This window comes from Numenius arquata, chromosome 1 (genome assembly GCF_964106895.1).
Source record: "Numenius arquata chromosome 1, bNumArq3.hap1.1, whole genome shotgun sequence".
NCBI lineage: Eukaryota > Metazoa > Chordata > Aves > Charadriiformes > Scolopacidae > Numenius > Numenius arquata.
Genome location: NC_133576.1, coordinates 106929614 through 107506329, shown reverse-complemented (window position 1 = coordinate 107506329; position 576716 = coordinate 106929614). Strand labels below are relative to the sequence as shown.

Sequence of the window (576716 nt, the reverse complement as noted above, 5' to 3'; positions counted from 1 at the left end):
CAGCCACAGCTTATGGGAGAGCTCCAAATTAACATTGGCTAGACATAGCCAAGGCTAGTTTAGATAAATGAAATAAAAGGGACATTTCTGTGTATTTTAGAATTTAAAAGCTGAAATGTATAGGGGTGAATATTATAAATACTTTTATTGAAGACTCACGTTACAAAAGTTATGTTCTAAAGTTGACCGCCATCTTGTCATTTACTGCAGAAGTCACATGTGAATAATGTTTATCTTTGTTTTTAGGGAAAAATATTTTATTGTCTTACTGAAGATTTGCACAGTTAAAATTTTCATATTATCAGTGCTACAGCGAGGTGCAATGAACAAGTATATATTGTAGTTTATTAATAGAATTTACCGATCTGCATTACTGCTCCCAAATAAAGCATATCATAGAATCATAGAATAGTTTGGGTTGGAAGTGACCTTTAAAGGTCATCTAGTCCAACCTCACCTGCAATGAGCAGGGATGTCTTCAACTAGATCAGCCATGTATACTTCTCTGTCCTCCTTGGTATTTTAGGACCAAGCAAATGCTAAGAAATTTGGTTGGTCCTAAAATCCTACTTCACAGGGAGGTGAAGTAAGACCTGTCAGATTTTTCCTACAATAATGGAAATCTTTCATCTCAGGATGGAGGAAGAAGTGTGCCTGCTGGTGGCTTCTGCCACCCCTGTGCACAGAGGGCATGGGATGGTGGGGAAGACGTGTTTGCCCTCCCTGAGTGTGGTACAGCTGGGATGCTGCGCAGGGTGGGAGATAGGTCTGTTTGCCTGTGGCACAGATCTGCTGGGCTGTGACATATCTGAGAGGCTAATTCCTCCCTCGCCAGGAATGGTGGAGCAAAGCAATGGTGACTGGCAAATACATTTGTGGCCAGACGAATACCAAAAGTGTAAATTAAAGGCAAAGTTTGGAGAGGCTTTTTGCTTTGTGTTTTTCTGCAGTCATACAGTGTAGGAACAGGGATATCATTTATAACCAAGCTTTTTTTCCTGCGTGAGGTTTGTGAAACTTAGAGGGGGTTTCATGTTTGTGACCTGTGGGTGAAGCTACGCCAGGAGGAAAGGTTTGTGGTTTGAACAGAAAAGTACCAACCTGATGAACCTAAAAGAGACTGAGCGGTTCTTGGTCAACCAGATTTATTAGGCACCAGTTTCTAAGTTGAAAGCATCCGAATCCCATGGAAACAAGCAGAGAAGGAATCAGAGACAAGCAGCCTTTAAGTGATAATATTTGCAGATGTCATGAAGACTGAGGGGATGGTAAATCAAGAAAAGGGCAAATCATTGAAATAAATTATTTGGGTTGGCTGGTGAGAAGAACATAAGCAAATATATTTCTAAATATATTTGCCAAATGCAAAGCTGTGCACTTAAAAAAAAAAAAAAAGTCTGTAGGAAACATCTTTATGAGGGATTCTTTAGGGGATGCCTTGATTTTGAAAAGGTCTTAGAGGTCATGGTGATTAATCAGCTGTGTAAGATCTACAAATGGTAGAAACAAATGGTAAATTGGATTTATGGGGAGAATTGGATCTATGAACAGAAGAATTTCTGAGTGATGTTGCCTCTATGCTTGGTACTGAGGTACACACAGCTGCGGTCTGGCAGCTGGTGCTGTTGTCCACTGTCCAAGATGGATGATTATTGTTTAGGAAGGGTGCAAGGAAGAGCCTGCAAAGTGCCTGAAAGACCACAGAACATTCTTTATAGTTAAAGACTCAAGGAGTTTGTTCTGATTAACAAGAGCAGTTGAGAGATGATTTAACCAAAACTTGGGGGTCCCAAAATAGGGAAGAGGTCAAGGAGGTTCTTTCCTCTACATGTAAGCTATTAGAAACGCTATCTACCATAAGTTTAAAATTAGGACTAGAAAAAAAGACAGATTTTAAAGCAAGGATGAATTAATCATTGGAATAACATGCCAAGGTTTATGGTTCAAAATTTTTAAACAACAGACTGGGTATTGTTTTAAAATGAGTTCTTATACAAACTCAGGTGTATCTTATGACTTGCTCTATGAGAACTAAATCAGCCACCACTATTCTATGCGTGTAAAATCCTCTATAGGATATATAGCATATAATCTCTTTTGACTAGATAATCACCAGGGAATCTTCTGAGTTTATAATCATGGAAATATGATACATCTTCTGTAGGTTAGAGAAAAATTTATTTTATTAGAGCAAATAGGGGCATACAAATATCTTCATCCTGCTCCAAAAGCAATATTTTTTGTCATTAGAGGAGTTCTGGGTCACTATAAAAACCAGAGCATTAAGAATCCTACAGTTGAGGCACGTTTTCTGCATCTTCCATCTTCTGCTCCTGATGACATCCTAGATGGTAATGATTGAAGCTGTCTATTTATTAGATATGACAGCTTCCACTGATGAGGATGTTTGTAATTCTAACTGAAGAGCAGATGCTAAGATGAAATGTCTTTAATTTTCTAACCACAGAATTGTTGCTTTGGTAGACTACTGAGACAGCGGTTCTGTGATCATTTAATACCAGCTCTGTGCAGTTGTATGCCATGCAGCAGTACAAATTTGATCAAAAACAGGCAAGAGCATATGATTCCATTTCGGTTGGTTTAGCCAGAGCACAACGCACAGTGTTTACATTCACTTTATAATTTCATGTTGATTTTATGCTGGCTGCAGGAAGACAGCGTGAAGTTACAGTTGCCTAGAGAGATAATACTTGCTCTACATTAAATCTGCTAGGACAAAATTCTCTCTTCAATATGTTGTTAACAAATCTGAATCAGTGGAGTCACTGTACCAGTATATTGCATTCTTACAATTACAGTGACTTTGAGATCTGACACTAAGTGCCCCAAACCCCAGATTCACTGTATTGTCAAACCACAGCTAGAGAGCTGTCCTGGGTTGAGAGACACAGGACTAACTTTTCTTCTAATGCTGGGGAAATTGCACTTTTAGAAGACTCTAGTGTCTGAACTTCTGAAAATATTTACTTTATAGCCAGCCAGGCTCTGTGGGATTCAAGGTTAGTATTTTCGAGCCTTGCCAGGTGCAGGGACAAGGAGGAGCAAGGCCTGGGCATTTGACCCAGGCTGGCCAACAGGATTACTTTATACCACGAATGTCACATCCAATATAAATTAGAAAAGTTTGCTGCGTAGACCTCTCTCCCTTGATGGCCGCGGTCCAGACAACTCCTTGCCCCGGTGCCGGAGCCCTGAGGCCTTCCCTTCCTCCTGAAGCCATTGCGCTTGCTATGTCCGACATTTGCTGTCCCCTGCTGGGAGTGCACAGCTTCCTACTGATAGAATTGGCTGAGTATAATTCCTGTATATCTTATATCAGTATCGGGATTAATACTGGTTCTTTAGTATTATTGTTAATTATTTAGTCTTAGTCGATTAAATCTATTTATATTTCAACCCTTGTGTTTCTTTGTGTTCCCCGATTCCCCTTTCCGGGTGGGGAGGGGTCATCGGGTGATAGAATAATTGTCTAACGACAATAGATTGTTATGGGTTCTCTCAAACCATAACAAGAGCCAAGCTGAACTGAGAGGTAAAATGGAGACACTGAAGAGTAATCTCATTGTGCCTGCTCTCCAGCCACAAATGACAGTACTGCCAAGCCCTTTGAAATTGCCGGTGATTCCTGAAAAGAAAAAAAACAACAAGCAAACAAAAGTCTCTAGCCAAAACAGGAACACTTTCAGGAAAACAGCCAGAGGTAAGGATGGTTTACTTTGAACTTCCTGTTTCAAAGTCAAGTTGTGCCTCTTTAGATGTAGAACATTATTTGGAAGAGGTTAAATTCCCTCACATTTAACCTACATTGAGTTCTGGGTGCTGTGTGAGCTGGGCACGCCAATTAATTTTAAGGATGGTAGTAGTTGTAGTAAATGAATGATCTGCAAGAATGAATAACTTCTTTGTCAACTGGCTGAGCAATTTTAGAAACCATAAAGGTGAGTGGGTTGGAGGTTGGGGCACAATGATTATATTATTTTTCAAAGCCAGAAGGAGGCAGGGTGACAAAGATGCCCTTTGAAATAAGCTTGGGAGGGAATATTCCATAAACCCCAGCAATACAGACATCAGTATCATCAGTGTAGGAGTGAATTCCGGTGGACTGATTTTTAAGGATGAATGCCTTGGACAGTCTGGAATTACAAGACCAGAATTTACAATGTAGGTAGCATGAGAAACAAGGACTTCAAGAAGTTTGGACAGATAGTGACTGCAGTCTTCATGGTGGAAATCTGGAATGAGACCACTGATCTTCATGGCAGTAGATGAACTTATCCCTGTGAAAGCCAGATCAGGTTCTATCTCATTGCTCTACATTTTGAAAATGAATTTTAAAAACACATTTCAGGGCATAGAATCATAGAATCATCCAGGTTGGAAGAGACCCTTGGGATCATCGAGTCCAACCATCTACCCTACACTACAAAGTTCTTCCCTGTATCATATCCCCAGCACCACATCTAAACGTCTCTTAAACACATCCAGGGATGGTGACTCAACCACCTCCCTGGGCAGCCTATTCCAATGCCCGACCACTCTTTCTGTGAAAAATTCTTTCCTAATGTTCAGTCTAAACCTACTCTGCTGGAGCTTGAAGCCATTCCCTCTCGTTCTGGCATTAATTACCTGTGCGAAGAGACCAGCACCAACCTCTCTACAGTGTCCTTTCAAGTAGTTGTAGAGAGTGATGAGGTCTCCCCTCAGCCTTCTCTTCCTCATACTAAACAGTCCCAGCTCCTTCAACCGCTCCTCATATGACTTGTTTTCTAGGCCCTTCACCAGCTTCGTTGCCCTCCTCTGCACTCGCTCCAGCACCTCGATATCTCTCCTGTATTGAGGTGCCCAAAACTGGACACAATACTCGAGGTGTGGCCTCACCAGTGCCAAGTACAGGGGCACAATCACCTCCCTACTTCTGCTGGTCACGCTATTTCTAATACAAGCCAGGATGCCGTTGGCTTTCTTGGCCACCTGGGCACACTGCCGGCTCATATTCAGCCGCTTGTCAATTAGAACCCCCAGGTCTCTTTCTTCCAGGCAGCTTTCCAACCACACTTCCCCAAGCCTGTAGCACTGCTTGGGGTTGTTGTGGCCCAAGTGCAGAACCTGGCACTTGCCCTTGTTGAAACTCATGCCATTGATTTTGGCCCAATGATCTAATCTATCTAGGTCTCTCTGTAGAGCCTCCCTATCCTCCTGGGAATCAACACTCCTGCTTAACTTGGTGTCATCTGCGAACTTGCTGATGATACACCCTATGTCCCTGTCAAGATCATCAATAAAGACATTAAACAGAAATGGTCCTAACACTGAGCCCTGAGGCACACCACTTGTGACCGGCCGCCAGCTGGATTTAAATCCATTGAGCACCACTCTTTGGGACCTTCCAGTCAGCCGTTGCTTGACCCAGCAGATCGTATGCTCATCCAGGCCGTGTGAAGCCAGTTTTTCCACAAGAATTGTATGGGGGACAGTATCGAATGCTATCGAATGCATGGAACAGTCATAGAGAGGGGAGTCTCACCTTCTGATCCACTGAATTTTATTAAATTATTTATCCACGGCTTTTATTACATGAATCCACAAAGGCATTCATAAAGACAAAAGTCTTTATGAAGAGGCGTTAACCTCCATGTGGCTAGAACAGTTGTGTACCAAGTCCTCAAAGCACAAAATTCACAATGTTACTGGGTAGTTTTTGGAGTATCGTTTTGAAGACCTCTGAAAGCACCACTTAATAAAAATATGTAGTAAGTCTGATGGTCTTTCTCTTCTTTTACTAAGAGGTCCAAGGGCTCCAATTCTCATGTAGTTCCAGAATGCAGTCTCTCATACAGCTATACAGTACACAGGATACATCTTGCCTTTTTTAATTTTTTTTTCTTTTTTGGCTTATTTTCATCCCACATTGAGAAAATACATAGCTAAAAATACTTCAGGATGCTTTCCAGGGAATACCACCCATGTGTCCCTCAAGAAACTCTTCTTTAACATTCCTTAACTCACATGGCATTTAATGTTTCCAGTGACAGACTGTGCCTCCATAAATAAGCTGCATAAGTTCCTAATATGAGCTGTGCATTCCATACGGTGGAATAATTGCCTTAAAAGAATGTTGAGGCTACAAAAGTAAGCAGTCATAGAGGTAAGAAATACCAAAATTAAGGAGTCTGTGCAAATTCCATATGGTCCTGTTGCGCAAATGCCCAGTCTGAGCCAGTCTCTCATTATAGACTGTTTTTCCCTCCTGATTCGTTACAGGTACTTGCTATTCACTGGATGGGAAACTAATTGATATTTCTTTTTATTCTTAATTCATAGTAGCCCTTCTTCGTGGCTTGACACGTTGCCTTTTTCTTCCCACCCAAATGGACTAAAAGTAGAGAAGTCAGTCAGCATGAACGTGGCTTAGTTGATGAATCATGTTGACTCTCATCCCCTCTGCATACCTTCACTCTGTGCTGTGGCAAAGCTATGTTGAGGTCTTCATGGGACACACAAAATAACTCATCTGTATTTTAAGGAATTTCCCTGCTGTGTTTTCAAACACCTTCTTTCAAAGAACAAGGCGCTGGCATCCCTAACAGTGGAAAGTATTATGTGAGCCAAGCCTAGAGATGCTACCAGCTCTTTTTCTGTCTCACATAACATCACTTTCACAACTGCCATAGGATGGAAAACTTGATCCATACATCAACAGTGTCTGTTCATGAGGCATACATCTCTGAACTACTGAGTGGAGTTATTTCTTTGGGGGAAGTACAAAATCTTGCTTCCTGATGCACCGAAGCTCTTCACTGAGTGTCCCTCCTTCCATCATCCCTCTTGGTTTCAGAGAACCAAATCCTACAGCATGGGTCCCAGGGAGAAGAAAACTTTCATCCAAATGCCAGCTCTGCATTTTTTGCATGAGCGGGCACCTATCAGCACCAGACTGCAGAGAAAAATCATAGAATCATAGAATGGTTAGCCCTGGAAGGGACCTTAAAGATCATCGAGTTCCAAACACCCTGCCATGGGCAGGGACACCTCCCACTTGACCAGGTTGCTCAAAGCCCCATCCAGCCTGGCCTTGAACACTTCCAGGGATGGGGCATCCACAACTTCTCTGGGCAACCTGTTCCAGTGCCTCACCACCCTCACAGTAAAGAATTTCTTCCTGATATCTAATCTAAATCTCCCCTCTTTCAATTTAAAACCATTACCCCTCGTCCTATCACTACACTCCCTTATAAATAGTCCCTCCCCATCTCTCCTGTAGGCCCCCTTCAAGTACTGGAAGGCTGCTATAATGTCTCCCCGGAGCCTTCTCTTCTCCAGGCTGAACAACCCTAGCTCTCTCAGCCTGTCTTCATAGCAGAGGTGCTCTGGCAGTCAAACCCTTTGAACCCACAATTCCACCAATCAAACCCTTTGAACAGGGAAGAAAATGCATTCTGTTTGAGAAATTGTTGGAAAACCATAAAGAGGTGCAAAGCATTGCTGCTGCTATTAACGATGCAATGATTAATGATCCCAAGTATTTGGGATGCAGTAAACCCCTTTCATCAACTCACCTAGGTGTATAAATAGAAATTGTAGGGTTTGACTTCTTCCTAAAAGCTGCACAAATAGCCTATTTTGCATTGGGTTACAACAACAGATTCAGGGACAAATATGACACTGAGATACAGAACTTTGCAGAATCTCCTTTACCATTAAAGCAGAAAAAAAACCCCCAACCCTGCTAGGCTAATGGGGAAAAAAAATAGCGCCGTAGCTCTGAGCAGCCCTCAGGCACTCTGCTCCAGTTGTAGAAATCTTTCTATTTGGCCTCCCGAAGGGTGAAGAAACCCTTATTCACATCTTCCAGGGGAGAGTGAAGAAGGCGAGCCCTACCTGCCTTCAAGAGAGGGGAGGCTTCTTGGAGCAGGGAAGGAGACGTGCCAGCTTTGCCTTGAACCAGTATTTTCTATCTAATCTTACCAAGTGTGTCTTCGAACAGGGCTGCACAGAAGCTGCAAGATTACTTTTTTTTTTTACTATTTTTATAAGCTGGTTGTTTCCTACGAGATCAAACCTGTTGCTTACTTGCATTTTACTGTCTCAAGATACGACTCCTTTGAAGTAGACCTGTCTAAAAAGGTTATCCACATGTGCCCGTAGCCTCCACTTTCTTGGGGAGCCTTTGTAATCTGCAGTTACAGGGATAAGATCGGCTCCCTCTGAGATCATGGGGAAAAAGCATGCACAGCCTGCCTAGTGCTGATATCAATTTTACATGTTGAGCCATTGAAGCTGAGGAAGCTGCAGCTGCCAAAAAAAATGGGAACATTTTTAAATTAAGGCACCACACAGACCCAGGAAAATTCTTGTTTAGCAAACGAAATGAGGACAAACAGCAAGAGAGAGGTACTTCATTACTGATTTTATCAGCAAACTTTCCCTCAAGGGTGCATCAAGCTTCTTTTTCCCTTTTTTGTTTTTCTTTTCAATTGGCTCTCCTGCTAAGTGTAGAAGGGAGGAGAAGTCCAAGACCTCAATCATCCTTTCAAAGCTGGTTCACATCGTAGGTGTGCATGGGAAGATCAGTCCCGTTACACCGACCCATTTCCCCATAGGAAGGCAGACATTAGCACTCTTCACCTTCTGTACTTGAACTTGGGGAGAGTGGCATCTCCTTTCATGCAACCTTCTGCCTCCATATAGCCAGTGGCTTTGGATTCCCAGGAGCAAAGCCTGTGCCCACGCTGGTGAGAGTTATCACACGGGACTGGGACTACAATGTCAAACCAGCCGAGGCACACCGTGATTCAGCTATATTTATCCCTTATCGGAAGAGAAGGCGAAGTAGTAAGGAGAGGTATGTTGGTGGAACTGAGCAGCAGGAAGGAGATGACATTTCAAAGGAGGGAAAATGCAAATGGGAATCTAATGAAGGCTAGTTATAGGGAATGGAAGATGGGAGCATATGTATCCAACAGTCATACATATGTTACAGTTGGTGTCGTGCTCTATGTGCCTCTGCATAGCCTTCCCATCAGCAAAGAAGTGAAAGGAGTCTATAGGTTTCCTTTTTGCACACAGCTTTCCAATTCACTCAACCATACCGATTGCATATTCCTTTCCACCTCAAGTAAGCAAGCGGATATGAGAAGACAGAAATAAACGAGAATGTAAGAAAGACACACACTCTTTCACACTCTTACAATCGTCAGACTAAATGTATCATTTCTGCAGCTCCATGGAAGGCAATGAAGCTGAAATTAGCTCTTCATGCATGGATTCCGGTATTGCATAGTGATTTTTAGGCATCCATAAAATGCAGTATAAATAGTTTATGCTCAGTCCTAAGGGTGAGGTGTTTCATTTGTTTACTTCTGTTAGATCATGGTTATTCTGCAAGCTCAAGGGAATATCTGGTTGAAAATTTTAGTACAGATGAGAGAATTAATTTGAAAAAAGGGTGGAAAAGAGCTGCAGAGTGACAAAATGAAAGTCAAAAAGGACCTCCATTTGAAGCAAGCTGGAAAAATAGTTTAGAAAATGACAGTAAAGTGTGTAAGCCCAGAAACTACAGGAAAAACAAGCAAAGTCATTATTCCCATTTGTATTTGTTCAAGACAGAAGAAAATTAGAGACATGAAAGGCAGCAGAGGCACCATGCCAGACAACTTCCTGAGGGATAACAGCCAATCCAAACTTGTTATTTTGTGCTATTTCTTTGCCTATGCCCAGCATCCATCCATTAGGTTTGCTGTACATCACATGCACATCTTGAACGCAGCCTCAGACAGACTCAATTCTTAGATTTTATTCCTGAAGGAATAAAAAGTTCATTGAGGTGGAGGAGAATTGGAAGTCAGTAAACTTTAATATAGAACAGACTCCAAATTCAGGTCATTTCATAAAAACTAATAAAAAAAATTGCAAATAATCGGATTAGCAGGATAGAAATATAAACATTGAACCCAACAATAACTGATTTAAATTAAACGCAAATACATAAGGAGGCTAAACCTTTCAGTCACAATCTGTTGCATTTGTGCACAGATACACAGACTAGTGAATTCTGTTGTTTCTGGTTCTTAAGGAATAAATGTCACTTTGTGTCCCCTGACTGCATCTGAAGTCAATAAATCCATCTGCTGCCTTTCACGCATGCAGAATCCATTTACATCCCCTCCAAGCTATGTTCATTGGCCAGCTTGATACAATTAAATGGTCTGCATGACACATTCAGATCCTTGAATTTAAGCTATTAATTTAAGTACGTATATTGCAGTGTCTCCCAGCTACAGGAGGAAAGGGGAGCACGAATAGCAATAGTCCTACTGTGCATCCCTTGCCATAATAGGTTGTCAAATGTGATGTTAAGATAATTGACAAATAATAAGGAAAGATAGCAGCTAATTTCAACAAGTGCAGTCTATTTTAATCTCTTTTCATAAAACCCTCTCTTGGTGTTCTTGATAGTGGCTCTATAGACCGAGGGGAGTGTGGAGAATAACGTATATCTCCTTCCGGTAAATGAATAGAATACCTTTATTCAATGGCAGTAAGTTAACTTGTCAAAACTCATCAATTTCAAGCTACACAATAAAACATTCCTTAATGCAACATGGTGCTATGCGTTACCTACCTCATGTAGAAGGAAAATTCCACATAAACTATTTTGTACCATCTGTTGCTTTGAGTAAGCAAGTTTTCCCTTTAGAAAATAACCCCTGTGAGATGTTAATTAACATCTTGTCTGGAAAAAGTCTGAATAAACCTCTTGCATCAAACCAGTCTTAACATACTAAATTATTTTTTATCCTTCCCTGTCTACATATTTCTTTTGACCCAAAGCATATTTTCACTTTTTTTTCAGAGAAGCTTGAATTTCATTCCAATTTTGGGAGAAATGCAAGCCAACCAGCTGCCAGTAAAGATTGTCCCATCTTATTAAAGAATAAAACTAAACAGAATTAGCAGTCTTCAGTAGTACTCCGACAAATAATATGGTTGCTTTGCATCAGTTCATGTGGACATTCTTTTTTTTGGAATAACACCACTGCTAAGGTACCTACGTAATTCCACTTCTGACATGCTGAATCATAGAATGGTTGGGGTTGGAAGGGACCATTAAAGATCATTGAGTCCAACCCCCTGCCATGGGCAGGGACATCTCCACTAGAGCAGGTTGCTCAAAGCCCCATCCAGCCTGGCCTTAAACACCTTCCAGGGATGGGGCATCCACAACTTCTCTGGGCAACCTGTTCTGGTGCCTCACCACCCTCACAGTAAAGAATTTCTTCCTAATATCTAATCTAAATCTACCCTCTTTCAGTTTAAAACCATTTTGAATTCACAACTTATATTTTACATCAGATTGTTTGGCATAGAAGTAGAATGAAAATCCTTTGGAAGAGAGAACGTTTTTAAGAGAAAAAGTGCTTTTCTCAATCAGAAGAATAAAAGCAATCTGGATACATTTGTGCTGCATGACTGAAGGTTTGTCTCTCTCTTCACATTTTTTTGCCTAGATCTGACATAACCCCCACAAGAAACTGTGGATCTCAAGGGAGGGGAGAAGGGAAGAGACTGCAACTTATTATTCGCCTGGATGCTACAAAAATATCTTTTACGTGTCAAGTGGTACAATGTAGGTGGTATAACGTGGCATTATCGTGCATTGCTACTCGTCTATCACCACACTTTTTAAAACTCGCCCTGTCATTGGTATGGTGTCAACACACACAGCGATTGCCTTTCTTAACTTTGCTGCAAAAAAAACAGGTTTCAGAATACCAAAAGCAGCTCAGAATAGGACTATTCCTTGCTAAAATTTATATACAGGTATATAAATACACATATAAAAAGTGATTTCAACCTTTTTGTTTTATAAGAGTTTTTAGAAAGAGAGGTTCCTATTTTATAGTTTATTTTATTAATCAAAAGAATGACTTTGCAAATCTTTGCAGCAAGGATTTAAAGCAAACCTATGCAGTAATATGGAACTGAGTTGCAAGCTTTAAATTTGATTATGAGCAGAATCGACTATTTTACAATCTACTTGGGAAAGTACTAGGCAAAAAGCTTTCGTGGCCCTCAGCCTTGCCATGACCCATATAGCAATACGGGCTCTGGTTACTTGGGCAACTGATCAACAACTTCACCTTGGCTGTCAATGCAAATGCTGGAAAGAGATTAAGAAAAGGAAACAGCAAGGAGGGAGCTAATTTGAATAGATAAAGAATAATGCCTGGGATCACGAGCAGGGAAGTAGTTTTAGCTGTTCAAAAGTACAAGAAAAAGGACCCCATTCTTACCACATGACAGTATGAGGTCAGAAGGTGCTGAGGGAATTTCAGAGCCCCTACCCACTGAGCCTAACCAAAAATGCCAGATTCTAATAGAGAGGATGAAGAATGAAGGGAATATTTTGTCCAAGTACAAAATAGAACATGCGGATATTAACCTCTTCTGGTAGTAGGGAAACCTTGAACTTGAAAAGGTCTAGGTTGCTTATCTGGGGCACATCTTACTATTGTGAAAACAGATAGTATTTATTCTAAAACTACATGATAGCACTGGACTAAAACCTGGTTTTTTCCACCTTATAATAGTGACTGTATGGTTCAAAGAGACTGCATATGCATGTATTACATATTTAATTTGAACATTATCAAGATTACATGGGTTAGGGATGCAATTATCTCTATTTCCGTTTCTTATTCTATTTTCCTCCAGTCAACAAAGTCTGGATTATTTTTTTTTAACTGTTTTTCAGCAGCAAAGTAAGTGGGAAACTGATTTTTGCCTTGTACTTCAGAAAGTCTATCACCAGGAGGGCACAGAGATCTGACCCTAGGAGTAACCAGGTCAGTATGAATCCAAGTCCCCAACACCCTCACACACTTTCCGGGGAGACTATGATAGGAAACAAGACAATGGATAGAAGTGCTACGGGATGCGGTTTCCAAATCAAAAGCTCATAGAATAAGTGTAGATACATGTGCGTATCCTGTGAGGCAGCTGATATGGTACCTCTTGGCAATGTAACTGAAATTTAGAATAAGCAAAAACTAAGATAATTATCAGCGGTTTAAAAATCCACTAATTGGTGCCTTGTTATCATTAAAGGTCATATTCTACATAAATGCTCATATTCTACAGTATATATTCTCATCAGTAATTCCAAAGCAAACAAACCTATTTGAACCGTTACCAGATGATACAAGGTCTGCAGGAATGGCAAATAGTGCAGAATACAGGTGATGGAGCACCCTCGATGATTTGATAAGCTAACTGTGAAAGTTTTAGGGCAGCGGCGTACAAAACAATACTTGGAAGAACAAAGCAAAGCGTCTGAGGTCATGGAAGCCAGAGAGCTGAACATATGCTCTCAGCCTGATCCTCTTAGCAAGGGTGGACACAATCTTTACTGTATAATGGGAAACTATTATCTCTGACATTGGTGCAACTGTCGCTATAATATAGCGGTCAGTCTTGCCACTGGCCTGGACACTGTGAGTGTCCGGTAAAGAGTCACAAAAAAAAAACCCGACAAAAAAGTTTCAAAGCTTACAACAAAATCTGAATTAATTATTCCACCATCTAACTAACTTAGCCTTAATTTCTGATCATGGGAATTTTTGCACTTTCCTCTGTTGGAAGAAAGACTGTTCTTCAGCCAGGAAAACTGCTGTTCCATGTAATGGGAATTACAAATTGTGATGAAGCTAAATCAAACTTTTGCTTATGCAAGCTGAGCAGATTGAATCCACTGGGTTTTTTCTTACTGCAATGTCTATTTTTTAATCTCTTGATCAGTCTAGGCTCCTGCTATATGCTCTAAGTTTTTGTGGGAGGTGGAAGGGTTGAGGGCATCCCTTCTGATATTTGTGTTTCAGCTACAGTTAATGTAAAAAACAAATCTCCTTGTGTCCTGAGCGAGGAGGAAAACAGTGACAAAAAGGTGGGGTCTGTTGCTGAAAATACAGATTATGCGTTTCTCTCCATTGTTATTAATCGAATTATTTTAGTGGGTGTGCTCTCAGACGTGGTCAGACATCTTTATAAACTCAGGTTAAGGATTGTTCTGTGAAGGTTAATGCACAGATTTGACTTCATGCACTGCAGGTTCAGAGACTAGATGTTCCTATTGAGTAATGGCAAGTAAATACACAAGTTCTTTGAGCCCAAACTTCCCCTTATCTTTCTGAAAAACTAGGATGCAGTTGCAAATACTCGTATTAACTTCCAAAAGCTTGCAGTATCTCAAAGTGAGCTTTGTCCCTTCTCTGAAAATAAGTTAGGAAGTTTTTCTTGTTGGTTTTTTTTTTTTTTTTTTTTCCGGTGGGGGAGGGTATGGGGGTGGGTGTTTGGGTTTTTTCATTGTTTTTGTTGTTTGTTTTTTTTCCACAAACTAAGCGCTGAGGGCAAAATTCACTCCTTTGAGAAACCCAAAGCATGGAACCGACTTTTACTGATAGCCTGCTCTGAAGCTGAGGAAACTTCAGTGCATGGAGACACAAAGCATTGTCAGTTGAGAGCTCATCTGCAGGATCCTCTTTCCTTTTTAACGCTGCTTAATTCTATGACTTAAATAAGGACAACAAGGTCTATTTTTGGGTTGAAATGTAATTTATTATGTAATTGTTGCTTGGTAAATGAGTTTATGTGGGATACAATAATACAGAATTTCAACCTTACTTTAAAATCTGTCTTAAAAATCAGTGTGATGTTGCTACTGGTTTTAGATCAGTGCTGTCAAATATTAACAAAATACAGGAAATATGTCCTTCTTTTTCAGGAAATGCTTGTATCATTGAGTCAGTAAAACTGTTTCAGCTTAAGAGAATCAGATTTAAATACTACTTACAGGCATGCCTAACATAACAGCAATAAATATTACTGGATTATCAAGTGTTTGCTTAAATTCAGATGTTAGCAGATGAACTAACTCTGTGTTAGTTTTTCTCTTCCTGTATATAACACGATATAGCAGCTTGATGAAGCAATTGCTACTAAAACATTCCTGAAAATATTTGCAGGAAATGTACCTTCTGTGTGATATGCCAATTTTGGGTTTTTTAATAATATATATATCTTCTTCATATATTACAGGTATGTATTCCTTGATAGCTGAAAGGAGGAAAGCACAGAAAACTATGCTTCTTTTTTAATGAGGATAAACAACAGCATTTCATTTTCACCAACAGAATTGATGTTATTTGATTTTTGAATCCTAAAAGACTTTATTTTAAATTTAAGTGAAAATATATGTGGTATCACTAAACTGATGAGACTTCTGATCATAACCCTATGCTTCAACTTTCCCTCTCTTTTCCTGTCTTGTAACTGGAGATAGGTTATAAGGTACAGGCTGGATTCCTCATTACAACTTGGCTTTGCCGAAGGGAAGAGGTTAATGGGAATGTTACACTTTCAGTTCCTGTCATTAAGCCTGAAAATTATTTATTCTAACTGCTCTTCTACTTTGTCCTTCTTGCTGCGATCTAAAGGATGACTCTGGTCCCACTTCCCACTGCCAGCATCCAGCCCATTTATGCCTAAAAGACTATAAGAAAAAGAAATAAAGAACAACTACGCTGGATCTATGGCAGCCAGGGAGCTTGCTTTATGCTCCAGCCACTTTTTTAGTGTTTGGTGCAATCACCTTTACTGCCCCAGCAGGTCTTTTCCAGACCTAACATATAACATTTCACGTCCTTCTCTTGCTTTGTAGAACCTCAACAGTAAATTTCCAAACATTATTTCCCACTTGCATCTGTCTGTCGTTTTGCCTCTCTCTCTTCCAGTTTATTTCACATATTCTGACATGATCCAAGAAAACAACAGATGGCAACCTCATCCAAGTGGGTGTTATCCACGAGGGACTGCAAAACAAGAGCTTGTTTTCCAATAACTTCCTGCCTTTCAGGTTAAAAGTTTCAGAACCTACTGCAATTCTTTAATGTGAGTCTCAAAAGCCAGTTAGGATAGAGTGGTTGGCTTAGGCAGGGAAAGATCTGCTGCCCTCAAACAAAATTTTGAATTTAACCTCTACTGATCAGATTTGGATGTGGGATTTGTGATGTACAATCCACGAGTAGCAATGATAACACAGTCCAGCAGGAGAAACAGACGTAGTATAACGAAAAGTAAAAGAATGAGAAGCTGGGTGGTTATTTGGGAAACATCTGTTTAGAAACAGTTGGCAAATTAAAAGGCTTGGGAGAGAAGGGAAATAGGAAAGAAAGAATGAAGGAGAGGAGAAATGAAGGAAGAAAGGCGGACAGGACAAAGAAAGGAAGGAGTAAAGAGGGAAGGAAGGAAGAAGGACATGTATAAAACATACGAGGGCATATTTAGTCACAGAGTGGATTTGCCAAACTCCTTCTCCTGAGCACAGTTCCAATTCTTCAAAACTTTCAGGCTTCCAGTTGCGCCAAAAAACCCAACAAAAATAAATGCTGTAAAAGAGTCACAAACAATGAGACAGATTTCCTTGGGTAGAAGTGGGACAATATCTGTATCTTGTCCTGACAAAGAAAGTAAGGAAAAGTTTTTCTTCCGTTCCTCAACGAAAAATATCCTTTTGATCAGCAAAGAAAGAGGACTGCAAATACTTTGGGCTACATATGGTAATAAGCTATGAAATGGGGAAGTAAGCATAGGAAGCATGAGAAAATTTAGTTCAGGTCACAGATGAAGCTTTAGCTTTTCCTTCTTTTGCTAGGCCTGCTCAGCCAACAGCTTAATTAGTACAGCAGGCTACAACTAATGTAATTAACAGCTGTTACTAAAGAAAGGGGCATACATCAATAAAAATAGTGTCAGAACACAGAACAAATACAGAGAATATAAAAGCAAAAGTAGGGGATAATTTTTAATTCTGGGATAAAGGGGGACACAACTGAACTCGAATACAGGACATGTCTACTGCGACCACTGAAGAGGTTTCAAGAGGCATACAAAAAGGCGCAACTCAACTCTGAAAAAGACTTAAGTAGTTAGTTGGCTTTGTCTCACCTGCCTTTGGGTGTCTGAAGTAACCCATTCAGACCTCAGCTAGTAAGGCAAAGTTCCCATTAGAAAGAAACAGGTGTTTCAAGAGAACAATACATCTGAACACAGATACCTGCCTTAGGTCAAGATGATTCACCCTTTCAGGGTGACCACACCTTTCAGGGTGTCTATTTTTTTTCTCTGACTATAAGGTGGACCTTCTGTTGACTGCTCAAACTTTAGATGACTAATTTCTATTTGCTCAGGTTAGTGCAATTCAAGGTAACTCAGGATATAAACCGTCACCAAATAAAGCATCAAGAACTTCATTGAGATGAGGAAGACTTTTGTACTGGGTCTGGAAGGACTGTGGTGGGTCGACTCCAGCCAACAGCCAAACACCCACACAGACACTCACTTGCTGCCCTTTTGCGGGACACAAGGAAGGAGCAAGCATCTGTGTGGGTCCTGGCTGTTGGCCACACAATCCACCACAACTTTATGTGTTGGTCAGTCTTGTATTAAAATCCTTTATTTTGCCTATTTGTCAGAAAGACTTTGTATGTTGGTCAATCTTGATGAATTAGAAGATTGCTAAATAATTGTTTACAAACTCCTGGAGCTATAAAAGCAATCTGAAATACTGCTATCATTAAACATATTTTGCACTACACATTCATTCTGTCAAGAAACAGTAGGAATCTAAACGATGGCTCTTTCATGTGGACTAGACAATAAAGAGAAATCTTTCTAGTACCAAGAAATAGAGTTTGTGAAATAGAGTTGTCATATTTTTAGCAGCAACATTTTGCCTGAGCTAACTGACTTTGCAAGAAATTAAAATTAAAATCTAGATTTCCTGATAATGATAAGGAAGGAAGAGAAGCAAGAATGCTGGGTAAACTACTCATTTAAAAAAAAAAAACACAAAAAACCAAAAAACAAACCAACAAGCAACTACTTTATTTAATTGTACACACCCTTCCTATTTTTTCCACTTCATTTTTTTTGGTGATTTGAGTGCAAAGGTTTCTTCAGTTTGTCTCCCTCTAGTGGATTACCCCTTCCATGTGTCAGCAGAGTCTTTAATGTTCCTTTTTTCTTCACTTGTACTGTGTGGCTACAATGTTATTATTATAATTGAATAATCTATACACAGCGATGCCTCTATTTCATCCCTGATGACTGCATTGTTCAACCTTATATTTGTTCCTATTGCCCCAGGTATCAGCTGTCTGGGTTACAATTCATGCAGAATATTCTCAATCCTCTTCTCACTTCAAAGAAATAGAATTATACCATATTGGTTTTCGGTCATTCTCCTGTATCCCAAATCAGTTCAGGGACTGGCTCAGAATGGAGGTCTGTGTAAAGCAGCCTTTCCAGTGGTCTAAATTAGGACCTGGTGAAACAAAGTACAGCTAGGCACAGTTAAATCATGTCACAAATATGAAGTGCCTTTTCTAAGCCTCCAGGAAGTATAATCTTTCAGCAACATAGATATATTCTAGTGCTTGATGGATAAAAGATAACATGGCCTACACTACTTTTCAAAGGATCCTTCTGAAATTTGGGCATAAATACATTTAATTATAACAAACATAGAATCTGTCTTGGGCATATTTGTATGAGCTGTATTACGATCTTAAGAGTTTCCGTGGTGGATCAGAGCCTTTCTGTGTTTAACGCCTATAGACCACAACAAAAAGGCTATTTCCTGCCACAAATCCATCACACCTTATGATACAAAAGGCAGGGCAGCCAAAGAAGTGGACTCAGCAAGCAGAAGGTGGGAATGGAAGGAGGTAATAAGAACTGACAGCGGTTACTGAATACTATTAGTATTAGCATGGGCTGTCAAATATCTTTGTGACTGCAGTATTTTATAAGCAGAGGAAAGGTTTCAGGTTTACAAATGCGGATCTGAAGAAGGAAAAGCTAATGGTACTGGTACTGCTATGTACGACGGGGAACACCTTTTCCAAAGCACAAGTTTTATCCTGAGAATACATTCAAAATGTACTGTTGATTTTATTGCCTTTCATGCTCATTCCAGACGGCACTGCTGTTCAAGTAGGACATTAAATAGATTCTGCTGTAATTAAGCAATTAGCTGCATAATTAAATCTGAAGCTAGATAAATGCTGTGAGCCACATTCTGTAAGTGCTTGTGAAGTGACACCCAAGCTGTTTGTTCCCCGTTCATGGGACTCCCACCTTCTCATCTTCAAATCCCTCCTAGTACTAATGGAAATAATAATTAAGAACGATAACAATAAAACTCACTGTTAAGTTCATAGAATCACAGAATCAGGGAATAGTTTGGGTTGGAAGAGACCTTTAAAGGTCACAGAATCACAGAATCACAGAATCTTAGTGGTTGGAAGGGACCTTTGAGATCATCGAGTCCAACCACATTAAAAAAAAAAAAAAAAAAAAAAGACAAAACAAAACACACACAAACAAACAAAAAAACACAACACAAATCCAAACAAACAACAACACCCCCCCCCCCAAAAAAAAAAAAAAAAAAAAAAAAGCAAGCAGCATCCATCAACTAAACCCCACACACAACACCCCACCACAAACCAACAATCCCGGGCACTAGAGCATGCCCTGAAGAGCCACATCTACACGTTTCTTAAATACCTCCAGGGATGGTGACTCCACCACCTCCCTGGGCAGGCTGTTCCAGTGCTTGACCACTCTCTCAGTAAAGTAATTCTTCCTAATATCTAATCTAAACCTCCCCTGCCGCAACTTCAGACCATTTCCTCTGGTCCTGTCATTATTCCCTTGGGAGAAGAGGCCAACCCCCGCCTCTCTACAGTTTCCTTTCAGGTAGTTGTAGAGGGCAATGAGGTCTCCCCTCAGCCTCCTCTTCTCCAAACTAAACATGCCCAGTTTCCTCAGCCTCTCCTCATAGGACTTGTTCTCCAGACCCCTCACCAGCTTGGTGGCTCTCCTCTGGACACGCTCCAGCACTTCAATGTCTTTCCTGTAGTGAGGGGCCCAAAACTGAACACAGTACTCGAGGTGAGGCCTCACCAGGGCCGAGTACAGAGGCACGATGACTTCCCTGCTCCTGCTGGCCACGCTATTCCTGATACAGGCCAGGATGCTGTTGGCCTTCTTGGCTGCCTGGGCACACTGCTGGCTCATGTTAAGCCGGCTGTCCACTAACACTCCCAGGTCCTTTTCTGCCAGGCAGCTTTCCAGCCACTCTTCCCCAAGCCTGTAGCACTGCTTGGGGTTGTTGTGGCCGAAATGCAGAACCCGGCACTTGGCCTTATTAAACCTCATCCCATTGGCCTTGGCCCATTGGTCCAACCTGTCCAGGTCCCTCTGTAGAGCCTGCCGACCCTCCAGCAGACCAACACTCCCACCTAGTTTGGTGTCATCCGCAAACTTACTGAGGGTGCACTCAATCCCCTTATCTAGATCATCAATGAAGATATTGAACAAGACTGGCCCCAAAACTGAACCCTGAGGGACACCACTGATGACCGGCCGCCAACCAGATTTTGCTCCATTAATCACAACTCGCTGAGCACGGCCATCCAGCCAGTTTTTTATCCAGCGGAGGGTACACTTGTCTATGCCATGATTCTCCAGTTTCTCCAGGAGAATGCCGTGAGGGACGGTGTCAAAGGCCTTACCAAAGTCCAGGTAGACAACGTCCACAGCCTTCCCCTCATCGAGAAAGCGGGTCACATGGTCATAGAAAGAGATCAAGTTGGTCAGGCAGGACCTCCCTCTCATAAACCCATGCTGGCTGGCCCTGATCCCTTGGCTGCCCTGCACATGCCTTGAGAGCTCACTCAGGATGATCCTCTCCATGATCTTTCCCGGTACCGAGGTCAGGCTGACAGGCCTGTAGTTTCCAGGATCCTCCTTCCGGCCCTTCTTGTAGATGGGCGTCACATTGGCCACCCTCCAGTCATCTGGCACCTCTCCTGTTGACCAGGATTGTTGATAAATAATGGAGAGAGGCTTGGTAAGCTCTCTTGCCAGCTCCCTGAGAACCTTTGGGTGAATGCCATCCGGCCCCATAGACTTATGCGTGTCCAGGTGCATAAGCAAATCATTAACTACTTCCTCTTGGATTACAGGGGAGTTGTTCTGTTCTCCATTCTTATCTTCCAGGCCAAGAAGCTGAACTCCCTGGGGGTAGCTGGTCTGACTATTAAAGACAGAGGTAAAGAAGGCATTAAGTATCTCAGCCTTCTCCTCATCCTTGGTTGCAAGGTTTCCCCCCGCATCCAGTAAGGGATGGACATTCTCTGTCACTCTCTTTTTGTTGATGTATTTATAGAAACTTTTTTTGTTGTCCCTTATATTAATGGCCAGGTTGAGTTCTAGCTGGGCTTTTGCCTTCCTGATTTTTTCTCTGTATGACCTAACACAATCTCTGTACTCCTCCCGAGTTGCCTGTCCCCTCTTCCAAAGGTGGTAAACCTTCCTTTTTTCCTTAAGTCCCATCAAGAGCTCTTTGTTCATCCAGGCCGGCCATTTTCCCCGCCCTTTAATTTTGCGCTTCATGGGGACAGCCTGCTCCTGGGCCTTTAGGATTTCCCTCTTGAAGAGCGTCCAGCCTTCCTGGGTTCCTTTGTCTCTCAGGACTACCTCCCACGGGACTCTCCCAACCAGGGTTCTGAACAGGTTAAAGTCTGCCCACCGGAAGTCCAAGATGGAGGTTTTGTTAATCCCCTTCCTTACCTCACTATGAATGGAAAACTTAACCATTTCATGATCACTAAGGTCATCCAGTCCACCCCCGCCTGCAATGAGCAGAGACATCTTCAAGTAGATCAGGTTGCTCAGAGTCCCGTCCAACACGACCTTGAATGTTTCCAGGGATGGCGCATCTACAAACTCTCTGGTAGAGAGGTGCCAGTGTTTCACCACCCACACTGTAAAACATTTTTTTCCTTATTTCTAGTCTAAATCTTCCCTCTTTTAGTTTAAAGTCATTACCCTTTGTCCTATTACAACAGACCCTGCTAAAATGTTTGTCCCCATCTTTCCTGTAGGCCCCCTTTAAGGACTGAAAGGTCCTTTCAGTAAGGTCTCCCCAGAGCCTTCTCTTTTCCAGGCTGAACAACCCCAACTCTCTCAAACTGTCCTCACAGAAGAGGTGTTCCAACTCTCTGATCATTTTTGTGGCCCTTCTCTGGATCCACTCCAACAGGTCCATGTCTTTCCTGTGCTGAGGGCTCCAGAGCTGAATGCAGTGCTCCAGCTGGGGTCTCACCAGAGAGGAGTGGAGGGGCAGAATTCCCTCCCTTGACCTGCTGGCCACGCTTCTTTTGATACAGCCCAGGATACAGTTGGCTTTCTGGGATGTGTGCACACATTTTCAGCTCATGTCCAGCTTTTCATCCACTAGTACCCCCAAGTCCTTCTCGGCAGGGCTACTCTCAGTCTCTTCATCGCCCAGCCTGTGTTGGTATCAGGGGTTGCCCTGACCCAAGTGAAGGGCCCTGCACATGCCCTTGTTGAATCTCATGAGGTTTACACAGCCCACTCTTCAAGCCTGTCCAGGTCCCTCTGGATAGCATCCTGTCCCGCAGGCATGTCAACTGCACCACTCGGCTCGGTATTGTCTGCAAACTTGCTGAGGGTGCACTCGATCCCACTGTTCATGACATTGATGAAGATATTGAACAGTACGGGTCCCAATATGAACTCCTGAAGGACACTACTTGTCACCAATCTCCATCTGGACATGGAGCCGTTAACCTCTGGATGTGATCATCCAGCCAATTCCTCATCCACCTAACAGCCTACCCATCAAATCCATCTCTCTCCAGTTTAGAGAGAAGGACGTTGTGGGGGACCCTGTCAAAGGCCTTACAGAAGTCCAGACAGATGACATCCGTAGCTCTTCCCTTGTCCACTGACGTAGTCACGCCATCATAGAAGGCCATGCAGGGCTTGCCCTTGGTGAAGACGTCCTGGCTGTCTCAAACCACCTCCCTGTCCTCCAGGTGCCTCAGCATAGCTTCAAGGAGGATCTGTTCCATGATCTTCCCAGGCACAGAGGTGAGGCTGACACGTTGGTTATTCCCAGGGTCTTCCTTTCTACCATTTTTAAAAATGGGTGCAATGCTTCTCTTTTTCCGGTCACCAGGGACTTCACCTCACTGCCGTGACTTTTAAAAGGTCATGGACAGTGGCTTGGCAACTACATCAGCCAATTCCCTCAGGACTCTGGATGCATCTCGTGAGATCCCAAGGATTTCTGTATGTTCAGGTTCCTCACGTGGTGACAAACCTGACCTTCTCTAACAGTAGGAGGGACTTTACTCACCCCAGTCCCTGCCTTGCGGTCCATCCACTGGAGAGGTGTGGGGAGAGAGATTGCCAGTGAAGACTGAGGGCAAAAAACTTGTTGATTACCTCAGTCTTCTCCTCGTCTGTTGTTACCAGTTTGCCAGTCTTTCTCATCACCGGGGGTATGCTTTCTTTGACCTTTCTTTTCTGGATGACATACCTGTAAAAGCCCTTCTAATTATTCTTTGCATCCCTTGCCAAGTTCAGCTCCAGCTGCGCCTTGGCCTTTCTGACCCCATCCCTACACAGCTGGGCAGTGTCCCTATACTCTTCCCAGCATACCTGTCCCTGCTTTCACTGCCCACGCATCTCTTTCTTGCCCCTTAGTTTGACCAGCAGGTCTTGACTCTGTCATGCTGGTCTCTTGCCCTCCTTTCCTGATTTCTTACACCTGGGGATTGAGAACTCCTGCACTCTAGGGAAAGTGTCCTTAAAGATGTGTCAGCTCTGTTCTGCTCCCTTGCCCCTGAGGGCAGTTTCCCAGGGGGTCCTAAGTTCCTGCATACTGAGTTACTGAGGCAGCAGCTTTCATTTAGGTGCCTTGCCTTGCATGGCAGTGAGCTGATTCACCTTGCACCAGCTCAGAGAATGGAAAGAGGAGCTCATACCTATCCCCACTCCCCTTCGTATGTCTACCTAGGAAGGGATTTCAGGTGTTGATTTATCATGACAAATAGCGTTAGAAGGCATCAGTACCTTCCTCTCGTTGCTTACTCTAACTACCTGCTTCCATACTGAACAACATAACAATGATTGGGCTGTCAGCTACTCTTTTTGCCATATAAATGAAGGCCAAGCACACTCAAGTCTTGAAAAAAAAATAATCCTCCCTCCCATGAACTCATTTATTGTTCTGCATGGACCAATTCTGCTAATGCCTACGTACTTGAATAACTGTACTCATTTTTGAAATCAAAGTATGACTGACTAGTTGCATGAAAACTGGGTTAAGCCCTTAAACTCTGAGATTTGAAGACAAAACTGGATCTGACATGCTTTGCAGTGCTCTTGAACTACTTCAGCATACTATGAAGTAAAAAAATAAAAGTAGAAATGAAGGCAAGGCTTTTAAGATGTCCTTAAAGTGACCTTCAGACAAAACCAGTGCTGAATACTGAGAAAGGAATTGTGAATGAAGAAGAATAGTGTCCCAAGTGTAAACGAAAGCTCCACAATCCCATTTAAGCATTCTTAGAACATTAATCCATTTAAGATATTAGGACAGCAAAGAACCATTGTTCAGGACAGTAAGTGAAAGTCGAGCTGGGCTGGGTTACTCCTTCTAACACAGATAAATATTCTATTTAAATTATGAAAATATATTCAGAGGAATTTGAGATCTTTTATTATTTAAGAGGCTCCATTGGGGTCTTTAAAAGTGTTTATTTTAAAAAGCAAAAGCCCTAGAGCCACTCATAAAAAAAAGAAAAAAAAAATCCACCTCCTAATATACGAGGTAAACATGTACTGCGTTACTTTAATCTCTTCATAATTACCATTTTCACATTTCTTTCACTTGTCATAAAACTGAATCTTCCCAGACAGACTGTCTGATAAAATGATATAGTTAGCGACTGTACATCAAAGAGAGCAGGTGAAAGTGAGTTGCATATTCACACACGCTGAAATTCCGGTTGACCTGAAAAGAAAGAGGTTTTCATATCTCCTGCTTCTTCTTTTGGAATCTCTCCTCACTTAGTGCAGTTCATGTTTCTAATTTTCAGTTTGAACTGTTTCATCTGAACATAAGGGAGAAGCAACGCAAATAGCTGAAACAACAATCAGATTGTATAAAACTTGTCTTTGTCTAGTTTGTAAAAGACAGTGCTGCTCTACTGAAAACACTCAGAGAATTCTAATCAAGTCGGAGTTTCCCTGGAGGACCTGTGTTAAATAGTCGTGTCCTGAGAAAGTAGATTGTACTTCACTTCAGATATGGACTTTATGAGAGACGAATATCAAACACTTTCAAGGTCTTTTAGAAAGAAAATTCCATCATGGCCTCGTGACAGCTGGTTTGGGTTTTTTTGATTTCTTAAAGATTTTTTAGGTCATTCTTTAAATACAGATTTAATCAATTTCCAGGTTAAAATTCCCGGAAAAAAATAATCTCATTCATTCTAATTTATATTAAACACAAGAGATTATATCAATGCAACTCTGTGTGGGATTTCAAATCTCAGACCAGGTCAGTTAGAGCTATTTTAGACCTGCGCTTTCGTGCACGCATAGCCTGGGAAGGTTTTCATTCGGTGCTCATGCAATGCTAATGCAGTCGTGAGGCGCAGGCCACAACGCCTCTTCCCACAGATGACATCGCAGAAGGCACAATTTTGTGTGTTTCATTTACATTGACAAGGTCGAGGGGTCAGGCTGCTGATTATGAACTCTCCTGTTCGACGGACCCGGAACATATGCTGGCAGGGGATTCACTGGCAGCTCCCTTAAGCAAGGATTTAGGATATTAGTGTCTAAATGGAACAGTTGGGTGCTCACCTCTGCCTTCGTTCTGGGCTAAATCTTTCACCGTGTGTCACCCACAGCTCTACCCCGTGGCCAGCCAGGCAGGTTGGCGATTTGTCGTGGAAGAAATGCCTACAGAGGGTTCAAAGATTCAGGAATGAGGCAATAAGTATTTTCATCTTTTGGGATTGTGTAAACCCCACAAATGGCCTCAGGCCCTACTGAACTAATGTTGCAAGTTCCCCAGCCAGAGTTGGAGTTGAGTTTTGTTCGTTAACAGCAAATCCGAGTTTGGGAGATTGCTTCACAATTTATTGAAATAACCTTTGTGATACATGGAATTAGCCTGTGCTTAAGAGGGACGGCCCCGAATTATAAGGGAGTAAAATTAATCCTGTCTTGAGGAACTTTGGCATTTTACTGAAGATGTTCTGTCACCAGCACGTGCTGCCAGTGACCCTTTGGAGATTATTCTGTGCAACATTCTGTAGATAGCAAAAAGCAATCCATCAAGACATAAATGTGAGGAAAAGCCAAAGTGTTTATAACTCAAGAAAAAAAAAGGAAACCTACCATTTCAACATGAAAACGGATAAAGATTTCAGGTTATCTTTGATCAGGTATTTTGCTTAGCTCTTAATGTAACAGCTCTACTAACATTTTGCAGCTGCCTTTGAGTTGTGGGCTGAGTCTAGGAAAGCTCTAGAATATGGACACACGGGGCTGGGAAGGAACCACCACCTTTTATGCAGATACTACCCATCCACTCTACTAACCAGCTCTGAGCACCCGAGTTGCAGCCCACCCCAGTTATAAAGTAAAACACTAAATATGAACCAGTGAAGTTTATTTAGCAGACATTTTACGTACGTGTTGGGGTGGGTGAAGAGCATACAAGAGTTGCTTTAGAGAATCATGACAACCATGAAGGGCACAGGGAAGGACACCAGAAATCTTTGCCAATGAGCATATGTTTGATGCAAGTACAGTTAAATCAGCCACAAATGAGCACATACAAATTAATGACCAATGCAGGGTATCAGAAACAGTGTGGCCAGCAGGACTAGGGAAGGCATTGTCCCCATGTACTCGGCACTGGTGAGGGCCCACCTCGAATACCGTGTTCAGTTTTGGGGCCCTCACTACAAGAAAGATATTGAAGTGCTGGAGTGTGTCCAAAGAAGAAGAACAAAGCTGGTGAAGGGTCTAGAGCACAAGTCTTATGAGAAGCAGCTGCAGGAACTGGGGTTGTTTAGTCTGGAGAAAAGGAGGCTGAGGGGAGACCTTACCGCTCTCTACAACTACCTGAAAAGAGGTTGGAGAGAGGCGGAGGTTGGTCTCTTCTCCCAAGCAGCAAGCAATAGGTCAAGAGGAAATGCCCTCATGTTGCACGAGGGGAGGTTTAGATTGAATACTAGGAAAAATTTCTTCCCCAAAAGGGTGGTCAAGCATTGGAACAGGCTGCCCAGGGAAGTGGTACAGCCACCACCCCTAGAGGTATTTAAAAGATGTGTAGGTGTGGCACTTTGGGACATGGTTTAGTGCTGGACTTGGAAGTGCTAGGTTAACGGTTGGACTCTACGATCTTAAAAGCTTTTTCCAACCTAAACGATTCTATGATTCTAAAACATGCATTCCTGAGTTCCTCAAATTGAAGTAGTCACTGCTCAGGTGTTGTCCTCTTCAGGAGGAGGGACAGGATCACAATGCGTGGATTTTCTGTCCCTCTCTTCTTGAAGGGGTCGTTGTCTTTTCTACTGTTGATGCTATGCTACATATTCCCTAACTCTGTGAGCTCGTATATACACGCTGTTAATGCACGCTAGGCTTTATCAGCCTATGAATATTTGTGAAGCCAATGAAATCACAGTTTCTGATCATCTCACTAATTTTGTATGAAATTTTTCGTATCGACAGCAGTTTAATTTCAATAACCTAAAAATACCTTCTTTGCATTTAATTCCTGAACATTTGACTTTGTGCAATCACTAAATCACCACGTGAAATCACTGAACTGCTATATCAGTTTACTGGAGCATTTTGTAGTTTTCTAAAGTTAAAAAAAAAAAAAAAAACTAAGCAAACCATTACAGAAATCAAATAGAAACAAACTTCCTGCCCAGAGTCCCAATAATGCATCAGCAGGAGAGCAGAGATCCCCCTACCACTCAAATTAACAGCATTAGTTAAGAAGGTCAGTATGTTTCCAGTGGGTTTCACATCTATTTCTATCAGCAGCAGAATACTGGGGGTTCCAGTGGTGTCCAGGACTTGCAAAACATAGCGGTCATGGTGCTTTCAGCCCCTGTTTTAACCTCATCCTTCATTACTTTAGGCCATGTAGCTTTTTACTTTCAGCCTGCATCCATCTAGTGACTTCATCCTCCCTTCCATTTCCCCTTTGGGTTCCTTGTGCTTAATTCACCATTTTCTAACTGTCCCTGCCGGCTTGGCTCCTCATCCCTCTGCTTCCTCAGGCTGGGGAAAGCAGGAGCACTGTAAGCACATCAGAAAGTATCTTTGTCTGTAGTGCTCCCTGGTCTTGAAGGAGAAATAAGAGGGCGAAGTCTGGCTCAACCGATGCAGTCTTGTCCTAGGTCACACTTCATACAAACACAATATGATGAGTTAGCTGTTAAACTATAATACATTTCCCTACTTTTCAGAAGCTCGTGATTCAGCAAAAAATTGGGGTCACCAAAAAAGCATTTTTCTGAAACCAGAGTGACTCTCTTAGCAGAATTCTAGCCCTGGTTCTAAAGCTCGGGAATAGTGAAGCTCCTAGTTTAAAAACTGTTTTCATGTGGGTAAAACCATATGCAGATTTATCAGGCAGGACGGAGGTTTTAATCTTCTTTAGTCTCCTCTCAGCTCTCCAGTAGCACCAAGGAAGGTAGTAAGCAATTCTCTCACGCGATGCGGCTGTTCCGTTGTGTAGCCTTCCCAGTCACAGAAGTTGTTCCTGAGTAAAACACTCTTTTTGCTTTTCTGAAAAGTGGCTAAGCTATTTTTGTTCAAGTTTTCAAAAGAAGTCTTCAGCCTGAGGCAGAAATTCAGCCTGAGAAATTTCTTCCCAAATTATTAAAGAATGGTGGAATTACAAACTACTGAAAACAGATGGAGTTTGGCATAAGAAATTACAGATGCCATCACTTACGGCCTTTACGCTCTCTGAGCATTTATATTGTAACACATATACAAATGTGAATATGCAGTACCACTCAGCAGAGTACTTGTTTTTCTTATCTTCTATGTTCCTTTAAAAAACCCCACATTATACAGGTTTTATGGCTGCAATAACAATCTTCAAGAAACGTACTTCCAAGTAGCTACAGTGAGCTACTTCCAGTGAGCAATCAGATGGCAAGAACCTCCTTACCTTACCTCAATGTCATTATTTCTTACAAAAATCAATAATGACTTTATCCTTACTTGCTGTTTTAGTTCAGTGTGGCAGTGCAAACAGCACAGAATAACAAAGAGACAGAAGGGTCTGAACAGATACTAAGGAAGCTAATGGAGTGGATGTTATTTTCTTGAAAGAAGCTGTCATACAAGCAGAGAACAAAAACCTTTCAACCCTTAACTAAAAAGGCAGTAATTATACATTCTTCTGGGGCGGAAAATCTATTATAAACACCATTTGTAGAACAAAACCTAGCTTTGACTCTTGCCTATTTTATAATAGTGAAGAAGGAAGAGGTGGATATTCTAATAATCATTAGATGCAAAGAAAGAAATTATGAATGAAAGCCAGTTTAGCAAGAACCAGAAGATAAGAAAGTTTACACTAAAACCTTGGTATCTTATTAGTGGATCCATTTTTTAAATCAACTTGGATCAAAATAGGGGACAGATTTAGGGTTCTAAGTCAACAAAGGAACAGCTGTGAATTTCCATTTTTTATTTGATTTATATTGTGCCCAATCGATTCCATACAAGAGAAGCACCTTCTGCTATAACAAAGACTCATTAGAGTGAATTAGAGTGGCTCCATGGAAATCAGTACTTATATTTGCTCAAAACCGACACGCAGCAGAAGAAAACAAGCCAGACTCTCTCTACATCCAGTATCTAAAGCAAGCCATCAGTGGCTACAGATAATTTGGGAAAACAACTATAAATTTTAAACCAAAGATACTAATTTTGCCTAACTGAAAAAAGAGCCAAAAGTAACCTCTTGATCTCAGGAATTAAAATTATTGGTAAGCAAGGCCTGCCTTTATGGCTTGACTTTCTCTGTTAGTATCGCCAGATAGAACCCACACCACTAGGGAACTGTATGAATTCTAACAGACTTCCTTTTCTGCCCCTTCATATTTTCTGGATATAGTTTCAGGGGAGTTTAATGTTAGACCTACCCTCTAGCCAAAGACTTAACAGTAAACGAAGACTGACTTACTCTATTACTGTAGTTCAGCCAGAACATTTGGGTAAAATTCGGGCCTTGCTGCATTCAATGGGAAATTTCCTATGAACTTCAGATGAAGCCAGGATTTCACCTCAGCTGTCTTCTCTGTTCTTGTGTAGGAGAAGTGACTACAACTAGGCAGAGATGATGCATTGTTCTTTATAGTCTGCACCTGTGCCTAATTTAGTCTTGCAGCTACAGCTACACAGCGAAGCAGTTGACAGCTACTAGAGAGAAGAGTCTGGAAACTGTCAATTCACAGAGACGCTTTCTGAGCTCTCGCTCTTCGGAATAAGTTTCTTTTCAGTTTAATCAAAGGAAAAGTATTCTTGTTAAGAAACTTCACGTTCCAAATAAGAATGCTGTTAAGCCAGGGAATGAAAATACGAAATAGCTGTTTATTACCAGTGCTGTAAATCATCCGTGAAAGCCTTCACAAACACACCAGATGCAGACTGATAAATCCTTCCACTTCATGACAGCACTGAACCACTGACGGATTCGTGCTTTCCACAGAACAGTGAGCAAGTACTAGATATGTAAAGCACACATGCATCAGTTATGATTAGCAAGTGAAGCAGATGCCATATTCAAGCAATAATGTAATAGTGTATAGCCAGATAAAATTTCACATGTGGGTATACACACATATATACAAGAAAAACTAGGTTCTATAAATTCACAGTATTAAATTAAAATAAATTTTGAGTGGTGTCATGACTGACAGTATAGCATAAAACAATGCAACATCCAAGTTGTGCATCTAATTGTTTGTGTATGTGTGTATAGATGTATGTATTCAACAAAATTTCCCTCCCCATAATTATGCACAGAGATAACAATGTTTCCATTATAACTTTCTCAGCAGTGGTTTGAAAATCAGTAAATATAGTTTTCTTTTGCTGCAAATGGAAAGTTGGAGGCTGAACTAAAGGCTGAATTTAAAGTTTTGGAAAAGTTGACTAATTCAGAATTTTAAGGCAATGCTTTAAAAAGCAAAACATTTTCTAGATACATGACTAAGGGCTGAAATTTAAAGCATTTAGCTTGACAGCTGTATATATATACACACTCACAGAGGTAAAAGGAGGCTTTGTATATTCACAGTTTGAAATTACTGTTAATCTGTACAAAATTTTGAAATCTCATTATTTCCAGCATAGCATAAAATAGTCCGTATTCATAGAATCACAGAATGGTTTGGGTTTGAAGGGAGCTTAAAGATCATCGAGTTCCAAACACCCTGCCATGGGCAGGGACACCTCCCACTTGACCAGGTTGCCTAAAGCCCCATCCAGCCTGGCCTTGAACACTTCCAGGGATGGGGCATCCACAACTTTCCAGGGCAACCTGTGCCAGTGTCTCACCACCCCTACAGTAAAGAATTTCTTCCTGCTATCTAATCTAAATCTCCCCTCTTTCAGTTTAAAACCATTACCCCTTGTCCTATCACTACACTCCTGGTAAAAAGCCCTCTCTGTTTTTCTTATAGGCCTGCTTCAGATACTGGAAGGCCGCTATAAGGTCTCCCTGGAGCCTCCTATTCTCCAGGCTGAACAACCCCAATTCTTTCAGCCTGTCCTCATAGGAAAAGTGCTCCAGCCCTCTGGAGAGGTACTCCAGGCACATTCAGGTTATGCATTTAAATGCCTGCATATCTGCTGCAATTTATTACTATTTATTATTTTTTCTATAGATATGACAAGAGGATCGACATAATCTTCCAATTTAATATCCCAGATTGTTAAGATATATATATTCATAAACAATTGCATTGTTATTTCGCCTCATTGGCCTTCTACTCTTTTCCACCAAACCTTCTTAGCCTACTTAGCCTTACTTAGCCTATCTTCAGTCTCCAACATTCACAGTGTTCAGCTTACAAGAAATTAGGGCAATATCCATAAAAGGATGTTTCAGTTTCGTTTACCCTGCCTTAGACCTAGAAAGCAGGTTCACAGACCTATATTAGGTACTAAGAATAGAACTTATACCCAATGGGAAATGCTGAAGATCATGAAATCTCACCTCTCTCAAGTGTTTAAAGCACCTAACACCGAGCTGCAGAAATGCTTCTAGGACTAGATCAACATTCATAATTCATAATGTCTCTAAGGGGCTTAGAAGTCTAAGATGTCTATGTTTAAACAGATGCTTAGCTTGCTCTTTACTGGTTATCCTCTGGGATAATTGCTCAATGCTGAAAACATGCAGGAAATGGGAGATTTACTGGGGAAAAATTCTCCCAGTCCCATGGACGCTGCGATGCAGCCCTAAAACCTGAAGTGCAGGTGATAAAGGCAGTGACTTGACTCTGGCTCGTACCTTCTGCTAAGCTGCCTCACCACCTTTCTACTGGTGCCGAGATCCAAGTCTCAACTGGATTTTCCTTGAAACTAGGCTTAGTTTGTTACCGTGAAGGCTTCAGCCTTTCGCAAATTATTCTAAAATTTACTCCCAAGCTTTCACATAGATCCAAGAGCAGTGACTTTAGTTGAAACAAGCCAGTTTTGAAATCTATTCCAATAACACCATCTTTTACAACAATCTCACATCTAAGCCGTGCATGTGCAAAACGTTACTCCTGCGTAACTTGGCTCAAATTCTTCTTGAAGTATTGAAACAACTTAACCCCAAGAACACAGGTGAGGGGAGGCACTGGGGCAGAAAAGCCCATGAATTCAGCAGGATTTAAGAAATCGGAGGCAGGAAATACCTTTGGCGCATGAATTTACCTCAGCCACCGCTGCCAGCGCCTCGCTTTAAACTTGTCCGGCTACGGAGATCTGACTCTTTCATATAAAAAACCCAAACAAAGACGTCGCCCTCGGAGGTGATGCCCCGGCCCCCCTGACTGAACACACCGGGGGGTATCAGCCTCCCCTGCGGTCGGCGCTGACGGAGCCCGGGACGCGGCCGCCATCGCCTGCTCCTCCGTCCGCGGCGGCCGGCGCTGAGGGGGCCCAGGGCTCCCCCTGCCATTGCCCGCCGCTTCGGCCAGCTTCCCCCCCACCTCCTCCAGCACAGCTTGGGGCGAAAGGAGTCCGTCCCCCCGCCTTCCCCAGGCACCCCGCCGCCCCCGCGACCCTCGCCGGCCCGTACCCGCCCCGGCCGCCGGTCGGACCGGCGCTAGTTTCCGGTGGGACTTTGTGCCGCGCCGTTTCCCTTCCCCTCCTCGGCTCGGCTCGGCTCGGCTCGGCCCGGCCCGGCCCGGTGGCGGTGGTGGCGGCGGTCTCCCCGCAGGCTCATGCAGTCGCGGGTGCTGTGCCTTGGCGGCGGGGCCGGGGGCCCCGCTGCCCGCAGGGTCCGCCTGCTCCTGCGGCAGGTGCTGAGCGGCGGGGCGGCCGCCGGGCGGTCCGGCCGCCTGGAGATCAGGGCGCTGCACGGCTCAGGTAACGACCCCCCCTGCGCTGGCCCGGCCCCGGCCTCCCTACAGCCTTTCCCCCGCCTCCCCTTGCCCCGGCCAACCCACTGGGCCCGGGGATGTGGGCAGCCTCGCTCGCCCCTCGGCCAGGCGGCCCGGGAGAAGGAGTAGGCCTGGAGGCGGGTTACCACCTTCTGGGCTGCTGGTTTGTCCAGTTTGTGCTACCATCCCTGTTTCTTCTTATGCTTGTGAGTATTTCCTGAGAGGAAAGGGCAGAGTTCAGTCCTGGGCTTACAGGGACACTTTAGTGTGGCTTTCCATAGCTTCTCTTTCCAAGTGTGTCGCCCGCAGTGAAGCAGCAAAGGAGCCTGTACCTGCGAGAACCGCTCTTCTTCATCAAGTGGCTTATTAGCATCCTGCGATGCTTTCTGGTTCTGCATCGCATGGCTGCTTTCTCCTGCCACTGAGGCAAAAGCCATATCCGTGTCAGGGGCTGCCAAGGCTGCTGCCAAGGCAGCCCACGGTAACGAGATAAGGGGTTGACCTTGAGCTCGCATAGGCTGGGAAGCATGACCTGAACTGTCCCCGAGTATCCTCTGGTGACCTCTGAGACAGATGACGGGCCTGTGCAGGGCACAAGGGACGTTTGGAATTGCTGACATATGCCTGTGGTAGCTGGCACTTGTCGGAATGGATGCCAAAAGCAACAAAGCTACTAAATACAGAGCGAGTGATGTAAATTAGGTAGACAGAATGACAGCAAGTGATTCTGATGGTGAGGTACTTGCTAAAGCTCTTAATTATACCCCCTTAATACCATTTATCTCAATTTTTATTTTTTTAATCTGTTTATTATTTGACCAGTTCGTTTCTTTAAATATGTGTTTGGTTTCTCAAAGGTTTCCCAGGAGGGAAGCCCTTGAGGAATTGATAACCGTAAAATCCTTCAAGAGTTTTTGAATAGAAAATATTTGAAAAGTACTAAAAAAAAATAGAGTTATTTATCTTAAAACAATAGGAATAGAGGGCAACAAGTTAACAGTCTGTGAAACAAGCACCTGAAGAAGGTGTCTCGGCACTTTTCAGCCCTTTGTTGGAGTGAATAACCTTAAGAACAAGAAGAAATTCACCAAAAAGAAATGGTAGCAAATGCAGTATTACTAAAAATACTTCATAATTTCCATGTGCTGTGGAATGTAACTGAGTGTAACTTAGCAATATTCATGAATACACTGTATATGTATATGAATAATAGGAGTATTCCCACTTACAATCAGTGATTATAATGATTTTGGTAGAAAGATTTAAATCTCAAAGCTCCAGACAGTCTTGTAGGTTATTAAAGGCAGGCTAAGGGGTGATATTAGGGATATTTGCCCTCGCAGCACTTGAGAGACCTCATTCATTATAGTGCTTTCTGTGCTCCTGTGAAATTGGGACCTTGTTATTAGGAATACAATTTATTATTTGGGTTTTGTTACTTGGTTTTTTTTTTCATTAATTTTATTTTAAAGATGATTGCATGTCTTCTTGCAGGCCCTGTCACTCCTTTGAGATTACTGAAGTTAAAAAGAGATGGTCTGAAATTTTCTGTGCGATACATGTCTTTGCTATGTCTGTGCAGCTGCTGTAATTACAAATCTCGTTGTAAGCAGCGTTGAGGTTGCGTGTTTCTTCCCTACTGATAAAGAAAATATTTCAGAAAAGGCTGGAAGCTGTTAACAGTCAAGTGAAGAGCAAATTGTTGTCTACCCAGTAATTTGAATCTGACATCCCTGCCAGATCGGATTTACTGTCTGTGATGGTACCTTTAAAGTGTAAGGGAGAAACTGTTGCCTGATTTGGTCCTGATATATGTGAAGGAGCCACGCTTAGCTTTTCAGCTCTGTCGTTGTAATGCGAATATGGCTTGCTGGTGCATTGGGGGCTGTGGAGGAACTGCTACAGCTATCTAGTGGTAAAGCTTAAGAGAAATCTCAAAATGAAATACAGAGGCACTCAGTAACTAAAGGATAATGGGAATATCTAGGAAGGGCTTGGGTTTGCACAACTTATTTAACGAGGGAAACTTAATTTGTAGTAATAAGTGTTATGGAAGAGCAGCGATCAGATTAATTTTTAATGCAAGTTTCATGTTTCCTTCCAAAAGACTGAAAACAATTAGCTTTTTCTAGACTGCAGAGTTATTTGTGATGGATTACTATTTTAAAAACAGCATGAGCTGAACAAAGTAAAGTTCTACGTAACTCAGTTCACTGACTTTTAATTATTTGCATCTATCTGTGTGTAATATGAAACTTTTGACAAAATCTGATGAAATACATAGTATCAGAGATGCTTTAAGGGGTTGGTGGTAACAAATGCTGAATTTGGTGAGAACTGAAGAGCTGGAAAAATAAAAATCTTTGCCACCCAGATAGTACAGGTAAAGGAAGGTCTCTTGTGTGCTTTGCTGCTCAATGTACATATAATAACTTGTGCTTTCTCACTTGCGTAGACAAAAACGTATATTGGCTTCATGCACTGTTTTCTACAGCTCTGCCTGTCCAGGTTCAATTCCTATGCTTTCCAAAACCTGGGCAGCCCCAGTTCCTAACCAAATCTGCGTTTGAAGCCTGGAAGATCTCGGTGATACATACAAGAGTATCTGCTGAGTCTAACACAGTCGGTTGTGAAAACTGTAGCAGACTTCAGAAGCCTGTAATGTTAAGCATTGGTGTACAGGCTCTAAGTGATTGTGGTAAAAAATTATAATCTGAAAAAAGACTATGAATGAGATCATGTGTTTAGAAGGGGGTTTGGGTGGGGGTTTTTTGTTTGGTTTTTGTTTGTTTGTTTGTTTGTTTGTTTTTTGGGGTCTGTCACTGCCTAAAGACTAACGAGCTGGTTGATGATGGATGTAAATGCTTTCCAGCTCATTCCCTTTTCCGACTTTACCTGTGTCATTATCTTGTTGAAGTTCACATGTGGACAGCTGGGAGTATGGTTCTGGCAATATTTTTTTTTCACTGGCACAACCTATTTAAGGGACTTCATTCTTTCATCTTTCTCTTAACATTCCCGCTATTGTTCATTGCCTCCGTAGTTGTACTTGGGGGCTGTGCAGTGTGGTGATTGGAACAATTCTAGTGATTTGATTTATGGCAAGGCCTTATGAGCAGTTGTTGCATCAGCACAACTGAGAAAGCAGCAAATGGAGACGGGAATTTTCAAAGCCAGTTGTCATGAAAGTTTGCAGAGTTATGCCTGATTTATTTCAAATTATTCTGACAATTAAGAGGGAAAAGGTTGGTGGCAAAAAAATAGTGTCATTTATTAGCCATGCTGATACAGCTGGAAGAAAGGGATGAGCTGTCAGGCAGATATGCTCTTCGGTAGGGTTTCACCCTACCATGTTGTTCCCGTGAGTAGATGTCATTAAACAGCTTCTGAGTTTTAATATTTGGCAGTTGTTCAAAATTTAAGTTTCCCTTCTTAGCAACTGTTACAGTCCTGATATGTGTTGATGTGTTCTGTAAGTCCTGCCCATTTTAATATATGAGGCTGAAGTTGAACCTGCCTGGCAAACTCAGGGACTCAGGGTAGTTGCGTAGGAGATGCCATAGTGAAGTTTAAAGCTGTTTTGTCTGTCTTGGTTATCTTTTCAGTAAATGGGAATTTGTAAAAACAGTTCTATTTGATTTTCAGTTGTAGTTTCTTTTTAGTTGAAATACATTATTGAAATTATACTAATGCACTTGATACCTAAGCTCAGTTTAGAATAGATCGATAATCTGGCTCTTCTGCACTGAGCAAACTGTACTTCAGGAATCTTCATACAGTTTGAAAACACTACCAGCTAATTTTTCTCATAAGTAGTACTGGCCACGGAAGATTTGAAAGGCAACACTGGGAATGTGGTGAGCATCTGTTACTGTATGACTAAGAGGAGGTAGTGGATATCACTTTCTATAGACAGCTAGCAGAAACCTCCCACTCATGGGCCCTCATGTACATGGGGGATTTTAACCACCCAGACATCTGCCAGCAGGGCAATCTGGCACTGTGTGTGCGCTCTTGGTAGTTTCTAGACTGTGTTGGTAAAAAATTTTATAATGCAGATGCCAGAGAGCCTGGTCAGGAGTAAGTCTTCACTCCATCTGCTGCTCACAAGTAGGGAAGAGCTGTGGTTGGTTTGGTCATAGATGGCAGCCTGGATTGCAGCGACCATAACATGATTGAGTTACAGATCTGGAGGCTGGGAAGGTGAGCAGCAGAATTAGGATCTTAGTCCTAGGGACTGCAGGCTTTCACTTATTCAGGACATTGGTAGGTAGAATCCTTTGGATAACCACCATGAAGAAGAAGGGTGCACAGGAGAGCTTGAAGGTACTTAAAGAAAGCTTAATGACAGCTCAGGAATGAACAATTCCACAGTGCAGGAAGATTTGGTATTTCAGCGGGAGGCCTGCTTGGCCAAGCAGGAAACTTCTCAATGAACTAAAACACAGAAGGGGGCATACAAAAGTGGAAATGAGGACAGACCAGACAACAGAAGAGGAGTGTAATAGTGCTATTTGGTATGTAGGGACAAAATCTCTACCATCTGACAAACAGCAAATCTTTAGTCCAGAAGGACCTCAGTAAACTTGAGGACTGGGCCAACAGAAATGTCAGAAAGTTTAAGGAGGAGAAGGATGAAGTTCTACCACTGGACTGAGGTGTTGCTATGTCTAACTGGCTGAGAGGGGACTGGCTGAGTAGCAGCTTTGCTGGAAAGGCTGTAGGATTGCGGTGGGTATCTGGTTGAATATGAGCCAACACCTCATAGCAAATAGGTGAACCACAGACTGGGCTACATTAGGAGTAGTGTGGGCAATGGTAAAGGGAGGATTCATCTCTAGAAAGCACTGGTGACGCTCTACCTTGAATGCTGTGTTCGGTTTTGGGTTCCCTATTTCTAGGGAGATACTGAGAAACTGAGGTAGTCCATTTAAGGGCTACCAAAATTGTTAGGGGCCTAGAGCAGCTGATGGTGAGGAGAAGCTGAGGGATCTGGGCTTGTTATGTTTGCAAGGAGAGGTCTAAGAGAGGAGACATCTGTTGGCAACTTGAAATTATAATTACAGAAATGATTAAGTCTAACTCTACTTAATCCTGGCAGATAATACATCAAGAGGCAGTCATCACAAACTGGGGCTTGGGAGGCTCAGACTAGACAACAGGACAAACTTTTTTACTAGGAGAGGAGCGCAGCAGCAGAAGAGGTTGGCTAGAAAGGCTGTGGAAGATCCATCCTTGAAGGTTTTTGAGACTCAGTCAGCCAGAGCCACAGCTCATCAGATTTTGTCTTGGTGGTAAGATGATGTCGAGCAGGAAGCTGGAGAAGATGACCGATATTTCCAAAGTGTTTTAGTAATTGGTGAAATGGGCAGCTTAGCACTTCTTTGACGTGGTAAGCATATTACTGATATTCTGAAATTTGTATATCGAGTCTCTGTGAGTCATCGTGGTATTAAAGATATTTAAAACTGACTTTTCACATTGTAACACTTTTGTAATTGAGCATCATCAGACTCCCTACATTCAGGGTATGCTATTGGTCCAAATGAAAAAAAAAGCTCTCTGTTAAGAAATGATTGTGAGCTTCTTACGTGACTGGATGTCAGGTAAGATTCTGTGTTCATGTTCTTGATCTTCTACTAAATGCAGAAAAAATGGAGGAAAAGGTTCATTTCCTGGAGAAAATACCAAGAGTTTGTTTAAATGACACTTTGGACTTAAATCGGTAAAGAGAATCATTAGCCTAAAGCAGACAATTGAAAAATCAAGCATTAACTTCAGAGCTGAAAAGTAAAAAAGATAGGTCTATCAATAATGTTGAGTAGAAATAGAGCAATATCCAAATTCAACAAAAATGTTTGAAGTAATTATTTTGGTTTCTTAGAAGGAAAGACTTTCTTTTGCTCATAAAAAGAGGACGGCTTAAGTGAAGTGGATTTTTTGCTTAGATTGGAGATGGGTTTTATTATGTAAACATCCAACTATTTCAGTCAGCAGCAGCTGAGCTCCATCTCATCTGTGTGTGAAGGCAGTGGTGGTCAAGGAGCAAACCCAGTGAGCGCTGGGAATGGGTTACTGCCCCTCATGCTCATGTTTTTGGGAGGCTGCCCGTACCAGTATGAGATGCAGAACAGGTTACAGTGTTAGCCAGTGATTGTGTGTAATGTTTACAGCCATGAAGATGGCCAGCAGGAGCTGGTATGAAATGAGAGAAATAAGTAAGTTGTGTAGATAGAGCTGCTTTTTCCTTTTTTTTTTTTTTTTTTTCCTTGCAAATAATGTATTCAGAAAAGTTGAGGGAAAAGAAAAAAATGCATCCTGGAAAGTGTCATTTCTGTTTCTTCAAAATAAGTTGGCTCTTCAAGGATGAGGGCTGAAACTCTTTTCTGTGCCCTGATGGATATATGCTGGATAAATACCAGTTAAAAGCATCCCTCCCTCCCTCTTCCCTTTTATTCTCCTTTCCCTCACATTAGAATGAGATTAAGACCTGGAAATATACATTTGAATATAATACAAATTTTGAATTTTCCTCTTAACAGGTGTGATCTTATCACACAGAAATTAATGTTAGCAGAGTTTAGCACCTTCACAGTTTTAATATGCACTTGCTGTTACTGGCTTTTGAGACCAGATGGATGGTCTGTGTACAAGTGAATGTGTAATATACTAAAATGACTGTTGGAGTGTGTTAATCTCACATAAATTCAGGACTAAAGAGGCCAAAAGGCAGTGATTTCAGCTGCCTAAAAACTCAATGTTCCTGAAGCTTCATTGTAATGTCTTATAAAAACCCTGGTAATATAAAGATTTACATATTAGATTGGAACTGTTTCTGTTGTGCAGTCAACAAACTAAACACAAGTATAGATCTGTGCAAGATGTTTTCTTTTGTTGTAGGATTTCTTTATTTAAAAATAGCCATTTCAAATTTATTAATTTCCTTCTTTTTTCTTAATGTGTTATTTCACCAGAGGAATGGCGAATAGAAGAAATAAAACTTTTTTCTGCTTCTTAAATTCTCAAATTGTAGTTGAGATGCAATCTGTTTATCTTCAGATATGCCCGGCATTGCTCTAAATAGTTTAAACAGGAGTGGCTTTTTCTTCTCAACATATAGGAGAAAATAGTAGGATTAGGGAATAGTCTCTTCTTGGGAGGGGGAGAGGAGAAGAGGGATAGTTGGTGTGACACTAGCGGTCAAAGGTGCCAAGTGCATAATAAAGCTGCATCGTCAAGAAGACTTCTTATTGAGATTATAACATTAAAAACATCCACAGTGGGTCAGAACAAAGGTCCAGCAAGTCCTACTATTCTAGTTTAGTGCATTGCAGTTACTGGCTAGCTGTATGTGCACATTTGAATTGCCATTTTGCCAGAGGTGAAATTCACACCTGTCTATTCCAGATGCAGTAGAAAGAGCTCCTTGCATGCATTGAGGCTGTTTTCACATTTCCTTCTTTCAGAGAGTCTCTTCAGAACCCCGTTATTGGGTCACGATTTTTATGTGCCCCCAATTTCTAGCCCATGTTGCATGGGCTTTTAACCTTCCTGTTTTCTCTTTATGTTGATCACCCCCTGAATGGGATGTCCTCCTTACCTTTTGGATTCCAGCTTATTTAGCGCTTGTTTTGCTTCAGCAGCCATAGCTCATTGAGTACATCGGGCACTGCTTGTATCCTGCTGTTTTCCCCAAAGACTGTGCTACCTGCGATTACTGTTTTCTGTGTGGGAGGTAAGAAACCAGGGGCACGTCTTCACTGCTTGCCTAAGCAAGCCCGATACAGCCTACAAAGTCTCCATTGCAAAACCTCGTGTGTATAGCTTTTGTCCACAATAGCGACCTAGTAGTTTGAGAGCTGGGTCGGAATATTCACGCGCTATTCCATAATTTGCAGCGGAGACAAATCGTTTGGGATATATGTTCTCAAATTATGAGTCTTGCTGATTTAACACCACCATTTTGCCAAGCAGGCTGTTGTCAGTTCCTCGCCCCCTGGTGAAATGCTGGAAAGAGCCTGTCTGGGATGACTTCTCTGTTCAAAGAGTTTGGAAATGCAGTGGAAACGGAGTAATCAAACATGAGATTTTAAATAAGTACAGAAGGAAAAAGATGTGAGAAGAAAATATAGCCCAAGTGGAAGTATGATAAGATTAGTGGGGTAATCCCCCTGTGCTCATTTATCTAGGAAAATCGACTCTGCTGTCTTGGTTTATTGTTGCTTAAAATTCTATTAAACACTGCTAATATTTTTGCTTTGTGGACAGATGCAAGTTGGAGGCAATGTTTGTTTCCAGGCAGCAACAAACCTGTTAAAATCTGAGTGCCCTGACAGCATGGTAGGGATTTTGTGTGCTCAGCTCTCTCCTCATCTTGCACATAGTTCCCTCCCAGCCCACTTTTCATGAAAATTTTTAAGGACTGTTGATGGCTGGAATGTTTGTGGCATTTTTGGACATGATTAGATGTGTTGATCAAGAGTTAGCATGTTATGGACTGACATAAATACCACAAGAACAGATGCATTTTCCATTTTTCACTTAGACTAAACTAAGTTGTTTGTTTCTTCAGGGAGTACAGGAAATCAACTAAGGCTTTTCAGTACTATGTCAATAAAATAGGTAATTAAAATTCTCTCCTGTAGATGATATCATCATTCCAATGTATTGAAAGTCTGACACCTTGTTGTTTCAGCATCTTGTCCCTACTGTGTTTTGGACAGCTGTCTGTACATGAAAGAATATTTACAACTTGCGCTGAGGTGGTTTAAGCTGGGAGCTAATTAGTCACATACTCTTGTCTCGTTACATGTTGGCTAAGGAATGGTGAGAAAATAAACTGGCACTAATTTCCTAAGGATATATCAGGCAACCTGCTCTTTTTAGGATGTTAAAATTCTTCCTAGCTGAGCTAATGAGAGAGGAGGTGTCAACTTTTGCAAGAAGCAGTGGGCTCCTAGGATGTTTACATCAACTTGGAGGCGTTTTGGTCGATACTTTGGCTGTTCCTCAGTGAGAAAGAGTGGTTGGAGCTTCAGCAGAAGAAGGGGAAGGGGAGATGATGCTTAGGCAGTAAAATAGTTTTTTTTCCTTTAAAACTTAGAGAAATGGGCAAAACCCTGTGAAAGCCAAAGCCTAGATTTTACTCCCTGCAGTGGTCATGTCTGTTGTCCAGTGACTTTTTAAGATACAGAACACTTCCCAGAATGGGGACCAGGCCCCTGAACTGTCGTGGGACTTTTTTTGGAGTGAGTTTGAAGGCTTCAGGCTGAAGAGGACACAGTACTCTTGGGTGCATTTGAGCTGCAAATTCAGTAAGGGCCAGGAAATGGCCTATAGCCCCAAACTGCCGCCTGGTCATTAGCTTAGCCCCAGCTCTGTTTGGGACCCTTCCACTTCTTGGCTCCTGCAGAGATCTGCCAGAGAAGGGTGCTTAGCTCTAGCAGGGAGGGGGGGAACTGCTTGGTGCTGCTTATCCTTAGGACTACGGATGAACCCTTGGCCAACTTTTATTTTGCAGTACTGCTATTGTCTAAGTCTCCCATTTTCTGGCAAGCCACTGAAGCACTGTATTGTCATGTGGGAACAACTACCAGTTTACTGCCTTCTGCCATTATTTGAATTAAAAAATAGGGGGGTGATAATTTGGACTTCAAGAGCAACATAAGAGACCCACATGCAGGCATGTATGTCAGGCTGTGAATCCCAGTCTCAGCATCATTATTAAGCCCTTAAATTTGGGAGGAAATCAGCCATAATCCTTTCTTCGCTGCTTCCTGTTTGTTGCTGTAGGTGATTCTCCTCTGGCTGCTGTAAATCTCGTCCTAAACGTGTAAGCTTTCCTGTGGATTGTCTGAGTCATGTCAGAACCTGGGGATTTTCAGTCCTGTGATATGAGCAGTAACATCTGGATATGCTGGAGGAGAACTGCATTTGAGTGCAAAACTAGAGTCACTGCTGACTGGAAGGAGAGCTGCTGTATGTATGGGAGGAGTTTTAGTTGCCTCTATCGATTTGGACAAGCTTCCTCTTCGGCATCTCTCTCTCTGCTTCCAGCATTGGTCTTCCAAACTCTTTGACTCTGTGCTGGAGATAGGTGACTGTAGACTGTGCCCTCCTGGATGCTGTAGGACAAGGTGCAGATCAACAAAAGGATTTTTAGAGTTGGATCTTGTTCTTGGACTGTGTCTCTCTTACGACTCATTTCTCAGAAAAGCACAAGAACCAGTTCCAAAACTTGGCCTCAGTTCATGGAAAGGTAGTGTAATCAGAGTGCTGTGGCAAAACTGCACCCCTGCGCAGCCATCTTACTCCAGTAATCCTCTCCATCCTCACGCCCGCACTTCTGTGCCTGTTGGGCGGTGAAGCTGGTGTTATCTTCAGCAGCAGTAATGGAAAAAACATCATTTTACTAGAGTCATCTTAGCTTCGTGGTCTTAATACTTGTGAACTCATTTGCATGGCCCAGATGGTCTCTTGAAAAAAATAAACTTTGAGTTTGTTACCGGTCTGCAGCTCATTTTCTTGGCTTCACAGGTTTTGGGTGTTGTGCTGTTTTACTGTGTGACCTCTGCTGCCTTGGTGCTCGCCCATTTCCTGGCTGCAAACACTTCTGATTTTCATGAGAAAGTACACAGGGCATGCCCTGCATTTTTATTCAAGCCTGTGGGTGCAGAAAGACAGGTAAGACAGGCAGGTCCTAGTTGGTAAACTAGAGACTAGGAGACCAGTAAATAAAATGGCCAGGTGCTTTAATTTTGGTGGAATCCAGAGCAAGAAATGCTTGAGACCTCTTAAACGTGCCAGGTTCTGCAGCTATACAGTCAGAGAGTGCAGGAAGGGTCCGCTGACAGGAATGTGTCATTTCGTACCTCCAACAGATGCTTTTTCAGGATGCTTGAAAACTCAGGAAAATCATCACCCTACAAGTGTTTCTCACTGCTAGTTCTGCAGACAGTCTAAGGGTTTCATTTCAAGAAATCAACGATGGTACCTGGAATGGGGTTCTATAGTGAGCTTTAATTCCATAGCTCCCAACAAAGTAAGTTTTGGTTATAACAACAGCAACAAAAGAAAAAAGGTCAAAGAATATTAATTAGATGTAAATTGTCCTAGTACCTGATCTGTTGAAAAGCAGCAGAGCCTAATTAGTAAACTAACAGTTCTCAAACACGTTAGAGGCTGCTTTGTGAACACACAGTGAGCCTTACCACAGCAGGCCTATGATTTAAACTTTAATATAAGGACATTAAAAACTTAAACAGTGTCTGGGAACTAAAAGACTTCTTTTCTTTCTTTTTAGGTGATACTGTCACTATTGGAGATGTGTCTTTCAAACTCAAAACACCGAAGAATCCAGAACTTGTTCCGCAGAACTACAGTAAGAATCTCCTTTCCTTTTGAATGGGTTTCAAGGCGTTATTCAAAAAACTTTTACTCACTCAAGTCACTCCACTGACTTTACTGAAATTATCTGAGAAATATGTTTTGAAAAAGCATGCAATTTGGGAAAGACTATCTTTGCTAAGTTCTTTACTGTATCTCTGGTTCAGCTGGTTATATAGGAATCTCTTAACTTTGCATGTAACTTGTCCCATTGGTCAGTGGGACAGTAAAAGGACTGTTTGCATATGTTTAAATATTTTGTACAAAAGGGGTCTCATCCAGCAGTTACATCTACCATATTATTTATATATATGGTAGTCTCAAATTGTCTGGTCATGAAACTGTGGCAGTTTAAAATTATCATTTGGTTGCAATGTGATTATATGTCCTAGGACTTTTCTGCTATATGGCAGACATATGGTGTTTTTCTACTGTGATATTTAATATTCCCAGATTGTCATGTTATTGTTGTCGGCAAACATACAGATCTTTGCAATCCATCTAGTTAATAGGAAGTCAATTGCATAGTGATAAAAAAAAGCTATCAAATACTTACAGAAGTCACAGCCAATTATGCACATTAACAATGCTGATACATATACTTAGAGTTAATTCACATTATGTTTTGATGCCCAATTAAAAATGCCACGCATTCTCAGCCATCCATACTTCCTGTTTGTTGAGAATACAGGCTTCTTGAGCTTTTCCTTTTGCGTTGTGGATCAGCAAGTGAATCATGCTTTTGTTGTGCCATTTCCTGGGACAATACAGGCCAACTATTTCCTGAGGATCCAAAGTGAAGAGTTGCCATTTGTTCAGCACTTTCACATCTAGGCTGCCAGATGTCTGAAATTTGAATTAAAAAAACCCCAACAACAACTGATTTTTCCACCCAGATAAATTCTCAGACCAAAACCAAGCGCACATGGTGTTCTAAAGGGATATGTAAGTCTTATACTACACTTAGACATGGCCAAGCATTGAGAGCTCCCAGTGACTGTCATTGCTGGGCTTGCGAGGTCCTACAGCTGGACTCTGAGTGTGGTCATTCACTTCAGTTTGCTTTCCAACATGTCTAAATTCTTTCCATGAGATTTTGAAGAGGACATCAAGAAAACTGCTGGGACAGTGGGTTTTGGGGGGACGGAGGGTAGGGGTTTTTTTTGTTTGATTTTGTTTGGTTTTAAAAGAATGATACATCAATAGTAGACTTGCCAGTGCACAGCTGGCAGGATGGCAGATAGCTGCTGGGAGAGAGATACTGAGGGCAAGAGGGATGTTAGAGGTGTACAGGATCAGAAAGGTCAGGAGCTGCTGCATATTGTTGCGTTCTTGGGCAGTAGGACTTCAGTTCGTCAGACATCAGTTTGTCTGACAGGCTTTAGGTGACCCTGCTTGAGCAGGGGAGTTGGACAAGATGTCCTCCAGAGGTCCTTTCCAACCTCAGCCATTCTGTGATTCCTTATTTTGTAGTAACTGTGGGATACTACCTCTGTTACTACTGACGTATTTAGATGACTGTTTCTTAACTTTCTTTTGAAATGCAACCTTCCTTCTGAAACGTTTGTCCTTTGAGAGCTGTAGCAGGAATATAGAGGAGATTTTGTTTGTTTTCAGTCTTTAATGAGTGTGAAGTCCCCCAGTAGTCTAGTAGGCTGGTCTGTATCTGGATTGTGGGCTGCTTAATTCCCATATGCCACTAGATATCACACTGGGATGCTTTCCTACTGGGTGACCTAGGTACCAAATATATCCTCTGACATGTGTCAGTTCATGGTGTTACGGGGTAGCCCATGAGGAAAGGTTTTCTGGTTTAGACTCTAATGACACTTCCCGTACCTCGTGAGTTCCCTGGGAATGCAGCCAAAGAGTTGAGAAGCGCTGCTCTGTATTATTACCTTTTATAGCTTCTTAAATGATCAATTTTTGCTTTTCATCATTTATTCTTGATGCCTGTTTTCTCATTTTGATCATATAGTAAGGGTATCAGTTGTCTATGTCAATGAGTAATGTGATCTGTTCCACTTATTCACATTTCTTGTGGATTGTTTTGCTTTCTGATTTTCTGTGCTGTACTAAATGCTTTAATTTTAACAACACCATCCTACCTTCCACTCCTCCACACCATGCCATTACATGTTTTGGTCAATCTGCACTTTTCAGCGAGATGTTAGCTCTAAGTTAACAGCATCTCTTTCAGTTCTTTGGATTGGGAAGGAAAGAGAATTATGAAAACGTTTGGCAGAATCAAAGAATTAGAGGTTTTTCTAGTTAATGATTATAAGAAGGAAAAAGTGGTTGAAAACTAATTTGATAGCAAAAAAGTTATTAAAAATGGAACTGTACAGAATGATGGGATCTTAGCTAAAATCAGATATCAGATACCACAACTGAAAGTAACATTTATTAGCATATATTTGGTCTATTACTAGTTGTTTCTCCTTTTTTTTTTTTTTTTTTTTTTTTTTTTTTTTTTTTTTAATAATCGTGGCTGAAAGGAGCCTATGTCATGCTTGGGATACTGTTGTTCATCCATATTCCTGTACTTATAGTAGGATTACTTAAGGTACAAAAGTTTGCTTAGAAAGCTAAATATTAAATTAGTTAAAACTAAGTAAGGTAGAATACTCATGTGTTTAATATCAGAAAATCAATTTCAAATACTTGAGTACAATTTCTTTGTATGCAAAGAACAAAGTTATATTCCTTTAGTGAAATTAAGTAGATTGTATTTGCTCCGTGTCAGTTATCTCCTCTTTGTGAGGCATTTAGAGAGCATGTGCATTATTAACTGAACACATTTTTTTTTTCTTGTTTTAAGAATACTTGTTGTTTTGCGATGTGGACGACTGCTGTAGATACAGATGTTTTGGTGTAAAATACATGGACATAATTGCATATTTATACTGATGTATAAACTGAAATGTTACATATTTTGAAATTTTATTATAGTACCTAATATTACACTTAAATGACCAAGGTACTTACTTGATTTCTTTTCAACTAAGACTAGAAATAATTTGGTCATCCAGTTAAGTGGGAAATATCCCTGTTAAGGTCTCAGACATTGTAATGTTTGCAGTGGAGTAAGAAATAAGAGGAGGGAACTGAAGCAGTTACAGTTCATTTACTAGTACTGTGTATAATACTGTTTTCTAGCTCGTCATTTGTGTAGAACAGAATGCTTCTGCTTTTGCTATGCTGCCAGATAAGAGCCATGTTAAAATACAGTAATGTTGAAAGTGCGTATCTATAATTTACAGCAAATTTTAGGGATAACTTATTCTAAACTAAGTATTATTCTTCCAGTCTTAAAAATAGCCTTAAAACTCTGTAGAAAATTTTAACAAAATAAGGAACATAAACGTATTAAGTACCTACAAAACTTTACCTTTGTCATTTTGTCACTTGATACCAAAATACTTCATTTTTTGTGTTACCAGATTAAACTGATTTTTAAGTCCTTTTTTTGAACCTTGTTATATTTTGTAGAAGCAGATAGGATAGATCCTGCTGGTTACCTTATGTTTTCATGTCCTTGCTTTCCAGGTTTTATGTTAGGAACCTAGCAAGTCCTGTATTAAGTACTCCAAAGTACTCCATTTTGTGTGTTAATATAAAATATTAATTTGTTTTGCTGTTGTTGGCAAATGGCTTTTTCTTGGAAGATGATAATTAAAGGTACATACAATCTGAATTATTCTTATTTTTCTTTTTATAAGTGACATGTAAAAATGAGTCATACACAGGGGAATTTTGTTAATGGGATTTTTGTCATGACTGTGTCTGACACGTTGTAGAAAGAGGGCATTTATTTTCGCACTGCTTGTTCTTTTATCAGTAAAAATAAACCCTACATTTTTAAAATCTCACCATGCTTGACAAGCATGATTGTTTCTTTAATTATACTTTGGAGGAACTTTGTATGGCTTTCCATGATAGTTCAGATCTAAAATTGAATTGTGAGAACGCTCATTACTTTTTTTTTTTAACATTGATTCATGTCAGTGCATTGCTTTCATTAGTGATTTCTGAAAGTTTTATTAAAATGACAATGTACCTGATATTTCATGTATTTATTAATCTTGACAAAACAGTTCCAAACAGCTCTTCCAGGACATTTTGTTCAATGATGGCAAATCCTTGTAAAGGCAGGAAAAGGGATGTTCTCTTGCAACACCACGTTGCTCTGCTGCTCTCTGAAGGTGCAAGTGAATTTGAGAGTTTGGCTGTTGTCACGTTATAGGCAACTGCATTGAATTATGGAAGATTAATTTCAAACAGCTTGTGTTTTTATGCCAGATGTTCTGAGTCTGAGCACCCTCCCCAATGGGTGATCAAAAGTGACACGCGTAAAAATGCAAGGGGCTAAGTAATAAATCCTATAGTTTTGTCAGTTGAGATATATGGAAGCGTAATTATAATGAGGAATTTAAACAGAATGTTTGTGCGTATATAATAATGAAATGCAAAAGAAGTAGCACTAAATGGATTTCTGTGCTTGAAAGGGAATTGTTTTTATGTTGAGAACATTGGGGTTATTTCTCTGTAGGAGGCTCAGTGGTGCCAGCATTTTTTTTGGTAATTTATTTTTCACCTGAAAGATCGATATTACTTTAACAGTGTTACATACACCTCTGTGTCCTTCTCCCAGAATGGCATTGCACCACCGTAGGGCTGAAGCAGGGACAAGCGTGTGTGTTTGGTTATTGCCCAAAGTGGGTTCAGATTCGCGCTGGAATGTGCGTTCGTTCTTCTTTCTGTTAACTTTAAACCTGAGTGTCAGAGTGCAACACGTTACAGAGACAGGTTTTATCGCTGGTTGACTGTAATTTTGTGCTAACAGAGACTTTTGCCATTACATTTCTTCTTTCCTAATCTAAGGAGAGATGTCTATTGTCAGAGATGGGGATTATTCCAGCAGTTTGAGTTTTCATGTGGACTTGCAACTGATCTGCTACTTGGCTGTTACCACCTCATCCAGAATCTGAAATAGTGGGGTTTTGTCAGTAGAGCTCTGAACGTTTAACACCATTATCCCCATTCTGTCTATACCAAGAGTGAGGAAGAGGGAGACGCAAAACCTACAGCGAAGGTCTGGGTAGAGCTCAGGGAGTTGCCTGCCCTGTTCCTTGTGCCTCAAAGCAGGGTCAGCTGAATCCGAACCATTCCTGAGAGGTGTTTGTCCTCCATGTTCTTAAAATGTGCTGGTGATGTAGATTCCAGAACCTCTCTGCACACTTTGCTCTAGAAATGAACGTTTCTTTTGTGAAAAAAGCTTTTTCTGATGCCTCATTTAGATCTTTTTGGACATACTTTTAGTTCCCTGGAGGGAGCTTGTTCTAGCTAGCATAACCTTGATGTACAGATAACTTTTTTTCTTCACGGTGATTGTGTCTTGCATATTGGAAAACAGTCATTTTGATTTTCAGTCATTTATTTTCTGGACTGATTTCCAATTTCTTGATAATTCTTCTTGGTCTTTTCTAGAATCTCTCAAACTTTTCAGTGCTGGACTGAGCTGTTGTGCTCAAAAGCAGACACAGAATGTCCCTCCAGTTGGAATCTGAGCTACAGATAACTGCTCTGGCTATGTATTTCCCTATGAGATGTGCATCCAGCTAAGAATAGTTTCATTTATTCCATGTTTATATATCTCTAAGAGAAACGTAGTCTTCTCAATCCCATTCAGGGTTCCTTCCAGAAAGCTATTTGGTTTTACATGATTCCTTTATATTCTCTTCTTATTTATACTCACATGGAGAAGTACAAATTGCCTATGTAGATCTTACACCTTCCTGTGAAATCATTAACTCCTCTGAGTTGATTGCAAATGAGTTTATAGTCTCATACAAGAAGTAGCTTCCCCCTTTCTAAGCCCCTGCAAAGACTCGCACTTGTTTCCTTACCACCACAAGAACAAAAATTTTTGGAATGAAGACCTTTTCCACGAAAAATTTATGAGGAAAACTAGTATTCCAGTGAAAATTGTCTGTGATGTAACCACATTATGAGACTTTGAAAACTCCTTGGGCTCTGTGCATCAGCATAAAATTGGAAGAGCAGCAATGTTTTACTTGCGAGTGCTAAATGAAAGCCATCCACACAGAGTGCCTTCCTCTTCGCCTTGGCCACGCTGCCTCCTTCACCATGTCCTGGGCAACTCACGCTCTCGTTTCATTGTCCCTCAGCCTGAACAAGCTGAGAAATAAGTCTCAGTGAGCTTGGGTATTTTTTTAACATTTTCCCTTTTTGAAATGTGTTTATGTTTTTAGGCAAAGACCTCCCTCCTTGTCCCCTTCTTCCTCGGCTGTATTTTACAGCAGCTGCCCCCTGTGTTGGATGTACTGCAAACAGCTGTGGAAACCTAAAGGACCCCCTCGGTAACCATTTGAGAGGGAGATCTTTTTCACCTCATGAAATTTTTCACCTCATGCCTCCTCCGATAAAAGGAGCCGCTCTCAGATTGAACAGTGCACTGTAGCAAAGGTCTTCTTTTATTCTGTTGAAAATTATATATATTGATGTCTTTTAAGTGCCTGTTGGTTATTGTGTGCTTGACTAGAGTCACGCAGGGACGTGAGCTCTATTGTATTTTGTACCACATCTGGAATAGATATTCTTGGGAATCAGTTCATTTAACTGTCTGTCTCTGAACAGTGGGAAGAGGTGGGTGTCCCCTTCATTTATGGGATTTCTTCTGTAGGTGGAACACAAGGACTTGCCAGCAGATACTGTCTGCTATCTCCAGTGAATCTTACGGCTTCAGTGAGTGTAGCACGTGCCAAGAATTCGAGTATGAGTGCACAGAAAAATTTCCGAGGCTAGCAAAGCCATTTCAGTCTTGGTTTTATCAAAAGCTGATTTGTGGATCAAACAAGAGCAGCTGCTGCATTTGCTTCAAAATCTATCTACAACATTTTCTTCTTTTCTTATTTGGGGATTTCTCCATTCAGGTTCAACTTCTCGGATTACAAAATGTTTGTGCAGATTCTGCTAGGTGTTGTCCTACTTATCACATATTACAAAGCAATAGAATGCAGTTTCCTTCGCTGGCCGTCCTTGATACACCCGAATAGCAAATTGTAGCACCGACTACTCTCTTGCATGTGCCAGATGGTGTCTTTGGGAATACACTGTAGAGGCTTCCTACGCACCATCCTGCAGATTAAGAATATAGGGCCAGCTACTCAACTGCTGCAAATCAGCAGAGTGCCACTAAACAGATTGTGTGAACCCAGTTTGCATTAGATGCTATCTGACTCATGGGATAATTAATAAAAATTGCGGTAATATACACGCTGATGCTTTTTTCCGCTGATTTTCCCTGTCTTCTAAATGTCATAGAAAATTATTATGTGGTACTTGTAGTAAAGTTAATATACAGTGCTTGAACAGAGAGTAGTTTTTTCAAGTCATGTTTGAGAAAACGTATCTTCTCTGCAGTGAAGATGCCATGGTACAAGTAGTCTAAATATATAGAAATAATATACAAGGTACTGTGTATGTGCATCTGTTGCTTTTGAAAAGCAACCTGTGCTTTGGAAACAGTTTATGCAGCATAGGCTGCATGTACGAAGAAAATTTTATATTCTTCTCATTTTAGAAGGACATAACTGGGAAACTGAAGTGAGCTTGATATTTGGAGCGGGGTACAGGTATTGCATGTTAGAACAGAAGGAACTGACAAGTAGAAGACACTGTCGTGACAGTTCATCTTAGAGAATGCTGCTTTGAATTGTCGGTACTGTTTGTAAAAGGCTTCATTTGCATGAGTTTGCAGATGGTCAGGGTGCTGACTTTGTGATTGAAAATATGTATTATAATTGATCCAGCTGTATGTAATCTGTATGTGAGGAGAATGATGTGAATGATAAAGGAATGAAACCATTTTCTAGGGAATGTATCACTATGGAGTTGTGTCGTTCGTGTCCTTTTCTCAAAAAAAGCAAAGTTAGGAAATTATAGGAGATTTTTAAAAGTTGCATTTTTCATATTATTGTTTCAGAGTATTATTTCAGATTGTTTAAACACAATAATGAGAATGTAAGTAAGTGCCCTGAAATTCCTTAAGGTTTGCAGGGGGACCACGTTCCCAAGATTTTAGATTTTTTTTTTTATTTTTTTTTTGAATGCTGTACAGTCATGTTCTCTTTTACATGACAGTTTGTCTTGCAGATGCTGCTGAAGATTCTTAAATCCTGTTTCTATTTATGGTACTGCTTTTAAGTCTGACCCGAGTTTTTTTCTTCAGGCCATCCTAAAAATAAAAAAGATAGCTATGCATATTAATGTGAATTACACCAGAGGCATTTGTAGTCATCCTGTGTCAAAGCTGTTTTTGCCACGCTTCCAATGCATGACTTCTGACATGAAAGAGTTCAGTGTTTCAGCAAGATTTCCAAGCTTATTTGTCCACTTTAAGCAAAGTAACTTGTTTTTCTTTTTAGAGAACATGTTCATGTAACAGGTAGAAGTAATAAGGAATGCGCCTCTCAGTGAGATCTCCGTCTTGCAATTTTAATGATACCTTTTATATAATACTTCTTATTTGTGTGGTGCTCTTCAAATTACCATACCTCTCCAGCAGCAAAGTTTGGACAGAGCAGTTCTTTTGGTGTGATGTATTACCCTCTGTACTCGGCACTGGTGAGGCCCCACCTCCAGTACTGTGTCCAGTTTTGGGCCCCTTACCACAAGAAAGACATTGAGGTGCTGGAGCGGGTCCAGAGAAGGGCAACGAAGCTGGTGAGGGATCTGGAGACTAAGTCTTATGAGGAGAGGCTGAGGGAGCTGGGGTTGTTCAGCCTAGAGAAAAGGAGGCTGAGGGGAGACCTTATTGCTCTCTACAACTGCCTGAAAGGAGGGTGTAGAGAGGCGGGGGTCGGTCTCTTCTCCCAAGTCACAGGCGACAGGACAAGAGGAAATGGCCTCAAGTTGCACCAGGGGAGGTTCAGATTGGATATTAGGAAAAGTTTTTACACTGAAAGGGTTATCAAGCATTGGAATGGGCTGCCCAGGGATGTGGTTGAGGCACCATCCTTGGAGGTATTTAGAAGAGCGGTTGACATAGTGCTTAGAGACGTGGTTTAGTGATGGTTTTTATCAGAGTTAGGTTGATGGTTGGACTAGATGATCTTAAAGGTCCCTTCCAACGTAGACAATTCTATGATTTTGTGATTCCATGATTTTCCGGAGAATGTATGGAATAGGAACTTCCTTAATTTTCTTGAAAATCTTGTAGGAAGGAGCTCGTTATTCTCTGTGAGGAATTTATTTTCATTTGGCCTGTTGCGTGTGGTACGTGTGATGCATATTGCTTTTGGAAAACAGTATTGCAGTAAAGAAGAAAATATCTTTACATTCACAGGATCTTACCATACCATATATGAAAATTAATCCTGGGCATGCTAATGACAGTTGTTTAGAAAACAAAACAAAAAGGCAAACCTGAAATGTTTATTTAAGATTAATCTGATAATCCTAATGCATAGATTGCTCACCTACGTGTGTCTGCTATTCCTGTTCATATTGGTGGTAAGGATATGGTAGATTTTTCTGGAAGTGCAAGAAGATTTCAAATGGTTTTCCTGAGTGCCGGATCAAAACATTCAGTTAAAATATTTTGATAAAGTATTCCTTAGCTGCTTTTATGCTTGAAAAATCTTCCTTGAATCTCACGCAGTCATTTAATACTGCTTCTATGATCTTACAAAAATTAATTTTCATTCTGGTATGCAAAGGCTCAACAGAGAACTGAAACCCCTCAGAACTGAGGGGCGCTTCTTGCTGTCCTTAACTCTGCCCCGCACGAATTGTCTCCCCTGCCTCAGGAAAGCTGATGTAGAACCGAGGCTTGATTTTTAAGATTTTGGCTTCTAATTGCAACCAGGAATCACACTGAAAAAAGGTAAATAACCAAGTATTAATTTGAAGATTTTGTCCCCTCTTGCTCCTTCTTACTGCACGTCACCATCCCAGATGCCACCCTTGAGGCTCCAGCTTCAAACCCTGTCATCGGTCTTGTCACATTGTTCTGAAAGCAACCATATACGTATATGCATACATAAACATTCCTCCTGGGTTGCTTGTGTTCTCCTTCTCCTCCTGCACCTAGTGCTTTTGGCTTGTGTTTGAGAAAGGACCAGGCTTTGCCAGGGGTGTATGGAAAGGAGTATTCTGGGGATAGAGGGATATACAGCAGCGGGAATGGTGCCCCTCCTTCAGTGTGCTCTTTCTGCGTGGTGCTTTCCAGTGCTGCCAACATTTGTATATATGGGGTAAAGGTTTTAGTTTAATTATAATTGGGTTAATGCTTGTTAAAATAATAAGGGGGTGGTGTTCTAAATAGAAACAAGTGGAACTGCTTTGAGTTGGTTTTTATTATGGCTGTGGAAGCTGCGTGGTATTGATGTAGTGATATTGTAAGGTTTGCATTTCCTTGATAATTTAATTCTGTGTTTTATTGTGTCAAAACATAAACAGGAATACAGTTGTCTTTTAAGAAAATAGCAAATTAAATATTTCCCTGAACATTAATCTGATGCAAGCACAGTATTTTTATTTTATTTTTTTTTAAGTTCATGATTCACAGAAGCACTGGGATATGGACTGGATAAGTCTTTTACAAATTTTTAATAATGTATCTATATTATATTAACTGATGCTGAGAAGTCCACTTAACATTGGGTAATAAAAAACAATCTTTGCATTGATCAGTTTAATATGAAGTGAGAATCAACAACTTTTTTTCTGTTTTTTGTTGTGGTTTTTTTTTTTTTTAAGGACAAAGTTGGGCAGAGAAAAAGGCAAGAGGTAAGATAAGTATATAAACTTGTATGTAAATTAAGTAGCCTAATACAAACTGGGTGTGGAATTCCCTGCTCTTCAGCTATCCAGCTTTAGGACAGCATATCTTTGTGTCTTTGTTTTAGTTTTGGAGATAAGAGTTAAAAAATGTGTGAATGGCCAGGTATCTAACACTTTTCAGATTTAAGTAATGTGTTCTTTGTGTTTCTTTCAAAGTGACAGATTCTTTGGCCCAGTCTGTAGTCCATCATTTAAGATGGATAATGCAGAAAGATCTTCTTGGCCAAGATGTCTTTCTTATTGGTCCTCCTGGGCCCCTCCGGCGATCTATTGCCATGCAGTATCTGGTAAGTATGTTGGTTTAAATTCTTGGAGACATTGTCATTAACGTCAGTTAGTCATTCCTCTACTAGCCAAATTGTAAAAAGTAGTCCTAGAAAATCTTACAGCAAGCTACTTAGGAGGTACATAAGTTTTTCCATAAATGTGCTTTCCAAAGTTCAATTTTTGTTATAGATGAATAGAAAGTACAGACATTTTAATATGTGTTTTTCTGCTTAAACTCCAGGGGGGAGGGAAAAAAAAAAAAAAGTTGGAAAACTGTGTTACCATATGCTATCACAAATGGAGAAACAGTTTGTTCTAGGCATTATGTATGTTAGAAGATTAAGATATCTGCTGACTGTTACAGACAACAAATCGTTTTTGCTTCGTTATATAAAAAAAGAAATGAAGGAAAGGATTTGGGAGAGGAGTGTTCTGAGTAACATTTGGGAACAGTTATCATGAGTGATTAGAAAGAGTAGATGTGTGTATGATCCTCTCTTGGAATGTGGGAAGGACTTGCCTACATCCATCTGCGTGAACCATGGCAGCACTATGTGAAAAATTTTGCATTTAAATTGTTGATGCTCTTAAACTATCAGGTAGAGAAGGTTGTCTGCTCCAAAAGGTGGTGTGGGTAGAACTTTGTTTGCCACGAGCTCTGTCTAGAATCTGTTTGGGCTGAAAGATCACAAATGGAGATGTGTAAACAGTTGTCATAAATGTCAACCGTTTCTTTAAAAATGGAAAGATACGAATTCAAAGACTAGCTCTCAGAGGTAAAGCATAAAGGAGAAAGCCACAAGATTTTGAACTTTGGAAAGGAGAGTAAATGTTTCTTAATTCAGCAAACCAGGTATGCTACTAGGTAGCTCGATGCATTCCTCAGAATAAATGAGAAGAGTTTGGTATAACCTAAAGAGAGGACTTAGGAAACACCTGATATCCAGGCATGGGACACAGAATGTGTCTTGTTATTTATAATGTGCACCTCAGCTGGAATAGAAAGGCTGCAGCTTCCTGTGTCAATGCCACGCCAATTACGTGAGGGCTGGTTTTTACATGTGAGCTGATACATGCTCTGGTCCCTTTAACAAAGGGAAACTTTTATCTGCTGTTGCTGAAAGCTACTACTGTGTGTTCATAGAAGAGGCTAATAGTTGAAGAAAGCTCTCCTGTATTTCACCTTCTGGTTTTTTTCCTTTAATTATAAGAAGGTACAGTTATATCTACCTGCAGCATAAAGGAAGTGGTGGTTTTGTTACCAGTAGTGGAAAGGAAATAATTTACATGGATTTTTGCCTGATTTTTTTCACATAACTATAGTTAAAGGCTACCTCTTAAGAGAAATTTGTTAAATATATCATACCTTTAAGTGAGGGGCAAGGGCTAAGAGCACTTTGGTGTGAATCTGTTTCCTAGCAGAACACATGAAAGCTCAGATATGGAAGTAGCAGGAACATTAGGTATAAATACATTGGGGATTTTAGTCTTTCATTTAAGATAGAAAATTCTAAGTATATCTCATATTGAATCAAAAGAAACAGAATGATAATCCATGGGTTCTCATTTTTGAAATAGTCTATAATTTTACAGATGCAGGCTGCATCTCATGACATTAAAGGGAGAGAGGATAAGAACAATGTAGTTGATCAGTGTATGGGCAAAGCCTGTGCAGGTAATAATCACAACTGCATCACAGGGTGTTACTGAGCAGTGAGAATTGAAGATTTTTAATCTTTTACAGAAAACTTCTGATTATTATTCATGATTTGCAGATGCTGGTTGGTCTTTTCAGAGCCCAGAACCAGAGGATTAACTTGCAGGATGTTACAGATGTTCAATGGAAAGAATATATAGCTGTTTATTATGTTTCTAGAGCAGGTTTGGGGAAAATAAAATTTTATTGAGCAGAAATTCAAACTGTTTTTTTGGGGCAGAACACGCTGTAAACATTTTAAATATAAGAGATATTAGATTTTGTTCAGAGTTATTTCAGACAACTCTGCTGCTGCCTAGAGCTCTCTTGTACAATTATACCACTAGGCCTGTTGTTAAAGTTCATTTGCTGGGGTTACAGTCTTATTTTTGTAATAACTTCAGACTATTGTCCACAGGAGCTAACAAAGCGGGAGGTTGAATATATCGCACTATCAAGGGACACCACAGAAACTGACCTCAAACAGCGACGAGAGATCCGAGATGGTAGTGCCTTCTATCTTGATCAGGCAAGTTGCAGTCACACACCACCTAATTATTGTTTACAATAGTTTGAAGGAAGTCGTGGTTTATATGATGAAAAATGAATATGTGGATTACAGAGTGACTGACATGTTTCTGATGCACTTAAAAAATTTCATCTCATTATTACCAAAAATGTTATCTTTACCCAAATCTAAGATTACTCTGTCTCATAAGAGTACTACAGGGTTGATCATGGCAGACAATTTTTGATATGCTTCTGTAACGCGGAGTGAGATCCTTTCTGGGCAAGTTTCACAAGCACTTCTCTTGGCACGTCCCTTATCTAACGCTTGTAGCACATTAGATGTATTCCTGAAATGAATCTTCTGGTCTAGTTTCATTGACAAAGAGTCTAGTTCATGTATTTTAAGACTGCTCTGTGTTGTGAAACACAGTAAATGGAAGCAGTTGGGAGATTTGATACGAAAGCTCATGGCTGATCTGGACTAAAATAATGATTTAAACACTTCTGCCATCAGTGTTGCCCCGACCCATTAGCTGATTTATTACAACCATGGAGTGACTTAGATTAGGTAAGATTTCTCTTTGAAAGTTATCAAGGGCATGTCTCCCTTTTGATTATGCAGGTAAAATATATACTTCATTTATAAGGTCTGCTTTCCTAGATACCTAAAATTTTTATACAAATTAGGTTTCTAATTAAATAGAGTTGGGTCAGTTCCTCTGATGTAGTGTGAATTTAAATGTGGTAACTAAAACAGTTTTCAGCTGGTGATGCTATAGAGGTTAATGATATTGCCATCATACCAGTGATTTGTAGGTGGAAAGGGAAGTGGGAACAGGAGAGAAAAGAGAACAGAAAAGCTTTGTTCTCTGCTTGAAAGAAACATTTTTCTTTTTTTTCCTTCTCTTTTGGCTTTGGTTGTTTGTTGGTTTTTTGTTTTTTTTTTTCTAATTCCTAATGATGTCTTTTTCAACCTCCAAACTTTAAAGAAACCTTTAAATAGATTTTCATGAAACTGCAATAAATTACTTTGAGCGATGGAAGATCCTCAGAGAGAAGGATAACAACTAATCTAAACATTTTTTTGTAGTTACTATTAGGACTTCAGATTATCTCATGCTTATCTGGAAATATGATGGTTGCACAATATGAGATAATTTAAGGTTACAGTACCATGGATGAGGGCTGTAAATGGCTTGTCGTTTACCGGAAGATAAGAGCATTTGTGTAGGCTGTGAAGTTAACTCCTGAACTCGTGTTAGGTCCATGCCTGGCTGTTATGTTATGGACAGCCTTATCCTCACAATTGCTACAGGACAGTCAACGTAATTTACCCCTGGTGTAAGAGCATTAGTTAACTAACATTTCTAAGAGCTGTTGTGTCAGGGACTGTAAGAAGCTCACTAAGATGTGAGATGGTCTGTTAACCTTGTATTTGTCTGAGGACTTTGATCCTGATGTAAGTATGAGGCAGCTTGCTTCACTTTGTACAAGATGTTTTGAGTGATCTCACTCCAGTAAGAACACTTTAGGAGGATTAGCTGTCTAAAGTAAAGGTCTCAGATTACTTTTCTTCCTCGGTCTGCTGGAAATTTTCAGTTAAAAGGCTTTTACCAGAATCCAGCACTGCAGTACTTCAGACCAAGACTCCTTTAGCGACATACCAAAGTACTAAAATCAATCAGAATCATGATGTCTCTCCTCAGCTCACGTGTTATTCATCACATGTGTAGCCAATGTATGTTTAAGCTCTGAGGGGGAAATAAGAAAATAAATCATTGGTATTTAGATGAGCACTTTTAAAATATTGGGAACATGAAAGACGAATCTCATAGGTAGGGATGTTCCAGCTGAGGTTTTCTAACCCTATATTTTAGTTAAAGACACGTAACATATGGTACATAGTTATGTTTAGAACCATCACAGACCTAATTATAGCTCAATAATAAAAGGGAATAAAGTTTTACATGTTACACTGGGGTTTCAATTTTAATTAGTTTATTTAATGATTTTGAGGTTTGCAGATGGCTGTACCAACTCAAAACATCACAGAACCCAGGCACGACTCTTCTTTAAACGATTTAAAACCATTTCCTGTCCTCTAGAATCTTATGCTTGCTGCTCATGACACCCAAGAGAAGACAGCAAAGCTTGAAAGTCTGGTTTCCAGGACATCAACTGTATGAATTCTGTGGGTCAAATAAAACTTAGCTTTTGTTTAAGATAGATGAGGCTCTTTGCATGCAAGGCATACTGTAGTAATGTAGTTATTTTACACTTTGAATAATAATACACTGTAACGAAAGCTGGCATCTTGTTACCAGAAATAGCTCTAATATAGTGAATCATCAGATTTGTAGACCCACAAAGGTTTGCAAAGTTGTCTGTGAGCGATTGCTAAGATATTGTGGTTGTTTATAGCTCTGCATTCAATAACGACAGATTAAATACTGTAAATGGGTATCTCGGAGGATTCAAAACGTCTGATTTATTTTAACATGAAGGTACTGAATATGATTGCAGGTAATTATTTAAGATAGATTTGGGAGATAGTGGTTTGGAAGCAGTGATTGAAATTCCATATCAAAATGTATATTGAAGGGCCAGTGTATCAAATATGCTCATATATTAGCATTTCTTAGTACTGAAGTGAATCAAATGGGAGAAGATTTGGAGTAAGCAAGTTAGAAGAGATATCTAATGAGGGGAAAATAAAAGGTTTTATTTACCTCAGAAATAGGGGACCATTAAAATAAAGGTAAACATTGAATTATCAAATTCATTCCCAATTAAAAGAATGTAAAATAAAGCACTTATAATAGGATAATAGTGAATTATTTGCTTTCATTCACATACTGTCAGCAGAAAATTGTTTTCTTCTCTTTACCTTGGGCCATTAATTATGGTTTTCAGCTGTTAATTCACTGTTAAAAGCCTCAGAAATGTCATTATTGCTGTTATTGAGACAATTAAGTGACCTCTTGGTTTTATTCTGTAGTTTATTGCATGGGTTAATAATGTTGTCTATGAAGTAATTAGTTAGAATTACTTTATACTTAAATATTTAAATGTCAGCTCCAAGTTTTGCTTCTATTGATGGAAGAACTTGTCTTGCAGACTGGTTTTCTGTTTCTGTAGCTCTTTGTAGTTGAGCCACCAGCCTGACTGAACCAGTATGGAGGTTCTAATATCAGCTTATTGTATTTTTAAAAATTAAGGAATTAGATTTGATATTTTTATGTCCTTTTTTTATTCCTTTTCTTCATGTGTGTACAGCTATAAAAGGCACACCTCTGGTTTAAATTTTAAATTCTTATTACCACAGCCTGCTACGTTATTAATTATTACATCTAGGGGAATTCAACGTTATTTTAATGTAGTGGGTGCAACTAGGAGAGCAGGTAAGCCATTTTCTTAGTGCTTGAGAGGTGTATTGCTCCAGGATTGTTGCCTGGAATGCCTGGTTTTGTTTAACATCTCCCAGCTTTTGCATTAAATGAATCAAGCTTCCAAACACGGACTACTATAATTAGTGTACAGTCTTTTCTGTTCGGGACAATCAAACTAACTGAGGTTGGAATAAGTAGAAAAATATCGCATGGTTATGTGCTGAAAAATTACAAATACAGTGTCATGTTTCTGAACATTTGCTGATTAAGCTGTATCCACTGAGAGAATAACTATGTAGATCATTGTCATTTCTCTATATACAGAGTTAGACTCAGTTTTGGTGTATCTTCGAACTATTTGAACATACTCATTTTAGTAGAATACTTTGGCATTCCTAACTGCACCAGCATCATAAATTGTACAATGATAAAATTTAAAATTGATTGTCAAGATACCAGAAAAATTATCTTCTACCATGGCTTGAAAGACTTCATGTAGTAATCAATTAAACACACAGACTGACAGAAATGACAGCTTAAACTATCCTGTCTGTAAAATGAACATGACATGAAATCCCCTGGAGTAGCACTACACAGACTTGAGTTTGGTTTCTTTTAATCAAGAAAGATTAGAAAGAGAATTATAAAATAAAACATAAGATTAATTGAATGAAATTACAATCATATTTGAGAGCGTGTATGTATACATATGTATATATGTTTGTGTATAAATATTAAAAAAAAGTATTTCTATACTCTGGGAAAGAGATGGGTAAGAATAATTCAGCTTTTAAAAAAATTAACCGGTGAGTGCAAATTGTGTAATTCTGTGACTTATTAATTTTAGTACCTTGGAGTGGATTTTTGATGAGCTGGTAAGTTGGTCACAGGAAAGGCATTGTCAGAAATTATAATTTCATTGATGGACTGTCGCTGCAGGATCTGTCTGTCTAATACAGGGAGCTAAATAGCAAAGTCTGTAGAAAGAAGAGGCAAGCAATGCAGTGATTCAGAAGTATGAATGTTACTATTAGTTTTCTTGTTGTGTCCAACATTGCTCAGAAAGAGGGAAATATTAGATAGAAACCAACAGTATTTGGATCAAGTTAATCTTTACTGATGTTGACATATCTTGCATCTAAAAAGAAAATGCATGAAAAGGACCCTTATATAGTTGCCTCTTGTAGAAGTGATTTTGGTTTAATCATTTGCAAAACTTCTCTTATGTTTCTAAAAGTGTCAGGATTTAACTGCATTTTTTAGGTTAGTAGTTCAGTCTGGTATCTTGTTTTGATGTGGAGGGCATGTAGATGAGTGTCTGTGATGTAACGTGAGGAATATTAGGACTGTATATTTATAATTCTGTATAGAGTAAAATCAAAGGTGTAGGGTTCTTTTTTCTTATGTTTGTGTCTGTTACATATATATTCCACTTCCTTTTCAGCTAGTATTTCCTACAATGCAGGAAGGGGCAATACTTTGTAATATCCGGGATCATAACATTCATAGACAATATGGACTTGATGGATGGTGCTCTGAATCAGTGATTTACAAGCGTTAAGTGACTTCATCATTTTTAGATATCTGTCAAGCACTTGATTTCCTTTTTATTCTGCTACTCATCAGAAAGAAAAATTAAAATAACCCATCTCACTTGTTCTTGCCCGGGAGACGAGACTTGTACAGAATTAAGATAAAACCCCATAGTTTCTTTGTTTGTGGATTTTTGCACTGGTAAATCTGTTGAAAAATTCGGATTGCTTGCTCCTGGGCCTGCTCTCTGCCCGAGATGCAAAATGTTTCACATACCTGCTGTAAATGTACTGTTGTACTAATATGCTTGGTGTAAAGCAGCTAAACTGGGTGCACCCTGCGTAGGTGGGGACATAATCTCTTGTAAATACAGTTTGCAGGCAGTGTTGCAAAAGCACCTGACTGTCACATTAGAGGAAGGGGTGATGGAAATAAAACAGATCATTTGATGTGTGGTAGTTCAAAAAGGGAAAAAAAAAAAATGTGTGGAGGAAGCTGAAATCAATGACTGGGGAAGCTAAAATCAATGACTGTGAAATGAAAGACTGTTCCAGTTCTTGTCACATTAACATAGTTAAGATCTTATTGCATGTCGATTCACTTCCTAGGGTAAACTTTTCTAGCCTAGTTTCCTGATTCAAACCTCCTATAAATTCAGGTTGTCTCTTTTTAAATTGCTTTTCATTCTGTGCCACGGTGTTGCACATCGTGAGTTAGGAGCTCGCCAGTTGAGGCCATTCTTTCTCACTGAAACGTGAACTACTGCGGAAAACTGGAATCTCTCTCTGGATACTAAGCTGCTTGATGGTGCTCTGGTATACTGAGATTTCTCTGTCTCTTTTTTTTTTTTTCCATTAAAAAAAAACAGGAGTGAATGAGAGTATTAAATGCAACCTGCCTTGTAATTTTCCTAACTTCATGGGGGAAAATTAGCTCTAAAACCCACCCAGAAAACACTTGATTAACTCAGCAAGGAGGTAGGCCGAATATTAAAAATGTAGGTCCCCCGCTCCATTGCAGAGGGAGAAAAAGATTGAATTATTTAGTTCTGAAGTTACTTTTTTAAATTTGACTAACAACATTAGTTACTATTGCATTGATAAAACCTGAACAACACATTTGGAATGCATGTAACTCAGCATATTTGTGGCCTAAATTTTAAAAAGCAAAACAATAATTTATCATCTACAAAGTGAAAAAAATTTTAACAAAAAATAGAATACATATTTTAGATGAATAGTAGGTCTGTTTTTGAATCTCGTTTTTGAATGGCATTATACGTTCAGAAATTTTTTATTAAATACATGTTATTTTAAACAATTAACACAAGATTTTACGAATATTTCAGGAAAAAGATAACAGTATTTTTTATAAAAGGTTGACATTGTTGCTTTGAAACTGGTTGAACCTGGCTTTTAATAACCCTTTATCTTACTACTTAGTTTTTGACGAAACTTTTATTTTGGAGGAAGTATGTTATCACTTCAATCCGTTCAATAGTCATCCATTTCAGCGTTGTTCAACAACTTTCCTGTTTGCTCAACTCTTGAGGGAAAACAATAACTAAGGAATTAAGAGGCCTTAAAACTGAACAAGTATGTTGAAAGATATTCCTTGGTAGAGGCACACCATTATACGTGCTGTTTACAGATATTTTTTAAATCTAGCAAAATAGATTCCCCAGTAGCCTTATATGCATCACTGCCCTCAACGTCTATTTGTACATCTATCTTAAGACTGTCTCTAAGTTTCTAGATAATCTGCTATTTCCATGTAAGTATTATAAAAAAAAAAATGATGACTTTATTAGTTCTGTTGCATCTTCTTAAAAGAATAACCTGAGGCACTTACAGTAAATTACAAGTCTTGGTCAATGTCCTCTTCCTTCCCTGATAAAATGAGGAATAAAAGCTTATAGCATATTCTATTTTGCATCTCAGTCATTTCTTTTCCTGCTATCTTTAACTTGTTGGTTAGTTTTAATTATTTAAATTTGAAAAATGTGATTAATTGTATCTGAGCTATGGAAAGAAATTTAGAAAGTATCAGTTTCCTCTGAGTTTTGTGTTATTTGGTAGCTTGGTAGATACTTCAAATTAATATCCACCTTCCATCCCTGGAAGACAAGCTGCATCATGGATTTAATTGCTGAAGTTCTGTTGGCCTGCTGCAGTCGGTCAGCATCGTCTTAGCTCAAAACCAGCCGAAGTTTTGTGTTGGCTTTACCAGATGGTTGTTAAGCGTCTCTTTTCACCATAAGAAACATCTGGGCATTACATTGTTGGGATGTTTATGAGATACAGGAGTGGAAAGACTTGGGCGGATGAGTTTGTGTGGGATATCGTGCGGGTGGTGGGAACAAGATATTAGGTTGGAAGAGACATCTGAAATGTAGGCTGCAGATGTAGGGGAAACGTTACCTCATTAGTTCTCGTGTTCACTGAGCTGCTTGTTCTGTTGTTTTGCCACTTTGTGGTTTAGTTGCTGTGCTTGAGTTGTCATTACAGGGATCCAGTTTTCAGACCAGGGACAAGTCATCTTCTAAAAACAAACTTATCGTGAGGCAGCTCCTTAAAAAAAAAAAAAAGTTTTTTACTGATGACAGTTGAGCAATTTCTGCAGCACTTATTTAATACGGTTCTGCAGCCATATCAGCCTGTAAATCATATTCAGAATGATGCCCAGATCTGAAAAGTTAAAGCCCTTTAGAGTTCCCTGAGAACCTTCCTCACAGATTTGAGTGTGACTAGAGTTTTCTGGTTTACGATACGCATTTTCCTGGGAAAACAGAACTACCGTTTCAGTTCTGGTGTTTTAAACTATGCTGTTAACATTTCTGATGCCTTTACAGACTATTTTGCTTAGCTTTATAAAAATGTCCTCTTTTCTCTGATGTTTGTGCATTTCATTATGTGCATTGTGGTGAACTTTTTTCTGTCCTTTTACAGTGTCCTTTCTGACACTGTAAAACTTTATCCATGTGCTTATACAATGTGATTTATGTCAAAATTGGGGTTTACAGCTTCTTGCAGTTGTCAAGTTTTGCACTGCTCAAGAGGAGAAGCTCACCATGATTCAGCTGCAGGAAAGACAATTAAAGTCTGCATAGGGTTGTCTCGTTCCTAAGGTATTTTTGCCTTTAAAGATAAAAATAAATCTTTGTAGGTGCAGTGTGAAACTGGGGTAAGCAATCTGCGTTATGTATTTGTTGCATAAAGCCATTACTATGAGAGCAGCACCGTGTGAAGGGTTTCTGCTCCTGGCCTGCAGTAGCTGCAGGTATTCCCTGGAGCAGGTATCCAGGTTACCATCCTCAGAGCCCGAGGAGCACGAGTGGGAGGCAGCAGTGTCTGTCCTCATCTGACAAGCAAAATTGTCCCTCGCTGCAGTTATGGTAAATCTGAAAGTTTAACAAATCCCTCTCGGCCTTTTAACAAAAATTAATACTTTTAATCTCAGATTTATCATCAAGGTTGCACAATATAAGCCCTGCCCATCAAATTGTGTTTTATGTTAAACATATAGAACAAACGAGGCTGCTGAGAGAGGGAGGCAGCACAGCTGTTTCCAGATTTTTATTATAGAATTATGAAGTTTTGTTTCTTGGAAGCATTTTTAAAAATGATTTTCAGTGACAGATTTGCAAACTTAACTTTTCTTCCTCTGATTTTTGTATGCATTTTAGTTTCCATACCAATCCATCAATACACAGATAAAACTGAAATAATGAATCAGAGGATGCCTTGTAATATGACTAGCTTATTAGAAAAAATTATTACTCATCAACCACCAGAAAGCAGAAATACCAATTTCAGCTAGAGATATGCAGTTGCTTTGGTCTTAAGAGCAAACTTTATGCTATTTAACACAAGAACTATAGAGGCAGATGAATTGTGAATTTATTTAATTTTATTTTGGAGAACAATTTGTATTTCGTTGTATTTTGGAGAACAGTTGTCACACCAGAGGGGATGCAATACTGGATCTGATGGTCACCAACGCAAGTGAGCTAATTCATGACGTCAAGATTGGAGGCAGCCTGGGCTGCAGTGATCGTGCACTTGTGGAGTTTGCAGTCCTGAGGGATATGGAGCAGGCGAAGAGTAAAGTCAGGACCCTGAATTTTAGGAAAGCAAACTTCGAGTTTTTAAAGGACTTACTTATAGGACCCCCCTGGGACACTACCCTCAGGGGCAAGGGAGCAGAACAGAGCTGACACATCTTTAAGGACACTTTCCCTAGAGTGCAGGAGTTCTCAATCCCCAGGTGTAAGAAATCAGGAAAGGAGGGCAAGAGACCAGCATGGCAGAGTCAAGACCTGCTGGTCAAACTAAGGGGCAAGAAAGAGATGCATGGGCAGTGAAAGCAGGGACAGGTATGCTGGGAAGAGTATAGGGACACTGCCCAGCTGTGTAGGGATGGGGTCAGAAAGGCCAAGGTGCAGCTGGAGCTGAACTTGGCAAGGGATGCAAAGAATAATTAGAAGGGTTTTTACAGGTATGTCATCCAGAAAAGAAAGGTCAAAGAAAGCATACCCCCGGTGATGAGAAAGACTGGCAAACTGGTAACAACAGACGAGGAGAAGACTGAGGTAATCAACAAGTTTTTTGCCCTCAGTCTTCACTGGCAATCTCTCTCCCCACACCTCTCCAGTGGATGGACTGCAAGGCAGGGACTGGGGTGAGTAAAGTCCCTCCTACTGTTAGAGAAGGTCAGGTTTGTCACCACCTGAGGAACCTGAACATACAGAAATCCTTGGAATCTCACGAGATGCATCCAGAGTCCTGAGGGAATTGGCTGATGTAGTTGCCAAGCCACTGTCCATGACCTTTTAAAAGTCACGGCAGTGAGGTGAAGTCCCTGGTGACCGGAAAAAGAGAAACATTGCACCCATTTTTAAAAATGGTAGAAAGGAAGACCCTGGGAATAACCAACGTGTCAGCCTCACCTCTGTGCCTGGGAAGATCATGGAACAGATCCTCCTTGAAGCTATGCTGAGGCACCTGGAGGACAGGGAGGTGGTTTGAGACAGCCAGGACGTCTTCACCAAGGGCAAGCCCTGCATGGCCTTCTATGATGGAGTGACTACGTCAGTGGACAAGGGAAGAGCTACGGATGTCATCTGTCTGGACTTCTGTAAGGCCTTTGACAGGGTCCCCCACAACGTCCTTCTCTCTAAACTGGAGAGAGATGGATTTGATGGGTAGGCTGTTAGGTGGATGAGGAATTGGCTGGATGATCACATCCAGAGGTTAATGGCTCCATGTCCAGATGGAGATTGGTGACAAGTAGTGTCCCTCAGGAGTTCATATTGGGACCCGTACTGTTCAATATCTTCATCAATGACGTAGACCCATAGATCCCATAGACGTGGGATCGAGGGTACCCTCACCAAGCTGAGTGGTGCAGTTGACATGCCTGAGGGACAGGATGCTATCCAGAGGGACCTGGACAGGCTCAAGAAGGGGGCCTGTGTGAACTTCATGAGGTTCAACAAGGGCACGTGCAGGGCCCTGCACCTGGGTCAGGGCAACCCCCAGTATCATTGCAGTCTGGGGGATGAAGGAATGGAGAGCAGCCCTGCCGAGAAGGACTTGGGGGTACTGGTGGATGAAAAGCTGGACATGAGCTGACAATGTGTGCTTGCATCCCGGAAAGCCAACTGTATCCTGGGCTGTATCAAAAGAAGCGTGGCCAGCAGGTCAAGGGAGGGGATTCTGCCTCTCCACTCCTCTCTGGTGAGACCCCAGCTGGAGCACTGCATTCAGCTCTAGAGCCCTCAGGACAGGAATGAGATGGATCTGTTGGAGCTGGTCCAGAAGAGGGCCACGAGGATGATCAGAGGCTTGGAACACCTCTTCTGTGATGACAGTCTGAGAGAGTTGGGGTTGTTCAGCCTGGAGAAGAGAAGGCTCTGGGGAGACATTATTGAAAGGACCTTTCAGTCCTTAAAGGGGGCCTACAGGAAAGATGGGGACAAACTTTTTAGCAGGGCCTGTTGTGAGAGGACAAGGGGTAAAACTAAAAGAGGGAAGACTTGGACTAGCAATAAGGAAAAATATGTTTTACTCTGAGGGTGGTGAAACGCTGGCACAGGTTGCCCAGAAAGGTGGTAGATGCCCCATCCCAGGAAGCATTCAAGGTCGTGTTGGATGGGGCTCTGAGCAATCTGATCTAGTTGAAGATGTCCTGGCTCATTGCAGAGGAGGTTGGACTAGATGACCTTTAAAGGTCCCTTCCAACCCAAACTATTCTGTGATAATTTCCAGGATTTCAGCTATGTTTTGAAGATATCTGAGAAGCGCAATTGCGAAGAATAGTAAATTAGCACCCAGGTGGTGTTGGTGTTATTTTTCTCATGGGGTGTCTTTGATTAAGAAGCGAAAACTCATGATTGTGCATTCAGCCATTCCTGAAGCTGATTGTAAAAGGCACATATAGGTAGGCAAAGACCATCTGTAACATATCTGTTAGAAGAATTTTGCTGAGTAATAGAATTTTAAATAAATACTTCAAATAGTTTCCAATTTCAAGAAACTGTATACTTTTAAAATTTTGATTCTGTAAGCCGATTATCAGCAGGCAACATAGTGTTGTAGGCTGTTTCTCAAGATTGCACTGCTGATGGAGAGCATCTTCTTTCTTGAAGTTAAGGATGGTATATACTTCCAGATATTCACAGTCTACCCTTTCAGCACATTGTCTTCATGTACAAGCCCAGGAGAGAGATTTGTGTTGATGCTGGAAGCCTGTTGTTTCAGCAGGATGAGCCTTCATCCATAGAGTCCGTGTCTCAACCTTAGTCAACAAGATTCTATGGATACTCAAAATATTTTGAAACCATATGAACAGAATGTGTATTTTCCTCTAGCTAGTAAAATTTAGTCATAAAGTATTCATAGACTTATAATATGCAGAATCCAACCAACTTGGCAAATACATTGTTTGTTAAAGCATATTCTGGCTGTATCTCCAAACTACATTCAGACAAAATAGCATTTTGTTCATGCCAGGTATTGGACTGGCCACTGGAGATTCAGGTTTTCTATTCAAGCAGGTTGGAGCAGATTTTTGACTTGACCAATGACCTTCCTAGGGAAGAATGTTAGTACAAAATTTGTCCTTTGTACAATTTTTGTGGGATGAGAAGAGAGGAATTTTATATTGCCTGTTAGTAGAGTATGGTGTCCTGAATTGACAATAACAACAACAACAACAATCAATTCACATACTGATTGCTTTTGGAAAGAATTGTTGATTCTGTGGAAGAGAAATAATCTGAGGACTATTACTTGTTTAATGGGATTATTCCAGGTTCCTCAGATACTGGATTATGAGGCTAGCTATTTAAATCTTATATAGAATGTCTTTCAGGGAAGGGAACTTGATCTGGAGGTGTGTACCAGGATTTGTGAAGGCCCTTTTCCAGTCATGTCTGCTTGAATCCAAATCAGATAAAGGAATTATTCCCATTTTAATAACAATGTGAAAAGCTTACGTTATGACTAATTTTCCTGTAGTTATTTCTGCTTCTGTACTGTACTTAAGAAGCATCTAAATTAGTTAGACTTACCATATCGTCTTTGTCTCTTCAGATGGATCTCTGGTTCTGTTGTATGCTTTGTACCATGTAGCAATTTATTTGTTGTGCCGAACTGTTCTTTTTTTTCTAGTTTATGCTTATGCTTTTGTCCTTTCATATGTAATTCTCACTTCTGTGTTCTGGTACCTGTTCTTTTTTTTTTTTCCCCCGTATCTTCCTTCTTTCTCTCTGTCCCAGTTTTTGACATCTATTGTATTCATCAGAGATTTCCATCTAGCATCATATGACAGGTTCTTCTGTAGGAGTTTATAGGAGACATGCTGGGAAGAGATTTCATTTGTTCTCCCTTTGCAACTGTGCTAGTGTCTAAAATTGTGTTTAAATGTTATGGGAATACAAAGGAAGACTCTTTGGTGCCTCTAAATGTTGCTGGTGCCTAAACCTGCCCCATTATTATCTGTTTAAGCTTCTGCAAATTGGAAGTAGACAAGAATGCATTGCATTTCAGAGTCTTTTACTGGACAGTAATTGTGAATATTAGATATGAAGTGTAGTTAATTTACCTGAGTGAATGTCATCGACTGCAAGAAAGTTGCACAAAATTACCAGCACCAGAGTTTAATTTTACATTTTGACTCCACATTATGCACTTTATAAATAAACAGCCACATATAAACTAATAAAGTGAAATATAGACAAGAAATCACTTTCTGTCCCAAAGGCTCCAAAGGATCATCAAGTTAATGGCCCAAGTTAATTTTTATTCTGGTTTTGAGAAGACCATGTTCAGTCAGGGAATGTAATTCTAAATCTTTTAGATTTTATCACATTTTTAACATCTGATTATTTATAGCAGTATTTTGTTTTTATCATCCATGTTTGGTTTCAATAGGCTTAAGTTCTAGTCAGACTAAAGCAATGTTCTGAAGATGAATTACACTGGTGCATAAGCAGAGCAATCCAAAGGAATACCTGACTTCTTTCTAAATATTTTACTATAACTGCAAACATGTAAAGCAGGTAAAAATGCCTGCAAGGTTTTAAGTTTTATTCTGTTGGTACAAAATACTGGAAGCTATTTTTGTCAGTCCCTATAATAGTTAGGAGATAAAAGTCCAGCTCATGAACGTGTAGCGCTGTCAAAGCAAGCAGCTGCCACTCTTCCTGATCACTACTGATGTGAATCTTGCTGCTTCTTACAGGAATGAACACTCTTTTGGAAAGCACCGGGAGGGTCTTTTTCAGAAAGATTTCATGAGATCCAAAATGTTTATTTTATTATAATATTGGGGTTTTTTTTTATCTTTGAAAAGTGTGCAGTTCGTGCGGCTACCGAAGGCAGAATCCTCGTGCTGGAAGGTTTGGAGAAGGCCGAGCGGAATGTCCTGCCAGTGTTAAACAATTTGCTGGAGAATAGGGAAATGCAGCTTGAAGATGGTCGTTTTCTCATGTCTGCAGAGCGTTATGACAAACTTCTGGAGGTATGGAAATGCGGTTTGAATTTTCCATTTTTGTTTTCCTTGCTGGTGCTGAAATACCATTATGAAGGGGAGAGTATGTATGAGCTGAATGGGGGAAATCTCAACCAGGTGTTTTTTCTGGGATATTCCGTGGGATGAAATAGGCAGAGTGAAAACTATGTGAGAAGTCAAACTGCTGCTTGTAACAACGAAATCTTTTCATCTGTATCTTGTTTGTCCACATGAAAAACAGTAGTCCATGTTAAGCTTGTATGAAGCCTGTATGTTTCTAAAATATGAAAGCCACAATGTGAGAGCAACCAAAATATACTTGTGATTTAAGGTGAAATTGTTCCCATGAAGTTCAGATAATGCTTCAACATTTCAATAGCCTTGTTGCTAAGCTTTTAAAATGTTCGGATACAAAAAAAATTATGTCAAGATGAGCGACACTATATTCACCAGTGCTGTCTTGCCTGTAATTGACAAAAGCATATGTAAACAGCCAATCTAAATTATAGGAATTGGTTAGGGGATTTTTATTTTTTTTTTATAGGAAATGGTATTTTAATATCTGCTGCCATTGCAACTTCATCAGTTTTCCTTTTTTTTTGGCCTTTCAGTCCTACTGCTTAAATTTGAGCGGATACCTTTCAGGCTTTTGGGGACCTCAGTAAATCTCATCAGACAGTTTCCAGTACTACTCCGCATCTGTCATGTATTGTAGTTTCTGATCACATACCTGTCAGTCTCCCGTAACGGCCTGACCCCTGCTCACTCATGTTTCTGTCTGTTGTAACCTAATTGTGGTTAGGTATAGAATTCAGACCCATGTGGCACAGGAAGGAATTTTACAATAAACCTTTTGTCATTGATCCCAATTGTATGAAGTTGCCAACTCTGCTGAAGTACTGTAGCGGATTTCTGAAAATATGTCATTATTTCTAATGCCTCTCATCTATGGTTTCAATTCTTCTGATCCATACGTTCTCCAAACATTTTTATGATATTTAATTAGTAGATGCAGTTGTTGGAAGCATTATTACTGTATTTAAAAGTACGCTTTTAAAATGTAATTGTATTTAAAGATTGAAAATGAGAATTCAGACTTAGACAGGATTTGGTTACAATTATGCAAAACATCTTCCTCTTTTCTTTTTTCCTTTGTAATATTTTCTAATGATAAAATGTTTCAAAATGAGTGCCTCAGGCACACTGATAATAGTATATGAATTAAATAAATCTCTTGCTATGATACTAAATCTAATATTGTTGTTTTGTTGTTTGGGGAATATTGTATTATATAAGCTAGTGTTCATTTTCTCTTCTCCTGTGTGAATAATTACTGTACATCTCGGTCTGCAGAAAATGTACTCGTATATGGTTTCAAGGAAGATTTAACTGCGATGTGGGAAGACTAAAGAGTGCATTTTTTTTGTATGCAGTGAATCTTTTAGATGACAACGACTGAAATACAACAATTAATGTCCTCATGAAGGAGCCTCCTCCTATATTATTGCTTATAATAAAGCATTACTTGTAAATGAAACTTTTTAAATGCAGATTTTAGTCTCCTTTACAGTTATAAGAGAGGAAAAAAAGAGAAAAAAGCTTGCTCATGGTAACCCACTTCTAATGTTTCATAATAAAATAAATTTTGTGGTCTGTTTATTTTCTATTCTTTGTGAAAACAATGTTGTAATGATACCTTTTCAGCTTTAGCCATCTGTCTTTGGTCAATCAAGTGTTGTATCTATGTTCATTTTGGAATAACATGCTTTTACCATCCACAAATGGTCCAATGCTTTCTAGCTCCTCTGAAATAAAGATGAGAACATTTCAATATTTAGACTGAAGGACCAGGGCCGTTAGTCAATCTGCAGCTTAGTCATCATAAGGTTTTAATGATATAATTTATTTTTTTTCTCTTTCTTGTTGCTTTATTTTAATTAATTTAGGACCATACAAAATCAGAGTTAGATTCATGGAAGATTGTTCGGGTTAGTGAAGATTTTCGAGTGATAGCTTTGGGCCTGCCAGTACCTAAGTACTCTGGTAACCCTTTGGATCCACCCCTTCGCTCTCGATTTCAAGCTAGAGATGTTTATCATCTGCCCTTTAAGGTAGGTGTCCTAGCAGAAGAGTTGGAGTATCTATACTGAGCAGAGCTAATATTTTGACATAATGTTTTACTTAGCTCACCTCTGAAGAGAATCCTTGAGTAATAAATGTTTCTTCAAGGGTATTTTTCATACTGGGGCCTAATAAATTCCTGAAAAGCAGGCTTAGAGTTGCCAAGGAATGCTACAGCAGAAAAATAACTTCTGTAAAATAATATAACCCTAAAAGACAGATTTGATAATATTTTTTTTTTTTTAAATAACATTAATTCTATGTCAAGGAGCAAATAGACTCCACATGTCTAAGTTAGAGGGAGAAATAGAAAATACCTCATATATCATGAGCTGTGACCCACAGTATGATCCCAAAATTTATTTACTCTGTGATTTTATGTTCTATTTTCAGGACCATCTTCAGCTATTATATTCAATTGGATCAAACATTTCCACAGAGAGGTAATTTTTCATAATTAAAAAAAACCAAAAATGAATGAATGAAGAAAAGCAATGTCCTTTCAGGACTCCTTGCTATTTTTGTATCTTCTGTCACTGCATAGAGACCAGAACTGCAGAAGTTTTTTAATATGTGTCGGTGTATGCTCACACAGCTTCTCATATGCAGCCTTCATATAATGAATCCTTAATGCTTTAGAACTTCAATCACACCTTACTTATTTGCACTCAGAAATAGTTTCAGCATCTTATACTGTATTTAACTTTCTAGGCTTTAGTATTTTAAATATAGATAGCATGTATAAAACTCTGTAATTGCTTTTTCCTCTGCAGAATTTCTCAGCTCCTGTCTTTCGCTACAACTCTCTGTTCTCAAGAATCTTCTACTTTGGGACTTCCAGATTTTCCGTTAGACAGCTTATCGGCTGCAGTTCAGATTTTGGTATGTGCATACACATGTGCTGTGAAACTGCATGGGCTTGAAATTTCTCAAAATTAGATCTGGATTATTCGTGTTGTTAGAAGAAGATTACCACGAACATTTCAAAAATAAACCCGAAAAAACTAAGAATGGTTTGCTGGAGAAAAGCCCCAGTCAGATGTCTCTGGATAGTTCTTTAACCAAGTGTATAGCATAATAATGAAGGACAAAGTATGGCATGACACAAGATTTGTGATGTGATTAAATGTGTTTTAGTGCTCAAAATAATGTTTTTTATTCTACTAAATCATCTTACCTGACTTCAGGGGCATCTGCAGTTTACCTGATGGCACTGAGGTAGTCAGTGGAGAAAAAATAAAAATCACAGCCTAAAAGTCCTTTTGACTTAAAGGCATGTATGTAAATCAGATTGATTGCATTGCAAAGACACCTATTCCATTGACACCTAAAAGGACCCAAACCAGCTATTCAAATGTGGGTATAGGAGCCAGTTAAGTTGTATGAGATGAAGTCTTCATTAGGTCTTTGGGTTGGATGGTGGATTTAGAATAAACATAGATATAGGGGGTTGGTTATCTGAAGATGCAGGCTGTGCGCACTTGAAGATGCAATACTTCCTGACAGCTACAATCCTTAGGGAAATATAATAACTGTACACTTGCTGAGTTCACACAGTGGCAGATCAGGAGTAAAGCTGTGTCAGTCTTTCTGCTTTCCCTGACAGGCTTTTGTACCTTGGACTTTATAATTACATGGTTAAAAGTCAAAGTAAAACCAGAAGGTGCCTCCTGAAGGAGGCTGAGGAGATGAGATCTGTATAAAGAGAGAGAGGGATTGGTACCCTTTGCACAGGGGAAGATGTGGTCAACCCAAGAAGGTAAAATACCAGGACAACTTCTCAAACCCTCTCTCCAAGGCGCAGGTGTCTGTAGCAAGGACTTAGGATAATTCTCTGCTGTGCCTTCTGTGCAGTCATTTTACCTGTGGTACTGCTCAGTGGCACCGTACTTTTACATATTTTATTGGATTGTATGCGTTAAAACGTACCGATTACTTGTGTTACTGTGGTGCTCCGTCCCATAAGTTGTCCTGGATACTTGCAGACATAATTTTTTTCTGAATTAGTGATACTACACCAGATGTTGAGAAGTGATTAAAATTCAAGTTCAGAGAAATGAAACAGTATTTGGAGGGCTTTAGGAAAGAAATACATATTGGATTTTAAAATAAATTGCAACTTTATTCTTTGAGCCCTGTAGTGAAAAATTATTTTTAAATGAATGCCAGATGGCTTTCAGAGTAACGGAAAGAAAATGAGCCCTAAGCTATTATCTAAACTATGGAATGAAGGAAGCATTTTATTTTACATTAGAGAATGTGAAGTGTTATCATTGTATGACAGTGTCTTTTTTAGGTGGACGAGAACTGTTTCTTTTAGAATTAGTTTTAATCACTTGGTTTTCTAAGCTGACTGTTTTCAGAGATTCTAGCTGTAGCATTTTTCCTTCACATGCTGGGTCACTGCCATCCTCTACTTCTAGCTTGGTTGATTGAACCGTTTAAAAGTGTGGAGGGAATGCATTGTAATGAGTAGCCTCTTAACCTTCTACCGTGGATTCACGCAGTCCCAAAATGTATTTCTTAGCCGGAAAACTCCGGCCTGATGAAAGGGAGGAAAAGGGTGCTGTTCTGAAGAGGCTAATACACACCATTGTAATTATTATTAATTTCAGATAATGTGGACAATTTATATGTTATGTCTTTATATATAGACAGAGGGCTTTTAAAATGCAATAAAGGGCTCCGTGATCCTTTAAGCAGTACATTTACTACAGTGCCTTAAATGGTTTATTTTTACTGATCCTTTTTTAATATGGAACATTATAAATAGTATTACTGATTACATGTATGAATTGAATTATGCGCTTCATAAAATATGCATCTCCTGATTTCATTTCTAAACAACTCTTCTTTCAGTTTGGTGCCTATGTAAATCTAAGTGTATGACTGAAAATCAGTTGATTTTGTTTGAATTACATTATTTACTTTTGACTTACTTTGATGAAGGCTTAAAACGTAGTGCCTGTTTTTCACTAGTGTTACACACAAGCAGTCCTTAAAAGTTTGCAAGTCTTTTATAAAACAAATAATCAAGGCTTATGTTAGGGGTTTTGAAACACTTCTTTCCACCATGAAAAGCTTTATGCATGTTTCTTGAGTATTCCTAAATGCACTTCCATTTCTTTCTCTATTACTGCACAAAATAAATGAATCTTTGTCTAGTTCAGGCAGCAACTGACAAAAGACTTAGTACTTACAACTAACAAGGAGACAGTAAAAAAAAAAAAAAGTTGTTTTCAATTGTGTGTAGAAAGCGGAAGCGTATCCAGTAACTCCTTTCAAACCAAAACAGTTTTGATCAAACCATGTAGAAACTTCTAGGAGTTGATTTGTTAAGTAGAATCTGTACACTGTAATAGAATAAAAATTAAATACTAGAAATTGCTACGAATGAAATGATCATCATTGTAATATAGATTTCTTGTCATATTGATTCTTTTCTAAAAGTACTATGAAACTCAGTTACCTGTAGTGGGATTTGTCTCTCCTAATCTGAAATGTCTTTAGGCATCTGAGACAGTAACTGTAGCTTCCATTTATGCACAGGAAATAAAGTAATTTTCAGAATATAGTTCTAATCTACTTTAGACATTTATATTATAATGAATTGCACCTGAGAAATGCCTGTTTTGACATTTCATTGAATACTGCATGTAGGGGTCATTTGTATATTGCCCTTACAGTTTTATTTTAAATTCAGCGCTATGTAGGATTTTCAGGTTAATAGCTGATAGAATGAGCCAATCATGTATTTTAATTTGTATTTTTTAATTTGAATTAGGATACCTTTCCTATGATGTCAGTCCAGCATGTTATTGACCGGCTTTACCCCTATAATATTTTCCTTGGAAAGGAAGGCAAGACTGCAGTCAAAGATGTGTTAAAAGTAAGTATTGCACATATATATTATAATTCCAGGGAGTGATGGATTATGACGGTAGTTCTGACTTATGTTACTTCACTAGTTCTGTAAAGAAACCCAGCCTCTTAAATAAACTAAAAGGATACATTATTTCTGATGCTAAAACAGTCTTTTTAAAAAGCAAATTTAATAAGCCAATAGATTTCATTATAGGGAAAGCTGAAACCTCTATGTTCTGTAGAATATTTAGCCCTCCGTTCAAGATGACAGAAAAACCCTAATTATATAAGTGGTTAATTAACTTGAAAGTGGCTACTTATATGGTTAAGGTAGTCAAATGCTTAAAAAATACCTCTGGCATTTGACTTTTAAGAGGAGATACTAAAATGACAATAGAGATCATATGCACAAAATACATTCAGTATAGCATGTTTATAGATATTAGTCTCTGGTTTTGGTTTGTGTTAGCCTTTTGTTGCTTGTTATTGGTCAGATCTGTCCTGTTGTTTTGTTCATGTTTAATAATAGCTTATAAAGCTAAAATTAAATTATATATAAGTTAAATATATATTAAATTAAATTAAATATATAAAAATTAAATTAAATAAATTATATATATTAAATTATATATATATAAAATTATGCTGGATTATTCCATTTATCCTTTTAAAACTTTAGCACAGTGCCGGCTTTCTTTCATTTTTGAATATGTTGCAGGAGTTATGTATGTTTTTGAAAATTAGCGTTCATGACCTAGAGCATCTTACCCAGCTCTTTCAGACCTGAAAAATAAAAATCATTTGTATGTGCATATTTAGAAATAACCAACTTTGTAACTGGTGAATTTTTGTTTTTCCTAAAACCAAGCCTACGTGTCAGGGAAATGTTTGTAGCCCATCCCTGCTGTAACCTCCCATATACTGTCTTTTTGCATTGTAGCTCAGTCCTGTATTCCCTGTTTAACTGGGCTCGTCTCCTATGTGTCTTCCTGAGTTTTGGGATGGACAATCCTTGCATTTGAAAGAGGTTGTCCTGAAAGACCTGCTAGCTTTCGTGAACCTTCAAAGCTTCTTCCTGTGGAGTCCTACCTTCTGAATAAGGCAATCTTGCCTGAAATCCGGGATCTGTAGTCAATGTTACTTGCCTTCATCACTCCCCTTCAGGATTTTGAACTCCATTATTTCATGGTAGCTACAGCCATGGCTGTTCTTGATTGCCACATTCACAACCAATTGCTCCTTGTTTGTGAAGAGCAGTTGTCCCTGCATCCACCCCTGCCTAGCCAGTGCAGCGCCTGTGTTGAGACATTATTCCAGGCAGCCTCAGAAATCTAGATGGATTGTGTCATGCTGCGTTGCCCTTCCACTACATGTCAGGGTGACTAATGTTGCTCATAAGAACCATGGTCAGGGTGGAAATACAGACTTCTCTCGGTTAGCAGAGCTGTAATAGTCACTTCTGTTCTTCATATGCCTTTATTTTAAATCCTTTGTGTCATTTTGTTTCCCCTGTCAGTTATAGGTGATGAACGTCTTTATGTTCAGTACCATCAGCTTCCTCTATTTTCCATTTCTTTTATTTAATTTTATGTCGTGCATGCTTTTGCTTCCTGTGTAAGACAGGTTGATTTGGCTAGTAAAATCTTCTTTCTCAATGATTCTCTACTTTTACTCCTTATCACTTACATTTTTCTGTGTTAATTTTCCTTTTTTTTGATACTATTCCTCATCACCAGTTATACGAACTTGTCCCATTATGTACATATAATCTTACTTGGAATTTTATTCTATTTGCACACAGCAAATTTTGTTAAGCAGTGAACCGTAAGAAAAATAGAAAATTACTGCTTGTACTGAGGAACTTCTGTTTATAATGCTATTTTAATAGTAGCAGTGCCAGAACTGTATTAAATATGGATAAGAAATTATTTTTTTCCATTTGATAAGAAATGTGAGGGAAAGGAGTCTGGCAGAAGCAAAGTGATTTCTTACTCTACCTTCCTACAGATTTCCAAAGAATGTCCAGCTAATATTTGCCACTGAATACTTCTCTCTGTGTAACAGAATACAGTTAGGAATTACTAATCTTAACTGGGAAGTATTGAGAGTTGAAAAAATAAATACTTGAAGTGTATTTGCGATTGATGGGTTAATTTGTGTCAACTGATCGCTTTTTAACATCATCTAACATTTAAAGAAAATAAAATCAAATTTCATATAATAAAATTTAAAGTTTACACATCAGGCTTGGAGACAGATACAGGGAAGTAGTAATCTAGCTGATAATTTATCTTAATTTCAGGATGTCCTCCCTTCCAGTCAGCTGTCGGAGCTGAGAAGTGAGGTAGCCAGCGGTTAGGCTAAACAGATGGTTTTGGCAGCTGTTAGACCCTGTGCATATTTCTTGAAGAGATCATATTCTCCGGGCACTGTCTTCCCAAACATTAGCTTCAAATTGGGTAAATCTTTTCCTTACGTGCTTCCTTGCTCCCTGAGGCTCCACCAAGACTGAGGTATTCCTCGTAATTCTTATTCTCGATAATGAATTAATGTGAAATATAGACTTATACCTTCCCTGTGAGTGAAAGGAGTTTGTTATGGTGTTAGTTTTGGATGTGTAAAAATGCTTTGAAATGCAAATCTCTTTGTTAAGTGGATCTAGCTGGAGTTAAAACCTGTTTTAGGCTTAACTTTTTCGTTTGATGCAAATGCGGCTCCTTGTGTCAAATTGGTTAGCATAGAAAAAACTGTTTATGGATTGCACGCTAATCCAGCATTAGCAGTCATTTGCGAGTTTCTTATCATACAGAACATTTGTACAAGGGCTACAGTTTACAGCCTTGATTAGCTTGTAACAGACAGGACAGAAGTACCAAGATAAAGTTGAAAATGATGTGCCTTTATGTACCCTTATTTGAAGTTTCTGCACTTTGGAAACTATAAATTTTAATTCTATTTCTTAAAGAAATAGAATTCTATACTAAAACTTAGAAGACCTTGCAAAGGGAAGTATGAATTATGGCCTTTAAAATGATTCTGTACTGGCATGAAATATTGGCATTAACAAATTATTTTGACTGACAGATGAAAATATAAAATATGATTGCAAACATTAAGTAAAAATTTATTTAGTGTTTTTCTCTAGAAGATTTAGATACGGAGAAATCAATGCTTTCAAGGAAAACAGCCTCCAGTTAAACATTCCCAAACAATAATCTTAAGCACATACAATGTCTCCCACAGTACCGAAGTTTTCTTTCCTGTATACTATTGATAGGCAGTTAGAAAACTGGTCACCTTCATTTAGGCTGTTTGGTTGCTCATAAGAGGCTCCAGCTGTTCTATACTTATTTTCTAATTGTTCCTTAACCTTTTAGTATTTTACTTCAGATTCATCAAAGATTTTGGGTTTCCTTTTTTAATTCTCATATGCCTTTTGTGTGCCTTTTTTTCCCAATGTTGGAAAAACCCACTGTATTTTTTTTTTAGTTATCTTCTAATCAAGATAATCTTCCATCAGTACTTAGAAACAACCTATAGATCAAATTTGTCTTAATAAATGAGCAAGTCCCTGTCAGCCTACTATCCAAGTGTTTATCTTTGCTCTTAGACCCTTCTAGAATTTTTCTTCATTTTTTTCATGCCTTGATTAATTCTGTTTACTGTGTTGATCTTATATCAAATAGAAGTTTGTTTATTCCCTTTGACTCATTTTTGTATTATTTGCACACCCACTTTAATCTTAGCTGAACTCCTTGAAAACCATTTCCTTGCCTTATGGTAGGGAACCTTCAGGCTACATAGGCACTCTCTTGTAGAGAGTGGGCCAATAGTTCAGAAAAACGGAATCTTCTTTCTTGTCTAGGCAATTCTGTTCACTTATAAGATGTTTCTGTGGCAGATTTTGGTCTAAGGAAGGGTTTGTTTCTCTTTTACTCCCCCCCACGAAAGTAATTTATATTCTTTGGGGTTGTGCATTAATGAATGCTCTTAGCGCCAGTACTACATTCCATTGTAGTGGAATCTATCCTTCAGACTTCATCAGTCTATCCCATCTTGCACTTGCAGTTCGTATTTCACTTCTTGTAAGCAGCTCAGTCTTCTCGTTTCTTGTGAAATTTGCTTTCCTTCCCATGCAGAGAATCTTCAAGAAAGATCAGTTGCCTTTGGATGCCTCTTTTGGATAGCTTAGCTGTCTTGTGGGTTCAGCAGAGTGGTTATCTGCAAATACATTTCATTTAAGCTCTTTTCCTTTGACTAGCCAGATTACCAGCGTATTCTTTGCATTTTCCATGCTGAGACATTACTGATCATTAGATACTTCCAAGTGGTCAGAATTCCTCTTCCTCATTTTTTCTGATGTGTACAGTTTGCCTTTTCTCATGTGTTTCTAGGCATGCAGAATGTGGCCCGATGATTATGGAGTGCCAAACCTCTTCCCTTGTTTCTGGTGGCTAGTCTTTGTTATTTTTTTTCTTTCCTCTTGAGTCTGAGGTAATGAGGCTGCCCACTACTGTCTCTCCGAGTATATCCCAAACTTTCTGATACTGAATGTGCTCAATAGTTGCCCTTCCAAGCCACAAATATTTTTTCCTTTGCAGCTATCAACTTGGATTTGTATAGAGGAAGTTGCTTCTGGCTCAGGCAGAAAATGTTTAATGGGTTGTACATCTATTTTATGCCACTCTCCCATTCCATATCTAGCTATCATAATTCTAAATAAAGAATTGCCTCAGAGAGATGTGTCTCACTGTGAAAACCAGTCTTGTTTCTCCTGTCCAGGTATAAGTATGGTACCTTGTTGAATTACTAAATTATCCTGTTCAGCAGCATCTCCATGCTTACATGTGATGAATTCAAATTGTATAAATTCAGAAAGGATCTGCACAGAGATAGACGGTCCTCTTTCACTGTCCTAATTTGGGATCTAAAGGGCTAGCTGCAGGACCCTCAACAACAGGAAAAAAACCCCACAAAACAAACAAACCAAAGAACACCTTAAAAATTTCAGACTCCCAAGACCTTCACATACAAGGTGTGCTGCTGCTCTCTCCAAATCTTCCTTGTTTGATACAGAGGCTGCTGGTGCAGATCATCTGCTTGCTCGTAGTTATTTTCTTCTGTTGGTATCCAAGTAAGGGATTTTAGCATACAAGCAGTTTGCAATTTTGTGTACGAGCAGCTTTGGCCCTATCCAAGATGCCATTGACTTAGTAAGAATATTACAGTCTGGTAATGAACATAAGAGTGAGAACATCTGTAGTTCATTTCACAGAATCATAGTTGGAGCATTTCTTAGAATCGCAGTTTGAGATACTCCTCAGTAGGCATTTCTGTCCTCTGTTGTTGTTTAGATGTTTAATGGTATCTGAAGTAGACTCAGCTGTTACAACACAAATATAATTTGGTGCAGTCCTTTACTAAAGCTCATTTATCTTAAATTCACATATAAACATGAAATTTTTGAAAGCTCTTGTTCCAGAATGGGAATGTACAAAGTGATGAAGAGCTGAAGTATTTGTATGAATGCATCTCGGTTTTCCTTCTAAACTTTAATAGATGATGCTGTCAATCCTAGTAGTAATAAAGTTACATGCTTTTTAAGAATTGTTTTACGTTTGTGACGTCTATTTAAAAACAACTTTTTTTTCTAAGAATTCTAGGAGTTGCATAATACTTTTTCTCTTGTTTACTCAGCTCTCACTCTGTTGAATAGAATGGCTCTATTATTTCAGTAATTTCAGTTAGTGGCTTTTGTGTGCATAGACCCCCCCGTATGATTTCCCCTTCTCCAACAAAATAGACTTTTTACAGGATTTTTAAAATGGTTTTCATGCTTTCTATATACGGCATAAAATAGAGAGTGTAATGCTTAAAAGAGGTTTGGGAAGACAAATGCCCCGGTTTTTGTCCTTGATATATCCAGAACATGCTGAAGGCTCAATTTGTACAGGTTGTCCTCAATTTTCATTGTATGATAAGGCTGTGGGAGCTAAGTAAACATAATGTTTGATGGCTATTTTTATTGGTAGTCAGATGTTTAAATCTGCAATTGGTTTTAATGACCTGCAGAGATAGGTGATCTATTATTACACGTGCTAAAGGCTATCATCCATTTCTCTTAATATTTCGGTCTGTCAGGCTAAGACTTGGCATAGTCACCGTATGACATTTCACTTTACGTCTGCACTACAGTCAGAATAAGTAGGTAGTGTGCGATCTTTTTGCTTTGGTTTTAAATGAAAAATATATAGTCCATTGAGAATGTGAACGTACATATGTGAAGTAAAAGTTGAAGTAATTGGATTTAGGACTTCACAAGCAATTAATCTTGAATACGCTTCTGGCCTCGTTTTCAGAAGGAACCGTTTTAAAAACCGGAAAGCTGTATTTAATAATTAATTTCCCCCACCTCCTAACTCTACAGCGTTTTGAGCTTCAAGATTCAGCAAGCCACTTGCTTCCCAGAAAGATTACAAAAGTTGAAAGTGTACATGGAAACAAACCCTTCAAGGCTGATGTAACTGTGCAGATTGGTGAAAAAGAAGTGACATTCCAGGTATGAATCTATATATTTATCAAACTATATGTGTTTTTTAGATATCATTAACTTATTTTCATCTCACCAAGAATTTGACACTTACACTTGATACTAAAACGCATTTGCACTGAATATTTTTTGGTAGTGTAACACATGATATTTATTAGAAAAACATGTAGATACTGGAATATTAGATTATGGATACACAAGATTTTATTTCTAGATTATCTCATACTTTCCTACTTGTGATTCATTTAAGTTTCTTGTGCTAAAAGAAATGCTAAAGAATGGATGAAAGAAAAGCCTCTAAATTTCCTATTTTTTTTATTGGATTAGAATAACAGAGAGTATTTGTGATGCTCTTGGTGCTGCTTTCCCTTTTTCTTTTAATAAAAACAATAGTCTGTCTTTGTCTACACTTCAAATAAAATCTAATGAGTGCTTGGTAATGTTCCGACACAGGATGTTGGGAAAATGGAACAAAAGTAATCACATCAAATATGATTAGTTTGAGTTTCTTCCAATGAAGTTTATGACCTGCTAGGTGGTGAAATAAGGTCTTTTTCAGGAAACAGATGCTGATCTGAGAATTTGAAGTTAATGTGGAATTTGGAGAGTCTAGAGAGTCTGTAGAGAAGGTGAATTAGTGGGAGTCAGAGAAAGATCATATTAACAGTGGTGAATCATAGAATAGTTTGGGTAGCAAGGGACCTTTAAATGTCATCTAGTCCAACCTCTGCTGCAATGAGCAGGGACATCTTCAACTAGATCAGGTTGCTCAGAGCCCTGTCCAACCTGACCTTGAATGTTTGCAGGGATGGGGCAACTACCACCTCTCTGGGCAACCTGTTCCTGTATTCCACCACCCACCACCTTCCTTATATCTAGTCCAAATCTTCCCTCTTTTAGTTTAAATCCATTACCCCTCATCCTATCACAACAGACCCTGCTAAAAAGTTTGTCCCCATCTTTCCTGTATGTCCCCTTTAAAGACTGAAAGGTCGCAATAAGGTCTCCCAGAGCCTTCTCCTCTCCAGGCTGAACAACCCCAATTCTTGCAGCGTGTCCTTATAGCAGAGGTGTTCGGCCCTCTGATCATCTCCGTGGCCCTCCTCTGGACCCGCTCCAACAGGTCCATGTCCTTCCTGTGCTCAGGGCCCTAGAGGTGGACGCAGTACTCCAGGTAGAGTCTCACAAGAGTGGAGTAGAGGGGCAGATTCACCTCCCTTTGACCTGCTGGCCATGCTTCTTTTGATGCATTCCAGGGTATGGCTGGTTTTCTGGGCTGCAAGCACACGTTGTCAGCTCATGTCCAGCTTTTCATCCAGTAGTACCTCCAACTCTTTCTCGACAGGGATGCTGTGAGTGAAGAATATCCTCAGAGAGTTTGCACCATTAAAAAGTGAAAAGGGGAACAGCAGCAAATAAGAATTTGTCAGAAAAATATGAGTCTGTAGGGACCTGATTCAACTCTTTGAGGCAAAGATTTTTACTTTCATTTGACAAGTAGGTGATACCTTCTGAAAATACACCTGCAGAATGTCTCCTTGGGAACAGGAGGGCATAAGTAGTTTACAGATGAAACAGTTCCTAGACTAGAACAGGAAATGGAAATAGAGCAAGTGCCTCAACATGGGGAATGATTGAAACTCTCCAAAGTTCTGGTCAAAATAGCTCCTTCAGATTTTCACAGTACAAACTGGTCTTCCACTTCCATGTTTCTCTGATGAGCAATAAATATTGGTGATTTCTGTATTCTATTTCTAGCGCGAACAACCACAATTTCTTTGCAGACCCCAGTGCTGTAATTGAATTGGTTGACATTTTATTTTTTTTCATGAAGAGGGGTCCATGGAAGTGTGAACCAGGTTGTATTATTAGAAATTACATGGTTTAAGGTTTTTTTAAGTGAAAGATTTAGGTTTGATGGATGACAATCATCAGCAAAATGTTACAGTCGTTTTGGAGAAGCGTAACCCAGTCCACACAAATCCTAGAGTTATCACAGTATAGTTTATTAAGTTTTTTTGTTTTGTTTTAATTTTTCTTTATAGGTTCCAGCTGGTACTGGGTTGTTAAAAAAGCGTCCTCGATCAGATACTTTCATAAGGACTTCCAGCCATGATCAGCTGCTGGCAGAAATGATGCAATCCCATATGGTTAAAGACATGTGTTTAATCGGAGGAAAAGTAAGCACTTAAATTTCTTTTCTCCCTCCTTCCCCTTGTCCCTTAGAATGTAATCAAGTTCTTATTTTTCAACTCTTTAGGGCTGTGGCAAAACAGTTATTGCTAAGGAGTTTGCTGATATGCTGGGATACAGCATAGAACCAATCATGCTGTACCAGGTAAGTAAACTATCTGCTGATGATCATGCTTTAAATGTGATCCAGAGTATAATACACCAGTGTTGATTCTTAGTGTATATTTTCTCTCTCAGTAACTTTTAAAGCTGCAGATATGTTCATATACAGCTGCAGCTTTTAAAATGACTGATAATAACTGATATGGGTTAAAAAAATAAAAGACAGCAAGGTTTTCTGATCCTTATAGGGCATTTTTTACTCTGTCTATTAGAATACTCATCTAAAATGTCTTCTTATAGCAGGTCTAAACAGAGCCAGTACAGTGCAGCAGTATAGATAGTACAATGTTATTACATATAAACTAGCCCTGATGTTGCTTTCCTTTGAATTTATTCACTTCATTTTGAACGTGAAAGAGAGGTAATCTAAATAAAATGTAAGGAAAATAGTTTAACACAGTGGTCTTTCTCCTAGCCACAGAGAATTGACAACTCATTCTGTGATTTGGCATGACTGAGCGTGATAAAGAAAGCTTTGTCTTTTGTGACTTCTCCTTTTTGCATTTTTTTTCCCCTTTTGAATTATGTTTCCTGCCTATAGGTCAGAGTGGTGACCACTTGTAATTCATGCATGTTGAATGCCTCCAGAAGACCTTTTGTCTTTCCTTTTTTTTTTTTTTTTTTGTTTGTCCATATGCTATTTAATCTTATAATGGAATTCTCCATTATCAACACTATGTTTTTGTTATTATGGAAGACAGTTTCTTTATCGTATTGAGAATACATAATTGGCTTTATGTTTCTGTGGCATTTTTGTAAAGCTTCTCATGTTGCGTAGCCTTAATCTGTCTTCTGTTGGGTTTTTTTTAATGTGTTTCTTCTGATTCAAGATCACCTAATATTCTCTTACATATGTATTTTTTCTGATGCCTAACAGGTGGAATTTTAATCAATATTATAGAATCTGTGCCTTTTTTTTTTTTTTTTTTTACATTTCTGTTTAGTCTGATGATTACAGTTTTGGTGGGACTGTGTTGCAGTAGAGATTCAAAGATATAAAATGGGGACTGGTGTTTAAATGTAATATATACATATTACAATCAATGAATATTAACTTCAATATTTATATGTGCTATAACAGACAGTAATCTTCTGTTTTTGTTGTGAAATTGTTGCTAATTTATTTACGCTGTGTCAGTACAAATGTGATTTTAAAGATAAATTTGGGGAGAAATGTGCATTAACCCTATTTGTGAGAGGCAGAGGCAGTTGACATAGTTGCCTTAGAATGGCTGTCATGGGGTAAAATTGACAAGAAGGAAGAAATGGAGAAATCTTAAGGGCGTCCATGGGCTTTGAAGGTGGTGACATGGACCTTGTTGTTGTAGCTGCGTTTTTTATGAGTTGGAGGAATAAGTTTACAGTAATTGAAAAAGTAAGGGCACAGTGAGTGTTTTTACTGAGTAAAATGTGAAATTTGTATTTAAAAAGATTAACATAGAAGTAGTAGTAATGGTTCTGGGAAGGTTGGACATGCAGAATAATAAGGGAATGACGATTTTGGAGCTGTCAGTTGTCTTGGAGAATGGTAAACATGGTACAGTGGGACTGCTGTACATTTAAAGGTTTTTCCCTTTGATTTCACCCAGACAGTGCTTCAGGCTTTATCACAGCACTAGTTTTTTTGCAAACCCCAATCTCATGCTTAACAGTGATCTCCCGTAGCCAGTGGTCACTCAGTACGTGCTTGGAAAGAATTGTCAGTCTTAGATCTTGATGCACTCTAACATCATGACATAAATTGCAAGATTAAAAAGTAAAATTAATTAATTTGCTAGGTTTACACGTTTACTAGGGATCACACATGTAAGGGTGTTTTTTTTCTCCATGACCCCGAGGAATAAAAACACTCTCAAATAAAATCTGAAGTCAAGAGTCTCCCATGACCTTGTGAGTCAAAATACACTAAATATCACAGGATTTACAGTTGTAAGTGGTAATTGGCAATGCTGCAGGGGAACATTAGCATCAGATTTAATACAGTATATTGGTCTTTCTTCCATCCCATTGCTTGTTTAAATTTTTCCCATAAAACATGGAGACTTTCAAAGGAAGAAATGGCAGTGGCAGCTGATTTGTAAGCGCAATGGCATGTAGGGAGAGAGACACTGGCAGAAATGGCTGGTGAGGTTGAAGGCTTGAAACAGACAAAAAGCAAGAGAAAATAGAAAAGGGAAATATTACTGACGATGAAAAAAGAAAGCCGGTCCATTTTGTGTTTTCCTGCATGGCTGAATTTTCACTGAATTTTCACTGAATTTTTAGAGTTGGAAGGGACCATAAAGATCATCTAGTCCGAAGCAAGATTGCCCAGAGCATGTCAGAGCATGTTACTCAAGACTGTTACTCAGGCTGAGAACCTCCCCAGACAGGATCCCACTGCTTTTCCTTCCCCCTGTGTGACTTCAGCTGATAAAGGAGCAGACTCTGAAATTGTGTCTGCGTAGATGTAGTCAGGCAGATGACTGACTTGTCAATGACCTGGACAAGGGGACAGAGCGTGTCCTCAGCGAGTTCGCTGATGATACCAAACTGGGAGGGCTGGCTGACACTCCAGAGGGCTGTGCTGCCACCCAGCGTGACCAGGACACCTGGAGAGCTGGGCAGAGAAGAACCTAATGAGGTTCAACAAGGGCAAGTGCAAGGTCCTGCACCTGGGGAGTAAGAATGCCAGACACCAATATAGGTTAGGGGTGGACCTGCTGGAAAGCAGTTCTGAGGAGGAGGATCTGGGGGTCCTGGTAGATAGGAAATTACCCATGAGCCAGCAATGTGCCCTTGTTGCCAAGAGGGCCAATGGGATCCTGGGCTGCATACGGAAGAGTGTGGCCAGTAGGTCGAGGGAGGTCATTCTCCCCCTCTACTCTGCGCTGGTGAGGCCACAACTGGAATACTGTGTCCAGTTCTGGGCTCCCCAGTTCAAGAGAGACAGGGAACTACTGGAGAGAGTCCAACGTAGGGCATCTAAGATGATTAAGGGATTGGAGCATCTCCCTTATGAGGAAAGGCTGAAAGAGCTGGGGCTCTTTAGCCTGGAGAAGAGAAGGCTGAGGGGAGAACTTATCAATGCTTACAAGTATCTAAAGGGTGGGTTGAAGGATGATGGAGCTGGACTCTTTTCAGTCATTTCCAGTGACAGGACAAGGGGCAACGGGCACAAGCTGGAACATAGGAAGTTCCATTCAAATATGAGGAAAAACTTCTTTAGGGTGAGGGTGACAGAGCCCTGGAACAGGCTGCCCAGGGAGGTCGTGGAGTCCCCTTCTCTGGAGATCTTCAAGACCTGCCTTGATGCAGTCCCAGGTAATGTGCTGTAGGCAACCCTGCTTTGGCAGGGGAGTTGGACTAGATGATTCTCTAGAGGTCCCTTCCAACTCTGACAATTCTGTGACTTCCGTGACTTGTGCCTTTTTCTTACACTAACATGGGCAGGTGCGAGCAGATTTGGGTTCCAAAGCTAAGTAGCCACATCAATGCAATGGTCTGTTCATGGTAATATACCTGGATTCCCAGCAGTGCCTATTACCTTCTGTGCAGTGGTTTATTAAGATAAGTGTGTATTTTCTGAGCCGGAACTGAATGTGTCCATCTAGCCTGCATACTTCTCTATGCACTTGTCACAGTAAACGTATTTTTAAATCATGCCAGGAAAATAACTTTTGCAACTTGACAAACCTGCTGAAGGAAGGCATACTCTAGCCCTTGTTTTGCTGCACCTAATACAGTATTCACCAGCAAAATTAGACAATTATTTGGTTAAAAACATGGCCACTGTCTTTCAGCATCCTACCTTTATTTAGTAGGGCTTTGCTGAATAGGAGCAGAAGATTTTCTTTTTGGAGACACTTGAGAAGAGCTGACAATTAAATTAGTTACTCAGTAAACATCTTTCAGAGGGAAAGACAGACGTATTTATTTCTGTAATACCTACAGAAATAAAATCTAGGCCAAGGGTTTGAAGTATTTCCCACTGGAGCAAACCCTCTTTCACCAGGGTTTGATCCAGTTCAAAGGGCAGAGGGTTTTTATAGAGGCTTTTTGGTGATATCCAACAGTATCAGTAAGGCAAACAAATGACTGTTTGTGAGCTCATTGTTCACTATAAATTCCTGTGTAGACAAGTTTACATAAGATCCACAAGTGTATCCGTACATATAGATATTTCATATGTACAATGTCTTACGTGATCTCAAAAGCTTTTACCAGAAGCAGTGTATAAAAAGTGATTGAATGTAGCTGAGCTATACATCTTCTGATAAAACAAATGCATTTGTAAAATTTTCTTAAAATAGGTAATAACATATTGGGAGCTTTGCATAGCAAAGTAATAGGATAGTGCCAGTACAAATGTTAAATGCATTAATTCATACAGTAATTCAGCAGTGAAGGTTATGAGAAGTTTGATAATGCTGTAAATTTAGCAGGTTTTTCTACTTTGGTTCAAAAAAGTGTCTTTTTGATTTTTTGAGAGAGACACCGTATTTTCCTAAATCCATTTCTAAAATTAAGGAGGCTTTTATTTGTCCTATGGCTCATTTTTTATTTTCCAACAATTTCTGCAGGCACAAAAATAAGTAGTGGGGCACATATCCTTGGTCTGAAGCAATAGCTCTGTTTTTCTGCAAGCTCTGTGAAGAAATGAATTCTTAGATTTTATATATATATATATAATGTTTACTTTTAGTTTTAATATTTGCTTCATCATTCTTTCCTTATGAAGTTGATTTAAGGGTTTGAATAGTGTGAAAAAGCATAGCTTTTTATATTGATTTCACAGAAAAAAACCCAAACCTCCAAAAGCTTTTATGTTGTGAAATGAGAATCAAATTTACCTAAACCGAGAGCTCCCAAACCTTTTGAGCACATAGATCATCTCTTATACGAAGAGTTGACTCGGAGAACAATTCCTGTCTCGTTTGTGATATCTGACATCATTATATGGAGTTCTCATGATATGTAATTCCATGTAGGCAAATTGCTGACAAAAGGAAATTCATCCTGAGTAGGAAAGGTTTGTTTTTATGTTGTTTCTTAATGCAGTTAAGCAACAGCAAATGAGAAGCAGCAGCCAGCTAGTTCTTTGTGGACTGTTGTTAGGGAACTTTTGGTTTAAGTTGTCTAAAATAAAACGTTTTCTCCCCCCAGAGTTTCAGGGGAAAAAAAAACCACAATATTCAAAGTGGTGTTAAAACAGTTTTCCAGCAACTTGCTCTTTTTCTTCCCCTGCAAAACCAGTTTTTTAAACACGTCGCTAGTGTTTGTGTATTGCGATGTTTTTGTTTCTAGGATTTCTTTTTATTTCTCTTTTTTTGCGTGATCTCATAATTTTTCATTACAAATTCCTTCCAATTCTTTATTTGAGAAATACTAACAAAATATGAGTCCAAATTGGCATAAAAAGCAGGAAATGTAGATTTTTCACCTCGTAATTGCCAAGAACATGATTATCACTGCGAGCCATAAAAAACGGCTAGATTGGAGGCTTGTATTGCTATAGCTGCTAAAAGGGGTGAAATAGAAGTTATCCTACTTGTTTTATCTCCTAAACTTCTTTTTTTCTTGTATGCAAGACATTTTAGAAAATAAACAATGCAATGTAAAACACATAAGTTACATTTACTGTTAGAAATTAAAAGAAGCATTTTGTTTCACAAGACAATTTAATGTTGCCATTGCTTTGCCCAAAATAAGGGGGAGAGGAGGGGAGGGGAAGAATTTAATGCATATTTCTATTACCTTCCCTCCAAAGGGAGGGATTTTTAATGTTTAGAGTATTATAACACTATATCTCATAATGCATATTTTTGATATCATATATTAAAAATTGGTTTAGAGTAAATAAATCACTGGGCAGGTACTTAGCCATAAAACAAATCCCTTACAGAAACTGTGCAGGTGTTAGTGAATGACACTTCTTTTTAATGCATCATAAAATTGAATATCATTCAGCCATTTAAATTACAATATAAACATTCATTTTATATTTCAGAAAATATTTTGCAGCAAAATACACTTCTGAGCTTACCTCCAGAAAATCAGAAAATTAATGCATGGTCCTCAAGTGGTTTTTGGAATTAGAGATAGACATTCTATATAGCATACGAGGCTCCTGATCAATTCATACTGTACCTTGTTTCATTCCTCTAGAGGGAAATTGTCAGAAGGAGTGTTAGTTAAATATTCGGTTATACAGCATTTACTAGCTACTCAATGCACACTTCTCATGCAAGTCCTAAAAACATCTTTTTCTCTGGCTTTGATAAAAATGTTTCACGTTCTGGTTTTAATTTAATTCATTAATAAAATAGAAAAGAGCAAACACAGCAGTAAAAAAAATAAAAACACATTCTGGTTTTGTGGATTTGAATGTGTGGCTTTAAATTACACAAATGTGGAAGCACCGAAGGAACCAGAATTTCTCCTGTTATTTTAAGGCTTTTAAGGAAATGTAAAAAGAGGAAATGATTCAGCGCATATGACGTAATGTGTTCTATTTTTATTCTCTAAAGTTCAAAGGGTTTATAGTTGTGAAAAGGACATATGCAAAAGCTACAGCTACAATAGAAAATATTTTTCTCATCTGATTTATGCAAAAGCTACAGCTACAATAGAAAATATTTTTCTCATCTGATTTTAGGTTTAAGTTGTGTTCATAGCACAGCCTGAGGAAGGAATTTCATCTTCCAGGTTACAAAATGGCTTTTACGTCTTTGTTGCTCTAGTGCTTACCTGTTATAATGGAGCATCTAAAATATGTATGCTGGAGGATATGCTAGGTTTTGTCTTTGGTTTTGATTTATCACTTAAGTGTTATTTTGCGATATGCTATATACTTTTGGTACTTTGTGTGTTACTGGCTTTTTTGCTTCCTCTGTCCTTTATTCTCCAATGCTTCCACTGCATTTTCCTGCTGAGGTGGAATGTCATGCTGGTTTGTGTTCAAGATTAGTGATGAAATCTTTGTTCTTTCAGGTGACTACTTCTATATGAAATAAATGACTCTTGTTTCTTCCAGGTGTAAGTTGCTGCCCCCTTCTGTGCACAAAGTTGTGATACGCTTGCACTATGTTTAAGCGCGGGGAAAAAAGGGCTTTTATTCTGGTTTCAAAGAGGTGATATTGGCAAGTTTAGAACTTCCAAAGACTGTTTAACACAGTGTGTGTTTGTAGATTTGTGTGTGTATTTCTAAAACTCTTTGGAAAAGTAATTGAAGATTTCCTGATAATCTTCTTTGAGTGTGTTCTCAGGAAAAACATAATGTGTTTTTTTAAGGAGAAAGCATGTACTTGTAGATGAAGAAAACAGAGCATAAATATATTCTTCTGATGATTTGATACTTACAGGATATGACGGCTAGAGATTTGCTGCAGCAAAGGTACACTCTTCCTAATGGAGACACTGCTTGGAGACCATCACCACTTGTTACTGCTGCCCTGGAAGGAAAGCTTGTTATTCTTGATGGCATTCATCGAATTAACCCTGGCACTCTAGCTGTACTTCAAAGGTCAGGATGTGAGCATGGATAAGTTGGGTGTGCAAGGATCTGTTTATTGAGCGCATGCATACTGAGAAATTAAGTTCCTTCTGGTGAATATGGCTTTATAACTTCAAGAACACTGTAAAAATTAAGCTGAGCATTAAAGTTTCATAGAATATGTAATGATCAGTCTTTCCATACTGAAAAGCAGAAGCAGTTCTTTCATGTTCTTGGTAAATCTATAATAATACCGGAAGTTTCAACTCTTTGTTGATACAGAATGTAAGTCTGAATTGAAGAATGAGCTATATTTTACTCTAAACTTATGAAATCTAAGAATTGGTGATATTTGCACAATAATATAAAAATGTAAGATGTCACAAAATGTTTAAAATACTTTGCATTCTGCTTCTAAACAGAATGTGATCATTACAGTTACATGCAAAAGCATACTTTGTATTGACTGCAAAGATCTCTTTCTGAACATTATTTCATAATTCAATAAAAAATAAATTAAACTTTGCAGAACAGAAGTCATAATAGCAAATACTATGTTAATATTAATCTATACTGTTAAGTGAAGTTTTTCTCCGATTTCATTTGCCTTTTGCAAACTTAAAGGACATCATCAGCTTTAAAAGCAGGTTGTACCAAAAATATTTTGTGCCTTCTTTCATAATATATATACACAGAAGGGCAGAAAAGAGAATTATGCTTCCCTGTTTTTTCCCTTTTTAATCAGTTTAGCTTTGTCTTCTGATTTTTCTTCTATGCATGCATTATATCTAATCGACTTCTGCATTAAGAAAATGAAAGTTTGGTCTGTATATATGCTAATCAGTAAAAACAACTGAAATATATTGCTTCAAGAAACAAAACAGAAGTATGTTACTTGGTACAAGTATAACAAAATGGCTGTTTCATGCCATTTATGCACACTCTACTGGTAAGACAGAATTTTTTATTTTTCGTTTTCTTACCATATCTGTTTAAACTAAGTTGACTGACTATGTGCTGAAACTGTTTACTTACACGTTTTATTTTACCTCCATCCCTGGATGCATCTTAAATTGGTGTAACTTTTTCTTACTACTATGACCTGTGTTGACTGAGGTAGCTTTTAAAAAAAGTGTTAGTTGATAGAAGTATTTTAAGAAGTAATGAAAGGCTAAACAAAGTTTATTCTTTATTTTCAGACTTATACATGACAGGGAACTGACCCTCTATGATGGCACCAGATTGTTAAGGGAAGATAGATACCAAAACTTAAAAGAAGAATTACAAATCTCTGATGAGCAACTACAGGAAAGGTAAGGTGTCAGCTATGACTATATAATGCAAACAGCATTTTATCCTCTCAGGAGCTTGATCTCCTCTTTTGTTTTTGGTTGTGTGGTGGTTTTTTTTACATAAACATCATGCAAAATGCTTCCCTATTAAATTGATACCTTCTAATCACTAAGAGAAACATATTTTAAACGTCGGTTTCCTCATGAGCTTTTTTCTTTTTGTGGCATGAGGAAATTATATCCTGTTTAGAGTGCTGGAACTAAAAGGAAAACATTCAGTATCCTTTAGCAGAAGGAGTTAGAAATTGAAGAGAAGTTACAAGTACATAGAAACATAGATATAGAGGTATATAATATTTAATGTTGGAACATTTTATTAAGAGTGCTGGGAAATAAAACTAAATTGAAGTTAAATACCTGTTCCTTTCTTTTGCCTCATTAGCTAGAAAGCTGGTTGTTAGTTTACAAGTAATATGGGCCAGGAAATCCTAAGGATGGGTTGGGACCCATTATGCTTATTCTTTTTGTTTCTTCACTTCCACTTGTCTGCTAGAAACATTCCACAGATGGAAGCATTTTCTAGTCCTCTGATGGCCTTTCTTGATACAAACACTGCTGAGCAATTTTAATTAATGGGAGGGATATTGTTGAGTATACATCAAAATAACTGCAATCTAATATTCAGTAATATCTAAGGAGCTAAACGTACTGTGATTCTTAAGTGGCTCTAACCACTGAAAAAACAGCTGAAGTTTTATATCAGATGTCCGTGCTTGTATTTACACTGCAGGGTGTGCATGTGCCCAAACTTTGAAGAGGCCTTATCAGTTATAATAGGGATGCATTCATGATGTGCCACCCCATTTCTCTCTATTGTCTCACTGAATACATTTTTTTTCCCTTTGACCTCTTTCATAGTCTACCCTTTAAAAAAGCTGTTTTTCTATTAATGCCTGGTGTTTTGTTATTTCTGATTCCCTTTTGATCCAAAATACTGTGTTGGTTTTTTGTTGTTTCCTTTTTTTATAAAAAAACAAAACCCAACAACAAAACAAAACAAACTTCATTTTAAGTCTTCCATAGTGTTTATTTTGATTTTTTTTTTGGTGTAATCTAAGCCTATTTGTTGCAAATTGTATCCATGCTGCTGAGGCCATATACCCAGCTAGATGGGCATTTCCTGCATTTGTGTTACATGAGTGAAGAACTGTGTACGGGGAAGTGTTCTGTTTATCAGGATTTTAAGCCCAGACTTTGAAAAGAGAAGCAAAAAAGTTGCAAGAATCCATCCTGGATTTTATCCCAGCTTTGCATTGGACTTTGTACTTCAAAGTACATCTAGTCATTGTGAGTCTCTTTCTCCCTGCTCTGTGTTCATGGTCCTGTCCCAGGTTCTTTCAGGCGGAATGGCAGTGGCTGAGCTGTTTTGCTTTACTGCATGTTACCCTTTAGTTCATGCCAATATAACTCCAGAAACCTGGAAAATTCATCACATATTCATCTTCAGTACTGCCTCTCTTCCTGGATCAAAACTCTCTCACAAGAATAGAGCTTTCCATCTGGATTCCCTGTCTCCCTCTTGTTCTAACTATGACTGTGTTGGCAGTGGACTCCTTTATAACCTTCGTTATCTGTTAGACCATGAGGACTGTCCAAGCTGTCTTCTTTAATGACTATTCTGCAGACCTATTTTCTTACCGTGCCACCTCTGTACACACTTCCCTTTGGTGTCATTGAGTAACCTTTTGGTTACACTATTCAGTGGTAATTGTGCATTGCTTGTGACTACTTTGGAGGCTCTGAAAGTCTTTGTCTTTGCCTCGGAAGGGTGTCCCCTTTCCTTCAGATTGCAATATACTGCTTTTACCTAGGCACCTTAATATTTTGCAACAGAATTTAGTGTGAATTGTTAAGCCCTAATTGTTCTACTCCACTGAGAGTTAGCTTTCACTCTCTAATCCATAAATGCAGGGTGTCTGTTGTCTTAAACAGGAATACATTTGTGATTAGTACTTGATCTTAAAAACAAAACAACAAACAAAAACCCCACTGTATAGGTATTCTTGCATCTGGAAACTCAGTGTGACCATTTAGCACCATCTTGGATATAGATGAAAATTTTTTGGACTGAATTAGCTGAAGTCCATTGCACTGAGAATCCCACCTTCTCCTGGGCAAAATGTTCCATCTGGCCCTTGTTCAACTTTCTCCTGTATTAACTTATTCAAAAGAAGCCAGAGTAAAGTAATGCAAACATGTATCTGCTTCTTTGGTTTTGGCTATGGACTTCTTTGGCGTCAGTGAACCACTCCTCTGTAGAGAGGACACTGTTCTTGTCAGTCCTTGAGGAGCTGAAGGTGTTCCAGGATGTCATCTTGGTTGTGGTCTCTTACATATTCTGCAAACATCACTACGTTCCACTGGCTCCAGGACACAATGTCAATAGTTGCTCTTTGATTCCAGGATCACAATCCTCCCCTCTACTCGTCCTTTTCAGCAGCGGTTCCTTCAGTACCTTCCAGTGGTGCAGAATGGCTGTGCAGAATTAGCTCTTCTCTCCAGACGCCTTCTCATCAAATGATATCCGGGTACTGACAGCTGATTTAATCACAGCCGAAGAAAACAGGATGGTGCTAACCATCCCTCATTTGCCTGCAAAAGATTGCCTTGTAGAGATGTTAAAGAGAATGCATTGAATTTATTAGCAGATCAACTGGGCAAATTCTTACTTATAAATTGTGATTGGAAGATGCTTTCCATGACGATGAGAAATACTGCATCTTTTGCTGTGTGTTAATGGCCATGGCTACATTTCTGATGTTTAGTGCAAGATGAAAAGGGAGCTTTACTTATCCCAATTTTCTGGATTTGACTAAAGTAATTTCAGCACAGTTGCTCTTTGCCAGGCCTGCAGAATATACACTGTCATTCCCAGTTATGCTGCAACTGATTCTGGAATGTTTGCTGAGCAGTACATCAAGATTGCTTTTCCAATACAGAAACTCCCTAGGGAAGGTGGTTTCAAGTTTTGTTTGAATCAGGACATTATTCGGACTCCCCCGTCTCCAGTCTCATTCATTCTGAGGCCTCGATTCTTATTTGTATATCGGGAATCAATATGCATATTTTAAATATGGTACAGAGAATATATACTATACAGTAAAAAAAGTAACTTTTTTATTTTGTTCTTAACCTTTTTATTATCTGTCTGATCTCATGTACTGACGGAGTTCTCGTGCGAAACAGTGGAAGAGGAAAAATCATACCGAGAGACCCATCAGTGATTCAGTGAAAGTGCATGATGGAGCTTTAAATGTATAAGCAGTCAGACAGGACCTAAACGAAGTAGCTGAAAATAGTCATAAACAGAGGCAATGTGAGATCAAGAGAAAAAAGAGTATTTCTGAAGGACTAGAATTTGAAAGAAAGAAGCCAAAAGCTTCATTAGGAAATCATTAGATTAGGAGAGGGCAGGATCATCTTCAAGATTTCAGAAAAAGAATAGCTGGAGGCTGGAAGGCAGCTGTGATGGAGAAGAGCTCATACCTTCCTGCCATATGTAAGAGAAACTGAGAACATGGACCATGTCGTTTCCCCCCCTTCCCCGTTTTGGGTTAAGTGTTCTTGATTGTAGTGACTATTTGTAGCATCGTTTGCAGTTTCTATCTTCTGTGCTTCTTCTAATCATTCATAAATATGAAATAACTCACTGTTGCTCCCTGTTCCCTTAATTTAAGACTTACTAATGAGGTGGCCAGATGCTGTTGTAAGTTACATAAACACAAATATGTCTTTCATAGTGGAAAAGAACAACTGCTAATACTTTATAGTAGATTACTTGGACTCAGTACTTTGTGAACGGAATTTTAAAACACCTATTTTACAGAAAAAGAATACTGTTCCTAACCAATGAGCCAAAACTTCTGTAAACATTTCTTTTCGGTGTGTTTATAAGAGGATTTGACACAGCTAATGATTTTTCCTATTTCTAAGAAGAGAAAAAATTGAGATATTAATGGAGAAGTTTTAGGGGATCTCTCATCAGACAAGCAAGACACATTTTTTACTAAGTTTTCATGCTCCTATATGAAAATATTTGATAGTAAAAAAAAAAATTTTTTTTCACAGTTTTAGTGCCTTTAACTTCTAGTGCTTCAACAATAATATTACTCAAGTGTGTAGCAGCATAGAAAGGAGAATACTGCACAATCTTAAAACTTAATTTCCAACCCTGATAATTCAAGGGGCTTGCGGTGGGTTGTTTTTTTTTTTAAATAAAGTGACGGTATTTCAGATCACACTGTGGTCTAAAGAAGTCACATGCCTCCGTATATGAATGTAAACAGTCGTAGTGAACAGTAGTGAATGTGAACGTGCTTAACCCATGGCACCGTGATTAGCAGTGCTGGACAAAAAAGAAAGTATTGTTTAGTTTTCAGATTGTTTTCAAGCTTTGCAGGTTAAAACACTATTATTCATAAATTATATTTTTGGACAACTTCATTTAAAAGTTTCATTACCTTTTTCAGAGCTAATAAAATATGTTCTTATTCTAAATGATGTTAGTTATCGTCATTGAATTGTTCGTTATTATTTCTTTACAACTGTCACGTCTACTAGCATTTTTCTGAGAAGGGCTTCAGACTTGGGTGGGTGCAATAGCTCTGTCGGGACTGATGAGCGCAAGCAGTACTTTTGCCATTGTGAGATTTTGGGATACTCCTTGGCCTGCTGAAAGCCTGTAAGCTGCAAGGTAACTAGCAGTGGGCCCAGAGTACTTTTTCCTCTATTCTTTCTTGTGCCAGTTTGGCTGTGTGGAGTTAAGTTGGCAAACAGTCATAGTAAGATGACATTCACTCATTTGAGGAAACTAAGTATTTTTGTTTATGAGTTTGAGGAAGAATTAAAAAAACAATGCCCATGAGAAAGTGACAGATGGTCCTTAACGATCTTTTACATAGAAGGAATTTATAGCTGCTGATTCCTTATTCATTTAATGATTGTATGATTCATTGTCATGAACAGGTTCAGAGATTAAGAGAAAGTGTGTTCAAGTTCTGTGCATATCCAAGATTTCTGCGTAGAATGTCTTCTGTAATCATCCATGACTTCACTGAGACAGATACTGTAAAGGTAGCACAGAGCCTTTATAAGACAAGCAGTGAAGTGTTGGTTTGTGTTATGATGCTGTATTTTAACTTGTTTTGGTGGATACCCCCACCCCCCCAGCATATGCACACACACATGCATGAGAAGTCCTCGGTGTGGTGAGCTATTAGAGGCAGCTATTAGAGGAAAATCTAGAAGTAGGTATATAATAGGATTGTTCAAAAGCTAAAAGAAGTCACTCATAATGCATGGGTGGTTTTAATGCCCTGCAGACAGTGGATTATTTTCCATGCGATTAGGCTGAAAGGGAACACACAGGAGACGAGACAAATATAAAATGTGGCAGGGAGTGAATTTAGCAAGCAATAAAAGTTTTCAACTGCTTACATTTTCGAGCTTTTACTTCATTTTTTGTTGTGGGGTTTTTTCCAGTTTAATGACTTTTCAGATAAAGTAATCTGTTAATTTTAGACTGTGGTGAAATTTAAGAAAAACAGCAAGAAAAAAACAACAATAGGTCATTGTGGTCCTGTTATTATAACAATTCTGAACTCATAAAATTTGATAGAAAATGAGATTTATTTAGTCGCATTACCGAAAGAGACAACCAAAAATAGTTTGGGTTTGCAAGGTGGCATTAGGAATGCCATTCTGCTTTTTTTTTTTGCCTTAGGAGAAACTTCAATTAATCAGGACCGTGTGTCAATAATAAGAAAGTCTTTTCCTGAAATCACCCTGAACAGACTGTGTTCTGATCTTCCTCTTGAGAGTAGTGGTGGAATTAAACATTGGTGTCTATAGAAGGACATGTATGTTATTAGGAGGGTGCTCTTCTATCTGTGTTGCCAGTAAACATTTAAAAGAGAGAAGGATAGAGACTCTTTGGTATCAATCAACTAGCACCAAATCTTCCCAGTGTGTTTGAGGCTCATTAAATTAAAAGGTATCTAGTTTTTAACAAGACACACTTACATGGCCTTCATCTGCAAAAAACACAAGATGTCAAGGATTTCTTTTTTATAAAATATAGCTCCATGTAGGTTCTCCAAATTATATTCCTTTAGGGAGTTGATCTTTAATACGATGGAACAACTTTGAAGCTCTTCAGTTGTGCTGATGGAAGCTGGGAGCTTCCAGAGCTTTGCAGGATTGAGTCACTTGCTTGACATTTTCAGCATTGCAAACATCAGTCCAAACAATAGGCTTTCGAAGTAGCCAAATAGTTTTATTCATGTTTACAAACTGGAAACCTACAGCAGTGCTGTTGTGATATGTCCAAGTCTAAAGAGTCCATCAGTGACATTAACTGGTATCACCGAGTTAGCTTGCCCTGACTTTTCATCTCTTCGCCTCCCACTTCTCCCCGTGCCCTCCCTGGCTGTCCCTACCATACCCTTTGAGGTAGGCAGTGACGTGGAGGTGGTACAAGAGAAACGTGTTCTCATTACTAGGGAAAGCTGACTGCTTCTTGTGTTCTCTTATGGTATTGCAGAAGGACCAGAATTGGTCCTTTGAATTTGCTGGATTACTGGAGGAGGGTTGTTTTTCTTCTTAGTAATGGAGGTTAGGAGGTAAGTCTGGAAGTATATGTATTTATCCTACCTAGGAAATGTTTTCTTCTCTAATAAGGTTGGGTAATGTTCCCTGACCTCCTTTTATGCTTGGTGACAGTGACATTCCCATTGGTTCCTTTCTCATGTGATGTTTTCAGACATCTATTTCTATTTTTATCAATCAGGGAGTAGCTTCTAGGCTTATGACTTTCAGCTGAGAATAACTCATGCCACCCCACTGTGTTTGCTTTGATACAAGAGACTGCTATAATTGCTCTGTTGTATCACAGGTTTATTGTTCTGATGAACGGATGAGCCAACTATGCAGTAGATTTGTTAATTTGTGTTTAATGGTCATATGCTGTCTTCAGATTTTCTTGCTTATGCCAATGTTTCCCCCCTCACTTTACCTAGGAAGAATACTTACCTCCAAGTATTCTGATTTCAAATGTAGTAATTTGTATGGAAAATGACAAGATAACAGCCATATCTAGTAATATAGGCTGTCTAATTAAATTTCACTTGCTTTTTCCAAATGAACATCTCCTGTTTTAAAAAGAGTACTGTGAAATTAATTGTTGAAAACAGACCCTCCTTGCGCAATTTGACTGGCTTTTGTATCTGACTTGTTACTGTCTATTATTTCTGCTGCTTCTAGAGATCATGCAATTGTGCTGATTGATGAGTACTAATGAATTCCCAGTCAGAACAGTTGATAATATTACATAGATATGGGAGACAAAAGATGTGAAGAAGGCAAAGATACCCAAACCCGAGGCAGTGGTCTTCTACTGCCCTAACACACGCGTCTAAAAATGTATATTTTAGTTTGTATGGATCACAGTAAGCTTCCGTTATCTTCAGTGGAATCAAATAGGCAGGTGTCTAAGAGACCGTTAGTTACCAAATCCTGCAGTGTGAACTAGGGAACACTGAAGCTAGCAGGTCTGTTCTGTAGAGATTTAAATAATAAGAAGAATACCTTTTACACCAATCAGCAGTGAATGTGTTGCCACAGGAAGTTGTGGAGGCACATAGGATGAAGAAGTTCAGAAAGAGTTTAGACAAATTTGTGGGTAAACAGACATTAAAGCAAATAGAGACTTACCCTGCAATGACCTTGACAGTATGATTGTGGGTGCTGGGACAATATGAGGGGGACAGACTACTGGTAGTGTCCAGGCTTAGGTGCTTTCCCCAACGAGTATCTCCAGTTGTCATAACCAGAGACAGAACATGTAGTTAGATGGGTGGATTGAAGGACCCAGGAGGGCATTTCTTAAGTTCTTATAAGTCTTTAATCTGCCCTTGGAGGGACCTGTCTCCCCATGAGGTCTCTAAAACAAGCTAAGGATGAGGCGACTGGTTTGGTCTTTGATGTCTAACTTTCAGAAATATTATGAAGTTAGGCATAGTAATCCCACCCCAAGAGTCTGGGTGATTTTCCAAGGGCCACAAAGAGCATCAGTAAGGGGAATGTTCCTTAACTGTTACTAAATCCAGCTCTTCATGGTATCTAGGCCAGTCTCTCCAGTGTCATCCTTTCTCACAGTCTAATTGAGTAAAAGAAGTTACTCATTACTGCAGCTCTGGTAAATCTTGTTCTCTTCTCTCTCCGATTTGCCTGTGAGACATCCTGCTTTAGGTAAAGCACTTGTGTAAGTCTGTCAGATGAGTTAGATGTGCCCGTTTCATACATACAGTGCAGCAGACTGTAGGTTAGTTGCTGGCATTTGTTCACCTTGAGGCATGCAGGTCCTGTTGCAGATGAGGAGACTTGGATACCCTTCGGAGCATAAAAAAAAAAATTGTAAATTTATAAAATTACACATCACATTATCCAGTCTTTGTCTTTTTTTTAAAAATAAAGTTGCATTGCAAATGATTTTAATACACTATGCGATTATTCAGTAAAATAATTTATTTTTTTTTTATCTATTGTAAAAATTAAAATTGATATTCACTGCTTCAGCCAGGTAATGCATTTTTAAACTTTTTTTTGCAGGTCTATCTTTCCTATCCATCCTTCTTTCAGAATAGTGGTCTTAGCGGAACCTCCAGTCATTGGAAGTAGTACCCAACAATGGCTGGGTCCAGAGTTTCTGACGCTGTTTCTTTTCCATAATATTCGATCTTTAAGCAAGAGTGAAGAAATTCAAGTTATTAAAGAAATGGTAACTATGTTCAATGTTTTAGGCACTTATTGATTGCTGCTTCCTAAACATGATTATTTACTACATAAAAAATATTTTGCTATTGCAGTGTAACATAAATGTCTTCATTTTCAAAGCTTATAAAAGCAGCATATCTGCTTATCTTTTAATGGTATTGATATAAATTAGCATTCTTATTGTGATATAAGTGATGCAGTAACAGAAAAATGGTCTTTGTCAAAACTGTGTTCTTTTTTGGTTGACATAAAGCAACTGCAGTGACTGTATGCTCACTGCATCTAGGTGTAGGTGGATATGGAACTTCCATATCTTGCAGTAAGAGTAATATTTTTCTTTTGAGCAGATTCCAAACGTACCCAGTGTTGCTGTGGAGCAGTTGTTGTCATTAACACACAAGCTTCGGGAGACAAATGACTCCACGGTGAGCCCTTTCTTTTTTTTTTTTTTGTTCGTGTTTTTTTTTTTTGGGTTTTTTTTTTTTTTAAATTTACTTTCTCCTATGGTGACTGTTTGTTTTAACAAAGGCTGGGTGAAGCCTGCTAAGTTATAGTGTTATTTCAAGGGCTGCCTGATTGGAAAACCAGCCCCAGAAAATTATTGCTGGCAATTACTGCGCCACGTACTGTAAACTTTTTTGATTTATGATGCACATTTTTAGAATCTGCATAAATAAAGCTTTTAGGAAATTGCCCAAATCCCAGAGAAGTCAGGCAGAACAAGCACACGTGTTGTTGGTGGGTATAAATACATGGCTCACAGTGAAACATGCTTGAGGGACCTTTTGAATAGGTATGGATATAGTCGTGTGTGTCCAAATAGTTTTTGATCACTTTGCTTTAGACAGTGGAACTTTGATAGCTGAAATTATTGGGGCTTTTTGGGCAATGCGAAGTACTTAGCCATTATAAAATGCCAATGGGCAACAGCAAAGACTAAGAAAAGGGAAAACTCCAGAACTCCTGGCTGAGTTACTGCTATGGGCTATTCTATTAAAGCAGTGTTGTCAAGAAAAATAAGTTCTGCTGACATAGTAACCACAAAATTCTTTAAAAAGATACAGCCGAATCATGGTGAAAATAAAAAGAAATTATTGCTATGGCAACTAAAGCACTGGATGTTTTTAATGTAACTAAAATGTAAAACATTTTTAGTGGAATCCAACAGTTCAACTGGTATGCAAATGTAGCCCATTCTTAGTTTTTGTGACTTGAACATGGGTAATAGTTTTTACGGTATTACTATTTAAGAAGAAGAGAGAGGCTGTTATGCTCTTCTGAGCTTAAAATAAGTTGTAAAAAGGCTGATTTTTGCAACTGATTTTTACAACAAAGGTACACCTTTGGGACAGTTTTGTTATTTATTATCTATTTAGCTTTCTGTGTAGACCTAATGTATAAATGTATTGGTTTCGACATACTTGGAGAAATACCATGCCTAAACAGAGCATTACAAAAATCCTTTCCAAATACGTGGATGTCTACAGCATTGTTAAATATCCAAATGAAGTATATGATGTTGGATGAGAAGTGAGTCACAGCACGGATTGAGGGAGGATTCTTGTAGATCAGCAGTGACATAAGACATGTTGGGAATAGCACGCCTGTGCGGAGAGCTGAAATGTGTGCCTTAGGTATGTCAGGCTATTTATAGAGTTGCCTAAGTAAGTAAGCCTCTGCCAGAGATAATCCTGAAATATTAACCATTGTTTAAAGTGATGTTGTTAACAATAGAAGAATACCTGTCGACTGTTCAGCCTGTGGGCGTTGTCTGCGTCATTGCAATTGTTTGCTTGATTTACAATAGAATCTAGAGACCACAATCAAGATCCTGTTGAATTAGATGCCTCATAGATATATATTACAAAAACTGTCACTAATCCAATTTTGAGTTTACAGTTTTCAATATAAAATATTAAAAAAACAAACAGGTAAGACAAAAGAGGAAATTTTGTCCCCAAAACTTAACTGTCAGTTGCAAATATTCAGAAGATGTGATACAGCTTTTCCTCTGTGGTCCTGACCTATATGCTTGTTTATTTCAGTGCAGAATCTGATGCTATGTATAATTTAGACTTTAAAATGCCGGTGTCCTGGGAGGTTGGATTTGTCAAGGTGGTACAATGTATGAAATACTCTTCCTCAGTTACTGTGCCCAGCTGCCATTCTCCATCAGTGCAGGCCCATAGGCTGTGACTTAGGAGGATTGCTTATCTGCCAAAACTTACTCTACTTGGGAACATTTCAGCTGTTTAAGATACTTTTGGAAAGAGAATATAATCTCCAAAGGCAGCGAGGGTTCTGGCTAGTGGGCAGGGATAACAAGGATACAGCACTCACCCGCTCTCCCTTGGCCGTGCTTCATGCATGGATGAGTAGGTCTTGAAATAACACCTGAAATACATGTGTCTTGAGAAAACACCTGAAATACCTGATCATTTACATCACAGTGTCCAGTGTTGGGTGGTAAATTATGATGGTTTGGAAGACGCTTCACAATCTTCCATCAATGAAAGCAGGAGGAGCAGAAGTGGTAATCTTTGCAGTTAGCCCAATCTAAATCATTCTTGCTCGTTGCTCAGAGCTATGCTAGAAAATAAGTATTAACCTTTGCTTTCTCAGCATTTGAGAAAAGTTTTGTACAATTTCATGGAATGTTGTTGTGTTTCTTTTAAAAATATTAATGCCTGTTTATTAAAACTGCAGTTTTCCAGGGAAAAGAATTGATGTTAAGAAATTTCTCATGCTTAAAAATTATTAAGGAGGGAAAAAAGACTGAAATTCATGAAATGATGCTTTTCTCTATTTTTTTTTTTTTCCCTGCCTGGTAAATTTCTGGATTTTTTTTCCAACTGAAACAGCATAATATATTAAGATAACTGTAATGTAGTTAGAAATCCTTTATATGAACCAAACCAAACCATTTCAAAATTACCTAATTAAAATATTTCACTTGACCCAGGCAAAGCATGGCGTGACTTATCAGATCACACTCATTGTTGTGTGTTTCCTGCTAAAATAAGGAGCCTATTTGTATTAGATACCTTCATCCGGTAGATATAATAATAGAATGATTTCTTTCTCAGTCTCTATATCTCTCTATAAATACACGGTCACTTGTTTTGGGGTTTTGTTTGTTTGGTTGGTAAATTTTGCCATGTTTGTTTGCCTGCTCTTCCAGGCGTTGAATCATTTTTGTAACTCTTTGCTGAATCATGTCCAGTTTTTAGCATTTATTTTAACATGTGGACAGCAGAAAAGCACAGAGTGTTCCAGTAACGGCCCGCCCAGAAGGCGTGTGCAGAGGTGATACAATCTCCATACTGCTGCCCAGTGTTGTCGTGTTTATACATCCAAGAATCCTGCCAGACCCCTTTGCCAGATGTGGAGCTCGTATTCAGTTTGTGAAGAGCAGACGAGTTTTTAGGACATTGATCCTTTTACAGCAGCTAACCTCCTTGTTATTGTTAATATTCTTTAGTGTTAGGTTTTGTATAGCAAATAAAACTCAGTTATCAGCACATTTTTCTTCCTGTTGCTTATCAAATGAAATCATAAGGCTAATCTTTTGATGACATCATGATTTCCGTGGCAGTGAATTACTGCAACAAATACAGAATTACAAGATTGTGGATTAAAAAGCACAAGCTGCTGTAGAAGACAGAAAGCACCTATGAATTAAGAGAAAAGTTGAAATAATTCCTTTTGGATTACTTTTTTCTCCTGACTTGTTCAGTTTAAATCCCTGAGATCCAGTCCCACAGGTTAAATAATTAAACTACCTTGTATTTTTTGACAGGCGCAGTCACTGGCTTCATCTTTATCTACTCGACAACTATTGCGAATTTGTCGTCGACTGTCACAACATCCAGATGAAAGCCTTTACTATGCTGTTAACAAAGCCTGCCTTTCCAGGTAGAAGTGCTAGTTTTGGTGGAAGTTCAAGAGCTTCTTGGTCGGTTGCTAACATGCAAGATAGCTTTTAATGGGTTTTAGTAAATAACAGCTGTCTTACTCCTTAAAGTCTGTCATTTCTTTAGAAGTATTTCCGTGGTATTCTCACACCTAGGAGGTAAGTAGAAAGGACTGTACTCTCTTCACATCTTTATGAAGATATTTTATTACATTATATAAATTAGCATTATAAACAGAATTACTTCGCTGTCTCAAAACACTCAAAGCGGAGTTATGTTAATGTCTAATACAATCATGTTTCATTGAGGCTTGATTTCAGTTTTAAAAGCTGTATCTAAAAAAGTTATGAACATCTAGGGGGGGGTTGGGGTTTTGTTGGTTTTGGGGGGTTTGGTTTATTTTATTTTTAAAAGAAAACAAATTGCAATTGTTTGGAAAACTGATAGGGCCTAGTTTTGGACACCTCGGAGCTCACTCTTTCTCTTTGGAACCTGGGGTCAAAGTCAACTGGGTCAAGAGAAAAGGTGGTTCCGAAAAAAACATTGTTTCTATTGTAGCTCCTACTGGCGGTGAAACGAGGACATCACATACTTCCAGACCTAATCTATCCTACATTACAGCCCCGTTGCAATATTTGATAACACTGAAGCCTTTTAAAATGAGTACACCCTCACAAGTGTAGTTCCTTGTCTATGGAAGAAGCTCGGTTTCTCAGGGGTAGGTGAAGTGTTGAAGACAATTTGAGTGTGAAGGGAATAGACATTCAGGGTTTGGAGGTCCAAGTAAAGCTTATACTGATTGTAGGTTACAGAAAATACTGAAAACTTTTTTTTAAAAGTTCCTTAAAATACAGTCTCCCTATTATTTTTCTTTATTTAGGTTTTTACCAAACCTTGCCAGATCAGCTTTACATACAAATCTGCAGGATTCTCATATTGAGATGAGTCCAGATGACATGAAGAAACTAGAGGAAAAGGATTACACATGTAAGCTTCTGCCATCTTTTGTCCTGCTCTTCATGAATGTTACTTAGACAGTTGAGCATGTAAACATCTACTAATTATCCTCAAAATTTAGTGTAGCTTGCTCCAGTTATATCCCTTTGACTTTATTGTATCAGAATACAGTGCTGCTCTCAGTGTGTTGATGCTTTTGTATTGTCTGCTCTATTCCCAGCTCATGGGATTTTGTTTTCCATCAAGTTTAAGTGTTTCCCAGTCTGTAAAATCCATGGTCTCAGACTTTCTTGGACTGTTTTGGGGTTTGGTTGTTTTGGTTTTGGGTGGGTTTTTGTTTGGTTGGTTTTTTTTTCTCTCTCATCACTGATAACTGCTCTTGTGTACAGTTACAGTCTTGGTTTGATATTAATATTTCTCTATTCTGTTTTTTACCATTGCTTCTTTCTCTACACTGTTAAAACCAACCTTTTTCTCTTTGAGACTCTTGGAAAATTTCCCTTCTTTTTATGCTCTTTAAATTGCTGTGGTTGTTATATGTCACCTTTATCGGGCCGGTCATTGTGTCTTGACCTCATCCAACTTGTTCTCGTTTGCAGTAGCCTTCAGTGCTGCACATATATTTCTGCTTCTGTCATTTTTCTCACTTATGTTTTCTCATTCTTGCATGACCCCTGGTCTTCATGCTTTTCATATCTTCTGTCATGTAGCACACTTTGAGCAATTTGCCATTCACTAAACTTTTCCTTTACTCTTCTTCACCGGTGTTATCTCTGCTGTCATTCTTCTGTGTGCTTATTCTCAGCTTTGCAATGTATTTCACTTCTGTCTTTTTATTGTTAGATCTTTGCAGTAGTAAACACACCTATGGTTTTAATTAACATTGATTCTGGTTTTATAGATTGTATTTATCTGTGTGTATATATAAAGATATATATGTAAATACAGATATGTTAATATATCTACTATATACAGTATAATATATATGTGCAGTCATATGTATGTGTATATACATGTGCACCCATCCATTGTATTATTATATCTGTATTTGCATTGTTTGAATATATAAAAACTGTATATATAAAATAATTGGAACTCTTGCCACTTATGTGATGCTACCTGCTTACAATTCTTTTTTTTTAATCTCAACGCATCCCTTGAATTCTATTTATGTCTCTCTGTTTCATGCCATAAAGACAGAATCATATGGAATAATAGGTGAACATCTTAAAACATCTGTCTAGAAATTAGGCTATTTTCAGTTTTACACTATACCAGATTAATAAGTTAGTCACAAAAATTATTACTGTTTTGATTGCACAATGTCATTACTTACACTTAGTTGTTATTTTCCTAGTAACAGAATTTATAGTACTTTTGATCTAAGAAATTTTTCTAATGTACTTTTTCTCTCAGAGCTGCAATTGAAGGTTATTTCAACGAGTGCAAATTTAGCCATTTTTCACAAAATGTTAAATATGTCCGTGTTCTGACACTAACCCATTTGATCAAAAATGCAGTGCTGAAAGGGAAGGATCATCAGTGACTCCCTACAGTTATGGTGGGTTGGCCCCAGCTCTCAGCTGAGCACCCACACAGTCACTCACTCACTCCCCTCTGCACCCCACTCCCCAGTGGGACAAGGAGAGGGAATAGGGAGAACGAGAGCGAAAAAACTTTTGTGTTGACAAAACGTAGCCTAATCAGTGATGTTCCAGTAATAAGATGAGAGTATGAAATTAAACCAAGGCAGCGGTCACAACTTCTAGTGTTTCTTATGGTGCTTTTCCTGTAAGATCACCTGTTTATCATTTATTGTAATAGACTTCTTTGCAATTCAAATTCATGGTAATGCAACCTCTTTTTAACAGATACTCTTTCAAGCTTTCTGTAGATGGAAATTGTTTACTGCAACCCACAGCCCTGTTAAAATTTGTAAACCGTCACTTGGAGGTGTTGGGGATTGATTGCCTGTCTGCTCAGAGGATGCTCTGAGTAATGCATTTGCTTGTTTCCTGAAAAACGTCTAGGTGAAATAAACAATGGGATTCTGAAGATAGGGTCTGTGACTATGCCAGTTTATAACTCAACTGAGAAAATGAAAGTGCCTGATGTTTTGTTTTATGAAAATAGTCAAGTAAGTACGAATCTCTGGCTTCTTCGGTACAAAAAGTTTGTTAAAGGTTTACTAATGTGCATGCTCATGTATAGTAAATAATGTGCTAACTAAATTTTAAGGGTGTATTTCTTAAGTGGTTTCTTTAGGCTAAAAATTTTCTCACGGGATTTGATGCTCATTTCAGATGTGTCTTCGCCATCCCTTTGTGAAGCCATTGTAACAACCCTGTTGAACATTCATAAAACATGAAGTAACAGGGACTGAAACTGAATTTTATTTAGAATTATTTGATCGGATGCTGTGTTGAGTGACTATTTTTTAATTTTTTTCACTGCTCCTGGACTGATCCACTCTTAGGGCTGATAATCAATTCCATCCTGAGACCATGTTTTACAGGCTTGTCACATGAAGTTGTACCTGCCTTTTATTAGAATTAACTCTACAGGTTTGAAAAGCAAACCAAAGAGTAATTAGTTATTAGTTAATTGGTTATTAATTATTTATTTTAATTAGCTTAGCTTATTAATTAGTCATAAGTGTTATTAGTGTTAATTAGTTTGTAGTAGTGAAAAGTAAGAGTGATTAGTGAACACAATGAAAGGGAAGGGCTTGGTGACTGGGTTTTTTGGTTTTTATTTCCCCCCACCCCTTTTTTAGAGGTAGATGTACTGCAGATTTCTTCTCCATCTAGTGTGGAAGCCTCAAAACTGTCAGACATAGGTATTCTTAGCAAGAGAATTACCCTCTGAGTTACCTTTAGAATATTTTGCTTCTGAAAGGCAACACTGAGAGTGTGATCTTGTGAAATATTTTTTCTTTTGGGGGGCCTGGTGTGAGTTTGCTTGCTTTTCCTTTCCTATTCTTTCTTCCTCCCTTGCTTGCGCTTTCTCCACAGAGACACTATGCTGCATGGGTATCACCTACTGAAGGTGATGACAGGCCCTGCAAGGGGAACAGATGACAGTCGTCTTCATCTTCCCCACTAACATTTCATGTGAGATTTTGTTCTTTGTTGCCATTTTGGTAAAGTACTTAACTTGGGTCTGTTGGAAATTAAATCCTGAGTCTTGCTAGGTCTTCTATCTGCATTGCTTTTTATACATTCCGGCTTATAGCTTCAGAAACCCGTACGCAACCTGCAACCTGAATTCTGCTCTTCTTTTCTGTGTTGACAGTTTGTAGTTTGGTCATTCAAGTGCTGTAATGATCGTTTTGCAAAACCTGCTGGAGAACAAATTTGATTTATGAGTCCAGTGCAATACTTCCTCTCCGGTCTCTAAAAACTACAGAAATAAACCAAAACAGAGAAAAAATAGATCCTCAACCCTTTGCAGTGCTGCACACAATGTAATGAAATACGTAGTTTTTGGCTCTGTGTGTTTTATCTTGAAACATTTCATGTTCACAGCAAGTGACACAGGGATGGAAATAATTTTTAGGTGATATGCCAAATTGCCAAATGCTACTTTCAGGCCAGGCTTTGGGGAATGTAGATTGATAACACTGACATGATATTGATGTGCCTACTTACAAGTCCTTTGTGTAAATAATTAATCTGAAATGTCTGCATGCATCCTAATACAATGCTAATTTAGGTCCTGGTGTAAAAAAATAAAATAAATGTCAATACATAGCATCTCTTGTGGGAAAGCTGTTCTGCAGGGGAGCTATAATGTACACATATTTGTGCAATTTAGGTTAAAAGAAAGAAGTCATCAGAAGGAAGTATTCATGCCTTAGCAATAAAATAAGATATTTAATCAGTGTGTGGTAAAACTGACTTCCTAGGATTTATGCTATATCTGGTCAAAGTTATTCTCATCAGTTATAAATTTCCAGTGTTTTTCCAGTCATTTTCCTTGAAGTCCTCTCCTTAAACTGTATATTTGAGTGTTCAGTAGTCTTTTGATATGCCTGGTTAGGATTTTGTGGTATTAAGCTGTGTTTACAAGAGTTTCTTCCCCCACCCCCAGCCTCTGTTCTGGAGAGATTTGGAAACCTAAAACATCTTTCACACCGTTAGAAACTGTGCGTTTCTATGCTCAGAAATTATAGGCAAGCTACTGATTTTTTTTGTTTGTTTGTTTCAGTCAAGTAGTAGAGATGAGATGATATGTGAAAAAATATATATGTTTGTCTAAAGGCAAGCGTTCATTTCTCTAAATAGGTTGTCTGACCTACTTACAGATGACCTATTTTTACTAGATACAGTGGAGAAATATACACGACTTTATTGCGAGTAAAGTAGTCTGCATTGCTACATTATCCTTAAATCCTTCTGATCCTTTTAAATAAATTATTTGTGAGAAGCAAGAAAAGGTTAAATGATATACATTGTGTGTTACCTTTTATGATATTGGACATATACATAAAATACACCTCAAGTACTTTGGCTTCAATTTGGCAGTCTAATTTAGAAGTTGTAAGAAACACAAGAAACGCTTTTAGACTTGAGCTTGCATTTTCCTGTTCTTACTTTCCTTTAAAAAAAAAAAAAAGTTTAATTAGGAAAGTGTATTTATCGTTAAGCTAGATCTGAGGTTTAACCTTTAATAAAATAAATGTGTATAATTTAAATATTAATATCAGCTGCTTTTTATTCCCTGTGTTTGGTTTCTCTAACGTTCTACCAGGATACGTTTTGCTTCCTCCCGGTACAATTGCTGGAAAATTGTCATACACATAGTAATGAAAGTTCTTACACTCTAGGTGACAAGCATTCAAATAGGCTAAAAGGAAATGCATTAGGAGTGATTATGGAGAATTAAATACATTTAGGAAATCAGACACCCACAATCAGTTGGAGCAGAGGAAATACATAAAGAGAGTTAGTGTTCTTGTTTCTTTGTTTTAGTTACTGGGTAGATTGGCTCTGCTATTATTGGCTGAGAGACTCTTGCTGTGAAATAAATAGCTGTAACTATAAACTTCAAAAAATTTTGGCTCCAATTCCTGAAACTAAAGTTCCTGTTGTACTACTGTCATTAGTAAATGCATAAACTTGAGTGTATAAAAACAGCATTGAAAGTTACGTTTTTGTTTCTCTAGCACATGATGGTAATGGAAGATATGCTAAAGGACTTTCTGCTTGGAGAACATCTTCTTTTAGTTGGCAACCAGGTGAGTTAAACATCTCTTACAATGCATGAAACAAACTCGTAATTTAAAAATTAAATTAAATCTTTGTTTTGCTTTATTGAAATTGCATTAATTTGTACTCCTGAGGTATTTGAGCTATTTTTTGATTATTTTTTTTTTATCTACTAGTGTCCATGGGTTTTATGGGCACATATCTGTGGAAAATGTAAAAGCCTCAATTTTTTTTTTTTACATTGCTATCAGACTAGCAAGTCAACATTACCACTAAAATCTTCAGTTAATGGTTTTGGATATTCTTCATGGCTATGTATGAAACCTCTCCTTTAAAATCTCCACTGGGAGATAAGAGGTATACACATAAGTATTATCTAAATCTTATTTATTGATAGCAAAGTGTTAGTTTTCTCTAAAAGAGATACAGATTCTCATTATTCTTTGACAAGTATCTTTGTTGATGGAGACTTTATTGGTGAGATCATGGGGGCTGTTGTGATCTTTTAGTTGGTTGTTGCTGTTTCATGAGACCTTCTAACAGTTTGTAGGTTCCCCAAGATGAGGTGAGGGCAGGTGTTCTCCAGTTGGGTATGTTTGAAAGTCTTTGTTCTTCAGAACCACCTTAAACTAGAACTGTTGGGTGACTTGAACAGAATTATACTCTTTGCCAGTTAGCTCTGAAAACAAAAGAAGAGAGCTTTTCTTATTTTTTCCATATATTTGAGGTGTTCAGGAAAGTGATACTTCCCAAGCTACCAGGCTGGTTTTTCCCTCATAAAGTAATCTCTCTTTAGTTTAGCTTTCCCTTAGCAAGGATAAGATAATTTTTAGCAGATGTTTCTCTTCATGTTTTGCAATAGCCTTTGGAAAGAGTCTAAAACACTAATGGTCTAACCTACATGGCAAGGAACATAAAATGCTAATTGTTATTAATTTGCATTAAAATTACAGTGTACAGTTATATACAGTCTCATCTATTTAGAGACCTTGTTAACAGCTTGAATTTACAAAGATGTACTTGAAACCTCTTTAGACTTTTGCTGGATGATGCCAGCTTCTCCCAAAAGGTTTCATCTATTCATAAATAGAAATTAATCTATTTCATAAATTAAGAAAGATCTATTTATTCTGTTTCATAAACAGTGCTCTCTATGCCAGCTTCCAAGTTTGGTATTGAAAATGTTATATAGTACAGATTGCCTGCAGGATCTGCTGTCAGGGAATAACAAGAGTGGGCTGCTCCGCAAGGGAAGGGAGGCAGTGTCCTTAATGATGAGGTTCACAGTCCCAGTGTCCAAGCAAGATGAACAGGTTTGGGGACAGCAGACATGGTCAGCCAAGTCCCCAGCTGCTTCCAGAGAGGACCGTGGTGATAAGGCAGGTCTGAGGTCAAGCTGGGAAGTCAAGTCAGCAGGTCTGGGCTGGGATCAGGAAGGTACAGGGCCGGGCACAGCAGCACCACAGTGTAGGTTGAGAAGGAACTGAGGAAAGGGCCTGAGTGTAAATGCAGCTTCCAAGCCATGGGTGGCAAAGGGGACCCCAGTAAGGCAGCGGCACCATCTCAGAGCTGACCTTCAACACAAGCAAGTAAAACCCTACGGGGGGGGCAGGAAGAGCTTGAAGAGCCTGGTAGTACACTCAGGGCCCTGACACATGCTTTGTAAGTTCTACCAATTTGGCAAAAAAATGTTGGAAGACTACGCAAGTACAATTTTTAGGGTATAAGGTATTTTCCCAGCAGTGATATACTCATCTTTAATAATTTAATGTGTGCCACATTTTCTCCAGGCTTATGAAACTCTAATTGAAGACAACGTTAAAAGATTTAACTGGGTTGAGGTATTGGAACATACTGCTTTGATTCTAGACATCAGCTCAGCTGAACCACTAAGTTGGAAAATCGTTTGATTTTCTGTGATTTCTCTTTGGCGAATCAGTAATACTTACTGGTTTTGCTTTTTAATTGCTAACATACTTTGAGTACTTCCAGGTTTACTCTTTACTAATTTGTTCCAATGTTTTTATGTGTGACTAAGAAAAAGCCAGCTGGCCTTTTCTTTTTGAAATACTATTTTTAAATTTTAGCACTGTATTTGCCATTCTGCAGACTTTTAGGGCCACATCAATCATCCTTGATTTCTCAGGGATGATCACTAACCATTTAGGTATTGCTTGGCTAATTTCTTAAATGTATTGGTGGATTGAAGTTATTAGAGTTTTCACCCTTTTTTTAAAGCAAATGATTAAAAAAATAGGAATTTTTGCTGTTCAGTTGCTGTAACAGTTCAGTCTGTAATAAGAAAGTAGGGGTTTAGGTTTGCTTGATACATATATCAGTGTGGATCCATGTTTCGCATTTGGAAGAAATAGATAATGTTTTTGTGTGGAGATAGGAAGTGCTGTTTTGAGTTCCTTTCTGTTGTACTTCTTGTTGGTGAATGAGTGAATCATGGAAATTCAGTGTAAATAACTTGACAATTCAAACAGTCTGAACATGGGTGTTTCAAAATATATGACTAACATCCCTTTGAATGTTTGTGTCATCTCCTAGGTATTTAAATGAGTTGGTACATACCTTAGAACATAATTAGGTCCATCAAAATGATGAGTATGTAAGTGAGTATCTCTGTTTAACTGTGGTCCAATATGCAAGGCTTGACCTGTAGTCTTTCTTTTAGAGTCTGGATTTGGTTTTGCTTGGTTGACTGAATGTGATTTTCCTCTTTTGCCTTTTTCATTTTCATTGTGTGTGAACACACACAAAATTCCTGTTAGCTTAAGGCCTCTATTTCAAAGTCTGTAAATGTAGTCTTTTTTGTATATTCTTTTTAGTTAAGAGCTGCCTGATAAGAGTCCATTTACCAAGACTGTTTTCAAGATGTGAACTTTGATGATTAGTATCTGAAATTCAGTAAATTAGAATTAAGTGGTCCTGGTGGATATTAGGGAATGGCTATCTTAAAGAAACTGGAGGAAATTTGAAGATAAGTGTTAAGATACAGACAGATAACTTTAGAAGTGTTCAGCTTCTGAAGTGAACTACTTTATAACCCACTTCATTCGTGTGTGTTCCCTGGAGCTTATATGGCCCAGGATTTCACAGCATAAATGTATTATGTGAAATGTGGCTTTGTCTAAACATTTTACATTGGTTGTTGATGCATTTTGGATGCGAACTGGAATGTGCTCCCATATCACATATAACCAACCAGGTTTCTTTGAGTCCTTGGGAAAGGCAGTGGATAGATAGGACTTTTCAGCTATGAAATAGCTTCCAATGAAAGGAAATGCTGGTGCTTTTTATACAGCTTCTGATACTGCTTCCTGAGTGAGCCCATAGTCTTAAGTGTGAATGAAGCTATCTATGACTATCTATAGCTTCTCAAAGCAGCTATGAAGCATCTTCCTTGGCTGAGAGTAAGCAGCTATTTATTACTCTCAAAGTAACAGGCAAACAACAGCAAGAGTCCTGTTTAGTAAAGGTTACTTATTCCAAACTTTGCAGTGACTGTTTATTTAGTCATTACGTATAGCTCTTACAGCTGTTTCATGAGACATGAGTTTTATTTTTACTCTCAAGGAAAATGTTTAGGCTGTGTTTTTGTGAAAGTTTTCCTGATGGACATTGTGCAGTTTGTGGATTGGCCACTACTTGCTATCTTTTACTTTCTCCTTGAATTTCCTATCTTTTGCAAATAGGAGAGAAACTATGCTAATAAACAGAATTTGTTCATGTGGAAAAAATTGAAAAGTAGCAGTGGCTGAAACACTTTTATTTTTTCTCGCAATTTTAAATTTTACATATAACATTTCAAATGCAAATTGTTGCATTTGAAAGATGTCTGAAGAGACCTGTTGGATGCTTCCACCTTTATTGGTCATAGGTGAAGTCTTTGCAAACATCAGCTGGTTTTGAAGATAGCAAACAAAATATTCATAGTTTAAGGGATCTGTGGCTTTCTGGAAAGAGAGAGAGGACTCGCAGCCTTGTGACTTCTGAATTATTTTATAGCCTTGAACTTCTAAAACACCTAACCACATGTTAAAAAAAAAATTTGAAGTTTTTTATTTGGCATTATTCTGTTGCCATAACTTATAGTATGAGCTGTTCAGATAGCTGATCTCATAAATTAAAGAGGTTCTGTCATAGCAATGAATCCTGAACGTTTCTGTTTTTAGGCCACAATTAGCATACAGGACATATTTAATAACAAGTAATGTTCATTTTGGCTTTTTTCATTCTATTTTCATTCACTGTATAAATATGGCATAACTATAAATACTACAAATATTAATATGGTTTATAAATATCTTTAAAATACACTTCTAACATGGTATGTTGTGAGTTATCTAAAATAGCACAATTGCAATTCTGCATAACAGGACAGATCCAGTTTGTGCCGGATCCAGGAGTTCTGCTGTGCCTTGAAAAGTGGTTGAGTGGACATTACTGTCCATATCATATAAATGTTACCAAAATTATGAGGAACATTCTTTTTGTTAATCTTCCTGAAGAGTGAACAGAAGAAATGCAGTGTTATTTTGGAACAACCTCATGTTCATCAGGATGATTCCCTATTTGTTGCCTTTTTGCTTATTTTTCCAGAATTCTTAGTTTCTCTTTTGTCTTGTAGTTTTCTTTGTTGGCAACCTTTACAGCTATTTCTAAGTGTTTTGTACTGGCTGATCTACCCTTGATTATGAAATACGTGTGTTACCAGTATCCATCCTGCTTTTATGTAAATTACTTAATAAGGAAGAGCTACTTAAAAAAAAAAAAAAAAAAGACAAATAATATATTTCTTCTCTTCAATGATTATTATTAAGACTTAGTGGATGCTGGAGTTCTACATCATGTTCTGGCTTTCCTATTGCTTATGTTCTCTTTTCAACAAGAAACGCAAAGCTGATACAAGAATGATCAGAAATGCCATTCAGTTACTGATTAAATTACTGCTGAATACGGAAAGCATTTAAATTTTGTCCTTCTTCATCTGATGGTGCGGAAATTCGGATTGTAAAGATTGCTCCCCCTCTACTTCCCAATGTACAGGGAAGGCACTTTGCAAAGTACTAAAACAAGCCTGTTCCTGAATAGCTTGCAGTCTAATTAGACAATGTATAGATAAGGGAAAATCGGAAAGAAATATGAAGTAGAATAAGAATGAAGAATTCTATAAAGGTGCTAAAGATTGTTGTAAATAATCTGAGAGAAGGTGATGACAAAATCTCTGGCAGCGCTTAGTAAAAATGTTGATGTGAGCCCACAGTAAGTAGACTATCACAAATACATGAATGTAATGTCCTTTGGGCACATTTGGTAATTTATTTCCCTGATAGAAGAATGTAATTTCATCCTTTCTGCTGCCTTTCCTTAATTGAGAGATCATCTTAAATGAACTCTTGGGCTCCCACTAGGAATTTATTTTATTCTTGAAGAATGTAGAAGGACAAATGATTGAATCTTTCTTAAAGATATTTAAAGGGACGTGCTTGAATAGATCTGTCCTTCTAAGGTAATATTATTCTTCTTATCTCACTGTGAAATTGAATTAAGTAGATACTGAGAGTGTAATAATATCAGTCACCAGAAAATTAGAAATAGCAAATGCTTGGCCTTTTAACTTTTCTAGAAATAAAGGACTTTGTTTTCCTTCTTCAACTTGTGTAAAAATGGGCAGCTTCCTCTGCAAGGAAAGAATGTACTATCCAAAACCAAATTTTTATTAGTATTATGAGCATGAAGAAACTGAGCTCCAAGTGAGCTATGTTGGGCAAAATACTATGATATTTTTTGCTTAAGGAATTCTGTGTGACAATTACGCTTGCCACAGTCATAACAGTATGTGCACATATGAGAACAGGTGTGCTATTTAAGAATGTCTCTGCTTACATTATTGCTTTCTACCTTTAAAAGTTATACTGAAGAACCGGAATTAAAAAAAAAAAAAAAAAAAAAAGAATCAATCAATGATTTTTCTCTCGGATGTTTCTTCCCACAGATTCTTTCTATTATAAATTTTTCACATGCATTGAGACCACAATTGTCTTACCTCACTGGAAATGTGAAGATTGTATTTAGCCTGACACGGCTCCGGGTTGAAAGTTGTACTTAAATTCAGAAAAAGGCATAAACTCTACACGCTTATCTAGACCTGTAGCCAGAGATGTATCCAAAGCATTCAATTCATGACTTCTATCAGGGAATTAAATTTATTTGTTCTTATGGTGTAATTTTATTATTTTGCCATCACCAGAAATTTTGCAGGCCCCGGACAATAAAATCAAAATAAACTAATGAGATCCAGAGCATTCACTGTTGTGACCGAAAAATATGTAGATTGCAGCTGGGGCAAGACTTAAATCACCACTGCTTTTTACACAGCTATTTTCCTTTGTTACTGACATCTGAGCGAGGTAGCAACGACAGGGTCTGTTGCAGTGGTCCTGTGGTAGCAACGTCTCGTATCAGCCAGTGACACACCGTCTGCAGTTATCACACTGCATTATTCACATTCGTTCCAAGCAAGGAGTGATGAGCTTAATAACACCTGAAGTGTTTGAGAGAGTTCTGTATTGTTGCTGCTTGTTGCAAAATGTACTGGTAACAGTACATTTTAAAAAAAATAAAATCAGAAATACATCCTCTGGTATAAAAATAGCAGCCTCAATCAAAAGGCATGCATTCTTCCAAATGTTTCTGTTGGCAGAAACAGGCAAGCTGTGGGCATGGAAGGTGGTTTAGTGCCAGACCCAGGGATAGAAACCATACATTAGCAAAAGTGTTTTCATTTTCATTTTCATTGTTCAGCCGTTTTTGTGATAATGACGTTATCGATATAACTCTTTCTGTGAAGTCACAAACTGAGAACTCTGACATGAAGGTCATGTTGGAAGTTGGAAGGGACCCCTGGAGATCATCTAGTCCAACCCCCCTGCCAAAGCAGGTCCTTTTAGAGCAGGTTACACAGGAACTTGTCTGGGCGGGTTTTAAACGTCTCCAGAGACGGAGACTACACCACCTCTCTGGGCATTTAATGAAAAGTCAAGATTGCCTTTCATTCCCTAATAAAATTTTGAAGTTAATTTTAAAATAAAATTTCCTAGGGTGAAAAAAGTGATAAACTGTTTTTTCACCAGTTCCAAATTTTGTTTCATTCTTTTGTAATGAAATAGGTGCTCTGCTCTGCAGGATGGCCATGTGTCGAAATGGAAAAGGTGTGCTCGCAGTGTCTCAGCGGAAGGGCAGTGCTCACAAGCACAACATGGCAACCTCATTAACTGCTTCAGTATGACCTGCAAATCATTTAAAAGAAAATAAAAATGAGACAGTGTGGCTTAGATTGTTGTTTTCTTTTTTTTCCCCAATAATGTTTTTTTCTAAGCAGCAAACTATTAATTTCAAAAACTTGGGTCTAGTTCTTTTGGACTGTAACTTTATTGACTTTAGTTGGGCTGTGCAGGGAAGAAATTTGTCCCACTACTGTAATAGCTGCATCTTGAATTGCAAAATGCCTCCTGGGACCTGTAACAACCTTGTTTATATTTGAAACTGCAGTTACTGCTAGAAGATTAAGTCATTTTATCCTTGGTAACAAGTGTTTACAATGTCAGTTAGGAGAATTTTTAACTAAGGGATTATTTTGCCTTCTAATTGCATAATTTCCTTTTTGTTATTCATTAGTGCTGATATTTATTTCCCATTTTTTCGATTTCAGTTTCCCATATGTCTGATGGAATAAAAATCGTCTAATATTTGCTTTCTGAAATATTTTTATTCAGTTCAGCTGAAACACCAACACAGATGTTCTTTTCTCTCTAATTAGCATATGTTTATATTTCTGTTAAATTAAGTAGCTGCAATAGAGCGTATATAAATAACATATAGCAAGTGTTAATGGTGGACTGGTTTGTCCCCTGAATGTTACCTTAGGGTGCAAGAATTGCAAATCACATGAGATCACGTTCTGAATCCAGTCCAAGTTCAACTCAGTCTTTTAGTGTATTCATATGAAAGGTAGTTGTGATTCTTTCTGCTTAAATAGTTGACTGCTAGCGATGTGGGTGTCTAGAAGATCCAGCTCGATCCTTGGCCCTGGTTACAGACTCAGGGAAAAGGAGGGTGACTTTGTTGCCATTTTTGTCATTTCTTATTTCTGAGGTGCCAGTAACTCACTTCAGAGGCTTTTTTTTTTTCCAAAATGGGTTAGCATTTTCCACATTTCTTGTTCACCTGAAGAAGACTACCAGGCATATTCTCTGTTTCATGAAGGTCAGGTGAATTTGGAATAAACCTACTTTTCTTGGCCTTGCATTATTAAATAGCGCCTTCAGAATGAACTCATCCAAGCTCTATTTTGCAGTTTTTTAACAGTGCTGAAGAGCCTTCTGAATAGCTTTGGTCTCCTTCTTCCTTTCTGTTATAGTGTGCCTTCTCAATGGAGGAACTGAGACAAAGAGAAGTGGTAACTTGTCATGAAGTAGGAATGTGGAGGGATGGAATCAAAGAGCTTTGACTTGAACTTTGCTCCAGCTACTGTTGCCAACCGAGGATTTTATGTGGTACACCACAGCCTCTGTGAAGGCACATAATGTACTCTCTGAAGCAGTTCAATCTAGATGTTGGGCAACGTTAACGTGTTTATAATAGCTAAAATCTGGTGGGAATGCCTTTTGGCTTTTGAATGCTGCATGCACCTTTTAAAAAATGTATCACGTTCTGAAATCGAGGTATACTTATAATGAAATAAAGGAGGTGTGCGGGGAGCCTGGCAAGTACAAATGAAGAAAGGGCGAGATGGGGTCATGGCACAGCTCCTGTTGACTTCACTGTGTTACTTCGGTAACCGTGCTCTTTCCCTTCCTCCACAGTGGTTCTCCATCATGCTTGTGTCCTCTGGGCATTCTCTCAAAAGTGAGGTGCGCTCCCCTTAATACCCTCGGTGGTAACAGCATGGACAGAAATATGCAAAACCAGCTCTTTGGACCAAATAGCTTGCTTTCTATTGGAATGGGAGAGGGAGGAAAAAAAATCTAGCGGTGTTATTTTGTAGTTGGGAAAATATTCTTTTTAGGCATAATTTTAAGAGTCTATCATAAACATACAAACCACACACGCTTTCCGTTAGGCACATGAAAGCCAATTTTTTTTTTTTAATTACAGTAACCATTTTGTTTGATATTCAGTATGTTTTACATTGATTCAATGTGTCGATCTATTTCTCCATCTTTGTACTTGCCACAGCTGGCTGCAGTCCCGCTCTGCAGAGAAAAGGATATGCAATCCGCTTGGGATTGGTACAGAAGACTGTGTGCTGACATCTGCCCAGTCATCTTTAGCTCTCTTAGGAAAAGGAAAGGAAGCTGCTTTCAGCATGGGTGTTTTGTGCTTGACATAAGGAGTATTCCTGTTTATTCACCCATTTACGATTCCAAGTATCCGACTGCAACTAGTAGGAAACATGTAGGAATAAAACTGCCTGTGTGCACTATGAGGAGAGTCTTACCATTTCTGGTTACTTTTGGTGTTTCTGATGCAATTCCTGAAGTTGCATATTGCCCCCCAAATGGGTATGTTCTTTGAGTTCCTGGAAGAATCTGTCAGCGCAATTTCATCCCCTGTTTCAAAGCAGTGGAGAACTGTTTCCAGTGACAGTTTTCAGAAATGACTGGTGACAGATATTAAGTGTGTCGGAGCTTCTTACTACACCTATGTAGTAGTGTAAAGCTGTAGATTCTTCTGCAGAATCAGGTGGAAGAAGGTTCGTGAGGAGGCGTGTGGCAGAGCACTAAGTTGAGTTGGCTTTCCTTTGTTGGAGTCAAGTCCACAGTAGAATCTAGGTGGTTCTATTTCTGTCAGCTCTGCGGTATTTTTTCCTCTGCTCTCGTGGTGAGAACTCTCCCTCCATGATTTCAACTACTACACATATGTGTGCGGTTCGCCGTTCTCATAAATATAGTCAGAGGAGAGACTTTTGGTCCCATTTTAAGAAGCTTAAACAATTTGCAATTCTGCAGCTGGCAGTTACCATCTTTCAGCTAAAAGTTACAGCCATAAATGTCATAACTTGCAGCTCTGAATGCTCCTATTCTGTTGCAGTGCCAAGTGAAATGGATTAGCGAGTCTCAGTTTGGTCTAATCTAATCTCTTTAATCTTTCTGTGGGTTATATTTATCTGCTTTACTTTATGCTGGTGTGGACTACTAGATGCATTCATGTAGTCAGAGCGAGAATCTCAGCAAAGGACAGTGTCTTGTCAAACAGCTTTTAGCTGGGTTACAACTGAACTTTTCTTTCTACTAGTTCTTTTCCTTTTTCCTTTGCAACCCTTGGGAATATTCTCACTGTCATTCTGAGCTCCCAAGCCTGCAGCCATGTCCTTGCAGGAGGGATAAGCATGTGAACTGTCATCTTGGTCTGCATCTACATTAGCATTTTAGACCTGGTCAGGAATGTACTTTTGAAGGCAGTCTCCTTACTGCAGTTCCATGTCAAGTTACGACGTGCCAAGGGATGTACGACCTGGATTCTCTTAGGATGAGACTAAACTGGAGGATGTTCTCCAGCAGCACACCTAATTCATTCCTCTGCTGATTCCTTCCATAGGGCCAGTCTAGACCTGGGCTAAAGTGCCAGCTCCTGAACCAGTTATACAGGGTACACCAGGGTGTTAGCAACACCCGATTCCCTCCATCAATCCACTGTCATTGTTCTGCACAGCTTGCTAATGCAGACATCCTGCAATGAAGAGTTGTAGATTAGTTTGAGCTCCAACCCAGTTCTGATTCCATCTGTGCCTTTTTTGCTAGCTCCAGTGGAATGGCATTAGCAAATATTACCAAGGCAATGCTCTAATTCCAGGTGACAGTTACAGGATGTTTCCTTAGACCACCAAGAATTATTTTTTCATATTTAATGCAAACTGACTTCCTAGCATTGACAGCCTCGCAATACCTTCGTGAAATAAAAGGGCTGGGAAAAAAATGGGATTTTTTAAAGGAATGCATAGGCCTGCATGACATAATTCTAGAGACTCAACCCTATTTCTGGTTATTCCTAGTAAGACAGGTAAGTATTTTGAAAATATATACATATTTAAAATAAAATATATATCATTAAATTGTATGTAGGATTCTTTGATGTGTGTTGAAATTGTATTTGCCTATAAAGGAATATGGAGAGTATTTTAACAGTTTTGGAAAGCTATCTTTTCTTTGTTTATAACTATTAAATGCGTACAATTATATTATGTCTTAATACTATATTTATTTACTGCAGGGCGTTGGGAAAAACAAGATTGTTGACAGATTCCTTCACCTTTTAAACAGGCCCAGAGAGTATTTACAGCTCCATAGGTAAGAACGTGTTACGCTTCCATACTTTGTATTTATAGTCTGATTTCCAGGGCTCTAAAACTTGTGTTTCTGAAGTTTAATTTGTTCTCATTTTAACAAGGACCCTGTTATGGTAGTTGACACACAGACCACAGAAATATATGTGATTTATAGACAGAGGCAATAAGCTAAGAGGTTGAGAAGGGGGTACAAGAATCTAATGCAGTTGCTTAACATAAGAGGACGTAGAAGTCAGAGCAGATTGACGTTAAACCGTGCTCAAGAAGAGAGTAATATTTTTCTGCCATTTCTGGAGAGATTTCCCTAAGCATGAAGTACTGTGTGAGGGAAAAAGTTCAAAGATGCTTGTTTGAATATGTCACTCACTAGTAAAGGCTTTTTGGTTTTTTCCTTTGGCACTCCCACTGACCACATGTGTTTCTTTCTCACCCATAAACATATTTGGATTAGAGAATTATATTTATTTTCACATGCAAGCTAAAAACCAGACGTCAAGACAACAAACCAATGAATACAATTTTTGAATACAATTCAAAAGCTGAAATGATGCCAAATTATCTCCCTGTATTTTATGACATGAACTTTAAATCAATATATTGACATGAAGACTGGATATGTCTAGAAGAATCAGTTTCAATTGAACCACATCCTTTTTCAGCTTCGTTCTTTATCTTTACCTCTCTGTCTTCTCCTTCCTAGCTTCATCACCCTGTCTCTTTTCATAATCACTGTTTTTTAAATAGTGCCAATAAAAATGTACGTCTTTTATATTTTGCGCTTTAACAGCACGGGTCTCTGTAACTCTCTCTCTCTCTCTCTCTCTCTCTCTCGCTTTCTTCCCCAGCTTTTTGTCTTCAGATGTCTTGTCCTTCTGTTCCTGGTCCATGGATAGCTCTGTCTCATCACTTTTCTGTTGCTGTTTTCTTTTGTACTTCCTCTCCTAGACTTCCATTACTTCTTTCCCAAATAATGCTTTTGTGACCTGCTACTTTCAGCTTTATGTTAACTTTCCTACCGTCTTCTCTGTTTGGAGCAGCCACCCTGTCCTTCTGGATAAAATACACTATCATTTCTGTGAATTCCAATTATTTCACAAAATACTACAGTACTTCTGCCATACAGAGTGTGTCTTTTTGAAAAATTGTTCTTCAGTGAGTTGTGGTCAGACAGAACAGTACTTTAACATAAATTCAGGAGAACATTGTGTAAGTATGATGTTTGGGGTCACTTTGGGGCTGTAGAATGCATTTGTTACAACACGCTAGTTGATGCTTCTCTAGGAAAAAAAGATGTGTTTGGTTTTTTTTCTAGTTAAGAAAAACTTCTATAAACAAAGTACTGGTTTTGGTTACAGGGTTCTAGAGATGGATTGAAGTAGGAAATTATGAGTAGTCCTATGAAGTTTGACAAAAATAATTCCTGAATATAGGAAGTTCAGAAATTTCTATTTCTGGGGTGGCATTTTGAAATAACCTTGTGAAGAACCCAGTCTACATAACATGTTGATAAACTTCATAGGGCATTTAAACAAGGATTACAATGTCGTTAGTGCACACTTTTGGATTGCAAAACTGATTCAGAAAATGAATGGTTAAAGGTTGTTAGTGTGAATTTAGTACAGCCTGGGAAAGAACAAAGCTCGGAGCCCAGCATTCCAAGATAAAGAAATGGCCTTGTGTATAAGATAGCGGGAGCAGCCTGCATGCTAAGGAGGGACCCAACTGTCTGGGAAAGGTGTCCATCTGGTCGGGACTAGTTTTGCGGTTTGGGATCCGACCAACCCAGCATTCTGGGACAAAGGTGAAGGTACACAGTGAAGAAGACCGTGAGCCTTCCTCCAGAAGACCCCGGCCCACGACCACCAGGTGACAGTACGCATGCGGCAAGGGGAGGAGACTTATGATAATGAGTTCCTAGAAATAATTAGAATAGTAACGCCTTTTCTTAGAATCAATTATAATAACCCAGCCCACATTAATGAATATGTATGCTTTTCATCATAAATAGACGCTTGTTTTACAAACCGGTGTGCAAGTTTGGAGGAGAAATCCCCCTTGCACCCGGTGCTGCAATAAACATACCTGCTTTATAACTCTCTGCGAGTTGTAAGGTTTGTTTCCGCGCGTCAAAACAAAATAAGAGTAAGTTTAGAAAAAAAAGCCGAACCAGTTCACTACTAAGCTTTTAGATATTTTGTGGGGAGAAATGCAGTCAGTAGCTTATGGCATAGATGTATTTTATTAGAAAATATGCTAGAATGTGAACTTCATCTTCGATAGCCCTGGGTATTTCTACAGATTTCATAGCTAGCTACCATCAATACCATTAAGCATGCTAACAGGAAAGTATTTCTAAGTATCATACTTTTAATGGTGCTTATATACATGGGTTATAAATCTAGAGTGATTGAACATTCAAAGCATGCACTTTAGTTGACTACTTTGTAAGGGAAAGAAATAATTTTACTGCTTTCTTCGTGAAACATGTGGAGGCGATTCAGTGTCAAATGAAGGTGAACATTCTCTGCCTTTTCAGAAATGTGTCTGACAGATAGTAGCTCATTAGTCCTTGGAATCTGGGTTGCAGACTCTCCAGTTCCACTTCAACTGGTTTCTGTGGAAGTGAGTGTGCACTTGTTAGCTGCATATCCTGAGGCTCTGAGTTTCTGGTGAGTTAGGGAATCTGTAGGAAAACGGATGATGATGACATTATGAGCTCTTGAACTTGCCCATATCGACTGTCACTTCATATAATTAGCTGTAAAAGAAGTAATATGCATGTATGTATAATAATGCCAATACTGAATGGGTGTTGCAACTGAATAGTAGACAGTCTGAAGTAGAGAGAGATCCTTAGCTATAAAATGTCCTTGTTGGTGGCAATAATTAAGATATAGCTAGAGAAAAAACAGTAAGAAGAGCTTTAAAATTAATATAATTAAGATCTTTATTAAAACGTAGTGTTATGTAATAAATAAAAATAGTGAATAAATAAAAGACAAAAATAATTAGACTGAATTTCAGAAGTACTCTGATTTTTTTAATCCAATTGCCGTTTTTCAAAAACTGTTTTTTTAATGATGTTAAAGTGCCAAAATCATGAAGAGATTCCAGAAGTGCTTACTTTCAACAGCTTGTGAGGTAAATAAGGGGGAAGTATACCACAATATAGTGTAGTATGTTTTCTTATGCAATGAAATTGATGTCTTTTATAGAAGAGTACCTTACCCCTTTTGCCAGCAAACAGGAACATGGAAGAACTAAAAATGCTATTAAATCTCCTTTGGGTTTGGTTGTTGGTTGGTTGGTTGGTTGGGGTGGTGGGTTTTGTTGTGGTTTTGTTTGTTTGTTTTTTGTTGGGTTTTTTACTGTTGAGATGAAATAGTATAAGGAGTTCTGCTGATCTAACACTACATATTTTCAGTGACATTCAAGCACGGAATATTTGCCTTAGAGACAATGGTCTATTACCAGGAGTAATTTTCAAGTCTCACATTTTATATCTTATTCTTTAGGATGATGAGAGGAGATAGAAGACAGAACAAAAGAGAGTGCTTTTCCTTAAACATTCTTTCTGACATTTGTGTTTACTTGCTGTACCACTGATTCTCATGGAAGGGTCAGCCTGAGGTTAAGGTTTAGATTGCTTATGGTGGTTACAAATCCTTATTCTTAACCTTTCTTACAGCACCTCATTGAGAGGTTTTATTTTCTTGAAATTGTTAAGTCTTATAAATCATTTTGGGACCATAAAACCGAAAATCTTAACGGGAAGGAAGCTGTGATTAGATTTAATAAGGAAAACTTTTAAGAAAAATGTTTGCTTATAAATTATTCAAAAAGTTGGCTACTTCCTTTTACATACTTCCTAATATTAGGAGTTGATCAGGTGTTGACCAGTTCTCTCATTGCATTAATTGTGGGGTTATAGGACTCTTTCTGAAATGGGCAATTTGGGCTCGGCACAGCCTCTCTCTAGGACTTATGAAGCATCTGGCTCCTTTTCCTTGTTGAAGGAGGACCTTTCAGCTGCTTGGATTTCCTAGTCACTCCTTTCCTACAAGAATAAGTTTCAGCAGAGAAATGCTAAATTTTGTTTACCCCTCAGGGATGGTTGTCTCAATTTTGTGCACCCAGGACACCAGCTACACATTGCAGAACATACAACGGTGTTGTCTTGCCTAATATTAAACTGTAGGGTTTTATTGCTTTCACCTTGAGCGTGCGTTCATGATGCTGCTAGAAGGGTGACAATCTATGAGGCCAATAAGAGATCTGTGTAGAAATTAAACATTTATTGGATGACTTTCTTAGAAATGTTGATGTCCTCCAAATAAATGTAACAGAGTCAAGTGTTCATGTTGCTCCTAAATGTGTGAACCCTGGAAAGTTTCATCATTTTATGAACGTTGCTGTTATTACTTTCGCTATGTCTCGTGTGAGTTGTGTGGAAAGAAATTGCCAATGGTTCTACACAGAAATCTGAAGCCAAAGTTGATAGACTAAATTGTGGATCAGTAAAACAAATTTCATTGAATCAGGAAAAATATTTTCATGGAAACCAATAAAGTCTTGCTTTAAATTACAAAGTCTCCTGGACCAAGAGGATTCCAGAGAAGGAAAAAAAAAAAAAAGTTAAAGCTTTAGAGAAGACTCAGGCAAGAACATGTACCCTGCTAAGACTATAAAATCCTTCTTAGCACTGATGAGAGTAATAGATAAATATAAAAATGTAAGCTCCCAGGTCTCCTGCATAAATATGTCAGAAGAAAGTATCATGGACTTTAGACTGTTGCTCCTTTGATGTGATCAAAGAAAAAAGGATTAATTTTACTTCTCTTATCATCAAATTAGTAACTAATTGCACACAAAGAATGGCTTTGATGGAGTAAAATGTCCTTTACCTCTCAGTTAACCACTTAGGTTTGCATCTATTTGGAATTAAGTCATACGGCCAAGCTGCTTTGTAAATTTTAATGACAATGATTTCTCCTCCTTGAATTTACTATTTTTGTGTGGACTGTATTGCAGAACTACAGTATTTATCCTTTTGTTTCCAATGCATGCTTGATTTATGGCTCCATTTTTTTGTTTTGTTTGTTTGTTTGGGGGTTTTGTGGGTTGTTTTTTTTTTCCACATTGTGAAGAGACTTCTAATAGAAAGTTTCCTGAAAGTTTAGGTTCTGACTAGGAAGATGTAAAATTCAGTGACTCACTTTTTATAGTAGTTTCTGCTAGTATAAATGAGGTGCTAGCTTTTACATTCTAAAGGCATTCGGATTAATATATACATCAAGTTTTTGGAGTCATATGGTGTTATCTGATCCCAGCTTTCATTAAAATACACTTCTAGTCTTTAATACATGAGCTTAAAAAAGGAGAAGTTTTACATGTAATTTATTCTCATCTGAAATCTTAATTTAAGCAACTAAAGAGAACTGGAAAAATACTGTGGAGAACACGGAGCATCAACTAAAGCCCTGTGAAGGCTGCCACTTCTGTTCTGCTGGGGTTGGATCTGCTTTAAGTAATGCAGCTAAAAAGAGCAACTGGCAACACAAACCCTCTGAAATTATTATCTGCCATCGCGAGTTGTTCTCCTAATTGCTCTGATAGCAGACAAAAGCCTCTCTGTCTTGGTAGTCCATTTAAGAAAAATGAATTGGGGAAAGAACGTCTGTGTTCCCAGCAGTACATTTGCTTGGTTCAGGAAGGCACAATTTTCATTTTTCTTTGTCAGTGCCTTTTCTTTAAAGTTTGTTATACATCACACTCCTTGATTTTTGAGATATTCAAAAGCTATCTGGACACGGTCCTGAGCATCCGCCTCTAGGTGGCCCTGCTTCAGAATGGAGTTGGACCAGATGAACTCCAGAGGCCCCTTCCAACCTCAACTACTCTGTTATTCTGTGATTTAACAGCAATTTCTGCAAGGTAGCAGCTGGATGACCACAGCTAGCTCTTATTCTAGGGATGTTGTAGTAACATGTCCTGTTAAATCTTTATTGTTCAGTGGAGGAGGGGGGAAAGTTAGAACTTAGTTTATCTTGTCTTCATAAAATGAGACGGTAATTATAATAATAATCCAGCAGTGTTTGTTCCATGTGGGGAGGCCATTTGCACTGCCCTTAGCTGATGTCCAAATGTGTCAGTATGGAACAGCAGTTAAAGTTGAGGGTAATTAAGAAGCAGCTTCAGACTCATTGTTTTCAGAACAAGAAAAATAGGAACATTTTGTGTAATGAGATTGTTTGATAACTTCTAGAACATTTATTATTGTTATGATATGAGTGTAAATAATGAGCGGTTGTTAAGGAGAAATTTCTCTGAGATGTTTCCTGGCTTCACGCTGTCTCAGCCATAGATCAGCTGTAGAAAATGCAAAAATTGCAGCCCGCCTTCTCCTCCGCAGTGTGTCTGCCACAGGTGTTCCTCTAAGCAATTCGAAACGTTCAGGAATATAAAGTACCAGCCCTTTCCACTGTGATGGGAACTTGGTTGCTCTCAGCTAGTGGGAGAACTGGATCCCCCCTGAGCTACTACATATGGGACCACTGAAGCCACGATAAGTAAAACTAGTCAACCTCAACTCTGGTATCTTCAGTATGTAGATCTGCAATAATTTAGTTGTGTAAGAACATCACTGTCGCTTACAAAAATAGAAGCTTTTGATGAGCAGACTGCAGCGTAATCTACGTCAATAATTTATTGATGGCTTATGAATGGATTTTCTGCTGCTTAGAGCTTCAGTGAATCTGCAGAAGATATGAAACGATTAATTCTGTTCAAGTGTTCTCTTCCTGCACATCAAGAAAATAATCTATGAAATTAGTTTATTGTCAAGGAAGAGAATAAGAATCTTCATATGAAAATTCATAGGACAAAAAGAGGGAGTGGTTTTTGGTGTATGAGAGTTGTTCTCTGTAAGGTCGAAAAAGTTAAAACTGCTTATAAATACGATTTTGATGCCTTTTCATGAAAATAGAGAATGTAGGAAGTTTTCTTATTCAGCTTTTAAATAAGAGGGTTTGTGCCCTTAAATGAACCATATTAAGTCTTAGTTCTCCATGTGGTTATCTTTTCTTACAAGTTGAGATCACTTGTTTTCCATTTTTCTAGGCATTAACATATATTTTAAAGCAATTTAGCTTTGTTGTAAATTTGATGTCTCACCACTGTCAACAGAATACTAATTTCTATAGAAATTCTGGTTTTTATCTGATAATCTTACTATTATTTTAGAAGATATTACACTACCTTAGTCTGTTTTTTCCTAATGTTACATTTTCTTTCAAAGAATTTACCAATGGTATTGCATCTTCCTTTCAAAGTTACTGTGTTTGTTCTCGTGACTGATGATTGGAAAGTGTGATACAGGGTTCAGTTTAAAGATCTACTACGTTTTGTCTTGTGCCTTTTCTAGTCCCTAATAAATTACAGTAATCTGATGATCTTCCAAAAATTAGCCAAGTTTACATGTGTTATCCTTTTCAGAATAAACGTAATTTTGCTGTGATCTTTAACAATCAAATTAATGGAGAGGTTTGGGGTAGGACAATAAGCTTATGGTGTCCCTACAAGCAATACTTACTATGGACTGTCCATTAATCTTTAGATGTTAATTTTCTTTCCCTCTTTTTCAGCACACGTAATCAGTATAAAATCTAATTACCTGTTTCCCCTATTGAGATCATTTAAAATTACCCTTTCAGCTTTATTGACTCCAGATTATTTAAATTCTAATGAAAAAAGTTGTTTCAGAAGGAATAGCTTCCTTTTCCCAAGACACAGATGATCACCCGATACTGTAGAATTATAGGGTACTTGTTCTCAGAATTGCATTTGGTTATCTTCTCTTGAAAGAATATAGGACCATGTAAAAAAAAATAAAAATTAAATGCCGATATAGCTCTGCAGGTCTGTTTTTGACAATGAAGAACCCAGAAAACCTGTTTCTATAGTGGACTGTTGTTGAAGCAAGTGCTCTTGAGCTGCACTGGTTTGTTAGAGGAATCCATTGAGCACAGTGAAGATGTGTGTGTGTTATGTATTTGTATGTTGACAACCTCAAAAAAAAAGAAAAAGCTAGGTAGTTTTTCCTGATGTTTTTGTGTCATGAATGCATATGTCTAGAATATTTTCCTTCCATTTATTTTTTGATTTCAACACGGAAACCTTACAGTGTGTGCTTTATTCTTGATGCAGCTCAGGTTTGGAAATAATTAATAAGACAACATATTTTTGTTATGAAGATTCAGGTTATGAAGCACTGAATGTATTGGCTAGCATATAATAGGTGACTTTGTGCTTTTTTACTCTTGTTGTTGTTTTCTTAAATACATTTCCAATCAATGCAGAGTTGCACTGCAGAGCTTCCAGGAGTTCCTGCAAGCTAATGGTCTCTGTTTCCAATGTCAGCTTTTCACAAGCTGTCAGGCTTCTCTGCCACTGTAAGATTCCAGGCGTTAGAGAGCGCCTTCATTTATCTTTTTGTAGGAATTGAATTCAGTGTGAATATCATGCTGTGTGGCTGTTATGGAGAAATAACTTCGGTTAGAAGACCCCGTTGTTTCATTTTCCTGTAAAGCTGAAGTAGCAGTTTCTTGCTGTTTACTCAGTGAAATGTATTCTTACACATAATAAGGGGACCTGTAGGGTGTCGTGTTTCTTCACTTATGGATTTTACAGTTAGGGTGAGTGAATTTCTTATGTTGTTATAACAAATTATGTGAAAGCATTGCATCTCGTTTTGAAAGATGGATCGCGTATAAGCAATTCTGTAACTTGATTTAAGCACATAACCTGAATTAAACATATAATTCCCTTTGGTCTTAGTTCTGCCACCCGCAGTCATACTGAGTAATGAGTACCTTTATACTCCAAATAATTTCTTGGATTTTAAATAAATATATGTCCTGCTGTGTAGCTATAATGGCCTAGCAGAAAAAAAAAAAAAATATGGGGATTTAATTAATCGGTGTATAGAGATAAGTCAAAAAGGCTTTACAGTGTTATTTGAACAGACAAATGAGACAGCTGATTGGCTTTTCAGATATTTCAGAATTCCCCAAACATAGCGGTCAGCTCGTGCAATGCAGTGACTGTATGATACGTTCACTAAAGAAATTAATTTGTAAATGTTAAAGTCATGCAGATTCTTTCTTTGTGTTAAGATCACCTGCTCTTCATCAGGATAATCCATGAGTGGATTAGGTAACCAATTAACAGCTTCAAATGGCCCTTGGCCTAATTATTTTTCAAATACTCTTAAAATTAGGTCACAGCAGATGGGTATATTCATGTCTGAGAATGTAATTGAGAAGATATGTATATTTATGTACATAGGTATTTAGGTAGATAGATATCTCCCAAAAATGAAGAACAACAATTCTTAGTGCATGTATTCTGTGTCTCTGCTTTTTTCTTTCAACTACCCCAAAGTTTCATTTGGAGAGTAAGAGGAAGGCCAAACCTGAATCTGGTTTACCTAAGCTTGAGCACCAACCCTTAAAACACAAGTTTACCTTTCGTAGATACTCTCTTAGCCTTTCAGCCTCAGTGTAGGCATATACAAAAGCCAGGACAGTGTTCTTCAGCACTTGTCAAGATGGAGTAATTCCAGGGAATACGGATGTTTGTAACGTTAACTAATGTCCTGACACTTTGCCCTGTATTTGGGCATAAGCTTCCTTGGGGGGCTCAAGCCTTGAAATAAAGCATTGGAATACCTTCTCCTTTTCTTAAGTTAGATGGCAATGAGTAAACTATAAAATGGGTCAAATTCTGTTTTGGTCTTTACATTTCAATGTTCTGGGGGAGGACAAGTGTCAAAACATACAATGAATATTTGCAGATGTGTCACATAGGCAGCATTAACATTTTCAGTGAAGAATTTCATGCATTGATTTAATTTCTCTAAAGAAACATCTTTCAGCCAGATAGTCCTCCAGATGAACTAACACAAATTTCAGAAGAGGAGGAACATCATTGTCTTTTCTTCCTTAATTTTTCTTGCAGGCTACTTTCAGCTCCTATGTCTCACCACAGGATACCCAGAATGCTTGGAGATTTACTTTCTTTCTATCGTTGCCTCCTATCCTGCTCTGTTTCAAGGTCTATCGATAGACGTATTCAGCTCTTCCAAACAACTCTAGATTTTCATTTGAAAAGAGCCTGGAAGAAAGTTTCTGTATTGAATGAATGGAATAAGAAATGCTGAACTCAGTGGGTTTGTGTAGAGGAGAATTCTATTCTGAAGAATAAAATAGCTATCAGGTGCAGTTCCCCTCCTCTCTTTTTGGAGTAATTTTTTCAATTCAGTTATTTAATAGAATTTGGGTGAATCTTGAAAATGGACAGGGATAGAATGGACTGTGGTTGATGGAAATTTCTGCTGCCGCATCTCGTAGTTCTTCCCTGAAAAGAACGCATTGCTGTCAAAGAAATAGTAACTGTCAAAGACTGGTATGTTCGAATAAGTCTATAGACCTCAGAAAAAGATGCCTGTAGGGTAAATAATGCACCACTAGCAAAAAATAAATAAAAGGCAGTGATGTGAGCTAATAGGCAAAAAAACATCAAAAGAATTCTCAGAACTCTTTACTATGAATTGAGTGGTACTGTCAGAAGAGTAGCTGAGTTTCAGTAGCAGATCTTTTTCTTTTTCATAGAGAGTTTGTGAGGACGGCTTCCTTGATAAAAATAAAAATACATTCTTAGGAAAGACATTAGTGAGCTTTTCATATCTTCCTTTTGCAGTCAGAAGACAAGTCAGTTCAGTTGAGTAGGATGACAGTATGTCAGACAGTTTTTCTCACTTGCTTCTACATTCCCACAGTCTTGCTTCTTTGTGTCAGAACTATTTTCATCTTGGGAGCCAAATGTGATGAAATGAGGAGGTTTTGATATTCATGTCTTTGTTAGAGCCTAGTTAATATTAAGATGCTAATATTAATAAGTGAACGTGAATTACAGTTTTTAGTTCCTTTCCTGTGGGAGTGAAATTCTACAGTCTGATGTTTTGAGTGCCAGACATATGTTACATTTAGGAAAATCTGCAAACTGTATTGTTCAGAATTATTTCAGACTTAGCATATTTTTATTATTCTATATTTCAATGTCTTTACATTTACATAATTCATTACAAAGTGGAAATTTAAGAAGAAAAAAACCCTAAGGAGCCAGATTATTTTTAGCCATTCTTTACTGTGTTTAGGTCACATTAGGTTTCTGAAGAACAGAAATAAATGACATCTAATTGCATAGCTTATGATTTGGAAAGGAAAATAACATTTATCTGTTCTAACCCTGGCAAAATCATTCTTATATACATGGCTGAATGTAACAGCCTAAGCAAGTACAGTAGTTTTGCATTCACTTATGTCATCAAGCCAAAGGAATTAATATTTGACTGTATATTTAGCTTCTATATTGCATTGCAAATCACCTGAAATATTTCCTTAAAATATTAGAGCTGAATAATAACAAAGTAGAAGAAAAGAGGGAACCACAAATAAAATAAGAAAAAAAATCAGAAACGGGATTTAGGATGTAAATTGTTCTTTCATTTTGATTCCTTCTACAAATTTTGGGTTTTGATTCATGCAACTTTCATACTAGCACTTAAGTAAACTGTAAACTCTTCTAGTGTTTGTTTCCTCCGAAGATACGGTCTATTCTGTCTTGCCATAAGACTGAGATCATCCTAAGGATTTCTGTAGGCTGCTGGTGTTAGTATAAGCACAAATTAGTATTCCATATCAGGCAGTTGTGGGTAATTTCTGCAGAGCCAGAGGATTAACTAGCTCACCAGAAGTAAAATATGCTATTTTGTGTTACTGTAAAATGCCATTTGACATTTGTCTCCTCTTCTGTTGCCACCTTTGCCCGTCCATGCCACCACTAGAGATTTTCCTTTCCTGCCACTCTCTGTTCACTTTATTTTTTTCACGCATTGACTGCTAAGTGCAAATTTATGATCTGTAAAGCACCCTGTAATGCTTCACCTTCCTTTACCTTATTTTTGTCCTGCTCTTTCCTTAGATCCTCCCGTTTTCTCCTTTCTGTTACTTAAAAGACATCACAGTTCAGGTTTGACAAATCCTTCCTCTTTTCTCCTTGGATTAATTCCTTAAAGTATTTTCCCATGAATTATTTCTGTCTAATTAGTAACCCGTGACTGTGCCTTTGTACACTCTAGGGTTTGGTTTATATATTGTAAAGTTCTTTTACATCTGGGACTGTATAGTATTGAACCAGAAATGACAACTGCTAATGGAGGTAGGCTGGTACATCCAGTCTGAGAATTTAGTCCCTAAATAATCTCTGTTCAAGAAACAATGGTCATTGGTTTATTGTTATTTTTGCATCCGTTATTGATTTCTCTGGCCGCTGTAGAAATGGCCAGAGACAAGCAGGATGACAACAGATTCTTTGTTTTTTACATCCGTGATTTTCTAAGGATTTCTAAGATAATAGGTTAGTGCTACTCCTTATTTTGGTGGTTAAATAAATTATGTGTTGCGTGTGAATACAGTATCAATATTACTATGTTGGGGTGTGTTGCTGCTTGTGAGAGGCCTCAGTTGACGGCATTAAAGGAAGTGGAGGTGATCTCAGCTTTGCAACCTTTCCTGTCCTGGATTAAAGTTCAGATGAAGTAGCCAAATATTAAAAAAAATCTCTGTTCCCTCCCTATGCTTTATTCCTGTGCATGGGAAACACTGGCATAAATCAATCATGAGTTTAAAGCTAAACAAGAAATTATTAGTTGTTAGGAACAGAAATCCTGCTGACAGCAGTATCAAATAAAGGAAATTTGCATGTTATGCTGTCATTTTAAAAGCGTAATTGGAAGCTGGCCATTTAATAGTGTGCTGCAAACAGTACTGTGTTTGATTTCCTGTACCCACGGAGCTTATCAGAATATTATTGGTTTTTTTACAAGGTGTTACAAAATTAAAGATAGAACTAAGGTGGATATTTGGAACAGTGAGTCAGCGTAGCTTAAGCAAACAGTTTTGTTTTACAGCGTGGCTGTGAATGGTAAGAGATTTTTGTTGCATCAAGTCTCACATGAAGTGCAAAGGTTACCAGCCTCACCTCTCCACCAGCGTGTGGATCTCAAGCAGCATAAGTGAGGCTCTCCTGAAGGGTTACGTCAAATGAGTAGTCCCTCCTATCTGTTGACACAGACTAAACCAAAATACGAAATTCAGGAGGAAAAGGATGGCGTAGCCTACTTGCCCTAAGATTGAATTGGATATCCCGCTGCCTGTGAAACTGTGGGAGTTACGGGGATCTTCCGTGATCACCCATCTCTGGATTATTCCTTAGCTCGTTTATGCCTTTGAACCCCAGGGTAAATGGGGTTGGGTTTGCAGATCTGAACAAGGGTTTTGACAAGTATTTCAGAGAATCAGGAGGGGTTTGCCCTACATTACGGCCAAAATTTATATAGGTAAATCCAGTGTGTTGATGTCTGTTGCTGGACCTTTCTGAATTGCAACTCATTTTTATTTATCTGTACATTCAGTGGTGGTTGAAATAGATGAAAATAGCAAAGATTTAGGAATATTCTCATTACAGATTTTAATTAATAATATCTTAAATTTGAAGGAAAAAAAATTTGAGCAATTCAAACACAAATGCAATTTCAAAAAGAAATACTATGCTATTATAGTACTTTCATAGAGCTTAGAGACATGGTTTAGTGGTGGTTTTTATCAGTTAGGTTGATGGTTGGACTAGATGATCTTTAAAGGTCCCTTCCAACCTAGACAATTCTACAATTCTGTGATTCTATAGTCTCTGTCCCATCCAAGAGCTTACACTGTCCATGATATAAAGTGTAGCAAGTGCTAGTAAAAATTACTGCATCTGGTATGGTTTAGATAGAACTAAAAATAGTTGATTTTTAGAATTCCACATAAGTATTTTAGTCTTTTTTTTTTTTTTCCCCTCAGTGGTATGTCGAGAAGAGCAACTAAAACATTAATGATTTGACTATGATACTGCAAATTCCTGTTTGGGTCTTCTGAGGAGATTCCACTGTTTGTTGTGACAGTTTAAGCGTGTTGAACTAGAAATAGAAGTAACGATAGTAATGTGCCTACGTGCAAAAGATACATATTCAATTTTCAGTGTTTTCGTTTCCAGGGTTTATGAGAAATTGAGAACTGCTGTGGAAGCCCTGGCAGACAGGGATAGTGACGTTTGACCACTAAGCTGGCACTGCATTGTTCTCAGTTCAAGTTCTTCAAGAATTCTAAAAAAAATATAATTTTTTTTTCCTCTTAGAGAGCCTTCAGTTTTTCATTTTGCATTTTATTTCAACTAAAATTCCTGTGTATTTTAATTAATACTGTCTATTTTTCCACATTTCAGGGATACCACTGTACAGAGCCTTACCCTACAACCTTCTGTTAAAGATGGTCTCATTATATATGAAGATTCACCACTGGTCAGTAGTAACTTTTGGATTGTATGTTTGGAAATATTCTTCATTAAAAACAAGTAGCTAAACATGCTGGCTTTCCAAATAAGAAAATTCTTTGTGATTTGGTTACTTTCATGGCATAGTCAGTGAGTGTGGTAATTTCATTAACTTTTACTTTGGTCACATTTGTCATGTGTGCTTTGTCAAACGTTGAGTAAGATGATAGTCTCGAGAGCCTGCATGCACAAAATAAGTATGGAAAATAATTTAGTATTAACCTGGCACATTCTAACTGGTGGAGTAGTATTTTTCTCCTCTTCTGTAGCATCTCACACCTACCTGCTAAGTTGGACTCCAGACAGCTCTTGCAGCCATTTTTTATTTCTTTCAGCTTCATGTTGACAGTCTATACAAACTGCTTTTGCACTTCTCTGTCAGGCTCCTCACAGTCCTTTCCATCTCTATCCTGAAGAAAGAGAAACACCCACCTTTCTCGTCTCACCTGCTTCCTCTTCTCTCTCCTACAGTTTGGTCATAGCTTATCCCTGTTCTGAGTCCCTTTCTTGTCTCAGAGCCACCAAGATGTCACTACTGCTGACTGAGAAACTAGTAATGCAGTTTCTTGCAGTAATTTTGGGGGAGTTCTGATGTTTTGATTCTTTTCTAGGTAAAAGCAGTGAAGTTTGGACATATTTTGGTAATTGATGAAGCAGACAAAGCACCAACAAATGTTACCTGTATCTTAAAAACCTTAGTAGAAAGTGGGGAAATGGTTTTGTCAGATGGAAGACGAATTGTTGCCAGTAAGTAGATAGAAAGCTTTTTGATCATTTACGGTAAAATGTAACACGTTGAGTTACTACACAGAGACCCAGAAGAGTCCGATGGAAAAAGTTCGTGATGCTAATGGGTTAACAATTAAAGAATTTACAGTCATTTTCTTTACTGCTTTTGCAGTAGCCACAAAGGTTTTCTTAATTAGCATTCTCATGAATTTTGCCAAAAAATCTTTTTAAAAAAAAAGCAAAACAAACCACAAAAAACCCAACAACTGTAAGTTGACCTCTCTGTCTCATTCACCGTAAGAAATAAAGATCTAGTTGATCAAATTATGATCTTGGTTATGCCAATCTGAATAGTTGGGGTATAATTTGATCAAATCTAGGACTGAAGATATCGTAGAATCATAGAATGTGTTGGGTTGGAAGGGACCTTTAAAGGTCATCTAGTCCAAGCCTCCTGCCAAGGGCAGGGACATCTTTAGCTAGATCAGATTGCTCAGAGCCTCATCAAGCCTGACCTTGAATGTCTCCAGGGGTAGGGCCTCCACTACCTTTCTGGGCAACCTGTTCCAGTGTTTCACCACCCTCATTGTAAAGAACTCCTTCCTAATGTCTAATCTAAACGTGCCCCTTGTCCTATTGCTACATGCCCTCACAAACAGGCCCTTCCCAGCTTTCCTGTAGGCCCCATTCCGGTACTAGGCGGCCACTATAAGGTCTGCCTGGAGTCTTCTCTTCTCCAGGCTGAACTCTCTCAGCTTGTCTTCGTAGGAGAGGTTCTCCAGCCCTCTGATCATCCTCATGGCCCTTCTCTGAGTACATCTAAGTTTGAATATGAGTATACTATTAGAGTATATCTAAGGTTGAATTGTTAAGTGTTTCATCTACAAACTTGAATGTAAGAAGTTCCACCTAAACATGAGGAGGAACTTCTTTACTTTGAGGGTGGCAGAGCACTGGAACAGGCTGCCTAGGGAGGTGGTGGAGTCTCCTTCTCTGGAGACATTCAAAACCCGCCTGGACGAGTTCCTGTGCAACCTGCTCCAGGTGGAGCTGCTTTGGCAGGGGGGTTGGACTAGACGATCTCCAGAGGTCCCTTCCAACCCCATGTGATTCTGTGATCTAATCAAATATTGCATATGCTTATATTATTTAAATATATCCTGCAGGATGAAAATATTTTGTAATGTAATGGAATTTAATTAATGTGATTTATAGGAACTAAATATTTTTCATTATTTTTCAAAGACAGAGCATCTTTGAAATGCACTCTTGATGTTAATAGACTCTGTAATGAGTTTGTTCTTAACAATATTGGGAACAACATTTAAGTATGAGTGGAACAATTATTCCGCATTCGTGTGGCACAACACTTGATTTTTGCTTGTCATCATAAACTGTAGGTGGGTGTTTTTTTAAATATCTTGCTAGCCCATCTCAGTTATTACTGTAGTTTTTTAGAGGAGGTAACAGGATTCCCAAACTCCCTGTGCCACTGGAAACACGCTGCAGGTGGGACTGGTTTGACTCATTTTGGAGAAACAGATACTTCACAGGTGTGAAGTCATGTGTCTCTGGCTTCTCACATATTTTTGTAATAGCCAGGAGGAATTTCAGTTCTGTGATCTCTGATCAGATAACATCAGATCTATATAAAAAGAAACTTCATTCATCATAGGCCTCAGCATTTTGGTGAAATTAAACAGGACTGGTGAGGCCTCACCTTGAGAACTGTGTTCATTTCTGGGCCCCTCACTACAGGAAGGACATTGAGCTGCTGGAGCGTGTCCAGAGGAGAGCCATCAAGCTGGTGAGGGGTCTAGAAAACAAGTCATATGAGGAGAGGCTGAGGGAACTGGGCATGTTTAGTTTGGAGAAGAGGAGGCTGAGGGGGGACCTCATTGCCCTCTACAACTACCTAAAAGGAGGTTGTAGAGAGGTGGGTGTTGGCCTCTTCTCCCAAGGGAATTAATGACAGGACCAGAGGAAATGGTCTGAAGTTGTGGCAGGGGAGGTTTAGATTAGATATTAGGAAGAATTACTTTACTGAGAGAGTGGTCAGGCACTGGAACAGCCTGCCCAGGTTGGTGGTGGAGTTGCCATCCCTGGAGGTATTGTTGGTTTCTGTCTGTGGGTGGGTGGGTGTGGGGTGTGGTGGTTTTTTTTTAGCTTTTTCTTTTTTTTTTTTTTTTTTTTTTTGTGGTTGGACTTGATCTCAAACGTCCCTTCCAACCATGAAGACTGTGATTCAGGTAGTCCCCACCCCAAGGACAGTGGAGGCATTTTTATTGTTTTAAATGAAACACTGGGGTTAAATTTTCATGAAACAAATTATGAAACTTTAAAATTAAATCTAGAACACTCATAGTTGAATGACATGCTAAGAAGCTATTGAGCCTTTTTTGGTAGCTGTTCTTCTAGTTCTAAGAAGAACATAATTAGATTAGAAGAAGAATTCTTCTAATTCTAAGAGTTCTTCTAATCTAATTATGCTTGTTTAATTCATTCATAATGCAAAGCTTAAATATGCAATTAATAAATTTTATTTCTTTTCCAGATCAAGCTCATGTAGAGGGGAGAGAAAACGTAATAGTTATTCATCCTGATTTTAGAATGATAGTTCTAGCAAATAGACCTGGATTTCCTTTCTTGGGTAATGACTTTTTTGGCACATTAGGTAAGTGATTCATATTAAATGGTGATCTTTAATAGAAGTGATTAATAGAATTACTGTCTTTATTCATTAGATTTCATGTGGAGAAAGGGTCCTTATGCACATTGATACTTTGTTTCACATAAGACACTGAAGGTGAGATTCAGCTTGAAGACTAAGATGTAAATTTATATATCTCAATAAAAGTGCCCGAACTTGCCCTGAAGTGAACAGCTGTATGTGGTTATCTGTGTTTCAACTAATTTGTTTTATGGGGCTTGGACAAGCACAACAAACAGACAAGGTTATGAGAAATCTTTGTTTATGAGCATATATTGTATACAAATATAGCAAAAACATGAGCTGTAAGTAGCTTGGTACCTGACATCAATGGTTAACACAACTGCTCGCCATGTTTTTTTCCCCATCTCAAACCAGCCACAGGCCAGTTGCTGTCCTCTTCAGTACGAGAGGTGGGAGCTTGAAGGATGGTTCTTTTCTCTCCTCTAAGCAGTGGAGGCTACTGTCTTTTTTGGCGTTAGCACTATGCTACCTGTTTCTTAATCCTCATTAGCTTCTCCATGGCCATGGCTGTATGTGTTAGGCCTTATTAAAATACATATATTTAACAAGATATTGAATTCATCCTAGTTGCAGATAAGGTGGTCCAAATTTCATATCAAGTTTTTCATATCAACAGGAACCTCATTTCAGAAAGCTCCTTGTAGGTCCTAAAAATCCTGTGTATCGGCGAAGATTCCCCGCAGCTTCATCTCAAGAATTTACATTGCATAAGGGCGAGTGATAAAGAATTCGTTGGCCTGTATAGTCCAGCGTTAGTTTAAGTGGGCCTCTGGCAAGGCTTTGGCAGTGTTGCACCAGGGCTACGAGCTGAATATCCCTCCAGACTCCACTGGTCCCATTCGACCTGTTATTCTTCCTTTAAACCTCTTTTCTTTTTTTCTGCATTCGACTTGTGTTTCTTCTTGAAGTTAATTTCTCCCTTGTGATCACCTTCAATAGAATGACATGAGAGATTTCCATGTTTCCAGGAACCTTGATGTTCTTCATAGTGAGTTCATCCTTCACTTTTTTCAAAGTAGCTTTTGTCTTGTTTTAACAAGCAGGTACTCAGCACCCTCTTAAGCCATTGCTTTTCCATTTAAGGTGCTGTATGAAACTTAAAGAGGCTATTGCAATGCTATCTTTTTATAAATTGCTTAACTGTATGCTTTTGTCTTGTTTTAGGGGACATTTTTAGTTGCCATGCTGTTGATAATCCCAAACCACAGTCTGAACTGGCTATGCTTAGACAATATGGTCCTGATGTTCCAGAGCCCATTCTTCAGAAACTGGTTGCTGCTTTTGGAGAACTCAGGGACTTGGCTGACCAAGGCATTATTAACTATCCCTATTCAACTAGAGAAGTTGTGAATATTGTAAAACATTTACAGGTACGGTATGTCAGATTTCATTGAAAACTTGAGTTCATTACTACTAATGTTTTAATGCTTGAAGGTTTTAGGAAAATATGACATCATCATTTATGCATTTTTATTTCATTCTTATAAAAAGTTTTGCATTTTGAAGGAATCATCATGTTCAGATGCTCAGATAGTCTGAGGGTAAGGATCACAGGTGTACAAAGGCAGATATTTTTTCTATATGTTTTTTTATAGATATAAAATAACTCCTAAGAGTCTGTTTTTCTACTGCATGAAAAAATGCCACGTTCGTACTGTGAACACAGTATACAATGTCCATACTAGCCTTCATTATAAAATTCCATATTCAGCATACAATACTTCTAGGACAGTTCAACTCTTCACTTTATGCTGCTGTAAAATTTTTGGTTTTAATCATTTCCTGGGGGGAAACAAATTTCTGCTGCATAACAGTAATACATCACTGGTGGAATTTTTCTAAGGAAAATGTTAAAAGGATAACAACTTAGCAAACGGGTACTTAGGATCCATGATTGCTTCCTACACACATTTTAACTGAAAAATCATGAACTCTGATTTAATGATGAGGGTTTTTTTAAAAATTACAGTAGAGCCCAACTTCTATCTTTATAAATTGGAAAACCCTTTTGTTTGAAGTATTTGAAATATAAATTATCTTAATGCTCTTGGAAATAGCAGTGCTTTTATTCTGTTTTCTAATCATCAAGTCAGTAATTTGTTAATTTATAGGCTATTTCTGGAATTACTGAATCCTAGATTGGAAAGCATTAGTGGAAATATTAATTTAATCATTAGAATTAGAATACAATTTCTCACAAATTATTTGACTTACTGTTCCTTAACATTGCATAGTATAACAGGATTACATGATGGTTTTGTGTTTGTGCTCAGGAACATATTCACATACATATACACAGACTTAGAGATCCTGCAGCTTAGAATTACTACTTTTAAAAATCTTCAGTTGATCTACATTTCTGGGGAGGATAGATTTTTGTGCTCTGTGATCTCTAGGATGCAACAAGGTTCTTGAGACAAAGTAAATTGGTGCTACTATGATATCAATAACATAAATAAAAAATAATGCTCTCTTTTTAACTTTGTACTAAGAGTTAACAAAGTTCAGACCTGAAAGCTGAGGCATCCATCCAAATAACCATGTAAGCAGAGTATTATATTAGGATCCAATACCAGGTGATAGGTATTTGCTTACCAAACTGATAGGAACATGTACCATGTTGATAATATCACTGATGTCTTTAAACACAGAGTTACATTTGAAATGAAAATGCAGAAATCACAAACTTGAGGAAGAGTTGCTGTGCAGCTGAAAAGCTGGTGTTTTAGGTTTTTGTTAAATGAACTCCTTCCCGTCTTTGTACTCTGGCTGTTCCTACCTTCTATGCTAACCTCCCTCCTTCATCTTCTATCACCAAGTAATCTGAAGTTTGCACTGTGTTCTGTCACCAAATAGTGTGGAAACATATGGATTTAATCCTTTTTTTCTTTGAGTGTGAACAGCATCTAATTGAAGATTGGAAGAGCTGCATTGCTAATTGTTTTAAGGGCACTTACTCTCTGCTTCTGTCTCCTTCACTTAACCAGATCAGTATGGTCACTTCAACCTGGACAGTGGGCACAGATCAGTGGGGAAGTTTCCCGTCTGCCAGGTTTTCACCTCTTTCAAAGTCAAGTGTAAATATTCACATAAATCTCCAACATGCAGCTTTGATTTCTTCTGTTACACTTGTTTTCGAGATCCCTGTCTCTTTGAGAGGATGCAACTTTTTTGTTTACTGTAACTTGTTTTCCAATCTGAATGATAAAAAGGCTGGGAGTAGCCAAATGTAAACAATGAATATAAACATAATGGTTATTCCAAAGTAAGAAGCTTTTAGGTTTTCAGGTAGAGAAGAAAGAGGAAGGAGGGAAGTGAGTCAATAAAATTGCTGGTCCGAAGGAAGGAAGGAGGGAAGTTAGTCATGTTGTTAAACAATTTCCCTTACAGCGATTCCACAGCCCCACTCTCTTTGTACTATTGTGTTGATTTCTTTCACATAATTTTGGAATTCTTTGCTTCTGCAAAAATGAGTTGGTTGTTTCAGACAAAAAATTACTGTTGATTACTGTTATCTGAAAGAGAATCTGAGCATTGGGGCTAGTCAGTAAAGAGAATATTCTGATGACTGTGACATCAACATATTATTAGGCTAAACTCTGCAATCTGGTTAATTTTGATCTTCAATATACAAGACTGTGTCTACAGTGTAGTTACAAGAGCACATTCCCATAAAGATTATGCAAGTAGGGAACCCATAGCTATTTGGTTGCTTAGACACTGCATTCGGAGCTAAATTGCCTCTATACTTAAGGCAAAGGAGGTTTTGGTGAAGCTCGAGATACCAAACTGGTTTGAAGACCTAAAACTGCAGGCGTAGGGAAAGTTGTCCACTGTGGCTGCCTGACTTGGTTGCTGCACCTATTTCTCCCCATGGATTATATAGGGAATTAGGGTCTTGCAGTTCTATATTGCAGGTGACCTGAATACAGCCTTTTTGTCTCACTCACCTGCAGTTTTCAAGTTGTATCAAATGCTAGAAATATTGATGCTAATAGTAACTTATGGGCAAGCTGAGAAGCTCTGCTCTCGCTCCGTTGGGTTGCCATATGCTGCCCGTAACTACCGGTGGGTACTGTGACTGCTTCTCTGCAATCTGATATACTAATTTTCACGAAACCTTTTGTATGTTGTTTTGCAGAGTCAAGGTTTACCCAATGTCCCTGATAGATGTTGATCAGGCAAGCCACATAAGTCCAGATAAAATGGAAATAGCTCTTCTACCGACTCTGTTGAGTTTGGGAAAGCTGAGGTTTTTCCATAGGCCTTCTTTCTTGTTTGTGTCTGAGATTGCTTTCTAATAGTAGGCACTAGTATAAGGGTTTTCAAGCAGTGAATGTCTAAGGTACCTTCTGGCCCTGAATTCTACTCATCATCATGCTCTTAGGCCTGTTCAGTAAGCTTTTGTGCTAAAATAGTACTTTTTTTCTGTTCCACCTAATCTCAAAAGGAAACTGGGCTTATCAAATCACAGTCGGTATCCCTTTCTCACCTTGCTGCCAAACGCACATCAATAATAACCTTTTACCCATTTGGCCAACCACAGTGAATCTCAGTTACCAGTTTTCAAAGATAATTAGGTTTCTGCTGGTTTAATCAAAATCAGTGGCTGTGTGACAGAGAGGAACAGATTGAAATTAGTGTCCCGGTGAATGAAAAGGCAGGGAGAGAATTCAGCTGTTTTGCTTGGCAGTAGGCGATGCCCACTAAAGACATGAGCACTGGTTAATCAATTAGTATTCCTGTCGCTCAGGATGAGCCATAGGCGTGGTGCTTCTTACCCTCCTGCCAGGACAACTGGGGAGACACAGAGAGAGCTGGCAGCCTTCAGTGAAAAGGCATCAGGGATACAGAGGGAAGCCAAGGGCATGGAGGAATGAGCAGGTAGGGAGAGATCTGGGAGTGTTGTGAGGACAGTGTGGGCCTTCAGGATGCTGCTGGCAGAATGGGACTCATGCGAGCATCTGAAGGCACTGGAATATGTAGGGAAGTGAGTAGTAGTGAGAACAAAAGGTAGAAGACTCGAACAAAAACCTGGACTCATTACAGACTGGATACCAGATAATTTGTCACTTTGTTTTCAGGCTAGTGGTAGAAGTACAGTAGACCTCAATATGTATAGCATATTTTAATTAAGATTCTGTATTTGTACTAGGAAACAACTGTTGGGCTGATAGCTTTTAAGCAGACTATAGCAATACATGTACTTATGGAAAGTTAGATCCATAAAGATACGGATTTTTCACCAAGATGAATTCTGTGACAAATCTGTATCAAACAAAGCATTATAAATATATATATATAAAATATATTGTTAAAAGTAAAACCTATGTTACTTTATTGTTTTAAGGAATAGCCAAGAATCTAAACTGTGAAAATACTCTAAGGTACATACAGAGATGTTACTTGTAAGGGGAAGAATCAATGAATGAGAACCAGACAGACTGATGAGAGATCAATATTTTCTTCAGTAATCTGGTTTTAAAAATCAATAGAAACCAAATGATTTTTTTTTTTTAAATTTTCAACTCAAACACTCAAAAGTGGTTGGATTTGTTCTGATTGAAACAAGAGAGTTGTGACTTCTTTAGTAACTGAAGTAGAGGGCCTTTTCACAAGTGGCTCGTGTTCAGAACAGGTTTTATTGGCAGCAGCATCAGTTGTACCCGAGGAAATAAATTTTTTACCATGTCCTACTGATCACTGATCAAGAGGCATGGAACCGGTTCCATAGTGTAATGGTTCTACTTCTAATAGGTTCTGATAGAACTTCTAATAGCTTCCTCATGGACAGGTTTAAAAAGCAGGGCATAGTTTAGCATGCTTTTATACCAACACCAGTACTGAAATATTCTGTGGCCTCTACACCACAGATTAAAAAAAGGTTTGTACAAGCCTATTTCTAGCAATGGTATTATTCCATTCTACCACAGTACCTGGCTAATTTTAGTATTGCTTGTGTCACAGTTACTTTATTTCAGAGATTAGATATTTATTAAGTTGGGAAAATATTAAAATCCTGACTAAGGCTGATATTTGATTAAGAGTACAGGTCAAAACATTTATGAAAACTTTCTGGTTTCTTCTATTTCATTTTTTATTCAGGCCTCGAATATCTTTTAATACATTTAGACATTTTTCTGACACTTAGATTAAATCTGTTTTTCGAGGTTTTTTTATACCAGCCTTGCTCACTAATGGGGAAAACAACAATTGAGACTTCAACTCCCTAAAATACTTCTCCGTGTGTTTATCTTCATCGCTGTAAATGTGCCACACTGAGATAGGGGCATCCAGGTCCTTGTCTCAGAGATGTAGTATTGGTTGAGAGGCATGTGAAGAAAAAGCGAAAAGTTTAAAATAAAAAGATTCTCACTCCAATCTTTTACCAAGAAAAGGTAAAAAAAAAAAAAAAGTGGTCAGGTGATAAAGTTCTAGGATATATAGTAATTTGGTGATTATTTTTAAAAATTCTTTTTATTTGATTTACTCTATTTAAATCTTACAAGAGTAAGATGATTTTTTCAGAGATTTTATTAAAGAGTACCTGTGGAAAAGGCTCAGTGCTTTAGCTGTGTCAATATGTTCAGCTTAAACAGCTGTTTTTATCAATGGCAAGTAAAATGTAAATTTTGCACAATACATATTCTGTTTAAATTACCTGAATGTTCCTTAAAAAATAAGCTTATTTAAGCCTGAAATTAGGGCTGTGTACATCAAGGTCCATATTTATTGGAATCTGCCTTGATTTAAATGGGGACAGGTACATGTTTGCTGTTGAAGTTTCAGAGTAAATCAAAAGACAGTGGAAGTTCCTGCCTAAACACTTGGAACCACTTTGTGAAAAGGCTGAGACAGCTTTTGACACCTATAGTGTCTTCTGCAGGTACCAAAAAACTCCTTCTTTATTTCAGTTTGTTCCTCTTACATGAGTTCAATTGACTGCTTAGTCAAGGCTTTTAAGTCTTACTGAGCTTCTAGACTTAGTGGGAAATGAGAGGCAGAAAAAGTGTTTTCTTCTTGTAGAACAATAATTAAAAGATGTGGGATTATGTGAGCGGAGAGCTGGAAGAGCACACTGGCTTTAAATCATCAGTCGAGTTCAGTAGCAAAACTTCCTTTGTTGCAAATACTAATGAAAGTTTGATAAACTTTTTTATGTACACAGCACACTTCAAATAGTATTCTTCACTAAGAAAGCAAATGTTTGTGAATCTTAAGTGAACTTCTGTTTCTACTAAAATTCATCATGTCCCAAAGTCATTTTTAGTAAGCAGCGTATCTTCTGCTTTTCTATATTCAACATTAAGAATCAGAATTGTTAAATGAATTGTATAGTTGAATTATATGAATATATGTATTTGTGTTAGATCTTCAGGGTTAGCAGAAAGCAGTTCCAAATTTGAAAAATACAGGCTAATTTTAATGATATGTTCCAGTAATTACACCATCTTGTTATGTGTATAATGCAAACAATTCTTTAAAACATGAATGATGCTGAGTATTTAAGTAATTGACTCCTGCTTGTTTGTTTAATTCAGGTTTAGTGTCAGTAACTTCATTCTGACTTGAAGCAATGTGCCTTTTTTATTCTAGGAACTAAAAAAAACCATGATGAGCACTTATCTAAGTTGAGCAAAGTTACTGTTATAACAATTCATTTTAGAAGTATCTAATGATGTGCTGTAACTTAACAGGTATTCAATAAAATAAATGTAGGCATCTTTATTTCTTTACAGAAATTTCCAACGGAAGGACTGGCAAATGTTGTTCGAAATGTGTTTGACTTTGACTCCTACAACAACGAAATGCGTGAAATTTTAATCAGCACTTTGCACAAATATGGGATACCTATTGAAGCAAAACCGACCAATGTACAGCTGGCCAAGGAGTAAGAATAACATAAGATATATATTAAGAAGACAGGTCTCTCATTATCACTTTTTAATAGTGTGTTACCTTGCTGCTAACTGATTTAAAAACAACCTGGAATACTTGAACTCAGTCTTCCTCTGGTTCAAATTTATATTCCTCCAAATAAGTTACAACAATATAAATGACTTTCTGATAGAGTATTTGCTTATTACTAATATTTAATTTTAATATCCATGTACATATTGATAACTTGTATGGTAAACAGATACATATTAATAAAGGGAAATACTTGTTTCTTCTCCTGTGTTTTTAATTGAATTGCAACACATTTCTGTTCTGTTATTTATCACCTAAATCAGTAGCAAACAAAATAAGTTGTCTTCAGTGGCAGTAGGATTTTGTCTTTGATACTTACAAAAGGCTCTACAAAAATACTTATGCAGAGTAGGACAATGCTTGTAAGTTCTACGCACCGTTTCTGTATGTGTCTGTATATCACTGTTATTCTTTAATTATGTTACCAGTTGACATATGACACCATGTACTTTTTCTGAGGTTAGAATCAAAATAGCTCTTTTTTTTTTTTTTTAGTCAAACTAAATTATGAAAGAGATTTAACTCATTCTTCTACAATTCACAGATGACCGGCTTAGGTAGATCATATTGCAAAGCAATTTAAAAACTTACTCTGATTTGAACTCTAATACGTAACTTATTTACGGAGAAACAAATATTTCCCTTTTGTGAAGAAAGCTTTATGAATATGTGGAAAATTGAGTTTGCCATGGGTCATACATATTTTATATTTGCTAAGGAGTGATGGATCCTTATGACATAATGTCTTGATATTAAGTGTCCATGTGTAGATTTCTCCTGCTGGAGCACCACTGTTATCATATCTAACATCCTACATATAACTATTAAAAGAAGATTGGCAGTGTAATGACTGTGGTGTACCTTTTAATTTTGATGACAGAAGAATTACATGCTTAGGGAGCCGGTACTTGAGCAACTACAGTGTCTGTCAAATTGGCGATACACACTTGAAACTCTTGCCATAGTTTCTTTGCAAAAAGTCACTTGTTAATTTCTATTTTAAAGAGTTAGGATGTTTGTCGTAGTTTTTGAGAAATTTGCACGTTATATAATTTTCAGAAGTTTAGATGCGCGTCGACATGGGTGGATTAGAAAGGACTCTTTAGTAAGGAAAAGCCTAGCAGGAGCTGGGAAAGATAAGAGAAAGGCTGCTGGAACTGGGGACTGTCCAGTCTACAAATGAGAAGACTGAAGAAAGATCTGATTATACTGAATTAGGGATAATCACCTGATCATTTTGAATCTATCACTGAGGTTTTATAGGACAGTTTACACCAAGGATGTCAGACTTACAAGACCCCCACAAGATGCTCATCAAAAACTTCACTTGACCTATGACTCTGTACACTGAAGGCAAAGAGGAGAAGGAACCAAAGGAGCACTTCACATGCAGTTGATAAAAGCACCTTTTTTCTTAGATCTCACCATGCAAGACTGGGACTAGGCTGACCGCCTGGCTCTGATGATCCAGCAGTCTTGGTATCAGCGTCTCACTTGCATCTACCACAGCTAGCATTTCACATAGTCCCATTGCTCCATTCCAAGACAGCCTTGCTTTTGGTCAAGACATTTAACCCTGTGGAGCTTGTAAGCCACAGGTGGATCATCTTGAATTACAGACACACCTTTCGGGAATGGTTTAGGCACAATTGATTCTTCCTTGGGGTAAAAGAACATCTAGATAATCTCTCCAAATCTCTTCTGGCCCATATTGCAACCTCCCATGATGGACACATTGAGGTAACTAGGTATGGTGTTTGGACCACTGCAGAAATATCCCAAATCTGCTACATGATTAGAACTGGAGTACTGACTTCCTCTATATTGTTTTCCAGGAACTTGAGAGTGGGATAATGGTGCTAATCTAGGCCATTCCACTTCCTTCAGAAAAGATGCAAGTTAATCTAAAACCTTGTCTGATTTTTGTCATGATTCATGCCTGAAAACCTTCAGAGATGGAGTTCTATAACCTCCCCAAGCAAGTCAGTCTTGTTTCTAAATATCCTTGCCATTAGAAAGTCATCTCTAGGCTAAACTAATACAGTCCTCTCATTCTTCCCCCTTTTTCAAGGCATCTGGTTGTTTTTGTTTATCTTTTATGCTCCCCCTCTCCACTTGATTTGTGTCCGTCTTTAAGCATTGTGCGTGAAACTGGTCAGGTAAGTTTCTGCTAGAGCTGAGTAGAGTAGTGTGAGAGTATAGAATAGAGGCGTATTTCATGCAGCAGTCCCTTTTAAAAAACCCAGAGTGTTTGCATTTCTTGCAATGTTTAACTCACGTCGTTTTCTAAACATGAATCTCCAGATCCTTTCTGCAGAACCCTGCAGAAAGCAGTAGCACTTACCCCATCTCCGCTTTATGTGATCAACATCCTTCGTGCTTACACTTCTCTTACTGTATTGTATTTTTTCAGGTTAGTTCTCTGACTTGTGCAGATCACTTTGAATTTTAGGCTTATTTTCCTACCTGCTTATAGTCTCCCAGAAGCTGTCAATCTGAAGGTTTACTAGGTGTGATTTCTACAGCGTCCTAGTGACAGCAGCGTACCTCCACAGAGATTCACTTCTGTGCTCCAGTCATAATTTGCAAGACTTTTAAGACTTACTAGCTAACATAATAAATTGCTAAGTAACATGAAAACTAGGATAATAGTCCAAATCTATTCTGCCTGAGTGCACCCTCAGTAAGTTTGCGGATGACACCAAGTTAGGTGGGAGTGTTGACCTGCTGGAGGGTAGAAAGGCTTTGCAGAGAGATCTGGACAGGCTGGATCGATGGGCCAAGGCCAACGGAATGAGGTTCAACAAGGCCAAGTGCCAGGTCCTGCACTTGGGTCACAACAACCCCATGCAGCGCTACAGGCTTGGGGCAGAGTGGCTGGAGAGCTGCCTGGCAGGAAAGGACCTGGGGGTGTTGGTCGACTGTTGGCTGAACATGAGCCAGCCGTGTGCCCAGGTGGCCAAGAAGGCCAACAGTATCTTGGCCTGTATGAGGAACAGTGTGGTGAGTAGGACTCGGGAGGTGATTGTCCACCTGTACTCGGCACTGGTGAGGCCCCACCTCGAGTACTGTGTCCAGTTTTGGGCCCCCTACCACAAAAAAGACATTGAGGTGCTGGAGTGGGTCCAGAGGAGAGCAATGAAGCTGGTGAGGGGTCTGGAGACTAAGTCTTATGAGGAGAGGCTGAGGGAGCTGGGGTTGTTCAGCCTGGAGAAAAGGAGGCTGAGGGGAGACCTTATTGCTCTCTACAACTGCCTGAAAGGAGGGTGTAGAGAGGTGGGGGTCGGCCTCTTCTCCCAAGTCACAGGCGACAGGACAAGAGGAAATGGCCTCAAGTTGCGCCAGCGGAGGTTCAGATTGGATATTAGGAAAAATTTTCACACTGAAAGGGTTATTAAGCATTGGAATGGGCTGCCCAGGGACGTGGTTGAGGCACCATCCCTGAGGGTATTTAGAAGACCAGTTGTCATAGTGCTTAGTGACATGGTCTAGTGATGGTTTTTATCAGAGTTAAGTTGATGGTTGGACTAGATGATCTTAAAGGTCCCTTCCAACTGAGACAATTCTATGATTCTATGTCAGTCATACCTGCAGCAAAATCATTGCTATTGATAAGAATATCAATCCTGTACAATTTGGAAGTTTTGCGATACAGAAGCATTTCCAGGAGATTGTAGGACAGGAAAATCATTATACTGAAATGCTGACTCCTTTATACTCGTACTCTCTGGCATGTCTTGGATCAAACAACTTGTGAACCTTTATTTTATTTTAGTAAGGTTTGGAGAAGTCTGTCACCATTTACTTAATGTAAAAGAAAACTTGAATAAATCAGAATTATTTGAATTGCTGCTGAAACATAACTGCTGTAAATATAGGAATAAAAACATATGACACACGAGCAACACACTACAATACAGGGTCTCAGTAGGAGGAACTTTGAGGGTTGTATCCAGCTCAAATCACAGGGGAAATTTGACAGTACCAGTGGCGCTTATGGGAATTTTAGCTTAGGCTGTGGAATTAATATACCTAATCTTGAAAGGAAAGATTAAGTGGTGTCTAATGATCATTTAGAAAAGAATTCGCGGTATTTATTTTTTCAAGAGAGAAATTAATTTTTAGATGCTAATTTCTTTATTTCCAAAATTAATATCATATATTAGACCTGTTTACTTGGGCTTCTTGTTTCCTTCAGGTTGGTTTTTTTTCCCAAATAGGATGACCATTCTTCAAGGCACTGACACGTTCAGTATTGCCAGGTTATAACATCCTGATATTGTCTGTATCTCCTGGTATCACCTGTTCAGTAGTTTATAATTTTTATCAGTACTGCGTGTAGAGCAGATGGCTTGTCTGTGATGCTTTGCCAAGACATAGTGGGTAAAATGGATTACTCATTGTACTAACTCATTATCTTTCTTTATGTACAACTACACTTTGTTTTTCCCGTTGACATCTGTTATGTCATATTTGTCTGAACTCATGTTAATCTGCCATTTTGGTGCACAGTTCAGACCATTTGCAATTCCTAGGTAAAACAGCATTCAGCTTTAATTCTGGCATTTATCCTTGATGAAATTGCCATTCCATATTTTTCCTCCTGTCACTGTCCGCTTCCAGGTACTTGCTACAACTTGAATATTCCTTTTATATGAACTGATTTTTTTTATATGTAACATAAATATGTAAATATTAATGTCTTTAATTTTCTCTCGAAACTGCTTGTGGGTTTTTTTTTTCTTTTTTCCCCAGCTAATCTATAGTTAATTGTTGGACCTTTCTCATACCATGTGTGTCTCTTGTTCATCTTGTGCATTGCGGGGGGTCAGGGAGGGTCTGCACTTGACTGTCAGGGAACAGGAGGCCTAACATAAGGCTGTTCTGGGTGTCTACTGCTTATATTTTTAATCAAAAGGTGTTTAAATAAATTACAGAGAGCTGGTTGGTAACGAATTTTCCTGATTTCAAACTGTATCTTACTTAAATCCAAAAAAGTTAGGTGGGATAGAAGTCTCTTCAGCTGGATGTAGAGCACAGGCTGTTACTGAAGTCCTTGAATAATATGTTCTGTGCCAGCACTGAGCTGGTTTACAAGACCGTGTATTAAGCAGCTTTGTTGCCTGTCATAGTTCACGTCCACAGCAGTACTCGTACGATAGCTGAATGTAGAGAATCTGCATTCGGTGGAATTTCAGTCTTACGAGATTCATAGCCATTTTCCAGTGTGTTCTCAGAAAGCTAAGTAAATGACTTTTTATAAAGCAGGTTCTGTTGACTTTTTGACACAGTTGTTTGGTGTGTTGGTTTGGTTTGTGGTTGGTTGTTTTATTTTTTTAATTAGCCTAAAATTGATTTATTCTCTGAAATCAAAAAGATTCAAATGAAAAGAAACCGTGTTCTGTTTTCCAGCAGCAGAAGCCACTAGAGAATTACCTTTTGACATATTGTCTCCCCTTTGACTGCTGTGCATGAAGAAAATCAGGCTAAATAGTTTTTTTTTTTGTAGAATTGGCCCATCGGCTATAGGTCCTGTGCAATCATCTTTTCTAAGCAAAATATCTGCTTATATAACCATTCCTTGGACTGTGATCTTGTAGAAAACCAGGATGTAAAATTAAGATTAAATAAACTTTAAAAAATATTTCTAAATTTTCCTTAAGCAGCAGGCTCTGACAAATCCATAATCAAAGAACTGATCAGGAATAATTTCTTAGAACTTGCTTTTAAGTCTTGGCTTTCCTACAGAATTACTGCAGTCTGTCATGTAGTTTTTCTGTTCTGGAAACCCTTTCCAGCTTTTGAGGAAAGCAAAAATCACGTCTCTCTCTGTACACCCCAGCTGGAGAGAGAGAGCAGTGGAGTTTCAGTACTGTTCTTACCCAGCCACTGCACTTCTTACACCCATCAGATCTCTTTGCTTCGCAGATTGTTGCCAGTGGCGGCAATTCCATAGTATTCTGTGCCTTTTATGTAAATGGTATTTGGTTAATTAATTTGAAACACAGCAGTGTGGCAGGAGCGCCTCATGACGCTTTTTACTTGTACTGTCACTTCAAGTTATTTTCAAAACTTGCTTCTTACTTATTAAGTCCTGTGAAAAGAAAATCTCCATCCTTCACTGTGTACAATATATATTCACTGGAGGAAAACTGTTAAGATATATACACATTTTCAGTATGGGCATATTGTTCCAGTCCTTCTGCATCCTCGTTCTCTCCTGAAAATTGTTCAGGAGGCAGACTGGGTATAAGACCTTCAATGCCACCAGCTTCTTCAATACTCGTAGTCTTTCTTAGACCAGATTTATAAGAGAGAGCAGTGAGATGGAGTAAAAAAGAATTGTCAGGCGCTGGAAGGATCCCCATTACTCCTGACAAAGAACTTTGTATTGTGAATTCTGCTTTCTGTTCTACTCCTAAATTCTAATCTACCTTTCCCTCCTATTTGTTGTTCATGATGGCTTGGTCTGCTGCCCCAGAGAAACTAAGTCATTCAGAAATGGGAACAAAACCTCAAGAATCTAGGAGAAAGGAGAAATCAGTTTTCCTGAGGGAAGAGAGGAACTATTAGCAAATCAAATCTCTGGAAAGCTGAAACAGAGTGGAAATGTTTTGTTTCTTTGGGAATGCAATCTGTAATTCTGTTGCTATATAAAGCAGGGTATTTGGTTAGAGCTGGTTATTCACATATGTTTTGTTTTAAAATTTAATAAGTATTCATGATTAGTAGTGAACCCGTTGATTTCTAGGATGTTGTCCATGAGAGTAATGTGTAAGGAATTAAAACCAAAGTCCAAATCCTTGTGGAAGTTGATGTTCCATTGAGCTAACGGGAAACAATTACTGCTGATTATAGACATATCAGAGATTATGCTGCTCGGAGTCACCATAGCAAAAAAAAATACCCAGTTTCTTTTTGCACACAAGACAGTTTTGGCTCAAGACATAACCATCGTTTTGCCAACAAATCATTTTGAAACCCAAATGGAAGCCTGAAGTAAAATTCCAGTTTGTGGATAAACTGACGTTTAGTCGAGTGACTTGACTGTTTGCCCATTTTCTGACTGCATGAATAAATTTATCTAAGAATTGTGTATGTGTTGAAATAGTGCATCCTGAACTTTGGGTTTTTTTCCTAACGGTGTTGAATGTTGTAATCTGCAATATATTGTACGTGCATTTTCTTTCAGTCTGGTTTAATTTCTCTTCTTAATTTGGGAAGAATCTGGCTAGATTAGCTAGGTGTAAAGAACGGGAAAGTTCAAAATAAATCACCCTTCAAACATTGGCATCTGTTTATACTCTTAACTAGGCAACAAACAGGCAATGACGGCTCTACTGGTTCTTTGAGAGGGAATTAATGAGATGACTTTCCTCATTACGTGCCCCAATGGCATATTGCTGGCGGCTGGATATTTATCTATGAGTGCTGCCAATCTATAGCATCCAGACCATTTTCTGTTTGCAAAAAGTGTCTTTGACTATCTGACTGCCTTGGCAGATGGTCCAAACACAGAATGGGGATGGAGGCTGAGTCACTTTCCACCTCTGAGTACTGGTTTCTCCAGGTTGCTTGAGATCTGGTGTCAGCACACCAGTAAGGAATGTTAATGCAGCTTTCCTGCATGAGTTGCAAAGATTAGAGGATATTACTGTTCATCCCCTGAATTTTCCTTTAAGTTCTTGGTGGAAAAGGAGTAAAATTAAAGTTCCCCGAGATTCATATATAGTCCGAGTTGGTTTTTTTTTTTTTTTTTTGGGATCCCTTCTTATTCTGAACAGAATATCAAGAAGAAACAAAACAGACCTCTAATACCTAGAAGGATCCAGTTTGGTTGGTGGGGAGAGGAGAAATAATTGTAACAGTAGAAACGAGCGTCATCAGACAGGACAGAAGAGACCATGCACAGACTTTTAACAGTCTAAGAGAACTTCCTTAAAATAGACTTCTGAGATATTTATAGAAACTGGGAGAAGGAATGTCTTCTGTTCTCTTGCCAGGTCTTGTAGCTGTTCAATAATGTGCAACAGCGTGTAACACAGAATGTAGTTTTGATAGAAGCTTTCTTTAGGAACAACTGATCCCAAATATAAGAAACCAAAAGTGGTGAGTTCATTAGCTTGAGGGTATTAATGCCAATCAACAAAATCAAACTGCTTTCAGTGGTTGCAAATCGCTTCAGAGGAGAGAAATAAAAATTGTGTTGTCCCTATTTTGCTGTCAAGCTACTTTGTCATACACCAGTGTTTTCTTTTCCTATATAAATGAGTTTTGCTGTGGCTCATATATTTTCCCTAAAGAAAAGGTACAGAAATGAAGAAATTAGAGCAAGGCAAGCAACTGAGGCTTTTGAAGATGTCTCTATCCTTTCTGTAGGCTGTACTCGCCAGAAGGCAATGAGATGCTCTCACATCTGTATTCCTTTGCCTTCTTTCATGTCAGTGGGAAAATATATGGAATAATTCATTGAACCTTTATTGCATGGTTAACTTGCCGCAGTGTTTACTGTGCTTATTCTGCTGCTTTTTTTAGATGAGCGTGCCACTGATAGTAGTTCCTTTAAGTGGTACTACCTGCCTGATCTGAATAAAGCAAAGCAAGAGATGGTTTGGGTATATTTTATTACATATCTCAAATAATTCAGACTGGAAAAGTTTTCCTTTTGAGGCCATATTATGTGACTTACTGCTTCTTTTATGATGCTTTTTAGGTTGTGGCTATATTAGTATTCCAGAAGGCTAAAATATCTGTGATTTAAAATGAAGAAGAAATGACATATTTTAGCGAGAAAGCAGTTTCTTCAAGAGAATCTTCAGATGTGTCTCTTTGGAAAAATGCAGTTGTTTAAATGATTTATTCCATGTCAGTTGCTGGTTAATGAATGTAAAACTTCGTTTGTTCCTATATTGTTTGACAGACTGCCGTTACCAGATCATAAATTTATGGGCTACTGGAAAATCGATCAGCCAGGGAATGCACAACAGAAACTGCTGTGCCCAACAGAAACTCAAAAAATAGATGTAAAGGTTTGTCTTTTTTTTTTTTTTTTTAAATCATATAATACTATTTTTATGTATTGGGATGTGAAGAATCTAAAATGTGATTAAGTTTTTCAGGAAAGAGTATATACAAAGTGTTGCCCTTGTTACCTGTTCTTGGGATTTTTATTCTGACTAGAAAAATGAACGTTTTTGTATACCTAGCCTTCACAATGTGAGATGTGCTTTAAAATCATTAAGTTTGGTCAGAAGTTCTTGAAAAGAGGTTTTAATAAGGATATTGAAAACACCGTATTTGAAGGAACTCTGTAGGATGCTTGGAGGTAGCTGGTGTCAGGCCCCAGATCTCAATTTTTGGATAAGATCAGAAACTGAAAAGAAAGCTGTTTTCTTTTTCTATTTTGCATGCAGCTGAATTCTTATGGGTCTTTGGCGCTGCCAAGTTTGAGTCTGAACCTTTGGTACAATTGGACCTGCAGCCAAAGCTTCTAAGTCTTTTTCGGCTTTGAGTTCTTGGCTTAACTTCAGTAATTATTACTGCAGTGAATAAGGAAAAACCTGAACTGTAATGTGATGTAGGGGTGAGATTTAAATTTTATATAATAAGAAATTGCCACTGAATTTCTTTGAAACAAAAATATTCTTATTTTTTCCTTTTATGGACTATGTTTTATCAGTACATGATACCTCCTTCATGCCACTGAGCAGTAATAGTTTCAAACCAATAAAAGACTAAAGATTCTGTAGAGAAAATAGAGAAAATGGCAGTATGGACACTCAGAGAGCTTGCAGAAAAAGCATTTCCTTTTCCCTTTTATTTATTTAGTAATTGGTCTGTTTCAATTGTTAATAGTATTAACAGCCTTGAAGAAGACTTCTAGAATGGTGAGTGGAATATTTTAGCAAACCCTCATTGTTACCATATTTTTTTAGGGCCCTGTGTACTTAAATATTCAAGGATTTCCAGTGGAACGACATGAAGCCAGGTCCCTCAGTTTTACAGAAGAACTTGCTTTTTGGACACTGCCTTTGGATGAAGTTAACTTAGTTTGCGATGTTACAGTAACAAAAGGTGCGGTAAGAAAAAGCTAATAACTTTTGTAATGATCCCCAACATTATAAATACGTGAAATATCCTAAAGATGGGGAAGAAGTAGGCTGTTGAGTTCCTAAGTGCTTGCTGATAGCCAGTGGTGGAAGATAAAAGGCAGTATGAGGGATTCTAAGTGCTTTCACTTCAGTGCATTTACAATAGTGTGTATTTCTGGCTATGTTTGCTGTGGAGTATAGGAGTAGTACTAAGAATTGGAATATGGGAATGGAGGATATGGAGCATAGGAATGGAGTAGAGGAATAATAGTTTATCTTTTTGCACTTTTTATTAACAGTAGTTGAAATACAAAAAATAATCAGCCACTGAAATGGAAACATAACTTCACTGAGGCATTGTCGTCCTTGTAAGGATATGCATCCTTCTCAAACAAAGAGAACGATCTATAATTAAAGTAGAACACAGCAACAAAATTGCAAGTCTCTCTAGCTTTTAGTAGTCAACACTATTGCTTCAGAAAAACAATTATTTGAGCTTTCGTCTCTCTCTAGGTCAATTCAGTTTTAATACAAATCTTGTAACTTGCAGACTGCTGTGCTTTTTTTCCCCTGTGCTTTACCAATTAAAATTCTTTTCTCACTGGATCAAACTTGCCTTAGTTACCTATACTAGTGTCCCAAAGTGAATTGCAGCATTGAGAATAATCAAAAATGTTCTAGGGTTCATCGTTAAACACGTCTAAACTTTATTGTTTATTATAAACAAGTGGCTAATGATGAGTACTGGAATGCTGCCTTCTCTGCTTGTAGCCATAGTTTCAAATATATCAACAAACTTTTATGACACTGAAACAGAAATTACATGTCTTTGAAATGATTTTAAGAATTGTCTGAAATCACTCAGGAAGATGCTATACGTGAAAGGATTCACACGAAGTTCACATTCATCCCATGTTTAAGTATTAAATATATGAATTGAAAGGGAGGATGAAATAGAGAAGGAGGGAGAACCAAGTTTATAAACAAAAACATCTGGACAGATTTTGTATATACTAGCAGCTGGCAGGCACTACAGTCATATCTACACTAATGTGCCTTGGACTACTTGTTTAAAGAGTTAAAAGTGTTGTGGCAAGATTCTGCCTGTTAATGTTTAGTTAGTATCAAGATAAGGTCTCTTTATATTCCTGTGTCAATGGTGGCAATTTTGCTATACATTTTGCAATATCAGCTGCCGAGTTTAATGACATATATATTTCCAGGAGAGTAATGCATGATGTCAGTAGCCTTTCACTGATGTTATTTTCTTATTTCAGAAGAGGAAACCGAAAATGTTCTTTACGTTACTACATGCAATCCTGTTTCCTTGTACTTCATGAAGGTTTCTAGTAAGAGTGGATACTTTGTGGATCTTTATGATCTCTTCCCAAGAACAGTCGGAAATGTCTGGCAACCTTTTGTGACTGTGGCACCCCTGGGAAATCCACTTAAAGGTCAAGTGGTTCTACATGAAGAGGAGGTAAAAAAAAAAGTAAATGTTTAAAAATGTATATAAAAAAAATACATTTAAAAATTTAAATAAAAAAAGCTAAATGTTTAGGGTTGAGCAAAGTAGTATCATAAGGGTAGAATTGCTGAGGAGTCTACCTCTTATAGAGTGAAATAGCCTGAACAAGCCTACCCCCTTCTGAGTGTTCTCTTTTTGACTATCTTGGGAGTTGCCTTCAGCTTTAGTTTTTGTGTGGAGATTTTCCTCTTGCATTTTTTAGCTGGACAGTGTCCTTTTGCATTCTTGAAGCTGACTTCTACCTGCTTATCTTATTTCGCTTACTGATGGCCTTCATGGGAGAAAGGAGATAGTGAGTTGAGTTCAGGAATCACAGTCAAGCAGCATATGTTTGCAAAATGCAAAGTACAAAGTAAGCTGGTTTATGCTGTAAACTTAAGTACTGCTCTGATCGTATCCCCTTTTTACTTTTCAAATAGTATGTGAGACATTTTCTGAGTCACAAAGTAAATTTTTTTTCATATTTGCTTTGTGCCACTATTTTTTATTTGTTTTGTGAATCTTGATATTTCTCATTCTATAACATCTGATGTACTGAGACTATGTAAGCCTTGACATCTAGTGTATCAAAAATGCAAATTGAGAGCCACTGACGACTTCAGTGTTGGTTTGACTCAAATCCGTTTTTTTGAAGTCAAGTATTGCATATTTTCCACATACTTTGCACTTTCCATTGCTATCAGTGAACTGATTGGAACGTATCCAATTCAAAACTTCTTTGCCCAGAAGTAGGAAGAGACAACAGTTGATACAGTGCTGCTGCTGTTCATTTTTTTAATATTAATAATAGTTTATTATGTTACCTACCAGTCATAGTGGCTTGACATTGGTATTAATCTGGTCATTGTTGGTTGGTTTTGCCTTTTCCTTTTGTTGTTCTGAATTTCTTCTGCCTATTTTGTGAGAGACTGATCAAGAAGAACCTTTCCTACATTGAGTTGAGGTATTAAGTCGTTTTCAGTCATTTCATAGCTAGTGTCTGTGCGATACTGTTCTTCCAGGAACGGTTGTCAAGTGTTGATGCCACTTTCTGCTCTCAAACACTACAGTTAAGCTTGATGCTTTATGGGAAACGCAATTCTTCTGCTTTTAGTAGAACTGCCTATGTATTCTTTAGCTTTGCCTTGGACACTTTCCAATGCCAGCTGGAGAAAATACAAATATGAAGTTACCTGCTTGTGGTGGTTTCCTGTGCAGTTGTCTTGTGGAATGCTGCTGTTGTGGTCTTCACAGCCACTGCTGTCCTTCCTTATGTTAGGGTTCATGTGTTAGGGTTTCTGCATTTTCAGTTCCCGCTGAATCTGAACAGGGATTCTCAAGTAGTTTGATTTTTCCATGTAGAGCTTAGGTTTTATTCCCAACTTCTCCTGCAGGGGAGCCAAGGAAAAATCATGTGCTTCCTTTGTGCACCTGTGAAATGAGGTGGATATTGCTGTATATGAAATTAAATCCACTATTATTTATGTTAGAAGGTAAGCATATAGTCTAAGCTAATCATCCAAGTACTTTCTGTATCTGTTGGAAGGATAAAGGTGATGTCCAAGAGCAATTCATCCCAGATAAGGCAAAGCATGGTAAATTGCCTTCTGGCAGTGACTCCCTCTTTCTACTGTCTGCAGAAGGAGCCTTGACATATAGTCAAGATGCCTACCTTCGGTTGTACTAAAGTCATTGGCAGCTGTAAGCTCAGAATTTGCCATATTCACATGTTAAGACAAGTAAATTAGTAGCACATTTGTATTTTGGGCAAGGCTCCGAGGGTTAGCTACTTGTGCTAAGAGTGCATCAAACAGATCTTCAGGAAAAACAAGTGATGTAAATGATGTATGCGATGCTTTAGAGGTTCACCTACATGTATTTGCAAAAAGACCAAGAAGTATTAACAATATTTGTAGAAATAAGAAGTTGAATTCATTAAATAAAAAAGTCCACTTGACAGCTGAAATTTCATAAATAACATAATCCATTAATTAGTACCAAAAGGTAGATTTTTCCCAACTCTTTGTTTTAATAAAGGTCTTTGGAGAATAATGTTTCTAAGTTATAAAAAAGAAAAATTTTAAACGGATGGTAAACTTACTGGAAAGGATGAGATGATGATATTGTGGCTTTTCAAATAAGCTTGTGTGATTTATTTCCCAGATGACATCCATCTGGATTCAATAGAGCCCTTCAGTGAAATAAAATGAAAAATCACCATTCCTTCCTGTCCTTTTAAATAAAATTTTACTAAAACTAAACTCCTCGGGGATTTAACTTAATAGCACAAACCAGAGATTTATCTGCTTTTAAGCCACCTTTACATCTTCTTGGAAGAAAGAGTAGGTAATTCTGTTCCTCGTGGTGGCCATTGGTCTCAGTTGAGCATAGTCTGTTTTGAATATCTTTTTCTTCAGGCTAAGCTGATAGACTTTGAAAAGACCCTTCAGAAATCTCACGTCATTTCCTCGTAAGGTGAGAATTGCGTTCATCTTTTCAAAGCAGCAATGCCTCTGCCTTGTCCTTCCCACAAGTACCTCAAGGCTTTCTTTTTCTTTCTGCACCTATTGCTTTTACCACTCGGGAGGAGAGCAAATACAGACTGAAAAGAATTTTGATAACTTTATGCATGATTTTATATGGGATTATAGGAGGAAAATGCACATGGATAATTAACTGCACACTTCTGTTTTTTCATACAAGTACTTTGCACTGTTGAAAGGCTACAGCTGGACAGACAGAATAACCTACAGTTCGCCTGAGGGAGCACAACGAGCTTTGCCCAGGCAGTGTCCTGCCAGCATCCTTTAACTCTGCTTTTGTCTTTCTTGATCAGGAAGTGGGGTAGGGAGGGAAGGAAGTGCTTTTGCCTGTCCCACGTGCTGCTGGAGCTCTTTGTCAAAGCTCTCAGATAGCAAGGGAGTGAGAGAGTCTGCAGCACAGAGATGACAGAGATCCACCTCGCTCACTACGTGTAGAAGATGGCAAACATCCTTTAAAAGAAGACTTTTTTTTAACAGTTTGTGATCTGGCCTGAAACACAAGTGGGGGCTTGCACATTGAAGGACCTGCAACCTACTAGCAGTAACATCTGAAACCTCTAGTCCCCATAATGTTCTGATGTATACGTTCCAGAGGAAGGGTGTATTTTCTTCAAAAACTAGCTGAAGTTATTAAATTCTCTTTTTTTGTGTGTGTTTGTTATGTAAGACTTTCCTTTGCTATAAGCATACCTTATAGAAAAGGAAAGGTGTGCTTATTTAGAAAGGTGTGCACCTTATGTGGAAAAGGTGAAGACGTTTCTTTTTCTGCAGCACAAAGCTTATATCTCTGTTTGCTGTTCTCAGTTCCCTGAAATCTCTAGTACAATCAAGTCTCCCAAATCATCTGAAAGACACCGCTCGCATTAATTGGAACACTAGTAATCTGCTTTCATACATTTCTCACCTCTGAAGGCATGGTGGTTTGAGCCCAGAGCCATAAATTCTTCCACAGATTTTTTTTCACTTGAACCCAAGGAACAATATGATATGTCTGTATCTGTGCCTAATATTTACAGCGTCAGGATTGCTAAGTGTGTATCAATCAAGAGGTCTGTGAGGGGCACTAATAGAAAGGGTGTTTGTGGGACAGGAGGCAAGGAGAGGTGCAGAGGGGTTACCCTGCTACGTGCTCAGGATCAGCCTCATCGGAAGCTGACAGCTCAGGGCAGTCTGTGTTTGCCAGCTTGCTTGCTCAGGACGTGAGGGGTCTGGAGCACAAGTCTTATGAGGAGAGGCTGAGGGAACTAGGGTTATTCAGCCTGGAGAAAAGGAGGCTGAGGGGAGACCTTATTGCTCTCTACAACTACCTGAAAGGAGGGTGTAGAGAGGCGGGGGTCGGTCTCTTCTCCCAAGTCACAGGCGACAGGACTAGAGGAAACGGCCTCAAGTTGCACCAGGGGAAGTTCAGGCTGGATATTAGGAAAAATTTTGTCACTGAAAGGGTTATTAAGCATTGGAATGGGCTGCCCAGGGACGTGGTTGAGGCACCATCCCTGGAGGTGTTCAAAAGACGGGTTGACGTGGTGCTGGGAGACATGGTTTAGTGATGGTGTTGCATTTTGTTGTTTTGTGGGTGTTTATTTTTGTCAGTTAGGTTGATGGTTGGACAAGATGATCTTGAAGGTCTCTTCCAACCTAGAAGATTCTGTGATTCTGTGACGTGAGCATCGAGGGCAGAAGAGAATGAAATTATGAGAGTCAGTACAGGCAGAAGAACACAAGAGGGTTAAACTGAATTGTTTGCACTGTCTCACTCCAAAATTGCTGTGTATTCCTTCCCCTAACCCTCCTCTCTGTCTGTGAGACCATAAGGAACAGCTTCCCATACCAGCAAAGTGAAATCACAGCCCTGTTTGGTTTAAGGACTTTTAAGAGGAAAATGCTGGCTAAAATAAAAACAGCAGTAAGGAAAGGGAAACTTTGCAGTAACTAAAAATAAAGGCACGCCACTTCATGAGATTGGTTATTGCATCTGTCCAGAGTTTGGAATTCCAGACATCGGGGTCGGGAGGTCGCCCAAAGGTTACTTTTCTCCCAGTCAAGAACAAACACAGCGGAATTGCACACCAACGTCTTTTCCCAGCCCACTTGAAGAGTTGCCAAAGCTGCTCTTGGATGTGTTCGCAAGTGACGCAAAAATCTATTCTTAAACACAGACAGAATATACATCAGTCACTTAGTACAGAAGGAAACCATTAACATCAAAAGGGGTGGAGTGGAGAGGCTTTTCATATTACCAACTGCTCTCATAAATTTAACGCTAATTGGAGGAGTGTAATTGATTCGTACGTGTTCTTTATCTCACGTGGAAGGCTAATGCATTGCTTTGGTTCAGCAATGCTATTGCAGAATTATATAAATAAAATATGGCAGAAAACCAAAATCCAAAGCAAATGCCCTTTTTTTTTTTTTCTGAACCGCATTTCTATAATTTTGGTTTGTAATACATAAGCAAACTTCTTTTTTTAGAGGTACTGAACTCTAGCTGAAATTCCCAAATGCTCCAAATAACATGGTAATATTTTAAATGCTTTACCATATTTAGCTTCAGATTACTATCGTTATTAAATAAAGTTAATTGTCCCAAATAATCCTAGTGAAAGTATGAAGGGTACCCAAAAAGAACAAAACTGCTGTGACTCAGATTGTTTGTATTTGTTTTATTTAGGAGAATTTGTGGGAATTTATGTTTTGCTCCCTTAACGTCCGTCGTGCGTTATTGCAGATGTTGTACGTAGACAGTTTACTTTTAGTAAGTCCTTGCAGAACCTAATGTCCTTGCAGAACTTAACGCTTCCTTGAATGCCAAACAAAAAAATTCAACCCAAGGCTTAATTAACTTGTTCTTTTGTACCTTTTAAATTTCATTTGCTGTGGTTAAGATTAGCCCTGAATGATTGTTCTCTTGAATTCTTAGTTAAGTACTTCGTAAAAAGAAACGTTTAAAATGTCCCCATCGTTTGACATCATGCCTGGACCCTGGGGCATTGAGTAACAAGCTGAGAAATCTGAAGTTCAAAATTTAGCACACAATATTTTCACATGTGATATAGGGTGGACACTTGCACCGCTCTGTTCAGCATCCTGTCTGCTTCTGATCTCCATCCTTGGGTCATTCTGCTGTCCTCCAACAGCTGTCCTACCTCTGACTCTGTAAGCTGTTTGAGTGTGCAGGTCACGGATAGATTGTCACACACTGGGATATTTAATGGGCTCCACGGTATCATAAGTATGAACTTGGAGAGAACATACTAAGCAGTTCTCTCAGCAGTTTTTCACCTTCAGTGTAACTTAATGGGTACTTTAGAGGAGCACTAAGAAAACATAAAAACTGAAATGAAATACGTTAATGACTTGACAGAACAGAACTGGTATGTCTCTCACAGGTACCTGACTACAGCTTGGACATGTAAACCATACTAGTCTAGTTGCTAGAGTTTATGCAGGAGTAAATGTGAGATGTATAGATAAAACATTATGGAAAAACTGAAATGTCATTCCAGCCCTTTTTGCATGTACGTAACCTCTACAACCAGATTCCTCCGTGAGCTTTGAAATGAACCAAGAAGATTCAGCCTACAACAAAAATCTAGATCATCAGTTTTTCCAACAAAAATCTAGATCACCTTTTCAAAATGTCCTAAGTTGCTAGAGTTGCCAAAGTGCTTTAGATAGATTCCTGAATAGAAATAGTCTCTTAAATGGGCTTGAGATGTACATGGATCTGCTTTTCATTTTCAGAGCAATGTTGTGTTGTTGCTGGATACAAACAATGGTGCCCTTCGCCGACTTTTACTCTTACCGGATGCTCAGGAGTCTCCTAGGAGAACATTTTGGTGGAGCAGCAAGGAAGAGATGGTGAGGAATACACCTGCCTCTATTATACTACATTTTTTTGAAAAATTGAAGCTCAATATTTGAAAAACTGCCCCAGGATACTTTATCTTTCTGTTTTCACAGCCCAAGCACTTAATTGTTTACTTTTGTGTACGTTTAAATGCTTTACACATGAAATAGCATTGTTATGGGATAGTGATATGAAAAATATGAATAAATTCTATTGCCTGATGATACGTACCGTTAAAAAATCCCACTGTGGAGCTAGAACTGGGAATAATGGAACATTTTGTTACAAGGGATTATGTCCAAAATAATGAACTCATTTATGATGCAACTATATGACTTGGGACCAGGCAGACTAGATAGCATTTTTAGAGGTAATGTATGCCGTGGATTATTCTAAATAAATGAAAATGTAGTACACTTTCAGGGGAGTTAGGGAAACTCACTGGGACAAATCTAATAAACACTAATTGCTGTACAACATATTTTTGTACAGAACAGCTACAAAATGTGCCGAGAGTTTTCACACAAAAACTGGCTGGTGTTCTACAAGGAAGCAGGGTGAGAGTAATTTATATCCTTGTATTATATTGATTTATAACAGATTTCCTTGTGTACATCCCTATCTGATTATTCTTTTCTTGACTTCAAATTTTACAGAAACAGCCTTATTGTACTAGATGTATTAGAGGGTCAAACTCATACCATATCACTTCCAATCAATCTGAAATCTGTTTTCCTGGCGGCTGAAGACCGGTGGCTCTTGGTGGAAAATGAAACAAATCGGTTAGTTATTCCTAGTTTTCTTGATGCCAGTATTTCTTGTTTGTGTCTGCTTTATATTCAGGAGTTTCACTCCTGGTCTCAGAGTTGTGTTTCCAGTTTGTGAGACTGGCTCAGACTTGAACAGTTGGTGTTTAAGATGCAGATTTGCTCTGGTGAAAGTGCAGGTAGGCTTTTAGAGTAGGAAATGAACAGGATATGCCTGCCTAAATTCATGCCTCTGAAAATCTAGACTAGCTTTCATTGTATGCATCCTAATACTGTTTTTACTGAGCTGGTGTTGATCTTTAGAAATGAGAATGGTGGTGGACCTAGCTTTAGAAATACAGCCACCTCATCCAGACTTGGTGCCTCCTTGCTTTACTTTCATGGTCACGTGAAAGAAATATTACTGTGCTGTCTTATTTTTATAAATGCACAGCAAATAAAAGTGTGTAAGTAGTTACCAGAAGACAAATCTGCCACTTGCTGACTTGCCGTTTCTATCTCAGAGAAGTTTGGTAAATCATATTTAGTTTTAGCAAAAGGTGTTGATAACCTCGTTTATATAAATGTAGAATATTCTTGCTGTTTCAGAAGATAAAAGTCCTTGTTTAGAGATACAAGCTTAATCAGGAATTATTATAAATGTGTATCCTTTGCAGGAAATTTCTTTTAACCAAGCGTGCCCATATGGAAGCTGAAGACAGTGAGGTTTGCCAGCTGTATGCATTGAGTGAAGAGCCAGCTGACATGGGATTTGGCTTAACAACAGGTATTGAATGCAAGCTTGGCTTGTTTTTTTTTTGTTTTTTTTTAAATCATTTCTGTGTTTGCAGCTGCACAAACAAGGCTGTTTTACTTTAAAGGTCTGGGTAACCTTCTCTCTGATTCTCTTTTTGTCCTCACCTTATCATATTTAGTTAATAATAACTTTTTGCAAAGCATGGCAAATTCCATGCTCAAACTTCAGATTGTTTGAATAAAGCATCTTCTGTTTCATTGTAACATTTAAGACCCTCAGTACTGGACTTTCAGGAAATGTACGAGCGTACAGAATGGAAAAGGGAAAAAGATGACTAGGCAAGAATTAGAACCTAGGAATAGAAAGGAACAAAAACATTGGTACATATTTGATACAGACCAATAGTCTGTACACTGTTGCAGGTCTGTTACGCACACTCAGATGAGCTAGAAGACATTTCCCAACACATTATCATACGAAAGACCTACTGTCAGAACAGAAATCACAGTTTCTAAAGTTCTGCAGACAGTGTTCAGGAGGCTATTGAGGCCATCACACCTATGTTAAAAGATAGGGGGAATTTGGTCAGTAAAATTCCCAGATGGTGCTAGGTGTTGAGGCATGTCTTATCTACAGAAGTTGGCAGAAGTCTCCAATGGTCATCGTTCTGCCTGGTGAGAGCTGCCTGTCTTCAGACCTGATGACATCTTCAACCCTCAGCATTTGATCACGGTGTACAAAATCTTTAGTCTACCTGGTTTAGTAACCCTGGAAGTACATGTGAACCCCACCTGACAGTTTATGGGCTTTGGACTGTCTCCGGTGTGTCTAAGAGAGACAGAGGGGAAAAAACAGAGACACCACTTCATAGCTGTTAAACAGGGACAAATTTTCATCCTGGTCCTTGTGGCTAGCGTAACCATGAAGAATGGGATTAACACAGTGTAAACATGATACAAGCAAATCTTATTGACAAATAACAAATACAGCTTGTTTTACACAAACAGCAACAAATTGGATACCAAAGACTCTAACCACAGCTTAAATATCTAGGATCCTTTTTATCTCTTGTACAGTTTACTCTATCAACTTATCAAGCTCCATCAGAGCACAGTAGTTTCCTTCCTCTTATTACCTTATTTAGAAACCATTATAGAGTATCATTCCTCAGATGGGTAGAAACGTTATTTTAATTTCCAGTCCCAAAGTATTTGTGGACAGTTTATTGCTGCATGCTTTTTGTGCTATTTTTATCCTTTGTTATCTTATTTCTTCTCTTCCAATCTAAAAAGTTATCATATCCCCTCTCCACTTTTTTCCAAATCATCCATCAAACCCTGAATGTAACATCTTCAGCCTGTTCTCATTCTTTGAGGCAGAACCTGTGGCAGGAGAACTAAGAAAAGGTAGACCAGTGTGGGTTTGCCCCTGACCCAAAACCACTAGGCCATTCATCCTTTGAGGGAGGAAAGATTTTCTCCCACTGCCAGGTAAACGAGGTAGTCTACCCATTGAAGTGGAAAGAGTGGTGTATGCTGCAGAACTAAAGATAGTGGGTTCTGACTCTGTTGATAATTTGAGGCAAGGTAAAGGGTTGTTACAGTTGCACAGAGTAATATTTGGCTTTCTCTAGCTTAAAGAAAAAGAAAACTAGACTATTATTTACCAGAAATGTGTTACAAATAACATTATTTAAATTGCAAAGGTGGCAAGACAGCTACCAAGAAATGTCACGTTGACACTTGCCTGCGCAAACCTACATTTTGCCTTTTTGTGCATTTGCATTATAACAATCTTCAATGAGATCACACGCTGTTCTACTCCGTAGGCTTCCTGCCTCATTTGCACAGTAGAGGGCAAAATTAAGTGGTAGAAGGAACTGCAAAGCTAGTATTTCCTGATTTTAAGTACTTAGCTTCACAAAAAATAGCATTATTTCCTGACTTCTTTTCTGTGTTATAGTATAGTATAATCAAATCTTCTGCTTTTTGGTAATTTTATGCTCAAAGTAATAGCAACGATCAGTGCTCAGCACTCTTATGGTTAATATTGTTTCCTATTGCACATCTGGGTTTAATGACTTTCATTTTGTTTAATTTCCCTGTTTAGCATCAGAGCTGTGTGCGCCGCATGCAGTTTCGAGTGACCAGCTATCTTCAGAAAACCTCAGCGCAGCTGTGGGACAAAAGATCAGCTCCCCCAACAGGATTTTCTCAGACGAACATAATTACGCTACTATTGTTATTGGTTTCCCAGACCTCTTGGTAAATACTCAGCGTTATTATACAATGAAGTCATATGATCTCACATGTTCTGTAACCAGTTAAGCACCTGTTTACCAAGTGATACGGAAAAAAAGAAGGGAATGACAGTAAACGGCAAATTCATGTAGTGTGCACCATTTGGTAGGGTAGTCTGATCTAGAGGGATTTCAGTGGAGTTTGAATAATAAGGAATTGGACAACATAATGTCTAGCGCAGACAAAATTCATTGTAGGTAAGTCCTGAACAGTGCTGGCAAGTGAAATATTTTCTAAATCATGTATTTATATAGATTTTTAATTATATATAACCACTGCGAACAAAGGGTATCAGTAGCATTTTGGACTGTTCAGTGTGAACTTTTTGGTCTGTGTGCAGCAGCTAGCAAGACTCTAGATTTAAGAAAAAGAAAAAAGATCCTGGAAATGGTAACAAAACTATACAGCCCCTTCACTATTTAATAATATAGTCAAGTGTAAATACTGCATGTAATTGTGCGCACTCCTGTGACACAATTAGAAAAGGACCAGAAAGGAAAGTGAAACTTTACAGTGTAATGACTAAGGCTGTTGCAAGGAGTGAAGGTAAACACAGAGAAAATAAAAGCAGTATTTTTAATTCTTTGGTTTTATTTATATTTACTACCTAGTGATATGTGAAAAGGGTGGTGCTTATGGAATAAACAATTCTATGTGATGTTTGCTTAATAAATTGGGGCAGCTTGGAAAATTTAACTGTTAACAGACATGAATTTTGGGAAAACCAAATGATTGAAGAAAATACTCTGAAATCCAACATGATTCAAAAATATGTTTTTGTCAATAAGAGATTCCCCGCCTTTGCAATTAGCTTTTGAGTTTTACTTGATTTGCATTTATATTACCAGATTGATTGTACTAGCATTTTATTTATAATAGATGTGAGTTTATTGCTAAAAAAAGGAGGTGATCTAGAGGAGGGAGGTCTATAGGTGCTACACACTTCAATACCAACACTGATGATGAAGCATTTTGCTCTCCTTGATTTAGACTGAGACCCTGTCTTTCCTTATACATGGTTTTAAATGTCCGTGTGAATGTCAAAGAGGGAGTGCTAAAGGTGAATGTGAGGGAGGTGGGACAAGACTTCAGTGTTTAGTGTTTATGGTATAGGCATTGAGCAGGAACAAGGTACCTAAGCTCTTATCTGTAGTAGCAATGCTCAGCTGACCAAACGTAGAGGACTTCTTCAAGATGAGATGATTTATCAACTTTTTTTTTTATGTTGATTTAACTTCATATCTTCAGAGAGTCTCAATTCCTAAAACTTGTGTGGGCGGTCTGTTGTTTTTCACACCTATAGGAGTTTTTAATGACAGAATAATCCAGGTCTTTTTCTTGTCATGTGGTGACATGAGAGCAAACCACAATAACTACGTTTGATTTGAAATTAGATAAGAAATGGAACTTAGCAAGAAACATTTGTTCTTAGGCTCAATAATAGTAACGTTTTGTTCACTAGAGTCTTTCTCTCTTGCAGTCTCCTAGTGAAGTGTATAGCTGGAAAAGAAACTCCTCTCTGAGTCACAAACGTGCTTCTCCTTCTGATCCGTTTTATTATGGAGCCCGGAGGAAAACAGGAGCTGCAAAACAAACCAATTGTGCAACTTTATTGGCTTCTAATCAAATAGTCAGAATTTTAGCACCTGGAGATGTGCCTTTGAAAGACATTTACCCAAAAGGTAAGAGGTTCATATACTTGTGCTGCAACAACTGTGCACACTTGTTTTTATTTTGTAAACTGCAATCACTCATGAATTTTTCCAAAATGTTTTTAAAGAATCAAGGATTTGAGGAATTAGTTAGTTGCACTCATTTTTAAAATTAATTTGGGTTTTATTAATATGATGAAGTATACTTCTGAAGAATTCACAGGCTACCTACACTGTGAATATCCCAGTTGATGGGATCTCTCTCTATCCATGCTGGGAACCACCTACAGGAATATGGTCATTCCAGTTCAGGAATTGGCCTTCACCAGTGCTTCCAACCTCTGCTCAGTGCCACACAGACACACAGTGATAAGACAAACCTGGTGTCCATCTATCTCAGTATTCTCCAGCAGGGCCAATAGGGGAGGTTATTCCAGGAATGCATGTGAGTCTTTCCACTTCTGTGTCTTTTCCTTCATGCTTTCTCAACATTTGCAGTTGTTTTTCTAGGGACGTGGCAGGGGACATCCATGCCTCAGCCTTGAAATCTCCTTTTATAGACCTTTTTTCCATAAGTTTGTCTGGTCCCTCTTTGAACTTGTGTGTCTCCACGGCAAGCTCACAAGTTCACTACTCTCTGTGATCAACTGATCTCTTATGAGCTTTTTCAAGTGCCTCTCATTCTAGCGTTGCAGGGTTGGGTGAATAACAGTTCTGCATTCACTGTAACCACCACCTTCTTGACTTTGTAACTTCAGTTACATCTGCCTTCTGTCCAAATGGAAGAGACCCAGGCTTTTTAGTTCTCTTGTCCAAGAGAGTGTTGCGTGACCAGCATTCACATACAGCAAAACCATCATAGAATTGTCTAGGTTGGAAGGGACCTTTTTTAAGATCATCTAGTCCAACCATCAGCCTAACTGATAAAAACCATCACTAGACTATGTCACTAAGCACTATGTCAACCCGTCTTTTAAATACCTTTAGGGATGGTGCCTCAACCACTTCCCTAGGCAGCCCATTCCAATCCTTAATAACCCTTTCAGTGTGAAAATTTTTCCCAGTATCCAATCTGAACCTCCCCTGGCGCAACTTGAGGCCATTTCCTCTTGTCCTATCACATGTGACTTGGGAGAGGAGACAGACTCCCGCCTCTCTACAGCCTCCATTCAGGTAGTTGTAGAGAGCGATAAGGTCTCCCCTCAGCCTCCTTTTCTCTAGGCTAAAGCAGACCTTCAGACTTTTTTGTGCTACCATGCCATGCTTTCTGTTATCATTGTATCTTTAGCTTCTTCAGCCAATTGGATTTTTGGGGTTGGAGCACCTCTGCTATGAGGACAGACTGAGGGAGCTGGGGTTGTTCAGCCTGGAGAAGAGGAGGCTCTGGGGAGACCTAATAGCGGCCTTCCAGTACCTGAGGGGGGCCTACAGGAAGGCTGGGGAGGGTCTGTTTACAAAGGCCTGCAGTGACAGGACAAGGGGCAATGGTTTTAAGCTGGAGAAGGGGAGATTGAGATTGGATATTAGGAAAAAGTTCTTTACTCTGAGGGTGGTGGAACACTGGAACAGGTTGCCCAGGGAGGTGGTTGAGACCCCTTCCCTGGAGACATTCAAGGTGAAGCTCAACGAGGCCCTGGGCAACCTGGTCTAGTTGGGGGTGTCCCTGCTGACTGTGGGGAGGTCGGACTAGATGACCTTTGGAGGTCCCTTCCGGCCTGGACCAATCTATGAATTTATGAAATAACAGCCTTTGTGAGTTTTGTGTTAATTACCTCTAGAAATCTCCAAGGAAAGGTCACTATGAAAAGAGAAAACTCAAAAAATATGTGTATATGGTAGAATGGCATATTTTTTTAATTGAGCACAAGAAGCCATCCTTGATTCATTCTGTATATGAACTCTCTGTCCCAGAATAAGTGCTTTATTCCAAATCAACTCCCTTTTACAAAATAAATGATCTAATGTGTCTGCCCTCATTTAACGCATTAACTTTCCTGTGTGGAGAAAACCTTTTATTTATTACTAAAAAGATAAAACGTTTACTTGACTAAAGAAGCAAAGTCAAGGATGTAAACAGGGTGGAAAACTGAAGTTACCTATATTTGTAAAGAAAAGGTTAGCTTTTAAAAAGATTAAACTTCATAAAACACAGTTAGAGTTAACATGACGATCTTGGAACTAAGTACACCAATTCAGGCTGTAATCTTCTCATATTTGTAAACTGCTGGAGGATCAGACTGGGTCATTTTTTTTAGGCCTTCATGGTAAAAAAAAAAAATCTCAGCCTGAAGTGGACGATATAAAAATTCAAAAGGTAAATCTTCTGAGCTTTCGTTAAAATTAGTTTATTAATTTGGGGGAGAGGGAGGGATACATTACTTCCAAATGATACCTGAATTTAAGATCTTGACGGTTATTTCTAAGAGTCTTTTAAGTTGCTGTGGTACGTAACACTTCATAATGCTAGCTTAATGGAATTAAAAACCAGGGAACGTTCTTCATGAATCATGGATACCAGTGACCTGAGTAAATTATCTGTCTGAGAACTGGCTTCTGTCTGACCGAGCAATTTAATGTATATCTGTTGTTATAGCTGAACAAGATAGCTTTTTTTTTTTTTTTTTCCCCTCAACTGTGGTGAAATATATTCATGAATAGTGATTGATAGCTTTAAATTTATAGAAAATTTTATGAGGTATAGCTTGTACAGTGCTTTATGGCCATTTAAGCTGAATGATTTAAGACCTTCTTGAAGATCATTATCATTGTTTTTTCTTTTCTAAATGATGTTTTAATTTATGAATTACCAAAATCTTATCTGGATCACGTTTAATATGATCTTACTTATACAATTAAATTGGACCTGAGGAAGACTCTAAGTTTTCTATTCCATAGCCTTTTTTCAGGACTTCAGACATTTCCATTTACCAGTTAATGGTCAATTTTCCTAGTGAAGGAAGAGCTATAAGTGGAGTCCTACAGAGACCTGCGCTACTCAGTGTGGTTCTGGAAAAAAATGGAAAAATGAATGAACAGTGAGCTGACAGCATTTGCTGATGATCCTGGTTATTATTCATGGTAGAAGGGATTTTCCATGAAGGATTACAGAAGGACTGCAATGCTGACTACAATAGAAATGGCAGATGAAATTCAGTGTAGATAAATATAATGTACCTGAAGGAAGGAAGAAAGGGAAGAGTCCTAATTCTGCATCTAAAATGATGGGGCAGATCGGTACATCTCAAGAGCACGATTTTGGTGTTATGATAGATAATTTCATTAAAATATCAGTTTAAAGCTCAGTAGTAGTCAAAAAAAGCAAATGTTAAGAATTACTAGGGAAGAAACAGAGAAAAAACAGAGAACATCTTTGTGCTGTTGTGTAAATGCAAAACACCGTGTAGTTTTGGTCTGTCTCAAGGTGGGAGAAGGCTGAAGTGGGATAAGTTCAGAAAAGGGCAGCAAGGATGAGCAAGATCACATCAGCCCAATCTCCTGCATGTGGAGACAAGTTCAGGAAAGGGGCAAACAGTGGAGTTCTGTAAGAACATGTATGGCATGAAGATGTGAAAAAAGCAACAATTTTACATTCAGTACCAGAATTAGGGGGCAGCTAATGAAGCTAGTTGGAACTTCATCAAAACAAACAAAAAGAGGTGGTTCTTCACAGGGCAGGGAACCAACCTGTGAAACCACTTCCCAAAGGATGTTGTGAATGCTGAAACATGGGATCCAAAGGAAAACAAAAAACTCCTAACTCCTAAAACTCCTAAAACTCCTGGGAAGTTACTAAATAAAAACGTAGACACCATGTTCGGCTTAAGAAGCCCCTAGATTGGAACTGGTTGGTGACTTGAGGAAAACACCATGTGTGCTTGTCTGGTTCTTACACATTTCAAGCATCCAGCTACACTTGAAGACAGACTACTAGATTAGAGGGACCTAGTATTGCCATTGTTGTGGCATGAATCCAAAATCTTTCCAAGTGAAAATGGGAAGACAGAAGAAAAGACACATGCATTCAGGTACTCGCTTGGAAGGTCAGATTATAAGGTACTAGTCCTTACTGCGCCCATTTGAGATCCAGTATTTGCAGACATCTCTGCTGGGATATTGTTTCTTCTGGAGTTTACTTCTCAGTCTCACTAATTGGCAGAATATTTAATTTAATGCACATTTAACTGCTACCAGTAGCTGCTTAAGAGTCTTGGTCCCTTGGAGATTCAGTGTTGCTTATTCCTGATGGTGCTGCATAATTCATGGGGGCCTTTGGACCTTCGGCGATTCATCTGTGCTGTTGTTTCTGCACCGGAAAACTGCAGTTACTTACCTATGAAAGGCTTCGTTCGTAAGTCTTTGTGTCTTTTCCTGGGAGATGGTATAGCGAAGCAAAGGCCTAAAATCAAGTATGTGGCAGTCCCTTGAATTTCTTGCACTAATTCTTATGTTGCCTTTGAGAAGTTGTTTTATATTATTGCTTCGGTTTGCATATCTGTCAGGTTTTCTTTCTCATCTTCTTGGACAACTGGTCAGTTCTGGCACACAGCCTTCCATTTCTATTAATAATTTAAAGTACTCAGCCAAAGTCTAGTGTACTCCAATATGTATTACCGAAACTGTTCCAGGAACAACAAGCAAAGAAATAATTTCCTTTATGTTTTATTGGAACTGTAAACCAGGATAATAGTTATGTTTGAAAAGAAACTTAGCAATAATTTCCCCAGACACTGCTGAATAGATGTATGGCCACAAACTATAAACTCAGACAAAAGATCATGGCAGAATCCAGCAAATAAGTATTAATGTTTATTCTAAAAACAAAGCTATGGAAATGAGGGCTACTTGAGAGCAAATATTTACTTGGATTCTCAGCACTTTCCATATATGAATATAAAATAACAGTCTGTTACTGAGTGTGTATCTGTGTTAGTGTGACAGTAACTGGAATGACATGTAGTATAAAACACACAGTTACAGGAATAACCTCAACGCATCATCTGGTCCAGCTATTTATATTAGGACAGGATGACACATGTTTAGACTGTTCTTAACTGATGTTTGTCGAACAATTGGCCTGTTGCAATGCTTCACTCTCTTTGTATAAGAAAGGCTTTTCCTAGTATCCAGCTTTTTTTGCTGTAAGCAAAACTGAATACTTCATGTCACCTCCACTCAGTCAGGATAATATTGCTCTTTTTATAATCTTCTCAATATTATGGGACGTGTTTTTCAAAAAAAAAAAAAAAAGTCTCTTTTTAGACAAAAAAAAAAAACTTAATTCCTTCCATTTCATAGAATCATAGGATCATAGAATGGTTAGAGTTGGAAGGGACCTTAAAGATCATCGAGTTCCAACCCCCCTGCCATGGGCAGGGACACCTCCCACTAGAGCAGGTTGCCTAAAGCCCCATCCAGCCTGGCCTTGAACACTTCCAGGGATGGAGCATCCACAACTTTTTCCGTATAGACCATCTGTTCTAACGTCTTTGTCACACCCAGGACTATCCCATGTGCTGATGTTTTCCTTGAAGTTGGATGTCTAGAGCTGTGCATAGCTATTCTTTTCCATCGGGGTTCAGCAAAAGAGGAACAAACTGCACTTATTTAGATCTGATATTCATGTTTCATCATAAGATTGTTGACTGCAGTTCTGGGGCCTGGCCGGTTGTTCCTGTGTTGCATTTAAGCATTTGATTACCTTTTCTTCAGCTTCCTACTCTGCAGTCCTTTTTCTTGTTATAATTTAATTTGGTTAAATTTGTGTTCTCCCTCTAATTTATTAACTTAATTTTTAATTCTTATCCCACAGTTCTACCCCTTCCAGTTCAGTATCAGCTCTATGTTCTAGATCTTCATCAGAATTTTTAATGTGTGTCTTATTCTCCGTTACTACCTAAAGAGAGAGCACATTTTAAAACAGTAACAAAATGTAGGCTCTGTAACAAAAGGTGCTCTGTGGCCCACAAACCTGCATTTTTCCAGACTTTTTTTCCTATTCCCAATGTGTTTGATATTTCCATTTTTATGAAGATGAGTAAAGTCAACAGATGTGCTACTGTAGATATGCATACCATAGCAAGGTAGATACAGTAGATATGCATAAAGGGCTGCTGTGCGTTATTCTTTATACTCATTTGAATGTTAGATCCCCTTATACCACTGACTGTACTAGTCTTTTCTGTGTGTGCTGTATGTAAGCATCAACGCTTCTGCTGGTAACATTAGGCTCTCCTTCATTTCAAGGAGGTGTTTCAGAAGGAAATCTAGTCTTGGTATTAGCTGTATTCATTAAACTGTCTATAAACAGAATATTAAATGCCTGATAGTCTAGGGCATTTACTGTGGAGTTACAAAATCTTTGCATACTGAGAATCTACCTGCAAAAAGAGTGGTTCAATTAAGGCAACAACATTTTGGTTAATATTATTGAGAAATTTGCAAGTGGGAATCATAAAGCACAACATTTTGAAGTATTCCTCAGTATGCTTTTAAAGACAGATATGCAGTTGACATCATCAGCGGCAGATAAAAACAGTGAGTTAGGGATTGCATCAGTGCCTGATTAGTGCTTTTGTGAGTAGGGCTATATTTGTGTGTAATTTTGACATTTGCTATACAAATGCATTGTTCTTTTATAATTTTGCCTGTCTGCTTGCTCACTATCATAATAGTAAAACAATTCTGTATTTGCAAGGTATACTCCTGTGTTGAATGTGAAAGCTTATCATTTTCTGACAGGTACTGTATAATGAAATGTTTAAATTTAATCTACTAAATGCAAATGCAATAACCAGTTAATCATGCAGCAGGAAAATAACATGTTTGTTTGTTTTCAGATGTCACTCCTCCACCAGCGGCTGGATACTTGGAAGTAATAGATCTTAACTCAAAGAAAATCAAATACATTGCTATTCCTAGGTAACTGATTTTATTGATTAAAGCAGCTTCTGTCTTACCTGAAGAGTAAGGAGAATTTAGTGTGTATTATTACTTCAGGATAAGCTAATATTTCTTCTAATGTGGAAAGTAAGAATCATTCATACTTAGTGTGTAAAATTCTGCAGCTGTTGTAGCATATTTTTGTCAACATTTTTTATCTCTTTGCTAGGTGATACCAATGAAAATGTAGCAATTAATTAGTAAATATGAAAGATAGCTTTATCTTCTGATTTTCACTCCCTTTGCTCTTTCCCTCTCTTCACCCACTTTATCCTCCATTGTCTTTCATTTTGTTTTGCTATCTTTATTTTCTTCTCATTTTTCTCTGTCTTTAGGGTGTAACAAAGAGAGGCAGATCTAGATGTATGAAACCAGGAATCAAGTTTTGGTCCAATATAAAGTTTGCTTTGAAAATAACTTCAGCTTCTCTATGTTCTGGTTCTCCCTTTGGAAAATATGCATTCCCCCACAATTATCTTGCATGATACACAAGTATCTTGCGTGTGTAGAGCATGTTTGCAAATATTTTATGATATAAACATATATTCTGGTTACAAATTGTCATCTTCCACTGCAATAATAATAAAGGATTTTGTTTTAAATAGCAGTCTCTCAACTTTACATGTTTAAATAGCACATGTATGAAACCCACACATCAGGAATTTTATACTTTTTTTTTTTAAATTCTATCCATTGGATGTTGGTTTTGATAATATTAATTGATTCTTATTCTGCTTCATTAATCATCTGTGGAAATTTTGAATTAATAGAGAATTAATTTTGGACTGTTCACCATTTTAGAATTGATCCATTGGCCTACATCTGACACAGTCATCCAAAAATGTAAGCCATTAACATAGAAATAGTAGTGAATCACACTTTATTTTACAGTAGGATTTTATAAGAAATTACAAAATTACAAAGCCAAACTTCAGCATCGTGACCCTTAACCTAGTATGAGGATTTAAGCTGTTTATGACAAATCTGAGTGGAAGTCCAGATTTGAAAACTTACTCCACTAAGAACTGATAAATAAAGTGACTTTTCATATATATGAATAGTTCTATGCCAAAATCTAAAAACCTTTCCTCTGTCTGGCATAGTTAGCCTGGTCAAATACTACGATAACTCTTCTTTAGTTGAATTAGTACATGGCGATTTCAGTCTTAGGTAGAAGCATATGTGTTACTGCTTCTTTTATCTTCAAAGATTATTTATTGTAGTATTAGTGCAAGTTGCCAAGTCATTATGCATGTCATTAACCATACTGAAAAAATGCAAAGCATCTTTCCTACTTTAGCTAAATTTCCCTTCATATTATGTAGCTATTAGGCCCTCTGTTTCAGTAGTAATTTTTTGTCCGCAAGTTGACTGCTTAAAGCAGTGCTGAGATTCTCTGTGCATAAAGCTGTGCCATTTTTAAATGAGTGCTTAAATCTTCATTTTTTATTAAAGCACTAGAGAAAAGTGTTACATTAAGCTGATGGAAAGATATTTTCCTCAGTGCCCAGGTCATGTTCTCTCCTATTTCTTCTGTAGTTTTGTATTTTTCTATAACACATTTTTAAATTTTTCATAGTTTTTTTGTAAAGACTGATTTTCTTCAGCTAGATGAGATATAGCAGTGGATTAGGCAACACTTTCCCTTTCAAACTGGTCTTATGTACTGCTTTTTATACTGATGAGTGTCTTTCAGTCACATCCACTTTCAGTAGGTGGAATGTTTCAGATAAAACAGTGGGTCTGCAGGGCTTAGTTATAATCTGTCATGGAGTGAGGATGAAATTTCATTTAATTGCCACCTTAAATACAGAAATATTCATCCTCTTTTTGATTGCAGCTTCAAGAAGAATCACGTTAATTCTTGTTTTTCAGATCACAATCTCTCTCTCCTTATACATCTTGGCTCTCTAAGATCTCGGATGCCGATGCCTTATTGGCACCGCTGGGGAGAGTAGGTTTGGTTACTGTGGACATGGGAGGTGGTGTGAGGCTTTGGGAGACCGGGCTGGACAGCCTCCAGCGGTCGCTGCAGGACTGGAGGAACATGATCGGCCAAGAAGATGGTCGTCCTGTGCAGGTAGGACTTCACAAAGATGATGATGCAAAATAAATTTTCAGCTGGGAGAGGGGTCGAGGGAGAGCCGTGTTGAAAAACACCGTGAAGCAGAAATATGCCTGCGAGGAAAGTTGAATAGGCGTCTTCACTGAAAGAAAAGACACAATAGCTTAATTAGAAGGCTTATTTGTGACCCCTGTAATTATGGTTACTGACAATCTCTTTGTCTTGCAGTGTTTGTATTTTTGCCAAATTCCAGTACATTTAAATGCAAATTAATTCTTTACCTCCTGCTGATTTTCAACTGCAACTTTCAAAATGTAGAATAATACAATTAATTTTTAGGGAAAGCATATACTTTTCCAAAGTTCAAATACTTGGAAAAAACTATTGTGTTTGTACTTTAGAAAAGAAACATGACGCCTAGGTGGAAGATGCCTTGAGTTCACAGTAGTGCCTTTGGCTAATTTTGAAAATTGTCTCAGCTGAGCAGAGTTACAAGGGTCTCCATACAGCCATGTTCTCTTGTGGAATGTTTAGGTAGATGCTGAAAATGTACAGCATATACATGTGTGCTGTGTGTGCATGTATGTATGTATATACAGGTGTTCATGTACTGGCTAATATATATGATTACCATTGCAACACAGAGGGAAAATTCAGACCTGTTCAGTCGCATCTTTAATTTCTGTTAGTGATAGGAGAAGGTATCACTTTACTTTGAAGAAAAATGTGCTTTAGGGGAACTTCTCTTATGTTTTACTAGAAAGATTCCATCTCTTATCTACAATTGCAATTATTTCTCTGTCATGAATTTCTGTAACCACTTTCACAGTACATTAGAATGGAAAACCAGGATGAGTCTTTTCTAAATCTGATCTATTTTTTTACAAGGTGTCCAGCTATCTTAAGTGTGAATGAGATTTATTAGGCCGAAAACATAGCTTTTCTTTCACTTTCTTTTCCCCTCTGTGAGCTCCCTTTCTACAGGATGTTCCACGGTTACAGAAACTTGTGCAAGAGCTGATGACTTCTTGTTACTGGACCCTCAGCAAATGCCTTTCATAAAAGTAACGAGAAAAGGAAGCTGTTGCCCAGTAGCATGTTTGTGTGGTTTCTTGTTGCTTTACCAGTGCCATTTTTATTACAAATGCAGTAGCACTAGCACCATCTTATGGTCAGATATAGTCGGTTTACACCAGCCCAGTTTCGTTTACTGATCCAAGTTACCTAGTAGAAATTGAAAGAGCCAGGAGGAACAGTTAGAGTTTTACTTTTTTAATCTTTTTAAATTTTTTTTCTGATAACTTTTAATTTTATTCAACAGTATTACTATACTGTCAATCTTAGTCAACTAAATATTAGAGAATACTGGCTTGGAAAGTACACATCATCAGAAGATTTTAAGTCATTTAACCAGTAATGTCAAGTAACCATTTTTTAGAAAAAAAGGCTAAGAAGTTTTCCCACAGTCACAAAGCAACTCTCAAGTTCTGCTGTAGAATTTCTTTCTCCTGACAGTCTGCTTCTCTAATTAGTGGGCACATCACAGGGTATCATTCTTCTTTCTGTCTGTCAATGAAGGGTGTATAATAGCTCAAGTCAGCGGTTGGTCAGAACTCAAAAAGGCACATGGTTTGATTTGAGCTAAAGGGCTGAAATAAAGCCTCCTGTGTGATCTTCAGACTTGCATCATTATCACTAACTTCTTTTTCTCTTCTTTACACGCTTTGCTTTAAATGGAAAGATATCGAGACCTAAGAAACTTTGTTTACCAGAGCACTATGGAGCAATAAGCAATAAATTAAATCTTTATTTTATTATATGTACATCTCCAACAAGATAATAAATATGTAGTTGCTGTGTAAACTCTATACTTTACTATTTGGAGATAACGGCCTTCACCTTTCCTACTTAACTCAATTTTTCAATGGACCTAGACATAAAAGCAGTACTTTATTAAGCCATTCATTTCTGGAAATGGAAGGATCCTGTTAGCTTGAAAACATATTCATGTAGATTCCCTGTGTAAGGTAAACATAGCAAGAACTCCAGTGTTTCCTGTTCTAGATAATTATCTTGCTAAGAAAGCTGCAGCTATTTCCTGATACCTGTTTTTACAGAATTGGAGATATTTTGCAGCCACGTGTTCGTTCTGGTGTATGAAAATCACCTTCTTCTGTATAATGTTTCATGCTCATGCTGATGTTAAGTGTCTTGGAGTCTAATGGGGCATCTCTAATTCCTGAACTAAACCCACCGTTCCTGGTCATCTTGTAGCAGAAACTCACTTAAGAAAATTGTCGGTGTTCCATGTATCACTCAAATTCATTCCCCACTCACCCCCAGTTTACCCTACCCTAATAACTGCCATTGATGCATCCCTCAATGCTGCCACAGGCTTAGCAAAGCTTATTAGCCCTTCTTGGTGATGTTCTTAGACCAACACAAGACCTCTCTAGGTAGTTTGGAACCACTGTTCTGCAAAAACACAGAGAATGTCTCTGAAGCTTCCTGACCTTTGAGAGAAAAAGGAACTAGAGAGCTTTCAATATAAATATAGGTTCAAAGAAGTGGAAACAACTCTTCAACTAGGCTTTGCTTATAACTATTGGTACTATCTTCCAGGGCTGCATTTTGGCTTTCACAAACACATTAGATCTCAGAAACAGGCTGTATGTACATAAGCAATGAAACAGAGGAAAACAAACAGCTGTTCCACTTATAATCAGTAATTAGGCTCCCTTGATATAATGTCGTGGCAGTCTTCAAAACAGTCAACATTTGTTTTGTATTGTTGATATGCTCAGCAGTGTTCAAACTGCTGAAGTCTTGAGGCTACAAAAATAGTTTCTGGAAATATGGTTTATGTTTACATAAGTTCGCATTTATATAGGCAGATCAGGAATTTTCTTCGCTTATTAAAGTTTTAAACTCAAAATATGAATACAGTATTCTAAATGATTAAATTGGAGTGCCTGCAATACAATATCTAAACAAAATACTGGATTTTCTAAAACAATGAACTCTATTTGAAATGCAAAAATTGTTGAGCTTTTTCACTCTTTGGTGTTTCTGAAAACAAGGTCACTTCTTTATCAAATATCTGAAAAGAATTTGAAAGACTATTTATTTTTAAAATTTTGTCCTTAAAATTTCATAGGAATAGGCAGACATTGATAAGTTTGTGTTACTTTTTGCACCAAAGGGCTGTTGATAAAGATTAAATAGGAAAAAATTTGATTACATTCTGATATAGTTGAGCTGTTGTTTTTCAGTAAGTGTTGTTTACTGCAGAAAATGACAGCAGTGACTTTCAGGTCCCTAGGGGCTGCCCTGCACTGTGCAACTTCCACTTGTGTAAGTGTATGTTATATATAAATTATATAACTTTTATATATATATAATGTATAATGTATATAATAATATATAATGCATTATATATAATTTATAATAATATGTAGTATATGATATGTATATAATATATATATGAGATATATATTCTAATATATGTAAGTTCCCAAATTCCACAATATTGTGATCACTGCAGCCAAGGCTATCACTAACTGAGATATTACAAAGTAACCTGCTCAGTTGATGTGGGGCGAGCGGTGGACATTGTCTACCTGAATTTCTCCAAGGCTTTCCACAAGGTTCCCCACAGCCTCCTTCTAGAGAAATTGATGCATTATGGTCTAGACAAGAGGTCTGTGCAGTGGGTGGGGAACTGGCTGACAGGGAGCACCCAGGGGGTGGTGGTAAATAGCTTCTTTACGAATTGGCAGCCTGTCGTAAGTGGGATCCCCCAGGAGTGGATATTGAGCCCAATGCTGCTTAATATCTTCCTAAGTGATCTGGATGATGGGATCAACTGTACCGTGATGAAGTTTGCTGATGATACTAAACTGAGTGAGGAAGTGAACACTTTGGAGGGGAGAGCCACCCTGTGGGAGGACTTGGATAGGCTGGAAGAGTGGGCTAACAAGAAGCTTATGAAGTTCAGCAAGGACAAGTGTAAAGTCTTGCACCTGTGAAAACATACTCCAGGGGTGCAGTACAGGCTGGGATCTACCTAGCTGGGAAGCAGCTCTGTGGAAAGGGACCCGGAGGTCCTGGTGGACAACAAGCTCAATGTGAATGAACAGTGTTCTGCTGCAGCAAAGAAAGCCAACAGGATGCTGGGTTGCATCAACAAGGGTATCACCAGCAGAGATAAGGAAGTCATTATCCCATTCTACTCAGGGGTTGTCAGGACACACCTGGAATAATGTGTTCAGTTTTGGTCCCCATCAATACAAGAAAAGGTGTGGACAGGCTGGAGAGGGTCCAGAGAAGGACCACAAAGCTGACCAAAGGACTGGGAAGCCTGCCATATGAGGAAAGGCTGAGAGAACTGAGTTTTTTCAGCCTCGAGAAAAGAAGGCTTAGGGGGGACCTTATCACCACGTTCCAGTATTGAAAGGGTGGCTACAGATAAGATGGAGACTTCTTTTTTACAAGGAGTCACATGGAAAAGAAGAGGGGTAATGGGTACAGGTTACTCCTGGGGAGATTCCAACTAGACACAAGAGGAAAATTTTTCAAAATGGGAGCAATCAGCCATTGGAGTAACCTCCCTGGGGAACTGGTGGATTCCCCAGCACTGCACACTTTTAGGATTCAGCTGGACAGAGTGCTGGGCCATCCTGTCTGGACCGTGCTTTTGCCAAGAAAGGTTGGACCAGATGATCCTTGAGGTCCCTTCCAACTTGGTATTTTATGATTGTGTGATACATAAGTGTTCTGTACAGCGTGTGTTTTCCTCAGAAACTGAAAAATCTGACATGTTTGGTGGAGGCTATGTCTGTTGTGAAAGCTCAAGTGGGCTTCTTAAATGATCCAGTCAGACAATAAAATGCCAAGATCACATATGGTAGGACTGAACTGAGGAAAGACACAGTAAATGTGAATAGAGTGGGCAGCAGCCTTGCTAATACCAGCAGTTAAAAATAGATAAAGTAGTTGTCATGGATAGCTCAGCTACCAGGAGTTTCTTCTGCTTCAGGTAGTAAAATTACACCTGTATGCATCCATAAGCGAGCGCGTGCACTGTGTAGAACCTGAATACTAAAACATCTCCATCGTCCCAGCTCTTTAGTCTCAAGACTGATGGGCGACGCTCAGTTTAAAAGATCACGTACTTCTTTGTAGATGAGTCAGTCCAAAGGAAGTGTGTAAGAGACACTTGACAACTCCTTAGGGCATGTTTCTACCCACCTGGTTCAAAAACATTTCTTGATGTCGCTGAAGACCATCCACGTAGTGTCTAATAGGTCATGTATTGGGGCAAACCTTTATTTGGACAAATCCTTAATATGACAAGAAGCAGCCTGGAAATGTTATCTCCCGGTTTTTTTCCCCACTTTGCTTTTGTGACTTGACCTGATCTGTCTATTTTCTAGCAAAAAGCCAACTGAACAGTTAAATCAAGTTTGAGTTCACAGCATCACAAAACTGAGATGGTGGAATGAATCTAGAAAAACACATGAATGAGAAAAAAAAAATCTTTGTTTGCTTCTCACCAAATGCAGTAGGGACAGTTCTGCAGTAGTGTGTAGAAATTTGTGCAGTACTGGCCCTGTTAGAAGAGATCCTAGAGGTGGACAACTCAGCATGACTTGGATATAATTTCGATACGTTTTAGGCATTGGCACTGAAAGAAGACATGATTGAAATATGTGAAGAATAGGAAAAGCTGTAGAGCCAGATTTGGGGAGATTTCATTCAAGATCTTTTGCCCTGGAGAACTGAGCGGGAGAAGAGTTTTCTGTCAAAAATGAGTGCTCTTGTCTTAAATCGCAGTTCCTTTTCCCAGTAGCGCTGGAGGCATGTTCTTTTGGTTTCTGTTGTGACTAGTTAACGTTTTACTGATACAGTGTTTCCACAAAGCATGAATCATTGTAACTAGCGAAATGGAGAAGTGAAAAAAATTACTTCATCCATCCCTAACTATTTCCCTTTAGACACCCCTAAACATTTAAATACATAATTATTGCAACATCTGGAGTTGCTTTCCAGAGGAGAGAACTGAAACATAAGAAAGGCAGGTCATTTGTTCAAGTGCACGCTGTATGTCTACTCTGCAGGGTCAGAGCCTGGATAAATGCATTATACACCCATAAGGATATATAAACATACTTTGCACCTCTGTTGCCAAGCTGGGTGGCTTGAGTGTCCTTGAATGCTGCAGTCAGTACGAACATACCTTAAATTGGGCCAAAATTGCATGTAAGTGCAGTGCAGCCATGTAAGGAAACAAATGTCATCTCTAGATAACCCAGGGTTGAAACATGCTTAGCTGACATCAGTATAGACGTATGCAGCAAAACTCCAGAAATGCAATAGATAGATATTTTCTCAGATTTTAAATGGCTGTCTTCGCAGTCTTATAGTAGCACTCAAAAATGATAACAGAACACATAAGTTATTCTGTGTCCTGTGAACAGCTAGAAGACATGAACATATGGTTCAGGTCAGTATGGTAAGACATCAATGTATATGTGTTCATCACCAATGGCTAAAAAAATTAAGGGTGTTTTTTTTGTGTGTCTTAACTACTCAGATCATCCACGATGGAAGGGCTTTTTGCTAAAAACAGCATTTTGATGAGTTCTGCAGCACTCAGTAGTAGTTCCCAACATTCAGACTTTCTTCTGCAATCCATCAGTTAACCTTTAGGTCTGATGGGGGCGAAGGCAAACGCTAAGTAGCGATTATGGCTTGCGTAGTCCATCATTAGAAATATATTTAAAATATGTTCCTATCCTGCCTATACTCCCAGTAAAGCCTGTGTTGAACTGGGATCAAAGTTGATTACATTTTAAAAGTAATCGTAATGCCAAAAAAAGTCAGATTTGTGTTGAAGTTAGAACACAATCATGTTAAATCAAGTGGGGGGGGTGTACATATGAAGTTGTGTGCATGTATATAGATTCACACACATATGTATTTACGTATGTGCACACATGCATACACACACTGATACACACACACACACAAGTTCAGGTTTTTTTCCCCAGCTGTCATACCTGGACGTTGACTCTCTTGAATTAAAATCACCTAAGATCATCATAACTTTGCAGGTGCCCAATCCCTCAGGGACTGTATTTCATAATGAACAGGAATTAGAAGTGGATTTAGAGCTCTTTCGGAAAAAGTTATTGGGATCCCTGTGTTACACATATAATTAGCCATGCGGAATGCGACAGTACTTCGCTCTCCTTTTCACAGAATCACAGAATCTTCATGGTCAGGTCCTTGTCTGCAGTCAGCTGGTTAAAAGACCTGTTGGCACAACTCCTGCCCCTTGTCTGGCTTTTGCACCTGAGTGGTTATTTTTGCTGGCGTGTGCCTGATATAGAGCTAGAATATAGCTGAATATATATTCAATATATTGCTATATATAGAGTATAGGAATTATGCCATTTACTCTGCTTCTTTTCAAGACTGTAGTAGGTCAAAAAAAGCAGCAGGTATATGGTACTTAATGAATAATGCTTAGTTTTTACAGGCAAAAGCAGTTCAGTTCCCTTGCTTTAAGCAATGTTTGCATGTACTTGCACTCAAGCAGCTCAGGCAGGTTGCTGTGGCTGTGCTTGGAAATATTGCAGAGTAACGGCAAGGAGAAGGAGTAGGATCTAGCACCAGACCTGTAGGCATTTCAGTGCCTACTTCTGAGCTGAGTGTGTGAGCTCCCACTGTCACCAAGAGAGCCTGAGGAGCTCACCCTGAAGGAGACGCTGGTGTTTGTCCTGCGTATGGCCATTGCCTGCAGTGGCACCTCAGATCCCTGGCTTACCTGGGAGATCCCTACCTTTAGCTTTCTGCAGGCTGGATCCAAATCTCACCCTCAATGTACCAGGTATTCTTTACGGATTTAAGGAAATGGATTCTTAGAAATGGAAGGGCGTTTCTTTTGTGCCTTTTTTCTGTTCTTTGGGCTGAGACCAGAAAATCTGTAGCAGTTTTGTTCTCTTCCATCTTTGGGTGATGATCATTTTACTCCCTTCCTTGAATAGTCTTATTTACTCTATTTTCATTCCACTCAACTCTGCAATTAATAATTATTCACCCTTTAAGTGAAATAATATTTTGGGGTTTATTGAATGCATTCTTTTTTTTCTTTTGATTTTCTGAAGCTACAATTTGTACTTGAAAGTTTAGGGTAATTCAAGTTCATCTGATGAAATTCATTTTTTAGGTTGGATGTTTATCTGATTTAGTAGTTTGTGATCCCAGCTTGTTTATGTTTACTGCTCAGGATCTACTTTAATCTATACTGACGATTTTAATTTATTTTTTCCCGTTTTTAAAAGTGACATTTCAATTTATAACAGTTTACCAAAATCCAGCTTTTTCCTCATGTTGAGACTGAACCGGGCAAAGCTGCAGCTCTTGATTCGAGATAAAAGCAGGACTTTTAGCAAGTGGCTGGTCCTTCCCACCACCATCCCCGGTTCTCTATTTCCTACTTTAGTCCAAGTGTTTTTTCTCACCACATGAGGGCATCGGTGAGCTAATAAAAGTGGTTTTGCTCATCTCTTAAATACTGTCCGTACAAATCCCATAAATTATGAAAAATATATGCAGTGGAGAATTTTTGTAAGTTTCAAATAACCGTAAGATGGCATTCTGCAGTCCTGCGCAGGATCCTGAAAAACTTGAAATGCCGCAGATTACAGAGTTATCTAGTCAGTAAGTGGATTGCAAGGTATAGTTTGACAGCATTTGCAGTTCTGAGATCCGTGAACCCCAAATACACAGTTTAAGTCTGTGGCCTTTTCCTGGAGTGCATGATTCATTTTAGCAAAGTGAGGAGTAGCAGACGTATAGCACCCCTTGAGACAAGGCATTGAAGTATAGGGAAAGGTAAGACTAGAAAGCCATGAACCCACAGAGCTCACTAAGTTCGTGTCTCTAAAAGTCTCCGCTGGGTAAAGCAACTCCGATAAAGATCATCGATTCTGTCAGGTACTTTTTCTCATATAAACGTCTTCAGCTGGAATGAAGCCCCTGGTGGAAACATTATCCAAACACGGCTGTAATACATTCGCTTTCCTGAAGATCTTCCAGTCTAATTAGAGCAGACAGACAAAAAGCAGGACTGGAAATAACCTTAACTTGCTGTTAGAGCAGGCGGATCCAGCACAAAGTTCCTCTTTCTTCCTCTGGCCTTCCTGTGAAAACCCACAGTTCTCTTGGGAGAAAATATCATAACCAAACCACACCGTCTTGCAGATCTCAAAGAGCCTGCGGCAGTGCCCGTTGCTGACGTAAAGGCTGGAGCTCCCAACACCGCTGAAATCCTGCTGTCCCAGTGAGACAAATGCATACTAATAATTCTGCCCTTATGAAAGTTGTTCCCTAATTAGTGAAATGTAGTGAAAATTTAAATCGTCTGATCTGTTACAGTTGTGCTAAATATTGGAGGCTTTACTTTAGAAAACAGAACAACATAGTTGATGCTTAATAACTTATGTCTCTGCTTCTTAAGGGCAGATTTGACAAGGTCCTAGCTCTGTAGAAAATAAGGCTTTTCTGCTTCTGTGTGTGATTTTTTTCAACTTTCTTTTGACTGTGCAGTGTCCCTGCAGTTTTCTGTTCAGAATATTCCACATTGTCAGAGTGTGTTCACTTATCCCGTCTTTCTAGCTGTTGATTATTCAGGATGCACCAGAAGAAACAGAATTTAGTATTTTCCAAGTTTATTGATCTTAGAGGGTGTGTAGTAGTCATGATAAATAACCAAGCCAGACACTGTCTGTGTGCTCTGATTATATTTTGTAGTGGATTCGCATACTAATGAGCTGATGCCCTCACGTTTTTTGTGATTGATTAGGTAGATTTTAATAATGACAGAGGAAAATGGAACTTACACAGATGTTAACATAATGCAGGATCTGTTAGGTGAAAGCAAATGCACATTGTTCTCTCTTTACTTCATTTAGTTTATCCAGCTTTTAAGCCGCAGAGTACATATTCATGAACAAAAGACTAGTGCATCTACTGCTGCAGAGTTTATGAGTTGGTTCGGTGACAGCGTTTAGTTCAAATGAAGACCCACCCACAGCAGCAACAACTGGATTTTATATAGTGGGGTTTTTTTAGCTGGTGTATAAAAACTTTATTTGCAAGCCAGATACCCCTTCGTATGTGTTTCACTCCAGTTCCCTACCTCTTTCCCTACCCAGGTTGACCTACTTGTGATTTCACTTTTATTTTAAAAATCCAAAATTCCATTACAGCTGTGATGCTTTGAATGATTTTGCTATTTGAGACAGCAGTTTAATTCCTGTATGAATTTTAAGAGCTACTTTTAGAGACAAATGTTCACTGGAGTCAGATAGTGCATGAAGCTTCATTACTTCATTTTGGATTCTTGCAAAGTTTTACAGACAAGATAGAGAATCAAAACGAAGCCAAAATGATGAAGAAAACCTATTAAATGTATTTTATACTGCAGTGCAACTAATGTTTTTTCACTTCAGGATACAACTGAAGACACAGAGTGTATTTGATAAATTATTATTGTCTTGTCTAATACTGAATGTCCCTTTCTGTGGAAAAATAACTCATGAGCTCAATTTTGTGTGTGAACAGAAATTGTGGTATTAATTTTTAGCACATAAAAAAAAAGCTGTATATGATAAGCTACAAGTAAAAGTAATAGAAGCCATTAGATTTTCTTTTTCCTGTTTTTTGCCTTTCTCTCGCTAGTTTGTGTAAGTAGATTATAAAACATTTTCTTTCTATCTTTGGTAGAATCAGTTTTACAATAGAATATAGAACCACCATGGAACAGGCAGATTAGTCTTTGATTTGCCTGATGTGGAATTTTTATATTCTCTTTGAGAAAATAATATGTATATTCTTCAGCAGCAACACAGATATGTTGGAGGAAAGGATGTTCTTGTGACCTGTTAATTGCAGCCTGGGGTAACACTGAGGTTTTAAGGTTGTTGGCAAGAGTGGGGGAGGGATAAAAGAAAACAAAAATTTGTTTCAGTGAAAAATCAGCCTTTTGCGCGTCTGCTGAAATACCTTCTGCTTTCCGTGGAATACATTTCCTAATCCTTTGTACCTCTGTGGAATGGATTATTTAATGGCTTTTTCACCTGGAGAATAGTCATGTTTCATTACAGCCAAAGTCTGCCTTCTTTCATAGTAATGTGTGTTTTTGATAAAAAGATGTTTTCATTTCTTTTCCTGTGATGATCTTCTGATACGTGCCTAATCTTTGTCCACGATGCTAATGAAGAAAGCAAACTATTTAGGAAAACATTGATATTTTAACTTTGTAGTATTTGTAGTGCTTTTATATTCACGTAACTCATATTTTTCAACAATAATTTGTTACATTGTATGGAAAGTGACATATATTCTTCATTGATTATAAACTGCCCTGTTTAATATATCATATATTAATGAAAAGGCAAAATATCAGATTAATTCTTTCCCTCTGTGTCCCAGGTATGCTAGGATAAGAGCAGATATCTTCAAATTTGCATCTCAGCAGGGTTCTTTCATGTATGATGAAAAGAGTAAATGACAAATGAGATCTTGCCAGTCTAGATCCTCCCTACTTCTGCCTACTTTCCAGGACTGTCTAATGACACAACTAATTAATCTACTGCACACCTCCTTAACTTGCGTTAAACTAAGGACCTAAATCATGTGAACTCTGTTGCACCTGAAATCTTTCTGATCAGCAGTAAGAAACACCCAATAACGCAGTGTTATTACAAATACCAGAATAAGTGCTTGTTAAAATAGTTACTGTTTCAGCACTTCAGCTTTTTCCTTTTAAAAACTCTTCCTACATAAATATTCTCTACAGCTGTAAATACTGCAGCTGTGACCCTGTTTGCTTGTATTTTATAAAATGACGTTTTACCCATTTGTGTGTGTTTATTAAGTTGTGACACCTGAAATTGTGCCGGTTTCAGTTTTAGTAAATGTCTTATATGTGGAATGCTCCAAAGAAGGCTTAAAAGGGCTTAGTAGAATGATTGGTTACTTGTTTGTCACCACACACAACAAGGAGGATTCCTTTTCTTTCTGTTATGAAGATGTAAAATTCTGTAAGGCCAGCTCTATTTAAACATACCCAAAAGGGTAAGAAAAGCTTGATTTGGGGAGGTTTGGGAAATAGAAAGATAGTCCATTTTTTAAAGTATGAATTATATCCCTTTACACCTGCAGGATGTTAGCTTGGAATTAAGAGTATTTTTTTCTGATCGTCCCTCCCCCCGTTTTTAAGTTGTATCTGGAGTATTAAAATAAGCATCGTGTTTTGCTTAAGAGGACTAGACATAAATTAGTCCTGGTAGGGCCAAATATATTAAAACTAAAAGGGGAAGGCTCTGTTCTCCTGTACGTGGGGCAGCTCGCTCCCGTTGGAAACCAGAGTTTCTTTCCCAGTACTCAGGCAGAAACTCGCTTTTGTTGCTGTGAGCACCGCAAAGGAGCTTTTCTGACAAGCACTCCTAAATGAATGGGAAGCACTGACACATCTTGTGCCCTTCAGGAATTTTAATGAAGTTAACCACATCAGAATACAAAAGTAAGCTGCTGTATTAAAAGACCATCTACTCCTTAGCCAGCTCTCTATGTGGAACAGAAGCTTGTCATGTACACAGTAGGGTGACAGGAATATCTATGACTGAAAAAATAAATCCACATCAGAGACACATCCCAGACTGCATCAAGAAAAAAATCCTTCACATTTCATTGAAAGCCATCACTCATTTATTACTTTTCTGTTCAAAGCTAGAAATGTTTTCAACCTGGCCTGACTTCTATTTACAAAGTCTAAAAGATATTTCCTAACCTGTAGCCACAAGTTCTTTTTCTGCCAGCAGTTAAGCCTGAGTGCATGTTCTGTCCGTTGTTTTAGAGAGCTTTTTACAAAACAGTAATGGAGGTATGGATGTCCAAGATAGCGAGAGTCATTGGTTTTATCTCTTGCATAAAACTCCCAGGAATAAAGAGAATCTGAAGTGGAAAAATACAGCAGGAGATGAGATTCTGTCTCTCTTTCCCTGTCTTCACAATACAACTCCTGGAATGCTAGTCTTTAGTTTATTGTAACAGACTTGAACAACGAGGAGCTGATGTATAGGCTTAAAATGCATGAGTGAAAAGATGGCAGTGTTGAAGGTCATGAATACTCCGAACATTAATGATTGAATAATAGACATACTGAAATGTTCATTTCAGTTGGCTTGGTTAAGTGTCTTTTACTCATTAAATTGGATACTATTATAAACACGTTATAATAGAGAAATCAATATATGTTCAGTCTAGATGCACTTTGAATAGTTCCTTAAAAGCATCTCATAAAAAGTCAGACAATTTAATTATTTTATTCCCATCAGACATATAAATGTGACATGCTGAAGACTGGCTATCGTTTCTTTTTTTATATTTATTTGCTTGGCACAAGAAAATTGGCAGTAACCAGCACCTGTTGAGATACAGAAATGCACAGTTGCTCTACTTGAGACTGCCTTTGAGGTGGTGAAGCTTCTTTTTAAAGAGATTTTTTTCTTCTCAGTTTCATTGCAATGAATGATCAAGATTACTGGGAGCTAAAATACAAGCTCACTTGTACGAAATCAGCTGAAACTAAATTTGATAAGGCTTTTGGTCAGTTTTACTCATGGAACCTGAGGAATTTGCAAGATATTAGAAGAAAAGTAATTCTGAGCTCAAAAGGGAAGTGCTGTAATTGTGAAAACAGCTCATATTAGAATGAAGTGCTAATGTAAGTGTGGGACATAAATCATTTTCATAATCAAGTACAGCAGCCCTGTCCATAATTCACAAACTTCTGTTAATGGGATATTGCAAGCTCCTTTCTTCCCATAGTTGTGATGGTGTCTTGTAGAGGCAGTTCACATTGTATCTGGGTCAGCTGGGTGATCCTCAACAAATTCACCTCCTGTCTTTTACTGAGGGATGATAAAAGTGTCAAACTGTGATGTATGCCAGTGCTTCCTTACTGTCCAGGGGTTGAGTTTATTAAATTAGATTATTTCACATCAGAATTCAATAGAATTCAACCCCACATTCACTTAAGTGGAATGAATGTCATTCTAGATCCATTTCCAAACATGGTTAAGATTTGGCTAGTACACAGCATAAAGTTCCCTTACCATAGTTTGCCTGACCAGCTGAAGTCTAGACAAAACTACCAGCCTTTGACTCATCTTCAGAGTGCCTGCTATTACGTATTGGTATGCATGTAATAGCTGTTTGGCATAAATATGACACAGATGTGAAACACCTGGTTTCATTGTGTTGTGGAGCACATTAAATCATGTAACTGGCTTCTCCGAGCCTCTTATCTTCTTTATATTACTATATGAAGGATGATAGGATCATTTACTTTCCAGACTGAATGTTTGTATCAGTTTCCCTTATTCAGTTGGCTCTTAAAATCCCGGTGTTGTCAGAAAAAAATAATGAAGTGTAGCCCCGTAAAACCGCTTTGGCATCCATTCATGTATCTCATGGAACTGATATAAAGCACATTGTTCAGATGGCCACGTACCTCTCACTGAGGGGATTGAGTGCACCCTCAGTAAGTTCGCAGATGACACCAAGTTAGGTGGGAGTGTTGACCTGCTGGAGGGTAGAAAGGCTTTGCAGAGGGATCTGGACAGGCTGGATCGATGGGCTGAGACCAACAGGATGAGGTTCAACAAGGCCAAGTGCCGGGTCCTGCACTTGGGTCACAACAACCCCATGCAGCGCTACAGGCTTGGGGCAGAGTGGCTGGAGAGCTGCCTGGCAGGAAAGGACCTGGGGGTGTTGGTCGACTGTTGGCTGAACATGAGCCAGCCGTGTGCCCAGGTGGCCAAGAAGGCCAACAGTATCTTGGCCTGTATGAGGAACAGTGTGGTGAGTAGGACTCGGGAGGTGATCGTCCACCTGTACTCGGCACTGGTGAGGCCCCACCTCGAGTACTGTGTCCAGTTTTGGGCCCCTTACCACAAGAAAGACATTGAGGTGCTGGAGTGGGTCCAGAGAAGGGCAATGAAGCTGGTGAGGGGTCTGGAGACTAAGTCTTATGAGGAGAGGCTGAGGGAGCTGGGGTTGTTCAGCCTGGAGAAAAGGAGGCTGAGGGGAGACCTTATTGCTCTCTACAACTACCTGAAAGGAGGGTGTAGAGAGGCAGGGATCGGTCTCTTTTACCAAGTCACAGGCTACAGGACTAGAGGAAACGGCCTCAAGTTACACCAGGGGAGGTTCAGGTTGGATATTAGGAAGAATTTTTAAACTGAAAGAGTTATCAAGTATTGGAATGGGCTGCCCAGGGAGGTGGTTGAGGCACCATCCCTGGAGGTATTCAAAAGATGGGTTGACATGGTGCTGGGGAACATGGTTTAGTGATGGTTTTTTTGTTGGGTTTTTTTTTGTGAGAGTTAAATTGATGGTTGGACTAGATGATCTTGAAGGTCCCTTCTAACCTAGAAGATTTTATGATTCTATGAATGTAAAATGAGAGATCAGTTCTATTCCTGTCTGGCTGCCCTTGCTGTCAGGAGTAAAGGGATGTATAAGAGGCAGGAGCAGAAAATTAAGTCAAAGTATTAACAAGTCTTGGTATTTGCTGTTGTTTCTTCATTTCCTTTTTTCTCAAGCGCTTCCTTCATGCCATTGCCTCTTCAGAAAAGCACATTCCTTTAGCATCTTTCTGACCTGCAGTCTTCATGTTTGCCCAGGTGGCCAAGAAGGCCAACGGCATCCTGGCCTGTATCAGGAATAGCGTGGCCAGCAGGAGCAGGGAAGTCATCGTGCCTCTGTACTCGGCACTGGTGAGGCCTCATCTCGAGTACTGTGTTCAGTTTTGGGCCCCTCACTACAGGAAAGACATTGAAGTGCTGGAGCGTGTCCAGAGGAGAGCCACCAAGCTGGTGAGGGGTCTGGAGAACAAGTCCTATGAGGAGAGGCTGAGGGAACTGGGCATGTTTAGTTTGGAGAAGAGGAGGCTGAGGGGAGACCTCATTGCCCTCTACAACTACCTGAAAGGAAACTGTAGAGAGGCAGGGGTTGGCCTCTTCTCCCAAGGGAATAACGACAGGACCAGAGGAAATGGTCTGAAGTTGCGGCAGGGGAGGTTTAGATTAGATATTAGGAAGAATTACTTTACTGAGAGAGTGGTCAAGCACTGGAACAGCCTGCCCAGGGAGGTGGTGGAGTCACCATCCCTGGAGGTATTTAAGAAACGTGTAGACGTGGCTCTTCAGGGCATGATCTAGTGCCCGGGATTGTTGGTTTGTGGTGGGGTGTTGTGTGTGGGGTTTAGTTGATGGATGCTGCTTGCTTTTTTTTTTTTTTTTTTTTTTTTTTTTTTTTTTTTGGGGGGGGGTGTTGTTGTTTGTTTGGTTTTGTGTTGTGTTTTTTTGTTTGTTTGTGTGTTTTTTTGTTTTTTGTTGGTTTTTTTTGTTTTTTTTTTGTTTTTTTTTTTTTAATGTGGTTGGACTCGATGATCTCAAAGGTCCCTTCCAACCACTAAGATTCTGTGATTCTGTGATTCTGTATGTTCTTCTCGCATAAAATTTTTATTTGCTTCATTGACTTTGGAAGACCGACAGAGTCTCCATCCACAAAGTCCTTTCAAATGCATCCATCACCCATTGGTGCAAGTGCCTGAGAATACAATACAGACAAAGAAAAAGACAGAACAAGGTTGGAAACCAGGGACTAAGATTATTGATGATGACTGTACAGAGAATAAAGTAAAAATCCTGTGTATCCCAGGAGAGGATGGCAGTTGTGCTTCTTGTGTGGTGAGAACTTTGAAGAAGAACCTGCCCAAACAGGCAGTGGAAAACTGCTTTCATGCTCTGATCATGAATCACCAATATGTATAAACAAGTTTAGATAATACACAACTGACACGTGTGCCCTGTGTTTTGGAAATTGTGGTTATTTTGGAAATCTAAAGGAAGTCTCAGAAGGAAAATTTCACAGTTTTTCCAGCTATTCTACTCTGACCTCATGGCTGAAACTCAAGGCTACTAGCCTGAATTCATCTGTTGTTTTACAAAGCTGTGACATGCACACCAGACAGTATGACATCTTCACAATAATGCAGGAATGAATAGTGCCTTTCAGTGCATGTGTAGCTAGAAAGAGCACAGATTTCACTCAAAAAGAGATGCTTAGTCTAAACTCTTGCTGAAAGAAACAAAGTTGATAGAAGTCTTGCAATAGGTTCAAACGGAAAGTATTCAGGAGGGGACAGATCAACTTCAAGCAAATTATTTATGTATTTGGAAAATATCCATCACAACATTAAGAGAAATCTCAGTAGGTTTAGAAATTCCAGTTGGACGAGCTTGGAAAAGTTACTATGGATTTGTTAGATTTATTTGAGCTTTGTTTCTCCTTTCAGTACTTGTTTTTCTTGTCTTCCTTCTCAATCCAGACAAACTAGATTTTCCTACTCTCTTTCAGTTTGCCGGGTTCATAATACATCCAGTTTTGGATCCTCCCCCTTAAATCTACCTTTCCAACAGTTTCTAACATCAAGAATCCCTCCAGCCCTCTGAGGGGTGACTTATCTGTGACTCTTCCATCTCTTTATATCTCTTGTGCTGAGGAATGTATCTTTGTCCAAAAGTTTTTGTCTTCAGTTTTTTCCTCATCCTTCCCCTGATTTCACATCCAGACTAGTGATTTACTGTTTACTTCTTTCAAAAATATATTTTCAATTCTAATCTAGATATTTGCTAGTCTAGCTTTTACTTTATAGAGGCGCCTTCAGAGCAGAGAGAAGTTATTAGTTGTAAAATCGCCTTGAAATGCTTCCATGGAGACAGGGATGGGGAGGAGAAAAGCATAAGTCACTAATGGAATTATCTAAGAGCTCAAAGAAAAACCAAGGAAGTACACCCAGAAGATTTTCTTCAAAGGGCCCTAGAGTGTGCTAATTGAATGCAGTTTCTAAGCATATGGTAAATTAAAAAAAAAATATCCCAGCAAACCAGTGCTAATAAAAATTGATTGTTAAAGTATTCATATGTAGCAAAATTCTACTACCTTTAGCGTGCATACTTATAAAACAAGTAAATGAAAGAAACTGCTGCAATTCACTGACATGACATTTACACATCTGCTGGTGGTGTTCCATTCTAGTATCCTTAAATTTTCAGTTATTTTAGCCACTACCCTATTAACTATATGTATAAAAAAATTAATAAGGAGGTCACATTCTTGAATAAGCCGTGATAGATTGTACCACTTGTCTCTTTTTCTTTCTCTCTCTCATGCAATTTTTTTTAGTTTTAATAGAAATCAGATGTTGGGTGTTCTGCTGTACTTTTAAGAACAAAAGTCACAAATCATTATAAAATAAAAGATTCTCTATTAACCACATGCTGTTTCAAAGTTACAAATACCTGTTTTAATCGGATCAACACCATTCTAAAATAGGTTTATGTTAGAAACTTACCCAGGACATAGGTACTAAAAATATTTGTGAATAACTTACTATACATGAGAAGTATGTGAGCAACAAAGCTCTGTTGTCTACGGAACTTTTCACTCAAAATTTAAACAATACTTGTGTTGTAAAATATTTGGTGACATTTTTAAATGGAAAAACTTGACAAAAATAGAATATGGTATTGATTATGGTTATGTTTGCCTCAGAGCTTCATTTTGCAGAATTTTGAGTATTTTTCTATGAAGAACCCAAAAGGATGAAAAAAGTAAAGGATTTTCCGTCATTTTATTGTTTCTCTTTACAGAGTAATATTTTGTTTTGATTCACGAGGCTGACACTACAGTTTTGGTTTTATGATTTTATTTTAAACTAAGTTCAGCTATTTTTGTTGACCCATGTTTTTGATAGCCTTGAAATCTACGTGTTATGCAAAAAAAGAACTGTTTATTTTGGAGGAAATCTTATAAATCGAAATATGTATAACCCTAATTAGGGTAACATGCTGTTGTGGTTAAGTGTCTTTCTTCCTATAGAAATGTTAAATTAATGTAATTTATCAGATTAGATCTTGATTTTACACTAATGACATGATTCACAGAAGATGTATTGTACCTCTTTGAATTAATATAAATTCTTTACAGAGAAAGAAAATGATGTTTTGAATAGCTGCCAAGACACTGTTGTTAGAGCACGTGTTTTCAGTTTGAAAACATGTATGGAATTCATGTCAGCATGAAGTTGAGTCTGCAAGACAGTGAATTCAAGGATTAAACTGCTCTACAGTCCCAGTGAATACCCTGATAATGCCAGTGAACTTCTGAGAAGGCAGTAAATTGTAGTTATTGGGGCACATAAATTCATCAGGGAATTAAATGTATTATGTTAGATGAGAAGGAAGTTAATTTGTAGAGGTTAAAGGCATCAATTTTACATCTCTGTCATTGTTTCATTAAAAAAAAAAAAAACAACTGGCATTAAATTACAGAAGATTAGTAACTGAAGGGCAGTTTACACATGAATCAATTCACTACATGACTCAGAGATGGTAATGGGAAGAAGTATTTTTACCTTCAGTCACCCACTTAAGTCCAGCCCCAGCCTGACATGACTCAGCCCTGACCATCTGACAGCTGCTGGGTGTTCAGCTGCGCGGTGAATCCACGGGGAGACTGCAGTCAGTAGGACAAGCGTAGAAAACTCACCGCTGTAGACTCTTGCGGTCATGGCAGGGAAGTTCAAGATTACGTGAACATGTCATTTGAACTGGCCATTTACTGACAAACCTCGGAGAAGAGCATGTTCTTTCTTTAGTCCCTTTTCATGAAAGGAAGACCAGTCTGCCCGTCAATAAAGAATGGGGAGCTGTGGTTGGGTATGCTTGAAATTTGTGAATGGATGCGCAGCCAGGTGTTGCCACTACTATGAGAAGCATTCAAACTGCAGACCATCCTGTCTACGGGGGGATTTTGAATTATGTTGGCAATTAACAGTAAGCATTTTTCTAGTGTGGGTAAGACTCACTGAGTGGTTCAGATGGAGCAGTAGTCTTAGATCTGCTGTGGGTCTAATGTGCCACTTGGAAGCCCTGTTTTACTCTTCTTAATCCTGTTGTCTTCAGCAGGTGGGATGTTGCACTTAGTGAATTAATTCTTGTTCATGAGCTCTTCAGTAGAGCTAGTATGTTATTATTAGGTTGAGTGGTTTTCCTTGCTATAAGAGAGATTTACAGCTCTGGTTTTTATTTTACAGATAACCATTCAGAGAGACAGTGGTTTGGATGTTAGTTTCCCCAAACATGGAAAAGTGGATCCAGACAACATGCCGCATGTTGGTGGAAATACTTGGGCTGGTGGAACAGGTTTTCCATTCTTTTTTTTTTTTCTAAATGTATCATTGAAGGATGTCTAAGGGAGATGCTGTGCCAGTCAGAAATGGATTTATACAAGGCCACCCTCTGCTTAGAGCTGTTTTACTCAATACATGGTCACTTTATTGCCAATGAAAAGTAATATTTGCAGTGTCTAGCTTAAACCGTATATAGCAGATCTCTACTTCAGTTACATTTTGTTGTTGTTTCTCTTCATTCACCATATAGAGACCCAGAATCCTGCCGTCACAGAAACTAGGTCATTTGCCATTCTCTTCGATGTCTCTGTAGCCACAGCAACTTAGCTAGTGTAGGCAAAAGGCACACAGAATAGGCAAAGTGCCTCCTAATTCTGAAAGGGCATGATAGTGATCACTAGATAAAGTGGTTTGGGAACAGTGTAAACCAACAAGGGAGAAAACAGAGTCTGAATGAACGGCTTGAAGAACAAGGAGCTTTGAGGAGATGTACAAAACATGATCTATAGTCCCCTTTGTACAAGGTGGAAACCTTTATGTGTCTGGTCTCAGGGCACTATAAAGACAATTATTCCAATGAAGTTCTTCTTAACCATGATAGCTGTTGGGTTTTGAAAGTCTTTGGCAATAAATATTTCTACTGAGGATTGTTGGCAGAATTTTTGGAACATCTGCAGATATGAAAAAGGAAGCTTTAAAGAAGATGTGTTCTTACTTATTATCAAATCCGTATTTTTAATTATTTTTTATCTCCTCATGTTAGGCGGGAGAGACACTGCTGGGTTAGGTGGCAAAGGTGGCCCATATCGACTGGATGCTGGCCACAGGGTCTACCAAATATCTCAAGCTGAAAAGGATGCTGTTCCTGAGGAGGTTAAGAGAGCTGCTCGAGAGATGGGTGAAAAGGCCTTTAAACAGAGGTAATGTGAAAGTCTTTATTTTTCCTTACTCTTCCCAGAATTTGAAAAAGATAGCTAAAAAGAATTGTCTTGCCTTAACTGCATTTATCAGCTACCTTACCCTGATCATTATCATTTAACAGAGCTTACCAGCATGTGTTTAACTGTTCTGAACAAGATATATAGAATGTTTTATTGAATTAAGCCCCACTTTTAAGAAGATTGTGTGATTTGGTAGAGTAAAACGTAGCTAGGTGGATAAGGAGACTGATATGAATATTTATCTTTTTTAAAAAGGGATCTACCATATGCAAGTTTGAATTGTGATGAATCCAGATTGTATGTTGTTAGGAATTCATCACCTGACAAATGTTCTTCAAAATGGACCATTACGAGCCAGTTGCTTCTGTTTGAACGACCTATAGCCAAATGGTGAAATTATTTGAAGTATTAGAGGTTCAGCAGAGATTTCTAGACAAACCACGGATCTCCGCAGCATTAGTGAAATGCATGGTTACTAGTCAGTTGTTTCCCAGACTGCGCAGAGATTCAGATTTCTTCCACTCACTGAACTCTCAAGTCAAACTCTGGTACTTTGCGCAAAAAAAAAACCAAAAACCAAAGTGTATCGACAGTCATTCCAAATGAGTTTTATGTTTCAGCCCAGGACGTATTGCAATGTATCTGTCTGAAAGTGCCAGACACAGATTAAAACATCAGAGCAAATAAAATTAGAAGCAACTTTAATCAGACCAGATTTTGCTGCTACTAAAAAAACGGTTCCCAACAGGGGCCAAATCTGGGTGCTGTGAGGAGCAGGTGAGAGTTGCCATTTGCTTCAACTGATGTGTAAATAATTAGGCTGTTAAGTATAGAACACACATTGCACACGAATCACCCTATTTAAAAACAGCAAAGCGTCTATTGCATTCAGGTCAAGTTTCTTTTTTAATCATGTTTTTATCAGTAAATTACCTGCAGCATTTAGCGTTGCTGTCAGAGCATTAGTAATTAATCAAGACAGGGAAAATGTATAGATTATGTCAGTGCTTCAGAGCAAAAGACCCTGAAAGGCAAAATACCTTCTAATAGTGATTTAATTTACATAAGCAACATACAGAAATATAAATTTAAAATAGTCACTTAAGGTTTTGTTTTCAGGGTGAAGGCAGAGCTTGTTTTTTCTTTTTTCCTGGTGCTTTGTGGGGGGGGCGAGGTAGGGAATACTACTTTTAACCCTTTCTACATCTCCATTCTTCAAAATTGCTTATCATTTGCTTCATAATAGAAACAATCGATATGTATGGTCTTGGATACTGTACATCTCTTTGTGCCTGTGCACACAGACACACATGGCACGCCTTGATGAGTTTCTACCTGCCTGCATGGTGATTTACAAAATTCATGCTCAGGGAAATTCCTGGATATTGCTACATGTTGTAGAAAGAGTGCAGCTGCGTCCTGTAAAATCTGAGTATCTGTACATGAGATAACAATTCATGTCACTGCTAAAAGCAGTGAGCTGGCATGTACCAGCCATAAATGTAGCCTATTCTGAAGCCACATTTGACTTGAATTATTATTCTGTACCTCTTGGGTAGTTGTGGGAACTTAACAGATAAGAGTAGGGAGGTCGGAGTGCTCAGGCTGAAGAAAAAAAATAAGGGGGACCGCAAATTTCACTGTGTTCTTTATACATGATTATCTGGAAGGGAGAATTTTAATATGAAAGCTATTGATTGTTTTCCTGGCTAGATAGTACTGCTTGTGGAAAACGTTTTAAATTGCCCTGTTTCAGTAGAATGAAGTTAGCAACTGCTCTTCAATAGATGCAGTAATTTTCACAGTATTTTTCTGAACTAGCTTTCACTTGGATTGATGTAGAGTCTAACAAAGTGAAACTGCACATGAAGGGTTTTTTGTTTGAAACAAAATGTTTTCTTCCTTGATGTGAAGAAACTGAACTCTGTTGGTAGGATTCATGACATTAAGTGTATCGCCCTGAAAGTTACCTTTTCTTGCCTCTAGTGAATAATAGTTGGCTATAATGACTATGTGTATGCAAAATTCAAAATAGAAAAAGACATAGTCATACTAAAGACAACAAAGATTTGATGTTTGATTTTAATATTATCATCAAGGGGCTAATCTGAACAGCAATTCTCATGTATACTGTATGTTCCAGGCAAGTAACTTGTGATGATACTAAAAAACTTGTAATTAGAAATACAACTAGCCTATACATACTTTACTATCCATATATAGTTCACTCAAAAATCAGTATTTTCAAAGCAGTGTGAGCAGAGGTTATGCTGTTATGAACTCCTTGTTTGAAATGAGCTGTGCACAGGTGTGGGCAGATGCACAATTGTTGCCTTGCTACATATGATGCTGCATCATGGAAAATACTGAACAGTGCACGATCCCAGCATATCAACCTGTCCCCTAGCTTGTTATTCACCATTAGAACTCTGTAATTAAGTTCCAATCATGAGTTTCACAGGTTTAAGAGTATCTGCTTAGCTACAACGTTGAGAAAAATTATACAGAACTTTAAGTGGCTACATCTTAGCTTATAGAAAAGGCATAGATCTGTTTTTTTAAGGTGCAGATGTTACACTCTCTTAGACCTCTGGGCAGAATAATCTTCAGTGACATGACTCGTTTTTTTGTGATGGAGCACATTTCTGTTAATGTTTATTTAAAACTTCTTTGTTTCAAGGTTTCATCATTTTATGAAGCACAACGATAGGTATTTGAGACAGAGTTACTAGTTGTAGGTCTTCAAGGACAGATTTTATAGTGTGTCTTTACTTAACCTTTGTGTTAAAGCATGGATCATGATATGTTTAAAATACTCCGACGATGAAGTAATGATTAGACGCTTATGATCCTTTTGTGTACAGATAGAAGCACCTGAGCCAATAAAACCTTTAGATTTTGATCGCAGTTTTCAGAACATCTGATTTGCTTCCCAAACATTAAAGCAGATTAGAAGAGAGACAAAGGATTAGTAACTTTAATAAGTTTTAATGTAATGCAATACCTGTAGACATTGGTGATCAGCTGCCTTTTCAAAAATTCACAAAAGCAGCTGCAACTTCTTTGATTTGTCTCCAGTGTCTAGTTATTACAGTCTGAATTTGCCTGTTATCAAGTAAACTTCTAGTTTACATACGTAAATGGATGATATGCATGTTTCCTAAACTGTTCTTAGCTCCCTGTTCTTTGCTTTAGATTGAAAGAGATTCAGATGAGTGAATATGATGCATCAACTTATGAAAGGTTCTCTGGAGCAGTCCGGCGTCAAGTTCAGTCACTCCGCATCATCTTGGACAATCTGCAGGTAATCTTAGATTCAATGCTAAAGAAACGTGGTGAGCTTATTACATCAGGCCTCAAATACTATCCTGCTAATATCCTGTTAGCATCTGATGATCGTACCTTTGAGGGCTAAAAGCAGATTCAGGTTATATCATGGTTAGGAAAAACAGTCTCATATTACTATTTCAAAGGCAGCTTTTAAGTGGACCCCAGTGCTCATCTTTACAAGTTATAGTATTCCCATACCACATCTTACAGAAATTACTTATTCAGGAGCACAATTTTGTGAAAGAAAATACTGTACTTTATTAAAAGAATATGTGGCAATGTGCAGATCACAGCCTTTGCCTTTACACCCTAACCAAAAGTTTTTTTAGCTTAGAAGTGCGAATGCTATAGATGTTAAAAGAAACACTCATGCCAGGTCATAGCTTTGCTGCATATACAGCTGAAAACATGCATTTTTCTCAGGTTTGTTTTTAACTGTTGCTAATAAAAATAGGTGTAGCCCAAATCTAAGTGGAAGCTAACCAAAACCACCTATTTGCCTTTATTCTAGAAATTGGTCCCGTGGTTCCAGATTTTATTAATACTAGTGTTCATACACGGGGTAAATAAAATAAAAACTGTGTTGTGTCTGGGAGGAATCTGTTTATCTTCAATGACAATTAAAGGAAAAATAATTTTACTCCTCATAAAATGTCTCTGATTGAAAATACTCTTGTTGAAAGCTACCAACCACTGGTATACACGTACCTTAGTCTATTAGTCACTGTGCTGCGTCTAATCTGTCTCCTTACTTCAGCAATAAAACTGGAATGTAGAAAGAAATTACTTTGTATGATCGACAGACTCCTCCTGGGTCAAAAAATCCAATCCCCTGGTATTGCAAGTAAGAAAGTTACCATTTTTCTTTACTTGTATCTTTAAGCCATTGTGACTACAAAAACACTACTATAATCACATATATACGCAGAGAACCATTAGCCGGTTTTATTATGAATGTGTCAATTCAGAGAGATCCTCATATAAAGAACATTTAAGGTGGTCATGATTAGTGATTCATGCATCTAATATGTGTCTTAGTTCATACCATAAGCTTTTGGCTTGTGAAGACAGGTTTCAGTTGAAAAATTTTAGATATAAATCTCGGGTTTTCCTATATCATTTCTATCTAGGTGCTCTTTTTACCGTGTTTCTAGTAACATGGTAACATGCCATTGGAAGCACATTCTAGGTAGGAAGTGAATAAGTGAATCTTCAGTTTAAAGTCTTTTTAGAGTGCCTTATCTATTCCTTGGAGGCAAAACTCTTACATTCAGAGATCACGTTAATCATAATGAAAATGTAATATATTTTAATACAGGGAGACATATCCTGTTGCTTTGTTTAAAAGGTCATTTTAATATCAAGGCAAAGTCTTATAAGCCGCAGTATTTTATGAGACTTTGCTAACTTCCTGGCAAAATCTATAACAGCTAACCACAGAGCTAGTAAATGTATTTTAAGATGAAAAAACAAACTCACTGTATTTGGAAAAGCTAGCTCATAGAATAAGAGCAATATTGAAAGTAAATTTTTAACTTTATAAATTTTTGTACAGATTTTGGTAGGATTTTTTATCGGAAGATGCACTAGGAAAGTGAAGATAAATGATAACAGGAGCAAGTTAGTTGCAAAATGCTTCCTGTTAATTGGGAAGCTCTTTCTTGCATGTTATCTTTTTGAGAAAAAAATTTATTTGAATTCTTCAGCATGGTAAGTCGTTGAGCCCTGATGAAGGACTATGCCTCCATCTCTCCTTTTTTCTGGATAGTCCTATGTACACGTTGGGTTCTGTGCTAAAACTGTTTTCTTTCTGTTATCAGTCAGACATTCCTCATTTCTCAAATAACAAGTCAACGGCACAGTCAGTTGCAGTAAACTTTGTAGCTCAAATGTCTGTGTGGTTTTAACTTTGTGAAAATTCCAAATTACCTTCTCAGCAGAGAACACTTTTGGCTTTTTAAAAAATGTTTGAGTCCTCCTTGTTTCAAACTCAGTGTGTTCACATAATGGAAATGTATTGTCCACGTTTATTTAACTTGGATTTTCTTTTCAACATATGCCTTTTTATCATTAGGTTTGTGGGGTTTTTAAAAATATTTTCCTTTGATTAAATTTTACATCCCGAGACTTGAGAGGCTGGGACTCAGGTCCCATTGTTGACGGCTCGCAAAAATGAGTAGCAGCAGAAAGATATTTGGAGTCAGCTGATCCTTGAAAGTGGTACATAAATATGGTTTGAGAATGTAATTTCATTGTTCATTTTACTTTGCATAACTCACTGATTGGTCAGTCAGTCACTCAGAGAGGCCTTCTTAGATTTTTAGATGATTTGCCTTCCAGAAAGTGCTTCTCTTTTTGTTGATTATTACAGAGGGAATCGGGGGCAACTGTCCCTGTAGCTTCTGAGGATCATTTAGGCACCTACATTTAAACTGGGCAAACCTGAGCGTGAGTCACCCAGCTAGTAGGAGTCCGTCTGATTTAGACCACGTGGGAACTGTCTGGTCATAGCAGCAAAATAAAATAGTGGCAGTCCTATAATAAACCTGGCTTAGAGAGCTGACGGATGTGAAAAACCCTGTGCCCTGTCAGTAGTAGTTTTCTGATTTCAGCAACTAAGGGAACGTTTGCATAATGTTTTCCCATAAACAAATGGCAGTATTTCATACCATCCCATACTGTTACGAGTTACATATTTAAATGTGATCGCTTCACATACACAACTTTTTCTGTGGTATTTACAGACATCACAGTTATGATATCTCATGATTTTGTGGTTTTTTTTGTAAATATGCATTTGATATCTTTCAGTGAAAAGAGTTACTGCAGTGGTGTATTGTGATCGGCCATTGCCATGCTGATAAGATAACAGTATCTGGCACATTTTTCTAATTTCAGAAGCAACACAATGAATATTTTTATATAAACAGAAAGTATACAATATTTTTTCATCAATATGGTTGCAGTATGTTGCAATACTAATGGGTAGTATGCCCTTTCTAGCAAAATATCAAAGCAAGGTAGATATGTAATAGTTCTGTTTTTCTCTTAAAATTGTAAATGCTTTTAAACTTACATTGCTTTTAGACTTATGAAGATCATGTATTGAAAATGCTTTGAAGCTTCTCTGTAATATATACGTGCATTGTATAACATGTGCTTAAGGGGATTTTTTTTCCAGCTTTTATAAAAGGAATTAAATTTTCAGCAATTCTGCATGGAACGGGCAGAAGCTAAGTAGTCTAAATAATTTTAGCATTATTTTGGAAAGAAGTGAGGTCAGATTTTGTCAGCATTCTTTCCTATTTTAAGAGAAAACATCAACTCTGTGTTCCTCCAATAAAATTTCAGCTCAAATACTGGCTTTTGTTGTATAAGCTTCAAAAGGTATTAAATGGATTTTAACTATGTCCATAGTTAAAAACAATTTTCTTCTCACACTGCTGTTCCTTGGACAACTAATAGCCACAAAGCTAAAGCATTGTCAATGAAAACAGTAGTGAAACTAGTTGAGAATTTACTCAGTGAAGCCAGAACTTTATAATCTTCTGTTGTTTGTCCCTCCTGCCTGCTGAGAGGAAGCAAATGACAAAAATTTGACAAAGCAGCAGCCCTAAGGAAGTATTAACGATCTACCTCTGTTCCAGTACTTACAGTGTTAGAATGACTAGGAATGAAATTATCTCATCTGCGTCATCCTGGAAGGTGCATGATTCATTTTAGACAGGCTCTGCTCACTCGACACCATGTTGTCTCCAAGAGCATTTTTTTTAATGGTTAGTTGGAGTTTTGCTGAAATTTGCCATGGGTTTGCCATCCTATTGTGTTTTCCACAGCAGGAGAACTCCTGTAGCGTGACATTTTGGTGGAACACATGGAGGTCACCTGGAATTCACAGGTATCTTTTTGTGATATTACACAACTCTTCAGGCAACAAAGAAATCGATGATCCTATGGAAGAAGGGGCTGAAAATTTCATCCCAAGAATATTTAATGATACTGGAAACTACTTGGTGGTGGTACAAACTAACTCATGGATGCCCCACTGCCAAAGTGAGTTAAAGCTAGGTTGACTGTAGCACCATGAGCATGTAGCACTGACTGAATACACAGCCTAAGAAATCTCTTCTACTTTCCCCTTCTGTGATTTACTAAAAGGCCGAGGTTTCCATGTATTGCCATTATTTTTGCTTCCCATTAGGAAACATCTGTAAAGCTTTTTACACAACCTAACAAAAAAACCCTCTTTGTTGCAACTATGTTAATTCTGTACTTTAAAATTATTTAGTCAAAACATTTTTCTTGTGGTTTGGTATTCTTTCTGCCCACTTATTTTCCATTAGTCTAGAGTAACTATAGGCAGTAGACAGTAGTTCAGAACTCCTTCTTCCATACACACCAGAAAGAAAAACTCATAAATTTTGACCAAAGCAAAATCAAAGATTCTCTGAGGATTAATAAGCCATCATCTGACTGCTCAGACCGCACAGAATTATAAAGATTCATCCTCTCAAATCCCAAGCCTGCAGTTTACTGGGGATTTGTAATGTAACACTTCCTGCTCATCAAACAACTGATTTTCATTCCTGAAAACCGGTGTTTAAGGCAGTTTGTGTCCTGCTGGGTATTTGATTTTCCTCCATCTGCTGACCAGCAATTTGCTGAGAGTGCAAAAGTGTTATATATATAAAAATCTAAAATCTTCTTTTGTTGCTGGGCTTACTACTCGGATGAACAACTTCAACCTGAAGATTTAAGCAGAAATGAAATAGACCATGAAACCCATGTAGGCAGACTTTGCTGTCTTTAGATGGATCTTATGTATTATGAACCACGATGAAGCTATCCATTGCAAATATTCTTAAATATGCAGTTCATAATCTTAAGACATTTGAGTCTTCAATCTTCGGTGCTTGCTTCTGTGTACAGGAGTTCCATGAATATTTGAGTTCCTGGATTGTAATGCATGTTCATCAAGTCGGGCTGTAGGGAACCAGTGTTCTTTTAAAGAATATAAAAGAAACATTCAGTGGACTGTCTCTTGAGTATTATGATTTTCAAGGGGTTTATTTTAAAATAATTATAGTTTGTTATGAATATTACTTTAAAAGAAACCACTTACTATTATTTAAGATAAATACTTTACCTTTAAGTCGCCCAATGTTTTTTTCTTGTACTGCTTGGATGCAGAACACGTAACAAATGGTCAGTTGTGCCTGTCCCTCTGGTTGTATGTATTTCTGCACAAGCTACACAGATTCGCAGCACATTTGCAAGAAAAAAGGTTAACACTTCCACAGTCCATGGTTAAACTCCTATATATGAAATGACTTAAAAAAGACAGAATCACGGAGGGAACGTGTTCTTTGTCAGTATTAATTTTTTTTTCAGACAAAAGAACAGGACAGCTATGAAAATGTGTTCAGATTTCTTTGACTTATGCCAAAACTATCACATCATTACGAAGAAAATTCATTCGTGTGTCATGTTCAGTATGTCATAAAATGCCTAAAATCGCATCGAGTGAATTTAGGTTTATTTTCTGTTGTAGGCCAAGGGTAAGGAAAGGCAATGGCTGAGACATCAAGCTGTTGGAGAGCTGGATGATGCCAAAATCATTGATGGTCTGACAGGAGAAAAAGCCATATATAAACGACGGGGAGAACTTGAACCACAAGTAAGTACCCGACAAGTAGCAGGGAAAGGTAGGGAAGCGCTTAACCAGTTTGCTGTTTTCGTAGTGGCTGTACAAATATAAGTGGAGTTTCAGTGAGTTCTAGGGATAAGAAACTCAGAAGAATCTTGGGAAGATTGGGAAGAATCTTGGGAAGTCCCTGAGACAGAGGCAACAACAAGATGGAAGGTTTGCTTCACTTCTTATAGTCACACACATATATTTGTTATTTGCCACTCTGAGAGAGAGGAGCTGATCTAGGCAGTCCTTTGTTTTGAGCCAGTGCAACAGTTCTTATGTTCTTATTTTATATTTTATTGAACTGAAGGCAATTAGCAGAAAACATTTTGTTTGTTTGTCTTAGAAAAGGAAAATATTTTCTCACTAACTTAATTTAATTTAATTTTTGATAATAAATACCCTGATACTCTGGGAAGTTTTTTTTTTAAAAAAAAGTGTTTTACAAATATCTTGTCATTATTCCATGATATGTGAAGAATTTCAACTTCCACTGATATTTGGATTTACAAAAATAAAAAATATAATGGGAAAAAAGTGTAAGGAAAAGCCATTAAGACACAGTAAAGTTGTCCATCCTGTGTCTCAATTCAGCCTTTCCATAGAAGACATTATGGGTAGGGCCTGTGTGAGTCAGCAACAGAGAAACCACTTGAATCAGACCAAGAAAACCTGGCCAAAACTGGTGGGGCTAGTCCATAGTATTTAACAGTAATACTTAATGAGAGATTGCAGTTTTTAACTACACTAAGAATTTTTTTTTAAATAGCTGAGTACAACATCTTTTTGCACATCAGCTACCCACATCTGATGAATCCCTGGTATTATTTTTTATGCTACTTGGTCGTGATGTCTGTTGCTTTGAACTGTTTGTGGAATTTGGCACTGCCTGTGTGAAAGATCAATAAGGGAAAAGGGATTAGATCTTCATTTCTCATTTTTTTTCAAAATGTATTTACTGAATGTATCAGTCTAAGACTTTGCAAAAATATTTCAATTAGGAAAAAAAAAAAAAAAGGGCATCTTTAAGTTTTGCATAAAAACCAAAAGAAATGTAGGATTTAATGGGCCCTCTCTCTCCCTTTGTTTTTGGGAGGACAGGAATGCCATAGTCTATTAAGAGAATAATTAAAAGAATAAAGCACACAAATCCATGCAGCCCTTTACAGGTAAAAGAAACATTTTAGTTATTTGTTTTTAATGTAACTGGTTTTTTGCCAGATCATCTTTAATAGCCTTACGCTTGAATCCAGACTCATCTCATCGCACACCAAATAAAACACCTCCTTTGAATGTACTGTGCCAAAAATTGTTAAAACAGATGGTGATTGTTTTCAGGAAAAAATAACGGTTTCAGCATCAGAATGAAGAAACTAGTAGTTAATCACAACAAGATTTCAAACATTTTTGGAATGTTATTAACCTCAGCAGACAAGTTTTTACAGTCTTATACAGGTCACTGTTAGTACCATAAGCCAAAGAAAAGCATTTCCATTATGAGCCTTGGCAGAAAAAGCAAATTTGAGAGTCTCTTTACTGAAATAAAATGCTAAGAATCAAAACTGAGACAGAAAAAGCATTTTCCGGACAAGCATGTGTGGAATTTTTTGAGGTATTTTGTTTCCGGTCATTGAAGGTGAGGGGAAAGAATGTATTGAGGTATCTGTCAAGTAACTGGTTTGAAACAGTTAGAAAAAAGGTTAAAATGGTTTTGTTCTTTTTTTAAAAAATAATCTGTGTTTGCTGGATAAAAGTTTCTTGCTTTGCAAAGTGCGTTGGTTTCTCTTTCTGAAATGTTTTACCATTACTGATATTTAGCTTTTATTATTATTTATATTGGGGTTTTTTCTACTGTGTTTCCCTGTCAGCCTGGGAGCCCGCAGCAGAAACCTAAACGCTTGCGGCTGGTTGTGGATGTTTCCGGTAGCATGTACCGCTTTAACGGGGTGGATGGACGGCTGGAACGCTCCATGGAGGCTGTCTGCATGGTCATGGAAGCTTTTGAGAATTATGAGCACAAATTCAAGGTAATTACAGCTGGGCTAGGAGCTCTGTGGTTATTGCACAGGCTGTATGGAGCAGTGGAAAAAGTGTTTCAGCAACCAGTCTAGCCAAAGAGCATTATTCATTCCCACAAGGAAATATAGACATTAATCTATTTCTAGCAAGCTGAAAAATAATACTAGTGAATGGATAAGACACATTACAGGCTTCAGCAGGGGAGAATTCAATCTAAGACTTTTAAGACTTTGACTTAGTGAAATTTGCTCCCTTTTTCTGTATTTATCTGTTTCTTTAAGCAAAAACACTTAAGCCTACAGAGCACAAGTAAATATGAGCTTCAAAACATGCAAAGATGCCCTGCCTTTCCATCTGCCCAGAGTACAGACAGTAGTACTTTGTCACGGGAAAAGACCAAGCTTCTTTGTCCCTTGACTTGTGATCTCTACCAGTTACCTGAAAGCAAGAAAATAATTTCTTGCACTGAAAGGTGTTAGGTTCCAAATATTATATAATGGTAGCCTGCAAAGGAAATGTAAATGAATTTTATACCCTTTTTTTTTTGTCTCAGTAAGCCTAAACAAGGTCTAGGATATGTTTCTTTAACCTTAAAAAAGACAGGAATGGCCAGTCTCAAGTTAATTCTTGACAGAGAAAGTGTTTAATGATGTCTGATGCTTTTACCGAAGAGCATATGAAACGTAAGACTAAAAATACATCTGAACAAAATGTAAAATCTCCTAAACAAAATTAATAGAAAACTTAGTCCAGATCAATTCACCCAGGTCTGCTTCACGTTGTTCCTCCAACAGCAGAATCCTACAGGTTTCTGTTCTTCAATAGAATGTGCTGTTCAAAAAAAAGGCCATACGGAGGCATGTGCTTCTAGAATGTCTTCTAAAGTACAATCATTCAGACTTCCATTTGCCAGGGAAAAGGCTAGAAAAGGAAACAGGCATTATGTTTTATCCTACTTTCCTAAGGAAATGAGGCATGTGTTACCATAATGCTTTCTCCCCCTTAAACATGCTTAAACAGAGCATGTTGCACAATTTCAAACAAATTTGAAACTGTGGGTTTTTTCCCAAAGACACTAAATTCCTGCAAATGTCACGAAAATAGGCCACGTAGAGAGTGATGCTCTGTATTCCTGTTGGAGAAAAAATGCTGTGACCATAAGCTTAGACCTTAGCCAAGAGAAGTCATGTGGAAACTCGACTGTAATTAAGAAAATCATGGGAAACAAGGGGTTTATTGGTTTAGCTGCTCGTGTATCTCCTGCTCCTGATAATAGAAAAGTCAGTGACATATGTTAACAAGGGCAGTGTGATTATACAACACAATTTGGGTATCTTGGTAAATCAGGCATATCTGAGCAACACACACTACTCTGGCCAATGCAGGATCATTCACAAAATGAAATGAAGTAGAAGTAGTGCACACAAGGATAAATATGATATACTGGGGGATAGTCAAGATGGCTTTTGTAAGGGGTGGTAATGCATTCTGAAGAGTCTCTGTGTATGTGACAAGCAAGCTTTGGCGAGTCTCCTTCGCCAAAGTCATTTGACCAAGTCCCTCACCAGAGGCTCATGCAGAAATGATACTATTTGGGGGATAAAAGGGAGAGCCTTCAGATAAATGAACTACTGCTAAAAATATAGAAAACATAAGTGGTCATTTTTTAGAGTGAAGAAGCGAAGGAAGGTCACTGATATTGGAATTTGTGCCAGAGCCCATGTTGTTATGGTATTCTGTATATTCATAAGTGATCTGTAAAAGGGGATGGATAGTCAGGTGACAGAAGTTGCTAGTTGTATGAAGTTATTTGGGAAAACAAAAAGGGAAATCCAGCTGCAAGAAGTCGGAGAAGGACGTGTCCATAAATGGTGACTGGGAAATAAAATGGCAGATGGTGTTCAGTGCTGTTAAATGGAAAGTGTTGCAGATGGAAGAAAATAATTTTGATTTTAAATACACAGTAGGGAAGTCTCAGGTCTCCGTTAGTGCTCACGCTCAGCTATATATCAGTGCTCAACAAAGACATTTTGTAATTATGTTGTGTGGTTCTTTGAACACTCAGTGCCCACCAGCTGTCAGAAAAAGCTAATTGAATGTTAGAAACTATTTAGCAAAAGAACAGAGAATAAAGCACAAAGGATCAGAGTGTTGCTGTAAACATCCATAGTGCATTCACATCAGGAGTAATGTGTGCAACTTTGGTCCGCCATCTCACAAAAGTTCTTGTAAATCTGAAAAAGAAGAGCAGGTGACAAAGATTACAAAGGGTATGGAAATTCCCCCATATGAGAAATGCCTAAGTAGACAAGAACTGCTCAGTTTGGAGGAGATAAACATCAAGGAGCTGATAAAATCTTGAGTAAATGGAAATCCTGATGGGGGACAGTTGTTCATGCTGTTCTACTACAGCCATTCTGCTCTTGTTATGAATAATGAATTGTTATACATTTACACAACAGAGGGCAGTGGCTTAGAAAGTGGTAACACTGAAAACGGATGTAGTGCAGCGGTAGATGCCCCCTCACTACAAAAAAGACATTGAGGTGCTGAAGCATGTCCGGCGAAGGGCAGCAAAACTGGTGAAGGGTCTAGAGCACAAGTCTTAAGAGGAGTAGCTGTGGGAACTGGGGTTGTTTAGCCTGGAGAAAAGGAGGCTGAGGGGAGACCTTACTCTCTACAACTGCCTGAAATGAGGTTGTAGTGAGGTGGATGTCATAAGAAGTGGTAGGCCAAGAGGAAACGGCCTCAATTTGCACCAGGGGAGGTTTAAATTAGATATTAGGAAAAATTTCTTCACCAAAAGGGTTGTCGAGCACTGGAACAGGCTGCCCAGGGAAGAGATTGAGTCACCATCCCTGGAGGTATTTAAAAGATGTGTAGACGTGGTGCTTAAGGACATGGTTTAGTGGTGGACTTGGTTGTGTTAGGTTAACGGTTGGACTTGATGATCTTAAAGGTCTTTTAACCAGCTGTCCTTATTTCCAGTGCAACTCTATATCTGAGAACCCAGACATGACCCTCAGGTGCATGGTAAAGGAATAACATGTAGAAGTGGACAGACAGACAGCCCACTGTGCAGAATTAGTAAGACCATTAAGAACCATTTTCAGTTCTGGGATTTTAAAATCTATTTTTCATTACCTTTCAAATCCCTCTGTGTCTGTTACCGATTATTATATTTTGCTTGGCAATAGTTGCTATTGGCCAGTGTTCTGCTCCGCTATTTTGCAAATAGCTCAAAATGCAGTTAGTTGTAATATTAAATGTGTCTCTCTAACAGCCACTAACCATTTATAAAAGCATTTACACAAAACCCATGTGCAGTTATTAGACGTGAAAATTGTCACTCTTTGATGATAGTAAGACAGGAGTAGCAGTGTTATCCTCACAATCTCTGAGTCAAGAGAGCGGTAATGCCAATTTTATATTTAAAATAACGGTGGTGAGGAAGATGCTGGAAATTTTAGTGACATACCAAGCTAAAGAAGTTGTCATGACTTCTACATCTGTTCAACTTCAATTGCCTCTAGGGTAGCTCTTCTCCATTTAAGGGCTCCTTCCACTGGATAGAGAACTTGGAGGGCGCAGTAACAGCCCCTTGATTCAAGGCTGGTCAGATCCAGTGTGAACTCTTTTCATCTTCAGAGCTGCTTTTGCGCAAGTGAAGAAAAGTCTTTTTCTTCCTCCACATCTCTCTGTGCTGCCTCATTGGGATTTGATTCACTCTAAGCATAATATGTACAAGGGTAAACCAGAGACGACAAGGACAGGAACCAAGATGTGACCTTATGTTTCACTGTCCACTGAAGTCACCCCCCAAAATGAGCACAGAGGCATGTTTGAACCATATTCTTAATGTGATCCAATGATTAGGCTAAAGTATCTCTTTTTAACCTACATTACACAGTCCTCTCATATGAGAAATCTCCCATACATGTGCTGATGGACTCTTTGAGTCATTCGTTTGATAAAAATAAATAGCATTTCTGAAATCTCTGGATTGAAAATACGGATTTGTTTGCTGTATAATCTGGTATGGCAGTTGCTACACCTGCATGAATGCAATCAATAACCAGAGCTCATGCTAGTTCCTCAGTTTCTAATGACTGCAATTTGATCTTTAGAGAGTAAGAGTCAGTTATTGTTTTAAAAGATCAGTGGCTCCAGTCTATAAAACACTGACACTTTGCAAGTTGCTACTAATTTTCTCAGGACAAAGCCGAGTTTTGGTATGTCTGCAAAAACACCATATATTTCTCATGTCTAAAAGAGGAACCATTTTAAAAAAAAGAGAAAAGAACACACAACTGTGTAGTGTGCAATGAGAAACCTGCCATTTATCACTTTTTTCTTTCTCTTCCTTATCCTCTTCTTGCCTTCCAAGAGTGGGTTTATAAAAATAGACTTCTTTGGCCTTCGGATACGCCTGCTGTTACCTGTTCCTGTTGTAGCCCCATCTCCAAGGGTCACAACATGTGCCACAAATCTGAGGGGTTTCTTCTACAACATGTGTTAAACCTGGGGGACGATCAAGCTTGTTGAGCAAAGCATTCAAAGGGGATTTACATAGTAAAGTTGCCTTCTACTATTTAAGTGCAGTGCAAACTTTGGAAATCCATGGTCCAAGATCACTTTTCTGGTGGTGCTTGATTTAGGTCTCTGCTAAATAAGGTGGTGAATGAATCAGATGGGCTTTTCCTTGGTTGTTTAATCCTACCAGCTGAGCTTTCCCCATGCATTGTACCCCTTGGTATCACCAATGATGTTGATGATTGGTCTTTACTGCACTGAATGGAGGCAGAGAATACTTTCTCCCTGCCTTCTTACACCAAAGAGCTAAGTATTGGGTATGTGACTGTACCAAGCAGGTAACAAAGTTATTCTTCAAAAAAAAAGTCAGACAAGTGTCAGCAGGTATTTGTCAGCTTTTTGTGCTGGCGTAGGACAACCTGCCTGCTTCCATTTCCCATAAGTGCAGGCAGTGAATCATTCCTTGTCAAGAGGGAAATGAGAGGCTCATCCCACAGTCGGGAAATCCATTTAAATTAACGGCCGTGTTTCAAAGCCCTCCTCCAATGTCATCTCATCCACGCTGCCTCTGAAGTGCTTTATTACAGAAAAGAGTGGGAGTGACTGAGATAATAGGAGCCACATTCTCAGTCTCATCCTAATAATAGAGGCTAAATACGTTCCTACAAATGCCCCTTGGCCCCTTTAAATGTGTGGATGCATCACTTACATGTGTAAATTATAAAAAGCAAGTTAATTTGTGGGATTAAAGTTCTTACATCTTTTGTGCATCTCATTTTAGGTGCCAATTATCTGGAAATGTATAGAAGGGCAGTTTGTTCTTTGTTTTATCTGAGGTTGTATTATGTCTGTCACACAAACCATATGGTTTTATATCATCCCTAATTACCATCATTTGCACACATGATGGCAGATTTAGGAGGCATGTCCAGTAAATTATCCAACAGCAATTTTATGAAGCCTTTAAAATACTGTAAGTGGCTCAGTAAATGGCATGTTAGGTAACAGGCGGAAAAAGCCTGAATTGTTATTTATAGCAATATTAAAGGGATATTGCAGATTTTTATATGCCCATTTCAGCATTTCCCATTTGTAAAATTTACTATGGAGGCAGCACTGTTAATTCAGGAGAAGAAGAAATGTTCCACACGCTTGGCAGAATAGTCTCTTTTAAATAATAAACAAAAGGTTTGAAATAAATTCAGAAAAAAAAAAAAAAAAAAAAAAGAAAGTTCAGTGTTGTCCAAAGAAGAGATGAATTTATAAAGATCTAGCCCTCCGGCAGAGGCCTTGTCTAATTCACACTGCCTTTTACATTCAGCGTGCGTTCTTCTTTCAGCTTTTTAAATGCCTTCGGAAATTAAACCTTTTGGCATGGCAGCTGCAGAAGACAAGTCTTCCATTTTACCCGTTTTAGGCACCAGCAGCCATCCATTCAGCGCAAAATGTGACAGCGGGATAGGGATTGGTTTAACCTGTAAGGAAAGAAACCAACAAAATGATGCTATTTCGAGAGACGTGTTTACATGTTGTGTACTCACAGCTCTGAATAGAGCAGTTCTTGTCTCAGCGTACCTGAGGCTATTGGAGAACAAGCCGCTGTCTACCACAATAATAAATTAATTCAATTAAGCCTGCACTGTGGTAAACATGTACTTTGCTGCTGGATTTGTCCCGAGAGCCTGTGCTTGCAATCTATTTTGTAAAACAAAACAAAACAAAAGTCAGTTCCGAGGAAGGTCGTATCACAGCTCTTCTCTCACTTGTAACACCATCCACATGAATTCTCCTAGGGAATTTATGAGAAAAATGCATCGGATCCTTGCTTCTCCGAGACCCTTTTTCTGTGCTCCTCTTTAGCTACTGCAAAGGAAAGAAACTGGTTCTGACAAAGCGTGCATGTGCCTGCACGTGCTGGGCTTCCCAGTTGGCCAGGGCTGTGGAGCCATCTGCACCTTTTCTTTAAAATGAGTGCTCCAAGATAACATCAAATCACTAAGGGTTCGTTTTACTAGAACACAAATCAGGAGGAGGTAATAATTTACTGAAAGAAAATCTGAGTGAGAGATTTAAATCCTCCTTATTTGCCCTTGCAGTGGGCAGCTTCGTTCCAGATTTACTCCTGCCCCAAATTCCATATTCCTCAACTGCGGTAGACTCCATACATTCCCGTGGGCAAACATCTCCCTTCTGTCACCTCGAAAACTTGGCTGTGAGCCTTCTCCCATCCTTCCTTCCTAGTGAGGGTCTCCCAGGCTGCAGTCCTATGTTGACTTAAGTCAATCCAATTCAATGTAGCTATGTTTCTGTCCCCTCCTTCGCTGGGGCACAAGTATTCACCCAGCCTCACCATTTGGGGAGCTAACTTGCCCAAAAGCAACCTCACACTCCTTAGGTTTTGGCTGCTCTGGTCCTTGATTTGACTTCCAGAAAGATCAGAGGACCATGAGGACCAGCGTGCCAGGGCTGTTGACCACAGAACTTCTCTTCCACAGCACGGCAGGACCTCACCCTGCTTTTCGGGAGGCCCTGCTTGACCCAGAATGCAACAGCCGGGGCAAAGCAAACAGCCACTTCTTCCCTGCTGCCTCACTACACAATTTTTAATCACAAATAGCATAGTAAACTGTCGGCAAAGAAAGAAGGAAACAGTTAACATCTGTTAAATATAAGTATACGTACTGGGGCGCATGCATGGGCACACACAGAGAATAACAAGCAGTCACTCGAGGAGGGAACGGAGAGGACATGATGTTCTCAGGTGAATGCCTTTATGTGCCTGCAATAATTTACTCAGATCACTTCAGCCTCACCTTGCCCGTACCCGGGTTGTACGTTCCCGCCTTGTGCAAGAATGTGGAGGGGCCCCAAGCGTAGGGTCAACCTCTGGGTTTTCATCTAGGAGCTACAGCACTTCCCTCAACGCAGACTCTCACACTGAGTTTAAACCCAGCTTTTTTGAGGTGAAAGGTTGTCTGCTATTCGTGTGTGCCAGGAACCAAAATGATATTGCCAAATAGCAAAGTCTGGCCTATTCCCACGGGCTCAGTATTGCAAAGCTGATACCAGGACACCTGGTGGGAGAGGACCATAAAATGCTGGGCAGGAGCTCATGCCTTCTTTTTACACAGGAGAGTGACAGCATTTTGCTTTACATAATTAGGTTGTTGATTTAAAAATGATACTGAACACAAAACCGCTCAGCAGAGGACATGCAGGGGTTTCATAATTAAAAGCCTAGCCTGGAGATTTGTGGACATTTCTGACATTACATAAGAACCACATTAGCGCTGTATATTTTCTGCTCCATTAAACCACTGCTTTATTTAGTTCCTCTGATTTGAATAATCTCTAGTTTTTAAAACAGTACGAATGCACACTCTCTTTGTGTGTGGTTCACATTCTGAATTTATTCCTGTATTAATTTGGAAGTATGCTGAATGTAACCTCAACATTATTCTCAAAATTTGTGTATTTTCATTTGCCATGTCTTTTCTCCAGGAAGGATAACGGTCTGAGGAAGACAGAAATACCAGGAAAGAGAGTCTGAAGCACTATTGGTGATAAGAAATAGGTTTTGAAGAGAAAGCATGTGTCAGACTGGAAGCTTTACATGAGGCTGGGTTGCAAATACTAGAAATGGAAGAGCTGGGAACAGGAGTGGGAAAAGCCAGCAGAGCAGAAGTAAATGGGATAGCGTGGGGACCACATTATGTAAAGATTTCCTCAGGGGAGGGAGTCTGGGTTATGTGAGGCTGTCATAAAACGGTCTGACCTTGGGTGAAATAATCTATAGTATGTGGCACGTTTGCTGTTTTGCAGAGGGAGGTGTCACCTTTAAAAGTGTTGTTCCAGCTGCTATCGCTTTCTTTTACTCTTGATGTATTTTTAAGCAAATTAGTGATAGGAAAACAAATAAAAAGAGCTTTGTCGATAAAAAGTGTCATTTCTCCAGTCACCAAGACCTGGCTTACACCAAATAAAGTGGTCTTCAATAGGAAAAAAAATGCAGAAAAGCATTGAGGAATAGAACTGCCTTTTACCAAATGATTATGTGGGAATTAGGGATGGTGAACCTGGCAGGGACCTGTAGGCACTACTTGAATGAAAGATAACAGAAAGGCAAAATATTGCACAAGGACTCCCTGTCAACTAAAGACAGGCCTGTGCCAGCTAGTTGGGGGAAATACAGGCATGTTCGTGTTGAGGAATTGCCAGCTCAGGTCTCTCTGGGCTCAGGATCCGTGCACTGTGCTCTATTACTTGGTGTAGACAGCTCTTAAATCCACTTTTGTCCTGCTCATGAATTCTCCCCGGGGTGACTGCCACATCCACAACACAAAGGGCAGGTCAGGACCTTGCCATAACTCAGCTTGTCTCGGTTTTCATGTAAAGACAATAAAACTCTCACATGAAACAAAGGCCTTCCCGATATTACATTATTTGTTCAACAAGATATTTGAACTATTACAGCTCTACATGTCATTTTTACAGCATCTTTCACAGGAGAATGATGTGTACATCATCTATGAAAACATACAGAGACACTTGGAATTCACTTCTCTACATACTTTCAGCCAAGACTTTGATCTGTTATGCACAAAAATAAGGAGTGCTGATTTTCAAAAAAGAAGGCTTGTAGTACTTTTTTTTTCAGAGCAGAATGAGGTCACAAAAAAGATCCATCAAACATGGGAGCTACTCTCAAACAATGCGCTTCTTGTTTGTCAGACTCCAGAGGACAAAAATTGCTACTTTAAAAAAATACACGGACAGTGTGAAAGGGTAAGATCTTATGCATCACCACTCTGCAATTGGTGAGGAGATGTGAAAAATAGACCATGGAAATAAGTAACTGCTCTTTAATTTCATTATTTAGCAATTCTTTCCCATGTTTTCATGTCAGTGAGAAATTGCAAGTAGTTCCCTTAAGCAGCTCATAAACAGAAGTGGGGAACAGTATTTGGGTTTCCTTGTTGAAAGCCAATTGCCTTTGATCTGTCTCGTGTCATTGTGACCCAAGGGCCATTTGTGACTAACAGATGACTGATGAAGTTTCTTTCTTGCAGTACGATATTGTTGGACATTCAGGAGATGGCTTCAACATCGCCTTGGTTGGGAGTGACAAAGTTCCCAAGAACAATAAGCAAAGATTAGAGATTCTTAAGGTAAATCCTAACGATAAGTGATGCTGGATAAATAAGAATTTTGTAACTGCAAAGATAAAATTGTAGGTGGGTCACAGAATGCGAAACATAAGGAGAGTAAAACAAAATGAAGACAAGAAAGCAAAATCTGTGTATTTGCATAAAATTGAAACAGGACCTTTCAGAGACGTGGCAGAAAACAAATTATGCCAAAATAGTAGAAGCTAGATGTGCCTTTTTCTAGACTTCTGTGTCATAAATGTGTCATTTTGACTACCTGTCAAAGGATATAGGAAGTTCCAAGCATTATACAGTCACATAGATGGCTCTGCCTAGCCTAAATCGTGTGGTGATATTATTAGTGCCTGAGTGACTAATTTAAACTGTAGAGGGATCTCAGGTCAATGATTTAGCCTGGTACCTTTGAGAAGTCATGTGTCACAGTAGCAGTGGGAAAATGTGTCAATGCTAGATTGAAAACATGTCAAATCACAATTGCAAAGTGAGTGTATTCGCCAAGATTTTACTGTAATGGGATAAAGAAAAATTGAGTATATTTTAGGATTTACCTGGTTGGCAGCTCAATAGGTATTTGAGTATATCTGTGTATTTGAGCTTACTTCAAAAAGTATTTTTAAAAGATGGGCAGCTACTTGGGTTAGAAGGACTGGGTTTTCTAATGTCTAAAATTCCTTGCCTTCTGCATAGGAAACAGCTTCATCAATGAAAACAGCATATTTATTTCATAAAAGCTCAAACAGAATGTTTCAACATTTTTAAACATTGCTGCCACTGTCAGGAGTCAGATATTTGATAATGACTGGGACACTACTAGGGTTTGGAAGTCTAGTGCAAATTATAAACAGGCAAGAGCTGGCCACAGCAACTAAGCCAACTAAGCCCTGTTTTCTTCCTTAAATACATAGAAATGTAGCTACTCAAACTGCAGCTGATCGGAGTATTTTACCTTCCCTAAAGCCCAGTCTAATTACCTCCATGCATAGATTTTGATTGTTTCACCCACTGTGCTTTTAAGAAGTGATGCCTGTCTTAAAATACGATGTATTATGTACAGAAAGCTGCATCTTCTGTAGTGTCTGGAGCACTGTCTGCACTTCTGAAGCAGTCCCTGGTATAGCACAGCTGAATATTTACTCCCTCCTGCGCAAGCTGAAATGAATGTTTATTCCTAAAGTCATCTTACATATTTCCACTTGGTTATGCTGTGCACACAGGTCATGCATGCCCATGCTCAGTTCTGCATGAGTGGAGACCATACCTTGGAAGGGACAGAGCACGCCATTCGTGAAATCGCCAAGGAAGAGGCTGACGAGTATTTTGTTATCGTCTTGAGTGATGCCAATCTCGAGCGATACGGTATTCAGCCATCAAAGTTTGCCCAGGTCTTGACCACCAATGCTCAAGTCAATGCTTTTGCCATATTTATAGGATCCTTAGGAGACCAGGCAGATAGGTAAGTATATTAGTTTTATGCCTAATACAACTTTCTTTCTTTCCATTCATCATAAATCTAGACTGTGCTTTTATTGTAGTGAAGAAGTTAGGCATAGTTGTCTGGGCATAAAATCATAGAGTAGCTTGGGTTGGAAGGGACCTTCAAAGATCATCGAGTTCCAACCCCCCTGCCATGGGCAGGGACATCTCCCAGTAGACCAGTTTGCTCAAAGGCCCATCCCACCTGACCTTGAACACTTCCAATGATGGGGCACCCACAACTTCCCTGGGCAGCCTGTGCCAGTGTTTCACCACCCTGATCATAAAACATTTCTTCCTTATGTCCAATCTAAACCTACCCTCTTCCAGTTTAAAACTGTTGCCCCTTGTCCTGTCACTACAGGCCCTGGCAGAAAGTCTCTCTCCATCCTTATATATTGAAAGACCTCAATAAGGTCTCCCTGGACCTTTCTCTTCTCCAGGCTGAACAACCACAACTCTCTCAGCCTGTCCTCATAGGAGAGGTGCTCCATCCTTCTGACCATTTTCATGCCCCTCCTGTGGACCTGCTCTAACAGGTCCGTGTTCTTTTTACGTTGGAGGCTCCAGGGCTGGACGCAGTACTCCAGGTGGGGTCTCACCAGAGTTGAGTAGAGGGGCAGAATCACCTCCCCGGACCTGCTGGCCATGCTTCTTTTGATGCAACCCAGGATACTGTTGACCTTCTGGGCTGCCAGCACACATTGTTAGTTCATGTCAAAGTTTTCATCTATTTTTTTTATTTTTTTTTAAATCTACTAGTGAGGAGCAGTAGCTTCTGGCTTGTGTCAGCGAGGAGACTGGTTTGTGGGTCCTTGCAGACATCCCTTATGGCCAACTAATTAAAAGCATTCTGTGCATCCAAAGGGAGCACCTGAAGCCATCCTTCCACTGGAGGATGTGCACTGTCCTTTACCGTTGCTGATGCCGTTTGAATGTGTGTGGGCCTAAGAAAAGAGATTAAAGCAAGAGAAGCTGGAGTTTAATGGTCTTCAAAACTGCCAAAACTTTGACTCTGCTATTCCCCAAGTGTTTGTTAGAGACAAATTCTTCAGAGAATTTGAGCCAATAGGCCTATTTGTAGTGCTACTACATTTAAATTGTTTGGGCACAGGGGAAAAGAAGGAAATTCTGTCCCAGGTGTCCTTTGTTTCCATATCCACTGAGGATCGGTGGATGCGCAGCAAAGAGCTAGTACAGCCACAAATATCAGCAGTGCCTTTTCTGCTTCTCTTCGAGTCTTCAACTAGAGCAGAATGAGAGAAGGCCCAAAGGGAATTGGCCCTCGGTACACAGTTTTAATCAGAAAAGGGTTGAAAGATAGAGCTGCACAGCCACCGCTAGTCATGTCTGCAGGTCTGTACATCCGAGCTGCGTTATGCATGAAAAGAGAATACATTCTGAAAGTTTGTAATTACAGAAAGTCCTTTCCCTTCTGCTAGGAATAAAAAAAAAAAAAAAAAAAAAAAAAAAAAGCATTGACCATATCCTGCTGTGTAAAAGGAGATCGTATAATTGCCTACTTCACTGGCTGTGGAAACTGCACACAATGCCGTCACTGAAATGCATTTCTATGTACGTGGAAGTGCAGAATTAGACAAAGCCTTCCTGTAACTGCTGTGGGGGAAGGAGAAGGGAATTCTCTGTGGCAGCTTTTTTAAAAACTCACTTTATAAGTTGGAGAAATGGTGTGGAGCATAAACTCTTTTAAAAAGCGGTGAAAAATGAAATTCCGAGCCTGCTGATGGGACGTGAAGGAGATGGGGTTTGTAACGTGCATCTTGTTTAGCTTTTTTAAGGAGGGTTAAGCTATGAATAAAAATGTGTCAAGCTAATATTGACAGAAAAATATCTTTCCATCTAATCTGCTGCGATCTCAAGGAGAAAATACAAAGGGCACATTTAGAATCACTGGAGGTGTTGAACTGAGAGCTGTGGGTTCATGGTAACCTATTTACAGTAAGTAAATATCTGCATTTCCAGAGTAAATCTCTAGCTGCCCTCAGAAATCCATCTGTGGTAATACCTCCTGGGGTCCCTGGTACCTTTATCAACACGGAGGTTTTGCACGTTAGAAAAAGGGCATGAATAGAAATCTCTAGAAATGCTCTTGATTATCTTGCTGAAAGGACTTGTGTGACTTAGCTGTTCTCAGTGTTTCCTCCCACTGCTGCTTTCCCAAGCCTTTAATTGCATGGTGACAGCGACTTGAACAGCATGGACTGGGAAGGTATTCAAAAGGAAAAACATCCATTCTTAAGGAACCCTGACTTGTGGTAGGGAAGGTAATTTGAAATGGTAATTGCATCTTGTCCTTCATTCTGCTCCTTAGGCTGCAGAGGACGCTACCAGCAGGTCGGTCTTTTATTGCCATGGATACCAAAGAGATCCCCCAGATTTTGCAGCAGATCTTCACATCTACCATGTTGTCAAGTGCCTAAGCATCACTGATGTCACGGTGCCTGAGTTCAAAGAAGAAACCCACTCCTGCTGGAGATATAAACCCTAGAGCTGAGGATAAACACGGTTATTAATAAAATACATACTGTTCTCTAATCAGCAAAGCGACCCAAATCTGCACGACAGCCGGGCTGTAAAAAATTTCCCCCAAAATCTCTCAACCGACTTAGCGCATTCAAAAGAATTGCAGCGGGGCGGAGGTAAATTGCCGGATGGCAGCAGAGCGAATGTTTTTCCGGAGGGACAAACAAATAAAGGACAGTTTTGCGATCATTCCCCTGCCTGCCGTGTTGCCAGCGTTGCGGTGTCATCTCACGCCGTTTCATTAAACACGGTTCGCTTGGGATTTGCTAATATTATGCGAGGCAGAGCCAGGCAATCTGTTTCGGTGTTTCGTGTGCATATGTTTGAATGGGTAGTGAACTCCGACTCTGATTTAAACAGGCCTGCTCTTGTCGGGCAGGAAACCCTTCCTTCCTCTGCTGTTGCTTTCTTGTCCTGACGGGCATCGGGGCTTCGCCGCTGGATTCTGGGAACAATGGAGCAGTTTGGAAACACCAACCGTGGCGTGTAAACATTCATTATCTGATCAGGCACGGTGCTCACTTGTCAGATCCAGAGAAAGTGGCTGTTAAGAAGGAAAACAAAACAAAAAATAGATTCTTTCAATTCTGCCTGTGAAAAGTAAGGGGAAAGGGTCAAAACGGTCTTAAGAACCCAACAGCCAGCGTTTCCAATGAGGGAACTGCTGACCGATGATGCTGTCCCACTGCACTGTCGCTCAGAATCCCTGGGATGGCATCAGGACGTGGAAGTGCCTTTTCGGTCGGGAGATAAAAAAGTTACTAATGCTTTGCTAGAGCTCCTTCATGATCTGCTTTGCTTGGGTCTTTTGAAGGTGAAACTGGAGATCTAGGCATGAGAAAATAAGGGGTTTTTTGAGGAAAGAGGAAAAAAATCTATTTTTATTGTAGCAAGATATCTATGGTGGGGTAGATTTAATTTCCAGGATAGTTATACAGACTTATTTTATAATTGGTTTGGCTGGTGTTTGGCTTGTCCCATGAGGCGATAATTCCTCTTTATCTGCTAAAGAATAGATATCTTGTAGTGTATCAGAAACACTGGAATACTTGATGAATTGAAGGTATGATTTAATTAAGCTGGGCCGGGGAGTGTGCATCATCTCTGGTAGTCTGCTGATATTAATTTGAGGGTAACTGAATAGAAAAAAGTCAAGGGAGAGTACTTCTAAAAACCTGAAGGAGCAATTGCAATACTTCACTTCTAATATTTCTCTTAATCCTGCAGTTGCTAAAACCGCAGCGTGAGCAGTATATTTGGAGCAGAGGAGGCAAATTAATTTGATCTTGTTAAATACAACCATCAGTGTTTTAAAGGGTCCATTTGCGCATGGTCATTGTTTAATCCATCCTCCCTGCAGCAAAAATCTTTACCAGAGCATCAGAAATGTTCCATATTTAGGATGTGTTTCGAAGCCTGGCCAGCTTGGAAACTCTTTATGGCAAGAGAGGACGGAAGACGTTTTTCAAAGGCTGGTTAGTATTGTTATGATAACTATATACATGAAAACAAAGAGGTTGAAGATGCAATTCCTGTTTGGAGAGAAGGGAATTGGGAGGAGAAGGTTGAGAAGGTTATCCCTGGCTGGGACAAATGCATGTACACGCACATACACTCAGACATGCCTACTAAGGGGAAGTACGCTTCAAAGTGTAAATATCTTGGTCCTGTAAACGTATGATGAGATACTAAATGCAATAAAAAATTGGTGTATTAATAAGTCTGTTAGTAAATGTGTTTTTATATTTAAATTCCTTCAGCACCTCTGCTTTTATTGCCAGCAGTCCTTCAAAAAAGAAGCATTTTATTATAGTTAATTAGCAAATGTACTATACGCTTTCTAGATTACTTGAATGGATAAACTTGCTCACCTCAGATTTACACGCGGTATAATACTGTTATCTTTATTGTAAAAAAATAGCGTTATTTAAGTGAAGCTCTAAGGTAAATCCAATTTTAAACCTTTTGTTTGATTATCCCTGTAAATTGTATTTCATGCCATGCTATTTAAAGTTACCTTTCTGTAGTGTTTGTTTTTATTCTTGGTTTCGGCAGATGTCTGTTGTGTTTCAGTTCACGTTTCATGGGCCCACAGGACACGGCCGTGTCCAGGGCCAGGCCTGGCCGAGAGGGCAGCTTGGGAGAGGGTGGAAAAGGTTCCCAGTAAATTTTGAGAGAAGAGAAGAAATGAATGAATTATTTCATTATTATTTTTTTTTTTCAGAAGGAAGGGTTTGGGCTTTTGCTTTTAACAATGCTTCATTGCAGAGCATAGCATATTTGACCCGACAGCGTCTCTCTAAATTGTAACAATTCAGGGCAAAATTTTCCCCCAGCCGAGCATCTCTCACCTGCTTTAATGCCCATCACTGCCCCAGGGAAATCAAAGCAGCAGCTGCGCTTTTCCCTGTCTCACAAGGACTGGCAGGGTTATTTCACTGCTCAGAAATTCAGCAAACACTCTTCTTTCATGTCACTGGGGAATTGCAGAGCTTCTTAATACGCCGCATTTATTTTTAATTAGTGAAATGCTTAAGATTAATGTGGCTTTGTTTCACTAACAGCAGCACCAGTGACTGCTCTCGTTGCAAGGCGTGCAGCAGCGTTGTGTGTCACTCATTCCCTCTGGAAGCGTGTTAAGGTATTTTCCGTCTCTTCTCACAGTTTATCAAGGCGCTTTCGTACTCATAGTTTTTTATGAAAAGGCACCGTTTCGGTGAATGAATAGAGCTGCCGGTTGGAGCGGGTCCTGACCTATGGCTAATGCTCTAATAGCATTAGTCACGTCAGCTGTAGTCATTTCAGCTACCTCTTATAATGTAGATTTTTGTCTGGTCCTTTTTATTTATGTAAGGCTTTCATACTCACTAGCCAGTTAGTAGGGCCACACAGTCATTTAGGATTATTATTTAACTGAGATGCAAAAAAAATTAAATAAATAAATACAGAAAGCCCAGACAGATGTGATTTTGGTCAGAGCAAAGCATGCCCAACATTTAGAGACATAAACACCTTCACGTGACTACGTGTAGGTGTGATGAATTAGCACAAAGTGCAAGGAGAGTTGGGTGGGACTCGTAATCTTTGACTCCAGCAGTCTGGTTTTTTTCACTTCTTTCCTTTACCAACACTAGGTGTCAAACGTGATTGCAAATGCCATGCTATAGCTTATCCATTAGCCTGCTAAAATTAAGACTAAAGATCTGAATCGCTGATCTAATATATGGATGTAATATTCCAGTAAACCAGCATACAACAGGAGATTTAGATAGGGTGTTGTATGTGCAAATTCAAACTAAAAAAAGAACCCTGATGCCTAGTTTAGAGGACTAGAGACACAAGAATACTAGGGGGTTTCTTTTTCTATACAGTTAAGATTATGTTTTTAATTAATACAAAACAAGTATTAAAATGATTTGAACAATTGCAAAAACCCAAGCGATTGTGCTGTGTTGGCTATTGCACGTTACCGTGTTTATGAATAAATCAGAATGTAGGAGATGTTTATTGAGAAATAAAAACCAAAATCCTAACTATGTATCGAATCTGGAAAGCTGCTTTGGAAATGAAATTGTTGCGCAGAACCTCTAGATTAGAACAGGTTCAGGGTTTAGTTAGTACTTTATATGTTCCTGGTTTAGTGTAAACAGGTAAAGCTCTTCAGTTTGCCCGCTGTAAATATAATGGAAGATGTTGTTCAGCTCCTAGATAATTCTGCTTCTGGGGCAAACGTCTATTTTGGCCCTGTCTTTAGAAAACAAAACAAAACAACAACAACAAAGCCAAAAAAAACCCCTTGCATTTTATGATTTATTATTCTTTCTGCCAGCATCTGGGGAGAGCAAACAGGCTCTCCTGCCCTGACAATGAACGTTTTAGAAAAGGAAGGTCAACATTTCTCCCTCTCAGCCCCTGTGTGTGCTGTGTAGTAACAGAACTCAACACATGGAAGCATCTCTTACGTGATCCATTCCGTGTGGAAGCATTTTATCCAACGTAATGGGTGTCCAACAGCCCCTGAACATCACGCAAGGTAAGTTACAGTCTTTAACCCTGGATTGGTGCTCTGGGTGTTACAGTTGGTGAATGATAGATATTGGTGCCCAAAGCACTTGAGCGTTTTGGAATAGTCCCGTGAAGTCAAGACCCTCCTGTATTGGTTGAATTAAAATGCCTCCCACACTGTATGGGACTGTGCTATTAGGGATGGTTTTTTCCAAGCCAATTCTCAGCGTAGCTGTTTGATCTGACCATGCTCTTTGCTGGGAATGTTGGTGAACTCTGACTCAAGAACGTGTGATTGTTTATAACAGTTTGTTGGGAAAAAATTCCCCTAGAAAAAGAAAATAACACTTGCAAACCTTGCAGCTGAAGATTTTCATCTTCTAGGAGACAGGCTTTACACCAGATGTTTTAATGCTTAAAACCAGAAAAGCACTGATTCATAAGCAGGTTATTTTAGAAAGTCCTTTTGCAAAATTGCTGCATGAATACGACTTTATCGGTGGTTTATTTCTCAGTGTGCTGCAGGGTGATGCACAATATTCTGTACCAGCAAGTCTGGAAAGAGGAAAACTAAGTTATTCTCTGATATTACCAACATTAAAGGGTTATTTGTAGTGTTCAGTCCTCAAACAGCTTAAAAAAACCTGGAGTTCAGGTTGTCATCAAAATAAACAGGTAACAAATTGCCTTACTCAGAAGTGCTTTTGCTTTTGAGATTGTTGTGACAATGTGAACAGCATCATCACTGAATAAAATGTTTTAACTACATTTTCTGGGAAATAAGTGTACGTGGGAAGATTTGAAGAAGAGATTCAACGTTCTTCAAGGTGAAGATGATGGTGAGGATTTTTTTTTTCAAACAGGAGGACAGCGTTATAAGATTTGAATATCTTCTTTTTCAGGACTATCTGTTCTCCAACTTTTGACAGGATAAATAAGCATATGAAAATCTGCTTAAAAAGCCAAGCAGATATCCTTAACGTTACTCACAGCACCATTGGTCTGAACATCTGGCATTGGTTGCATGCGGAAAAAATCTTTATCCTCCACACTGCACCTCTGGAAGATCCTATTCAAGAAAAAACTAACCACATCGATTTTGACCCTGGATTCTCCAGCCATCACATACAGTTTTGTTACGGAAAGGCTGAGCTCTGCAAAGCCAGGTAGGGCTGGAAACTAGACCCTGACCCTCGTTGCCTGCTGCTGCAGATCCCTACCAGCTGGGTGTAATCTGGCACCAGAGCTCCACCAGTTCAAAAACAACCATAAGGGAAGAGAGGAGGGAGGAGGAAAAAGGACAAATTCCTCATTTTCAACCTGCTCAGCTTCCTGAGCTGGCTTGTCTTGAGCGCCACGGTCAGGAGACAGATGGGCGGAAACATGCAGATGGAGGAGCAGGGCTGGGAAGATCTGCCAGGCACGGCCACAGCAATAAAATTATTCACAATAAAAACCACATCCTAAAGCAGGGAGAGGCTCAGCAGAGGGGGCACCTTCAGCTCACAGAGCAGGAGTGGGATGCTGCTACATCACGGCCAAGACACACTGTAGGGACCACACAGCACAAAAGCATCCTCACGTGGGATGGGTGGGCTCAAAGACAGGTCTCTGCTTCACGTTGGAGCCATTGTAGTCCCTTCGGCTTCAGCCCTTCGTCTCTCTGCTTCAGCGTCCTCAGCAGTAACAGGCAGAAAACAAACTCCCCTACCCCGGGCATGTGTTCAGGATGAACTGAGGCTTGATAACATCATCAGACAAACAGTGGCATGGGGACTGGACTGAAATGGGGACGTTTCCTGAACACTGATTTTGTGAGCTTTTTGCCTTTTTAAATGCATACAAGTTAGTTCCTTCTAGCACAAGCCAAAATTTTAAAGTCCCTGGAACCTCTTACTGAGGGTGAAAACATTCGCTGAGCACCTATAAACCAAATACATCTCACAAATGTGAAAAAAAAAAGAAGTCCTTTTTATTCCAGGACTTGATGCAAAACCCATTCTTAGCAACAGCCTTTTCAGTTCAGATGGGTATTTCATGTTAACGTCTCTGGCCAGGCTCTCTGAGTAAGGAGACAATGTTACATGCAGACGGTGGTTTGGAAAAAGCCCAAAAATCGCATTACTTGGTTAGGAAAATGTGTTATATGGGAAAGTGATAGCGCCCCAGATATTTTTTGCTGTCGTCATGACTAAATCATGCTCCGTGCCATCTGTACCAACATCTGTATTCCAGCTTGGATGGGTTCGACATCCATAAGGTTGTCTACTATAGTTTCCAAATTGACAATTATAAATAAGTTCAGCGTTTGGTTTTTTTTTTTTAAAGAAATACATTTGAGTAGGGACAGGGATGCTCCCCTGCCATGATTTACAGAGAACTGTTGAAGCAAGGGACATGCCTCCCTCTTGTCATAGCCTGCACACACTGTCCCCATCCCAAAAACATTTGGTGGTAGCAAAGGAACGACTTTAGCATTGCCTCATCTCCTCCTCCCGCTCGGGCGGTGCGGGGCAGAGTAGTACAGGGACAGATTTAGCAGGGGCAAGGACATCTAGGAGTCTCCGCTGGCCCCTGCAGCTCACGCCCCTCCATCCGAGCCGGTGACCCCACCAGCTGCTCCTCTCCTGTCTCTTCCTTCCCCCCAGCTGGGGCTTGTGTCCGCTCAGGACTCTGCCAGCTTGATTTGCTGCTTCTGGCTCCTGGAAAATCCCATTTTAATGAAAAGCCTGTCAGCTCTGCACTCAGCAGCAGAAAGCGTGATGGAAATTTGATGCACCAAAATGCCTATATATTTATTTCCGTCCGAATTACCTGAAGCTGCTCTGCAGGTCCTTCCCACTCCACGTTGTCCCCAAGCCTCTGGGTGTTCCTCACCGTACGGAGGGTGAGCAGGGAACACTAAAACTCCGGGAGCTCTTACTCTGCTGTCACGGTGAGGGGAAAGGACCGAGTGCTTCACTGCATCCCTTAAGCAAGTAGTCACATAATGTGCCCAAAATGTGCAAAATCATACTAGAGACACCCCACCTCGCTGTTCATGCTCACTCAGGGCCACGCTGACCTCTGACCTGGTGCATGTGGGGCTGCAGCACCGCAGCTGCTCCCCGTGGCATCACCAAGTTCTCCCCTGGTGTTACCTTCTCATTGGAAGAGGAGAGAGATCGTTTCCCGCTCCCACTAATGTAGCTTGTGACGGGGAGGAGCACAAGTTCGCTGTGATTTCACAAATTCATTGCAAAGGCCATAGCCGAGCGCTGAGCAGGCAAGGACTGATGGGGCAGTGAAGTGGGGGCGGTCACTGCAAGTGCCACTGAGAGAATTTTTTAAGACAGCACCTTATTTTGCCATTTCACTCAGGAAGGTCTCCATGCCCATGAAATAGCAGGTTCCCCTGTTTGGCATTGTGCATTTAAGAACTCAGAGAAAAATTCGTAGAACATTTTAGCAAATTGGGAAGCTCTGGAATTCGGTTTCTGCCTTGGTGTCTTTGGGAACATGTGCCTGTCTCTGAGGGTGATCCAGAATGACAGAATTGTCTCAGTTGGAAGGGACCTTTAAGGTCAGCTAGTCCAACCATCAACCTAACTCTGACAAAAACCCACCACTAACCCATGTCACTAAGCTCTATATGTCAACCCATCTTTTGAATACCTCCAGGGATGGTGCCTCAACCACTTCCCTGGGCAGCCCATTCCAATGCTTAATAACTCTTTCAGTTTAAAAATTCTTCCCAGTATCCAATCTGAACCTCCCCTGGAGCAACTTGAGGTCATTTCCTCCTGTCCCATCACCTGTGACCTGGGAGAAGAGACCAACCCCCACCTCTCTACAGCCTCCTTTCAGGTAGTTGTAGAGAGCAATAAGGTCTCCCCTCAGCCTCCTTTTCTCCAGGCTGAACAACCCCAGCTGCCTCAGCCTCAAGAGTTATTCTCCAGACCCCTCACCAGCTTCATTGCTCTCCTCTGGACCCACTCCAGCACCTCAATGTCTTTTTTGTGGTAAGGGGCCCAAAACTGGACACAGTACTGGAGGTGGGACCTCACCAGTGCCGAGTACAGGTGGACGATCACCTCCCGAGTCCTACTCACCACACTGTTCTTGATACAGGCCAGGATGCTGTTTGTCTTCTTGGCAGCTCAATGATTTACAAAGCAGTTGAAAGAGTCTGGTGCTTCAACTTGTTGAAAATAGGTCAAAACCTATCAATCCGCCCTTTTTTTTTTTTTTTTTTTTTTTTTAAAAATCATCATTTCTCTTTAGTGCACCGTCTAAGGTGACTCAGGATTGATAGGTGAAGGGACAGTTACTTTATACACGAGTTAAATCTGTCACTAGTATGTGCAAGTCCCCTAAATGAGATGCCCTCTTCCTTTCTCAGCATCATCCAGGTGGTCTGGCTAAAAGCTTTAACAAGGGATTGGCTAAAGCAAGCCGGGACTGTACACTAAGTGTCTGCAGCGAGTCGTTACATTAACGCCTAAGCACGGCCCTTATAACGAACTATCACATGAGCCTTTTGAGAAGCTATTTGCGTACTGCACGCAGCACACCTGTGATAAAATCCGTTACAGAAATTGTAGTCGGTGTGTGGTTTTTTTCAGAAGCTTCCTACTTCTCTAGCACTGGTGTGCGTCCTCGTCTAAAGTACGTTGCCTCAGTAATGCAATTTGCAGGGTGAAAAAAAGCAGGAAGCAGCTCTTCTCTAAAAAAAAAAAAAACCCCAAAAATTCAAAAGATCCTTCCCTCCACCACCACCACAAACGATGAAGAGGGAAGAGGGAAAGCAGGAGAGGGGAGAACTCATTTTGCTAAAACAAATGAGAACAGAAAGAGGCACGAGAGGGCTGGCTAGAAAGAGGCGGGAAATGATCCAAAGCCAAGCTGAGGCAAACAAAAGCAAAGTAGTTGAGAATAAGTGTGCCCAGGCACAGATTGAGACAGAAGAGATCCTAAAAGAGCTCTTTTCTGACTCTAGTTAATCCTCTCAAGTGCTGTGGAGAGTGGCTCTGAGTAGGTGTCGGCCTCTAGACTCGGCGTCTCCTCATCCCACCCAGCCGCCTTCACCCTTGGAGGCCAGAGCTTTGCAGGGCAGCATCTCCCTGTGCTTTCACCTGAAAGCTGCTCCCTGTGTACTCCAGAAGCCAAACGCACCTCCTCAGAGGGCCTGGAGCATCCTGTCTGTCACCTCGCAGCCCTCAAAGCCCAGCCAGACTCAAGATGATGGCAGACAGCAAACCAAAAGGTCACCAAGCTGTTTCCATTATCCTGGAGGAGTCTGAAAGCAGCATTATTTAACTCCACCGGCTGCTCTTAACAAAAGGCATATTGTTTCGCTGGATGATTTCTTCTAGGAAAAGCATCTGTGTGAATGTGGGAAACGCACACTGGCAAGGCAGTGAATGTCAAAGTTTAGTCATCTTTTTCCTCAAAACAGGAATCCAACACTATATGGGGTTTAAAAAAAAAAAAAAAAAAAAACCACAACAAAAAAGCCCCTTCTTTGAATTGCTCAAGTTTCACACTCCATCCGAAACTAAGTGTCATTTGCTTGGCTCTTAAATTTTTCTCAACTTCCAGAGTTTTGGAGGCACCTGGACCCACACTGTAAGGGACCAGTCTCTGGGCCTGAATCTCCACTTCTCTCCAGGCAGCGCTACTCGTTGCCACCAGCTTTCCATCTAGTCAACGTGCTGAACAACCTGCGTCCCTAACTGTAGCCACTAACATTGTCCTCCTCTGCTTCAGGGTACGCCTCACGTCATATAGCGTTTCTTCCCATTCTTACCTCCTGCTTGAGTAGGATCACTGCAAGTAGGGAGAATTCATTGGGATTTTAACCTTGTTATTTGGGATATTTTCTTGTGGACGCTCATCAGCCAGCCTTGTCCACACCAGGGAGGATGTACCAGTACGCTCCCAAGCCACCGTAAGGCAGGCCTCGTACAGCAAAGGGTGGGGAAAACTGAAACAAGGCTTTCTCAGAGGGCATTAAAGTGTTATGGTACAGGATTACATCAGGTCAAGATGGGAATTAAGATTCTTGCAACAAACCCGTGATTAAGACAGTTTTAATTTAACAAGGGCTAGTGCATACAAATATCTGAGTATTTGAATATCACTTTCTAGTGACTGAAACTCCCAATGTCTTTGCATTAGTCATGGAGCCTTTGTTAACTCTGAACGGCATCAAGACAAAGCAAACTCTTCAAAGAGGCAAAGACAGAGAAAATTTACCCATAGGCCTAAAATTAGTTTTATTACCCATAGTTGGGGTTTGAACTTTATTTATTTTTCAGTTCAGATGCTGTGGTGTTTGTGAAGACACAGCTGGTAGCGCAGTTTAACTGCACTGGAAAGCGAGTTATTTTATTACAGTTTATTTGGTCTCTTGGTGATTACTGTAAAGCACGCCAAGAGACTTGCAATCATCATTTGCTTATGGAGAAAACTTGATGCAAAGAGACACCCTATGATCACATTAGCTCTTGCGCAGACAGATGTGACGCTACCTACCTGCCAGTTTTGGCACAACCTAATTGTAGCAAAGTGCTTTGGGAAAGGTCTGGGTCCACCTTGCATGCCCACCTGAAGATGACTCTCTTCATTTAGGCTGACGGGCTCTGTTAATTTATGCTATGTGTACCTCGTGCGTATTAAAAAAAAAAAGATCAAGGAGGGAGCAATCGGAGGATTTTGAGGGGATATCTTCCCTCTCCCCATGGGCATGGCAAATGTGTTGGTTGCCATCACTCAGAGGCTACCAAGCACTGAAGGGCAGCAGGATGGCAGTCCTCTGGGTCAGATCTGAGAGGGTCAGCTCCGGTCCCTGGCGTGCAGAAAGGCAGGAGGAACCTAAGGGCACAGACAAATAAGAAGCTCAATAAGATGACTAATCCATCACCCAAGGTCCTGCTGGCTATTCAGCAGGGTGTCAGCACACACTAACCTGTTTCTGGGTCTGCCCAGACTTAGACCCCACAGTCAGTGGCTGATTCATTTTTATGCATTCCTCCAACCTGTCAGAAAACCCTTAAAATCAAAAATTTCTCTCCAGTTCCTCCAAATGCAAGGACAGGGTTTGACATTAAAACCCCAGAAGTTACATTTTGCAAGCAGACACCCCTTTGTGCTCTTGTGGTCACCGGGTGGGTTTTGTGAGTTTTCTCCCTGAAAATAACCAGCTCCTTTGTCCAAATAACTGGAAGACTAGTGAATATAACCTTCTCCTGCAGGGAACTGGGTGGATGCTGGGGCAGGAGAGTCTGGTTGGTGCGCACAGTGGAGCCCCTGCACCCTCTTTCCCCAGGCAAGCCATCCACATCCATGTTTCTACCATTTCCTAAGCCCTGTGAGTCCAGGAAATCCCAATCGCTAACCAATCTCTCATTATCTTAAAACCAAAAATCCCGTTAATGGCTTTACCTCATACCCTGCAGCTCTGGAAACCTGCCCGGCCCCTTCTTGAGTTACTTACTTCAGCTGATGATTTTGGCAGGTTTTTCCCCCAGATCTTGGCTACTGTTCCTTGGAGAAACTGTGCCTAACCCTCCTGCATTGTGGTTGTCTGTCCTCAAGCTTGGCTCCATGGGGCATTTATTCCTGCACCATTCATAGACTGAAAACTGAGCAAGCAATTAAACAGTGCAATGCACAGAGGCTCGCAGGCACCTAAAAACCAATTAACGACTTCACCGTGTGTTCATTAGTTGAGAAAACGCTTCCATGCATACCCATATAATAAAAGCACTGACAGCATTTAAACCCTCTTTCCACAGCCTGGTTTAAAAACTAAGTTTTATTGCAGCGGTTCTCCCATGACAAGGCTGAAAGGCGCAGCCCTCGCTCCTGTGAGTCCTTTCGTGAAGTTTAATAAAGTTCCCATTTATAAGCAGCTCTTGTGCCATTATTCAGCGTGCAATGCACGAGACAAAAAGCCTTCAGAGTCAGCACCTTACCCTTTATTAAAAACATTGTTAGGGTTTAGTTTGAGGGTCTTTTGAAGGTCAGGGGGTTTTAATGACCATCCTCATTTCCAACGCCGAAAGCCGAACAAGGGCTGTGTGAAGACAGGGCACAGCCATGGATAGCTGGGGGAGAAAGCAGCTCTGAGTTTCAAGCCGAGACATGATCCATCCAGAAAGTAGATGGGGATGTAGGACAGGGTCTTGATTCCCCAAAGACATGCATTTGCACCAGATAAAACATTACAGGCTTCTACAGTTGTCTCATGTGTGTTTGGGCTCAGCTCAACCATCTTTTATTAGGTGACACCATTGGGGAGTGGCGTCCAACTGAAGTTGCCTGTGATTTGTCCTTCCTGGCATCGGGGTGTAACCACGAAGGGATTTCAGCTGGGCTCCTCACTAATCCCAGCAGCACCTGTTGCTGCCTCAGCTGCATTTTGAGCCAAATGGCTCAAACAGGGCACTAAAATGCTCCTTTCAAGAGGGGTGGACAAGCTACAGGTTGTATCAGCTGCCACAATCCCCAATGCAAAACCCACTGGCAATGGTGACAATGACAATGGAGACAAAGCCGTACCTCCTAAGAGAAAGAGCTGGGATTTCTTTATCTCTCCTGAGACAACACAGAACCATAATACTCTTTAGGGGGCTCAAATAATTTGCTCCTTCCGAATTTTCCTTGCAGACCTGTTCTTTACCCTATCATGTGTCTCCTTAGAAGACCATTGCCCCATTGAGCTAGGTGGGTTGAAGGATTTTGATGTCTCTTGGTCCCCACTCACAGCCCGTCGCTATTTCCTCTTCGTCCCGAATTAACAGCACAAGCAAATCTGGGAGTTGTGCTCAAAGTACACCAGCTGCTGCATAATGGCGTAGGAACAAAGAAAACTCATGTTCCCAGGCCTGGCATCTCCCAGCAGAACAGCCTCCTCTTTGTGGCTTCAAAGAGGCCAGTGCTATTTATGGCACTTCAGTTTCTATTCTTCAGCAATTTCATGTTCATTGAAAAACAACTTTCTAATTTTGTAATGCCACACAAAAAGCACAGGCGGGATGGATTTGTCAGCTGCTCCTGCCCATAAAAAAACCAATATTTTTTCCACCAAGTTTTCCATCAGTGGACCGTTCCTTCCTCCTTCTCCAACACAGATTTCTCTCCCACAAAAGAGCTTTTTCAGGCTCTACTTTTGCAGGTGGACAAGTACCTCACCTCCGGCAAAGCACTCCCTCAAATGCGACGGTCGTGTTGATACAAAATGCGCAGGCCAGGACTCACAGAAGGTCATTTCACATTTTCAGGCTTGGAAAGAGCTGTGAAGCATCACTGACAGCTGGGGTTAAGGTTTTTCGAGATGAGATCAGTAGAGCTGTTGCACTTTTGGGTTGTCCCAGCTCGCCACAGTTCTGCTTACCCACGCTTTTGGCCATACTTGTTTTGCTGAGCACAGACAGAGTATTTGATTATGCCTATACGATATACAGGCTTGTACAGCACCATCTCTGAAACCACTAGTCCCTGCATGTACAGCAATACAATACAAAAGACAGAAAAAGGCACGTTTGTGTCCCTTTGCATTGGACAAAATCATTACAAAACAAAGGTGTGGCTTGCCCTTATTTACTGAATATATCTGGGGGCTTATCTGAGACGACAGCGCAGCTCCTGACCTTCTGGGAAGCTTGTGAGGGACACCAGTTTGTATTTATGGTGGATGCCAAGAAGGGGCTGCATGTGATTTGCAGCATAGAATCATAGAATGGCTTAGGTTGGAAGGGACCTTAAAGATCATCGAGTTCCAACCCCCCCCACCCTGCGCAGGGACATCTCCCACTAGATCAGATTATTCAAATCCCCATCCAGCCTGGCCTTGAACACTTCCAGGGATGGGGCATCCACAGCTTCTCTGGGCAACCTGTTCCAGTGCCTCACCACCCTCACAGTAAAGAGTTCCTTCCTAAGATCTAATCTAAAACATACGAGGCCAAAACTAACATCTCACTGGGGAATATCTGAGGGGAAGGCAGGTGAGCATTGGCTCATTATGCTGTGAAAGAGCTGCAAAAGGGCTACAAAAATAGCTGGAAATACCTGTATGACTGTCACTGCTCACCATGTAGCTGTCATTGCACATCATGGCCCTATGTAGCTGTCACAATATCCGCTCAAGAGTCCTAAGGTGAAATCAAAGAGTTCATTTGAAGTTCAGAATGACTTACTGATGAGTTCCTTAAATCTCAGGCTAGAAGAGAGCAAATTGAGAAATTCCTACCTGATTTAAAAATACTTCTGAAAGAAACCTGTATGGAGAAACCTGTATGGATAGTGAATATCTACAGACCAAAAAAGACAGTGGCACACAGAGCACCCAGCAAAGCCATAGCCACCATACTTAACCCCAATCATAACTGAAGAAACACTTTCTTCTTTCCCCTTCTGAGGTCTGGCTTATTGATTTTGGAGCGCTCAGTTTTTATTCGGAGATCATGAAAGTCTGTATGGAGATCACATTAAGTGAAATTTTCCCCTTCTTTTTAAGTGAAGTTCCCAGCCTTTCTGGTTTCAGGGAAAGTTTTAAAAATGTGACACAAGTCAAGCAAAGGATTAAAATGCCATAAGGCAAAGAAAAGAATAATAATTTCTGATATCTTCCCTGAAATCGGATTTGAGACAATTTGGAGTCTCATTAATGTGTTTTGAATACTTGTCATAGCTTTAGCTTCCTAAAATGTTCACGGCTAAGGCGGGCAGACAAAAACATAGATGACACTTTGACCTGAGCGAATCAGAGACATCATCCTGAAAGATAACATGATTTTTGGCTGAGTATGTGCCTCCTCAGCAGTTTGCTGTTTGACCTTTCTTACCAAACAGCGATTCAGTGGTAGCATTGGGAGATATTCCCCTGGCTATTTTTTTGAGCCACTTTGTCATTATTAAATATTTTCATAACCTTTTAAAATGGTCTCCAGATTTCACATTATCCACCATGATGTGTTTGCCACTGCTTAGGCGGGCACATCCTCAAAGACTCCTACTTGCATGAGTCTCATTACCACTGAGGGACAAGCCTTGGACCACCAGTTTCCAAGTCTTTCAAAAGTCTTGCAAAAATCAGCATAAACTTGTTCCAGCTGGGGCAATTCATAGCTGGGCTGCTGGGGAGGTCTGGAGAGTTTTTTTTCCCCCTCTTTGTGATGCCTCAAAGTCCAAGACAGCTGATGGGGGCAGGGTGGGATTGGAGATGGTACTGCAGTATTTCTGGCCTTCCGTTCACAAATGGGGAAGAGGAGAAGCTTGAAGTAGAATTTGCTGGTAGCCTCATGTTTCCAAGGCCAGAGCATCATTTGTATTGGACTCAGCAGACTTAAGAGAGTATCAGCTTTCACCAGAGATAATTTGGGATCTTGGTGTAAAAGAACAAGCATCTGGCATGCAAGGTTAACATGTTATTCAGGCAAGAGCAGGGCTCCTTGCAGACTGAGTGTCAAAAGATAAAAATGAGGGGACACACTCAGCACAAAAGGCTCAGCAAAGGCAGCAAGGTATGCTGTAAATCAATCTCTCAGACTAACTGTCCAGGAAGACAAAATTAGATGAGGTCTGATTACTTAAAGTCACATAAGTGTGCAGGAACAGGGGTAGCAACTTAAACTATGGGTGTACATCACCTGTGTACAGTACAATGAAGAGGACAAGGTTTTCCATTAGCTGGAGTCCTCTTCATATACTCTTAGCACTGTAATTAATGACATTTTCCTCCTTCTGTGGGATTTTCCATGTTGCCAGAAATCCTTCCAGAGCAGGATATATAATTTAGTCTTGTCAGATCAGTGCTGCCCCATCACATCAACACAACAGCCACGAGTCTGGGGCTTTCTGCAGCCTGACTCGGATGAGGGGCTGTTCTTGCCCAAGGACTCACGGAAAACAGAGCCACATCATCCCTCACCAGATTCCAGCCTCTCAGACAGGGACGAGGAGCAGCCCCGTGGTGCTGCCGCTTGGCCAGCGAGCAGGGATTGATAACCACCCTCAGCCCAGGGCCAAGGACCACCAGGGATCCCCCTTCCCACCACCCCAGGCATTTCCCAATGTCCATATCAGAACACTTTTTTTTAAGCAATAGCTAAGTATAAGAACACAAGTAGCCACAGTAACTATGCTACAGATTTTTTTTCTGCCTGACAGTATCAAAATTTGTCTATTCAAATCTAAACCACATACGCAAACGACGGAGCAACGAGCTGAACCAGTCTCCCGCCATTTGCTTGGCTCAAAGTGCTTCAGCAGTGACAGAGCTGAGCCACACGCGTCCCCCTCTCCCTCCATGGACAGAGAGAAGAAATGGAGCTTTTCATCTTCTTCCATGTCTCAGTTTGCTTCCCGGCTGAGAAAAAAAGTCTTCACACAAAGTCACAGTATTGCCTGAAAGGAAGGAGACGTTTCTTTTCTAGTGAAAATGCTGTGCTGTGCCCAAGCTCACTTGGGTGTCAGGTTGTAAAGCCACAGCTGGTGACTTCTGCTTTTCCTGTGGTTTTGCTTCATTTAAAACCATCTTCAGATGTTTAAACATTTGTTATTTAAACTGTTTGCAGTGGGATTAGCTCTTACCTCGTAATAGTTTCAGATGGGGTTGTTTAAAAAAAAAAAAAAAAAAAAAAGGAGAGAAAAATACTCCTACTACGGCCCCACACTCATCTGACAGTGCAGGTCCCTGACAAGCGGGAAGAGGTGAGGAGTGGTCTCACTCCTCCCCAGACATAGCCCCAGCTCCAGCCTGAGATGACTACCATTTCCCTTGCAAAACCAACACAGGGCCTCTGTGGGGTACCAGGTGCATTGGTGGTCACCAGCTCCCATCCAAGTGCCGAGAGGGGACACATTGGGGTGGAGAGAGTTACGCCTACAGTTACACCAGATTTTGGAGGGCATATGAAACCACTCTGTTCTTCCTCTGCAACCTTGAGCACCCATCGTTCCTTGGGGAAGTCAAGAAGATGCTACATTTCAGAAGCAAGCTAACTCATTCTTGCTGTTTTCCAGAGCGTCCCTGAGCTTCCTAAGGCGCCTGTTCAACCCAAACATCTCAGCCCTGGTGGGGCTGTTCTGGCTGAGCATGCTCTCCTTTCTCAGTGGACTACCTTAAGCAATAGATAGATGTTTCAACTTCCTTTACTCACACTCTTGTATGCTGCAGCCATCTCCTTGATGGATGCAGGAGTTCAGTGTGAGGAAAAAAGAAAGCCTAAGACATGCTATGCACCAATTTTATATGGTTTTTTCCAAACCCAAGCTCTATGTTTACGAATCTCTACTAAGACAAAATACTGTTATTCTACAGCTGCTATTCCCATGCAAAGTGGATCTGAAGGTAAATTTTACATTTCTGTCACAGGGGTTTATCTCCATGGGCACCAGTAACATTAGGAAAAGTAGACTGGAATGATGCCCAGCCAAGCTGTGGTGCACATATCCAGGGTGAGAAGATATCAGTTCTCTGACTGTAATTTACTGCTAAGCCTCCACTTTTTTGCAAGGAAAAGAAACGGCTACAAGTACGGTGTTTTCTGTCACCATTAGTGACACTTTAAGGGAGTGAAACAGAATCTTTCAAGCACTGATTTCCAATTTTTTCATAAAAACTTCTGCACTGCAATGCTTAGCTTTTAAAAGCCCAGTGGTCGTGAGGCATCTTTGGGCACCAAGACGACCCTTGCTTTTGTGGAATAGCAGACACCTTGGAAGGGATCCTTGGAGGGCAGCGGTGAGAAATTTGCTTTGCTGGGGAGCAGAAAGGTGTTCGGGAACGGGGTTGGGTTTAAGTGCTGACCCTGGGCCAGCACTTCCCTCCAGCAAAGTCCTGGGTCTCAGTGCCTAAAGCCAGCTCATTGCTCTGCTTGTAGACGGCTGCGGTTCCTCGTCTCAAGTGTCTTCTCCCCCTGCCTGGTTTCGGCATACACATCTTGCAGAAGAAAGTTTTTGTCAGCGAGAGCATGAATGCGGTCAGTAATTTAAAAGCCTTGGAAGCCTTTCCAGGGGCTGAAGAACTTTTATGATCGGCTGCTGCCAATATTCAGTCACTGAGACTGGCCCCTGCTTCAGATCTTGGCTGCAGACCTGTGTCCTCAACCAGCCGCAGACTGGGGCTTGGGCTTGGAGCAGAAATACTGGAGGAAATCCTAAAGTGTACATTAAGCACAGAAAATCAGAGTAACTGCTCACGACAGTGCCTTTTAACCCTCGTCTGACACGTGAACTCAGTCCAAAATACAGAACTTGGATGTGGCCTGCAGGGCACCGAGGAGCCACTTGGCCTACACGCAGTGCATGGGAGCAGAATTTGGCCCAGGATGTTGAATTCTGCTTCTCAAAGTCAGCACGTCTTTTGGGGTGAAAGAAACCCAAGAAGGGCTCCAAAGGGGATCACAGCTGGTGGCTGCACCCAAAAAAGGAGGAGGCACATCTCCAGTGAGTCACCTCCTTCTGGAACAGGGATGCCTTCTTGCAAGTCATCTTTATTTCAGGCAAAGTCAGTCACTCCTGAGTCATGCCAAAGCAACGCCACACGGCCAACCAGCCAGAGAAAAATGTTCATGCTCCCATTCCCAAGTAGGGCGGGTCCAAGCCCCATGCCAATGTCCGTCTGCAGCCCCAGTCTCTTTCAGAGAGCCCTTTCCTCCTCTCTGAATCCTGCAACCTAAAAGTGGACGCGAAAGGGGTGAAAAGGGTCCTGGAGTTCAAACTGGAGCAGCTCAGCCCACTGGGAGGGATGTGGTCACCCCCCTGCAGTGAGTCACGGTCCTGGAGGACACCCAAACTGCATCACCCCGGCTGTTGCACAGCTGTTGAGGTCAATCCCTCCTCCGGCCACAGGAGAACCTGCCAGCCCCAATTCCTGTTAGAGAGAGTAGTTCATCAGGGTGGTGTTAGCAGGGAGCATGGGATGCAGGAGAGGAGAAGACGGACGGTGAGGAAGAGAGTGAAAAGATGATGTCTCCCAAGAAAGCCAGAAAAGCACCTACACGTACTACATAAATACTACTTTTCCGTCCCTAATTTTGACATACATGAAAATAGACCAATTTAGTGGGGATCTCAGCACTTGCAAGGGGTATCCCTGGGGGGGGGGGGGGGGGGCAGGCACTCCTCAGAGAACCTCTTCACATCAGGATGGAGGCAAAGAGAGAGCTTTAGACCTCCACCCATTGCCCCTTCCCACACCTCCTGCAGACCCAACAGCCAAAAAGCCCCAGATATTGGGCAACTTTAGCACCCCCAAGGAAAAAGCAGGATTCCTCCCCATGCACACCTCAAAACTCTCTATTCCCTTTTGCTGAACCACCTTGTAGCCCTCAAGGTTGCAAGCTTAGCAAAAACCGTAAATGGGACGGACTGTTTCTGCCTGGTTTAGAAAGAGAGAATACCTGTGTGCATGTAGGAGGAGAAACCATCCACTCAAGCTTACTTGCCCAGGAAAAGGACTCATGTGAAGCCTATTATTTCAAACCACCATCATTCCCCTAAAACTGCTGGGGACTTGGGTTGATTTCGCTTGCAGATGGGGACTGCCAGCAGAGACTCTCACATGGGTTGAGGCATAGAAGCTTGGGGTCTTTTGAACATCAGTACAACAGCCAGTAACTTCTAGCACGATGCTGGCACTAAGTCACATCAGCTTCTTGTCCGGGTCGCTGAGGTTTCACAGTACGGAGTCAGCAGCTTCCTCAGCTCCGGTCAAAGCGAGTAGTGAGCTAAATAGGAAAAAATGGTCTGAAGCCAAGGCTTTAAAAGCTGAAATGGCTGCGGCTTACACATAATCCACCGCTAAAGTAGGTCTTGATTTTTATTGAGCTGGCTCTCTGGTGCACATTCCTGCATCAGCTGCTTCAAATTGCGTCAGGCGGGAGCGTCACACTACGACTTGTTCGCAGCTTGGACTGCGGCTCGGTTTCCGAAGGAGCGAGCTGTCAAGCCAGGTAGACTCAATCTTGCTGTGCGGCCACAGCCTTGTGTCAATATTTGGGTGTTGTTTGGGCAAGTTTCTGTGAAAAGCAGTTTATTTTCCCCAAAGCTTTGGCCGGGAACTAAATATGCTAGAAGGGGCAAGACACACAAGGCCTATCCATCGGCTTCTTTCTTCTGGATGAGTATTATTAACACTGTAATCCATCTATCCAGCATTATCTGAACGTGATTCAGGGCCCATTTCTGCCAGTCCTCCTTTGATGGTACTAAATGAGGGTACTCAATCCAGAGGACATGAGGCTTTTAGTGGGTTTTCATTCCACCAGTTCTACCATTTCCTGAACCTCCCTTTACCTACTGCCCGATGGAGGAGGAATGGTTTACTTCAGCTGGTGCAGTTTGGGGTCAAACTTCCTTTAAACCAAGAAGTTAGCCCCCAAAAGGGCTGGACACTCTACCCAGCAGCTTCAGCAAAACTTAGAAGCCATTAGTGATGCTTGCCTGAACCTGCAGGGAGCTTGACACAGCAGCAGAATAGCTGTAGGGCCCCAAAACAAAGACATCTTTGCTCCCTTGGGGGATAACCAAGCATCCTGGCGTCTTTTCTTCACACAGCCCAAAAGAGGATGATATCACCCAGGTGGCAGAGGCAAGGTCCCATGGGGATTGCAAACAGAAGCAGCAGAGAAACACCAACCCAAAGAATGTGTATACACACACATACCATATAGAATCATATAAATACATCCTTTTTTTTTTTCTCTGCTTCTTCTCTAGTTTCATGAAATTAGATGAAGACATCAAACTGGGCTCTGCATATAGGCTAGCAAATCACTCACCAGATGAACTGCGGTCGTCTGGAGATTTTACATCTTTTTTCCATTAGGAACAAGAGACTGTTGTAATTCTGGCACTGAGATGAGCTGAGGGCATCAGTTTCCATGCGAATCCCTATGATATCAGCCTGATTATGGGAAAAATAAAAGTTCGACAACACAGCAGCTGGACAAGAGCCAAAGAAGAGGCAAAACAAGAGGCCGAGCCCTTGTCTGAGCAAAGCTAAGTGAGGTTTTCCTGCTTTCCCCCCTTTAGCATGGTTAGTTTGCAACCACACATGGCTACCATACAGTAGTGTTCCTTCTTGATAAAGAGTCTACATTTGCAAGGCTGGCAGTTCTGTCATCTTGCCATTTGGCTCTCACAAAAGCCAGGAAAAAATAATATTTATCTTGAAAGGATTTATTACAAGAGGCAAAAGATGCAATGGGAACTGGGTTGGCTTGGGGAAATGGTCTGTAAACTGTAGAGGAAACCATTGAAATGATATCAGTGATTTAACTGACACATATTGCAAATGCATTTTTAAGTACAGATATAAATCAGGAATTATGCTTCGGGGAACCCAGTTTCCAGTCTGTTAGCATGGTACTGCACGCGAAGACACTCATGTAGCTCTGGCTCTGAAAGCTCTTCCCCAAATTTTGTTGTATGGCAGAAGCTGAGAAAGCAAATCATCACAGCCCAGTGCCCTCCAAGTCCCACATGCCCTCTCCCTGCTTCTGCAGCCTCACCTCTGCTGCCAAGCTTTCATTTTAAGGATGATCACTGTCATATTTCAGGCCAAGCTTTTATATGTATATACATACACATATATATGCAAGCCAAACCACAAATGGAAAGGGTTTCCTTCAGGAACTGGATCAATTCAGAGCCTGTTTCCCATTTTGGATATGGTCATCGCCACACCAGCCACTCACCCCTGGGTGGAAAGAGAGAAGAAGGCTGAGCAATAAGATCTGCCCGAAAATCTTTCATCAAAAGCTGGATGTGTCATTACGGTAAACCAGTTTGAAACGGAGGCACTCTGAAAGTGAAAATTCCTGCATAAAAAAAAATAGCTGAAGGAAGGTTTCCAGAAATGTTTGAGTGTTTTTATTCTCCATCCCCTCCATTTCATGAGGTGCTAACGATGGCATGTCACAAGATAGCACAGAAGCTCAACTGTCCTATTGTATTTGGAGTATCAGCCAATACTCAGCACCAATTTAAAACACCTTTTTTTAAATGTCAGGCTTTCATTACACAGGGGCCAAGAGAGATTTCGAAACAAAGATGTTATTCAAAATGCATAAGGATGTCTGCCTCTTTGGCTTGGTAACGTAAAATTTATTTTTAGTCAAAAATAAGTCAGTTTTTGGAAAGGTCACTGAGAAAGCACAATTGGCAGATGCCAAGGTTAGCTGAATGACTCCTTCTTATTTAGCCAGCCAGCCATGAGGACTAGGGAAGAGAGGCAGATGGCCCAGCCATCACTGGGAAAAAAGCTTGTTTTAGCCTTAAACACAAGCCCATAGTCTCTGGAAATAAAATGTGAGCCATTGTTGATGCATCATATTAAAGAAATACTAAAATGGATCTGACATTTTAAATATTTATATCTTTTCCAATCAAGATTGCCCACAGTTTTGGTACATGCTCCTTTCCCCTCCGTCCCCTTTCCTGACAGGGATAAACAAACCAGCCCATACACCCAGGGCCCATCCTCTGAAGTTAAGCCATTTAATCACAAAGAAAAGAAAAAAAAAACAACAACAGACAGCAAATTCCAATAACTGGGTGTCAATGTTCTTAACTGTAGAAATCTGTGTGGGAGAAAATTCTCTCAAAGATGCAGACTGAGCTGCTGATTCTGTCGGATAATTTTTTTTCCCAAGGGGTAAGGAAAACAAAGAGCCCAATAAGGGAAAAATCTGGCTGTCTTTAGGTGGACATTTAAGGTGACTATGTCTCACGACAGGAGAATTTAATGATCTGGGGAGAAAAGTAGGGCTTTTCCCTGCCACACAGTTCTTTTGGATATTTTTTTGTGAATTTCTTTGTGTGTTATGGGAGTTTACAAAAGCAGGTCCGGTACTCGCACATGCTCACACTCTGCACAGGATCATTACAGTCCTATTTCCATTCCGAACCATGGGCCAATGCTTTGATTTTCATCTTCAGGCTGGAGGGATAGCAGTGATTTAGCACAAGCATCTCACAAAGATAGCTGCTCTGAGATCTGTGGGGAAATGTGACTTTCTGGCACTCTAGCAAGGCATTTCACCCCAGGGTGAAGCAGAACTGAAATGCACTCCTAAATGCAGATGCTGAACAGAGATGATTTGACACTTCACCCCAGAAAACAGAGAGAAGGTCCATTATTGCTGCCAACAATGAGCTTTTCCAAATATCTGAGGGCGTTGGGATATTTAAACAGAATTTTCTGGTCTTTTCCTCTTCTAGTAACGCTGGTGACCAGCTGAAGCTGAAGATGGTCTTTGCTGGAGCTGAAGGAATGCCTCCTCAGTCAGTTTGCAGGCCAGCTTTGGGACACAACTGAAAAAGAACAACATGGACCAGCATTTCTCAAAGACCCACAATTAATGTTTATCTAGAGCTGGAAAGAATCCTCAAGCCAAAGAAACCACCCAGGTATCTGCCTGTATGGGACTGTCGGGATTCTGGTCTTATGGACAAGGCAATGGTGAAAAACCGCCGTGGCAGAATGGCTCAAAGACCTCAGAGCCCCCCAAGGCAGCACAGCACCTGTCTGCTGCCCATGAGGAAGGATGCAAGAGCATCCTTGGGAGAGTTTGCCAGCACCAGCAGAGCCCTCAGACTGCAGCTACCAGGAGGACCAGGAGATAGAGAAAAGCTACAGCACGAGGGGAATTTGAAAGCACCTGTGACTGATGTTTAAACTGAGAAGCAGCAGGCCAAAATGGTACTGAAAATGATACCAGCACTGACAGCAATAAAATGTAAACAGAATTCAGGGTACGTATGTCTCAGCTTATACGTTCAAAATAAACCTATATGTTCAAAAGAAACATATGGGAGAATATTCAGCCGGCACATGAGAGGATTTGGTGTGTTAAAGAAAATGGAGATGGTACTTTGACCTGTGAAAACCAACAGAAGCGTAACCAATCTCCAAGCAACTCTCTGAAAAGCCAGAAACACTAGACTAATGTGAGGTAAAAAAAGTTACTTCTCTGAGGTGCAACCAACATGTTGTACGTGTGAGGTTAAACTCAGCAAACAGCATGAGAAGGTGGTTGAGAGGATGGGACCATGCCACCACACCCCTCACTGAAGAGAACACATCACAAGGGATCTTCGCAATCAGTTTTGCTCTCAGTTAATTCTGTCATTAATTCTCAGTTAATTCTGACAGAGGTGCTTGGGAAATTAGAGAAGCTGCCAAGAAGCTGTGCATGTTTCCCACCTGGACGTGCTGCTTTAGAAAGCGGGTGAACTTCCAGGAGAGACGCCAGAAAGCGGAGATGACTTGTCAGCTCAGCTGCTGGGCAATCCTGGCCAACCATGGCATGGACCAGCCTTTGGATGAAGCGACCATGGTCATTTTGTAGAGGAGTCATAGAAGAGTCATATAGGAGCCACAGAGGGAGGAATCATAGAGAAGTCAGCGTAACTACACTCAGGTTACAAAGGCACAGTTATGCCTCACCAAAACAATATTTTTCAGGCCAGCTACAAAATTCTGCTACTCAGAAACCTAAAAACTGGGTTTGCTGAAGCTAGTGGGATTCTCAACCTCAATCACAGGTAATATAATTCACCAGCAAATATAGTTAAATTTACACATAGACTTAAAAATATTAACAAGTTGGAGCGGCCGTTGGGTGTATCTTTCTGTAGCACAAGTTGTCTGGTGGCAAAACTACATTTTTACCAAGCACATTAAACGAAGCACGCACAACTGGACACGCCAAGATTTCCTCCATCTAACACAAGAGCCAAGTGTAAGACTAAACCTTTTTCTCATCAGCATGAAAAAACATTAATTAAAAATCCTGTGGTTAAAACACCCTGCAAAACAGCGTAAACAGAAAACTGCACGAGCCAGGAGACAAAGTGTGAAATCAGATCTTGGAAAACCTTTACACATAAAGTCCCTTTCTTATTTTATTGCTTTTCAGTGCTCGCTGCTGCTGTAGCCCAGCCAAGACGTGTGCAAGGCCAGACGTGCCGGTGGGGGGGCAGGAGCAGGGCCACCCCACAGCCCCATTGGGCCACCGAGGAGGGATGTGATGGGGGAGCTGCCGTCCCTCATTACACGGCAAGGCACCAATGATGCTGGGGAAGGCCAGAGCCCAAGAAACAAGAGTCTAAGGGCTTGTTACGTATGCACAGTATTTACTCCTACACTTTTCATATAGCTCTACAACCCAGGGGGATGGAGTCAGCTAGGATACAGGAGATTCAAATTGTCCTGGCGAGACACACAAGGTCTCCTTAACTCAGCTCTGGCTCTGCCTGCTTTCTACCTCCGAGGCTACAGGAAAGGGGCTCATGTCTCTCACAGCACTTTCTCACAGAAGACCATGTGAATGCTGAACCATGAAAAGGGATGAAGGAAGTCTGAAAGAAGTCTGCAACCTCTGTCTGGGTCTTTCTCCTTTCCTCCTGCCTTTCTACAGATGGACCAGCTGCAGGGTGGGTTGTGATGCTTATCTTTTGGCACAATTTGAAAGGGGGAACTGGGAGGAGGGGTTTTGCTAGGTACAAAAGAAAGAAGAGGGAAGAGAAGAGCTCACGGGAAGCATTTTGTGTTACGAAGTACTTTGCATGGATGGTGAAGGTGAGTGAAGAACTACAAGGTCCTTAATGAATGCATTACTGAAAACACCAAGCAAAGTTACTAATGCTTCTGTGACAAGTTTCTGGAAACTCTGTAACTTCCTCCTATAATCAACAGGGCTGGAGTTACCCAATAGCAAGCTCAGAAAAAAAACACCAAGTTGCTCCTCTTAATTTTGTTCAACTAGGGCCAGGGAATGCCAGAGGCACTTACTAGGGCAAGGCATTTCCTACGAGATTATTTAAAGCTGCAGAAGTGCTGCAAGCAAGAGGTCCTAATCCTAAACTTGGCGTTAATGCAGGCTTCAGACCACTGACACCGCCAGCATCCTTTGGAGAAGCCATCAGGCAGGAGCCAAACTTTCACTGTCTCCCTCTAAGTTAGGGTTGCTGCCTGCTAGAGAAATCTGCCTCGTGCTTTGAAGTGCTATTTATCAGAGCATGCCGAAGAGCTTTGAAACAGCCAGTGTGTAGCTGCTAATGTGTAATAATTACTGTTGTATTAGCAGCACGTCGTACCAGCTGTCAGCAAAATAAATTACCCAGGATGCTATTTGGAGACTGAGAGCTGAGCTGTTCTGTTTGGCCTCTAAGAGAAACATGTATTTTGTTTCACATCATAAATTCTATACATAAACAAACATAAAGCTACTGCTCATAAATCATTTTTCCAAGAGCATAAAGCTATTAAACTATACACAGCCTAAAAAAACAGCCTGTGAAGACAGATTGCCAAGGTCAGAGCATAACGCTGTGTGGGAGCCCACTGAAGTCACAGCTCGAGAAGTGCAAAACATTTGTGGTTATAAGCTCTTAGTGCAACCCTGCTGCCAAGACCTGCGGGGCAACTGCGACAAGCCCCATCCACCATCATGAATCACTCTAATTCTCAGAGAGATGGAGAAAAATCAGGGGAGAACATGATCACTCACTCAACTTTAATTTAGATATTAAGCAAAAGGTCACCTGAGTTGTTTTAAATAGTGTCCAGAAACTCCTATTGGCTTTGCGTGAGAAAGCTGAGACCCCCACCCCACCCCTAATTTGTTGAGACTTTCTGGAGCACTAATGGAGCCATCAGCCCAGCTTTGCACTGACACAGAATTAATTACAAGCCCACCTGCAAATCTTACCATGGACTTCAGGGGCATCCATTTGGTCCTCAGCCATTAAGCTACTCATTATGGATAACTAAACTACAAAGTATCTGCAGGTGAGATACTGGCATCATCCTGGAATACTTTTTTAAAAAAAAAAACAAACCCAAAGCCTCCAGACATCCTGCTACATCAGCATGGCTGGCTTGACTTTGAGCATGAGGTGGGGAGGCAAGGCCCAGTGAGGAAGGTGAGAGAGAGTGTGCTCAAAGAGCAAATGCCCAGTGATCAGCACCTTGACAACCAAGCACCTACCTGAGATTCCCCATTATTGCCTTGGTCCTGCCAAATGAGTTGACTGGAGCTTCACAGAATGGTAGGTGTTGGAAGAGACCTTTGGAGATCATCTAGCCCAAACCCCCCTGCCAAAGCAGGTTCCCCTAGAGCAGGCTGGTCAGGAACGCATCTAGGTGGGTTTTGAGTACCACCAGAGGAGACTCCACAACCTCTCTGGGCAGCCTGTCCCAGTGTTCTGTCACCCTCAAAGTAAAGAAGTTTTAACTCACATTGAAATGGGATTTGCTGTGTTCCAGTTTGAGTCTGTTGCCCCTTGTCCTGTGACCAGGCATCACTGAGAAGAGTCTGGCCCATTCCTCTTGATACCTGCCCTTTAGATATTTATAATCATTGATGAGATCCCCTCTCAGTCTTCTCTTCCCCTGGCTAACATGGTGGGATTTGGCAGGCAGTGTAGTGGCAGCAGTGAGGACAAGGAGTACATTTCTTCTCCAGCTTGTTCTGGCAACTCTGCTTCATATACCACCACATAGTTCCCATGGGTTTATCCTCAGGCTGTGATCCCACACTTATCCATACAGCCCGGCGGTGCCACACCAGTAGACATTACCCTAAGTGGCACAGCCAGGGTGATAGATGCCCCAAATCACAGGGCTGAGGCAAGCTGCTGTGCTGGCACAAGGTGATGCAAAGCCCCCAAAACAGGTAACCCTGACTAGTTGGGTAGTTTTGACTCTGCTCTTCCAGCCCCACAAACTGTTACACTCAAAGGCCAGTTGTAGGTGGGTTTATTTCAACACCACCACCCCCTCCGCTTTCTTTAGGCAGTTGATTAAGAAGCCCAAGTGAAAAGTCTGCTTATCTGTAGTCTTTTATAATCATCACTGTAGCAAAGGAACATCATTAGGGGATAACTCAGCCTCCCTCTCCTTCTTGTAATGGCTGTTGAAGGAGCCAAGGGCAACATCCTAACTTCAGTGTTTTACCCAAGTGCCTAAGTCAGGTGGGATCAGTCCTGACCTGATTTGATACGCTAGCAAGATTATCTTGTTTTGAAATGTGAAGACCTAAATACCATGATTTGGTTTTTGAGGCAAGAGCAACATTCTTAATTGTACATACCGATCTGAAATACAGCACTGAAATACATTATAAACAAAACCGAAGAGTGGCAGTCAGTATTACAGCCACGTGCTGTGGAGAAGGCAACACCCGCTCCCAGCTTGAAGCCCATTTAAACATCCCCAAGCCTCTCAGAGAAGCCAGTGAGCTCTGATGCCTTAGGAGAACAGAGGCACAGGCCTCTAGTCTGTAGTTTTTAAAAGCTGAACTGATGAATACTTTAGTTTCCAAGACATAGAGGTGAAAGAGCAAAAGCAACCAAAGCATTAGCGTCCCTTTGTATTGACTGGCCTGTTTTAATCCCACAAACCAGTCTACAGCATTTAACTGCTAGCTTGGAATCTGTAAGAAAGGAAAGGACCTTGAAAAGCTCTGTTTTACAACTCTAAGCCGATGAGATATAGCAGCCAGGATCGTCTTACATTATTGTGAAGTTATTTAGACAGCTAGAGCTGTTAGCCAGGCTGCAATGAAGTCAGCGATGTAGAAAGTAACAGAGAAAACAGGAGTTTTCCCCACTGAGAATATGGAGTTCGTGCTGTTAATACGCAGAGCTGGATTTAGTTCAAGAGCTGCTGCCGTCATATTGGCTTTATGATACTCTCTTTGCTTCCAAACATCACAACGTTGGAAGTTTCTCTCCAACAGTCTAGCAGATGTCATGTCTAGCACATTTAGGCACCTTCAGATATATGGAATCTCACGTATGGGCTCCACTGCGGTGCAGATACCTCTCAGATGGTCAATGGTGTCCATCTAAACTGAACACCATCCAAGATGAACTCCACCTGAGTTCCTCTACAGAGACCTGTGGTGGGTGGACCTTTCCCACTGGTGGATTCTTTTCATTTCACAGGGTGTGAAGCAGCTGGACAATGACCTAAAAGCAACAATTAATGATGCAAACTAAACAAAAATCCGTGTTTGCAGACACGAATGTTTCCTGGCAGTCGGAAGCACCCTGTGTGGGTTTTCTCTTTGCAAGCAGCAACTGCTGAAACCAAGGCTTAACTCAATCTGTGAAGCTGTGAACATGGTTCCTCGTCCCCTCTCTGACCCTTCCCATTAGACAGCTCTTCCATGCCCAGTGTGTACTGCAAAGCAAATACTAGTAATGAAGGAGGGAGGGAAGGCACTGGGACAACAGGTGGGGATTGAGCCCTTCCCTATACGCAAGCTCCATCACCGCCAACACAACTGTTTTCCTCCCTCCCAAAAACTCACCTGGCTGACAGTGCATCAGTAGTGGCTACAGACAGACATACAGCCAGGAAAAAAGGAGGAGGGGGGAAAAAAAAAAATCTCTCCTTTGGCTCTTTTATCTCCCTTATTAAGGGCTCAGACAAATGAGCACATTAGCAAGCTTAATGAGTTACCACGTATCAGCTGAGCCTGGGTGACGGCACCGAGGACACACACAGTCAATAGCAAACCCTAGATAAGACACATTAGCTCAAGCCTCAGTGATGGAGGTCTAAAACTAATCCATTTAACCTTGAATTTACAATAGGTAAAGAGCATAGGTGCAAACAATTGTTGCACCTCACCTTGCACCCGCTAAGTTGCAGCAACGTATCTGCTTAGTTTAAGCTCCTCGTTTCCATTTCTGGATGCGTGGCGTTGGCACGACAGGGCTGAGACTCTCTTCTGAATCCAAATTCAGTATCACAGAACGAGAGGGAGATCAAAACAAGGATTAAAAAGCCAGGCCGGTCCATGAGGACAGTGCAGCCTCCAGCAATGCTCACCGGGGACAGAGGATGGCGGGAATTTTTCTCAGCAATGCATTTTTCAGTGCCATATGTAATTAGATGATGAACTTAAGTCATAAGCATACTCCAGTGAAATGACATCTACATTAGTGGCTGCCTTCTGACACAGCAAGATGTTCAAAACTGAGCATAACAAATGGGAGGGAATTCAGATTTTGCAGCCGATGATCTCCAGAACTGCTGTATAAGCAGGCAGAAGTCTCCACCTGTTCATGCATAAATAAGATTAAAAACCCAAACAGATGGTGACTTAATCCCCAACTCCATCCCCAGCTGACATTACACAAAATGAGGAACACGCCTTGCTTTAAACCTTTGCTTATACTGGAAAAACTCTTCAAAATTGGGTGTCTTTAAGGACAAAGTATTGCCATTCCAAAGCACTGCACTAATTCGGTGATATCATTCTATAAAGGGAGACGTCCAACTTTAAATACTCATTATAGACCCAGAGTGTTTGACGGGATTGAGCAACAACTGCATGTGCAGAGGGAAAACTCACGCCCAGTGCCTCAAACAATCCCATCTGAGGAACAGAGGAGCAAACAGCTCTCCATCTCCCCCATGATCGCTTGAGGTGGCCTCCTCTCAAACTCATGGCTTATTTAACACGGACTTAGCCGGGGTGTTCTGCTTTCAGGATGGTAACATCTGCCATTCACCACCATTCCATTGTTCACCCTACCGAAGAGCATCAGAACACAGAAAGGCAGCCCAAACTGCCGCTGCCGCTATTCAAGCGGCTTTAAAAACATACCTTACGCTAATGATGCTTCTTACAACAAAAGCTTGAGCTTGTCTCTGCTCTCCTGGTTCCTGTTCCCTCAGCTCCTGCTGAAAGGCACAGTGTCCCTCCCTCCCTGTGAAACAGCGAGTGCTAACGCCAGCCAAGGGAATCCCCTTCCCTGGCTTTGCACAGCAACACATCCCTTCCCATCTGGGACCGGGGAGAAGGGCCAGGCTCCCCTCTCAGTTTCACAGAGGCAGCCAAGAGGAGGATTTGCTCCTCTGTGTTTATCATGTAGCAGCAGTGAATTTCCACAGAGCTCTGGCTTGGCCAGAGGAAACCTACCTTGCGGCTCAAAATGGGTTTCCTGCTGTGCAGGAGCCTCTGAGAAGGTCCCAGAGCGTGCAGAAGCTCATCACTGTCTCACACTTGAACCTTCCCACCCTCCTTCACAGACTTTGCAGTTCACCTAGAGCAACATGAAACTTCACCATCCTGAATCAGTTCACTCCATTTCTGTTCTAAGGGTCAATTTACCCCCTGAACCTGCGGTAGGAAAAGTTGAAGGGAGATCTTCCTCTTCAGAAAAGTACTCTGCCATCTTACATCACCCTTCTGCTTGAAAGAAGGAAAAAACTCCACACAACCACCTCAAGATTGTTTCAGGCTGACTGAAATGTACCTAGTTCAGAATCTTATTTTCTTACCAGTGAATAAAACTGGAAAACTCTTATTATGTTTAACGAGATCCAAAGGTTTTGGTCAATTTTTAGAAAATCCAAAGCAGGGAGATGGATTTGCATCATCCTTGTGGTGTTCCCATCAGCAACTACACAGTAGACCTCCCCCCAGCTGCAGAAGGTAGGTCCAAATCCATCCTTTAGGGTCCCTAAACAACTGGCTGGTGGCTGCGCCATGGGCACAGACACACTCAGCAACGACAACAGACCAAGGAGGCACAATACCCAAACCACTTGTGCAATTGCTCACTAACCTGCTTTGGTTAAAAGAAGACCCAGAGTTTAAAGAACGCCAGCTCGCTCGGTCTGAACAGATTAGAGAGCAATCGCATAAGCAGCTCAGCCAGCAGAGCCGAGGGCAATGCCTGCGGCAGCTGGAGGAGAGCTCCCATAAGGACATCTCCAGTGCTTAATGCATATGGAAAGAATCAGGTTCCTTCTAAAAAAAATACAAGTTCACCTTCCACTCTTTCAGCATAACACCGATGGCCAGGAAGTCTTTTTGGAGTGCCAGACTGATTTGGACTCAAGGGGCTGGTATCAGAAACATCCAGTATTTTCTTGGTGCTACAGGATCTCCATATTTTTAAACCCATGGGCCTAAAGGTCTGACCTCCCCAACCAGTACTTCACGTAGAATGGTATGGAATTTTCAAGGTAGCTTTTATGTAGGGTTTGAAATAGGTGTTACTGTTCAAATCTGTACTAAGTCAGTGTTATTTCATTTGTATTAAAGCAAATCTGAAGTAACGGTTGGACCAATTAATTTTATTGTTTTCCTGATTGTATTAATTTTACATAGTACAGAATTCTCTTATTTAAGCAATTTGAAAAGAAAAAAAATATGTAGTTCCACATGAAGCCAGCATAACACATTTTGCCTAACAGGAAATACACTCCTATCAGATATTTTAAAGCTTGATGTTTTCAATAAGAGCTTAATTTGTACTTATGTTTCAGAATTCACATGTTCACATGAAACCTTCAGACATCTGGATTCCAGTTCAGGGTTTATTTGCATACAAAAATATATTATAATGGAAAAAAAGCATTAAAAGTTCTCAACTATATAAAATTACAAATATATTTTCATAAAAGCAACTTTAAATTAAAATTCAAGCTATATTTTAAAGCAAAATACAGCTGTAACGCTTAAGTTATCTTATTCCGTCTGCTGCAAAGTAATGAAACTGATGTTGCCAGTTAAATACTTGTAGGATTTTACAAAGGTTATGTTCAGAAGGTGAATATCTGGGGTAGCAAAGTTATCAGACAAGGGCAGCAGTTCTCAGTGATTGATGTCACTTATCCTTCAGATGGCATTCATAGGCAATCTCAATGCCAAAGATTCATTTCACATACCTGGAAATACAAAACAAGAAAGATCAGATCATTAAGTTCTATATTAAGTAAGATTGTGTGCTGTTGACATACCAGACACCCTATCTATGCCCAGCGTGCTAGACCGCCCGACAGGCCAAAATTACGCCTTTTTTTTTTTAATTAACATGAGAGCCAAAAGGTTAGTGTGTAAAAATTTAAGGTGATTACTGTTCCAACGAGTGCATCAGGCTTGAAAAGGCATCTGTACAATGTTCTGTGTAACCTCAAGCATATAAATACAACTCCTCAAAAACGTGTTGATAGATATCAGATGGAAGTTAGACTTTTTCCTCAGACTTTCTGTGTGCGATAAAAGATAGTGTATATCTGTAAGACAAGTGGCACTGTATAAATGAGACTCTACTGAAATCACTAGAGATTTGCTTAGCTGGGATAAAGAAAAAAAAGAAGCGCCCCCAAAAACCCAAAACCCGCTACAGCAGGTGGGAATCCCTGCCCTCACCTTCAATGTGCCTTGCAAGGGGACAATGAAACCTATACACTATAGGCAGCCACGCTGTGCAAGACACAGTGATGTAAATATTTGCTGTTTTGGGGGTTTCCTTGTTCTACACAAACCTTCAAAAACTCAGAAGTTTTTCAGAAGAACACTCAGGTTTCAGTGGTAAAGATGGAGCTGGCTCAAGCATACATCCATGACAGAAGTCAGGAAACTAGAAATATATTTTAAGTACGAGAAGTGAAACCAGGATTAAGATACAAGTAAGAGGACAGGGAAGTAGGAAGCTCATAAGGGCAGCTGTCTCGAGTTAAGTCCAAGGCAGATGGCCAAGGTTTCAAGAATTAGAGGGAAGGGAAATTACCTAATGAATACAAGAAACTCTCAGTCCATAGTTTATTAAGGGGCTCTTGTTCATGCTGCTATTTAGGTCTAGTCCTACAACTTGTTGGTTTGGGCTCTACAGTCTGGTTCCATACCAAGAAAAACTATCATGTATGTAACAGCACAGGAAGGAAGAAGCAGAAAGAATAGGCAGAGTACACGCTTGGGAATAGCAAGGTTGTTTTTTTTTTTCGTTTTTGTTGTTTTTCTTTAAAAATTATACTGAAGGACCTAGTACCGTAACTGGAAAATACAATTTCTAGATAGTGACAGAAAAAGTGGTCTAAATTCTATTCTATCCCTGGTAAAGACAACCACAAACAGGATTTTGACATTTAATCTAATTCTATAGGTACAGATATCTCCTCCTTAATTCTTTCATAAAGCAAAGTCTAGAATAAAAAGATTTTCCCTCTCCTACAGTTACTCAGCTTTACAATGAAGAAACAACCCCCCCATATTTTAGCTGAGTTTTAAGAAAGTGATGGTTACTTCATCTGAACACTGTCAAGGAGGGGTGAACTGCAGCTGCATCAGAGGTGGGGACAGGAGTTCATTGAGTACAGCCTTTGTCACACAAGCTAAACTGCATGCCTTGAACATTCAGGCAAAGACCAGAATTTATTCTATTTTTAGCTTCTTATCCACATAATGATCCATACGACTAGCAAACTAAAGTGAAGTCACATTATGTGAAACTATTGCTACCTTTCCCCCTCCCTCCATACATTGACTTTCCTCACTCTTTGACAGCACCAAGTGAGATGCAGCCTACTAACAAAAAAATCTACTTACTTGCTAGTGTTCTGTCAAGATCAGCAATGAAGTCTTCCAGTTCTTTTGTGTCTCCAAGCTTTGCTGTAATATAAGGAACAGTCAATACTGCTTAGACATGACATATTTCTCGGGCCAAAAGAAACAACTGGAACCACACAGTCCCCCAAAGCATTTTCAGTGGTATCAGACATGCCGTGGACTATTTTCAGGAAAGTGCAATAGGGTTGCTCCAAATGCATTCTTAGAAAACAGGGGAGACTGAATTAAAATTCTAGTTTTTATAGTTTGTCAGAAGCAAAGCAATCCTCTTGCTGGGTTTCCTTCAAAAGCAGAGGCTGAAGCAGAGAGAGAAAGCTACATGTCAACTAATCCGTGTCTTTGCTACTGTGGGAGTCCTCCTTGTTGCACGTATTTACATATTGCATTCATGGCCCTAATCAAAGCCTACCCAGTTAGCTCCCAGTCCTACCCAAATAAGAGCCTCTTAAATCATGTCAGTATCACTGGTTTGCTGTGATGTCAGATCCTCTGATCTTGGTCCATACACTATGAATTTGGATCTGAACATCCACCTAAATTCCCACTCCTGAGAACACCACTGGTTCCATTCAATCTAGTTTTACTGCAAGTGGCTTCCTTATCTCATTTCTGCGGTCTGTTCCAAGGCAGTTCCAACTATTTCTGTCTTTTTGTCTTTCATCAGGAAGAGCATCTTGACCTTTAGTGCAATTCCTTGACAAGCATTTCCTGCTGCTTTAACTGAACTTTTTTTTTGCTACTTCTTATTAACTATTACTCATCATTTCTCCCCTAGTATCATGCTAATGAGAAAAAAAAAAAAAAAGGCATTTTACTTCTTTGTGACTGGTCAACGTAGAAAAGACATGAAAGTGTGAAAAGCTCTTGAGCATGCATCTGTGAAGACTAGTTGGAATGAAAGAACCATGTAGTACATATCTATGTCTGTTCATTTATTGATGTGTCTACTCCAGAGTTAATCTAAGTTAACCTGAATGAAACAAGCTCCTGGGGAGTTGATCTATCAGCTGCAAGACAGAAGCCACTCTGAAACAGCATCAGTACAATGGAGGAAGGAACTACTAGCACATGCTTGTATCAGCAGTGCAAGGTTTATATGGATCTCAGTAACTGTGTTAATTTGAATGGCAGCGTATGGGTTTGGAGAAGTGACCTACTGCACCTCTGCATTCAGGCTAAATATTTCTGCATATAGATGGGAGACTTAAGCTACTTAGCTGCTTAAGAATTAACTTGTTCTTCTTCTAAGTGAAGTATTCTGTAAGTAGTGCCATGATTCCTCATAAAAAACAAAAACAAAAAATGTAATTTTCTTTCACTTAGTGTTTCAAAATCAAAAGAGTTGCCAGGTCACCTGCAAAGAAGCGTGGATGCAGGGTGCTATTGGTGTTTATAACCAAGACAGTAATACCTGAATCTGTAGTGTGCTTAATAGTACTTCTTAGTTTTGTTGTCATTTAAAAAAAGAAAAAAAAAAAAAAAAAAAGGAGTCAACACAGAATCACAGAATCACATGGGGTTGGAAAGGACCTCTGGAGATCATCTAGTCCAACCCCCCTGCCAGAGCAGGTAACACAGGAACTTGCCCAGGAGGGTTTTGAATGTCTCCAGAGATGGAGACTCCACCACCTCTCTGGGCAGCCTGTTCCAGTGCTCTGCCACCCTCAAAGTAGCAGACTCCTCATGTTTAGGTGGAACTCATGAGTAGCAAACCTCCTCATGCTTAGGTGGAACTTCTTATATTCAAGTTTGTGCCTATTTCCTCTTGTCCTATCCCTGGGCATCACTGAAAAAAGACTGGCCCCCTCCTCTTGACACTCACCCTTTAAGTATTTATAGGCGTTGATCAGATCCCCTCTCAACCTTCTGTTCTCTAGACTAAAAAGACCCAAGTCCCTCAGCCGTGCATGTGACGTCATATGCATGTGAATCCTGGCTCACAGAAAGAAGCCTACAGAGCTGAGAATTAGGAAGAAATGCCGACAGTTACAGATTGTTTACCTCTACATGGAGTTACTGATGGAGATGGCAAGCTTGGAGTAGATGCAGTTGGAGAGTTAAGCTTTTCGTCACTGAGACTGAAACTATTTCTGTAGAGTGAATCTGCACCTGTAAAAAAAAAAAAAGTTACATTATATGTAAAATTAACACCTGCAATTTTGCAAGAGAATGAAAAAAAAAAAAAAAAAAAAAGAGGGAAACGGGACATTTCCTACATTGGCTTCAACATCTGTAGAACTCAAATTTACAGACTGTAAAGCCAGAGGGACAACTAAATATTGTGTGAAGGCTGTTGTTCCCACACCTGCTGTTAAAAAGCAAGCAGTCCTAGGCCAAATCCTTACCCTCCAGTAAGAAAAGCATCAGCTTTTCCTGCAGTCATCATCACTTGGAAAATACTACAGGAATGGCAATTACCCCATATCCACTAAATTAAGCCTGGTATGACTGGCCTGATTCACAATATTCTGGGAAATTCTGGTTATCTGAATTTTTCAAAAGCTATTTTAAAAGCTGCATAAAGAGCTCCAGGAGAAGGACAGTCCTCCAGAACAGAGAATATATTCAGTGCTGTCCCCATCTCTGAAGCAAACTCACCCATTTCTCCGTACTCTGCTGCTTCAGGTCTGGTGTTCTAGATAAATTGTGTGGCATCTTTTAATTTTCTTTTATTCTGTAACTCTCTGGAGTTTACAAAGCAGTAAGTCTGTACACAAGATGTTCTGCAGTCTTATTTTAGGTGGTCTTTCAAAGAAAGCTTTTATGTGCCGTGGAAAGCAATGGGAAAGGTTCCAATACTGTTCTGATGTTCTTGGATTTTAGACAAGGCCTTAAGCTTCAAAAAATGATCTTTATTTTTTTCTCTTTTCATAAGGAGAGAATTCCATGATGCACTGTGCACACAAAGTATTAGTCATGGCTTCACTGGAAGGAGGAATTGTCATTGTGTCAGAGACACTAAAACTGCTGGTTCCTGTGGTTTTGAGCCAGTGACCTGAAAGCTGTAGTTCTACAAAAAGAAACCATTGTATTACAAACATGGCAACGGTCTCCATTTGTTTGGCCCATTTCCTAGGAAATAAATGTATGTCTCATTATATGGGGTGGTGACTACCACTGCTTGCCACTGAGGCCAGCAACGTTGCCCACCTGCAGCACACATAGCATTTGGCCTCGGAGCCCCAGCCTAAGAGGTGGTTACACCACATTAAGGCCATCTAAGTCAGAATTGTCACACTTCCTAGGAGACCTGTCCCATTTGCCATGGGTGTCTTCCTGAATTAGCAAAAGGGGGTAGCACCACAGCTCACCTTGCCAAATTCTACACATCTACACCCTCACTGAACACCACCACGATGTCTGCAGATACCAAATGTAGAGACCATCCCCTAGGTGACCACTCCTCTACCGAAAGTTCCCCCTGTCTTTGGGAAGAAGACCACGTATCTACACCCCATCTCCTCCAGCCTGCAGCTCTTACCAGCATAAACCCACCTTCCACAGAGGTATACAGGTACAGTGACAAATCAGACCAGGCAGGACAACTGCATCTAAGCCTGTCAGATGTTTCCTCAGCTGCAGGTTCATTGTTTATTTGTTTCTTCTGGCCTAGCTTCTAAGCCTACCTCTGTCACAATGCACACTGAAGAGGCTTGTGCCAGAAGCTTCACCCCAGAATATTTTCCTCTAGCTTTTTATTGTTATTTCTTTATCTTCACTCTTAAGCGTCTGTTCCCCTCTCTAAACCCAAGCAGACCAAAACCAGCCTAATCGAAATTTCAGATAAAAGAAAGATTTCATAGAATCATGGAATCGTCTAGGTTGGAAGGGACCTTTAAGATCATCTAGTCCAACCATTTGAGGAATACGATGCAAAATTGAGATAATTTTAAAAAGATATATGGAAAAACAAGCAATTTTAAAAGTAGCTCCTAAAAAACAAACAAACAAACAAAAAAACAACCTAAAGGGGGAAAAAAAATCTGACACTGCTCTGAAATGATGTGTCACCAGTGCTGTGCTACGCAATATGAACCCTGTACATTAATCGACTGAAGGTAACCACTAAAGGGATGATAAAGTTCCTGTTGAAGTCAGCTTATAGACAAAGTTTTAACTAAAACCACATTTCTTTTCAGCCAAGATGCAAACCCCAATGACCATGAAATTTAGAATGGAAAATTCTAGCTGTTCAGGACAAAACCCCAACCATCACAAAAAAAGCCAAATAACTCGTAACGCCTCACACAAACAGCCTTGTAGCCAAGACTACAATCCACTGAAACACCAACACAACAGACCATCAAAGACAAAACACTTTCCAGGCAATGTATTTGAAAAGAGCAAACCAAGAAGTTCTAAATTATTTAATATTTTAAAGGCTTTAGAGCTATCTGAATTAATAAAAAAATAATCCAGAGAACAAGAGCTACAAAACAGAGTGCACTTTTAATGTGGAGTCTATGCTACTAGTATCTAGACACCAGATGTAGCGATGCTGGGAATTTGTATTACAAACCAATCCTTCTCATACAGCAAGTCCAAAGCTCTAGTTGCTCTTATATATAGCTGGAATAAAGTGTTCTTTTTGTGAATGCTTGTGAGGGCAACTCAAATTATAAAAGTTTTAATAAGCCATTTAAATTGGCCGCAAACGATTCACAAATTCTTTTTATTTATACCCATGTACACATCTGAGTCAGCAGTCACCTTTTTGTGGTTTTTCTCTCCATACTCCTTCTATAAGCAGTTTAAAGTACTGACTACTCACCTCGCAATGTGCTGAAACCAGAAAATATTATTTCATACTGGCTTCCACAAGCTTTATACTGGGAAATATTTACAACCGGGCAAAGAGAAACTAAGATTTAACTGTGGCTTGAAATATCTGATTGTTTTTCTCCCCGTTTCAGAAGGTAAAATATTTTCACAGAACACTGTTTTCTTCTAATGGGTTGTAATATTAACAGTTCCAGGGAAATATCAACATTTATCTTTCTCAAAAAGCAAAAACTTACTTTAGCTACTGGCTGTGGCTTACGCATGCCACCAACCAGCAGAAATGCTGGTGATGGGAGGAGGAATGCATTGACTCCACCATTAAGGTCATTGTAACTGCTGAAAACAACGTACTGTTAAAAAACATACTTGTGATACTCATCGCACAAAAATATCCACTTTGGCAAAGTGTGGCTGTAGGGCAGAAAGCTCTGGGAAAAGGACATTTCAGTCCTCACTCTGTACCAGCTGCCACAGCCAAGATCTGCTCATTCACCTCCAATAATGGCCCTTGGAAGATTTCCACTGCCACACAAACACAGCATCCCCTGCAACCCAACAACCAGAGGCTGATGCCAAGGATCTCTCATCGCTGCTGCCCTTCTTCATCCAGCCCCTCTCTCCCACTGCCACACAAGTTCATCTATCATCCATTACTTATTTTTTCACTTTGTATTTCCATTCTACTGCCTGCGCACATATATAAACTATGTAAAACCCTTTAGCTGTTTTAACAAAACACTCAAATTGCCTCTTTAAAAAAAGGCTTTAAAAATCTGAGAGCTAAGCTGCTGAGTTGATTTACATGAGTCAAACTAAGCCAATAGCTGCAAAAATTAGGGGGTTGGAATACGTATGGGCATATTTTACTTTGGCAAAGTAATCTGTAGTTAGTATTGACCTTTGCTGTTCCAGTATATGGTTAAATCACAAAGAAAAACCACGGTAATACCATGTAAATATAGAATGTCCCCATGAAATGAGCAATTGAAAGGTTTTGGGCAGTAATTAACTGAAGGAGGAAAACCTCAAACTTTTCATTTTAAAACAGACAACGGAAAAGTTCAGCTGCCTGACTTCTTTAATATTATGCTCTTTCTAGTACCATAGTTCAGGATACAATTTTAAAGAGCACTGGAGTGAGTAAAATTTTTCCTGCAGTTTTCAGTGGGGAAAGTTTTCAGAGGAAAAAAATAAATCACATCCCTACAGTTTTCAGAGAGGAACTTTAAAATTCCACTTAAGCCTCTACAAGCCATAAATTTATTATAAAACAACAGTTCAGCGTTTAATGAACAGACTGCACAACTCATTCCTAGCGAGAACGTAGCCTACTTGTTAAAATAATAAACAAGATAAAATTAGGAATTACTAATGCAAACAGAAGTGAGAAACATTCATGCAAAGAGCTTGTTTCACAATACGTGTGTTGTTTCACAATACATGTATGTTGCAGCCCTCAAGGATAGTGTTTATTTTTATCATAATCACAGTTACACTTGGCTGCACTGATTTGGGTTTTTTTTTTGTTTTTGCCTAGTTAACAAACATCTGTTCCAACACTGACACAAAAGTCACACCTTTTCTTTATCACCATATCTAGGCTCCATGATTTAAAAGATCTCAAACGACACAGTTACAAGGAAATTACCTAGGAAGCCTGAAATTCAGATGTACAGGTGTGCCACCTTATCATATATAAAGCTTAGCACACTTATTACCTGTGAGGCAGCGTTTCCAACTCCAACCTTCCCCTTTACTAATGTTTCCCTTCTAAAGTGTAGGAGAAACAAGTATGCTGGAGAGGTAGGAACAGGAAATCTTACCAAAAAAAGCACGTTTCTTATTAAATTGAAATACCAGGAGAGAAGGCTATGCACCTGAAACTTTTGGGTTTTCTTCCTTTTGAATGTATCAGTAATTTAATAAAACATTATTTCTCAGATGATTTAATAAAAGGTTATTTCTCCATGAGAGTCTCACTTCATTTTTTCATTATAAATATCGTACTGCCTTCTTGTTACAGGCAGGCTATTAGAAGTTTGCAGAAACAACCTACCTCCTTAAAATGTTCTCCTCTTCATCACATAATACTTGGATTTGCTGCTGAGACCAAAGGCTCACCTATCCCAAACCTCATAGCAGATGCCTATAGAAGAGTTTAAGAGTGGTGCAGCTGCACAACTGATAGTTTCAAGATAAACCCTACCAACTTCTAGTGATGCACTAGAATACCAATATCTTTTCTAAGGCAGCGGTAGCATCTTAGCCTACAGCAGTCCCCGATGGCCTCGTCCCTCCCATCATGATTTCATCTAGTCATTTTTCGAGTATGTAAACTTTTATCACCCATGATACCTTACGGCAATATATTTTACAGTTTAACAATACACCACGAGAAGAAATAGCTCCTCTTATTTCTTTGAAACTTGCTGGTTTAATTTGATTTCCTCATACTGGGTGAGGTAGCAGTCACTTTCCTAATGTCACTGAGGTTTTTTTGGAAGACTAGCTTGTCCCCACCCAAGTCATCCCTCCTTTGGGCCAACACTCCCAGTCTATTTAGTCATTTGGAAACTATTTTATTTCTTCAGTCATTTCTTTTGCCTTTTTCTGTACCTTCTCTACAAAAGATTACAAATATAAGCAGGCTTTTCAAGATGAGTGCTGCAGTATTAACAGTGGCTTATGCTTCATCTCTAGAGAGTGGAGGCATTAGCACAACCACAGGGACACATCCGTGGCATGTAACCACGAATGCGTACACTACACCAGGCACTGGGTGCTAATGGGTATTGTGCAATGCTATAGTAAACCTGCACCTGCTTCATTTTGAAATTATACAATTAAGAGTTCTAGATCCACCTAAGGTCTTTTGTTGTGTTTAAAAGCCAGGAGGTATTTGTCAGAAAGCATTTACACGCTCCTAAAAATAACTACAAAGACACACTGCTGGCTGTATGAGTGCAAGAACTGAATGAAGACATTTATTTTGCAATGCTTTTAACAGAGAGGCTCGATGTTGAACCTGACTCAAGAAAACACATCGGGAGCTAGAGGCATGAAACATTTCCGAGAGCAAAACAACAGATTATAGTTTAGCTTTTTGGTGGTGTTACAGGTTTGGCACAAGAAATGTTAAAGCGCTTCCCTTCACAGCCTCTCATAAAGTCCATCTTTCTATTCATTATCCTAAGCCTAAACTTGGAAGACTTTCCTGACAATGCCATATACTTTACTAGCACAGGGCACTGCGTGGACAATTTATAGTCAAGTCTGCACTTGGCAAACTTATTCCAAAACACAAGAAGCAAATGATACCTGTAAGAGTTTGTCAGTATAACTGCAACTACACTAGTGGCTTTTGCCAGCATAGCACTCTAACATAAATCCTATTTTATCACAAGCAACATATGCTGTAAATAGCAAAGGGTTATAAAGTATTGCCCAACTTAGAAGTTTCAGCATGATTAACAACCTAAAGTAGGAAGGCGTTAACTTCCATTCGGTTGACTACATCAAGTTGAAACATAACTGGTGCTCCCTCACAGTCCAGCAACTCAAGAATGTCTGTTGGAGTAACTCACCAGTTGCATCATGATTTCCAGCACTGACCCACTCAGCTGTTGTGGTTAATGTAATACTTGTGGGCCAAGTACTAAGATCATCGTGAACATCTGCACACGCGAGCCTTTCTATTACTGTAAGGTCTAGAGTCCATTGTGTTATGTACAATACTTAACCACGGCCAAGACAGACCTTGGCCAAAGATCATTGAGTCAAATAACAGGACAAGATGTGGGAGAGCCAAGTACTATCAAGCCCATTTTCCATAGTAGTGCCTTCAAATTCTTATTTTTTCCTTACGAGCCTGAAACACGTAATATAAGAATTTCAATTAGTACTTTTGGAGCTAGGTCCCTCAAGAGGAGATTTTTGGGTTAAAAGCAATGTTTCCAGGATTAACTATATCAATAAAAATCTTCTGTAAATACTTCTGTTAAATTAAGTGGGCTCATCCTCATGGCAGAAGTCCCAGGAAAGGAAAGGCTTTCCTTACCTTACTACAAAATGGTATTGTTTCAGTATGACCACTTGATACTGGTTACTGGCTTCTCCTAAAGCTGAATTTAAGACTGATTCAGGCCCCCCCCCCAAACACAGTTGCAATGGTTTAAATTGTTACCTCCCTTTACGGTCCTGCTCTAAACTCAACAGACATCACCGCAGGAGTGGCCAAAAGATACATACACCTAGCCTTCAGCCGCACCACATCAGTTAGGAGGATTAGATTAACCAACGAACAAGAAAAGATAGTACTAATTTACGATAGTCTGAACTTTTCTGTAATACACGACAAATGTACTTGGAATAGTCTTGGCACCAGATAAGATTTTGAAAAGACATAAAGAGCCTTCATGAACAAGAGGATCATTCAAACTATCTCCAGATATAATACTGTTGGAATTTCTGTTGCGTTGCTACAGATTCTTGTTGTCAGAACTTGCTTTTTCAGCCCAGCTTCTCCTTGATCCTGCAGTGATGTTTAACCTAAGCGCTACCATGGGAAAAGCAAGGTCATGAATTCAGCACCACATCTGCACTAAATGATAGAGACCAAAGGAAATGTGAACCTAGGGGGAAAAAAAGTTGAGTTTGAACAGAAAGAGCCTGGGTAAGTATTCTATTCTTAAAATAGATGTAAGGAGCGTAGCTGTATTACATCAGACACTGGAGCCTGTTTTCTAAAAGGAGCTCTTTATAAAATCTGCAACTCCAATCCTACTATAACTTCAAAATAAGAAGTTGTCCGCACTGAATGATTCCTTTAGGAATAAGAGTTTTACTGGGTCTGTTCTGAAAAACAAGGAGAGACAGCTAATTTTCTGTTTCCCTTCCCCTTAAACATATCCTCATATGCTTGACACTGCTGGATGCCAACAGATCGCCCTTAGGGCAACTCCTGGCCAGTATATACCATTTTCCAGAAGACGGCGACTTCTGATTTTTCCAGAGCCACTTGTCACATGATGCATCACCAAGGGAGGAACCCCAGCACAGGACAGGATTTGGGAGCTTGACAAGTTCCTCGTACAAGTTCTTTAAGGACTTTGTACAGAATCATCAAACCCTGTCTATCCTGCTATCCTGTTAATGCCTTCAGCCTAAATCACTGCAGATTTCTGACACCGATTTTTATTTCCCAGATCTTCCTGAAGATCTGGTCGGCCAATTTGCATGAGCACGTTGTTTCTCACCAGGCCTCCTGCCATGTCAGAGAACACCATCTTCCTCAAAACGCCCTTCCTGTCCATCCTAAACCAGCTATTTTAAGCTCTGTTCAAGATTTAAGTTTTCTGAACCACAGCAGATATGCTAAGCAACCACAGATGTCTTCATCCACGCAAGAAGACTAAGTTCTTGACAATGTTTTGGCTTTTTTCTTGCTTTCTCAACAGTAGATTATTTCACTAGATAGAGAATCTTCAATCCATTAATTTAAGTGTCTCGTGTGGTAGAAGTATGTGCGAGGTTAATATATTATATTATTGAAGACTGCACAAGAAATACCAACACTAGAGCTGTATTGTTGCAGTTAGTAATTTAGATTTACAACATGGCTCGTATATTTCATCAGCTTGACACAGTAAAGGCAACCTCACCTTACACATCCTCAGCCATCCAGAAGGCTGAGGGAAGAAGGGAAAGAGATACTTGCAAGGAGTGGTTCACCCGCTACATTATGAAACCACAAAGCAGCATCTGGATCCACATACCTCCACTGACTAGAGGAAAAAAAAAAACCCAAACTCCAAAGGCACTACTAGGCAAGGTATCAAAGTTCAGGGAAGGTAAACCATTACCTGTCAATAAAATGAAATTAATCCTGCCCATGATGATGAAACAAAGGGCTCTGATAATATGGAGAAGCTATGCTCTCACAGCTTAAGCACTAGGGAGATTAATGTTTTAGCGCTAAGTCAACAGAACTGCGTGGTAAGTCGCTGAACTGATGAAGATGCACAACAGAAATTCAAGGAGCAATTTTATTTTAAGTAACTGAAAAACAGATAAACTTCTTACAACCACCTGCACAGTTTGGGAACTAGGGAAAAACTGGGTATAGCTTGTTTTTAGCAAAACTTACTTCTGACAAAGCAGCCCTTGAATCTACTGCTCCCAAGGAGAACAGCAGTTTCCAGCCTCACTGTCTGGAAAAAGAAAAGATGCCTTCTCTCCCTGCCTGGCAAAGAAGTAAGCGGGGTAAAACTTTTTTCCAAGTTAAGTAGAAAAAACTTAGTTCCAACTCAAAGCAGGTCATGAGCCAGCATCTGCTCCCCACTCTTCTCATGCTATGGTCTGCATGCGCCGTTCCTATTCATCTAGCAGACTCAGGTACTAGTTAGCTTAAAAGTATCATCTCCGAAACCGTGATAAGAGAAGACTAAAGATAAGAAGAGACTAAACCAGTCTCTTCTGGAAAGCACAATTCGGTTCTCACTCTCTCAACTGACACTTGGGCTACTGAGATGCAACGGGATGGTCCCCATTAACTTCAGAGGGGTTTTTGGGTTTTTTTTTTTTTGTTTTGGTTTTTTTTTTTTTAAACACCGGGATGCCTCGGCGTTCCAGCAGCCGGCCGGCAGCCTGATCTTTATCTAAAGTGAGTTTTTCAGCTTCGTCTGCCCAGGAGCCCACTTCGCTGTGGCTTCTTCCCTCCAGCCACTCTCCCTCCCTCCCTCCCTCCTCCGTTCGACACCAGCGGGGCCAGACTTCGCATCCTTCCCGTTTCTAACCCAAAAAGCAAGTGAAAACGTGCTGGTTTTTTTTTGCTTTTGGTTTTTTTTGGGGGGTTTGGTTTTTTTGTTTTTTTTGTTTGTTTGTTTGTTTTTTAAGACGAGCTTCTCGCTCGGGGTGCCTGCCTCCCTGAAGGAGGGGGACGGGCTGGTTTAACACCCGCTTTTGAACCCACCCCCCAACCCCTCCGAGACGGGGACGGACGGACAGACGGACACTCACTCTCCGAGTCGCTGAGGCCGCTGCCGTCGCTGACGCTGGCGCTGCTCCGCCGCTTCATCCGCTCCAGGTGCTCGCCGTAGTGGAAGCGGCGCCGGCCGGCGGGGCAGGAGAACTCGGCCAGCACCGCGTCGAACTCCCCCAGCGCCTCCGCCAGGCCCCCGCCGTCCTCCCCCGGCCCTGCCGCCGGCGGCAGCGTGAGGGGCCCGCCGGGCGCTGCCCGCCCTCCGGACCCCCCGCGCTGTGAGGGGAGACCCGCCGCCCCTCGACATCACCCTCCGGCATCCCGAGCCCCCCCACCCCAGCGGAGGGAAGGGGAAGGGGAAAGGGTCCCGCCGCGCCCCCCCGCCTCAGCCCCCCGCTCCCACCTTGACCCGCCGGCCGCTGGGCCTGAGGCGACTTCATGGCGGCGGGCGGAGGTGCCCCACCACCGCTGCCGCCCCGGCCTCCCGCCGCCAGCATGGGCGGCCGGGCCCCGCCGCCGCCGCCTCTTATAGCCCGCCCGGGCGGGGGGCCGAGGCTGAGGAGGCGGGAGGAGGAGGTGGCACCGCAGCCCGGCCCGGCCTGGCCCTGCCCGCCGCGGGGGGCCGGCGGGCGGTGCAGGTGCGGCGGGCCGGGAGCGTGGCGGGGGGACAGCCCCGCCGCCTGCGAGCCGGCACGGATGCTTGGCTGGAGGGTTTCCAGACCGACATGAGTCCTTCCAACAGCCCACCGCTACCACGAGCGGGGAGCGTCGCCCCTCGTCCTCCCATCGTCGCCCCCCGACGGCGGGATCGTGTGGCCTTCTGGCTGATTTTCGGTTTGCTGATCGCAGCTTGTTTGTGGTTCGGGAGGGGGTGTCTGCACTGGCTTTGTGCTGGTGGAGGGTATAAGGAGCGCCACTGCCAGCTGCGAGGAGGGAATTCCCCCAAAACACCCGACTGGATGGTCCTTACCCAGCCCCACCGCTGCTGCCTGTCGTGGGTGCGGAGCGGGACCAAGAGCTTGGTTTACCCTTGCAGTGAGCCTGTGGCTTCGGCTATGGCAGCAGTGCCACTTCGGCCACCACCAGGAGCCCCTTCCCCATCACCATGGCTGCCCACTCGCTGCCCCACCTTGTGCTGGCATCTGTCTGTGGCTATGGCTCATCTCGGTCGACTAGCCATCTGCGGCCATGGGGTCAGCTGGAGCCGTTCATTATAGAGGGTGACCTAAGTAGAGGAGCAGGTGGCGGGGGTGACACAGGGGGCTGCACAGGGACATGGAGCCACAGCCCCAGCGGCGTCAGCCGGGACGTCCTCCAGTGGAGAGCTTTCCTTATTCTTGGGAGAAAGATATTAGCACTTGTCCTGAAGTCAGGTTAACCTGGTGTTTGTACATGCCATAGCTATCAAGTATTGCTCTTGCGCTGCCTCTCGTTTATTTTAAATAAAAGCTGCCTGAGCAGCTAAAACACCGGTTCTGTTAAGTACCCACTGGGGAAGGCTCTGTCACGTTTAGTTACGGCCAGTAGTACTGAAAGCAGACATCAGGTGTTATTCCATGCGTATGCGTCAGGAGCTGTGATTATGTTTGTGTGTTGATGGGAATATCTAGAATTAAAATAGAAGAGTCGAGGACAGGGAGAGGGAAGGAAAAAAAACCCTCCGAAACTTCTTGACATTTTCAGACATGTTGTCATTGCTCCTGCAAGATAGAAAATCAGAAAAACAATATTCTAGACAATAAACCATCTGTATCTAACAGATTCGTTCACCTCTCCTTACCGGCTGATATGGAGGCATTTATTTATCTTTGCAGTGGATCAAAAGAAGTTTTCATGGTGAAGTTCAATCACTATTTATTCTGCGGCTTCCTCCTTTCTTGTGGTCTTCCTCTGTTTTTCTTTCTGCTAATAGAAGTGGCTACAAACAATCCCTTTTTGAAGACGGTAGTGACATAGATGGAAAGCGAGGTTAAAAGGTAGGGAACAAGAAGATACGAGGGCATGACGTCAAGAGTGCGAGCAGGATGAAGGACAATAAACACCAGGCAGAAAGGAGAACCGCCAAGTACGTCTCACAGCCCAAAAAGACAAAGACCTGGCCCCGCAGCTGACATCAATTCTCTTTTGCCCAAGCAGCTACACATACGTCTGCATACATCCCCATCGAGCGCTGGTTGTTTGGTTCCATGCCTGTTTGTACAGCAAGACATGACTTAGAGGCAAATGATGGTTTAGATCAGGCTTGAGCCCATCTGTTTTTTGAGGAATACAGGCAGAATAACCAAAGGCTAAAAGTCCTCCTGTGCCCTCATTATTTCTCCTGAAGATGGCCAAGCATTTCCCGGTCACAGCTGTCTGGGATGGATGGGGTCACCTCGTCATGAAGCAAGAGCACACAGATAGCAGCTGAAGCTCTACAGTAAGGCTTGAGTTGTTCTGGGATCTTGGTGCCACAAAACAGGGAATGACCTGTCCTACTTCTTCCTCCTCATATTCCTGGCATAGACCTTCTGCATCTCTTTTGTAGCGACTTTGTCTCATCTTCTGCTGATCCAGTTCAACACGTTAAAACAGCAGAAAACTAAACCCGCGAGGAAGTTAGTACTGAGTTGAATGGACTCAGCTCAGGTAGGTGGGCTCCAGAGCTGGCAAAAGGAGTGAGCAGATGGGGACGTGGGTAGAGGAAGAGAACAGCTGCTTCCCTGCAGTGATACAAGAGTTTATCCCTGGCCTTCTCTTTAAATTATTATTTTGCACTCAAATTTACCATTTTCAGAATCATTTCTAGGCACGCTGAGGAAATGATTCCATAAACTTCCCTTCTCTACAACCATGTGTTTAGGAATCTTCTTTCCTTAGGAAAACCTGGGCTTAAAAATCCTTGGTCATGTTTACTGCTCCGTAGATGAGTCTCTTAACATTTCTTCCAGTAAATACTCAGGTTTTCAACAGCAGCTCCTTCATCCTCCTACGCGGCCTGTGATTCCACTGAATGCAGCTGAGATTCAGCCGGTGAATTTTAATCTTCTGCATAAACCACTAGTTTATACGCAAGGGAAGGAAGATTGATTTTTATGCTTATGGGTTCTATGTTATAGAACATTTAGCCGCGCATCTCCATAAATATTCTTGAAGGACCTCAAGGTGCTCCCACTGAATTCGATGTGTTTTTGTCATCGATGCCAACAGGATCGGCCCACACCTGACGAAATGCAGAGGTGACTTCTAAGCCCTGAAACACGGCAGACTGAGGCCTCAGGCTGCGCTTGTTTATGGGTGGAAACATCCAATGCGACTTGTAATGTAAACCTCAGCTTCTGAATCCCTCCCTTCTTCTAGGCAGCCGTCCAAGGTGTATTTAAAGTGGATTTCTTCTTGACCATTCGACACAGTGTCTCCAGTTCCTCCTCAGATGGTGATGCAATGTTTACAGTGGTTTCCTACTGCATGCTTGACCTCACAACCTTGTGAGCCACATAGCTATTTAAACCAACAAACCTTGCCTGTAAATATGCTTCAGGGAAAGACTTTTAAAACATTAGCAGGTAGTCTGGTGGAGCCATGTTGCAAGGCTCACAAGGTACTAGTTTTCCAAGTGAAACACAGAGTAATTTGGGACACAAAACCTTGTTTTGCTACACTGAAGAGTGTCTTAGGGCTGCTCTAGGGCTGGTTTACACAGGCATTTGCTGCAGGTTGACTAATGTAGTGGTTTACAAACCGTGGCCCAGAGATGCCTACAGATCCATGGACAACTTCTGAGACATTCACATAAGACAGGAAAAAAAAGAATGGCAAATTTACTGGAAGTAAGTTAAAATTCACAGCACATATGCAGCCCTAAATGCAGAAACCGGAGCTACAGAAGGGGGGAATTTGCAAGTCAGAAATGGCTGAAAAGTTCTGGTCTAATCAGTCATTCCTTTTTACCACTTCAAAGATCAAGAGTACCAGAAAATATCAATCCTGTTGAGTAAGCACTATGTCCCCACATAGTTTTGTGGGGACATAAAAGCAGATGTTTTGTGAAATCTCATCCTGTCTTCTCACTGGTTTTGGTGCTAGACAAAAGCTAGAGTGATAGATCCCTGCCCATGGAAGCAGCCTGGAATTCTGAACATGCAATTTCCAGGTGTCTCCTAATATTTTTCAGTCTGTGGAAATAACAATTCTTTACAAAAGTAACAGTGCTACATGGCTGAAGTAAATGCTTCATTTAAAACCTGGGAATGGGAAATACAAGCCCATCATCGCCGAACTTCTAGCTGACAGAAAGCAAGGGAACCCAACATTTTAGACGGCTGTGGAGAAGAAAAATGAAAACTGCCGGAGGAGGAAAAAGCACAGGTGCCAGCCAGACTGACACGCGGGGAAACCCAACTCCTTGACCCGCAGAGCAGGAATAAACCCAACATCATGGGAATAACTTGTCTCCCTGTTCAGTGCATCGCAACCCTGTCCTCAGGATGCTCTTTTGAAGGGTGTGACAGCGGTTAACACTCCGGTCTATTTTATCCTTCATGCTGCAAGTGGAATTGCCGATGTGAGTGAATTGCTAAACTTGTTCTGTAATGAGGACAGCTGCCTAATTAAAACTTGGCTGAGATGCGCCTTGCATTTTACATAGGCTACCTAACTACCATGAGAGGTGTAACAACCTGTATTTGCTGCCAATCGGGCTAAATACAAGCCTGTGACCTGTAGCTCAATCCATGACACCGGTGGGAAGAGTGTGTGTCAGACAGCAATATAATTAACCTTGAAAAACTGCAAAAAAAACCCCAAACTTTTTGCCAGAGATCTTTCACAGAACTTTCTTCCCTCTTCTCCCAACCTTCTCTGTAGACCTTAAGCCTGAACATGGACTTACCACAAACTGATGTAATTCCTTTCGGTTTTCTCTTTCCCTCCGATTGACGCACAGTGGATGCAAACTCGTGGACCAGCTCATTGCCACCCAGTACTGTGGCCTTGCGAGCAAAGCAGATGGTATTTTTAAATAAGGTACTTACTCTGAAACATGTTTATGGGAGTTTAAATGTAATCACTGTTGTTGCAGCTGGATTAACAGTCACTGAAACCGATAGGTGTAATTGTAACCTGTATTGACATTGCTGGAAGGGACAGTTTAGTGAGAGCTTCTGTCCACAGCAGAGAGGTATGCAAAACTACTCAAGAATTTGGAAGTTCTGGGTCAAGGGACTTTGGCTGAGCATTGCATGGGAAAGGGAGAGGAGTTCAGGTAAGGAGAGGGAGTAAATAAGAGATAAGGAAGTTTCAAAATAACTCAATCAGATCCTGTTTGGCGCCTTTTTAAATGAAGATTAAAGGAATAGTGTCATTTAATGAAAGATATGTTCATATTATCAATCTGACTTGGGGCAATAGTAACTTTGATGTCTCCAGCTGCCTTCTGGCGCTTTCAGTTTCTAAGTGTTTTTTCCTGTGCATGAGCTGTCTTCTCTTTCAGAGGAAACATAACTGAAAGACCAGCTCAAGTGTACTCCACCTCTACAAGGAGGCATGTAGATCCCAACCAAAGGCTTGGACCTAAAAACATAGAGATGGTCTTTGCTTGTTTGATTATTCTGTGTTCAGGAAAGTACTCTCTGCAAGTTCTTGGTACAGAACTGCTGGAGGTACCTAGCACCACCTCTGTTTCTTCACGTTGGTGTAACAAGCTAAATCTCAGCTGTTTGGGTCAAAAGAGACAACTGCCGACAACCTAATTCTGGTTATATTTGCAGAAACGTTTCTAATATCAAGCTGCATGACAAGTCTTTTTCTTCTTTTCCTCACTGGTCACCAAGTTTTTTCCAATGATGCCTATGTTTGTTTTGCTAGTACAAAACACTGTCAATATCCCGAGAACAGAATGTCTAGGAGCAAAGCAAACTGAATGGAGCACGTTATAAAACCAAACACAAGAGTTGTTGGGCTGTAATATATGCTACAGCCAGGTTTGGGGGAACCTTCGATCTGGAGTTCTCTAAAAGTCACAGCAAAAGTTCACATCCATCAGAAAATCCTCAAGATCCAACTGCACAGAGCATGCACTGACCATAAAGTATAAAGGCAAAAGATCATAGAATCATGGAATATGCCAAGTTGGATGGATCCCATAAGGATCATGGAGTCAAACTCCCTGCTCCTCATAGGACTACCTAAAACTAAACCATATCACTAAACCTTATGACTAAGACTCCTTGAACTTTGACAGGCTTGGTGCCATCACCACTTCCCTGGAGAGCCCAGTCCAGTGGCCGACCATCCTCTCAGCGAAGAATCTTTTCCTAATGGCCAACCTGAACTTCCCCTGATGCAGCATCATTCCATTCTTTCGTGTCCTCTCACTGGTCACCAGAAAGAGGAGATCAGCACCTCTCCCTCCACTGCCCCCCTCAGCCTTCTCTTCTCCAACCTGAACAAGCCAAGTGACCTTAGCTGCTCCTCATACATCTTGCCCTCAAGACCTTTCACAATCTTGGTTGTCCTCCTCTGATAATAGATACCCGCAGATAATGCTGTAGTGGCAGTGGAGAGAAACAAGAAGCTCTTTTTTTTAGAGTGAGATCGCTTCAGATGTAGGAGAAACCAACGAAAACACTGCTTGAGAGCTGCACTAGTGGTTCTGGATCTAAATGCAAGGAGATGGGTGTTGTTTGGTAGTTTTTTCCCCTACATTGCAAAGGATCAATCAGAGAACAAGCAGAGAGAAGTGGTCAAAACGCCAAGAAGACAGCAAGAGAAATGTAAGCAAAGGGACCATGGCAGTAAGCCAGGAGGGGGAGAGAGCCTGGCGGCTGCAATGCTGTGTGGCAACTGGAAGTGAAGAAATTGCCTCCTTTTGGCTCTATTTTCAGGAAAACAAGGCTGTGCACATATCCTCTGCATGGGCAGATCGCACAGGAGACTCTGCACAGGATTGGGTGAAGGAAAGTCTATTCTTCTTCATTATCCCCCAGCAGAAGTCATCCAAAGGAGTCCGGTAGCAGTAAGCATCAGTTTAAAAGGGCAATGTGAAACTTTAAAAAATGTACAAAACCCATACACACGAATGCGATGTAACAACAACTTTATTGTCTGTGTCATTAGATCATGGGCTCAAGCTCAAGGCAAACTGCTGTTTCTACCTCCACCTGATGCTCCTGCCACCATAGCAGGGTTGGTGTAAGTTAATGTGCTGGGCCATGAACTGGTTAAGCTGTATTCTCTACTTTTCTACCAGTTTTGCTTCAAACCCTTTTATGACGACCACTCCATCAAGAAACTTGTACCATTGCAAATGTGAAATGGTGGATCTGTTGGAACGGATCCAGCAGAGGGCCACAAAATTGATCAGAGGGCTGGAGCACTTCTCCTGTGCAGACAGGCTGAGGGAGTTGGGGTTGTTCAGCCTGGAGAAGAGAAGGCTTTGGGGACAGACCTTATAGCGGCCTTCTAGTACCTGAAGGGAGCCTACAGGAGAGCTGGGGAGGGACTCTTTATCAGGAAATGTAGTGACAAGATGAGGGGTAACGGTTTTAAATTGAAAGAGGGGAGATTTAGATTAGATACTAGAAAGAATTTACTGTGAGGGTGGTGAGACACTGGAACAGGTTGCCCAGAGAAGTTGTGGATGCCCCATCCCTGGAAGTGTTCAAGGCCAGGCTGGATGGGGCTTTGAGCAACCTGCTCTAGTGGGAGGTGTCCCTGCCCATGTCAGGGGGGTTGGAACCAGATGATTTTTAAGGTCCCTTCCAACCCGAACCGTTCTATGAGAAATAGTTGTTGTTTTCCATGTGCTTTTGCTCTGGATTGTTGAGAAGTTGAGGAGTTAAGGTGGCTGGATACTGTGCTACTTCAAAAAAACAGCTATTTTGTCAAGAGAAGATGGAATGTTTACTCAACAGTGGATGATTACATACAAGAAACAAATGGGAATTTAAGGCTTAAGAGTCTTGTATTTCATGAGAAATATCTGACACAAACCACAATGGAAACAAATTTTAAGTCTTGTGAAGTGAAGCATATAAAGGAGCTCTTACGTATTAAAATAATAAGACATCTCTCCTAATTCATCTCCTCTATAAGTAAAATAAAAGGCAGTGAAATTTTCAGGCAGATGTATTTTACATCAATTCTATTTGCTCGAACTAAAATTTACACATTTTGTACTGTTTCCATTATGATATTTCACAGTCACATACATGTGGCCTGTTTGGCTCAGTCTTCTTATACTTCACTTCCAACATTGTTTGGGACCTGTGTGTTTCCACAGCCTTGACCCTGGCGGAGAAATATAGACTCTAAATTGAAGTAATTGATAATTACAATGATAATAAAACATACCTGTGACCAAAATACCTGTCCAAAAAGATACTAACTGCATCCCAAGAAACCAAAAATGTTCCTTGCCCAAGAAGAATTCTTATTACATTACATGTCTTGTGGTGTGTTTTGGTTTTGGTTTTTGTTTTTTTTTTTTTTAATGTACATGGGTTTCCATTTTGTCTATTTCACTTGCCCTTGTGTGACTAAACCAATGCTTTGGTTTTTCCATGGTCCAGAAGCATCTTTCTCTTGTATCGCACCAATCTCAAGGTAACTCAGACCATGTCCCGGTTTGAAGTAAAACCGAACCAATTTTCTGTTCTGTAACTTTACATCCTAGCTAGGCCTCCTCTAACTCTCTGAAATTAACGGCATATTGTGGAGAAAACTGCTCGTTCTCAGAATGATAAGACCAATGTTTGTGCTCCATGCCACGGAACGGTATGCAGGGAGGCCCTTGCTTATACTTATTGCTGTAACAACCAAGGGCAGCCAATTTCGTTATTTGCCCCCTTAGAGGGTTGGAAACGGAAAAAACGTAGAGGGGTCACATCAGTGGGGAGGAGTGGACAGGACAGGTGACCCAAACCTGACCAACTGGGGTATTCCATCCCATCTGCCCCATGCTCAGTATAAAAGCTGAGGGATCAAAGGGTCAGCCCCTTCCTGCGATGGCTGACGTCCAGAGAGGACTCTGTCTGTTCATCTGCCTTTGATCCCGATCCGTGTGTTCCTGACTCCAGAGCTGGGATCCAGTTCCCATCCGTCGCTGAGTCCAGTCTGGGACTTCCCCAGTGCCTGCCGGTGACGTGACTGTCATCCTGGGAGCTTGATACGGTTTTGTATATATTGTATCTATTTCATTATTTTCTTCTTTATTTTTATTTTAATATTAATTCTTCATTAAAGTAGTTTAGTTCATTCTAAACTTCTGAATCTCCTTATCTCTTTCTCCTCCTCTCTCCTCTTTTGGGGGGGGAGAAGGGGGGGGAAAGGGCCATCTGTCGGTCCGGTTTTGGTAAATTCAGCCGAAACCACGACAGACCAGTACAGCCACAAGAACAGGGGAAGTCAGGAATGGCAGGGGGTGCAGGATGTCATTCCCATCCACCCTGCTGAAGCTAGCTGCTGAAGCAGGCTGAAAAAAATCAAGTGTTCCTCTCCCTCCCATGCTCCGCTGGTGTTAAGGCAGTAGGAGGCCAAAGGAGAAGCCAAGAGGGCTGGTTTGCTGAAGGCATGTGGTCGCATACGTTAGGGCAGAAGTGGAGCTCTTCATTTATTTGCGTTGCAGTAGTGCCAATGACGGAGCGGGACCCCATTGAGTCAGTCACCATCCAAACCTGGAACAAAAGCAGTAATCCCCGCACTTTGGTTAGCCAGTAAATCACCCTCCTTGAAGGGATGGGGATTTGCATATTTATGGTTGGGAAATAACCATGCCTTAGTCCATTGGAGCCTCTCTTGTTAGGAGTGGGCAGGGGGGTTGTGTAGATGGGAAGAAAAGAATCAGTGTTACAGTCAGTGACCACGTACCGCATCCAGCTCATTCCTCTGACTGAGATGACTGCATTTCAATTTAAGAGTAATTATTAAAAGCCCTGGGTTTTTTCCCATTTTTTCCTGGCCTTGAACAATTTTTGTGACAAGCCGTAGCAGCACCCTGTCTTCCTCACAAACGAAAGTTAAGTAAAGCGTGCTCTGATTCTCCCAGCCAGAGGGAGGATCTGCGACAGCCGCTTCTTCCATATGCTCGTTTTCTATTTCCAGCTTTGATTTCATAAATAACAGGCTTTCAGAATTTCCCACTCCATCACTGCCCAGCACTGATTTATCAGTTTTATTTCTACAGCAGAGGATTTGCATACAAAACGAGACCCAGAGCATTTACACTAGAGGGCAGCAGTTTAAAAAAAAAATAATCATTGGGTATAAAATACCAGTAGAAAACACAGGCTTTGCCACTGCAGACACCTAAAAACCCAGCTCTGCACATCCAGCTTTATCCTGCCACGGCATTGAGAAACGTGTGCTTTGTGCCCACTCGAATATGAGGAAGAATTTCTTCACGGTGAGGGTGACAGAGCCCTGGAACAGGCTGCCCAGGGAGGTTGTGGAGTCCCCTTCTTTGGAGATTTTCAAGACCTGCCTGGATGCAGTCCTGAGTAGCATTCTCTAAGCAATCCTGCTTCAGCAGGGGAGTTGGACTAGGTGATCTATACGGTCCCTTCCAACTCTAAAAGAAATATTCAGTGAAATTCAGTGAAATTCAGTGCCGTTTGCATCCAGGATTACTCGGGCCATGAGTCCTCCATAAAGCGCACTTCAAAGCGTACACACCAACTTCATACTCACACGGAATTGTGCTGGGCCTAGCACTCCACACAGACATGAATTGTCACATAGAGCGAGTTTACAAGCCCTCAGCAAGTAGGAGGAGACAACAGAGGGAAAGAGAAGACCCACGGAGATAGCAATAGCTGATGTTTTTGGAGAAAAAAGGGAACTCTGCAGCCAGTTTCAGTCACGGTAGGTCCGGCCCGTGTGGCCACCAGCCACTGTGGTCCTTATTCCTCAGGAAGGCCTGGGTTCCGTCAAGATGAGCAACGCCAATGAGAGGGTGTCTAATAGTACAGCCATACACTGAGGCAACTTTCTTTTGGTTAGTTATTTGTTGCTGCCCCTTCCCCACTGGCCGCTTCTGCTCCTCAGAGATGGCCAATATGGTGAGATCGTTCACAAAACACATTAGGAAAAACCACGTATGGCCATAGCCAGGGCTCTGTCTGACCAAACCCAGAAGGAGCACAGTTTCCTCCAGAAAAACATACTTCCTATGTTGGGAGGTAACTGAGAGGAGTTTGTACCTTCCGTGAACAAAATATCCATGGCCTGATGCAACTACGTGTGGGCTGCTCCTCAAATACTTGATTAGCCATTGCTGTCTTTTCACTGTCTATCTACGTATACTTGGGAGATAACCAACCTGCATTGGCTGGGTGAGGTTCCTGCTAAGCCGTTGATTTGAATCTGTTCACGGAAGCGAACAGCAAGTGCCAGAGCCTGAAGCAGGGAGAGAGGCTGGAGGAGAAGTACGGCGGGGAGAAGACAAATAGTTTTTAGCAACGAATTGTCAGATAAGCTCAAGAAATCCCGTGAATCTATGTCTTTCAGCACAACGCGTTACAGCCCAGGTGGCACATTAGAAGCAAAAAGGGCATCAGGCTTGCAGATCTCAGTACTGCAGTAACTATTTTTAGATGTTTGGTATCTTGAGCTGCCTGTAGCTTTGAATTGGATATAGGGGTTCCCTGGCAGCAGAACTGTCCAACCATTTGATTTTTGATTAAATCCCTGCTTACTAAAAAAAAAGTCACAAGTGAAGCTGCAGTCTCCTAAAGAGAAGACTTAACACCTACTGATGTCATTACAGGCCTGTTTGGTTTTTGTTGCCTCTGTGTCAATAGGCCAAGGCCAACGGGATGAAGTTTAATAAGGCCAAGTGCCGGGTCCTGCATTTCGGTCACAACAGCCCCAGGCAACGCTACAGGCTTGGGGAAGAGTGGCTGGAGAGCTGCCCAGCAGAAAAGGACCTGGGGGTGTTGGTGGACAGCCGGCTTAACATGAGCCAGCAGTGTGCCCAGGTGGCCAAGAAGGCCAACGGCATCCTGGCCTTTATCAGGAATAGCGTGGCCAGCAGGAGTAGGGAAGTGATCGTGCCTCTGTACTCGGCACTGGTGAGGCCTCACCTCGAGTACTGTGTTCAGTTCTGGGCCCCTCACTACAGGAAGGACATTGAGCTGCTGGAGTGTGTCCAGAGGAGAGCCACCAAGCTGGTGAGGGGTCTAGACAACAAGTCATATGAGGAGAGGCTGAGGGAACTGGGCATGTTTGGTTTGGAGAAGAGGAGGCTGAGGGGGGACCTCATTGCCCTCTACAACTACCTGAAAGGAGGTTATAGAGAGGTGGGTGTTGACCTCTTCTCCCAAGGGAATAATGACAGGACCAGAAGAAATGGTCTGAAGTTGGGGCAGGGAAGGTTTAGATTAGATATCAGGAAGAATTACTTTACTGAGAGAGTGGTCAGGCACTGGAACAGCCTGCCCAGGGAGGTGATGGAGTCACCATCCCTGGAGGTATTTAAGAAACGTGTAGACATGGCCCTTCAGGGCACGCTCTAGTGGCTGAGATTGTTGGTTTGTGTCTGTTTGTGGATGGGGTGGTGTGTGGTTGTGGGTGTTTGTTTTGTTTTTGTTTTGGTTTTGGTGTTGTTTTTTCTTGTTTTGTTTTTTTTTTTTTTTTTGTTGGTTGGACTCGATGATCTCAAAGGTCCCTTCCAACCAAGAAGATTCTATGTGATTGTGTGTCCTGGAGAAGCACCTTGCGGATACCTCAGTGTTCACAAATCACAGATCAGTAGGGGTTGGAAGGGACCTTTGGAGATCACCTAGTCCAACCCCCCTACCAAAGCATGATCACCTGGAGCAGGCTGGGCAGGAACGCATCCAGGTGGGTTTTGAATATCTCCACCACCTCTCTGGGCAGCCTGTTCCAGTGCTCTGTCACCCTCAAAGTAAAGGTGGTTTTCCTCATGTTGAGATGGAATTTCCTGTGTTCCAGTTTGTCCCTGTTGCCAAGAACCACTGAGTCTGGCCCCCTCCTCTTGACACCCATCCTTTAAATATTTATAATCATTGATGAGATCCCCTCTCAGTCCTGTCCTTCTTGAACCGGGGAGGCCAGAACTGGACACAGTACTCCAAATGTGGCCTCACCAGGGCAGAGTAGAGGGGGAGGCTGACCTCCCTCAACCTGGTGGCCACGCTCTTTTGGATGCTCCCCAGGAGACCATCAGCCTTCTTGGCCACAAAGGCAAATCACACAGCTGAGCACGTAGACCTGAACAGCACAATGACAGTAAGGTACCTGCTGTCATTTCTGTACCAGTTCATGTCTGGATGTTCCCCAACACCCGAGCCAAACACCACTCCCTGTCTTCACCACCTGGATTAGCACTAACACCTGAGCAAAGAAATCATGGTCTCTCCTATGGATCCCAAAGTAACCAAACAAATTTATCCACGGCAAATCTAACCACTTCAGTCCATTGGTTTGAATTTCCCTAGAAAGACATTTCTACAGGGAATGTTATTAATAGATATGAAAGTTCCTTCAACATCGGGTACCCTCTGAGCTTATTTCCAATATAATTAAGTCTGTGGTTTAGCTAAAGTTTGGTTAAACATCTCCGGTGACAGCTGACAGACTCCTTTGGTGCCTGACGCCTTTTGTGGATCCCTGGATACTTTTGGCACTACTGTTTACAGAGCCAAGCCTCAAGCAGGTATAAGTTCACTTCCGTTTACAGATAGTTTTTGTGACAGCTTATTACTTGTGGTATAAACCCTTGTGTTGAACTAGGACTGGTCTGCGCCAGGCACTCGGCTCGGGGAACAGGAAAACAGCTCCCGCTCCGGTCCTTGCTTCCTGGTTTGCTTTAAGTTTGACCATTTCTCATATGAAATCAGTCCTGGAAATACCGCACATTTCCTTCTCCCGCCTTCCTGCATACCTAAAATACCTTGAGGGACCTCTCAAAACCTTAAGCGTCAACAGCATGGTCTCAAATACTTTGTCCAGACTTGAAATATGCTTAAGCAGGGAAGTCCGAGTGGTGGACAGACACCACCACCACTAAATACACCAGTGTATTTAGTCCACGATAAATTAACTGGAGCGGAGGCTAATCTTCAAGGCCAATGCATTCTGCCTCAGCCTACAGGCAGCAGAGAAGGACTACAGCTTCTCTTTAGAAGCCTGGCCAACGCCTTCTACGTATTTTGGGATCTCCCAAAAGGTGCTTCTGACCACCTGTGGGCTCAGATATCCTCTCCCAGTGTCTCTGTTCTCAGCCAGTATGAAGCAAGCCCAAGAAACTACGCTCTCAACTTCAGATCCTTGAGCCAACACCAAGGAGAGCCGGGTTACATGATGAATAATGAGTGTAACTCAGCCATTTAAGCACATGCAAGACACCAGTGACCTCTCTGCACCTGCCTGAAAGAAAAACAGAAGACAGGCTTTTTCCTGTGCCCTTACTACAAAACCAGAAGACACCTGAAAATAAACAAGACTGCAGCCTCTCGGGGCTATGAAATTATTCTGGATGCAAGGCTTCCCTCTAGTGGGAAACCCCATGAACTGACCACTTTTCATTAACACCTGCAGTTTCAGACACAAAAAAACCCAAATGCCAAAAATACTTACAGTGATGTCTCATATGAGGACAGGCTGAGGGAGTTGGGGTTGTTCAGCCTGGAGAAGGGAAGGCTCCGGGGAGACATTATAACGGCCTTCCAGTGCCTGAAGGGCACCTTACAGGAAAGCGGGAGAGGGACATTTTACAAGGCCCTGTAGTAGTAGGACAAGGGGTGATGACTTCAAACTGGAAAAGGGTAGATTTAGATTAGATATCAGGGAGAAATTCTTTACTGTGAGGGTGGTGAGGCACTGGAACAGGTTGCCCAGAGAAGTTGTAGATGCCCCATCCCTGGAAGTGTTCAAGGCCAGGTTGGATGGGGCTTTAAGCAACCTGGTCTGGGGGGAGGTGTCCCTGCCCATGTCAGGGGGGTTGGAACTCGATGATCTTTAAGGTCCCTTCCAACCTGAACCATTCTATGATTCTAAAACAGCTCAAACAAAAAGGTTTTCAAAGATCCACCAAAAAAAAAAAAAAAAGGTAAGTAAACTTTTACTGTAATTCATAGCAATCAATTAATGCGTCAATAGTTTCACATTCAGACTTTGTAAAGCATTTTGAAGATTTTCCTGAGATTGGTAATGAGCAAATTAAGCCTAACTAACCTGTATATATACACCATAGCAGAATACTTAATGTAACCATATAGGCAGGTGCTATACAAGCACAGAGCTGCAGAACATCTGTTGTAGATGGCAGCAAAAGCACCTAACCGAAGTTCAAGTCAGGGCTGTGCCCTTGCCTCTCTGTTGTTACATATTTAAGCCATGGAAAAAACCTAATAAATGTGATGGGCTGAAGTTTGATGTCCATAAATATGCAAAAATTCCACACCAAAGGCAAGTGTGTACAAAATAATTTATTACAGCATAACATATGTTGGCAATATTTTACAGTAAGTTTTCCATTCAACAGTTTTGAATCTGAACAGATGACACACAAAGGAGAATTTTAATTAGAACAGTTTATTTGCCTTAATAAAATCGCCTCTTCATGAACTTATATTTGCCTTTGAGGGGCTAGTTAATATTACTGAAATTATTTACACTGCAGTGAAATAAAAACAAACCAAGATTGAATGATTCCATTACAGTTCCCAGAAAACAGATTTTCTGTACAAGCCACAGTATAATTATGTTTTGATAGCAGTTCTTATAGAATGTAAAGCTGTCATATGTAGCCATTTTGTCCAGCAATACTATGCTTTAAATAGGTATATTAGGTTCAGACTTCCATTTTGATGTGTTGTATATTTAATAGTTAATGCACCAGAATACAAAGGAAGAAAAAGGTTTGTTGTGATTTGTAGTCAGCCTCTTTGTGCTCCCTTAAGTCGTTTTTAACTGTAAAACATAACTCCTCATGTACTATTTGCTTTGTAGCACCTAAAGCAATAGTGTTTACTCATGAGAAGTACTGGAGTATTGGCCGTAAGTGGACAACTAAGACTTTTAATGGAGCTAATACAGTAAACTTAACAGTGATTTTTTTTTTTTTTATGATGTAGAGAAGAACTGTATTCCCCATTACTGTACCTTATGCATTTGCCCAAAATTGGAGCAGCTTTTTCAACTTAAGTGTCGACAGGGGAACAGATGGGCAGAAACCAGAAGGAAGAGAAGGAAAGGGGAAGATGGAACAAAAGACAATCAACCGTATCAAATTCGTTATGTTTTCACAGGGAATTGCTGCAGGATACTCAAAAATGTTAAACTGACTAGAAACTTAAGAAACAATAGCTATGGAACACAAGGTAGATAGAATAGTTCTCAAAAAGCCTTAGTTTTTTTTTTTTTAAACACAATCTTCGTATCCATCTAATCTTCGTATCCATCAACATTGGTTCCATGTAAGACACACACCTGACAAAAACATGCAAAGCCTCAATGCTTTCGTTGTCACTGTGCTTCAAAACAAACCAAGCTGACCAAAAATTTAAAAAAGAAAAAAAAAGAAAAAAGAAAAAACCCAACAAAAAACAAAACCCAAACAAACCCAGAAAAAAACCCTAAAAAACAGTAAAAGACGAAGAGGGCAATTCAAGCAGCACCTCAGTCTTAACCTGCTAAAAACGCTCAAATGATAATTTATTAACAAGATATGATCACATTTATCTGTATATGTAACGACACTTACGTGAAAGCAGTCTTTAATATCCATAATTTCTGTGAGGGAGGGCTGATGGATTATTAAAAGACTTAAAACTGTACAAGTATAAACATGAAAAATGCTGATTAAGGATAATGTTTACATAAATATTGGCAGTTTTTGTTGGGAGAAAAAAATAATAATAACTAAAAGCATACTCCATTTCATTTAACTATCCAAATATTTTGTTTTATACCTGTTAAAGATATTAAAATACAACCTGGAAAAGTAACCCTGATCTGTATCCAGCCAGCATGTGATGAGAGTCAGAGTTTTGTATACACGTGTGCGTTTTAGGTGTAACACACACCCCCCGGGGCTTGGGCACGCTACTTCAGATTTCATTAGACAGCAAATCATGGTTAATGGCCGTATGATTCACAGACACAACGCCGCTGTCATCCTCGTTTGTGGCAGGCAGAAAGGCAGACGTAAAAGGGAACAGTTTATGACACGCCGCTTGATATTCTTCGCATTGAGTGCGGCAGCTCCCAAAACTGCCATCAAGCAGTGCCTCAAAAACCTTCGTTAATGTCTAAAGAAACAGAAGTAACAGTTAATAAACGTGATTTACAATTGGTTTATTACTAAAAAGATGTACTGTTAAACAAGACTAATTTGAGCAAACGAGTACTCTGTTGGTATTCAGACATCTTATAGTTACTTAGGGGAAAAAACCTGAAACCTTGACCTTTAAAGTAATATTAGTATATCATAACACATGAAGCATGTACATTATCCTGCAGTTAAGTATACATTATTTAAGATCCCACACACTTTTTGGCTTTAAATACTGTATCTTTTACCTTCACATTTTTGTCTCTCATGTTTTTATCCAATCTAGTAGCAACAGCAATTGCTTTTTCTTGTCTTGATTTGTCCAGGAAATACATCATCTTTGCACCTTACCACAAGAAAGAACACAACATTTAGGTAATAGTGTTCCTAAATGCAGTACCACATATACAAACACACAGAATCTGAAACCTCACAAATCAATGTGAATTAGGACTTCTTGCAAGTTTTAATAAACCGTATTTTCCTCCCTTATTTATAACTTAAAACTAATGAAACTAAAGCTGTTTTGAAATTTATTAGAAGCATGAGGAGTAACAGAGGAGATCTGCTTCTGCAAAGCTGAAATGCCTCACTTTCCTGAAGACCTGTCAGTCAAGAAACACACGGAGTATCTTGATGACTAAGCCCTTCAGATCAGCAGGCTAAATGAAACCCATCCTGCAAATGTAGAAGTGAGTAAAACACATTTTCTCAGAGATGCTCTGAATTCTTTTGAAAAGTACTGGAGGTAAGCAAACAAAAGAGTTACAAAACAATTATGGAACTTTCTCCAGTGATTCTGGACAGACTCTGGGTAACTGTTACCAACTAGGTGATATTAGCACTGTTCTAAGTACTTCAAAGCACCTGATAAATCTACACTTCTTTTTTGCTTCCTAACTGCTGGAGAGGGGTTTTGTTTTCTCCTCTACTAGTTTCTCAGGTGACATCAATTTTTATTCCAGAACTTTCTGTACTCAGTAGACATGACAAATTTAAATTTAAGCTTCCTTTGACTTACTTCCAGCAGCTACTTGCAGCTTTTCTACACAAATAGTGTAATAACGTCCCATTTCAACATTTTCATTGTTGAAAAGTAGAAAAGCAAAAGTAGCGTAAGAATTTGTCATGATATTTTTTCTGATGCTGTTACTACATGGCAAAGCTAGGAGTAGGAACAGCGACGTTCCAGCTGATGAGAGAACAGGGAAAAGCACTGCTAATATACAGAAATTTTTTTGTTTATATTTTCTAAAGCACTTCAAAATTAGAAGCTGCAACAGCAGGGACGACAGTGCTTCTATGCTTGAATATCTGTGGTGGTTTGATTGCACTTTTTGGCAGTAAGAAGCAGGTTCCTTATGCATCTAATAAAAAAAATGAATGAGGATTTGTGTGGTTTTTTTTTAACATGGTAAAAGCAGGCAGAAAAAACCCAATGTAAACATGTCAATTTCTAGCTTACTGGTATTCATGTATGAATTATGGACTGCAGATAAAGATTCTGGATTTAAATCACTTAAATCATCTCCTTTTCAAGAGCATTAAAAAATTAAACAAACCTGACAACTGGTGCTGAATGGAGGTAGCATTGTGTTTGAGAAATTCTTCGTTAAAACTTTCCAAGTTTTTATTAACAAAGATTTTCTGCATTTCTTGAGTTAGGACCTTGCTCACAATTTCTGGGAGGTTACTATGGTCAGATACTAGAAGAGGGAAGGTAAAAGCAAGAGAAGCAAAAAAAGCCACTTAAACAACTGTAAAAACCAGTATGAAACCATAAAACATCACTGCTAAAATCCCCATTTTTAAAATTTGGGCACAGAAAGAAACACAAATTTCAGTTCAAAACAGATCACAAGCACTAGTGATGCATTTATAGATCCATAAAGGGTGTTCCATCATGTAAACTTTCTGCTGCAAGTTCATAACACATTCTGACTGAAGCAAAGTATTTCCCATATCTGCCACTTATTTTCTTAAAACTTAAGAATTTCAAGGATCTCTGGAACACCTGCTCCTCTGTGAAATCTAGCCAAAGTGAGTTATTGGGTCCACCTGGTGGATTAACAGAGGAAGGAGTATAACATAATACGTGTACAGTACCCTGCACAGTACAACCTGTTTTCTTAGGTATTACCATGGAAAACAAGCCATTTACTTATATTTTTCTTCATATCAGTTTGTATTTCAAGAGATTTATACATTACAAAAATATGTAGTTATGCCCACATACAATATAACTTCCTGTATCTTTTTACATACATACGTACTTCCTACACACATACCAGCTTTAGAGAATTTAATCAAGCACTCGTGTAGCCATGGGTTATTACTGTTGATAGCAAAAGCTCTTTTGACAGACTGTAACATTAACAGAAACTTTCCTGTGGGAAGGAGAAAAAAAACCCAAAACATACCAAGATTAAGAACACAGAACATTTTCTCTTTATATTAACTACTGTTTTCTTTACAAAGTTTAATATTAGAAACATCACAAACACCAATGCCTACGCAGAACTAGGAAGGAGATTTGATTTTTCCTTAATAACATAGAAATGCTGCTCAAACTCTGGCAACACTGCATAGATGTTACTATCTGTTTGGCTTTGTTTTCCCCCAGATAATTAAAGATCACACTGCAAATATCTTTCTACAGCATTTATTAGTATACACTACAACTTACTTTGCTCTTTGGTCTTCTGTTTTAAGAGTGGCTAAACAAAAATGCCATTCCCCCTATTATTACTGGATATGATGCAAACCCCAGCTTCAGTCAAGTAAGGGGCCACGAAGATGATCAGAGGGCTGGAGCACCTCTCCTACAAAGACAGGCTGAGGGAGCTGGGGTTGTTCAGCCTGGAGAAGAGAAGACTCCAGGAAGACCTTATAGCGGCCTTCTAGTAACTAAAGGGGGCCTACAGGAGAAATGGGGAGGGACTCTTAATGAGGGAGTGCAGCAATAGGATGAGGGGTAACAGTTTTAAATTGAAAGAGGGGAGATTTAGATAAGATACTAGAAAGAAATTCGTTACTGTGAGGGTGGTGAGACACTGGAACAGGTTGCCCAGAGAAGTTGTGGATGCCCCACCCCTGGAGGTGTTCAAGGCCAGGCTGGATGGGGCTTTGAGCAACCTGGTCTGGTGGGAGGTGTCATTGAACTCAATGATCTTTAAGGTCCCTTCCAAATCTAACCATTCTATGATTCTATGAAATATCTGTTCCAGATCATTTTAGGCTGCACTCCGATAACACGGGCTGCAGCGATGGGTTAAAATTTTGAAGAGCAAAATAAAATCATGCAGTACTTTACCTTTTCTAAAGTATATTTCAAATGCTAATAAGTGTGTTTCTATGTCATCTCCAATAAGATTCTTAAGTGGTATAAGGAACTTAATGGCTTCTTCTAATGGATTTTCTACCTGTTTTAATAAAAACATAGTGAAATTTAAAACTTAAAATAAACATCAAATAAAAAAAATCACCAAGGTTAGTTTCTGTTATTCAGAGCATTTAAATAATCATAGGCCAAAAGGTGAACTGTAGATAGCTTTCTGAATTGAAAGTGTTTACTCATGATTTCATCCTTCCTAACTCCAGCACTGCTTATGAAGTGTACTCAGTGTTGTAATTTAGCATTTAGGAAACAATTAAATACGACCACCTTAGACAGCAAACAAACTTCTGAAGTTACTGTGATAAAGGAGACAGTTCATTGTGCTTAGAGAAATACTGGTTCACATCTTCGGATTTTGTGATCTGCAGTCACATTTCTGTTAGTTTTTCTTCTCTTCATGATACAGAAACCAGAGTTCTTCAAGCAAGAACCATCTTTTTGTTCAGTATCTATTTTAATGAAGGATGGCCTACTGTTCAGAAAAACCCAAAATTTAAAGAAAGTAACAATATTAATACAGAACTTTGATTTATTAGAGGACAAAATATTACTTTAGTTTAAGTAGACTGAAAAAAGATACCTTTGCATGCAAAAATAATTTTATAAGAAAAAGCCTGGATTCTTTTAGGAGAACCTGAGAATAATCCCATATTATAAGGTTTTTATGATAATCACATGAATTTAACATGAAGGACCATGCTAACCCTTTCCAGTTTTTCAGGAACTAGCTCTTCCCTGGGTCCACTAGTTTCCTCCTCTTCTTCATCTCTCTTTTTCTTTTGATTCTTTTGTTGTCGCTCTCTTTCTGCATGTTTTCTTTCCTCTTCAAGTTTTGCTTTCTTCTGTGCTCTTCTTTGCTTGCTAAGCATTTTCTTCAATTCTTTGGCTGAGAGATTTTCTAAAGATTAAAGTAAGAAACATAACTTACATTAACAGAGTATTTAATAAAAAAATCTTGTTTCTCTCAAACACTCACATCCCACTAAGCTCTTCCCTATATCAAAATAGCATACTTTTACAGAAATTTCCATAAATATCAGCATTTGCCAGACTACCATCACTGTATAGTCCAACATTACTACTGGATTGCTATTTACAGCATAACACAACACTTGATCTTGTGTATTGTCTCTTATATAACTGTTATAGAAACCTCAACTATTTGAAAAACTAACTACAGAAAGTTGTTGCATCTGTGACAGGTTCTACCTCAGAAATGGTTTTCAAAGGTAATACTAATCTCCCATATTGATTGTAGCTCAGCTTCCTTCTCCTGCTAACTAGAAACATCCAGGCGATTTATGCTCCATCTTAAAACAAGCTTGTTATCTTTCATTAAAAGTGTCTGAACAATATACAGCCATGATAATCGCATTGATTTTCTGCAAGTGCCATGTGGTGGCTAAATGGATGCAAGCGAAACCTGATTTTGTTTGGGGCGAGGAGAGGTCAGATATTCTGGTATGTATTAGCAGGACCGTTATATGAATATTCAGGCTGTTTGCTGCATTCAGATTTTTAGACTGGACAAATATTTACATAAACCAAGACAGGTTAATAGTTGCAGGAAAAGCAGAACACACAACACACGGTTTCCTACAGGTGCACATAAAAGTGAGGAGCCTTTAGCTTTTCCATTCACCCCTTTTTTTTTCCTTCCCTGCCATCCCACTGACCTAACCAGCTTAGCCTGAATAGTACTGTAGTTCCCAGTCTGTTTACTGTGGTGTTTTGCTGAGAACAGCATTTGTGCTAATAATGTGTGGCAGGGAACAGAAGAATGGGCTACAGAGGGACTAACACAACTTTTTTTGTGGCTGTGGCACCATGACCTCTCTGCTGGGGGCAGCCACCATCCTAAGAAAGGGAAGCAAGGAGAAGCAAGCATTCTTTTTACCCCATTCATACACTGCTTTGCTCCCCTGTGGATGAACCTACTGAACCCAATGCACAGCAGGCAAATGAACTAACATGACTTCTTAAGACTCTTCCCCACCTTAGTTTCTGACATCTTGCTATCAAGATCCTCTGTCACACACCTATCTTCCATTATGTACAGAAACAAATGAAAATTGGAGGCAAAAAAAAGATGCAAGTTGAACTGTGCTGTGAAATGTGCCTCTTTTTATAATACTTCATTATACATAGGCAGATATGGAAAAAACTTACCTCTGAATGAAAGGCAAGATTGTATTGTCAATAAGTGTCATTTTTGGCTTAGTTTAACTCCCCCCCATGTCAAATATTTTTCCCTTTGCAAAGACCTAGACATTCATTTCACCCCTTTAGTCAACAGTCACTGTAGCGCTGACAGTAGCTACGATTCCACAAAAGGAGAAGCAACTATTTATCTTAAAGGAAAAAACCTCATAACTCATTTGTCATTGAATACTCAAGTTTTCCAAACCACATCCCATTGGTTTCCTAAGAAAGTCTGCTTTTCATTTAACACTAGTTTAAAATTGTTTCCTAAATGTATTAATTTTGCTAATACACACTTATCCATGTATTCTTTGGTCCTAAAATCATGTGAAAAAATGATAAAGTGTAATACAGTGTTAACTATTATTACTACATAATAAATTAAATACACTACATCAAAATTAAATTCTTACAATTCAGACTACTTTCCCACAAAATCTACCCAGTGTTTCATAAATCATCTGTTATTGACAGTTATAATTTGTTTAAATGGATAAAAGTCTGAACTGAATTTGATTTTTCTTCTGAACATTCTGACATGCCACTCCTCCCCAAGTACTCCAGCTATAGCAAGGTTTGTTCATGTACTAGTTTTACAATATGACAAGAGGAGAACAGAGAGGAAGAAAGCTGTAGCTTGTTACCTGTGATGTCACTGATTATCAAATCATGACAGAAAAGAGGAAAAACTTGTGTATATTACAACTCACATTTGTTCTTTAGCACGTAACTTAGCTTAATAAGCTTTTACATGCATCATACACATACGAGCCTCCATTATGATCTAGATACCTGAATTCACTTCTTGTTCTTTGCTTTCATTGGTAAGAGGGTTATCATGGAGCTTCAAGTAGATTTCAATTGCTGACCGAGCAGCCTTGAAGTAGAAGGCATGTTTCCTGAGCACATCTTCTAATCTCAGAAGGTCTACGTAGGCACGGAGAGTCATCTTTCTCATACAGTATGTGTGGAAGTCAAATTGATCATCTGTTATCTCAAAAAAATGCTTCAAGGAAAGAAAAACACAAGCACATCCCTTGGTTAGTCTATTTTTTAGTTAGATTGAGGTGAATAAAGTTGCAACTGATATTTACAGACAATATTTAACAGGCACAGAAATATTCTTATAATACTGACTGTCCAAGGGGACCTCTCAGCAGGTTAAAAAAACCCACTCAGAAAAATCTCATTTTGTTAACAAGAACTATAATGTGATTGTTCAAAGACTTAGGCACTCCTTAAAAGCCAACTGAAACACGATTGTTCTGATTTAAAAAAAAAAACACAAACTCAGTTGGCAAACGACAGCATAAAGTTAATGTACAAATAGTTGTATAGTTAGGAGACATGGTATTTTATATTGAGTCCTTCAAATAATTGTTTTTTGCACAATAGCTAGGGATGACATCTTATTTATTACAATAATTCATCAAGTATTAACCTGTTTTTAAAAATCATTATACCGGAAGCTTTATATGCAAAGCAAATCATGCTGATTACATCAGCAAATATTTTAATTACTGTGTGATAAATATTGAGAAAGAACTTGATGGTGGTTGCACCTACTTACCCTTTCTACTTCGTGGCATTTTTTCAAGGCATCACCATACTTCCCCAGCCTTTGATATGCTGCAGCGCATTCAGTCTGGAACCACATACACTGCATCTCGTTTAGGTTTTCCATAGCAGAAGTTCCTTCCTGAAATAAGTGTCATTATAATTTTTTGCTATTATAATTTACCAGCTGCTTCTTTCAGCTATAGCTAGTTTCAGGCCACCAGTAAGAAAATCCTTCAACTACTTGCAATACAACAGAAAATAGATACAGCCACCCAACGCCTGAGAAAAATACTTGTGGTACCCTGTGCTCCCAAGATAGAAAGGGATAGATTTAAATGATTTTTAAAAAAAAAAAAAAAAAGTTATTTGAACAAGACTAGCATCAACAGATTTTTAAAATTAACTCAAGCTTGTACACAGTCTTAGTTTTAGAATTTGAGGGCAGAAAACAACATTGTTTTTAAAAGATCTTTAAGATCAGTAAGTAATTTTTGTTGTTTTCTTCCCCTTGTCAGGGAAATGGCATCTACTAGTCTAAAAATCCACTAATATACTTAGTGCTTTATCATGCAGCATGAATAATAAGTTTCTTAGAACTTGTTAGTCCAAGTAAATGAAGTTAGATTTATACGTCATACTTTTGTAAGAAAAAAACCAAGGATTTATTCTTTATAGTTTCAATACTCTAAAACAAAAACCAGAAGGACGTTCTACATATTGTGAATATTAGCCACCAAGTTTTCAGAACAGTCTTTATACTAGAAAGAAAACCCAGTTCAACTCACAGCATTTAATTATTTAGGATCAGATTTATCCTACCTTACCACAGTATCTAGAGTTCCTTATTTTTTCCTCTAACACTTCTGACAAGTATACACAATGATTTTTAGCGATCAAACATTTAGTCGTTCCTAGAAATATCCAGAAAGCTCAGATTCACTTTCAAATCTTTTCACTCCTAAAATTAATAAGAATTAAGGAGCCTAATTCATTTATGTGCCTCAGGAAATGCCCCCAAGTAGGTGTCTTCATATTTAGTTATATAAGTAATATGGAAATCTGGTCTTTATGAATCTAAATTTTGCTCAATGTCAAAAAATATAGAATTTGAAGTGCTTACCCCAGCTTTTAAGGAGAGGATTTGCTTTAAGAAAATTGTCTGTAGTACTAGTTTAAAGGGATGAAATGTTCAAGTCCAAATTAATTTATGTTAATGTTAAATCATAATGAACACAGTGCACATTCCTGGGCAGTTAGCTCAGACGGTATTACTGGGATTATTCATCAGATGCATTTCCAGAGATTTATTTAGAAGTATGGCAATAAAAAGCACTTCTGAACAACTACTTTTGAACAACTATTTTTTCCAGTATTTACTGGGTCTATACAGCCTGGAGTACTGCATGCAGCCCTGGGGCCCCCACCACAAGAGAGACATGGGTTTGCTAGAGCAAGTCCAGAGAAGGGCCACAAAAAAGAGGGGTGGGACACCTTTCCTATGAGAAAACACTGAGAGAGTTGGAGCCTGGAGAAGGAAAGGCTCCAGGGAGACCTTATTGCGACCTTTCAATATATAAAGGGGGCTTGTAAGAAAGAGAGACTTTTCACCAGGACCTGTAGTGACAGTTTTAAACTCGAAAAGGGTAAATTTAGATTGGACATAAGGAAGAAATTCTTTACTGTGAGGGTGGTGAGACACTAGAACAGAGTGCCTAGAGGAGCTGTGGATGCCCCAATCCCTGGAAATGTTCAAGACCAGGCTGGATGGGGCTTTGAGTAACCTGGTCTAGTGGGAGGTGTCTCTGCCTGCGGCAGGGGGGTTGAACTAGATGATCCTTACAAGGTCCCTTCCAACCCAAATCGTTCCATGATTCTGTGTAGTTATTTACCATTAGGTGTAAGAGCATTATCTTAAGAATGGACACTAATAAAAGATACTTTATTTTGGTCAAAAGTTACATGAATGAAAAACAGACTGCCAGAGGCAAACGAAACCTCTCTTCATTAAGGCCATATACTTACCCTCGTGAATTTAGAGCACATCTCCTCTGCATCCTTTACCATATTTGCTCGCAGCATATATTTAGCACATTTAGAATTGATAAATCTGTCTGCAGTATCCAAAGACTGTGCTTCATCCATCCATTTGGCAGCTTCCTTGAGGTTACCTACATGCTGTTAGGGAGAAATTAAATAGTTAACTCTCAGTATAAGACTGCTATTTACCAGCTCCTGAAATCTACAGTCACTGGTATTTCTCCCTCAGAAATAACAAAAGGCATTATTTATTGTTCGTACACTCCTGCCCCCAGATTTTTTCAGAATGATAATTTGCTGTAAGTTGCTTTGCAAAACCTAAACAAAAGGGTTTTCATTTTCTTCCTGACAGAACAGTGCCCAAAAAGAAACCCGCGTGAAAACCCACACCCATAACCATTGCTAACTGAAATACTATCCACACATTCACAGATGTTAGATGGGTTGTTTATTTATAAACTAGGTACTCCACATGTCCAAATTTGCTTCTTACCTTGTAAATTTTTGCTTTTAAATAGAACAGTTCTATTAATGTTGGAGTGCTTGCAATTGCAGCATTAATGTAATCCAAGGCCAAAGAACACTGGCCAAGTCTGTCAAAGTGCTGTGCCAGGAAATACCGAACCCAAAGCAGTGTCGTCGGGGGCTCTTTCTCTCCATTTTCTGCAACAAAATGGAAAAAATTACAGTAACCAGTCAGGCTGAAGACTGCATTTGAAAAACACACACAAGAACCAAAGCTTGGCAAATTCAGCAAATATTTGCTATAATGCATACACTTACTAGTAGGTATTACTTTTTGCAAGAAAATGATTGTATCAGCACTTCAACAGTTCTTGATAACTGCCATAAACACTATTAGAAATTACACTGTAATTAATATAAGACCATAGAAACTTACCACATGTACTAAAAAGGTCACAAGTTTTCAAAGAGGCTTCATAACCAGTAACAAGTTCTTGGATTGTAGAAACCTGCATATAAAGAGATATGAACTTAAAGTATGCTTTACTATCATGTTTACATAAATTAACACACTGAAAAAAAGTACTTGGGCAAATTAGAGAAGGTATACCAAAACAGTTATTTAATTTGGAAAAAAAAATATTGGATGTATCCTCATATAGTTCACCCTTCACAAGCTACCTTTAGATCACCCATTTTAACTGGTGATACAGCAGGGAAACAAGTGTAATCTTTGGCAGCTTAGGGCAGAAAGTAATCAAGTACATTTGATTAGTATGTTTTAAGTTCTACTTTAGAATTTTTATTTATGCTATTTGTTTTTAAGCTTCCAAACTGAAGAAAGGTGCTTTGGAAAAGACTCTGCATGAACAAGAAGATATAGAAGAGACTTCTGTGGTTTTCTGGCAGGCTGATATGTACTACTAAAGATTTTTTTTTTTTTAATTTATTTTCAAAAGGTATTGTTGCCTAGAATACAGGCTGCATCTTTTTACGTAAAAATCTATGTACTCCTTGATTAAAGGCTAATACTGAAATCAGACCTTGTCAATAATATTGTTGTTCATTCCAAGGGTTGAAGACTCAAAATTCACCCATAGTTTTGAACTCACACTATACAAGTTTGATATTTACAATACATACAAGTGTTAGTATCTGTGCATTTCGTAACAATGAACTATTCCAATACTAGGTCCATGCTTACAAGTGCCACATAGTATTTCTAACCATGTTATGAAACACTCAACCCATTTTGTAGCTACACTCTAAATGTGCCTGCTGTATCCAGCAAGTAACCAGCCTCCTAAGGGAAAAAGAATAATACTAAAGAAATAAATATGATCTATGTACATATACCCAAAACACAGAAGGGACTTAAAAATTAAGATCTGACTATAAGCATAGCAGGATAACAGCTACGTTCACCAATTAGGTGAAACCTATAGATGGTAAAAACCTAAAATTTCAATGGTTGAAAGTGAGATGATCCTACATTAAAAACAGTTGGTTGCAAGAGTAAAATAAAAAATAGTGGAGAGACAGCAAAATTTAAAAAAGCAGGATTTGACAAAGCATACATCCACTTCAAGATACACTTTGGGAGAGGAGGGGAAGGGAATATATCTTGTTCTAGAAGATCAAAGTATACAATTTGAAGGATACTACTTTATTTAACTTAATTCAACACAACAGGCAAGAAATGCCAAACATTTTGTTCCAAAGAGAGCAGAGAAGGTGACACGCCCAAGTCATACACAGACAGTGTGTCTTGAAAGTGTAATAAAAGATATAAACACACACATTCTGTAAAGCTCTGAGCAAGTTTCCTAAGAAATGGTTTCTGAAAGCAAAGTCCCAAATATAATAAAGTGTTACTAGACTTCAAGTAACTACAGAGTGATAAAGGAACGTGAAGTCACAAGTAAATGGTCAAAGGCAAGTAAATGCATTAAGCTGTTCTCTGACCTCAGACATCTATTTACTAAAAGAAACCTCCAACAACCTCAGAAATCCTTTGAAGATTCTCTTCTCTAAAATGAGTTTAAGTGCAGAAGTAAGCATCTGCTTCAGGTAGCAGGGGTAACGGTTTTAAACTGAAAGAGGGCAGATTTAGATAAGATATTAGGGAGAAATTCTTTACTGTGAGGGTGGTGAGGCACTGCAACAGGTTGCCCAGAGAAGTTGTGGATGCCCAGTCCCTGCAGGTGTTCAAGGCCAGGCTGGATGGGGCTTTGAGCAACCTGGTCTGGTGGGAGGTGTCCCTGCCCATGGCAGGGGGGTTGGAACTTGATGATCTTTATGGTCCCTTCCAACCTAAACCATTCTATAATTCTATGAAAGACCACACTACCACAAAAAAGAATGGCTCCACCACCTCCAAGCCACATTGGCCTGGTCCCTGCTTCTGGTAAATGCCAGTGGCTGTTTCCAGGGTTACAAGTGTTTTACACCCTGCTTCACCCTCAGCATACAGATGCCCAATTACTAGTTCTATCATTGGGGGAGCTGGCAGTGAGACAGTAAGAAAGTCTCTCTTCCCAACTGGAGAGTCTTCAATCAGCTTACAGCAACAGTGAAAATCAAATCCTCTGATCCTGAGGTGATGGAGAACACCAGACTGTGTCATGTTATAAAAGATGCTGAGTTCTTCCAACTTCAGAATTCTGCAGTGGTTTTGGGCTCCACATTCCAAGAAACTACACTGGAATTGTCATTCTGAAAACTACGTTGGAACAATACGCTTGGAGACAAGTATTCAGTGAAAGCAATAGCTACAAAAATAATGCAAACCAGGGAGGTAGGTTATTGTGGACATTCTTTATGAAAATGACAGTGTCTTTGTTTCTCATGGCTACTCAGAATCTTCTTCCTCCTTTTTTTATGCTTATGCTTCAGTCTCTTGCTAATCATTTAAGGAAAATAATTCCAGGTTCATGTGCTGCTTCAGGGAAGAAATGATCTGGAAATATGAATCCTAATTTCTGTGACCATATTAAGTGAAAATTTAGTAGTTAAATCTGTCTCTTGGATTTACTACCACCTATTAATTGCCTTCTAGAGCCACCACTGCCATCCTAAAGGCAGTAATATTTTACTATTTCTAAACACTACAGCATTCTTCATAAAGATCATTTTACAATTTCTAAAAATCAAGCTGAGGTATCTGGAAATACCATGACACTGACCATGAGTTCATTTACAACATTATTATTTTAGGAAAAAAATTATTCCCCTGCCATCAATCAGTTATTCTCTTGCTATGGATCTGAAAAAGCTTAAAGTATTACAAAAGTGTAACTGAAGTCATCAGCAGATCTCAGGTTTTGTTATGACAAGAACGGAGCCAATTCTAGACCTGGGGCCACCAGTTTGAGAAGCCTCTTAAGTAAACAAAATTCAAACCTCAAGCCTCTTCATAGGTCACTACCTACAACTTTAATTTTCATTATGGAAGAACAATGAGCTGAGAAGCATGAATACAAGAAGAGGGAGAACTGGGCTTTAGCCTTCCCCATTAGCACAGACAAGTGAAGTGCTTGTTTTCTGTCCTGCACCTTATGTAAAGATTAAAATTGCACATGCTTACAAACCAGTAGATTTTCATCAAGAATAATAATCTTGAAAGTGAAGAGAGCATTTTTCACACTCTGCGCTACTTGAACCAGAGTCTCCACAAAGGCCAGAACGGTTTTTTTTTTTTCCCCATTCCTGTGCAGTTTATTTCAATTGGAAATGACGGTTTCATAAATAAACTTTGAGTAAATGCCTTCAAATGAGAATGAGAAATACAAACCGAGACTGAAATAAGCATCATGCATACACATCTTAATCTCTTTTTAAACTGTAAGCAACAGAAACACAATTCACTTGAACCTCAATTCTGAATTGCTTTTTCCTGTGAGCATTAGTTTTTTTACTTATTTGATTACACTGAGAAATATTTTGTGTCCTCTTTTGTAATGGACAGCCTAAGCAAAAACTTACTATTTTCCAGGTAAATGGCCAATGGCTAGAATCCTTTTGTCACTTGTAGCCGTTATGGTGGCACCTATGGGCCAGACATTAAATGAAAATCTGTGCTGCACGTTATGCCATACACCAAGTGACTCACTCCTGCCACAGAAGTTTTACTTTAGACAGCAAAGGAGGATTGTCAGAGATATGAAAAATAATATGGGGATCCAAAAATGAGGTGTCAGGGCTACATCAGCCTAAATTCTAGTTTGATTTTTTTTTTTTCCCTATACTCCATGTAGGAGTTAAGTTGACCGGAATGACAAAGGAGGAAAAGAAAAGAGGAAGGCAATACAAAAAGATTTTTAAGAAACAAACATAGCAAAGGTGACGTGAAATACGTAACAAAAGATGAAATCAACAGACTACTAGCACAAAGCAGGGACGTAAATTTTTCAAATAAAAGGCTCGAACGCTCTGGTTCGTTACTATGGAAATTAAATTATTAAATTGATTGTATAACCTATTATTACAGCAGCTGGGCAAAATATTTTATAATAGACTTCTGTTTCAATGACAACCTTCAAAACATTACTACTGTATTGCCTTCTTCAATGAAACAACTGCAAGAAAAGCAACTGAATTATCAGTACCAATCAAATAGAAATATTGTAACGTACTTTTTTTAAAAAAAAAGGATTCAGCTTGTTAATTTATCAATCTCTACATTTAAGTATTTTTTCAGTTGCTGCCATTATAGATTAGTAAGAAATTACCAGCACTTCCAGCGCACGAATAGGTTTAAAGCTACTGCAGGCAGTTTCAGAAGCAACCCATAGGTTTAACATTCGGCATGGGTTTGAGTCCCTGCCTTCTGAATTCCTGAGAACGTGTTTAGTAATATCTGCACTGTTCTCAAAGGCAAACAACCAAAGGCAATGGTTTGACTGCTGCTACTGAGATATAAATTTTAAGGTGCATCTATAAAGCTGCCCAAATAAGAAAATATCTACTGGCCTGTAGATACAGATGCAATGGTCATCTTAAGTTAAGGAAGTTTATGGTTATGCATTAGTGCAAAAGAATCTTCAAGAAAATCCCAGAAACAATTTAGAAGCGTGCTCTATGTGCTTTTATAAAAAGATTTAACTATTACAGAATTCATACATATTTACATTACTGAGACCTTGCCCTGAACACCATCAACAATGAACGGATACAGAACAGTGGGAAAGAGTAAAAAGAGAGTAGACAGGAACAAGAGCACACATAACTTGGTACAAATATGCTCTAAAATGGCCCATCATCATGCATCAATCAGATCACTTCTGGGAATTACCACACAGTAGCAGACTGACAATTTAGAAAACCACTTTGACTGTTTTCCTTATGAAATGCCTAATAATCATACATACCAGAAGCTAAGTATTTGCATGTTGTTGTTTTCCATTTTTTTGGGGGTGGGGTGTGTATGTCTGTTGGTGGGGGTTTTTTGTTTGTTTTGGTGGGGTTTTTTTTTGTTTTTAAAGAGAACTGAAAATTTTAAAGACTAGCTATTCACAATTCTGTATTGCATCCAGAATAACTTTAATTATTCAGTTACTTTAATGAGAATAACTTTTTCTCCTCCTTCAAACAGCTGCACGGTTCACTGCATCCCATTCCAAAACAGTCACTGGTGTCTTTAAGAGGATGCTGCTGTCTCAGAAAATAGTCCAACCTCACCTCAGTGTCAAATCTACAAGCTTTCAAATTGTACCTTGTCCTTCAAACAGAATTCAATGGATGCAACAAGTTTGAGACCCACCCCCCATGACGGAGCTGGAGACTTTTCCGTGTGGGAACACCGTAGCTAATTCCTTTCATAACCTTCCACAAAGGGCTAGAAGAGAAAAATTAGCCAACAGTTCTTCAGCTTCCAGTAGGCGATCCAATGAGGCTTCTCTTAAGAAACTTCGGGTATTTACTTTTCAGTAATTACAACAGATAGCTCTATTGTGTGTTTTTTTTTATATATACCTTTCACAAGGATCTCACCTACTCAGATTCATCTGTCTCAGAAAGCTCTTAAATTAAACTGTAAGAGACAGATGACATGGAAGGATCATTCTATATTCAAAAGCCATCTAGTATGAATACTTAGACTGGTAAAAACAAAGAACAATTGAATTTTGACCGTATTTCCTACCACCAGTACTGCAAGTAGTGGTACTTGAACAAAGCCTTCTGGTTCCCTGAGTAAGAATAGCATTCTTTATGCAGGAGAATGGGGTGCAGTTGAGTTTGTGACACCACTTTTGCAGAATAGCATGAGAGGCATCCACTAGAAAATTGCTAAGAATCCTTATGTCTGTGTGAGAAATTGAAAAATAGTCGTACTTAATATATCTAGAAAACATTTTGTTTTCTAGAGTACCCAAAGGAAATAGCTAAATAGCTGTTTTACTTCAAAACAGTCATCATCTAGACAAGATGGGACTCCTAAAGACTGAATGACAAACTAAGCCTTCCAACAGCAACCCTGGCAGTGTGTTTTCACTGGGCCAGAAGAAAGCCATGTTGACATTAACAGACAAAGTTCTTGTGGCCAAATTATTAGGAGTATCTTTCACAAGACAAAGAAGTATCCAGAACATACCCTGAAGCAATACTCTAATGCCTCATGGGAAATAGGAAAGCAACAATAAAAAACAGGCCATAAGAGTACTCTGTCAAGACTTGAAGCCTTTGCTACAATGAGATGTTATCTAAGAGAGAGGTAAGAAGGGGCTCACAATGTGCAGAAGTGGTATCAATGGACCCTGAAGAATAGTTATGAATTTAGTACCAAATAAGTTCGGACATTAAAAAAAAAAAAAACCAACCCAGAAAGCAGTTGCCGGCTCAGAGTTCTGGAGAAAGCCTTTGATGATGACATTTTGAACAGGGCTCACAGCTGGTCTGCGGCACAGTACACACCAGTACTAAACCACCCCTTTCTGGAGTTGCCTCTATTATCAGTCTGTTTCTGAGACAGTGGTAATCATTCACACACACACACAAAACCAGCAAACACAGAGCTGAAAGCTGGGGAGCTGAACCCACAAAAGAGGAATCCTATAGAGCTGGTTCCTTGCTTTTCTTCTGATGCTCTGCTCTCCACACCATTCTGAACAGAACCTTCCCCAGAAACAGCTTGGCACTAAAATGCTCTGATATAATGATGGCACAAATAAGAACATCTTCTAAAGTAGCATTTTTTTAAAAAAAATCCTGTTTCGAAACTCCCTTTGCTCACAGAGGCATCTTCACAGCCTCCCTGAAAAGGGTTACTTGGCTACTTGTGATGGAAGAGACAGGCATACAGCTTGACAAGGAACCGTACCCCTTTCTCTAGGACACTGGAAACACTGTTCAGGAGGATCCTGCATTCAGAGCCAGTTAAGCTCTGCCCAAGTGGTGAATTTGCAACCTGGAGTCCCCCATCTCTACAGATAAAGACACTTAGATGTGAACTTTGAGGCCTGAAAAATATTAAGAGTGGTAGCAGAAGCACACTTTTGATGATCTATTTTATCTAGCACAGCCCCATCACATGATTAACAGTATTTCAATCCAGGGCACTCTGACTGTACCTTTCTGGATGGAAATACCGAAAAAAGGAAGGAAGTTTCAAACAAAGCAGCTTCCAATAGACTCAAAACAAAACCAGCTCATTCAATTAACCATATCAGAGAAAAAAACAAGAGGGAGGAGGGGGGGCAGACGGGACACAACAGGCAGCTACACATTAGAAAAAAAGTTTTACTGCAGCCTAATAAAGACAAGAAGCAGCAAAAAGCATCTTCATCTATAGCCAAGAAGTGATTGGCATAAATTGAGATGTGCTTTTTATCGAGGCAGCAAAGAACAGAGCATAGAGCATGCCAAACACACAAGCCAGCTGGCACACCTGCACTGCACAAAAGGTCTGAGTTCAGGCTTTTCCAGTGTATCCACACAGGAAGGTGTATATGGGCAGCCACCTAAAGAAGTTCTGTTTCCTATGGCTTACTATGAATTGAACTAAAAGAATATTCAAGATCACGACATTTATGAATTTACACAGTTGACAGAAGAACCAAAACACCTCTTCAAGGGTCACATTGGTTGATTCCGTGGTTTTTTAAAGCACTGTTCCTCCATTATTTAAAAAAAGTCTCTTGCTTTAAACATAAGATATCGACACTCAGATTTATCAGTGTAAAAAGGAAAAGGTGTAGGGTATGCAAATAAGCAAATATTTCCATTTTTACTCAAAGCAGCTATACACTAACTTACTTGCAACAACTTCCTCCGTCTCAGTTGAAGAGTTTCTGCTCCACAACTACTTGTATAGCTCATACAGGTTTACCCCACTCAATGAGGTATCAATCACAGAACAAGCCCACAGATAAATAAACTAAATATTCAAATAAATTACTCCAATTGTGAAAGGCCATTCAGCCTCATACAGAGAATTTCTGTTGCTTACATTTTATTGTACAGCTAACATCTGAATGCAATAGTAAAAAAATCACAATCCATTATAGATTGTTTTACCACTTAATGCCATACAAGTATAAACAGGAAAACATGACAAGCAGCTTTCTACTTAATGCAAGTCTCCTTAAATTTCTTAGGTATCTTTGACATATACAGATGCTAAGTATGTTTCTGTAAGAAGCTTCACTATTTTGTATAACACAATGAAAGCGTTGCTTTGAAACTAACTGCAGTTCAGGTGAATAAATGTAAAAATAGATGCACCTACAACTGAGCCACCCATACTCGCTCCTGCTTCCCTAAGAAAAGCACTGTTAAATGTCTGTGTGTGCTCATGCATACACAGGGCAAGACAAGAATCTGTCACTGGCAGTAAAACACACATCTAAAGGGAAGTTCCACAGCCTTTTTAAATTGACCTAAATGAGAGTCAACTGCCCCTCCTCCCTCCCCCAAATCAATGAGTTTTTCATTCAGATCTGTTTCCTTGATCTAGTTTGCCAAGCAGCTGCACAGAACCTTGCAGCCCCTTTCAGTGGAAACCTAGGTATTTCTACAGTCAACTTCAAGTACCTGTAAAAACACCTCCCCAGCCAGCTTGCAACTGGCCATCTTGACCTAGCTAGCAGAAATATATTATTTAGTTTTCTATAAAGCTAATCCTATGGTATCACGGTTAGTCACTAACTTCAGCATTTCTCAGTGTGTGGTGACTAAGCAGACATAATTTTCAGGAATTTCACCAAAGAACTACCGGCTTATAAGGACTAGGCTAGACACACAGCATTAACTCTGTAGTACTGTATTTAAACAAAATAGAATCAAGAGCCAAAAACTAACCCCCCCAACAACCGTGGGAAGTTATACATTTTCTTTGTTCCCTGATCATTTAAGAAATCAGTTAAATGTCTTGTAAGCAGCAGAGAAAGTAGCCTTCTATTAGATATGTTTCTTTAGAGCTGGTCTACACTCAGAGGAAGTTCACACATTTTGATTTATTGTATATTTTCATAGAAAAAAATGGAGATACAAGAGCTTTATTAGCTTTTAGATTTTAGTTTACACTTAGTTCCTTACAACTAAACACCTCCACTAACAACTCGTAATCACTTTCAAACGTGAAACACATCCAACACAGTGTCAGATACATTCAGAATTTAAAATTTGCTAAAAAATCAAGCATAGCTAGGGCTCCTTTTTGGTTTGGAGGTGTGCCTTATGATACATGCCATTGCTAGTAAACCTCATGTCTTCCTGAACAGTACAGCTGCATTGCAGTAAGTCTGTGTGTAACCTGTACGTGCTTGACTATATACACCATCAAATCCTATTCTGATTTAGCATCTCAAGATAATGCCAACTTGCTGTGTAAGTGAAGATTACTGTTGCTGCCCATTGCCGCTAGCACTGCTAACAGCTACTCCTGAAATACAAGTGATACTTTTTTCTAGTGTCAATTCTGCCAATGAACACACAGGTTATTTTAAGTGCTAAACTCCAGAAAAATAAAAGCTTCCTCCATTTATCTAAATGAATTTAGTTTTTATTTGTCATTCAAAAGTAACTTGTAACGTTATTTTGTACACTTGCTCTGCTGAAACAGATTAATTTCTTTTGTAGGGCATGCTATGTACAAGCATAATGAACTGAAAAGATTATAGTACAAGTAGCATTTGATAAACATAGCTATTATTTTGTAATTTTGACTGAACCACACAATGTTTCTAGTCATATGTGACTGCATTAAACAGGTTTTGTCTCAAACATCTGCACTGGAAACATATTTTGTCCCATATATATCAGGCTTTGCACTTCCAAGTAACTCTCAGAGGAGAGAGCTGTCAGCTAGGAGCGAGCTGCTCAGAACACCAGCTTTGCAGAGAGCAGACTACTCAGGCAGAATGGCAAACAAGTCACAACAAGAACATTCTTCATCAAAGAATTTACTGCTGCTTTGGAAAGACCTAGCACGTGTATGTTTACACATTGAAAGTACAACTGCACAAACTCCTTTGGAACTGTGCAACCATATCAGAAATACAAGATTAAGTCTCATGTTAAACAAAAACTTTAAGTAGGATGACTATAAATACAAGAGACAGCCATAAATTTTAAGTGCTTCAAATGTAACAAGTTGAATATTAAAACAACTCCTTAAAAATTATTTTAAAAGCAATAATCCTTGAATATCTTTATAAGCAAACTGTTAGGCATCTATTTGGGATGAAAAAAACCATAAGGTTCAGCCAGACTTGGAAATGAGGTCTCAACTTTGAGACTGCTGGGAACTGTCAGAATTGCTCAAATCTTTTCCATAAAATGTAGCATCTTCCCATTCTGAAATAAAAGTATGACTACAGTAATTAAATAATTTTTCAAATTCAACTACACATCTAGCGACATTATCTATATAACAAAGTTTAACTTCCCTCAAAAACTGAAGGAGACCTCAATGAAAACATATATTTGCTGCACCTATAGCCAATACACTGCCTATAGTAAAGCTACAGAACACTTCAAAGTATGAACTTCAGCGTTCACTTGTATCGTAAATATTATCTAATTTGACTAGGATCATAGAATGGTTAGAGTTGGAAGGGACCTTAAAGATCGAGTTCCAACCCCCCTGCCATGGGCAGGGAAACCTCCCACCAGACCAAGTTGCTCAAAGCCCCATCCAGCCTGGTCTTGAACACTTCCAGGGATGAGGCATCCACAGCTTCCATGGCCAACTTGTTCCAGTGCCTCACCACCCTCACAGTAAAGAATTTCCTCCTAATATCTAATCTAAAACTCCCCTCTTCCAATTTAAAACCATTACCCCTTGTCCTGTCACTACGCTTCCTGACAAAGAGTCCGTCTCTGGCAAAGTTGTGCTAGGAGAGCACTTCATACAGAAGACTGAGAATCTGAAATTCACCCGTTTGGGTTTTTTTTTTTAATTCACTCCACCCCACCCCAAATTAATCTACACTTAATAGTGAACTGCAAATATCTGATAAGTCAAAACAACTCACATCTTCCTTGATATGAGTGTAGTACAGAAGAAAAACAATACTAAAATTCAGAGATGACTGGCTAGCTTAAACTTACTGTTCTAACAGCAGTCTAACACCAAAGACAACAGGTCACAAGGTACAAATCAAGGAGCTGCTCTAAAGTGACAGAAATACAGGTACCAAACAACACAGTGTGAAGTATTTTGTTACACATTTTTTCCTGAAGAGCCTTTGCCTTGTTTAACATATACCAGAGTGAATGAAATGGGAAAGAAATGGGATAACGTTCCGTGAAAGTACTGACACCCATGAAACAGATTTTTGCTTTCATTTCCTTATTGCCTCAAAACATCGAGAACCGGATTTTCTAACATGCTGAGCATTCCACATCACCTAGGTCAGTGAATGCTTCTGAAAATAAACATCCCTGAAACTGTAACTCCTGAGCTATATGCTCAATGCCTGCAGAATTTGACCTTGACATCTTACTGGCTGTTTATGAAATATGGATAATACTCTTTATTGTACTGTGTCAAGACTAATAACTCGGGAGATGTGATATAAGCCACAGTGTATGAGAAAACTGCCAAAGTTTGCATTATTTACAATATGTAAACACATTCAGAAAAATAGTATTCTTCATTTTGGAGCACCTGATCATTAGGAGTAAAAATAAGACTGGAAAGTCAAGTCATAAAACTGTTGACAAAATGGAGTAAGTTAATAACAGCAGAACAAGTTTGTAGTAAAAATATTAAGACACTTAAGAATACAAGTTCGGAGCAAACCAACACACTACGACATCACACAACTTATTTTATGAGCAATTGGTTTTTTGGAAGTTCTGGACAAGTTTAGGGACTGCACAAGAGAAAACAAATAATTTCATATAAGCAGAGCATCAGTAGGAGCAACTATGGGCAGAGATGTTGAGAGCACTTCTTCTGAGTCTTCAGATGAGTACTTGGAGCAGTTATTCCCAATGTAGATCACTCAGACTGAAAAAGCTCTCTTGAGAAAGTATTTTTTAAGTCAGCTGCTACATCGGTAAGCTCTTGGCTTATATGTTACCTCAGAGACCCAAAGTGTCAGCCATCAACATGTTTTATGCTACCCATTTTTAGAGTGGAAGCATCGTATCCTGGCAGTACCTACAATGAAGTTCCTCATAGTTCTCCTTCCTCCACTTACCAGATTCCCCCTCCTGGAATTTTAACTCAGAGACACTACCTCCTAAAACTTAAATGAACAAAAGGGTGTCCTTGGTTGATCTTACAGCATTATTTCTTCTTAAAAGTGATTCCTAGTGGAATGTTTTTCACTTCCTTACGTAATCCACCAATAGGTCACAGAAGGCATCTACCTACAATAACAGTTGCAACTTGCTTTAAAAGTCCTTTCCACATCAAGGAGGGAAAACACCTTCTTTCCTGAAAGGGTTAAAGAAAGATCTTCACTGGAGACAGCCTACCTTCCTGCGTAGACAGTCTTACACCTTTTTTGGAAACTGTTGTTTCTGAAGTCTCTTCCAGCCAGACATTTTCTCTCATCCAGTATTTCCTCACAGTCTCCATGTTTTTAGTTACTCAGTAAAAGGGCACATGTGCACTAATGTCGAGCTTCAATGGAATCAAGGCACCTGCAACACAATCGACGCAAACCTTGATGTTGACTAATTGAAGATCTTCACTCTTTGGATTTTTATCTAATGGGCACAGAGACCAGCACGTACGGGGAACCAAAGAGTGTTTCTGAATATTGCTCAAGAACAAAGAGAACTTTCTCGGGAGGCTGTGGGGGTAGCATTTCAAGATCCCTCTCATGTGAGGAACAATAAGAAATAAAGGTGTTCACAGTTATTTCTAATACATCTGGACAGCAGCTTACAGAATGTGAATGTTACTATATCCCATACAGTTGCTTATACCTCAGGTTATTGGCTTCCAGCAGAAACATTCTGACAAAAGCCACAGCTGCATTCACCCCGAACAGCAGCTTTGCAGAACAACTCATACCAATGCACTGGCACTCCTAAACATAACTTTTTGCTTCTTGAATATGCAAAAAAGACTACAGCTTCTTCCTGACAGAGTATGTATTGTGCCTATGGTATGAATTTTATTATTGTATCAACATGATACATGTAATTTAAGTAGCCAAGTATACTTGCTATTTAGATATTAAAAGAAACCTGATAAAAAAATATAGTAAGTCTCTGTGCTATATAGCAGGCTTTTTAAATTAAAGCTTTAGCATTATAGAAAACTCACGAACGGCTACTTTGCTGCTATCCATTTTTCACTAATAAGACAACTACAAAGACAAAAACACTAAGCAAAGAATAAGAACTATAAAACACTTAAAGCATAAAAGAGGAAAAGCCTAATAGCCAGACAGTAAGTCTCCTATATCAGAAAAAAGGATTAAGACACCCATATCTAAGTATTTAATGTACACATACTATATTGTGTTGAGACATTTTTCTTGCAAATGTTGTCTTAACTTGTAAATAAAACATGAGTCACAATTCAAAAACTTTAATTTCCACAGCAGTCAAGTGGTTATTTCAGTAAAGTGGCTTCACAAAGCACAAAAATGAAATTTTTCATACTATTTTAGAAGTATCAACCATAAGTAAAAAAATTGCCTGATACTCATTTTTTAAAGCCATGTTTTGTTTAGATAACTTTTTAAAGTTCTAGAGGAAAGCTGGATATCTTATTAGTAAAAAACCACGAAACAAATCCACAAGTTTCCTTATGTAGGGTGAAGCCGCCTTTTTATTATAGCCTCCCCTGCTATCCTCCCATATATCTCACTTGCTTAGAATTAACTTGTTTTAGTGACCTACAATTCTTACTACTTAGTCCATGGTTAAAAGTGATAAAAACAACAAATGCAGTTTAAAATGTAAGTTACCTCCACAGTATGATTATGAACTGATGATGCAGAAGTCTAGTATTTTATGGCAAGATCAAGAAAATCAAGTTAATAAATCCCCTAAAGCAGCATCACAAGTACATGTTTTAAACAACATTCTTAAAAGAAACTACTTTTTCCAGAAATAACTGCAGTTCTTCAAAACACACTATGACCATTGGCCCCATTACACACAAGCACCTCTCTCAAAGCATGTGATTTTTTTCTAAATCACGTGGGTGGATTTTTCAAGTGAGGACAGCCAGTGTTTTCAGTTTTCACATGTTCAATCCAACCATCTTTTAGAAATTGCCACTGCAGAAATGGTTTGTTGAGCAGCTGCACTTTAGCTAAATAGGACAACATACTAAGAGAGCCAAAAATGAGTACAAATTTAAAGCTGCACAGATTCAGAAAGTGGTACTCAGAACACCTGCGCTGTTCTTTTAGCAAAACTGGCAACTGAAGGACGAGGGTTGAATGGACAACTGGGAATGTGAACCACTCTGTCCACCAGTCAGGGCCTTCAGATAATCCATTCTGAATTGCATGACACAAACACACACTCATACATCAGTTACCTGAGTAGCATCACCTGCTGGAGTCCTACAAATTCTGTGCCAATTATCATAATCATTTAATGAAATTATCATTTAATGACAGAGTCAACAAAGATCATAAACTTTTCTGGTGCAGAATTTATACAAATCAGAACTCCAAAAAGAAGGTGACAGATCATGGAAGTTGTGTTATCACCTCCCAAAGCAGGCTATTTTAGGGTAAAAGGCTACTGTAGGGTATAGGAAAGCAATAGGTACTTGGGATAGCGAGTATATGTAACAGCCATTAAAAATTTAAGTGCTGGTCTCCAAAATACAGCATTTCATTTAAAGCCTAGCATATGGCATTTGTCAAGCATTAAAGACAACAGCTCCACTGAAAACGTCCCAACAATTGTGCGTTAACACAGGAAGTCAGGAGGAAGAGCACAGCACACTGACCCCACCACTGTTACAGAATCACTGAATGATATGGGGTTGGAAGGGACCTCTGGAGATCATCTAGTCCAACCCCCCTGCCAAAGCAGGTCCACCTAAAGCAGGTTGCACAGGAACATGTCCAGGTGGGTTTTGAATGTCTCCAGAGACAGAGACTCCACCACCTCTCTGGGCAGCCTGTTCTACCAGTAGTCCCTGCTGCATAACATTACAAACATCAGAAGGATGTTGCTGGACCAAACTGTTTCCATCAGCAGGCAGGTACTCAAGTTGAACATGAGCCATCTGACCTGAGAAATAACCTGGACACAATTATGACTTTACTAGAAACTTTAATCAGTATCTCTTCCTCCAATTTTAATTTGCCAACTAGATGAGGGCAAACTCAGCTTCAGTGAACAGCCACATCAACAGCTTGGCCAACTGACTGCTGATTTCTAGGAAGCTCGAAGTATTCTTTATACAGCTCTTTCTCTTTGCTTGAGGCTACAAGCAGATGATCATTGACAAAACACCAAATGCACAACTATTACATTGTCTATTAGAATTTGCACCGTGGAACAACGCAGAAATAAACAGGGATGCCATATGTGCTGCTTAGAGAGCTCCAAAATCAAGAATGATGGATGTAGGACTATACTGAAACAATGATTAGATCCCTTCTTATAAAAAGACAGCATCCTTGGCTTAACTCCATTTCACTCTTGAATAAACAACCTGCTCTTTTGGAAAGTGTCAACCCTGAAGCAGCAGTTACAGATGCTTCACTTGACACGTGGTGAACCATGCATGTACTCACATTTAACCTAATACTAAGGCAAGTCTGCAGTAATCCACCTGTGTTTGAAGTTAATCCATTTCTAAAAGGCAGATTCTGTGACAATTACCTGTTTTTCCCTGTATGAATGGTCTGAGAACGGAGAAGCAAGAAATTCTAGGAATTGATCCACCATGACGGCATTTAGCACAGAGTGCCTTCCCTTTCTAGGTAACTCTTCCCCCAGAATTCTTCCATTTTGTTAACTTTATTTGGATAATTTCTATCACAAGGGGGGAAAAGTCCCAAGAAACAAACATGGAATGAACTTTAAGAGTTTTGCAGAGCAACAGGACATTCACAAGGTTCCCTCTTGGTGTCTTGAGCAACAACCAGAACTGAGAGTGTGTTTAAAGAACTGCACAAACAGGCACAGGCTGGTATTTGAGAAGGTGACTGGACTCATAGCCAAGGTGCACATGTTTACTGTGAAATCTCTGTAATACTCCCATATTCTAAAAGCTATTTTAAAATCAGATATTTGTGAAGACGACAACCAGAAGTTAGAATCATAGAATTCTCTAGGTTGGAAGGGACCTTTAAGATCATCTAGTCCAACCATCAACCTAACTCTGATTAAAAAAAAAACACAAAACACACCACCAAAAAAACCCCACAACCTATCACTAAACCATGTCTCTAAGCACTGTGTCAACCTCTCTTTTGAATACCTCCAGGGATGGTGCCTCAACCACTTCCCTGGGCAGCCCATTCCAATGCTTAATAAACCTTTCATTGTAAAAATTTTTCCTAATATCCAATCTGAACCTCCCCTGAAGTTGCTGGCATTTGTTTTAATACATGAAACAATATTCAACAAGTTACAGAAATAGCTCTAGTCTATACTCATATTTTCCCCATCTTCATTTCTTCCTTCAAATTAGCAGCCACACATTAATGTAATGACCAATTAAAATTTTATTCGTGTAGATTAGAGCATGTTCTTCTGAAGACTGAATTTTCTATTTTTGACAGAAAACAGGAAGTTGTTTCTGGATGACAGACAGCAACTACCTAAAAACACCACAAAAACATCAAGAATATTCTTCTTTTATCCATATTTCAGTAAAATCATGCTTTAACACACACACACTAATGAAATCACTATCAACTCAGTCCAACACACACAGCTACAGTAACAACTTATGCAGGAAAGTGGGTGAATTTTAATTGTCCTAAATTTTAATATTCCTCAAGAGATAAGACGACTTCTTTTTGCATTTTACTTGTGACTGTTTTGCTACATGTAAAAGATATTTCCCTGCACTTGTTCCATACGAGAAGAGTTCCTCTAAGCAGTACTTAAGTCTGCTAGATGTTTCAGCAACTCGTAGTTAGCTACTTGGCACATCGAGTCAAACACACTGTCCTTACAAGACATTACAACATCAGCTGAGAAAAATAAATACTGAGCTCAGAATGCAGGTTTCCTCCTTAACACCAGTAATCCACACAGGAAGGTCTCAACTCTTGTTCAGACCAGTCATTTCCTTTCCTTTCTCCAACACTCATAGGCAACTAGAACCTGGTACAGTACTTTTTACATTTGTGAGCTTTGTCTTTTAATGTAACCACATTCACTTTATACTACTTCATCATGACCAAGAGTTTTCACATTTAACAAGCCCCAGTCTATACTTACAGCATTCCCTAGAGGCTCCCATATAATGAATAGAAGGAAGATGTGGTCAATTTCTTCACAACATACAGTGGCTACTTCAAGAGTCATTTGAAAAACACACATACAGTGATGAACATTATTCTTACTGATTAAATATTTTTTTAAAATAAGAACAAAGCCATCAAGAGAGTGTTTTATCAAATGATTTCTCTAATAGGTTGTAGGTAACAAGTGATCTATGACTGAGTATCAGCAATGATACACCACTGAACATACTCTATATAGTATTAAAAACTTGTTTTTAATGAGACACTCTAGAAAATACAGTAATAGTCTGACAGTATCTATCACCCTCTAACTGATCTCTTCTGCAGTTGGAAAGACACAGAATCTGGCTGTGTACCAAAGTAGCAAGTTAGGAAGCCATTAGTGCATGCCTTTGGTATCTGCAAACAGGGAGCATAACAACAATTATCACTTGAGAAAGAACTTGTAGATTACCTGTAGAAAAATAATTTCCCAGTATTATAGAAAAATGATAAAACCAAACATCTCCTTTTCAGTTGGCCTTTGTCCAATATTTCCTCCTGTAATTCAACACCCCTTTTTTTCTTATTTCAATATTAGAGTGATTTTATACTACTGCATGGTATGAAAGTGTACTCTCATGAGTACTGAACAGCTGGCATGATTATTTTTTTAATGATACAGCATTTTAATAATCAAAATTTAATAATCAAAAGCTCTATCCACAGTACAATACATTTGATCAAGATTAAATGACAGTACAGTTTCTAGGCAAAGAGACAATTGTTAGCTCCATTTCTTCAAGCTTCTCATCCTTCAGTCTCTACTACTTATATCTCCCCACAGTCTAGGGGGCAAGAACAGCTACCTATCAGGCTAGTATAACAGCACAAAACCTTAAGAATCACATCTTCAAATATCAGACACATTTCTAGTCTCCCCAAAACAACTGAGTATAACAAGTATGTAAAAATTAGTACCAGAGAGGGATTTTGTCAAACAGTTCTCAGAACAAAAATGAGCATAGCTGAAAAAAAATTAAATGTAATGTTTGGCCAATGTGCAAATTAAAAGTTACTCCAGGTGGATATGACTACTCAGTTGAGGAATTTACCTTTAAACTTTTTAATTGCTTAAAGGATCTTTGATCAAGTCAATGCTAACATACCAAAACACTGTTAATCATCACAAAAACACAGCTAAACTTTAACTCCTTAAATAGACCAAAAAAAAATAAAAATCAGAATTTCTCTCAACTTACTTTGATTTTATTTCTACAACTTCCACAAGTACAGCAAATCAGGTTCAGATCTTTATCACAACATTGTCTGTATTGAAACACAAAACATAACTTCCAACCTATAACCTTGGTATTTGGAGCCTAAGCAGCATAAGTACCGAAGAGTTTCTAAAACCTTCCTGGAGAGTCTTCACTTTCATCTGGACAAGTCCCAGAGTTTTGCAGCTCCATGTACCTGAAGCTAGATTTCACCCAAAACCGCTAACTAATGTTAGTAGACTAGAATCTGGTTTTGAAAATCAAAATATACCAGCAATTTTTATTTAAAGCATTTAGTATGAAGCACCAACTTACAGTGATTGGATAACAAACATTTTCCTGAACATCTGACAAATGTTTACTTTCTATACAACCACTTTTTTTCCCTTCCCCTCTCCAAACAGAGTGGAGACATCAATATTTTTCTTCTAGAATCAGCTACTTTTTACATTACCTTTTGGTCTCCCCATTCTGGCATAAAAGGTGCTCTTAACATCAAAGTATTAAGAAATACTTACTAGGAAATTTAACCCCCATCTTCTCTGAGCAAGTAAAGGTCCATTTTTCCCCACTATCCCTCTGTATTCATATAGGTATTGAATTAATTTACATTTTCTTTTCCTACAATAAAATAGTGCAGCACTGTTTTTTTGTCTGAGTTAAGTACATATAAATAGAAAACTTCTATTAATACAAATATTGCTTATTTCACCTTTTCCTAAAGCCATGGTTTATGAAAGATCCTGGACCCACCTGCACTTCTAGAAAGAAGGAACTCTCTGGGCTTAAAAACCAACTCTTCATAAAATAGGCATATTTATACCACTTCATAATACAACTGCAATTGACTACACCAAATTACACCTGTTTCCAAAGAAATAAAAGGGGAACTGTTCATTCTCAACTTGTAGATAATTCAGTAGTTTCCTAGGTATTTTTTAGTACACATAACATGATCCTGACTAGTTATTTCTCTTTTCAGTCAAAATATACCAGTAATTTATGTGAGAAGCTAGCACTAAGCACCAATTTAGACAAGTTAGATACCAAAGTGTAACATTTTCCTGAAAGGTGGAGCACACATTAGTTTGCCACAATTTTCTGCCACCTAACCCCTAAATTCTATCAATTCTAATATTAACTGTCAGAGACTGAAACTGAAATTTCTCTTAGTTTCAAATATCCTTCTACTACACTATAGTTACATGAAAACCCAACCAAGCAAAATGTGAAAGAGACCGTCTCTCAGGAAGATAAGGACAAGAAAGAAGAGGAAAATCCTTTGCAGAAGTTAACAGTGCAAACTAAACCAAGCATCTTTGAACGTTGTGAGGCTCTGGATTTTAATTTTGATTACTTTTTAGTATTAAGCGGCAGTTCTGAGCAGCACTGATTTGATACAGCGAAGATAACTAGCAACAAGGTATCTTTCTGGATAAGTCTATCGTGTTTTGGGGCAGTCCTAATTGTTTTTCGGTAAAAAAGATGAAGTGCCAAAACTCATTTGGCTTGTGAAAAGATTGTTTTATCTTTTAACTTCTGGATTTTCGTATTTCAAATAGCAGAGGTAAAACTTCCACAGTACTGACCGTCTGTCTAGTTACTCAGTCTACTGGAATTTTAAAAATGTCAATCCAGTTTCAAAAGCTCACATTGGAAAGTATGCATTAGCAGTAGGCACTGTAGAAAAGCTTGTGCTATACACGATACCAGAATTTACTAAAATTATGTCAACGATGAAGACACAGTAGAGAATACATTCTCCAAACAGAAGGGTATTGAAAATTTCATGTTCAGACAACTAGGAAAGAGGTTCTTTGAAAGAAGAACCATTTTAATCCAGTTAAAGGACTGGTTAAATGCTGGTTAAATAGCTGTGCCATGTATTTAGGGTTTTTCCAGCTACAAAAACTCTTCTTACCTACTCACGAATGGATTCCCAAAGTTTTTATTCTTTGCTACAAAGATAGCAACACCAGAATGGACTGATCTCTGATCTTCCATTTTCTACACAGTCTAGTATCATGCTTTAGTTTGAAAATTTATTTTTACTATACCTTACTGACAAACTTGGAACAAAGAACTACATTTGAAACAATAGTTCTTATGTGACGCAATTTTGCCAAAACTGGGTGAGTTTAGAAGTGCAAAAATTAAACACTGAAGTTTCAGGCAAAGACTGAAACAAGAAACAAACTTTTGTGGTAAATAATGTATTCATGCAATTCAGAAATACATGTAGAACAATAGCCATCTGTGTGATATTTTAAAATCATGACTTCTGGTGACATCATAAACCATAAGCTGAAAGAATCCTGACACACTTGCACTCAAAGTACACAAAAATAAAGTTACTGGTTATTGGTTATTTTTGATTTTTCAAAAACGTCAGTGCATTCTGCACCAATCCAACTTCAAATATTTTGACACCAACTGTCTATAGAAGTGAAGTTTAATACATATTAAGCATCATCAAGTGACCATTCACATAGGACAAAATAGCACATTGAGAAAAAATGTTCAACACCAGTTATTGGTAAGTTACAAGAAAAATCTATACAAAACCAGTTAGAGAATCTATTAGAAAGTCAATATAGAAGACTTCATTAAAACCAAATAAATACTAAATTTTACCTTTTCTGGATTGTAATATAAAGATTTCAAAGTGGTAAACAAGGGTGGGCAGCCTTTACTGAAGTTAACCCTCAGGAACTTATCCATTAGTTCTCTAAATTTTTCACCTAGAAACAGAAGTGCATTTGGTTATATGTCAGTGATTACAAGTGCTGTAGAAATATAAGCACTAATCGCTGTGCAACTCCGGGTAATAGAGTAACTGAGAAACTGCGATCAATGGTTTTCATCTTTCCTGTTATTCTATAATAAAATGCTAATATGCTCTGGATTAAAAAAAGATCAGAGTAAAATGCTTAAATTGCTAGTGCTTAAGAGACCGCTGATGAAGACATAGTAACAGTCTTCAAACCTGTAAAAGCTATTAAAAAGAGAAAGTATTAAGAGTATGCTACTACAGAGTATGTAGCAAGGGCTATTTAAACAAACATTGGAAAAAATTATAATGGTAAGAATAACTAAGCACTTGAATGGATTACCTTGGAGATCTCCATCATTGGAAGTTTTTATGATTAAGTTAGATAAATATGTGTTAGGAATAGTGCAGATATAAATTATCCTGCTTTGAGGAAGAAGGATGGATGAAATGAACTCTCTACCTCTCTTCTAGTCCTATTTTTTTTTTTTTTTTTGAGTAGGACATGACTTCTGATGATAATATGATTGTTTCTGGAATCAGAAACAGAATAGAAGACTGGGTTTCAGAAGGTTAAGCACCATATCAGAATCATCTTTATCAAAATATACTGGCAGAAAGCTAAAAGTGTGATTTAATCATGTTTTCCGGTAAAAGTCACAGTACTTGCAGTATGCTACCTTTCTGAGAAATGACATTTAAAGAAAAAAGCAGGACTTTGAAGAGTAGATATTCAGTCAGCAAAACATGCTGGCTTCCATGTTTTTATTCCTATGATAAAAAGTCATTGCTTTCCATTGTTTCAATTTATTATTCTTTTTAAAAAAAATTTATTGGTTTTGTTTGCTTTGTATAGGGATGAAGTTGCCACACTTCACTGCCTACTCTATTGTGGACTTCTCTAAACCTTTGAACAAGGACATAGTACACTTCACATAATGCTAACATATACACATAAAACTGTTGAAAAACTCCAATTCATTAAGAAAATGCATTAATAAATTTGATTAACAGTGTTGTATAAATATTCAGAAAATGAAGATACTATTGCTTTGTATATAACATTCTTTCTCAGGTATTTCCACCAGTTCTTAATTTCCCTATACTTACTATTATCAGCACTGTTACTGAGACTAATAAAAGTACCTCATGTTCTTCCTTAGCTGTACTAAACCAAACTGCTGTACATAGAAACTACTACTACCTGTGGATGGGGATCCATATCTGGACTATAAACACATCTTTTATTACAGACGGATTAATTAAAACTTGTTTTCTTGCACTGCAGGAAACTCACCTATATGACAAAAAAAATTACCAGTCTCAGTTTCTCAGTGTCTTCTGTTGAATTATTCTAATTTATATAATTTTATTTCAGAATTTAGGAAAGCAAGATTCAAGTTTCCATTACATACATATTTATTTTTTAGAAAGCAGAACAGCTTTAAAGCAAAGTCTGAAATACGTAAACCATACAACTAGGCACCCCCCTACGACATGAAGTCAAGCTCAAAATTTAGTCTCTGGTGCACAGAGAAGACCTGACCTCAGAAACAGTGAATCCACAGCAGCATAAATAAATCTAAAACTGGAAATTAATTGTAACAGCCTTTCTCCATAAAGGTGGTTTTCAGCTGGATCAAGAAGCTGATTTGTGTCAAATACAAGGTCATTAAGATGCAATGCATGGCAAGGTCTGGGAAGGGCTGCCCTTTTAGTACAAGCCTGCACTTCAAAGTATTTTAAGCCAATTCTGACTCATCCAGTGTTGGTTGCAAGCAATTGGTCAGCGACCACATTGGAACCAGCAGCCTCATTTAACCAAAAATCCTATCCTCTTGAAATTTGAAAATACCTTTCAGCAAAAAAGTTTGTTTCTACACCTTCACATTCACCATTAACTTTTGCCAACAGGATGCCTCACCTGCTATACTTATACACACAAGAAAATAGTAAATAGATGTAAACCTAGCAGATTAACTTCTATGGAATCAAAACCACTCATGCATTCATGATTGTCATGATTGACACAGGTTTAATAGATTAATAGAAACACAAGTTTTAATTTAGGAAAATTCTTATTTGTTATGAAACACTGCATGAAGTAATCTACTGAGAGGTTTTTTTTTTCTGGAATGATTTAATAATGAATTTTGTTTTCATTTGGAGTATTGCTATAGCAGGAACAATTAATCCTTATTACAAAACATTTTTCTATTTAAACGAACATTACCTGTGGAACTACACTGTCAGATGTGATAAGGTAACATAGTGCAAAACATACAGTGAAAAAATGAAGTCAACAGCAAAACACACTATTAATAAAAACAGGGAAAAGTGTTTTGCAGGTTATTTCTTTGTTTGCTATGTATTACCATAACCAATTTTATTACAGAAGAAAAACAATTACTTGCAATTACTTGTCATCTAGCATTTCAAATCCAGCTGAACCGGCTTAAAGTTCGCCCTTCAAAGAAATTGAAGTATCTGGGGCTAAGTAAGGCACAAGTGTTAACTTCAGGTCTAAATCTCTTATGAAGCAATTAAAAAACTTGCTATTTTACACAGGAAAGGTGTAGGCACAGACTCCTGAGCAAAAACAGAACAGTAGACTAGCTATGCTCTGTAGCATTTAAATGTACACATATGCAGCACTCAGTAAATGAGCTAAACTGAAAATTAACCTTCAGGAAATTGAAAGCATAAACAGATACCTAAGTTCAGCTGCAAATTCCCAATGTATCTAGTTACCATGTAATTTTTACCTTATATACTTTATATTTCTTTCCAAAAGTCTTCTACTGGAGCTGCAGCAGTTAGCTACATACCAAGTATATATTTTTATGGGATTTATAATTTCATTTAACCTCCTTCCTTTTATTTTGGAAGATCATCACTTTGTTTTAAACAGTATGTACATATTCTCTCCAGAACCGAGAATATTTGCGCACTGTATTTCAATACAACTTTTGAAAGGATAGAGTCACTGAAAGAATTTAGCTATAGAATGAAAAGTAAAATAATTTGTGCTATATAACACTGCAGACCTGCTTTTGTTCCTATTCTTATTAAATTACCAGCACGAAGTTAGTTCATGTTGAAGATTTAAGTTCTAATGGTTCTACAACAAAATGTTGTACACCCAGTAAGGTATTCAGAGTCACAAAAGGATTTGGCGCTTTTTGCTACATCACCAGTATAAAAATTGTAAGGAAATTTATTAGTCCTATGCATAATTTATATTATTTATAAATGCTGAAAAATGTAAGTTAGTTTATAAGTATATTAAAGGTGTGGGGGATGTATATACACACATCCCTATACCTTGAATTAAAGTGTACTATTACCCTCTACTTTTTAACTTATGATTCTTAACTTGCATGATGCAGAAAAGTTATATACAAGAATTCCTACAATCTATATACTATTCTGGTCTGTAGTTTTATCAATACATAGCTTGTATCACCATATTAGAGCATATGAGCTTTTTCTGTGAACTCCTAAAACATAACAAACAATTCTATTGCAAGAGAAATACCCAGGTTTAATTTATATACATGTACAAATAGATATTAAATGCACGTCCAATAGCCTGATGAAAACTTAAAAAAAAATCAAATAAAGTATTACAGAAGAGATATGCAACTTGTTACCTGAAACAAAGTTTAAAGGTAATCTTCTAGGTGAAACTGCTCTGGGATGTCTTTTACTAACTTCTTCATAAATCTGAAGCCTCTCTTCTAAAGTGCCTATTATCAGTAAATATAATAGACATAAGTAACAGAGATAAAAATCTGTTCTTCTAAATGTTGAAGTGTTGAGAATTAATTTAGCTAGAGTTCTTAAACGGTTTTGATTTGAAACAATTAAACCATTTCAAGCTATTTTTTCCTGTTAATCATAAACATTACTGTGTGAAACTGTATTGAAAACAAACTGTATGTACAATACACAACTACCAGCATTAATCACTGTAAAGGTAAACTGCAAACAGAGTAATTACCTTGCACATTCAATCAGAGTACTAGAGTTTGGTTTCTTTCAGTTACATGCTGTGCAGACCCATTCAAACAACAGTTTGACATTCATAGCTTCAATTAACTGTTTTTCACTATGCATCTGTTTCAGACATACTTAAAGCATCCAGAAAAACATACTGTGTTTCTAAATCATAGACATACAAACAGCATACTATACAAGCATGCTTTTATTATAGGTCCTCTGGTGGCAGCAAAAACATGGCACGACACTGCCAGTGTAAATACTGAGCACCAGAACTTTTTATACTTTAAGGTTTAAGTAGCTTTATTTCTGTTAATTTGTTTCTTCCCACTCCTCCCCTTTCCCCCATAATATGCTTTGGAGCTCCAATGTGGTTAGAACTTAAATAAAACTAATCTGTTGCTTTGAAATGCCATTTTCACATAAGACCAATTTTGCTTAAATATTTTTAAATTGATCAAGCAATTTAAATAAAACTGAATGTACAGATCAAGACTATGACACAACATATATTTAATAAATATGTCTGGTTCAATTTCATAAGAAGAACAATTTATCTTGTCACTGAGCTCAGATGTTGGGGAAGGGGGGGGGAATATGTTACCCAGTGGCTCCACGAGACGTACAGTTCTAAGAGTTATACTAAAATAATGTTTGGATTGGAACTAAAGCATATAAAAGCCCTAATTGAAGTCACAAGTTGGAGCTCCAGAACTTACCATGGGGGAGGAAATAGTCCTAAGACCACCTAAAAAATAAAGTAGCATTATTAGTTTTATAAATTAGTACAATTTTAATCTACATAGGATTTCAAATGTCAAATAAACTACTAGACTGGTTGTTTGATAAGAACTACACATTTTCATTAACATTTGTTATATCAAACAGAATAATCAAGTCCTTGGGTAATTTATTTTCTGAGACAATAATCACCATCTTCAACTCTATGGATACACTAAGAAAACCATTCAAGGGGCAACGTTACTCTCTGTATAAATGTAACAAATGCCATCATTTTCACTTCCCAATGACAAGCCATATTCCCAGAGCTTATGGAAACAAACCGTAAAACAGCCTAGAAAGAAGCTGGTTAAGAAATACAATGCAGCTATAATATCTACAAATAATATCCTTGTGGGCTTATGATTTATGATGTCATCAGAATAACTCCAATAAAACTTCCACTAATTAGTGAACAGTGAAATACAAGGAAACCATTCCTGTGTAAACACTTGGGAAAGTTACAACGGCACAACACTTGTAGTATAAATTGTTACAATACGGCAATTTAAAAAAAAAAAGTCACTAGCTATTTTCCTGGAAAGACAGAACAGCAGTAGTGTGAACTGGCATTGGAATAACAAAGATTTTATCACATTTAATCACCTTTTCCTCCAAATAACAGTCAGCTTAAAGCTATTTTTTTTTTTCAGATAACCTATCTTTACAAGGCCATCTGAAACAGATATTTGAGTATTTCTCTACATGCCTGTAGAAAGAGGCGCCACCTAAACAAGTTTCAGAATGACAATTTTATGTTGTGGTGTACAATAGCAGTCTGATGAAAAACTACTAAGACAGGAATGAATTGCAATTTGGTTTCCAAGTTCACATGTGGCAAGGAAACGTTCTTCATGTAAGCACATTAGGAAATACCACCTTTAGCTCCGAGAAGGGAAAGACTTGCTGTTGGTATTTTCATGCATGCAAGTTGTCAGTGAACATTTTTTAAATGGATAAACACAACTATATCATATTCAAGATTAGAAAGGACATAGCTTTCTGCTTTTCAATCTAAAACAGTAACAGATCAAACAGGAGTTTGAACTATATCACATATAATACGTATTTTCAATGTATCTGTGTATCTTAACTTACTAGGTTGTAGGGCCTTTTCCAAGCCTTCATAATAATACCAGTTTTCTGCATTGCGCTCAATTAACTCTTTGTATACTTCACCGGCTTCTTTCAGTCTTCCCAACTTCAGTAACATTTCTCCTAAAAACAATGCAGTAAAGAACTGAATTACATGAGAAAACACTGATGTCTTGGCAGTAAAGCTGACAAAACCAGATACTTAAAATTGGGCTTAATCATATGTAGATGCTTTTTAAAAGGCTTTGTTTTTCCAAAGGAATTTAACATGTATTACAAATGCTACTTAAAGCTACCGAACACACAGCTCAACACAGTTTGGAGCATTCGGCACCTGTGAAAACAAAGATTATTTTAATGTCTTTATCTGAGTCTTTAAAATAGCTATTTGGATTATCAAAGAAACAAGCAACAACTCTTCCTTCCAGGACTCCAACACATGACTACGTCACTTCTTACCAGGCTGTTTACTTAACTACACCTATACTTTTCACACCAACTAACCAGTTTTTAACCAGTTAAATCATACTGGTTTGCTACTAACTAAGTTGTTCTACTGGGTCTGGCTTGCATGGAATTAATTTTCTTCACAGCAGCCTGTGCAGCGCTGTGTTTTGGGATTTGTCACTAAACATTGGTAACACCAGTCTTTCCTACTGCTAAGTGGTACTTGTGGAGCATCGAGGATCTCTCTTTTTACCCCAACTCTGCTACCCAGCAACCGGGTCGTGGTGGACAGTAAGCTGGGAGGTGACACAACCTGGACAGCTCACCCAAACTGGCCAAGGGATATTTCATGCTATATAATGTCATACTTATTAATAAAAATTGAGGGGAAGGAGTGTTTGGGCAGGTGGCCATTGCTGGGAGACTAGCTGGGCAGTCTGCTTGTGGGAGGTGGTGAGTGATTGCGTTGCTGGGGGATCTGGTTTGTTGGTGTTTTGTTTTTTTTATTTGTTTCACTCAAGCTACCTTAAGCTCAACCCATGAATTCTCTTGCTTTTGCTCTTCCTCTCTCCTGTCCTGACAAGGGACACTGGGGGAAGTGAGTGAGCAGCTGCATGGGGCTTAGCTACTGGCCAGGGTCAACCCCCCACAATTGTGCAAGCAAGGAGCAGATGAAGAATACATGCTATTATGCTATATGATCACATTTATTGAGAACTCAGTACTTCAAATAACCAATTGTGAGTTATTTTTAATCATCAAAAGGTCAATTTTAGTATTCACTTAATTAGGGCAATACAAGTAAGTGCATTAGAAAGCTTAAGGAGGAAACAAGAATCCAATACTTCAAGTCAAAAAAAGAGTCAGCTTTTAATCTCATGAAAAATACTGTTTGTAGTACAAAACTGGGTTATACGAGCTCTGATTTTACAGAAGGCTCCTCTACTATACACCAATATAATCATCTCTGAGATCTTCTCTGCTCCCATGTTAACATAAGTTAAACTACCTGCATCCACTACCCACTTTGGTAGTGAGAGTTACTGGAGTACAAAATTGTAAATCAGGTGTTACCAGTTTCCTTATAGTAATTGCTTCAAATCAATTAAAGATTTCACTTTTTTTTTTCTTCTACTGCTTTATCGTATCCAAAAGCCAGTAGCAAAAGTTTTGAACAATATTGGCTGAGGGAAGAATGACTTACCTTTGATTTCTTCTACTATTAATTTATCACATATTTGCTTTTCATATGTCTCTATATGTTCTAAAGACTCCTGAAATAGATCTGCCTCTCTCATCACTTGATTTTGATATAAAATCAGTTCACTATATTCATAATCTATTTTATTAGGAGGAATCTGGAGGGAAAAAAAAGCAATAGGTTAGTTAACATTTACCTGTACCTCAACTATATGCAGTATTATAGAATACAAGATTCAGGCTACAGAATATATCAGGTTTATTTACGTACCCATCCAAACATTCAAAATTTAAAACTCCCCATTATTCACAACTAAATTAGATTCATTCAGGATGTTGTTAGAGAATAGCTCAAAGTAATTAATTTATTTCTCTTATCTATATCAGTGTGGCGAGCTAATTGAAAAAAGAATCCCTGCCTTCTCACATACAATTCAGTAAAATTTGCAAATATCTTGGTAATCTTTTTCTTCTGAAGGACTCATGTATTCCACAACAATTCTGACCTAAGTTCCAAAGGAGATTGCTGGTACATCACAATACTCATTTCCAGCATACCAAAAATTCTGGATCAAACTATTTCCAAGAGCAATGAACCCCCCAAATATTGGCCGTAGCTTGACAACTAGAGTTTTTCAGATAGGAAACTTAAATTATTTCTCTCTAAACAAGTGTTCTTTTTACTAGACTTCAATCCCCTGGGAAGTGCAGCACACAAGCATGCAAAGAGAGTTTTCAAGCAACAGGTAATTATTTTGAGGTCTGCTGCCAGGTGCGTACCTAGGACTTTGCCTACAGGCTAGATAAGACTAGCAGGTCATCCACCTTCCAGTAACACATCAGCCACTGAAACAGGATGACGTTCAGAAGTATTCCTTTCTAGGGATAACTCCCTAAAGCGTATTTAGGCAATGAGAAGTCTTGCCAGGGTTGCAGTAATTAGTTCATATGAAACACTCTTCACTAATATACACAGAAGCTACTTCAGCTATGAGTAAACTGCACAAATTTCAGAGACCAACTGCAGAGGTCTCCAGACAGTGCCCAATAGATCTATACAACAGTTTAGTATGTGACATATACTGCCTAAATAGAAATTGTAAAAGGACAGTTACAGTCTATATAATTTTTTTTTTAATAAAAATAGATAAGAAGCAGTTGAACTTGATAAATGTTAATGACTGACTTTCCCATGACAGTACATACTTTGCTTTTTCCTGAGCAAGCAACACTTTGAAGTCACACTGGTCACCAAACTGTTTACTATTACTTTTCTGTTCCTGGAGTAAAGCTTTTCCACCATCTTCTTTAAAGAACCAAGTAATTTAATAAACAACAAAACCCCCAAAACATTAAACCAGTTGAAACTAACATTCGTATTAGAAGAATCTTGTTCAAAGTAACTACTTCCAGCCCTTCCCGAAGCATAGATCAATTTTATGGAGATTTAACATTTCTGTTTCTATGCTCTTTGAATTTTTAGAGGCAGCTTTTATAGCTGTGAGCTTTTAGAAGGAAGATTTCCTTTTAGATATAAATGTTCTGAAGGACAACCTAACTCAATTACAATATTGTAAAGAAGTGTTTATCTGACAACAAACATCAGTTCTGGGGCTGAAAACAGCAGCATTCAAGTATTTTTTAGTAACTGTTAACATATTATAGCAAATGATGGCTAATGGAACAAGACTAGACCTTGCAAATACTAGGGTCAACAGGCAGCATGAAGTCCTACCCATTTCTTCAAGTATATTTCCTCTGCCTGCAGCTCCATTTCTGTTTCCACCTTTGCTCAATTTTTATCCCTGTTAAACACTAGAAGTCACTAATAAAAACTTTGTTACCTAGAAAGCATTTTTTAACTGCTTCACAGAACTGGCAAATGCAACAGGGGTGAAGCACTTAAGCACATCTTCCCGCAATACCAAAGAACTGAAACTGCACAGCACCAATTTACTTCTTTCTCCTTCACTTCCCCCATAACAATATCCTCCCATCCAATACATATAGCTAAATGCCACAAGTACCACAGCTTTTGGCACATCATGAATTGGTTTTAGGCCTTCAAAACAGACCACCCCAAAAGAAACACATGTCAATTAACCTTCTTGTAGCTCTTCTGGCTTGGTAGGACTAACAAAAAAAAAAAGTCAAAAAAAAAATCAGATTAAGTCCCTCTTACACATAGGGCAAATCCACCGGAAAGAGACTGCACTTACTGTCACTTCCAGAGCCATTTTAGAAGTAGTTTTAAAAGTTCACTTTTAAGGACATTTTGAAATCTCATTAGGTTAATGATGATTTAAACGTGCAATTCATCAGAAGGCAAGCAGCTTATAACCTCAGTACTTAATCTGAATATAATCAAGTTGTCTCACAAAGAGTAAGGTATTCTATAACAAGTTTTTCCCACGCTGTTGTTATTGCTGCACAAAACATCTTTACTTCGCCCTCCCCCCAAGAAGAGTTACGATTCTCCCACATGAGATACGTCCAACTTTCTCTTGAACTCAATTCTGCTGTTTCAGAATATATTTTGTCCTCTCCTGGACCAAAAAAAGAATCAACTTTACAACCATAGATGCCCTAACATAACTGTCACTGAAAGAACGTGACAAGATGCAGCCAAAACATACCTAAGAGCAGACCCCCAAAACTCCAGAGGTTTTCTGTCCATATCTGTAATTGTGGGCCTGATGCAGAAATTAGGAATAAAATAAAAATTAAGAATAAAAGTTTTATTCTGGAAAAGAAGAAAGGAAAAATGGGACATACAACAGTAAAACAAATTGCATAGTTGTTTTACACCTTTGTTCCCAAAATTTAAATTGTGAAGTGACTCTTAAATCAAATGATTTAAACTTGGACAGCACAGGCTGTTATATTTCCTGCAGTGATATCTGCATTCAGCCTCATAACCTGTTTTTGACTGAAATACTGCGCACCTGGCTAATTTACAGCTTTCAGATGACAGGCAGTGTTGATCTGGATACACTAAGAGACAGAAAATTCACCATTTCCAATGATAACTTAGCCATTAGAATAAAACTGTCCATGATAAGAAGTGATTTATCATTTAAATTTGTTGCTCAACTTTCTGCAATTAGTTGCTCCTTTATTTTTCCCCACTAAACAATCTGCTATGATTCTTCCAAAAACCAGTATCTAAACTGTACTATAATCACCTAGGTTTTTTCTGCTTACAGGAAACAAAGAACCTCTGCCCTTCACTACACAGTGTTTTCTCTAGTCCTCTTCTTTCTATATTGTTCATTTCCTAACTTTTTAAAAACAGGGTCATCAATAAGTCTTGAACTCACAGTAATCAGTGCCCTATAGAGGAAACCTCTGCTTCTTCTCAGAAATAAGTGTTTTTTGCTTTTCACCTATAAGCCTGCACCGAGAGGCAGTTTTACAATAAGCTAAGTCAATTTAAGTGCAGCCTGGATCAACAAAGGCAGTTCACTTCCCTCTATTATTCCCCTTCCTCTTTCCCCTCTCACCTCACAGTTGTTCAGCTCAGCCAATCAATCCTTCAAAAGAGTGATTATTTTTCTGTCACTTTGGCTTCCTGAACCAGCCCTCCACGAGTCAACCAGTGCTGCACAAGGAAGCAGTGGGAGCACACAGGAAAGAGTCAGACTGCTGGTTTTGGCAACAGCTTGTAGTTAGATTAGCTCCATTATTTTGTAATACTGCATCTTTAAATACTCACCTACAACCACTACAGTTCCTTGATCTTTCTTAATTTTACTGCTTGGTTTTGGCTGTCTTAATTCCCATCTGAGTGGGCAGACCTGCCTGTGCAATCCAGGTAAATGAATATGATCACCCTACATCACCATTATTTACCAGTTATGACAACAGCAGCATTTTACATGTTACATTTGCTTCTTTATTCATTAACAATAATGGTAAACAGTATCAGGCCTAACACAGATTGCCACAGAACTCCTTGAAAACATCAGTTTGAAGCTTCCCATTCGCTAGTGACTTGGAAAACCTTCAGTCTTTCAAGCTTCCTTTTAAACCTTGAACACCACCCTTTTACCAGAGTCACATGCAATATTCTATCAAGTCAGTCACAAAAGTTCATCTGTGGAGTTGGAGTGAATACAAAGGAGAGGGCAAGAAGGGAGATTTGGAAAGTAAAGTAAGCAAGAAGTGTACCTCCTCATAGATCAATGGAGTATCCTGAACTCAACAATTTCAAGTGCAGGACTGTTAAATATATAGAGATGGTACAGCTAGTACATTTGGAGACTATCATGGAAGAGCCAAAGAGTGGCAAAATTTGAGCTGTGAGTTAGCTTGGCCTCTACTGACTCTTCTGGACCCAATACATTGAGTTTTCTCTTCCAGTGGTTGGGGCTCTACATGGGCCTGCACTCCTCAGGGAGCTATCACAGCAAAGCACAAGACTCTCTATTTGCAGGAAAAATGAAACCAATGTGGTGATCCTTATTTTAAGTGTTTTGGGGGAGAAAACACAATATACCACTTAACTGTCTCTTCCAATCTCAAAAAAGAAGAAAAGCTTGACATAACTAGTTTTCCATAAGCTCACGTTGTCCAATATTTTTAGCATATTTCTGTCCTTTAACACTTAACCAGCTTTTCCACTCTGCCTGGGACCAATATATGCTAGGCAATAGTTAAACAGCTCATATTGTTCAAGTACAAACCATTTTCCTACTTATGGAAATTTCCCAAGTATTTCCAGTTTTACTAAAAAAAAAAAGAAAGGCATTAGAGCATGATATATTCTAATGATTTCCTTGTTTTAGGGTGACATTTAAGATTGTGATAACTTGCACAGTGGACTCAACTGATTTAATATGTTCATCTATGGCAGATGGTATTTGAATCTGGCTTAGTCATTAAAGAGCTATCATCATGACTGCCCTCAACAAGCATATTTACACACCACCTTTTAGAAAAGACAACATTAACAGCATCACTTTCATTCTCTCCAAGTGGTCAACACCAGTGTTAAGCTCTCCTAGTCCTCAGAAGAGTCCCAATTTCTTATACTTCATTTACAGTTTTTTCCATCTATTATATATTCTAATGCCAACAGTCATTTAGACACTGAACTCGCATTGGGCTCTGCTGACTCATTCGAGAGCCACGACTTTTTGGCTGTCACACACCCATAAAAGATGACCCAATTTTAATCTGGTTTTCAGTTTTTATTCAACATTCAAGTTACAGCTCTTTGAAATACTAAGCTATATGCTCCTGGCTTGCAACATCCTTTGTTTGACTGTGATACAGGATCAAGACACAAACACTGGTCCCTCCCAGAACTTATTAATTTATTTTTTTTTTTACAGTTAGCCCCATTCTAGCTGTATAAGATCTCAAATGCAGTTCTCGAAAAAGATGCAAGATTTTCATTTAAAAAAAAAATCACCACAATCTATACATCAGGTAATATCTCAGTATCTGCCCATGATAATTCCAGCACACTTCCCAAGCTGAACGCATATATAAACATAGCTTTTCTTTCCATGTTACAGAATAATCAACACATCCATTCTGTTCTGTTACTTCAGACTTCATAGTTCTGAGTTACCAATAACAGAATATGGGAATGGTCTCTTAAAAAAAAGGTTACACTCACTGATTTTAGCATTGTACCATTTGATTTACTCCAAGAAGTTTCAATAACACCAAATCTTCCCAAACAAAGAATTGTCGCCTATGCTTTCGTGTTACTTTGCTATTGAGCACTGATTTGAAGTGCACAATATACAGATGCATACAAAGCAACAAAAGAGTTTCTTTTCACATGCTTTGTAGATGCGTAATGGTATCCAGGCCATGGCAGGAGAGGGCAAATGAGCACACCAAACAGTATTTGGTGAAGTTTTACTTACTGTAAAGGGACAGGATCACCACAGGTTTTCTTTACCTACAGGTCTCACAAAGTTGCTCAGTTACTCCATATCAGTCTATGCTTATATCCTCAACCCTAACAGCTTAACGTGAGGGGGGGGAAGTATTCCTGTATAATTTGCATCAACTGCTAAGCTCCTGGAAATCTTTCTGCTCAAACCAGAAAGCTCCACAAATAACAAATTTCTTCCTAATTCTTAACTGGTTCCCAATTAGTTCTTCCTAATTATGAAGAACTAATTCCTCAGATTGCTTTCTGTACAAGAGACACATTCTTTTTCCAGAATTGGAAGTCTTACCTGTTGGGTTTTCCTAAACTCTTCAAGTAGTTTTAAGGCCATATCATAATCTTTTAGTAAGTGGTATGCAATGGCATATCCAATCCAGGAAGCCCGTTGCGTAGGGCGAAGTTGAAGTAGCTGGTATCTCGTCTCCTTCAGTGAAAAAAAAAAAAGCAATTAAAAAATAACAGAGGTGTTAAAAAAGTTATTAACATCTTCATCATTATTTACCACCACTATGGCTAATTTTTTAAAAGATCTTTTAAAAGGCCTAGGCAATTTTTGGAATTGTAACAGCATGGAGAAAAGCAGCATGGTTCCGTCTCATAAACCTGAAGGCTACATTCTAAATATTGGAGTCATAGCACAAAGCATATTTGTTGGTACACAAAAGGTGTCATTTTCAAAAGTAGCTCTTAAGGGCCTAAATTATTTCCAAGGATAGAGCTTTGAAATCTCAGAGAGGGGTTTCCATTAGAAAGCATGAGCTCACTGCCACTGACAGAGCAGTCCCACTCTCCTCATGCCCAGGCACAAGGTCATCATACTTCTCACACCCTCTTCCCGAGTCAAATCACATCCCTAAGTCAGTCATTCCTTTTTCTTGCATTAGCCAATTCAACATCCTCAACGAAGGAGACCAACTAATGCCAAAGCCCACAATTGCAGTCCTCTACTTCACATTATGTCAAGGATGGAAGAGGAGCAGGACTTTTCCCTTTCACAGCCAAACCAATTCAGCTATTTTGAAACCATTAACTCTGTTTTCAGACAGATTTTTAGGTTTTATTTATAATAAAATCAGTATTGGGATTCAAGAAATCAGTCATCATGGGACAAGTTTCACCACATACTCAAAGAAACATGATAGTGTTTCTTACAAAAAAAACTCCTTCATTATATACATCCAAAATACCATTTGCAGTACTTCACAATAGCACACTAAGTACTCCTACTTGCTACGCTTTAAGTTTTACCCTTTTAATTTTCATTATTTTAGTGAAAAATGAGTTGAGAACTAGAGTTTTAAAGTGATCCACAAGTCAAATTATGCAGATTAACTGTACATCTAGTTCTGTTCTCAACATTACATAGAGCTCTGATGCAATACATTTTCATGCTTTCCCAAATGAGAGCTTAAAACTTGTGAAACAGTAAAAACAAGTAGCAATAGAATTACTGCAAATAAAAGTCTTACTAGTGGACTAGAATAACAAGAGAATGCCAACAGCAATAAGTGGGAATTCAAAGAGAATACTTACCCTATATCCTTCTAAATCCCTCATCTGAATCTGCAACAGAGAGAGGTCTCTCAGGATCTGTAGATTATCTTTATCTAGTTTGAGTGCATTCCGATAACACTTGATGGCTTCATCGTATTTCTTATCAGAACGTTGCAAAAGACCATAGACATGCCAACCTAATGCACGTTAAGGACGATAGTCACAATTTTCACAAAATAACTGCAGTACATTTGTATTACAGACCAAACAACCTTCCTTGAGAATCAGCACCCTTATAAATTTAAGTTTGATTACTGCAGTCAGACTTTACTGATACATTTTTAAAATATTAAATGCTTCCAAATAAGCAACAGTCATTTTAAAATCTTCTGTCACATTCATAACCCCCCAAAACACTGTTATAGAAGCTAAATGATCTAAACTCTACAAACTCCAGAAGAGTTATTCCTAGAGATGTATTGTTTAAAGCTAATTACAGTAAGAACTCTTACTCCTAGAAGTGTCTCATTCTAACAATACAATTGGTGTATCAGTTTCACTGTTCCTCATTTGCCTATCTATAACCTCAATTAGTCTTCAGATTTTACAATAAGGGAAAAAACAGAGCTACATTTTATTCATTGACAAAAGGAAATCTTAGTATTTCTGTGCGTCAGAAGTCTTTGTCACATTCTCAGCATCTCAGATTTCCATCAGCAGTGTGTCATCTCAATAGACTTTTCTCTCACAAGTTTTTTATCCTGGAAAGATTCTGAATTCAAAGCATGAAACCAATGTATGTCATAGTAACACATTACACTGTGTGTGTTTACATCAGTCTCCAAGAGTCGTATTAAAAGCAAGATTACTTGACACAATCTACCTTGTGCTACTCCAGGTTACTAGTAGTTCATTGAGGCAACATCTTCCACAACAGTAAATCTGAGGTTACTTTGCTTTTCCAATTACAAGTGGCTCAAAAGTTCTCTCAAGCAGCTGTCCCATGTGCCCCTGAAGCAGCAAAACACCAGAAATCCTGGGGAGCAGTATATGCATCCTTCACCCTCTTTCAATTAAGGCGGCACAAATAACTCAGTTCTAACAATAACTCTTCAGTATTTTGGTTATGATACTTAATAGAAACAGAAGCAACTGTTCCTGCCAAAGATAGAAAGTTCAGAAATCATTTATCTCAAAAAGTTGAGAAAGCACATAGAAAATTCAGTGGGTTAACCCAGTCAACTTACAGAAACAGAACTTTAAGCTCCCTCTTTTTTAGAAAGATTCATGTCCTGAAGTAAGTTCTAGATATGAAGATACAAAGCAGGTTTGTAATCATGAAAAAAAAAAAAAAAGATATGTGACTTCAGATGAAAAAAAAAGACTTCTGAGAATTAATAGTCTGAAGGAAACTTCTATATGCAAGCAAGACACCCTGTTTTGCATTTCTACAGGAACACCAAAATAATTTCAGCCAGCTGAAGCATACAAAAACTCTATATGCATCATTGAGGCTGCTAGTAGAGCTGCTATTGCTGCTGTGACAGTGTAAGACTAAACGGGAAAGGGGGACAAAATGATTTTGGATACAGTTACAGCAGTTAATACAGCCTAATGCTACAACTCCTTTCTGCAGATCCTGCCTTTCCTATTTGAGTTCAAGTGTTCAGGACATGGATCAAAGTTAAATGTAGCACCTTCACACACCTGCCTCAGAACTACTGATATTTTAGTTGCTCACCTAGAGCAAGACAATTCAGTCCAAAAGAATTTCTGTGCACTTTAACAGTGTACTTAGACTAAGATGATGCTTTGAGTAACTTCTCAGGCATCATTACCAATTGGATTCAAGAATGGTAATCTGGCTTCATCTTTCATAAATCATATTCTTCACCAAGCAATCACGTAAAGAAAAGCATAAAACCATCCAGAAATATGTGGGTACAGTACTCAAGACTAAGCCTAAGAAATTTTAACAGCTGATACAAGCCAACAAAGCACAGTGCTACCAATTTATTATAGCCAACAGCTCTGGACAGTCTTGCATGTGTTCCCATAGTGTCCTGAGTGGCACTATGCAAACAGTATGCAAACATACATGGCACTATGTAAAACAGTTATTCTTGAAATAAGTATAAATATCTGACCAGATCATTACTCAAGTTATATCCAAAAATGGGTCAGGATTCGTTTGTAGTTTGATGAGAAAATTTCTGGATTTCCAAGCAATTTTACATCAGCCATTTCCCTCCCAACCTCAACATGGGGAACTGCAGAAGAATTAAAATCTTCTACTCCTCCTTAAAGATCAAAACACTGAACTGACCAGCTGTACTTTAAACAGCTTCCACCAGGTGCTTTCCAAGAAGCACAGATGGATGACAAAATACACCTAAAGCATGTTCAAGTGTTACTAGAAGAAAATAAGAACACAGACGTCTTGCACCTCCTCAAAACCAGCTACTGGAACAAGGTGACTTTAGTGGAAACTCCCCACCTCTCCCTTTCAACCAAATGATAGGCATTAAGCTCACACAAAACAGGAAATGTAAACATTTTTATAGAACCTCCCAAATAGTGCTTAGGTAGCACTGAGGATCAATAGCCTTCAAGCTTTCATCAGAACTTCATGGCTGGTCACAAGCCTTTGCAAATTCTGTAGAGGAATCTCTATTAAACAGCTCAGCCTCAAATCTCAGTTTCTCACGGGCTAGAATACATGTTCTCCTAGTTGACTCTTCCCAGGTACTGGAGTCCCACCATCAGGTATTTGGGTAGTGGTATTATGATAGCACATCAGGTGTGCCTGAAGTATGGTAGAAGTAAAAGAGGTTTGCTATTTCTTTAGAATTTACCAAGAGATGACAACTGAGAGTACTGTGACAAACCTGATGCCTAGTCTGGAATGAATTTAGTATCAGCCAGCTCGTGCTCACTAGAGAAGTAATTCTGCATAGACAGATTACTCGAGGGGATTTTCTGAAGAGCTGTAACAATACACTTGAATGCAGATAGTTGGAACTCCTTGCTTTGTCAGAGCTAGTTCTATGGATGCAGCTTAAAAAAAAAAACCACCCACATTTGTGCCTAACAGGATTTATGAGTTCACACTGTCTTCAAATTCAGAAGACAAAGAAACTTGTTAAAGACTACAAGTCAGTAAAACAGTTATAAAATCCACTAAAACTCATAGTCAAAAAAAAATCCCTTTGACCACCCCACCCCCCAATTTAGATCTGAAAAAGCACCGATCCCTCTAGCATTTGTAGGAAATTCTTCTAGACAATTTTAGAGTCAGCATGAATTGCAGACAAGAATTAAAGATGCTGATCAATTCCACCCTGGAATTTTGTTTATGAATCAGAATCCCCCCCAAACTCTCCACTGACTCGCAGAGATTCTTTTGCTTCCTGATTTAAGGTGCAAGACTTCTTACATATACACTGAAGTTGCTTTTGTTTTCCTTAGCTATTCAGCTTTAGGATCAAGAAGGTACAAATTATCTTTGACAGTTCTGTGTTCTCTAGTAACTCTGATAACCTCCATACACTTAGAGGTTTTTCCCAAATCTCAAGCTCCCTGGACATTTAATATAGGAATGGCGTAAACAACCAGCCCTTTGTCTTAATTAGATGGTCATCAGAAAGTGTTTCTTTCAACTGTGATAAAGGAAAAGTTTTTAACAGTTAAACAAAAATCAAATATTTAATGGGAAATTTGCCCCATAACATGCAATTCAAATGCGTACAGAACAAGTGAGGCATTCTGTGCAGATCTGAAGTAGCCTCCTACCTGTGGCTTAAACAGAAGACAGTCACTCCCAAAGCTCTTGGGTAGCTGTGAAGTATTTCACAGGTATAAAGTTTTAGAAGACAAGTTTAGAACAGAGTAGTAGTCATCAAGCCAGTAAACCTAAACCATTACATAAATCGAGTGGCAAGATAGATATTTTCAGAGCACCTCTAGACTGGATTTCTTATACCTTTTTAAGAGAACAGAAAACTTCAGAAAAGGCCAGATTTTACAAGCCATACCTATTCCCTGCAGAAAGTAAACATCACAGATGATCTTTTCCTAAAAGGTATTTTTCTTAAAAATCCTACAAAATTGTAGAAAGGAAAATAAAACCTTATTTCAAGTATTTGATTACCAATTAATATTCACTGTACACACCTTATTTTAGACTGTTTTTATACAGACCACATTATGCACTTCAAAAGTATGTATCCATGTAGCAAAAAAATCATACATGCAGAAGTGAGAACTCATAGAAAGAAGATCAAGCTTTGTATTACGAAGGATACAGACATGACTCTTTACATCATTACGAAGTCCTTTACGAACAAATTCATACGCTTCTTCCTTCTTCCCTAAGCAGTTCAAGGTCAGTCCTTTCATCGCGAGTGTCTCTGTAAGACATACCATATACTTATGTTTCTGACTTCCCATATGCCAGTTTCACAGCACAGACACCCTTTGAAGTTGTTACACAGTGAAGTTCCCCATTAAAGGATAATTTTAGATCAGGATAGCGGCCCAGCACAGCTGAAGACTGTTATATAGAAGCATTTCCTTTCTTGAAATTAGTCTTAAAAAAACACCGCAGAATATCATACAGATGTGATCAACCATAGACAACACAAACTTTTTTAACTAATAAATACATTTAACCAGCTTTATGGGAGTTATAACAATAAGTTAAAGCAATTTCAGAGAGTTTCTCAATGTGTGTTAAAGTTCCAGGTAGGCAGAACAAGAAAAAAAAAAGTGTCATTAGGTTGTGTCACACCCTAAGAAACAGATCTCTGTCACAGCTCCACTATTACAGGTTGCTTACAAAGCAATAGTTAAGTCTACTTCCTGCTACAGTATTTTGGGGATAAAAGATCTTCTCAAAGCCTTAGCATCAACATTCCAAGAGGCACAAGATTGCAAATAATACATTGGTATTGCTATTTCCCCCACTCCTCCCCCATTATTTAAGTGGGAAACACCTTGCATGTAATGCATGCACTATGCGTGAAAGGTGTTGCAGATAGATTTTGCTAAATAAGAGAGCGCTTAGTTTTGGTCCCTGCCAGAAGATTATTAGTCACATTTTCATCATAGTATTCTGTTTTTCCTCCAATTGCAACCTTTTCCCCAGTATTAACGGCAATGTCCCATCATCTCAACCTGTCTAACACTGTGTTCTGTAAAAGTACATGTAAAGGGAATGATGATCCAAAATGAGCCAAGGTTTTTCTTTTGTTTTTAAGTTGTCCTACATCCACACTGTAAGAACAAAGCAAGCTAGAATAATACCTTCCCAATGATATCAGGAAGCTTGAAAAAGAATATCCCCATTGTGGGAAGGAGGGCAAGCTACTCCTCACCTTCCCACACCAGGGAGATAACTGTCCAGCCACAGCAATCCACCTGTTTGTCACCTTCTCACTAAATTTTTCAAATTCCTTGTTTCTGAAGCTAAGTGTGACAACAGCGCAGCTTCCCATCAGATCACTTCATTGGCTTAGTTCTGCTTCAGCTGTTCATTCCAGGCTTTGCTCCCAAGCTTCAAAGCCATTAGTGGCTCAGAGCCCAAGTAGTATGTGTACTGCCAAGGCAGTGAGCTGTCCTGGAAAAGTTTAAGAGGCAGCAAGAGCAGAAAAGAGATATATACCAAGATGTTGTAAAAACACAACTGCTAATAGAGAGAAATGCATTAGGTCAGAGCTGGACAAGCCACTTTAGCTTTGAAGCAACAAGAAAAATTGCACTTTTATCTCTAGGGGAAGTAATGAAGACAAGGAAGAAAAAGCAGACACTGATGGAAGCATGAAAAAGATTAGTTGAACATTTTGCCAAGATTTGACAGTGTCAAATAGAAAAATAATTTTACTGACACGGTATGTGCACATTCAGCATTAGGCTGCTTCAACAGCAGACAAAGAAGAAAGATTCACTGCATCAGAAGGAAAGATTGGCTGAACCATGCAACAGAAGCCCTGTAATACAGTAAGACTACAGTGTCTTATTGAGGATTAAGTTCTGACAGATGTAAATAGAAGCAACATTTTGCTGTTCAGTTTCCTGAAGTATTTATCAGAACAGGATCTCCAGATTCTGTCCTCAGCTTCAAGTCTTAGCACCAACAGTATTACACTTAACTTCATTCCTTATTAGTAAAAATTTCATATGCAGTACAGAAAATTTATGCACTTAAACAAAAGCAAGATTTTTAATTCACTGGCAGAATACCTTCGTGCAATAGTTTAAAAAGGCTGAGCTTGCTATTAAATAGGAACATAAGAAAAACCCACACTAGCATTCTGACCCAGAAACCTAGAAAGGCAGCTTACTCAGAAGCTCCACTGAAGTATGCTTCTACCATATGTATCTTGATCTTCATCATTCCACTACACAGAAGTGTTTCTAACTGAGCTAGGGTGGAAATTTGGTCTGAATGCACAAAGACTGAAAATCCAGAGTAAGTATTCAGTCATAAGGACAAAACAATACTCAGCAACTGGCTCCTTTCTTTCCCAGTAGTATGGAATAGATTGATTATACATTTAAATTCATGAGAGGAGAAAAAAAAAGAACTTTTGAATTTGCAGTTACCTCCATGTTCAGCGAATTTTGGGTTAGAGAGGATCATCTTGCAGAACTTGAGTCCATTTTTGTACTGCTTTTGTTCGTAACATTTCTGGAAAAAAGGTGGAATACAATCACTGAAATGCATTTAAAACCACAGTACCTTAACATACTAGTACAAATGCAGTAGTTCCTTCAGTAAGGTATGGTAATCAGATCACTAACGAGCTCTAGTTGAATATGACTATTCAAATTACATTCCCTTCTTTCAGTATTCAGAACAGCATCTGCCTTCATTTACATGCAGCCAATGCTCTACCTCATGGTCTCCTTTTTGTAAAAAGTTAGTAATTCCTTTTCAACAAAAATAGGAAAGGCAAGAAGGAGTGTCTACTTCGATTCAGAAATTCTTTTGAGAAGAACAGTCTTAAAGCATATAGATAGTCCTTTCAACATCCCATTTCGCTGGCCTAGTGACCTCCCAGAGTAAGAAATCTCAGACAGAAGACTTTCCTTGTTGCCTACGTAGACTTTTGGGAGGAAGAGAGAAACCATGAAGTACGATAGACCTATTGTAACCTCAAAAATCTATATATAGACACCCAGGGAGGTAGAATTTACCTGGGAATTAAAAAAAAAAAATAATCTAATGGCTAGCCAGAATAGTACAGCCAAGAGCTACTTTTAGATTTATTTAGGGTACCATTTACATAATCACTAGGTAAACTGGCAAACAATGCAGTTCAACTGTGGGAACACAAGGGAAAAAAAAAAAAACACACAAAACAACCACGTGAACCTGGGTCCCTTTTCTTCTTTGGAAAGAAGCAGCACAGAAAAAGGTCTATGCTCACTCTTGGGCAATTGGCTAAGGTGCCGGAACAAGGGTCCTCCTCCAGCCTGTGGGAAAGGGCTTAACCACAGTTTTTAAGTCTCTGTTGCCTGAAACTCAAGACACTTGCAGTTAACCACAAATAAGTGGAGATTAAATTATAGAATAATTTAGGTCAGCAGGAACCTTTGGACGTCACCTAAATCACCCTTCAAAACAAAGAGAGCTAACCTTAATATTAGATCAGGTTGCTCTGCCTGGCTGACTTCTGGCAAGATGGCCAGGGAGTCCCCATTGGAGGCAAATAGTTTATACTATAGCAATTAACATTTAAACAGCAGCAAAAAGAAAACCTTGAGAATTTTAAGATGAGAACTAGTTTCCACATCTTTATCTGAAATAACCCATGTTGCAGCAAAACTTGGAGTCCCCGCCAGGGGAAGGTCAAATTCTCCCATTCATCTATTTTTTTTTTTATTTCTTTCTTAACATAAGATGCTTAGTATCATTTTTCAAGAATCGTAAGAAAATTCTCTAAGAATGCTTTATAAGTTTATTCAGGTATGCCTGAAAAAAGTAACAGAATAGTTAACATTCATCCACGATTCTACAACTCTTGCAATGGTTGTCTGAAACGCCAAATATAAAACAATGCTTAACCATAGAACAGAAGCTATTTGAGTCAAGTATGCACTTAAAATAGACTAACTACTTGAGGAAATCGTATCTATTATCCTTGTTCTGACATTTTTATCCTGTAGAGTTCAGTTTCAGGCCTAGAATAAGAACACAACTTCAATAATTACACAAAAAGAAGAGATTTTTGGAGGATAAACAAGATCACATTTTTTAAAGGCCAACAGATGGATGGAAGAGAGAAGTTAATGCTCTCCACCAAGAAGCTCTAGTTCAACATTCACAGTTGTCTGGCTTGCTTGACAGACAACCAGCATACTTGTACTTGTCAATTAACAGGTTAGCTCAAACCCAGACACAAACCACACCATTCCTTGCCCAGCTGCTAGTTACTAGACAAAGAGAGGGTCTCCCTACAAAAACATAACAAAAGGAAATGCAACTTTATGCAATTCCACTGCTTATGGGACAAGCCTTGCTGGTCAGTCAAAGGTGACTCCCAGTCCCGCACCCTTCAAATACACATATATACACACACAAAAAATAATTTATTTATACCAATACATTGGCTTAAATGTATACCAACATAAGAGAACAGGACTTTACTGAGCAAAGTAAATTATTTTGACTCTTATCATCAACATTTACAGATATACTGAAAGGCTCACAGATTCAGTTACACGGACAAGCCTGGGGCTTTAAAGCACCCAAGTTTCATGAATGGACTGCTTTTAAACTTGTCTGTCCAAAAACTGTGAATGAGCACACCACGCTCCACCTGTAACTTGTTTTCAGGAGACCCGAGTTTGATGCCATGTGATACCATCTCATTTTGTAGTACAGATGGGAATTTCCTAGTTGAGAAACCTGATGTCTCTGTACATATTCTCAAGTTTTGTACCAATCAGGACAAATATAACGGATGAACGCATTTCAGCATCTGTCCCATTGCATTAAGTCTTTGTCATATTAAAAGCGCAAGCTAATATGCTGGGTTGCTTTTGAGTTTTTTTATAAAAACAGCCTTATCTGTTGTGCTTAATGTGAGGCTCCCCATCACCCTTTTATGGCAATAATTTCCTGCTAAAATTAAAGCCAAATCACAAATGTTTACACGCCTGAAACCACAAAGGGAGATTTTGGCAAGGCCAGATGTTCTGCTACCAGATGTTCCTGGAAAGACGTTACCTCCCTCTAGCAAACATTGCATCCTGGTTTATTCCCTTTTTCATCACTAATTTAAAGACTTTGCCATACAATCAGACATCACTTTAGGCACTTTCAGGTAAGTATCAAGTGCCACTACATAAAGGTCAAATAGGCACAGCATCTAGGAAGTAACTATAACTGTAAAGGTAAAAAAAAATACTTGTAACAAGGATACAACAAGAGCAAGAAGAGACTTTAATCCTATATTACAGTGTTTTGCTGCTTCTACTTAAGGAACTGACATTCACAAATTCCAATTTATTTTTTGCATCATGCTTTTTTAAGATACAAAAACCCCTTTCCACTGCTAAATATCAACATAATCAGGGATCTGTACAGCTCACTAACATAAGTTATAAACCAGAAGAACTTAATGTATCACTGCTCAATCATATATGCAATTTACACACAAATTACTTTTATCTATTCGCAACATCAGGTTAGTAAAGGGAGGCTTTTACAGACTACCCCTCCCCAGACAAAGCATTTGACACTTAAAAAAGGTCTTGTATTGAGAGAACAGCTATGTTTTTCACATACTGATGATAAGAGTTTAATACACAGATCAGCAGTTTTATGGCTGAACAACACTTCATTATGGCCCTCAGACATTAGTACTCACTTCTGATAAGCCATCTAACAAAAAAAAAAAAGTCTCAACTCACTACTCAAAGAGACCGCAGTTGTGGCAACCAATTCCTTTCCTCACTCCCTGTCCCTAGTGCCTCCTAACATACTGAAGTGACATATTATTTCATAAACCATTTTCATGTGAAGGCTGAATAAAGTATAGTACCACATTCGAAGAATGAGGACAGTTATTACATCAAATCAAATAGCAGTGTTAAGCACAGCAACCAGGTTTCCTTCGCCAACTTCAATGTTTTAATAGTTTTAAGTTGTTTAAGATGGTCTGTGACTGTAACAGATGCGCAAAGAGGTTCAATACAAATGAGACACACTGAGCAGTATCACAGTGAGCATGTGTAAAGGGGAGTAAGAAAGGTGGGGACAGACTTTTTAGCAGGGACTGTTGCAAAAGGACAAGGGGTAGATTCAGATTAGAAACAAGGAAGAAATTTTTTTATAATAAGGGTGGTGAAACACTGGAACAGGTTGCCCAGAGAGGCTAGTGGATGCCCCATCCCTGGAAACATTCAAGGTCAGGTTGGAAGGGGCTCTGAGCAACCTGATCTAGTTGAAGATGTCCCTGTCTGTTGCAGGGGGGGTTGGACTAGATGACCTTTAAAGGTCCCTTCCAACCCAACACATTCTATGATTCTATATGCAAACACTGTGCTTTGGAAGTTGGTTTTGCATCTCTTGACAAGAGCTTGTCAAACAAATCCAAACCACTGCTGGCAATTTAATGCTATTCTCAGATCCTACCTGTACAGCCCATATTCTATTAATACAGGTTTGCACATTGATAGGCTGCCTCGCCGGAAACATGCTGAACCATCAGAATCACCAGTAAGAAAAACGAGCATTTCAACTAATTTAACTATTTCTAACTAGCTGAATAAAAACTGCTTCAAGCTTTATTTAGAAGAACATCACTTGTTTAAATTTTTTAGTCTTCCCTGATACCGTACTTCCACATAATCCTGCTTGTGCACCTCTCCACACTCAGTTTCAACATTTTTCTTGAAGGTAAAGAAAAGGTTGCATCTTCTCTCTTGTTGCCAAGATTTTGGTGACAAACTCTGGGGTTTTTGCTAACACCTACAATCCATTTTAAAAAAATAATCTTATATTCTCAATGCTTACATCTTCAGTTTTTTAAACTGTGCGTCTGAGACACATTTTAAAGAACTGGGCTGGGTGAGAAAGGAACCCAAGAGCTAGATGTGGAACATCAGAGCCTAGAGAAGAGGACAAGGCTTACACATTGAGCCCTTTGGAAAGAATGCTGGAAGTCAATTATGCTGGAAATCTGTCCAAGCCACAACTGTGATCAAGTTCAGCAATAAAAAGCCTTCAAAGTTATCACTGTCAGTGACTCTGATCAGCAACTTTTCCTAGGAGCTGACAGTTATTTAGGGGCTGTTCTAATTATTAACACATATTTCTGACCAAACCCAGGGACAATCAATACAGGAACATCGGCATACTGTCAGCATTCTTCTTAATTGGTATTTAACACTTGGACCTTCTAAAAAGCTTTCCTTGTTTTATTGCACATCTATAAAACAATGTCATCTGCATCTCACAGACAATCTATGACTCTCACAGCCGTTGATGAAATTAGTTATCCAAGCACCTTCCTGATATTTTAGGCAGCACTCAGCATATCCTGTTCCGATGCTAACAAATAATAATTATCAAATTATTCACCAATTTGATAGCAATATCTGACACCATCTTATTTGAATGATATACAATTAAGTTCCAAAAGAGTTCAGCTTTCCATCCATATTGGAAATGCTCCTTGTATCATAAAATACTTGGATATGTGGCAATAGCGATACAGGAAAAGAAAGCATCATGATACTATTAAATTTCAGAGACAGACTAGGGTCCTCTACATGACGTTCCCCAACTAGCAACTCTCTCTCCACACTGATTTCAGTTCACTGATGTTTAAGAGAATGGGAAAAAACCCAACCACCTATCAGCCAGAAAGGGCTTCAGCTCATAGAGACCAAGGAAATTACCACTTTCTCATTCCCACAGCATCCTAGATTTCTAGCCCCAGGACAACCCTTCCAGTATATCAACACGTCCTTCCAACCTTTCCCTTAAGCCCTGCTGGTACTTTATATATGCATGGCCATCCCTACTCCCTGGTAAGGGTGGTAAATCTCATCAGCTGATATAAAAAGAAGATGAAGACAACCTAGCTCCAGCCTTGCTTGCTCCCACTGTCAATATGGACAGGCCACATAGTTCTTCCCCAGACCTGGGGACACGGCAATGCAGAACAGTGCTGAGTCAGACCACAGATGGTGGTGTACAACAGAATATGTGGTCAGCATTATATATAGTGGTAACATTTTGATCAAAGTACTAAAGTCACAGTAATATCTAAGCTTTTACTATCATGATTCTCTGTATGTAGCATTTTGTCCTTTACCCAGCTTTTTCCAATTAAGTTCAAATTTTCAGAATACACAAAACATAACAATTGTTACTGTACAGAATGCAGGTGGAAATCACTGCTGTTTGTACTCTATTATTGGCAGAATAAAACTGATATCGTATTTATTATCAGAAAGAACATGTGTGAGAAGAGAATGTTGTTTCAAGATTTGTTGTCAGAGACATCGTTAACAGCCCTATAAACTATGCCTTTTCAAGGGGGGAGCTCATTATTAAAAAGCTTGCCTTTAACACCTAGTCTAATTCTGTGCTATGCACACAACGTAAGACAACTTTAATCCCCAGAATATCCTTTTCTTCAAAGGGGCAGAAACAAGAGAACACACAGTAGCAAGAGCTCTTGCTTACAAGTACTTGGCATCTGTAACTTCCTCACTATTTGAGTTAGTAGGGTTCTCTGTTTATGAACATGTGTACGTCTCTGCAAAGCAGAAATCGTAACAGCAACACTAGAAATTAGACAAGTCATAGCCCTGTCACACATTTTCTACTGGTTTTTAATCTGCACTTTGTGTAGAAGTGCTGAAGAGAGCAATCTGCCCCATCTCCTGGGATGAAACTGCGATTAGCCTAGCAAGAACTCAGTCTGAGCAGGTGCTCCACAAGCTAGTGGAACTGCATCTGCGAGCAGTTAAGCAAATGAAACTATCAACATGAGCACTGTTTTGCCAGACCTGATAGACATAAACATATAAATATCAGGCTTTAAGAAGTTATGCTTTTATTTAGACATCTTAAAGCAAGTTCAAGGCAATTACTGATGCAAGCCTTTAATGTTAACTGCATATCAACACTCCCTAGAAGGTTTCACAGTGATTCAGACCAAAAAAGTTGCATGAATCGTAACAGATCAGGCCAGAGATATTAGACTTACCTGGTTCAGGCCACCAGAGGCAAGATACAAGTGGCAGATGCATAAAGAGAGGCTTATGAATAAGAGAAGCATTATTACAGTTCTCTCCAGAATGTTCTCAGCCTCCAGTTATTTGTGCTTCACCAATCCTCTGAGCCAAAGGGTATATATTCACACACACAAAAAAGTAAAGCGCTGCCCTCCACTACACACAAACCTTGAAGTGCCTAAAACTTTTCATACACTTCTTCCAACAAAGGATTCCACAGTATAACTACTTTTTTGTTAAGAACTTTGTTTGGCACCTGCTACTTTGCACCCATCATTTCTACCAAAATGCAAACTAAGCATAACAGCTTGAAAATAGGCGAGTCCCTACTTCTCCAGACTGTTTCTCATTTGAGAATCTTCTTTTAAGTTCCTTCTCCTTCAAGAAGGTCATTTCACACTTGCATCCTTCTTCTGAGGAGACCAGACAGGCAGGGATCTTGGGGGCAATCCAGCTCACAACCCATATTAGGTCCACATTAAATTAGGATTTCCAAATCTAACTCATCTACAAACAATTTTACTTCCTATGACTCAACTTACTGCAGAAACATGAAATACTTCTGCATGTTTTTAGATGGCCTTCACCTCTTGTGCCATGAGTAGTTCAGTACAACTGAACTCTTCTTGCTATTCATCACTTGCTCTGTTCAATATAACCATCGGCAATTAAGAAAAAGTTCCAGCACAAAACACAATGGGACTTAATTCTGAAAACTTATCATTTATACATACAGGAATTTTCCTTTAAAAAAAAGTCCTGAGTGAATAAACAACCAGCACCATTCCATGGAAGCCCACTTTATGAGCCTTTCACGATGACATTTACAGACTCCTTCTGAAAAATTAAACCAGGAATATTTATTTGGGATAATGTTTCCTCCAAATCAGACTCCCTGAAGTCACTAATAGATGTGAAGCATGATTTTCCCTTACCAAAGTCTTACTGACTCTTACCATTAGTCTATCATCTACCTTCCACAATTCTGTCACTTCAGTAGCCTGCAGCTGGCCAGGCATCCTCACCACCTCTTTTTGAAGGAAACAGCCTACACTCTTCCTGTGCTGCCCCTCCTTAGCAGCATAAGTAACAACCACACCACAAATAAGTCTTATTAGTTACACCAGATTTTTGATGACAGCTCCATACTCTTACCTTTAAAGGAAGGGGTCTTTAACAGAGACTTCAAACATGTACTACTCCAATAGTGGATTACAACAGCTACCTCAACTAAGTTATTCATGTCATTTGGGAGGCATTAACAAGAATAGCATCACACCTTCCCAATTATTGAGTTTAATAGTTTGGTAATTCCACCGCATCATTACTAGGAGACTGACTTATGCATGCTTATAATCCATTACTATTTCATTAAATAAAATTAATAAGACTTTTAGAGTTTTATGAATCAGAATTAATTCAGTTAACTCCTACAAACACTTGCATATTTATCTTTTATCAAAGAAGAAGTCTCTTAAGATTATTGTAGAAGTCAGGAAACAAAAAAGACACTACAGAGAAGCTGAACAACAACTCAGAGATAGGACACTTAAGATATTTCTAAGATTTCCTCACTCAAAGAAGTGGAAGATACATGCCTGAGTGAACTAAGCAGCAACAAGTCACTGCTAGAAAGGGATGTACTTGCAGACTTTTTGTGTTTAATTACTTGAAGTCAAGAGTAAATGGCTAAACTGGTCTCAGTAGAGTAAAGCCTTGTATCTGAAGAGGTACTAGGACTTAGCTTCCTCATAACAGGATGAAATATTCACAGGCTAGCCCTTCCTCAAGGGAAACACATTAGCAATTAAAGCAGCAAACCTTATTTAATGCAACAACAATATGTGGAATTCACTAAGAAATTAAAGGATTAATTATTTACAAGCATGACACTGTCCACAGTTATATTAGGCATGAAACAAACAGTAGACAATACCTTACACTGTGTGACACTGGGCAGACACCAATAGTTATTACAAGACACAAAGCATTTCTTAAAAACAAAAACAATTTAGCAAGTAACCCATGAAGTACAACAACCACCCCATGGCTTTCCTCTAAAGCACTCATAAGGACTACTACCATGCCCTGTCCAGACAGAGATGATTTGATGCTATAAAGCCAAAGTTTAAAACTAATTTTAATATGAGACACAGTTTATAGTCTGGGTTCTCAGGTGGAGAAAAAACCCCCACAAAGCTGCTTAAACTGAAATATACTCTGAAGGCAAGCTTACAACTGTTTTAAATACACAAAATATAAGATCTGCCTAAACTTACTAAAGTAAACACCAAATGCACATTACTAAACTTCAGTGTTAACAAGAAGCACTTTTAAGCTACCAGTCTACATGTTTAGTTTAAATTGCATCTGCCCCATTTGCTTAAGAAGTGACATGAGCTAAAGACTGATTTTAAGTAGCAAGAAAAACCCTAGCATTCCTATATTAATTCTTCTTTATGAATGCCCTTCTCTTTCCATAAAGGGGAAGCCAGGAAGCTTTCAAACACTTCCTCCATGCCTTCTGTGAGACTGAGCAGTGAAAAAAACAGAGCCTGAAGTTGCTCAGCCCCTCCCTTCCAAGCAACATCACACCTTCAAGCCACACCAGAGCTTCCAGGGGAAGAGCACTAGTCTAAGAAAATGCCCCTGTAGAATAGGGGAAGTAAGGCTTAAGAAGCAAAACAGACTTGGAAGTCAGGACAGTGAGAGAAATGAGCTCTAGCACGACCTATAGATTCACAGATTCATAGATTGGTCCAGGCCGGAAGGGACCTCCAAAGGTCATCTAGTCTGACCTCCCCGCAGTCAGCAGGGACACCCCCAACTAGACCAGGTTGCCCAGGGCCCGTCGAGCTTCACCTTGAATATCTCAAGGGAAGGGGCCTCAACCACCTCCCTGGGCAACCTGTTCCAGTGTTCCACCACCCTCATGGTAAAGAATTTTTTCCTAATATCCAATCTAAATCTCCCCTTCTCCAACTTAAAACCATTGCCCTATGGTTAGTACTATGCCTATACAGCAGTACTGAGAAACTAGAACTGCCACCTATGCTGCAATTGCTATTATTAATTGCTATTGCCCCAATCACATGACAGCGAGTTTTAAGTCAGCTTGTTCAAGTACTGCCAAGCGTGCAGGCACACCAATTGATGTGGCTTAAAGACTATTTACTCAGCTTCCTAAGCAAACTTCACAGTTTATGCTGATCTCCACGAGGCCACACTAGTTTGGGCACCTCTAAGCTTGGTGTGCTGTAATGTGGGCATCTTGTTCAGACTGTTGATAACCTGTCTCACATATTATATCACGCACCAAGTCGCTGACTCTTAAGTCACTCTCATGATCTCCAAATGAGTTTCCCATTTCATAACTGCTAATTCTCCACAAAGTGTTTGTAAAAATACTTAGTCTTAATATACAAGTACAGTTTCCTCACATCTGTTCCAAGTGATTAAATCACTACATGCTTGTAAGGTCTTATTATAAAGCCTCCTACATAATTTCCCCCCCCTAATTTTTAAAATGCCCATAGCATCCCTAGTAATTTCAAGTATTCTGGCAGTGCCAAAGTAGGCAAAAGCTGCTTCAATTAGAGAGGAACCTTTAGCACTACAAGCTGTATTACTACACTAAAATATTCTGAAACATGTCAGGCAACCAGAGGGTTCAATTTGTACTATTTGGACAGCAGTATTCCAGACACAGAACCATGAAAAAGTAGTAAGAAATGAAGTTTCAAGAAGTATCAATACATTGAGAAGTGACAAGCCAACGAGTAAAATAATTTATGATTAACACTTTAGGAATTGTTACTACCCACTACACAGCACAACTTAAACCTTCTGAAGGCTTTAGAAAGCAAGTAAATTTCCATATCAGCTTCACTGAAGTTTTATGCACCTCTCTTTCCCTTACATAAGCCCTTATGTTTTGTCCACTGCTTAATACAGAAAAAAAAAAAGTTGTCTAAAATAAGCTGTCCGGAAAAGCTCTTCTACATTTCAGTTAAAAAACTTCAGAAGTGACTGCTACTGTGAACTTGTTTGCTACTAGTAAGAATAATCACTTAACTGTTCTAATATTAGTCACTTATTTTTAGCAGAGAGAGAGAGGAGTGCTAGAATGACTTACTAAGATGCATACCATAAGCATGCAGTCAGCAACAAATCACCATTAAGTCTTAAAATCTGCATACTACCCAAAGCAGGTAAAAGAAAACAGCTCTGAAGCACCTGCCGAAATGCACCAGCTACATAGAGTACAGAGTCTTACACACACTGCTTGTCTTGAGCTCAGCTTCCTGAAGCTAAAATGTTCACCTCAACCACGAAGTTATTAAAACTAGCCTAACAAATTCCCACACAAGTGAAGAAATTCGTGCCTGCCAACAGATTACCACTGTGCTGCATAGACCTCCTCTGCCTGCCGATGAGCAAACTGGCACAAAATGCCTCAACTTTATTAAGGCTGGAATTCCATTACCATTGCACTGAAAAGCTCAGGAAAGAGGGAATCTGGTGTTTTCTTGTAGGTTGTGTGTTTTTTTTTTTCTTGGGGGTGTGTGCGCATGTGTGTGCTTCTTTCCATAAGGAGTTAGCGCTATAAAATATACAGTGATTGAGTAGAAACTTGGAAGTGAGCTCACTCTTTAAAGTCACCTCACAAACACCGAATGTCCTTTGCACCATTAAATCTCAAAGAGCTGCCCAAGACACTAATTTAGTCAAAGCAGCCCCGCACATAAGAGTTGAGAGAAGTCTACAGAGTTCGGATACTTTAATCTGTCAGACTCCTCCAACCACACTTCAGACCGCTCAGTGAACTAGCTTTAATCGAGCCCCTGTACTAATAACTGATGTTCTTACGGAAAGTGAAGCACCTCTGGAGACCAACTTAGCGACACCAAATCCCTGCTACACTTCCACCCCGCTTCGACGTCTTCTCTCACCCTCTCGGTGGCGGGGAGCCACTGCGGTTGAGCGCCCCGCCAACCCCTCAGCCAGACCTCCAGGGCAGAGCAGGCAGCGGGGGTGGAGGGGAAGGATGACAGTTCCCCCCGCCAAAGCCGCCGTCCCCAGCCGCCCACAAGCCCTCTCAAGGCGCGGGAACGGGCCCGCCTCCACCGGCAGGGCCGGGGAGGACGGAGCGGCGGCGGCCCAACGCTCGCCCCGGAGTTACCGCCGCGGGCGGGGAGGAAGGAGAACCGCGGGCCCACAGGGAGCGGCGAGCGGCTGGTTCCCACCCTTCTTCCCGCCCTCGCCCGGCCGGGGGCGACACCGACCCTTCTTGGCGCCCCCCTCACAGAAGCGAGAGGGGCTCGCCCGGCCTGCTACGCGAGCCCCAGACAAAGGAAGGAAACGGGGACGAACCGGGACGAGGAGGCGGCGGCGGCTCCCGCCGGGCGAGCGCGGCCGCCGCATCCCTTTTCGCTCGGCCGGAGCCAACTCCGGCAGCGGGCGAAGTGAGCCGCGCCGCGGGTCGGAGGGCACCGAGCAAGGCCGGCGTGCGAGCGGAAAAGAGGAGGGAGAAGCGCCGGCGGACGGGGAAGAAAAAGAGAGAGGAACGGGGCCGGTGGCTCACCAGGATCCGCTTGAAGAGGTTGCTCTCCTTGGGCGGCAGCGGCACGGACGGCATGGTGCGGGCGGCCCCAGGGCAGGCACGGCGGGAGGGAGTTGGGGGGGAGGGGGGGAGGCTGGCGGGGGCGGCCCGGCGGCTGTCGGTGCGAGGGAGGGAAAGAAGGGGAAAGGGAGGGGAAGGAGAACCCCGAACTCGGCGGCGCGGCTCCTGCCCGAGCGGCGGCGGCGACTCTTTAACTCATTGGCCTGCACCGCCCTCCCCGCCGGCTCCCCTCAGACGCGGCGCGGGAGCGCGGCCCCTCTGCGCAGCTGCCGGGGGAGGCCTCGCCGGCCCGCCTGACGCTGCAAAATGGCAGCCAGGGTCCCCTCCGCGCAGGCGCACCGCCGCCGGGCGGCCCCCCGCTGCTTCCCCACTCGCACACACCCTCTGCTCCGTGTCGAACCGGGGCCTGAGAGGGGGATCGGTTGGCGAGTGAGGGGGGTCTTCCGCGGCGCCTCGCTATCTTATCCCCTCTGCCCCTCCGGCCTGAGGGGAGGCCTCGTTGTTTGTCGGCCCTGAGTGGAGTTACCTGCCGTGGGCCAGGCCGGCGGCCCAGAGGCGGGGAGCCCTTGGCAAGGCCCCGAGGGGAGGAAGGGGGCTGCCACCCGCGGAGGTTTGTCACAAATAGCGACTCCCGCTCGCCCGAGTCGCGCCGGTTTCCGAGGCGAAGGGAGTTTTGCAGCGTTTGGCCTCCGCCGGCCGCGGCTGGGAGGGGAGGGGGGACGCAGAAAGTCTCCTTTGTGTGGTGGTTGCCCTGCTTCTCTGCCTCTGGTAACCCAGTGGTAGCGGCTGCCATCCCCTGCTTCTCTGTCTCTGGTAACCCAGTTGCGGTGGCCACCATCCCCTGCTTCTCTGCCTCTGGTAACCCAGTTGTGGTGACCGCCATCCCACCAGCTCGCTTAAAGTGGTTATTTTGGAGGGCCAGGCTGCCTGAAAGCCTTGGGAGGTATTGCTGGAGGAGAGCAAAACTACAAACTGCAGAGGTTTTGAGCAGCTGCCGGCTTGCTGTGCCCGGGCTGGTAATTTAAGGGAAGAACAGCAAACTTAGCAGTCAGGCTTTGAGCAAGCGGGGATGTCATCTATTGCATTTAATGCGTTTTTTAGCAGTTGGTTATGTAAAACTTCCCAGCACTGTCGTGCTAGAACAGTAAGCGTTTATTCATGGCTTGGCTCCTTCACCAAAGGAGGTTTAAGGTCTTTTGGAAATAAATTTTTCTTCTCGTTATTCCCAGAAATCATTCTTAAATGAATCTTTGCAAAAATTTAAAAAAACAAAAAATAACCAACTGGAAACACCAAAGCCACATGGCCTGGGGCTTTTACTTAGAAAGAAAACTGGTTAAACTATCAAGGTTACAAGCAATTATAAAAGACCATCTTACAGGGGAAAAAAAATTAGGCAGCTTCAATTAGAATCTCTGTTTATGTAAATACCCTTTAAAAATATTAATTAAATTTTGCTATATTTTAAAGGGATATTAATTTTTTAATAATATGTTTATCCACCTACCATCCGAGATGATGAACATGATAGATACCCACAATAAAACAAGTGTGTGGAAAATAGCATATAACAAAAGCCAGTCAGAAAAGCTGTGTACTTAACATATTTTATTTGTTTACGCGTAAAGTAGGTGACTGTGTGACTGTGACAGGATCCCGAGCAGTGTCTCTTTGACTTGGCACGAGCCTTGCTGAAGCTGACGGACATGATAGCTGCTTTCCTTTTAGTCTAAAGGAGGGAACAAGAGGGTGGATGATTTATTGGAAGAGAGTAACCTGGATAATGGAAGAAAAAATGTGGTAGGCTTAGGAAGCCTCCTGAGGTAAAAATAGCAAAAGTGAGGAGAATATTAAAGAAGCCCAGTGTGTGCTTTCCTGGTTCTTCGTAGCTAAGCATCAGTTTATGGCCACTGTTTTTGCGAATGGTATTTGTTATTGGTGTTGCTTTGTTAATCTGTTTAGATGTATAAGTTTCTTTGTAGAAGGGCTATCTTTATTACGTTTATTTCTCACTGTTTTGTTGTGGCATACTTCTGATGATGTCAGTCACCTGCGTCACTGACAGCAGTATGCATATTTTCCACATGCTGTACCCAGTTCACTGTTCTTTCTGCTACATGGTAGAGTTGCTGCTGTGTTCAGTATTGGATATTTTCGAAGCAGGAGTGGTGTTGACAAGGATGGCCAACTTGACTTTGCCCTGCTGCATCGTTTTCAGAGCCTGGTTGTACCACAGCACGTATTCAGCCCTGTTTATAACTAGCTGAAGCTAGTTTATGAGTTTATGAGCTCAAGTTTTCTGTCTTAGCAAAAGGCATGTTATGCCTCCAGTTGGGTTGAGTGATAAACAGATGCATCTCCGAGATGACTAGGCAAATACCATGCTAGGTGGACTATTGGTCTGAAGCAATAAGGCTGTTCTTGACAGCTAAAGGTCTCTGTTTCTTGCTAGTCCAAATACTGGAAGGGACGCTGTCTGAAAATAGACAAATTGCAAATAAGAGGCAGGGGTTTGATTTGCATTTAGACATGTGTCTGTGTTAAAAATCTGTGTTAAAAGCAGCAAGAAAAGGAAAGCAGGGAGGCAATAAAAGAAACATTTGCGGACTAGCTGGGAGAGAATGAACAAAGAAAGGAGCTTTTGGGGGAGGCAGAGCTCTAGTTGAAAGTGAGGTTTGGGAGTGCAGTCAAGAAAACTTCTTGTCATTTAATCCCACTGTGCTGGGCAAAACAAAGCTCTTTCTACAGGCTTTGTTAATAAACAGGACTGTATTCAAGACGCGTATGATTCTGTCACCAGTTTTTCCTTCAAACAGAAAGAATTGAGAAGTCAGTCAACGAACTATTTGGGTCGGAAGGGGGGAGCAGTATTAAAGTGATATATACATTATAACAAGCTTGTCATTTTGCCATACCTCTCACTTTACTCCGTGACCTGTCAACATCACTTGGTGTCCGTTGACGTTGTGGCACGATGCTTGCAGATTGCTAAACCCAGTTAGGGCCCCTGAGCAGAAAAGGGCCTCTGTGTGGGCAGGGACAAGCAGACTGTAAGGCCATGAGCCTGTTTTGTCTGATGAGCCATTTCTTTGCCTCTGGTTTCTAAAGCAATTGGCAGTTTAGGATTGCCAGATTTTAAAGTACAGGACTTCCATTTCTGTCCAAAAGCCCTGAAGCCTCGCTGTTTTTCTGCTGTCACTCTTCCCTTCTGCGGGGACATCCAAAGAAATGTCTCTTTGGGCTGCTGTGGTGGCTGAGGAAGGCAGTGGCACCCTGCCCCAAGCAGCTTCCATCCCCAAACCCCTGGTCCTCACTAGCTCCATCAGCAGCTGCTTCAGCCATGCAGGTTTTAAGGCATCAAAGCAAACCAGGAGAGAGGTGGAAGCACAGATGGCAACGGGATTTCCCATCCTTCATCCTACTCAATTCCCATATCGCATTCTAAAAGCATATGGTAAATATGGGGAAAGAGTGTTATTTTATGTTTTGAATATGAGATGCATGGCCTAGGTCCTGTGGTAGATGGTGTATCTGGCAGCCCTGCTGACAGTACAGAGTCCGGCCCTTGTCCTGGCCATGTGGTCCCAGCGTGGTCTGCTGCCTGGTTGGGAGGGCTGAGAGTTTGTTACAGTCTCTGTTTTCACATTCAGAGTTACGTTAAAGAACTCACCGTCAAGGCATAATAAAACCTGAATCATGATTGCATTTTATCAGAGGCTTTAAGTAAGAACCATTAGTGGCTGGAGTAGAAGCTGATTTGATTTTCCTTGGCCTACCCTCTTCTTTTAAAATAAATTTTTATGTGCGTGGTCTGCTTACAGTTTTCATGTTTTTATTAGCTTCTTGGTTGTCCTCCCATAGATCACCTTCCCAAGATTTTTAAGTATCAGTGTCAGATTGCATATTTAGAGTCCCAGTGCAAGGATAATTTTATTATTTCCTTTGACTGAGGCCTAAGTCACAGTGGCAGAAGAGTGAGGGGTGATGGGGACGGTGGCATCACACGGCGCAGCACAGCAGGCTCAGGCCTGAGGAAGCGCCTTGGAGGTTTCAGGCTGCTGTTTGCTGTGGCCCCTTGGTAGATTGGATCAGCTCTGGGGTGGGTCCTGTTCTCTGGAAGAGCCTTTTAATTTGTTTGCCTTGCCCTGTGTCCTGAGGGATGGAGCAGAGCTGGAATCTGTCCTCGGATCTAGGCAAGCCATTAGTTGTCATTTTGTGTGCTGATGAGGTTTGATCCAAATCCCTCCTGTCTGTCTCATTTTCAGTCTTTTGGAATGTTTACCTCACCAAACTCCGCTGATGTTATATGTGCCAAACACCAAATTTTTACCTTTTAAAAATCCTGTTGAGTGACAGTAGCTGGGAAGAAAGAAACTCAGCGCACGGTGGGTTTTCAAGCATTTACAGCAGAGCTGGATTTGCGCTAACATAAAAGAGGTGGGGAAAGTTACTGGAATAAAGCAAACTTCAGAAGAGAGAATGACTTTTTCAATCCAAGCGGGGCATCTAAGGGAAATGTAAAACAGTCTCAAGCAGCAGAATTTTTCATCTTAGATGTTTGAATGCATTTCCCTCCTATAGCGTATATAGCAAAGAGTAGGTAAAGTGATTTTTTGGGTGATTATAGGCATAAGAAAACAATGTTACTTAAGTCTTTTTAAAATGCAAATATGATTAGGGAGGTAGTTGTATAATCTGTTTAATATTAACTATTAAAATGTGCATATACATAGTATGTTTTAAAAAATGCCTTATTAGGAAGCTGCAGCCTATTAGTGTAATGATAATCTGAATGGTTATGCTTATTAATATTTTATAACTGATGTTTTTCTTTAGTAGCATAGTAATAATTAATTTTAAATATAATTGAATTCTGAGCTTTGACATAAAGTGGAACTTAATGTTGGATTATGCAAACTTCTCTGAAATTAGTTTCTGAATAACCAGATTTGAAATGACGTGTGTTTTCAGCCCACGTTTTGGGAAAATACATGGAAAAGTGTATGTAACAGAACAGCTTAGAAGTTGGAAACAGAAGTGAAATATTCCCGATTGATGTTACTCTTGCCATTTCCTCCAAAGTGCTGAAGTCAGAGTGTGTGTTACTGGGAGGAAGAAAATGAAGAGCTGTTTTCATGGTTGCGTTCCCCGTTTTTTATTTCGGGGCTTGCATTTCACAAAGCCAAGCAAAGCCCATCTTTACCGATGGCGTTCCTGGAGCGATGCTGGCAGAGCTTTGGTGAGGGTACCCCGTGTCCCCCGCGGGCTGGCCGTGCTGCGGAATGCTGGCCGGCCGGCTGGCCACGCGGGCCTGAGCCAAAGCTGGAGCATGCCGGGAGTCCTGTTTTTCAGCAGGCATGCTGGGACTGGGAGTTTTTCCGCTCTACTTCCCGTCTGCCATGGCCTCCTGTTTCGAGGTAGGATCCGTCCGGTGCCGATGTGTGTGGACGGTGAGTTGCAAAGCTTCTTGGTGGGTGCTGGGGAGCGGAGCTCCCTCTGCCACCCTCTGCCACCGCTGCATGACCTCTGTCTGCTCCTGCCTGCTCCTGCCTTCCCCATCCACCCGTAACCCCTGCAACCAGGGAGGGCTGCCAGGGGGACTTGGTGCACGGCTTTCGGGGGTTTTGCTCAGGATGGAGGGCAGAGGTGTACCAAAGGTGGCCTCGGAGGCACAGCCTTGAGCTGTTCCTCTTACAGCGTGCTTTGAAAGACATGCTCCTTCCGTGTCCCTACATATTCTTATGTGCCTGAATTAATTTGCATGGGATTAATAGCACCTTTGATTGTTAGAAATTATTTTTTAAACCTCTTAAAGTGGTCACAGCATTGATAAATGTTTCTTGTCAGGAAATATTTTTTTTTTTGTTATTTAAGTAACATAACTAAGTTATATTGTAATAAGATAATTACAGTTGTCACTTTTGCTTACTGGTTTTGATTTGTGAATGTGCACGGGGTAATTTTGTCACATAAAAAGTTATTAGAATCTGGTTTGGAAAGCAGTCAATAGGTCATCTACTGGTCATAGCTCTGTAAAAGTTTTATGTGTGCTTATTTCTGCACAAATGTAATGCAGCAACATCTCTCTGAAAAGGAGATAACTTTTTTATTTAGCAAAGAATAGCAAAGTTATTTTGCAATTTCTGATTTTCTTGTCATGCCATTACTTAGACTTTTTAGGCATTTAAACCCAAGAATTTTATTTTTGAGAGCTCAGGCAGAACAATAGTACAGATCTGTTACTACTTGAGTACATTGCTTCTTAACTACACCAGTAAAAATTATTAACATAATTAATTAATTAATTAAATAAAATATAAAATCAATATTTTAAAAATGAGTTAATGGTGGTTAGCATTTGACCAAACCCCCATCCTTGGAGGTATTCAAGGCCAGGTTGGATGGGGCTTTGAGCAACCTGGTCTAGTGGGAGGTGTCCCTGCCTGTGGCAGGTGGGTTGGAACTGGGTGATCTTTAAGGTCCCTTCCAACTCTAACCATTCTATGATTCTATGATGGGCCATGCAGGCCTGGAGCAACTCCAGTGCCATCAGCAGAATTAGGTCTTTTGGAATTGAGTCTATATGTGCCCATGAGCAGCTAAGCCTAGGATTGTAAACGATGAGCCTGATTTGTGCCTTTTGCTGTTCCCTTCCCTGGTGAAGGGAACATGATCCCTCTGCTACAGCCAGGTTTAGTCACTAGAACAAGCTATGAGGGGTATCGTTGGCTTTCTATAAATTACAGGAGTCCTGAAATTGCCACTGAGGGTTCAATAGCACCTGCTGTCTGGGGAATCTGGGGAAGGTGCAGAAGTACAATAAAGGTGCTTCCCTCCTTCTGTAGGTAGTAAAACAGACATCCAGGCAAGCAAGATGCAGTACTGCTGGTATTACTGCATAACGCTCTTTTGTCATTGTGGACAACTGGATGAAAGTAAATAGGTGAGGGTAATGGGTGAGTTGAACAGTTGGAATGTCACAGTAATTTGTTAATAATATGCCTGAAGATGCACAGAAGGTCTTGTCACTGATGAGTAAAAAATAATTGTGTCAGAAAACTGAAGTGTATGTTTCAAGGAGATCCTGTTGCAAAAGTTTCATGCTCTCATTTACTCTGAATCCACTTTTTTTTTGGTAAAAATCAGTAGACGGGATTGTGATGCTGGCAGAGATATTAAGGAAAACTTCTTTATTTGTTAAACCTTTTCTGTGTGAGTAGCCGTAGAATAAGAATGATTTCACTTTAGTCCTCTTGGTAGACCCTTGCACTCCAATATAAATTTTTAGAGCACAGTAAGAATTCATAGCATAGTTTGCAATGCTGATGATATAAAATGAAGAGGAAAAGATCTTTCTTAGAGCCACAGTGATGCTAAGGGGAACCTGTCTCCTGCAAAACTAGGCCAAGTGTCTCAGAAAAATACAGGAGTTGCATTTCAGAGTACTTACCCACTTTTTGGATAGAAAATGTTTATAACACTTATATGTAAATATATCGTGGGAAGGAGGATATGTGACTTACAGCACTGTGCTTATGTCTTAGATAGTACATATATGCATGAGTAATTTCTTGCAAGTGTATTGTAGTCCTATTGACTAATCTGCTGCAAGGTCAGTTAGATGTTCCTAATGTTCTCCTGCCAAAGTTATATCTTGTTATGGTAGTGGGTATAATTTTACACATTAGTTCTGCACATTTCATACATTCTCTATATATAATTCTGCACCTCTAGTATAGATTTGTCTTCTGTGAGCAACATTTTTCTTTCACTGGTAAGGCATGAAATGGTTGGATTTTTCAATTAGACATATGGCAAAATGAAGCTGTTGTCTGTAAAGTCACATCTACAGTAGCTTTTCCACAGCATAAATAAACTGAAGAGGTAAGGGAGGAGACCTTTTCCAACCCTCAGTCAGTATAATAGTAAGAATTTCTATCTTAAACCATTACTTTTGTCCATGACAGTTGCGTTTGTGTTGGTGTAATCAAAACAGGATTTGGGTCTGATACAGTTCTTGTGTTTGTTTTTTAGAATAGAATGCTCTATTTTTCTGGAGAATTAACAGTGGTCCATATACTGTCTACTTTTCATTTCAGGTGGTGGAAAAATAAGAAACAAAATGAAACCTTTCCAAAGTGTCTGTCTTTTTAAGAGCCTGCTTGCCAGTTGCTACTGTCATGGTCAACTTCACAGCTGTCTTCTCCCTCCTGTTGCAAAGAAGTTAAGTTATGTGGTGGGACTGCACAACTGTGGATTTTGGAGGCCAAAATCTTTGTTGGACACGGCTGGATTCACTGTGTCTTTTAACAGTCGGCATAGGAAAACACATCAGGATTCTCGAGCGTTGTGGAAGCATGAGGCTGTGCAGAAGTATCTGGAGGCTCTAAGCAAAGAGTACCAGCAGGTTAGTCGTCTGTTAAATGCTGACTCAATAAATGACTTTGAGCAAAGAACCCTGAGGAAGAGATGCTCCGATCTGTCCCCCATTGCAGCTGCATTTCAAGAAATCAAAGGGGCTGAAAGGGAAGTTGAGGAGTTAGAAGCAATGTGCAGAGGTAAGGAGCACACATCTACTTACTCGTTTCAAAACAGCAGCTTTGCTTGTGATAAACTTCATTGGCCAGCCTCTAAAGAAAGCTTTTCATTAAGTTAAGCCAGCCCTGGAACACTCTGGTCCTGCCTGCTCCTGAGAGCTTGCATGCTGCTAGGGCTTTCTGCATCCAACCATGTCCTTCCATTTTTCATCTCACCTCACTTCAGTTTGAGGTTTTAATACAGTCAGCTTGGGAGAGTTGGGATCGTCTGGAGTCTCAGGGCTATCTGTCTAGCAGAAGTAGTTTGGAAATGTTTGTCTTTTAAGATTGTTTTTTGATAGAATTGAGAGCAGTGTCAACTGAAGGAAAAAAATTTAGCAAGCCTAATACATTTGATAGATGCAGACTTCATGCGTGTTATTTAAAATGAGATTCCATCTAGCCAGTTCATGGATACTTATTGAGCAAATTACATGAATGTTCATTATGACATGCATTGTCAGCTTCCAATTTAAGTGGCAAAAGCTAATATTTCTTTGAAAAATATTTGAATAGTCCTTCAAGGAATGAAAATTGATAGCTTTTTAAGAAGCTGCTGCTTTTCAATATGCTGCGACAGTAGAAGTTGGGGTAAAAAAAATTTTAAATTGTTGCTGGTTTTGATGCTGTTCAGGAATAAGTAAGTACACAAGGAGCAAAAGAATTTACAAAATAAATAACAGTGCAACATTTTGACAAGAAACATTATTAGAAGTATGAGGATTTGCACACAGTAGGAAAGAGAAAAAGTCATCCATTTTGCTACATTGTATTAAACCATGAGAGGAGGTATTAAGCCAAGAGGGGGAAACGTTTGGGCTGGAGAGAAAGGGGTTTACATAAAAGAACTGAAGCCAGGGGAGAGCAAAGGGCAGGAGAAATGGGTAGCCAGCGGTGTAAATGGGGAAGTATGAAAGTTCATGGTGTTTTTCAGAGACAACTAAGGGTTGTTGACAAAACAGTAAAAGCCATATTGAAATAAAGGTGGTAAAATGTTTAGAAAGGTAAAAAACATTTGTATCCTTTAGTTTTAGAAATAAATAGATGTTTGTGCTTTTGGGAAAAACGGTGGTTATTGAAAATATTTTATTCCCCACCCCCCTCAAGTTCTCTGCACTGGAGAAAGAGAAAAAAGAGTGAAGGTGAGGAGCGACAAAAATTTAACGCTGAAAAATAAATGCTCTTGGAAAAATTAGAAAGTGTTAAGAAAACACTGGAAATTCATATTTCAACTTAAAAAGGCCATTTTTGGATCAAGGAAATATAATGAAGAATTTTTCTAATTCCGTAAATTATGATTTGAATGAATGGAGTGAGTTCTAGTTGAAAGAAGGGAAAAGAAAAGAATAAAGGAAAATTACAGCCAATAATTTAATTAAATGGAGCTAAATTGTTCTATCTCTACTGTTTATCATGTGGCCAATTTAAAACACCTCCCTTCGTTTGACTGCTCTTTGTGTTCTGTTTAGCTGCCTAACTGGGCCTGCTCTCTGTAGTACCTGAATTCCTCACAATTGCTATGGGATTTTATATTTGCAACACTCAGTGAAGTAGAAAAATGTTATTTCCTGGTTTGCTACTAGTGATGTGAGTCACGGGGTAGGTTAAGTGAATTTTTAAAGGTCAAGTTTGCGGGGAGGTAGGAAAGGGATGCCCATCCTTTGAACCTCAAGCTCGTTGGTCACCACCAGACCATTCTTTCATCTCTGCTGACAGTAGTTAATTTGATACTGTTTATCTAACCGATCAATAATGATGCTTTTTGGACCAGCTAGAAGCCTTTGATTCAGTATGAGCTTTGGGTTGGACTTGTGACATTCTCGTAAGGAAATCTGTACAGTTCTTGTCTCATGTACAGGGGATGCCAGGTTCAAGTGTTGATCTGGCATCTTTTATTTAAGGAAAAAAGACCCAGAGCATAAATTAAGAACTGTGATACGGAGGATCTGCTGCTGTCCTTGCCCAGTGTACAAAGCTGGTTCAACATCCCAGCCTGTTTGGTTCTTAAGACTTGCTGCTGGGGCTACCAGTAAATGTGTGTGTGGTAGCTGCTGTGAACAGGAATCAGGCTGCAGATGCCCAGAGACATGGAGCCTGTGTTTTGAAATACCCTATTCCTGCCGCAGAATCCAGAGCTCAGGCACCTGGTCGTGCCAGGCAAGGAGATGCATTCGGCTATTGAGTGTCTGGTTTTATGCTGCATCTGAGGCAAACCTGTGGTTTCCATGCTGGCCAGAAGGCATAGGGCTTTCTTTCTCCTCCTCTTTGTTGCTTTCTTCCCTTACTCTCACTCCCAGCTGTTCACTTGTGCTGGTAATTGTTCAGTTGTAAATGAAATGTAGTTCAACTTGGCATGGTAAAATACGTGCGTTTATTTAACCAGACCTGTTTTTTTTCTTTCTGTGGATTGAATTGGTTTATGTTCTGATGAGTGGCAGAGCTACTCCTCAGCTGGTAGAACAGCGGCAAGAAAGATAAAAAGGAGAGGGTGCTCCCTGTTTTGGCAGTGGCAGGTTTTCTTTAATTATTGTAAACTGGAGCCTCCCAGGCAGAAAAGGTTTGGAGCTTCAGCTAGCTTTACCTGAGAATGTGTCCTAGTTTGGTAGTAAGCTCTAAAATGTGGGAAGGGGCAATCTAATGACAGAATCATCAAATAATTTAGTTTAGTTTGAGTTAATTTAGAAAGGAACCTCCAAAGGTCATTTGATCTGGACCAGTTAGAGCAGGTTGCCCAGGGCCTTGCCTGGTTGAGTTTGGAGTATATCCAAGGACAGAGATCCTACAACCTCTCTGCGCCTCTGTTCAGGTGTCTGACCACCCTTAGGGTGAAAATAGTTATCCCAATATCTAATCAGAATTCCCTGTATTCCATCTTATGTCTCCTTTTATCATGATATACAGAGTCTGTCTCCATCTTTTCGATGTCTTTCTCTTAGGTAGTTGTACACAACAATGAAACCTCTCCTCCCCCTGATTTTCTTAAGGGGGAACAAACACAGTTTTCTCAGCCTCTTCTTGTACATCCTTTCCTCCAGCCCTTGACCATCTTGGTGGTTCTGAACTAGACTCACTCCAGTATTTCCATGGCTGTCTTGTACTGGGGAGCTCAAACCTGGACACGGCACTCCAGGTTGTGGTCTCACGTGCTGAAGAGAGGGGAAGGGAATCTCCTTAAAAAAAGCAAAGATTCAAAGTGAGGTCTCCCACATCCTGATGACTTGTATCCATAACTCCCACATCTCAGTGATCTCTTGAATAGCAAGAGTCAGAAGGTTAGAAACCTCATTATTATCATCGTACCATTAATTTTAGTGCTCACCTTAATGAGTTGCCTGCAAATTGTAGAATATATGGATGTTTCTGGGCAAGTCTAGAAACAAAAAATTTTGTTGCGTGAAAAATTGTAATAAAGGAAACTGAGGCACTTCTTGCCTGCAGGCATGTTTCTGACGTATTTTGTCAAATCTGTTTGTGGATTTACCCCTGGACTGTCGATCTGTGTGACATAACTGTCAGTATAACTGAGAGTAACTCTCAGGTGGGAGTGGCATCTATTTGATGCAGATTTGAGCCATGAGGTGGAGACTGAGAGGTAAGATATCTGCTACTCCTTCCAGCACACCTGAAAAATCTGATCATATAACTAGGAATAGCAATATGCATCCTGGCTTGGGCTGCTCTTATTTGGTATTTCATGCTGGCAAAATGCAACTGCAAGCTTTTATGTGCCCCAGTGCATGTCTTTGGTCAGCTGTATTACCATTTGCTCTGAGCTAAGTGACATTGGGTAACACTATTCCTGTTGTTGAATTTAGACCTAGACAGCAGAGATGAGAAACAACTTCTAGAGCTTGCCTTAGAAGAGAAGGAAACCCTGGATAAGAAAATCAACATGTTGTGCAGAAAGGTGAGCCTGAGGTAAAATTACATGGCTTTGTAAATAAAGTTGTCAGAAGAATGTTCTGTTGTGATCTTACCAATAGATTCTGACACTTGCGTTTAATGGAACAGACATCCAGCTTCTCTATTCTCCCTGAGAAGAAGTGGCAACATTAATTATTAGTAAGCTTCTTACTGACAATTGTGTCTCAGAAGCTTATTATTTTAGTCATTTTTGGTTGCTTGCTTGTCTATCTTCAGATGCTGAAGGGGATTAAAAAAATGGCAAGTCTGTGCTATTGAGACCTGACATGACATCCTAGTAACTGTTTGTGGCAGCAGAGCATGAATTCTTGAAAGATTTCTGATTGGAACTTGCAGTCTTTCATTTTCTTTTCAGCTGACAGCACCCCGTGAGTGGGGAAATTAATTATAAGTGGAGAAGCTGAAACGTTTCAGTGGAGAACTCGTGTGTTTGGGCCCATTTCTATGTTCAGATTGAGATAATACGAAACGGGACTTTCTGAAAAATAAGATTAATGTAAAGATTGGCTGTATTATAGCTAATAACTTTGTGTTCATAGGTAGTTGGGGCTGGAGCACGTGACCTGGCACCTGACTTTACGGGATCAAATTTTCAGCTAGCTTTACTTTGGATACACCAGCATATCCCATTTCCACTCCAACTGCACTGAGTTGCGACAGCTATTGCAACTAGTTGCAACTAGTAGGACTAGTTTTTAGTCCTGCTTACCAGTTTGCCAAAAGTAATCAGTGGTTGTGTGCGGTCAGGCTGTGGCAATTGTGAAGGCTGGCTGTAAATTTGATTAAAAGGAGATACAGAGTCATGAAGGAGATAATGACATTCTGTGGTTTTCTTTTTTCCTTTTCAGCTTTTCCAGCTTCTAGTGCCAAAGGAAAAATACGATAGAAGTCATGTCATATTAGAAGTGACAGCTGGCAGAACAACTGGAGGTCAGCAAAGTTCCTGCAGTAAAGATTACTTAAAACCTCCATCCAACTTCATTAAACCTCTTATGGGTTATTCTTAATGCCTTTTTATACTTTAATGGTGTAAAGTAATACTTTGTAAAGAAGAGTATCAATCTAATGACTATGGTTAGAGTTGCAACTAAATCTAAAAACCAGTGACTGCCATTTTGTGAACTGCTATTTACGTTGTAGTGCCTTTATATTTTTAGGAGACATCTGCCAACAGTTCACTAAAGAAATGTTTGAGATGTACCAGAACTATGCAGACTATAAACGTTGGACCTTTGACATTGTGAACTATACGCCGGCTGAGATAGGTACAGCACCTCTTCAGACATTCCACCGAGACAATGAAATTAAAAGCTGTGTTTCTGTACTATATTTGTCACCCGTTATTTGTCTCTCTAGGTGGGTTGCATCACGCCGCTGCTCATATTTCAGGAGATGATGTCTATAGGCATCTGAAATACGAAGGAGGGACTCATCGAGTCCAGCGAATCCCTGAGACGGGCCTGTCATCAAGAATGCAGCGGATTCACACGGGCACAATGTCAGTTATTGTCCTCCCTCAGCCAGAGGAGGTAAATGAGGGTGACGAGGTGCTGTATCCCTGGTCACCCATTTAGGCACCGGAGTAGGTGTTGTTAAAAGCAATGTTACTGTAACTGTTTTAGGATTTTATTGATACCCAAGTGCTCCTTGCAAGTCTCAGCAAGTGAACCACAAGTTCTCTGACTCTGGAAGGCAATAGTCCTTGGCTCTGTACCTTCTGTGTTTAAATGGATCAACATAAGCAACTTAGCAGAGATTTACTATTGCCTGAAATGACATCTAAATCAGTGATTGTTTCAATAAGTATTCCAGCCCCAACACTCATGAAGCTGACTGCTATGAGTAAGCCAATTTTAAATTACGTCATGTAATAAGACAGGGAATATATCCAAGAAAATATTCAGTGTTGCATAGCAATGTGATTCTGCAGGTCCTTTTGGGTTTTTTTTTTGTTTCATTTAAATTATTGGTCTCCTTCTCTGTTAAATCAAGGACAGTCTGCTTTGAATTTGAATGAATGTGTTGGCTGGTGTTTCTGAGATCTTGGTGATACCAACAGTTCTCACTTAAACCAGCAGTTTACACACAAAATAAACAAAACCAGATCCTGTAGGCTTTCCCTGCACATTCTCCTGCTTCCTTGTAATGCTTTCCTTGCAACATTGATCAGATCTGAATGTTCCTTTCCCATCCACTGAGCTCAAACTATGTTCCAGGTCACCATGGACTCATATTTCCAATGCTGCAATCCTTGCTTGGATCTGGATACACCCCGTTTTTCCTCAGTTAGATGTTTTTAAGAACTCTTGCAAGAATCATTCTGGCTTGACTCATGAACAAGTTCCTTGCACTGCTGTTTAAAAGCAATTTTTGATTATTTGCTTATTTCTTAGTCTCCCTGCCAAAGCTAGTGGTTTTACAAGAAGTTGTTGATTTTGTTTTGTTTCACACATACACACATACCTTGTTTTGTGAAGCACCTGGGGTAAGAGTTTGAAAAAATAAGTGAAATATTTAAAGCATCACTTGCATTGCAGAGATACTTGACGTTGCATTTTTTTAAAGTATAATAATTATAGCTGTTACTCAGGAACAGTTGTAAAAGCATAATTTTTTGAGGAGTGAATTTTTTTATTTCGCCAATGAAAAGACATTCAAAATATTTTTAGAATGAGCAGAAAGTAGTAATTTTCTTTGATTCCAGGTTGATGTTAAAGTGGATCCCAAAGACTTGCGCATAGATACATTCAGGGCCAAAGGAGCTGGAGGGCAACACGTTAACAAAACCGATAGCGCTGTGAGAATTGTACACCTTCCCACAGGTAAGTCTGGCTGTATTTTGTAATTCTAGTAAGCCTAAACCTGAAGAGAAAGCTTGTGATCCTGCAAGTTGTCTCTTAAAGTGAATTTGTAGGGTTGGACTTTATACCAAAAAAAAAAGGAAGTAGCCCCTTCTTGTTCTACCCCTCGTAGAGCAAGGCAACCTGTGAGAAAAGGGGTACGTATCAGTGACACAATGGTCAGCACATTGCTATTATGCCAGTTTTGTCTTCAGAGGGACGTGTTTAATGAATAGATTGTCTTTGAAGGATGAAAGAACAAAGGGAGGGTAACAGGGATGGGATGGAAGATGTAAATAATTTGTGCTGCGTGCTCCGTACCTTCAGGAATAACGGCCTCTGGCAATCCAGGGTGCACTTTGCCTCACTGGAACCTCTGTAGTTACAAGACTGAGACAAAAGGAGACTTGAAGATTTTCACTCAGTACTAGAAAATGCTGTCAGATGTTGAATAGGAAGGAAAATATATGCTAACGGGAAGGTAGTGTATATACTGGACCACTCTGTCTTTCTCAGGATTTGGTTTTATTGAAATTCAGCGGGCTGCTATCTGTCCAGATGTAGAATCTCTTTAGGCACAGGAAATTCCAGTAGTGACCTGAAAACAGCTGTTTCCTGTATGCCTTTTTATTTCAGAAATCAAATGAGGAGTAAAAAGAAATACTAAATTTCTTTTAAAGACCTTTATTTTACTTTATTTCATTATTCATAATTGAGTTCAAGACTCTCCAGTATTGTTCAGGCAATTGTTCAGAGCAGACAAGACTGCTCTGCCAGAATATTGGATTTTCCGATCTCCAAGAGCTTGTCTAGACTAAGACTTTAAAAACTTGTGTTACACTGTTTTAAACATGCTTCTGTAAACTGTGCAAATCACATTTTTAACATGTGATAGGTAACTGAAGTGAACCCATTTTCTGAAAGCAATGTCAGAAACTCGTTTGCTTTGTGAAATTTTAAAATATCCCTGACTTTTCTGTAGCACTGAACAAAGCCCCTGGTGCAGCTATGAAGAGTTTAAAAACATACCGGGGCTTCTGGCCAGTATGTTAAAATGACTTTTTATCCCACAGCTTAAAGGCCCTGCAAACCAACACTCTGGAAGGCTTCATTTGCCTAATGTGTTAGAATTAATTTAGCTTGTTTGTTCCTTGCTATAATGGGCTTTTGATCTGAGCTCTCTTGAATCCCTCTGTAAAGGACTAGCGGTCGAGTGCCAGCAGGAGCGATCCCAGCTTTTGAACAAGGAAATAGCTCTGCGGACGCTGAGAGCTAAGCTGTACCAGCAGGTCATTGAAAAACAGCTAAGTCAGGAGCAGAGCTCCAGAAAACTGCAGGTGAGAACATGCAACGATTGTTGAAATTTGGAGAGGGTGCTATTCTGTAGATTAGTTCCTGGTCTTTTTGAGTGACAGGGACAGAGCGAGTGAGCGTGTGTGTCTAACCAGGTGTGCTTACAGGGGAGAATCTTGTGTATTAAGATGGTGAGTCTGCTTTTAAACGGTATGTCTCTTTTTCACTTATCCCAGGCCAATGCTAGTGTTGACTTCGCAGGCAATGGAAAAGAAACTTCAGCTGTAGCTGGAAAGAAAAGAGTCGAAAGACTGTAGCTGGAATTATCCAAAAGGCAACACTTGACATCATGTATTGAACCTCCCTATTAAGGCCAGAGTTACACAGTTAGAACAGCAGTAAAGAGTTACTCTCCATGAAAACTAGCATCAGAAGTTCTCAGAGTTGTATTTTAACCTGTTTCTAAAACAAAGTATTTGATAAGATCATACAGAGCTTGTGAAGGAAACAAGTATATAAACAGTCCTGCCACTTCACGGTTGGGTAACAGTTTATTTGCTATGGTTTAGGTAACCTTTTGTGGAAGAAGCGACTCCTCTGAGTTAGTTACCTCAAGTTATGCTGCAAAGTGTGCTTTTCTCTTGAAATGTGCTGTCACTCTTTTCCCACTCTTTGAATGTTTTCCCATTTGTGGTGTGAACTTCAACGGTGATCGACAGGAATAAAGATGCTTCAGAATTGCAAAATTATTCAGTACTCCAGAATTTCCAGCATAGCTTTTTAATCACTAATTTCAGGTTGCATTTATATGTATTGTTCCTGCAGATTATTAACTCAGTCATTGTAAGTGGTGACCTGTTTATCTTTTGTTATTAATATTAGCTTGAGAATCTTCAAAGCTGCATAAAGGACTTAGATGTACGTTTACAAGAATACTACAGAAACCCAGGCAAAAGTAAATCACCTTTCCTTTCAGAATATATTCAATAAATTTCTTGTTATGAAATATACACGTGGGTGCAAATGAAATTTTTTAAAAAGCCCATTGAAGCAAACATCTCTAAGCAGTTTTTAACATTTAATTCTCCATTTTAATAAAGCATTTGACCACACAACAATTGGGATTTCTGTTTTAAAAGTTTTAGAATTGCGTGCACTCTTGCGCTTTGCCACTAGAGGACTACTCTTCGTAGTCTCAACTTAATCCTCTTTCAGGGCTAATTTCTGGCAGCCAAATGTCAGTGGAACTGCTTGGCCACAACGTTGACTCTGCTGCTTCTGTTGTTAACGGTGTCCCCTCTCATTAGCTGTTGTGGGAGCTAAACACCGCCACCCCACCCCACCCCCCAAAGAAAAATACACTTACGTTTTTGAACTAGGGACACGTATAGACTTATTTCTTGCCTTACACGACTTCTGAGAATTATGCAATTCTTGCAGCTACAGAGCTGGAATAAAAGTGTACTGGAAGATAGAAAAATTTGGTCTATGATGCAAAATCGCAAATAATACAGTTTAGTGATGCCATGATATTTAAAAAAAAAAATGTTGTCAGTGACCACTAAGTTTGTAGGTAAAACAGGATGATCTATTAAAGTTTATTGTGATTTAGAGTAGTAATTGATTATTTTTTTTATCACAATATAATAGAATATTTTTATTTTTTGCTACTTCACTACAGTTGGGAACAAGAGCCCAGTCAGAGAGAATTCGTACTTACAACTTCACCCAGGACAGAGTCACCGACCACAGGATCTCGTATGATGCACGCAATATCAAGGTAACGGTTTCTTAGGAGAGTTTTAAAACTCAGATGCTTATGTGTACCATGTGAAGAGAAGTTAAACCTTGTGAAAACAATTTAATATATCTGAGGAAACAGATAGCCCGTTGTGCTCTGACAGAACATTGTAGATTGACAGGCTGAGAGAGTTGGTTGCTGTCCAGCCTGGAGAAGAGAAGGCTCTGGGAAGACCTTATAACGGCCTTCCAGTACCTGAAGGGCACCTACAGGAGAGATGGGGAGGGACTCTTTGTCAGGAAATGTAGTGATAGGACGAGGGGTAATGGTTTTAAATTGGAAGAGGGGAGATTTAGATTAGATACCAGAAAGAAATTCTTTACTGTGAGGGTGGTGAGACACTGGAACAGGTTGCCCAGAGTAATTTGTGGGTGCCCCATCCCTGGAGGTGTTCAAGGCCAGGCTGGATGAGGCTTTGAGCAACCTGCTCTTGTGGGAGGTGTCCCTGCCCATGGCAGGGGGGTTGGAACTAGATGATCTTTAAGGTCGCTTCCAACTCTAACCATTCTATGATTCTGTGATTTAGAAAGCTTAAACTTCCTTTCCTGCCTTGTTGTAGGGTAGTGTTAAAGATGTCTGGCACAGGATATAACTCTCTGGCCTATTTCTCTGTCTGTTCTTCTCCTACTATATATGTGAAAAATGATGAAGTGTGTAGCCCTCAGAGATCTCCATGAGTCCCTTGGCCAAACTGGGCAAGTGACATTTAAGGTTCTTGAAACTTAGTACATCCGAAAGAAAAATCTGACTTGAAGGACTTATTTATTGTTAAGCCAGTCTTTCCTCCTCCCTCTAATGACAAAGTGAAGAAGGAGAAAAACTTTTCTCTGCCTCACAAGCCACAGTTAAAAAGACCTGAAATTGAATGCTTTCATTTTAAGATTACTTGATGTCTTATTTATGACTAAATCTCTACATATGGGTTGAATATTGGTTATTGGGGTTTTTTACAGGGAAACAAACACCTGGTAATGTATTTTTCTGTATAAAATTTATGAAAATGTTTTGAATTTTAGGACAAAGTTTAGGGTGACCCTTCAATATTTTGGCTTAGGTGCCCAGTTTACTGTAAGTGCTGTTGCATAAGAAGCAACACTTTTCAAACTGTACCTACAGCCATCCTGGGTAACTTCAGAGAGCACAGGGCATGTGGAATATGGAATATTTCATGGCGTGGGGAATAGCTACACAAATACCATGGTGGAGGAGAACGGGAAGAAGTTCCGTGATTGTATAAAAATTATTTTTGTTACTTGAGCTTTTCAGGTGCTTAGTGCTGGGAACTTGTTCCTTTTCTTGAGTGAAACTGAAACCGTCAACTGCCTAATAAAAGTTAGTTAAGCTTTGCTTGCAAAATTAGTTCTTGGCATTAAGAACAGTATTTGAATTAGGTTCTTCAGTCCTGGATTGGTCTTGCTGAGGGATTTTCATGTAAACCCATGAGTTCCATGAAAGCACAGCAGGAAGGCACCGAGAGCTCCTTTTGTTGCTGCCAAAATCAGTGTGGTGTTCCCAGGTGGGCAGCAGGAGTCCCTGGGGACTGCTCACTGCGCCATGTCGGTGTCACACGGGGAGCCGCAGAGACCAGCCAAAGGATGCTCTGGGATATGACTCCAGACAAAGTACATTCCAGGAGCTCCTTGTTTGAGTTGTCAGCGTTGCAGGATAATTCTGATGTGCAGTCAGTCATGCTTTTGCCTGCTGTTATGCGTTTTTTCATAGGAAATTCTAAGCGGGAAAGAAGCGCTGGATAAGCTGATCAACAGACTGCTGGAGTTTGCAGAGATAGAGGCTGTCACCGAATATCTAGAAAATCTGCAGGCTTTAGAAGGAGGAGGCTGCTGAAGTTGTGGAGTTTAAAGAGTAAGTGTAGAGTTAAAGGAGAAATGTTGTGTTCTGCAGCAAATGGTTTTGTTTGTTATATGATATATTGATTAAAATCCATGCCTCTGTTTTTCAGTGTATGATACTACTCTTTTTTTTTTTTTTTTTTTTTTTTTTTTTTATATTTTGGTGCAAATGGCTTGAATTTATTACAGCAGCCCTAAAACAAAAGAACAAGCTTGGAGTTCTGTGTGCACATACCTTCTGTCGTGGCATCATGGCTTTGTTAAACCGGTCCTTCTCTTGACCATATTCAGCTGGAAAGGTACAGAATCCTGGTGATGAAGAAGAAATACCACGTAGTGCACGTTTTGGTTTGGGGGTGGGAGATGTTCCTCTGCAGGTGAAAGAACCTAAGCTCCCCTAGTATTCTAGAATCTGGCCTTGTGAATAATACATATTTTTATCCATTAATTGGGTGAGCTTCCTAAATGTGGTCCCTTAAAGATCACTCTGTATTATGATGTTTCATTTTTTAGAGTGAATACACAAAAGCAAAGGGAGTGATGTCAGGCAAGGGGCCAGAATTTAAGGAAGAAGCCTGTCAAGCTTTCTTCCAGCCATTCTTGGGTCAGCTTAGGGTGGGTCTGGACCACATGCTGCCATGGAGCGTGAAAGTGCGTGTTCTAGTTTCTAATTAAGTTGATGAGATTCTGGAAGGAGTTCAGCAGTGATAACAGGCAGCTCCCTGCTTCTTGGCAGAGAAAACAAGATCATAATGTAGCTGCACTCTAGCAAATTGGGGAGCTCTGGAATTCAGTTTCTGCCTTGATGTCTTTGGGAACGTGCGCCTGTCTCTGAGGGTGATCCAGATATAGAATCATTGAATTGTCTCAGTTGGAAGGGACTTTTAAGATCATCAAGTACCAACACTGACAAACCCACCACTAAACGATGTCAGTAAGCACTACGTCCACCCATCTTTTAAGTACTTCCAGGGGTGGTGACTGCACCACTTTCCTGAGCAGCCTGTTCCGATACCTGACAACCCTTTTGGTGTAGAATTTTTTCCTGTTATCCAATCTGAGCCTCCCCTGGCGCAACTTGAGGCCATTTCCTCTTGACCTATCGCCTGTGACTTGGGAGAAGAGACAGACCGCCGCCTCTCTACAACCTCCCTTCAGGTAGTTGTAGAGAGCAATAAGGTCTCCCCTCAGCCTCCTTTTCTCCAGGCTGAACAACCCTACTTCCCTCAGCCTCTCCTCATAAGACTTGTGCTCCAGACCCCTCACCAGCTTCATTGCCCTCCTCTGGACCTGCTCCAGCACCTCAAAGTTTTCTTGTAGTGAGGGGTCCAAAACTGGACACAGTATTGGAGGTGGGGCCTCACCAGTGCCGAGTACAGGGAGATGAGTATCTATCGAGCACGCTGGGCTTTAACAGGACCTTGCATTCATGTTTTCACCCAAGTGCACATTGCACAGAATGCTGCCCAGCACACACGTGTGCGTAGGCAGCCAGTGGTCATAGAATCATATAATGGCTAGAGTTGGAAGGGACCTTAAAGATCATCGAGTTCCAACCCCCCTGCCATGGGCAGGGACACCTCCCACCAGACCAGGTTGCTCAAAGCCTCATCCAGCCTGGCCTTGAACACTTCCAGGGATGGGGCATCCACAGTGTCCCTGGGCAACCTGTTCCAGTGTCTCACCACCCTCACAGTAAAGAATTTCTTTCTGGTATCTAATCTAAATCTCCCCTCTTTCAATTTAAAACCATTACCCCTCATCCTATCACTACATTTCCTGATAAAGAGTCCCTCTCCGGCTCTCCTGTAGGCTCCCTTCAGATACTGGAAGGCTGCTATGAGGTGTCCCCGGAGCCTTCTCTTCTCCAGGCTGAACAACCCCAGCTCTCTCAGTCTGTTTTCATAGGGGAGGTGCTCCATCCCTCTGATCATCTTTGTGGCCCTCCGCTGGACCCGTTCCAACAGGTCCATGTCCTTCCTATGTTGATGACTCCAAAGCTGGACACAGTATTCCAGGTGGGGTCTCATGAGAACAGAGTAGAGGGGCAGAACCACCTCCCCCGACCTGCTGGCCACGCTTCTCTTGATGCAGCCCAGGATGCGGTTGGCTTTCTGGGCTGCCATTGCGCACTGCCGGCTCATGTTGAGCTTCTCATCTGCCAACACCCCCAAGTCCTTCTCCTCAGGGCTGCTCTCTAGCCATTCTCCGCCCAACCTGTATTTGTGCCTGGAATTGCAACATCCCAGGTGCAGGACCCTGTACTTGGCCTGGTTGAACTTCATGCGGTTTGCACAAGACCACCTCTCAAGCCTGTCTAGGTCCTTCTGGATGGCATCCCTGCTCTCCAGCGTGTTGACCATGCCACCGAGCTTGGTGTCGTCGGCAGCCTTGCTGAGGGTGCACTCTATCCCACTGTCCATGTCCCCAACAAAGATGTTGAACAGCACTGGTCCCAGTACCGACCCCTGAGGAACTCCACTCATCGCTGGCTGCCAATTGGACATTGAACCATTGACCACAACCCTTTGAGTGCGGCCATCCAGCCAGTTCCTGATCCACCAAGTGGTCCATCCATCGAACCCATGACTTTCCAATTTTGAGACCAGGATGTTGTGCGGGACAGTGTCAAACGCTTTGCATAAGTCCAGGTAGATGATATCTGTTGCTCTGCCCTTGTCCACCAAGCCTGTGGCAGAATCATAGAATCATAGAATCATCCAGGTTGGAAGAGACCCTTGGGATCATCGAGTCCAACCATCTACCCTACACTACAAAGTTCTTCCCTATATCATATCATATATCATATTTACCATGAGGGTGGTGGAACACTGGAACAGGTTGCCCAGGGAGGTGGTTGAGGCCCCTTCCCTTGAGATATTCAAGGTGAAGCTCGATGAGGCCCTGGGCAACCTGGTCTAGTTGGGGGTGTCCCTGCTGACTGCGGGGACGTTGGACTAGATGACCTTTGGAGGTCCCTTCCAGCCTGGACCAATCTATGAATCTATGAATCCCCCAACACCACATCTAAACGTCTCTTAAACACATCCAGGGATGGTGACTCAACCACCTCACTGGGCAGCCTATTCCAATGCCCGACCACTCTTTCTGTGAAAAATTCTTTCCTAATGTTCAGTCTAAATCTACCGTGTTGGAGCTTGAAGCCATTCCCTTTCGTTCTGTCATTAATTACCTGTGCGAAGAGACCAGCACCAACCTCTCTACAGTGTCCTTTCAAGTAGTTGTAGAGAGTGATGAGGTCTCCCCTCAGCCTCCTCTTCCTCATACTAAACAGTCCCAGTGTATCGTAAAAGGCCACCAAATTTGTCAGGCACGATTTGCCCTTGGTGAAGCCATATTGGCTGTCTCCAATCACCTCCTTATTTTCCATGTGCCTTAGCAGAGATTCCAGGAGGATCTGCTCCATGATCTTGCCAGGCACAGAGGTGAGGCTGACTGGCCTATGTAACAATTCGGGAATACTCACATATTTCAAGCTCCACAAAAATCTGCAAGGGCTCTGCTGAGCTGGGTTGACTCGCTGGATCACGGCGTGCTCTGACCCCACTCTTCCCAGGTCATGCTATAAAGCTGCTCTGCACGGTCTGTTGCATGTGACGAATCACTTTGTTGTTACGATTTAAATAACACCTTGTGGTTGATTTATGTTTACACAGCTATTTTGTAATCACGAATGATACAGGACTGAGAAAATGTCGGTTATTTTCAGGAAAAGAATTATTTCACAACTGAGTTGTAAATGGCGGTTTTTACTACTGTATATATAACAAACAACAGTTCTGACTTTATTCAGCTACATTAAGAAAGACAGTTTGTACCAGGAAGAAAGCAGGAAAACTGTGCTCAGGTTCTCCATTCTGGATTTTTTTCTCAGCTCTTTTGTGTATTCGCACATTCTTATCAGCGAGCTTTGTCTGACCATTTCTGACTTGCTTCCAACTGATTACAAAAGCTTTTTTTTTTTTTAAATTTATAGCTCTCTACGTAATCAGGAAACTTGTTACCGTGTGACTTAGAGTCATTTGCACACTTGAACTTTGACTACTTGCAGAAAGCAGTTCAGAAAATAAAAAAGACCTCCAGGAAGATACACAGCTCAGCTTCTAGTTTATATATATATAAAATATATATATATATACTTACATACGCTCAACTCGGTGCTGACAGACTGTCAATAACTAATATCATCAGCTGCAACAGGAGAGTATCCCCTTAACGTGCTTATCCAATTACTATGCTCACTTCCATGACGCAAGCCAATTTATTTTATTAATTATATATCTTGAACAATCTTAGAAACTTCTTACAAAGTCCGCCTTTTAAATGATCAGGTTGTATTTCTAGGCTCAGTTAGTGCCTGTGAAGTTCTTTACTATGAAAAACCATTCCAACACTTACGTTTTGGAAAGAAAGATTGGAAAAGTCATTTTTTGACTGCAGGACCTTAGGGATGTTTGCAACAAAGTTAATTACTTTTCTGTAACGCTTCTTATTGATGGTTTCGTGCGGGGTGATGAGAAAGGGGAAAGCAGAAGGCAGCTCCCCTCTACTGCTACGTTTTGGGTGTCCCCAGTGTAGGCACTGAAATTTAGCAGCCAAATTCCTTCTCCCGGCCTGGTCCTGTGCCTTCTGAAGGATCTCTGTTGTATTAAGGTTATCCTGCAATCACCCAAATCCGTATATGACAGCAAAATACTGCTGTGCTCAGCTGTGACAGAGACACTGATACAGAACAAACCCGCTTCTACAGGAGGTCATTGCCTGCAGCACTCTTTTAAAAGAGCCAGGTATATTGGCTTCTCCTCATTGACGAAGCCTTATTTGGAGCAATGCTTTCTCCTAACTTCCACACTATTATTTGGAGCCATATTTTATTCCAAGTTCTTTCACCCCAGTCTCTCTGTGGGATGTACGAGCTGAGATTGTGCTGGGGTTTGGCTGTGGGCTGGGACTTGTACTGACGGGAGGGGTGTGGGGTATAACGATGACATCGCTGGGGCGTTTTCAGGATGGAATACTCTGAATTTGGGCTTTTCAGTTCCTACAAGAAACCCAGACTTTCAGCAGTGAAACCACTAGCAGGAAAAATTATGATAACAAAGCACAGGGAGGAAAAAAGGGAAGCGGCTCCTTGGAAGGCAGCCAAGTCCCTCAGGACAGCTTCAGTGGTCATGGGAGAGCAGAGCAAGAGCAGGTTCACCAGGTAGGAACAGCCTTTTCCTGCAGCTTCATTTTGTTGTCAAAAAGTGTTACAACAACTGGAACAAAATGCCATCGCCCCTCCTGGCTTCTCCTCATAGAATCATAGAGTAGTTGGAGTTGAAAGGGACCTTATAGATCTTCGAGTTCCAATCCCCCTGCCCTGGGCAGGGACACCTCCCACCAGACCAGGTTGCTCAAAGCCCCATCCAGCCTGGCCTTGAACACTTCCAGGGATGGGGCATCCACAACTTCCCTGGGCAACCTGTTCCAGTGTCTCACCACCCTCACTGTAAAGAATTTCTTTCTAAGATCTAACCAAAATCTCCCCTCTTTCAGTTTATAACCATTAGCCCTCTTACCTCTACCTCCTGCTCATGATCATCCATGTGTGTGACTGAGACCTCGCGCAGGGATGTGACATTGCAGGTGGTGCCAGACACCAGCTTCATCTCTCTCCAGCTCCTGGTGACTGATGTGAAATGTAATTCCCGGATCTCTTTGGTTTCCGTGCCAAGGTCTGGAGCGGCCACGTCCCAGCCAGCAGAGAGGGAAGCCAGATGAAAGCCGAGCCTGGAAGTCACCCTCTGCATAGGAAGAACAGCCCTGGTACCTCACCTCCTTTGTTTCCATTTAATCATCAATGGAACATCTCGGAAATCCTGGAACTGCAAAGGAATTTAATCACTTGAAGTAGCGAGCTGCTTGCTCTCATCTAGCTAAAAGGAAGAAATAACCAAACTTTGTTAGCAACAAAACATACTTCCTCATCTAATCTACTGGAGCTGTTCGCCTGGATCCTAACTTAGGTTTTTCTAGCTGTTTAGTACAGCTGAAGAGTTTTTTCACTTTCTGTGAAAAAAAGTTGCCAAAAGATCACATGGACAGTAAGATTTTTTTTCAGTAAAAGAAAAACGTTATGAAATAATTTACATGCATTGCCCACCTTTTAAAAGTGTGTATCTTTGAAGACTACTGAATCACTATCCGTTACCACCAGCAAGTTTGTATTTTCAGCGATATTCTGAATGTCACTAAAGAGTAACGACAGCAAACATCCCCTGAACTCTGATGGGAGTTTTAAAATTTAACAATTTTAACCCAGGTCATTTGTTACTCATAATTGATGCACAAAATAAAACAATTTCCAGTAACTGCTTAATGCGCTGCTGGGAGGCACCCAGACACTATTTTGGTGACCACAAAAAAAAAGTGTTTCTTTCAAGAAGCATTTCCGTGTTTACATACCTATTTTGCTTTATATTTACCCTGGGCCCCATTTTTACCAGAACATGCACCCATAAAACTCCCAGGTTGTCCTAAAACCCTTGAACAGATGGGACAACGGTAATAGAGATTGTTCAAATGAAAGCTTTATTCGGTATTTTCAGACAAACTCCACTTCAAGAGCTTGCAGTATTTTGTAATTGCAACTGAGAAGCTACTGAGGAGAAACCAGCTGGTTTTAACTTTGCGGATAATACTTATAAACTAAACCAAGTGCTTTTCAATCACCCCACTCTTCCCCGCTGCATCTGCAGTTAAACAAGCCATTAAAACCCACTGTCTTCAGCCCGTGGTCTGCGTAACGCCGTCTGCTGGTTTTTAACGGGGGCTATTTCTGTTTTTACAAGAGAAATCAAATCTGCGTTTGCCAACATTCTCTGGGAATCCTCTTGGGCAAATTCAGCCTTTTCCAGCTTATTATTTGCAACGCTTTTTGCTTTGTACAGGAACTTTTATTCAAGTGATAGCCCGAAACGTTGCACAAAGGTAGATTTGTTAATCACACAAAGGGTTAACATGATTTCTAGGTTAAATAATTTAGCGGGTAGAAGGTGAGAGGACTTCAGAGGTAGATACAAGAGAGACTGAAGAGATATGGCTGACAAAAGAGATCCCAAGGGTTGCGGCAGCAGGGAGCAGAAGGTACACAGACAGCTTTTGTACCAACAAGCGAAAGGATTTAAGGGCCGCAAAACCCCGTAGGAGGAATGGAACGAAATCCGTCTCAGGAAAACAAATCATCAAGAAAATCACAAGAGCACATGTAGCCGAGTCTCGAAATAGCTCGCATGTTGTTTGGAAATGGGTGAAGTTGTACTTCTCTGGGGCAGGACGCAAACAGGCAGCAAAAGGGCTCAGCCTCAGCCCGGACCTGGAGACACGGTGGCTGACGTTAGACAACGTGAGGCTTTGCGAAGATCTCGGGAGAGCAGGGGATAAGGTGAAGGTGGTCACTGGAAAGGCAGCACAGCGGTGGGTGATACGTAGATTTGCATATATAGGAACGCTGGAGGAAGACGGTTTGAGGAAAAACACCAATAATAAGAAAAGTACTAAAAAGGGGAGGTGTAACTCAAGAAGCAAATCAAGGAAACCAAGCAGCATGAAATAGTTTTTTACTCCCTTTCTGAGATGCCAAAACATGCACTGAAATAACATATTTTTTTCAGCGGGGGGGAAGGAAAAATGTTTTTATCCATGCACAGGTTGATCAATTTGACTGAGATCTATGTCATGACCAGCCCTCCCACCTTCTAAATCTGAATTTTGAGACTGGATGATGCTGCAGCACAGATTTTGTCTACGAAGGTCAAACAAAAAACCAGATTTTACCCTACTGGGAAAGTCTGGATTTAAATCTACAAATTCCCAGGGGAAGGGTTAAAATTTGGCTTAGCCTAGATAGGAACAAGGGTTATTCTGTAACCTGAGTCAAATTGAGTAGGTCTCTGCACAGCTCCTGGCATAACAAATGCCCAACAAAATCATTTTCCTTTTTAGCACATGCAATATATTTGCTTCTAAAAGCATCACCAACTTTAGGCAGGCCCTCCTGTAAAAACAACCCCCCCCCAAAGATAAGCATCCTGTACCGCGAAGCTCTTTCTAAACAGAGAAGACAGGTGAAAGATAAACAAAACAAAAATACAGAGCAGTGAATCGACGTGCTCAAAAATCACACACAAGAAATCATCATCAGAAATGGCAATGACTCCCCCTTTCTCTCCAACTCACCTTCTAATATGGCTAATAGCGTCTACGGCCACCTGTAAAACCAAGGATGTAGCCCTCGCTCAAGGAGCTTGCAACGAAAGCAGGCGGGCAGATAAAAACACGCTGCATGGCAGAAAACAAAACACTCTTTGTCTGAAAACACTCTTCTTCTGCAACAGGAAAAGGAACATTCCTTTGTCAAAAGCCAGCGCAGCCCAAGGAAGGATTAGCAGACGAGGAGCCTAACTGTGGTAATACCTAGAGGATTCCTATGGCAAATTCCAAAGGCAGAAGATTTTTGCAGGGAGATAGCGCCGAAGGGAGAGAGGTCTGTGCGGAACAGATGTCCTGGAAAAGCAGCGTCTGCCTTAAATCTCACGCAAGACCGTATTTTGGTACAGAAGAGAAAATATTTGGTTTAGATACACAATAAGGAAACGGAATGACAGCATGGTGCAAAATTAAACAGCAGCTTTGGATAGATCAAATTGGATTCAACTGGCCCTTATTATAATTTACACTTAAGGACAAAGAATAAACTGGTCTGTCCTCAAACTGATACTCAAAGGTAGTGGGGAGCGAAGCGCTGGATTTCTTCATAAAATGCAGGCTTTAGAAGTCACATCAGCAAAAGCAAGCGAATGGTATTTAAAGCAACTCTACTATTGGTGAACAAGAAAACATTTCATCTTTTTTCCCAATGTAAATACTTGTTTTGGTCTGTCTGTTAAACACAGTACTTGACAACGATCTTTGGTTGACATTACAACGAACAGCAGCTCCTCAAGGAAACGAGTTTCGAACACTGGCTTTCAGATATTTTTAAACATCTGCTTGAGCAATTTAGTTATGAGCATCTTAAATCACTGCCTATGACCGCTTCAATGTGACAAATCACTTTTAAGGGAAGATGCGCTCATTAAAATACAAGAGGAAAGATGTCCTCATCAGAGGATATTAAAAGTGGAGCCTACCAAAAAAATCCTTATGCTACTATATAAAGCCGTACTAATAAACAATACTGTCGTTTTACAGAGATCACAAAGAAATGAATGTACGTTAGGCTGGGAGCAGCAGAAGCAGGATGAGTACAGCAGTACAAACCAGATTTGTACGACATAAAAACTTGTGCTTGAAAGGAAAGCGTGATCAGCTGTTAACTCAGCAGTTGGCCATGGCAAAGGAGCAGAAAGAGCCAGTTGTACTGGTAAATCAGAGGGCACCCCCGGCAGACAGCACGATGCAGTCACGTGAAAGGCAAATGTGGTTTAGGGACGTATCAGAAGTTATTTCCAATACGCTAAGGAAGTATTAGTGACGTCACGCGTGGCCTTAATCTTCCTTGAGCGCAGAGCCTAGGCAAACTCAGGCTGGAATGGATGAAGAGAAGCGCTGGTGGAGCACTGGAGGTCCTGTCACACAAGGACGCTTTACGTGACCCAGGAAAGACGTGATGGATTCAAGAGGAAGAGGAAGAAAAGCTACTTAGTTGAAGGGCAATACTTGTGTTAGTTGGGAGGAAATGAGTGTAAACTAGGAGCAAACACACGGGGTCTTCAAGTCAGAGCAGGCTCGTAGCTGCTGGAACAATGTTCAAATAAGCGTAAGAGCAAAACCTGAAAAATCTGCTTTTTCAAAAAGAAACCTGGCAACCTCTCCTCGGTAGAAAGGACATTTCTGTTCTAGCCTTGCACGCGAGGTCTTTCATGCGGAGCACATATCGTACATTCCTGCATCTATGGCTGTGAGAGTATCCTGCATCCCTAAATGACAATCCAGGGCTAGATACCACAGGAAACTTTCACATTTCTCAAAAGAAACAGCAGAACCAATAATACAACGGCCCTGATGAAGCCAAAGAAACACACGGGATTAAATACAATACTTAATTCTCTTCCACACACAGAGAAAATGTCACAGAAGAGAGAAAAGGACTTCAGCTTCCTTTGTAATACACACTGAGCCGGATTCCCTGCCTTGTGCTCCTTTCTGCGCTGATCTGACAGATGAACAGACATTTTCTCAATGAAGTTGAAGCCCAGCAGTTACCGACTCTATTTTGCTGTAGCTGGACTCTTGACGACTGTCTCAGCTGCACCCTCTGGTTTTGACTGAGGCTCTCCAGAACAAAACACTGCGAGCTTTAGAAATGGAGACACGTTTTTTTAATGGATTCATGATGTGAACCTTGTGGTCTGCTGTTGATACCTAGAGAAGCAATGAGCATATTCTTATGCAGGCAATGAATCTTGATGATGCTAAACGCAGACCAATCCCACCAAGTGAAGAAATCAAACCTCCAATCCTTAAGAAAATGTCCAAGCCATCTCGGACAGTTACAGCCGTCAGCTCTGCTTATCCATCTTTTGTTTTCCTCTCCTTTGGTACTGAGAAAAATGAAGCTTCGATAGACTTAGGCCCTCTCAGCTTAGTGAACACTGTTCAACACACTTCTCTTACCAACAGACAAAACCCATCAGCCTCAAAAAGGCTGCTGGATGCTGTAGCAGGGCCAGGCCTTTGGAATATTTTTTTCCTGAAAATATCAGGCAATTGTTTTTGGTTTTGTTTTTTGTTTTTTTTTTTTTACAGGGAAAGAGACAAAAAGAAAACAAAACCAAAAAAAGAAAACTTGATGCGAAAAAGAAAGAAAAATTCAAGTAGAGACAGCAATAGAGCAAAATACAACAGGAAGACACCACAGAAGTATCTACTCCAACAGGGGTGGCTCTGGTGCTGTTACTAAAAAGTAAGATTCATCAGGTTTAAATCTTCTGCAGAGGTTTAATACATTTATCACGCACGGACACAACCAATTTCTTTCAGAACGTTACTTGAAATGAGCGGCACCGATGTGACTAACTCCTCTAAAAGCAGCTTTCAAATAGCCTATTTAAAATGTTGGCACCCTCACCACCTGTTCTTTTGCAAGCGATTAGCTAAAGGTTAGTAAGCACAATATTTTTACTCATTAATTGGGAAACTACTCCACATAAACAAACTTGGGGGATGATTTTACTCTCTAGTACATTCCATTGATCCATTTCCTCTGTAAAAAGAAAAGATCTGCATCATTTTTGCCAGATTAAGGATTACCACATTCTCCCATACTTAGAAAAGGAGTAAAAAACCTTACACAATGTATTTAAAATAGCATACATAGAGCAAATTGAATTTAGATGGCATGGTTAAAATAAAAAATAAATGTATTTACAATATTGCATAAGTAATATAACACCAATTTCCATTCCAAAATCCATCACATCAAAATAAAATAAAAAAATATTACAACTCACACGTTTTAATATCTATAAATCCTTAATTTCTATCCAACATTTTCTTTATAAAAGCCTGTTTAAAATATTAAACTTTTGATTCACTCTAGCTTAAACACAATCTAAATGATTTGTTAATTATTACTGATCACTTAGTCTTTGTCTTAAGTTTCTAGATTTTCCATTTTCAAATTTCCTCTTCTTAAATGTTGGCACCCCTTCTGTCATGTCTCCAAGGGAAGTGACTGTCTTCTCTTTAAATATCACTGTCGCATCTTCTGGAATATCTAGCACTGGTGCTGGAAGATTGTCACTCTCTGTACTAGGAAGCTCCAGGTCCACTTTTTCACTGGGAAAAGAGAGGAAAATATAAAACGGTTGATCTACATGGAGAAAACAACATGGTGTACTGCAGACAGTAACACAGAATCACAGAACAGTTTGGGTTGGAAGGGACCTTTAAAGATCATCTAGTCCAACCCCCCCTGCAATGAGCAGGGACATCTTCAACTAGATCAGGTTGCTCAGAGCCCTGTCCAACCTGACCTTGAATGTTTGCAGGGATGAGGCATCTACCACCTCTCTGGGCAACCTGCGCTAGTGTTTCACCACCCTCATTGTAAAAGATTTCTTCCTTCTGTCTAGTCTAAATCTTCCCTCTTTTAGTTTAAAACAATTACCCCTTTTGCTATCGCGACAGGCACTGCTAAAAAGTTTGTCCCCCTCTTTCCTATGAGCCGCCTTTAAGTACTGAAAGGCCACAACAAGGTTTCCCGTCGATTCTCCAGGCTGAACAACCCCAACTCTCTCAGTTTGTCCTCACAGGAAAGGTGCTCCTGCCCTCTGATAATTTCTGTGGCCCTCCTCTGGACCCACTCCAACAAGTCCATGTCTTTCCTGTGCTGAGGGCTCCAGAGCTGGACGCAGAACTCTCATATTTAATTGTCAAATGTCCAAATTTAATTGTCAAAGCAGCTTTGAGCAAGATGCAGTTTTTGAGCCAAGATCATCATCACGACAGGAAGCAAGAAAAAAAAACATGTTCTTTGTTTCTTCTATGTGGGCTGGTATGAAAAGTAAAAAACTAAGACCTCATTCGCTACAGAGCTTATACAATGGCCCAAGAACTCATCACGTAAATAGTCCTGTAAAAGACAACGGGACTTCAGTGTGTAAATCTAAGGATGTTGAAAGTCAGTAGTCAGTGAGTAATTAGAATCATAGAATCATAAAATTGTCTCAGTTGGAAGGGACCTTCAAGATCATTTTGTCCAACCATCAACCTAACTCTGATAAAAAACATCACTAAACCATGTCACTAAGCTCTATGTCAACCCTTTTTTTAAATACCTTCAGGGATGGTGCCTCAACCACTTCCCTGGGCAGCCCATTCCAATGTTTAATAACGCTGTCAGTGTAAAACTTTTTCCTAATTAGCAGTATTTCACTGCCAAAATGCTATTGAATAGTTTTTCGCAGGTGTCCGTCCTTGAGAGTCTGCATGACAGAACAGAGAACAGACTTAAAAAATCGGCCAATGACCCCAAGTTGGGAAAAGCAGCTCTGGTGGAGAAAAGCACTGCTAATACTGATCTGAACAAATCAGAGACATCATCTAAAAATGACCGGTTGGTTTTAAGAGGTCAACAGCAAAACACTGTGCTCTACAAGAATAACCTGCGGCACAAACAAACGATGGAGAACAACTGAATAGTTCCCAGAAAATGATCTAAATCACAAGTCCATCAGGAATCTCACCAGCATAACACCACTGCAAAGAGATAATTGTACTCCTGGCCAATCCATGCAAGAAATCTTTCAGTACCACTGAGACCCAGCCTGATGTCAGCTCGTGTACTATACCTAGTTTCAGGTCCTATGCTTCCACAAAGACATGGATCAGCTCAAGCACCCAAAATAGAGCCGTGAGATATCAGCTCTGGAGCCAAGGTGCAGTTAGCTGGTCCAATAGAGGAGGTGCTACATGAACTGATCAAGTGATGTTACCATCTCCAAGGAAGTGTATCAGTGCTTAATTTAGTCCACACAGTGTATCTGTTGAATAGTTTAGAACTATAGTGCTGGAGAATGGGGTCAGTATGCGGGAAAAGACTGATTTCACTCTTCCAAACCTAATTTTTCCAGACTCCTAGAGGGCCCTGTAACAAGAAACTGGCCATAAAAGACAGTGTGCTTCACAAGAAATGAGCCATCTCAGGCATTATGCAGTAAAACAAAACAAAACCCCCCTTCTGATCAGATGCATGTCATGAAAACATCTGGAGTACATCGGCTAGACATGGGAGAGAGAGAGACAGCTTCCAAATGTAAAATTGGCATAACTAGATTACACGTTTTGTCTTTCATCTCCGTATTTAAGTCATTACAGAAAGTGTCTCCCACCACATTCTAAGAGCCTCCGGGACTTACCCATAGTGACAGCAGAAAAGGTTGTAGTGGATTTTGGTTTGGTTTTGCTTAACTTTGTTTTGAAATGAGGGAAATTAGGGAATAAGAAACAGTTCCAACAGAAATCTTTTACTGCAATACTGGGTGAAAGACAAAAAATGTGAAGTGCGTTTTAGGCTGTGTCCTTCAAGTGAACAGTTTAGAGTCAGTACAATGCCACAACGTGAGAAATAATTCACTGCTTGTGGCAATAACTCAACCAAACGTACCAGGCTTCGGCAGAAATTGCTCGGAGTTTAAAAAAGCATACTCATTATGTCAGCAACTACTGATCTCACAGGAAAGGAATTAAAAGCAATGCTAACCCAGTACGATCAAGATCAGGTTGCTGCTGTCCCTAGAAGATCTTGATCTCTGGGCAAAGTTAGACCAGCATAATTACTCATCGGAAAGAAACAGAATTTGAAAGAATTTGAAAGGCTGAGGGACTTGGGTCGTTTTAGTCTGGAGAAGAGAAGGCTGAGGGGGGATCTGATCAACACCTATAAATACTTAAAGGGTGGGTGTCAAGAGGATGGGGCCAGTCTTCTTTTTTCAGTGGTGCACTGACAGGACAAGACGAAACGGGCACAAACTTGAACATAAGAAGTTCCATCTAAACATGAGGAGGAACTTCGTCACTTTGAGGATGGCAGAGCACTGGAATAGGCTGCCCAGAGAGGTGGTGGAGTCTCCTTCTCTGGAGACATTCAAAACCCGCCCGGACAAGTTCCTGTGCAACCTGCTCTAGGTGGACCTGCTTTGGCAGGGGGGTTGGACTAGATGATCTCCAGAGGTCCCTTCCTACCCTATACCATTCTGTGATTCTGTAATTTGGACTGGAAGCGAGAGGCCCTGAGAAAGCTGCCCATGCTGTTTCAAGGCTGGAAGAGTTGAAAAAGAGCTCCTGAGGCAGCTGAAGGAGACTGTTGAAGGAGACAATGTTAAGGAACGTAAGCTTAGAGTAACTACATTAAATAGTTGATACTCAGCCTCTGATGGATGAGAAAAATAATGGTTGACAATGATCCTTTAAATCACTTTAACTTACTTCGTACTTGTGGTGAACTTCTACATTAAAACCAAAACACGACCACTATCTGCCATGGAGAGCTATTACTTAAAATAATCACTGCAGAAATAATTGTATTTTGGCTACATTACCAATCACTGCTGTGCTAATTCTTCCAGAATTCAGAAAAAAAAGCTTCAACTCTGAAAACAAGTATTCTGGAAACAAATATTATGAAAATAACAATGGTAAAAAGATCCTCACCCTGGTTCTTCTTCTTCTTCTTCTCCTTCTTGCTTAATCGGTTTCCATTTTCCATAAGGGTTGGTCTTAGGTGCATCACCGGAGCTTTCTTGGGAAGCTGATGAACTCTCCTCTTTCTCAGCTGTTTCTTCTGACTTAACTTCTCGCCATTTCCCATAAGGACTTAACTTTTTAGCTTTGGAAGACTTTTTCCCTTCCTCTGATTCTTCACCATTATCTCCTTTCCTCTAAAGAGGAAAAAACCCACCTTAAGCAAAAATGCCTAAATAAAAACACAATGTAGCTTTATTTTACATCTTTTATATACTTTTCAACCAAGAGTAACTCGAAACAATAAACTCATATTGTAATAAAATCCTTAAATTTTTCTCCTTGAGCTTTCATCACATACAGAGGTGAAAAAAAATCTTAAATGTTACAAGAAGTTAAAGTTGGAAAATCCCACCTATCAAGGCTGAAGTTAGCAAGGAGTAGCCAACACAAACTTATTTAAAACAAAGCTTATCATGTTTAAAAAAAAAAAAGAGACAAAATTCACATAAAGCTTTCGGTGCATGCAGATACACACCCTTTACAGCTAATACCTAGTAGTTTATAATGATACACAGTGATACAAATATATGTATTTTAGAATTAATACCTGTCTATTTGATATTTAAACTGTCTCTGCTGTTCTGAACTACCAGTTTCAGAAAAAACATCTGACCTAACCAGAGCCATAATCACACCCTTCATCTTAAGTTTTGAATCTGAAGACAAAAATATGTAATTGATACAGCTTTTGTACTGTGTGCTGCCCACGTTTTTCTCAATTAATAAGGAAACTACAACCATATATTTTCAGTCAGAGGCATTCCCTGAAGGTCTCTTGGCAGCCACATGTACCAAGAAGGTTAGAAGTCATATGCTCACACTGAAATCCAAATCATTTTGTGGATTATTTCAGAGAGATGAGTGACCTTTCTCAGAGAACATCATATTTCTGGCAGAATTCAGTCTACTTCTGGTGGGCAGAAGGAAAGATCGTGCTTTCTGTTCTGGAACAGTGACACTAATGGGCCAAATAATTGAATAAAGATTCGTTTTACTATTCGAACAAGTGCAAACTTCTGATTTCAGTCATACCGTTTAACTTCATTACAACGAGTACTGCCTATCACAGGAGATAAAAGATACATCATCTTATACTAGAAAATCAATACTGTAGGTAAAATAAATCTGAAGAGAGAACTTACCTTGAAATTTCTTTCTGAACTCTGTGCTTCGTTTTCACTGTCTTCTGAGTCCGATTCAGATGCTTTGGAATCTGTTTCTGCGAGCTCTTCGGAATGCTTGTCACGTTTTGAAGATGAAACAAAACCAGCCGGTTTCTCCCACGTGGATACTGCCCGAGATATTTGGATAACCACATTATTTATGTTTCTAATTCTGATCTGTTCTTGCTTTGACAACATTACCTTTCAGAAGCAATGCTGCCTTATGCAAAAATACAGCAAATAATTCAGCACAAGGCCTTTGCCTTTGTTAGGCATGTTTGTTTTAATAAACATAATCAAAAAGATAACATTTCACTTCCCAGCAGAGATACTGTCATGACAGCTGAGTTCACTGTTGATAAAGCTTGTTTAAGAAAAACATCATGCATGGCAAACTGTGGTCCACAAGACTGTGGTCCCTCTCATCCTAACACAGGACAAACAAATTGCCCTCTCGAGGTGCCTATTTGATTTGAGTTGCCCATTGATTACAAAGAAAGGATAAGGTAAGGAATGCTGACTGTGAGCCTCAGCTCTCCGGGCAGATAAACCCCTTCCCTGTACTACTTGGCTTGGTAACATTAGGTCTCTAATTAAAGAGCTGTCAAGTAAAAAAGGAAATAAAAACATTATCCTGAAAAGATATTAAAGGATATGACCTCATTTTCAATGAGAATATAGTATTCCAGCAAATATATCGAGAGGAAATATTTAAGTAAAAGTTGATTCAATGATGTCAAAACTGCTTTTAGTAACAGTAAGGCAAAAGTACACCAACTTTCAATCTATAATTTTATTGAAGCTTTCAAATGTAATAAAACTATTTTTCCAATTATTTTATCTATTTCCAAAGAAATCCCTAACTGAAAGCAACATTTAACAGGTATGCTTCTAGATGTATCTTGAAGAGGTAAAGCTGGAAGAAACTGGCAATCAGTGGCTTTGAATGAACAGTCTCTTAAGGGCACTGCTGCCATGTAGCTTTAGACCAGTAACTGGGGAAGTTAATTTTCCCGGGTGTCACATACAGCCAGTGGAGTCAGGTGCGGCCTCCCAAAGCGTGACTTATAGCAGGAGCTAAGCCTATAGATACCAGCCTCCTAAGTTATATACTTGAGATGAGACACTGGGATCAGTCCCCTCGGCTAACACTTTGTCTTGTCTTCAGAGGATGGGATTAGCGTTAACAAAACTGACAAGTAATTTTCAAGCATTTCCAAGATACTTACAGCTATATAAAAGTAAGGAATCGCTTTAAAATATCACAAGTCAAAATTTTACCAAATACAATGGCTACAAAACCATTCTTCACAAGTTTCATGTGTCCGTGAAGAACTTTAAAAAGCAATACAACCAAAGGCATAAAATGTATCTGAACTTAGAAGGCAATGTTTAAAAATAACCAGCATCTCATTTCCCTTTCCAAAAAAAAAAAAAAAATAAAAAAATTGCAAATCATTTGAGCAGGGGAGTGGAGCTGAAAAACTGAAAGGTTTTTGGGTTTGTTTTTTTCCCATTCTTGGCATCATCAGGAACGCCACTTGATATCCAACAGCAGCAGGAAAACTCATAGCCTGCATAAAATCATGTGCTCTCCAGAGAGGCATCATTGACCTTAAAACGATTCAAACAGATTTAGAAAACAGATGCTTGTTTTGAGGGAGTAACTACGAAGTTCCCCATGTAGGGAAAAAAATGGGGAAAAGAAGTAGGAGGTAAGATTCTGGACTCTCTTCTCAATGCTATGCCAGCAAGAGGAAAAGTTTAGGATATTCTTATTCAGTTCTACATACCTGTCAAAAAAAAATATAAAATCCTGCCCTTTCTGGTTCCCAAACAATAATTTCAATATATATGTGGAAAAGAACCCATATTTTAGAGTTATAAGTTGAATGTCTAAAAAACCTATGAAGCACAAATGCACACACACTGACAATACAGCTATAAAGCCAGCATTGACTTAAGCAACAAGTATACTTCAACTAAGGCAACAGCTTGAAAAATACAAAACTTAGCAATGGCCTTAAAATGCAGTTATTTGAAAAATAAATAATAATTTGCTGCTCTGAAACCCCTCTCTTCTGAAACAGAGTTTAACTGGAAAACCAGCTCTCCTTACCTCCTGTTTGTGTGTTATAGTAATAGGTATGACCATCTTCAGTGACACCTTCTACCCACTCTGCTCCCTGAGAAAAAGACATAGGAGCTAATTAAAAAAGAGAGTTTTAAGGATCAGCCAACGCATTGCTTCTAAGACAATTCAACCCTTGAGGATTTTTTTGTTCAGGATAATTTTACCGTTTTAAAGCTTGAACCCCTAAAGTTTTTAGAAAGTATTCCCTTTGACTCAAATATTCGAGATTGCTTGACTGAATGTACTACAAATACACATAGACAATTTTGTTCAAACAGTGGATAATTAGTATAAGGCAGTATAGTAAAGGTTGCCATACAGTTCAAATGATGATAAAAGTCGCTAAAGGCCACTTTTTTTATTTCCCAAAGTATTCACACCTGAAGTTAACATTTCCCAGTTTTGTCGTTGTCTTAAGTGGAGACCAAGAAAAAATTTCTCTGGAAAACTCAGGGTTTTGTGCAGGCTACAGAAAAACAGTACCAATAAATGCTATCACAAATTAAACATAAGCAAACAAAACCAAAACTTCTAAAATTTATTCCAAAATAGATCTTCACCAAAAATACTGAAGAAGCGAACTTTACATGCCATTAATTTACTTATTTAGTAAAGCACCAATTTCAGCAAAGCACTGGTTTTCCCTACTAATTAATATGAAATGTGGCAGAAGTTGCTGGTATGTCTCTGTGGATGTGTAATTAAAATAAAGATGTTTTGCAGGATCAGCCACAGCTAGATAATCAGTCATTACACCTGGCTTAGCATTTTCCTTAAGAACTTGATTTCCATCAACACTTACACGTACACTACTTCACTGCTCCTTAAGTATTAATACCGCCCCTTCCCCTCTACAGGGCAGAACTTCTACGCAGCTTCACTATACGTGACACTTGCAATAATAAATGTCTGTGTGTACACATATACACACACCCCCAGATAGGCTTCTGCACACACATACCTCTACATTTGCTTAATATTCTATTAAAACTGTGGGTTTTTTTAAAAACACAACAAAATCAGGAGTTGATGTTCTCGCACCTGCTCTGTAGAAAGGTATATATGAAATAGAAAAATAATATCAGTAGGTTCAGAGAGCAAAAAGCAAGAAAGCTGTCAGTGAGCAAGTTTCCTCAAGGTTTTGTCTCAGAAGTTTCAGTGTGCTAGTTTCAACAAAAGGAAAACTTATTTTTTGTAAGTCAAAAGAGGACAAAAGACTAGTCTTAAGTACAACCTACTCTTTTTGTTAAGAGTTAGATCCTGAACATTTTAGGCCTGGTTCTTAGAGGTTTTCAGCAGATATTTGACATGAGGCACAGCGAGTATCTTACTACACAAATGCTAACATGCACGACGTCAATCTAACTGAAGTTCTAGGTAGCCTTCTACATGCCTTTTCATTATACTGTTCTTTCACTACAAAGTCTAAGCAGCAAGGTAACGTGCTGTAAAACAAGGAGGGCCTGTGAATCTCACTTGCACTACATATTGCAAGCATGCCCTTTAATTTCTGGGCAGTGTGAGTCCTTGTTAGAGATCTGGAATGTTCCCAGTATCTTTAGCTCAGACTAAATAAGGGAGCAATCAAATGCTTGTTTTTAGCAATAGCGAAAATAACTCAAGACACCACAAAGTCACCAAGGAGGGCGAGGGAGGAATGGCAAAATACAGCCATGTGGTATTAGCGAGATATCCGAGGCTGAAGGTGCGTGTTTATGATACAGCTGAGATGAGCTAACTTCAGATTGTTGCCAAGACGGCAGCTCCTTCTCTCCTCCGTCTGCTCTCCCTGCGCCAGCATTTCTCTGATTACCCCGAGAGCTGATGCAAGGACATGAGCCTACAAAGCACTAAACTAAACTCTGATATCTTCATTCCCTAAACAAGTTCACTGTCAGGGCAAAGATGCAGCAAGGACCATACAAGATTAGTCACAGGACCACCTCTTCCAGCGGAAGGCTACAGTAAGACTGGCTTATAAATATTGCAAAGCTAGGCCTTGGCTGAAAAGATAAAAGTTCTTGAAGTCCTGGTTAACAAGTTGTGCAAAACCACAGGATAAAGGAATCAGAAAGCCAGAGTAGCATGTGATGGGCAGCTCTGACACGAAGTGTGCGGTCTCTTGGAAATGAACACTGGATGGAAAAAGCCTGCATTTTTGAGATAAAACACTGCCTTAACAGGAGATGGCATTCAGACAAAACTTGATATACATTTTTTGAATTGATTCAATCGCCTAAAAATATACACAATTATAACCATTATAACCTCTGACTGGAAGTAACCCAGTACCAAGCGTAAGCTACCTTCTCAGATGCAACACTATAGAGCTACAGAATGTCAAGTGCTCTGAAAAAAACAGGGTTTTTTGATCTCTAACATAAAACCAACATTAACAAACAATGCTGACTGTAAATCATACCGTACTTACGACACCTATCTTGAAAATGGGGAACCGTAACATCACTTCACAGGAGTGTTGTAAAAATCCTACTTTTAATGTGAAGCACAAAAATCCTGGAGTAGTAAGTGTCAGTAAGCCCATTAATAGTAATAAGAAATCTTTCTTTCTTTAGACTATTTGGCAAGTTTTCTGATGCCTTAAATAAGGAAAATAAGTAATATTCTAAAAGGTTGCCTGCACATAGTTTCCAAAAAGACAAACTATCACATCACTGTATCCTAAAGTAAACACAAAAAAAAGGCAATTTTTTTTTTTTTACTATCTGACAATGCAATTTCAATGTTTCCTAAAATAAAGGACTCTTAACTACTTCAAATGTGTAAGTTTTAATTTTTTTTTTAATTCCTTTTCATTCACAAAAAGTTGAACAGAACTTATTCAGAATTTCCCAAAAGCTTTCAATTGTATGGGGCTGAAGCATCAAAAAACCATATTCTGTAAAAATACAACCGCCACTATCACTTCTCTTCCCTTGATAAACAAATTAGCCAACAAAGGTTTGTATAGCAAAATCTGAGTTTTCATCAAGTATATCTTAAAACATTCTGTATAGTCAAATTATGTTTTCCTAAGTTTACTAAGAGCAAACAATTTACCTTCTGCAATCAGAAGACTTGCGAACCGCCTAGCTTATTTCTGATAAGTGTTTACAAGGACAAAAAAAAAAAAGTACGAATAACAGTATTCGATTACCGTTTGTGAGTTTTGAGAGTTGCCTTGGAATCCTTTAGGCTTCTCCCACTGTGATTCTAAAAAAGCAAAAACACGTTTCACCCAGCATTCAATCCTGTTTGAGTTTAATAATATTTAGAAAAAACAGGTCGAAAGGGTACGACACTGTTGTGTGCACACATACAAACAAGTAATATAGATATACCTCACTGGAATAGAAAACAGTCTGTAACAGTCTCATTAAGTCTAATTAAAAGAAGGTTGCTTTTATGCTCTAAAGTAGATCGTAACACATAGCTCCTCAACAGAAGTCAGTCAGATAAATCCTGTAAATGTGGAAAGAAACAATCAAGCAGCAATCCATAACAGCTCTCATTTACTTACTCTCATTTACTTCACATTCCTGATAAGAAAGCTTCTTTAGGAAGAACACAGCTGTCTTTTGTATACTTAACCTCTGCAAGGCTAAACTTTTTGAAAAACTGGAATTACTGCATTCTCACATTATTAACAAACAGCGAAACCAGTCTGAAGTTCTAGATGCTTAAGCCGTGGATGTAATATCAAAACTCCATCAAATTGCTCACATATTAATTAGCTCACTACTGAGAGAGCAGAAGAGTAAAGAAATGCAGGTAGTCTTTTCTCATTTATATCCAGTAACTATATTTGCATTTGCTTCTCACTAGTTTTTACCTCCTGTTTTTGTGTTGTAGTAATATGTATAGCCTTCAGGAGAAAATCCTTGCACCCACTCCTTTGTTTCAGTTTTTGAGGTGTCCTGAGGTGTCTTTTTTTTCTTTTCTTTCTTTTCCTTCTTTTCCTTCTTCTCTTTCTTTTCTTTCTTTTCTTTAGTTTCCACTGTGTTACTCTGTGGTTTATTCTGTGTCGAACTGGGACCTACCTCATCTTAAAGAAAATAATACTCTCTGTTAAAAAAAGAGTAATAATCTGAGCTTAAATGTTAGTCACTCTTGAGGAACAGCAAATAGGAAATGTCGTTCTTGTGAGTACTTTCACTCATCAGTATTACATTCATGGCAGGTAAGCTTAAAAGATTATATTCAAAGAATCTTGCATGATAGCGATACTGTCGTGTCATAAGAAAGTCAAAATATCAAAAGATGAGCAACATAAAGAGAAAAACCATAAGGATCAATGAACTTTAACTAAACAACAACAAAAAAGAAACTAAATAAGTTATGAAAAAGATAGCTTCCCCAGGAGCTTGAAACTACAAACTCTTCTTGAAGGATAATAGGTCTTCACATGGACGGAACAAAGGCACTTGCAGAACTGCAAGCTGAGCAGGAGATTCTTGTCTCCACCGTTTGACACCAGTGGGAATCCAACCTCTCCTACTCAATAGAAACTTTTGTCTCCAATTGGCAAAAATCAAACATATAATTAACTAAGGGAAGCTGCACTGCTGCTTCAAAGCACCAACTACAGCCTATTTTTTGTTACCGCATTGTTTAATTTTTCTACTCGAAATCGGATTGTTCCATGGACCAGAGGACACTGTAGCTAAAAACATTCTGTACTGCAACTTCTACTACTGGCAATTTGCAGACTCCTTGTTGGTTTGGGTTTTTTTGTTTAGTTTTTTTTGTTTGGTTTTTGGGGTTTTTTTTTTAATGAGCAAACACAGTCCTGGAGGCCTGCTCTCGTGTTCCTAAAACCTAATTTAAGAAAATACATTCCTACTCAATATTCTTTCAATTCTGCCTTTAATCCTTTGGCAGCTATATGAACTACCTGGCTTAATTCCAAGCCTTTTCATGTCCTCTTGATATGCTTTCATTGCAGCCTCCTCCATTGCTGCAAATTCTTTTGACATGTTTTCTTCTTCTTTTGCTTTTTCCAAGCTTTTCTTTTTAATCTAAAACAAAACAAAAAACCCAAAAAGAATAAATAAAACAAGTCTGATAAGGAAAGAGATTAAAAATAAGTATTTGTGCAAATAAGATATTTGAGTTACCTCACTAATTCTTTTTGCCACATTTTCTTTATGATTCTTTCCTCTTTCATGAAAATCAATGCTCTTAAAAGCGAGAAAAAACCCAAGAAAAATAATATGTATTACACAATTTTAACATAGTTAATTAAAATTTAGTTAGACTAAACTAAGTTGAACAAGCCTAAATGTAACCTGTTCTGAAAACACTTACAGCAAACACTGTAAGATGGATATAAGAATTCAGGAACACTGAGAAATACTCAACATAGAAATTATGAAAAATCAGTAACACTACAAAATGGTATCATAAAATTTCATAGTCTGTATTTATTAGATTTAAAACTTTTCAAACAGTACTCTTCAGCACGCAGATTACAGACAAGTAACAGGTAATCTGGGCTCCCTCTCTGTGCTATCCTTCCAAGTATCATCCCTTGATAATTTTTTTTACTCTCTTTATTTTCATGCAGACTTTTAAAAACCATATGGCTTTTTTAAAGTTCCAAATATTAGCTTTGCTTCTTAATTAGCTTATGCTATGCTCCACAAATATCCCATGAACTTAAAATTGTCTGCAGGTCCACAAATGTGAGAGAGGAAAAGGCAAGGTGGGAGACCTGGGTAACTAAGGAAAACAGAACAGTCTGCAAGCCAAAAAGCTGCCAGAAGGACTGGAGCCAGTAGGAACTAAACTGGAAGGAGTTCAGAAGCTCTACAGGTACGACAGCGGTCCTCATGTGGTTCTCACAAAAAGTATCTGAGCTCATTTAGGTGTTCAGCCTGACCTAGGAACCCTAGAATTTCTTTGCACAAACCGATGTGCAGAAGATGCACATCCAGGGGATGATTCATCTCTAAATTTAAAGACAGTTAAATGAGATATGTTAGCCAAATCCTCCGCCTTTAGCATGTATTTCTCTTCACTGACTACAAGAAGAAACCTAAACCAATTAGCTCACGATTGTCATTCTGAACTACAGGTATCTAACTGTAATCCAGATGAAGCTCAGCTCCAGGAGTACCCCTGGCATTGAGTCAGGAATGCAGAACTTAGATAAGTGAGAAACCAATGGGTCTAGCAGTGTGCAAAAGGCATCTGCAAGTCAGAAACACCTTTCTGTAACCCAGTAACGTTTCTGTGGGCTGTGTGAAATGAAAGAAACCTGCTTTAAACGCTTACAGCGCTGGCTGTACCAGGCCTACCAGATATACACAGCACATATGCCAGGTTTTGCTTTCTACTCGCATGCAAAAGTTAGGAACAGGCATGGACAAAGTTTCAAGACAGATCAAATGTTAAGTTACAGAAGCCGAAGAAAAAGCAGGGTCAGATATTTCAGTTCTTATCTGTACTGCCAAGTAGAACAGCACAAACCATCTTGTATGCAGTATCTGGCTCTCAATGTAATACATTTTAAATATCACCAGTATTACAGAGGCATTTTAAAACCACAAATTTCATGCATCAAGAGAATCATATCAGAAGGATGGTTAAAAGCCTGTAATTCAAATTCCTAGTCTTTCAGAATCATTGACATTGTACGGTAGACCATCGTACAGGTCTGTTGTCTGCTATCCAGCACTTGCAGTAATCGCAGAATTTTTTTGGCTGAGATTTCCAGTAATCGGCCCTGGGGAGAGAAAAAAAAGATGATGTATAATCTGAAACAATAATCACAGCCATAGGTTTATATATATATAAATATACATAGCTTCAGAAACTAAATTTAGTCTTCTTTGGTGACTGAGTGCTAACGGTTTGGTTTTCTTTTTTCTTTTTTTTTTTTTTGTTGTTGTTGTTTTGTTGGGTTTTTTTTAAACAAAGTATGGGGAGCCAACAAGAGTAGCTATATTGACTACTGCCCCCTGTAAAGCACAGCTCAGAATTGGGACTGTGCCCATCTGACCCTTGAAGACTGCAAATTTTTTACAATGGAGGCGATGCTGTAAGAACCAGAAACACAAGACAAGGCAAGCTAGAGATAAACAAGCAGCTCTAGATAGCCTAATTAAACAAAAAACTGTCAGAAAAGTGCAACTTGCACTATTTTTCATTAAAAATGCATACAATAAACGTTTTTAAGTGTAAAACTTTAGATTTAATGTTGAAGTCTACTTGGGATACTGTACGCAGTGAGCTGAGCAGCACAAAGGTGCAGTTCTGGACAATATGAGCTACTGCGGGGAATCCTAGAACAGATTCTGACCTGTGGGGTCACAGACACAGCAGTAAATTGTTTGGATGTTTCCGAGTAAAACTGTAAGTATTTCTGAACCATGCAATTTAGATAAGTTGCATATGTGTGAGGAAACTTGGGGAAAACTCTTCAGAGCTCAAAAGTTAGTAAATAAAAGCATTTAACCATAAAACAAACAACCCCTCCAATGGCTGTTTCTTCATCAAAACCCACTTTCTAATGCCAGACGAAGCTTGTGCAGAAATAATTCCATTTCTCATTGGCTTGTAGCAACAGATACAGTGCTTTGGTTCAACAGAACACATTCCAGCAACAGACTTTTATGTTTTTAAGTTAAAATGAAAAAGGAGGAGGGGCAAAACCAAAACCAATTCAAGATTACACTGAGAACATTAAAAAAGATCAGTCCAAAAAACGTATCTCTGCCTTCCATCTGAAGATCAATGTCCAGAGTTCAAGGAAAATACTTAAAATACTTCCTGACATTTTTATTCAATAAACACAAAACCTTTTCCAGGCAGAACGATAGCACCCTCAAACCTTATGATACCTGCAAACAAATCTTTTGTGAAAGAAACAGACTTGATCGGTTCAGCTCTTCAAAATTTAAGGAGATATCAAAATACACTCCCTTACCAGTGCTTAATGTAAAAATACAATTTCTAAGAGGCTACAATTATTTTGAAGTGTTAAGTACAAAGGATATCCTCTGCAAAAATACATCAACCTATAAGCAACAGTGTGTTAGCAATGCGCAGCTTTTCAAGCAATTTTCTGGAAAGCTAGAAAGAAGCAGCTGGGCTTCCCCTGATTTAAACAGAAATCCATTCATCCCTAAATGGTGTACTTTAAAACTGGGTGATTACTTAGTCACACATTTAATTAAAAGGCTTTTGAGATTTATATATCAAAACGTCTTAGGGCCAAAGCCTGGGAAATCGAACACTGGCTGGAAAACCAGCTGAGTGGGAGGGAGAGCTCAGAAATATCTCAAGGCCCTTCTTCCTATTTGAGCTATAGCTCCTAAATTGTCTCTAAATCCTTCGACATCATCTAAGACAAATTTCCAGCTAAAAGCTGGGTTAACCTTTCTAAGGCAATGGACCAGTTCTGCCAGAAAACACAGAAATTGTCAAAGAGCCTCACTGCGTTTTTCGGAGGTGCGAAAACATCTGTGTATTTCCAAGTTTAACCTAACAGGCCTGTCTCTCTCTTCAACGGAATCAAGTATAAGTGCTAAAATTAAGACTGTCCAGCTGCACCCACCAAAAGTCAAGACCCGAGAGTGTGACGAGCTGTATTTTCACAGCTATATTTTCCACCCATTTCTTTCCTAAGCACTACTGGACACCATATCTGTCACAAAGCTCTGTAGCGACCTGGAGAGTAATCGTGCTGGAGCCTGAGGGCACACCTGGGGCTTAAATACAAGTCCAGGTATTGACCACAGAAGCCTTTTGTCTTCATCTCTTATTGGTTTTGATAAAGACTGGAGCTGGCTCTCTGGTGTCACATATAAAATAAACGTAAATGGTACTCTGTGTAGAAGACACAATATCCTGGTGACCTTAAATCCTGCATTATGTGATTAATGAATTGCATAAATTACGGTCCCAATTCTGTGACTTATGAGCATGAGTAGTGTTATATGCGGAGTAATTCTCTTGAAGATTTTCCACTTGAGTTCATAACACTCAATAAAAGAGTAAGCTCAGCTGAAATATCCAGCGAATAACATCTGCCATGGTAACAACGATGGACCCTGCAATGAACCAAGGGTGCTGCAATGAGAGCAAAGCAAAGAGGAGTATTTGGAAAGAAGCAGCAACCGAAGCGAGACCAAACTTCAGTGAGATGCTACAAGTGCTTCACAAGCTCTGGTCACAAACCTGAAAGTTAATCCAGATCGACGACAATGGTTAAATATGTAACTATTTTATTAATCTGCCAAACACAGGCCTGAGAGGAGGTGCTGTTAAAGTGATACAGAAGCCCTTTATACTTGAATAATTGTGTACAAATTAAGGGAAATAGAGTTATTTTAAAAATTCATTGAAGTCAAAACAGTACAGCTTTTAAGACTCCTTATCGTCTGCCAGCGCTTACATCAGTAAAGTTAAGATTGATTCTTGTTTTCAGCTTTACAGCTGGGCCAACCAGCTAAGGACCAGTAAGCTGACCAGCTAGCCATCACCACCATAACAATCTTTCTCCCTTGTGCTAAAACGAAGAGACAGCCCAGAGTGCATCAAGTCTGGCTTGTCCAGGTTTGCAAGGTCGAGACTTCAGCTCTGTACACATCTACCCAGGTGTGGCTATCCAAACAGGAGCTTGGTGGTCCATACAACCCTGAGAGGTGGGCAAGTTTTACTGTGAAGCTCTACCTCCCGAGAAGGGTCCTGACAAAGTCCACTCGGAGCCCGATTTTCCAGAGCTGGCTGAGCAAGTCAGCTTGGCAACCTGCCACCTGGCACACAGGGACCAGAGCAGCACCGATACAGATACTGGACAACTTCTGGACAAACTGCTGTAAACTTTCAGCCACAGCTGGAAATCCTGTACTAACTTGCAAGAAATGCGTGTCTCCTAAAGAACACTGACTTTCTTTCAACTTCTGCTGGTCAAACCACCCAGAAACAGAACGTGTAACAGTTCCGAGGACTAAAAGGGAAGGAAGGAAAAAGAGGGAGTGAACATCAAACTGTTTACTTGAAACTTTAATGAAATGACAAACTCTTTGCTGCAAACAAGTAGCAACAATCTTGAAACCATTTTCAGATTTCTGAAATTCATTTAAAACTTCAGAGGAAGTGGGAAGATGGGGAAGCACAAATAGCAACTTTGTATTAACAGTGCCTGCCACATTTGCCATCTCAAAAGATACAAAAACGTTTAAACACAGAAAGAAAACTCCAAAAGTCAGGGTTTTTTACTTTGCATCATTTATTTCTTGACCCATGAGAACCATGCTGTTTATGCTGCAATGACTGGGTTATGCACTCCTACTGCACGTGAACCACGCGTTTGGGAGCTCACCAAGGCAACAGGTTGTGTTGACAATATTCAGAAAATCACTTGCAGAATAACTTCAGCAGTATTGGGGTCCAGGGCGCTAAACCATCAACCTGCGAGCTGCTTCTCCTCACAACTTCCAGTATTATTAATGTTTTAACAGGTGGAGCAGTCAGGTTTCCTTATATAGGGAAGCTTAAGAAACCCTCATAAAAAAGCTATCTTCAGCTGAGACAGCGTTGCCAAACTTTACTTTGAGACTGGGCTGGAGGTTTTTGTTCCTACCATATACTGGCTGAAATTGAAAGGGGGAGGAAAAAAAATGGGAAAAAAAAAAAAAAAAAACACAAAGAAACAACTGTTTCAGGTGGTTCTGAACACAAGAAAAAAAATAATTTGGCCATGTAAACAAAATCTGGAAGCACTTGCTTTGAATAGCTCTGTTCTAAAACACCAGACATGAAACTTGGCAGAGATGCTGAGGGTGTTGTATTAGGGATATATCTGTCTAAATTATAAGCCTTTGGGGGGGGGGGGGAACACCATACACATGCTCAGCAGTCTTCTTTGTTTTTAATATCTACAACCTCTGAAGACTTTACACAAAGTTAGTAACTTCCAGCTCTCTGCAGGTTTGAGCACTGAACAGCCTGCGTGTGCATCACATTCTTGAATACAGGCGTGTGAAGTAAGTAACTTCCGAGTAAGATCCGAGTTCCTGACTACAGAATGGAATGAATTCAGATTAGCTATTATGGCTGTTCTATAACAGCCACTCAACAGGACAGTATTCAGAAATACTAATAAATTCTATTTAGGAATACTGTGTACTTCTAAAGAAAAATAACAGTTCTGTAACGGAAAGAAGTAGGAAGAACGAAAGAAAAAAAAATCACATATATTTCACAATAGATCCTCCTCCTCATGGGAATTCATTCCAGATCAGCTAATTCTAATTCAAATATCCCAGCATTGGTAAGACCTAAGAATGCAATGCTAAAATCCGCAGGGATGAAGACCTAAAAGGAAAAGGTTTTCTTGTACCACACAGTAGGTCCTGGTGCCATGGCCCTAACAGCCCATGCTCCTAAATAATTCATAGCAACCTCATTCATTCATAATGCACTAATCCTACACCCAAAACTCTTCTTAGATACATACCCTTAATTTTTATTTAAAAAAAAAAGAAGGTATTTAAAAATAAAGACTCAAGAAAACAGCATCCCTGACACACTGAGTACATGGGGCTGTCCTACCTAACCATAGCTTGTTGGCCTTCTAATATATCACAGAATACACATCTGTATGTGGGCTCCTACAGAGTAGTACTGGATGGAAGTTTCATCCACATGAAACAGAGCAGTTCTGTGAGTGGTTTAGTTTTTCTGGCCTTCAAGCCAATTATGTTTTTTGCAATCCTTTTGTAAATTCTAATTTACAACCCCAGCGGCTGCTTCTTTTTTGTTACTGTATTAGCCCCCTCTGAACAACACACAAATCATAATAACCTGCAAGACAATTTGAGTGGAGAGCAGAGTCTGCAGAAGCTGCTCAGTCTGACCTATATTGATGCTGAAGATCATTTGCATGGGTCTGCTTTTTCAGATCTCTTTTCTAAATTGTAAATTATGTAACTTGAAAGGTAATGCTACAAATATTTTTAACAATATACAAGAATGCACAAGAATATCAGGGCAGACAGCCTTCTACACGTATGGAGCTCCAACAGAGCTCATCTCCCCTAACTTCAGTTGTCTAAAAAGTGAGATATCAAGTTGTCTAAGTTGTCTATCTCAATAGATGGAGACTGTCATCTCCTGAACGCCGCTCTTTCTATCCTAAATAGGCATCTGAGAAGAAAATTGAACTCCATAGGTGTGTATTTCTTCCTTATAGAAGGAACCTAAAGCCTGAGTCAGCCTTCAAAAGTTAAGTATCTGAAGTCAGGGATATCTACTGAGAGCAGAGGTCTGCTACTGTAGATGCAGAAGAAGGATATGGGCTACGTCAGGAAGAATACGATAAGAATTAGAAGAGAGAGGAAAAAAACCAGCAACATAAACTGGGTCAAGAAACTCCTCAGGTATAATTTTAGCAAGAACTAAAATTAAGAACACTGCTGTATGAAGTACCAGTCTGCAAGACAGGCTGACACAACCAAACCATCAAATGCTTCCCCCAAAAAAGATCTCTAAAGGTAATTTTGGTCAGGTTCAGGTTTCTTACTTTTTTTTTTTTTTCAGCAGGTTAGTTAGGATATCTTGAAAAGTAACAGAAATGAGGAAATGCCATTCATATGACATTCTCACATCATAAAGACCAAAGCTTGGATTTTTACCACCCCAACACCCCCCCACCCTCCACCTCCCGGGAGTCAAGTACTAATACAAACTTTCTCATTAAAAACTTAAAGGAGGTCGCGAGGGCCAGCAAAACCAAAGCGCAGCGGCTTTTTCCACACACGCTTCACCCAGGCCCGGAGGCCCCACAGGAGGCGGCGGTGTGAGGGGGCCGGGAGGGACACAGCCGCCCTCCCCCGCACCGCTCGGGTCGCGGAGTCCCCACGGAGCGGGAGGCGAAGCTGTCCGGCAGAGATAAGGGGCCGAAAGCACAACAGAAACAAACAACCGGGAGGGGGGAGCAGGACGGACGGGAGCAAAGGGACCGGAGCGAGAGGGAAATAACTCGGCCAGCGAGACGGGGGTCGCCGGCCCCAGCCAGGGCACAGCCCCAGCCCGGCTGCCCGAGGCCGCCCCCACAGCCTACAGGCAGCGGGGCCCGGCCAGGCCACCCCCACCCCGCGTTGCCGGCCCTGCCCGCCCGCGGCCCCGGCTCGCAGGTGCCGGGGGGGGTAGTTCACGCGTGGACGGCGCAGCTCGCGTTCCCTCCCGGCCCCCGGGCACTCACATCGCCGCTTCTCCAGCAGCACCGCCGCGCCGCGCCGGTCCCCACCGCTCGCCGCCAGCCGCGCCGCGCCGCTGGGGCGGGCCGGGGCGGGGGCAGTGAGCACGGCGACGGGAGCCGGCAGGGCTCAATCCGCGCTCTCCCTCCCTCCCTCCGCCCTTCGCCCGCTCCTCCTCCCCCGCCCCCGGGAGAGGCGAGCGCTCTGCGGGGAGCCGCTTGGCGAGGGAGCCGCCGCCGCTCGGTGAGTGTCCGCTCGCCCGCTGCAGGTTTCGGCCAGTCCCGCGCTCGGGGGGAACGGGGAGGCTCTCCCCTTTCCGGAGCCTCTTGGGGACGCGAGTTCGAGCCCCGCCGTCGGCAAGCACACCCGTGCCGGGCTGCTCCTGCCCCGCCGCGGCTGTGGGAGACGGGAGGTGAGGGGGAAGGGGTGGGTGTGCGAAGAAAGGCTGGGGAGGCGGCGTCGGGCCCCGTGCGGGCGGCGGTGCGGGGCCAGCAGCGCCCCGTGTCCCGCCGGACTCCGCTGCCAACTTTCTGAGGAGTTCGGGCAGCGCGTGTGCCGCCGGGGGGAAGGGTGGGTGCTGCCTGCCGCCGCCGCCCCCTCCTCCTCGCTCTGCCGCCGCCCGGCCTCTCCCTGCCGGCCGTGAGGCGGCGGCGGCTCCGCGCTGTCCCGGGGGGCGCGGGCGGGACGGTTGGCGGCCGCGCGCCCCTGCGCGGGGAGGCCGCGGCGCGTGCGGGCGCCCCTGAGGCGGCGGCGAGGGTGAGGGGGGGGGTTGGGGAGCGGGGTGCGGCCGGGGCTGAGGGTCGGTGGCGGGACGGGGACGCGGTGGCACACGGGCGAACGCCCCCGACGGGGTGGGTGTTCGTGCCTCAGGATGGCCGGGGCTGGAGTAGCCCCTCCTCAGCTGCCCTCCCCACCGTATAAAAGTCATACCGGGTTTTATTCACCCCTCACAGCGCTGTGTGGGTTATTTCCCGACGGTGCCGTGGAAAAAAAAAAATAAAAAATGTTTAATTCACCAGCTACGGCTGGCAACCTTTTTGCTCTAGTCGTGCACAAGGGTGGAGGAGAAGCCAGCGGAGTGAGTCATGGGTTTAAGAGGCCCTCTGGTTGTTTATGGCAAAACCGGGGGGGGGGGGGGGTGTTTGGGGGTGGTGGTGGCTCATTCAACATGTGGGAGATAAGTGGAATAAGAGCTGCTTAAATTCATAATGAAAGAATAAGGCGGAGGTACCCGTACGTACCACGCACCCCCTGCCCCAGCTTGCCATCGAGCAGCCTTGAAAAAGGGGGAGGGAGGGGGGGAGGGAGTAAACGTTGCTTTTTTTTCCTGAAGGAGGGCTTGTGGTCAGACTGTCATAGCTAACTGCAGTAGTTATGCGCTTGTCAGCATTTCCATTATAAGTCTAGTTTTTATGTAGTTTACAACTTGGTTATAAAAATATGCGCTGGGTTGAAACTTGGTCGGCGGCCTCTTCTCCAGAAACATCTTTTTAAGCAAATTTTGAAATTACTCTGCTTAGATGCTAAGTGGAAATCCATGGAAAATACTGGCTTTTTGTGTTGTTTTTTTTTTTCCCAAGCTTTAAAACTTGGCTGCTTACGCACATGGATGCATTTACAGCTTAATCCAAAAAAAAAAAAAAATTTCCCCCCACGAAGTTTGTTAAATTAGAGAAGAATTTAAAGGCTTGGCCTCTGGAGGCATTGCTCTTTACGTGTTAATTAGCATAGCAGAGTCTCTGAAGGCTCTTGCGTGGTCCATACTGTCTCGCGTTGGGGCACCCACCTACAGAAGCGATGTGGGGGCACTGTGTGTCCGTTCAGCTCGGACCATTGAGTACCAGGGCAGTTTGAACGCCTCAGCGCTGCGGACAACAAGCCGGTGTTAAAATGAAGGCAGAATGTGTTAACTTTGCCCTGTGGGCAAAGTTATTTATTTATTTATTTATTTTTCCTCATCTGTTCAATTGCTGCTTCTGAGACAGGGAACAAGCAGAGTATTTAAGCGGTTTCGTTTGTATACCTCTTGTATGTACACGTATCGGGATCCTGCGAAACATGCCTGCCACCCAGTGGATGTAGCTGATCTCTATATACTCAATATTCTATACATTTCCTACCTCTCCGCCCCTCCCAGCCCTACCCTATCTGTAAGATTGCAAGGCAAAGTGCACAGGTGTTGTAAAAGTGACTGCTCATCTGCCCGCGCTGAACCTGGGTGCGATGATGGTGTCCGTCGTGACGTGATCTGCCACTGTCCTTCCCGGCCAGCTCGGGTGATGAACCAGAGGTGCATCCACCAAGGTAGAGCAGTCAGAAGAGGTGACATGAATGCAGGAGACAGTTATATGCAAAGGGAGAGGTGGTTTCATGCTTGAGACGGCTGGAGAATTGGATCTTGCAGCCCCTGCCTTTCCCGTAGGATTTCCACGTAAACATAAAGGTTTTTGCACATGGACTGTTAATTTTTCTGGGTGCCTGGTCTGAGTCCCTGGGATCTGCTGTGCAGTTATGCTGACCTTGGCCATCTGGAACAAAAAGTCAACAGCTGTTCGCTCTTGACGTACAGAAGATGTTTTGTAGGTCTAAGCATGTTAGAAATACATGTCTTGAGTGTCAGAATTTCTCGCTCAGTGTCTGTAGCTTTTTGCTCTAATCTTTTCATATATTAGCTTCCCATCTTTAAAAAAAAGTGGGTAACAGTATCCTTTATCTTACAGATTACTGTAGTGGTGAGAACCATAAGAAGAACCAGGGAGAAAAGAAATAATTCCCTCTGTGGTTTGAAAGTGTGTAGTGATGCTCTAGAGAACAAGGGCAAAAAGAAGAATTTGTGTGTTAATTGTAGCAAAGCTTCTAGGGGGAAAAAAATGTGATGAGGTCACTTGCAAATTAGGGGTTGATCTCCATGCATATAAGCACTAGGAGATGGTTTTAATTACTGTAGGCCACTTAGATCTAATAATTCCTAAATTCTGCCATGTTAATCACATTTTTAATACTGCTTTTTGTGTGTAATTTCCTAGGTTTTCTTTCCCTTAGGAAAAGAGCCAAAAAGCAGATAGGCAGCCTAGGGTAGCGTACACGTGTCGCCATCCTTCCTCAGCTGGATTCCTAATGTAACGCCTGGGACTCTGCTGTTGGAGCTCTCTGTTGAGGATAACTCTTGGTGGTAGGTCATGGCTGTGGTCTGTGTTGTTGCAAAGACCCGTAGGAAAGGGCAAGGAGAAGCAGGACTCCTGCTCCTGTCCTAAGTACCTGGTGCCATCACGGCCTCCACCAGCTTTCCACATGGAAAGCCTGGAGCCTGATGCTGTTCCCTGGCTTGGAGCATGGTTATTTGTGCTGCAGTCCTGTCGTGTGTGGGCACTGGGGGAGAAGTTGCTTATTGCTCTGGGGATGGCCTGTGTCACCTGAGGAGTTGAGAAGAATGTGGACGTGGCCTGGTAAATATCTACTGAAAATGCACAAAGTGCAATTCGTCTTTGAACGTTTGACCAAATGCAAGTGGATTTTTCATGAGGGCAGGAAAAGGGGCACCTCCAATATGGCAGCTCCAGCCCTCATGTCAGATTTCAAATCTGTCACCAAGAGCTGGAAGGGTGCTGTAGCCTTCCAAGTTCACCACAGATTTCTATTAACGTTGAAAGACAGCATTTTCCCTGGTCTTGTCCTGAAAACGGCTGAAATATTTTGGCTGAGTTCTTCTAATTGCAGTCTACCTCTTTCTGTACCCCTTTCTCAGAGGCAACCTCTACAACACATGGAACAAAACTGAGCCCAAGGCAGACATTCAACTTGGAAAATTTCAACCCAAACAGTCAAAGTCTGGCCAAGTTACAAGCAGCTGGAAGCAGCATCTTGCATTGGAAGTGTTCAGCAATTGCCTAATAGGCAGTGCTACAAGCTTCATCAATAATGTGTATATGATTATGTACATGGAAATATGCTACTGAATTATATTACTAATTAATAGGTTACCCAGTTGACTAATGGGCACCCATTAGTGTTTCTAATTTTTTTTTAATAGTCAATCGAACCTAAAACTCTTCGGTTAATTGTATGAATGCTTTTCTTTACGCACATTATTCATTGTTGTTTTCCTGGGTGAAAAATTGAAAACTTTTAAAATGGAGCCTCTGAAATAAATGACAAGCCAGGGCTTACTTGTTCTGAATCTTTCAGAATGACTTAACAATTGTTAAAGACCAATTTACAGTAGAACTAGAGCAAATCGCTTCCCAGCGTTCTGAATTGTAAAAAAACACATCTCCCAAATTCCTAAGCTATTCATCAACTGTCCTATTGTAGCAGACTCACCCTATATTGTGTCTCCGATATATCTATTAACTCTGCAGTCAAGTGTGAGTTTAAAACAATTGTGCCATGGAGTCACTGTGGAATAAATACCAAAAACATTGGCAAAGTTGCTTCATAAATCTTTCCCAGTTTAGAGAGGAACTTAGGCGTGCCTTTTTTCTACAGGAGTGCAGCTGTTTCTTGCGGGGTTCCCCAGGGGGCTGGATCTTGGTTTAATATCGTTATATTTGCAGTTTTTGTGATGATATCTCATGGTTACCAACAGATTACATGCAGTTTTGTGTGCGTGTGGAATGAGTTACTAGTAGGGCATACTCTTAAAAAAAAAATAAAATCACCTTTAAAAATGGTTTGCATCCAGCAGAAGGCATTTTTCTTGCAGCTGGATACACAGGAACCAGGAATGCAGTTACACCAGCAGGATAGGAGACTGTCTTCAAACTGGTTATTTGAAAGAAGGCTTAAGAATTTGTGCGAAGAATCATGTGAACAGGAGTTTTCATTGTAATGCTGCGACTGAAGTGTGGTCTTTGGCTCTATAGCAATATAAATATTGCACTGAAATGGGAAAGTACATGGCATTAGTAAGATCACAGGAATTCTGTGTCTGGTTTTGCTGCTCACACGTGAGGAAGGAGGTGAAATATTAGTAAGAGTGCAGTGACAAAAGTGATTCAGAAAAAGTGATTTGAAAACCAAGCTTCACAATAAAGGGAGTGCAGAGTTTATCGAGCTCAGAAGATACCGAGAGGGGAAATGATGCCTGAAGATATCGTTCATATGTTTTAGAAAAATACATGATACTTACTTGACCCTAGTGAGACATCCAGTGTCTAGGAGCTGGTTAGGTGTGTTGTACCTTGAAATTATAAGTAGCAATGAGGGAAATAAAGCATTGTGATGGATTTGCTGCCACTGGGAGTGTTTAAAGTGAGATGGGGTCTCCTTCTCAAAGATGTGCTTTGGCTTGACTCGGTGGAGGACATTTCCAATGTATATAGAAGAGGCAAGGACTGTGCTCTGTTCACCTACGTTCTTCCCTGGGTGGACAAAACAAGATTATGTGTAGTGCTTTCCACGTATTGTAACACATGTTGCTGCCTTGGACAAGATTATGATAAAATGTCATGCTTCAGAACTTGGCTGGTTTTCTCTTGGGTCAGGAAGATGGTTTTTTCTTGGTCCTTGATTTGACTTCTGGGATTATGATTAATTATTGTATACTATTCACTTACCTCCAGAGCATCAACATCTGGTTGCAGCTGGAGATGGGATATTGGGTATTCACCTTTGTCACTGACTTTTTTCTGTCAGTAGAGAGTCCCTTAGTATTCCTAGGTTGGTGCACCATCCATCTTTCTTTGCTCAGGATACTGACAGCTATATCCAGGGATGAAGAAATTTCCTCTGCCTTTAGATAGGCAAGGACACTGCTCACCCTTCAGAAGTCAGCTGCTGAGGGCTCCTGGTACCTGCAAGCCCATTTTCCCCTTAACCACCACTCTGGCCTTTGGTCATGCCCCTCCTGCCACCAGGTCTCCTGCTGCAAGGAGAGCACCAGAGACGGGGATGGGGGCACACGTGTGTATGGCTTGGCAGCATAGCACCCCTGGCAGACGCTAAAACAACACAAGTTACAGTGGTGAAATCATTTCGTAACCTGAAACAGGTGACTGACTGCTCAAATCAAGTTGCAGCATCACCTGCAGCGTTCCTTTTCAGGCAGCTTCACAGTAAAGCTGAAGGTTTAATCTGGCCTGGGAATTGCACTTGAACCTAGTTATGAGATGATGTTTTTATCGTTCCATAGTTCATTCTTTTTAATATGACACATTTTTTCCTCTGCCATCTGAAGTAGAATAAATATACTTGAAGGGTTAAAGTATTTCTTTTTGTAGAAAACTTATTTTATTGCACCTACTCTAGGGTTCCTGGTACTCCAAGGCATGTCAGGATCTGATGTCCAATATTTCACACAGTGGTCTTGATTTCGGCTTTTTCATTTGCACTTTAAAATATCCTATGAATGTTTTAAGGTAAAAAAAAATAATTGCATTTTCTGTACAGGATGACATTACTGGAAATTTTCCTGTAGAGAAGAACTGAAACTTGAGGAGCCTAAGTTCTTGTAAATCAGTATCTCTAGACTTCTCGAAAACATGCATATAAGTATTTCCACTTACTTGGAAATACTTAAATGCTAATGTACTCCTCTCAAACACGATTTCTATAAACACTTTCCTCAGCTGCCTTATTGAGATGTGCATGTTTGAGAAAATAATGAGAGTACAGCCTTCTAGGATTTGGCCCGTATGCCTGTCGCTGCGTTCATTGGAGTTAATGGTAATGCTATATTGATTTCCGAGAGATACAGGATCCCACTCACTAATACAGTACAAATCAGGTTGGATGTTTTCAGTTTTTAAGAGCTCTAATCAGGTTATTTAATTAATTTCTTCTCGGAAAATGGCAACATCAGAGAAGCGACAGTAAATTTTGAATCCTGTTTTAAGGTTCCAGTAGTTGGATAAAACTTGGGTTAATATGGAGATGATAATGAGTACCACCATGTGATGTTTGTTTTGACGGTGCAGTCATGGGTTGTAGTTTCCCACCTCATGACATCTAATTATGTTTGCAATATTTAGTGAGTTTTATCCCCTTGCCGGTTGTGAAGTCAAACAGTGTTTTAGGCTGAGATTAAAATTTAGAGAATTGTTAAGTGACCTGTGTCCATCTCAGGGGCATATCAAATTTGAACATAATAATATTAAATAGCTGAGCTATATGACTGACTGTTTGTACACCTAACAGCACAAATAGTGTGTGTGTGGGGATAATTATGTACCCTGGCAACCAAAATAACAAAGGCTAGAAATATTAGTAGGACTGAGTTCTCTGCTGGGTTTGGTTTTCTCCTCTCACTGGTGCCAAACGTAACTATAATTGAGATAGTCAAGTTAGGTCTTTTTATTGAATGTATTACGCTGTATCTACCGCGTGTCTGCAAACTTCCCAGTGAAGATGTAATTTTGCCTGCTCCCCAGAATCAGTTTAATTTCCTTCTTTTATTTATGTATGTATTTATGTATACAGAAATACCTTTTTTTTCTTGTTAAAACCTACTGTTTCAGATTCACCCGCGTGCTCTAGGCAGTGTGATACTCCTATCTCTTTCCTCCTTTAATACAATAGTGACGTTAAGCAGTTACAGTGCCTGGAGTACCTGGTCATATGGGCATTGAGGAAATTTAATGAGGTGTTCCAGCTTGCTTGACCTTGTTCTGCGACTCGTTTACGTGTCATATATTCAGGTAGGAAACTGAGGCCGCTCTGAGCCCTGGCAGAAGGTTGCTCACATCTTACCTGCTGCGGCAGCTTCTGTTTCAACATCTGCTGCTGCTCAGAGAGACACTGCCGCTGTATCATTTCCAGCAGCTCGTGGGTTAAGCCTGTATCAGATGCTTTTGGGGTGTGCTTGGGCTCTGCTGGGTGGGGAGGGACACACACGAGCTGGTGGTTGAGAAGTGGAACCGCTGGTGGGAAAGTTCTCGGATCTGCAACTTGCTGCAGACCTTCAGAGACCTTTTTTGGGCAAGAGGGAGTTGAACAGCATCCTGGTATCTGTTCTCTGCTCTTTAATTTTGTTAGGAGGGGAAGTTCAACGAGAAATGGCAAAGTTTCATGGTGTTGGTCAAGAGAATGACAGGAGACAGGCTTGTTTTGAGGGAAACTGAAAGAGCCCACTTTGTCACCTGTTTAAACAATTGAAGAGCTGAGGAGGTTGTGCTGCCCTGTGGCATAGGATTTGCTATTTTTTTTTAAGACAAATGACAGGGGAAGTGGTATTGCGGGTAAAAGGACAGCAAGGCTAGTCAGAAAACAGATGGTGACAGTACTTAGCGTTCATATACTGCTGTAGGAACACTGATCCAACAGGTAGTGATAATAATGTGTTACTCAAGGAACAATAAATCTCTGGAAAAAGAGCACAGTCCAATGCAGTTTCAGAAACTTCCGTATTTGGGGGGAGATTAACCGATTTAAACATCAACAATGTGCAAACTGAGTAACTCAGTACAGATGACTGAATTCATTCGTGCATCAAAATAAGTTTCCCCTCGAGCCTAAGGAAGGCTGTTCCTTGTTTGTACCGAGTGAAATGACAGTGGGAGACAGAGAACTCTAACATCTTCTCGGCCTGGGCCTCCTCCCTCCCGTTCTGCTTCCTGGGGTGCAGATGAACCCAGCAGAAAGGAAGCCGCTACCAAGCTCCAGAAGAAAGTCCAAGTGCTTGAGTATTTCTGGCAGTAATTTCTCCGAACAGGTACGCCTTCGGGCAGCTCTTGCACAGTGCTTTTTCTTGCTCTCCTTGCACGTGCCAGACAGCACCTTCTAATGAAATGGCTGATGTTTAATTGACATGGATCCCGACTGCAGACAGTTGTCTTCGAAGTGAGATGCTGGGCCTGAGGGACAGTTGCTCAGGCAAAGGCACTGCCTTTTTCATGCTGAAAAAGTGGCCTTTTGAACACGGAGGAACAGGGCCGCAACATATTTAAGAAGTACAGGTGCTCTGGGTCTCCATGCCCATGACTGCTGTGGCTGTGATGGCAACCTCTCTTCTCCGTCTGCCACCCCCCACAGCAGCTTGTCACTCATCTGCGGGCATTTACTGCCGCATCCCGACCTGCCAGCTGAACACGGGAACCCTTCTGTTTCTGCCAAAATGATTTTGCTTAACTTAACGCAGTTTAAACAGTAGATTTATTTCAGTCGAAGTGGACTGGGGAGCCACTGGGGGGTGGGTTGAGGAAGTTAGTGGTGTGTTAGCAGGGACAGTGGTAATGAGATGTGTCCGCAGTCTATTGAACTCTCAACCTTTCTCCAGCCTTGTGCCGGCATTTTACTCTTATGTTTCCTTCTGGGAGAGAGAGGGTAATTATACCCACATGTATTTGTGTGCAGAGAATAGGTGCTGCAGCACCTGCCTGCCTGCACTGAAGTAGCGCTGAGCTTTTTCTTATGAATTTGGGTATCTGTCTGCTCTGTGGAGCTGTCTTTCGTTAGATGCCTTTTCAACTCAGACCTTCATCTTGAGCCATCCGAAACAAACCTTTAGGGTTTTTTAGGTTCTCCTCGTTGAAGAAATTTTATGCGTTAACAGATTTAGTCTTTAGGGTTTGTAAAAACTTTACTAAGGCTTTTTCAAATTCACTTTTCAAATGTTAATGTTACAGCGTAGTAAAACCTTTCAGCCATTACAGGTGTAATATTTTAATGAATGAATGAACTGGCTTCTGACAATAAATATATTGCAGGCAAGATGGTGAGAGCCAGAAATATACTTTCATATTCTTGGCAAATGAGCATTTGTGAAAATTTTCCACAATATATCTATCAATGTTAAATATTTTTCATTTCCTTGTGTTCAAACTTACCAGTATATTTTTGTCATTTCTGTACTCTTTCAGGAGGGGAAGGGGTGATTGCATCATTATGTACCTCATTCAAGGTGAATTACTGCAAATATATTACGTAAAGTCTGATTTAGCTGCTTGCTTTGCCCCTGGACGTGGTTTCTGGGGCAGTCTGAAACAGAGGTCAGACAGCTGAGCGGTCATAGCACTTTTTCAGGATATTGTTTGCTTAAGAAGTCTCCATATTTTTTCTGTGAGAAAACCAATACATTGACTTTTGTAGGTGTTGTGTTCTGACCCTCTGAAACAAAAGCTTCATCAGAAATGGGGGTTCATAGTCTTTGTTTTACTGTTGCTGTGTGACGAGCAGCTGGAAGGTCAAGTCATACATGAGGCTGCTACTGTACAAGCCCCCCCTCATCATCTTTACTAGCTAGGTGTGGGGGTTTTGTCTTTTCCTAAATATGTACACATTTGTGAAAGAAAATGACTCCTTGCATGTTTTCCGGAAGAAAAAAGGTAGTTATACAGGGAATTGCCTTTTTTGTGGAGAGTTAGGGGTAAATACCGTTTACTTCTTCACATACTTTAAGACTCAGCCTAGGTTCCAGGACTTACGTCTTTGCTTCAATATCTGTCAAGAACATTACTTACTTTTCTGAATTCTCTAATCCTTCTTTTCTTGTTTCGGCTTGATGTCAAGACATGCAGTGACATTAAATGCAGTTAGAGACTGCATAGCTTATTGGAGCTTCTGGTTTGAGATGTAGTGGACAACCATATAAAAAAACCCTTCTTTTTTTCTTCTTTTTTTTTTTTTAAGGTGGAGAAAGATCTGGACATGTACATAACTGATATAGGTTTCCATTCTGTATATATTATTATCAGACTGAGCAGTAATCTTATTACAGGTGTTTCAATACACCGTACAGGTGTAGTTTAAGGGAGGAAATGCATCATTCTGGTTCTTTTGTATAGCACCGCATTCACTTCTGCAGAATGACTGCATCTTAACAGAGGAAGCTTTTCTAAATGGGAAGGGTTAGGAAAACCACTGAATTTGGATACTGTGTTAAAGAAATTGGAGGACTGATGTGAAAAGGTGGCTTTATGTTGCTGGTGCTTTTTTTGTATGTGTGCTCTCTCTTTCTAATCTAGTCAAGTTTCTAAATCACGCTCTTCGTTTTTTTAGTAAACTGAAGACAAGCAGAACTAAGCAAGAAGACAAGCAGAACTCTCTTCAAGCGGAATAGAAGGCTCCGGGGAGACCTCATAGCGGCGTACCAGTATCTGAAGGGAGCCTACAGGAGAGCTGGAGAGGGACTCTTTGTCAGGAAATGTAGTGACAGGACAAGGGGTAACAGTTTTAAATTGGAAGAGGGAAGATTTAGATTGGATATTAGGAAGAAATTCTTTAGTGTGAGGGTGGTGAGGCACTGGAACAGGTTGCCCAGGGAAGTTGTGGATGCCCCATCCCTGGAGGTGTTCAAGGCCAGGCTGGATGGGTCTTTGAGCAACCTGCTCTAGTGGAGATGTCCCTGCCCATGGCAGGGGGGTTGGAACTCAATAATCTTTAAGGTCCCTTCCAACTCTAGCCATTATATGATTCTATGATTCTAAAAGTCCTAAAGGTGTTTTTTACAGCATTCTGGGGAAAATCCTTTCTTGAGATTACGTGTTTTATCTGCCAGATATGCAGGTGAGGAGATGAGTACCGTATCTGGATTCTGGCTGGAACAGGGTCACAGCTTGGGTGGCCTAAAACCAGACATCTCTATGCTTTTGCTCTGTGGAGCCACTGCAATAAAACTCTTCCACCTTTATTCCAAAATGTGTCTTGAGTGTTCGTTCATATGCCTGAGGAATAGGGAACAGAGCTGGGGATGAAAGAAAATTAGGTAAAGCAAATTAGAAAAGGAAGGAAATAGAAGGAGGTAGATCCAAAGTAGTTTTCTCCTTTTAACTGTCAGGATATGAGCCAGGGAAATGAGATGCAGAAGAAACTCTGAATAGTCCTGCTGATAAAATTGAGATAATTTAAACTGCTGCAGAATAATTGGGAGCTAGATCAGTGCATACAGAAGAATGTTGAGTTGAATTCACTACCCATAGCAAGAAATTGAAATTCCTCTCACCCAACTTAATGTGTGGACAGTTGTTTACTGAATGACTTTTTTGGGTCCTTTTTAAGAACAAAATGTTAGCTTTCACTAAATGTGAGGAAAATGGACTCAAATCTGAATGCTGCTACCAAATAACATCGAAGAACAGTCATCTGTAGGTACAGCTTAGATTTCTTTCCCCTCCTCTCCCAAACATTGTGTTGGTGTGATGTAGTTTTGAGGAGATTAAGAGCATGAAGCATGGACAGGCAGTTTTTTCACCTAATTAATGATCGGATTTTTTAAGTGAGCGGTAGCCATCAGTGAAGTGCCAGAGCTTTCCTGGCTGGGTATGACCAAGAGCTCAACATCTCCCAGTTCTTTTTAGACAGGCTGGTCTTACTTTGTGGTGCTTACTTTGCTGTGCTTTACAAACAGGGAGGAAGGTACAGAAAGCCCTGAGCAACTCTGTGGGGAATCAGGTGCTGGTTTCGGCGTGGGATTGGTGCCAGCGGTCAGACCCAAGGGGAGAGTGATGGGGAAACTGGCAACAAGACCACATCAGGGATGTGGGGGAAAAGAGTATATGAATGAGTAGCTTGCCACCAGCTCTGTTTTATCTCACTAGTGATGTTTGGGGTTTTTTTCAGAGGATTTCAAGTCTTTATACCTTTGGCGTTGAATGAAAATGAAAATAAATGGATCATGAGGAGACATCTTTTTGGGGCTTGTACAAGCACAGCTAGCAGAAGCGTATTTCTGCTCTGCTCAGAGTCAGAGAGATGGTGTGGATGAAGGAGTGTTCAAAGTCAGGTTGGACGGGGCTTTGAGCAACCTGATCTAGTGCAAGGTGTCTCTGCCCATGGTGAGAGGGTGGACTAGATGATCTTTGAAGGTCCCTTCCAACCCAAACCATTCTGTGATGTTGGATGGTGTGTCAGAGAGGAGCTTTGTAACAAAACGGAACCTGAGTGCGCCAAAATGTGTAGGGGGTGGAAAACAGACGCAAAAAGTGTCCAGCTGTGGTGTTTCAGATTAACTGGGAGATGTCAGTCAGATCTCCTCATAATTCCTTTGCGATGTGTTTCTGAATGTGCTTCCCAGCACACCGGAAGCTGTATAGTATATATATATTGCTGTGTACTGTATTGTATAAAAAGTCATATAGTGTATGTATATATACACCATTTATAGAGAGTATACTTATATACATATCATGATTTTGGGAAAAGTCTTGATACTTGGGAGTCAAAACGTTAACCAATTTATAGTGGTGTATTTGGATCTACCTTGACTACGTTCTGCTTATTTCTCCGTTTGCTTTGTAATAGCACGTTTAAATTATTTTGAGGGTGGTGTTCTTCAGTTATGGTCTGGTTTTGGCTTTATTCTTTCAAGCATCTCTTAGACTGACATTTGACAATATTTGCATAAAATTGAACCTTTACTGGTCCAAGGGGAATGACCTAATGTTAGTAAATGTCATTCCCTGTTTTTTAAGACTTGTGTGGTTACGCCACTAATGATGTTCTGCAAGGTGGAAGGCTGATGGGCAAAGGGGTGAGAGCCTGGTTATAATTTTCTTTAGTTAAGTAGAAGTAGGAAGGAGAAGGCCTATTTACACCTTATATCATACCCCCATCCCCTTATCCCCCCCATTTTGAGGAATACAGAAGTGTAGAAGAAAACAATCCTTGAGCCAAATCAAGTGCTCAAAGATTATATGCTGTTTTCCACATTCTTCTGTTTTGTTTTGTCTATTTAGATTAAAAGGTCTTTGCTGTATTAACTTTGGCCTGCGGATCTCCAGCCAGCTCTTTTCCTGTGGATTTGCATCCAAAGCGTGGTGCTCCCTCCTCCCTGTTTCTCTCCCTATATGGTGTCCAGCTGCCATGTCACCTCAAAAATGCAAATGTGCATCTCCTGGTGGTGCAGGTGGTATCTTTCCTGTTTCCTGGCTGGTGTTGCTAGTTGGTGCTTAATGGTGCAAGTGAATTTTCCAACGTGCTGTATAATTTTGTTGTGTGATTCCTGCACCTCCAGGTCTGACTTCTGCCGGAATGGTGCACATATCATATACCTATGTGGCTTTGAAAATGTTCACTGGATCATGTCATTTAATCAAGTAGGATGGAGGCAAATTAGTATATTTTCAGAAAGTAAGTAGAAATAATGTACCAAACCCTGTTAGAATCACTTGGAACCAAAACTTTCGCATAGGTTATTTGGGATCTGGTAAAGCAGCAGCCTGCTGCATGCAATTAGGGATTAGCAATAAAGGAATGAAGGGATGCTTGTTTAGGGTAGGGGAATTAATTTTCTCAGGGAACAGAGTAGCAGGGAGAAAGCTGCTCTGAGCTCGTGCAGAGCAGCGAGGGCTCATATCATAAAACCAACAGACCTGAGGATGTGGGCAATCACATTAAAAAAAAAAAAAAAAAGTAATTTTCATTACTCTTTCTCCTTCCTGAGTGAGATGTCTTAAGTAAAGCTGTTTTAATTATTCTTATTCTGAATATTAAAATTAAATTAGTTTGATGTTACTCTTACATAGTGATTGAAATAAAGGCAAATTTCCGTGACCACAGTCATAAATAGTATATTTTTGTCTGATATGCAAAGCTGGAAAACATCTCTAATGTGTCTTGCTAAAAAGGAAGAGCATTAAAAGTTCAATAAATAAAATTGGTTATAGAGAAGCAGTGGATGAACCACTCTGCATTTAGGCTCCCATCCTAGAATGTGAACACTCTACCCTCAAATTTAGGTCTGTGTGAGGGTGTTGAAATCATTTCACTCTGGCTAGGGGGATGTTTTCCAGAGCACAGACATCTTTAAAACTGATGGACCCTCAGTAAATGCAGGACAAAATGGGTTATAGGGTTAAACGTATATACTGAAATGCTAAATTGACAATATTAGACTAAAATAATACACAGAAATGTATACCTAGTACTTTTAATGGAGTATTGAGAATATTAAGTCATTATGACAGGTTACTTAAGGAGAATATTGAGCTCCCCCCATTAAATAAATGACCTCTGTTAATGGAAAGCAGGAGAAAAGTCACATCTGTGAAACCGTGCCTGCCATAATGTCCTCTCATTCTCTTAGCCTTTGGCTCCTGATTTTGTTTTCAGGGCTCCCTGAATAAACCACAGAGTCAAGAAAAGTGATTCCTGGGAGGCTTTTAGACAACACACCGCAGTAGCAGCAATTCTCTCTGGCACGGAGCCTCCCTGCATGTGGTATCTTCTAGGATATGTCCGACTGCCATACCTCGCTTTTACGGGCAAGCGACCATAGTAGAGGTGACGGTTTTGTTTCTTGGAGTGATCCACAGAATTGTAATCCTACCAGATTTGCCAGTAGGACTGCTCACCCAGACAGAGATCAGCGTGAAGGTGCAAGACTGCTGGTTTTTGAACCTTGAAATGTAGCTGAGAAATCAAAATGTTGGCCTTCCAGCAGCCTATTCACCCCCCTTGCAGCCCCAAGCTCCCTGACACCCCTCCTTAGTGTGTTCTGCAGTCTTTATTTGTTTTCTCTCTTCTCCATGATTTATGTATTCGCCAACTGATTGGTGTAGTATGTATTTGGATAGGTAAGCCTGCTACTACCAGTATTGATTGTCTCCTGAACGAGCAAGTAATCAGGTCGTTTTTCTAGCGAACTGTTCTTTAATAGCCAGTTCTCTATCTGAATGTGTTGTGATGGAAAATAGATGCATTCACATGAGCTTACTTTTTTTTTTTTTTTTTTCTCCTGCCTCTCCAAGTTAGCACTTTTATCTTTTTCCTTTAATTAGAGCAGCTGGAAGAGCAGTAATAAACACACTTTCCTTTCCTTTGTGCTCACATCCTGAGCAGTACAGAAATACTCTGTTCCATTCTCTGTAAAATATTTGTGGAACTCTAGCTCAACATTTTTCTAAAAAACGATGTTTATCTGGATTTCCTTTAATTCCATAAATTTGGCCTGCATCTGTACAGGGAGTCGCACAAGTGTGCGAGGCAGCCAATATGGCCTGTCTGGGGTGGCGGGATTGAAAGGACCACAAAAACTGGAAGAGAAGCAAACAGGTTTTTTTCATTTGACTGGAGCAGTGGAAAACCTTGCAGCCACCACCCCGGCATGTGCCTATGTGAGATGCTCTTGGTTGTTGTCTAAAACACAAACGAGAATAAATAATTCCCTGGTATTTCTTCAAGATGTCAACAATAATTTCCTGTAGCACCATTGAGTTTCTGGGGCTGTGCAGTCTCTGCAACCTAACCTTTAAAAAAAAAAAAAAAATTAAAAAAAAACAAAACAAAACAAACAGCTGCAAAAGTACAGCTTTGGGTCCAGAATTGTTTAGTTAAGGGCGGTGCCTGGTGGTTCTCCCTTAGGAGAGGGTTTGATGGGGAACATTATGATCCCTCCCCTTATCCTCTTGCTCTGTATAAAGGCCAAACAATAATAGTAATACTAATATTGCCGTGCTGTAACTTCTGTGCATATCTCTATGCTTCTCTTTAGCTATACCAAATACTTCATCTATGATTAATAGCATTCCTTGCATACAAACTTTTACAGATCTCGGCTTCATTCTTGATTTGATTTTTATCCTGATAAATATAGACATTTAAAAAAGTCCAGTGTGAACACTGGTGGTTTTTTTTTTTCCCCTCTTCCCAGTGTGTGTTTATTATTCATGAATGTGTTGCAACATCCAAAAATGTAATGAGTGACTCAGAATGAGAAGAGGAAAAATACAGTTATAGCTTTTTAATGAGGATTCCTCAGTGGACTACAAGTGTCCCAGTTAAGAAACCACTGTTTGACTATATAAAACCCACCCAGGCCTTGCTTTTATGTTCCGTCTGTGTGCATTTGCAACATAGTTTCGTTTGGTATATACTTTTATTCATTCATTGCCCGGGTTTTTTGTTGTTTTTTTTTTTTTTTTCTGTCAAACAAATGAAAACCACAGAACAACATGTTTACAAATAGCTCTGGAGTTTTTTTTTATTTTTTTTGTTAGAAAGGAAAAAACCAAAGGCTAAGTTTACTGTTACTGGCATAGTAACATCTCTAATAGTTTTAGATGGTTTATATTCTTAAAAATTATCTTTGTGAAGATGCCAGAGCAAACATAACCATCCCGTTAAAGCAACACAGCTCCGAAGGAGTATAATAGGGGGGGGATCTGAAGCTTACTTTGTGGGATGATGTCCAGAGCTGATCTACTTCAAAAATCAACATTGACTTTCTTTCCGGAAAGATAGATTTTTTTCCCAAGAATAAGAAACAAACCTTTTCTTTTGTAAGTATGTGGGGTTTTTTCAAGTTTTAACACTGTCTATTAATTCCACTTCATGCCTAGTATCCCCTCACCTTTGTGTCTTTCTTCCACAATAGTGGGAAACGCGTATTTGCTTAAAGGCTTTGTTTGGAGTGCAAATCCATAGAAATAGATAAGTGACCTAATGCTTGTCTTTCAAACCAGCTGTAGGTCCAGGTGATAATTTCCTTTGGAAAGCTGTGGGTCTAGTGTAATCTTACTGCAGTCAGGACTGTATAGCCTTGTATAATATGAAAACATATTTTTAAAGAATTTTCAGGGCTGGTACATATATTATGTAGGAATTTGGGATAAAAACATTGTGTTGCTATGCCCTTGCTGGTTCTAAGGATATCCAGTAATTATTACCATACAAAAATGAGGTCCTTTTGGCTTTCTTTGTTGCAAATACGTGGTAGTGAGGTGTTCTGTCCATAAAATAGCATTGCCATTGTAGTGCATAGCTCTACTTGGGCATTAAGTAGAACTACAATATCTTCTGTCTTGTTTCAGAGACTGTTGCTGTCTTCTCAAGCAGTAAGCTCTTCTAGATGGAAAAAAAAAATAATCCAGAGTTACCTATTTGTTGGTATAAAACACATTTCTCTGCTCGTTTACTTTCCAGTCTTTCCATTAGTTGCCTTATTTGTTGTAGGGGTCTCGAGATTATATTTAAAGATGTAAGGGATGTTGGCCTTTTTGGATCAGTTTAGTGATCCCGAATGAAGGACTGGGAAGCAGCAATTTCTAAGTGAGTTGTGTTTCAGGATTCAGGAGTCTTAACTGCCTGTCTGAATGTGGTTGGTGATAACATTAGGTGAGGCACCAGAATTTCTCCTCTCTGTCACCCGAAAAAGCCAGGTAACATTGCATGTAGTTGACAAACATTTGCAGATCGTGTTTTAATTCTTTCTGGTTTGTGATTTCTGGGGTGGGAAGGGGGGCGTGGGTCTAAAGCTTGCTGAGAAAAGTAGTATTGGTTACAAATTTTTCCCGTCCGTATTCTGATTTATTTGTATGACTGTCTCAGAGCTGTGGCTTTACAAGTGTGACTTCTGTCGCACCTACGGGCAGGTGCATTTGTAGGATGTTAAATGACTTCCAGTGCACTTTCCAAAACAAATGGGCAAGTAGCATGTGGAGGGAGGATGAAGCAGAACTAGGACAGGTCTGAGAGCCATGGGTTAAGCTGCATCTTTGTCCCTTCTCTCTGCTTGCAGCATCCCCCAGGTAACATGCCTTGACGGTTGGGTTTTTTTTCCCCAAGTTACTGGACAATATAAGTCTTAGATTGAAAATTTACCTTAGTGCTGGACCAGTCTAGAAGTTCATTACCACCCACAGAGGGAGGTCCTATGTCCTTTGCTGGCCACGTTCATCACAGCCTTGCTGAGCTGATTAAGAGCAGCCAGTGCTCCCCACCCACCCCAGTCAGCTTTCTGCCACGTTAATGTGTTTAATGGGATCAGTGGAAGGTTTAACAGGTACCGCATGAACCAGAATCAGTGCAAGGAGAGGATGGGGAGAGAAAAGTGTGGTTGGGGTTGGTAGAGAAGTGTCAGAGAGAAGCTGGAGCCTGCAGCTTCTAGCTGAGAGTGGATCAGTGGTTATCCTGTGTCAGAGCTGTATTTACTACCTGGATTTTTGCAATTCTTTCCCTCTGAAGCCTGCTTGTCAGTAGGAAAGAGGGTATAACCACATTTTAAACCATTCTCAGAAATATTGAGAAGCCTACTTCTCAGCAGAGGCAAACCCATAACAAAAGGAGGAAGGAAGGAACTTAAAAGAGTGAGGAAAAGTGACTATATAGGTAGATTTTCCTAGAGGCTTGTCACCTCTGGGATGTGACCTAGGAATACCTTGTAGGTGATCCAAGAAGAGTTTGTGCAAGGCTGTACGAGGTCAGGGGTTTGTAGCTGTGTGGGATGTTGCGGCGCTGCTGGCAAAGGTGGCCACCTTGCCAAATCTGCCTTCACTAGGAAACACTGGAGGCAAACTTGGAAGCAGAAAATGGATGAGGTTACAGCTGCCTGGTGCTCAGCTGTGAATCCATTTCATTTCAAATACCTCTCTCGCCCCTTCTGCTACTAAGGCATAATTTCTGGAGGCCTGGGAGTTTCCTGACCGCAGGCTTGCAAAAGACTCTCCTGTGTATTTTGAAAGAAGACGACACTTACTATCTGAAGGATTCCAATTAAACACAGGACGGCTGGGATGCCTTCCCTCACAGCTGCTGAAAAGAATAGTGGCCTGTTTGTATGCACTTTGTTTGCTACCACCTTTCCTTTCCTACAATTCAACTCAAGTTCAGAAGACCAGCACAGTGGAAAAAGTCAGCTGTTTTCTCTCAAATTCATTGTGCACTACTTTCACCCTATACTCAGCGTGCACTAAAACATCACTCACTGAACCGTGCCTTTAAATTGCAAATTAAGAACTGATAGCTGTGTGGGCTGCACTCCAGGTATCCAAAACCCTGGGTTCCACGTTTCTCCTTTGAGATGCTTTTTTACTGAAAACTCTGAAAATGCAGGAGGTTTGTAGACAGCAAACAATCGTCTTAAGATTATCGGAAGTATACGGTCTGAATTTGTGATTAAGTTGTTAAATAACACAGTGATGAGAACTTTTCTATACTTAATGTCCTGTAGCAGAGACTTCCTGTGGGGATAGGAGTAAGTTACCTTATCTCCTGATGCAATTTCTCCATGCGTAAATATTTAGGTCATTATGCATCCAGCAGTGTTAGAAACCCACAGTACTTCCAGTCTGTGTTTTATGCGGCACCTACCACAGCAGGAGGTGCCAGTTCACAAATCCAGAGTACCGGGACAGTAACACAATGATAGATGTATATTATATTATATTAAAATGTTGTAGCAGCGTACTATTGTTTCTTGGTGTTGTATACAAGGAGAAAAGAAGGTGCAGGAGTTTGGGTGCTAACTCAAGACTTTGGGTGAGGGCTGGAGATACTGGGATCCTACAAAAAACAAATACAAGCCAGAAGTTCTTTAAATCAGATTTTTATCCAATCTTGAGCCAGAGTTTGACGCCCTGAGCCTATGCGAGTTGGTGGTGTGAGCAGGGAGGTGGGATCTCCTCTTGCAATAGTGGAGAGGAGTTACAGTATCTTGAGCTGCTTTAGGAATGGCACCACAAGGTCCCATATAAACGGGAGCTTGCTAGGCTTCTCATGTGGTGACCTTGTGTATAACATAGCAGGAAAATAAAAAACAAAGATCTTTTAAATCTAAAGTTTCTGCTCCCTTCCCTTCGTCAAAATGATATTTTCTCCTCCCCAACCCCCATCCAAACCCAAAAACCGAACACGGTCACAAACCTCCCTTTTGGCCCATTTTTATGAGACTAAAATATATCTATCTGTCTTTCAGGTAGAGCAGAAAGCATCTCTCTGATTTGTCTTCGTGTGGCTTCAGAGCCTCATGCAGCCTTGTGCAGGCAGGCTGCGGGGGTCACCTCCTGGGGAACCATCCCATCTCCCATCCCATCTCCCATCCCATCTCCCATTCCTCTCTTGTAGACCTGGAGCTTTCAAAGCCAGCTGAGATGGAAGAAGAGCGATTACCAAACCAGGGTGTGACGAGAAGCAGCTTCCTTGGTGTCCCATGTGAGGCCAGCAGAAGTGGGAGCTGCATCCAGGTCTCTGCCACCCCAGCCAGCATGGGGCCCGCTCGGCTGCACTGCTCCCCTTGGGGTGCCATTTGTCATGCATTTCTCTGGGAGCCAGGGCCAACGGCAACGTGAAAATTGTATTATGCATTATTTATTTATTTGTCCAGCCTTAACTTTTCCGCTGGTGGGTATCCACCCTCTGCCGGCCTGTGCGGCTGCACAAATATTTGCACTGGGAAACAGTGGGGGGAGTAGCTCGGTGCGAGGACTACGCGGTCGGGACGGAGCAGAGGGCTAAAGCTGTTTAAATTGGCTTAAGCCGTGCTGTTGGTCAGTGTCTAGCTATGTCTTTTGGGCAAACGATGATCTAAGTTTCGTAGAGATACTCATCCCAGCAATGGGCAAGGCCACTTCTTTAAGCCAAAATTATAATTAGCAAGAAACCTGATAAGGTTCCAGGGATGAACATCCACCTGCATTCTCTCTCGCTAAATATGTTTACATTTTACATATGCTTTTAAAAAAATACTGCTTCCACATTTAGCTTAGAGACGGCGAAATGTTTGCATAGCTTGTGCTCATATGTCACTGCGGAATGATTTTTCAATTTAGTTGATTGCCTGGATAAGACTCTGTTGGTTTTTTTTCTCCTGTAAAACATAACTATTAGACTTTCTTTAATAATTAAAATGGCATTCTCCCTGTGCCAATGTTACAGTTTCCTTGTAACGGCTGTGCACCTGGGTCAGATTTCTCCCCTCAGTGCCCCAAGATTTCCAAAGGGCTTTGCAGCACAAGAAACAAATACTTTTAAATGTAACATTGGATTAGAATTAAGTTGTTGGAGAGAGGGAAAATACATCTGTTGCGAGAGGTAGAAAACATATAGTGACTAAAATAACATTGCGGTGGTTCCTCCATGTGGTCTTCTTTCAACCGAGAAATACAAATGAAGACATTTTAATAAAGAGCTATAGTGAAGCTACTTTAGTAGTGACTTAATGGATACCTCTGCTCAGTAGGTCATAAAAAACGTGCTGCTGCTTCTTTTTTTCTGATCTTCTGCTAAAGCAAGCTGCAACCAACATGATAAAATACATCTAATAAAATTGTACCTGGATAACTGCTCTTTAAACAATAAACCAGGAGCCAATTTTGCTTTTGAGTGCCATGCAGGTATAGGACTGAATATAGGACATAGGGACTGAATAACTTAGAAGTAAACCCAAAATTTTCTTCTCGGTTATTAAACATAACCAGTAGCTGGAAATATTAATGTCTGTAAAACAGTGAGTTTTGCTCAGCAAACCACTTGTGGGTCTACTGTTTAATTACTACTGGGAGGGGGGTGGTAATAGTTTTAAGCTGCACTGGGGCATATTTGGAATTATTTCATTGTGTTTGCTAGAAGTAGCTTCAGGTTTTTACTCACACCTTCCCTGCTCATTGCAGGGTCGCCTCTGTTGCTTTCTTGCCTCCCCAAGGAGCCTCCCAGCTCCTTGCCCTCTCCTTGTCCACATGGGCTTGGGTCTTTGTGCCGTGCTGTCCCTTAGGGCCAGTGTGCTCCGGTGGGCTCCGTCCTTTGGGAAACTGGTGGCAAACGAATGCCCGTGCCAGCCCGCCAACAGAGCCTGCGCTTACCCTTCCCACTAAAACAAGGTGGAAGCAATTCTGTCCTCCCCCTCCACGCCATGTTTTTATGACTGAATTTCCATGGGGCTTTTTGAAGTGTTCAATGAGTTCCTCGAGCCCATCCCAAGCCCCTTGCCTTGCCTTCACCTGTGAGCTGGGCGGCTTCCAGCGTGACATTTATTCAGCACAAAAGTTCGTTTGAAGAACATAAGGAGGATATTGGTAATTTACAATGGGTGGTTGAAGACCCTGGCTCTGGAGTCCGATGCCTCTTGGTGCTTCGTGGAACCCTGCACGTTAACTGGATTTCCCAGCGCAATTTGGGCCAGGTGTTCCACGGAAAGGTGCTTGTTTATTTATTACTCGTGAAGAGGAGCGGGTGGGGTGTTACCTTAGGGCTCCTCGGTGCGGGCGCTCAGAGCCGGGCCTCCTCAGGGATGGAGAGGGCAGCCGCCGCCATGAGCCCAGGGCCGCTGCGAGCCGGGAGATGGAGCCACCCACGCCTGCTCAGGCTCCTCACACGAGGGGAGGCGAAGCGGGGCGCGAAGCCGGCCGTCCCCCCGTCGCCCCCCGCTTCCCCCAGGCACCCGGTGTCAGCAGCACAGCCCTTGTCAGGCGAGCGGAGCGGGGCCGCCGCCACCTGCGGGTCGGGCCCGGCGGAGCGACTTGGCCGCCGCCCGGGGCGTGTCGTGTCGTGGTGGAGCCGAGCCGCGCCGCGTCGAGCCCGCCCGGCCCCGCGGTGACTCACCGGCCGGGGCCCGGGCACCACTTCCCCCCCTCGACAGGAGCCATTTTAACTGCACGAAGCTGCGGGGCGGCCGGGGCGGCGGGGGCCCCGCGGCGAGGCGGTACGTGCTCCCTGGGGAGGGAGGGCGGCCGGGGCCGGGGCCGGGGCCGGGGTTGGGGTTGGGGTTGGGGTTGGGGACGCTGCTTGCCCGGAGCCGCTGGCGTCCGACGTGCGGCTCCCTCGCCTGGAGCAGCTCTCCTCAGGCGTCCGGAGAGGACTTGAGGGGGGGAAAAAGGGAACTTCTGGTAAAGTGCAGCGCCCTTGGGAAAAGAGGAAAAAAAAATGAATTGAGCCGGGTTTCGGAGCAGCGGTGCTGTGAGGTGCCGGTAGCTGAGCCCGTGGCTGCGGGCAAAGGGCACCGCGGCCGCCGCTGCGCTGCTCCGAACAGCCCGCTTCATGAGCTGACCGGTAATTTGTCGATGTTTTTAATAATTTTGTCGCCTTTGAAGCGTGTGGGGGTGTCGGGCAGGCTGCTGGTCTGACCCCCTCAGCCAGCGCTCGGCTGACTGTGCGATGAACTAATTTTATTTATTGCCAAGCTACGCTTAGCTGGGACCCAGTTGGCGTGGTCCAAAACGATTCGGGCAAAGTATTAGTAATCGGTGCCTATGAGCACCTTGGCGCTGCCGCCACCGCCCTTCGCCCGGTGTGGTCCCGGGCCGACTTGTAAAATGGTAGGTTTGTCGTTTCAAAGATGGATCGCTCCCTGCGCCCACCACCTTAAGACCGGTTCTGTTTCCACCGAAACAAACTCCTTCGGTGCCGTATTTAAAATAGAGGGGGTTAAGTTGTTTTCTGCGGGGTGTGTGTGTGGGGGAAATGGGCAGGTTACTCACCTTTTCCTGAAAACGATTGAGGAACAATAGTAATGGGGATGATGTACATGGCAGAGGGACAGACCAATTATAAAATGGGCTAAGTGGTAGTTGTAATGGGAGAAGAAAATCCTGGAGGTAATTGCGGTGTGTCAAATTGCTTTTTAAACTTGCAGTGGATGAAAACCGCCTTGATTCTCCTTGTTATGTACAATAGCACAATATTTTGAAAAAGAATGAGTGTTTCCACCTTGTTTGTGGTTGAGCAGAAATGCAGGCTAGTATCTTTAGAAGTGTTGTCTGGGTACGTAACTTTGGACCTTAGATTTCAGTCTTTCAGTTGAGAAATAAAGTTGAATATCTTCTTTCTGAAAATGAAGTGACAGTGAGCTCAAGCTGTTGCACACGGGGGTATACTTTACAGTTTAAGTTACTGTATGGAGCCTATATCTGCGGGGCATAATGGAGTCTTGCTTAATACTGCGATCAGTTGCAGGGGAGGGAGAGAGGGAGGCAACCATTAAATACATGGTCATGTTTTGGGTGAGGCTGTCTCTTGTCTTCAGCCTTTCCAGTGTTCACTCCTATCTGCTTTCTGCATATTATGGTATGGTGTGGTTTTTACCATCTTTTATGTTTTGCCTTTTTTCTTTCTAAGAGCCACAGTTTTTTCCGGGGTTTGAGAGATCTATTTGGTGTGTTGCTTCATGTTGAAAAATCCACTGAGAAAATGATAAAACTACAGAGGAACCACTTGGAAAAAAAATTGTTTTGAGCTAGTGATAGAAGGTTTTTTACTGAAAAATTCTTTAAGGTATTTGCATCTTCCTTTTTTTCGTCATGAGTTTTATTTTCAGATCTTAGGGCTGAGGCAACAACTGTCTGCTGTGCTTGCAACTGGCAGAGCACAAGCCTCCCTCTCCTTCCCTTCTTTCTGCTGTACCGGGTCCCGCCGAGACATCCAACCTTAAAAATTTGAGTTATCCTAAGTCGGCTCCCAAGCTGCAGCTGCTTATCTTGGGCAGGACGCTTTTTGTGTGCTAAAGGGTAAGTTGCTGCTGCTGCTGTTGCTTTCTCTCGAGCAGGGCTTCATGGAGGAGCAGTTCCTCTTTGAAGGCAAAGCTGCCATGTTCAGGCTCTCTTGCTGCGGTGCAAGGACGGCGCCAGGGCTACAGAAGCATCTGGGGTACAGTGGTGGAGCCAGGAAAACGTGATTTGAAAGTCCTCCAAGCCTTGCAGATGACAGCTTGTGCAGATCTTCTAGAAGGCAGAGAAGTAGATTAGAAGGGTCAGAGAAATGGCGTTAGTTTGTTTTGACTTTTATAGCTGAAGCCTGTGTTTGTCTCAAAAAAAACCCAAAACAACCCAACCTTTCTGTTTTTTTCCCCCACCCTAAGGCAGGGATCTCTCAGTTTGGATTGAGTTTGTGGTTGTTGAGCGATGAGCCATGGGAGTGGTATCATTAGATGCCAGTTAGCTTGAACATTATTTCCAGACCCATGCGTTTACAGAAGTGCCTGTTTTCTAATGTGCTTTTTTTTTTTTTTTCTTCATCTGTTGAATATTGGAATTGCCAAGTCCATGATCTTGGCACTCAAATGAGAGGGAAAAAAAAAAAAAGAAGTGAACATCTAGATTTGAAGAATGTTGTTGGCCTGGTATAGCCTGATGTTTCAGTATTGCTGCAAACTCATACTTCAGTGGTGTGCGTTACTCTTGGGACACTTCTGTGTATATATAAAAAAATAATACAGGAGGTGTAGAAGTGTAACCTTTTCTCTCTTTTCAGTACAGCTGAAGGAGGGGGACTTCAGTAGGACTGCGTTTGGTGAGATGGTAGAAAAGACTTTGTAAAAAAAAAAAAAAGGCGGGATTTCCCTCTCTATCGGAGGAGAAGCTTTGATCTCCAAAACAGCTTTCACTTCTTGCAGGCGTTAGCAAAAGTTTCTCAGCTTTCGCTGGCAGATTTTGTTGTTTTCACTGACAGTCTTGGTAACTCGCTGGAGTTTTGTTGGGTGTGCGAGGAGCAGCAAGGACTTTCCCCCGCCGGAGTGATTCAGCACAGGAGTGGCAGGAGGTGGAGTTCACGTTTCCAGCCTTGGTTACGATCCGTTCCATAAAGCGCTGAAACTTTGCTACCGTGTGCCAGTGATTTACTGTGCTTATCCTTTTAATGCCACTGATGTGCTTTGGAGATTATTTGCTTCCTTAAATCTTACTTAAATGTTCCTTCACAGATAAAGCAGTTGACAGAGACTACGCTTACTGAAATTTGAAGTCTCTTGCTTATCAAAAGTCCGCAGCAGCCATGTGAAAGGCTCTAGACATTCTCAACTCTTCTGACCTGAAGGGGCTAATCTGGGTAGAGGTAAAAACGGTTTATTCTTCACTATGGGCCTGTCTTGGGGCAAAGCTTCCTGCTGTGTCAGCCTTTGTGCTAGAAGTATCCCATTAGATAGGGACTGAAGTTTATGCATTCTTACCTTGATGTGCTTTAGGCCTTAATTACCTGCCAGCTATCTTTAGTGATGAATTGGATGGCTAGAGCTCAGGTCATTTATTTGTCCTTAAAGAGATAGTCACCTTGGGTCAGGTGTGACTTTGTATTAAGTTCGGGTTTGAATGTGAAAATTATAGCCATTTTATTAGCCTGGGAAGAACCTCTGATTCTTAAACTTGCATGTAAAAATTACTTCTTTCTCTATCGGGGGAAAAAATATTATGGTTAAGATAATGTGCTAGGAATAGGCATACTAAATACATAGGTTGGAAACTGTGGGAAAGGGTTGTTTTTAGATGGATTGGATGTCACTGTGTGCTTCTATAAATAGACATTTCGGTCTATTTCTAGAAAACCCTATATTTAACTCATCGTCAGGATTTCTGTGTGAATATTTTTTATTTTGAGGGGGATGTTTTGCGTTTCTTAAATGGTTACCGTTAGCGTACTAACGGTCTCATCGCTCCATTTGCAAGCTCCTTCCGCATTTGCCTCGCTTACCTTCTTGCATGGTAGTGGTTTGACTTTCTTAAGTGTGCTCAGTATAAATGTCATCTCACATGAGACTGGGTTTCAGAATTAGAAGAAAGGGGTGTGCTTGGTTGATTCAAGTTGTTGTCTGCTGTTGAGAGAAAAAAACCCACATGTTAATATATATATATATTGTGGCTGCGTATACTGTTTTGTAGTGCTGTATGTTCCTCTAGAGTTACTAGTGTTGTTCATGGGATCTTTTGACAAAGTTAATAACACTCTGATGGGTTAGGAGATAGCTTCCTTGCTTTTATGAGCTTTGTATGAAGTCACTTCTGCTGTTCTCTAGTTCCTGGCTATCTGAGTGTTTGTTCACTTTTATATTGCAGCGAGGGAAAGAAGCAGCAAAACCTGATTGTGAAACTACGGTTACAACTTCTGATACCCAGGGCTGACCACTGTCAGAAAATTAATGTTTAACTTGTTCCTCCAACCAGACTCAATTTCAAGTTAAAAGCAAGTTGACAAAGATACTGTCAATTTTCTCCTCTTTGTGCATGCTACATGTGCTGCACTAGATAATTTTGGAGCTAACAAGAATAGTTTCCCAAGGGTGTGATGGCATGGTTTGTTTTTAGTGGAGGCCGTCTTTCCGACCAGAAGACGACCCTCTTAGTTTTCATGAAAGGTTTTCCTGTATCTTGAAGGCACCAGGGCTTGCACGTTGTCTATTGAAGGCAGAATTTGTCCTGACGTTGTCCTCAGAGGTGGTGGTTAAGTTTTCCACTCTGGCTCTCTTGGTACGTTTGCTATTTTGTGCTGTTATTTTCCCCCCTCTCCAGAACCTCTGTAAACTATTTGCTCTCTGTAGGTATTGAAGTTTTTTCACGGTGCCTGTAAATTAAGCATGCGAATGAGTGTATTAGCTATCAAAAAATAATTACGAAGTTTACATGCCCTGGAGTGCAAAGGGTCTCAAACCTGCTCAAACTGCAAGAATTTACTTCCCCAGCTCCTCGTGCCTCTGAACCAGGTTGTCAAGAGCTCTGTGAGCCCAGCAAAGGGGCTCGAGGTGCCCTTGGTGGTGTGCTACCGAGAGGCTCTCATCCTGTTGTTTTTTCAACAAAACCAACCAACCTTTGTTTATTTCAAAGAGAGAAAAGAAGGAACTATAGTGAGGAAGTGTCTGTTTGGGGGCTTTTTTTTCTTTACAAAGGTGGTTTAGACGTATGAATGAAAATGAAACTTTCTGTGTTGAGAAACAGTCTTGAGTTTCTAGGGGTGTCTTGCAGCATTTTTAAAAATACTAGCCCTTTTCTATTTGGAAAAAATGTATTTCTTTTAGTATTAGCTAAAATCAACAATGAAATAAGTTGCCTTTGAAGCAACTAAGTGAAATACAATTTTAATTTGTCTGTTAGAGACGTAATGTTGAAAGCCATTAATTTAGACCATTTAAAAATGGGCTCTGGGGGGATTTCCTGAGAAGAAAACCAAGAAGAATTGGTTACTGTTGGTAGACTACTTTCCTAAATGTACAGTTCTGAAAGATGTATGCCTATACAACATTCTACCATTTATTTTTATAAAAACCTAATTGTCTTTTCATACAGTCCTGTATTAAATGTTTCAGTGGCAATGGACTAGAAATGATTCTCAACAGTAAGAAATGTCAGAAAACTTTTGCCAAACTACAAGATAAGGGCTCGGTTTTGCAAATGTTTTGTTTAAAAATAGTAGGGATATTTACAGAAAAGGTTTAATACTTTTGAAGCCATGTAGTTAGATAGGGTAGGTTTTGTGTCTGGATTCTGATGTTCCTAATGTTTAAAGCTTCTCTTACTGCGTTCAGGTGGACCTAAGAGGCATTTTGTTAATTTGGACTGCCAGGCTTCGTAAGCAAAAGTGCTGTGATGACATTTTATTGATATACTCTTGTTTTAAAATCTATGCATTTGAGGAGATACATGGTAGCAGTTATTAGTTACAAACAGGTCGCTGGATAAAATAGCTGCTGCCCTGGGAGAAGGGACCCAGAACCAGTGATCCATACGTGCTGCATGGATGCAGCATGTCTGGAATAAATAAATAAAATAAAATCGGTGGGAATTTTTGTGGGTTCATTTTTGCTGCCTGACATGAGGATCTCTAAATGGGGTGAAATCAGAAAAAAGAAGACTGTGGTGAAAGTAGCTTGCTTTCTGACAGAGGCTGCGTTGCAAGAACCCGTTATGCCATCTGGCGTGAGCAAGCCTGGTACTTACTGACTTCGGAGAATGATGCTCGTATCTCTGGTACCTCCATGCTCCATGTGCTGACCCAGCTTATGTTCAGACTGAAGGTGCTTCAGCCTCACCCCAGCTGCTCATTTTCACTCATCAGCGAAGGATGGGTGCGTAACCACCCCGTTAAACCCACACGGGCGGCAATGGTTTACCTGGGTAGGCCCTGAAGCACCAAAGGGAGGTTTGGACCAAGCAAGTTTTACTCGGGTAATGAACTGTCCTGGAGGCAATGGGTTGTAAATCCTTAAATGGCTCATTTAGCTCATTTAGCATCTGCCCAGCCCCTTAGCTTGCCCTTAGGTTCTTGACTCTACAGTAAGCTGAACTAGTTGAGCTAAAGTTGCGATTTAAACTCTAGATGTACATTTTTGTGAGCATACAAACTTGCACCAGTCTAATTTAATTTAAAGCGTACCCTTAGTGAAACAGTTAGAGGTGGGCATGATCGTTCTGAGATGTTTCCATGGCAGGAGTACTCCTCCAGCTGCCTCAGTGCTGCTTGAAGGTGCCACCCTCATTTTTCCTAGCTGACAGCATAGGGTTTTTTCCTGGGTTTTTATTGCCGTCCCCTCCCATCCGCAACCCCAACTGTTTGTGTGAGCAACCCCTTATCTGGTTCTGCGGAGATGAGCCAAGTTGGCAAGTCAGGTGTCCACGCCATGGGAAGTTGCTGGGCTGGTTGACTGAACCAGGTTAGGGATAGATTTCAGACTGGTGAAGCTGGGGAGTTTGTAAGAGCTGGGATTGAGAAATAAGGGGGAGGACAAAGTAGGACAGTTGTCCTTGGAAGAGGACTGTTCATGGCCAAAGCTTCAACAAAATAATAATTAGGGTATTTAAGACTCTTCTAATGTGTCACGTCTAAACTCCCTTGAAAACTTGTTTTCCAAATGAGTTGTCTGAACCACCACAGCTAGATCCTTCTGATTGAGAGGAAGAGTGTGTTAAATAATAAATTAGGTTTTGCCCAAAATTATGTAGAGGCGTAAGTCTTGATAATGTAAAATGGGAGGAAAAAGTCGTTGCTTGTTGGCTGGGGGACATGCAAATAAAAGCTTTTGGTGGAGGGAAGCTTGGGCTTTTTTGTTCTTTTCCCTTCTGGGAGAAGAGGGGGAAGGAAGCGCAGGGATGAGAACTACACGGCCGTGGCTTTCTGAAAGAATACTTTTGGCCTCTTGCTGTGTTAAAAATATTCTAGTTATTCCTGTCTGCTAAATCAAGTTATTGAAATGAAATGATGACCTTTGCTCTGAGCCTGAAACAATACAGGGAGAAAGCAGGTGTTTGGGAAGATTAAACCTCTTACCTCGGCTAGAAATTGTTCAGATAGAGCTGAAGCTCTAAGGATGCCATGTTGTCGCTGAGGCTAAAAATGTAAGAATGAGGAAGAATTTTAAAAGTTGATTGTGGTCAGTTGCCAAGAGCAATGCCGTGATAAATTATTAACTCATTGCACTGTACTGCCTCGTAGTGCAAACAGAATAGCTGGTTATTGTGCTCTGCTTGGTAAGTCAACACTGTAAAAAATTCCTTGGTTATCTGGAAAATGTCTTCTTTGGGGTGTTTTTTAAAGGGATACAGTAGGGTTGAAAGTTGTGTTTCCCCTCTGTTGCAGCTGGTTATAACAAATAGAAATCTGGGCAGGCGTTTTCTTTCTTGCTGTTGCAGGGAGCCCCGACGGTGGGTGCCGAGCAGCTCAGTTTCGCTTTTGCTCCTCTCTCTCTGTGGCTCTTCAGCGCCTGCCTCCCCCAAAAACGCAGTGGGTAGCAAGGTAGCTCGGCTGCGAGTTGCAGAGACGTGAGACAGGTCGACTCATAGCCGTTCTGCAGGAAAAGCAGTTTTGTGGAGCCCGCTCCTCCCCTGTTAGCTGTAACCCAGCCGGAGGAAGGCACGCGAGGGGGCAAGCAGTTCAGGGCATGAGGGTGCCCTCGGTGATGCCAAGCAGCAGCAGCCTTTCAATTTTTGTAAGAACTGAGACATCCTGATTTTTGGTTTTTTTTTTTTTTTATAAGTACCACAACATTTACCTTTCCATTCTTGCTTAAAATATACAGAGCTTTGAAAACTTAGGCCATCTTAAGGTGCCTCAAAAGCATTTATAAAAGAACACTCCACCCTCATTCTAGCCCTATGCTCATGTTACATTAATTTTTTGGCTCATTTATTAGTGTATAATCAATACAATAGAGATGATTATGCTTGTAAATACAACTTTTTTGGTGTTATGCTTAGAGCTAGTACACTGGTAATGCACCACAAAAATAAATACATGCGAGAATTTTGAAATTTTTGCTGTAATACAATCTGTAGTTCATTAGCAGGACACAGATGAAGTTTCAGGGTTAAAAAGAATATCCAGCTTGAGAGTAAACCCTTTCTGGATCAGTGTCAGCATCTGCCACCCCAGTTTTCTTAGGAAAACATTGAATCCTGCCAGTACATGTTGCAAGATATGACCAACGTGACTTACAAACTAAGAAGCAAATCTACAAAATGCTGTTGGCTACATAGTATTGTTGGAATCTGAGATGGAAATTTTTATTTTTTTTTTCCAGTTCTCTTCTAAGTCCTTTTGCCAATCCAGCAAAATTTAGTAAGGTTCAGATCATGCTGCAAGGCTTTTTTTGTTCAGAAAGGCTTTCGAGCAACCATTACTTTGTATCTTTTTTTTTTTATTTCTTGGCTGCTTGGGGTTATTTGACTATTTGTCAAGGGTGGGACTTGTGTCTTGAGTGGACCTCAGAAACACTGCAGGACCGAGCTCCTGCTAAAAGTTCGTCCACTGGCTTTGTATTAGTGTCTGATGGGTCCTGATTTAGGGCTTTTCTTCCGACTTTCAAGGCATGAAGGGGTTGAGTGCCCAGTGACATGGAGGGACATAGTCTTTGTTGAAGCACTGGACAGTTGTGGCTCTCTGGGATAACCCAGATGGTCTCAAGAGCTCCGATGGGGGCACGTGAAAGCTGGGGACAAAGCACGCTCTGTCGGAGGAACCTAGTTACAGAACAGGTTTCTAGCAACTACAAATGAGGAGAATTTGGAGCCTGGTCATTTTCAGGAAATTGCAGACCCCTGACTTTGAGATGGGTGTTCTACTTGCGGTGCCAGTCACCATGTGAAGGCATTTTTATTCCCAGCTGTTCTGGGATGGAGACGCAGAGCACCTTAGGATGGGTGAGCATGTTAGGATGGAGACCCTCGGTTCCATAAGGGGTAAAATGTGGTAGAAACCCCATGAAATCCAATGAAGGCTTTTTTACTGCTTTTAAGTTTATGCAGAAAATGTTCCTAGACTATAGCAGTAAATGATAGTGTTAAATCTACCAGATATCTACCGGTTGATCTATTTCCCAACTTAATTACATGAGTGACATGTCTTCTGTTGCTTTAGTTGGCAACCCTACAGATACAGCTCAAAAATGGGTTTCCTCAGTTTTATACCACCAGTTGGCCGTTGGTGGAGAAAGGGTACGGGGCCATCTTAATAATTTCTCATCCTACCTGGAAGCACAGTTTTTAGGCTAGCTGAGGAGAGGATGTTTTCTGACAGGTGCCATTATAAGGTGATCCATGACTGAGCAGAAGACTGCTTAGAAGAGGGGCTGAGTGCAGCCTGTAGCTTTGCATGGAGATACTGTAGAAGTTACAGCTGTGCTGGAGTTTCTGCTTTTCACTGAGATTTTGCTTTGTCTAGCAGTTGATTCTTTGCTTCCTTAAGCTATATTAATTCTTGCACGTATCCTGTTGGTGCTCAGTGCTTCCTCAGCACTTCAGTTTTGTGGCAGGCTTAACAGGTGTTACTCTAGGTATTAGTGGTAGAAAAGCCCCATAGGTCACCTAACTTGTCCCCTTCGCTAGGACGGGGTGGTCCCGTTAAGTAGGCGTGCTGGTGCCTTATTTGGCAGCGTGGTTTCTACCACTGGTTGTGGTTAATTTTTGAAGATTTCTGCTTGTTTGCTTCTTCATCTGTTAAGTCAGGTAGCTTGGTTTCTCAGTGGTGTACAAGCCTGTTTGAGGAAAGCCAGACTCTAAAACCTCCAGAGATGGCTTGCATGCTCTCCTGGGCCATGCCGGACGGGAACACGCCACCAGCATTCCATACCCTGCTTTGGTGGCCTTCTGGGGCCACATTTTAACACGCTTGACCTCATTACCTTCCACCCATCAAGCTGGCTGGCTTTCTGTGCGTGGGCTTAACTTTATTTAAATTTTTTCTGGTTTGGGGGAGGGGGTTTGTGTGTGTGGTGGGGTTTTTTTTGTTTGTTTGTTTGTTTGTTTGTTTTTTTTCTTTTAAAAAAAGTTGTCACAGAGTTTCTCCCCCTCATGGGACGCCGTGGCCCTGGGGGGTGGGGGACATGACACACGTGGCTGTGCTGGCAGGAAACACTCGTCGCTGGGTGCTGGTATCTTTGTCTGTGCTTCCTGTCAGTTAAACCACGAGCCGGGGAGCAGATGCACCCAGAGATGACGACTCTGCTGTCTGCCCCAGGGCAACCATGGAGTAACAAACTGTCTTCTCAAGAGCGTGCTCCTGCCCCTCTGCTTTTGACTTTGTTATAGAATCATAGAATCGTCCAGGTTGGAAGAGACCCTTGGGATCATCGAGTCCAACCATCTACCCTACTCTACAAAGTTCTCCCCTGTATCATATCCCCGAACACCACATCTAAACGTCTCTTAAACACATCCAGGGATGGTGACTCAACCACCTCACTGGGCAGCCTATTCCAATGCCCGACCACTCTTTCTGTGAAAAATTCTTTCCTAATGTTCAGTCTAAATCTACCGTGTTGGAGCTTGAAGCCATTCCCTTTCGTTCTGTCATTAATTACCTGTGCGAAGAGACCAGCACCAACCTCTCTACAGTGTCCTTTCAAGTAGTTGTAGAGAGTGATGAGGTCTCCCCTCAGCCTCCTCTTCCTCATACTAAACAGTCCCAGCTCCTTCAACCGCTCTTCATATGATTTGTTTTCCAGGCCCTTCACCAGCTTCGTTGCCCTCCTCTGCACTCGCTCCAGCACCTCGATATCTCTCTTGTATTGAGGTGCCCAAAACTGGACACAATACTCCAGGTGTGGCCTCACCAGTGCTGAGTACAGGGGCATCTGTACATTACCCGTCTGAGACTCTTACTTAGGTACCTGAGAGTAAAGATCAGAATGTAATTAGCTCAACAGAAAGCAGTACTTGGGACTCTTGAAGCACAGACTGTAAAAGAGTAACCGTGGGAGTTATCCTAATGCAGCGAGAGCTGGGGTCCGGTGTTTCTTCTTCCACCGCTACCAGCGTAGGAGTTTTAAATGCATATGAGAAACGGACAGATTGGGCGTGAAGTCACGCAATTTCATTAATATCTTTCTGGGCAGAAAATTGCCTCATTACTTGACCCGGTGAGTTTTATTTTAAGATTCTGTGATCTATGGAGTGATTTTTATTTTTTTTTAAATTATTATAATTTTTTTTCATTTTAATCCCGTTGTGGATCTGTGTGTTTCTGAGGCAACTCTGGCTTTCAGTTAAGCAACTTGTTACAAGTACACAGAAAAAGCACATAAAACCTTCTACTCTAAAAGATGTAGTGGTTTTTAAGTAGATCTCATGATTTGTGAAGATACGCATGTTATTACAACGTAGTTAATTTATTGAAGCTAGAACTCTAATAATATCTTCCCCAGCATCAGATTTTAGAGAACCGAGTACTCTGCGCATCAAAATTAGGTTAGAACTGAAACCGTGCGGATTCATTTCAGCCTTTTTGCCTGATTTGATGGTTGGTTTTTTTTCTTCCTCATGTGACAGCATAACTCCCAGAATATTGTTTTTTTCCCTTAAACTGTTTATTTGTTGACTAGCCAGCATTGAGCAGAGAGATGTCTTTGCCGCGTGACAAAATGTTTCCGTACTTCATGCTCTTTAAAAGAGAGGCTCTCAGCCTGAGGGGCACATCCTCTGGGTGGGGAAGAGTAGAAAGGTTGTCAAGGCAGTGAGATTGGATGGGTAAGGGGTTTGTTTTTTTTTTTTTCTCCTGACTTCTCATGGCTTATGAAGCACCATGCATTGCATCCTGCGTGAGAAGTGGGGAGGAGATGTCCTGTGCTCGGCAGAAGAGTTGCTCTGACAGAGCAGGCACCACGCGTGTCTCTCGGCGATGCCGAGGGAGCAGCTTCTGGTCCCCCTGGGTTTCTGCAGGGCCAGGAGCCGGCACCACAAGGGCAAAACTCTGCATTTTACCTCTGTGAAAGGCACCAGCTCTTGCATTTCTAACATAGCTGCACTGGAAGCCTTTCACAGTGAGAGGATGCTTCTGCTGACCTTTTTTCCTTTCAGTTTTAAGCATCGTTTTTCTTAGCATTGTCTTGTTTGAGAGAGGAAAGGTACAAATGTGGCACAACCCTCTAGAGGGAAGACATAGTAAAACCTCCATGAAACTCTGCTTGAAGTCTATGGAATCTTGAAAAAAGGCATAGTAGTGTTTCCTTTTCTCTACCCACCCACAATTCTGATAATAATTTATTTTATCTGTGATCACAGCAAACCACTGAGACTTCACAGAAGTAGATGAAATGATAGGCAACAGAAAAGAAGAAAAAGAAAGGAGGCTGGAGGATAAATGAAGGGATGGATTAGAAACTATGTAAGACAACCTCTCCCTGCATTGCCTTTTTTATGGTACTAGTTGATCTTCCACTTTAACCTCAGCTTTCCCTTGGTTTTTGTTTTTTGTTTTCTTTTGTTCTCCTAACTGTGTACAGGTTGAATGTCGTGCTGGGGGAGGAAAGGGTAGGGTAGAAATGGTAGGTAAAATGTTTTTTTTATCTCTGGTTTCTGTGATAATTTGCAAGTTTTCATAAAAGAGCAGATGTCTGCTGAGGAGCTTCTTGCATGATGAGGCTGTTGTGCTGTGAGAGAGGCTGGAGTGCTTGCTTCAGGCACACTGTACGCTTGTTTTCCCGGAGACCTAAATGAAAATGGTCAGAGGGCTGGAACATCTCTCCTGTGAAGACAGCCTGAAAGAGTTGGCGTTGTTCAGTCTGGAGAAGAGAAGGCTCCAGGGAAACCTTATTGTGGCTTTTCAATATATAGATGCGGCTCATAAGGAAGATGGAGAAAGACGTTTTTCCAAGGCCTGTAGTGACAGGGAAAGGGACCATTGTTTTAAACTGAAAGATGGTAGATTCAGATTGGACGTAAGGAAGAAATTGTTTATTGTGAGCATGGTGAGACACTGGCACAGGTTGCCCAGAGAAGTTGTGCATTGCCCCATCCCTGGAAGTGTTCAAGGTCAGGCTGGACGGGGCTTTGAGCAACCTGACTCGGTGATCTCAGAGTTCCTTTCCAACCATGATGATTCTGTGATTCTGATTTAGTGAAAGATGTCCCTGCCTATGGGAGGGACATCCCATGGGGGGGAGGGGTGTGTTGGACTGGATGATTTTTGAAGGTCCCTTCCAACCCAAACCATTCTATGATTCTATGAATTGAGGCCTGGATCAACTCTTGATAATTTAGGCAACTCAAATAAGTGACTCAAGGAAGGGCCTTCCAAGTCCAGGAGATGCAGTCTATCTTTCCTCCCATTGATTGTAGGGAGAACTCTGAGCAACCAAAGTCCTTTCTTACGGAGGCGTTTGAGGTTCTAAGAATCAATTTCAATTTAGAGGACTTGATTGTCAGGAAAAATCCTACTTCTGTGGGTCAATGGCAGAAAAGCTGTCATAGGAGAAAATTGTTTCTGGATGGTAGAAGCTGTGTGGGTGCACGTCTGCTCAACCCTTCTCCTGTGTATGACACCATTGGGGTTTCTCTTTTGGGAGGCATGGGTGGACTTGTTCAACAGCCCCGTTGGACAGGGCCTGAGAGAGTGGGCAAGTGCATGTGTGTGCGTGGGCACACGTGTGCCTGCTTGAATAAGGACATAGGGTATGGCGGTGCCTTTCCCTTTGAAGCCTGCATAGCAAGGGCGGTCACCTCCTGAGCCAACAAGCTGCCTATCAAAATCGTTATGAGCCTGGGTACTGTAATATCTGAATTATTTGTTCTGCAGAGCCAAGGGGAGGTAGAAAGAGGTCTCCAGGCTCGTGAGCCGGTGGCTGCGGCGAGGCTGTGCTGATTTCTGTTGCAGGATGAGACCAAGTTTGGCACACAGTTCAGCCCAAGGTGACCGGGGGATTTTGTGTTTTCCCCAGGTGATTTGGTTCCCTCGCCCCAACCCCCAAGCCCTGCTGCCTTGCTTCCCTTTGCAGCTGGGGAGTCAGGCTGACTTGTGGAGCCCTGCGGTAGGGGCTACGGCTGGATGGCACAGAGACATGCACAGCAGCCACCTCTGATGCCGGATTTAGTTCTGCAAAAGACACAGGAACTTGAATGATGAAATGAGGAAGAGGTGAGACTTGAATTTCTGTACACCTGCTTTGTAGGGGCTTTGAAACTTTCCAGAACACCCTGATATTGTAGGTCTTTTCATGTAGCACTCATAAATTCTGTGTCTAGTTCATTAGCAGTGAATTCCTGTGTCTCCCAGGAGCAGGTGCGTGCTCATATGAGAGTGACTTTGGCTTCAGTGCGAACATTTCCCCAGACGTTACGAAATGAGAAATACTGGCCTGTCCAGGCGTTGCCTTCCCTGGAGGGACCTTTGCAGACCCTGCTCCTTTTCCACATCACTCTCCGGAGAAATCTTTTTGCTTTTTTTGTATTAATCTTGTTGGTCTTTAACTTGTGTTTCATCATTGTTTGAAACCCCACGGTGGGAATTGTTAGTCTAGCAACAAGTCAAGAGATAATTTATATTCTCTTAATAGCCAAGTTCACTAGTTTGAAATTCCCCAGACAAATAGTCTCCCTTCTTAATCCCACCCTATGCAAATACTTTAGAACATAAAATTTAAGCTACGCTGATCTGTAAGAAGAAAAATGTACAAATGGCATGGGAATATTAGTTTCTGTCTTATCCTACATAGATGCAAGTTAATGTATTTGTTATTGTAATTATGCGAAGCGTTATGAAGCACACACATTTTCAGAATAATCTGAGTGAATACATTGCATTTTAGAGTGCATTAAAATTGGCAGCTTAAAAAGTATTACTTAACTTTTAATTATGGCTTGAGTGAATGTTCTTCTCCACTGTAACTGTGTAAGCAGTCTCTCACCTTGTAGAGATTTAAGGCATGGTTTTAGATGCAGTATTCTCTGTTTGGTTCTTAAGTATTTATTTTTTTTTCTGCAGACATTTAAGTGAATCAGATCTGTTGCATGTTGTGTTCGGTACAGCAGAAATGCCTGTACTTTTCATACTGTTAACGCTCCTTCTCCAGTTTAGGCAGCCTCATTGATTTAACCCAGCAGCGGCTTTTGGGGAAGGATAATACAAGTAGGTGAAGGGCATCGTTTTAAAAAAGGCAGCTTGTCAGTTGAGGAGATGACCACTCTTGCTATGCAGGCTTAAAAGGCAAAGTTACCACACTATTCCATGTCCTTGGACTTGGGGGTACTAGTGGATGAAAAGCTGGACGTGAACCAGCAATGTGCACTGGCAGCCCAAAAAGCCAGCTGTATCCTGGCCTGTATCAAAAGAAGCGTGGCCGGCAGGTCCAGGGAGGTAATTATGCTTCTCTACTCTGCTCTGGTGAGACCCCACCTGGAGTACTGTGTCCAGCTTTGGAGTCGTCAACACAGGAAGGGCATGGACCTGTTGGAACAGATCCAGCGGAGGGCCATGAAGATGATCAGAGGGCTGGAGCACCTCTCCTCTGAAGACAGGCTGAGAGAGTTGGGGTTGTTCAGCCTGGAGAGATGGCTTCAGACAGACCTTATTGTAGCCTTTCAGTACCTAAATGGGGTTCATAAGAAACATAGGGACAAACTTTTTAGCAGGGACTGTTGTGACAGGACAAGGGGTAATGGTTTTAAACTGAAAGAGGGGAGATTTAGATTAGATATTAGGATGAAATTCTTTACTGTGAGGGTGGTGAAGCACTGGAACTGTGCTGGTTGCCCAGAGAGGCTGGTGGATGCCCCATCCCTGGAAACATTCAAGGTCAGGTTGTACAGGGCTCTGAGCAACCTGATCTAGTTGAAGGTGTTCCTGCCCATGGCAGGGGGGTCAGACTAGATGATCTTTAAAGGTCTCTTCCAATCCCAACCGTTCTGTGATTCTGTGAAAACAGGACAGCCGCTCAGTGAACATCTCACTTGGCAAACACCTGGAACCTGGAAGTAGATGAATACGTTTTGAAAAGCTGGCTGCAATGAGACAAACTTATCCAAGAGGGAAACAAGAGAAGCATAGAAGCATTTGCCCCTCAGAACAATATTCATATCAAGTGAGTTAATGTTGAAGATGCTAATAGGAGAAAGAAGGAAAGATGGTGACAAAGATTATGCCTATAAGTATCTCAAGGGTGGGTTGAAGGAGGAGGGAGCCAGACTCTTTTCAGTGGCCCCCAGTGACAGGACGAGGGGCAACGGGCACAAGTTGGAACATAGGAGGTTCCACTCGAATATGAGAAAGAATTTCTTCACGGTGAGGGTGACAGAGCCCTGGAACACGCTGCCCAGGGAGGTTATGGAGTCCCCTTCTTTGGAGATTTTCAAGACCCGCCTGGATGCAGTCCTGAGTAGCATTCTCTAAGCAATCCTGCTTTGGCAGGGGAGTTGGACTAGATGATCTTTATGGTCCCTTCCAACTCTAAAAAAAATTCAGTGAAATTCAGTGAAAGGTTGGGGATGAAAAAACCCAAACCTACGGTCTCTCTGCAGGGATGAAGAAGTAATCTCAGGAAGGTTTAGAGATGAAACAATTCTGTTCCTTTTTCCGGGTACAATGGAGGTATATTCAGTGTGTCTCCATTAGACGAGATTATTGGGATAACCTGTACGTAGAGCTCTTTGTGCTGTGTGCTCCACACCCATAAGTAGCTAGCTGTCTAGTAACAGGGTGGTTTATGTACCAAACAAGTTACAGCCAGAACCTAGGGTTCAGGTTTTTTTTTTTTTTTTTTACTTTGTTTTGTTTTTTGAAGTCCCTCTGGCTATGTAATGCTCACCTTTTCTAACCAAGGCCACGTCCCTCCCTCCTTGTCTTTGTGTGTGTGTTGGTGCTTTCATAAAGTTGTTTCCACTCTCAAGTTCAGTTTTAAACTAACGTTTTGAGAGTATTCCTTGAGTTCAGAGCAAACTGGTTGCTGCATGACTTTCCTGCCTTTCCTGCATGCTGCAGGAGAGCTTGCTAATCATGTTTACTTGAGCATATCTGGAGCATGTTGTTGCTTCTTGCCTTTCTCGGTGGTGAGCTGTGACCAGGAACGCCGGCGTGAATTACCCATGCAGAAAGCATGTACCAGTTCAGAGCTGTGACTTGTTGCGCTGAGGAAAAATGTACAGTTACAGCCTTCTATCCTAAATGAGCCTTAGCCTTTCTGCCTGTGAGTTTAAAAGCTTAGCTCCCTCATTCTACTGTTTTCAATAAATTTAAAGATTCTATTTTTTTTTTTTGGTAGGCCTGTAGAAGGTACATGCGTTGCAGCTACCGTGATCTGTAAAATACAATAAGCTAGAAATCAGGCAGAAGAGTTCCTCTCAGGAGTAACAAACCCCACGCCTTGATTTGGGAGACTATTTTGAAGGTGTGGAGTTTGTTTTGGTGTCCTGTTTAGGAGAACGAGACTTTTGTGGCCTACATGAATTCTGTTTACATGAACGCTCTGAGCCAAAGAACCCGATTAAGCTAAAAATAAAGTTCAACGCACTCAAGCTAAAAAGACCCGGTTACATTAGAAAAGACAAACAGTGGGGAAAAAAAAAAACCACCCCAGACTTGTCAGTCCTGTAGATTAGTGGGAGGGTGCTCCTGAAGTCTGACTGACATCTCTGACGTCCCTCTGTGCAACTGTTCCTTATCAGTCTGCCCGACTGTAGGTACGGTTTGGTACTTGGCACCTCTTCTTACATGACCTTGCGTTCCTGTTCCTACAGGCTTTTTTGAATCAAGTGTTTCTGCTTGTGAAATGTTAGGAGGTGGTGTCACTCACTCTTGGGTTGGGCTTTTTTGTTGCTTTTGGGTTTTGTTTTTTTTTAATCTGTACGAAAGCTTAGTGCAAACATCAGCTTTGTGATTTTGACAAAGAAGATTTGTCTTAATTTTTCTGAGAGATTTGCTGACAGAGATTTGTCTCTCCTGTCCCAACCTCATAAATAACTCCCTGGATGTGTTAGTAATAGTAGTGGACTCTCCATGCTCTTAAAAATAAAAAAATCACAGTAGTACTTGTCTTAGTACCCTCATCAAACTATTTCATAAAGAACTTAGAAGAAGAAGTCATCTCAATGGTCGTGGGTGTGAATGGGTGACAAAGTGGACCCTTGGGGGTGTCTAAGGAAGGTGTGTGTTGGGGCAAGCTAGGGGCACAGTGCTGTGTCTGATCACAGGCTGAAGAAAACAGGTCACCTCTTGCCTAGTGTGAAAAACCCCACCATGGTACAACCATTGGAAATGCGTGACTGAGTACTTCGATTTCTTATATTTGTGGGTATAGTTAAATGAGGATCTTTGTGACAAATAGATTAAAAAGCTTCAGGCACAGTGTTTTCAAAAATGTGTTTTAGCTGATAAGCTTTATAAATGAGAGAGACTGAAAATCTGGTGCTTCTATCTATATTTTACCCACGTGTCATTGTTAACCACAACACTAACTTAAATATATATGTAAGTGATCTTCTAAATCCAGAGCTAGAATCTCTCAAAGACTGAAACCCTTGTTTATTGCTGTGTTAAGAAAGCAGTTTATAGCTGCAGTGCTTTGTGATACGAGCTGTCCTGTTTCTCGACACAAGCCCTCTTAGCCATTTATTTTTTCGCTTTGCTTTGATTGAGCCTGTGATTCTTGTCTGAAGGGTTAAAAAGTTACTTAAGTAAAGATTTAGGTTAAAGCAGCATGTGAGTAAAACTCTTCTTGTGTGTTTCATCTGTGCTCTCCCAGTTCACTCGCTTGTATGAATGTAATGGTATCAGTATTACCTTGTATTCTCAAGCTTTAGCAAAATGGACCACTTGTCCCAAGAAGGAGGCTGCCTGAACAGCCCTGGGTGAGTTGTAGTAAGAATATATATTTATTTGTTAAGTTTAATTCCAAGGTGTATGATCTTGGGAGGCTGCTGAAGTGTGTGCTGCAGAGGTGGGATCCTGGTGAGGTGTGGAGTTGCACACCTATGGATTGAGGTGTGCAATTTAGTGCCCGTGTTCACAGCAGCAGAGTAAGGCTGAGATGAAAGCACAGGGAAACACACAGATTTGCTGGTTTTGAAGTGTGTTGTGGATTTCCTTATGTTTTGTGGATCTTCTCAACACTGGCAGCTGGAGAGAAGGAAAGAACACAGCATGTTGTCCCCAGTGGTTGCCACCTGCCAGCGTCTTGTTTTCAGCCAGCTCCTGAACATCCACTAGCAAGTTGATTGCATGCCTTTTATGACCTCCTTTCACATGGAGTAACCCATTCATAACTAACAACCTGGTCTAGTGAGAGGTGTCCCTGCCCATGGCAGGGGGGTTGGAACTAGATTGTCTTTAAGGTCCCTTCCAACTCTAACGATTCTGTGTGCGCGTAGGAAAGGTAAGGTAGCTGTCATACAAGAACACATAAAATACCTTGTGTAGTCCTCTGAAGTATCACCACGATGGTTGATGTTCATAGGGATAGCCACACATCTTGCATAAAGAGATAAATCACTGGTACCTTTTTTCCCAGCATTGTACGGTTTAACTCACCACTGTCTAGACTGCAGACCCTAGACTGTGGAAGTAGGATTAGCAGCACACCCTCCAGAAAGGGAAGGTGGGCTAAAAGCTGTCAGGGAGAAGGTGGAAGAGCCAAGCGCAGGGCACCACCACATCCTGGCCAGGCAGAGGGAAGCCAGCAGCGCTGGGAGAGCCGTGGGCTGGAAACACCATCGGCTCATGCCGTGCTGGTCGTATGCTGAAAATACACCTGCCTGCCTCCTGCTGTACAGCAGGGTCTGAAGGGAGGCGAGAAATCAGTGCAATTAGATGATCTTGAACTCGGAACAAGCCGTTTGGGGTGTCTGAGACCTGCTAAAGTGCTTCCTGGCCATGGTTCTTATCAGAGGTAGGAGAAGTCTTTCTGCTGCTGGGTCTCCGGGTTTGTTCTTGTGGGCGTCTCGGAGCTGCTGTTCTTGGCGTAGCCAGCCCGTGCCCTCCAGTTTGTGAAATGAAATCTTACGCCGTCCTCTCACCCTCAGGTAAGAAGGAAAAATGAGTCCTCTGCTGCAGATGTTTTTTAGGTGATACGTTCTAGAATAAAATTTTTTCCCGTTGGTAGCAAGGGTTAAACATTGAGGGCAACAGGTATAGGCAGACTTAGGTATGTGATATGTTTGACTGTTTTGCAAGGTGCTATAAACGTTGGCTCCGTGTAATCTGATCCCAGGGTAGGACAGCACAACTTAATGAAGGAAAATAGAGAGCAATGTAAAAGAACTGGAAATTCAAGTCTAGCTGACTAATACCAGCTTGCTCCAGAGGGTTTTGACTGTTCATACTGCTGACAGCTGACAGCAAATGAGAGGCAAACAACAGAAACATTGCCTAATCTGCTCTATATTCATACAGATTCTTTAAAGACGCTGCAAAGGTAAGACCTTTTAACATTTCTCAACCCGACAGAGTTGCTGAATGTGGCCTTGAACATACACATCGTCGACAGGAGTAAAATGAGTCTTGAAGTCTGTGCCTACGTGTGTTTGGGAAAGGGAAGGCTTCAGCAAGTTTTGTGTCGATTAGTTTGTGCCTCTTTCTAGTTGGTGCACATCAGTTAGATCAAATTCAGACTTCTGAAACTGCTCAGATACTCAAACATAGAAATGCAAATCACGCAGTATTTCTATGGCTACAACAGAGAGTAATTTTGAACTTTTTAAAAATGTTTTGTTCATTGTGCTTGACAGTCCAGTTGGAAAAGTTTAAAAATTAATTAATTCCAAAAGGAAAGCCACAGAATGCTAAAAATCCGTGTTGCAGAAGTTGTAACGGGGATTTTTACTGAGCTTGGTCTTGTAGCATCTCCTACAGAATGCTGAAGAAGTCCTGCGGGAGTTTAACTCTCTGATCTAGAATTACTGTTGCTTGGCTGGAAGAGGTCACCTGGAATAAGAAACTTTTGACTTGAACCTGATCTCCGCTGGCCCTTTTTCACTTTCCCCCTTTAATGTATATATTTTGTGAGCATTTATATTGAAGTTCAAAACAAAACAAACAAACAAAAAAAAACAAACAAAAAAAACTCTACGTGTTTGGCCAGCAGATTTTTCTTTGGTAAACTTAACTTACTTGCAGGTGATTTAAAAATAATGACTGTGTTACTAATTTGTGGGCAAAGCAATTTTTAGAGAATGGTTGACAGTTTTTATATCAGTATTGGGTACAGACAGGCAACTGGTAATTTGTGAAGTTTGGCACCTAGCCAAAGCAATTATAGTTAGTTTCCCCCCGTCTTTCTTCCTCCCACTGCCACCTCTTCATTCTCCTGTGTGTGTGCGTTAATCAAAAGAGCAAAACCTCTCGGGGTCAAGCAGTTTTTCCCCCCTCCACCCTCTTTTACAAGTTTTTCTCATCTCCTGTTTTAGCTGTCTTGGAGTTCAGCCTTTCGGCTGTCTCTGTGCTGAGACACTTTCCCTTTGAAATCCGCGAGATTTGACTTAACCTGCAATTCTCTTGTTATAGTTGCTTATAGGATCGTGGTCTGAATGCTCCTTAAAAGGTGCTATTAAAGGCCAGAAACCACCTGAGGGTGCCTTTTAAAACATTTCTTCTGTGTCACTGGAATAATTCATTTTGTTTGCAGAAATTTCTGAACCAGATTTGAGATTTTATCAATTTACCGTTTTCTCGGTATCTTTTTTAACCAGCTTTTTGAGATTTTCTGCAATGTGAAAAATAGTAAGATATGTTTGATACTAATATTATTTATTAATGCTGGTGATTTAGTTATCCTGTGACAACACATAAACCAATCCTGTCTCTGCAAATTTACTATTGGATGAAAAAGCATATACAGTGTGTGTAGGAGAGGAAGCAGTGAGAGATCTTTTGTTTTCCTTTCTCTCCATAGTTAGTATCGCTTACCTCTTGATGAGCTGGGCTGTGTGGACACTTGCAGTGTCATATTAGACTTGTAGTCCATCTATTATGTTTTTGGAGTGTTTAATGTATTCTTTTTCTTCTGGTGGAGAATAAGTGAGTCCAGAAGTGAGCGGTTACAGAGGAAAAAAAAATTACAGCAAAATCTTGCCTGTAGAGTTGTGTGGTTGCAATCTGCATTACTGGAGGTTTGCCTTGTGTTATGACAGGTCTTTTCCATTCCGTTTAAAAAGAAATCCTTTTGTAATGAAGCTGATTTGTTCTAATTACATTGAGCTGGCTTTAAAACATTTTGTAATTTTCCTAAGCTTTTGACTTCTGTCATGTCTGCAGCAAGGAGTTTGAGCAAGTACATCCTAGGTTGATGCATTTTTAATTGCTTTCCTTTTATCCTTTCAAAACTAGTTGCTTCTTGACTTAATGGAACGTCTCCTTGTTCTCATTTTATCATCTAGGAAATATGAGCACCTCATTTGTTCCTTCTCTTTACCAATAGTGATGAATTAACTGCAAAGGCAGGATCAAAGGACAGGCCATGTTAGCGATTCCCAAGAGTTTTGGACCAGCAAACCACGCTCCCCAGCCTCTGCATTTACTGGAGATTAGCATGCACGTGTACCGTTATGCAGTAGCGAGAAGAGAAGCAGGTCTTTGCTATGAATGTTACTGTTTTAAGCCGGTCCTTGGATCCATATTATATTGCTAAACAAGGCCACGCTTTCAGAAACGTTCTTCATAACAAAACCTGATGGTTGGTAGGATAAGAGGACTCTAGATAGCTCATCACCGAGTTCTTAGAAAGACTGGCAGTCATGCTGTCAGTCGCCAGGAAGCTTGGTGTGCTTCTGGCCAATGTTTTTCAGGTGGTGAAGGCCTGACTTGCGCATACTCTTCTCCCCTTTTTGACAGTAGCTATAGACAGATGTTATCTTTGCAAGACAGAGATGTTAGTGCGACTCTGTTCCCCAGGCTGGCAGAGTGACTGCTGAGTTCTTCCAGGCTTGGCAGACTGTGTGGGCTCCCTGTGCACTGCCTGGGGGGATGCTGTCCTTTTTTTTTTTTTTGGGGGGGGGGGGGGGAGGGATCCAGTTAATCTCATTTGTTTGGCCTTCAGTGGATGAGGGGAAGATCAAGCTAAATATCCTCCCAGTGGAACTGAGGTGGTGGTGAGCAGCAATGTGTGGAGGTGACTGAACTGAAAACAGAGAAGGAGCACTTCTGCATATCCCCTTGTTGCACAGGGATGTGGGAGGTTGTGGGGGTTTTGCTTCTTCTGTGGCCAAAACAGCTATGCCAGAAGTAAAAAGTCAAGTCAGTAGAAGGGCATACATTTCATACAGAATCATAGAATAATTTGAGTTGGAAGGGACCCCAAAGATCATGTAGTTCCAGCCGCCCTGCCATGGGCAGGGACACCTTCCACTAGAACAGGTTGCTCAAAGCCCCATCCAGCCTGGCCTTAAACACTTCCAGGGATGGGACATCCACAGTTTCTCTGGGCAACGTGTTCCAGTGTCACACCAGCCTCAGAGTAAAGAATTTCTTCCTGATGTCTAATCTAAATTTACATTCTCTTAGTTTAAAACTGTTACCCCTTGTCCTGTCACTGCATGCCCTTGTAAAAAGTCCCTCACCATCTCTCCTGTAGGACCCTTTCAGACACTGGGGCTGCTATAAGGTCTCCCTGGAGCCTTCTCCAGGCTGAACAACCTCAACTCTCTCATCCTGTCTTCATAGGAGTGGTACTCCAGCCTCTTCGTGGCCCTCCTCTGGACTCACTCCAACAGGTCCACGTGCTTCTTATGTTGAGTGTATGCATATGTCTGTGTATGTGCACATACACACATTAAAATGGGGAGTGTGTTAATGTAACTGCGACCGATACGTGTATGCATGCATCCATGCGGGCATTTAGAGTAGGTGCTATGCATTGAAGCAACATTATGTGGCTTTTATCTAACTGTAGTTGAAGTAATGCAGCTTATCTGTGAGCTGAGGCTTTAGTAACCAACATTCAATCTGAAAAGCTGGAAAGCCCTACAGATAGCTAAGGCTGCTAGCTCACATAACCACTTCTGAAAATTTAGTCTCTTCTTCTCTTTTATGTGTCTAATGTGCCAAAAAGTGCAATTTGGGCAGCTGCAAAATAGTGTTTGTATCCACTAAGCAGCTTTGGTATGGGGAGGGCGCAGGTGGGGAGGGAAGTAGTTCTAGTCTCTGACATGATTTGGGGAGGAAGGGAGAGCTGGTGTTGTGATGTCCGATTTCTCTCTTCTTCTTGCACCCAACCTATAGAAATGCAAAATTATGCTCTTCTCAGGTGAATGGGGAAGCAGGCGAGAGGACTGGGACCCTTGCATCCCCCTGGAGAGCCCTCGCTCCCTTGCTTTAGGGCAAGTTACAGCTAACTTTTCCTGTTGCATTGGCTCTACTGGGCAAGAGCAAACACTTTGCAGAGAGGTGGCTAAAACCCAGCGTGGCCTTTCTCTTGCCTGATCAGATTAGGGAGGCTTGCTCTTTATCTTAGCAGATGTTCGAATGCTTTATTCAGAGCTCAACAGCTTCAGCAGTAGAACTGGGGAGAGCCTTCCTTGCCTCAATATCTTTTAGCTTGCTGTTTAGGACTAGTCTTTTGGTGGTAGTCTGGTCTTTTTGTTGCTGCAGCATAAATCAATTATTTACAGTGCTCTACGTCTACACACCTAAGCTGATTTGGGGGCTACCTTTACGCATCGAGCATGCTGGCAGGAGAGGATACAGAGGAAAAAAAAAGCCTCAACCACACTGTAATTTTCTTCAGATTTCCCAGCAGCGCTCTGCCTGGTTGCTGGGTTTGTGTACAACAGCTGTGTTATATAAATGTGCTAAATAAAAGGGACTTTAAAAGTATCAGGGAACATGGGAGATAAGAAGAGGAAGGTTTCGGGGGTGGGGGGGTCTGTAAACAGTGCTGGAGTTGTTACTGTTAGTAGTCCAGAAAGGGATTTTGCCTCATTTTAAATGTTCAGGCTAAAAGAAGTAGTTGCCAAAAAACATACTTGTTGAAAATGTGATTTTTTTATATATATTTTATTTTATTTTTTGTGACATCAAAGAGCAGGTTGTTGCTTACATTTGTGCTTTCTGCTCTCTTTGGAGTAAACACGTTTCTATGTGAGATTTAGGGAATTCATTTCACTTCTTCTGTATTGACTGAATTGTGTGCCTATTCTTTTTACTTCTATGCTTGTTTATATTTAACAGATGAACCCTCTTACTCTCTGTCCTCCTTGCTGTATATGCACCGAGAGCCTGTGGTGACACAGGCTGCTTTCCAGCCTGGCTGCAAAACAGGGATTTATTGATACCGATGATTTCTTTGTCCTTAACGAAGGCTCTGCAAAGGTCACTCTGACTTTCATTATGTCAGCTGCTTTTTGCACAGTTTCCCCTGGGCAGCGCAGATGCTTTCAGAAGATTTCAGGCTGTTCCTTACGTTGTTTCTTTCCTTCCTCGGTGATACCCTCTTACCATGTTGTTTTCCTATCTCCTTTAATTTGTGTGAGCATTTGAAATACTGAGCCTTCAGAAACTTCTTTTGCCAAGTAACATATATTAACATGTTCTTCTTGCTTGTTATTTTGCCGACTACAGATGCCCCGGGTTTGAGGACATGGTTCAAAGCTGCTGTTCTCCGCAATTTCTTAATATTGCTGAATAGGAATAACCAATCTGTGAAGAATGCTATAGCAGACTATATTGCTAGCATTTATGTTCAGTGTGAACCATCCATAAAGAAGATCATCATGGGTTTAGGATTTCTGCATTACGAGAACAGTGATATCATTCAGCTTTTCCTCCCTTTTTAAGAAAACCAGACTCTATGATGCATTTCTTATAGAGCATCTTAAAAAGATGTGACTCTGCAGAGGATGGACTGTCTCTGGCTTGATCCATCCTTGATCCATCCTTAACCTCCACTGGTAGAAGGGGGTTAGAAACTTGAGTGAAGTGCTCCATGCATTTTACCTCACCCAGGATGGTTTTCAGTCCTTCAGTTCAAAATTTCCGGGCGATGTCTTTATTCTTCGCTTTCCTCTTGCTCATAGACTCATAGAATGGTTCACTCCCCTCTTCCAGCCACATCCAAGATGGTGTTGAGATAGGGGTTCAGCTTTGTGGTTCTGTTAAGTCACAGCTTTCACACTTCTTTGCTAGAGCTAATGCTTTTTTCTAATGTCTTAGAAAATCATTGGGATATTTCAGTCCCAAGTCATTTGTCCCCCTGCTTAACGAGTTGAGCTGTTTCAGCAGTAACTCAGGATTCAGATCTGCATTTGAATCTTAAAGCAGCTAAGCTGGTTCTTAATTTTAAATGTACGAATGATCTTACTAATTTCACAAAAAAGGCAGTGTGGGATGATTACAGTCATCTTTAATAACCCTAAATGGGACGGGATCCAGGAGCTGGCTGGAGGAGTCTTTCAGCTTAGCTGGGCTGCTCTTAGTACCAAGACCTGAGCCTTCCTAGTTTACAGCTGAGCTTCTTCAGCACATGTTTGTGTTTGTGCCTTAGCACTTTGATGCCTGGTACCTGCTCCGGTGTGGTGCTGCTGTGTTATTTCAGTGTTCTTCATGACAGTGCTTGAGTGCTAAGGCAGTATGGACTATACTGGCTCCTGTTGTCAGGAGTTGAAGAAGAACTTGTGGATTTGTTGCTTCCCAGTTGGAGCCTCGTTGCAGTATTGCAACTTCACCATTGGCACCAAAAAATGTTGGTTCTGGAAGTATTTATAGAATCATAGAATTGTCTAGGTGGAAGGGACCTTTAAAATCATCTAGTCCAACCCAACTCTGATAAAAACCTGTCACTAAACCATGTCACTAAGCACTATGTCAACCCATCTTTTAAATACTCCTAGGGATGGTGCCTCAACCACTTCCCTGGGCAGCCCATTCCAATGCTTAATAACCCTTTCAGTGTAAAAATTTTTCCTAATATCCAATCTGAACCTCCCCTGGCGCAACTTGAGGCCGTTTCCTCTTGTCCTTTTTCTCCTGAGTTTTGTTGAACTGGTTAAATAGGGCTAGATTTAAGTGCAGGGTATATATGGTGAAGAGTGTTGGGGAAAAACGTGATTTCTGGCTGGAAGGAGTCCTACAATGCATCTTCTGGGATAACCGTGCAGCAATGTACTAAGTGTTAAACTGGCTGAATGTGCTTTTTGACAGCCTGGTTGAGGAGGTTGTTTCTAGATGTCGAAATCAGTAGAGGAGGGGAATTTCCAAGAGGGATTGAAGTAATTTATTTGTATGTTCAGTTTCAAGGATTAAGCAAAATGAAGAAGTTTATATTATATTGCCGTGTCTTAATATAGCTTTTTATAATAGGTTTGTACAGCAATTAGTAAAAATAAAAGCAAAACCTTCCTTATTCTGTAGTTCTGAAAATCTGATGTAAATTTTATGGTAATATATACTGGGTTCCCTTTTTCCTAGGACTGTTTGTATGTAGTCAAGCTTATTGTGTGTGCGAATACAATTTACACATTTTGTGCTGTTTGCAAATAATTAATTTTCTATTCACAGATGTACATAAAACCAGCCAGGCAGATAAGTGGCATTATATATCAAAAACAATAGTCATGTTTGTGTTAGCCTATAGACAGCAGGATCCTGTGATACTTGGAATAATGAAAGCACAGTTTATAAAAATAGATGTGGAGGAAAATGTAGCTGGTTTAGAATTGTGCTGTCTGCTATGAAAAGCTACACTTGTTTTCTATATGCCATAGAAAGTGATATGGATTAAAGGAAAGTACTTTTGCATTATTTTGCCATGCTGTTACTGCCCAATAGATCACTTGTCATTACTACGTACCACTAAAGAAGTAATGAAAAATTTCCTGTAAATAATAAGTTTGAGTGCCTAACCTTTATAAGGTTAGATATAAAAGCCCACTAAGGCCTGTTCGCTCACTTGTCTTTGACTTTGGTCGTAATGTTGTGGTTAGATGGCTCTTTTTTTGTAAGAAGGTATCATTCTACTTTATTGATTCCTTGGTGGTTTTGGGCGGGGGGGAGGGTGTAGGGGAAAGGAGCAGTCTGCTATATAGCCTTACATCACTGCGTCACCGTGCTGCAAAATGCCTAAAACAGCTTTAGAATATCTGTTTCTGCAACAGTATTGGATGATTAGGGACATCAAAAAAGTAAAAAAGTGTGACTATTCTAAGTAGTGTTTATGTGGATACCTTCAGGATCAAATGCATTGCACTGCTGCAGTCTCTTAAATGATACTAAATCATGATGATTAATTTTGCATTGAGGGGTTTGTTGGCTTTTAAAAAAAAAAAAAAAATCTCTATGGCTTTTACTGAGTTTGCTGCCACAGCTTTTTGGCTCTTGTGGATCTTGGTATTGTAGTATGTACTGTAAAAATTCATATTTTCAGAATAATGATCTTGCCCTAATGGAAGAATATGCCAGTTCCCAGTGCACGCAGGGAACTTTTAAAATCTGCCTTATGGTTTTCCTTATGCCTCATGAGCTTCCTAGGTAGCCCATGTCTCTGACACTTCATTTATCCTGATTTCACATTGACACTGTTAATTGTTATTCACCTTAGAAAGTTGCTGGACTTTAAGAACTTGTACTGTTTGTTCATACATGTGTCTTCAATTAGTGTAATGGAGATGATTATAAGCCCTTGCTGTATTCTGGCTTTCCTTCTCCCTGGACAATTAGGTTAACCCTCATTTTAAAGTAAGTCTCCCTTTTGGAAGCTTGAGGAGGTTCTTGTATTTGCCTGGTGATCTCTTGGAGTTACTTTTCGCTGATTAGAGGGAGTGACTTCAGATATTATTATTTCATCTTGTTGGAGAGTTATAATTTATTTCTAGGCAGTAACCCAAATAGAAGTAGTATTTAAAAAAATTTCCATACTTGTCCTCTCTTCTGAAAGAGCTGGTATGTGCCTGTTGCCATATACTGACCCGTTTCAATCACTGTAGGATTTACATACTTTATTTTGAGGCTGGCATACAAAGCTGGTAAAAGTCTGGGATGGGATGAGTTGATGTTAGTCCCACTGCGCTGGCATGTGTGTAACTTTTTAATAGCATTCTTATCTTCTCAAAGGCGAGGCCAACTAATTAAATTTAGGGAAGTTACGTGGGATTATATGGTTGTGTGTAATGTTTTCACTGCCGTAGCCTTGCTGAAGTACGGAGAAAGCCTTGGAACTATTCACGGCATCCTGCAGAACAGCAAGGGCTGAGGTTGAACAGTCACGGTTCCCAAAGCACATCCTCTTCTGTTCATGCATGTAGCTCTCATTAGTGTAAATATTCTCTAGTTAGGGTTGTGGCTACTCTTATGAACCCTTTAACAGCTAATTAAAGCAGGCTTTGGAAGTTGGGGAGGTTCTCCTGTTTGCATAATCTTGGGTTTCCTGATTTCTTAGAAGGGTAGGATCTAGTGACTTAAATGCTTGAGTGCTCTGCCATCACTGCTTAGGAATTTTGGAATACCACAATCTATATGGGAAAAACAGCTGTTACGTTTCCTAGAGTGAGGGAGTATGAGCCTGTGACATGATCCTCCCTAATTAAATTGCTTGGCATTGGGGAGAGGAAGATGCCCTTCATTTTTTTTTTTTTTTTTTTTTGAGTTTCAGCCTACTGCAAAAACAAGGCAAAGTTAAGCCTCCTGTACAAAGGCAGGTGTTAATCCTTGCCAATGGCACTGAAGTTGCCCAGAGGCTTTCCTGGGGCTCTCAGTCGATGGGTACGTGTTAGACCTCCGCCCCTTATCACAGCAGCCCTTAATCAAAGGCAGTTTAAATAATTTTGACCAAAACGCTGGGCATCACACGTTCTTCTTACTTTAAAACATACTGATTTAAACTCCTAGGCACCAACGTACTCCCTTGGGTTCCTAATTTTAGACACCTGTTTCTGTTACTCTTTTGAAACAGTAATTTTTTTTAATTTTTTTTTTTTTTTATATTAATGTATTGGTCACCTTTGCTGCATAAAAAGGTTACGTTTTGTGCTCGCCTTTTTCCTCGGGGGTTATAACAGCCCATCTCTTCGTAACCTCATGTCAACCATGTTTACCTTTGGCACTGATGAGTAAATGAAAATGTGGCAGCTGTAGGCACGCATCCCTCCAGTGAAGCTGTTTACATTCCGTAGTTTGGGATTTTTTTATTTTTTTTTTCTTTGCTATTGTGCTGTGCAGTTTTTTCTGCTTGTTCTAATTTGCCATGACGTGGTCAGTGCTGTTTCCTTCCGGCTGCTTGCGAGCCTGTGGTAGAGATAAGGATACATTTACAGTGCATTTTTAACAAGAAGCTGAAGATCTGCTTCGTGTAGGAACTCGGGGACTCTCTGGATTGTACAAAGAATTTATTTACTGGTTTCATCTGTTTTGACACCGTGGGAATCAAGATCTAGAGCATTTTACTTGCAAAATAACAACATTGCTAAATTTGAACAGTGTGTGAAGAAGAAAGGTGATATACTTGAGAGATCCTACAGCTGAGTAGGTCAGTCTGGGTTTTGTATTGTTACTTTGAATGTACCTTAAAGATGAGAGTTACTAATGAATGTGAAAATGGTGTATATTAATCAAATTAAAAGATGGATTTTCTTTCTGTTAACTTTCATAGCTTTTTCTCAGTCTCATGCCTTTAATATTAAACACTTTGAAACTGACGTCCTACTTCCTGAAACAGTTTTATTTTTAAGAGGATGAAACTTTCCATGTATTAATTAGTAAAAATGATACCTCTGAAGATACAAAGGTGTCTGACCTTGGAGTTAGATGGAACAGTTACTGTTTGGAGCAAGCTTTATTCTTATTGCTACTAGTTCACACAGCTAAAGCAATCTTTTCTTAATTATAACTTTTTTGTTTTTTCCCTCCACAGTGTTAAAAGCTATCAAGGTGGGAAGAACAACTCAGGAAAGGATTTCCCTTGGTTTGTTTCCCTTCAAGAAGAGAAGAACCCGGGAACACCGATGATCTGAGAAATACAAACGCTGATACTTGATTCATTTTGTGATCCTGCCTTTCTGCCCAGCTGGACCTCGGCGACTCTCTCTGTTTTTCCACGTTCGAGAACATCTTTCTTCGTATGTGGAGCTGAGACCTGGGAATGCGTTATTATGGCAGCAGTTGTACAGCAGAATGAGCTTGTGTTTGAATTCGCCAGCAACGTCATGGAGGATGAGCAGCAGGTACGGGGATGACGTAAGAAACCGTATTCCTACAAGTTTGTGCTAGGAATATTATGAAAAAGTGGGGAAAAAATGTGGTGTAAAACACAAAAAAAAGCGAACGCTGAGGTCATTATTGTTGCTTCAGATCTTTGTGCTGTTTCAAAAGCTTCCTGTTGCTTCCTGTAACTCGCATGGGCAGAACAGAAATTGGTTGAAATGTTAGAACTTCTGCAGTATTGCAGAGACATCCTCCTCTGAAAATGTTTTTCCTGTGTCGCTGATTTGTGCCAATAGAATCCATCCATTTGTGAGGCAGAAATCTCCAAGCTCTGCTATTTGACAGTAGTTTTAACTTTGCTAGTGTGCTAGGATAAAATTCTGAATAAAAGTAATGGCCACACGACAGATGACTAGAAGGAGCAGCAGGTACCTACTTACTGCTTTTTACAGATTGGTTTCTAAATTGTGTTACTGTATGTTGGCTATTCAGAAATAAGCTTCAAAGTAATTTTAAATTGGTTTCTTTCACGCTGCAGGGAAAATATGTCTCTCTCTCACTATTTGAGGAGGCTCAGTTAGGCGTTGATTATCTAAACCACATCCTGTGAGTCCTGAGGCTTCAGTGAAAGATTCCTACTGTAAAAATCGGGCAGCTCCTCTGTAGGTGGTGGTTAATAGTAGGATTTTGCAAGAAATGTTAACAAGAAAATTTTTTGTTAACAAGAAATTAGGTGTCTGGGTACTGTGTGGAGAGACAGTTCTTAAAAGGCTGTGAAGTGCCACGACAAACTCTTCCTCTTTTTGTGAATGTGAAAAGCATTTATCTTCCTCTCTTTGAAAAATACTTTTGGCTTTATAATCTTGTCTGTGGGGTTTCTGTATGGCCTAATGTCTGGCTGGGTCAGTGGCCTGTTTCTGCTGTCAGAATCATGCGATCATTTCAATGAACTGAGTGTTGTCTGTCTGAAGTGCTAACTCAGTTTTGGGTGGAACTAGTAATGTAACTTCCTTCCCTGTATTTTTCCAGAGCTTGTGGCAGCCTGGGGATTTAGATATGGGAATTGCACAAACATAGTGGAAAACGAACCTTATTTATTACCTCTGTTTGTTGTTCATTGCTGGTTTTGCTTTACAAGGCAATGGGAGAGGGGAGAGTTGAGATGGGGAGGGCTACTTCAGTGTGGTTTCTGGAAAAGATAATGTAAGCAAGCGTGGTTTTGTTCAGTTCTGTCTCTTGCAACTTCTGCAAATGCTCACCTAAAAAACGTTAATAATATTAAAGAGGACTCAGTAGTAGGGCAGTAAAACTTCCCTTAACAGAGCTTTCACCAGCCCCAGAACAAACTCAACCTTGGCATTTATCTTATAACCCCAATAAATCCTACTCCAGGTGAAGCCTAAAGAAAGACGGTGTCCTATAGCATATCGTAAAGGTGATGAAATCAAAAATGAGAAAGGCCAAAGAGAGAGAGAGCATAGTAGCAGGAGGTCCATCACTGCGAAAAGTCGGATGCAAGCTCCTCTTGGATCACTGGGTTACCTTAGTTCAGATATCAAAGGTGCAGGTAGCCAGCCAGCTGGCTGCACAAAGATAGATCTTAAATACTCAGTTGTAGAAAAAGAATACTGCATAGGGAAGGATCTGGGAAACTGGAGCAAGTTTTAGATCAGACAAAGATTTATACTCTAACATTAACCCAAAAAGACTGATTATGTGTATACCTCATTGATCTTCTTACAACATAGGAGCTATTGCTTTTGCTACTCCTGAAGTTTTTCAGTTCTGGACAGATAAATTGTATTTAGGGATAGATAACACTATTTGTGTACTTTGCAAAAATTTTAGCTCTGGAACTGTTCTTGTGTTGGTCAAAAGTATTTTTTGAGCTTCATCAGTATGCAAAAGGTGATATCTTTGTATAAGGGTGTCAGTTAGCTGGTCTTTGGATAACTTTTTTTGCGATGCCCCCAAAAGCTGGCATTGAAAGAACTTTGGTAATTTTCTTCTTGTCAAAGCTTTGCCTGGAGCCCTGTTGTGCCAAGAGCTGTCAGGACATGGAACAGCTGCGCAGAGAGGTTCGGGGTCTAGATGGCAGCTACGCTCAGTTTTTCAGGGAAGTCATAATTCATGGCTATTTTTTTAATTTATTTTTTTTAAAAGTCTTGGTTAAACAACCATAAATTACGAACAGTCCATTTGCAAATGTAAGCATTCAGCCAGTGGCAGATGCCAGTGGGAGGGACTCGATCACGTGGCCCCGTGTGAAAAGGAAGGGATCTCTGTTATCAGCTCTGTCCTTTTCAGTTTAGAAAATAATGAATTTTTTTCTTTTTTTTTTTTTTTTTCTTGGAGAGTTCATTTATCACATTGTGCATATATGGGGAGGAAGAAATGGGATGAAAATATCCGTGTAGTTTTGGGAAGGGAACAAGCGGCTTGCAGTAATGCTGCTGATAACCTGACTGGCTACTGCTGCGTGTCAGAGGTCCTGGTTAAATAAACTGTTTGCCTTTTTTTTTTTTTTTAAAAAAAAAAAAAAAATATCTCTTTCATCTGTTTTCTTTTTTTTTTCTTTTTTTTTTTTTTTTTTTTACTGGGCAGGAGCTACAGGCTTTGGCTGAGTCAGTGCCGCTGCCTAAAACTGCTTTTCTTCGTGTCTGCAGCTTCCCCTCTCAGTGTCTTTTCATTTAGTCCTTCTGTAACTTACAGTTCATGTGATACTTGGTTAGGGCATTCTTGATTTAAAAAGCTGACTAAAAGCAGCCACAGAAGCTGGGTCCGTACTAGGAAGGTCTAAATGGTGCCAGGGACATGCTGAATAATTGCAACCATTAAATTGGTAGCAGGGTCCCCAGCATGACTGCTCTGTGCCAGCAGGTTCTCCTTCAAGTGGCGCTGACACGTGTAGTAACCTGTGCCTGAAGACACCTTCTGTGTCTCTGAGGGATGTTTCTCTCTTCCCTTCTTCTGAGGAAGAGGGTTCCAAACCCTTAGGCTGGGCTGTGAATTCTGCACCAGCTTCTCATGCCTTGGCTTGCTCTTCCACGTTGCCACGGGAAACATTCTGAAACATAGAGTCACCTGGTCAAGGCCAAGGTCTACTTTTTTTGGCTATTTCCAGCTACTGCAGAAAGTTCCCCCCTTATCCACTTGCAGTTTTATGAAGACTTTCAGGAAATGATTGTGAGATCCATAATGAGGTTATCTCCCCAGGAAAGCGAGTGGCATTTATCTGCTTCCAGCATCCCTCTGTGGAACTTAGTAATTTCTCAGATGCTGGCTGTGGGAATGCCTTTAAAGTCAAGAGGCTGCCTCTGCTGTTGGCACAGGAACTTCAGCAAGATAAAACCCAAGCCTATTTTCTAGTCACCAAGGTCACTTTGCCTAGTTTCATTTAGTTGTTTTTTTTGTTCTCTTTTTTTTTTTTTTTAAATAAATGGTCAGTTGCATTGCAAGTCTGAATTCTGTTCCTCTGTTAAAAAGCCATTTTTTTTTTCCACTGAGGTTTCTTTTTTTTTTTTTTTTTCTGTGTAGCTTTTCCCTGCTCCTGTCTATCGCATGCCTTTATTCCCACCCATCGCTCACTCACACAAAATTCGTTCCACACCAGTTAAAAGCTAGTCGCCTATTCCTGGGACAAGTTTTCTTCCTTGGAGGACTTGTAGTATGAGAAGATGGTACCTCCAAAGCAGAAGAAATCCCCTTCCTTATTTTCCATTTCCATAACCAGGCTGGTGGTTTGATCTTCTGTCATTTGGTGGTAGCTGATGAGAAAACTCGCAGAGGGGAAAAAAAAAAAAAGTAGTACCTTGTCAGCATGTCAAACACCTGGGAAGAATTGAGAGTGGGAAGGAAGATTGCTGCCTTTGGCCCCTGGATGAGGGAAGGGTTGAGTTTTCAGGGGGTCATAGAGCATGACCGATGCTTTCAGGGACCTGCTCGTGGGACCTTCCATGGACTTCAGCATCTGTCTGAATCGTCTACTGGACTGGTTTGTAGATAAACTACAGTGAAGAATTTGGTGTCTAAGACTTGGGAAGGTTTCAGCAGTAGCTCAACTCCTTTATTTGTCCAGCAGACGTGGCAGGTACGTTGAAGCCAAGCCAAAGCTTTGGTAGAACTAACGTCATATTTTAACTATATTTTGCATAAGAAAGATGAAGCAGCGGAAGTAAGCAAAAGAAAAAAATACACAATTTGTTTTTCTATGGATTTATATATTGATTTCTTGAAAATCATTGCTGACACTTTAATTTGGGATTGTTTTTTAAATTTTGGGATACTTTGCACTCTTCCTTTTTGTTAGTGCATGTAGAACCACCTTTGCATTAGAAATAAATTATTTTGTGATCTTGTTATTAGAGAGGTAATTCAGTTTGTCTTAATTCAATCACTACCTTCTACTCCTTAATTTAATGTTGTTTTCCCTGTGTAAAATTCTCATTACACACTAGCATCAAAGGGAGCTATAGTGAACCTGGGCTCTTCTACAGTTCTGAATGTGTACGAAGTTATTTCTGTGTCGTGCAACAACAGAGCCTACAGGAAGTTTTAGCTTGGGATCTGGGTGCTTTCAATGAAATCAAGGACATTACAGAAGCACCTGGGTGAGATTTTTACCTCTCAACAGTCATGTAAACATCAGCGTAGATTAGTAGTAACTTTTAAAGCTGAATAATTTAAAACTGAATAAAATGCTTGTTAAGGAAATCATAACCAATTGCGAAAAAGTGGTGACGGTTTCTGCAAAAATGCGTTTCAAATTAGATTTGTTTGCAGTTGCATGACTGCTTTTCTTTCTGAAAGCATATTATATATTTGTTCCAGCCCTTCCTTTTCACAACCATGGCAGGAAAGAAAATCCATCCTTCGTACCTCCATAAAGTATGAATTGGATGCAGGTGTAACAACGGTTTTAAAATAAAAGGCCCGAGAAGTTATATTTACTCTGGTTTTCCCAGCTCAAAACTGTTACTAATTTAAAGAAAACCACAATTAAAGTGTCTTAGCATGAGTGAATGCTCTTTTGTTCGTCTCTTGTCTTTTGGAGGTGTGGTGTGTCAGGAAGCTCCTCAGATGGTTCAAGCGACCAGGTACCCCAATGCCATGGGGGTTTCCCTGCCTGCAGACAGACACGGTGACCGTGTCAGAGTATGTGTGTGATGGTTGTTTCTAGACATGGTCAAAATACAGTTTAACCTTGCAGAGCAGATCACATTTGGTCATAGGGATCAAACCAACTGCTGCCAAAATGGGTGGCAGCAGCACTATTCAGTACCACCAGAAAAAATACCCATCAGTGGTGAAGCGTGTTTCAGTAACATGTGGGAGATTGGGCTTTTATAATTAGGTTTCACAGCAGAGCGACGAGTAGGGTGTAATATAAATAGGGCTTTGAGAAACTGAGCTGAAAACGTGTGACAATCGGTTGTTTTTATCTGTGTTTCATTTATAATTCTGAAACAGTTTTTTATGACTTGTCCCCACTGAAGAATAACAGCAGCGCTGGAGCTGGTTTTGCCTCTCGGAGGCCAAGTCAGTGACATGAGCGTCAGTCATTAGAGAAGGACGGTGCTGAGCCAGAGTAATGGTTTTTTTACCCAGAAGTAGCTAAGGTGAGGTACAGGCAACTCGGTATGTTGCTGTAGATGCTGCAGCCATCGAGCTGGTGCCACGGCAGAAGCAGGGAGGAAGGAGCACCTCGCTTTGAAGTCGTGGTGGGGAAGTGGCTGGCCATTTGCTGATGAGCAAGATGGATGCCTACATCAGAAACAGACACCCCAACGCCTCCTCCCTTTTATAGTCAACAGAGAGGAATAGGGTTTTTTTAGGGCATGGTTCATCCTATCATAGCACAGAAGCCCAAAACTGGGCAGAGAAATTGTGCCCTGGAAATACCTATTTCTCTCTGTTGGCTCTCAAGGGTTCCCAGCTGAAGTCCAAGTGGCTGCACCACAGCTGTCTGAAGTTCGGTGAGATGAACGACACCCTTAGTGTCTGTGAACTAGAGCAGGATGAGAAGACTGAAGTCTTCTTACTTGCATCTTCCCTACCTAAAATCCATGGTTTTTACCTGCTCGGTAAAATACTGAACAGGTACTTGCAAAGTATGTGCTCTTCTTGCTTGCAGGTGACAGGAGCTTGAGTGGAGTGTTGCATGTAATCCTTTTAAAATTTTTTTTTTAAATGTCATTACATATATGGGTGCTCAATATATGTAATTTATATCTGTGGCATATTACTGAAATTGAGGTATTTAAACTATTTTTAGAGTATGAATTGTATCTCAGTAATGAGTCCGTAATGGGCCATCTTCCTTCTACTTTTTAGAACCTATTGTTGAAAACAAAACCTTTTTTTAATGCCTACAGTATTTTATTTTTCTTCTCTCTTTATAGTCCTTATCTTTTTTTATTTATATGGTTTTTATTTAATCAAATATATTTGTTTATTCTTTCCTGAAAGCAAATAGGATCAGGGATGTTGGGGTCAGTAAACAAACAGGATGCACAATGTGAACACCATTCTTTTTGAGGAAAAGCAGGTACCTCTTGGCCACCGATGATTTCTGGTTTCTCAGCTCTGGCGAGATGCAGCCTTGGGCAGAGGTGGCCACAAAGGTGTGGGGTAGAAGCTGTCCCATTGCTTGACTGGATATACACCCATCATCTGGGAATGTGATTGCACAAGGGGGCTTTGTTAATTTTTATTGAGCTCCTACCATGTTATTCTGTTTCGAATCTTATGTTTGGTAGAGTAGGTAGGTTATTTGTTAAGTTTTTTCTTTTAGTTTTGTTGAGGTTTTTTGTTTAGCAGGCTATCCATGATAGAAGCCTGTAGAATTACTAGTTTTGTTTCTTCTCCCTTTTTTCCTGATTGCCCTTTGCCACAGTTGTTGCTGAGACATGTTTTACAAAACACAGGGCAATTTGAAGTGGTAATTACTGCCTTTTAAAACTTCTAATTGCACTTTCTACTTTTAGTACTTGGGTTGCAGACTCTTCCCTAGGATAGGCTTTACTCCTATAGCCCTTGCCTGTGTTGAGCCAATCTCTCTGATACCATTTTCCGTTAGTGGGGGTGTGCATAGTGGTGAGATTGTGAGACCTAAGCAATCCCTAAATATGTTCATAATTGTATGATTGGGGGTTTTGTGCCTTGTGTGGTTAAGTAAAAAACCTGCTTGATCTGTGTATATCTGCGCTCTTCTCTGGAGGGTGAGACCAAATATATGTATACTGGTTTTCTCAGAAATGTGTTTTAGCAACTTTTTGGTTTGTTGAGGTTTTTTTTGTTGTTGTTTGTTTTTAAGGTTGCCACATTCATAATGTAATTTATTTTTATAGTGAGAGAGCCTTAGAGTTACACCAGACTTTATTTGAGCCTGCTCTGTTATCATCAACTATGACTTTCTTCCTGCAAATGACATTTTAGAAGACTCACTTTGCAAAATACTGTGTCTGTAGTAAATGGTATTTTCTGAAAACCTCTTCCTGTTGAAAGGTTGCTTTTTCAGAGAGTGTGAATCTTATTATTATTACCAGTCAGCTTGATCTTTGTTTTCCCAGATGCCTCTTTTCTGTATCTGATGCAAAATAACTTTTGAGACAGAAAAATGATGTCTGAAAGCAGACTTAGGAAGAAAGCAGAGGGGAAGTAACGTCAAGTGACTAAAGCCATAAGAATTAGAGAGGGGAAGTGTTACAGCACGTATGTTAAGCACTCTCTGTTAAACCCTTTGCTCTTGTAGCAAGTGTCTCCTAAAACAGAGATCTTCAGCTAGTGTCTCATGGGGAAACTTGGTGCCTGTGGGAACTTGGTCCAGTCCTGACAGCCACAGGACTCCTCCACCCCCAGCTTGAAGGGAAAAGCAAAGGATTAAGGTGCTCGCAGCAAGTTGCTTGCGCAGTGTTATCACCAGCAAAATTTAGCATTTACTCCGCTGTCAGCTTTTGTGCTGCAAATTAGTGTCGTGGGAGTTTGGTATTATCTACTGGAGTAAAGTCAATATATTAGATACTACAGTGATAGTCGGCCTCTGGCCTATAGTGGGACACTGCTGCTGCTTGGTTTCATGTGCTAAAAATCGTCTTCCTTTGGTACTCCCTCCTGACTGTCTAATATTCAAGTGATGTGGGTCTGTTGAAGAGTTAATCAGTAAGTGGTTAGATTGGATGTACACTACATACAATTATTTTAATTTTCTTTTTTCCACCCCCCTCACCTCCCCTCCCCCAGCTTGGTGATCCATCTATTTTCCCTGCTGTCATTGTGGAGCATGTTCCCAGTGCAGACCTCCTACATAACTACTCTGGCTTAACCTGCGTGGATGAACCTAGTGACATGATCACTGAGAGCTCTCTGGACGTCGCAGAAGAGCAAATCATAGAAGATGATGATATCACACTCACAGGTTGGTGATAAAAACGTTTTTGTGCCATGTTTTTGCACCAAGATGGCTGTGGATAAGTGGAAAAAAGCTTAATGACAAAAACCAACAGGATAGTAGTAGTAGTAGTTTTGAATACTGTTAATTCTGTACAAGATGGAGAAAATGGCATTAATACTGTTAGCTGGTGGTTTGCAATCCCAGCTGCACAGCTGATAATGGTGAGGAGTTTCATCCAGCAACACAGATTAAGACAGAGTCCTGCTCAGAGTACCAACAAGATTTTTCTTTGCTCTTCTTAAGATTTATTTGCTCTTATTTAATGGTCAGTATATAACTAAGTAAACATACATACAAGAAAGCAGGAATATGCAGCTTGTGTAGATGTACCGCTTTTAGCTTCCCAAGGGTATACAATTAGCTATAACACGTGCACGTTAGTGGGATTTACTGGTGTAAATATGCTCAGCATAGTATTCATTTTGGATTGCTAATAATGATTAACACCTAAAATACAGATGTTCTGTGTCAATTCTATTAGAAAAGGTAGCCCCAAGGAGAAAACAGTTCTCAAGAGGAAAGCAAAGATATGTCACGTTGTTTTTAAAAAAGAACCCCTCACTGAATGCATACAAATGAAGAGGTTTTGCAGAACAAGTCTGAAAGGTGGAGCAGATACTTCGCAGAGAGAGGATCTGTTTCCACATCTTCCTTCAGCCATTAGGCTCCACACACGGACTGTCTCCAGGGCTGGAGACAGCTTGCTGTTTTCAGTCATGCTTTTGACGTTATTTCCAAAGGCGTACTTTGATACAATCTTTTACCACCAAAAGCAAACCAAAAACTCGCCAAAACTTGACATGAGGAACAGTTCACAGAGTAAATTGACATGAACTATTCTCAGTAAATGGTTTTATCTGATAAAAATGGCTGCTTTCTTTTTTTTAGTAGTGAATTATCTGTCAACAGACTGTGACCGTACAAATAAGTTAGCTGATTATTCAAGGTTTTACATACTTAAACATTATTTCAGTTTGAGACCTCTTGCCAACTATTCACTTGCTATTCATATTAATTATTCACACTGCAACTGGTGTTTCCTCAGCGTGTTACTTTAAGCACCACTTAATGCGGCTGTGTGAATTTTTCATAGCGGATCGTTTCTATGAATCTATATTCACTGTAGTATGTTGTGTGTGAATTTTTACTGGCATATGAGTAATTGTGAAACTCCACTCTTGTGAATGCTCTTGCTAATGTCTTTTTTTTGTTGTTGTTACTGCTGGTCACATGAGAAGGGTTTGCAAATTGCTGCCAGGGACTGAAAATACGTAATCCTTGTAACCAATGGTGTCCAAGGGTTTCTGGGATACTCTGGAGGCAGACAAGTACGGTATTGTTCCCATCATCCATTGTAGTTCAAGCAATCTGCTTTTCTTTAAAGGCAAAGTCCTTAGAAAACAAGAGCTGCCACTTTGCAGAGATTATTGTGGTGAAGGGGATGTTAACATCTGTTTCTGACAGCACAAGAGGAAGTGGGCACAAACTTGAACATAAGAAGTTCCATCTAAACACGAGGAGGAACTTCGTCACTTTGAGGGTGGCAGAGCACTGGAACAGGCTGCCCAGAGAGGTGGTGGAGTCTCTGTCTCTGGAGACACTCAACACCCGCCTGGACACCTTCCTGTGCAACCTGCTCTAGGTGGACCTGCTTTGGCAGGGGGGTTGGACTAGATGATCTCCAGAGGTCCCTTCCAACCCCATATCATTCTGTGATTCACACTTTCCATCCTGCTAGCTACTGTGTGTGCTGTGGGTTTCCTTGGAGAGGAAAGTGGATGAGCCCGGGCCAGGCAGGGACCAGCACCGCTGCTGAAAACTCCTGCTCAGGATGCAAAGCGGGCAGCGCTAGCAGCTCAGCCTGACTCAGGTGGGGCAGAACTGGGGGGCCTAGGGGTGCAAAGGCACCCTGCAGGAGGTGAGGACACTGGAGAAGGAGTCCTCCCCGTCACCTCCCTGCCTGCTACAGGCAAGACGCAGTTATGGCCACAGCTGCCCGCTTGAACTGCCAGGATGCCGTGGAGGAGACCCAGTTCAAGCACAGCTTCCTGTAGGCTGCCTCTGAAATGGGGCTAACTGTAACTGAAATTTCCCACCTACTCTATTTTTCAGCTGTTTTCCCCTCCCCCCCTCCCTTCTTTGAAGTTCCCTTCTTTTTTTTTTTCAGGGGGCTTGTTTGGTCTCTGCAGTGAATTGGGTTGTTTTGCTCTTGGAAGTTTGTACCAGTCTTTTCAATCACATCCACGTTATGCCTTTGAGAGAGGATCAGACATTATAAAGACTGTACTAATTCCACACTAAAATATTCATAAGACTGAAGTTCAAAGCAAAACGAAACTGAAACCACCACCGTTTGTGACAAAACATTACTGAGAAATGGCTGCTTAATATGCATGCTATGTTTTGGGGTTTTTTGTTACCAGTTTTTCAGTATTGTTTTATGACTCTCTCATATGTTAAGCTTGTCTTTTCTCCTGAACTAACAGAAATTAGCAGAAGGTCTCCTGAAACTGAAGCAATTCGTTTTTAGGGATCTATCTGCAGAATGATGGATGCTGGTAGGTTTTTCCATCAGTAGGACGTAGCTTCAGCCCCTTCAAAACCACAGCTATCGCACATTGGTGATCACTTACCTCAAGTAGAAAATTGTACCCTGCAGAAAACTATGAGAACATCATCTGTTTCACGTGAAACCCTGCCAAAAGGTGGCTAAAACCCAACTTTTTAGTTACATGAATGCTCACGCTGCACTTGAGATAGTTTTGGGGGATGAGAGAGGAGGGATGTAAAATTTGAGTTTAGATGCCCTAGCCCTAGGGAAGTGTGCGTTTTCATAGATCGATAATGGTACTTAATAACCAGTCCATAAGTTATTTTACACCATTTGGCTTGTACATTTGATGAAGCTGTAGCTTTCGTGGCAGAAGCCAAGCTGGTCAGGTAGGAGAATGAAGGCAAAGAGATGTTAGGAAGCGCAGTCCTGCACAAACCCAGTATCTTCGGCAATCATTTATGACGCTTCGGAGAAATCCAGAGGAGTAGTCAGGTGGAAAGTGAACTTCATAGTGTTAATCCATGAGGATTTTGAGTTGATAAGGTCCCAGTTGTTAAAAAAAAAAAAAAAACAAACCAAAAAACAAACCGAAAAAACCCAAACGGGTAAGGTTTCAGTTACTTTGCAAAGAGATTATTCGCTGCTGCACATACCATCTGGTTAAAACCAGCGAGGGTTGTTTTTTTTTTTTTTGGTATAGCTCCCCAATGAAATAATTTTCTTTGCAAATTGTAAAGCCTTATTTAAAAGAGAAAATGAAGGCTGATGTGTAGGCCTCCTGAAATACCTGTGTTCTTAAATTCGGTTTTCCAGTGTCAATGAACAATCAGCTCAGAGTTGATACTAAAAAGCAACCACTTAAATTTAACAGCCAGCTATTCTGCAGAAGGGTGCTCTGTCCGTGTTTAATTCTACTTTTAGCAACTTTAGATTTCTTCCAACGTTATTTTGAGGCTCTGCGGTCCCTGTTTTTGTCTGTAGTAAAACCAGCAGTGAATTTAAACACAGCTGGGACTAGCACAGCCTGTGTCTTGGCCTGGCCAAAGGACATGTGTTGTCCGCTCTCCAGAGCTGCCGGCCACCAAGGCAGCAAGAGGAGTGGGACGGAACCTCCAAAAGTGGTGTCAAAAGCATTCAAAAGCTCCAAAAGCTTTCAAAACAGACACTAGGCAGGAGTAGGGAAAGCAGGACTTTGGACGGAGGCGGGGAGCTTCCAGCGTGAGACATAGTTTCTTGCTCCACCAGGTGAGAAGAGCAGAAAGCTGTGTTTGGGCAAGCCTCGCGCTAATGGGGAGCGCTGATTCATAGCGAACCTGGATTCGCAGTAACTGGGCTGTAACTGGCGTGCAGATAGAGAGGCTTACATTTGTGGTTTGCTCAGATAAACAAGAACTTGTAAAGTACCCTGGGAAAAAAATAGTTACTTTTGGGTGCGGTTTTCCCTTCCCTCCCCCCTCTTTTTTCTTTTTTTCTTCCGTCTCCTTTTTTCCTTTTTTTCTTCCCCCCTTTTTATTCCTTTTTTCTTTTTTCCTTCCCTCTTTTTTCCCCTCTCTTTTTTTCTCCCCTCCCCCCCCTTTTTTTTTAAAGTTCTGTTTAAGATAACATTTGAGATCTGATGCTTCTCAGAAATGACCTCCCTCCCACCATACTTTGGGCTCTGACTTTGCCAAAGTGTAACAAATAAGGTATTTCATCCCAATTCTTCTTAAATTTGTGAATGTATCATAAATGCCAGTGATTGGAATACCTGTCTGCACCATTAAAGCTAAAATAACAGACACCAGCTTGTCTTTGGTAGTTGAGTGGGTTATCTCCGAGCTGAGTGATTGAGTGACGCGAATTAGCATCTTGCTTCCAGGATAAGGAAGTAGGACAGAGAGGTGCTGCTCCATCTCCCCTGTGCAGTACCCCACGCCTTGGTTGTGGTAGCTCTTGTGTTCTCGTAATTCAACTTGCTGACCCAGCAGAACCCAAAAAACTTATTTTGAGCCAATTTATAAAACCAAATTGTCTCGCTGCATGATCAAAAAAGCGTGAAGCCTGGCTTATGTTAAGTGACAGAATCACAGAATGATATGGGGTTGGAAGGGACCTCTGGAGATCATCTAGTCCAACCCCCCTGCCAAAGCAGGTCCACCTAGAGCAGGTTGCACAGGAAGGTGTCCAGGCGGGTTTTGAATGTCTCCAGAGACGGAGACCCCACCACCTCTCTGGGCAGCCTGTTCCAGTGCTCTGCCACCCTCAAAGTGACGAAGTTCCTCCTCGTGTTTAGATGGAACTTCTTATGTTCAAGTTTGTGCCCACTTCCTCTTGTGCTGTCAGTGGGCACCACTGAAAAAAGACTGGCCCCTTCCTCTTGACACCCACCCTTTATTTATAGGCGTCAATCAGCTCCCCCCTCAGTCTTCTCTTCTCCAGACTAAAAAGACCAAGTCAGTCAGCCTTTCCTCATAAGAGAAATGTTCTAGGCCACTAATCATCTTTGTAGCCCTAAGAAATTTAGATCATGAACCAGGGGCAGAGATGGGAGGGAGAACCACAGCCCTTGTTTGTTCAGCAACAGGGAAATATTAATTTGGCTCAAACCACCTTGTGAAGTCGTCATCTAAGAAGAGGCTTGAAGGGTGCATTAATGTGATTAAAAACTTATTTTTGCCACTCTGTGTCTGTGGATAGACACTCTTTACGATTTTTGTGAGCACCAAATTATATTAATTTCTATGTTTACATTATTTATATGACTATTATAAGTTCCTTTCATCAGTCTTGGGTATGGATGGTTTATTTTTAGCCACACGGTGTAACAGCAGTGTAAAGCTGGCGACCTCTGCCTCGCTTGCCATTATTCGGAGTGCAGAATTCAGACTCTGCTCTGTCACCTCAGCTCCTGAAAGCAAGCGGGAGGGTTTGCTCCTCGTACAGCTCTCACCGAGGAAAGAGCAAACAGCAGATGGTCCTTCCTCCCCGCCTGCAGCACTGAGAACCAGGGGGTACCACTGGCCACTGCTGGCTTTTAAATTGTATGTGGCAACGTAAATCAGCCCCGCTCAATGGCTTTGGGTCATGGCAGGTTACCTTCCCAGCCATTCAGACAAGGTCAGAACTGATGGCAGCTGCTTTGGCCGTGCTGTCTGCCCATATTTAGGGTGACATCCTTACTGTGGTCTTTGTTGTGCTGGTGGATGGTATGGGAAGTTCCCATCCAGATAAAACTTAGAACCAGAAGTGATGAAGTCAGCAAAAAAAAGTTTGGTTTCTATGGTTTCACGAGCCAGGACCTTAGTCCATATTCACTTTTCTTTTCATGCTGTCCTCCCCAACTCTGTGTTTCTCATTTCTTAATCATGTTTGGAGATATCAGCCAGAAGGTGCAGATCCGTAACTGTCTCAATGTCTGTGCAAGGTGTAGGGTGAAGGGGGTCCTGTAGACAAGAGGATGAGCTGCTGCGCAGGTCAGGGGTTCCCAGTGCCCGTCTCCTTTATTCTGTCTTAGCCTGAGCCTCTGACGCTTGGGGCTTGGTAGGACTAAGGTCAAGAAAAAAAAATCCAGAAGGTAAGGAGGCTTCTCCTGAGCTGCTTGTGCTGCCTATAAATCACAGCTGGGTGGAGGAGGTAGGGCTGATGTGTAAAAGCCTGCATTCATCTTTGCCCCCTCCTAATGATATGTTTACTGAAGCTGTAAATATTTAGGGTAAAACTGGGGTTTTTTTGTTTGGTTGGTTTTGTTTTTAATTGTGTGATTGTTTAGTGCTAGTGAGCTGGGTGCTTTGTTGTTACTGTGATTTATTATTTTTTTTAAGTATAGAAATTCTGGCATAAACCTCTTGCTTTTATACAAAGAAGAAATGTTCCAAGGTCATTGCATTGTGTTTTATGGTGCATTTTTGCTTGCTCTGTCAGTCAGTCTGTCTCTTTTTTTTTGTGTGTGTGTGTGTCACTGCCCCACCCAAAATTCCTCAAAACTAAACAGGGAGAGAAGCTGACTCATTACCGGGCTGAGAAAGTAACTGAGGTTCATTGGCGTCCTAGGGAGGAGAATACTTCGTACCCCTTTGTACCAGTACAGCCCTTTGTACCCTTTTGATAGACGCTGCAAGTGAATTCCCCAACACAGCTTCAAATTCGTGTCAAAGCATAAGGAAGCCTGTCTTGTGTGTTTCCATCCGACAAAGAGTAATTTCTAAAAGAATGTGTTTAACAGTTCTAAAGGTTTATGGTACCAGGTACTGGAACTAACTGCTAACTTATTTGCAATGCTACAATTATTTTGAAAAAAATCCTCCGTTAAGGTACTCCTGTAGTCAAACCAATATTAGCTTCTTGGATAGCTGTTATTTTACAAAATTATATTTCACTTGATTTTTTTTTTTTTTTTTTTTTTTTTTTTTTGTGTGTAGCTTCAGATGACCTTAATTATAAATTAGTGCTCAAGAGCTTTGGATTTGTCTGGTGACCACCCTCCTGAGGTTGATGACAGATTGTCTAGTAGTCAAAAGTTTTTTAAAAGTTTGCCAACCCTCTGTATTGCTTTTCGTGTGTTATGTTTTCTTTCCGATGTGTTCCTGGCGTCTGCACTGTTTGTCCTACCTGTAATCCCCATGGATTTGAACAGTTTAGGATTCAGTTACACCTTTAGATCACACGCTCTCTAATAGAAGTTGTGGAATATTTTCTTGTCTGTTCTCCAAGCTAAATGATAGGATATTTTTCGTGAGCATCTCTTAATTATGGTATTCGCTTCCATAATTATTTTTTTTAAGGGATACTGTCTGGAATATTGTTTGTGGTAGTGATATTTCTTAGGGTTCATGGGTGTTGTGTTTTACTGCATGTGCTTGGTCAGCAAAGACAGGGGTTAGAAAAATGAGAGAGAAAAAAAAGGGTTTGTATTGTTTTTGTGGGTTTTTTAATACATACAATCTAAAATATGTAGTGTATTAAATAAATGAAATGCAGTGTGCATTTTCTCCCCAGCTAACCTGTTACTAGCCATCTAGTAGAAGACCATGTTTAACCCCTTCTTTTTTCCTAGAAATTAAATAGGAATAAGTATCATGTTAAGCTCTGAGTCCAGTTTGTAGCTTGTTAAGAACTAACTTTACTCTCTTGCTTTTAGTTGAAGCATCTTGTCATAATGGGGATGAAACAATGGAAACAATCGAGGCTGCTGAAGCACTTCTCAATATGGACTCCCCTGGTCCTATGTTGGATGAAAAAAGAATAAGTAAGTTTTTTTTTATGAAAGCAAATCCAATCTGTATTTGTCCTGTTTATTTGTGAAAGGAGGAGGGATTCAGTGCAGCATGGCTGCATGGAACTGGTAAGATTATTTTGCTTCTGGGTGGCCTTTACATACATAGTTTGGATATCAGAAATCCATTGTTGTATGCAATGAAGGATTTCATTGCTGTGCCGGAGTTGAACAGGTAAGGAAAGAATCAGAAATTACAGAGGGAAGGTGTGAGTGAAGTCGGGTGGTTTAGATTGCAGTGTTTTGTTTGGCTGATAGTGGATTAGTCTGTTTATGTTGCCAAGATAAAAGAATATACACTTACATCTGGAGATTGCCTTAAATATGAATAAAAATGTGTGATCACCAAAAATCATGCTTTTTGGAGGAGTGGGGTTATATCATTAAACTGTTCTATTCTAATAGTGCTTCTGCTTGTGTAAAATGTTATCAGTGCATATATTTCATTATGAACTAGTGTTCTCTCCCATGAAGGTCTTAGGTGTCGTAGTTTTATTCTATGTTTAATTTTGTTCTGAAAAAAAAAAAAAGCTTTTAGAGGTCCTTGTGGCTGCATGAAAATATTCCTATTGTCCCTTTCCCTTAAGCAACAATGTTTGGCTCAACTGAAGATGATGATATGGTGCCTCCTATTACACATGTGTCAGTCACGCTTGATGGGATCCCTGAGGTGGTGGAAGTTCACCAAGCCCCAGACCCTTATGCTGAATCACCAGAAACTCCAGAATTTGAACAACCAAAGAAGAAGAAAGGTAAGATGCTACTGGAGAACAGGAGCGAGGAGTAGGAGAGCAGTGGGTGGTGTGCTCACCTCCCCTGTGGGTGTCTGGAACCATTCTGGGTGTCAGGTCAAAACAACTGAGTGGGCTCAACTAGAAAGACAGACAAGGCGTTTTCTTACTGGGTAGTGTGAGCACAGATACTGGTGCTTAGATGCTAATGCTATTGGAGAGGTAGCAATGATGGCTTATCCCACAGGAAACACAAGTCTCTGCTTATTCCTATGTAAAGTTTCTTTCTTCAGAGCAGAATTGCAATGCAAGTTATAGAGCTTTTGTTACTGTGAATCCTGAAGCACTTTCATTAGCTCTAACTTAGCTTCAACTAAAGATACTTAACCTGTTCAGAGTATGGGATAAGAATGAGGAAGGTTTTCTGAGCTCTTCTTAATTACAAATGGTTTAATTTTATTATTTTTGTTTAAGTATCTGCATGCTATAGTAGAAGGGTAAGTCCCATTTGCGGTAGATAACATTTACACAGTGTCCACTGAGGGATTTTCCATTGGAGTCGGTGCCGTGCCAAAGAGTAATGAAATAGTGTTCTAGGCAGACCTTCTGCTCCTGGTTTCCCACCCTGCTTCAGCGTGGAAAGCTGATGTCTACAATGGAAGAGAGTCATGCAGTGCAGGCAGATGTAAGGTGTCGTTGCAACAAATTTAAAAATAAATAAATAAAAATCAAGAGAGTTATATTTCTGGAACTAATCATAGGACTAAATCAGAGCAGTAGGACTTTGTCAGGTTCATCTGTGAAATAAAAGCCTTCCGGAACAGGGCTCCTGCTACCCAGCCATACTCCTGTTGAATTGAGAGCATTTTTGCTGCTACTTTTGCTGCCGTTTCCAAATGTTAGGAGTCATTATCTGTCAGAGAGAGCATATCGGCCTGTGGAGATCTTGGGGAAGCCTCCAGAGTCCCGTGTGTGTCACAAGGTCTGGTAGGGACGGGTGTGGGTCGGGAGGTCTCCGATTCCTGTAAGAAAGCTGAACTGAAACTGCTGTGGAGGAGAGCTTTACCAGCAGCTGCCCCGAGAGTGCTGCTGGGGAAACTACCGTGCCCTGTGCACTACTGTGAGATAACCAACCATAAGAGGATTTTAAACTGGTTTTTTGTTTTGTTTTGTTCTGTTCTTTTCTTCTTCTTTTTAATGTTGGCTGCTGTGTGTGTCAAAACAAGGAGCCGCTGTCTGGCAGGCATTTAACCTCTTTGGCTTGATGCTTTCATACCCTCTTTTGGTGGTGTGCTTCTGCTTACTCCCACTCCTTCCTCCTCCCTAGCTGTAGGTTAGAAAACCAGTTGCTTCACAGCAAATGTGTGTGTTTGGTTTTGACAGTTACATTGGATAGAAAAAATACTAGAAAAGGTCAATCAGTTTAGTGTTTCATTAACTGCTCATTTTCAATGAGGTTGAGGCTTCATGAGGTAGATGGTATGGTCTGAGTGATGTATAAGTGTTACTTCGAAATGGCCAGGGATTTGCAAGGCATTGGTATGCAACAATTGCTGCAAAACGTTACTAATTTTGTAGCGCGCTTTAGGATGATGTGCAGTGTTGGGGTGGAGTTCTTTTGGTTTGTTTTTTTTTTTGTTGTTGTTTGGTTGGTGGGTTTTTTTAAATTTTTTTTAAGTGCAATCTGTTTCCCTTCCTTTGGTCAGTTTTGTGTCACAGGAAAGGACCATAATCGTTTTGCCCTATCCATACCACTCATGATTTTATAGCCTTCTAGCATATATAACCCGTCAGCTAAACTTGCAATGCTCAGAGCATTGCCAGCTAACTGAGCCAGAATGGCACTGTCACGTAGAGCTCCTCCAATAACATGTTCTTCAGAAGTGGTGGGGTGATTTCACTTCCTTTCCTTGTGGGCCTTTTTGCTGCAGCAGGAGAGCTGTATCCACCCATCTGCTCAACTCCAGACCCACGTTCAGCATGATGTTTGTAGTCATGAATGTCTGAGCACTGAGCTGCCAAGCTATGGGTCAGAAAGACAGAAAAAAAAAAAAAGAAAGTCGGAGAAAGAAACTTGGAAATTTGCTATACTAATACCTTCAGTCCTGTTTTTGCTACGGGAGGTATCAGGCAGTAGGCAGTCACAGAAGTTATATGCACATTATTTTAAACAAAACCCACTGAAACCAGTGCAAGAAAATGTATTGAACTCTTTCTGGTGTGGTATAAATTATTTAATCAGGATGAGCATCTCACTGTCTAAATATCACATTTGGTTGTAGCTTGAATTCATAAGCTGAAGTGGTTTTGCAAACATGGAAATAGGAAAGTGAAAATACCAATTATAAATTTGGTTAGCTATACAAAATTATGGTAGCCCCAGAAAGGCTTAGGTCTTTCACATTCTTCATCCTTCCTCTTTGTAAAATTCTCTCCTAAAAAGGAATTTAGTGATGTACTCTGAAAGGTAACAAATTCATGCTCTATTGAGTCAAAGGAGGAAGTGTGCTAATGCTTAATGTGCTTTCAGAAAATATCTTTTTTTAAACAAAGGAAACATATCTTGTGTGTCTCTGTTAAGTGTTCTTTTGATGGTATCAGTGAGTGCTTGGAGATGATAGCAAACAGTGTAGTCTAAAACCATCATCTTCACAATCTCTAGCCCAGATATACAGCAGTAACTTCAATACCTTTCTGTAAATGGGTTTCACATTCTTCACCGATTTCTAATTTTGGATGGATTTCTGGTGGAGGATTGTCTAAATAGGATGTCCTGAAGTAGTCTAGGCAGAAGTAAGAGAGCCTAGAGTTGCTGTAGCAGTGGTATTCATATTTAGCAGCCCAGGTTATCCCTAATCAGAAGGGCTCAAATTTTATGTGATCAATACTTAAGTTTCCTGAAGTTGACCAGCTGAAGTTCAGTCATGAACTACTTGAACCCTCATCCACTTAATTTTCTGTTAAGACCTGATCCCATTTGGACACAAGGTAATTGATGACATCAAAATAACACTCCCCGCTGCTTAATGGTGTACATTTATACCTCGACAAGAGTCTTCCCATGACACAACTCTAAGGTGAGAAAAGCACATAGACAAAGTTACCATGAGGGACTTCTTGTGCAGTAGAAGCTCCTCTATGGAAGAATGACTTCATCTAGACATTTTAGGGAAAACAGACATTTCTGCAAACAAAAATGGTGAGTGGAACAAAGCTGCTAAAAATATACTCCAGTAATTCTTTATCCTTTCCTATGATGATATATGAAAAAACCCAATATTCTAGGATTTCCTCCCTCCTGTCTTCATTCAAATCAAGGAAGACGTTACTGGCCAAGGCGATGGCTGAACTTTGTGTCCCATCCTCAGTCATGAGTTGTGTCTGAATGGAAGCAAGAAAATTAGAGGACTCCAGGCATCACTAGAGTTTCCTCACCGTAGCTCTCTCAACTAGCTATTCCTCCTCCCCAATGCCCTGTCAAAAAAAGAGAGAAAAAGGAAAAGGTGCAAAGTTGGGCTTAGAAAGACTCCAATGTCAAAAGGTGAGAGCTCAAGCCAGTGTTTCTTACGACTTCTTTATAGATAGCTGGAAGCCTAGAACAAAGCAGATAGTGCAGGCTGGCACTGAGCACTTTTTTTCAGAGCTAGTGAAAATCCCTCACTCTTACTCTGCAGCAGAGTCGTTTCCTTTCTAAAACAGCCCTTAAAAACAAAACCAAAAGTGGAACATCATAGTGTATGGGATTGCACAGGTCTATTGGTCCGGCGTCCTTAGGAGGCAAACTCTTTGGAAATGCAATAGAGAAAAAGAAAAATATTTTTCTTTAGATCTTTAATTACGACAATATGCTATTGGGACTAGAAATATGTTTCTCTGATTCCTGTGTTTGCTTGGTCTATTCTGCCTCTCAAAAGAGCAAAGGTAGTACGTGAATAATTTAGGTGTTATCAGTGTACTAAGGGGTCACTGCAAAACCAGCAAAGAAATGTTTATTTCATAAGAAAGTTCTGAGGGTTTCTGATTCATTACATTACCCGTAAAAGCTGCCACTGCAGCGAATGAGAACTAATAAAGGAATAGTTTCAAGGTTTTATATTGAAAAATGCTTGCATGACTTAACATTTTTTTTACTCCACTTACGTTCAGGTAGTTGATTTCTCAACATTTTCAAATGAATGCTTTTCATTCTTGTCATCAGTTGTAACTAACTACTTGTTTCCAGTCTTCCTCACTGGATACAGCCACCATGCTTACGACTTTAAAAACTGGTGTTTTTTCAGAGCCTGTTACTTGTTCTGCTGGTCTTAATAAACAAACAAGTGACTGTAGCCACTGTTGAGAATGGTGTAAAAGACAGTAGGATTGAAAAATGTTTTCTTCATGTGACAGTGTAGTTTGCTGCTGTCAGTGGAGACTTCCAGTCTATTAAACAAGCAGGCAATCTTGTTTTATCCCTAAATTCCATTTTGGTGGTGAGTGAACAAGATAGTGCTCTGTATTTTATCTAGCTATTCCTGTTTAAACTCTTGCCCACAGTTAACAGCTTATTCTTCTAATTTCATCTGTTTTAAGCGCTCTTAAGAGTACCTAAAAAGCCACAGAAATTTCCAAGGTACATGGACTTTGGAAAAGTGAGCATAATCTTTACTAGAAGTTCACTAAGAGCGTAGGGGGTCCAGTCCTGCTGTAGAAATTGAAAATGTTCAGCATAGACCTGAGCTCCTAACTTGCTAGAAATTGAATCCTCTCTGAATTTGGAAACAAATCTCTTCCTTTTTTACGTCCTTGCTCTTTTTTATTTCCTTTTTTTTTTTTTTTTTTTTTCAAGCTGCAGTTGACTTACTGGTGGTTTATTTCAGGGAAGAAGCCGAAACCGTCTCGTCCCGAGTCCCCTACTACAACTCCAAATATATCTGTGAAAAAGAAAAACAAAGATGGAAAGGGTAAGGCAAGGAGTTGTTGCTGAAATTTTTAAAATAATATTGTTTCTGAGCAACCTGTAAAAAGAAAAATTTCACTAGTTCTCTTGTGATGTAAAACCAGGTCTTAGGGGTGGTGAACATCTCATCTTAAGGCAAGTAAAAAATTAGCGGACGAGATCTTTTGGTGAAGTTTCTAGGGAGAATAATGTATTTGTCACTTCAGTTGCGAGGGTTCTTGGAAACTCTTCAAACCCTCTGCAGAAGCTGCTGCGTTTTGAGTGAAGTCGTGGGGAGTGCTTTGCATTGTATTAGTGTTTCTTGGGTTGTGGTTATTTTGACAGATGATCTTTGAAAACGTTTTCCATCTGTGTGTGTCTAATTCTGCATGAGGAGCTAATCAGGGCTGCCAGTTGGCACCAGGAAGCACCAAGCCCTGAATTCTGAGGAAAGCTGTAACCCAGCTTGAAGACTTGGGCAGAAAGACTTGGGTTTTCGATACTTCTTTCATTCCTCCTGTGTTTAAAAGGAAGTAAGAAAATAAATACCACATAACTGATACAATAAATCATTTCCTCCAGACAGAACTGTTCGGAACTGACTGTCAGTTTTGTCAACAGCTCGGTTGCTTTGCTGTTGGGCTGGTGTTTGGGTGGCAGCCTGATGCCCCAGCCCTCACCAAGTTTTGCTGGGCTGGGGTGGGAGCTGGAAATGACCCTCTCCCGTGTTCCCACAAGTGCCTGCACCCAGAATCATCATGGTTGGAAAGGACCTCTGAGATCACCGAGTCCAGCCCTACACAAAACACCCCTACAGTCTCGGGCACTAGAGCATGCCCTGAAGAGCCACATCTACACGTTTCTTAAATAGCTCCAGGGATGGTGACACCACCACTTCTTGGGCAGGCTGTTCCAGTGCCTGACCTCTCTCTCAGAAAAGTAATTCTTCCTAGTATCTAATCTAAACCTCCCCTGCCGCAACTTCAGACCATTTCCTCTGGTCCTGTCATTATTCCTTTGGGAGAAGAGGTCAACACCCACCTCTCTACACCCTCCTTTCAGGTAGTTGTAGAGGGCAATGAGGTCCCCCCTCAGCCTCCTCTTCTCCAAACTAAACATGCCCAGTTCCCTCAGCCTCTCCTCATAGGACTTGTTCTCCAGACCCCTCACCAGCTTGGTGGCTCTCCTCTGGACACGCTCCAGCAGCTCAATGTCCTTCCTGTAGTGAGGGGCCCAGAACTGAACACAGTACTCGAGGTGAGGCCTCACCAGTGCCGAGTACAGAGGCACCATCACTTCCCTGCTCCTGCTGGCAGTCCTACGCCTAGGGACTGATGTGCTTGCATGCATGCCATACTTGCGAGGACAGAAGCCCAGCCAAACCTGGAAGGTGGTGGCATAAGGATGTCAGACTGTCTTGAAATCAGAAAAATCACTACACTGACAAATTGAGTATATTGTTATTCTTTTTTTTTTTCTTCTTCTGAAGAGGGATTTTCTGCAATAACAGGGAAAAAAAAACCTGTTGACAAACAATAAATAGGTTAATACCAGCAATTTTGAGTATGCGTTGTTGCCTTTTTTTATTATTTTTTTTTATTTTTATTTTTAAATTAAAACCTAGTTTTTAAGTAAAAATGAAAGAAAAGTATCAGAGGAACCTCCAAGTAGAGCTCAAAGAAAATAACAGAAAATATTAAAGCAGCTAGCCACAAAATTAAGAGGCAGAAGAGTCTAACCTTTCTGTTTGATGTCAAGGACATACCGTATTTCACATTTGTCCGTTGTTACAAAATTGCTAAGTCAGAAGGAATGAAAAAGGAACTTATTGCCTGAAACCACTGCCTGTTATGAAAAAAGCTACGACAAAAGCATTTGTTTTGCATTTTGAGGAACATAGAATTGAAGTAAAAGGGGTTTTAATATAACTGGCCATGGCAAGGAGGCAGCTGGAAAATCATGAGAGTTGCCTGTCTCTCAGTATCCAGAGTGTTCCCTTAAGGGGAACTTGTATGCTAAAATACCAAGCCCTCCATATAATTGATGTGATGCATGGAGAAAACTGAGTTTTGTACTTATTTCTTCTTACGCTATGACTCAGAGGAGGTTAAAAATCCTGCCTGTGAGTAAAGCAGACATGGTTTTCATGGACAGTCCTCTTCACAGTGATTTTCAGTGGCTAAGCAGTGACAAATTTTCGGACTGCCTGGGTGCAGCTGAGCATTTTGAGTCTGGACTACAACAAAAGCACCGGGGATTAGGTGGTAAAGTGGCTGGGAATGCTCTCGCTCCTGGCTGACATTGTGTCTTGCCAAAGCAGTCTTAACCTTTGCCATGGGGGTACCTGAAGGCAAACAGGCTGATGGGGCTTTGAGCAACCTGCTCTAGTGGAGGTGTCCCTGCCCATGGCAGGGGGGTTGGAACTTGATGATCTTTAAGGTCCCTTCCAACTCTAACCATTCTATGATTCTAAGCTGGGAGACGTTTGTTGCGAAGGCAGTGTTTTTTCTCGAGGGATGCTCACTTTTCAAGTTTCCACCTGCTGAAGGAGTTGCTAACCTTTTGTACTGCCAGCGCTGATGACTTTTGCTGAATATTTGCAAGATATAATATGGTAGTATGGTAGTTTTAATTTGTAAGACACCTCCTCTTGTTGAAAACAGTTCAGACTGGTGGTTATTAAAGTTGAAAAAACTGCCAGCTTAAATTGAAGCTGACAAAAGAGATCCTGCCACCTTCTGATGCACTGGGCATCGGTTTTTTGTGAAACTTAAGAAATCTGCACACGCTCTCCTTGCTGTGTTTTTGCATGGCTACTTGTGGAAGGTGATACTTTCATACAAGAAGTTTTTTCTCCCTTTCTCAGAGTAACAGCATATCGCTAAGAAGCTTATGTGCAGCTTCTAGTGTCCAAAAGAACATCAGACACCAAAAAAGCCTTAAAAAAGGCAAGAAAAAGGGTCCCGTTAATTATACAAGTTTAGACTCCTTAAATGTGCTTTCAGAAAAAAAGAATATGCAAATTTTGTAGTGGTTGTAAGTATTCACAATCTGTGATTTTAATACTGTTTCTTTATATGTGGTAAACACCAAACAGATGTGATGGATTTCCATATATGTGTTTGTAAAATGCTTGTTTGTAATTATTTTCTTTGTAAAATGAAATTTGAATGTTGTCTGCCAGCAAGTGCAAGCGCTCACTGGATTAAAAAGAAATAATCTTTTTCTGAATTTTATTCTGGAAGGTTTGCCTGCCTCAGCATATGCCACTGATTGCCCCATATAAATCTAATTGTTAAGAGTAAGGATTTTGTTTAGCTTTTTAAAGGATTATAACACTCATCTCGATTCAGCGAAGTATTTAATCAAGGGCTTAATTTCTAGTATTTTCAGAGGATGGACCTGAACACGTTCCCATTCGAGGTAAAGCAATAGTGACAGCTTCTGTGACTGGATTAGGCCAGAGGGAAGTGTCCCTGTAGGTGACTGATACTGTCTAACACTGGTGGTTGGAACAGGGTGACTGTAGGTTGACTGGTACCTGACTCTCTGGGTTACAGACAGTGGCAAAGGTGTTTGGGCACCCAGGTTATAATAGCTAACAAGAATCCCTTCCCATACCTTTCCTTCACTGTTTCCTAGTCTTGATGGTGTATTACAATGTATTTGTTACAATACCAGCTTCTTAATTTTTAGAGTATTTACATCATTAATAAAATATGGTCAACTAATTTTTCTTTTTCTGTGTCCTGAAATACTTTTATTTTAGGAAATACAATTTATCTCTGGGAGTTCTTACTAGCACTGCTCCAGGACAAAGCTACATGTCCTAAATATATCAAATGGACTCAAAGAGAGAAGGGCATTTTCAAACTGGTAGATTCCAAGGCTGTGTCCAGGTTGTGGGGAAAACACAAAAACAAACCTGACATGAATTATGAAACAATGGGTAGAGCTCTCAGGTATGTTCGTTTTTAATAATAGACTGGTTTTGTTGTCTTAGTGTTTGCATGCATTGAATGCCTCATCTGATTTGTGTAACAACAGGAAAGAGTTAGGATTCTATCCATTTGGGAAATGAAGTTATTTCAGCAAAACAAATTAGCTAACTAAAAGTAGCCCTTACTCACCTCAACCCCGAATCAGTCACCTTCAGTCTCAGCTCAGACATTTTCAGTGCTGCTGCAAAAACTGCATCTTCACAGACAAAGTAAGAGACTGAAGATTCCAAGTGGGGCAAATCTTTGTACATAAAATTTGAATCTCTTTTCTCCAAAAAATCCTAAATTCAGGTGTATTAATGAAATTATTTCTACCTGTTGCAAATGATCCCCGTGCCCAGTGGAAGATACAGTTTTAGAATTCAGGTCTGGTTGCGCTTCCCTCAACTTGTGTGTACAGCCATTTTAAAAACACCTTACCATGTGCCTCTGCCTATCAGGTTGGGATTTTTCTTGTGCATAAAAGACTATACAAAATAAACAGACATCCCTGAAGCTTCAGTCTTACCTGCTGATTGATAATTGTCCAACTGAGCAGCTATATATTTCTTTTCATTTCCTTTCCCCCCTCACCTCAGCGTGTGCCATTTTAAATGTCTGCTTCTACTCACTGGTGAATAAGCATCAGTTCACGTAACTGAAACAACTGTATGAGTCAAGAGGAGGATTACAAGTTTCATGCAACTTTTAAAGAGTGTGAGTTGATAGCAGAGCTGCCAAGTCACGGAGCTCTTTTCTTTCTCCTCAGTTATCTGAAGTTGAAATTAAAAGGTGACAAGAAATACCAGTAAAAGAAAGTTGTTCAAGATAAAAATACGCTCTTAAATTAGCCACTCCTTTATAATGAAGAAACTAGGCACTTAAAATATTGTTTACTTGTTGCTGCTAGTCTTATTTTCTGGGGGGTTTTTGCCTTTTTTTATTTGTTTTTGCTTGTTTTTTTGGCAAAAAACACTGTGTAACTTGATGTGTGTATGCTTTAAACAGATACTATTACCAAAGAGGAATACTGGCTAAAGTAGAAGGCCAGCGCCTAGTATACCAATTTAAAGAAATGCCAAAAGATCTCGTCTATATAGATGACGAAGATGCGAGCCCTAGCACTGAATCATCAGATTCAAGTCTGCTCTCAACTCCTGTGGCCAACAGAAACCAATCGAGCAGATCTAGAGCATCTGCGAACGCGGGAACAAAGGGAGGATCGACCGCAGTGCTAAAAACAGGAAACTCCAAGCCTGCTAAGCTGAAGGAGCACGTAGAGGTTGTGCAGCAGCAGACACCTGGCTTGACTTCAGAAGTTTTGAGGACAATGCAATCTCCGCAGCCAGTACATCCCACTCAGCTTTTTCGGACAGTTCACGTAATGCAGCCATTGCAGTCCCTCACGGAAGGACATGCAGCTGTAGCCAGTAATGTTTCGGATGAAACGTTAAATCCCTCGGTTCAGAATATAAGGTAAGAAAAGGTACAGAAAATCAATGTATGAATAATAATAAATTCACTGGATGATGGCTAGATAGACTAGATTCTTCGTCGTGCTTCCAAAAAATGCTCATCTCCCGGTTTGGTTGAAGCGAAGCAGCGTCTTCGTGGCTGATCCTAGGAACTGGGAGTTACTACAGCATACTGCAACGCGTACACTCGTAAATGCTCTGCCTTTGGTGAAGGGAAGCGCATCCTTCCTGCAGTATTAGGCCTGATGCAAATTCTTTAGAGAAGAAAAATACACAACTTCCCTTAAAATTGGTATCATCAGTTCTGTCCCCCAGCAGAGGCAGTAATTTCACGGCTCTGCTTTTTCACTGACTGTTCGGTGTTTTCGCTTTTCAATTTATGAATTTTATCTCTGTATGATCCCTTCAAACAGATTTTCCTTCTTGCTTCTTAATTTTTCCTCCTAAGAATTTTTTGTCATCTCTTTCATCTTTTGTCCGCTGTTACAACAGGGGAAAGCTTGGTGTTATCTATTCTAGCATTTTGCTGCTGTTACAGGAGCGTGTTCTTTTGATTTTAGAAAACAATTAACAGGATAATCTCATGGGAGCTGGGTGTCTGCAGACTATTTTGGGAGACAGTCATGCTTTCATGCCTGATTTGTAAGTCAACTGGCTAACCCTACACAGGGTTTAAGTGTGACTCCTTTGCACCTACTCCTTAGTAGCAGCGTCCTAATTGAAAAGGCTTTAAAAACCATCACTTAAGCCTGGTTTTACCCTAGCCTAAGGGCATTCCCTGATGGTTATTTCATCTCCACTGACTAAAAAAGACCTAAACCAAATAAATGTTCATGTAATCTAGGCCCCTCACAGGAATGTCAGGGTTGTATGTGGTGATTCCGGACCTTAAAGCCGTTTCAGGAAAGCTTCAGGATGTAATTCAGGAACGGCGCATTCTTAATGAATTACGAACATCACATTTTTCTGAGATTTGCTCTGTTAACCTCACTGTTATAATGGTTACTGTTTTGTGCTGCAAAATGGCAATAATGCTATTTCCTGCTCCCTTCTTCTGTTCTTTCCTTTGAAAATTACACCCAGAGCCACCAATAGGTTTGGAGTGGTACTGACGGATCGCTTTTCAAATTTCAACTTACGTGTGAACTGCGTAACTTGCAAAACTCAAACAAGATTTTTTTTTTAGCATAAATCTTCCCCGTTACATTTTGCTGATGCTCTATTTATTTGCGGTGAGCTTGGCTGTGAGAATTCCATTGGGTTTTGATAAATTCCTCAACTGCCGGAATATTTATAGCCCATGGCTACCTCGGCCGTGGGCACTCCCAGAAAAATGGGATGAGAAATCTGTCAATGTGTGATGGGCTTGTGAAGCTTGATGGTACCACAGAAGATCTTTAGCCGAGGGCTGCCATAAACAGATGGAGAAAAAAAAATGGAGCCAAAAAAATGTATATTTTTTCCTTTCCCCCCCCTCTTTTTCTGCTTCAAGACCTAAAAATGGAGCAATATCCATGGGTCAAAAGGCCGAGGGCTCCCTGGCTCAGCATCTCTGTGGACTGCTTAGGTGTTCCTGTCTGGGGAAAAGGTTCAGTCGCTCGCAGAAGCTCTTTAATTCTTGAAAGAGGGTGGATAATCTGCTTGTTCTCCTTGCCTGTGATCTTGATAATGTCACAATTTAGGGCTGGAGGCCGCTACTGCCAAAATTTTGCCGTAGGGTTTGTGGTGTCACTTCCCAGGGAGTAAGGACCATCGTATGGGACACGGGTTAGTGGTGGTTTTGTCAGTATTAGGTTGACGGTTGGACTCGATGATCTGAAAGGTCCCTTCCAACCCAGACTATTCCATGATTCCATGACTCTCTGGGGTTAACCATGCAATTTTGCCAAGAAAGAAGTAATGAGACTGGATAATTTCTTCATTTCCAAAGAATAAGCTTTGCTCTCTCACCTCTGCTACTACAGGGATGCTGTAAAAGCTACTCAGTTATTAAAACACCACTTACATAAAAGGAAAATCCAGATTAGCAGTAACAGCTGGGTTTTTCAGAAGAACTGAAAGAGCAACTGAAACTGGTTAGATCAGCCTCCAGTGACTGATATAATAGAATCAATAAGAAATGCTTTAGGAGATAAGCAAGTAGTTGAGGAAGCTGAAGATTTGTATACAGGAAATGACAAACAAAAACTGCAGCTTCAGTCAAGAAAAAAAAAGTTATATTCTCTCTTCTTTCCTTGGGGTACAAAAACCCCAAACTTTATAATTATCCCCGGTCTTCCTAGTTTGAATCCTGATTTTTTTTTTAAGTTTCCTTAAACATTATGAAGGGTTTTAATTCACGCTGCAAAATGAAAAATTCACTGAAAAGAGAAATTCACTGGTTAGTAAAGGCTGCACGGGAATAAATACATGGGGCCATGAAAGCAAAAATATTTTCTGTAGTTACTGGTAGGCACTGTAAAACAAACTGGAAAGAGTTACCATTTTTAAGTAAACAATAGCCCTTTTCATTTGTCTTTTAATTCTAAAATGCATTATTTGAAATCAATTTGTGTTTTGTTTATTGTTCTAACCAACTAGAATTAGTTCAAGATGCACATAGTGGAGGGAAGGGTTATATTTGATCAGAAGTTTACGTGGAAGATAATTATGAAGAATTTGACAAAAAAAAAAAAAAAAGTAAGTCTTGGAATTCATTTAGAAAATTAATAAAAGTCTGCATCAAGGTGATGTCAGTTTTTAAAGCTTAGGCATGAAGCTGCTCTGTACAGCGCAATCCTATGATTTCAGGGTTGATGAAGGATTTAATTACTTGTAAAAATTGACTCGGGTAGTAATAGTGAAAGGAAACAAGTACAGACACAATTGAAGCTATACAGTATCATTTAAGTCAGTAGAATAAAGCTATTAAACATTAATGGGGGAAGGTTCTGCAATTTACAGAGTTAAATAGCTCTAGGCTAGACCTACACTAGATTTTATATCAAAACCAATATCAACGGTATAGATGGTATTAAAAAATGGTAACAACAAACAGAAGTATCTGGAAGACCTAGTAAGGCAGGCAGGCAGGCAAGAAGTCCAAGCAAACATTTGGCAAGTTGCTCAGTGACATTATGACATCCAATTATTGCGTTATGGCATTTCACAATCAGACCTTGGGCAATAAGCTAAGGGGAAAAAAGTAGTGGAGATGCTAGATGTGTGAAGTTCCAGTGAAGTAAAAGCCTTAAAGCCTTTGAGTTCTGTATTTTATCGGTTTTAATCCTCTGTTTGTAACTTAAAACATTATTCCATGAAGTCTTCAACTGCACTTTTCTTAGCCAAGATGACACAATGTCTCAGATGAAGGGAAAAAAAAAAAAAGACCCTTCGGATCTTTTCAGTACAGTATATAATTACTGGATGGTATAGAAGTATTGCTAATTAAGAAAGAATGTACTAAGGTGTTTGAGCAGTTACAGTTGAAAATAAAAACCATAACGCAGATTTCTTTGGTGTGCTTTTAACCAGGATGGGCCAAACTCTAAACAAAGGTGGTGATGAGTCCTGTGCAGTAGTTACTGCCCATTCCAAGCTCTAAAAATACAGTTTATGGCAGATACATTTCTGCTCAGTTTCAAAATGCAGACTTTGAATAGTTTGGTGAGGTAGAAGGACACACTGAGCATTTTTTAGAGCGTATGTTTTAGGTCTTGTTTTATAATAAGGCTAAAACAAAGGAACTGGATTTTGGGTTGGTTTGTTCAAGCAGCCATAAATCTCTGGCAGTTGAACGTGTTTGTGTACACGGTCTGAATTGCTGCAGTGGGGCTTCCATGAGGGATGAAATGAATGGTCTACGTGATTTGAAAATGTACAGCACGTACGATTGCCATTATAGCGCAAGAGCTGACAAGCCCTCTGATGTACGCACACTCTCTGTAGGGTTGTGGTTGGAGTCACTTTACAGCAGTTTTATAAGGAAGCACAAGGACAAATAGCAACATTGGTTGCCAGTTTCTGTTCAGAGGTTGGAGCATGTGGATAGTCAAGGTTGTTTTGGAGAAAGGGCAACCAGGGTTTGGGAATGGTCCTCAGAAGTTTTTCTGACGCGTACTGGTTAGTGGTTGGGCTCTGCCTTGAAGCATGAACATCTTGGACCCATCTAATTTGTCTTGACGCAATGCAGCTTCTAAAGTTTCATTAATATAAACGTTCTTCCCTCTTCTTTATGGAAATAAATGTTCTCTCTGCAGCAATTTGCTTGTGTTGTGAGAAGAAAAAAAATTATGTGATTAACCACATACTATAGAGAAAACATTGAGGATTTTTGAGGTCAAAACAATTGGCTTCTTAACACTTAACCATATCCTTCATAGGAGAAGTCTGAACATGGATCTTCTCTGATGAGGAACTTGGAAAAGATCGTATCTGAGGAATGTGGTGTAGGGCTTGTGTCACCATCCCTCCCCTGCGCTGGGTGGCATTGCCTGGTAAAGTCTACCCCCAGAGCATCGCTGGGAGAGGGCGGCAGCCGTTCCTCAGGGCCTTCTTGTGTTTCTCAAAGAAACCGATGGTGAAAATCAGGGGTTAGTTCTTTGCGGGAGACAGGCAGTGACTTCATTTATAGCTGCACAAAGCTCGTATATGTAGAGTTTTGTGTACTTCGAGGGGAGGGTTGTGTCCTACTCAGAAGCGGAAAGGTCTTGACTTTTGGATGGCTTTTGAGGGGCTTTTTATACAAGTTTTGGTGCTGCTGTGTGCAGGAGACAAGAAGTGGCTGGGGGAATGTGGCTTTTCTTCAGCAGTAGTGCTTAAACAAAAAGGCTGTGGTGTGGTGCTAACCCAGGCTTGGGAAACGGGGCAGGAGCCAGGGTCAGGTCATGCAAACTGGACCAGGGAAGACATCTAGTATCCCCGGTGGGAATATCTGAAATTACAAACTCGCTGCTGTTCTGCAGGTCTAACCACTCTGGCTTGGTAGATGCAAGCGGTTACTGGAGTCTCCATTTGTGTAACTGGGAGCTGAATTTGTTACCATGTTTCCGGTGATCAGACAAAAATTAAAATGCCTGTGTGGATGAGATTACTTATTTCTAACTTCTTTCAATGAGCCAGCTAAGTCTTTGAGTGTAGCACTTGTAAAATTATTCTGTTTAAACTAGAATAACTGATAAAGGTTGACGAGAATATCTGGTTTCTTGGAGTAATAATTCAGAGTTACATTTACAGGCATTGAGAGGCACTGAAGTAGGACTTGGATTCAGCTCCGTGTTCATCAGGTCATTCTGAGCGTAAATGGCATCCCTTCTGTAGCTCCAGAAAGCGTACATCTCCTGGAAGGGTAGGGACTTACCTTGTTATGGAGAGCCTAGGACATCGTACGAGGCTCTAAGGTGCCTGCGTTTGGGCAATTAAATTGCTCCCTTAAATGACTAGGGCTGCAGGTGGAGACAGGCATTTTCCTTTACCTTTAATCTAGAGTAGTAGTGATGGAGTGAAAGGAGCTTCTCATGTTACTGACGGTTCAGAGAAGATCATATTGTGTGTAATTTAAAATTATATGTCTATTTCTTATTGACTGTACGGAACATAGCTGAATCTTCTCCCTGGCAGCTCTGTGCACCAAGAAACTGGCAATTAGCTGACCACTGAGAGATCCTGTGCAACGCTTTAGCAGACTTCAAGTTTCAAACCCAGCGTTTCTATCAAAATTCAGTGTATTGTTTCTTTTCTGTATTTTCAAGTTGTCATTTTTATAGCTTGGACAGAGCATGTTAGAAGACCGGTATCCTGGCTCTGTTCTGTAGCCGGGGTCCACAGAGGACCAGTGGGATATGTTCTGTATGTATACTTCTGAACTGGAGAACCACTACGTGATGAATCAGCCACAGCTTTCAGCTTGACCTTTTTGCAACCTTTGGGGTAGAAAATGTGCAATAATTCATCCTGAAGGTGACACAAGCATGGACCACAGTGGCAAGATCCTCATTCAAGAGGAGAAGGAAATAGCTGAAAGTTAATTGTGGTTTTTTTCTGGGCGTGAGCATTCTGGGTGAGAAGAGTGATGAAGCCAACAGTATGCCAACGCAGTGGGTTGTCCCGATAAGGAGAGGGAATTACCTTTGGAAATCACATCTACCCCAAGCAAACACAGATGCTTTCTGCTCTTGTTCCATAATCTGTTTCTGTGTCCAGGCTGTGATGTATTGGTGGTCTGACTACAGCTATGCTGATGCTGAAAAATAGACAGATTTGGCCAGCCTGAGTTTATCAACTCTGAAAATGTGATTACAGCTGCTATTTCAAATGAAGTGTCTTCATCTTGTGCCATGTATAGACGTTATAGTTCATAGATTCATAGACTGGTCCAGGCCAGAAGGGACCTCCAAAGGTCATCTAGTCCGACCTCCCTGCAGTCAGCAGGGACACCCCCAACTAGACCAGGTTGCCCAGGGCCTCGTCGAGCTTCACCTTGAATATCTCAAGGGAAGGGGCCTCAACCACCTCCCTGGGCAACCTGTTCCAGTGTTCCACCACCCTCGTGGTAAAGAACTTTTTCCTAATATCCAATCTAAATCTCCCCTTCTCCAACTTAAAACCATTGCCCCTCGTCCTGTCACTGCAGGCCTTTGTAAACAGACCCTCCCCAGCCTTCCTGTAGGCCCCCCTCAGGTACTGGAAGGCCGCTATTAAGTCTCCCTGGAGCCTCCTCCAGGCTGAACAACCCCAGCTCCCTCAGCCTGTCCTCATAGCAGAGGTGCTCCAACCCCCTGATCATTTTGGTGGCCCTCCTCTGGACCCGCTCCATCAGGTCCATGTCCTTTCTATATTGAGGGCTCCAGACCTGCACACAGTACTCCAGGTGAGGTCTCACCAGAGCAAAGTGGCAGAATCACCTCTCTGGATCTGCTGGCAACACTTCTTTTGATGCAGCCCAGGATGTGATTGGCCTTCTGGGCTGCAAGTGCACACCGCCTGCTCATGTCCAGTTTCTCGTGCATCAACACCCCCAAGTCCCTTTCCTCAGGGCTGCTTTCTAATACCTCAAGTTGTGCAGTGAATGTCATCATTATGCTCTGTAATCATACTTTTATACCCTATCTATATTGGGTTTGCTCGAGCTTGCATAAGAGACACAGGGAAGCAGTGTGGCACTGTCCTACGGAGATTTTGCATTGACCCTCTGCTTTCAGTCCTCTTTCTCTGGATAAGAATGACAGTCAAATCTGCAGGATGTCAGCTGATGTTGTAGCCCCTCACTCCTCTGCCGTTCCTGTAGGTATGCTGAATAAAAGCCATCACAGGTGTCAGTCTCGGTAAAGAGCTCACTAGGGCTGCCTTGATGAGGAACATGAGTGAAGGAACACGATGCCAGCTGAGGACTTCTGGATAGTCAGAAGCAACACACGGCTGATGTTTGGAAGGCCTTACTTTCATCAGGCAGCACCGGTGCACATGCTTTGGTTCTGTTTGCAGTCAGACGGCAGTCTTCCGTCAGTGCAACAAGTTGGGTTTCCTGCCTGCAGTAGAAATTCTCCAACACCCTGACCAGCAGATACTGTGGGATCTGGCCCACTGCTGCTGTAGCCTTCCTCAAAAGCAGGGAAGAAGGTGACTGTTGCAGAGTTGATCTCTGTCATCTCTCAAGTGAAGGCTTGACTGCATCTCAGCTATGAGGATGGTGAGGAAAATGCCCTTCCTGAGGGAGGTGTTGGTCAGAAATAGGCTGATGTGATCTCAGCGGGCTTCTACAAGAAACTCTCACTTAGCTTACAACAGGGTGTGTTTCTCAGAACACATTTACAATAGGGGCAACTTCCATCACAGCAAAGACTTTGGTTATAACCAAATGTTTTGATTTGATTTTCCTGCAGTTGAGAAGGCCTTCTCTTAAGACCATTTCTGATTTAATTTCTGCAGTAGGGAGGAAGAAGGCTGCTTATGCCAGAAGGGACTTCAAAGTCATCTAGACAGATTAATTCTGTTTCTGCACAATGAGAAGCTACCCACAAGAGCTCTCTTTACATGTCTTTGGCACTGTCGAAAGAGGTGGGGTTTCCGCAGGTCTCTGTTAGTAGCAAAGTTTCTGAGTTTTAATTCAGGTGAGCGTGCAGTTCTGAAAAATTCTGGAAAGAAGACTGTAAGACCACGCGGGTTGGTAAAAAGGACACCAGACTTGAGAGCTGAGTCCTCTGACTTCACAACGTAAGAGATTATCTTGTCCAGGCAAGGAGTTAGACAAGAACAGGCAAGTTCTGCCCTCCCTTTGGAGGAGCCTGTGTTCAGACTGGGTGTGAAGGCATCAAGCGGCGTTCTGCCTCGCATGGACATCTCCCCCTAGACTGCTTAGTGGCTCCTGTCTGCATGGCTTGTGCTGTAAAAGGGCCAGTGGCCATGACGGCAGTACACTGGGGTGCAGTATCGACAAGACTGCTGATGACTTTGAGGATGACGTACACGAGCGCGGCTGTGGAGCAGTGGCAGCAGAGCTCCTGAGTTGTGGCTGATGCTTCCCTTAGTCACTCAGAAGAGATTGACTCAGGCATCTGAAGTGGTTGTAACAAGCATGTCCCACCCCTTCACCTCCCTCCCTCTTCCACACAACTCCTGAAGAAGTTGTTTGCAATCAGTTAGTTGAACAAAGGCGGAAAGTCCCTGGAAATTCGCCTGTTTATCTCAAGGCCATCATTTCCCCTATAGCTGTAGGTTGAGCAACGTGTATGTTGGAGAGAGAATTCTCCTCCGTTACCTATCTCTGTCTTTCTTAATATTGCCCTGTTTCGTTTTCTTATTGTGCTGTGAAATAAGTTGTTTACCTTGGCTTGCAGTTTCAGTATTTTTTTTTTGGTATCTTCTCCCTTTCTCCATTTCATAAATTTCACATAAATTACCACGAATAAAGTTGTTTTTCCTGCCTGTCCCTTATTGTTTGCTTTATCACTAGTTACCTCTTGATGAGCTGATACCTTATTGCAAAATTCCAGGCCGTTAACAGTACCAAGCGGACCAAGAAATAGGTGATCGTTTTCTGCCAAGCTAAAATGACTTCAGAATTTTTGTCCTTCTTTTCTGAGTTGTAACCAGAATGTTTTATGGCAGCATTTCCTTTTCATCACTATCGCTCAATGTTCTTGTTCTTTTTGTAACCTCAGCAGGAACTTTTAAAGTCATCACCCAGTGGATGTGTACCTTAGAGTGAGAAGGGCGGGAACAAATTGACAGTGAACTTCAGCAGCTTAGCAAAATACACAGTTCAAAGCACCTAAAATACTGTAGTCTGGTGCTAACAGGTTGTAAGTAATGTGGTTTTGGGTTGTTGTTTTGTTTTTTTTTTTTTAAACAGGTAAAATAATTAACCAAACCTGTATTGTTTTCAGTTATATTCAAGGCAAATAGTTTGAGCAGATGAATTTTTAGTTTGTAAACAGACACAGTTGTCTGTAGTCTTACCAATTGAGGCAAATGTCTTGCTTGGCCACCATTGGTGCTGTGTGCTACTGAACCCTGTGCTTGTACAGACATCTGCTGCCGGCTTTCCCTGTAGCAAGTTCACACCCTGTGTCCGTGTGTACACATATATGTGTATATACATGTTTATATCTGTGTGTATCATATATATGTATCTCGACTGATGGAGAAGATAGAGCACCTGGAGTAAACTGTTAGTCACGGTATGATGTACAGGTATGGGACTTGCTTTCAGGAGAAATAAAATGGCTTAATGTCAATATGCAAATACTAATTACGGTGTGGTGAGACAAACGGTCTGCTTGGGTCCTCTAGGAGCTGTCACTCCTACTGCTTTGCAGAATACCTTCTGCATGGATTAGATCCAGTTCACACTTTTCGAGGCTGTTCTTCACAGCCATTTAGCAGCTAGAAGCTTTTATTTTTACTATTTTGTTTTAAAACAGCTAAAGAACAAGAAAGTAGCTTAAAAGTAACACTTGGATGGCAGACCAGCACAGGCCAGCAGCTTCTGCTGCTGCTTTCAAAACTGCAACTATTGAGTTGATCTTAATCCTTCAGGGTTAAGTAAATTTCTTCATGGATTAAAGAGCTGGCTTGGTATCTACTCGGATACTTGTAATACTTTCTGGATGGCGAGTGTCAGTTGTCTTTCTTTCTTAGCTGTTCCACTTTCATTGCTGTTTTCTGTAAACTTTCCTGGGTTGAGCTGTTTGTATGTGACATTTTGATTTTACTGCAAGTTTGTTTAACTGTAGGTAGTTTATTTTTTTATTTTTTAATTATATTTTTTTAAAAAAAAGCTCGTGGGTGCCTTCATCCTGTTACTACTTCTGATGCAGACATTTGTCACTTTTCTATCAAGGTCCCAGGGGAATTGCTGGCGTTAAAAAAAAGAAAGAGCACTGATAACCCTTAGCAGACTTGGTGTGAACCTTTGTGCTGTCGTTCTGAGCTTTGCACTTTAAGCTTGGTTGTCGGTATTTGCTGTGGAGCACAGAAGTTGGAAAGAAAGAAGCGATTGCTTTAGCTGGTGCTTCACCTCCAGCCAGCCCCCATTTCTATGAGCTTCTTCCTTGGGCTGTCTCCAGTTGTGTGAAACAGGAGCTCAAGATTGACTCTGGTGTTGTCGCATCGAATTTTGTGTCCTGGTTATTATGGCCTCTGTGATGAGACCTGCGTGGGAGCCTCACGGGCAAGGATTTGGATTTGTTTTGCTATGGCAGCATTCCTGGGTACTGCAGCCTTCTTTCTTGTGAGGAAGAGAAAGCTCCAGATGCAGATTTTGTTCCTGGTATTACCAAGCCACATAGGAGGTGGGGAAAAGATTGCCTGCAGCAGGGACTGGCAGCTGGAGGATGCTCAGGGCGTACTGATGTCCTCTGAGCCTGATACCAGCTGGGTTACTGGAGCTCCTCTTACTGGCACAATCTGTAGAGCTCAGCTAGAGGCTTTTCCCAGAGGACTGAGCTGAGAAGGACCTGGGAAATCCTCTACAAATACTCCTTCACTTGTCTCTGCTGACGCACTAAGGAAGGGGGAGTGCAGTTGGACTACCGCCAGCAGCAGCATCTGCATCCACATTGCCCCATAGCTTCAGCAGCTCCTAAATCCTGCTTTGGTAAGCTTTTTGCTGTAACGGTGATAGCCAGAGCATGGGCTTAAATTGAAGTTTTCAATATGCTCAGTCTGATTTGACTGGTCAATGGCTAAACACTGGCAAGCAGGATTTCACAGAGCTTTAAAAAATAGGTACTACATTGGTAGAAGGACTATAGAAAGGAGGACATCACACGGTAGATGTATAGCAGGCAACCTTTACAGCACATCTGAGGACCAGGCTTCGGAAGGAAGAGCATGCATGGACTTAGTAGTACAAATGTTGACAGTAAATGGCTTTCCATGTAAAGGGATTTCAGCAGGGGTAGAAATAAGCTAGGGGGAGGAGGAGACAGTTATTTTTGCTTTTAGCGAATGTCAAGCATGTTCAAAGAAAACACGAGGGAGAGCTTAAGACTGAAAAAGGGGAGGAGGGTTGGCAGGAGAAAACAGAATCACACAATGGTAGGGGTTGAAAGGGACCCCCCTGCCAAAGCAGGATCACCGGGAGCAGGCTGGACAGGAACGCATCCAGGTGGGCTTTGAATATCTCCAGAGAAGGACATTCCACCACCTCTCTGGGCAGCCTGTTCCAGTGCTCTGTCACCCTCAAAGGAAAGAAGTTTTTGCTCATGTTGAGAAGGAATTTCCTGTGTTCCAGCTTGTGCCCGTTGCCACTGAAGAGAAGCAGGAAAGGTTGGAGAGAACTTTGCAGGGCAGGTGGAAGGAAAGAAAAAGATTGTTGGAGGCAGCGTGGCATGGTGGGCTGCAGCAAGCCGTGGGAGGGTGTCGAAGCAGTTACCCCTTCCCTTCCTCTTTCCCTCCCCTGGAAATCGTTTGCTTCACCAGGACCGTGTTGTGGTTTGGGGTTTTTTTGTTTGTTTGCTTTGTTTTTATTTGCATGACTGGAGCGTATGTGTTTCAGCCACATCTCTGAGTCACCGTCTTCCACTGCAGCAGTTGTGTGCTTCAGCAAGATGGCTGTTAATTCTCTAACTTTGCCCTCTCAGCTGTACATATATAGAAAGTAAGGTGGTACCCGAGTCTGTGAGCTTGCAACTGATGGAATCGCTCCTAATTTAAATTGATGTTTTGGGAGCAAATTCTGTTCAGTTGCTTTACCAGAAAGTGCATACAAGCCTGGCAGACAGAGAACCATGTGTCCTGGGAGTCTGAGAAGGTCCTGACCAGACTCACTGTTCCAGTGCAGATACTTTTGCATATAAGTAAATGTATATACAGATGTCAGGCCAATTTATATAGGTTCATGACTTAGGAATTACCTCATGAAATTGATGGCAAGCCTGTAGCGGATCATGCTCATGATGCTGGTTGATGCTTGAGAAGGAGATCTTAGATGTGATTCCCAGGTTTTCTGCTGAACTATGGAATGTCTCAAAGGCAGGCTGTTCAGTTTGGCAATGGCAGTATCTCTCGTGCAGGGTACCTTCGCTTTGGGAACTGTGTTGCTGAATTCAGGGGTCAGGTCCAGTTCTTGTTTTTTCAGGAGAGCGACTGCTACCTCTTCTGGAACCATTTGGTAAATAGAATGTTTATGATGACAAGTGATTTTGCAAGACTAAATGTGTAATTATTTTTCACGCACGGAAGTGTTCTGACCTTATAATCTTTTCTAATCTTAATAGGACTTTACAGACTCCAACTCAAGTTCCAGTGGTTGTTTCCCCTGGGAATCAGCAGCTGCACACTGTAACACTCCAGACAGTGCCTCTTACTACGGTGATAGCCAGCACGGATCCAGCCTCAGCAACAACGCCCCAAAAATTCATTTTACAAGCCATTCCTACTTCACAACCCATGACGGTTCTGAAAGAAAATGTCATGCTGCAGTCTCAGAAGCCAGTCTCGCCTCCTTCCTCCATCGTGCTGAGCCCAGCGCAAGTTCAGCAGGTGCTCACCAGCAGCGTGCAGACAATTTGCAATGGAACAGTCAACATGGCCTCGTCTCCATCCTTCAGTGCCACTACCCCCGTGGTGACGTTTTCGCCCAGCAGCTCACAGGTGGTGGCTCATCCATCGGGCACGGTCATCACTTCAGTTATTAAAGCACCTGAAACCAAACAGATCGGGGCGCAAGGAGCGGTGAAAGAAGAGAGTGACAAATTAGATGATGCTGAGCAGTCGGAGCAGGGATTCCAGCAGCAACCGTTTGTGATGGTAGTGTCCAGTTCGAATGGTTTCCCATCTAACGTGCAAGTGAAGCAAGAAAATGAGCCGTTGGAACCCAATTCGTATTAATAAATTTAAAAAAAAAAAAAAAAAAGACCCTGTGGATGATTATTTTCATAAATGTGATGGGACCTTTTCAGTTATGTATATACGATTTGATTCTGAAGCAAGATGTTGCAAAGCTACTTAATTTCTGCAGTTAATTGTTAGAATTCATGCTTTAGAATGGATTTTGATTTTCTATTAATTGCTAAATGTTATCATACAAATAAAATTATATATTACTCATGTTTCAAAAGACAGGCATGAAGGAACATGCTTTTTATGCTATGAAGACTTTCTCCTGAGGTTGTTGGCCAAAGTTTCAAGCTTCTTACTGTATCTCTGCAGTCTGTTGCCGATTTACATTGCAGTAACGTTATTATAACCTTTTTCTGTTTAATCCGTACGAGTATCACTTAACTTTTGAAACAACAGTTACTTTTAGTGGGAGGTTTTCATTCCGTGTGTAGGAATTTTTATGATCCAGTATCTGTTTCATACTGGTGAATTACACCAGTTTTAGGCTTTGATAACCAGGTATCCTCTTGCATTTTTTTTTTTGCAGCACAAGCTCTTTGTGTGTGCAAAATGGAATATACACTCCTATTGAGAGTACAAGAAACATTTATTCCAGTAATGGACAATGCCATGTCTGTATTTTATATGAAAACATCAGATATATTTAATTACAGAAGCTAACAGCATCACTACAGGTGCAAGCGTTTCATGCCATTTTGCGACTATGAAGCTTAACAATCTTGCTTTCTACTTCAGATTATTTTGTACGGGGGGAGGGAAATGAAATATAAATTTATGCAGATATTTGGAGATTAATACTGCTAAGAGTTCTTTTTTTGATTGTAAATAATGTACATTCAATGTCACAAGGAAGTTTTTTTCAGCTAATTTGTTTCCATACAAATTTTTGATAGATGCAAATAAGATCATTATGTTTAGAGGTCTAATGTTATATGTATTCATATTACAGAGTGAATTTGTATTTAAAGACAAATTTTTAAATGATGGAGCCCTCTGAACCTTGGGTCCTTGTCTTTTGTATTTTTAATTGGTTTATTATGAAAATAAATCAAGTGGAAAAACATTTTTTCTGTATTTACGCTGAATTGGTTTTATATTATTATAATATATAATCATTTATTACAATATATAATTGTTATAATATATGATCATTTTGACGATCATCATAGATAACCAAAACACACTGAGAAATAGGACAACGTCATTAATCAGTGTGGGTCTGTGGTGGGGCACGAGCAATTCGTGAATCACTTCTGAACAGACCCAAACGCACCCAACGTACTGTGGGTATCATTTGAAATACGGTTTTATAGCTCAAATGAAAGTTCAGCTAAATCCAAGAATGGCTTTAGGAGGAAGGAAATCCAATAAACTTCTCCTTTTCCGTCACTTCCCAATACGTTACAGACAACCCAAAGCTTTTGAGTGCAATTCTGGGGTGCCATTCGTTGCTTTGTAGCTGCTGTAACACAACTGTCGGCCCAAACGCCTAGGGCTTCAAAACCTCGCATATTGCAATGTTTCAACAGAAAGTGAATTAAAAATAAATAGAATGCCTGGTAAGATTACTGGAATGTAAAATTAGAGGAAATATGACTTTCTATGACTGAATTCATGTAGGAGTTTTATTGATCGGTTTGTAAAGTTTAAATTTAAAGATAAGCATATGAGTACTAGAAAAACTAATGTGAGCAGAACTGTGGCAGAGATAGTTTGGTCTGGTCAAACAGAACTCTACAAACTGTATGGAACGAGCAGTTCTCCGTCACAGCCGCCCTGTTTCTTGGCAATTGAAACCGCCCTGTTTAATTCACTGTTTCTTCCCTCCAACTCCCATACAATCAGGCTTCCACCTGCAAATCCCACACGCCTCGCCCGATTTTCAGGAATGCCGGCCATATCCATAATGAAGCTGCCAGCTTGACCGGTGGTTGTTTCTCTGGCAGCGCTCCCAGCAGCCGGGGAGGGCTTGCAATACTGCTAGGAATGTGGATAAGCGTACAGGGTGCTTATCTGATACAGTTCTCATCCTGAGGGCTATTTCAGATCGAAGAAAGCACTGGAAAAGGGAGGGTAGGGTTTTTTTAATCAGACTAAAATAGGGACTTTTTCCTGTAGTACAAGTATTTCATAATACTAGGAAACCTGATGTGATAACACTTGATAGACATTTTGAAAAGCAGGGATGTTGTTCTGCCGATTTACTGGAAACATGAAAATAAAAATCGCTCCTTAAGGTTACAACTTTGCCAACAAAACCTCTTGCCATAGATGCAACTGTTACAAAGGAAAAATGATTTGTTGCCTTAGTGTATGTCAGTTGGAGAAGCAGCGAAAATCTCCAGCAGACAGCAGTGTCTCCCACGGCAGACTCCGTTGTGTAACCAACAGTAAATGAAAATCACTCCCTTCCCATGTCCGTTAGGCTCCACTCTACCAGCCGGGTGTATCCGTACTTCTAGCTCTCCTTAGAATCGTAGAATAGTCTCGGTTGGAAGAGACCTTTCAGATCATCAAGTCCAACCATCAACCTAACACTTACAAAACCCATCACTACACCACGTCAATAAACACTGTGTCTACCCGTCTTTTAAACACCTCCAGGGATGATGATTACACCCCTTCCCTGGGCAACCTGTTCCACTACTTAGTGATAACCCTTTTGTTGCAGAATTTTTTCCTAATATCGAATCCAAACCTCCTCTGGCACAACTTGAGGCTGCTTCTTCTTGTCCTATTGCCTGTTACTTGGGAAAAAGAGACTGACCCCCACCTCTCTACACCCTCCCTTCAGGTAGTTGTAGAGAGCGATAAGGTCTCCCCTCAGCCTCCTTCTCTCCAGACTAAACAACCCCAGTTCCCTCAGCCTCTCCTCGTTAAGACTTGTGCTCTAAAAAGACTTCTTGTCCTTCGTACGACCAAGGATGGGAGAAGCTGGAAGCAAGCATAATGTGGAGCGAGGGCAACTCCTCCCTGCTTGCAGCTGCCTTTGTGCCTCTGGCAGCGGCCAAACACAACCTGCCATCTCAAATCCCAGCCGCTGCTGACTCAGAAAGATAAAAAAAAAAAGAAAAAGAGGCCGCCGTTCTTTTCTGCAGGCATGTGAGGCTGTTAAGGAGAAAAAAAGGCTTTTTTTTTCGTCTGAGGCATTTCACGGAAGGCAGCCCGGGGAGGAGGAGGGAGGCAGGTAGGTCTCAAGCTGCCAGCGCCGCCTCAGCGCCGGGCCCGGCCGGGACGGAGGTGCCAGGCGGCCGGCGGTGCTCGCTGAGGCGCGGTGACCGCGGCGGCGGCGGCCGCCACCCGTCAGGCTGAGGCGAGAAGCGGCGTCGGCGCTTCAGGCAAACCCGGCGCCTCCCGGGCGGCCCGCCCCTATGGTCATGAACCCCCCCTTCCCCTCAGGCTCCCACCCCAAATGGCGGCTGTGCGGCTTCCCCGCTGCCCGCGTAGACCCCGTTTGGCAAGCTCTGCCCGCCATCCGGGGCAAGCTTCAGCACTGAAGCGGCCGCCGTCATCTCCCTCAGCACCGCCGGGAAGGCGGAAGAGGCGGGCGGAAAACGCTTCGGGAGCCTCTCTGCCACGGCAGCTCCTCCAGCTCTACAGCTAGAGGAGGAGGCGGCGGAAGCGGCGCGCTTGCCCCGGTAGCCGCGGCCGGGCCCCGCCTCGCCCGGGGAGGCGCGGGAGGAGCTTGCGGGGCCGCATCCCGTCGGGCCTTGCGGCGGCTGCGGCCTTCGGGTTCCGTGCGCGGGTGCCTCGGCGGCTCCAGAAGTTTCCCGGGGGTGGGGGGGGGGCCGGCATGGCGGCGGCGGGAGCAGCTCCTCCGCGGTGAGCTCCCGTCTTGGCCTCCCCACCCCGCGCCCCTTCCGCCCGCCCCCGCCTCGCCCTCTCACGCCGCTGTGTTTCCTCGGCAGGTTCTCGGACGGCGACGTCGACCGCGACCCGGCGGCAGCGGTGGAGGTGAGGGCCGGAGTGGGCTGGGCCGGGCCGGGCCGGGCCGGCGGGGGATCGGGGGCGGTGGGCCTTGCCCCGCGGCTGTGTGAAGTTTGCCGGCTTACCGAGCCCGGGGAGTGCCGGAGGGGAGTGCCTGAGGGAGCCGGGGGGCGCCGGAGGAAGCCTGGGGCTTTTGGGGTGCGGTGCCGGTGGTGGGGGCGAGGGAATGGGCTGAGGCGAACCGGCGGGGGGGGGGGGGGGCGCTGGCAGAGTTTCCCCTGGAAGCTCCTCTGGCGTGAGGTCTGGCTACCGAGGAGTTCGGCACAGTTCTGTCAAAATACTTGTGCTACCTGCCTTGCAAAAACGAAAAAAAAACCCCAAAAGACAAAAAACCCCACCCTAAACTTTCTCTCTTATATATGTAAATGGTAGTTCAATCAACTAAGTCAATTACCGTTTGTGATTAAAAAAAGCTCCAACCTTATTGGAGAAATGTATTCAATTTTTATTAGTTTTTATTCTGTCCTGATCTTTTTTTTGGTTTGGGTTTTTTTTTTTTTTTTTTTTTGTTTTCCCTCTTTCTATATTTTGTGGGAACCAGAACTGATCTTCATTTCACCACGGCGTAAGAAATAAATTTTTTACAGTGTTAACGATCATTCACTGGAACAACCTCCCCAAGGACGTGGTGGAGTCCCCATCACTGGAGGTTTTCAGGACGCGACTGGACAGGGTGCTAGATAACCTCATCTGGGCCTTTCCCACGAAAGGTTGGGTGAGGTGATCTTTTGGGGTCCCTTCCAGCCTGTTCTACGATTCTATGATTTTATCCATTAATGTGTATTTATATGCTTTCAAAGGTTGTTTTTAATTAAACCCGAGGGTTAACAAGAAGACAGAACCCGGAGGGTGGATAAGCATTTCCGTTTAACATACTTGCAACAGGAGAGGGTGTAAATGGTTAGTTCTGCTTGAATAGAGTAGGTGGCAGAAACATAAGATGATGCTGAGTTATCTTTCCACAAAGAAAATGGTGAAGCTGAATCTTATAGTTCTTCGGGGTTTGTAGCTTGTAAAAGTTTTTCAGGAGATAAGTGACATGTAAAAGGAATTTAGAATAACCAAATATATTTGGCATAGTAAAACTAATTTAAGATCTTTAAAAAAAAAAAAAGGTGAATTTCCTGTAGTGGGGAAAAAAAAACCCCAAACACCAACAAAAAAACTCCTACACCAGAACGTCTTTGGAAGTATTAAAGAATTTTATCAGAATGTGCGTTTAGGTTTTTTTCGGTATTAACATAGTTGCTTTGCTTTTCTAATTTGTATTTCAGTTCTTTGTACGTTCAGCGCTTCAAAACAATATGTGACACATTCTGTGAGCATTATTTAATGTCTGATACAGTAATATTGGTGTCACTTGTGTAGCCGTTTTTAAAACTACTGAATTGAGTTGGCAGATTGTGCTTGATAATATTTGAACTGCTCAGTCCCATAGAGCAATGTAGTGTTTTGCTGACTTAGAAGCTTGGATCTGTAGGTAGTACACAATATTTGCACGACTTTAGGTGTGGTCTTTTAGCTCACGTACTTAATATTTCTAATCGGGGACATGTTACCCTATAAATGGTGCTGTGTAATGCTTCCACACATGAAGCATGGCATGGCATGGCATTTCTGCGCTGTGTCCTCGGGACATTTGAGTCGTTCAAGTCCTGGAGAACATGCTTCAGCTTTCTGCACCTGGATCTGATACAACTGCAAAGGTCATCATCCATCTTTAAATACAGTCTGAATGATAAAACTGTGAACTCTTTGATGACTTTTTTTGGCCATTTTAACTTGAAAAAATAGTTTACTGTGTGGAATAAGGTTGTTTTCTATTTGCCTTTCATTTATAAAATGTTCTCCAATGCTAGTGGTGATGATTTAGGAGACAATCAAAACTGTATGTTAAAACAAACATTCATTGACTTTGTTTTGGTGAGGTGTTTCGCCAAATGAGAAACAAGGGTGGTGAGACACTAGACAGGTTAGTGTCTACTAACCATCCACTAGCTGTGGATGCCCCATCCCTGGTGGTGTTCAAGGCCAGGCTGGATGGGGTTTTGAGCAACCTGCTCTAGTGGGGGGTGTCCCTGCCCATGGTAGGGGGGTTTGGAAGTAGATGATCTTTAAAGTCCCTTCCAACCTAAACCATTCTGTGACTCTCTTAAATTCAGGCATGAGTGATTCAAGAGACTGAAAGCACCTGTAATTCACACAAACTTTTATCATGAACGTGGAGAGACAGGAGGGGTCCCAGTGTATTTAGAAACAGATCCGCAAGTTGGTTGCATGGTTAACGGGCCTTAAGAGTAAAAATATGTAGAAAGCACATATTTGAGTGTTTGTGAGGACTAGGTCTAAGTTTGTTCTAAGCAACTGTTGCTGATGTCCATAATCTGGAGTTCCTGGTGCTAGTCAAGTATTACTTGGCTGTCTTCTCAAATAGCTGTGTTATGGGAGTAACTTTGTGTGTGTGTGCCTGAGTGTGATGTGACAACTTACTGACAAAAAGCCAATGAAGAGATGAGTTTCACGCTGTTCAAGATGCTAGGGTTTGGGATGTTTGGTTTTTTGGGTTTTTTTTGCTTTCCTGGGGTGAGGGCTAGCTCTGCAGAATAATCCATTCATATGTTGTGTGCTGATTCTAATCGGTAATTCTGTCATCAGCGTGAATCTTAGGAACTAATGTTTGGAGTGAGAGGTGACCTGTCACAGAAGTGACTCTGCTTGTGAAGTGCCTGTAATGTTCAGTGTCAGAGTCAAACCCCGCATGGTTTTGAGAATCAAAAGCTGTGCTTCACCTCTCTGCGTAATATGCACCTATTTTAATATATGTGTTACCTCGTGTCCATCCCATATGGCACACCTATAGCCATGAATATTTCTGTAATGACTGCTTTTGCATGGCTTTAAATCTTAAGGGGGCACCTGTATAGTTTGGTCAAGTGCTGCTTGTTACAGCTGTCTGCTACTTGCCACTTTCTTTAGAGACCCCCTAAGGTTTTAGAAGCGTATGCTATACCTATTTGTATCTTAAGCTGGTAAAAACTCATGCTACTGCTTAAAAAAAGCTGTTGTGTCTACTTAACTCCTAGTTGGTGTGTTTTACGTGACAGCTGTGAAACAGAACAAGGTACTGATCTGAATTAAAGCTAAGGCAGGCCCTTCTGCTCTTTTTCTCTGGATTGGTGGTACAGGGTTCTGGCAGATGTACTGTGCTAATACTCATGCAGGTTTGAAGCCTATATCTTAGCCACCCTCATGCTTGCTAAATTCTGAGTAGGAGTCTAGTCAACTTAGCAAAACAGAGTTACTGTACTTAGCCATGTACTGAAGTGGCTTTGGAAGACCTACTGTCTTCTAGTGAATAGAAGAACTTCTCTCACTAATAAGGGGAGTATTGCAGATGCTCTTTCCAGGTGTGTGCATTGAGTCATTGTGATTTTATTTTGTTGTGCAAAAGTTGCAAACTTTTCTCACAGCGAGCATATATTATTATTTCAATCTGGGTACCCAGTGATTCCCTTACCAAGGGACTACTTTATGCTTATTTCCATCGTGCAATGATATCTCCTGTGAGCCCTGTGCTGCATAAGTCTCTTGTTCTCCTGCTTTTGTGCGGGGCATAAATCGGAACGATTTCCTATGCTCAGTAATATCGTGTAATGTGGTATTTCATGATATGTTACAATACTTCGAGCACGTCATCCCCACATAAGTGTTTTGACATACTGCATGTTTATTTCCAGGTTCCCAATACTGTGGTGCTTTCTCAAATCCAGCAGACCTCTGTACAAAAATGCTGAGAATTGTAGGAAGGTCTTTGGATTATGGAGGATCACCTGTGCCTTAAACTTCATGTTTAAGGCATTTTAAAGTCCTGTTTCCTTCTCAGTAAGAGACAGGCTCCTTGTATTTGATAGAATTGGCAGATTCTTTGTACTTCAAGATCTGATGTTTAAGCTTTGTGGATGAGAACTGAGCAACAGGTAAACAGTCATTCCAGTTAGGATATTTTCTTCTCAAATGTCTCTTAATTGTCAGAGTTTGGCACTGTATTTTTGTGGGGACTTCTGAGGTGCCATTTCATGTTTTTCTGTGTGTCTTTACAGGAACTGACAACAGCTTTGGAGAAGAATCCAGATGATGCCGAATGTTACTGTCAACGAGCTTATGCTCATATCCTTCTACAGAAATATGCTGGTAACATCTTCAGACAACACTGAGAATCCTTTTACAAGTGTATTATGACACATTCTTTACAGAAGATATCTTCAATCTGCAGCCAAATATAGTAATAACAGAAAGTGTTATTTGTAACTTAATATGCTGATTCTACAGTTAGGGCATAATTTTACAGTTTTCTTTGATTGTCCTGTTTCTGCAAAATTGCAATGAATTGGATTCTCTGCAATCCTAGCTTTCCGTTTGATTTTAGCCTAGCATTATCTTGGCAACCTTTTTTTTGTTTGTTTTTTTAAGCAGAGTTCTTAGGCAGATTTTAAGTTTTGTGTTGTAAGCATCTTCCATCCTTATGTTTTGGATAGAGACTGAATCCTGTCATGGTAGGAATGTAATAACTGCATAATGCCTGGGAAGAAGATTAACTGAATAACTTAAGATTTGATCTATTTTTCCTTTCCAGCAAAAACCAAACAAACAGGTTCACACTTCAGAACTAAGTAGATGATTTAACTAAGTCATGCTTCATCATACATAGAGCTAGCTCTGTAGCTGAATGAAGGGTTCATCCGTAGCAGTTGTGGCTAGATTTAATTCAGAGTGATGTGTGCAACCTAAGGAAGCTGACAGTACACCTTACGAAATTTTGATTACTAAAAGACTCATGGTTTGCTGCTTTTTATAACATATTATTATGTTCCTCACCTTTAAACTGACTTCCAACAGATGCAGTTGCAGATGCAAAGAAGTCCCTACAACTCAACCCCAGTAATGCTGTAGCTCTCCTTAGAAAAGGGTATGTATCATAATGTTGTGCTTTGGGAATATTTGATGATCTGTAATACTGGTATTTGGATTATGGCTCTATACCAGCTTTTTGCAATGCCATGAATGAATAAATTTAGTGCCATACTGCTTGCAACCCATCCATAATAATGCTGTGGTTGTGAGAAGTGATTTAGTTTGAGGTGATTATCTTAACATCCTGGCCTTTTCAAAAACGTACCTCTTCAGCAATTTAAATTCTTACATGTGTAATTTTAACCAATATAGTGTGTAAACTAAGGACTTTGTGATCTTCAGAATGCCGATTAGATTGAAAAGTAATTACTGTTTCTTGTGTTTTCCTTTGTTCATGTCAGGTTAGGTGAATATCATATCAAGAACTACGCATCTGCTTTAGAGTCTTTCAGAGAGGGACAGAGGTTGGACAGTAAGTATTAAAGTTTCTTGTGTGCACAGTCCTCCATTGCTAATGAGAAAAAACCTTTTTCTAACATCTTAGCTGAAAGTAAAAATCAAGGCTTTCTTTTCTTTTGATGGCTAATGAATTAGGTGCCTGATTTGAAACGTCTAGCTTTTGGGAAGGTTTTTGCAATCACTGCATTAAAGAGTAAAACTGCCTAAAAATGTGTATCAAAGTTATTAGCAAGTGGTATATGAATTTTTTTTTTCTTTATAAAATGAGAGCTGTTTCCCTGCTTCCTGGAGGTCACAAATAAACAGTGGCAATGTCAAGTACAAAACTTCTGAACGAAAAGGTTCCTTCTATCTAGCTGGACTTTCTTAGTTGCTAAACCGTTTGATAGACCGGCCTTCAGAAGGACGTGCACCTTGGTGGGTGTTCAAAATTATAAAATGGATTTTTACCTCACATTAAGTATCACTTAACTACAGAAGCATAGTTATTATCTCTCTCTCTTCTTAAAGTGTTGGCCTCTCAGTTGGACTCGAGCATGTTTTAGTTTGTGGAGAATTAGAGCTTTTTTCAAAATCTTCAAAAAAAAAAATTTTTTTCTGGAAGCAGGAAAGAAGTAGATCAATACAAAAGTCTTTGGTAGAAGATACAGGGAAGCATACAGCAAAGCATTTGCAAGATCATGGAATCATAGAATGGTTTAGGTTGGACCTTACAGATCATCTAGTTCCAACTCCCTTGCTGTGAGCAGGGACACCTCCCGCAAGACCAGGTTACTCAAAGCCCCATCCAGCCTGGTCTTGAATGCTTCCAGGGACGGGGCATCCACAGCCTCTCTGGGCAGCCTGTTGCAGTGTCTCATCGCTCTCACAGTAAAGAATTTCTTCCTGATGTCTCATCTAAATCTCCCCTCTTTCAGTTTAAAATCATCAGCCCTCATCCTATCGCTGCATTCCCTGATCAAGAGTCCCTCCCCATCTCTCCTGTAGGCCCCCCTTAGGAACAGGAAGGCTGCTATAAGGTCTTCCTGGAGCCTTCTCTTCTCCAGGCTGAACAACCCCAACTCCCTCAGCCTGTCCTCATAGGAGAGGTACTCCAGCCCTCTGATCATCTTCATGGCCCTCCTCTGGACTGCTCCAGCAGGTCCATGTCCTCCTTATGTTGGGGGCCTCAGAGGTGGACGCAGTACTCACACCACAGCAGAGTAGAGGGGCAGAATCACCTCCCTGGACATGCTGGCCACTATTCTTTTGATGCAGCCCAGGATGCAGTTGGCTTTCTGGGCTGCAAGCGCACATCGCTGGCTCATGTTGAGCTTCTCATCAACGAACACCCCCAAGTCCTTATCCTCAGGGCTGCTCTAAATTCATTCTCTGCCCAGCCTGTATTTGTTCTTGGGATTTCTCCAACCCACATGCAGGAGCTTGCACTTGGCTTTGTTCAACTTCATGAGGTTTGCACGGGCCCATCTCTCAAGCCTGTCCAGGTCCCTCTGGCTGGCATCCCTTCCCTCCGTCTTGTCAGCTGTGCCACACAGCTTGGTGTCGTTGGTAGACTTGCTGAGGGTACGCTCAATCCCACTGTCTGTGTTGCCAACAAATATATTAAACGGTGCCAGTCCCAGTACCAACCCCTGAGGAAAGTCACTTGTGAGTGGTCTCCACTTGGACTTTGAGCCATTGACTGCAACTCTTTGAGTGCAGCCATCCAGCCAAGTCCTTATCGACTGGGTGGTCTGTCTCTGCAGTTTAGAGACAAGGATGTTGTGTGGGACAGTGTCAAATACTTTGCACAAGTCCAGGTAGATGATGTCAGTTGCTCTTCCATTATCCACCAATGCTGTAATGCTGTCATAGAAGGCCACCAAATTTGTTAGGCACGATTTGCCGTCAGTAAGGCCCTGTTGGCTGTCACCAGTCACCTCCTTATTTTCCGGGTGGATAACTAGATAGTCTCCTGTAGTTTGTGCAGTAAACAGACAAGTGTGTCTTTGCAGTCTAGCCAAGTTCTCTACTTAGTATCTTCATGTGAAAGGAAGTGATTCCTTTCAGGCTTCTGTATCTTTCCTTACTTGATAGGTTACTTTTCATACATCTCCAAACTCGCCACTCCTGAATTTAATGATTAATCTGTATTTTTTTTTTTCATATTCTTGCCCCACCCGAAGCAACCACTGTCGATTTGAGGCTTTTCATGTGCATCAAGTTTTGTCACCTTTCTAGTTTGTCAGTTGAAGTTGTTCAAAATAAATACACATTATACAAAAAATGTCAAGCAGAGCATCACTGTTTCTTCATTCTATTTAACCTCTCGTCCTACTTATGTTGTAGGGTGCAACAGCACACAGAGCTGCAGATATCTCTAGATAAGTCAGTGAATACAAGGACCCTCTTAGCTAACTCGGAATCCCTGAGATGCAGCACAACCTTTTCCTGTGTTGAATTGCTTGACTTCTACCTGTTTGAATTTAATTTGCTGTTGTTTTGCTGCTTACCCAGTTAAGTGTTTTTGAAGCTTCCCAGTCCTTCCTGATTACTCTCTCATCTGAAGATGGCTTCTGCTGTGCTTCCCATATCTCATTACAAAATTCTGTGACCTGCTGTGAGATGAGGAGTCTCCTGAAGGCCTTTTTAAAAATACAGATTTTTTTTTTTTTTTTTTTTAGTCGATTCTCTTCCATACATTACCTAATCTGCTGGCAAGTTTATGTCAGTAACAGAATTTGCCTTTGCATTTCTGTGGAATGTTTGATGGATCCCAGGTGAAAACAATTGTGAGCATAAGCATTTTGGCAGAACAATTAACTTCCAGTTAAGTGCAGCTAGTGCAAAATGAACAAAGCGCAGAGGGAAAACTTGCCACATACGGCCAAGCAGGTGATGAAGAGAGAAGGCTTTAGCTGTTCCTGCCTTGGAGAGAATTGCCGCTGTGGGGAATTCTTTGCTGGCAAGGCTGGTTTCTTTGCCTTGCTAGGAGGGGGCAGAAGTACACCGGTATGTTTTTCTGTTCATTGCTGATGTAAGGTGTGTTTCAAATCTTAATCTGGAATGCTAACAATGATGAGCTTCCTGCTTGTGCTCGTTACTGATAGGACTGACAGGGCCAGGGTACTACAGCAAGCTTCCCATTACCCACCTACAGTGATACCTAAATAGGGCTTGACGTGATGAATTGTTGAATGTGCAATGTTTCTTTAAATTTATAAAATAACATTAGGAAGCAAGATTTGTTTCACTCAACCGTGAGACTAGACACGTGGATTTTTGGCGTTCGTTAATTTACCTTAGATTGAAAAAGCAGTGTGATCTGTTACTTTTCAGTATGTTATGTGGATTTAGGACAATTACACTCAAACTTTCTTGGTTTTTTTGCTATGACTACCTAATGACGTTAGTCAAGGTGGAATGTGTCATTCTTTTAAAGAAGCATCTTAGTAGATACTTCTCTTGTATTCTAAGAGTTAGTAGATGATTGGTAAGTGAAGACCCAGTTAGGTTTTCTGAAAAAAACCTCAATAGAAATTTCAATATTTATTAATAGAAATTGTTGGTAAGTTCTTTGGGAGGATAAAGCAATTATAGAGCACAATAAATAAATAAATATTCCTTTGCCTCAAATTATAAAATGTGCTGAGATGCAGGGAAAGAGGCAGTGGCTGGTGAGGGGGATCTTGTAGGAAAATAGGGCAGATAACACCAGACCTTTCTTCTAAAGTTTGTTGCATAGGCCATAGTTGAAAAGAGAATTCTTCACCTGCTGCTGAAAGTCAGAGGCTGGATCAGTGGAGTCTTGACTCACATTCTCTTTGCTTAGACTCCTGAACCTACTTTATTTAATTTCCCTTTTGATTAATAAACTTCATTCCCAGCTGCAAAACTTGGAAGTCTTTTTATGGTCTGGGTGCTAAGTTTTAAAACTATAGATTAACTTATGTTGCGGGGAAGTTCTGGAGCTCATCTAATTCCATGCCCTGGCCAAAGGCAGTATTAACTTTGAACTTGCATGTGTTTACTCAGGTCCTTCTACTGTTGATTTCCAAGCATCTCCAAGGCTGAAGATTCTACAGCCTCTTTGGGCAAGCTGCTCCGGGTTTGACCACTCTTTTAGTAAAGAATTTTCCTTATCTGATCAGAACTTACTTTGCAGCATCTTGGGTCCTTTGCCTCACTTCCTTTCCTGATTTACTTCTGAGGACAGTCAGCCGTCAGTCATCTTGAATACCTTAAGTGTACATTAGGTAATTGAAGACAGCCCTTGGATACCCCAACAGAGCCCTTTGGCAGTTTACTTTGGTTAACTCCATCTGAAAATAGGAATCTTCTTTCCAGGATTTGCTAGGATTGCTGCAGTCATTGACTGATTGTATTGTGATGTCAAAAAAGCAATATTATTTGAATTTTTATCTTTTCCTAGCAGCAACTGAGAGGTTACGTAAATGTTATGTAGCTTAAAACATAGGTAACTTTTAAGATTACTGGTGGGGATGGCAGAAGAAAAGGAAGAAGAAGTGGCTTGAGGAGTGGGATAGCAATTTTAAGACCTAAGGCACACCTTAAAATTGATGTACGTTTTATGTTTGAAGGGATTGGGATGAATACTTTGCATAACTGCAGTGGAGTCACACTTACATGCATGTTTGCTGGGAACCCTTCTTTCTTTTGAGCCTCTTCAAGCCCTCTGCTGGATAATTGACTGCATGAACTCCCTCAGTGTGAATTCTCTCTACTGTAAAAAGATCAAAAGCTTAGCTATTCCTAGTAGATGGTCAGTAACATTGCCGCTTTTTATTTTCCTGACCGTGAAAGATTTTTCTGGGAATGTTGTTGAAATAAGATGATTACTGTGTCCTTACACCACTACCTTTTCAGCTATTTTCCAGTGAATTCATTTCTACCTGATGAGCTTGTTTCCTAGAATATTAAGGTCTTACTGAACTTTTCTGTAATTTTGATTCAGAGTGGAACGGGCACCGATGTATTCCTAACATCCCTGAAACTTCAGATGTTTTTGTAAAGTTTGTGTAAAACCAGCAGGAGAAAATACTCAGTGTTTGTGAAAACTTGTGCAGCTTTGTCCTAAGAACAGACTGTTTCTTCTCTTATTTCTCTAGAGAGGAAGCATGTGGCTGAGCGGTTGAAAAAATAATTTTAAGAATAATAGAAAAATGTGTAAAACTGTACTTCTTGCTTTCCAAACAGTTATATAGAGGTTGAGCAGGCTGGAAAGCAATATCGTATTTGGGTCAGTTCAAACAAAATTGAGTGTCCTACAAATTAATTTGAGGTTAATTAAAGGTAACAGAGTTAAATAGTAGAGTTGTATAAAAATACTTAAGGTTTAACTAGAATGACAGAGGTTACAAGAAGATACTAGGAAATAATACTGGTTTTTTAGTAAATTGATGCGAGTTTGTGATGAATTTTCTCCAGCTGGCAGTTGTGAGGAATTGTTCTTTATACAATACATATAGTGCTTGAAGAGTTTTAATGTTACTGTGTTTGATGTCTTCTAGATGTAGATGATACCTTTACTATTTGGATTAAAAGATGTGAAGAAACACTAAACGGTAAGAAAAAACACACTTGGTAAGGGATTTGATATGCCCTGTGCTTTGAAGCTGCATCATGTTTTTCAAAGATTTACAGCTTCTCTCTTACTTAGAACAAAAGAAATTTTTGTTTAAAAAAAAAAAAGTTACTTTTTCCTATCTTTTGTTCCTCTCAGAGTATACATCCTAAACACTTCTATGCCTCGGATCTAAAGGAACACAAATATTGGGTTTTTAATGTAATAATTAGCTATTACAGAGGAGTACCTATTTAAAGTTCAGACAATCATAATTAATTTTAACTCGCTTTCATATACAACTGCTAGCTCATTTTAACTGTGAAAGCATGTATCAACTTGCTACCAAAAACCAGCATCAAAATCAGTTTTTAAATCTGGCAGAATGTAAAGTTGGAAAGGGAGTTGGAAATTTGGGGATTTTTACTTTGATTCCATGTAGAGAGTGTCTTAGTCAGGTGCTAATTGCTGCTGGTGTCTTATCCGTGGTAGTCAGTGAGCGAGAATGTAGTTTCTTTTCGTAGCTTCCTACAAACTGACACCCCTGGCAGTGAACTCCTCTGCCGTGCTTAAACCGGCTGTGAGTTTTAATGAGGGACAGCACAGTAACTGATTTAACTTTTTCCTTCGCCAGTTGTGACTTCCCCCCTCTTTGTGGTGCACACTGGATAATGGGGCAGTAGAAATAATAGAAGTTCATGTCAACCTCTTGACTAAAAACCAAATAGAGGAGAGCCCATCTGTGTTGCATAGGAATGAACAAATTTGTGCTTCAAGATACATTTTTGCCAGGTTTATTTTCATTTGGAGAAATTAGAGAAGTGATTGGTGTGCATGGTCTTATTTGCAAAGAGTTATCTTAGTTGACGTCTTCCTTTGCCCTCTCAACGAAAGAGATTAGAATACACATTTTTCTCTAATGTCATTATTACTTTTTGCAGTGTTTTGTTTGGTTCAACTCAGTTGTGCTGTTTCATCTTGAATATTCATTCCTGTATTTTCTTTTTGAGCCATAATCTTAATTTTCTGGTACTCCAGAAAAAAAAAATACTAAAATCATAGAATCATGTTGTTGGAAGGGACCTCAAGCATCATCTGGTCCAACCTTTCTTGGCAAAAGCACGGTCCAGACAAAATGGCCCAGCACCCTGTCCAGCTAAATCCTAAAGGTGCCCAATGTTGGGCAATCCACCACTTCCCTGGGGAGATTATTCCAATGGCTGATTGTTCTCATGGTGAAAAATGTTCCTCTTGTGTCTAATCGGAATCTCCCAGACGTAACTTGTACCCATTACCACTCGTCTTTTCCATGTGACTCCTTGTAAAAAGGAGATAAAAGAAAGAAAAATAAGAAACCAAAAAAAACCCCAACCCCGAAACCTCAAATTTCTAAATTGCCACTTAATACTCTTTTTTATAAATCTTTATGTTGTTTTAGCAGTACACATTATAAAGAAGCAAAGGGAAAGTTTGGTTCTCTTCAAACATATTTAATCTGAAATATTTTAGGAAAAAAATACTTAGAAGAGGAAATACTGATCTATAGTTTAGATCCAAGTATTACAGTATTATTAAGGCTGTATAAATGAATTTTTCTGCCAGGTTTCCGTCTCATTCCCCAACTGTGTTGACCTAGCATGGGATACAGATCTGATGAGGACTGTGTGCTATACTTATGGACGGATGATAAACCCAGGACAGACTTGCTTTTTAAAAACTTTTGTTTGCTGTGATGTTACTTTCATTGCTGATAAGCCAGGGAAGGTAGTGAGAAGATTGTTCTTTCTGTTCATCAGAACATGCTCTATCTTACAGTTGTTTCTTTGCACAAGTTGCTGGTTGAAGTCTGATTAGAAAGTAGATTGTCATGAAAGCAAAATGCTAGAGGTAGAACTGACATTTTTAACTCTTCTACTGTTGAGACTGGAATAAATGCAGAATGTTTGGAGGAACTGAGGAAAGCTAGAATAAGTATATGCTGTGTAAGTTCAATATGGCTTCTTCTGAAAGTGCAACTTTTCTTTCTTTCTGCAGCATCGCAGACAGAAACGGTAAGATGTTTTCCTGAATGCATTTATAGTTTTGATTTCTTTGTTAAGCCAGAGCATACTTCTTGACTTCAGTGGCTTCTTGCGACTTTCAGGCTTCAGGAATCTTTCCTATTTTATGCAATTAACTTTTCTTCTAAATACGCTCTTTTATTTGAGACCACGGTTGGAAAATTTGAGCCTTGAAAACTCATAGGAATGGCATATAAATCTGGCAATAACAGTGCACACATTAACATCAATTTTAACTTTCTTGCTTCTTAATTCTACAAATTAACCAGCTCATCTTGTTGATACTGACTTGCTTGTGACTGCTAGAAAGTAACTTCTTTTTCCAGTAGCTTGCAAGTGGTTTGTGCACAATTTTTCTGCCATAACTTGTTCAGCTTTCAATTTTCTTTTTTATTGGAAATCTTCAGAAGAAATGTTGAGATTGACCCCCTTCTTTTTTTTTTTTTTTTTTGAGACAAAAATGGGAATTTGCATTGGATGTTCTGCTCCCTCTTTCATAGTAATTTCCATTTTTTACATTTTAGGACTAGTATAGAGGAGGAGAATGTACAGAAAATATGGTGGATGTATGTAAAGACAAATCTTATAGTTAAAAGGGTTTTATGTTTAAAGTTATATCCTAAGTTCTCAGATCTATTTCAGGTTTCTTTCATGGCTTTCAGATTAGCAACATAGCCACTGTGTGTCTTTCTGATATACTTCTTATCCAGGAAGAAAATGAGTTAAAGCTGAACTTACTGCTATTTATAAAATGTCTGACCAATATATTCTGAGTTTTAGACTGACAAGTTTAATGTAAATTTAAACTTTTTAATTCTTAATCTGGCATAAATGGCTAGGAGAACAGTGAAGAGCTTCACCTCTAAGTTAATGCTCATGCATAAATCAAGAAAAGGGGAGCAATCAGTATGGAAATAAATTGTGTCTTTGCAAAGTACTTTGTGGTGTATTTTCACTTACGCTGATGTAACTTTCTTTCCAATGGAACATGCTTCAACTAGAACACACAGCAGCAACCTCTGCCACCAAAGATCAAGTAAGTTGACTTCACCTTTACTGTGGTAATTAAAATAATTGACATGTGACTATTTTTTAACTGGGGGATTGGAGAAGCAAGATCATTCTTTTTCTGTAGCTCAAGACCATGGCAGTCTTAAGTGAAATGTTTCTCAAACAAGTGTCATTGCTTCTGTTTGGACTGAATTGTACTTTCAGGAGATTATGCCTCACTGGTAGAGTGGGGAATGGAGTAAGCATTCTGGCTTCTATTTCTAATTTTCATGCCAAGCTTAATTCAAAGACTGGTCCATTGTGCCTAGCATAGGTAATGTTTTTGAGGTGCTTTTAAGATACTGAACTAAAAAGTGCCATTTAATTTATAGAAGTCAAACAATATTGTGAATTGGTTAAGAAAGTGACCCGCTTTTGTTACGCTTCTCGATTAAAAATGATTCTTTGTTCTTTTAACTACTTACCTTGTCAATTCTGCAACTGCTCTGTTAGAGGAAGGGGAATAAATCTAATTTTCTATGTCTTCTCTCCCCCATTAAACTACACAATGTACTTTTCCAGCTTTTGGTATTCTTCTATATATCTCTTTGCAGTCAGTTTTTCCTCTCTCTCACTTTTTTTTTTTTTTCTTTTCAGATATGACTGGTACCAAACAGAATCTCAAGTAATTGTGACAATAATGATCAAGAACGCACAGAAGGATGACGTCAGTGTGCAGTTCTCAGAGAAAGAGGTGATTTGTGTTGATTATTGATATGAGTCCCTAGATTCCCTAGGACTTAATAATTAAACCAGTGAACATTATCTGCTGTGGTAGCATGAAAAAAAAATGGTACAAGAGGTCCTTTTTTATGTGTAGTTATGCTGTAGATGTGTGTACACACCCAGTCAAGTGAACTGGGATCTATTGTCACAGCAGTGTCCATGGGATTTATACGCAAGCAGTAGCATGGTGTGCGTGCTGCAAAGGGAACATCTGGTTTTTGGGCTGCCTGTTTGTTTGGAGGGGTGGGGGAAAAAGTGATCTGGACTTAAAATGTTTGAGTGTGCATACATCTGGAGTAGGAATGGACAGAAGCAAGATATTATAAAAATAGGTATGAAGGAGTAATATCTTGCTTTAGGACAATTACAGAAAAAGAATGAATATTAGTGGGTGGATTTTTTTCTTGGTTTTGGCATTATTAATACTGTTAATGGCACCAAAATACATATTTCAAGGAAGTGCAGTAGTATCTTTATATAAATAAAGATACATAAGTATAGTAGTAGTGTAGTATCTTATATTATGTATACCATATGCAGTACCAATGACGTTCATGTTTAATTTCGCTGAGAATGTTGAAGAGTTACGTTCTTATTCTCAACTAAGTTGGTACTTCAAGAACTACCAGAAGTAGTTTGTTGTTACTGTCTGCTTTAGATTGTTAAAATTGTGTCAGAACTTGCCACGTAGTTTGTGTGGATTAGAAGGGAAGTCGTGAATTGTTTTCGTGTTCCATTATTAATGTGTTGAGACTTCATTTGCCATATAATTCTTGAGCCAAAGAATGCAGATCAATCTGACAAGATAATAGGCTTTTTGAGTGCTTGCTGGCTAAGAATTGAAATCTCCTGTTCATCTTCTAGCATACTTTAGAAACACCTTATTCAATAATGCAGTAATGTAATGGCGGCGTCTGAAATTCTGACACCTGATGCTTTAAGTGCCCTAGTGAAGGGTCATTAATTTAATCATTTAATCTTGGTGCCAAATGACAATCCTTTACTTGGAAACGGAAAACTGCTCTCAAAGGTGACCAGAGACGTGTTTTCAACTGTTAACAGATGAATGCATCAGTGAGACTTCCATCAGGTGAAGACTACAACTTAAAGCTTGTTCTTCTCCATTCTATAGTGCCAGAGCAAAGTACATTTAAAGTGCTTTCAACAAAGGTAAGCTTCTTAAAGTATAAATTATTTCTTTGACTGTCCCTGATGTTGAAAACGCTTCTGCTTTATTGTCTTGTCTCTCTGCAACAGTCATGATATCTTGCTTTTCATATAGAATTACTTTTTCTTTCTTCAAGGTGCCTTTCAGCCAGCGGGAGGCTTTCTAAACTTGTGCAAATATCAGAAATAGTAATATGATGGTGCTTACTGAAGTGCAAATGACAGTTCTGTTGAGGATGCTTTTACTTGTTGCTATAGAAAGAAGACTGTGGTCTTCAGTCTGACAATTCAGGTATTGGGAAAGTATGAACACCCTTTTACTAAACTTTTAGGAGCCAATAGTGCCTTTTGAAGCATTGTTATCTTTGTGTGCCCAAGAAATAAAAGTCAGGCTTTGAGGATTTCAGTGTTGAAATAATTCTTTACACTTTCATGACCTTTTCTTGCTGGTACAGGTTAGCCATACACTTAACTGTTCTTGGCTTTTCAAGAGGGTGTATTCTGTGCTGTTTCTGGAAATAGTGCTTGCTTGGAGACACTTGAAAATCACGTGGTGTGAGAAAGCATGCTTTTGTCCAGGTGTTTTGTTTCTTCTACATTACAGGTATAGAAAAATGAGGAAGTGACTATGGTGTGGCATACCACATATTGTCGGTATAACGCATAGACAGACGTATGCTTTGTCTCTAGAGCCAAACCTGAGTCTCGGAAGCAGAAATGTATTGTTGATTCTTTCCTTCTAGTTCAGCAGTGGTTCTGCAGAGCTTTTGGAAATTGCTTTGCGTTCTCATGTTTCGTTTTACCTGTTACCTTCTCAGAAAGGTACTTACAACAGTTCTTCCATCATTTCAGAGAAGAGGGACTTCAAGGTGACGGGAGAGAATTGCCATAGAAAGTTGGTCTCATTTTTCCACTCCTTGCCCTGAGGAAGCTGGGCAGGTTGTGTGATTGAGTCACGTGAGCTCTTATACTATCGGAGATAAGCAGAGTGCTCCAAGTATGTAGAAAATCATCTAGTCCATTAGTATTTATATAAATTTGAGTGGAATGGGCATGGACCTTGTCAAGAGGAGTAATTGTGAGGTCGTGTTTTCTTTATGTTCCTATCTAGCTTTTGTTATACTTCTCATTTGTCTTGAAGTTTACCACTACTTTTATGAAGCACCTGCATGCTACTGAGCACTGTGGAAATGAACTTGAGTTTGTCTTTCTGTGCTGCCATCACTAGCCTGGGTTAATCTCTGGAATAAAATCTCTAGTAGTCTGGAGCCTGGTTTAGATTGAGGTTTATAAAGTGGTGTGAAAGCTTTAGTTACTACATTCAGGCAGTGTCTGAATTGTAAATATTTTGCATTTTGTTTCCAAATGTTACAGTTCCCATATAATTGTGAAAGAATATTTTTGAGACAAAATGTGATAAGAGAGAACACAGGAGGTGTTCTAACAGCAGAAGTCAGTGCTTCAACATGTTCTTCCTCTTGCAGAAAAGAACAGTATAAGGACATCTGTGGAAGCATAGTGAAGGAATACAATTTAAATGATGCCCCAGCTAATTCTGGTTCTGACCAGCAGATGGAGTCTGGCTGAAGAAAAACATTTAAAAGCAGGTCTACATTAAGCACGCAAAGATTTCTTTAAAGGTTTAGAATATTTTACTTTGAAAAACATTAAGCGCTTTAAGGTAATAGTGTGGCCTTAGTGTTTGAATACTAGAAATTCAGATTTCTTTTCAACAGTTTTGTGTACGTACTTTGTTCTTACAAGCGGTGTGGAAAATACAGTTATTACTTTGAAATAAGATTATTAATAATATTAAAAGTAATAATAGTACAATATAATATATAAAATATTAGTATTAATAATATATTAATACATTAATAATATTAAAACATAAACTCTTATTACTTAGAACTTCTGAAACCCTTTACAAATTATTTTGTACCATTTACATGAAAACCTTTTGTAAGGAGTTGGAAAGAAAGACATGGTCTCATTATCTTCCTAATTGTATGAATTTTTTTACTACACACTCCTAAAGAAACTGTCTTTGTTTCCACAGCTGTGGATTAACAATTTCAGATAAGAATAACTGCATGTGTTCACACTGCTTTATTTTGTATTGCTCCTTTGAACATGTGAGTCACGTTGCCATTAGCATCGCATAGTCTTCACTCAGCAATGGAGGGTCCGGTCTTTCTTTTCCAATTATATGAGGAAAGATATGGAGAACCAGAGTCAAATATATGGGCAGGTTATGTGGTGGATAGTTCGGGTTTCCCATTAATTTCATTAAAATAATAAATGTAATGGATAGAGGGTGAAATAACAGAACTGGCAGATAGTAGAACGATCTTGTGTATTTTGGTAACTAAGAAAAGCCGGAGAGCGATTTCTCAATACTGGTTGAAATTCAGCATCACTTGACAAATGTGAAGGCCTAAAGGTAAAGATGCAAATTTAGGAGGAGAAAATACCCTCAATGGTATTTGCAGAATTACAAATTCTAATATAACTGCTAAGAGCAGACAGAACTTACAGACTCTGGGATTGGCCCTTTCAGGAATGTTAACAGTAGTGAAAAATGCGATTGATACCTTAAGAATTGTTTCTTTTCTGGCAGTGAAATAGAAATTATAGTTTTCAATAAATCCATGCTGTGGCTAGCTCTGAGATACAAAGTCTCTAGAAAAGAACGGAACTAGGAAAGGGTACAGAGGTAGCACATCTTCAGAGGTAGATGTTTGGAGGTGTTTGAATGATTTCTATATGAGCAGAAATAAATTAGTGTTCATAATCTGCTTTTGACTTTTGACTTCAAGCTGTGAGTTAGAAAAGGTAAAACACTGGAGTCTGACTCAAGAACAGCATAATGTGTGGGTGAAGTCTGGTTTTGAAATAAAATCTTAATCTCTTTCTTTATGCATTCTGATATTGTATATTCTCTAGTTGTCAACAGTTTTGTAGATGATACAGACTGCCTTTAATCATGGCTGTATGTATTACTGCCATGCTTGGAGAAGTTTCTTTACCTAATTCAAAATTTTTACCTCATTCAAAATTTGCTATTTAATACATAACACTACTTGCAAATTCAGCTTTGAGTTGATTATGGTTCCTGTTCACATTTATTCATGAGTTACTTAGAATTACCCCACGTTCAGCATATAATTCTCATGATCTAAGGCCTCAATTTAATGTTCATGTGAGAAAATTCTGAATACATCTGTATTGAGTCCTTCTCTTGAGGGAATTGCTATATATGCATAGCATATCTTTTTTCTTGTATGTGAACAGCACAGTTGATAGATCATAACTAGCATAACCTTATTGGTTATACCTCTCATGTCAAAGGTGTCTGATTGTAGTAATCTGATCAAGAAAAAAGTTAACAGCAGCTCCGAAAAGCAGTGTATTAATTTGAGGTTTATGTCTTAAAAATGGAAGCTGATCTGGTCTCTGTATGTAGCATGAGTTTGTACACAATAGGTAGAATTTCGTGTATTTTGGTGGTCATCCCCAGTTGTGTTCAGGTGTCAGGTGAAGCGGGAGGAAAACTGTGCCACAATGAAAACTGTTAACAGGAGGAATTAGTGATGCTATTTGGTTTTTGTTTTTTTTTTACTTCTTTCCAGAAGGGGGAGCCAAAATGTAAAGGCTGGACCAAGTTTGCTCTTAGGAAGTTGCCTGCGTGCAGTTATCCTCTAGCTCAGGGTGTGTAATATCATTGTGGTCTCTTCTTAAAAGGAAAAAAGGCATAAAAACGTAAAATGAATGACTAAATATGTTTAAGACAAAAACTATCTGATCTGTCTCTGTCCAGAAAATACAGCAGGAAACTAGAAACGCACGAATAGTGCAAATAGCATAAGGATTTCTAATGTTCTGAAACGGTTCTTCGTGCACAATCAGCCTCGCTTTCTTTTCCCTCTTCTGTTCAGTCTATCAGACAGTGTATTTGGGATTCCATGGGAATATTCTGCCATGTTCTGTTGGAAACTTGTGTAATGTGAGCAGTTTCTTTAGGTCTTCTCTTGTGTTCTAGGTGTTTCTCAGAGTTTTCTTCTCCTTAGACCTAGAAGAGGAGCGTGAGGATGAGTATGTGCTTTTTAGCACGTGTACTTATGAACTTGAAGGAAACTTGAGCTTTCTCTTTTTCTTCCCCTCTGCTCTTGGATCTACAAGTAGTCTGGGGACAATTACTGTGAGTTTTCAGTTTTCAGTGGTTTGGCTTTTTGCAAGCAATGACTTGCAGCAATTTAAGGTCATTTGAAAAAGTGGTAAAAAGTACTTTCTTTGATCTCAAATTCAAGGACGGTTCTGGGGTAAAGTTGTGTTGCAGACAGGGGAGGCGTTAGAAATCCTCAGCCTCTTTTACAGAACATTTTATAGTTGACATTTGTTACTTAATAGAGATGTCTGAGGTAGAAGCACGCTCTCAGCAGCTTCATGCCAGGAATATGGTAGTGTGCATCAGTGGAATGTTTCTTTTCCTCAGACCAACATTTCGCCTTGCAAACTCTGGGAAGAGGCAAAGAGTGAAACTGTTTCACACACTCTTGGACTGTTGTCAGAGCCTCTATTCAGAGGCAAATGTACACAAATAGATAAACAGAGGAACAGATTTATTTTAACTGAAGTTGGTTCTTGCCGTTGCAGTCTGATCCTTAAAAGATACTTTCTCCTTTAGGATATTTTCATTAAATTGCTTGCAGACACTTGAATGCAGACTTCCCTGCTCTCATGTACTTGTTTTCTCTGTGGGGCTTTCATGCATCTGCATATCTCCTGTATATATTCTGGAGTGGTTTCTGTAAATTATAAACTGATATTTAAGATATGAGTTGGATAATTTTTCTGAAATTTCTTATGTCTCTTAGGCAGGGCTAGTTGGAGCAATTTCCTGGCTAGACCATAAAGAAACCTTCCCAATGATTGGTATGGTATTTACCTGGCTCAAAATAACTTTGGTGTTTTTTTCTCTTTTTCATGAATGTAGATGGGTGTGGGGCATATTTAAACTTGTAAATATTCTGAGAACTATATTTTAAACAAGCATAAAAGTCAGTGCCTGTGCATTATATAAATGCATAAAGGAAAACTCTGCATTGGGGTTTTCTTTTGTCTTAAGAGAAGACAGAGTTAAGAACAATTGAAATAGCAATGGTTTGCATTGAGGATGCAGGGAGAAAGAGCATTAGGATACCAAAGTGATCTGTATTGCTAGCTGATTGTCTAAAATTCAAAATTTTAGCAAGTGGTTGCTGTGTAATACCAGTGAGAAGGAAACTTTGACTTCTTTGCACTCGATTCTCCACAGAATGTAGCTGGCAAAGAAACTGAAAGGTGCACGTTAAATCCTTCTGTTGCAATGTATTTGCCACTGAATAAATTTCTTAATGTTCTTTTATTTGTGGTAACACTGCAGAGTTATTTTCATCTCGGTATATTTTGTTTAGTTATGGATCAAAGACCTTGGAATTCAGAAAATAAGCAATGTATAAAAGGTCTTTGAATAACTAGGATACCAAAACTGTATGTGCATATGATCTTAGAGGTAAGTTTGAATAGGTCATATATTTTTAGAAGATAGTGCTATTTTGTCCTATCCTTAAATTTAGATTACAAAATACATGAGATGATTGCAAAATTGCAACTCTAAACACTTAAAACTTACAACTCGGACAAAGCAGTCGGTAGTTCAGTAAATAACCAAGTAGTTGACTGGAAACCCTGAGTTCTTGTTCTCATGTCTTTGATATATATAGCAAAACATCGCAATTTAAAAGGGTATTTTTTGATGCATCTTAAAATTAATGGCTGAACTACTGCTTAAGCTTTGCCAGTTCTGATTTCCTTCATCCATCTGACCGGAGCTTGACACAAATTTGCCAGTGGTAAGTGAACTTTCCCTTAGCGTGGACTGTGAAATATAAAACACAGAAGAAATTAGGAAAAAAAATGCTGAAACTTGTCAGTGTGTACCAGAATCTTCTTTTAGGGAGGAAGATAAAAATTCTTTCCCCTTTTTTAATGTTTCTCAGTTAAACTGGCAATGTCTGTCCTAGAACATAAGTTCAAATGAAATCTAGTTCATCAAAGATTTAGACTTTTTAACAGTAGGCTTTTACCTAGAAAATTAACATTGGCTAACTAGCGTTGTGTTTATCTGTAGCTAAGGGGAGAAATTCTTCCTTAAAACTAGATTAAATGCTTCTTTATGCCAGTCACCTTAAGGTAAGGGGTTTTGTCTTCTTGTACTACCAATGAAATAGTTCAGAATAGCTTCTGAGTGTAACGCTGTGGCATCTTTTCTGATAGCTAGCAGTTGGATTAAGCTGCAAACAAACTTGTGTAAATCTCTGATGGATTTTAAAAAATCGGTTACTTCTATGACTAGAAAATTCTGTGACTAGAAACTTCTCTCTATCCTTTCACTGTGGTTGGAGTTTCTTCTAGATGATGAATCCCCCATTCGACCCTCTTCTTAGAGGGGTGGGCTTCTCCTAAGTTAGTATTTCAAACGAATAGTGCATGAATTACTCTGACAAAATTCCATGTTTCTTTTCCTTTTTGCTTTGCTCACTTTGAGCCCAGAATACTAGGAACTTAAAAATTACAACAGAAGGTGGATTATTTCTGCATTGGAGGTTTTCATACATCTGGAGTACTTGCGTCCAGTTTGGGGCTTCCCGGTGCAAGAAAGGCATATGTTAACATGGGGCAAGTCCTAATGGAGGGCTACTGAGGTGGTCAGGTGGCTGCACGATATGAGCTACAAGGAAGGGCTGAGGAATTAAGCTTCTCCTTAAGTGGCATGCGAAGCATTTAATTTGCAATGAAATTTTCCTGTCTTTTATTCTGAAGTTGGCGTGAGGCACACAGGCATACATTTTATGAAATATAAATGTTAAATCAAAGTAGTTGGTGAAGTGTTGATGTATTTCTCTTGCCTGAGTGCTGAATTTTTTTTTTCCAAGGAGAGGAAAAAGCTAACATACCTAACTTATATGTTAGATACGACATAAATGTCCATGCTGATATGTTACTTGTCTGTGTGATAGCTATCAGTATCTGCTTTAAAATATTCATTAAAATGCATTTATTGCCATTTGTGCACGTAATTGGGACTTGCAAACTTGTTTCTCCTCAGATCAAATAAAGCTCTCAAGTTGAAGAAATATGTGCCTTCACAAGCAGAATTTTATAGCTTTATATTTTTGGAAAATGTGGTTGTATAATGGTATACAGCTAATGATTTCCCTAGTTTTGCTCCTGCCTGCCACTTTGCCTAATGAGTAGCTTCAATTGAAGTGGATGGAGTAGATGGGGAGAGGTTTAATCATGTCATAAATACATTCTGTCTCAATTCTTCAGCTGTCTATACTTCTAGCTTGGCAGGGTTGAAATGGTTTAGATTTAAGAAATCTGCATCTTGCACTGGGAATTAGTTTGTAGCGTTTCCTTTTCCTTAGGGATGTTTGTCATCTAGTACCAGCTTAGGGACAGTTTGAGAGAGGAAAATGTAAGAACTAGCAGATTAAAAAAGGAGAGGGGGATTACTGGAGCAGCAAAAATAAAGATCTTCCTTTTTTTTTCTTCTTTTTATGCGTGGGCAGAGTACTCTGATGAACAGCCAAAGGTCTTTATAAGGGTTCTTTGAGGAGGGTTGTGTTCTGAGAAGAAAAAAGTCCATGTTTAGTAGCTCACATCAAGCATTGTATTGCATTAGAGGTCATTCTTGGGGTGGATGAAATAGTCTTCATTTGAGATACTAAAAGATACTGACGGAAAGCCTGAAGTGTTAAGGGTAAGAGGAGATAGTGAAGGAAGAAACAAACGAGAAATTGAAGTATAGGGTTGAGCAGTCTCAGTATCAAACATTTACACTCGCTCTTTTTTTTTTTTTTTTTTTTTTAAATAGATCATATAGGGGAATGTACTGATAAGCAGAGTATAAAATCTTAAAATTAAGGCCACCTCAGCTTAAGTGTGTAACTGAATTGATAATACGGTTTCCTTTGATTGAGACGAGTTATATAGGAAGAAGAGGAGAGACAAGTTGTTTTAAATTAAGACTCAAGTTTCACTTATAACTAATTAGTGCCTTTGCAAGTGGCTAATTGACTTAAATGTTGACTCAGGAGATCCAAATCCATTAGAAAAAAAAAAACACAACAACCCAACCCTGATAGTTCTGGCACACATGGAACTATGTATTTGTCTTATATGTAGATACACAAATATTTTAACTTCCTTAAGCTAATTGCAGAGCATTAGATTTATGTGTGTAGGTGTTCAAAAATGAACTTTAAGGTTGTAATAGAAGAGTCCAGTGAAGGAACCTTTGCTGGCTTCTTTAGTTCTTCAGAAGACTAATCATTGGCACAGTTTGAATGCTTCTTTTGCATAGTTTCAGCAGAAATCTCCGCATCCTTACAGATTGCGATATTAAACTCTGGAATACAGGCCTTCTTTAGGGACAGTAGGCTGAGCAACTGGAGTAATACGGTATTTTATTTGGTTATTTTTGGTTCTGTGACTTGCAGTATTTTAAAATCTGATACCCTGATGCTTAATTTGTTACTTGTAAAGTTGCTAAAAACATTGGAAATCTAACAGATACAGGGGAGTGGGAAGTCAAATACATGTGGGTGCTGGGCTTAGAAACTTACTGAAACTCTCTGCTGCCTTGAAGGGCATTCCATGTCTCATTTCTTAAACTTTTTGTTGTTCTCAGTTAGTACACGTTAGTGGTGGAAAATAAGTATTTAAACTTTTCTAGGGAAATGTAGCTTCCCTGGGGGGGAAAAAAAACATAAAAAGAAGCAATCACCATTGAATATTCTGATTCTTAAAATGCAGCATGATGGCAAACATGGAAGCTTTGAAACTTAAATGAGCTCATTTCTTTATTTTTGTAAGGTATCTCAGCCTGTTGCTTACCAGTGACTGATTTGAAGAATGGATTAAATAAAGTTCAAATTTCGGATCAACATGATGCCGTGCAAGGAGCTTGCTGTTAGGATCCCTGGGGTTAGCTTTTACAGTGGTGCCTTTGTTCGTGGGTCTGCAGGGATCCCCAGGTTATAGTGGCTTTAGGTAGAACGAGGAACTCGCTTCTGCTGAGCTGTTCACAAATAAGGAACTGCTGAAGTTTAGCAAGCACTAATTTCAATTAATTAATAGCATCATACGGACCTTGTGACATTTTCTTAAGTGAATTTGTTGTTTGGAGTGACATTAGACAGTCCTTGTTTTGCAGACATTGTTTTGCAACTTTGTAACCCTGCAACCAAAGGATAAGGTTAATTACGAAAAAACATTTTAATATGGTTGTCTAACGGGATTATGTGTAGCTGTGAATAGGGCATGACATACTTCACTTAATTTTGTTTCTCCTATGATAATTGCAACCATATCCATTTTTAATTGCCAGTTTTGTCAATGAATACTAGACAGTTTTCTCCGTAGCAGTGTGTGTTCATTGAACCAAATGAATACAGCTTCTGAATTTCTCCAGTGGGAAGAGCTGCATAGTCCCAGGATGTTTCTCTGGTTTATGTACTGCACATAACATATGAATTTTTTTGGTGGATGAAATATAAACCTAGATAAAGTTGGATTTTGCAGTCCTTCAAAAGTACTATTTAATTATTAGAGCTGACTGGCAAGAAAGGGGTGCTTGAAAGGTAATACTTTGGTGCCTGGCAGCATAGAGATGTTGGGACTGATGGTTACTTTTGGGATACCATGATTTACAAAAAGAACCAAGTGAATACTAAGCAAAAGCAAGTAAGTGGTACTAAACAAAAGGGTAGAAGTCTGATACAAGAGTTTTGCAGCTACATAAGAGCTTAGTTGACCTGTAACTTGAAGTCACGTAACTTCATCTTGCAAAGTAGGTAAATTTTGTTAAAATACAGGCTCCATATTTGAGACTGTGTTTCTGAAAGAAAATTGATTTTCCTACTTCTACAGGATCCAACTAATTCAAGCCTGTTTGGCAGAACTCTTTGCCATCTGGATTAATTTGTTCTTTGTCTTGTGTTTTATAGATTGAGATAAAGATGAAGAAGCCAGAGGCTGTAAGATGGGAGAAGCTGGAGGGGCAGGGAGATTCTCCTAAGTTAAAGCAATTTACACCAGGTTTGTTCTCTGAACTATTAAGTATTAAATGGCTTATTTGTATTAAGTTACTTGCAGTTATTAATGATTTATTTGTGTTAAATATTGTCAGTAAAATCACAGCAGTAAAATCACAGTGTTTACAATGAAAAGCTTAACAGTCTTGTTTTTACTGCCAAGAATTGACAGAAAAAGTCTGCAGGGCATCACTAAAACTTAAGTATTAAATTTAGTCATAACTTCATTAATCTGATGGATTGTTAAGGATATACGCTCGTCATTAATTCCTCTGGGCTTATCTGGTTGACTGTTTTGGTCACTGTTTTGCAGCTCTATGCATTGTTACGCCTCTATTGTTGCTTAATAATTAATTATTATTTACTTCAGTATTTCATCTCTCTTGAAAAGTAACACTTTTGAAGTTTTTCAAGACAGATTAACAGTTTTTCTTTGAGAGAATTTGAACTTCCTGGTTTATTTATTTCAGGTATTTTTTGAAATTTAGCTCAAATTTTCCTATAGCTCTAGGCTGCTCGCTGCCTTTTTTTTATTACTGTCAGCCAATATCATCTTCCTTGTTTTGACTTTAATTATTCGTGCTGCTATTATGCAGCACTTTGTTGGATAACTAAATTATGTAACTCTTTACTTGAACGTAAACTTTTGCAGCTGCTGAATGTCGTCTCTGGCATTTCTTAGTTTCCTTTATTTTTGCTACTGGGACGCTTATATCAACAAGGAAGAATCCATTTGCGTTTTCAGATTCATGTTCTGTTATTATCTCTGATTCGTCATATACATATGTGTGTGTGTGTGTGTGCGTGTGTGTGTTCTCCACTGCTCTAAAAGTCATGAGAAAATGCTTAGTTAACTAACACTTCTGTTTCCAGATACCCAGCACTTATATCCATCATCCTCTCACTATACGAGGAACTGGGACAAACTGGTAGTTGAAATCAAAGAAGAGGAGAAGAATGAGAAGTTAGAAGGAGATGCTGCTTTAAATAAACTCTTCCAGCAAATTTATTCAGATGGTACAGATGAAGTGAAACGTGCCATGAACAAATCGTTTGTAAGTCTTCATTCTTTTTCTCTGAAGAAATGTAACTGCACACTGAAACAATTTACTAAGCTTTTGCATGAACCAGGAAGCCTCTGGCTACCAAAACCTTGGGCCTATAATGAATGGCAGTGATTCTGTTGGAGGTATTGGTATAACGAGTCTCGCTGAAAGCTACGATGTTGTACACTAACGAATGTGACTCTTTAAGTCCCAAGTTTGTGCCTCGGTGAAGCTTGTGCTTTGCCAATGGTCTCCTTGTTTCAATCAGTGTTATAAAAGGAAATACAGTTTTTGGCTTATCCAAAGCTTGAAGAGTTGCCATGAGTGAAAGGATCAAATTCCTTTTAATTGTTTATATCTGGTTCCTTTTATTTGTAGCTTTTAAACGCAAGAACCTGACTGACCTTTTAAAAGCTTCTAGTCAGTGAAGTAACATATCATTGTGTCCAGTACTGATAAAAGCGTTGTTGGGCTGAAGATTATTGAATGATGGCTTTGTCAGATTTTATTCTATATATACGCAGAATCCCTGTGTAACCTGCTTCTACATGAAGCTAAATTCTTCACTTTTCTTCAGAATTCTTTAATCTGCTATAAGAAATGTGGCTTTTATATTGCTAGAATTCTTCTAGCAAACTAAACAAGCTTTCTCTTGTATTGCAGATGGAGTCTGGAGGCACAGTTCTGAGCACCAACTGGTCTGATGTTGGTAAAAGGAAGGTCGAAGTAAATCCTCCTGATGACATGGAATGGAAAAAATTCTAATCCTGTTTTTAATCTTTTACCATCTATGTGTTGCCATAGTCATGTACTGACCACTGTGTATGGACATAGCGTTCTTGGATTCAAAGCACTGAATGTTCCCTTGGAAACAGGAATTGTCTTTGCATTTTGCGTGCTTTAGGAATTCCTTCATCTGCAGATGTTAAAGATATACTCAAGAGTGGAACCCTATTTTCATCATCTCTGTCTAATTTTTGGAAATTGAGTCAATCACAAGTCTAAATTTTCTACCGCCTTTATCAGCTCTGCTCTTTGGGGATGGGGTGATCTCTCACGGGCTGGTCAGGATTTATTGCCTTACGCCCAATATTTCTGTTCAATAACGTAATAGGTCTTGGCAACTTTGGGTAAAAACACTTTTCAACAACAGTGTTAAAATTGTTTGCTCTTTAACTCTGCTAAATAAAAGTGTAAATATAACTTTTTCTATACGGAATCGGCTTCATTTCATTTTTGGTAATCTTCTTTTTCAATGGGGGGAATCACTTTTCAATGGGAAATCACACATGTAGGTGAGGAGTACTGTGTGCAGGTCTGGAGCCCTCAATATAGAAAGGACGTGGGCCTGATGGAGCGGGTCCAGAGGAGGGCCACCAAAATGATCAGGGGGCTGGAGCACCTCTCCTATGAGGACAGGCTGAGGGAGCTGGGGTTGTTCAGCCTGGAGAAGAGGAGGCTCCGGGGAGACCTCATAGCGGCCTTCCAGTACCTGAGGGGGGCCTACAGGAAGGCTGGGGAGGGTCTGTTTACAAAGGCCTGCAGTGACAGGACGAGGGGCAATGGTTTTAAGTTGGAGAAGGGGAGATTTAGATTGGATATTAGGAAAAAGTTCTTTACTCTGAGGGTGATGGAACACTGGAACAGGTTGCCCAGGGAGGTGGTTGAGGCCCCTTCCCTTGAGATATTCAAGGTGAAGCTCAACGAGGCCCTGGGCAACCTGGTCTAGTTGGGGGTGTCCCTGCTGGCTGCAGGGAGGTCGGACTAGATGACCTTTGGAGGTCCCTTCTGGCCTGGACCAATGTATGAATCTATGATGTGGATACACTGCTTTAAAAAAAAGCAACTGGTGAGTGTAGGAGCAAAACTTGCATCCGGTGAAGAGGATGAGATTTCTGCTCTTGTGGCAGACAGAGAACTTCTACTTACGGAATCCTTCCACCTGGGTGATAGGTCGAACTGTGGTCATATGTGATGGAAGGGAGAAAGTCGGTTGTGACTGGGAATTTCTACAGAAAAGTGGGTCCTCTGCCTGCCTTCTATATTCAAAAAAGGAGGGATTTATTGCAATTGCTTGAAATCAAAGATAGCAAGCAGTTGCTTTAAGTTCTGTTATTTCAGAATATTGGAAACTTTGTATTTTAGAAAAGTGCCCATGTCTCCTTGTTTCCTTCGCTTCAGCTTTTCCATCATGGTCAAATTTGAAGTAACAGCATTCACAGAAAAAGAACTGAGAAATGTAAAGAAATAGTCTCTGTGCTTAGATACAAGTCTGCAGGGCCTGTAGATGCTCAAAAATCGTCTGGATATGGTCCTGGACACCTGGTTCTAGGTGGCCCTGCTTGAGCAGGGGAGGTTGGACAAGATGACTTCCAGAGGTCCCTTCCAACCCTCAACCATTCCGTGATTCTGTGAAGGGAATATGAATTTAGAAATTTGTGGTAAACATGCCTGGTCCACACGCCGCTGTCTCTTGGGAAGTCAGAGATACCTGAATATCCTGTAATTCTAGAAAACCCCGTGAATTGCAAGTGTTGGCAGCCCCTGAAAACCACTTCATTCCTTGCTTAACCGTTGGATGCTGCTTTGACTTTGCTACTTTTCCTTACCTTCCTAACTACCTAGGCTTTTCCAGATTGTTTGTTCTGTCTGTTTTCTTTCTATTTGGTCTGTTATTTTACTACAGGGAAAATTTGATCAGCTTGGTAAAATACAAAGGTGTTTTAATAGGACAAGTGAAGTCTGCAGCTGTTACAGTAATGAATGTATGTAAAAGATGATTGAAAAATAAGGTGGAGGAAGAAGGGGTGTATTCTGTGCCTCCCGAGGACTAGGAATCTAAGTTTTGGAGTGATGATGGGGAAGTGCAGTGGTGTTTTTTTTTTTCCTTCTAGTGTTGTTACTGTGCCTGCGCAGTAGATAAATAGCAAGATCTTAAAACCTCACAGGTCTTAAAAAGAGAGCTTGTTTTGGGATGTATGTCATATCTGCGAACTTCAGAACGTTGTCATACTTGGCAGCCGTAGACTGTGACTGCAGCCTTGACATCGCTGCAGTTTCTTGATGCGCTTGGATCCCGGTTATCCTGCGGTGCGAGCCTGAGCAGTGATGGCTTTTTGAGTCACTTTCTTTTTTGTTTTGTCCAGAATAGACTCATGTTTTCCAAAGTGCGAATTTGATGACCTTCAGAACTGAATGTTATCCCGGGCTTGGAATGCAATGAAGGGAGACGGATTGAATTTAGGAAGGTTTTTGTGTGTGCCTTTACCTCTTCACTCTTACTGAGCAATGTCTGCTTCCTGGAAGAGGTTCTCCAAGGGTATACTTGGGGCACATTTCAGTGAAGATTTGTTAGCTTCAGTGGGGAATTTCTTGCCCTCCGGAGAATCCCGAGTTGCTCGTTGCTCAGTATCTAGAGCCTTTGCCATCCATATGGGATGCTAACATTGAAGTTGGCTCGATTCGGAACAGGGCCTGGAACTCGATTCTCCTGGATAAGTGCTTTGCTGCTTTTTATTTATGCTCTGAAAGGCATTTCTTCCTCTCTAAAGAAGACAAATGTCTGAGTGCTTCACTTTGTCACAAAATTGGGTTCTTGTCTGGCGGCCAGCCTTGCTTTATAAATGTCATTCAGAGCACTTAGCAGCTCTTAGCAAAGACTTGCTTATGGGAAAAGTCTAGATAAAAATCTCTTAAATAGAAATGAAAAAGTAATTTGAGGATGTTTTCTGCCAATGGGGTTGTTCTTACTTACTGAAGGGAACACAGTAGGGGTTCTTCTGTCTACTTTCACTTACAGGAAGACCATGGGAATATTTCGTCAGATAAGCACCGTATATTCTTGCATTAAGTGGGTACTGTTTCGCTGCTTCAGGATTCGATTCACTTGGCTTAAGGCAAAAAGTGAAATAAAATGCGTTGCTGCTTATGTGCTCTTGAGGCATATGTAATGCAAATGTAATGCTTTAGCTTCGGGCTAAAACTTGTAGCGATGGAGTGGTAGACCTCCCTGTCCGTCTCTATCCTGCAAGCCAAGTTGGCAGGTCTAAGCGTAATTCCAGGGTGTTGATGGGCGCTGACAGATAATCTCTGCGCGTTCCGCCTTAGAACTTAGGTGAACCAGTAACGGGCAGCCCGCGTTGCCTTACGGGGGGTGGAATTGGGGGAGAGGTTGGGGAGGAGGTTGTTTCTTTTTCTGGTGGGAAGGGATTGGATTAAAGCAGTAGGCAAAATTTCCCTATAAAGTCGGCGTGAAGGTGCTTCATGAACTTTGTGAGCAGTGTATGTTTTGTTCTTGGCAAAGCACAGGTGTGGAATGGTTCCAGAAGCCGGAGGTCAAGAGAAAAGCTAGCAGGGGGCTTGGAGGCCGAATAGAGGCTGTGAAGGGTACCCGGTGACAAAGGGAATTTCCTTCGGGACTAGAGACGGTGAGTGGAATTTGTTGCAGGACTGGCGATGAGTTTGCTGGAGGCAGAGAACCGCCTGCGAGGACAGGGGATGATGTTTTAATTGTGTTCAAACCTCTCTTGAGAGTTGGTTTTGTTTTGTTTTTTCCCAAGCCACCTGGTCATCTGTAGATAGAACTGTCTACAAGACCCAGGCAGTTTCATCTCGGTGCTCTGATTTGTAGTCTTGTTGCAAATACGGGAACGGGACAGCAAGAGGGAATAGTAGCTTTCCCATTTAATACCGCAGATGGGATTACGCTCTGCTACTGTTCTGGGGGTCGTAGAAGATGCCTGTCTGTTGTAGCTAAAGGCTGCCTCTCTCTTCTTTGGTATACGTGCGGTGTTTGTAAAAGATCAGTTGAGCCTCTCGGAAGCTGAAGATGGTGGTGCTGCTGGTTCCCTCGGACTTTTGCCCTTTCTGAGCAGAGATTCTGTCCACCCCAATGTGCCAATCAACCATCTGTTCTTTGCCAACTGTAGTTTTATGCTTCTCTACGTGTTTGGTTTTTTGTTTCTGTTTTTTTTTTTCCCCACTGCACGGAAAAAGTGATCAGTCCGTTCTCCACTGAAACTTTCTTGGAATTTATTCATGCTGCAGCGGGGGTGAAGTGTTACATGGAAGGCAGAAGACAGATCTCCCCCCTTCCATGCCCCTCAGCTGCATCTTACTTTCTCAGTGCAGATAAAAGTGGAGGATGATTCCCATATCAAAAAGGACAAAAGAGAGAGACTGGGCTTCGTTCCTTGTAAGCGGGGAGAAAGGGGGCTGTAGGTGCAGAAGAGAGACTCCTCCTGCCTTCCCATCACTGACTTTCAGTCTTTATAACCCCGTGGCTTTGTGGGCTGTTTTCCTTCTCTTTTCCAGCAGCCTGTATTTATCCCCTTTTCCTGCTTTAATCTGCTCTGCTGTCCTAATCTTCCTAGTAAGCAATCACATGGGTAATTAAGGATAGTAGAATTACGGTGCTCTAACATCCACCCACCTGTGGTTGGGAAATGCTGTTGGTGACAAGCCCATCCCTCTTTCTTTCCTCCTCCCCTAAATTGTGGCCAAAGGGAAGTTTTGAACTGATTTTTGCTAGCGTGGGGTCAGATTCCAGGAACATCCCCTCTCCCCACCCGCCCGAAAGCAGACACGCTGTAACCTCTTCAGCGTGCAAGGGTTTGTATTTGTGGTGGCGGTGGAAAACTTGTCTCTAAGGTTGGTAGTAAACGCTCTTCAGGGGTGAACAGGATGGCTGCGGAGAGCTAGAACTGTAGGCTGAGCCACCGCTCCGGGGTATATCGCTATGTCTTTCCATACTGTTGGATCATTGGGTTTATATTATCGTTCCTATGTCGCCTCAGAACGTTTCCTTCAAAATTAGATTCATAGATTCATAGACTGGTCCAGGCCGGAAGGGACCTCCAAAGGTCATCTAGTCCGACCTCCCCGCAGTCAGCAGGGACACCCCCAACTAGACCAGGTTGCCCAGGGCCTCGTTGAGCTTCACCTTGAATATCTCAAGGGAAGGGGCCTCAACCACCTCCCTGGGCAACCTGTTCCAGTGTTCCACCACCCTCAGAGTAAAGAACTTTTTCCTAATATCCAATCTAAATCTCCCCTTCTCCAACTTAAAACCATTGCCCCTCGTCCTGTCACTGCAGGCCTTTGTAAACAGACCCTCCCCAGCCTTCCTGTAGGCCCCCCCTCAGGTACTGGAAGGCTGCTATTAGGTCTCCCCGGAGCCTCCTCCAGGCTGAACAACCCCAGCTCCCTCAGCCTGTCCTCATAGCAGAGGTGCTCCAACCCCCTGATCATTTTGGTGGCCCTCCTCTGGACCCGCTCCATCAGGTCCATGTCCTTTCTATACTGAGGGCTCCAGACCTGCACACAGTACTCCAGGTGAGGTCTCACCAGAGCAAAGTGGCAGAATCACCTCTCTGGATCTGCTGGCAACACTTCTTTTGATGCAGCCCAGGATGTGATTGGCCTTCAATGTGCTCCAGCCCCCTGATCATTTTGGTGGCCCTCCTCTGGGCCACCAGATGTTGCACTTAAAGAAGATTTTTCAACCTTGCTGCAGCAAGATATATTTTTTTTTTTTCTTCTTCTTTGAATGCAGTATGTAGGTAAATAGAAATTTGCTTACTTGAAGCGCGAGTTGAGGAAGGCGTTTTGTTTCATTTCTTTTGGAAATGGATAAATTCCGTGCCCTCTGTGTTGTACTTCAGGCAATATTGTAGTTCCAGCAATTTTACCAGTCACAGACCGTGTACGTCGTGTGTCTGCTTCTCGTGTGATCGCCGGGGCTTTCTTGGCAGAAGAGTTCTCGAGACGTACGCCCTGTATTGTGACAGTTTAACGCACCCACAAGTAGGATGCTTTTTTTTTAACTTCTTACGTGCTTTGTGACTGCCTATAGAAAAAAAAAACCGCAAAAACCTGATACAAGCTTTTGTTTAGGAAACGTTAATTTTGTTACGAACGTGTAGATGTGGAAACCATCTACAAGATTGTGTTTTTAGCATCTTCTGAAGGCTTGGAGTTTTTTTTACGGCGGGGGGGGATGCGGGGAGACGCAAATCGTGGGTTGCCTCAGGATCGCCTTAGATGCAAAAGACAGCAACGGTCTTGTTCATATATATATATGCAGTCACATTTCCTTCTCTTTGCCTTCCATGTTTCACTTCCTGACCCCCTTGTTTCCCTCTCCAGCCAGTTCTGGAGCACGAACGTAAAGGTACCGTTCCACTTCCTACATTGAAAAAAGCACAGAAGGCGACTGCCGTTTTTTAATATATCTGTTTAATCTGCGGTAAAAAAAAAAAAAAAACAACAACAAAACACAAAGGGAAACCCAACTTTTCTAAGCATACGAATGATGTACTTCTAAAACAACATAATGATCAAGGTCTTTTTCATTTTAAAAAGCAGAAACTCAAATTTAACAGGCCTTGAAATCCCACTTTAAGAAGTTTTTAATTTCAGTATTTCAAAGCAAGTCTGTTCTTCAGATTAAGGGAAGGTGAAGTTTATATTCAGGAGAACACTACACTAGAGCAAAATACTGAATTCTATTCTCATCTTATTCTCATTTAACACTTTGCGTTTTAGATACGCAGTCTAGCATTCCACATGAGGTTGTCTTTATTTTCTTTAAGCCACGATTATGTCAAATTAATTCCTCTTTTCTGTGTGTCACGCAGTGTTAATAACATTACGAGGCTTGCAACATCTCAAGAGGTGTTTAGTCACAAAAATGAATGCTCCAGAAAAATGAACTTTAAGAAACATTGGACCATTCTGTGTTTAAAGCCCATGCAGATCGCTCCATAAACTCCATGGTGGAGTTCAAGGTGTATCGTATGGATGAAGGCAGTGTGATACTCTGGTCTTTGTTTTTCAAGGCTAGAAATCCTAAGTCATTCCATCTTTGTGAGTGTTTCAGCTTAGTACCTTCCTTAGAGATTTAATATGTAATAGGATCAATCCCAGTAATTACAGAGTTTTGCAAGTAAGCAAAAAAGGGGTGAGGTTATAAACCTTGGTTTGGTTTTTTTTTTTTTTTTTTTTCCTCTTTCTGTTTTTTTCCCTCCTTACTGGTAAGCAGTTTCTCTTGCAGGGAAGGGAGGTTAGCTTCAGCGAAGCTCAAGGAGCTAGAATGGATGGCTGCTATCCATGTGGAATAAAGAGGGGTTGTAATCTCGTGTCAAAAGTGTCTAGTTCAAGGATTTATAAATACAGTGGCTGTTGTAGATTCTGAAGGGTCTTGAGACTCTTTGGTCTGCAATTGCCTGTAAATACTTTTGCCGTAGTGGCTGGATAGCAGATACTTGTTAGACACTACGGCGGTATCGTGGATACAAGATTCTTGATGCTGGGGTTTCTTTGATGTTGGGATGTGCGAAGGGTTTTGATTCTGCGGCCACGCACATTCCCCTTCCGCAGCCCCCTTTTCCTGCCGTTTGTTTCCGATTTAGCACAATATGCGCTTTCCCGGGTCCCCTGGAGCAGCTTTGTGGGAAAGGTATGCTGTAATTGGTTTATAACCATTCATAATGACCGGGCAACTCGGTTTGAATAGCAACAGGGAGCAACTTAACTTGTGATTTATTTAAGTAAGCTACATGGATGAAAGGTACTCCCAAGGGTACAAGTTGAGCTAGTTGCCTAATTGGACGTAAATTTTCACATCTAGCTTGGAAAGAGAGGGTTTTGTTATGAAAGGCTGAATTTGGATTTACGAGCAAGCTTCTGGACTGCTAAACCAGTTTGTGAGCAAAGTTTTCATATTGTCTTTTTGGGGCATGTCTTAGGTTTCGAATTCAGTAAGTGCTAGTACACCCTTGTCACTTGTAAAGCTAATGGAATGTTAACTTAAAATTTTTGTTTTCAGTTAGAATATCTGACTTTTTGCTTTCGGTGCAGTAACACACACTTTTGATTTTTTTTTTTAAAAGCCAGGATTGGTACTGCTGCTTTGGCTGTAGTCTGTTACCAGTTTGTCGTCGTTGCATTTCCCGTTTATTTTGTCAGGGATCTGGGATGCTTCTTCCCCTCAGACGACACCCATGATGCGAGCGACCCACCAGCTGCAGGGCATGATGATTCGGCAGGCGGTGCGACAGCCTTGGTAGTTGTAAGGCCACGGGTAGTAGCCCATGAGGGGCTCGCAGATTCTCTGGCACTGCGTGTAACTCCGTCTGCATTCGATGCAGCACACGCCCAGGTGGTCCAGCATGGGGTCAAAAGCCATCCCTTCACCTTCCAGTTGCTGAAATGTAAAATAGTACATGTCATTACGAGTGGTGTCCCCCAGGGCTCGATACTGGGGCCGGTTCTCTTTAACATCTTTATCAAGGATCTGGACGAGGGGATTGAGTGCACCCTCAGTAAGTTTGCAGATGACACCAAGTTGGGTGGGAGTGTCGACCTGCTGGAGGGTAGAAAGGCTTTGCAGAAGGATCTGGACAGGCTGGATCGATGGGCCAAGGCCAACGGGATGAGGTTCAACAAGGCCAAGTGCTGGGTCCTGCACTTGGGTCACAACAACCCCATGCAGCGCTACAGGCTTGGGGCAGAGTGGCTGGAGAGCTGCCCAGCAGAAAAGGACCTGGGGGTGTTGGTCGACTGTTGGCTGAACATGAGCCAGCAGTGTGCCCAGGCGGCCAAGAAGGCCAACAGCATTCTGGGCTGTATCAGGAACAGCGTGGTGAAGAGGACTCAGGAGGTGATCGTCCCCCTATACTCGGCACTGGTGAGGCCCCACCTCCAGTACTGTGTCCAGTCTTGGGCCCCCTACCACAAAAAAGACATTGAGGTGCTGGAGCGGGTCCAGAGAAGGGCAACGAAGCTGGTGAGGGGTCTGGAGCACAAGTCTTATGAGGAGCAGCTGAGGGAGCTGGGGTTGTTCAGCCTGGAGAAAAGGAGGCTGAAGGGGGTACCTTATTGCTCTCTACAACTGCCTGAAGGGAGGCTGTAGAGAGGTGGGGGTCTGTCTCTTCTCCCAAGTCACAGGTGAGAGGACAAGAGGAAATGGCCTCAAGTTGCACCAGGGGAGGTTCAGATTGGATATTAGGAAGAATTTTTACACTGAAAGGGTTATCAGACATTGGAATGGGCTGCCCAGGGAAGTGGTTGAGGCACCATCCCTGGAGGTATTTAGTGACATGGTTTAGTGATGTGTTTTTATCAGAGTTAGGTTGATGGTTGGACTAGATGATCTTAAAGGTCCCTTCCAACTGAGACATTTCTATGTTCTATCCCAATGCTCTCAGCGAACTATACCCATGCTCCTGTTAACACCACAAAGGATAAAAACTGAAATTTTGGTCCTGTTGAAGTTAACACAACTCCTACTAACTGACCCATGCATCTTGCTTTATTTTTCTTTTTCTCTTTTTGTCTAGCTCTGTTTGGTAGAAGTGTAGAATTGGTGCAGTCATGTGTGTAAAATGGAAGGAAACAACAGGGAGCTCTAACTTCATTATTTTTCTTCTACGGTGCTTGCAAAAGATCCAGAAGCAGTAAACTCCCAATAAAATACTAGCGATCGAAAAGATGTCAAGACAGTTGTCTGGGTCTTTTATGTAGATGACAATGTCTGAAGCATATGCTGTGTTTTTAATGTTTTGTTTTAATTTTTGTATTTAAATGCTTTATACAGCATTCTCGGGGAATTACTCAGTAAGCCATTGCCCTGAAGTTTTCTGAGTATTTCTCCCTTGTCTTTCAGCCTGCTGTTTTGTTTTTTTTTTCCCCCTCGGCCACATTTAGGTGCATTGTGGACAGTGAGAATTCTGCCTGTTCTGTATCTGACAGTAAGGAGTTACATGGAGCAAGGCACGCATAAAATACGTAAAAGCAAGCTCTTGCTACTGCCTTCACCCTTCCAAGTTCCTTTCCTCCTTTCTGGGAGAGAAAAAAGTAACCTGGACGTTCTGCTTTTGGAAACTCATTTGTTCTTTTCCCACTGGTGTTATTTCAAGAAAAGCAGCAGCGAAGAGCAAATGCTGGAGTAACACTGAGCTCTTTTACCTGAGCGTTTTTCATGCAGAAAACTAGCAGCACACCGAAAAGGTGAGGCATGGAAAGGTGCCGTCTCTTGTCTTGTACAGGGCAAGTGACAGCTTGTACAGGACACTAGTGACAGCTCGGTGTCATTTGCCCCCCAATCCTCCTGCTCCCCCCCACCCCGAGAGCAAGGAAGGGTGTGTTTCTTTGGGCAGGTTTGATTCATCAACCTTGATATCAGTTATCTGCAGTGTGACCTTCTGCACCTGCGCTCATCGTCCTGAGTCCACTCGGAGAAATAGTTCTAGGGGGAATTCATTTTCATCCTATGGTGTAATTAGTGGTCCTTTTGAATTAAAAATCTGCCTCTAAAGAAAGCCTGGATACAGGCATCTACGCAGTAACTGCTCGTGAAGGTGAATCCCGCCATGCAGGCTGAGGGAAGTTCTGGTGACCGTATCTGAGGAGACATTCTCCATTTGGCCCAGGGTGCCTCTGGCTGGAAGAAGGGACCCGCGGCGGTTGTTCTGCCGCTGCCCTCCAGAAACAGGGCAGCTTGGACCCCCTGGGACACGGTCACGTTAGTAGCTGTGAGGAGAAGTTACATTCCAGTGCCGCTGCTGTTTTACTGACCTCGTGAGAGAGTCGATTTAGATCCACTTTATTCGGAGTGATTAATTTAAGTTTAATTAAGGGATGTCAACTCGGCAGAACGCTGTCACAGTATAATGATCTCCTGCTGTTGCATAAATGTCAAGTCGGAGCTGGGACTTACTTCCAAAGCATGGAGGCATTTATCTTGTGACAGTGTTGTATTAAAATGACTTGCTCCTGCTGCACCAAGTGGTGGGTGTAAATTGTCTGGCGCTGGTGCAGTAGACTGGAAGGTGCCTACTGTAGAGTGGGGTCTCCTGCAGCGCGGCAAAGGTGTTAGGACTCAGCATGGTGGCTCCTGTGCTCTTTTCCGTGGCTTTGAAGAGCGAGAACAATTTTCACAATTCTCATCCTCCACCCACCGTTGCTGTCTCCAAACAGGTTCTCCTCTGTGAACTGCTTGCTAGACTGGGGCTGTCTATTCTGATAGAGAAGAGGCTGAGAAAACAGATTTAATTGGCCTAAACCTAATCTCTTTCCAATTACTGCTTTCCTCTGTAGTAGTCACTTCTGATAATAATTTGTCCTCAACATGGACATGGACCTGTTGGAATGGGTCCAGCGGAGGTCCACGAAAATGATCCGAGGGCTGGAGCCCCTCTCCTATGAAGACAGGCTGAGGGAGTTGGGGTTGTTCAGCCTGGAGAAGAGAAGGCTCCGGGGAGACCTTATAGCAGCCTTCCAGTACCTGAAGGGGGCCTACAGGAGAGATGGGGAGGGACTCTGGCAGGGAGTGGAGTGATGGGATGAAGGGTAATGGTTTTAAATTGAAAGAGGGTAGATCTAGATTAGGTATTAGGAAGAAATTCTTTACTGTGAGGGTGGTGAGACACTGGAACAGGTTGCTCAGAGAAGTTGTGGATGCCCCATCCCTGGAAGTGTTCAAGGTCAGGTTGGATGGGACTTTGAGCAACCTGGTCTGGTGGGAGGTGTCCCTGCCCAGGGCAGGGGGGGTTTGAACTCCATGATCTTTAAGGTCCCTTCCAACCCAAACCATTCCATGACTCTGTGATTCTATGATTCTTTTTGAGTGCAAATTGTGTTTCTACATACTGGACTCTTTACGTTGCCAGTACCTGATGAGGATCAGCTGCTGTCTGATCAAGAGCAGTTTTGGTTTGTTCCCAGATGGTGCTATCCCTGTTGGATCTCTCTAGTGCTGCTACCATATAGATCTGACCCCTGAAAAGTGGTGCCCACTTGGCACCAATTGCCATAATCTTGCCACCTCAGGCACTTGTGCTTGTTGCAGACTGAGGTCTAATGAAGACTGGGTTGAGGGAGAGAGAAGAGGATTGGGGAAAGACTTTTTTTAACTTCTTATAAGGTGTTTTACAAGTCTCTACTTTGGGAGAAAAGCTGGACAGCCAAAGACTGCGGAGATTAAAGAAAGACAAACAGACCCCACATCACCAGTATTTACCTGTCTACAACAATCTTGGGCTCTGAAAGATTGCAAATGCAAATACTTACATTATATGGGTTGTCTGGATTAAGCGTTTCATCGGTTTCTTGTCCCATCGGCCCTGTTTCATTAGATTGGTGCCCAAGCTCTCGAGTCAGCTGTGTGGTGGGCGATCTAGTGTTTACTTCTTCCATAGCAGCTTCCAAGTCTTCCGTATCAAAGTTTGATTCTGATTGGCGTTTGCTTCTCTTCATTTCTCTCCTTTGGTTATCTGAGGAAATAATCACAGGAGGATAATCTCATCTTCAGCCCATCCTTGTATCTGTCCACATGCTATTTAAGGTGTTGGTGATTTCTTTGAGATTTCTTTTTCCCCTTTAGGCAAAAAGGGTGTGAGGAGATTTGGTTGTTTGGGTTTTTTTTTGACCCACCCTGTGGTCACTGGTGTTAACTTGGCAGCAGTTGCCAGCACTAGCAAGACTGGTCATACGCATCTGTTTTTTTTTCTTTTTTGAAGTGCTTTTATGACAGGCTGGTGCCCTGCTCCCAAGGCCAGCTAGCGAAACTAGTGGAAACAGCTTCTGGACACCTTTGATACTGCTCTTTGCCCAGTGGGATACACAAGGTCATAAAAAAGTGGAGAATATGGGCAGTTTGGATCGACAGGCGGTCTAAAATGTGGTGGGGTTTCTTTTCTTCTTTTTTTTTTTTTTTTTTCTCCCACCCTGTTTGAGTGTTCCAATATTAACTGGACTAAGGAGGAGTTAAATCTTTTCAAGCCTTCTCATCTCCTCCCAGGCCTGGAAGTTACCTGGAGAAGTTGCCGCCTCCCTGGTGACTCCTGAACACCTTTTGCTAAGCTTGGCTGTGTGTGGTGGGAGTACTTCAGTCCTGCAACTGCCCCCAGGACCTCATAAACTTCATCTTCCAGTTGCCTACCTAAAGCATCTCATCCTTCTGCTCCACTGAAATCCTCTGGAGAAGCAGGGTAGGAAACAGGACAGACTGCGGTCCCAGATCAGGAGCTTGATATTCCTCAAGTCTTTGCCAGGTGTACTGTTCCTGCTACATGGTGTCAGCTGCCTAAATGTTTTGGGGGCTAGTTTAAGCCATTGTCTTCTCCTTCTGTAGAAGGAGGCTGACCTCTCTGGAGATGTTTCGTCTCATAGTAAGTCACCCACGCAGGCTACACAAATTGTCTCAGGAAATACAAATGCGGAAAATGTCTAGGAAGCGTGGATAAACTCCAAACTTGCAATCTTGGCATCAACCCTCAAGGGCTTGGGAAGACAGGCTGGGCAAGGGAGGAAAGGATCCTGGTTACCTGGGTGTGCAAGTCTTGGTGGCAAACCTGCTTTGGGGAAGGCCCTTAGATGAAGGGAGGGATAACACACTTTTCAAATAAAAGAAGCGTTACCTTTGGGATATGTTGGTCGCAGCCAGAAAATTGGAAGATCCCCGCAAAGCTCTAAAATTTTGGGGCTTAGGAAACTGTTATGCTTGATAGGCTCGTCTGCAGCCACCCAGATAAGGGAGTTTTCATCAAATCTCACAGGCATGATTTCATCTTCCTGCAAATAGAAGAGCACAAATCCTTTGCCAGCTCAGTGAACAGTCGTGTGCCTCCTTCCTGCTAATTTGCGAGCATCAAGCTGTATAATCAGCCGCTGCGGCTAATACCCAGCATCCTCGTTATTTCATGAGTGTGAACCCATTGCACCGAGCCAAAGCCCGAGTAAAGGTTGCCACCACTGAAATGAATGGCAAAGCTACTGTCAGTTTTGCTGGGGCTGAAATTTCACCCGTCTCTCTCTTGGAAGGCTTTTGCCCCATGTACAAGGACCAGGTGTTGGGAGATCTTTCAGCCCGAAGCGCCGGATTTTCAAGTGGTAGAAACTGTGAAGATTTTACCACTTTCAGCAGAGCAGCGATGAAATACGCCAGCCAAAATCAAGACTCTCATCTTTTATCATGCCCCGTTCTCATTTGATGTATTCCCAAGAGATAACTGTATTTACAATAGGGGGAAATAATAAAAAAAAAAATAAGTCTTGTTCAAAAGCTTTAGAGAGGATTATAGCTTGAGAACTGCTCAGGCTTCCAGTTTTAAGGCAACGTGATCGCTCTGATTAAAGGTCTCGTTTGGTGAAAGCAATTCAATTGACCAAAAGCTTGAAGTGCAAGTTAAAGGAGCCTGCCTTTTTGAAGTGTACCCTGCAGGTTTTTGGTTCATATCTTCAAAGTAATGTAGGAAAATGCCAGTGATTGATTCTTTAAAGTTGTTAGTTCAAAGTATTATTTTACATAAAATGTGTAAGTATTTTATAGCAACAGTGAAATATTAAAAGAAAACCAACTTGTGAATCATGAAAACCAGTATGATTTCAAAGTTAAAATTCTAAATTGCTTCCATAAAAGTCATCAAAACTTGTTATATAACTGACTAGATCAATTTATTCCGTCGAGTTGCTGTTCCTTTAATGTGTTTATTGATTTCTTTTGTAGGTCTCAAGTCATTTAAGTTTGCTATCCAATCTGTCTAGTGAGAAGTGCTCTTTATTTATATTCTTCCACTTAAGCTTTTATCAGCATCAGAAATATCTGAATCTAATTTTCAGAAATAAAAATATCCTTTGTTTCTGTTCGAGGTGATCCTGACTTGCGAGCAGACGGAGTTCGGGCAACTCTAAAAGCTTATTTAAATTGACCATTTTTATAGGCAGTGTTGGTTATGATACATGTTGTAAGAAAATATACATATGTATCAGAGAGGGGGCTCGCTCTAGAAAAAGAAATACTACTTTGCCATTCCCATCATGCATCTAAGCTGGAAAGTCGAGCAACAGGCAAAGGTTCATATCCCAATGGCAGCATTAAGTTGGCTGCTTGGTTTGGCCTTGGTGCGTATGATGTGTTGCAGGGGTTGTGTGGGTGATGCATCTTTGGAGATGGCAATAGGTATTCTGTAGCCAGGTGGAAGATTAGAAATAACTTTTTGACTATTTTAGGACAACGTCTTCAGGATTATGACTTTATTCCTACAAAAAGATGAAAAAATGAAACCTTGACTTTAGGCAATAGTGCTACTGAAGTCAAGAAGTCCAGCCTGCCTTTAAAATAGGGCAAGGTGGGAAAGATCTAGGTCCCTGCCTGGAATTTGGGCAAGATCTCTTCCCCATCATGGGGAAAATCTCACCAACTTCAGGGACCTTTGTAACATTGCTGGTGCCTTGCTGATTGGATTGAGAGACGCCTTTTTCCTATTCGGTAATCACAGCAGCATTGCAGGCAGGTGGAGCCTTAATGATGCCTCTTTTCCAATAATTTTATCTCCTCTTATTTTCTCTGGAGAGGCGTGAACCCAGGGAAAGGGGTTGTGGATCTCCTGTGATCTCCTGCTGGCGGCTGAGCCCCCACCAGTGTCCAGGCTCAGCTGTACTCAAGTCAGTGGAGCCTCTCCTGTCTGAGCAATGGGTTTGGGGGTCTGAGCTCTGGGAAACTCAGGCTTTGCACACCTAAAGTGATAGCCTTTTTTACAGATGTGAGGTAAAGAGATGTTTTGGCAGCATCTGGGTGAAAACTGCAGCTTTTGTGGTTGTTGCGATGCAGATTCCATGAGATTTAGTTAACGCAATGTCCTAAAATGAAGTCTGATGCCATTTAAGAAGGCAAATTATTAATTTTTTTAAACTATTATTTCTTCTGAGTTAGCTGAATTTTTGCAAGAATGTTTTCCACAGTTCCCCTTTATTGACTATTTCAGAGGAATTGGGTGGTGGACTCCCTGCTTCTGCTCAAGAGTGTTGCTAGAAATCTTCTGGGATCTACCACTGTCTCTCTTTGCATTGACTAAAGCAGCAGCTTCCTCCATGCTCTCCCTTCCAGCCTTGTGCACAGCCTGATCCCAGGCAGATGTGCTTGTCATTGAGGTCTCCTGTGGATCTGCTAAACACTGGTTGCTCCACGCCTCGGTCTGCAGCCATGCAGCTGACCCCTGCCTCGGGAGAGGCGAGAACCCTCGGTCTTCCCACCATGCCCCTGGATGCAGAGCAATAAGGGCATCTCTGACTCCAATCTTGCTTTTCTTACCTTTCAGGGACCCCTTGCAATCAGTCAATGAGCCCTCAACTCTCCACTGATGACTGCTCATTGCAGGGGGTTCGGACTAGATGGCTTTAAAGGTCCCTTCCAACCCAAACCATTCTATGTTGCCCAGAGAAGTTGTGGAGGCCCCATCCCTGGAAGTGTTCAAGGCCAGGCTGGATGGGGCTTTGAGAAACCTGCTCTAGTGGGAGGTGTCCCTGCCCATGGCAGGGGGGTCGGAACTAGATGATCTTTAATGTCCCTTCCAACTCTAACCATTCTACGGGTTCAGTGGTTTTCGTATGTCACTTTTATATATATTCAAATACCCTTTTAAGCCCCTCTCCATACAAAGATTTTTATTTTTTTTTTTAAATAAATAAATTGCCCCTTACCAGCTCGGAGGAGAGGCTCGCTTTAGTCATGGCATCAACTTCGGGGACGTGAGCTTTTGGCTGAGCTTTGATGTAACACTTTTCTCCTTCAGCAAAACGGATTCCAGTTATGCCCTGCAAAAGCAGAAGGCGGGCGGTTGCACGCAGCCCTCCAGCTCCCCACCGCCCCCAAGAAAGCGCTTAAAGTTGCCACTGGGTTTTCAGTCTGAAGGTTAAATCTTATTTAAAACCAGATGCAATGAACCACTCTTCCCTCGTGGGTTTAGCTTTATGATTTTGGTCAAATGGGTCTAGAAGTTTTCACTCGGTTTCTGAAGGATTGGGGGTGTTTTATATAAGTGCCTCCACGCCAGCTGTAGGCTACTTGAAGTAGCTCTGTTAAGGAATTAATTGACACGATTTGAACCGTAACTTAGCACCCAACGTAGGCAGCCTCGAAATTTGTGTTAGCTGGCGGTGTGGTACCTTTATGACACAGACTTAACAAAAATGTGGGGGCAGCTGGGTTCAATTTATCCACATAAGTGGCTGTGACAGCAAAGGGAAGCTCGTGACAGGGAATTCGGTGCAGAAATCTGTGTGTGGGACTTCTTTTGTCTGGCCTCCGAGGGTGAAATGCAGTTGCCTGAACCAGGGATGTCTAGTTTTAAGCAAGAGAAAGGGTATCTCAGCATCTCCAGGGGGCTGCAAGGTCTCCTGCAAGTCCAGGGTTGTATCTGCCACAGCCCTATGCTGGCACCTTGGGTACCAACACTCGCGCAGCAGAACCTTGTCTGTAGTTTCCGTGTTTTTGCTGTAGGTTTTGGGATACCTGTAAAAGAGCTCTCCTTTATGTTGTGAATTCAGGTGTTTTCTTGTAGGTGGCAAAATCTGCATGTTTTTCATAGGGTTGCATGAGCTCCATTCAACCACCTAAATATAAATATCTAGTGCCATTTGAGAGATGCTGGATTTCTGCCCAACCTCGAGCTGCCAGGGCAGGGGGGCATGGGTGTCATCACAGTCCCTCTCATCTGCCTGGTATGGGCACCATAGATACTGTAGGCATCTAATGGGGCTTGAGATGGACAGTACTGAGGCACCTGAGCCTCATCCTGTGTGCCTGCAAGTCCTGTGCATCTGGACAGATGCTCATCAAACCAAAATGACTAATTCTAAAGTGGTGAGGGAGGGGATGGCAGTGCAGGGATGAGTGCGCAGGGGAATGAGACTTTGTGGTGCACCAAGCGTGCGAGGAGCATCCTAATATTGCCAAATCCAAGTCTTCACCGACCGTGCAATCCTTGGAGCGGTGCCAGTCAATCCAAAGCTGCTAATGTAAATGCCTGGCTGCTGGAAGTGCATCTCTTCAATTTCTTTCTCCTTTATGTGCGTTCTTGGCTCAAAACCCGACTGGCAGCATCCCTGTGCTCTGGCTGAGCCTGTCCCCTGCCCGCTGTAATTACCCGTGGGCACAGTCCCTGGGAGGTGTCTTCAGCTGGTCGGTGTTGGGAGCTGATTTCTGACCTGAGCTTACCAGCAGCACGCATGGAGGCGATGTCAATTCCGCGTCTCTCCAGTGGGCTGGTGCTTTTGTGCAGGTGTGGAATGGTGAAGGCAAACGAGGAGACCTTGTTGTGGGTGCCCTTATTCAGCTGCTAATATAATGTTGCCGTGGTGATGTTAACGAGAATTTCATGAAGGCTGAGCTGCAGCTGTCAGGAAAGTCCTGGGTCTCCTGGAGTCAATTTGTTTGTACTTGCTGAGAAGGCAAGGAGCTGAATTTCCTCACCTTTTTAGATTCAGCAAGTGGAAAGGGGCTGCTCCAGAAGGCCTGGGCAAGTCTTTCTGACAGCAGCATCTTTATTTTAAGTGCTGATTTGACTTACAGAGGACTTACCTCTGAAGTTGAGTGTTTCACACCTGAGAAGGTTAATTGCAGGGTCTGGGCCCTGCAAACAGGTTTCTGCAACATCACATGGATGTGCCTTTAGTAGCTCAGAGGTGGTACAGCTCAGTGAACCGCTCTGTCTGAGCTGCTGAGCTCTGCTGAGACTGGGCATCTGTTAGTCTGAGCTCTGTTAGTGTTGAGCTGCCGCAGCCAAGCCCCTGGGCTACCCCAGTGTGTTTGCTGTCAGCCCAAGTGGGTGCATTTAGTGCACGGATGCATAAGCTGTGCTAAATGCCGCCATCCTCTCCCCTGGGGAGGAACCCAGGCCAAGCTGTGGAGAGCAGCTCCCACCCATGATCTCGGGGCAGAGAGTGATGCCCAGGTCCAGTGCTGTATGGTGGTCTCTCCTGGCATCTACCCGGCTTACTATGTTGACGCTGTGCTCCTAAAATAGGGATATTTTCGGAGGGGTTGTGTGGTTTTTTTGGTTCAAATCATACAAAATCATGCAGGGGCTGTGTCACAGCCTCCAAGAACATTTTTCTAGCAAGACCCCAAGGGCACATGTTGCAGCTGTGTTCAATGGTTTGAAAATGCAAAGTGCTACATGGAGCCAAACCTGATGCAGCCTAATCCATACCACTTCCCAGAGCGCGACCTGGCATCAGCCTATCCCCAAAAGGCACTTAGACTTTGTTTTGGAGGAAACTGTCTGTCTTGCTGTGAAAGCAAGCCATGAGAGTGTGGATGTTTGTGGTTCCAGCTAGTTGGGGGCTGGAACCCGAGACCCCTGGGGCAGAGAGGTTGGGTCAGGGCAGGGTATCCTTAGAGGTCAGCACTGGAACATGTTATACGAATGCCACGGATGGTGGTACTTACAATCTGAAAATCATGAACTTCAACAGCCTCTTCACTCCCACTTCCCGTTTTGAATGTCTCTAAGTTGTTTCCAGCATCTATTTCCATCGATCCATCTTGTACTTTTCCATTAATGCTCATAGTATAGTGAACATTGTACACCTGAAATTGATAAAAGAGCAGTAGCACATGTCAGCAATTGCTTATTGCCTTCCTCCTACACCAGGCGATGGGTCAATCTGACTGTCATAACCCTGTTCAGCTCCTAACTTTTATTTCTGTAGGCATTTGATAACCCTCCAGCAACCACCACCACCCCACTGCAACACTTCACCGTTGGAGCAGGCCAGCAGCAGAGCAGGTTGCCCAGAGAGGTTGTGCAGTCTCCACCCTTGAAAGTCTTCAAGGCCCGACTGGATAAAGCCCTGAGCAACCAGCTCTGACCCCACAGCTGTCCCTGCTCTGAGCAGCGGGTAGGACTAGAGACCTCTTGAGGTTCCTCCTCCAAGGACCACTCACAGTTTTACTTCAAAAACAATATGTGGGGCGAGTTCACATCCAGGCTCACTCTGATTAAAAACCTTCTTCTAGGTCATATTTTAGGAATCACTTCTTATGCTGGCATGATTCCCAGAGGGAGAGTAGGAGCGAGCATCCTACTCTGAAGGAGGCCAACCCTTATTTATCTCTTAGGATGTTCTGCTGAGGCACAGGAAAACGGGTTCCTCTTGAATATGAACATGCTTCCTAGCTTGTAATGGATGTGAACTTTGTTTAAATTGGATGTGAAGTTGGATAGACTCGTATTTTCCTTGTCAGCGTATTTGCTCTTACCCTATTTTCAACGAGGAAAGCTGCAGCGTGGTTTGTATTTGCTGGAGGACCACAATCTGTGGAGGAGTTTTGTGATTCTCTTGTGCAGCTCTGCTGAAAGTGCTGCACAAGCAGTTTACTTTTGGTCTTAAAAAAGCCTTACAGCATTTTAATGAAAAATTTACGCTGACAGCTAGAGACAAATTTCTTCTTCTCTCACCTTCGATCAGGAAAGTCTGAGGTGCTAAAGATTTATGGTTTCTCAGCTATACAGATTCAGCCTCATGTTCTTGGCTGTCTAGGACTCCTGTTGAACGTGGTCCATAAAACTGGACCAGTGTACATGGTCTCCCCTGCTAGGGACTGAGCTAGAGTTGAGACTTTGTTTCCCTTATTACTTATGGGAAAATTTAAAGGTTTAAAATAAAAATACCTTTTTTTTTTTTTTAATGAATGACCCTAAATATAATTTCTACAGTTGCTTCCTAAACATTTCCAAATCAAGTGTAGCTTTCTGAGTTTGAAAGCAGCTTGGAAAATAACTCTAAGCTTTCCCAGTGTCTTCACTCTTCACTTGGAGATCAACTTCGAAGCTTAATGACAGCTATGAATGTGACACATTTTGCAAAGCAGAATTTAGATGACAGGAGCAATAAAAAAAGGGAAACTTTGTCCTGCATTCCACAAATGCACCCACCCGGGCAGAACTGAATATGCTGTACCCTCTCCCTGCCTACCTCCCTGTTGCAGTCTCTCCCCCTTTTCAAAAGCCAAGAGAAGCAGATGGCTCTACAGCACGTCCCAGGGGTCAGCAACGTGTCCTGTCTTTTTGGTGTAAAACCTTGTGCTTTCTGATTATGTGAATTATCCCTCTGTGACGGGTGTATCTCACAGAGGGACCTCTGCTCTGGCTGCTGGGATTCGCACAAGGCTCTCCTTGATGGGGACTAGCGCTGGGCTGGAGGCGGTACAAAGCTTCTTCCAAAGTAAATTCAGAGATACTAATTGCACTTACAGAGCAAGTTACGTTCATGTGTGTACCATCGTATTTCAAATATGTTTTAAACCTGAATCTTATGTAAACAGAAAGAAAAGTTAACATTTAAACACGTTGTAGTGCTCTGAAGTTTGGTTCCTAAACTGATTGGTTTTGTTCTTTGCACATAGGGTTTTTCCTGTACCCCAAGAAAATGTAAATAATAAAACTTATCATGACTTTTAAAATCGCTCCACAGCTGCTAACCGTAAATGCTTATGTGTATGCACAGTCATACAAACCACCAGCGTGAAATAATGGTGCCTATTAATGGGTTAAATATAGCATTACATATTTGAGGGTCCAGGTAGGATCTGGACCAGGAATGCAGATGATGTGAAAAAGGAATTTACCCCTTTCAATGCTTTTTTTGTCCTGACAGCTGGAGTTTGCCCAGGATGTGAATCCCTGGGGACTTGTTGGGGTTTGAGTTTGCTGAGGATTTGCGAGCAGAAATCAATGTAGCGTCTGTGCTCTCAAAGATACGTTTCAGGTTCATTAATAAAGGTGCTTCCACGAGGCTCCATCCGAACAGCCAGTAAAGATAGTGATTATGGAGGGGTTTTGGGGGGTGGGTGGTGTTTCGGTTTTTTTTTTTTGTTTTGTTTGTTTGGTTTTTTTTTAAAGCATGGAGAAAATAAAGATCTACTTAAAGACCTCTTTATCGCCCTCGCAAAGAAAGTTTCCAGCCTCTGCCTCTTCTCACATGAAACCGGCTCGAAAAGCCCCCACCCCGTCCCGACGTGAGGATGCTCTTCCAGGCTCGGCGGCCGCCCGCCCTCACCTGCCGCTCGGTGGCTTTCCAGAAGTAGAAGGCGCCGATGGCCCCGGCCAGCAGCAGGAGGGCTCCGGCGATCAGCACGGCGGCCCCCGCCTTCAGCAGCCGCCCCGGCCCGGGGGGCGCCGCCGCCGCGTACGCCTGCGGAGAGCACGGTGCTGGCTGCGGGGCAGGGACGCCCCCCGGCCGGCAGAAACTAGACCCCCAGCCCGGCAAGGACCCCCGCCATGGAACCCCCCGCCCCCCCGCCCCCCCTCTTCAAGACCGGACCCGACCCGGCCCGGACGTGCGGACGACGGCGTCAGGACCTGACCCCTTTGTTTCTCCGCATCCCGGTGCTGCTCGACCCGACCCTTTCGGTTCTCATGCGATCCATCCTGATCGGAGCCGATACGATCTGTTCGGTTCTGATCCGATCCGACCCGACCCGACCCGTTTTGTCGCGATCCGACCCATCCCATCCCATCCCATCCCGAACCGATTCTCTCTGTCCGATCCCGACTCATCCCGTCCCGTCCCGTCATGACCCACCTCGTCCATGCTATCCCGACCCACAACATCCCGACCCACTCGGTCCCGTCCCGTCTTGTCCCGTCCTGACCCATCTCATCCGTCCTATCCCGACCCACTCCGTCCCGTCCCGTCCCGACCCATCCTATCCTATCCTGTCTCGTCCTGTCCCATCCCATCCCACCCCGACCCGACCCGCTCGGTGCCGCCCGGCAGCACTCACGGGGGGCAAGCACTGCTCCACATCGTCGGGCCCCGCTCGGGCGATGGGCACCTTCTCGGAGCCCTCTGCCATGGCTGCCGCGGGAGGGAGAGCTGCCCCGGGCTCCGCCGCCGCCCCGCTCCCGGCCCCGGCCCCGGCCCCGGCCCCAGCCCCGGCCCCGACGGGGGGCAGCACCGCCCCGGCCCGCCCCGGCCCTGGCCGGGAGGGGGGGTCAGGACCGCCCCCCTTCCCGGGCACAATGAGCCCCTTGAGCTGCCCAGCGGCTCCCAGGGCTGCGACCCCCCGCCCCAGCCCAGCCCCTGTACCCCCACCCCACCACCCCCGGGGCTTGTCTCCAGCTTTGGAGATGGGCAAGTTAGGAGGGTGTAGGGGATACCCCCCCCCTCCGACCCCCCCGATGCCGTTGGGGGAGAGAAGTGCCCCGACAGACAGGCGGCCGTCGTAAAAAGCAGCTTTTAAAATAGAAACAGGACTTTAAGTGCTTTTTTTTTTTTTTTTTTACCACTTGCCTCAGGAATTCGCAGGCGCTGGAGCTGACAAGCTGCTGCTCCGTGACTGCTCCGCGAAACACCCCCGTCCCTGGCACAGGCCAACAGCCCTGCCTCCAACTGAGCCCCGCAGGATCGGTGGGAGCAAAGCACGGGGGAAGGGGGGGGAGGTTGGGGGTTAATTTCGTCTTTTCCTTGAGGAAGGTCATGGATACCGTGCGACTTGACCTCTAAAATGGACGTATCTGTGGGATTTCTTCCGTTTCCTGTCATCATGACGCTCAGTTGGGTGGTTTTTTTGAGCACCTAAAGTGTAGTAGGAGCATAGGAATTTGGGTTGGAACCGGTGTTCATCTGCATCTGTTTGCTCCTTCTGATATTGTCCATGGGAAGCTTTTAAGGGCTACAGCTGGCTGTCTGTGTCTGTCTGTGTGTTTATCCACGTCTGTGTTTCCTTCATACACCATGTGGACCCCCTGGCTGTACATACCTGCACGTACATGTGTCTGTGTGGGCGCTCTCAGATGCTGGAAAATAAACAGCACCGGACCCCTTCGGGACAGACATTGTCAAACACGGAGCAGAGTATCCTTGGTAAGGCTGGAAGGAGAGGAAAAAAATACCAACTGCAAAAAGAGCGTGAAGGAGGGATGTCTGGGTTGTTCCTTGCCCTGCCTGCTCAGTGGCCCAGCCCCAGTTACCCAGACAGGCAATGGTACTGGAGGCGGTGGCAGCATTGATGAGATCCTTTCTCAGTCCCCTCCAGGCTAAACAGACCCAGGTCCCTCAGTTTTTCCTCATAAGAGAGGTGCTTCATTCCCTTGATCATCTTTGTAGCCCTCCGCTGGACTCTCTCCAGTAGTTCCTTTCTTGGACTGGGGAGCCCAGAACTGGACACAGTACTTCAGACATGGTCTCACCAGGGCAGAGCAAAGAGGGGAGGATAACCTCCCTCCAATGGGATCCTGGGCTGCATAGGGAAGAGTGCGGCCAGTAGGTCGAGGAAGGTCATTCTCCCCCTCTACTCTGCACTGGTGAGGCCACACCTGGAATACTGCATCCAGTTCTGGGCTCCCCAGTTCAAGAGAGGCAGGGAACTACTGGAGAGAGTCCAGCGTAGGGCAATTAAGATGATTAAGGGATTGGAGCATCTCCCTTATGAGGAAAGGCTGAAAGAGCTGGGGCTCTTTAGCCTGGAGAAGAGAAGGCTGAGGGGAGAACTTATCAATGCTTACAAGTATCTAAAGGGTGGGTTGAAGGATGATGGAGCTGGACTCTTTTCAGTCATTTCCAGTGACAGGACGAGGGGCAACGGCCACAAGCTGGAACATAGGAAGTTCCATTCAAATATGAGGAAAAACTTCTTTACGGTGAGGGTGACAGAGCCCTGGAACAGGCTGCCCAGGGAGGTTGTGGAGTCCCCTTCTCTGGAGATTTTCAAGACCTGCCTGGATGCAGTCCTGAGTAATGTGCTATGGGCAATCCTGCTTTGGCAGGGAGTTGGACTAGATGATCTCTAGAGGTCCCTTCCAACTCTGACAATTCCATGATTCCGTGACCTGCTGGCCACACTCTTTTTAATGCACCCCAGGAGACCATTGGCCTTCTTGGCCACAAGCGTACATTACTGCCTCATGGTCAACTTGTTGTCCACCAGGACTCCCAGGTCCCTCTCTGCGGAGCTGCTTGCCAGCAGGTCAGCCCCTAATCTGCACTGGGAAGACCCTGCCACCTGGAGCTCCATCTCACACTGGAGCAGTGCCTACACCAACCAGATCTGCTGTAGCAATTTTTTTTTCACAAGAAAATGCATCTCTAGTTATATTTCTCTTCCTCTCCCGTCTCCATTTTGCTTGTCTGGCAGTTCTGGCAGGTCTTGCTCAGTTGTAGCACACTACTGACGTGTCTCTCCATCTTAAATCTTCTGGGATCTTGACAGCAGAGGCCAAGCGATGATGCTGTCCCACCGTGGCTCATCCCAGCTCTGTGTGCCCTGAAGAGGCAGGTTTGACCCCTCCAGGTGATTTCCTACACTTGCCTCTCCTCTGCGTCCCACTCCATAACTGCAGAAGTCTTTGCTGTTTCTCATGTCTAAATCCCCTCACTGATGGGGACCAGTAGCTTAAAAACCATCATCAAGCAATGCAAAAGTGGAGAAAACTCACGCCTCACTGATTGCCTTACATCTGTGTGCTCGGGGACCGAATCCCAGAGACCCTCTCCCCATTTCCCTTCCCTTCAACCCAAATTCATCCTTCCTGTCAATGACTGTCGTTAACGATCAGACCCTAAACAAAAATTTAACGGGCATAGTTGCTGCCGAAAATAAACACAATCACAGCTCATTAAATCAAAAACGAAGCCTACTGTGCAACTTCCTAAACTAGGGCATATTCTAGCCCTGCTCTCGAATGACACACTGTTGTAGGTTGGGGCTAATAATAAGATTATGATCCTCTTCATTAGCAAGTATTTTGTTACACCAAAAATCTCGTGAATGGATATGTCTATCTTGGCAAAATGTGAGAATCCCAGCCTTTGATCTCAAACCTCCACTTAGCATCGCTGCTTTAAAAAGACAGATTTATTTTAAGGCCCCCGTGCTCGTCTCCCATGGGAAAACGTGCCAGGGAGGGAGTGCTTGCCCGGGAAGATCTGCTGCTCGCTGGGGTTTGGTTCCTTTGAGCTGTTTCCCTGTGACTGAGGTGAAGGTGCAGCTGTCCCCCCATCCTGGTATCCATCTGAGCACCTGACAGCTCCTTCCCCGGGATGCCAGTGGAAGGATGGAGGGAGGCTATGCCATTTTGGTTAGCAAAAGGGTGGCCAAGGGCACGGTGTGGAGGAGGAGTGTTAGCAGAGTCAGTGCAAGAACGAGCTTGTATAATTAGTACATTTCTGCTGGATATTTGCAGAGGTACCTTCACTCCAGATACTGTGAGGGCAGCATGTGGTGAAGAGCAATATCATCCCATGGAAGGTGAAGGATGGGGTTGGAGGGCTCACCCCCACCTGACGGATGGGGCAGGTTTTGGCCTGGGCAGACTCATGATCCCAAGCAATGGTGCCAACCACCAGCCGATCTGCAGGGATGGGCACCTGGCTGCCGGTCCTCGGTGAGCTGGAGTGTGAGATGGGTCCTGCTTGCATGGGGAGATCTGGGTGGGAGAACCTCCTTCGGGGGGGGAACGTTCTGCCCAAACCCTGGGAGAGCAGCTGTGCAGCGTTTCCTTCTCAAGCCAAGGTGCAAATCCCTCAAGTAATCCTCCAAACATTTTTTTCTCATGCAGAGACCAATCCCAGATATTTTTTTCCCCCCAACTCAGAGCATCGCTGCCTCTTCTTCCTTTGTTCCACAGGCAGAGGAAAAGCAGCATGAAATTTCAAGCAGACAGAAAAGGGAAAAAAATGCCCCTGTTACACGATTTGCAGCTTACCACCTCTAGTTAACCCCTGTGTTCATGCTTTGCTTTTTGTGTGGGGAGGTGTCTGTTTTCCTTGGAGGGTGCAGGGAGTGCATCTTTTGCCGTTTGATTGATTAGGTGACAAGAGAGAAAACAGGATTTTTTAGACAGATGCAAATCTGAACAAACAGCCCAGCATTCAGCAGCTCCAGACGCTCGCCGCGGTGGGCAAAGACGAGTACAACAGCCAGTGTTTGCAGGGCTTAGGACAAAAAATAAAACGTGACTTGCCTTTCACCGGCTGAATTCTTCATTTGCAATAAAGATGACGATGATACTAGTGTCTGAGCTCAGTCTCCTCTCTAAATAACATGTGTGTGCTCAGCTGGATTAACCCAACTTCTGAGACTGGAAATCATAATAACAGTCTTTTACAGGACAACCTTTCTGGTCGTCTAATACTATTATCCTCTGGGCTGAAAAGCATTCCAGAGTACTTGGAGTGCTACGATGAATGTGAGGTTGCTTAGCTGATAGTACCAGCTTGTCTCAAGGAAGCACATTTTCTCATTATTTCCCAGTTTAAAGAAAAAGTTTAGGAGGAGAAACGGAAATATTAAAAATGAGAAGGATTTGGTGATCCTATGCGCCTTTCTTTAAGGCTCTTGTGGTGCTTTATGCATTTTATCTTCATTTTCTAAGTGTCCCAAATAGCTATTTGAACTCCACAATGGCCTGAACGGAAATTAGTGAGGGCAACTGAGACCTGGCACCTGATTCACTGCTCTGCTTTTCCATGGTTTTACAACACTGTAAGTTGGTGATGAATCAGATCTCACTTACTTGATGTCTTTTCAAAATAACTGAGGTCCTTTGGGGAAAAAGACCTACAGAAAAAGAAAATTTTGGCTTTGGTATTTGACCCGTGACAGCCTGAGGATTTTGAGAAACTCTAAGGATTCTTACTGGCAGTGAGACCAAAGGATGAAAAACCACCCATGTATGTCATCATCACCATAGCTCTCGCCTCTGTGGAGGCCCTGGACATTGTGGTGCCCCTGGGATGCTCACTTTTCCTCCTCTCCCCCCCCCACTCCCCTTGCACAGCGTGTGCTTACACCGTCTTCCCTTCTTTGACTAGCAACACACGAAATTTCAAACAGCAAAACCATTGTTTTTCCTGGTAGGCTGTGAAATTCTCCTGGAAAGCCCTGTAACATCCCCTGCTCTGATGCTGCTCTCTGGAGAAAACGGGCATCCCCTTTTGGGGTGCATCCCCAGCAGGATGTCATGTGCCCCACTTGAAGGGATGGCCCGAAATGTGCTCAATGCAGGACTTTGCTCATCCTGAATCCTTCTTCTTCTCTCCTGTGGTCGGGTGAGGACATATGGCCCATCGCGGTTTGCTCTTCCTCACCCCAGGACACTAAAGGCTGATTTGTTTTTCCCCAGGGCTGAATCCCATCTATCCATATGTCTTCATCTTATTCTTCTTAATTTAGCTAGTGGCTGTGCCTTCTGTTTTCCTTGAATTAAAGAAATAAAATAAAATAACTAGCTGTCATTACACGCTTTCATTCCTACCTCTAATGATGTGGTCTCTTTTGTAGCTATTCTGTGTAAATTGCTCATAGGCTACTTTCTTTCTTAACCTCCAACCACAGCTTTGTGCTTTGGAGGTAGCTATTATCTTAAACAACTTGGTAGCATCAATCTGTTTCTTTCCCAGAGGCTTCTTTACACTTTGATGAGAAATCTGCTAAGTTTCTTTTTGCTTTGTAGCAAAGGCCGAGCCTGGCTTTTTTTTTTTGCCTTCCTCATCCGAAGGCATCCATGAATCAACTATATTTCTCTTTTTCAATCTATGCACTGTTCTTCTAATAATTTCATGACCCAACTTTAGAGAATATTTCCGATGAGAATGTCCTGGAGGCACCTGCAGCACCAGAAAGCTTTTCACAAATAGAATCTCCTGAAATGTATATTTTACTCACCCCTCTGACAACATTTTAAACACTTTTTTTTTTTTTTTTTTTTTGGCCTTCATTACCTTCGTGAGACGTTTGTGTGGGTTGATTCCAGCAAGTTTAATCCTTATTCACCTATGCTCTGTTTTTTAATTAAGCCTCTTACATCAGGCTTTTTTGATCCAATCTATAATACTTCTTCCCCTGGAAGACTTCCCCTTGTACTTTAAAAATATAATTCTTCCAAAAAAACCTCCCTCATATCACATTTAAGAAACTAAACCTGGGAGACTAAAAGAACCAATAAACAACCATGTTTTCTGCTAAATTTTAGTGCTGCGTTGTTTTTTTTTTTTTTGTCACATCACATCCCTTTTCTTGAGATTGCTGGTCCTCAGAAATTACCATGGAGACTGTGACATTTCCATCCAGGTGATCCAAGGTCTCTCCCCACTGTAGGCTGTGAGAGCTTCATTCTCTCTGAGGACGTCTGTTCTTAGGCTGGGACACGGTGGAGAAAATGGGTACGTTCTCACTGGAAAATCCAGCAGATAGGGCCATGGCTCACCTGGAGCCATGGACTGCTTGGATAAATATTTCCCTGAGAGATAAAGGATCGGGTAGAGAGACACCAAGAGCAATCATCATTTCTGGGCACTCCCTGTCCTCCCTCCATGGCTTTGCTTACAAAATCAAGCTCTAGCAACAATAATGATAATAATTGTGGCCTGGCTAGGGCCAAGTCTTCTTTCCTGAAGATGCAATTTGATAAGCCTGGAGCAGCAGGGTCCTCATGCATACCCGCTGTGGACTGCTGAGGGAGCAAATGCTTGAGAAATAGCATGAGAAAAGCTGGGGGCCTTTCACCTTGGACAGCCTGGAAGAGCAAGAGATGGAGTGAGGAATGGCAGCCTGTGAACCTGGAGGCCAGGTGAGGTGGGAGGAGAGATGGTGAGCTCCTGGGAAGAGCTGGCTGCTGTGGGCCTCACAGTCACGGCTGCCCCCAGCACCCTCAGCACAGCCCTGTCTCTCAGGGCTTATCCCACGGTACCATGAGCAGCCATTTCCATGGTGTTTCCTAATTCCAAAAGGGGGAACTGTCAAATAATTTAAGCTCCACATGTTATAGCCTCTCTGCTCTGGGCCACGCACAGCACGGGGGAGAGCTGAGGAGCCAGAAAACACCACCGCAGGAAACCAGACTAATTGGAGAGGGGGTGGCAGTGACCTCTATCTACCAGTTTGTCCTCCATGGGGTCCTGAGAGTGCAGGGGGAAGCCCAGCCCCACCGCCAGGACAGGGGGACGTTGGGGAGGGCTGAGGATGGGCTTGGCCTTTCTCTGCTGCTTGCCAGCAAGGACTTCTCCTTGCTGACAGACCTTCTGGTTGTTGCCTCAAGCTTCTCACCTGTCCTCGCACAGTCTGGCAGGGACAGTAAGGACTTGTCTCCAGGCAGTTTTTGGGCTGGTTTGGGAGAAGAAGAAGAGTTAACTTGCAGAGAACTAGATAAATGTTCTGCAGTATTACGCTAGGTGGAGAGAACCACCTTGCAGCTTCTCTGCCTTCCTCTCTTTGAAGGTCTCCACCATACATGACTTTTGTGGCCCAAAGGAGATGCTCAAGGTAGCTGATTTCCTTGTCCCTAACCACAGAAAGCCAAACTTGTCCCCAATTGTGACACACATGACTCCCTCCTCCTGCAAGGAGGTGGCTGCAGCATCTCCTTGCCATGAGGGAAGCCTGCCTTTCTCAGCCAAGACCAGCAAGTGGCTCTGTGGGAGTGACGACCTCCGTGCAAGCTCAGCCTGAAGAGAAGAGCTTTGTTCCCCCATTGCCTGTGCTTGTTGGTGCTGAAGAAACCTGGCCCCCAGCTGTGGCAATACTGGTTTTAAAGATGGAGGTGACTGGCATGGCCTTTTACTCTGTGGTGGAGATGCAGCTGGGTGGTCCCTCATGCAATGAATGAATTAATGTGTGAAGAGGTCAGAGGAAGGCATAAAGCACTGAGCATTTCTCTCGTGTTCTGGGGATAATGCATTTTAAAGGCCAGCTTGGGTTTGCCTGCAATGTGATTTGTTTAATTATTTAAAGCCTGTTAGCATATTTTCCTCAAGGGATGGAAAATCCTCAGCAAAAGGATCCTTACACCAGAACAGAGATCTCCATTGTACTCTGAAGGTCTGGGCTCACACCCAGCCACCCGCACTGATCCCGGCTCATTGTACAGTGGAAACACGGTGCAAATACCCACCTTCCCAACTCCAAAAGAGGCTTCACGCCAACCTCTTCTACACACCTACAAGTCACCAAGTGCCTACAAGGGCACTTTGTGGGGCAGCTGGGGTTATAAGTGGTAGGTTCCTGGTATGGAGAAGGCTTTATAAGACAGTTCTCAAGCTCTGTCCCTTTCCAAGCCTCTGCCTGGTTTGGTATGTCTGCATGGCGTGAGGTGGGACAATGCTGAGACAGGACTCCTCTTGATTCCCAAGGAAGAGCTTTCTGGTTCAGGAGTCTCATCTCCATATGGCTGCACCATGGAGGACTGTATGAGGAGGTGCAGAGTAGGTGTGGGAGCGAACGGCCCTGCCACAGGACTCAATTGACTGGATCCCAGGTGCTCTTGCTCTGCCTGAAAACAGCTTCTCGCTCCATTTTACTAAGCCTGCTGTGATAAAAAACACATGCGAGGCTGACCCCACACTGCTGAGATCCCAAGGGATGGTGCCTCTCCCTTTTTGACTGTGAAGTGCCAGCTTGGCAGCTCTGGCTCCTCTATGTCACCTCCAAATCATAGAATCATAGAATCATAGAATCATAGAATGGTTAGAGTTGGAAGGGACCTTAAAGATCATCGAGTTCCAACCCCTCTGCCATGGGCAGGGACACCTCCCACTAGAGCAGGTTGCTCAAAGCCCCATCCAGCCTGGCCTTAAACACTTCCAGGGATGGGGCATCCACAGCTTTCCTGGGCAACCCGTTCCAGTGCTTCACCACCCTCACAGTAAAGAATTTCCTCCTAATATCTAATCTAAATCTCCCCTCTTCCAATTTAAAACCATTACCCCGTGTCCTGTCACTACATCTCCTGACAAAGAGCCCCTCTCCGGCTCTCCTGTAGGCTCCCTTCAGATATTGGAAGGCTGCTCTAAGGTCTCCCCAGAGCCTTCTCTTCTCCAGGAAGAGATCTGACCTGCATCCTCAACTTTGAGAGAAACCACCATGCTTCATTGGAGTAGACACATGTGTGTGTTGGGCAGGGTCAAATGGCTGAGGCAGTACTTCTCTTCAGCATCCTCATTGTACCTAGAAGGTGTTACACAGCAAACAAGCTGTACAAGACATGAGCTCCTCCTTTCCTATCCTTCTGTTATGCTGATCAATGAGTGCTAACAGAGGTGCCAGCAGCTGCAGCCATCCTGGCTGTGGGACAGGTTGGAAATGTTTTGGTCTTGGTGTGAAAGAGTCCTTGGCATGGTTCATGCTGGTTTCTCCACGAGGAGCCTTCCTGGAGAAGGGATGGGCTGTAGGCTGTCTTGCAGCTCAGAGATCTAGAGAATAATGGGGACCCCACTCTCCCTGGATGGGGGAACCACATCCCCACCAGGATGGGTGCATGCCACCCAGGTTTTTGCAGCACTGCTTTGTGCTGCAGGTGCTGGTGTACCTGAGTACCAGAGCTGACACCACATTACCTTGTCTGTGCTAGTGTCTGCAGCACCTTTTTATTTCACAAATCGCAGGGGCACTACTTAGATTTCCTCTGACGTTGTGACAGGGGACCCCGGAGACCGACGCTCTTTGCACTGGCAAGGTCTGACGTCCTCATGGCATTCAAGCTGGGTCACTGCAAATTCAAATTGTTGTTGATTTTTTATTTTGTGTTTAACCATGAGACCCGGACTCAAGGCTCAACTGGGGCTCGGTGACTGGTTTCCAAGAGGTCCACCTTTCAGCCAGTTTTACAGCTGAGTTGGCTGAGGTGCAAAGGGGTCAAAAGCCCCAAGTGAAACACACTGAACGGGCGGCTCATTAAGGGCTGAACTGCAGACCTGTGTTCCCAGTCCTCTGCTCTAATCACCAGGCGAGACGTGGGAGAGCCTCGTGGGGCTGATGCTGATGAAAGAAGAGTCAACAGCTTTATTTTGGAGCTTTATTAGCAAAAAGAAGTAAAGCCAACGTGCCCGACTCTATTATTAAACCAGTAATCTCTGCATGCGTACAGCCAGAGCTTCCCAGCCGTTTAACTAGGAGGCTGAACAATAAAATATGCTAGGTCCGAAATGGCTAAAGCAGAGGCAAAGCAGGAGGTAAGCCGTCTAATTGGAGAAGTTGCAGCGGGAACCTCACCCCAGGGGTCTGTCCCTTGGGATTAACGGTTTGCTGACATCTGGGTTGCGTGACACTGCTGCCTTGCCCTGGGTCCCACCAGGGCTGATGGCAGGGAGCCAGGGAGAAAAAAAAAAAGTCCTCAAACTTGTACAACAGGGAAGATGAAGATTTTTCTGCTGTCAGCATGGAGGCCTTTGGGAGAAAGAAACTGGCAGCTTCTACCCAGAGACGTATGGTTGTGACTTCTCTTTGGCTTGTAGAATCACAAAAGGAAAAAGCAGAGATGGGGAAATACAGTCTCTTCTCCTGATGCTAAAGGTTGTCCCGACAGAGATATTCCCCCACTGTCTTGTCCCATCCAATTTTAAAGGCCTGGGGGGGGAGTCTTACGTCAACTACTCAGGGTGGCTTCTTCGTGGTGAAGGCGCAGGCCCCTGTTGCACATCGCCTCCTCTCCTGTTTTGGCAAAGGGGTCCCAGGTCTGTCTCTGCCCAGGCATGCACCTACGTTTGTGGCATGCCAGGGTCCCAGGGGAGGGGTCCTGCCGCTGCCTGTGTCCTTTCTCAGCTTCAGGCAATTCTGAGACTTTGGGCACTACCAGGGACAGATAGATTCATTTTCCCTAAATAAGGTGCCTGAGCTAGTTAAGAGAAAGAGACAGCAGCTAGAAATCGGAAGAATCACCATTTGGAGACCTCTATTTCTTTCCCTCGTCCTGTGGACCAGACACTGCAGGTTGGTGGTTCAGATACAGACCTTTGGGGGCTACCGGGTAGGTGAGATATGTCTCACTACCAGCCAGCTGTCATGAATTTGCACTTGCCTCTCCCTCTGGTAGTCCATCAAGATGAAACCCAGTTACTACCCCAGCTCCTGTCCCCCTGCTTCCTCCTCCCCCCGTGATCCCATTGGAGCCATTTACTGAGGCAGATGAAAACCCAAACATGGAGAAGTAACAAGAAAAAAAGCATCCAAATGTGCCAGAGCCAAGGGACTGAATCGGACACATAGGCTGGGGACACCTTGGGAGGGACACCACCCTGGGTCAGCTGCTCCACAGCAACGTGCAGAGTCTCACAGAGGCTCAGAGCCTGCCGTAAATCTAACTAAAGTACTCAGCCTGTTTTGAAATCCACCCACGGCCTTACTTTTTGCAAACTCGGGAAGAAAATGGCAAATTAATCCTTTTTTAAAAAGGATGAGTCGGTTCCTTGTCATTCTCTGCGCAGCTCAGGATATGATAGTTCCTGCTGCATAAATACAGATTGTTTCTTTTCACAACTTCCCTTTCATCAGACTGCTAGGAAGGCCTGGAGGTTGTTAAAAAATGTGAAAGAAACTTGCTTCCCAATTAAGGTCAATCTCTTTTATCAGAGTCTTTGCATATAAACTTCACTTTCAGGAGGATTTCTATAAACTCCATCCCCGGCTCTGACAAATTGGGAGGTGCCCAAATCTCCAAAGGAGCTGGAGAAGCGGCTGACTTCTTTCCTGGCTTGCAGTGAAAAGCAGGGATCTGATCTGTCATGATGACTGAGAACATGTCACAACAATCTGTTTGCGTTCTTCAGGAAAGAAAAACATCTTTCTCTCCCCGAGCTGTAAGCTAATTTGGAGATTTTGCAAGCTGACATGCAACCTGATTAAAATGACCCCAGGCCAACAATTCTTCTTAGGCAGTTCCACAATTAAAGTCTAGACCTATCTGTAGCCCAGTTTTTTTTTTTTTTTTTTTGCTTGAAATCCCTTTTGGGGAGGAAAGAGTTCTGTGTTTTTATTTTTAAATCTACATATTTGGAATTTTTCTTTTACACTTTGCTTCCAAGTGTAGCAGAATGTGCTAAAGGGATCTATATTTTTTCACATTTTGAGCAGATGAAACTTGTACACAGAAGCCTCAGTTTCTTGCCTGCTGGAAAAATATACTGAATATCCGAGGAAATAATACATGAATAAACTCGAGGACTCGAAGAAATACCCAGGGCACTTTGTGGCCTACATAAAGCTGCCCTCCGAGGTAAAAACGTTGTGCCCTCAATTTTCCAAAGTCAGTGGATATTTTTGTAATGACCGTCGTACTACTACTCAAATCACTTTCTTCACAATTAGTTAAGCAGTGGGATCAGTTTATTAATCCACTGAGTTTTTGTGAATGCAGTAATTTGTCAAGCAGCAAGCAATGAAAATTAAATGGGTGCCTTCTGACAGGACATTTGTCAGATGGTGAGCAACCCCTGAATTTAATTCAGGGATTTGGGAAAACTTGGTAATTTGTCCATGAATGTTTTAATGCTCGTTTCTTTAAAAAATCACTGTCACGGTTATTCATTGGAGGTAAATCCAGGAGAGATTTCCTCTTCTCCTTTCCTGATTTGGCTCAGCCTGGGCCATTGGCTGGTTTGTAGCTTGTTAACTGGCTAAACTGCCTGACAACTTGTGTTTTGCTAATGCTCTTCACGGTGTAATGAGATCCCCTAAGGGGCGTTACTTATTAATTCAAATTATATACTTTTGAATTACGTACTAGACTGAAGTAACTTGCAGACTAACTCTTCAGCATCACCGAAATATCCTGTACAGCTATGCTTATTTGGCACTGGTTCCAGGCCACCGAGCCAGGGTGGGAGGTCTCCTGGATGCAAGGGTGAGATGGTGGCCGGGGATGCCGGTGGCTTTATGCTGGGGGCTCACAGTGGGTCCTCGTGTGCCTGTCCCCAGCCCAAGTGGCTCTTTGCCTCCATGGTTTTCTAGCTGCTTGAGGAGGTTTTAACACATAAGCTTTTATCACCTGATTGCACGACCCTGACTTGGTTTTATCCCTTCAAGACTTTTCCTCCTGGACCACTTTGAGAGGAATTTGTCTCCTGGCCTCTTTCTTTCCGCAGACACTGCTTCAGCTCAAAGGTGGAAATTTCCCCTGAGGAGGTGCAGGAGATGTCTCCCGGGGGCACAAGACCAGGGAAAGGTGGCTGGAGGCTGGGTCCCACCTCTCAGCCAGGCTGAGCATCCCTTCCTGCTCTTCCCATGTCTCCAGGGAGCCTCTGGCATGCCTCGTCATGCCCTGCTGTCCCCACCTCCCACGGGGCCTCGTATTCCAGTCCAGGTCCAGTGTGGGAGATGATGGAGCTCACTCAGCAAGCATCCCTTTGGGGAATAATATCGCCTTTAGTGAATTTACACCAAGCCAGGATGGACACCCTTTCTCCCCCAGCTTGTTCCCAGGACCCCAGCCATGCAGGAGCTGGGCTTTTTAGAAATTTGCAGCTTTTAGAAGCTTTTTAGAAATTCTCAGCTGAACCTTGTTGTAGTGGGTGTAAAACAACTGCTGATTTCATGGCTGAGCCTCCTCCTACCCTGCACCAATGCCCACGCTGGAAACCCCACGAAAATAAGGAGCTACCTTAACCTGAGAGCTCCTAAATCTTGCAAGACAGCAGGATTTTAGCATAATCCCCTCCCGCTCCGCTTTCATGGTGGGGGATACTGGAGTCTCCTGGGTCCTTTGCTTCCACTGATGTTTCTCAAATCCCCTCCTCGCCTCCCAGCCCCAGTTTGGGGCTCTGCCCCGGCCGCGGACCCGCACCCCCATCTAGCGGCGGCCCCACCGGAGCTGGCGGCAGTGGCCGGGGGGATGCGGGGGTCCCGCTGTCAGCTTTGTCCCCCCCTCTCAGGTCAGGAACCACATCCATCAGCCTTCCCCAGCCGGGAGGTGTCGGAAGGTTTGTTTAAAATAAAGCAAACTTCGACTGGAAGGAGTCCTTCAGAAAGACCACCTCCCCCTCCACCGGGTATGCGGGAGGACGGCGGATGGGGTCGGGGAAACACTCTCGGGGATGAAACGCGCTTTTGGATTAGTGGATGCGCTTTGATTAATTTGTGTATGAGCTCCTAATGACAACGCGGCCTGCCAGGGTGCAGCTTCGATGCAGAGCTGGCACCAGCTGCAGGCTCCGGCGCAGCTACCGGCGGAGGCAGATTCTTTCACTATCTCATTTATCATCATTGCTTCCAGTCCAATTTTGTTCACGCCTTACGTTTTGATTGTCTTGGATTAAACATTACCAGAGGAAATAATACTAATAGCCTTTCACAGCGAAAAAAATTGACTTCTAAGGCATTTGTTATGGAAAGGATTATAATAAATTAAATGCTTAAACTAGCACTGTGCAAGCATTTTTGTCTTGGATCAAAATGTTTGCACTGGCTGTTTAAACATTTAATTTATTATAATGAGAAATATCATTGTAAAAATAAGCATGTTAATTAAACTTGAGTTTTGCAAATGTGAGTCATCCCATGTGGACACAGTATAATGAATATAGACAGGTAGAGTCTGCATGCCCTTTTTTTTCTCATTAAGAAAATGAACATTTACATCTTTAAACCCTGCAGCTATTAGTTATTTTTAATGAACTGTGTTGCCATTTCAAAGTTAAGCTCTTATATGATGCAATCAGATATTGCTAGGTCAGGGAAGAACTTTGCTAATTAAGTTGCAGAGAAGTTCCTTGCCACAGATAATTGATTAAAGTTGTTACATGGATAATCAGTTTATGCAGTTAAATAAATAAAAATAAATAACTTCTAAGAAAACCCCGGTCACACCAGGGTGGTAAAACGAAGCAGAACCCCAGCCACCCCCGGGGCCCAAAGTGGGTGAATTTGAAAGCAACAGACCAAACTTCTTTGTTGTCATCTGACAGGACAGAGGGGGACTGTGGGGACCTTTGCAAAGATGATTTGGATAGTGATGGTTTGTTGCTGTTGTGGGTGGGAATGGAAGGAGGCAGGATGCTCTTTCCCTTTCAAGTAAAGAGATTGGAAGCAATTTTCCTGCCTTCCCATTCCACCAGTCTCTGGTGCATCCATCTGGTCTTGGCCTAGGATTTGTCCTATATGACAGGTTGTATGCTGATATGCAACCGAAAAGCACTTGGATTTACTCCCAGCTCTCTCACAGATGTGTTGTATGGCCTTGAACATGTTCTTTTATCTCCTGGGCGTTCACAAAATGCTCTGAGATGCAGC

At 40.7% G+C, this 576716-nt stretch overlaps 8 protein-coding genes across 10 annotated transcripts; 4 read left to right on the top strand and 4 right to left on the bottom strand.

The window, feature by feature from the left end:
• The first annotated feature begins 33455 nt into the window (after positions 1 to 33455).
• VWA8 (von Willebrand factor A domain containing 8) lies at positions 33456 to 232327 on the top strand. The gene is made up of 45 exons (XM_074168332.1): positions 33456 to 33600; positions 44917 to 44994; positions 56025 to 56155; positions 58250 to 58360; positions 72120 to 72287; positions 74225 to 74389; positions 74793 to 74842; positions 75173 to 75281; positions 78184 to 78288; positions 84691 to 84822; positions 86859 to 86993; positions 87074 to 87151; positions 94512 to 94672; positions 95842 to 95955; positions 104602 to 104770; positions 105114 to 105191; positions 108566 to 108681; positions 109561 to 109667; positions 111668 to 111774; positions 114805 to 114876; positions 126128 to 126204; positions 140589 to 140664; positions 141308 to 141443; positions 143980 to 144099; positions 145324 to 145529; positions 151899 to 152050; positions 161051 to 161159; positions 162066 to 162204; positions 163499 to 163701; positions 170013 to 170129; positions 170611 to 170675; positions 170775 to 170900; positions 171542 to 171651; positions 173731 to 173885; positions 175402 to 175603; positions 182410 to 182491; positions 184388 to 184592; positions 204817 to 204925; positions 205676 to 205832; positions 209049 to 209157; positions 214735 to 214860; positions 216744 to 216902; positions 226497 to 226595; positions 227810 to 228048; positions 230401 to 232327. The coding sequence occupies exons 1-45, from the start codon at positions 33456 to 33458 to the stop codon at positions 230507 to 230509; spliced, it is 5718 nt and encodes a 1905-aa protein (XP_074024433.1). The 3' UTR covers positions 230510 to 232327.
• Positions 232328 to 262696: 30369 nt separating this feature from the next.
• RGCC (regulator of cell cycle) lies at positions 262697 to 277249 on the bottom strand. Its single transcript, XM_074155033.1, has 5 exons — positions 277156 to 277249; positions 276791 to 276967; positions 266993 to 267100; positions 264971 to 265033; positions 262697 to 263310 (listed from the first exon to the last, which is right to left on the bottom strand). The coding sequence occupies exons 1-5, from the start codon at positions 277247 to 277249 to the stop codon at positions 263303 to 263305; spliced, it is 450 nt and encodes a 149-aa protein (XP_074011134.1). The 3' UTR covers positions 262697 to 263302.
• A 14913-nt stretch (positions 277250 to 292162) lies between these two features.
• Positions 292163 to 359687, bottom strand: NAA16 (N-alpha-acetyltransferase 16, NatA auxiliary subunit). The gene is made up of 20 exons (XM_074167035.1): positions 359346 to 359687; positions 347108 to 347192; positions 344809 to 344913; positions 340544 to 340701; positions 339300 to 339434; positions 333104 to 333257; positions 331456 to 331575; positions 329229 to 329324; positions 325440 to 325546; positions 304125 to 304197; positions 303717 to 303886; positions 303209 to 303361; positions 301197 to 301325; positions 300419 to 300632; positions 298129 to 298322; positions 297341 to 297449; positions 296316 to 296414; positions 295590 to 295733; positions 294276 to 294373; positions 292163 to 294004 (listed from the first exon to the last, which is right to left on the bottom strand). The coding sequence occupies exons 1-20, from the start codon at positions 359397 to 359399 to the stop codon at positions 293804 to 293806; spliced, it is 2598 nt and encodes an 865-aa protein (XP_074023136.1). The 5' UTR covers positions 359400 to 359687; the 3' UTR covers positions 292163 to 293803.
• Positions 359074 to 379780, top strand: MTRF1 (mitochondrial translation release factor 1). Of its 2 annotated transcripts, none has more exons than XM_074167173.1 (10): positions 359074 to 359400; positions 367484 to 367942; positions 371776 to 371867; positions 372733 to 372814; positions 373042 to 373149; positions 373241 to 373413; positions 374589 to 374706; positions 375925 to 376061; positions 377699 to 377797; positions 379541 to 379780. In XM_074167173.1, the coding sequence occupies exons 2-10, from the start codon at positions 367507 to 367509 to the stop codon at positions 379661 to 379663; spliced, it is 1368 nt and encodes a 455-aa protein (XP_074023274.1). In that variant the 5' UTR covers positions 359074 to 359400; positions 367484 to 367506; the 3' UTR covers positions 379664 to 379780. The 2 variants fall into 2 exon arrangements, with proteins under 2 accessions (XP_074023274.1, XP_074023216.1); XM_074167115.1 differs by lacking the exon at positions 359074 to 359400 and adding an exon at positions 364760 to 364834.
• Positions 379781 to 386243: 6463 nt separating this feature from the next.
• WBP4 (WW domain binding protein 4) lies at positions 386244 to 411567 on the bottom strand. The gene is made up of 10 exons (XM_074166970.1): positions 411491 to 411567; positions 404932 to 405004; positions 403395 to 403457; positions 403172 to 403295; positions 402110 to 402322; positions 401435 to 401490; positions 398263 to 398329; positions 396123 to 396271; positions 394888 to 395114; positions 386244 to 391512 (listed from the first exon to the last, which is right to left on the bottom strand). Coding segments are annotated over exons 1-10 (1182 nt in total). The 5' UTR covers positions 411493 to 411567; the 3' UTR covers positions 386244 to 391304.
• Positions 411568 to 411610: 43 nt separating this feature from the next.
• Positions 411611 to 506818, top strand: ELF1 (E74 like ETS transcription factor 1). Of its 2 annotated transcripts, none has more exons than XM_074158598.1 (9): positions 411611 to 411728; positions 465850 to 466159; positions 474381 to 474555; positions 482262 to 482369; positions 482984 to 483148; positions 487987 to 488070; positions 491815 to 492007; positions 493034 to 493501; positions 506199 to 506818. In XM_074158598.1, the coding sequence occupies exons 2-9, from the start codon at positions 466088 to 466090 to the stop codon at positions 506809 to 506811; spliced, it is 1878 nt and encodes a 625-aa protein (XP_074014699.1). In that variant the 5' UTR covers positions 411611 to 411728; positions 465850 to 466087; the 3' UTR covers positions 506812 to 506818. The 2 variants fall into 2 exon arrangements, with proteins under 2 accessions (XP_074014699.1, XP_074014708.1); XM_074158607.1 differs by lacking the exon at positions 411611 to 411728 and adding an exon at positions 465235 to 465465.
• Positions 506819 to 510552: 3734 nt separating this feature from the next.
• Positions 510553 to 539151, top strand: SUGT1 (SGT1 homolog, MIS12 kinetochore complex assembly cochaperone). The gene is made up of 13 exons (XM_074158618.1): positions 510553 to 510645; positions 510732 to 510777; positions 514911 to 515001; positions 515707 to 515776; positions 516123 to 516193; positions 521691 to 521744; positions 523778 to 523794; positions 524814 to 524839; positions 525451 to 525547; positions 526642 to 526749; positions 536802 to 536892; positions 537762 to 537943; positions 538598 to 539151. The coding sequence occupies exons 1-13, from the start codon at positions 510617 to 510619 to the stop codon at positions 538697 to 538699; spliced, it is 984 nt and encodes a 327-aa protein (XP_074014719.1). The 5' UTR covers positions 510553 to 510616; the 3' UTR covers positions 538700 to 539151.
• Positions 539152 to 546923: 7772 nt separating this feature from the next.
• Positions 546924 to 561575, bottom strand: CNMD (chondromodulin). The gene is made up of 7 exons (XM_074155752.1): positions 561504 to 561575; positions 560777 to 560911; positions 558165 to 558305; positions 555416 to 555529; positions 552355 to 552508; positions 551006 to 551208; positions 546924 to 547139 (listed from the first exon to the last, which is right to left on the bottom strand). The coding sequence occupies exons 1-7, from the start codon at positions 561573 to 561575 to the stop codon at positions 546924 to 546926; spliced, it is 1035 nt and encodes a 344-aa protein (XP_074011853.1).
• Positions 561576 to 576716: the final 15141 nt, after the last annotated feature.

Coding starts and splice junctions, on each gene's coding strand:
- VWA8 (XM_074168332.1), top strand. CDS start 33,456: ATGCAGTCGCGGGTGCTGTGCCTTGGCGGCGGGGCCGGGGGCCCCGCT. Junction 162,205..163,498: donor CGATGTTACAGTAACAAAAG/GTGCGGTAAGAA, acceptor TTCTTATTTCAG/AAGAGGAAACCGAAAATGTT. Junction 173,886..175,401: donor TTGGTTTCCCAGACCTCTTG/GTAAATACTCAG, acceptor TCTCTCTTGCAG/TCTCCTAGTGAAGTGTATAG.
- RGCC (XM_074155033.1), bottom strand. CDS start 277,249: ATGCTGGCGGCGGGAGGCCGGGGCGGCAGCGGTGGTGGGGCACCTCCG. Junction 276,968..277,155: donor CCAGCGGCCGGCGGGTCAAG/GTGGGAGCGGGG, acceptor CGCCGGCGGCAG/GGCCGGGGGAGGACGGCGGG. Junction 265,034..266,992: donor ATCAGTAACTCCATGTAGAG/GTAAACAATCTG, acceptor CTTATATTACAG/CAAAGCTTGGAGACACAAAA.
- NAA16 (XM_074167035.1), bottom strand. CDS start 359,399: ATGCCGTCCGTGCCGCTGCCGCCCAAGGAGAGCAACCTCTTCAAGCGG. Junction 325,547..329,228: donor ACCTTTAAACTTTGTTTCAG/GTAACAAGTTGC, acceptor TTCTGTTTCTAG/GTGAAAAATTTAGAGAACTA. Junction 303,362..303,716: donor TAAAAGCAAAAATTTACAAG/GTAAGAAGCAAA, acceptor TCTCCCTAACAG/CATGTAGGTAACCTCAAGGA.
- MTRF1 (XM_074167115.1), top strand. Junction 371,868..372,732: donor TCAACATGTTGTGCAGAAAG/GTGAGCCTGAGG, acceptor TTTCCTTTTCAG/CTTTTCCAGCTTCTAGTGCC. Junction 376,062..377,698: donor AGAGCTCCAGAAAACTGCAG/GTGAGAACATGC, acceptor ACTTCACTACAG/TTGGGAACAAGAGCCCAGTC.
- WBP4 (XM_074166970.1), bottom strand. Junction 401,491..402,109: donor CTACAACACAAAAACAGGAG/GTAAAAACTAGT, acceptor TTGCTTTTTTAG/AATCACAGTGGGAGAAGCCT. Junction 391,513..394,887: donor GAAGAAGAAGAAGAACCAGG/GTGAGGATCTTT, acceptor CTCTTTTCCCAG/TGAAAAAGTGGACCTGGAGC.
- ELF1 (XM_074158598.1), top strand. CDS start 466,088: ATGGCAGCAGTTGTACAGCAGAATGAGCTTGTGTTTGAATTCGCCAGC. Junction 466,160..474,380: donor TCATGGAGGATGAGCAGCAG/GTACGGGGATGA, acceptor CCCCTCCCCCAG/CTTGGTGATCCATCTATTTT. Junction 474,556..482,261: donor TGATGATATCACACTCACAG/GTTGGTGATAAA, acceptor TCTTGCTTTTAG/TTGAAGCATCTTGTCATAAT.
- SUGT1 (XM_074158618.1), top strand. CDS start 510,617: ATGGCGGCGGCGGGAGCAGCTCCTCCGCG. Junction 515,002..515,706: donor CCTTCTACAGAAATATGCTG/GTAACATCTTCA, acceptor GACTTCCAACAG/ATGCAGTTGCAGATGCAAAG. Junction 516,194..521,690: donor AGAGGGACAGAGGTTGGACA/GTAAGTATTAAA, acceptor GATGTCTTCTAG/ATGTAGATGATACCTTTACT.
- CNMD (XM_074155752.1), bottom strand. CDS start 561,575: ATGGCAGAGGGCTCCGAGAAGGTGCCCATCGCCCGAGCGGGGCCCGAC. Junction 560,912..561,503: donor TGGAGCAGTGCTTGCCCCCC/GTGAGTGCTGCC, acceptor TGCTCTCCGCAG/GCGTACGCGGCGGCGGCGCC. Junction 558,306..560,776: donor GGAAAGCCACCGAGCGGCAG/GTGAGGGCGGGC, acceptor TATCAATTTCAG/GTGTACAATGTTCACTATAC.